The sequence below is a fragment of the Prinia subflava genome, chromosome 6 (assembly GCF_021018805.1).
Source record: "Prinia subflava isolate CZ2003 ecotype Zambia chromosome 6, Cam_Psub_1.2, whole genome shotgun sequence".
NCBI classification, from domain to species: Eukaryota; Metazoa; Chordata; class Aves; order Passeriformes; family Cisticolidae; genus Prinia; species Prinia subflava.
In genome coordinates this window covers 33,044,761-33,621,476 of record NC_086252.1, presented here as the reverse complement: position 1 = coordinate 33,621,476, position 576,716 = coordinate 33,044,761, and the positions used below count along the sequence as shown (strand labels likewise).

The 576,716-nt window shown below is 42.1% G+C and overlaps 3 protein-coding genes across 7 annotated transcripts; all 3 read right to left on the bottom strand.

Moving 5' to 3' along the window:
* Positions 1–77,276: 77,276 nt before the first annotated feature.
* On the bottom strand, positions 77,277–91,741 carry LOC134552373 (histamine N-methyltransferase-like). 3 transcript variants are annotated; one of them, XR_010080845.1, is made up of 8 exons: positions 91,609–91,737; positions 90,445–90,753; positions 89,112–89,164; positions 84,965–85,072; positions 81,401–81,531; positions 81,011–81,078; positions 80,774–80,867; positions 78,512–78,534 (listed from the first exon to the last, which is right to left on the bottom strand). XR_010080845.1 is itself a non-coding variant. In XM_063400994.1 (7 exons), the coding sequence occupies exons 2-7, from the start codon at positions 90,579–90,581 to the stop codon at positions 78,179–78,181; spliced, it is 879 nt and encodes a 292-aa protein (XP_063257064.1). In that variant the 5' UTR covers positions 90,582–90,641; positions 91,609–91,741; the 3' UTR covers positions 77,277–78,178. The 3 variants fall into 3 exon arrangements, 2 of the variants coding, with proteins under 2 accessions (XP_063257064.1, XP_063257063.1); XM_063400994.1 differs by lacking the exon at positions 81,011–81,078 and having other exon boundaries at positions 77,277–78,534; positions 90,445–90,641; positions 91,609–91,741; XM_063400993.1 differs by lacking the exon at positions 81,011–81,078 and having other exon boundaries at positions 77,277–78,534; positions 91,609–91,733.
* Positions 91,742–116,268: 24,527 nt separating this feature from the next.
* On the bottom strand, positions 116,269–128,401 carry LOC134552439 (carnosine N-methyltransferase 2-like). Its single transcript, XM_063401153.1, is given in 12 exon segments — positions 116,269–116,964; positions 118,028–118,121; positions 118,423–118,553; positions 118,662–118,769; positions 121,789–121,841; positions 123,366–123,504; positions 124,886–124,947; positions 126,970–127,159; positions 127,162–127,266; positions 127,269–127,438; positions 127,440–127,513; positions 128,390–128,401. Coding segments are annotated over 12 exon segments (1,494 nt in total). The 3' UTR covers positions 116,269–116,608.
* Positions 128,402–153,192: 24,791 nt separating this feature from the next.
* Positions 153,193–450,675, bottom strand: THSD7B (thrombospondin type 1 domain containing 7B). Of its 3 annotated transcripts, none has more exons than XM_063400989.1 (29): positions 450,528–450,675; positions 396,745–396,838; positions 394,629–394,802; positions 345,161–345,956; positions 336,594–336,845; positions 329,946–330,115; positions 318,461–318,616; positions 316,686–316,883; positions 288,601–288,792; positions 284,983–285,214; positions 283,191–283,306; positions 277,421–277,553; positions 276,332–276,435; positions 250,240–250,434; positions 245,872–246,135; positions 229,531–229,709; positions 186,987–187,120; positions 186,162–186,315; positions 177,036–177,177; positions 175,547–175,662; positions 174,382–174,499; positions 167,733–167,878; positions 162,504–162,663; positions 161,986–162,159; positions 161,794–161,889; positions 160,631–160,713; positions 159,476–159,668; positions 156,032–156,119; positions 153,193–154,355 (listed from the first exon to the last, which is right to left on the bottom strand). In XM_063400989.1, exons 3-29 carry the CDS (start codon positions 394,765–394,767, stop codon positions 154,274–154,276), a joined length of 4,812 nt encoding a protein of 1,603 aa, XP_063257059.1. In that variant the 5' UTR covers positions 394,768–394,802; positions 396,745–396,838; positions 450,528–450,675; the 3' UTR covers positions 153,193–154,273. The 3 variants fall into 3 exon arrangements, with proteins under 3 accessions (XP_063257059.1, XP_063257061.1, XP_063257062.1); XM_063400991.1 differs by having other exon boundaries at positions 450,499–450,658; XM_063400992.1 differs by having other exon boundaries at positions 396,745–396,841; positions 450,528–450,561.
* Between the last annotated feature and the right edge of the window lie 126,041 nt (positions 450,676–576,716).

The following is a 576,716-nucleotide window of genomic DNA, read 5'->3' as shown; positions in this document are numbered from 1 at the left end:
ACAATATATTGCAGTGAAAATTAAGATAATACTACAGTGTGTAAAAATATTAGTTGGTAGTAATACAGCTGGCTGCTGGTACAATATGCTCTTTGTGGAAACATAAAATAGACATAGGTTGATAGCACAAAGAAAGGGGCAGTTGCAGTAGCTCAGTATATTAAAAGTGGTAGCATATCAGATATGGCAATTACACTAGCCATCAATCTTCAATAGTTTGTGAAGAATGCTGCTAAAATGCAGTGAAGCTTTATAAGATTTGTGATCACAGAGTGTAAAATATAACAGATGCTACAATATTTAGATGCCTGCTGGCATTTACTTTTACCCTACACAGCTCATTTCAGTTATATGAAAATTTTATGTGCTCTGTAACCTCACTGAAATAGGAACATATTTATAAAGCAACCACAATGGAACAGAGCATTTTCAATATATACAAAACTCGATCTGTTTAATAAGATAAAAAGGGCAAAAATTGCCAGTTAAATTAAATTACTAATAGTTTATTATTAAATTACTGTTAATGCAGCAGTTTTTATACATGTGATGCCTTCAGATCTGGACTCTCTGCCAGGGATGTGTCACTCAGAACTGGTTGGAGAGTCCATGCAGCCAGGCTGGAGTCTTGTGGGGGTGATCACTGCAAGTCAAAGCTAATGAAATGAGACAGCAAAAGAAAGTTCTTGCAGCTTTCAGCTGGGAAGCACAGTGGACAGCTTCCTCTGCAAAATGTGAGTCTTACGTAAGAGCTGCCAAGGTTGCTGCAATCTCTTGTGAGACTGAATGTTACTGGAGGACTGTGAAATCAGGGCCTAGATATACTTGCTAATTAATAGTGCCTCTTGGAAGGATTCCCAGCAGCACCTCCTGGTATCAAGCTGTGGAAGTTGCCATGCCTCTGCTCCTGTGGATGACTGTGTTTCATTTCACCACATCTCTACGTTATTTACCTTTTCCTCGCTTCCCCTGAGGCAGCTGTGTTAGGAACATTTAATAGCTGAGTATTTCTGATGTGATTCTGCTAATCAGTGAACTTGCTGTTCTAAAAAATAAATGCATTAACTCGAGGAGTGCTCCCAAGGCTTGACCTTGTAGATGTCTGACACAGTGTTTGAGCAGGAGGAAGAATTCACTCAACCCAGACTTCCAAAGGAGCACCAAGACTCACAAAAGCATTTGAACTGGCAGTTTGTCCATATGGCATTTGGCTTGGTTCCTCTGCAGTTTAGGGTTTCGTGAACTGGTTTCCCATGTGGTAACCTGGCAAGGCTACAAGTGTTGGGCCTGTAGGACACCAAGAGGCTTTGGCTGTTTGTCAGAGAGGGATTATAACACAGCTCGGGTTAAAAAAGGCACAGTAGCTCTTATGTAGCAGTAAATTGTTCCTTTTTATCCAGAGAATTTTGATAATGTCGAGAGGAGTGTGGCTCTTTCTGAGGTTAGTGTCTGAAATGTTCCTTAATCCAAAAATTTGACCCTTCGCCGGCACTGCTTATGACATTTAGACCATTTCTATTTTATCTTTTGCAGCAGCTTACTCTTTATGGTTCCTGTTTACAAATCAGATCTCTTGTCACACTTGGAGCCAAAATATCCTTTCTTCCTCTAGCAGCCCATAAAATGTGATACAGCAGGGAGCTCATCACTTTGGGTGAGTCACCTGGAAACCAGACACACTTGGGCCACAGAGGATTTTTCTCCTGTGAACTCAAGTTCCCTGAGCTTTAAAGAGCCACAACAGAGACTCTTCCCCCCTTCACAAGTGTGAGATACTCCACTGCAACTTGACAACACACACGGTAACCAAGCTACACTATTGCTATTTGTTCGGGCTGTGTGTTGTGTGACTCAAAGCAGGATCTTGGAGTGGTGTCTCAAAAGTGGTGAAAAGCAATTTTGTAGTCAAACTTCCTATCTATCTCCCCTGCTTTACCCATACAAACAGCATGAGCATTTAGTCATGCTTATATCTACTAGATCTAAGGTCTGGCTTTTCTTCTGCAAAGCAAACAGTTGTATTCTAGCCTCAAAAACCATGTCAGGAAGTCAGCAAGCACCATAATTCCATTTTGGGCTTCTGCAAACAAACTGTGTCCAGATCAAAGTCAGAAAGTTCATCAGTTTTCCTTTGAGGAGACTTCTGTACATGTCAGGCAATATATGGGCAATGTATTCATTACAGCAATTTTGAAATGTAATCTAGTTTTATTTGAAAATACAGGTATTTAACAGTTGTTTGTGGCTCAAATATATCAGACTTAGCTCTGAAATTTGTGAAGTCTTTGATGTAAATGAACGTGGAGTGTAGATAAGCAAACCAACTCAGAGAACTTTCATCTGTACTGTTTCTTGATGAATTAAAAGTATTCTCAAATTATATGAGATACATGCAAATGGGGGTGTTTTTAATAGCCAGAGAATCAAAGTCAATATCTGAACTCATTTCATCTCGGCTGGCTTATGAAAAATACAATTATGCACAGAGATATAACATAGGTCAGAGCTGTCAAATGCCACTCAGCTGTCTCTGGTGGCTGCAGCGTGTGTGATGGCTGTGGTACACCTGGTCGGAGTGGGAGCAGCTCTGCCTGTGGTTTCTAGAGGCCACTGTGGCTTCAGGCTCGTGGGATGTCATCTCTGCCCTTCCCATGGCTGCTGTCCCTGCTGCTCCATCCAAGCGCTGATTTGCCCAGGTGGCACTGGCAGTGGCAGCAGATGGCATGGCAGGTGCTGGGCACAGAAGCTGGAGAAGCATTTTGATTTTCCTCCCAGGTGCCCCAGTTCCTTCACCAGAGCTTTGCCCAGTAAAGGTGAAGAACTTGATCCTTGCCCTCTACACTATCCCAGCTCCAGGAGTGTTCTCATAAAGTGGTGCTGCTGTCATCCTGACCCACCTGTGTCCTGCCTGCTCAGAGTGCCACCTACAACTCATTCAACCCATCAGCTTCCTTACTGCAGCCAGCTACAACTGGTTGTATGTCTACAAACTGTTAGTAGCTGCTGTATGGATAATTGGCTATAATACATGAGCATCATTATTTGTCATTTTTAGGATCTCTCAGTCTGATGAGTGAGATATCCATCTCTCCAGTCCTCAGGTTTCTTCCACGCCCCCAAAGCCTCAGGATCTCACTCAGTTTTTTTTCCTCACCTCTGTAAACCTCTGCCTTCGTAGCTTGCCCCAGGACAGGTAGAGCTGTCAGGGAGCTAATGCAGGATGTAGAGCTCTCCTTCTGGATCTGCCAGGCTGCTCCCCTGGGCGCCTTCCCATTGACATCCATGGTTTCATACAAGGCCTTTATTCAGATAATATGCTGGAGTAAATTTGTTTCTCAGAGGTCACGTCCCAGGAGGCACAGTTTGCCCTGCTTCACATTCCATGACAAATCCATTCTGAATCCTTTTATTATTAATAATAGACAGCAAATTCTGATCTCAGGGTTCCTGAGGTAGAGTCAGTGATATCTGTGTAATTTAAATCAAACCTGCTCTTGCAGGTCTAAGTGAGTTCTAAAGATTGTATCAATGCAATTTCCCTGTGCAGCTGGGCAAGCCAGAGCGTAATTAGAGATAAGAGCTAAGAGCCTTACAAGTGCAAGAGGTGTAACTAACCTTTGCTAATGAAGGATATCATGCAAATAGTGTTTGATATTTGTGTGTATCTGACACTACAACTGAACAAGGAGTGGTTGCCTGGTGTTTAATGATGGCTTCTGTGATCGTACAGGCATTTCTTATTGAAAATGTGATTGCAAGGAGTATTGCACAGATTCAAGGGAAAAAAGACTCTGCCTGTTGAATAACAGCAAACCCACCCTCTCTTTAAATTATCTTAACCTTTCTCACTCAGAAAAGTGGGATAATATCTAGAATAATAACATCTGCCTCCACAAACACAGTGGTGGAACAGAGAATCTTGTTCTTTTTATAAATTTCCTATGAGGCTGTGCATGTTCCCAAAATGCAAGTCAGTGGAAATTAGCAATTGTTTCCTAAAGACAATTTTATCCCAAAGTCCCTGAGAATAAGATTGACCCCCTGTGTCTGCCATTGCTCCAAACCAGCTCTCTGCTGCAACAACTCCAGTAATTTGAAAACTTCAAAACGTGCATACAATTCCTGTAGTTCTTTTTAAAGCTTTTGAAGGAGGGCACAAGGACTAATGCAAGCCTGCCTCAGAAGGGTTTGCTGCTAGTAGGAAGGCTAACTGTTGGTAAAGTTGGGCTGTGTTAGTGCCAAGATTTTGATAAGACTGTTAATGGCATCCCTGTGATTCCAAAGGTCTTTGTAAAACCATTGTTACTCTCATAGTACTGTAGATGTGGACGTGATATGCATGAGTTAATGTGTACTTGAAGGTATAAGATACCCTGAGTGTATTGCACACACAGTTTGAACCATCAGCAGCCTCTGAAGCACTCCCCAAGTTCGTATCTTCCAGTGATTATGGGTAGGATGGTGGTGTGCTAGAGCAAGGAGGAGATATAAATAACTAACAAGCTGCTAGACACCTTTTTTTGAGTGTTGTATAGGAGTAATTCAGGTTGGAAAGGACCTCAGGAGATCTCCAAACTCCTGCTCAAAGTGGGATCAGCTCTGGGGTCAGATCAGTCTGCTCAGGGCTTGATACAACTGTTGACCAAAACCCCCAGGCCTGGTCCTCAGCCAATATTGTGTCTGAGAATTATTTGTTCTTGTCTTTGTTGAATTTTGTAGAGTTCCCTCCATCATATTCCTCTGGCTTATCTTATTCCTGAACGGTGGTGCTGCTGTGTATGCTCCAAATTTTTCTTGTAATTTTTATAAGCATCTTTTAATTTATCTATTTCCTTTGTACTTTGCTAATTTTCCAGATCAATTCATTGTTGTCAGAATTTTTCATTTCATCCCAACATTATGGTTTGTAGCCTGAAATGTGGATGAAATCAGATGATGCTTGGAGAAGTGTTGGGTATATGTGAGCAAGAGACAGTCAGACACTCAAAATTATCCTTGTGTGGCTGGATACAAATATGTGCTTGGCACATTTCTTAGCTTTCCTGACTGCTGTCAAAAAGTAAGCTTCAATTTAATCCCACCGAAATAAAGTGAATTAATGACAAAGTAGCTAATGAGAAATGCCAGAGTTTCTAATAAATGTTAACAGAGGGGTTTCGTTTGATTTATTTTCTGATTTTTATTAGAAAATTAATATAATCAAAGAAGACTGCTTAAATTTGCTGTGCTTTTTGTATATCATTACTGGAATCTTGAGCAGAGATCCACCTGCTGAATCATTAACTCTGTGTGTGGGGAAATAACCCTCAAACAGCCCACACAGCCTCCACCACAGCAGTGCTTTAGGCAGGGCAGTTTGTCACCACCAAGAAATGGAAAGTCAGAAGATCCCACTCTGACCTTTTGTCTTTCTCATCCATGGGTGCACAAGTAATAGCAGGCTGAAGAATCCAATCGGATTTAATTGCACTGATTGGCGTTATTAACCATTTGCAGCAGCCCTAAAATATTTAGACTTTTTATCTTCTACATGTGCTAGCAGCCATGTTACACACCAACAATTCTACAGCCTCAACATGGCAGGCAGTCCAACATAACCAGCAGTAAATTTTTAAAGAAGCTTTCCTCAGCTCCTCTTTTGGATTGGGGATGCATCTGTGCACTGTCTCTTGGCCTTTTGAGGCCAAAAAAGCACAACCTAACCACGAGAAAAGGAGACCACGTAAACCCTGAATCTGTTGTGAATGATTCAGTCTTTCATTATGAATCTGTTGGGTTTTTTCCTCAGCTCTAATAGACCTAAGTAGTTCTGGAAGCTGTACTCTCACATGCTACAGAAGTACTATTTCAGTAGCAGACTTGTTTGCCACTGAGAAAATTGTTAAGAAATCATATAACAACCAGTACTGATCCCTAAAGGGGATTGCTTCTCCCACTAGCTATTATCTAAATTGGATGTTTTCTGGAAAGACGAGCTGAATAAATAAAATAACGCCAGCAAGACTGGAGTACTAAGATGCAAAGATTCAGACTCCTCCATTTTAATCTTAGTGTAACTCCACTGAACTCAGTAGAGTTATTCTGGCTTTAAACCTAAGCCCTGGGGCCAAAAATGCTGCAAGGAAAGAAACTGTCTGCTCCCATTTGAACAAGGGGAGGGCCACAGCATGACTTTATTTACATAAACTGCCCACCAGATGGAGAGAAACCCTGGGGAAAGGCAGGCACTCCCTGCCCCATCCCTACTGAAATGTAGGACAGGGGAGAAAGCTCCATTTGAGAAAAGCATCCACCTCATTTCTTCCTTTGGCACCTTGGCAGTCACTATATGGATTTTGGGATTGTTTGCTTAGTGGAAATAAACTGTGTAAAAGAGGAACGACATTTCAGAGCAGAGGACAGAACCCCAGTGACTCAAAGAGTCCGTGCACTGCTGGGCCTGTACTGAGGGCCCCTCTGCCCCTCGTGATGGAAAGAGCAGAAGCAGAGCAGGGTCCAGCCCTCCGGCTGCTCCATGCACTGAGCCACGAGATCCCAGCTTGGCCAGGGCATGGAGTGTGCAGCTGGCCTGGAATGGGACAGGTTCTCTGGGAGGGGCCCAGCCCCTGCACTGGGAGCCAGCAGGACGGGCAGGGAGGAGAAAGCTCCACACTCAGTTTGGGGCTCCTCTCGCTAAGGAAGATGTTGGGGTGCTGAAGTGAGTCCAAAGAGCAATGGATCTGGGAGAGGATCTGGAGCTCAGGGCTCATGAGGAGCAGCTGAGGGAGCTGGCAGGGCTCAGCCAGAAGAGGAGGCTCAGGAGAGACTTTCTCACTCTGTACAGCTCCCTGACAGGAGGGATGTAGGGAGGTGGGGTCAGCAGCTTCTCCCAGGGAACCACTGACAGGATGAGAGGAAATGGCCTGAAGCTGCAGACAAGGTTTAGGTCAATTATTTCATGGAATGGCTTGTAAAGCATTGGAACAGGCTGCTCAGGGAAATGGTGGGGTCACCATCCCTGGAAGTGTTAAAAAATGTGCAGGTATGGCTCTTGAGGACATGGTTTAATGGTGAGCAGGGTGGTGGAGCTGGATTTGACAGCTGGGCTGGATGATCTTAAAGCTCTTTTCCAACATTAACTCTTCCATGACTCTACTCTGAAGTTTTCAGAGCTGCAGTTCTGGTGCTGAGGGCTCTGGGTTTGGGATCAGGGTAACACATGGCTCTTGCAGCTGCCTGACCACGTTTCCTTTGCTCTTGTTCCCACAACTTCAGTAGAGGTCAGCAGAGAATTTGATATCTGATACAAATGTGGCTGCTTACTGAATTCTAATACAAAAGTGTTAGGGGGTTTATTTCTATTTGGTTTTCTTCCCATCAACTCATCTGTCTAGGATCTCTATTTCTGGAAAGAGGCAGAGTGAAGAATTTAGTCTAATACACCATTTAAATTCCATAAACAAGACAAAAATCTAGTAGCAGACCTGAGAATATATATTGCAGCAATAAAACTTCCCTGAAAGAATTGCAGCAGCAGCTGAGGAATGCTAATAAAGGTTTCTTTGCCTGTGAAGCAACACTCACAGGCCTAGGTTGGCTTGATTTTCATTTAATAAAAACACTACATTAATATAATCATGATTATATTGTGAAGAGGAAACACTTTGGAAACTTTTTGATTCTCTTCATTAATTACTTCTCTCTCCAGCAGTACCACTGCACGGAAGAGATAAAAGAAGAATGACTGATATTGAGTTTCATTTTTAAAGAACAAAGTGTATTTTTAATTGGGTTTAATATGTAAGCTCGCAGGTAAAGTATGAGCTAAAAATATTTGTGAATTTAAAAAAAGCAATTGCAGACTGCTGCCTTCTGATCAAGCCTGTCCCAACCCATTTGCAGACCACCTACACGGTGCAATTAATTGACTTGATAATTGTGCAGGGCAGTTTGAGATGCTCAGAGAAGTGGCTTGAGATGGACAGGGCTCTCTAGTCTGTGTATCTTGGCCAGGTTTTCAGCTGGCATTTAGCTTTCAAAGACAGGATGTAAAAGTTGCTTTTAAAAATGGGATTTTTTATGTCTGTGAGTTCAGAATATGGAGATTTGTGTGGAGCTTAGGAGTAATGTCAGCTCCTGCCTGGGGCTCCTGAGATCACTGAGGCTAGGATGTAGGGCTAAAGCCAGCTGCAATTGCAGGGATACCCAGAATTTTAGTTTCTCTTTGCAGCTACATGGTGAAACAAGTCCCAGCAAAGATCACACAGAAGCTGGAGAGCCAGCTCTGAAAGCAACACATATAGAAAAAATGGAAGGGAAACAAAGGAAGTTCTTCAGTATGAAAAAGGCTTTTCCCTATACTCTTCTGGGAGCACTTTATGGCTGAGAAAATGCAGGATACAATGTGGGATACCCCTGGAGGCCCGGTTAGGGTGATCAGGATCTGGATGTGGGCCATTCATGGAGCGGGTTGCTGGAGGAGGCTGCAAGGCAGATGTCATTTACCTTCACCATTTTAATCCAGTGCTGGCATCGTCCTGTCAGCCTCAGGTGCTGCACACTGTGAGTGGAAGCTGCATCCCAGTGAGGGCAAAAGGCAGCCTGGATGTTCTGCTGCACCTCTCACACCTCCTGCTCTGGGCCAGGCTGCAGCTCCTCTTGGGCAGGAGGCTGAGCTGTGCCCCAGGTCCCAGCAGCATCACCTGCCTTCAGGCACAGGTGTCTGTCAGCAGTTCTGAGTTCTTTCTTCGTGTCTTGGAAATGAGAAAACACTAACAGCTTACTCAGGAAACAGAACTAGGCATATGTCAGGAATTCATGGTGACAATGTAAAATAACTGTCTTGCATTCTATTGCTTCAACTTTACTCAAAAAGATAAATTATGAAAAAAAGGTGTTAAAAGCACAACAAATATGAGGAACTTAATGTTTCTTTCAATGAGCCTGATATTGATGCTACATGTCTTGCTCCAGTTAAAGGCAAGAGCAGTAGCTTACCAAAATGATTTATCTTGTCTTTATTTTATATTTCAAGTTGGTGGTGTATGCAGTATTAATTGTGGTAAGTTAGCAGAGAGGAACAAGCTAATCCATGTGAAAAGACTGCTTCTTTTGGTGCCTTGTCTGCCTGCTTACTGGCAGTTTCATGCTTAAACCACTGATTCATTTTTTACCTCTCTTGCCAGCAATTATATTTCATTGGTGACTGTTGTGGTATAGAGTTGGAGGCAAGGGCTGCTGCTTTATCTGAGAAGCAATATTTCATACTGTATATCACTTCTCAATGTATAGGATCTGCAAATCTAGTAATTTCTCATTTAATTTCCAGCATAATTTACTATGCTGGAGGAATAGTGCTGACAGCTGCTGCTGAGAATGGTATGTGGTATGTTTTGTATCCAAAGTCTTGCCTTGCTTCTGTGCCCTTTCTCAAGTAAGGCAAACACAGATCACATTTCTGAGCCAACTCTGTAGTTCTTGGTCACTTCATTTTGTAGCTTTGCCAAAGTAGCAGTGACTTACTGTTTTCCAGAAAAAAAATAATTCAAGCACAAAGCAGTGTAGCTGGTATCAATGCAAATCTATAGTTTGGGGAGCTTTTAAGTCACTGAAACAGAACACTAAAATTGATGTCACCAAAAATACTCTCACTTTTGCTCTTTGGCAGCAAAGTTAAGGCTACCAATGGCTACAGGTAACAGTGGCTGAAATGTTACATGGTGTTGGCACCATATAACACGTCTGTGTCATAAAGTGGTGTTGCTCAAGTTAAGGACTGTGTTAAGCTGGAAAGCCTCATAGTAGGAATTTAGTCCTTTACAATTAAGGAGTAAAACTTACAGTTAAACTTGTGAAATTAGAGGTTAAAAAGATTAGCAAGTTGCAAGATTGCTCTGGGTTTGTTAGAGCAGCTGAAATATGCAGTGGTGATGAAACCTTGGCTGACCTGGAGATCTGCTAACCAAAAGCCCTTTGTGAAATGGGAATGGTTCTGCAAAACATTTCTGACTAAACAATAGCTGTATGTATGTTTGTACACACTGTGTTTATGCCACATTGATCAGCTTCCCTGTTTAGCTACTCTCAACCACTGTTTAGAGACAAGTAATGTCTCTAAAGATTAAAAATCCTGTTATTGAATGCCATTTTTAGATCCCATCCCTGACAATGGAAAGCCTGGGTGAGTTACAAAGACCAGATACTACTGCTCACTGGCACTAGAAGTTCATTTTATTTAGAACAGGTTTTCCTTGCCCTTCTCTTCCCCCCTCCAGCAACGGGAAGCTTGTTTGGAAATCTGTAATTGTTTTGGCTTAAGACAGATTTTGTGCAAAGTGCCAGGCTTGGGACTCTGCTCAAAACTAAGCAAGCTGCTGAATTATATGTCTTTGTGATAATAAGGTATTAATCCCCAAACTCCCTTGCTGAACATCTCAGAATCCAGCCTGCAAGGCGTGATGTGATGTGCAGCCTTGTGCACCCAGCACAGGAGGCAGCAGCTGGTGGCTGTTAAACACTGCTCATATCTTTGAATCCTGGCACTCTGCGCTCTCCTAAAGGGGAAGGTGTCCGTGGGGTTTTGGTGCCTTTTAGCTGACACATTTCAGTGTGTTTTGTGATGTTTTCCAGCCCATGGAAGCACATCTCTTTCTGCAGAATGTGTCCTTATCTGCCTAAGTGATCCAAGCCTCCAGGATTTTGCTCACTGTCCATCCTGCTCAGGGAAGCATTGCAGATAAGACCAGGACTGAGGGCTGGGCAGTTGCCACCACAGTCTTTTTTTTCAGGAGAAAATTCACTTGCCGTAAAATTAGAACATCCCAGCTGAAAATGTAGCAGACATTTTTCTCTATCCATCCTCTCTTCACTTCCAAGAAGCAGGTTTCATGGCCTCTTGGCATTGTTGGAGCCTGTTCAGGCAAATTTCTCTTACTGGGACACTGGGGTCTGACCCAGGACTGACATATTTCCTGACCCTGGGGTATTTTGGGAAGCCTCACATTTCTGGCTCAGAGCGTCTGGCTCTGCTGTGGTTTCTTAAAGAAAATTTAAGAGCCCTTGTAAACATTTGAAAACATTGAAGCAATGTGAGGTTTTGATTTTTGAAAGATGAAATTTCTGAATTTTAATTTCTTGTACAGTGGTGTGTCTCACTCTTCACTCCCTTCTTCCTGCAATGTGAATTGCTGCTTCTTCCTCCTGAGGCCAGGAGGTCTCTGGAGGCAGTGTCAGGGCAGAGTAATTTCCCAAGTTTTGCCTAAGTTGCAACACCATGTTTTCCCCAAATCACTTGAATTTTAATTAATGTACTGCCTTTCTTCTCCTGCTGCCATTACTTGTATAGAAATGAACATTATGTTCAAGCAACCATAGCACACAAATACCCACACCAGACCTTGCGAGCACCCTCCTAAATCTGTTATGTGATATATAAACCCCAAGTTAGTGAGTCCAAGGAGCCCTGAAAGCAGCGTTCAGCTTCTCAGTAAGCACTGCTGTGAGCAAGGCACACAGCTCTGGCCTGTTTGCTCCCAAAACATCGAGGCAACCCCAAAATCCCACCAGGCAGCCAAATTCTCACAGGCAGTTCTGGTCTCTGTGTCTGCCCTGTGGGAGCACTGGTCCCTCTTCAGCCAGTACAGAAGCATAAGGCAGTTTAAAGTAGATTTTCTTCTAGGGATAAGCTAAGTTTGTAATAAGCACAGCTTTGCTCTCTTTGGCATGTCAGCAGTTTGTTGTGGTGATTTTAATATTGTGCCCTTCACGTCCCTGTTAAGCTGGTGTAACGTAGCCTTGATTATTGCAGGAAATGTCCTTTTGCCTTCTGGTGCAATTAAGAACATCACTGGGTAGATTTGGCCTTTTCTGTTGGTGGCTGTGATTTGTACTTGTCATAGATTCCACTTTTTTGTGATGGAAAGACACAGCCTGTAGCATTTAGAGAAATAAATTGGAACCTCTCTTTCCTGTATGTGAAAAACCAGAATAACCCAGCTCTTGCTTTTCCTCTGTGGGAGATGGGAGAATGGCCATAGGAGCTGCACCTCTTGAATCCCAGGAATCTTCCTTGTGCACGAGTGTGGTGTGGAGACAGAGCCTGGTTGGGGTTGAAGGGCCATTCCCTGCCTCATTTTGCTCTTCCCAGGTCTTGTCCTGGGAATATTCAGATGTTGTGGCAGCAAATACACTGAGAGTAATTCAGGAGATGGATGGTGAGGCAGCAAGCAAATTGCTGCAGTAACGTGTACACTACCTTCAAAGCATCCTGAATGGTCTATTAGGTGTAAAATTGGATTAGAGAGAGCAATTAAAATGGTAAACCTGTAGGAAAGAGTTGTATATTGTTGCTTTAAAACTAGAATTGACCACTTGAACACTGTGTGTGGGCCACATCTCTTGCCTTTTATTGAGCCTAGAGGAATTTTCAAATATTTCATTAGCATTAAACCTGATAGAACCTTTCCATTAAGCAAGGTGAAGCAAGTATAATGCAACATAGCTGGTGGCATTATAGTGGTGTGAATGTTAAAATATATAAGATGCTTTAGCTGGGGGCCCATTGTGCCCAGTTCATATTTTGAAAAGGTTTGGAAGCTTCTCATTAAAGATAATGAGAGTTGCCAGGTGTCCAGCAGCTCATGAAATGAAGGACTGAGTCCAAATTATTTTAGTGATCTCTTACAAATGTATTTCTGTTGTCCTTCACACAGATTTCCAGTAAATAAACTAATACTGATTAACCAGATCCTCTGGTTACCTCTGATACTGTAATCCATATATTTGAGTAAGTTCAGCTATGTGAAATAATACATTAAATGTGATTATATTTACTATGAATATACTATAGTTCATATAGGGGAGAGTTATGATCTTTTAAAGTTTACTAGATGAGAACAGTTTTTATCTCACAATTAATGGCTCTTGAACATAAATTCATCTGAACACTAAATCTAAATTAGCTGTTGTTTGAGGTGATTACATGACTTAATTTTTTTTCTTTCAACTGGACCATGCATTTCCCAGCAGCTTAGTTTGCTGATGTTTGATTTGTGGTGATACAGATCACATACAAGCTGGCTTGTTGTTTTTAATGAACTGGATGTGTTGTATAATAGAATTGCTAGGTTTGTGTTAAATTGCAGCTTTGGGACTCATTATTGTGAGATGTTATCTGCTTTGAACTGGCTTATTTTATCACAAAGAAAGAAATTGAATTTGCTTAAGATGGCAAATGCAGCACTGGATGGGTTGGTTGGTGAGTGTTTTGGGGCACCCTGTTGAGCTGATATGTATTTTATCTGATCTAATTCACATTCTGCCCAGAAGATGCATACACACCCACACATATGTTGGAGCCCATATTAAAAAAGCCTAAAACAAACAACAAGCACAGTGTATTGCTGGATGGTTAAATGCTGCTTTTTAGCCATTGGGTTTTGACCATTTCAACTGTAAATTCATGGCATCTTTTCCTTCTGGCATTTTTGTTCCAATTTTCTCTACTGTGCATGCAGAAGCTGATGACGCATTTCTGCCTGCAAATATTTAGTTTTTGCATGCCCATATTTCAGCACTTGCACGGAAACACTTTGCAGGCATTGGAGTTTAGGTAAATGCAGCAGGATTAATTGTGTAAAACCCAGAAAATTGTGTTTCCTTTGACAACTGCAGGTTTGGAAGATGAAGCCTCTGTGTGTCATTCTTGGCATTTTCATTTCTCTGTAAAACACGTTGAGCTTTCAACCTAATGTAAGAATGATATATAGGAAAATTAAATAATTTTCTTTACTGGGGTAATTTTAGCTGTTCTCCGCAACGATGTATAAAAACACTGATTTGCATTGAGAGAAGTATAGGCACCTGAAAAATGCTTCTACTCAAACAGTTTAAATCAATGAGAAAAGCGGCTCAGTTCAGAGGTGATTTTAAGGAAACATTGAAGGAATATAAACTTTTATAAACTGGGGTGGTAAAACTTTCATTTGGCTTCTGCTGAGCTGCCTGTTAGAGCAGTGCCAGCTTCCCTGAGTGTGTTGGGTGTATGATACGTTAACATGTAATAAATAAATGCGTTAATATGTAATAAATAAATGTGTTAACATGTAATAAATATGTGATGCCTGTGCTGTGGAGGGGCAGCTGGAGTTCCCTCACTGTGCCTGCACCTCTACCCAGAGCACATGGTCCAGCTTCTGGGACCACTGCCATGGCAATTTCAATTTTTTGTGTAGAGGCATTTGAACCACTGCAGTTATAGTCAGAGTTTTATGACAAATGAGGGGGTTTTTTGGTAGCTATGGGGACTCAGATGTAAAATATCATATCACAGGTTGTTCTTTGCAATGCAGCAAAACTACCCTCCCTCCAAAAGAAAGCCAATAAGCAACAATAAATATTTCTTTCATGGTAGGCTTAGTAACTCATTTTAAATGGTTCTTCTAAACTCTCTGTGATCCAGCTGATGCTGTAGAGGTAAAAGAATTACTAATTATTTGCACTTCCCATTAATGTTTAGGGTGGATTGTAATGCCAAAGCAGATATTGAACTCTGCAGTTAATTTGCTTTTGTTGAAATAACCTTTTAATTATTCTTCCCTTAAACAGATGGCTTTTGCATACTGATAACTGCTCTGTCCCATTCCTGTCCTGTATGCTACTTTATGCCCTTTCTCCCTTCATTTGGACCCCCGTTATTTAACAGCTGGGATAGTATATACCATAGAATATGATTTTTTTCCATCACTTTCCTCTCTTGGCTTTAGAAAGTTCAATTTTTGCATGACCTTGGTGCTGGAGGCCTTGATTTACATTACATTAACAGCTTTATAGAGTTTCTTTATAGTTCGCTCTATTGCTGAAAAGCAGGACAGTTTTACTGATAGAATTTACTGTTCATTTTTTCCCAAGTGTTTTTGGCATATGCTCATGTTTTGGTTTTTACATCACTGTTACTAGTAATTACCTTGCTTCCATTATTTTTCTTTAATAGAGGATAAATGAGTGTGTGGTATTTTTCTTTAGGAGAGCCTGAGTGTATTGGAGATATCCCTTACGATGGGGAGAATACTGCAGGCATGATTAATGGCATCATCATTGTAACATAATTTAGTTAGGAGGACTTATACAACTGATAAAGTGTCATGTACTTCCACTAAACTGCAATCTAAGTGAACTGTATTTCAGGTTTTTATATCCTCATTTCTGTCTTCTGTAAAGATATTACTGTAAGATTCATACAAGCGTCTTTACAGGCTCATGCTGTAAGCAGTGAAAGTTCAATCAGTTCTTGCAGGAGTCACAGTTTCTATAAAAAATGAGTAATTATCATTCAAAAAAGGCATAAATTAGTTCACTAGATGCATTCATTGCAGACTGAAGTTGTGACTAGATGAGGTCTTTTGTAGAATAAAGAGAAATTTTGTTTAAAATAAAACCTGTCCTTGAAAGATGAGAGAGAAATCAGGTATTTACAGCAGTGCCTACAAAAACTTACATTGCAAGTACTCCATAGACCACATTTATAAATTAATCAGAGAAAATCAATATGTAAGTTGGAGACTAATAAGAGACCTTTCCTTAGTAATTAAAAACATCTCTGTCCCCATCTACTTAATCCAGCTCTTTGGGCCCGTGGAGATACTGCATTTTCATTTCATCACTGTGTTTTTATATGAAAATATCAATTTTTTATTAAATAATTTCAAAACTTATTCACACAAAAAGAACTTTTTTCTTGGTTTTCATTGATAACTATTTGTTTTCTGGTGGAGCACTTTGTTTAGCTGAACTTCCCATTTGAGCCTTGCATGTTGGAGGTGGGTTGTGTATTTCATTTATCTTTCTTTATGTTTGAACCTGTGTCTCCTCCACCTGCAAAGGCAAGCAGGTTTTGCACTGGAGTCCCTTTACAAGACTCAAGATGAACTCCAGATGAGTCCAGCTCTACTTTTCCCCATCTCCATGAGCTGGCAATCCTTCTTTTCTTATCACCCCACCCTCTGTTTTGTCTAACTCTGATTATTCCCCTTTTTCTGAGCTGGTTATGTGCATTATTTTCCCTTTCCTTGTCTGTCCATGGTCAGCTGTACTTGTAGACTCTGATATTCCAGATGGAGTTGTTTTGCCCAGTGTGTAGCATGGTTGGGCCTCTGTCTTTGTGACAGCCTTTATGGGCAGCAAAAATAAACAGTAAATAGAGGCTCCGCTAAATTATTGATTTTCAATACAAATTCTCATCTTGGCAGTCCAAGCAGGGTGCTTGTGCAGAAAAAATTATCGTGCATATTAATTAGGGAAGGATGAACAAAAATGAGAAATAAAAGATCACTGTGTAGACCCAGATACTCATGCAGGATATTATCCAATCATTTTTGAATGGAAGCAGCTCTCTAAAAGCTATGGCTCATACTATTTCATCATCCTTCCACTGAACATTTGAATGGGCTTAAAATTAAGATCCCCTTACATAATGGAAGCCGTAATGAAGGATATGGTTCATAAATTTCAATTGTTAAATTGTCTCAGTGGGAAAGGTGACTTGACATTCCCATATTTTAAGGATTTAAAATCCACATTTAACAATAATGGTAAAGGGTTTAATTATCAGCTTATATTAAGACTTGAATATGAGAGACATTTCAACTGTTCTCTGTGTGAGCCATAAGCTTTCAACTGAAGATTTCTCTTACCTTCCAAGACCTAGATGCTGCTAATATTTTTATGGGGTGCCTATTTGTAAATACTGTCCCTTATGGATAAACTTAGCCTTAAAAATCATATAAACAAAAAAAGACAGGAAAGCTGATTTAATATTTCTTTTAATGTTCACATAGACACGAAATATTTTCCAGGACCACAAAGCATTTTGAAGTATTTTAGGAGGCAACTTAATGGCCATTAGGCAAAGTAGCCAGTAGTGCTCAGAGCAGGGCCACTTGTCCCTTTGCACTCCAACAGAAGGAGCTTTCTGTGTGCCTCAGAGCTCAGTGAGTTAAAGAGGGAAACATCCATAATGGAACAAATGTTGCACTTTCCTGTTGTTCAACACAAGGCTGTTGAAGTTTGTATTTACCTGTGCTGTGTAGGTTTGAAAGTCCTGCTGTGGTAAAAATCTCCCTGTATGACTCTTCCAGTTTTTTGGGCATGGGGTGAGTGGTTTTTCCCAGGTTTGAAAAGCACTGGTCACCTCAATGTTGTTGTTGTAATCAAAACAAATAGTAATGACAATAATAAAAGAAAAGTGATACTGTGTTTGTAAGCACTCTGAAACAGAGGTGGTGAATGATGGCCGTGTTTAGCCAGACTGCTGATGCAGGAATACAGAAACTGGAAAAATATCAACCAGACTGATTTAAGACTCAGAGAGAGCACGGAGCTGCGAGATTGATAGCACGGAAAGGAATCTCTTGGTTGAGGTCCATGGCCTGCATCAGAGCTTTGGGGATTGATAGCACTCAGCACTATCAATCTCACAGCAGCAAATGGGATGACTACTCTCCATGAAGGATGGGCCATATTAAATACCCTGACATCCATTAGATTGAGAACTGCAAAATGAGTGAGGACGAGTGCATGTTTGTAGAGATAATACACTGCTGATTTTTGTGCAGTTCGTTTTGCTGCAGAAACATCCTCGCTGGCTTCCAAGCTCAGCTCTTGGAAGTTACAAGTCACGCTGGAAATAATAATAAGAAGAATAGAAATGCACAGGGGGTAGCAAATATGTAAGGGAGAGTGACTTCTTAAAATTTAAGACTTGGTTTAATGGGGCTTTGAGAAGCCTTGTGTAGAGGGAAGCGTCCCTGCCCATGGCAGGGGGTTGGAACAGGATGATCTGTGAGGTCCCTTCCAACACAAACCATTCCAGGCTTGTATGATTCTATGAAGATTTAAGGGCAAAAATTAAGCAACACAGCTCATTGTGATGTGTTCAGTATTTTTGATTTGTGTTTTATTGAATTTTTTGTTTAGTACATCATGGGCATGTTTATGCTGAATCTTCTCTTCATAAACTGGTGGCAAAAAAATTTCATTTGTTGTATCTTGTGCTTTGATTCTCCTTGTGTTATGAAGCTCATGAAACTGAAAGCTTGAGGTAGACCTGTCGTGCTTCAGGTCTGTGGAATGATCTGCATGAATTGGCTTGCTTTCATTATTTAATATTTTTACTTAATACAGCCATATAACCTCCTTCAAGAATCCCATCTTATATCGTATTATTCCATCAGAAAAGTGCCATTTACTCACTCTGGCATTTCAAGGGATGTGGAAACTGCTTTTTCCCTGTGTGGACACAGCTCCCTTAGCAAACATTGCAGCTCAGAACACTGGCAGATGCATTGCTAAGTGAAAATAACCATCTCTTGTGTGAAATGATTCAGCAATCCAGAGACAAAGGCATTAAAGGACACAACACAGGCAGTAAAAGCTGTTGTTGCCTCCCAACAGTAGAGAAATCCATGAATAGTAGAGGATCACCTCTGAAATTTGGAGGTTGTTTTCTCCTCTAAATCCAAACAATTTTCTAATATGTTCAGATGTTCAGCGTAAAATTAGGGAAGTGTGGTATCAAATCTCTGTAACACAAAATGATTTTTAAAAGTTTTGTTCAGAAGTCTGTGGAGAAAAAGAAAATACTTTAACCTAAATTTATCTTCTGCAGTGTCTGAAGGCCAATAGAAATATTAATAGAGAGAAAGAGGTATCCAATTGTACTTGCTGGAGGGAATTTCCAACTTTGAATAATGTGGTACTAGATTTTAGTGTTCATGCATGACTTTACATCTGTCCCCCCTTTTTATATTCTTTTTTACTTTTTTAGTAATTTCCTCAAGTTTTACTTTAAAAGGCTACAGAATCGCTTATCTTAGAGATTTGTTGGGCTTGACTTTGATGGCAGGAGTCTTCTCTTAAACACTTCTGGAAGATAAGAGGGATTTAAAACATGGTGCACCTGAATCAAGGAGAATTCTCATGTTCAGTGATTCAGGGAAGCACTAATATTAAAGTATGGTCTTTACAGACTATCTCTTTTGTCTGAGAAACCATGATTTCTAGCAGGAGTGATAAGCATTTATAGATTAGGCTAAATAAATCTGTTTTGTGTTTGAGCTTACTATGTTATGCAGACAGACTTCTGATTAGAAAAGGTATTTTTTTAAAATAGTCAATTTTAAACGTTTTGCAACATTTGAATGACTTTTATAGGCTTGCTGATAGCTAGAGGCAATTTTAAGTGTGCCCATGTCCATGAAATAGTCATGTGTCCTCCAGGGAAAAGTTTCTGGGGAGGGCTAACTGCAGCTCTAACCATTTAATAAGAAAAATAAACTGTTGCTCTCCTAGTCCCTAGGGAAGACTTAGAGGTAATCACATTTAGATTCTTAGAAGACTTTTTGTAGTAGTCCAGAAGGGATTTTAAAGTCAAAAGTGAAAACTAAATATAGCTGGAGTAATTCTAGTGGTTGTGTGTCACAAACTCAGACTTTAGTAGGAATGTTGTGGCAAGGCTTATGCCAAAACACAAATGTTGAATTAGTGTCAGACAGGTTGAAATGATAGCCCTGTGCAGAGGGAGGCTGAGCTGGCAGGGGCAGAACATCCCCTTAATGTATACTGAATTTCCAAGTAATAACACCAACTAAAAGTAACTGAGTGTGCAAAGGAAAAAGTCCCACATGCACAGCACAAGTCACTTGGGAAAACATCAACATGAGGGGACATACCAATGACAAATGAAATTCAGCCCAGGTAAATGAAGAAACAATGAAACCAAAAGCCATTCATAAACTGGAAAATGTGCTGATATCTACACAAATAAAGCAATCTGGGTGTTTCTGCATTAAAATAATCCCTGAAGTATTCATCCCAATGTCTACTGGCAATGAAAAACAAATCAAGCAGTGGAGTGAATTGAATTACCCATCCTGTGCCCTATAAATCATAAAGAAACCCAAGCACTTTTATTGCTCCAAATGGCAGAGTTGGACGTTGTCTAGAGTACTGTTTATAACACTGATCACATCAAAGCAGGAAAGTTAAAATTCCTGGAGAAGGTGGATCCAAAACAACCCAGAAAAAGGAAACTGTTAACCTAATCATTAACAGAGAAAAATGAAATGACATTCAAGTTCACAACATCCAAAGGGAAAAGAAGAAAAAAGAATCAAATTAATTCTAGGATCTTCTGGTTAGTGAAGGAAATTTGTGACTGAAAATAGAGGAGAAAGGAAAACTGGGTGGATGTTTAGGCAAAATTCCACATCCAGACAAATTGCACATTTAATTATGTGAGTTATTCCAGTCAGAGGTGAGCTAATAGACGTAGCACTGCCTGGAGCTCTCATGCATGCCCAAATGCTATCAAAGAGGAGGATTTTTTTGGATGAGGCAGGGAGCTGGATGCTACACAGCAGGGGATGGATACAACATTGACTCCAACATTGGCGTTGTTAGAGAGGTTATCAGATCTCAGTCACCAGCAAGATACTGCAAGAGTTATGAATAAATGCAATTAAAGCAAGGTAATTTGTGAAATTAATGCTGATTTTGTCTATAAAATTCTGCTTCTGCCTCTTGGGTTTCTTCATAGCACTACCCAACTTTACACCATATGTTGGCACAGCACTGGCAACTGGAGGTGGTTGAACTGTGGTGGGCGTTGAGCTGGATCTGCTGCTTGCTGCAGTTTCTGTGTTTGTAATTCCAGGGATCCTCTCTCCCAGGCACAGCCCTGCTGTGTGTGGGGAGCAGTGCAGAGCACGTCCCAGCCCATTCACCTTTCTACCTTTAAACTGGCAGGTGGCTCTTCCTTAAAACACAGGCATCCTCTGTTTGGGTTCAGCTCTGTGCCTGAGGGAGGCAGGGCTGATGGAGTCTGCTGATTGCAGCTTGCCTCGGGACTGCTGAGTTTGCCTTTTGGAAGTTATAACCTCAGATTTAGGAACTCACGGACTAAAATAGCTCATCAAAATATGCAGATGGGAAAGGGATTACCCTCCCTTTCTGCTGCATGGAATGAAATTTGTAAAGTCTCCAGTTTTCTTTTTATGGAAGCATTTGGCTTATATGCATCTGTCAGAACTGGAATGAATTTTAAACATGTTTCCACGGAGCATAATTAAACATATTAGAGCCTCAATGAACTGTATTGTCCTATGCCAAACTCAAGACTGCAAGGAATAAAAGGAATTAAATGGATGTCAGAGTGAAATGAAGTTAACATTGAAAACCTCCATTAAGATCAATAAAAATTTTGTTGTTGTTCGATGTATTTAACAAGGTTCTGGAGATGTAAAATGAAGTGTCTCATTGGTTAAAATTAAAACACTGAAATGCTGCTAGGAGATCACAGATAATATAGCTACCTGAGAATATATCACAATTCTGGCAGCAGCCTCATAATTAAACTTTTGTCTCAAGTGCAAAACCTCTTTCATGTAATAGGATACTGGAACTTGTGTAGGTGAAATGATGAATGGAAGCAGATATTTTAATTCCTTATTTTTAGACACTGTGGTAAAGAAACCAATGTTAAAGCTCAATTCAGTGTATTGCTGTTTATTCCCGAAAGTAATATCTGTTTGGTTTTGCATCAATACACACATTAATCAGAAGCAGAAAAATAGAAAACATTAGTCAATGATCCAATAAAATTCTATAATATGAACCTAGTAATGAATAAAAGTTGATAGATGAATGAAGATAGTGATAACTGATAGAAAATGTAGCCTTCCAGTACACTGCTTATGGTGTTTGAATGAGATTCAGAATTTAACTGTGAAAAATTATTCTAACCTACCCTATTTTTAAGGGTCCTCTGGAACTCTTACCATATAAATTTATAGAACAGTACTTAAATATTAGAGAGTTTTCTACAATTTTTTTTTCCTGACACGAGGGAAAACCCCGGAGTAAAATAACGCACCCTACACCTGGGAGAAGTACGGGAATATTTCCCCACCTTCATTAAAGATTCCAGGAAACCTTTTGCAACACAACATAACTGAAATTATCATATTAAATGTTATTTTAGTGTTAAAGTGTTAATAAAGATGTTCCTGTCCTCTTTGACTTCTTCTCATGTACGTTGCTGACTTGGTTTTGCTGTGTATTCTCCTCAGATATTTCAATTGTGCATAAAATCAAGAGGTGTTAGCAGGAGTATTTAATTCTAGGGGGTGATTTGCCAGACCCTTTTGCTTGCCTGTACTGTATCAAATGTTCATGAAAATGGAATTTCAATCAAGAAACCAGAAGGTTTGTGGTTTAAAACAAGTAAAACTAGCACCTGATTTGCTTTGATGTTTGAGGGAAGCCTTGATGTGAACTGCAGGGTGTCAAGCTGTGTACCAGGCTTGGATGTTACTGTGCTGGAAGGGTGTTTCCCTGCTTCTAGGGGGTTTTTCATGTGTCCACCTGTCTGCTGTTATTCAGTGATATTTTAGTTTAATCCTCTGGAAAAACGAAGCCTGATGCAGTCCGATGGTTTCAGTGCACACCTGCTGACAACTTTTGAACGAGTTGTCCAACCAAAGCTGACAAAGGAATCTCTGAGTGCTCATTTGTGAAAATAGGTGTGTAAGAAAAGAAGGGAGACCCAGTCACTCTGAAAAGAGATTTGTCTGTAAGACATTGAACTGCTTGTGCTGGATCGTACATCTGTCCCACCTACAAGAGGACTTTTGGAGTAAATCTGAAATAAAAACACACACATGGCTAGGCTTTCTTATTTCTGAGGAAAATGATGCTTTTTGTGCACATAAACACTTCTTGGCTTTTCCTTTGCATCTATGCACATCTAAAAAGATGCAATCTCTTTATATTCAAGCAAATGAGACATCATGGTGTGCTGAGGGGAATAGAATCTGCCCTGTAAGACAGTCCTAAACTGAAACCTGTTTTACATGTTCTGACTTAAAATAATGACAAAAATCTCATTAAATCAAACCTTCTCCAATTAAAGACCCTGATCCAGTTCCTCCATCTCCTGTAAAATCTGACCCCCACACACCCCTCTTATTTTAAATTATGACAAGTGTTTCGTAAGCATAAATTTTTAGACTACTGGAGTAAAAGATCTTCTGGTGGATTTTGTCACCAACACAAGTTCTCCTAAAACTATACTAATCCTGGAAAGCTGATGCAATGCATTTACACTTCCTAGAAAAATCAAATGAAAAATTTACCCTGTATTCAGTGTAACTCCATTGACTTCCATGGATTTTCTGTTGATTTATGTGAGAATGAATGAAATTAGAAAGGGCCCAGTAGAATAAGCTGTAGTTTACACAAAAAGGATTTATTGCAAGGACTCATCAAAAGAATTTTTCAGCGTAATTTATAAACTGTTTACTGACTGTAGCTGACCTTCAAAATTGCTATTAAATATTCACTCTAAAGTCTACTCTGTATGTTTAACTAAAGCTTCAGTTTAGAAAGGTTGCCAGTACATTTCTACCTCATGTCTATGTTTTTCTCACAATTTCAATGTAAAACAAAATTAATAGCTAGAAAAGGCACGCCTTTTCCATTTGGAATTGACAACAAACAGTCCAATAATTTTTGATGAATAATCGTATTTTATGACTCTAAATGTCCACCAGTATCAGTGTGTTGGCTTATGAATATTTCATTCTTTCCTGTTTCTATGATGTCTCTAAGAATTTGGCCTGCCTACATTTATTGAAGTACATAAGGCACTGTTAGTCTGTGTACCACCTGTGTGGCTAAAGTCCTCACCTTCTTGCACGTCCTGGATTACAATATCCTCTCTGCAGTTTTATTAGCAAAAAAGTTTCCTTTGACCATGTTCCAGCCAGAATGTGACACTGCTGTGCTTTTGTAGGGTAGAAACACCCTTTGAAACAATGCTAGGAGGTGTTAAGCTAATCCTTTTCAATGATGTCTTTTTACAGCCTAATCGAGATAAACCCCAGGAGGGAAAGAGAGGTTTGCAAGATGGATCTGTGCCCCGTGTGGTTTTTCAAATGGATTAAAAGTCCATTTTATTAACAGAGTGCAGTGTAGTATGAAATAAACCTGAGAGCATATGGGTTTGCCCTGCCGGAGAGCCGTAGGTTGGAACTCTGCTGAGATTTTCCCAGTCCCAGCCTCCCCCTGCCAGGAAACTTCAGCAGTGCTGGGCCAACATCTGAGCCTCTCCTGCTGGTCTGAGGCTGGTGGTGTTTGGGACAGGGGTGCCTGAGCCCAAACTGGTTATCCAAGGTTGGGAGAGTGTCACTGGAGGTGGCACATGGATTTGGGAGAGCCTGGGTCTGCAGGTGGCCATTTCCTCTCTGCTGGGAAAAAAGTGAGCTCACCTGGATATTTGGTATTCTTTGGGTCCACCTCTGTGATCACTGTGGATAATGCTTGGGTGGAGTGCACCAGCTATCTGCAAATTAAGCTCTATTAGGGGAAAATTTTTATATGCTTTTTTCCCAGTTGATAAAATAGCTTTCTCTCCTGAAGAAAAAATCAGTTTGATCTCAAGAGCTGCAAATGCATCTGCAAGATAAGGATAAGTTCTGTTTGAGCTACCAAGGTCCTGGGACATTTTCTGGCACTCAGCCTTTCTCTCAAGCCTCTGATCTTTCCTCTGCAGCTGCCAGGACCACGAGGGACAGGTTTTGCTTTCTATGAATTGAATTGCCAAAACACAGCTCCTACAAAAACCAGCCAACACCATCTTCTGCTCAGACCAGGGGAGTGCTGACGTGAACATCCATTCCAGCTCTTCAAAACATTCTTGCCCATGATGCAAACAGCCAAAGATTTCCTCACATACATCACATAAAATATCCCACATAGTTGCCTGGATTTCTGTTGTATTTCTTAATATTTCCTCCAAGAGTTTAAAAAACATTTTAAATTAAGTCAGTTGCAGCTGCTCTGTCAGGAATTCACTAAGCACTGCAGCCACTGAAGCAATTAAAAAAATGGCACAGAAGGTAATTAAAAGCCTTACTGGTTCTTGCTATTAGACTGACATTTTAAATGCCTCTAGATGTTTTATTGTGCCAATAACCTATTTCCCTAGTCTCGGAGAGAAATACAACTGACATCAGTAATTTAGTAAAGTATTCTACAGGTATCATAATGTTCCAACTAGAAATCTATATTAAATCACAGTGGTTTTCCGTTCTGCACAGTCCTCACCGCTCAGCTTAATGAAACAGTGGTTATTTGTTAATGAATATTAGAGCTTAGTCCCTCATTCTCATTCCCTTAGTGAGCTGTGTAATATTTGTATTACTTGTGCACAAAGAGATGCTCTCTGCTTATCATGAGCGTGTGGGCTGCAGGGAGCTGGGCAGAGATTGTCCTTTTCCTGTCCAACAGCAGAGCAGAAATCCTGGTTTGTTGTACAGGGCTGCACCAGTCGCCTCTCCCTGCCCCAAGGAGCTTTTTAATGAGTGGTGCTGAGCAGTTTGTGACTGCAAGCTCTGCAAGGACAGAGTGGGGCTTCTCAGTCCTTCTCTCTCCTCAAGTCCTGTGTTTGCAGACAGATTAATAGAAGGAGGTTCCTCCCAGAGACTTGTGTCAGTCCCCACAGCCAGAAAAGTCAGGCTGCTTTAGTATAATCCTTAATGTAATTCCACCCCTTGTCTGTCCAGCAAGGGGAGCTGATAGGATATTAAGCATTTTTCTAGCTTTCAATTCAAGGTTCAAGAAGAGACTTTAAAAGGATGCAGGGAAAATATTTCATTACCAAATTTTTCCTGATAGCCTCAAAATGTGAATGTGCAAATCCTTTTCATTGTGCCAGTGAACTACTGTTCTTCATCCCTGATAGGAAGTTATAGGAAAAGCACATGACAGAGAGCAAGGTGACTGGAGGTTACTTAATTTTTTTCACCTCAATTTATTTTGTGGATCTCACACAAACATAAAATCAAACCAGAATTCAGGTATATTACACTTATCTGTAAAGCATGGAGAAGTTAGACTATAGCAACCAGCATTGTGTCATAGCTGTTATTATGTCTCAGGGTTTGACAGAAATTATTCTGATGTGTAAGCACGAGGAGCAGCATTAATGCTGAGCTTTGGGCTTTTATTCCATTTTTTCTCTCCTGGGTCACCCTAATGCTGTGTAAACAGGGGTGCTTTGGAAGGGATTTCAGCAATAAACAAACCCACACACATCCCTGTGACTCGGGACAAAGCCCACACAGGCTGCCTCTCACTGACCTCTGTGGAGCCTTCTGGTGGGAACCCTGCTGATCTGATCCTCGCTACACATCCCTACAGTCTGCAGCAACAGCAGTGTAAAATGGCAGAACTCTCTTGGCACTAATCTCCAAAGCCACATCTAATTCTCGTTTTTAATGAGGCATTGAATTATTCCGTGCAGTGAGATGCCTGTCAGTTTGCAGCACAGCTCCGTGCGTGCTGTTGTGCCACCAGAGATAAACAATCAGTGGGACTGATCAGGCAGGCAATCACTTAAACAAATCTGAGGAAGGGGAAAAAAATGCACATGCACTGCTCAGGGTGAAACAGATATTTTGATAGAGTTGCATATTGAAAGTATCTACTGTGTGAATACAGTGACTGGCAGTAACTAATTAATAGTGAGTTAGCTTTTGCATAAATGATGTATTTCCTGGAGTTGCACTGGGAGTAAGGTCTAAGAACCAGAACATGAAGATCCATGGTCAGTTCCTCATTTTACCACGGGTTTAGTGTGGTGTCCATGTAGGAACAAGGCTTCAAAGACCCACCACAAACCACAACCCAGCTGCAGTCTCCCTGTCCCTGCTGCCAAGCCATCCTGCCTGCGTTTGCCATCACAACCATGAGCACCAACACAAAACAGAGAGCAGAGGTTTGCTCGTGCCCCCAGTAAATGGTTCCAGCACTGGTGATGATGTCTGGATTGCTGTGGAGGAATCTTGGCCATGATCTCATACAGTAAGCCAGTAGTGATGCAAGCACTTTGATCACACAGATCTGCTCCGTTGTTCATTAAGTCAGTGGGTTTCTATTGAGTTTGAAGGGCAGCAAATAAAGAAATCAGACAGTTTATCATCTGTTTTCACTGCATGCTGGTTTAACTGTTGCTATTTAAAGCCACATGATGAATATATTGATTTCTGCATCTACCTACATCCCAGCCAACCCATCACTTCTTTTGGGTTTATGTTCAAAAGAGTTTTTGGCTGTTTTTTGAAATCTCTTTGTTTTTTCAATAAATCATCTGTCATGAAAAAAAATTCATTAAATATCACAATTTTATTTTTCAAAAAAAACAGTCCTTGTCTTATACTTGGGCTAGAGTGTGTTGAGTGTCTTTTCACAAGACAGAGTGTGTTCCTCTCTGGCAAAACCCTGCTAAGCTGGACTCCTGTGCTGTCATCTTTTCGTACTAAAAAGATCACTCTGAGAAATTCTGATTCTGTTTGAGCTCCATGCTGTGCCAGAGCAGCACATCTGAAGTCACTGCCCAGCTGCCTGTGATGGCTCTTGGTGGCAGAAGTTGTCCCCCTTCAGCCTTCTGGCTGAGCTGGGACCCCTCCAAATGAATCATTTAGCACGGGCAGCCTCAGTCGTGACAGGTTCTCATCCAGCCAGAGGGGCAGCACAGTGGGATCCAGCAGAGAACACAAGTCCACAGCCCAGGGGAATGTGGCTTTACAGGCAGCAAAACCTCTGGAGCTGCAAAGCTGAGAAGGTTTCTCTGTCTAACATGAAAGCCTGGCGTAAAGTCTGATGCTCTAAAGCATAAGAACATTTTAATTAGGAAACATCTTAAGCTTAACTGAGTGGTAACCTGAGAATATTTGGGTGGGCAATGTTTAGGTGGGATTGGGAAGCGGTGAGGCAGTTCACTGGCATGCAGTGTAATTTGTGATGAAGGTTATCTGCAGTATCTAACCTTTCAGTAAATGCCAGCTGCATAATGGCTGTCAGTTTTCTCTCTCAGATATTACATTGCAGAAGGTTCTATCTGACCATAAGAATCTATTTAATAAGACTCTAATGGGAAATGACCAGAATCTGAGTATTACAGATTAAAAGTGACAATGCTAATTGACTGCAGAGGTATCTACATGAAGAGGGACCAGAAAAATCATTTAAGTCTAAATGAAATTGGACTGATTTGATATTTGAAAAAGCATTACATTCCTCTTGTGTTTGGCAGTGTGGATTAATTGCTCCCTGTGTCAGATTCCTATGTAGCAATAGGCTGAGATTGGTGGTGAGAGAAAAACAGCGACTTGGGGGATTTAGAAATACATTCATTTACAAAAATTAGAAGTACATGGAAAGGTCTGTATTGTATGTAATTTTTATGGTGAGGAATGAAATTATATTTTGTATCTGTAGTTCCTGATTGCTGGTGAAACAAATCAGGGGCACAATCATACTTCTGTTCTGAGGATGTAAATTTAATTACCTTTTTTTCTTAGCTTTTATAAAAGCATTTTGCAAATAAATAGATCAGGGAAATAGAAAATCACTGTGTCATTTTATGAGGAGAAATTGATAGGAAACATAACCATAGGAAAATTATTGTATATGGCATACATATCTCAAAAATGACTTAAAATCATTAGGTATCAGGTAAATGCATGTGCTTAATTTCTGTATAGTTTGCTGTGCACAAATCTTTGCTTATAATCAGAGGCTGCAGTACAAATTCATTTCTCTGTATGGTTTTTTACAGGTCTAACAAGGGAACACATTGCCTTGATTCCAAATAACATGTTAAGTTCACAGAAAAAGCAGCATTTTCATGTGTAGGTACATAAAGAGTTTTTGGGAAAGAGATATCAGACACCCTTTAAAAGTCCAAAGATACTGAGAAAAAGAAAAAGTATCTTTTCTCAGTATCTTTGAGAGCCACATAGAGCCATGCTACTATTCTCTTCTACTGTGACTCCATGTGCTTCAGTAAATAAGCTAGCTTCAGTAAATCAGATAACTGTCTTTGTAAAGATAAAGAGAAGAATTAGAGGTTCAGTATATTCTGTCACTGCCTCTCCCCCAAAATGAAACAAGTTAAATGTTTTGTGTAATAAAGCAGCATATTAGCGTCCTTGGCAGATGTTATTTTATTTTATTTTATTTTATTTTATTTTATTTTATTTTATTTTATTTTATTTTATTTTATTTTATTTTATTTTATTTTATTTTATTTTATTTTATTTTATTTTATTTTATTTTATTTTATTTTATTTTATTGTGAGTGATTTGGCTCTCTGCTTATTTTTAAAACCTACAAGAACACAAGGAAAACTGCTCATGAATTCCATGCAGAATTCAGAGTTAATAGGGAAAACAGTTAAGTATGTGCTTAAATTCAGTGTGTGAGCAATTCTGTTGAAGTTAGAGGAACATGTGGCATGGTTCAAACTTAATGAATCCATAAGTCTTTGCAAAATCATCTGCTTAGTGTCTCTGGTGGAAGATAAAGAAGGAGAGAGGCATGGTAATTTTACAGGAATATGCACTGAAATATGCTCTGCTTTTCACTGACCCTGCTGTATCCCCAGCCTGTACCTGGGAATGTATGCAATGTGCTCTGTGGGACATTGTGCCAGTGCTAGGAAGGAAATAAGGATGGGAAACAAACAAACAAAAATAATTCTAAATTCTTTGAAATACAGTAATTGGGTTATTGTGCAATTTTCAGATTAAAGTCCAGGTAATTTATTTTTAAGGTTTTTTTTTTAATGCTCTTCTTATATAATATATAGGATTAAGGCAAAAATGAAGGCTGTTCCTAACGTTCAGAATACAGAGTATGTATACTTTTATGCAAGAATTGATAAACCTGTCCTATAGCTGCTGCAGTGTAGAATAATCATCCACAACTACTTACACAGCATGGAGCTGGGAAACAGCAAAATAATCAGCATGAAAGTGAACCATAGGATGTGCTGAACGTAAATATATGGCCTAATTCTCCCTTTGTGTCAGTTTTAGGCCAATATAGCTGTTGCAATATAAATAAAAACACAGCAGTAATTTCAGTGATTTCAGTGCAGCTGGTCCTTAGATAAGTGAAAGTGTTTAGGCTTTCATTCTGCAATCCTTAGTTTGAGATGAAATGTACAGTGTTTCTCTTGGCTTTGATTTGTTACAATTAAAAATTAATCAGGACAGTGCTAAAGAAAAAATAAAAGTGTGTGAATATTTATATGAATACTGTAACTTTGGTTCAGTTCGATCATAATAGACTTTGAGGTCTTTCTGTTCCACAAACTCAGAGCTTCTTGAAGCTGGGCTGCAGAATTCCTTTGAATACAGATATCATACAGCTGCATATTTATATTTATTATTCTGCACCCATGTTTGAAGCCCTATCTCTGCACTCAGCTCACTGGGAACTTGGCTGAGCACAGCTTAAATACCAAACCTCAGTGTCAGGCTTCTCGTGAGGAATCTGTGAACTGCCGCTTGTTCACTCTTGATTTGGGAAGGAGGACCTTTGAAACCTGCCTGGGCTCACAAGTAACAGAGTTGATTCTTACATGCTCTGAAAATGTCAGAACTGACCATGGTTTATTACAGAGTAAAGCACTCATTCACTGGTGGATAACTTGGTGGACAAAGTTGGTTTGGTTTCCTTCTTCAAGTGCTCTGTTACCATCCCACAGTTTATTTACCACATCCTTAAATCCTGGCTGGTCCGGGGATGAAGCTATAAATTGTGTTCCATGTGACATTTTATGGTGAGCATGCAGAGGTGCAGAACAAAACCTGAGGCCCTCATCTCTGTGCTGTGGTTAACTTCAGGACCCTGGCAGCAGTTCAGATCAAAATAAGGTGTGCAAGCTCACCTGCTCTCTGCTGGACAAGCTGCTGCACATCTGGAATCAGCTGGGCAAATCTGCTCCCCTCCGTGCCAGAAACACCCAGGCAATCCCCAAGCTAAATCCTGGAAGTTTTCCTCTCTCGCTTTAAAGCAGAGATAAGTGGTTCTTGCATGTCTTGTTAAGCTTTTGTGGTAGCACAAGATATAACTGATGAAACAACAGACCAGTACAAGAGGGAAGATCCATATGGAAGTGCAAGGCTTGGTTCCTCAGAGTTGTGCTTATTAAGCATTTTAAAGACTCTTAAAAATGGCAGAGAAAAATCTTGCAATATTTTGCTTTCCAGAGTTTTAGTAATTTTTAAAAGTAATCTCTTAAACTCAATTTAAATCAGAGATGATATTTTATACTTGTAACTCTCCATGTAGTGAAGGGGCAAGGAGAGGATGAATGCAAAGGTAAGAGAGGCTGCTTTTTCAGTAAATCATCACTATGGAAAAGAAATTATGCCTCCACATACTGCACAATTAGGTACAGCAGACAGCATACAGATGAATACTTTTTAATACCAAAAACCCCAATAAAAATAGCTCTTGTGGGTTTTCTCCTGCTTTTTTAAATTCAGTTTCAATAGGAAAAATGTACATATCCATTAAAAATATTGTCTACTTTTTATTTCTTGAACATCAATATTGTGCCAGAATAATTTTTAACCTAACTGTAGAATCTATCACTGTTGATAGATATAAGAATGGCTTCCATTTTTTTTTCTTTCCAACAACTTACCATTTTGACATGTAAAGAAGAGTCATTTTGTAAAATTCTAAACTTTTACAAAGGTAAGAAATGGCAAAATAATAACAACATTTGTCTTCTGTCAAGAAATATTGACATGGTATTACTACAGCAAAATTGGTTTGTGTTCTGAAGTGTGTCTCATAGATAAATCAGATCTGAGACTTTTTTAAGCTAACTAAATTGTACTTTGGTGCTGATATATATAAGAATATCAAGATACATGATAGTGATTTTTTTACCAAACTGGGCTAAGAGCAGTTCAGTTTAAAAAAAATAAACACAAAACAAAACATTTCCTGCTCTTCATCTGCCTTCACTTTTTTTGCTCTTCCCTCTAACAGGATCCGATGTGTCAGTGAGTGTGTATGCCTCAGCCTCAGAAAGGAACAGGCAGAGCTGAGGCAACTCATACACAAATTTATGGAAAGATGCCTTTTCCCTGTCAGATTAAACAGATACCATTCCAGCATCGTGGTGTAAAAACTTTTATACTTCCACAAGATTCAAATACATGTGAGACTCTGTAAAAGCTTTGTAGGCTCAGGATGTTCAGCAGGCTGAGCTGAAAACCTCTGCACTCTTGGTGCAGGGCTCGCAGAAGATTTGGGGAGTGCTGCTCCTCGTGGCTGTGCTTTGCTGGGAGTTGTTGAGCTGACATCTGGCAGAGCATCTTCTTGCTTCAGGGCATCCTCCACACCTTCAGAGGAGGTGCTGGGCCACTCTGCCAAATGCAGGGCTTCAACTGGTTTCTTCCTGCCTTGCTCTGCAGAACACCAATGGCTTTCCCCCGTGAACTTGAGAGGAACAGCAGCAAACAATTAGCAGTTCTTCAGTCCTAGAAAATATCCATCTGCTCTTGGCACAACTGTTTGTCAACATATAAATAGCTACGCTGCCAGCAAAAGGAGCAATTTTCTGCATCTGGCTCATGCTTCCCTTCCTCCCTGTACAAGTGGCATTTGCAGTTCAGTAAAAGAATTAATATTTTTATAAAAACATTAGTTCTTACTCTGTCATTTTAAAGGAATAATTTCAGAAAATACATGGAAACATTGAGATTCCTTGAAATTTTTGTCTTGTTTTTTGGCACTGGACTACCCTTTCATACTCTGAGAGGGGTAAAGAACCTATCTGATGGGCTGTGTTTGATTTTGCATTGTGTAATTAGCTACCTGCTGGAGTTTCTCACAGCTTTTCCATTTGCTCCTATAAAGGCTAATCCTAACTAAGAAAGAAATGAGTCATTCTGTGGCCAGTGGAACTTATGAAGCTTTGTTTCCAGCAGCTCCCTCCCATGTGGTTTCTCCAGTGTCTAATAGCTTGGTTGAGTTCACCCTGCAGGTTCTCCCACAGTAAGATACCCAGATTAGTTCCCTTTCATTTGACTTCCAATTTTCACAGAGCAAGTAGAAATTTACTTTAGAATTAACATAATGTGGAAATATATTTCATTTCTTAAAAAAAAAAAAGGAAAGAAAAAGAAAAAGAAAGAAATTAAAACAGTGGTGCTTTAGAGCAGCCACAGGACAGCATTTTACTTTTTCCCAATTAGCCAATGATCATCAATGCTGCCAGCTGTGTAATGGACACAGTGGTGGTGTTTACATATTTGGAGTTGCCCTTGATCCCACCCCTGAGCTTTCTGAAATGCAGCGTTTTTGAGTACTTGGAAGAGGCAAATAACTCATAATTTCCTCAAATATCAAGAGATATTGAGTGGGAAAACTGCTTTCTCTAGAATCTTTGCTGTTCAGGTTGCATGTTTTCAGTGTGTGCTGTAGAGGATGCTTGGAGCTCCAAGTGAAGGTAAGGAAGCTGTCACACCCATGACAGGTAAGGCAGGCATCCAGCCTGGATCTCTCTGGGGGAAAGTTTGGGTGGCCCAAGTTCTGCCAGTGAAGGCAGGGCTGGCTCAGACATTTCCTTCTGGCATCCTCCTTTCCTTCCAGAATTCTGTTCACTGGAGTGACCATGAAAGTGAAAGCTGCTCTGCCTGTCGAGGGCTGGATCAATGATCCCTGAGGCTCATAATCTAATCAATGTAAAACATAGCAAGTGACTGGCAGGTCTGGTTTAGTCAGCTCAGAGCTTCTTACATGTTTGGGCTCTTGAAGAGTTTAAGCTGTGGAGTTTGAGCCTCTGAAGCAGAATTGTGAGTCTGGTTTTTCTTTAAATCCATCTAAACTTTCTGGCTTCCCGTTTTCCTGTGCTCAAAGTGCGTTTGGGAGAACAGGCAGAGTGGGTAGCTTTGTTTTGACTTGGTTTTTAACAGACTTACTAAAAATGTCCCTGGAACTGTTCAAGGCTAGGTTGGATGGGGTCCTGAACAACGTGGTCTAGTGGGAGGTTTCCTGCCCATGACGGGGGTGTTGGAATGAGTTGATTTTAAGGTCCCTCCCAACCCAAACCATCCTAGGATTCTGTGATACCTATACTACTGATTTATTGATGGGAAACTCTTGTAAAAATGAAGGTGATGAGGCTCCAGGGGGTTCTCAGACTCCAATCCAGACTCAACTGGAATCCTCTCCTGACCAGTCAGGTGTTCTTGCATAAATGTTGACATATCTCAGCTGGCCAAACTCTGATTTTACACCGATTTCATTCACTTTCAAACCCACTGGCTCCTGTGGTTTCTCTATGATCAGTAGGCATTGCTTAGACATTCCCACCCTAAGAATTAAATGTTCTTGTAAAGCAGTTTGGGAACTGAATGTTTCTTCCTCAGAGATGTCTAGGATCCTTCGGAAAATGCCAGTACTGGATGTGCTTCATCTTTGATATCCTGAGAGTCAAAACTGCACCAGATCCTGGTCCAAGGAACACAGAACTGATGCATTGCCACCATCTTAACAAAGGAAGCTGTACAAAAATAGAAATAAAACCAAACAAACAGCAGAAGAAGAAGCATTTAGTGCCTGACAATGACATTTTGCATTAGTCACTAAGAGCTTAGTGCCTTGAAATGCCATGCCCAGGCTTTGCTTCTAGAAGTTGAGGCACATATAAATAGCACAGCAAATCATGCTGGTGTGGTAGGTACTCAGAGCTGTTGGAAGATTTCTCAGGCGTTGTCATTAGTTTCTTTTGAGGAGGTCATAAGTAGCATGAATTAAATAGATTTTTGTAGCTCTTACCACTTTTTAATTTTCCATATGACAACTCCCTTTTAATTTCTCATTCAGAGCAGCAGAGCACAGTGCAGTTATTGTGCTTATGCTGTGAACAAGCTACAAACACACACACAATTCTTCTGTACACACCAGAGTGGAGGCAGAACACTACAGACAACATCATCAGCAAACAATACCAAACAAAAATTACAATCTTTTTAAAGCTAAATAGTGGGGGGTTAAGGGATTTTTAATTTACTTTTGGTGGACTTTCCTCGGGGATATTTAGGATTTCCAGAAAACAAATGGCAATACTGTGTGCATTCTAAAGCAAAAGTCTCTTGTGCTCTGCTCAGGGAATAGACCTAGTTCAGTATGTGTACACTTCCAGAATAAACAAAAACCCCATGGACTTTTGTTCATAGAATAGGTACAAATCTGTGCTTGATGAAAACTTCAGGAGTTGTGGAATGCTCAGAACCACCCGGATTCAAACCAGCTACAGCCCTGGGGCTCTGTCCAGCCCCAGCACAAGCCCGGTCTGCTGGGGGCTGCTGTGACAATGTGGTGGCTCTCTTGCCAGGAGATTGCAGTTCCAGAATCTGCACACAGTGATGACATGGATCCTTTTCTCCTAAAACCCTGCACGGGAATCTAAGCCCAGAGTAATTCAGCCATTGTTAACCTAAATCTGCCACCTCATGTTTCATTCAGGCTTACTCCAGCACGGGTGTCTCTTGCTGATTGCGGCTGAAATGATGACAAATCAAGCTTATTATGTTTAAGGGTTGTGAATATTTTTATTTTTGGGTTTTCAGTGGGCCTGATTCTAAAGTGGTAGCCATTTCCACCAGAGTAAATTGGGAGCAATCACCTTGCTCCTCGTCATCACTCACCGTGCAGTTAAACCAGACTCTCATTCGCTGCAGCAAAAGGTGCCTGAGCTGTGAGCAATCAGCACAACACAGGGAAGGATTCAGCAGAACAGGGCTCAAACACAAGTCCATCCTTCCCCTAAGTGCCCCAACAGGAGCCTGCAGAAAGTGCCTGCTGTCACTTCTTGCTTTCTCTTTCTTCTGTTTATATACAACCTGAATGAGGGTGAGAGTTTCACTTCACCCAGGAGACAAACTTGGTGTCAAGTCACCATGAAATGGGGGATTTGTGGTTTAATCCTGCTGGAGAGATCAGGCGTTGAACCAGATACCTGTGATACAAACGAGTTAAACTGCTGGAAAGCCTTTCCTTCACAAAGCAGGCAGGCTGTAACTATTCAGCTTGTAAAATGTTTGGTGGGGAAATGACAAAAATCTGTTAAATCACCAATGGCAGTGAGAGGGTGAGCAGAGACTTTCCAGTCCCCCTTCCAAAACAAGAGCAGATTTAAAACAAACAGAAAGATATTTGTTTTTTGCCCCACCAAACCTGTGATTTAAATTTGGAGCTCCTTGCCAGAAGAGGCTGTGGATGTTGAAGGTTTAAGAGAATTTGGGGAAGACCTGACAGCTGCATGGAAGAGAAATCTGTTAAGGAGTAGGGAGGGAATATGGAGAACTTGTCCTTTGTACAGAAAGTGAAGGAGTTGCGGGTGAGTGGAAGCTGCAGTCATGCTCAGGGGAGGGGATGGGTGCTCCTGCCCATGCAATGAGCTGCACAGACAGAGCTGCTCTGCCCCTCAGTGCCAGGGCTGCTGCCAGAGGCAGAGCAGGGAGCTGGAGCAGCCTTGGCCTCAGTACTGCAGCTGGCTTTGCACGGATAAGGGCCCTGGGATGCTGAGACAGAAATCCTCCAGGTCACACGCAGAGAGCTGCCATGTGCAGGTGAATGTGGAGTCTCACGCGCTTCTCTGCTGCTCCCAAGGGAAACTTCCTGTATTTGTACATCCCACACCACCTGCAGAAGGGTTTACAGGCCTGGGATACCCTCAGCTATAGGCAAGCCCTAAGTGCTTTATAGATCCATTCCAAGAAAACACTTCAAGGTCACCCAAAACCACCAGAATAACAGATGATGGTTGAAACCTGCCTTACCCACTAGAACATACTACTCTGACAATTATTGGCTTAATGTTTTAAATTTTAGAAAGATTCAGAAGCATTTAGAAAGAATAAGTTTACCTTTGGTAATATTTGCTTTTTATTTATGAAGTTCCTAGCATAAATAAATCCTGAAAAACACAAGACTTTAAAGATATTTTTGTCAGATCATGGTGAGAACAACCTTGATGTGGTTTGCCAAGCTTTGAATTATAATGTATGTTATCAGTAACCCAAGTTGTTATAATTTACTCCTGACATTAAGATCTTGCTTTTGGGCATATAGTTGCAAATGTATCCTATTCACTTCCTTACTTTCTAAATGCCCTTCATGTTTCAGTAAGACAATCCAATCAAAACTAAAGACCAAATGCACTGTAAAACAAATCAAGCATACAAACAATTCTTAAGCCTTCCTCTTACACATTTGCTGGCTTGCCCAAGGCTCCTAAACTTCATAAGCTGTGTAATCATGAAGTACACAAAAGTTTTCAAAGGAAACATTTATACCATTTGTTTTGTATGGTGCTCGGGTTGGAATTTATAACAAGAGAATCACAAAGATAAGAATTTATCATAAATCTAACCATCCTGGTCTAAGAGTCACCACTACTGAACATTCTCACTAAAAAATGGTTTGGTCTTTTCCAATTTTCTTAAGTTACAATTCAAAATGCAAAGTTTTATGATGACAGCACTTTGGGGGTGACTAATTGTGCTAAGAGATGTTCAACCCCTGATAAAATAAAAGTCCCCCATGAGGAGAGATACTTGAATTTAATGATGGTCATAATGCCAATTTTCAAAGCTATAAAAGTCACTGATTCTCTGTCTTTAGCCTTAGGCTGAATCCCTTATTCTGCACGTGCTTTCCATCAAAACCATTTCAGGGTTTGCTCATAAGGGCAGAGTGTGTGTGCTTTTGTCTTTTCCCTCTCTTTAGAGCAAAGCATAAAAGTTTTTTAGCAAGGACCCATAAAAAGCACTTGTAAATCTATGGCAGGAGTTTGGTCTTCATTAAAATTCGATATTAACCTGTGCTCCAGAGGCACTGGGGCTGCAGCCCCTTTGCAGCACCGTGGCAGCACAAGGGCACAGTCAGTCCCTGTTTTGGCAGTGGCTGCCTGGGGTTCCAGGGTATCCAAATTATCCCATTCATTCCATCTGGCAACTGAAACAACCACTGGGGACTTTTGCAATCCCACCCTTAATGACCTTAGCATGGCAAGGAACAGCAGCTCAGAGATTTCCAGGACAGGGTCTGTGTTCAGGGAGTCTGTGGACATCTGCTTGCAAAACCCTTTTAAATCTCTGGTAGAAATCACCCCTGTAAAACAAACAAACAAATAAACAAACAAACAAACAACACCATAAGGAAGGGTCATGTACTGACAAACAGCAGCGGGTGGGCTGAGGGAAGCACAGGAATCCAAACCAGCCTCCCTGGGCTGGGGTCTAAGCTGCTAAAGAAGAGGATTAGATTTTCCTGGTGAGATAACCATCTCCCTGCCCTCCTCAGCTGCAATAATTAAATGAGTTTCAGTAAGTGTGACATAAGATCAGATCCCAAGAGCTCCTGGTAAAGAGCACTTATAAGGCATGAATTAAATAAAGGTTGAAGTACTTTTAACCAATCAGCCGGTTTCTCACGGAGAGCCAGGAGCTTCTTCATTTAGGAACCTGACATTTTGCTCAAGTTCTGCTGAGCAGAACAGATCACACCAGTTAATGTGGTAATGAAGAAGGGATGGTGGTATTTGCACTTGACTCGAACGTCAGCATAAATTCTGTTCCTCGTCCGGATCAGTACGACTTCCCTGAAATAAAGCATATTTCAGCCTCATTAACTGAGTTAAGATCTCAAATGAAATGAGATCAATTCAACTTAAATCCATCATAACCAGGCTGGCTTAAGGAATTAGTTTCTCTGGGTCCATAAGGATACTCCAGTAACTGTTTCTGCAAGGTCGTCTATTCTGAGCTTCTTAGGTCCAGTCCAGTCACACACAAAATTCTAATTGCAAATACTCAGATATAGAAATTTCTGCTTTCTTTAGTGTTACTGCCTCCATGAAAACTTGCTCTGTTCCTTAGAGCATTAGAGTTCAGGTAATAAATGAATTTTACCATGTTATCATTTAACCACTAACACAGAATTAGAACAATAAACAGTTTTAGAAATAATTGCTGCACTTTTGAATAGCCTTTATCTCAAACTATAAATTCCATTTCTGTTCATACCACACAGTTAAAACTACGCTTAAATATTTTAACTTTTTAACAAGGCGGCCACCCAAAATGGACATCAGAGAAATAAAATTTTGTAATTAAAACCTTGAAAGGAGGCTACATTTGCTAAGTTACTGGTTATGAGAAATGTGCCATGGTTTTCAAAGTTCAGCCTCTTGGGATTAGCCAAATAGGTGTCGTTTCTTCATAAATTGATTAATTTTTCTCTCAGCACCAGTACAATCAAATGTTAACTTCAAAATAACCTGTCTCTAAGGGGTCACCTTTATGTGACACCTCTGTACTGATGTCATCAAAATTAATAGGAAAATTTGCCTTAAGCTTAATTGGTATTTTAATGCCTACATTTTTAAATTACTTGAACAATTTTTTAATTAAACTGGAGCATTAAAAATGAAGCTGCTCTTTATTTTTTGCTGTTTTCTTAGTTTTAAAATATTGCAAAGATAATTGCAATCCACATGGAAGAGTGTTTCTTGTAAAATAAAAATAAAATATCTTGTAGTTGATATTAGGTGTTAATTATAAGAAGCAAACAACTGGGGGGAAAAAATGTGATGGGAAGTCCAAAGGCCAGCCATGATTTCACCTGAACGATTGAACATACCAATTGTTTCCCAGATGTTTAGACTGTAATCTCATGGTGGATTTGTATTGCTTTCATTGACTATATCTTTAATATCTACATGGACAGATACTGTTCTGGTTGTTAAAACATTTTAGGAAACTTGCATCTTCCATCACTGTTGTCACAAGTTAAAGGTCCAGAGACCTTAAGCTGATGGTTCAAACTCATCTTGCCAAAGCAACAGAGTGAAAAAATATGTCTGGCTTTTTACTGCTCATTTTAAAGAAAATAAAGTCAATGATGAGATTTTTCAACATCAATAAAGTCATTCTTTCCCTCAGTTTGCAATGTTTGTGGACCTCTATTTAACAGATAGCTTCTGACATCCTTCTAATCTATGGATCATTTATTGTGTAGATGTATTTTAGCATCTACCCTGTTCTTGTATCCTCATTCAGCACCCTGAAATTAGGAAAACACAGAGTTGTGTTCACCGAGCAGTTTCACAGTGAGGGACGGAAGTGTGTCATTGAGCCTAAATTAATGTACCAATTCATTGAACACTTTCAAGCTGTATGCCCATATTTGTTAGGGACAAAATGCTCAGTGATCACAATAAAATGCATTTTGGGCCCCAGTATAACCAACCTAAGTCACCCCAGCTCCCAGCTCACTCAAACCTAACCCACCCCAAGCTGTGGTCAGTGGAAATTAGTTATCTTTCCACTGGTTGTTTTAATTGGATCTCATTTTCTTTCAGGTGCTCCAGTGCCAGTTCAGAGTGACTCCACCTTGCCCTGTGGGTTTTTCAGCTTTATATCAGCACAAGGCCAGAGTCAGCCCCTGGCTTCTCTCTGATGTGTTGAACCCCTTTTGGCATTGTGCAGCTCTTCACATGAAGAGCCAGTGGCTCACAACACAGCACCAAGGCTGCAGGAGGTTTGCCCATTTTTAATTCTGACTACTTTTAAACTTGGTATTTGCTTAAAGAAAAATACACTGCTAGTGCCAATTAGATAACTGGATCATTCTTCTTCTGTAAGAAATTTCTTTTACTTCCAAGGGCCCAGCTTCTAAAGCACAATAGCACACATCTAATTAAGTGGGTTGCTTGTGAGAATGTGTGCTGAAATTATAAATAGCCTCTGAGTTTGTAAGCAAGTAAGATTCTTCAGAGAAATTTGCACTCTTCTTTTTTAAAAATCACCTGTCTGGTGATGCAGCACATGGCACACCAGTCTCTGCAGAGAAAATCCATGGAGGCAGATTGTCCCATCCTTCACACCCTGGGGCAAGGCCGCTGTCACCTCCCTGGACAGGGGACACAAACCAGAGCTGCTTCCTCCTCTTATGTTTTCAGAAATGGGAGAAATTCATCTCCCTTCATTACTGTGGTAGACACAGCAATGGTTGTTTTGCTGGTCCTTGCTACTGTTAGATTTTCCCCCCTGTTCTTTACCCAACAAAATAGCCTGGGCAGCTGGAGCACACAGGAAGGGCTTTTCTTTTCCTCCCAATTAATTACACAGCCAGTCCATGGTCTCTGATGTTGTTGCTGTGAACACTGATAAAACCTGAAGAGCTGTAGAACATGTAACTTGCTGCAACCCCTTTTTCTGGCTGTTCAAGTGCAAATACCCTATCGAGTCAGCAATTACCTTAAACCTTTATTGTGAGTCAATGCAAAATAAAGGGAATATTTTTCCGTAATTATTTTTTATAAGACCCTGCCACAAGATCCCGCTCCACATGCAAATTCACCCATGCTTGCTGGGTTTTATGGCATTCCTGGAAGTGTTGCTCCACATGTTTTTACCATTATTTAAGGTGCTGGTGAGGTTCCATGATAAGGTTAGGATTTGGGAGGGAAGGGCACATCCACCAGAGGTGCTCCTGCCCAAGCCGTGCCTGGCAGTACTGGCAGAATTTACCCTTTTGCACTATATTACTTCTTGCATTTGTAATAATATGGCTCTTTAACGTGCTGGGGAAAAAAAGGCTCTGCACTTAAAAATGCCACAGGAGTGAAGATTAAGAAAGCAAGCGCAGACACCCAGCTGTTGAAAGCAAAAGCAGTATGAAATTGGGGGTGGGGGACAAAATTAGCATTCTCCTCACGTGCTCACCGCCTGCTCTAATCACAATGCAGGCATTATCAGCCAGCATTGAATCTTTGTATTATTTCCAAGTTTCCCCTATTGTCAGTCATTGTGACAAAGTGCAGGACAATCTGACACAATGATGAATCACTCCAGACATTGAGTTTTCACATGGCTGTCAGATGATCTCAGTAGGCTGTGTCACCTGAAAATGCCACAAGACTAAACCCCTGCTGTACTTCAGAACAAAAATGGAGTTTGGTATAAACTCCGCTGATTCAGGGCATAAACATGGGAGCCTGGAGGGCTGGCTCAGCTTTCTCTTATGCAGGAAACCTCAGCATTCTCATCCAGAGTGAGTTAAACCAGAATCAGGGCTCAGGATACGTTAACAGCTCTAGCATGCAAACCAGGAAGACACGTTTTTGTGGGGGTTTGCATTAAATTCCTGCGTGGATGGATCTGGACCGTGGTTCTTTTAAAATACTTGTCCAATTTGTAATGCCCGTCAGTGTAGAGGGCATTTATCCTAGTAATTTCAGGTGCATATATAAAAGTGAGTTTCTTTTTCCTGCATGGCAAAGTTATCTTGCAGGCTTTTTATTTTCTCTGTGGGCCAGGTAAGATGCAGCTGCACTGATAACTGATTGATATATAGTCAAATGCAAATATGCTTGTTTAAGTACATGCCTTGCCTTCGTGTCTATTTGCTTGTTGGTGCTATTGTGAGCCTAGCCCAGAAGAACATTGCTCTTTCCCACATTATTATTCACAAAGGCAGCTTTCTGAGTTATTTCTGCTCCTGTGCAATATTCATGATAGCAATTTGATACCTTAGCAGTTTCAAGGTTATCAAGTGATTGAAAATCCTGCTGCTTACTTCAAGGTGTAACATATAAACTGCACTGCCATCCATTCTAGTAATATAATAGTTTTTCTTAATGCCTTTCATGAACTCCTGATTTAAAGTGTAAGCTGACTTCAGAAAGGGTTTATCAGCCCCAGACTTCGCCTCTGCAGCTGGGCTGCTGAATTTGGCCCTGCGAGTTCGCGTCTCTGCATGTGGCACTTAAGCAGGCAATGTTTAACCTCTGGCAGAGATATTGATACATCAGCTCCGGCATGAGGATGCCGAGGCGCAGCATAACGAGAAACAAAGCAGTGGTTATTTGTCTGGAGTGAATCCTGCGGGCAGGAATTGCGGATTGCAGATCACAGGATTAACTTTGCACCATGGAGCAGCTCCGGAGCCGCGTGGGACATTTGTTAATGACGGGCAAATAAGTGACTCTGGACGCATCGTGAGGACGCTGAAGAAAAGGCCATCATTTCTCAACCTGTTTTGGAGGCTCCCAGCCAGCCACTGGATTTTGGCTGCTGCTGTAGTTTGGGTGGTTTGTGATTGGTGGATTGCGCTGCTTGGTGGAGTTTACATGGTGGCATCTGCTTAAGTAACAGATGTCTGTGCCACTGAGGTGCTATGTTCTCACTTTTATACAGAAAGAAATTGCTTCTCAAAGAGTTTTTATTGTCTTTATGCAAATTAAAATACAAAATTCCTCTCCTTAAAGGGTCTTCATTATAACAAGAACCTTAAATAATCATAAATACATATGCAGCCTCATAAAATCTTCTGCTCTTTGGATATCAAGGAAGTTCCTTCTGCGCTGCCAATTGTGCATGAAATTAATTCTTATTTCAACTACCAGTATGAAGATGCTAGCTTTTATTCAGTGAAGTCCCACTGGATTTCTAAACAAATAGTGCAGAATAGTTGTTTGTGCCAAAATATTTCAAGGAGAAAATTTTGCATTCTGTATCTTATGCGGTGCTGAAGAGTAAGATAGAGCTCTGTACTTATTCCCTAGGAGGCTGGTGATAGAAATATATAAGTTTTTTATCTTTCCTTTGTCAATTTCCTTTAGTAGGCAAACGCGTGATGTCCTTATGGATTCTTTTTTTTTTTTTAACCAGGGATTGAAATCTGTGAAGGACTCATGCCTAGAAAAAATTCCACATATTCCAGCCTGCTGTGAGCTGAGTGTTAAAGTCCTTACATTTCTGGTCCATCTCACATTATAACTTTGTGTCAGGTATGACTTAGTGCCTTGCACAGCACTAGATTCCCCACCTTTCCTGTTTATTTCCAGTGACAGAGAGGGATGAAGGACCTTTATCTTTGGCTTCACCTGTGTGTGGATCAAGCAAGATGCACCTGCAGGCAGGATGAAAGGAGTGGCTGCTCAGGGAGGGAGGCCATGGCCCCAGCCCTTGTGCAGAGGGGTGAAACCAGTCCCCGAGGGAGGCAAGGCTGGGGATTTGGAGATTTTCTCAGTTGGGTTACACAGCTCAGGACAAAAGGAATGCAAGGTGAATGTGATAACACCAGAGCATCTACCAGCCTCTTCCAGGTCTTTTACAGGAAGAAAAAAGAAGTATGGAGTGCAGTCAGCTTTGAAAAGCATCTACCTGTCACCTCATCACCCTCAGCAAAATAAACTGCCCCACAACGACTCCTGAGGTCAACCTTGGCTGCCAGCCCTGAGATGAACTGGCTGCCCCCAGCCTTCCCTGCCACCCACAAAACTGGGCCAAGCTGGGCCCAGGGTGCTCCTAGCAGAGTGTGTAGCCACACACCTTCTCTTCTCTCCTCTGGGCTCAGATCACCAAACCTGTGGTAAAAAATTATTGCAGAGGGGAGCCTGCATCGTGCTTGGTCTCATCGTGTGCTTTTATAGTATGCTGTTTTGAGGGGAAATAAATTGAAAAAGAAAGTGAAGGGAACAGAAAGATTATTCTTGTTTTTACTGACCTGTGGGATTTGATGCTGTAGGAGCCAGAAGAGTGTTTATTCAATATTTCAATAGGTAAACCTAATTTTAAATAGATATTTCTGATACGACCTTTTCCTAGTAATATTTTTTTCACGTGTCTAACCAGTAGACTGAGGAAGGAGGTGGTGGATGTGCAGTGGATTATTAACCTGGTGGCAACAACATTAGTAACAGAGAAGGGTGCTTTATTCTACTGCTAGCACTTGAATCTGTTTCACAAACATTACCAAGATAATCACATTCTTCCTGCATCTGCTTTGCTTTAGCTCACACAGATAATTCAAGGGTAATGCACCTTGTCTAAGCTAATTCTAAATACATGCCTCAAATGTAAAAAAAATGTTTGTTGGGTATTTTGACCCAATGCACTACATCAAAGTAACCAAGTAAGCTGTAAGTGCTTTGAATAGGATAGGACAAAAATTGGCATTTGTCCAGCCATGTTTCTGGCTGGCAGTTCTTTGAGTTTTAAACTTTCTCTGTATGTCAATTTATATGAAATGACAGTACAACCTGTAAGTTCTTCAGGCACTCCGGTGAGAGCTGTGCTGAAAAATAAAATATACCATGAACAGTGGGCTCTCAGTTCTAAGGTGAGTCATGGAACTGAGATCTGACCTTTCCAGATAACAAAATTGCCAGTGTGGGATGACACCTTTGAAATTGTACACCTGATGTGGAGGAACTCAGAGCCCTGTGGGTCCAGCTCACTGGGACTTTGCCTTGTGGATCCAGACATTAAATCCTGAAAATCGGAATCATGCCGATGATTGTTGAAAGTGAGGTTTAATGAAATTCAGCTAAATTATAAATTCAGTAAATTATAAATGTTGTAAACTATGTACTTAATAAAAGCAGAATGTTTGAATCACAGAAAGGCTTGGGTTGGAAGGGACCTCCAAACTCATCTTGTTCCACCTCCTGCCATGGACGGGGACACCTTCCACTAGACCAGGCTGCTCCAAGCCCCATCCAGTCTGGCCTTGGATACTTCCAGGCTGAACAACCCCAACTCTTTCAGCCTGATTGAAAATCAGCAAGAGGTCAGAGCCCTGCAGGAAGCCTCCCCTCCTGGCTGAAGCCATGCTTGTCACACACTGCAGATATTAAATCCTGGTTTGTACAGTTAAGGAATATCAGTGACCATTAGTGTCAGCAGCTCCTGTGAGCTTCTGTGATCAGGTAATAATCTGATGTGTCAGAAGCTTGAAATTACTCCATTAGAGCCAGGAAAGAAGATAATTTATGAAGGCATCATTAGCATTTCCTTTTCCAGCTTCACACAGATTTCTTGGAGGGACATATGCTGGATATCCTCCCTTAGCACTTGGAACTGAGTGGAGGCTCCTTCTCAGCACTGGCTGCCACCTGTCATCCCCTAAACACTGTGCCATATGGTTCCAGAGGGCTGCTACTGCTTTGGACACCATTCATGAGCTTGCTTTCTTCAAATCATAGCCCATTTTTAAGTGTTACTACTCCCAATGATCAGTATGAGAAATCCATTTCAAAAATAGGTTCTTTGCACAATTCCTGTTTGTAAATACTTGTGTAACAGATATAATTGGTAAGGTTTAACTTGTGTTTGACTCGTGTTAAAGTGCCCATCAACATAAGGGACAAATAAAAAATGAGGATTTTTTTAACCAACACCTGAGGTTGTACTGACAGCAGAGACAGCTCTGAGTCCCTCCTAAAATCAAACAAAGTCATATGTAGAAGATTAACATTTGAAAGCACAAGATGGCAAAGAGGGATCTGAAACATGTCTTTATTTCTCACCTTTCAATGCTAAAATACTAATATAAAGCTGGGCATTTGAAAGCAAAGGCAACAGAATATGAATAGAGAAGTGAGTTTATCTCCAATAGAAAAATCATTTAGGTGATATATAAGGTGATTTATGAGCGATCTTCTTGTTACACTAACAGTCACAAGTCTGTTCCACAAATTTGACCTGAAAAGGGTCCCTGCTTGACCTTGGGGGTCTCCATCAAATGCAAGGTGTTTGTCCCAGGGTTGAGAATTGCTGCAACACTAAAAACACATCCTGGATTTGATAATTTGTCTCACAAATATTGTAGCAGCGAGTTTTGTGGACTAATTTCTATTTTAACCCAGTATGAGTTAATTTATGCCTATTTTATTTTCCACTGTTCTCACTTGTTCATATCACTGATTTTGCTTTCCTGCCTTTCTGCCTCTGTTGTTCTCATTATGCTATGTATTTTTTAACTCAAGATTTTTATAACTTTATAGCTATTCCTCACAAAAATCCAATAGAATTTATTTAATTCAATCAGTATTTAATAATTTAAATTAAAAGCAATATATGATAGGAAAACTCAGGAAATTTTTGAGCATGTTTAATGGCATTTAGAAATTTTAACCAAATCTAATCTTGCCTGCAACCCTTGGTGCCTTGTGTGGGAATTCCTCCAGGCCCCAGGAACAAGGAGGCAAATCAGGACAAAAAGCTGGATCCTTCTGCAGCTCATAGGAAAGAGATTTTTAAATGGCTTGTGGAAACACTCACAAGAAACACTGCCCTGTCATTGGGAATAATAGGCAACAAATTGATACAGTCATTAGGGAACTGAAAATGAGAAGTATAGGAAGCAGCAATTAAGCAATTTCAAGCCTAAATCATAACAGCGCAAGAGAAACTCCCCAGATGCCTCTGCAGCCTTTCAAATAATCACTGGGTAAGTCTTGCCAGGAAAAAAAAAAGAAAGAAAAAAAGGAAAAGGAAAAGGAAAAAAAATAAGAAGGAAAAATCAGTGTATATGCTTGGGAAAACATCGAACAGCAAAATCAAATTAATGAGGGGAAACTCCCAATGGATGGAAGAGGAAAAGACATGTGAGGGCTGCACAGTGCCCGAGGACAGCGGCACAGGACAGGGCTTTGCAGGGAGCAGCCATGCAGGAGCTCTGTGGCCACCAGTCCTGTCCAAACCCTGCTCACTCCCTCTAGGAACCTCCTCACTTTCAGCCTGGCATTTCTGTCCATGGTGGAGGAGATTCACCTTCACTGGCTGATCAGGAGGGATCTCCTGTGGGGAGCTCCACCAGGATCCTGCTGTCCATCTGATCCCTGGAGCCTCTCCCCAGGCTTATGCTGCATGGATCTGGTCCCCTAATGCCAAAACACAGCCAAAGCACCCTGGAATAACCACACCACAGTCCAGACTGGCTGATCTGGGCAGCCTGGCAGCCAAGGAAATGTCCTGAGTGGAAATTTGCCAGCACTAACTCCCCATGTCTCACTCTGCTGGTGGGTTCACGTTTGGGGCACCATGAGCACTACTCTCTGCTCCCCAGGCCTCTAAATCTATGCAATTACTCAGATTCATCCTTCTAAGCAGTCGTGCAAGGGAAATCATTTGGCTGTCCGTGGTGAATCCTCCAGGACAGTTTAGTGTGGAAGCCCTGAATCTCATTGCCTGATGATGAAGAAAACACTTGGCTTTAACAGGCTTGATATGGCTTGTGTTTTTCTGATGATGGCCTGAGCAGAAGCCCTGACTGCTCTGTGTGTGAGCTTTCCTGAGCCCAGCCACATTTTCTGCCAAGCAACATTGTCCTCGTGGATCTTGTGAATTTGTGAGTTTTGCCCTGAAATGTTAAATGTGTTTCCAAGCTAATTCCATGACTAATGAAGGCTCCAGCGACTGCAAATACCTCATATCTGTTGGTGCAATGATCAGCATGGTGACAAAATGTTGTTTGTCCTTTTTGAACTGCAAAGTTATTTTGTATATTCCCAGGAAGCACCATGTTTTGGAGAAAAGCTGGATTTGCAGACACATGCTGACAAGCTTGGCAGTGTCCATGCACGAGGTACGCACTTTGTTAAGGAATGGAACCCCTTACACTGGCACAGTGTTTTGTGTTCAATGTGAAATAAGATTTGCCAGAAATGTGTCTTTTCAGGACCAGTAAGACAATGAGACAGTGGAGGGATTGAGCACCTTTAACAGCAAAAGCAGAAAGTCATGCAAATTATTAACAAAAACAAACAAAAGAGCCAAATAAGAGAAAAGTAACTATATGAAGTCCCAAATCTTAGCTCCAGGTAGAGCAATTGTCTGTATACCTATTTCTTTCCATTTGCATGATTAATTGACATCTGATTAACTGCTCATCAGGGACACTGCAAATCAGCACAGAACAAAACAAACACTTCTCAACAGAGTAGAGGGTCTCTAATTGTGAGTTATACTGGAATCACAGCTGAGCTTTAAAAATGCATTTTAGGAGTCAACCTGTGTTACCTGCCCGGTAAATCGGAGATTGGAAACTTCCTGATTTGCTGCTGGAGCACCCCGTGCTATGCTGGAAATGCTGCTCTGACTTAGAGACCGTAGGAGTGATGTTGTGAGGACAGCTGTGATTAATGGATTCGTGGCTGTGGGAACTTCCTAACAGCCAGGATGTCAGAAAAGCCCTTCTGACCCAGAGAGTGGGCTCTTGAGAGGTGTTTTAAAGACTTTTATTCCATTTTCAGTCTCCTGAGAAGGTGAGACGGTACAGATGTTACAATTTATGCCATCAAAATCAGAAGCAAACTATTTCCTAATTACAATACATTATATGGGGTTTTTGGCCTATCAGCTTTTGCCATACAATGCTGCTAATGCTTCTAAACTAATCATCTATTAAATTACCCCACAATATGTGGGGTACAATGTACAATGTACTACAATACATCTTTCATAGTTTCTCTAAAATATCTACTCTATTTGCAAGGCCATCACTTGAAACTTGTTTCTAGTTCAATTTCTCCCTCAACAATGTCCATCCTATTCCATGGCCTTTCAAAGTCAACATACTTTATCTCAAAGTTTGCAAACAGATACTCAAAACTATGTGAGCCTTCTGCCAGGCTTTAAGAATTCTTCACAGATCCATTTCCCACACCAGGAGAGTTTGCAGCACGGTCCCATGGCTCCCTGCACCCCTTGCAGAGGGACTGGTGCCTTCCCGTGCACGGTGCTTGGCCAGGAGATCAACAAGCACTTCATGCTCCTGCACACCACAGCAGTGGTGTTACAAGATTTTTCTCTCTGTTGCAGCCTGACTGTTCCAGTGGGAATTCTAGACTAAATGGCTTTTTATTTTTTTTTCATGCACCAGAGAGTAATTTAATTTGTTTTCTCTCCTGCTTGTTTTGTGTTGCCACGGCAGAAAGGACAACGACTGATAAAGGGAGAAAGTGAGAGAGCTGCAGCAGTGATTTTCCATTTTATTTATGGTGACGCTGTGTAGCAAAATGTAAAAATAGATCTTGATGCTGACAATTTTGTCCCTTCTTGGTCCCTGGCATTTTGGAGCTCATCCTCCGCCCTCTATGAGGAGCAGTGCCTGAGCAGAGGGATAAGGCAAAGGCCTGCGTTCTGTGTGTGGGTGACTCTCAAGAAAAGCGAAAACAAAAGGGAGAACAGTTTATTTATCTTGGAGCAGACATCGTGGGCTGAATCTTGCACTCCTGGAACTGAAGTCAGAGGAATGAGTCCTGTGAATGGTGAGAGAGAAGGCTGGGAACTACAAAATTCTCCCAAAGGAGAGTGGGAGAAAGATCATCAGAGCTGACAACAGAAATACCTGGCTTCTCTTACATTCTCTTCCAACTAGGACCCAATTTGCATGACAGGTGAGCACTGAATCATGCTGTCTGAGACTTTTTGATCCATAAAAACCTTACTGAAGGAGACAATGAACATTTCAAAATCAATGGCCTGAACAACCAGCAAGGTATGAGTGGTGGTGACTGCCCACTTGAAAAAGGAAGAATGTGGTGGGGTGGGACCTGAGCAAGTACAGACTCAGTGATACCATTAACTTTTCTTTTCAAAGACACTCTTGCAGAGATGCACCTCCTATTCACTGCCCTGCCTGGACAAGCATCATATTTTATTAGAAGAAAACAAAAGAATTTAAAGACTATGTAAGTAAATATTGAATAAGAACAATCAAATGACAACGGAGACAGAGAAAGGCCACGATTTCCTTTTAACTCAGGGAGAGTATTGCCAAACCACAAAGAGAAACAACATGTGAGAATCTTTTCAAAGGGCAACAGTATTTAACAGCATGGATACATCAGCTTTGCCTTTTAATTTTTTTTTTTTTCAATTCTGTTTTCTTGCAGGAAGCAGAGGCAACACCCCTGTTCGTTAATACTGAGGGTGCAATGCAAGTGTTGCCACACTGGGCTAAACTTCTGATGTCCTCGAGGGACTGCACAGAGAAGTGACTTTGATGGATCACAGTTGCACTTGGAACCGAGCAGGGAAAGATTAGCGTGTCTCAGGCAGAGAGATTCCACTCACCTGGTTTTTTCCTGTTCTGATGAGATAATTTTTCTAATTAACCTTGATAACACTTCCAGACACAAAAGCCTATCCACACATAGATGGAAATACGTTTTCAAATGGACATTTCACTCCTACCCATGTTTCCTAGTAGTGAATAGATTTAACACCTTTGTTGCCAACTGGTTTGTTTGGGTAACTAAAGCTGAGCCTCTTTAACAGGAGCAGAAGTTGTCCCCAAGAGCCTTTGGCAGAAATCCAGGCTCCCATAGGCACTGAGGTGTCTTGTGTACACTGATGGGATAAAGGCAGCAGTATTAATTCTGGAGCAACCTCAGTGTCCGGTGTCAATTTCTATTTATTCCTCTTTTGATGCTTATCAAGGAAGTCAGTGATGCTGTCCTTTTCTGAGCAGGGTCTGAACAACTCTAAAAATGTTTTGAAAGCCAAAGCATGCCAGAATGGGGTCCTTTGGAAATGTTCAGTGTCTGACCTTTATCCCTCACACCCACCCCACTTAGGAATAGGAAGGACCATCTCATAATCCCACTGAATTCACATGAAAATCATCCTGGAAGTGAAATGAACCATTCCCCCTGCTCTCACCTACCTTGTTCAGTTTTAAAAGTGTCCAGCAAGAAGTTTTTCAAAGCTTTTCTGACCTCTTGCTCTTGTCTGCCTTTACACCAACACTGATTTTCTACTCTATAGAGCTGGAAACACAGATCTCTGCTTCCCTGAAGGGCCTGTGACACCTGTGAGAAAGAGCAAGAACTCCCTGATCATTCTTTTACTGCATCCTTTGAACCTGCTGCAGATGAGGTGAGGCAAGTGCTGCTCTGAAAGGCTTTCCCAGAGCACTTGCTGCAGGTCAGGTTTTTCTCTGATATCTGAAAGATGCTAAAGCCTGCTGAGAATGCATTATTAAAAGATCAAACATGCTATCTAGGCTCAAATGCAATGGAACTGAATTTATTCCTGACCATTCATCAAATTCCCAAGTCTCTGAATATGTTGTTACCAACAGAGCAGTGTTTAAAAGGGGCTGCAACCTCGTTTCCTAAACCTTCGTGCAGGCAGAGTAATCAAGAATCTCTAACACAGGTAAGAAGAACCTGCACTTCCCCCAGCAGCTGGCAATTTAGATTTATGAAGAAGTTTTAGGAGGATATTTGGCACCAACTAAACAGAGTTCAAGAGAGCCCATGTGTATGTGAGGTTTAGGACTGCAATTTTAAGGATATCACAACTCTTTTTTCTCCCTTCAGAGGCAGTGCTGGTACATCACTGTTCTGCCTTTCCCCTCTCACAGAGAGGCTGCTCCCATTTTTCCTGCAGCTGGATTTATACAAAGCCAGTGCTTAGCTGTCTTGTTTCATGTGATTTTATAGGTCTCTTAACACCTGGTAAAAAATGCAGTTACTGTGTGTGAGCATGACTTTACTGGGCAGAAGTGATCTTTTTGTTGAATTGGATTTCTCTAGCTGTAGTAAGTTTTTTCTGTTTTTCTTCTCAAATAAGTCAATTAAACAGTCTATTTCTGAGCCAGTTTTACAAAGATTGTAAAATGAAAGTGCTTTGTAACTAAAACATGGCAATACTCAGAAATTCCTTATTTAAACCCCAGCTGTGCCATTGACCTGAACAGGCTGATGAGGAGGGGTCACTCACCCAAGCCTCAAAGACAGTCTTCATGTTGGTTCACAAAATATTTTACAAAATTTCAGACTTGATCCTATGTATAGATATATATTTTGCAGACATTTGATGAGGGATTTTGTTTCACTTTGCTTATTCCTGAGTCACACAGTCTTTCGACCTCGTCAGCCTTTGCCATAACTTTTAAAGGACACAGGCAGAGAAAGAACAGATGGAAATAAGGATAATTGCTTACTTTGAACACTGAGAGAAATGCACAATGCCTATAAGGTCTCATCCAAAGTTAATGGAAAGACTATCAATCTGTTGTACTTACACTGTGTTCACAGGCTCTGAGCAGCTCTCAGGGATGGAGCCTGATGACTGCAGGAGGTGAGAAAACACATTTTTCCCCATCTCACTGAGGCAGAGATTTTTGTGCTTCCCAAGGTCACACACCAACAGAGCAGAGATTGAGGCTGGGTATTTCAAGTTCTTTGGCTGCCTTATGGTGACCAGATCCTTCCTCACCTGCATCCCTGTAGCAGTTCCAAAGCTCCCCCAGCCCACACAGTGCTCTGCAGCACTCTGGTGTTGGTTATGAAGTTCCCTGTCTAGGAAAGGGGATTTTGTTCAACATCTTAGGGTGTGGAGGGCTGGGATGTGATGAAGACCCTCTGCTTTGGGCTAATCACAGCTAAATTTGACTCTGCCACTACCGTGCAGTACATGAGGAGTGCAATTCTGTGTGGGATACGTGTACAAAAATAACATGGGTGGTATTTTGAACTAAATATGTACTGCATGCAGAGCTGATGTCATTTCTAGGAACTACATAAAGATAGCATGAAGGGCTTAGCCGTGAGGATTGAAATAGTAGGGAGAATTCAGAAACTGTAAAGAACTTAAAAAGAACATCTGAGGAGATGAACCTTTTGATAGGATTTAGGCTTCCTATGGGATTCTGGAGCTTTAATCAACAAAAGCAGCTTATTCTATCAGTGTCATGAGCAACAGCAGAAAAGGCATCATCAGCGAGGAACACTGTAGAAAACAATTTCTTTGGTTTAAAAACTTGTTTAGAGCAATCTGAGGCTCCCCCCTTAGTCTGGTCACCATCTGGATGGATTTTGCCTTGGAAAGCCTGTTTTGAACTTGAAGCAAGCAAACATTTGTTCACATGGTGGGAAAGAAAAGATTGAAGCAATGTGCCAGAACTGGAAAAGCCATCCATGCATATCAGTACATTTACCCAGAGCAAAATAAGCTCTTTGTTTTTGGGACATTGTCTTTAGTCCCCTTGAAAAGGTCTCCTTGACCATCTTGCCTGGTGGAAATTCAGGGAAAGACACTGATTTTTGCTGTGACATCTATTTCTGTAACATACATTTATGTTCAGATCCATTACCAGACTCTCACTCATTACAGGCTGTTTGGGTAATTTTTATGTTCCCTAATGTTATTTTTAGTCACCCCAAGAGCAGTTTCCAGTGGGTAAATTCCCTGGGGAGAAGGTGCCCCCCTGGTTGGCAGCCCAGCCCTGGAGCAGAGTGTGGAGCACTCCAGGGGTGCTGGGGAGTTTTGTGCCCAGTAAGGTGGCAGTGCCAGGCAGTGTCACCTCTGCCTGGCTGGCATGCCAGAGCCAGAGCCAGACATCCTGGACAGCTGGACCCAAAGCCCTCAGCTGGTGCTGGGGCCCTATCCAAGCCCCATAAAGAGGGATAGATGGTAAATTCCATAATGGGAAGGCAGAAATGTTTCTTTTCCTCTATGGTTAGCTGTCATGAATTTGGGTGGCACCACTTTTTGGATGGACCCCAGACAATTCTGTCTCCATGCTGTAGCACATTCACCCACAAACTCTCTTTAAATGAGCTGGCAGGTCAGGGGATGGTTGTTTCCCATTTCAAACTATTTAGCACCCCTGGCCATTTCTTTGGTAACTGATATAATTCAACAAAAAAACCCTCAAATCGGTGACTACTAATGCATATCCAACCCAGAGAGCAACTCAACTTCCATGTTCTTTAGCATTCCCAGCTGTCAGCATTTACTAAACCTCTGAACCTGCCTCACCCCAAGCACAAAGGTAAGAGGAACTTTGTATTTCATGCTTCTTCTTTTCATAGCTTTGAGTGTGGTGTAACTTTTCCCATGAAGTCAGCTAATGTGATCCTTAATCTCAGATGTGTATAATTTACAGCTCTAAAGCCCATGGGTTGTCACATTTGTATGAATCCACATATGGGGTGAAAAGTTTGAATATTTTGGAAGGAGCTGATGCATACTCCACAAAGGACACTTTTAAATTTGCTTATTTTTGCACCCTTGTTGCTCTGGCAGAAAGACAGCTGTGCTGCCTGACTATCAAGTAGTGAAAGGCCACTTTGCTACTGTACATTTCCACAATCTAATGTTCATTTTTTAAGTGCAAATACTTTTCCTTAAAGACAATTTGTATTTCTTTTCTTTAAAAATTACCTTGGAGCAAGCCACAACTCAGTATTAAAATTAAAAGCAAAGGTTTAAAATAAATGTGTTAAAATGCTTTAAATTCCAGTAAAATCTTTCTGAAATTTTTAGAGCTAATTGAGGGCACCTAAGGCACGTACTGCCTTCCCACCAGCATTGCAGAGTCTGAGAGCTGAATTATTAAGAAAGCTCTTTTGCTGGATTTCTGACAAATCACTTTAATGTGCCAAAATTGATTTGGCATGAAATCGTCAATAGACCCTCCAGAATACTAATAGCATTAAAGGCAGGGGCCAGGGCTGACAAACTTGCTTGGCTGGAGCTGGGTTCATAAATTAGCAGTGAGGTGTCCAAATTAAAGTCCTCTGCTCCCAGCTGTGCTGTGTGTCTGTCTGTCCAGCTGAAGGGATTTCAGCAGGTGACAAATGGGGGAACTGGGAATACTGGATGAGGAAAAGTGTTTATTTAATGGCTTTGCTTCTCACCTCAAATCTTTGTCTACAAGCCTCAGATGCTGTAGGTAACCACCCCAGATAGTAGCTAAACTACTATAGTTTTATCCTTTCTTTTTCCCCTTTTTTTTTTGCTACAAATCCTCAGATCTTGACTCTGAACCACACATCTTCCTTTTCATCCATTGAGAACACGAACTCAGAGCTGACAGGTGAGCATCACTGACCTCTTCTCCCAGCCCCACTTTGAACACTCCTCATGGCCTTGGATGAACCTTTCCCAAGCTTCCACTTTCTTGTCTGTAGGATAGAGAGAGTGCTTATTTTCCATGTATGCTATGAACATCTCTTGTTGTATTCACCTACTTGCCTTGAAGCACAAATTTACTGTAGGACCTCTGGTGTGTAGAGCAATCTTCCCTCAGCTAGTTGTGTTTATGGAATTGGAGTGCAAAGCAGCATTTGGACCAGCTCTTTAGGCAATAAACACATATGTGCTATCTCTGTAACGTTTAGGGACAGAAGCCTCAGGTGACATAAATCTGCTTGCTTTAACTTTAATGAATTTGAAATAATTTCCTGTGGTGGAGGTATTGATTCAGTTCAGCTGAGGTCCAGGCCTCTGCCATTTCAGCGGCAGCATTTCCTAAAACAATTGGGAAAATTACAGTACAGGAGGAGCTCTGCAGCCAAGCAACAACTCAAGGGAGCTAAAACTGTCATAGCTGATTAACAGAAATGAAAGCTGCTCAGAAACAAATCTGAGTATGAATTTGGAGCACAAGAATAAATTGAGAAGGGGATTCTCTTTGTACTTCTTTTAGTAGGTCAGGCAGTTTATCCACTAAGATGCCTTTGAAGCTGCCAGCAAGAAAGGCATCACTGGAAAGATGAAACGAGCCCTTCATTGGAGTGAAGTCATCTGTGTGTCCTAAACCCTGCTATTCTGAGTGAATTAGTTTCATGGTGAATAACAGAAGTCTGAGCCAAAGATGGGCCATTACCCTTTCCAAAGAGAGGGTGAGAAAGGAGTAGCTCTAGGAGGGGGTGAGTGAGGGTAACATGCAGCTTTAGTGCAAGAAAGGGTGAGACACGGGAAGGCTGAGCCTCTGCTCGGCTCACACAGCTGTGCAAACACCTCTGCTGTGCTGCAGAGAACACCAAAGCACTGAACACAAACTCCCAGCGAGGTGCTCCCGTCCTGGTGCCGCTCGTTCAGTGAGGGGTGGGTCAGGTGAAGGTTTGTGATCACATCACGGTGCCTTAGCGGATGGCTGCTCACAGAACCATGAATTCAGGGGGAGTTTCACATTGATTTTAATAGAATGTGGCTCAAAAAGCAGATAAAGGCACAGGAACTGATCAGTAGAATACAGGGGAAGGACTGCAGCTCCTGCAGAAGTCAATGAGAAGAAAGGTTATCCCCAATAACATAAAGGTATTTGAGGAAAAGAAATGTGCATTCAGAGCAAAGGAATTGTAGTGTTTGTTTTTTCTGGCCCCTGGCTGCTTGAAGATACTGACAGTAGAAAAAAATGCACTTTTTAAAGCTGAGTCTGTTTTTAGTGCAGAAGGGCAATGTAGGATTTTTATCCCAATGAGTGAAGAAGTAAAAGAGATATTAGGATCCTGCAGTCCTGCTCTTGCTCATCAAAGAGGAGTTGTGGAATATCATGCCATCCTCTGCCTCCAGCTCCAACCTTGTACCTGAGGAATCACTCACCCTTCACTAAGGATCAGTTAGATATAAGAAATAGAGGAGAAGAGAATGCAGTCACAGGTTATAGCACATTTTAGGAAATTAAAGCGTGAAAATACTACTTACTTTGCCTGTAATTTTCCATACCTGTAGCTGGAAAACCAATAATAGGGGCTTTTTGTCACAATGCTGTATTATGTTGTATTTATTGTTTTTTCCAGCCTAAAGTGCTTTGTGCATAAGATTAAAAAGCTGCAAGTCTCAGGCCATCTGGCCAACCAAATGGATTTCATGTACAGGATCACTGCCAGATGTATGCCAGTTGTAAGTTTAATTTTTGAACATATAAAGTGCCTGGGGCTCTGTCTGTTATTCAGAGGAAATCATGTTCCAGTTTTCCAAAACAATCCAGATACAGCTCAAGTCTGGGAGTATGGTCCATTCTCCTTCACCTGGTTTAAGGGCATCTTATTCATTTCTCATAAAGAGAAAATGATGGCAGGAGAATTTTGAGGATATCTTATGTGTTAGGTGTATTTGATCACATCTGTCTGACCTTATGGAATGGTAGAAAAATAAAGCAATAAGTTTCCTTAAGGACTTTCACTGTAATTGTCCAATTGAAAGATAAAATTCAATACTTTAAGCTAATTACTTACATTTATTTGTGATCAACTTGGAGAATAAATGTTTTCAAGTATATAATAGTTTGTGATACCTTAAAGGTGATATTTAATTGATTTGATTTATTGTAATGAGGAACTAATGGAAGATGAGATATATTTTTAGCTTTACCAACTCCATGAAGGATAACATGCATTTGTTTTTTTATTTTGCAAATGTTCTCACATAAGTAAGTCAATAGCACGCCTGGGATAGATATTGTGGAAATTAGGAAAGGTGTGAGCACAGATAGCTCTGTGCTTTGCAAAAAGTTCTTTTTGTTCAAAAACACACCAGTTGAAATCCAGGGTAGCACAGGATTTGAGTGATGGGAGACAGTGATTTGTGGGTCTGGCTCTCCTCCTGCCCACATAAGTGTATTTCTTCACAGCTGAAATCCTGGGCTTGAATTACTTTCTCCTAAGCAGACCTGAAGGCCCAATGAATCAGAGATAAATGTTTGGAAAGGAAAGGCTGGTTATTTGTCAGGGCACAGTTATTCTTTGCTGCAAGGGAGGAGCTGGTGAAAGTCAGACACCTACAGCACCAGGGGCTCCTGCAGGGAGTCTCAGGGCCTTTGAGGCACCAAAATTGGGACATAGCCCAAATATATGTAGGCAAAAGCAGCTTCAAATGTCTGGGAGAGTGGCTGCCATGTTGCTGGACACTGGCAAGAAGCAGAGCCTACGACAGGAATTTCATTGCAAATGTCTCTAAATCTCAATTAAATCTCAGTCTTCCCAAGAAAGGGCTGCATTAGCTTTGAAATCAGCAGCTCTAATTGCAGTCATGCTCCGGAGATTGATGGGAAGTTTTGGTGAGCAGTTTAGGAGGCTGCACTGTGGAAAGGGCTCCATGACTTTTTGCGCGCACCTTTCCAATGAAGGGCTGTAAAAGAAAAGCTGGCACTGTTATTTGTAGTCTATTTTATTCCTGAAAGTCATTTTCCCTGTGATATTAGCCCCTTTTTTCTCCCACAAACTCATTTAGGGGGTGGAAATCAGAGGAACCAAACAAATAGTAGATTTCATAAAGTAAGGAACAGCAAATTGAGCAAAAGGAGGATTATGAGGACTAAATCTTTTGTTCAAAGAATGATTAAAAAGCATTAAGTTGGATGAAGTCAATCTAGAGCTTAACTGAATGAACCTTCTGCTCTGTTTTTCTTCTGTTTGGTTTCACATGTATTAAGAAATTAAAGGAGTGGGAGAGACCTCTTGAGGACTGCTGGGGCTTTTTAGAAAATAGCAGTTGAGCAAAATCACTTGGACCTGAGCTCTGTTTCCTGGTTTCCAGGCAATGGAAATTGTCCTGGCCAGCTGTGGCCAAGAGCAGCAGGAATAAGGTCAGGCTCGTTTCCAGCAGAGGACTCAATTCACACCCAAATGTGTGTGCTGTGGGGATTCCTCCAGGCAGTGAAATTCTGGGATTTGTGTCCTCCTCTCACCATGGCTTAAGTGAAAACCATTCCCTGCCCAAGAGCAAATACAGCTGCAGTCCACTGCTAAAATAGGGAAGCTGTCAGGGTAATTGCTATTTGCTCTGCATTCAGAATACCTTTATAAATTTTTTTGTGGATTTAAGATTAAATCTGCACAAGATGAGGGCATCCAGCTTTCTGGGTGGTTTGCCTTAAAAAAAAAAAAAAAAAAAAAAAAAGTGCATTTAGAGAAGCACAGCTCCTTTGCAGGAAAGAGTAAAAGTATGAAGTAGGATTTGTCAGTGGATGCTATACTGTAGCCGTGGATGTACATCAAGAGAGACTAAACCCAACAAATAGTCAGATTTCTGCACTCTGCTTGTGTGTGGCCTTTGGAAAGCTCTGAGCCTTGTTCCCACACTGTGCTGGTACACAAAGATCAAGGCTGGGGGACAGAGTACAGCTGTAAACATAAGAGAAGTTGGTATATTTTTTTTTCACAGTGTTTCTGTATTTACTGATTTAATTGTCTCTGCTCAGTCTGGTTTTCAGTGAATTGCTAGTTTGATTTAAAGCTGATCACTAATTTCAAAATCATCTGTCTCCAGCCATTTGCCATCAAGGGCTCTTTGGTCTGTACATTTTTGTATCATCCCAGTTTGGCCTGACAACATTTCCTTGCTCTGAATTATTTTTATTTGTGGTCTTTGATGTCCTAATGAACATGGCAATTTCCATCTTCACTTCTGGGAAATGCTGCTCTTGGACAGCAGCTGTGTCCCATTGCTCTGCAATGTGGAGTGACAGCTCACAACAGAGCAATGCAAAACTCTCCCAGTGCCAGCAACATTAAACTGAGTTGTACTGGGAAAAAAAATTGTCCTGAAGCCTTTTTCTCCCCTTGGATCTTGCTTTCTCCCTTGATTCACACTTCTCTTTCTAATGAAGACCAGAAGAAGGATTGTTCCCCATGAGGCACTTGAACAGAGATTGGAGGAAAGCTATTTTCCTTCCAACAGGGTTTTTTTTGCTGTTCCATCACCTTTCTTATTCTCTGACTATGTGAAAACACATCCTTCTTCCCCAGAGAGAGCTAACAAGTGCTTTAGTGGCAATGGCACAAGTCTGGGGCAGGAGGTACCGAATCCTCAGTCTGGTACATCCCAGAGACTGAGCTTAGTTCTTGCACAATTCAGGGCCTGATTGTCTTCTCTCCCCTCTTCTTCCCCTCTGACCATCCTCTGAACTCTCCCTCCAAAATCACTATTATTCCCATGGAAATTCGCTTAATCAACCAGCTAACAAAAAGTTCCATGTGGTTCTACCCAAGAAAGTTAAAAAACAGAAACAGGACTTGAAGAAGTCTGTTAACTCCAACCATAGGGGATACACATATTTATATAGGCTTTTTTCTTTTCTCTCAAGTACAGTGAATTATCATGGAATCATAATGTCCCCTCAGAATTGCTTTTCCAAGGGATGATGTTGTATAAATCATGAAAACTAGACATGGAAAATATTGAGCAGGTCTCCTGGTCCAGCCATCTGCCAGGAGAAGATTGTTCCCTGCAGAATTTTCCCCATTGCTCTGCTGTAGCAAAGTACCACAGAGATGCTTTATCTGCAAAACAGCTCCACGCCTATTTATAGTCCTGCAGAACTCATTATCTTTAGTTACAGAGAAATTATTTTACTCCCCTATTACAGAATAAGGTCCTGCTGTCCACAGCATTGCATGTTTGCCCACAACCCCAAAACCACAAGTATAAAACTTCATTTGGGCTTGCAGCTCGATAATCAAATCAGAAATATATCTTTTCCTCTGCCACCACGTAAACTTCCCTTGCATAACACATTGGTACAACCAGCTACCACTTGATTACTCCCCCATGAATAATAGGCAGCACAGCAAAATGTTCCTGTGAGTTTGAAGCAGAGAAGGAGCATTTCATTACCAGATCCTCTCCCTCTTTGCCAGAAGCTACCTAACAATAAAATGGAAAGGAGAGCTATAGCTTGTGACATCTGTCAGTGCAAGTAGCCTTTGGTTCAACCTGGGCCGTTATAAATATTATATTTGAAGTATTAGCAAGAGCAGATTGGATTGCAGCAGGTCCAGAATGAGGCAGCCTGAAGGCTGGCAATAAAACTGGAAGAAATGAAATGCTTTGGCATAGGTATCTTCTGCTTTGCATTGTAAAAGGAATGAAGAGGAAAGAGGGAAACCTTTCAGTCTGGTTCAGCTCATCTGGAACATTTATTTAGAAAAGCCATTTTTGCCTGGCAAAGATGGACCATGCCTGCCTGGGCAAACAGTGTGACACAGAGAGCATCCTCCCAACATCTGTTTAATTACCCTCAGCACCCTTCTGTGCTTTTCTGGATGTGTTGCTCTATGTTTAGCTATGTTTGCACCATCACTGGGTGCGGACTCAGTCCTCACTTCGGGCCAGAGCTGGGAGTGCAGGTGCAACTTGCACAGGCTTCATGGCTGAACCCAGTCCCAGTCTGAGGGACAGAGTCTGGAGACATTCTGGTACTGAGAGATGAAAAAACTGACTCCTCTTGGTTTCACACAGTGTGAGCTCCTGAACTGCCATTTAGTTTTTGCTCTCATGTTTAGAGATCACAACGTTTTTAGAAATCTGGTTGAAGTCTTTGCATCTTGGTCTCTCACCTATATTATAGAGAGAAACTTTTTTCTTTAGCCTAAAATTTTGAGAAGATAAGAAACTTCTGGCAGAGGCCATGAGTCTCCCAGCTAAACAGGAAAATTCATTATGTACATTGAAATCCTTCAAACAAAGGAACAAAGAAAATCAAAGGAGTGTGAATTCCATTATGTTACTGCAATTTTAGGTGTTTCTTGTAAACAAAACTTTTTAGCAAAAAGTTTCATTCTTAGGTTCATAGTGTTATTTAAAAAACAAGCAAACAAACCCCAAAAAAGAAAACAAAACCCAAAAACCTCAGAAAACCAAACAAACAGGGAAAAAAAAAACAACCAAAAAAACCCACGAGAAAGCCAAAAATCTTTTAACATTTTTCCTCCAGCAATGAGACAACAGAGCAGACAAAAATTATTGAAGTCATGGACATTTCCACACCACTAAATAAAGCCTCTGCCTTGGAGTACATAGGGGATTAGGAAAGAAAGATGCCAGAAATTGGCCTAGACTATATTTCCCTAGAGGCATAGAGAGATATTGAGGGAAATCACTACCAGTCCACTACATGTGATTAAGAAATTGGGAATTTTTTTTCTCATTTTAAGAATGCAACAGACTGGATAGGAGCCACCAGAGAAAGCAGATAGCAAGAAGAGTAGAGAGAAATTATTCCAGTCAATACTTCAGAAGTGTGGACTTGCATTGTTTGCTCCACAACATTTTCATTGTAGCAGAAATGCTCATCTAAAGGAGAATAGACTTGATCATCTGAGGCAGAAGGATGTTATAAACAAATGTTGGCTGATGAGAAACTCAGTGTGACTCAGCATTGTGCACTTCCAGCCCAGGAAGCCAACAGAGCAAGGAGATTCTGCTCCTGTCCTGCTCTCCTGAGACTCTGTCTGGAGCTCTGCACCCAGCTCTGGGGCTCCCAACACAAAAGGGACGTGGATCTCTTGGAACAAGGCTGGGGAAGAGCCAGGAGGATGCTCTGAGAGCTGGAGCCCCTCTGCTCTGGGGACACACTGAGAGAGTTGGGGTTGTTTAGCCTGGAGAAACAGCTCTGGGGAGACTTCAGAGCCATTCCCAGTGTCTAACAGGGCTTCAAGAGAGGGACTTTGGAGAGGGGCATGGAGTGACAGAACAAGGGGCAATGGCTTTCAATTGAAAGAGGGCAGGGTTAGATTAGATATTAAGGAGAAATTCTTCCCTGTGAGGCTGGTGAGGCACTGGCACAGGGTGCCCAGAGAAGCTGTGGATGCCCCGTCTCTGGAAGTGTCCAAGGCCAGGCTGGACAGGGATTTTTGCAATCAGGCCTAGCAGAGGGTGTCCCTGCCCAAGGCAGAGGCGTTGGAACTGAATGATCTTTATGGTCCCTTTGAACCCAAACCATTCTACGAATCTATGACGTGTATATTTAATCGCCCTCTTGTTACTCTTTGGAAGGACTTTCCTCCCATTTCAAGTGGAAGATTGGTCTAAACTGAAGAGCACTTGGCACAAAAAGGCACTTGAAGTTTTCTGCTTAAGGACATGCAGTTGCACAGGCTCTTTGAGCAGCTTTAAATAGGTGCTGTGAAGGGCTGGTAGAGAGGCTGCATTATCATCAGCTTTCACCTGAGGGCAACCCAAAGTACGCTGGCTGACCTTAGATGGATCAGAAACAGTGGCTATCAAGCAGATGGCAGTAAAATATCCCTGACTGCTCCACTGCTGTTAACCAGCTCTGCTGTTGTGCCTGCCTTACAAAGCACACCAAGGCTAGGCTGTGTTTGTGGGGCTGCTGCTTCCACACAACACAAAACCAGTCCCATGCCCTACACTGCAGTTATTGATGCCCATCCAAGGGCTGGGGATTGTTGTTCATCACCACTCTGACTCTCCTGGGCTGTCATTTTGCTATTTTGAAACAGCTGGCTGCAGCTCAATCGTGACCCATGTTGGTGCTAGCAAATGACCCCCTCAGAGGTGTGTCCTGCACCTCTGTAAGAGCAGGGTGTTTGTCCCATCTTGCCAGGTGACACAAATGTGTGGTGTGACATGTCCCTGCCCTGCCTGCTGCCATACTGTGATGGGCTCTTGCCCACAAGGCAGGGCCATGAACAACCTGCCCTTGAGCACCATCCTGGGATGCTGTCCTGTGCCCAGACAGCAGGTCTGGCCACACCACCTCTTGCTGTCCCTTTGCTACAGACAGCTGCTATCTGGGGACATTTTTGTGTCCCCTGAGCAGCGTAGGGTATGTAGAGTCCTTTCTCTCCCCTGACTTCTCCTTTCACACTCAATTCTGCAATTTGTGCCTTGGCTCTCTTCCTAATGACTGTATTATTAGCTCTATTTTCATCTGCTCTCAGCTCTTTATTTCACACAGAATTATTTTGGCTGCTCTACATACCACAAATTGAGTAGCTGAACCAAGTCCACAGACCCTACCAGAGAAAGCACATGGAGCAGGGGCTCTGTAGGACCACCATCACTGTCACCCTCACGTGTGTCACCGCTCCTGGCCCAGGCCAGCATCCCGCCTGCCACCCTACACAGCACAGCGAGGGGCAGGGTGACCATATGGCCTGAGGCAGCTGGGCCATGTGAGTCTCCATTTGTGACACCTAGTCTGTGCTTCCTCAGACACAGAAGGTGTTTAATATGTTATCTGTCACTTTAGGGGTGATTCCAGCCTTAATTACCAAGCCAGAAACGGTGCACAAAAGCTGTCCTCTTGAATGTGCTCCCTGCAGGAACAGAGGCTTTGTCCCTCAGTCAGAGCGCTTTTCCTTTGGTGACCGGGACATCTGAGCAAAGCAGCATTCCAGGTGGCTGGTCCTGCTGTTTGCCATCTCCCGATTGTCCCCTCAGCAGCATTCCAGGTCCTGCTGTTTGTCATCTCCCCATTGTCCCCTCAGCAGAATTCCAGGTGGCAGGTCCTGCTGTTTGTCATCTCCCCATTGTCCCCTCAGCAGCATTCCAGGTGGCTGGTCCTGCTGTTTGCCATCTCCCCATTGTCCCCTCAGCAGCATTCCAGGTGGCTGGTTTGTCATCTCCCCATTGTCCCCTCAGCAGCTCATCAGCGCTGTGGGGTTTGGGTACAGATAATGGAAATGTGAGTTCCAAAGGTGTGGGAGCAGTGGAAAAAGTCTGTGGGACTCCAGTTTTCTCCTGGTCTTCTGTCAGCTTCTATCTAGGTATGAAAGGGACAGAGTCATCCTGAATCCCCTTCTCACAGCCTGGGTTTTGGAAAGGCCTTGTTACGTACGTGGATTCCCAAAATATGTCTCTGGAGATCCCTCCCTGTGACCAGCACCAGGTATGAGCCCTGCAGCTGCACAGGAGCTCGCTGCTTCCCACTGCCCAGCAGCAGCTACAATGGGAATTTCCATCTGGTCCATGCCTCTGGATGGAGGGAATGAACTGAGGAACAGCAAGGAGCCCTCAACTTCTGCTATCCTGGGACCAAAGGCCTCTCAAAGGTTCTATTTCCTTCTGGCTTGCTGGAAATTTTTGAGGGGAAAAGGGGAGGAAGTGTGTTAGGAGATTCCCTAAAAACAAACAAAACAGAAGCACCTCATTGCCTAGGGAAAAGGAAGGATGAGCTGGGTGAATAGAAGTAGAAATTATCTTTATTTAGCTCTTCTCTTCCCACTAAATAAAGCCAAAATCTGGGAAAATTAAACAATGGTTTTGGAAGAGGAAGGAGCACAGGTTATATGTGTGTGTGTTGTTAGAAGAAAGTATCACCTTAAAAGAGTTTTCTATATAATTTTACCCTCCTTACCAGGCAATCCATTGTTTTAGCAGCATACTGGGATTGCTGGTAGACAATAGCCCACTTTCCAGCAGAAAGAACTCTATGAAAGCTGCACACAGTTTTTAATGTTTAATGACACAAAATCAATTGGAAGTGGTTGCTGACTTCCACAATCAATTTTAGGAGATCTCTCAGAGAACAGGAGAAAGTGGGAGAGTTTCCATTAGCCCTGGAAATCTCATCAGCAATAGGAAAATGGTGATAAACAACCCTGCACTCCAATAAACGTATTAATAAACTTGTCCTCACTCATTTCTCATGTCTCTGTAAGAGGATACAGTTTTGTCACCAGGAAGGTCGCATTTTGATCTCAGTTTCATCCTTTATTTGCACAAGCACTCAAACATCCCTGTAGTTGTGAGTGCCTTGAGAGAGCCACGGCTCACATTTGCTGGCCCATGAGCTGTCCTGGGTGTAGGAATATCTGGGGGGCAGGAACCACAGAGGGTTAATTCCCCTTGGCTCTGCCCCACTGTGAAAGGCAGAACAAAGTGTGAGAAGCTGCTCTGCCCTCTAGATGAGTGGGAGGGGGCTCCATGGGGAAACGTGGAGCTCCCAGTCCTGGGTGAAGCCAAGTTCACCCCAGCACTCAGGGGTGGCCACACTCCAGGGCTGTTCAGTCAATGAGGAGGTTCCTGCTGCTTTTGATGGGATTTATGCCGTTTGCCAAGCTTAATGCTGCATGGCATGAATTGCCCTTTTTTCTGCCCTCCTTTTGCTCAGACTGGGGGAGTGTGATGCCTTCTGCTAGCTGGAATCTGAGGGGCTGGGAGAGGAAAAAAGGGGGAAAATGGTAAATTTTTTGTGTCTTTAAAAAACCCCAGGACCAGGCAGAGTTAGGAACAGCCCTGACTTAATTTCAGTGCAAAACAAGAGGCTGTTTTCATGTGTTGCAGGTTTGCCCCAGGACTCCAGCTGAGTGAAGTCAAGGCAGGGTTCCTAATGCACAATTTAATCAGTGAATTTGTAGATCTCAAAAGGCGTGCTTAATTTAATATTGTTTCTAATGGCTATTGTCTTCATGCTTGCCTGTTTCCCCGGTGTTTTTCCCTTTTGTAATTACTTGAATGGGCATTTCCAGGTGCACTGCATATATTAGTAAGCATTTTCATTTTAGTAATGAGTGAGATGCTTTCAGTGTTTATTTCTTCATTGCCCTAATACTTACTTTATTAAAGATCCTGATTCTTCTTAAGGAGAAAAATAAGCATTTGCCACTCCTTTCTACCCCATTTACCTCTTCTACTTTATGATGCCCTCAGCAAAAGAGGATTTGAATTACTTATTGGCCAGGCTTAGACCAGATTTACACCATCAGAGAAAAATAAAGCGGAAAGGAGATGCTTGGTCAGTCACAGAATGGTTTGGGTTGGAAGGAACTTTCAAGATCATCTCATTCCAAGCCCCTTCTATGGGCAGGGACACCTTCAAATATACCAGTCACTCATGGCCCCATCCAGCTTGGTCTCAAATGTTTAATGCCTCTCCTTACCCCTTATGGGATGAGAATTGAGCACTTGTTGAATTCAAAGCCATTTCCAATAAGTGGCAGGACTTCAGAGCTGTTTTAAGCTCTTTAAGGGGCATCTGCAGTGCCCCTTTCCTGGCCTTATCATCATCCTTTAGGGTTAATGTGGATTTTTGCACTCCTTGTGTGCAGCCTGGGGACTCATGGGGTGCAGGAGACCGAGCCTTGCCTGGCCACCCCAGGCTGCTGATTAAAGCTGCAGCAGGATTCCACATCAGCTGACAGGCTTCACCCAGCACTGAGCAGCATTTATTATACATGCACAACGGCCCTTTGCCACATGCTAGTCTAATTTTCAGATTAGCTGTTTATTAGCATTATTATAAACATGGCTCTTCATCTTCTATTAAATGGCACTGCAGCCACTGCGCTCCAGCATGAGGCCTGTAAGGAAGCACTTGGTTCACTAAATTACCCTGCAAATGTCAAACTTGCTCTGCGTTATTAGCTGTACATCTTACACCCTCTTTATTAGGATTTTGTGTCTTGAGGGTGCCCCGTGGCGTATAGATTTTTTAAAACACAAACCAGTGTCATTTTTGCTGTTTAAAGGAACATTTAATTAAACCAGATTCATTACTTGTATGGGGCAAGTTAAATGAAAACTAAATAGAAGGCGAATGATTACATGTTATTAAGAAGAGTGACTGCTCCAGAGACCAAACTCTTTTAACACAACATTAAACTAAACTTATTTCATGTGCGCAGGTTAGCTCTGGCCTGCTAGGGCATCATATTTTGGGAGCAGCAGAATGGTTATGGGCATTAAACAGCTTTTAACAAAATGTATGTTTCAGGGAAGAAACCTTGCTTAAGCTAGACTTAAATATGCTAATGACAGAAATCAAAGCTTTGTACTGATTCTGGGTAACCTTTCAAAAATTACCATTTCTGTAGTGTCAGATGCAAATGAGAAGATCAGCTTTGTTTATTATTTCACTAGCTGTAAATTAACATGGGGCCCCAATGTGTGCAAAAATAAAATTGGAAGTATTTCTTGGGCTTGAGTCGTTGGTCACATCATGGCTTTTTAATGTTCTTTAGGAAAACAAAAGGAATTATAATTAGAACTCCATTGCACAGTTTCCTATTCCTTACTCCTTTTATGTTAACGCTGTTGGTACAATCAGATTTTTTTAGGGCGTGCAGTCACCGAATTTCCTTTCCAGGCATTCTAAGCTTGTTTTGGAATTTCTGCTGTTCTCCAAGCCCATTCCCAAGACTCACCATGGCTGTGAGCCTGCAAAGCCTCCAGCAGCCATCTCACTGTACTGCTGGAGCTCCTGCTGCTTTGGAGAGGGGACAAGAGCTCGGGTGTGCACAACTGCACGGCCCTCACTGCGTGTCCTGGCCCTCTCCCCCCTGGGCACAAAGATGTCCAATGACCAGAGTCAACACCTATGTCCTAAAAATGGTGATTTAACCCTCTGCCCATTCCCCTGGCTGGGTGTGGGCAGCTCTGCTTGCTGCCCTCGTGCTCCTGGCACGGCCCCAGGGCACTTTGCTGACTGCAGCTGCAGCCTGAGCTCCTGGGCTCCTCCGAGGGCTTGGGCTGCAAGCGCTGCCTCAGAGCACGTCCCTGGTTAATAAACAGAGAAATTTCTGCCTGTGCATTAGGCCAGACATGCCCCCCTACCTCTATCTAGGTCAGCAAAAGCCTTGGGAAGCACTGGGAGGAAAAAAAAATATTATGTTTTAATTGATTTTCATAGCAGCGGAGAGGAAACTCTTCCCTGAGTGTGCCACTTCCCCTCTCACACCTGTTCTGGGAAGACCTGGAATTCTCAGCCTCTGCTGCACCACAGCCAGTCACAACATCAGTTTTGTTGCTCCTGTGGTTCCCTCTCAAGCTCATAATTCTTGTCTCCTCTGTATGTTTGTTTCTTTCTTTTTTGGTCTGCAAAAGAAACTGAGTCCCTCCATGCATTATTAGTGGGAGCATCCTGCCACTTATCCATGAGAAACTGAATTACAGCAAGAGAATTGAAACAAATAAAGCAGCCTTGGAAGACAAATGTGAGTGTGGTTGTCCAGAGGTTGAGCTTCCAACTTCTGGGCTTTGAAAATGGCTCTTAAATGGAGACCCTGTGTTTGTTTTTGCTTATTAACACAACCTCCCCTTGGGGCTGTGTCTCTGGGGTGAGCTGTAGCCAGTATAATCAAGTGCAGGGATGTAATTAGCAATGTTGGAAGGGTTGCTGTGGGCAGATGGGAGCTGAAAGGGCTGCGCCTGTTGTGAGACAGACTTTTATGTGCATTGGCCTGGGAGTCCAAAGCAATGAGTGATGAATGACCTTACACAGGGATAAGCCATTTGAACACTAAACCATGGCATCTGTGGCCCTTGCTTGCACACAGGGCAGTTGTGCCCTCTCCATGAATCATCCCAGAATGAGGTTTCCCTCAGGAATCCCAGTTAACCTTTCCTGCTGTATGGGTTAGCTACCCTAGAGTTCAAATCAGCTGCTCAGCCACTTGACCTGGGGTTCACCTGCAAGGTAAGAAACTCCAGATTTCCTTGGCCATCACCCTTTGCCTCCCAGCAGACCACAGTTTCTTCCTTAGGGCAAGTGCTGTCTTCAGGCACAGCCTCAGAACCTCTGCAATGCAAGAGGAAGAGTAGCCAGGTCCTGTAGGACACAGAAATATTTCAAAGTTTGTGCTGAAAACCCCGTCTCTGGCAGAGTACAAGATTTTAGTTGTACTTTTTTTCAATCCTGTTTTTTTCTCCCCCCAGACCATTACCTGGTGCAGCATTACAGCAGCCCATGAGTACCTGAGTATTTATTTTACAGTTTGCCCTCTGCCCTGGCAGCACATCCATCTGAGCAGCACTTCACCTCACATATTTCTGGGAAGATCCCAGTCCCAGTAATGGCTCCTGATGGAAATATTCTGTGTCTGCTCACTCTCTAGATTTTTCAGGCTTTTTTTTTTTTTTTTTTTCCCAGAAAGCTGTAATTTCAGGTACTCTTAGCACCCACTCTCACACAGCAAAGTCCAGGAGTGCCTGTTTTTTTACACACGTAGAGCAAAGAGCCTTTTATTCAGAATTTATTTAAGGGCATTACACTAATGCACCGCTGCCTGTGTCTTCCCTGGGATTAAATGCAGGGTATCAGAGCTCATGCTCCTGTGGGCTGTGCAAGCACTTCTTTCAGTGGCCTAGTGCTGGTCCTGGGCTTAGATACCAATCATTGTTAGGAAAAAGGGGTTTACTGTGTCAAATGGGTAACAACACTTCTGTGTCACAGTGTCTTTTATAGCACCTCCAGTGATGGTTGTTCCACAAGCTCTGAATGGTTGGACTATCATGATTATTTATTTAGTGTTTCTCCAGCTGTGGTCACAGGTATGGATGCAGCAGTGACTATCCTGTGCATCTTACAGGTACAGGGCAAGCACATGGGATAATTTGTTTCAGTAATTTTGCACCTGTTTTAGCTCAGGGATGTCCTGTGTTGGACACTGGATGATCCTCCCCAAAACACTTCTCATCCACTACATTCATATCTTCTCTTGAGCCCAGGTAAAAGTTTAACATCTGTTCCTCTTCTGGAAGTCCCAGATGTCACCCAGCTGCCAGGGGTCAATTCATCTTTCAGGATTTGTAGATCTCAGCAACAGCATCCATGGGGCAACAGCTGTCAGCAAACTCATCCATGGTCACTGATCCAAATTTGGATCAAATCCTTACAGCCCTCTTCTCTAAACAATGCTCTGTTCTTCACATTAAAATGAAAATTGTTATTTGTACAACAGGTGCACATAAAACACCCACCAAGATGAAGACTCAGTTGTGGTAGGCAGTATAAAAACAAGCAGCAATCCCCCAAATAAGTGTTTAAGTAAGGGACTGATATTTTAGTTCTTCTGGGAAGACTGATCACAGTGAATGTTCAAAATCTCTTTCTATTCAGGGAAATTTGTTGGGCTTTCACTCCTTGCAGTTCTTGATAGCACACATAAAGCACTAAACACAGAAGCTGTGTGTGACTTCGCAACTCCAGCCTCGGGTAGAAAATATGTGCAGGTCCTCCATGGCCTCCTAAGCAGAAATTTCTGCCTGAATCAGGAAAATGATGAGCCAGGCACTGCCCCTCACTTCAAACACCCACCCCACAGTGGAAACATGATCACAACAGGTTCCACAGAGAAGAACCATCCCAAACCCTTGCCAGAAAAGCATATTCCTGACTGCCTGCTGCTGCACTGTCTTTATGGCTGTGCCCAAAACAATGGCCTTTAGAGCAGTTCCAGTCCCAGGTTTGCCTTGGTGCACTTTGAAGCAGTTTGTCCTAAGCCAGTCATGTTCACTATCCTAATCTGACATGAAGCCTGATGGAAAAATCTGTGATCGATTATAGCAGCGGACAAAGAGATATGAGAGGAAAGCAATGCAAAAGAACAGATATCAATCACCGGCTCGCAACGAGCCTGAAGAGGGTGCCTGGTGATATTCCTGAATTTGAAGGCAGTGTAGCACATCTCTTTGCTGTTGTAGGTACACACTCCCAGCTGCAGACTGTTTGTCTTACAGACAGACCGATTTGGTAAGAAAAGTGGATTTTGAAGTATGGATTTTGTTGGAAGGGAACAAAATAAACTATTGGTTTGTTACCTTGAAAACGGTGTAGCCTGTAATGGGTGTTTGCAGCAGTTTCACAGCTGCTTATTACTCTTCTTTTTAAGCTTCTGAGTGTTGAGGGGTTTTTGTTTAGGTTTACACTTTTTAATTGATTGAATGTGAAATATATGATGGAACAAATTTGTATTGAATAAGAAATAGCAGACACAATCAACAAACTTTAATGTTGAGTTAGCTTTTTTCTGGGTGCTGGACAAGATCATACTTCAAAGCAAATTAAAAATGTGAAGCCAAATCCTGATTGCAATGCAGGCAACAGAAATCTTCCTGTCAGCCTCAATAAAAGCAGGTGTAAGTTTTCAGTATTAGTCCAGTCCATCCAATTCACATGTCTTTCTGTCTTTATCTAATCTAATACATGGTTGTGAGATAAATTACAGAAGGGTATGATAAATTGCATTGCTATTCATTTTTGGCAAGATCACCTATACACTGGCCACTAATTCATCTCCGCCAGGATCCCCTGTAACACACGGGATCCTTGAAACAGCCTCCAAATGCTGTCATTTCATTTTCTTTTAAGGAAACAAAGAGATTATATCTGCTGGCAAATAGCCTACTTACTCTCACCAAAATAAATGGTACCTCTCTGTGACCTCTGTAAAATCATGGTTATAAAAGTATCAAAATGTATTTATAGCATTAAGAGTCACAAAGATATTAAGTCCCTCTATTCTGTTTGAGTGGAAAACTATGATATGTTTTAGACTGAGGGATTTCAAAATGGGAAAGGATGACATGGTTTAGATTTAGGGATTTCAAAGAGTGTTTAATTTGTTTAATTCTGCTTTCATTGGTTTTTCGTCTTCTTTGCCCAGATAATACAATCAAAACATACAAAATTGGGTAGAAAATCTGCAATACATTGTAACAATATTTTCTGGTCCTTTTTTAGAGCTGTTCACCACTCTTGAACAAAGCACCATCCTGATTCACACCAGCACCACACACTCACATGTCTCTGTTGTGTACCACTGACATCCATCTGCGAGTTCAAAGAGCAATTTGCTTCCCATTAAAGCAAAAAGGAGAGACATCTTCTTTCCCCTTACACCCACCACATCCATCCCTGCCCTCCACATGAGCTCTGCTGGGCAGCACCAGGATGCTGCCACACAAAGCTGCTGCCAGGCCCACCCATGGCAGACACCCTTGGTCCCACCACCAGCGTGAGCTGCTGGATGTGCCAGGGCTCACCCTGAGCCAACCCCGTGTGCCAGCCCAATGTCCCACCACTCTCCTGCCAAGGAAGAGGGGAAGCTGATTACAATTTTGGCTGGAGACCTGTCAGTGCCTCTGCCCCTGCTCAGTACCAGCCCAGGAAACTGCTTTCTGCCCCTCAGCATTTGGCTGCCAACTTCCTCCTCATCATCCTGCCATAAATCACTGGGAAACGGTGCCGTGGATGATCCAACAGCTGCTGAATTTCACCCAGGAGATCACTTACCACTGAGGTGCAGCGAAGTGATTTTGCATATCAAGATTTTAAAGAAATTTGGGGCATTATGAGATGAAGAATGTTATTGATGTGAAAAGAAAATTATCATATTTACTTCAGAGTCTGTTATCCACACCTGGAAACAGTACTTAGAAACAGAGCATGTATAGCAGGATGATGTGAAAACCTGGCCTGGTGAGAGGTAAAATTTTCTTGATTATTTCAGGGAGATGAAGGGTTCATCCTGCACAATTTAGGAGCTGTTGAGACATTATGGCTACGTCCAGCTAATTGGATGCATTGCTGTAGGCACTTGAGAAATGTGATAGACAGATGCATTCAGCTGGAGATATCCCTTGGTGCAGAGAGCTGAAGTCAATTAGGGAGTTAAATTGTGAAAGATTTGACCTCATGTCATTTGTATCTTGAGTCATAATTAACACTTAAAGTTCAACTCTATAGCAATTTCCTTTTAATAACACTTAAAACCCATATCGAGCTGAAAGAATTGCGCAGACGTGATGAAGGATGGCTTGAGTGCATGCCTGAATTTCTGCGTTAGTAATTAATCCTCAAAACACCTTTGTGAGGCCTATGGGGAGAATCATTTCTCTCCAGTTTCTCCTTTGAAGAGAAGCAGGGTTTACCCAATGGCTCCCCAAAGTCTCTGGCACCTGGAGATAAGGACAGAAGCTCTTTCAGGTGCTAAACCAGCGAACACTCAGCTCAGCCCAGCTCCCGTCTCTTTGTCTTGCTGAATTTTTTAATTTTACCACAATCTTTAGAAATATCATGGACAAATTACTTGTCAAATGGCCTGGGCTTTCCAATTAAAATCTGTGCAAATGCAGAACCTAAAAAATCTGTCACAAACACAGCTTCTGCCTCAAAGGTTTTCATATGGATGAAATATGAATCTCACTGGGGGAAGAAACATTCTCTGAGAGTGAGACCTTGTAAGATGGGATTCAGCTCGCTGCAGATTTTTATGGTCAAGTTATAACTGCCCGTAAAGCAGGGGCAAAATGGAAGTGCTGACAAAACTTTTAAACTGCAACAGTGGAAAATGGCGCCGCAATAATTTATAATCTACAGGCAGCTTTGGATTTATTATCACAATGACAAATGCACTGTCATTGTTAATAGGATATTTCCCAGCAAGGACTTCTTGTTATGCAAGCCAGGTTCACTATGTCATGCAGCATGATAGCAATAAAGTCTACAAGAATTTGTAATGAACTTCAATTACTAATAGATTATGGTTAATGGGAAATATGTGCAGTAAAGATATGGGTTTTTATATGCACCTTCTGGTACTCTACAAGGCAATGATTTATGCTACAATTTCTGTTAACATTCTCCAGTATAAAAAAAAACCCTCTAAATTGGTGGAAAGCCACTCCATCCATAACAAATATTTAAGATAATTTTGCACATCATGTAAATGAAGATGTAAAATTAGATATTAATCCATTTCATTTTAGCATTTGTATTTTTATTAAAAATGAAGACTTTGCCCTACTGTGTAATGACATTAAAAATCCTATCATGGGCTGCAAGCATGAATTACCCCAGTGCAGGAATGGTGACAGCAGCCGAGCTGCGAGTGCATTTGTTCAATTTGCTGTAGTAATTAACGGAGCAGCGAGAATATTTTTCTATGTGTGATTTAAAGTAACAGCCCTGAAGCTGCTTGGGCAGATGTGTTTGATGTGGAGGGATCCGTGCATGAAGCCTGGGCTCTTTGGAGGGTCAGCCTGCTCCTCCCCTGTTGTGGTTCCCCCCAGCCTTTGGACATCGGGTTATTCCCTTCCCTGCACAGCAGACCTGCCACGGGGATTCCTTTGGGAAATAATCACCTGACACTGCAGCAGAGCCACGAGCTCACGCTCACTTATCAGAGGGATGCAGGCCCAGGTGTTTGCCTGTTGTTTCAAAAGACTCCCTCCTCTTCCTCCTCCTCCCTCCCTCCTTCCAGCTTTTTTCTCCTGTACCTGAATTACAATCTGTATATTCCAGGTTTATGTGCTCATGAAATGAAAAGAAAAAAGAAAGTCTTCCAATTTAAAAGCAAGCGCTGCTCAGAGCCAGCTTTGAGAAAAACACAGAGATTCAGTATGAAGGGTTGCATTTACCCAGGGTCACATTTCATACCTAAAACATATATTTCACCAGAAAGTGGCACCTATGCATGAAGAGCTTTCAGGATCATTTCTGGTATAGTTTTAATACAGGTATCCTGAAGCCAAACTTGATCCAATCAGTATTGTGCTGGTTTAATTTTAACCATTGCTCTCAATGAACCTCTGCAGAAAGCCTACAGATTAATTTTGTGGGGGTGCAAACCAGGAAAATATGGAATTGGAGTTTGACCTCTTTACGAGGTTTTTAGTGAGAGCATAAAGGGAATGGCTTCAAACTGACAGAGGGCAGGTTTAGATTAGAGATTAAAAAGAAATTCCTAAGGGTGATGAGGCCCCAGACTGCTCTGCAAATCCCAATCCATGGACAAACTTTACTTCCCAACCCTGCTGTGGAATAGCAGTGTCTCACTGTACAATTAAGGGTGATTCTCACATGAAAATGTGGTTCTCCACTCTATTAGGAATTTGTTTGAGAGATTTACAAAATGTCCTCAGGTTTTTATGGTAAAATGAGCATAAAATTGTGCTTTCCCACATTCATTTCCTTCTAAATAATACTTAAAGTACTTGCTTCTTGAAAATGTGTGAGTGTGTTACAAATTTAAAATTAAAACTAATTTATCCCTTAAGGGAGCTCTGCTGATTTAGTTTTCCCCCAGCCCCTTAACACAAGCTGTTGCAAGGTACAGAATGGAGTTTACTGTATTTCCCCGCTCCCCAGTTTTTAATGAAATTCTTCTCAGAAGTAAAAAAAGGGGAAGAAGCTCTCTGTGCATTCACACTGAATATTTTTGTGTGAGTGTGGTCAAATCCTCCTCTGTTCTGTCCAGATCAGCCCTGCTGCTTCTTGTCTTTCCAGCTCTCTCCCATATTTTCAGAACAAGCCTGCTCCTGCTAAAACTGCTTTTTCTCATTTTGTGGTGGGTTTGGGAGTTTTTTTGTGGGTTTTTTTTAAGTCTGATGAACAATAAAACAGCAGGATCTGCAAGGGCATCTTATAGCTTGGTTTTGTTGCTGGACTAGTGCTTTTTGGGGTTGTTCTGGCATTTCTGTGGCTCCCTGAGATATCTCACCCCTGTCAGGGTTGATGTGGCAATGTTCAGCAGTCACCTGCTTTGCAAGCACCATTTAGGAAAGGTCACTGACAGCCCAAAAGAGCCACGAGAATAAATGTAACTTTAATTTGTTTCCCATTAGAAATGCGTGCAGCAATCTGTTCTAATGAGAGATTTTCTTTCTTGCTTGCTCTGGCGTGTGACCACAGCAGCTCACAGATATACTGAGGTCTTCTAAATGCAGGAGCCTGTGCACAGAACTGGGTAAAGTGCTAATAGATTTTGTTCTGTCCAACAGAGGATTATTGTGGAAACATTCTAAATTCCACCAGAATTAATATTTGAGCCCCAGGAGGAGTTTGTGTTTCAAATAACTTGCCCTAAAATAAATGTAAACAGCTATTAAGCCCAATATGATCTCTTGAAATTGCTTCAAATCATTAATAATCTATATTGTATCAGAAATGTGTGTGCAAAACTAAAAGATAAATCCTCACAGCTAAACTATTACCTAAAGTAAACCATTTCAACACTGAATCAAATTATTTCAATGGCAGAAATCGCACCTGTCTCAGGGGATAAATCAAGTATTCAGGCTGTTAAATCCAGTCAAGCGACTCCATTGTATCCCACTATGTATTGTGCCTTGTAGAGAGAAAGCAGTTCTGAAAACTATAAAATCATTTAGCAAAACAAATGCATCAACCACAACAGCCTCACGTGGAGAAGGGGCTGAGGTGAAACCCCTTCTTGCTGAATACCCTGTAGAGTGAACAGATTTACCTGACACAACGCCACTGAAAATGAAGAAAACAAAAAAACAAAAAAACAAAAACAAAAACAAAACAAAACAAAACAAACAAAAAAAAAAGCTACTGGAACCAGTTATTTTGGTATCAGAATTTATTCTTACATTTTCCTTGTTACAAAGCTCACAGGCCACTTCTGACCCTGGCTGCCAAGCCAGGGGAGGGCTGGGACCAGAAGCATTTTTTGGTTAATTAAAAATACAAAAAAAGGTCTGTGTGGCTGCAGCAGCTGATTCCTAACAAAGACTTTTTGCATCAGGGCTCACCACTGAAATCCACCTCTCCAGGGCAGTTGTTACCAATCCTGTGCCTCAACCATCTTCCCTTGTTTCCCTCTTGTAGTGCCACTGTGGACCTGGCACACAAATGTCTGCAGATGCATCATCACAAAATAAAAACACAGAAAGGGGAAGCAGTGCCATTAAATGGAGATGCCTGCAGGGGCAGCAGCAGGCAACCATTGAACGTGCAGGTGCAAGGCCACTTTCTCATACCACTGCAGGTATGAGATTTCAAGTCACAAGCTGAAGAAACCCCATCAAGGATCCACCCAATGGTTGGTCATTCTGAACCTGCACTCCTGAGCTGCATCGAGAAGTTGCAATCTGCTTATTTAGTCTGTAGAGAGTTTTTAAATGAAGATGGTGGAACCCCATGTAGTTCTGGATTATTCCTTAGGAAAGGGTTAGGTTTCTGCAGTGCCTGGGTGGATGGTCTGAGTTATAGCTGATTACACAACATCTGTATGATACAGCATAATTTACTACCTAGTGAGTTATACATTCGTAGATTAGTGTAGAATTAATCAAGTATTAAAGCTTGCTTATAACAACATATGTTAACACTGATTTCTTAACAAGCTCTAAAAATTATTATTAGTGCTGAAGTAAATTAAGCCATTTATAAAAGATGAAAAAATGCATTTCAGCTGTTAACAGTTTGTATCTCTTTGCCTTGGATCAAGCAGAAGAGGTTAGCTCATGGCTCAATCACTATTACACCCAGGTTGTTATTGAAAAACACCTTCCCATCTCTGATTTGACTGCATCCAGGGTTTCTTAACTCTTCCATTACCTGACGCTTTAGTTCAGCAGGGGCAGTTTTAGCAAAGTCAAGTGTTTCTGTCAGGAAATCCAGCAGGAGCTCCCCATCTTTGTCCCCTTCAATAAAGCAGCTCGTTATGTCCATGTGGGATGGGAGCTCGTAGAGCTGGTACTTCAACCCAGCTGCATCCAGCATCCTTGGCAAATCAGCAGAGGAAACATAAGAGCAAAGATCATCCAGAGGGAAGGAAGACCCATACTTCTTCCACAGCGTTTCCCAGCCGCTCTTTCCTAAGAGATAAACCACCAGAAAAACACTCAGAGTTCAGGAAAAACACCGTTTGAAAGCAGTTTTGATTGGCTGAGTTTTTAGCAGTTGTCATCAATGAAAGTGGGATCTCTCCAGAGCTGGGACATGTCCTGGGGCATGGTGGAGTTGGCTGCCTCCCTTCTTCTTCTGTTCCTCAGATTTGGGGGCTGCAGGAGTGGACAGGCACCTACCCTGATACTCCTCCTTGAGCCTCCAGCTGAGGCCAGAGCAGTTCACAGTTGTTACCTCTTCTCAAGAGACATTTTATAAAGCAAACCAGCTGGGTAAGTTGTAAAGTCCCCACATACATCTTCACATCCTTGTTTTCCCCCAACCTGGATCTCTGATTCAGTGTTTCTACTATAAGTAATCTTTAGGATTACTCAGAATGACTGGACAGGATGAAAATAACTTTGAGCCTAATGAGCAGCTCTTGGAAGTTACAATAACTCTCTCTCGGTACTAAAACCAGTAACTCGTGGTTTTGCAGTTGCTTTATCTGCAAACAGTTCCTTATAGCCAAATAAACAATTCGGTGTTTAGAAGAGAGGGTATAATATTTTCTTTCACCCGGTGGCAATCGAACGCAGAGCAGTAATTGCAGGAAATGTGCTGGTGTCAGTGTAGTGTGACTCGGTGCCATCTCGGAGCGGAGCAATTATCCCCTACCTGAACGCAGCATTATTCTAATGGCTCTCGGAAGGCTCGGCATATGGCGCTGCTTTTGTTTGCAAGGCGGTGTCAGGAGATCCGCAGCCCCTGCCCGTCCTGCTCTCCCGGAGCAGGAGGGATTGCAGCCTCCACTGACTGCCCCCAGCCCTGTCCTCCCAACCCTGCTCCCAGGCTGCCTTTTACCAAACTCACCCCGATGTGTTTGCCTTGGAGCTGACATTACCTTGTGTGAAATGAGCTTTGTTCTGATGATCTTTCAGTAACTCCTTTTGTTCAGTGCTCATTTTTTGTGGCACTTCCTTCCCCTCTGTATTCTCTTGTTTTCCTTAAGGTTTTCCCCTTCCTTTCCTCTCTGCTATTCTGAGTCCTGCTCCTCTCTTCCACTTTTTTGTTGCCCCCAGCAATTTCTGCTCCATCAGAAAACACACAGTCATCTGGCCCAGGGAGGACTTCAAATACTTTTCATGAACTCAGAACTTTAATCATTTTAATTTTGAATAGGCACACATTATTTCCTATATTCACATTTTATGAATATCCAAAGGGACAGGTTAAGCAACTGGAAAAGAGTTTTAATTAACTATATGCAGGTAATCAGCAATAGTCTGATATTACGATCTATTCTCATTCAGCCAAAGACGACAAACAGGTTTTTAAATATAATTTTAAACACAGATTTCTTGTTGTAAACTGCTTGAAAACACTTCAAACCAACAACATTTGGGGAAAAAATGTAGTTAAATAAATTCAGGTCAGAAGTGTCACTCCATAGTGGATCCTTCATGAATAAAGTAAAAGGAACCTCATCACGTTTGCAGACATGGGCAAATTCAATGAGAAATTAAGCTTAAACCTCTGAACAAATAATGCTTAACATACCTTTCAGAGTTGTTAGATGTGACTGTTTACACAGCTGAAATTTCCATAGCTTTTGAGGCAAATTAAAGGTTTCCTGGAGTCAAATTAAACTCCACCATTGCACTGTCTGCGCCATACCTTTCCCACAGTATTAAAAGGTTGTCCTTTACTCTGCTCCAACATTTTCCTGCTGGATTGACCAGAGCATCTCTATGAGATCTGAAACAGCCCGAGAACGTTGTTTTGTACCCAAAATGATGATATTAAGGAAATGGGCAGTTTGAAAAGAAAATGAACCATATGTGCTCCAACACCTGCTGTATGGCACTTCTGAGCCCCGCCGTAGCTGTTTGCTTAATGCCACAAGTCTCTGGGAGGGAGAAAATGCAGTGCCCAGCCTGGAAAGCCTTTTCCAGCAAACAGCAGAGGCTGAAGGGGCTCCTGTCAGTGAGAGCTGCAGGATGGAGTCTCTCCTGCTGCAGGGCCCCTGGACAGGCTGTAGGATGTGGAAGGGCAGAGAAAGATGTTTTGTGCCCATGAGATGGGGGTTTGGGTCACAAATCCACACAGACACAGTGTGCAGGTTTCAGGGGATGTCTGTTCCCCTCCATGGCCTGTGCTGCACACAGAAACCCCAAAGCCCCTCACAGCCCCTTCCTGACTGAGCAGTGCTGGTGGAGCAGCTCTCACCTGACACCAGGATAATGAGGAGCTTGGCCTGCGATTCCAGGAGGCTGTGGAAATACCGGATAGTTGCAGGGACATCTTTCACATAATAGAGCATCTGGAAAAAGCAGAGATGCTTAGAGACATGCAGCGCCATCCTGGTGACTGTTATAGCTGTACCACTGTTAAAAGGGACCAAATGGGGGCAATGCTGACAGAAAAGCAGGGACAATGGGGCACATTAGGAAGGTGTGGGCTCACCTTCAGCGCTGTCATGCCCTGCCTGCTCTCTGGCACCGCCAGGACCCAGCTCATGTTCATTCATTAACCTGAGATAAAGAGATTTGCCTTTCTTCAGTGAAAGCTCCAGTGAACTTGGAAATACAAAGGCAATTTCACGGAGAGGACAAGGAGCTTTTGAAGACACGAGCTAAAATGTATTCTTAGTTGACTGCCACCCACAGCCTGGTTAATAGGACTACTGTGCTCAAAGCTGCTTTTCATTTCTGCAGTTCATTTATGCTAAAGCACTTCAAACGACTGGGAAGTAAACTCACCTTTCTTCCCCTATGTGGATAATGAGGTCACATACTTCATGCATACTTTTAACAGCTGAGTGTTTGACAACATTTACTTTGCACAGATTCTTACCTGGATCATGTGAATGAAGTCCCATTTTTCAGTCTTCTTTTCTGCATTCATTCGACTTTCATATTCATAAGCTGTCTCCCTGTGCCAGGTAAACTTTATTTTCTCGAGGTTTGATGCCTGAGCCACACGCTCTGAAATAGAGGAGAAGGCAGGACAGAGTTATCTTAATTGTAAATATGGGGCTGATACCCACTCAGAGCTTTAATAAATCCAAAAGCCATATTTAGGTAGAGAGTTTTGGTACCAGTTTAACACAACAGTGGAATATCTAAAACCTTGAGCCCATATGTGAGGAGAAGGCTGTAGAGGGCTTTATAGGACAAAATCCTAAGAGAGTCTGATGCCTTCCCTTTGCTCCCTTGTTTGGGTTACTCTGGTGTTTACCTGAGCTAAAAAAACAAAAGTAATTTCTTCCCCATGACTGGCTCAAGCTGAATTAAAAGATGTTGACTGGCAGGAATTGTTCCGAGGCCACGAGCAGCACATTTCATGGTGAATGGAAGGACTGCTGGCCCCAGCACTCATGTGCCACACAAAACCCACATGGCTGAGCAGGGGTCAGGCCATGGTGCAGGAAATTCCCCAAGTAAAAACAGGTGCTCAAGGATGGATCAAAGCAGGGGTTTCTTGAGAAGACAAGCACAACTGAAAGGTTGAGAAGGGCAGAGAAAGTGAATGTCTTCTTCTAAATTTGTGTAACTGGGACGGTAGGAGGGGGAAGAAGCTTTGTTCCAAATGCAAGGACCCATCTCTTGACATTCAGCTGCCTCTGTGTTGACACAATTTTTCAGAAGCCCACAGGTTCTGACCAGCTGCTTCAGGCAAAAGGCATGACAGTGTTTTAAAGCAAAGAGCTTTAAAGAGTGACACATGGTGTGTCTTCAGACCTCAATACAATGCACATCAGCAACTGAGAAAAACAGAAATCTGGAGAAGTGGATTCAAAGAATAAGTTACACTGAGGGCCTGGCTCATGGCTGCATTTCCTTTTTTGTTTTTATGGGAGCAGAGAGATAATTTCATAATGTAGAGGATGCTGGAATACTAACGTCCATCTGCTGGCATATGGAGCTCATCTCACTGCCTTGCTGCCTGGTGCTCGGGATAGCTCCAGGACAAAGCAGGCCCTGATTCAGTTCCTGTGCTTCACTGGAGTTAGCATCAATTTAAAACTTACATGGCCCAGAGGCAGGCTGAGCCTTAGCTACAGAACACATGTTCAGAACAGCACAGTTTGCTAAGACCAGTGCCTCTACACCACTAAGGACAGTGTTTCTCCTTTGGGGCTCTGATCTGGACACATCCCTGTCAGGCAGATGAGAAATGCTCCATCAGTGCTTATCTCCTCTCTTCTGTGGCTGGAAATGGGCCACCCCTTTCAGATGCTGCCACTGTTACTCTCTTAGCTCCCATTTATCAGTCACTGGCCCCAGCACTGGCAGTTCAGACTGAATTTGCTGTTCTAAACTCAGAAGCAGCTCCTGTCCCCTCACCAATAATCTGGGGCAATCTTAAATCGGTTTAATTGCTGGTCTGTCTGCAAGGAGGAGCTGGGAAGAAAAATAAATTGCTTTCCCGGCTGGGCCTTCAAAGTCCAGATTCTAGGAAGTGCAAATTCATTATGGGATTATGGTAAACTTCTGCCTAAATATTCATCTGAAGCCATTGTTTAAAGTTTTCCTGCCTTTTCCCCTGGGTTCACCCCAGGTCCTTTTCCCAGGTTGTGCACCTGATGGTGCCATCACAACTGGGCTGCCTGCAGCTCTGCACTGGTGATGCTGCTCAGTTGTGGGGCCACCAACACTCCAACCATGGCCACCAAGGGATTCCACCAGGAGCGAAGGAAAGCTCACAGCTTTTGAGGAAAGCCTCCATGGCATGCCACAGCCTAAGAGAAACCTCAGCTTGTCATCACTGCACATCCCAGCAGGGAGTTCCTTTCGTGAGCTTGGCTTCTCCTTCCCACGGAGAAAGCGTTTGGTGTGGCAGAAAACATAACTACTGAATCCTCAGAGGTGCAGATAATGTTTCTAATTCTCTACAGAAAATCTTGGGCCTCAGAAACCTAATTAATGGTACCTACTGGGGACATGATTAATTACCAAATAAGAGAGTTTGAAGAAAGAAATTCAGATGAATATTTAATTTCTAGTTTAGCATAAAACTTAAAATAAGGACAACATTTTATATTTTCTTTAACTTTCTTCTGGAAAGAAACTCAGTGCAGTAGGATAGGACTGCCTGTTAATTGGTGGTAGATGGTGAGATCACTGGGAAGATTCAGAGCAAATCCAGTCCAGTCCAGCCCAGACAGGACAGAAATTCTTTGTTCAAGTGCACAAACTGTCTTATAAAAGCGAAGATGCTGTGTTGCCCACCCTTCACCATTTCAGCCTGCAGCAACATCAAAGCTCTGGGGATTTTGCACAAGGCATGTTTTAAAAGATCAGGTCTGTGTTAAATTGAGAAAGATGTAAAAAAAATAGTTTTTTCCTGGGAGCCTTTGGTGCTTCCAGTGATTCTGAGGTACCTCACTGTAGGGAGAAAGGGATTGTTGCTTTTTTTCCCCCCCCTTTGACTTCCACAAGCTGATTCACACTGGGAATGTTTCATTTTTAAGGACTTAAGCAAGAGCAAGATTGGAGATTTACAGTGTGGTTTTACAGCCCGGTATTTACTGTGGTTTGGAGCGTTTCCAGCCAGAGACTCTGGTGACGAGGCTCATTCATTGCTGTCACACCCGTGCAGCAGCCGGAGGTGTGCTCTGCCCAGGGCTGGTGTCACCTCCGTCACCTGCCAGGTGAATCCTGCCAGGCGCTAATCCGGCCATAATCAAACTGCTGCTATTTAATGCTCACTTTGTAGGGAAATTTGATCAAAGTACCCTCGTTAATACTCAATCCTCCTCGGGAAATGATTCCCTTTCTTCATGAATGCTGCCTAGACCTTTGGGCTGGGGGAAGGAAAGGAGCTCTGAGCCCCAGAGCACACGGCAAATTTTGTATTTCCTTTCCTGTCACTGCTGCTTTCCTTTCCGTGTTTCCTCATTCAAAGCCTGGTAACTAATACAGTGCCCCACCGTGAGGTTTAGTTATTTGTTGGAAACGATTTTTAAGATGTGAGAGAATTACCATGAGACACTAAAATTTTCCCTTTGATGCTGAGGAAGGATCCTGATTCAACACAAGTTGAAGTAGAAAAACTTTCTGAAATGCAGGGATTTCACTCTATTCCCATACAATCACCCATCACTCCCCACCTTGTTTAGCTTTTCAAGTCTGTCTAGCCCAGCATTTGCCATGCAGAGCTCTTTGCAGTGTGAGAGACTAAGATTTTAATGAGAGTGAACACTGCTGAGCAGCAATGCTGGCAGAAAAAGGCACGAAATTTTGAATTTTTTAACTTTTAAGAGACAGTTCTGAAAAGAAGGCATTTGAACATAGGGTCACCCACATTACAACACTTTTTAATGCATGTGAAATAATTAATGTAAATTTAATATATTTCATGTGAAAATACCTTTGTACTTGGAGATTTGATTTAATTTATTTAATGTAAAAATACCTTTGTACTTGGAGATTTGGTCAGCACTTGGCTCTATCACATCATTGTTGATGGTGACCTCAGGATACCTGGCTCGTATTTTTGAGAGGATCTGCAAGTCCATCTCACCTAAAGAAGCAGGAGACACAAAATAGAGAATGAAAACAAAGCTCGCTTTGCATTCTCAGTAGGTTGTAACTGAAGATTGAGCTCTAGGAGTTGAGAAAATGTAAATATTAGTCCCAACTCTCTTCATTTGTCCTCTGTGACTGGCACTACCCGGGCCAAGGGAAAAGCAGACACAGTCATGCTTGACCTCTTTCTTTCTGGACATGGTCTAACCTCGAGGGGGAGATCCTGCACGACGCTCATGGTGCCAGTTCTGATGGTTCCAAGTCACCAGCAAACTTGGCAGGATTTCTCAGGAGTCAGTAGGAGCAATTTTAACCAGGCACCTCACTGGTTACAAGGCCGTGGGGGGAGGGAAAGGGAATATGTGTTTACACTGGAGTCAGAGACAATATTCATATCTGTTTGTCTTTAGTGTCCTGTGACTTTTCCCAAAAGAATGATGAATAAAGCACATACCGTTTGTGTTTAGCTATCCCTTGTTTACAGAATAGCTCAGAGATGACTGTATTTCATGTTTTTGTTGAGGAGGAGTTCTCTCCAAACACTGCTCAGGCCAACTGTAATTATTTTATTGGTGGAGGTACCGGTAGAGCCAAGATTTCAACATTTAAAAATAGCTCCATCGTTCCCAGCCATCTCACCCATCTGCAGTGGAGGAAACTCAGGGGGGTGATATTTCTGACTCAGGCATGGGTCCAGGGACAATATCCCCCTGGCTTGCTCAACTTTTTCCAACCTCTTCTTATTGTGCTTGGATAGATTTTAGGTGGAAAAAATAACAGCAGAATAAATTAAGGTAAGAAAGAGTGAAACAGATGGTAACTGCAGTGAATAATAGATCCAGGGGTCGTGTTACAAGTAAATATTGAGCTTTGTCCTGGAAGATTTACTTGTGCTTGCACAAAACTCCATGTTATAAAATTCCCTACAAATGAACATAGTTTTGTACTGAATGGAAGGCCACCCAGCAAAGTTATGGAATGGAAGACCACCCTGATGGGCAGACAGGCCCCTGCTGAGGGGCTGTGGAAGGAGGAGGCACAGCCTCTGCCCACCCTCATCATTTTCAGAGCCCCTGGCCTCCCACCACTTTAACATGAGCTCCATCACGCAGAGTATTTGAGGAACAAAAGGAAAACACTGGGCACTAAATTGCTCAATAGTGCCCAGAGGATATAATATACAAAGTGAGGAAGGCTTGCATTTTTTTCAGACCTACATGTCTTTCTTAAAGCAACCAGCAACACCAACATTCACATGGCATTTCTGGAAGCACATTCTTTGAGGAAGTTGAACTTCTGAGGCAGCAGAAATAGCTGCAGCTTTGCTGTCGCTGCAAGCTCTGTACTCTGTAGTCTGCCATGGTAAAATTTGGGAACACAGAAGTTGTAATGAATTACTGCAATAGTTTGATTTTTGGTTGCTTTATCAGCTTTCCATAAAACGATTTAGTCATTTGAAACAGCTGTGGAGGTCCTGATTAAAAAAAAAAAAATTAAAAAAGGTAAAACTGGAATTTTGTTCCATATGCAGATAGGTTAATATATTCCCTTCTGCTCTTGTGTGGCCAAATCACCCTTGTACTGTTTTTAACCAAAATACCCACCCCTTTGATTCATAATTTAATCCACAGCCTTAACTGGCTTCACTTAGCTCTTTTATATGCAAACAAGTGTCCCGAGGCATTTTACAGTCAGATCGGTGGCAGCTTGCATTATCAACAATTTGGCAATTAGGCTATCCGAATTATTTAAACTCTCCAACACAATTACCTTTTAAAGGCTACCACTATGTTCGCCATTAAGTTTCTAATTAAACATTTTACGTAACGGGATAGTTTATGGCCCAGTTGCTACTTTATAGCAGCGCTGATGACTTTTATGGTTTTTAAAGGTACAGAGTGCGGCGCGCTGGAGTGTGAATTTAATCAGGCGGCGGTGGCGGGGCGGTGTGATGGGACAGGATGCCGCAGTTAATGGCTTCTCCCGAGGTGGGGAAGCGCAGAGGAAACTTTCCTCTGCTTTCCTTTGCTTTCCTTTGCTTTCCTTTGCTTTCCTCCGTGTGAACCCCAGGGCAGAGGTCCGGGCAGGCTCCTTCACTGCCCTCCCACACCGGCAAGGATGGGCTGGAGGGGTCTGGGAATCGGCTCCCTCCTGACCTCGCAGGACCGTGGTTAGAACAGACCAGTGAGCAGATGGGGGTGGGTGATTTGGGGATTTTTTACATCACAAAGTGAGCTTTGCCTACCCATTAATGATTAATGGCAAGCTGGACTGTGTCTGGCCAGGGACTGAAGGACCTCACTAAGTAAAGTGTTCCTGTTAAAAACTCTTTCTTTTCTTTCTTTTCTTTCTTTCTTTCTTTCTTTCTTTCTTTCTTTCTTTCTTTCTTTCTTTCTTTCTTTCTTTCTTTCTTTCTTTCTTTCTTTCTTTCTTTCTTTCTTTCTTTCTTTCTTTCTTTCTTTCTTTCTTTCTTTCTTTCTTTCTTTCTTTCTTTCTTTCTTTCTTTCTTTCTTTCTTTCTTTCTTTCTTTCTTTCTTTCTTTCTTTCTTTCTTTCTTTCTTTCTTTCTCTCTTTCTCTCTTTCTCTCTTTCTCTCTTTCTCTCTTTCTCTCTTTCTCTCTTTCTCTCTCTCTCTCTCTCTCTTTCTCTCTTTCTCTTTCTTTCTCTCTTTCTCTCTTTCTTTCTCTTTCTTTCTCTCTTTCTCTCTTTCTCTCTTTCTCTCTCTTTCTCTCTTTCTCTTTCTTTCTCTCTTTCTCTCTTCTCTCTCTTCTCTCTCTCTTTCTCTCTTTCTCTCTTTCTCTCTTTCTCTCTTTCTCTCTTTCTCTCTTTCTTTCTTTCTCTCTCTCTTTCTCTTTCTCTCTCTCTTTCTCTCTCTTCCTTCCTCCCTTCCTCCCTTCCTCCCTTCCTCCCTTCCTCCCTTCCTCCCTTCCTCTCTTCCTCTCTCTTTCTTTCATCAGTTTCTCCCTTTCCTCTCTTTCTCCCTTTCTCTTTCTTCCCTTCTCTCTTTCTCTCTCTCTTTCTCTCTCTCTTTCTCTCTTCCCTTCTTTCCTGTCTTTCTTTTTCTTTGGAAGAATGGTTTCCTTTGGAGAGCAATGTTCCTGCTCTGTCACACAGTCTGATTCATAACTAATGCCCACCATTTACATACAATTACTCTGTAGAGAAGAGATTGACAAAACTGAGGTTAGTCTTTGGCGATGGTATGACTACAGCATTTAAACTAGATTAACTGTTCATATAAAATTTAAGTGTGGTGACTTAATGGGCAGAGAAGGAAACATAGGTTTTAATTATGGGGGCACTTAGGCAAGAATTTAATGGAAAGAAGCCACTTGATCTTACTGGTATTGTTTTTCCACTCAGTCAACTTAAGATAAAGAAGCAAAGGGTAATTTTTTGTGATTTCTTACCCAAGCAGCAAAGGTCATTATTTGTGATTTCTTCTGCAGCTTGTGCTCAGCTCTAGTGTTTGTGTGGGACAGCAGTACAGTGGTCCTGGTCAGAAAATACCTTCAGGGAAAGCAGAGCTCAGCCATGGCTCTCACATAGCAGTGATGGGAGTTATCTCAAAGAGTTACAGGGGAGAACAGTTGCAATTCAGGTAAAAAATGCAATATTCTGGGGAATCAAAGACATTCATTTGTTTGGGGTTTGGGTGGGGGTTTTTGTTGTTTGTTTTGGGGAGGCTAGGGTTTTTTTGTTTGGGTGGGGGTTTTTTGTTGTTTTGTTTTGTAGAAACCCTATGGAGCCTTTCAAGCTTCTCTGTGCCTTTGAGGAGTGATGGTGTAGAAAGTGAGTTTTTTGTGGAGGACATAGAGGAACAAGAGTGGGGAGGCACAGGCTGTTTTCAGAGGATGTGGTCACACACCAACTAACACCACCTGTCCTCTGGAGCTGACTTATCACTTATCAAGGAAAGATTCCCATTCTGCTCCTTTCACAATTTTTAGTCCTCTATTCTTAAAAAAAAAAAAAAAAAAAAAAAAAAAAAAAAAAAAAAAAGAAAATCATATCACTACTGAAGTCCATACATACCTGCTCCACCACCAACGCTTAGAACATTGATTGTAGACTTCCCATCTCCAATACTGAAAAACATTATTTATACATTTTAGGAGAACTATTCAGTGGAGAGTGTGCCATGCATGATGTGAGACACTGGAGATCCCATTAGGACTAAAATTTGCAGGGCAAAACCCAAATGTACTCTATGTGTACACAGGCACGCCTGCAAGTGGGCAGGTCGGATCAGATTCAGAACTCTTCCCTTTGGATATTCATAATTTCCAATTATTTTGGCAATTTGTAGAGGTGGCATTTTGCTTTTATTATGAGGGAATAAAAGCAGAAGCAAGTGCACAACTTCTCCTGTCTGTGCTCAGAGGAAGGGCAGAGAGCCCTCTGGGTCTGGACCAGCAGCTTTAAAATTATTTGTAGAAGTTTTGCAAAATAGGGAGGGAGAGGGGAGAGCATAATGCTCCCTAAAATCCCTGAGTGAGGCTTTGGCAAACAAAACCCTGAGTCCTGAGAAGAGCCTCCCCAGAGCCAGGATTTGATGCTGCCTGCTTGCTCCAAGCCAGCCTTGCAAAGGACACACACTGGCAGACAAAGCGAGATCCAGCCATCCTAGAGAAACCCTAAACATTCCCTGAAAAGATGACTTTTAGAAAGCTGCTTTCAATCAGGTTTGATGCTGGAATGTGGCATGTTACTGCATTTCAGAGCCGATTCAGGGCCAGCTGTGTTTGTGTGCAAGGAAACAATGCAGCCTTATCTCCTCCTGGCTGGGCAGGGGAGCCACCACCCAGCCGTGCGTGCCAATGGCAGCTCCAGCCAAGCCCTATCAGTGGCGGACACAGGGGCAGGAACAGCAATCTGCCCTCACAGGCAGCCCCCGAGGCCGGCACAGGGGCAGGAACAGCAATCTGCCCTCACAGGCAGCCCCCGAGGGCAGCCCCAGCGCGGGGCCGTGGCCTGGCTGTCCTCCAGGCCGGGGGGCTCGGCTCGCTGTTAGTTCGCTGTTACCTCGCTGTTACCCCGATGTTAGTTCACTGTTAGTTCGCTGTTACCCCCGCTGTTACCTCGCTGTTACCTCACTGTTACCTCGCTGTTAGTTCACTGTTACCCTGCTGTTACCCCCGCTGTTACCCCGCTGTTACCTCGCTATTACCTCGCTGTTACCCCGTTGTTACCTCGCTGTTACCCCGCTGTTACCTCGCTGTTATCTCGCTGTTACCCCGCTGTTACCCCGCTGTTACCCCACTGTTACCTCGCTGTTACCCCGCTGTTACCTTGCTGTTACCCCGCTGTTACCTCGCTGTTACCTCGCTGTTACCCTGCTGTTACCTCGCTGTTACCCCGTTGTTACCTCGCTATCACGGCCGGCAGCTGCCTCTCCACGAACTCCCGCATGCTCTGGTGCTCCGTGGACCTCTCCAGGAAGAGGCGGAACGAGCGGAGGTATCTGTCGGGATCGGCGAGCAAACTCCTCATGGGTGATGCCATGCTGGGCGTCCCGAGGGTGCAGGAGGGGACGGGCTGCTCCCTGCAGCTCTGCTCTCCGGGCTGGAGAAGGAATGAAAAGTGCTGCACGGGGAAATCCAGCCTGCAGCCGGACTTTGCTCCACGTCCCGGCCCCTCTGCTGCCTCGGAGTGTTGCACAATCTTGCAATAGAAGCTGTAAATGGGGTCCAAGCAGCAAAGGGTAATTTATCATCTTTAATCTGTGCAGAGCAAGTGCCAGCATTTTTTAAACTGTGCTGACACAGGACTCTGTTTAAACATAGTGAAAGGGTCTTTAGATTATTCTTAAGTACAAAAAAAAAAAAATCCTCTCTTTTGTGAAGGCATGGAGAGGTTCCAAAGGCTGGGTCTGGATTAGAAGAAAGTGCAACACTCATCTCCAGAGACACTGGCAGATGTCTCTATCTGTTTTTTTAAACTTTTGATGCTCTTAAAGGGAATGCTGATGCTGGGGTGAAAACAATAAAAACCTCATAAATGCACTTTATTTTTCTAGTTCTTCTGAAGATAATGGTACAATTCCCATGGGTTAAGTAGCTAATTTACAAAAGCCACGTGAGCTACTGGAATAGATGTTGTGCTAAACCAGGTTTACAGGGAATCAGGAGTGGGGAAGACAAAGCGTGTTACCAGGGAGGTGTCAAACTGTACCTTAAAAAGTGCACAAAGATGACTTTATCCTCTCTTAAACTGCCGTTTAAATTCGTCACATCTTGTCCTACCTGGCAAGGAGAAAGGGGAACCCTCTCCCTCCTCACAGGCCCCATGTTTAAGGACGTGCCACATTTCTTCGGTGTCTCTTACCATCCCCTCTAGTATTCCTGCAGAGGTTACATCCCAGCCATCTCTTGTTATTTTTACACTTCCCTTTGGACTGTCTCCAGCCAAACCCCGCTGATGCTGAAGTGCAGCACAAACCCCTCCTGGCTGCTGGTTTTCCTGGCTCCCAGAACAGCCGGGGTGGCTTCCCTGGCTCCACTGAGACCCTGCACCCGCTGCCTTCACTTACCAGCAGGACCGCTGGAATTCAGATCATGGGCTTTTTCCAGACTGCTTCTCTCATCCCTTTGAAATATCAATCTGGCCTCTGTTGCACTCAAGTCCCTCCCAGCTGCACATCAAATAACACAGTCTCGTCCCTCCTTCAAACTGTGAACAGAAACAAAAGCAGCAGGCTCAGGTCTGTATTTGCCATCACCTCCCTTTTTGGCAGTGAACTTCTGACAAATTTTCTATCTGTGCAACCACTTTTCCACCCACCCAATGCCTGTCTCATCAAGGCCACATCTTCCTCACATGTTTATGAGAATGTCATACGCAGTGGTGCCATCTCCTTCTCCCCTGTACACCAGCAGAGAGATGGGCTTGGAACAATTTCTTCCTGATATATCCACATTGCCTGACCATCACCTTACTCTCTTTCTGCTGCATGGAGGATTATTTCTAGGGATTATTTCTAGGGACAGCCCTCATGCTGAGCATCTGCCCAGCTTCCTCTCCTGCCCCCTTTCCAATGACAACTCAGCTGCTTGGCTTTGCCCCTTTTCCTTCCCTGCCTATGACAAAGGTGACATCCAAGTTGTGACACGTTTTGGTTTTGCAGCCCATGGGCCAACTCTCCTCACATCCCAAAGGTTCCTGCAGGAAGGGCCATGGTGAAGCTTGGTGACAATTCACCTCCTCCAGCATGTGCTGCTACCAGAGCCACTGGCATTGGCTGAGAATCCATAACCAATTAGCAATGCCTGATAATTGCTCTCCTCGGGCAGTCCCAAAGACCATGATTTCCCACCCATGCTGCCTCCAAGGCAGACTGGCTTTGGTACCCCCTGCTCCCCACCTGCTCAGACAGCAAGGATACTTTCAAGAGGAAAAATAGCAAAGCTGAGCATTTTAAAGAGCATTAATGAAAAGCAAGCTGGTACAACACTGGTAACTAGTAGATGGGAGAGTTTTAAAAACTTTGTCAGCCTCTGACTGACAACCCCTCCCTGACTCAGATGAGCAGCACTCAAACACCCAACAACATCTGAATTAACCTGGGGAATCCAAGTGGGAATTTTTCCAGAGATAGTAAGGAAGAAACTCCTGGATGTACCTGGGATGAGAATTACTCACTGCTAACCCACCTTGAAAACACAGTGGTGTATTCTGTGTTTACCCATTCCTTTGCTGTGACTGACTGCTTGCTTTTTATTTTAGGTGCATAAGGAGGCTTTGCTGTTTGCCACTAATATATTTTTACTACCTTCAATCTTGAAAAAATATTTTGCAGTTTATAAGAGGAGATTTAGATAAACCACCCTTTTTTCTGTGCCTCCCTCTATTTCCCATGATCTAATTTGCCAACATCTCCTGCTCAGCTTCCTCTAATGAGCAGCTGAGATTCATTTTCATGTTGGGTGCAGTTCAAGGAATTTGTCGCATTTCTTTCATTACACTTTTGGCTGTTGGAATTTGCCCCATTTGTTTCGTTCTGTGTTTTTTTGCTGTTTGAATTGCGGACAGTTAACTTTAAAAATGAGTAAAGAGAGGGAAGGAAGAGATTGTTTTCTGAATTAAGCTGATGGAAACTTGTGAGGTAATAATGTTCACTCGGGCATGTTCCCTTCAGTGATAATCAAAACTTAACCGTGGCTCCCTAAAAAGATTGAGGAGTTTCGAAAGCAGACGCTGTTTATGCTGCGGTTCCTTGATCCGTCCCTGCTTTGTGCCAGCACCAGCAGAGTGAGAAACGCTCTAAATTCACTACAAAACCCTTTAAACCCTCCTAATGAAGCCAGCAAACAGAGTGGGCGCGGTCAGAGCTGTAACCTGTCCGCAGTGGGTTTGGTTTATCAGCACAGGGTTCCGTGCAGCGAGAGCGGGAGCGCTCCGGAGGGATCGGCTCCATCGGCTCCATCGGCTCCATCGGCTCCATCGGCTGCATCGGCTGCTGCTCGCAGGCAGCCGGACTCACCTGGGCTGTGCTGAGCCCCCCAGGGGTGTGCCAGTGACCCTGCCGAGCCCCTGGGATGTGCTCCCAGCTGGCCACCTCCCCGTCCAGCCACCTTTCTGCCCAGCCACCGCCACGTCCCCATCCAGCCCGTTCCCGGCGGCTGCTCCGTCCCACCCCGGGGCGAGGTTTGGCTGCCCGAGGCAGGAGCGGGCAGAGCTGTCCCCTCGTGTTTTGGCTGCCGAGGCAGGAGCGGGCAGAGCTGTCCCCTCGTGTGGCAGCAGCTCCCGCAGAGGCGCGGGGACAGCTCCAGCCCTGCCCTGGCCACCTCGGCTCTCTCCCGCAGGACACCCCTGGCACGGCCACCCTGCAGCGGGAACACCCGGACACAGAGCTCCACCCCGGCGTTAATTAGAGCAGGGGTGACAAATGAAGCCCTGCCAGTGGAATATAGAACCTGCAGCTCCTAACAAATCGGAAATAATTGTCTCAGTGTGTGGCATGTGGCGATGGGCAGCATCATTTGCACTTTGCCTGTAAAACTCTTCATTATAGATAACTTTCCTTTTTTAGCTGGTTTTCTTGCCAGCAGATATTCTTCTTATCCCTTACTTTCCAGAGCTTAAGCAATGGGAAGCATTTTCCAAGTTGTGTGCACCCTCTGCAGCCCTGTTAGGAGTGGTTTTATCCCAAGGAATGTAAGTGTGGATAAAACCACTGACCTGTGTCTGCTATCACATTGTGATTTGGTGTTCAGGGCACCACACATTGGCCCTGTGTGTGCCTCAAATTATTCTTTGTTTCTCCATGTTTAGCAAGAAGGAATTTTTTTTAAGTTAAATGAAGAAGTTTTCCCTCTGGAGTTAGAGAAATGAACTGTTCAAGGAGAAATGAGCTGTTCACATGACAAAAGTCATATAAAATAATACCAGTAATATTAATAATGATGCTTTCAAAGGCACAGTTACAGGGGGAATGGCTGCAGCTTGACATTTAGCTGAGAGTTTACTCAAATGAAGATTTCATATCAACAGTTAAAATTGTTCAGCCAGAACGACTGTGTGTGAAGGCAACACCCACTGCAATTTTTTCTCTCTCTGTTCACAGCACCATTTCCTCACCAGTCTGAGATACAAAGCCCTTTCCCAAGGATCTCACCAGGAGCAGCAGTGCCACAGTTTTACCATATTTTATCATTCTGTGCTTCAAAGAGTGATGGCAATTGGGAAAAGGCAGAATGGGGAGACCGGCAACAGCTTTGCCCTTTCAAATCAACAATCATGACTTGTTTGCCCATGGCAGGGAGCTCAGAACCAGGTGGTCTTTCAGGTCCTTTTGAATCCAAAACATTCTGTGGTTCTCTAATTCTATGACTTTATTTTCTGGCGGTATTTTGAAGAAAATGAAACCCTAAGTTCCCCATCAGCCAAAAATCAAGCCAGCTTCCACTTTGAGATCCCAGCAAATGTTCCCCACCCAGGGAACTCTGTCCTAGCTCTGTATCAGTGATAAGCACTGCTGTTCAAACATAGCTGAACAGCAAGATCAGTGATGTTTGGTTTTCCCTGCAATTTTAGAAATCTGTATTAATTGGTATCACCAAAGCTGTGCAAGCTGGTCTAAAGAAAATAAACTCAGTGCATCTGGCCCACATTTTTTCCCTCTGTAGAGAATTTAGGATGGGTTTTCCAAGTGCCAGTTGCCATTTAATATGAAAGCCTAAGTTTAGAGAGCCAAAAATAAAGATTATATGCATCTGGTGCTTTTAAGTGCGTTATGAAAATAAAAGATGCTGCTGTTAATTTGCTTCTTTAATCTCCCCTGGGGACACATTGGGTGAGATTAAGTGAAATCCCAGGATAGGGCTGTGCTGAGCCAGAGGCTGTGAACCAGCAGAGAAGGACAGGGCCAGGATGGAGCCCAGAATTGTTCTGTGAAGTGACACTGCAGAGAAGCTGGGCACACACAGACCTGGCAGATCCATGGGTTTGCTCACTGAGGTGGTTGTACAATATTTGACATTGTAGGACCATCACTGAATCATAGAATAATTGTGTCAGAAGGGACCTTGAAGATCATTTCATCCCAAACCCTTTCCATCTCACCAGGTTACTTCAAGCCCCATCCAGCCTGGCCTTGAGCCCTTCCAGGGATAGGGTAGCCACAGATTCTCAATATTTATTGATGAAAAATCACCTTCCTGACCCATTCTGCCATGTGTCCTCCTATATACAGCACTGCCCTAGATATCAGGAGGCTGAGTTATTGAAAGGAAATCCTACAAGCCCTGAGGGCACTAATATTTGGGAATTAATCATTCTTACATATTAAACATCTCTCTGTCATGGCAGCTCAAGGGACAGTTCACAGCTCTGGAGATGCCTGGCCAGCTGTGAGGTAAAATAATACTAAAATACAAAGTTGTGAGTAAGACAAGTCCCCCTGGGAACCTGGCAAGGACACAAGTAGCTGTCACTGGCCCCTTAGGCGAGTCAAGAGCTGGGAACAGCCAACATCTGCAGATGATTTCCTTCTCTGGAGTTAGTCTGTGTGAGTTTGGGCTGAAAATTTATAGTCTGGGAAGAAAGAGAATGGAGTTAAAGGTCACGGTCTTGGTCCAAATGAATCACTGAAATCTTTTCCTCCAGGTATGCTCCAAGTGGTGCTGGGGGACAGCCCTTGGTGGAGGAAAGGGGGAGGGGATCCTGCCCTGCTCCAGGCTCCCAGGATGCCCACCAGTCATGCCCAGCACCAGCACAGGATTTCCCATAGGCTGTGCTGATCCACAAGCTCCAACAGCCTCATCAGTGCCATGGCAGAAGTGGAAATAGTAGAAAAAAAATTATCCAGTGACAATTTATAAGAGTTGTGGTAACTGGTGAATCTGTTGATGGTTTCAGAAAGGAAAAGTCCCATCTAAGTTAGCAAAAAACGGGGGTACAAGCAGGGCAGTGGGACTGGCTGCTGCCTACGTGTGAAGACAGGAGATTAGGGCTGTGCAATGGTGATTTTATCTCAGCAGGGATGGGAGTGCTGGCATCGACCATCCCTCACTGAATGGATGCAGGGATCCTTCCCTGGGGGAAGATCCATCCCTTGGGAGCAGGGACCAGAGGCTGGAGTCACAGCTGAGAACAGCTGAGCTCGAGAGATGGATCCATGTGTAATATCCCCCCTGCCTTCACATAACACAGGACTCCAGAGTGTGTGGGTCAGATCTAGGAAAGAGGCAGAAGGAGCGGGAAAGGCTGCACAGCAACCATCTAATTTCTACCCTGTAACCAGATTTCAAAGCATTTGGAGATGGACCAAATATCTGAGCCCAAAGATCCAGGAGTTTATTGGGCTTACCTCTGGATCTGATGTAATCAGACACGGCCAGCCTGATAAAAGCAGAAGCGAGACGTTGCTTAATGTCTGAAGAATTATTTCTGCTGTCTCCTAATAAAGCACGCTGATGTAAGCTGGGGATGATAACGAGAGCGCTGCGCTGGGCTAGCAAAATCTCATTTTTCAGGACAACTGAACTGTCAGTGCCAAAGAACAGACAGGTTATTGCTCATGCTCCTCCAAGGTTACTTTTATTAAAATGGAAATTTCCAAAGCTTTGCATGCACACATACGTGGCCACGGGTGCAGGCTTCCCTGTCGGGGGGAGAGGGGCCCTGCCACAGCCACCCCTCCCTCCTGCAGCTCCTGAGAGCAGCCCCTACAAATGGGGGTGCCCTGGGGGAACTGAGCACGGCTGTGTTTGCCCCGAGGCTGTGTCTGAACACCCCACCCTCAGCCCAGCTTTGGGGTGGGCTGGGACCTGCAGCAGCCGGGGGTGGGTGCGGTGCTCTCCCCCACAGCTGCACCCCGTGAATTCCCTGCATGGTCTGGGTGGGGATTTGCTGTCCCTCCTCAACACAGCACAGGCACCATCACCTTAAAACCGGGGAGAGGAGAGGAGAGGAGATTCGAGGAGATTCGAGGAGAGGAGAGGAGAGGAGAGGAGAGGAGAGGAGAGGAGAGGAGAGGAGAGGAGAGGAGAGGAGAGGAGAGGAGAGGAGAGGAGAGGAGAGGAGAGGAGAGGAGAGGAGAGGAGAGGAGAGGAGAGGAGAGGAGAGGAGAGGAGAGGAGAGGAGAGGAGAGGAGAGGAGAGGAGAGGAGAGGAGAGGAGAGGAGAGGAGAGGAGAGGAGATTCGAGGAGAGGAGATTCGAGGAGAGGAGATTCGAGGAGAGGAGATTCGAGGAGAGGAGATTCGAGGAGAGGAGAGGAGAGGAGAGGAGAGGAGAGGAGAGGAGAGGAGAGGAGAGGAGAGGAGAGGAGAGGAGAGGAGAGGAGATTCGAGGAGAGGAGATTCGAGGAGAGGAGATTCGAGGAGAGGAGATTCGAGGAGAGGAGATTCGAGGAGAGGAGATTCGAGGAGATTCGAGGAGAGGAGATTCGAGGAGATTCGAGGAGAGGAGAGGAGAGGAGAGGAGAGGAGAGGAGAGGAGAGGAGAGGAGAGGAGAGGAGAGGAGAGGAGAGGAGAGGAGAGGAGAGGAGAGGAGAGGAGAGGAGAGGAGAGGAGAGGAGAGGAGAGGAGAGGAGAGGAGAGGAGAGGAGAGGAGAGGAGAGGAGAGGATTTCGTTTGGAAGGACCCTACAGTGATGCTCTAATCCAACTGCCTGACCACTTCAGGGCTGGCTATAAGTATCTTCTTAAGGACATTATCCAAATGCTTCTTAAACAGATGGTAATAAAAGAAAAATAGGGGGGAGAGGGGTGAAAGAGCAAAAAATTAATACCTGGCTGTATTTCACTTTTTGTTGTCATAATACACTGAGAAACTACAACAGGCAAACCCCAAACTTGGCTGCTGAGCAAGGATTTGCTCAACAAATGTGTCTTTTTATCTTTCCCAGTATATCTGAGGAACAGATTAAATTTTTACAAACGTGTGCCTTAGTTGAAATAATTTTGCTTTCCCTGTTCCTGAAGTTAATTGAACCAAAAATTGTTTGTGAAATATTGTGTGCTCTCATTATGGAGCACTCCAAATTTCTGGCTTGCAATCAGTGAAACAAATCAGTGCTCTATTCCCAGACTGAAAAACCCCCAAAATATTAGAGCATTTCAATTAGCAATTTGAAACTGAAATTCTTAATTGAATTGATCTCAGACAGAAATTCAGTTTGAAGAAAACATTGGTAAGGGGATTTCATTGTTGTGCCTGGTTGTGGAGGTGGTGGAGGATGGTCACACCTTCACCAACAGTGCTGCACACCAGGAGGAGCTGGTAGGAGGAGATGCTGCTAGAAATGATCCAGAGTGTGCAGCTCTGGTCCTGGGAAGCCATCAGCAGCCATGGACAAGACACAAAACCCCAGCTTCTTGCTAGCCCTGAGCGCAGCTCATTTTATCCTGGGGACTGCAATCTCAGCCAAGAAACTTTTTCCTGTGCTGGAGAAGCATGAAGGACTTGGCAAAGACCTGGCTCAGGTTATTGATATTATGGGAAAGCAGAGTTATGCCAGGGAAGAGGAGATGGCTTTTTTTGTGTGCCACTTTTGCTGCTGATTCAGGTTTCCTAAACATTCCTACATTTTAGGAAGCAATATTCATTCATTATGAAAAAAACCCTCAATTCTTAGGGCATTTTACCCATACATGGGAATAATTATTTTCTCTTGTGAAGATGCAGTGATATGAGGAGAGAACTGACAGAAATAACCAACAGTCTGTGAATGGAAAAGAACAACTTGGGCATGTTTTTCTGACACTGTCATGAGGGGCTGCCCCTGGTACCAGGCTGACCCAGTGGAGCTTCAGACCCATGGATGATAAAAGCGTGAAGTGAGACAGAAGTCATGCAGCTCCCAACACCTGCTCGTGTTTTAATGAATTTTCACTTGTAACAGCAATAGTTGTTTTTTCCAGAACAAATATTGCTGGCTCAAAAGATCACTGTCTTCCCTGTATTTGTGCAATACCCACTTCCCACTGGCACATTACTGATTTCCCCTTCCCTCCTGCTCTAGCAGTTCCCTCAAGAGCTGGTGTGACAAAGATCTGAACAAGCCACACTTGAAAGGCAATCAACCAAAATTAGAAGGGCTTTCTTCTAGGCTGTGTTTGGAGAGGCATCACCCCCCTGAGCCCATGGCACTGATGTCTGCTGTGCCCTGCTCTGACAGGGCAGAGCAGGGGGAGCGGCGCCCGCCGTCACAGCGTGATTTGACAACTGAATATTCCACTTGGAACTCCTTGGGATGGCTCACATGCCTCCTAAATCTCTCTGCTTGAAGTGTAACATTTTCATGCCCTTCACATCTCCTCCTGTGGGAGCTTGTGTTAAGCTTTGGAAAGGCTTTAGGCACACTCCCTCCCCTCCTGCTTACAACTCCCATAATCAAAATCTTTGCATGAAGTTGTCTGTATTAGGAACATGTCAGATGTTTGTAAGTCACCACTCATGCCAAAACCCCACGTGTAAATTACCCTGACCTGGTGAGGAGTATCCTTTAGACAAAATTTATTCCCCTCAGGCAGCTGGCAGTGCCAGCACAGGGGTGGCACCCCCCTGGTGTCTGTGTAATGCAGAGCCCGTGCACCACTTTGGGCATTACATTGCCATGGCAACCTTTATATCTAAAATGCTCCACATTTCTTCTTCTGAAGAGTTTCTGCTTCCTGGGACAAAAGTCAGCACCCTGCAAATGGGGCTTTGCCCCCAGCACCTCCACACCAGTCACTTCCTTTTCCCTTTTCTTCTTTGCCCTTTTTTCTTCTTTTTTTTCCATAAAACCCACAAGTTTTTGCCCCTTCTGCCCACTTAATGCCAATGGTGGGATGTTCCCAGAGGCTACTGATGAGAATCCCTGGAAGAAGAGGCCCAGTGAGCTTTAGGAGTGCCTGTGTGGGAAGAGGGCTCAGCAGCACTGGAGGTTCTCAGGGAAACTGCGTGGCCCCAGGCATCCCCCTGGGGCACAGATGGGAGGTGGAGCTCAGATCTGGCTGTTTTTATTTCTCCCAGGCCTAAAAATGGGTCAGAGGTGGAGGAATAAGAAAAATAAAGATCAAGTGATCCTGCAAGCAGCATGGCTGGCCAGGGGGGGCTGCTCTGCCGTGACCTTGGCCTCTCCAGCCCTCCATCCTCAGCAGAGTGAGTTCAAATGGCACTGTGCCACTCACAGCCACAAAACAAACTGCAGGCAGGGCCACAGAAACAGACTGGCAGCTTTGCAAACTGCTGTTAACAATGATTCCACCTTTTTTTTTAATACCAGATGTTATGATCAACTCCTGTCACGTGCAGTTAGAGCCTGGGACTCTGCCACTCCAGGTGGGAAGTGAGATGGGCTGCAACCCCTCAGGGTCTGGTATGGCCAGAAGATCAAGAATGGCTGGAGTTAGAAGAGACCCTAAAGGCCATTCCCCTCAAGGGAGTGTTCCAAACCCCTGCCAGAGGCAGGGACCTTCCACTGTCCCAGGCTGCTCCAAGCCCCATCCAGCCTGGCCTTAGACACTTCCAGGGATGGGGCAGCCACAGCTTCTCTGGGCACCCTGAGCCAGGGCCTCCCCACCCTCACAGAAAATAATTTCTTCCTAACACCTAATCTGAGCCTGCCCTCTCTTAGTTTAAAACCATTCCCCCTTGCTTTAACACCACCTGCTGATGCAAAAAGTTGCTCTCCAAAGCCATGCTGAAGCTTGGCTTTGAACACAGCCATGCTTTAATTTATACTGCTTTTTTTTTACTACAGTTTGAACTAATATATTAATTTTGGAGCTGAGTGTACCACCTACTGCCAAAAGACGTTGCAAACGTGGGATTTCACAGTGAAATATCAGTACAAAAGCAAAAAGCACTGCTTCCTTGCTAGTATTTATCAGTGAGAGTTACATGGATCATGCAAAAGCCCTTGACATAGTGCTATAACATTGCTCAAGTGAAAATGTACAAGAGCTTTTCATGGCTAGTGCTGTCATTTGATTTTTTTTTAATTACAACTTAATTTGGAGCCAACAGGAGCCTTGACTGGAAGCTCCTGCCTGCAGAGTCCATTTGTGCTTCAGCGAGAGATGTTGAAAAGGCCATCTTGAAGCTTCCCCAGAAGTACTGTGGATTTCCCCCCCTCTGTGAAAAGCCATTCCCAAAGAAATGACAGTCATCTCCTCAAGCCTTGAACTGGAGGTGTACTGACTTGCTCTGAAGCCAGATGTGAGGAACTGTGAAGAGGAATTCTTTGGAATGTGTGTGGGATGGAAGGGGCAGAGGGGGATGCCTGCAGGGAGCCTGGCTGTCAGCTGGCACTGGAAGGGGGCAGCTGGGTCCCTGATGATCCCTGATGGTCCCTGGTGGTCCCTGATGCTCCCTGGTGGTCCCTAGTGGTCCCTGATGGTCCCTGGTGATCCCTGGTGGTCCCTGGTGGTCCCTGGTGGTCCCTGATGGTCCCTGATTGCACCCTTGGAGCTCCTTCCCCTGTTACAGCCCCAGCTATTGCCATTCCTGGAGTGGGATCTTCACCTGCCTCCTTCTCTCTTTCCATGATCCCTGCTCTCCCTTCTCTTTCTGCCCTGTAGGCCTGCAACTGCTGCTGGAAATAATATATTTTTTTAATCCCATTTCTATCTCTCTGCTCAATCCAGCTGGTGCCATTGTAGGCAGTTTCCAAGTGTCACTGCTTCTTTCAAATTCACATCCTCTCTCAAGATACGGACACATCCAACCCAGCCTGCTCACTCTCTCCTTTGTGCAGCCTTTATATTGCAAGTTATTTAAACTCCCAGCTATTTTCCTGGTTAAATAAACCTGGGACCAGTTCCTCTAAAGGCACCAGGCTTTTATTAGAAAGCTACATTGCCATCTTGTTATTTTGATCCCTACTCACCTCTCATCTTCCCACAGACAAAAGCCTCTGAGGTTCTTTGTACATAGGTGCATTCATGCTTTTATTGAGCAGGAATCCTCTTTGCAATCTCTACCCTGGGACGAGCCTGCTCTGCAGATCATATTTGGTGTTTCACTTGGGTTGGATTTTGTCTCTGCTCTGACAACCCCTGGTGAGGTTAATGATGACAAAAGAAGCACGTCAGGATTTGCTCCTGATTTCCGTGGTAGGAGTCACTCCTGGCCATGCTCTGGGTGTTTGTCCTCCTGTTGCAGTCACATCCAGATTCCAAGGAAGCTGGGAAGGGTGGGGGCAGGCAGCAGGGAATATCTTTCAATTTAGGATGCACAAGGATGGGTACAGCACATGGAAAGACGAAAAGAACTGGAATCGGTTAAAATGCATCAGTTATGGCAAAAATAATCAAAAAAACACACTCTTGTTATAGTTAATGAGTTTCACAACTCAGAGCCCAGTGGAGAGGCCTGGGCTGTGGATGTACCCCTTGGCTTTGGAATGCTGCTGGTAATGCAGGGTTAAAGGTCCAGCCTCCAGCCTTCAGGCAAAAAATGCAAATGTGGTCCACTTTTGGCTTCCCAGAGGCAGACATCTGCTTCAAAGGGAGCTTCATATAAAATTTTGGAGCCACCTTTTTTCCAGACAGAATTTACAGCTTGGGAATAAACAAAAAAAGTTGTGAAGAGGATTATTATTGTTGTTGTTTACTATCAAAATTAATTACTATTAATCACACAATTAATAATTGTGGGGTTTTCTTCCCCTTGGTGTTATTTCTTGTGATTTTCACCAAGGATTTTCTCACTCCAGAGCCAGGGAATGGGATCTTTTGCAGTCATTCCAAACCAGGGGCATATCTCTGTCTCAGTTCCCTGCAGCAGAGAAGGTGCAGGTCTGCCATCCAAAACATATCCTGAGCTACTGGGATGGCAGTGACATGATAAAGTCATGAAAAGCCTTGATAAAAATGTACCTTTTTTTTTTTTCATTAATCAGCTCTCTTTGAGTTGGATGTGCCAGCTTTCCTGAGAGAAGTAACCTGCCAGACACCCAAATATTGGCTGTTTCACTCTCCTGAAGTTAATGGAGACAGTGCCCGTAATTACACGTGGCCTCCTGAAAGTTTTCAGCTTTTGTGATGAAGTAGGAGACAGCATTATGGCACTCACAGCTATTGATTAGTTAAGCTAATGGACTGAGACTGATTGAATCTATTGCCACAGCCAGGGGATTCTGGGTGGTGTTTCTTTTATGAATTCAGTAGAAAACACCTCTCAAACTGCAGGGTGCAGGGGTGGGGGACCAGGGGGCCCAGGCTGCTCCCACCACACAGGAAGATCTTCATCTTCACCTGGCACCACATCCAAATGTCCTGAGACCAAAGCTACTGTGTTAATCCTTGTCCCACTGGGGTACTTCTCATTTGGGATCTAATCCTGAATTCTCATGGGCCTTGCAATCATCTGTGAGAGATGGAAATTTTAAGAAAGCACAGAAATGTGTGAGATATAATAAATGCCTGAGGGACACTGAGGGAATGGCAATAAGAGTTCATTCCTCTAACAGAGTTCAGTCCTGGGCTCCCTAGGCAGCTTCCCTTGAACAACCCCACAAAGTCTCTCACATCACACACGTGTTTGAGGTGATTTCATGTTGATCTTTAATTTCATGGCCAGTGCTGAAGGCCAAGCTCACCAGGTTTACCAGTGCACCTGAATTTCCTGGTCATTACTAGGATACACCAAACCCAGCCTTCAAACGGATTATTTTTGAGGCATTCAGCCCAAACTTCTCTCCTAAAATTCTGTACCTCCTGGAGTGCAAAGGGGAAGATAGAAGCCACTTCCCTCAACCCAGGCTGTTCAGCCCCTTGTCCCTCTGTGGAGACATCAAAGCCACTTTGCTCTGCAGAGCTGCCAACACTGTCCCCACAGGCCACTTGGGCTCCTGGGGACAGCTCTGTGCCATTCCCCTGCTCCAAGTGGAGGCACACAGTGAGTGCCAGACATGGAAACCACTTCTGTCAACAGCTTCCAGGGTTTATTATTAGATTGGGATTTTACCTGACAACTACACTGAGGCAACCAGTTTGACTTGCACAGCTGCTGGCTTGTTGCTGTGTAATATTTTCATTATGTGCCAAGGGTGGTGTAACTTCAGCACGGTGCAGGACATATGGATTAGAAACTGCCTGGCTGAATCAGTCAATATGTAGGTAAAAACCCCAAAGACTTCAAAATAAAGACTAGTCCTTGTCAGAAAGATGAATTTCCCAGTCAGGAAAAATTGTTGGGGACATAGCACAACAATTAGCCATTAGATAGGTCCCTGGAGGATTGGCTCACATTTCTGTTTGCTCTGCTGGACCCACCTTGTGTCAAAAGGATGTTTACAAAGAATGAGCAATTATTTAATGGACTGACCAGAGTGTCCAATGGGCTGTTTAGAAGTGCTATAATTCATTATCTATATGCAATAACAGTTGAGTCACGTGCTTATAACATCCCTCAGCTATCTAACAAGACATAAATCAGACAAAATGCAGTCCTGATACGATCAGGGAGCACCAGATCCACGGCCAAGGCCTCCAGGCTCCATTGCCTGTGCGTGTTTGGGGATGTTTGTGGTGCTGGGGGTATCAGCCTCTCACTGCTGCAACTCTGGGTGCCACAGGTGTCCCACAGGTCCCACAGCACCCTGAGCACATCTCTGAGCAGCCCATGGCTTGTGCAAGGCCACCCCGCAGCCTCCCTTGTCACTTCCAGGAGACACAGCTTGGTCACCTGCCCCTCCGGGAGCTGCTGGAGCTCAAACTCGCAACCCATGGCAATAACAGAGCAATGAGAGCTGATTTTGTGACGCTTTGCTGTTCCCTGCAGGCGGGAATGTGGCTGTCCATCAGCAGGGCAATGCTGACCTCTGCTGCCCGAAAGCAAAATTATGGAAAGCTACCTGCGACAGCACCGGCAGGGCCAGGGGGCTTTGACGGAGTGGGTACAACCCAGCCAGGTGGAACCTTCGGGTTTGCACCTCCAGGCTTGCAAAGCAGAGCCTGAAGTTAAGCTCCGTATAAAATCCAGCCGGGTTAAGAGCTGGAGCCAATCCTTTCCTGAGGGTTGGCAGGGACAGGGGCGGTGTCCCCACACCTGGAAGCCAGGGCTGATGTGCCCACCCCAGCCAGCACAGGGGGTCTCACAAGCCTGGCTGCAGAGACTCCATCAGTGCTTTGCTCTGCTGGCTGGGAAGCATGTGGAGAGAGGAGGTCACAGGGACAGAAGTGAGGCTTCACTTTCTCAGGCAGTAATTGGGATTTTCACATTTAGAAAATATTAGCTTGCTGAAACATAGTTATAAAAATACAGGTTGTTCCTCTTAATTATACCTGGAGTCCAGCAACAAGGAGTGCTCAGAGAAGACCAGACCTGGAGGCATTTTCTAGGGTCTTCCTCAAGGGTCAGTCACACAGCTTAATATTCCCATTAATGATCCTAGCAGAAAAAAAGATTGTGCTGCTAGAAATGTGCTGATCCCCAAACCCAGGGGTGCCTTCAGTACAGAGGAGAACTGGGACATGATACTGAGAGGAATGGATGTCCCTGGGAGCTGAAAGCACAGTTTGGATGGCACAGGGGAACAGGTGAGGGACTGCTCTGCTCCAGCATGAGGTGGGTCTGTGGTGCCACAGTGATACAGCCAGGTGAAAAGGGGAATGCTAAGAGACATCAGCTGGTAGGGGTAATTCCCATGAAGATAGGGAAGAGTGTGGTCATTTCTGGGTTATCTGAGGGCAATTTAGTCAACCTGGCTTACAGAGGAGCTTTCCCACAGACATTGACACCAGCATGACCCTCCCCCAGGTACTGTGAGTGCTCCCGAGGTTTCCCCACTCAAGTTATTCCTCCTGCAGTCCTGCAGGTCTCTCCTGAGCTTGTTATGATGGATAAAGTGAGCAGGGTGGAATCCATAATGGCTTTGTACTCTGGTTTTACACAATTCATGGAAAGGGCAGTGCCCAGCCTAGCAAGACCTTTTGTAAGGGTAAAAAGGGTAAAAAGCTAATGGAAGCAGCTTTCTCTTGCTTTCCTTGCAGGGAAAATTTAGAGGAGCTCGGCAGCCTCCCAGGCACTCCCAGAGATCCATACTGGGTCCCTCAACTACAGTTAGAGTTTAAGGGAATAAAATGGGGGTTTGGATTCAGATGCACCAAATTTGTCAGAAAGAGAGAAGTCAAAGGTCCAGGGAAGGGATAACTGAAGCAGTGGCATTACAAACCTATTGCAACTCTGACAATTTCCTGATTACAGCTGCCATGAGAAACACCAAGGGACTTTAGCTAGAAAAACTTCATAATCACACCCCAAATTGAAAACTTTCCATTTGTTACTGACTGCTGCACAGGCGACCCAGAGCAAGGCATTTGCAGCTCCTGAGCAGCCAAGGTGTAAAGGCAGAGCTCATAAGCTCATGTGTTAACTCAAACCCACTGGGGACAGTTTGCCATCAGTCAGGTCTGCTGGTATCTGCATGAGGTGTTTTATTTATTGCTGCTGCTAATCCACAGCTGGGCAAACAGGGACACACAGGAGCCAAGTGAGTGGCTCCTGGAGGGAAAAGGGAAACCCAGGGGCTCAGCAAATGTTCACCAGCTCTCCAGCACAAGGACAAAAGCAGCAGCACTCCACCCTGAGTGATCCCTGGCTGAAGGGTGAGCCGTGTCACCCTCTGCTGCTCCTCATCAGGGGCAGAATTATGTGTGTTTGTGGTCAAGGTGGTCTATCCTGGGACGTGTATTTCTTAGTCATTGTCACAAGGGCTAATTTATCTTTGGTAATTAGTTTCTGTGCCTCGGAGCAGTGAAGCACAAATAAGCATTTAACATTGATCTATTGCAGCACTTCCCTGGGTAAATAGATGGCTGTGGCGTTGCTGGTGCTGATGCATCAGTGTCTTTTACGATCAGAGGAGTCACTCAAGCATCAGCTCAGCCACGAGCCAAAAACCGTCTGAGCTTTTAACCCAACTCAGGGAACACATCTTCTCTGACCTGCTCTGGAACACAAGAGCAGCATTTCCCCCTGCCCGCTCTGAGGCACAACCCAGAGTGCCCTAAAGAGGAGATCAAATCAAAGAACACGGAAAACTGGGGCTAGAAATGTCCTTTTCTGGTTTGAACCTCATGATGGCTTAGGCTCAGGTCTCACAGCCACCACACCACCTGCTGCCAGTTTTCAGGCAGTTACTTGTGATTATACATGTGTTTCACTTTCAGATTTTTTACATGTGATTATACATGTGTTTCACATTCAGATTTTTTACACGTGATTATACATGTGTTTCACATTCGGGTGAGCACCCACTCTGATCCGAGCTCATCCATGGGAACACCAGGGAAACAAAAATACATATTGGGGTTTAGTCTGGTTTAGCCCCAGGGTTAAATGTCTGCAAAAATGGGCAAAGAAACTATGTTTTTGTTAAAAGAAACTATACCAAGATATTCATTGAAAAGAATTGATTAGTAATTTTTAGTCTACATGAAATAGAAACAGAAATACTAACTAAGAAAAGCATTATTATACACTAAGTATACTTAGTGGACTGGTGGACTACAAAATACCCATTAATCTAGAAACAAATTATAGACAGTAAAATCTGTTGGAGCTAGTACAGTTTTTCACTTAAGCAATTGTGTTATTATTATTTGATGGGGACGTGCTTTATTCTGTGATACCTAATTATTTCTCTGGAAAAGCTGCATGTCCATCTTTACAACTGTGAAATTAAAGACAGGCCATAAAGTCTCATTTTGATTGAGACACTCTTCCAGAACATGAAAAGAAATCTTAATTCAGTGCCCACCACCTGGATGCACTAGGCTGGATACACTGACTTTCCTACTACCATATTGAACAAAGGGAAAGTTAAAAACCATTCCTGCCTGCCACAAGCAGTAGGAGAAGTATGAGCAGCTTGCAGTGCTCAAAAATTATCCCAATTCTTTGTCTGAGGTATGAAACCAGGCTGCACAACTTCAAAGTGGTTAATTTTATCATGACCCCAGAACCGTGTAGCAGCTGGAAAATAATTTCTCCCCAGCTATTAGCTCCATTGTCCTCATTAAAGATCTCTTTTTTTGCTGGTTAAATTGGAGAAGGGGAAGACTTGGAGTTGCTATTCATGATAACTTTACTGAATGATTTTATAGCAGTGAACAAGTTCTAGTGGCAAATATTTAAAACTTGGGAATTTCAGTTAATCAGCTCAAATCCTAACCTTCAAGCCTTTTTTCAAGGCTGCAAAAATACTCGCTGGCATGATGAAAATCAGATCACTTACATGAGTTATTAAAACAGAGGTAGGAGCTAGGTAGATAATTTTGGAGATGATATCCCTCTTTAGAACCAGTTCTAACTGCAGATAAACAGGAGCTCCCAGTTTTATGAAAGAACCAACGCATCATAAATATATGATTTAAAAAATCTTCTTGCCAATCCTTCTGACTTTTTTCCTCCCTCTGGATTTGTTTGAGTCTGACAACTTCTGCTTTGGTTGAACTTTCCCATTTCTTTTACTCTTTCTGGCACTTCCTTTCTTGAGATCTCCAAAGCACAGGAAAAAGCAGCAATGAAATGTCACAGTTGGACTTCCAAGCCTGTGGTACAAAGAGAGTCACAATTAAACAAAACCAATTGAGGGCCTGGTGCATTGATGAATAAAACATTCTTTGATAAAAGAATGTACCCGAGTGCACAGTGGAAAAAGGATTCTTTCCTCAATCCAAATTTCTCAGAGACCAAAGAGTATTTTTAGACTAGTATTACTGAAATTACCATCAAGGTGTTCACCAAGGTAGTTACCCACCTCAAAAATACAGGTTATCAAATAAAACTCCATTTCCAAGTGTTTCAAACATGGAATTTTCTCAGCTGCAAATTCAAAGGTGAGCAGATGCCTAGGAGCCTTATTATAATTTGAGGAGTTATTAAAGAATGAGATGATCAGGAGGGAGCACAATGGCAGATCAGGTTGAAAAGTACAAACCGCTTTCTTTTTCTTTTTCTGACAAGTCAAATATCAAAATAAATTCACTTCAGGCACATTCACATCAGTTTCCATCAGCTTCCTCGCAAGACTTTTATTGGCACGAATGATCACAGGAAGCAAACTTCACGCTGAAACTGTTCTGCCCACCTCCGAAGGGTAAGTTCATTAGGAAGGATTAATTGGATGAAGGTATTACCTCCTTTGAGAGGTCTTTTTCATGTCACCACTTAATGATGTTCACTCCATTCAGGCCAAGTCAGGAGTGCAACTTTTCACTGCCGCTCTGAATAGGCAAAACTCCACCCTTTTGTGTCAACTATTTTTATTTCCATTGAAAGGAAACAACTGCCCGTTAGTAAATGATCAAAAGAAGATAAATGTTACAGCAGAGGACAGAAATCGAGGAGCAGGAGGTTCAAAGGACACGTTAAATCTGCTGATGTGACCTGCTTTTGCTCAGTGAACTTACCTGTGAGCATCTCAACTCAGATGTACAAGGCAGCCTCATGCAATGCTTTGTGCCAGAGCCCTGCAGCACCTGGGACCAATTTCTGCCTTTAACCAAGAGCTTTGGTGGCTTTTGGGGCATTTTGTGGCTCTGCACATTGATCAGTGAACGACAGCTGCAGGAGAGGTGCAGGAAATCACATCTTTTATAAGCATCTAAAAGCATTGCCTCCTGCCAAAGTCATCTGACACCATCTCTAGTTAGGGCTGAGAAGATTTAGAGCATTTGCATTTGCTGTTGGATGGGAGAAAAGAAAGACGTGCCCTGCCTGTCAGAGGATTGTCCCTCCATCCCTGCATCCCAGCAGGGACACCTGAGCCCTGATGGGAGCGATGGGGCTTGCACAGGTGAGGAGAGGTTTGTTGCAGGCTCAGAGCTCCGAGGAGATTTCAGCTGAACAAAACACATTTCTTTCCAAAGAGCAAAAATACAAGCAAGGAAAAAACCCCTTTGGTCTGTTCTGCATTCAGTCCTGCTCCACACACGCTGCAAGAGCTTGAAATGCAATTAATAATGTCAGCCCCTTTTACACTTCTAGAGAAGTTATTTATTATTACTATTGTATTGGCATGACACTTATCACCTCAGTAATAAACCTCTCGCCTGCAGTAATGGATCCAGCCTCATGACCTGCCTGCAAGGAAAGGAAGGGTTCAAAGATGGAAAATTGGTTCCAAGCAAGATGAAGTGATCATGGCCAGCCTGGGAAAGCCCATGCCAGGGCAGATACAGATACCCTGGGAACAGGGGAGGCCCTAAATTACCAGCATGAAATTTCCTTTGCATTCTCAGACTTCAATGTTTCTCTGTTCAATAGCCAAATGAGAGATTTTGAACAGCAGATTATCTCTGAAATAATTTCTAGCCCGATTTTGGAATCAGAAGGTGTTTTTGAACAAAGGTTTTTATGGAAGTTGGCCAGATGATCCTCACACTAGAGGAAATTATAATAAAAAAGGAGATATCTTTCACCAAGATAAAAAATGACAGTGCAGAGGTACTGAAATGGATTTATTTGTTGGCTATTTTTCCAAAACACATGGAAAGGAATCAGGGAAATGAATGAGGAAAGGCAAGGAAGAGGGATGACTGCTTGGATGCAGCCTTCAACACAGGAGGTCCCTGACTGACAGGTTTCCAAAACGCAGAAGAGAGTGGGGGGACTATAAGAAAGATATAGAATATTGACTATTTTCTATATTCCTTACTTTCTTTCCCTTGAAAGTACAGGATTCTGGTCAAGGAGGAGTTTTTGTCTAAGCCCGAGTGAAATTTTATATATTCCTACACTTTCCAGGGACTGACACATAAATAAACAAGGCTCCAGTACCAGTAGAAAGGCTAATTATGTTCAGAAGCAATTTGTGGCCAAGAGATGGAACTGGAAGATTTATTTAAATTCCCACTAAAACAAGAATGAATTTGGAGACTGTATTTGCTGAGTGTTAGGGGCAGTAAAATACAGCTCTCCCACACAGCAAAGCAAGAATTTCCTCTCCAATTAACCCCTTTACCTGGCCTTGTACTATGGGTTATATTAATGCCTTCAGTTTAAAATTTCAAAGCATCAGAAATAATAAACATTAAGCAGTGGCCCAGGGATAATTTGCACAAAGTGCAGAGGAGGCAGGCTCTGGCAGAGCTTGTTTTAAGACATTTGTAATGGGGGTGAGAAGCTCCCAGTAAAACACCCAGAGGAGCTCTGTGTCACCTGAGGCTCTGAAGCAAGAAATCTGCATTAACATTTGGCAGGAACTGCAAGTGAGCCAGGACCAAGGCTGGGCACGACCCTGCATCTTCTGAGCACAACAGGAAAGTTTTCTTTCATTTGGCTGCTTTGGGATGAGGCTGTGGTGGGGAGATGCTCTGCCAGAGAAGGGGGCAAGGAATGATAAGGCCTTGGGGACAAGCTGTAAGAACTAAATAAGCTCAGGAAGAATGTCTAGATCCAAACTGGTATTCCTGACATTATTGTTTTTAAGTGTAAAAACAAGTCCTGGCACAAGGGGGTAAGTTTGGGTGAATAATTTTTAGTATGAAGTTTATTCATGGCTGAATTTTTTTTATTTTTCCAGTGTTAATTCTGCTTTGTGTTGCATCATAGGAGTCACAAGGATTTCTTTGTATCCCAGAGAGGATAAGAAATACATAAAATTGGAGAATGACCTATAGTTGATAGCAAACAATGGAGAAAGTCTGAGTTAAATTTATTAAACCTACAGAACTTTTTTCTGAATTTCCTCAAATACCATCCCCTTTCCCCAAATAACAAGTGACATGATCTGCACAAGCATGACAAAACAAAGTCAGCATTTATCTACATGGAAACATCTGCAAATCAGGATCTCGTGGACTCTTTGTTCAGCACTGAAAGTGTATTAGCCCTTCTTCCAGAAATAATAAAATCAAAACATTTCCCTTCTGGATGAGCATTTTTGATAACTTTTAAAGTAAACCCGCTCTTAGTCAGGGAAGCACTGCCAAGTGTTTGCAAAAACAGGGGGCTGGTTTTGTCAGAGGGAGGAGAATGGCAAAGTGCCTGTGGAGTTAAATTCTAAAGAAAACAGCCACTGGAGCAATGAGCTGTAATCTTCCTTAATCCAAAATATCAGCTGTTGACAGATCCATACAGAGTGATTAATAGGAGGCTGAAAAATGTTAACAAAGCAATAGGGACTTAGAGACTGCTCTGAAAATTTCCTTATCACATTTATAAATTCACCAGAGGTACCATCCCTACAATGGATGAGAAAACAGATGTTTTCTCTAGCAGTTTGCTGGCAGGTCTAATCGAACGTGTCATCTGAAGTGGGGAGTGGAAATGAAACTCCTGTTCTGCTCTTCCCTGCTCCTTCTCAGAGGCGAGAAGAAAAGCCCCACTGGGATCCTGCCATCTCACATGTTCCACAAACCCTCCTCAGGCACGAGATCTTTCCAGCTGGAGCTTCTACTCCAAACATTTATCTTGGAGGGATTTGCTTCTTTCTTTATTTATTTGTTGTTAACAAGGAATTAAAGGAGAGTGGGGGATGAGCAACACATTCTCTGCCTAAGAGGACTTTCACCATTTAGCAAGATTTAAGTTTCTATTGATACTTCAGTAAGGGAGGGGAGTGACTACAAGGAGCAATGCTCAATAATAAAGATTTTTTTTAGACTTGGATTAGATATTCATCCTCAGTCTGGAGGATATGACCTTGAAAAAAAATCTGTTTAAAAAGCAGGATGATAAACACCTTTCTAGAGCTATGTCCAGGAGGTTATTATTCCTACAAAGGCCTTTGTAAGCTCCAAAAAGGTGAGCACAATCCTACATGCTTGATATAAGCCTCAATGGATTTCTGTGGGAAAATGTTGAAGGGGGAGGGAAAAAGTTCAGCCTCTTTATTTTTCCCTCCCTACTGAGATGAAGCACAATCTTTTCAGTATATGCTCCAGTATTTTACTGAGCTTGTTTTTTAATGAGATTATTCAGAAGTCAGCTACTACATTTTGCATTTACATTTTGGTAGTTTCTATGCTACCTTCACTACCCTGATGATATTCATGAGTAGAGAAGCCTTAACACTTCAAAGGCAAACCACTCAGCCCCCAAGACTGTGTACAGACCCAGTAAAACTAAAATTATCCATCCCTGGCTTTGTAAAGGGTTGATCTCTGTAGCTCCTTTTTAAGAGACTGTAACACAATCAGAGCTGTGCACTCAAATGGGCACATTATGAACTGGAAATGAGGAAAAAATCTGCAACTGCTCCATGTGACACTGCACAGTTTTGGTTTTGCAGGCGTTGTTTCTGCTGCAGAGCACACAGGGCAGCTCACTGCATGGCTGTCCACATTCTCCCTGGGCTGGAACAAACTCGCGCTGATGGAGCATCACCCTTCCCTTTGAGTGGCTCCTCCCCAGCTGGGAATGCCATGAGACTCACTGTGGAGCAGGGCTCCTCCTGGACTGAGCTCAGCAGGGTGGATTTGGCTCAAAGCTAAGGCTGAAGCAGCCTCTCTGTCCTGCCACCCCCCTCCTGGTGTGTCCCTCCCCGGGACTGTCACTCCTGGGTCCCTGTGCGCAGGCCTGAGCTCCAGCAGCAGCCGAGCTGCAGCAATCGAGTGGGAGAAAACAAAACCAACCCAAAAGCAGATATTCTACATCCCTTGTGGCAGCTGTGCTCTGCCATAGTGACTTTTTTACAAACCAGAGCCCAGGACTGGAGTCAGAGCCCGTGACTGCAGCAGAAAAAAGCCTGGTCCCCAACTGCTGGGGTCAGGATGCGATGAGCCAGCAAAGGGAGCTGAACACATTTGTCTGCCTGACTTCTGTTCTGCTGCTTCAGCTCAGCATTTCCAGTGTTTTGGGAGGTGGATTTATTCTGCTGCCTGCTGCAGCCCTCTTGTGGCCACACTCCTGGTGCTGGGGAAGCACAGTCAGAGATTCTGCATGGGAGGAGAGTGCCTTTTAGAAAGCAAAACAAATAGTTATTAAACACAATGTTCACCAAAGAAGAAATATATCAACAGATGGGACACTTAGGATGCTTTTTATTCCAGGTGTACAAGCAGAGTTGTTGATAAACTACTTGCTTTTGAAGAATCAAAGGAAAAAATACATATAAAGCATTGATCAGCTGTGTTTTTAATGGGGTGCCTTGTTTCATCTCCCCAGCCTGTCACTAAACCGTCTGCTTTGAAGTGCTCTCTTTTTTGAGCATTTGTGCATTGATTTACAATGCTGTGGGTAAATTTTGTGCTCACAGATAGGTCTTGCTGAGCACATGCTTACTGGAAATGTGTCTGCACAGGAAGCTCCAGAGGGGTGGAAAAGATCTGGGCAAACCTGTATTGTGCCAAATTTCTGCAAACACTAACAGGTAGATTTTTCTTTGACGCTTGAGAAGCAAGCCTGATTTGTGGTACCTTTTGTTTTTCCTCTTAATCTACCAGGCAGAGACAGAGACATCACTGCTGATTGGAAATAAACCCTGGGAATTCAGAGTGGAAGGGGAACGCTGATGGGAGCAGTGCTGAGAGCCAGTCCAAGGCTGTTCACAGCCCAGCTGCTCACTCCCTGCCCAGTGCTGGGATGCCTATGGAATAAACAATGGGATGGATCAAAGGGAAAAGCTTGTGCACGGGTATGGAGTACTCTGGAGGAGGCTGTCCAGTTTTGGCTGATGTTTCTGGAACTGACACAATAGTTCTTGCAGGCCAGGGTGCCCCAATCCTGCCAGGGATGTGGTATTATGCTACTGTTTTCCCATTATTTTGCTCATTTTTCCTGTTACAGTAGTTTCAAGAGAAATGGCTGTGTTTCACAAGATGTGATAAAACCCAAGCCTGAAAAAAACACCCCAAAAAACCAAAGGACAGAGTGGAGACACAATGAGTCCACGGGCTCGTTACCTTTTGAGGATGATGCTGCCCCTGGCAGTAGCTGCATTCAGGTGGGTGAGGTGGGGCAGTTTCAGCAGGATCAGCAAGACTCTGGGTGACAGTGACGTGGAATGTCCTGCAAGCCAGTGTGACCACCCGTGTGTTCACTGTGCTGGAAGAAGCAATTTAACCACTCCACACATCAACCTGAGCCCCTCCAGGTGCACGTAGGTGTGTCCTGCCCAGCCCCAGCATGGATAAATCAGGCCTAGAGATGGCTTCTGTGCCTGCAGGTATTTCCCACCTGAGCTGCTGTTTGCCCCCTCAGAGGCTGCTGACACTGCAGGCAGCTTTCCCCATGCTCAGTCCAAGGTCTGCACAGCACCACGGTGCCAAATGCAGAACCAAACCTCATCCTGTGTGGAGCTTTGGAGCTGACAGCACCTCCTTCAGCCCTCTGAACAACTCAGGCCCCTGGGGAAACTTACCTATAACTTACCTTAACTTACCTATATTAAGATTTTAACCACATACAGCACATTTTAGCACCATTGGTGCTGTTTTGCTGCCCTGCAGGGATGCTGCTCCAAGAGAGCCCAGCTGCCTCCCAGGGCTGCAGCACAAGGACAAGCTGCAGCTCTCTCCCAGCTCTTCCACGTCCTCGGGCCCATCTTTCTCACTTACAAGAAACCCTTAATGCTTCCATAAAATGGTACTTTGCATATTTTTTGGTTTTAACTCAATGGCCTCTTTGCTCTTCGTTTTCTGTAATCCCACACGTGCAGAACCAGATGTGACTTTTTAAAGATTGCTTTTATTTTATACGGAGACAAACAGTAGTAAGAAAGTAACAAAATTAATGTCTGCCTGAAAGAGCTCAGGGCAGCAATCATCCTGGGTTCCAAAATATTCTCCAAAGAAAAAGGCTGGTAAATTTTTAAGACATGTCTATATTGTGAGACGCTGAGAGACTTGGGGCAGTAAATGCTGATAAAACCATGTGAAATAACCTAGTGCAGAGCAGCTGACAGCTCTGGGTGCGGTGACATTACCTGGGTGCAAAGCAGCAGGGACATCCTGCTGGTTTTGTGCTGGCACTCAGGGAAGCAGTGGGTCTGCAGAGGGCCAGCACAGCGGCTGCCACCTCCTCCCAGCTGCACAGGTGCTGCAGGCTCCCCTGCAGATGTGCAAACATGCTGCCTACACAGCAAAGTGGAGTCCCCGTGAAGGCACGGACAGCACAGCGTTAAAAAAGCAGTCCGGGCAGGCTGCGGGCTCTAGGGCTCCACCACGATCATGCTGAGGTTGTTGCTGAAGATGACCCTGCCGTCCCTGGTGCTGCTGCACTCGGGCTGGCGCAGCGCCTCCCGCAGCCGCCGCCGCAGCGCCGCGGGCGCCGTGCCCAGGAAGTTTTTGGTGCCGGTCAGGAAATCCATCATGCGGCCGCCCACCGCGTCCCCCTCGGAGAAGCACTCGGTGATGTCCCAGCCCGAGGGGAACTCGTACACGCGGTGCTGCACCCCGAGCGCCCGCAGCACCTCGGTGATGCCGCTGCAGGTGATGTAGTGGCCGCTGTCGGTGGCGGGCAGGCAGTCCCTGTGCTTCTTCCACAGGCTGGCCCATCCGCTGCTGTCTGCCGGGGCACCGCGGAAGGTTACTTTGGCAAAGGCAGTCCGACACTAATCAGCTACGAAACGAGCTGGAAAAGCTCCCTCTGTGCCGGCCCAGCCCTCGACAGGGGCAGCGGGAAAGCTCCCCCTTACATGAGTCTGCTTACAAATTTCTGCGCCTCATAAAACCCCGGGTCCCTCAGCCCTCCCTCCAAACTGCCCTGCCTAAAGGAAACTCCTCAGGGATGTCTCCAGCACTGAACTCGCCCAGATGGAGGGGTAAAACTCCAAAACTGTCCTGCCTAAAGGAAACTCCTCAGGGATGTCTCCAGCACTGAATTTGCCCCCCAAGGAGGGGTACACACAGAGGTACTAATGGGCTGAGGCTGAAAATCCAGTCTGCCTTGCTCAACTGTCCCTCGGCCAAAAGAGTGCAGATGTTTTCACACATCAAACCTCGATTATAAATGCTCATTGAACAATACATATGTCAAACAGCAAGGGAAACAGCCTACAGGTAATGTGAGAGGCAGTTTTAATGGGGAACATGGGAATTTGTGCTTTATCCGCCACACTGTGAGGCAGAGATTCATGAATGGCACAAAGGATGAAACACTCTACTCTTCCAAGAAGTGCCATCATGTGGTGCCTCTTTTTTCCTGTCCTGCCATAAAGCCTGCAGCTCTTGGCAGCATCTCTTGTCCTTCTGGGGTCTGGGTCATTGCTTACAAAGATAAGAGCCCTAAGGAAGAGTCCACCCAGAGCTCAGGTTGTGTTTTTACAGTGCTGGTTTCACCATGAGGAAGGACTGACCCTCATTCATGGACAGCCACACTTCTGTCTGCTACATTAATGCCATAAGCAGGGAAGCAAAAGCACAAAGGCTGTGCCTAAGTGGCCCCATCAGACACTGGTGCCCAAGGCTAAGCCCAAGATTACATTCTCCATATGAAATCCAGCAATTTTTTTAGTTATTTGCTATAGAATAAGCCCCACTGACATCCCCAGATAAATATTTATGGCTCTCAAACTTTAAAACTCTTCAAAACTCCAGCAATGGAGCAAAAAATCCAAGGTCTCCCTTACCTGATAAAATTATGATCAGGAGTTTACCGTGATGGTCGAGGCAGCTGTGGAAAAACTTGATAGTACTGGGAATATCCTCCACACGGTACAGCATCTAGAAGAGACAGTGACACACAGCCATTATTCCTCCTCCACAGTGCAATGACCCTCCAAAGGCCTAAAGCCTTTCTTTAGAGGTGTTTTAAATTTTGTTCCAGATGCTTCCCAGCCTTGCCTGATTCCACATGCCCATTTAGGGACACCTCACAGCACTGAGCACTGCCAGCTTTGGTGTTTGTAGAGCTGCTGCAGAATTGCTGTGGGAGAGCTGTGCTCAGCTCTGGTGCTAAAATCAAGCATACAGCAGAACTGAAGGGGGTAGTTAAATCCAACAGTCCTGTGTTAATGTCCATTACCTGGATCATATGGATGAAGTCGAATTTCTTATGTGTGCCTTTCTCCTTCACCTGCTGTTCATATTCCAAGGAAGTGAGCTGGTGCCAAATAAAAGAAACATTCTGCAGGTCTGGAGCTTGATTCACCAGCTCTGTTTCAAAAACGTAGAAGAAAACCATGAATTTCATAAAACAGCAGAAAAACTCATCATTCAAAGGGATGGTCCTTGCTGTAACCCAGGCAGCAGGGGTAGCCTTACCTTTGTAAGCTGCCACGTGCTGTGGGTTGGGCTCCACAATCTCATTGTCAATAGACACCCCTGGGTGCACTGCCTGCAGGATCCTGATCATTTTTAAATCCTGCTCACCTATTCAAGAAACACAAATTCACTACTTTAGACAGCAGAAAAATGCGATGGAAGGGTGCCAGTGCCACCACTCCTGCCAGGAGATCCCCCAGCAGGGGGATTTCCCAGAGGTATGTTCTGCTTTGTGGCTCAGGCAGTGGCATATCCTGGTGATACCCTTACCATGGTTTGTACTGCTCAAGCTGACACAGAGGCACAGAGGAACGAGGCAGAGACAAGCACAGAAACCTGCTGAGGGCAATACCCTGGCTCGTGGGACAGACAGGTCAACAATCACAGCTCAGTGTTTACAAAAATGACCATGAAACATTAGTTTTCAACAACCCCACAAAGTTTTAATGGGTGCAGGGAGGCAGCTGACACAGCTGTGTAACTCCAGCATGCGTGGGGTGGCTTTGGGGCTGTCACAGGGACACAGTGGCTGCTGTGACACAGCCCCCCAAGACCTGCATCACAAGAGAAAAGACCCACTGGCATGCAGTACCCTGGATCCTCCCTCTCTGGGGATTGTCCACATGGTCTCAGCCCAGGACATAAAATAACTGATGGTTATCTTGGAGATACAGGTAGAGACTCACGTATTTGTGTGGAAGTGCCCTGCAAATTTAGCTACTGGTGTTCCTGTGCTGCTGAGTAAGCTCTAGAGAGGAGCAAGGAGCAGTCTGTCCTCCTGTCCTAAGAAATTTCCAGCCTCTTCTGAGGTGATACAGGTCAGGCTGCTTATTTCCCAGAAAGGCCATGATGTGCCAAGTGTACGAGTCCCCTGGTTCACTTGAAAGTATGTAAATAAACAGCAGATGTGACCACCTTGATGGGACCTCTGCAAGAATCCTGCCTGTAGCTGATGGTGGGGCCTAAAAATAGTCCTGGCCTTGCAAATGTCACACAGAGAGGTCTTGATACGGGATCCTGCATCCTCCCTGCTCTTTCAGCTGATGCACCAGCCCCGGGAAGAGCTGTCATCTCTGCCAGTAAATAGAATCCAAGGGGGGACATGGCAGCCATGCCAGCACTACAGGGACATCCGAGGAAGGACGAGTCTTTTGAAATTAGAGAAGAAATGCCCCAGGCCCCTGAGGAACGCAGTGGCAGCAGGGCAGGGCCAGCCAGAGGCTCAGGGAGAGAGGCTGTGGCTGCATCCATTGCAGGCGGGTGCAGGGCCCAATAGTGCTGACAGGAGCAGCAAGCAGCTGAATCACTTGTGACAGTCCCAGATGCCATTTTTTAAGTGCCTGGCTTGGGGAGCACCAGCTCTTGGAGCTGCCTGCAGGCTTGGGGCAGGGCCAGAGGCAGAGCATCACTGCCCTGTGCTCTGCAGCCACTGATGGAGCCAAATGGGTCTGTCAACAGCAGGTGGATGCCTTAAAAGCTGCTTAGGCTTGGGGTCTTTTTCACTCCACCTCTGTAAAATTCTCTTAACCCAGTGTTTGCAGGAGCAATAAGGTAATAACATTTTCAGCCAGGGTGTCTATAAAAACAAGCAGTAAAATACAGCACTCCAGGGCAGGAATTTCTCTGCTGCAGCTTGCCCTGTCAGCACTGACCACAGCAAGGCTGGGACAGGACTGGAACCTCTCTGTGACTGGAAAGTTCCAGCTCAGGGTAAAACAAGCTGTGAGAGCACACGAGGGGAGTGAGAAAACGTGATTTGGACCACAAGAGAGGATGTGGAGGCCGCCGCTAATCCCCATTAATATTTTCATCAACTAAACTAATTCTGGGGGCTCTGTGAAACCAGAGTCCACCTCTGAAAAGGTCAGGGATCAGATATAACCTTTTACTCGGTGCCATCCCAGCTCATTCCCTGCCCAGCCCCAGAAGCTCAGCTCTTGCAGCTGTGGGGTGCAGGTCTGGACCCCTGTCCTGGCATCTGTCAGGAGCACTCACCCAGGAAACACAGGAAATTTTAGAGGGCTCGTTTTTCCATTAAAACCTCCTCTGAAGAGGACATAAGGAAAATTAAGGACTATGCTAAAAGTTCATTTCCCCCTTGTGCTTTTGCGGAGTCAGAATTTCTGTTTTATATTACTTAATGAAAATAGAGGGTAATTGAGAACTGAATCATTTCTTCCTGCTTGGTTTCTCATATGCTCTAACACATTCCCAGTTGGGGAAAACAATCAAATGCTAATTTTCTCTTACTCAGGAAAACAAAACCAAAAAAAGTGAGAAAAATGCCTTCATTTGAAAGTATTAGCACTTAAAATTCAGCTGAAAATACTTTTCAAAGCAGAAGTAAACTCTGACAAATCAAACCACCGCTTCTTTTCTCTACTCTTTATTTTCTCCCAGTTTCCCTTGGAGCAAAGTTGTCTATTTCACCACTTTTTTGTTTTGTTGTTTTGGCTTTTTTTTTAAACACAAATGCATTCAGAACAACTTTAAAGCTATTTTTCCAAAGGATAGGTTTCTCTCTGGGGAAAAATATCATTTGCAGTTAAACCCTACTCATCACTGGGTAAAAACACAGCAGTAATGAAAAAACATGTCTTGAAAAAGCTGATGCAGTCCCATGCTAATGGTTGTGGCCAGATGGTTTTGCACAACTGAGAGCAGGGCATTGCCCAGCCTTGGCCTCTGGATCCCTAAAAACAAAGCAAAAGGAGACATCCCTGCAGGGGAGATAGTCTAAGGCTGGATTTGGGGTGGAAAGAACCTCACCAACGTTTTAAATTCTCTCCAACAAGGTTTGAAGATGCTTTTGTACCTAACCAGAAGGAGGAGGCCTTGCTTGGAGGCAAATAAAGTCAGATGAGAGTCACCAAGAGGCAGGAACTAAGCTAAAAGCACAGATTTCTCACTGTCCAGAAAGATCTGAGCAGCAGTGTTTCAGAAGAGAAATGGAGAGAGAAGGAAGGGAAGGAGCACTCTCCTTATTCCAGCTCCACTCTTCCTTCCACCTTTCTGTGCTTCAATGGGAAATGCTGCCATTAATCTCTGAGTAATCCTCATTGCCCAATTTTTCAATGTCTCCCTCTGCTGCCCACAGATCCCCCCATGCCCATCCCCAACTCCTCACCTGTGCCACTCCCAACTCCCAGGACGCTGATGGTCGATTTTCCAGCGCCGAGACTGGAAGGATAAATACACATTACTTAACCACATTGTACCACACAACTTCAAGTTTTCTTTCTTATGGCTTGGATGACACAGCAGCCTGGAAATTTTCATGGGGGCAGAAATTTGATCATCCCTCTGGAGCCTGGTGATAACCAGCACGGCAGGAGCCTGCCCAGATCAGCCAGCTCATATTTCAAAGTACAGTAGGCACCACGGTGAAGAGTTTCTCACCCTTTGCCAAGAAGATTTCTTCAGGCTGGCACTGTGCAAAAAAGCCTCTGGGAACCCCAGGGCAAAGGGCTGTACCTGGCACTGCTGGGGAAGCAGGGACAAGGTGAGCTGGGGAAAACCTCAGCACCCTCAGGAGGGAATATTGGATATAAATACCCAGAAAATGCAAAACCATTAGGCTGTCCAGGTGACTGGAAATCATCTCTTATCAACATTAATCTTGGATTGAAATTGGGAGGAGGCTCTGAATCGTCAATGATTTTTACCTTAGAAAAATTGCTTATTCAAAGTCTCCAGTCTTGTGCTCCGTAGCAGAATATTTAATAACAGCCATGCTCTGACATGATTTATGGCCTTACTGTGCTCTCAGGACTGTGCCGAGGGACTGAGAATCCCAAACACCCTCAGGAGACACCACAGTAGTGATTCCACAGGAGTGGGATGAGCAGCAAGTCCTGAAGGGTGTGAGCAAGTCCAGGAGCCTCAGCCCCAGTGAGGGTCAAGACCCTTTGACAAACCCAAAATCAGCATCGTAGGAAGCCACAATGTTTTCCATTATTTAAATTCACAATCAAAATTTCTTAATATAATCTTTAATTATTATTATTTTATTGCTTTTTTTAGATAGCTATCTGTTCTGTGGAATAAAAATTTACCTGCCTAAACTTTTTCTCTCAACAGAGAAAAATACAGTTCCTATAACATCCAAAAATTACTCAGACTTGAAAGGACTTTCTTGTGCTTTGGATCTAGGCTGTTCTGAAGCTGACTGCAGTTATCCAGCCTTAAGATATTACATCAATGCTTTACAAAACTGATTATCATTTGGTACTTAAGCAATGCAAATCGACTTAGGATAGAAATAAGGAGGTCTTAGAGGATTGGGAAAACCATGAATTAGCCACTAGGAGAGAATTAGAGATGTGTTTCTGTTTGGATGGATGTGATGAAGTCCCAAAAGCAGGGAGAGAGCACAAGAGACCTTTCTTTCAGAAAAAAAAAAAAAACCCCAAACAACCAAAAAGCCCCAACTTTAATCCTTGGAAAATCAGCTAATGAAAAGAGATGAACATGAGAATGAGGTCTTGAGTCTTTCCTTAACATAAGCTGAGAGGCAGTACAGTGTATTAATTGAAACAGCATGTACTCTGGAGTCATTAAACAGAATATCCTAAAAGCCACTATTAGGGGACTTAAAACTGAAGAGCATTTAAAGTTCATTCCTGCCCCAAAACATCCTTAAATGTTTTTGCTGACTCCCAGGATAACAGATGGCTCTCCCACCTCGGGGGAAGTGCTCCTTACCCAGCCGCGATGTTGGGCATTTGTTCCTTGTTGAACTCATCCATGCACTGGTGCTCTGTTGAGTGATTCAAGAATGACTTGAAGGCCTCCACATACTCCTCAGCCGTGAGGCTCCTCATGGAAGGGATCGTGTAGAGCTCTTGGGAAACAGGTATGGATTGCATGTCAGAGGCTTTGAGGCATGTGAAGGGTCAAAGCACTTACCTCATGGGAAAAACCCAGCCTAACCCAACAGGAGGCAGAAATCTGGGGAAACGATGCAGAGGATGCACTTTACAAGTTGTTCACAATCAGAGTTCAGAAATTATTCTTGGGTGCCCTTAGACATCAGCGTGTTTGCTGAGTCATTTGTCCTTAGAGGACAGCCTGAGGAAAATGTCTCCAAAATGCTCAACCAGATGTGGGGCACTCTGTTTGCAAGAAGGGATGGAACTGGAGGGGTTTTCTGGACGACTAAAGAAAAGGTGAAGGGAGCCACACAAGGGTCCAAACCTGTGGGCCATCACTGGTGCCCGTGCTGGACAGTGTGACTGAGATGGGAGCTCCTGGCACCTTTCCCAGGAGGGGTGACACAACAAACACTACCACCTGCACCTACAGCAAAAACAGCCGACCCTGTGCATCTCACTGGTGACTCTCGACAGTGTGGGACTGAAATGGGCTGCCAGGGAGGTGAATTCCCTGCTGGGACCTGCAGCTCATGGCCAGGACGGCAACTGATGGCAAAACCAGAGTCCACCTGAATGGGCTCATGTTCAAATGTGGGTGACTGACACCAAGACCTCTCCCTCTGAGACAAAACCCAGGAATACTCAAGGGGTTCCAAGCAATTACTGCAAAATCTCCTTGTCCTGCTGTCCCATCCTAAAGACAGGGCTGTTGCCAGGGCACAGGCTCTGGCCAGTCACCCAGGGCTGAGGAGCAGTGGCAGGACAAGGACTTGAGGCTCATGAGAAGATGCCTGCAGTGCTGGGGCTGTCTCAGACAGTGGGCTGCAGTAGGAAGGCACTCGTAGTGCAGCCTCCACCAGAGAGATCAATGCTCAGTGAAAAGGCATCATTCAATGGGGAAAAAACCAGTTATCCCTCTTAAATGAAATGAGGGTGAAGGACAGGACTTGGCAGATCATCTTCATCCTCATTTTTGCCTTTCAAGGAGTTGTGTTTTTATCATCTGCTTTTAGTCCCTACCAGAACCACGTATGTCTCATCCAGGACACTGCAATCTCAAATTGAATGTCTCTGCTGTTTCCAAAACCACGTCCTTGGCAGCTGTGTTCCTGGTCCAGCCCTACTGGAGGTAAAGGCATCAATGTCTATCCTCAACACTTTGAACCCTACCCTAACATAGACCTGAAATCACCTGAACTGCAGTCAGTTTACCATCCTGATTCTTTGTCTTTTTCTTTATTTTTTTTAACAATCTCTTACTCCAAAAGAATGAAAACATGTTTGTAGTGATAGCAACCTGAGTGGGCATTTTACTTTAATCTCGTTTTTTTCTTTTTTTCTCTCAAATACCTGAATTATCGTGTGGAGTTGTCAGAATCTCTGCTTCAAAGTTCATGCTGGGGAAACTATTCCTGTAAGGAAAGTATAGCACTTCAGTTACTTGAAGAACCTGTATGCTTTTTTGAAGCTGCACTGAAAATGCAGAATAAAGGGAAGATGCTCCAGAACAAACTTCCCTCTCCTGATAATCCATAATTTATTTTGTTCTTTTTTTACTAGAGAAAGCCAGAACTTCTTTGTAGCCGATCATAGTCATAGAATCCTTGAATCCTAGAGTCAATGGAACAGTTTGGGTTGGAAGAGACCTCAAAACTCATCTTGTGCCAACCCCCTGACATGGGCAGGGACACCTTCCACTATCCCAGGTTGCTCCAAGCTGACCTGGGACACTTCCAGGGATGGGACATCCACAACTGGCCACTGCTCCAGTGTTTGTCTGAGATGTGTTGTGGAGGTTTTCACACCCCTGCAGAGCCATTAGCTGGTCAATGCAGCTGAAGACACAAGACTGATATTTTCCTTCCTTAATTTTCTTTTGACAACGTGCCTCATACATAAAACAGGGGTGAGGTGCCACTGGCAAAAGGAAGGGATGAATTTAAATCGGAGCAAGGACCTCACTTCTGCAAAGACAGCCTTGGGAGGAGGCTGTCTGTGCAAAGGGAAGAGTCACCTCCTGGGTGACCACATTTCAGTGTTGAGATGCACAGCAAGTCCTAGGAGTGATATCCCTAAAATGTGTTCCATGCGCTATAACGTGTTTAGACACACCAAGGCTTTGCTGTTAGAAAATGCTTCGAGGACAAGCAGTCTGAGAGAGCAGACCCCAGCCCAACAGTCTCCTCTGCCAAGGAAAAAAATCCCAAGTGAAATAAAAACAAGGCAGGAGGTGGAAAAGTAAGAAGGGAGCCCTGTAGTGGGGCTTTGAGATACAAGTATGTACTGGCCGTGCTGGCCATGTGGCAAGGAGGTGGCCACGTGCAAATAATGCTCTGCTTCCATCAGTGAAGGCAAGAAAAGAAGTGTCAGAGACACCTCCAGTGTCCTGCAAGAGCAGCTGATTTCATCTGAGTTCAGTGCCAAAGTCGTGTAACTCATGTCCATGGGGTATGTCAAAGGTCTCTCTTCCACCACCTTGACCTCACCTCTCCCCAGCAAAGACCTCTCAGAACTCATCAGGAAGAAGCCAGAGCTCAGCCCACCTCCACCATTTCCAGCTTGGCTGCAGGCCAGTCCCTCCAATTTCCACTCAGCCCTCTGACCCCTTCCATCTCTGCCCCTCACACCAGAGGGCTGTTTGGGTGAAACCATCCCAGCAGGATGGTTTCCAGAGTAAATGTCCCACTAAAATGCCAAAGGATAGCATGGCTTTTCCTGTGCAGGGAGGAACAGCTTGGGACACAAACTCCATTTCTGACAGGTCAAGTGTTTCCAGCCATGCCAGCAGACCTGGACAGACTTCAGCACAAGCATTCACCAGCACAGAGGATGCCAAGATCTCTTCCACTGACTTTTTTGCTATTTCTCCCCAGGCAGGGCTTAGATTCTGAGACTGATTAACACTTGTTGCTGGGAAGGTGAAACAGGAACAAACTCTAAGATCTGGTTAAAATCCCGACCAGATCCTAAAATTTGCAAATAACATTTTGGGCTGGCCCTGCCCACCCCAGAACCCCAGTACCCAACTGCAGGACCGAGGCAGGGCCTGCCAGGGAGCAGGATGCCCAAGGGCAGCAGGTCCTGCCACAGCTCCCAGCTAAGAATGAGCTTGCAAGGTCTTCCCTCCATGAAGAGAGCTGAGTGCATTATGGACAGCAGGTGCAGGGAAGTCACATTATTACTTTAGGTGAAGCAGCCTCTTTCAGTTGAAAAAGTTTTCTCTAGGAACACAAATTGCAAGAATACCTTCATAACTCATAAACTTCATTATTCCTAAACTCAGGCTGTGGAGGGGCTAAAGATCTCCCGCTTAGCCCCCATCCTTCCCAGGACACGGGCACATCTGCTGCTCCTCCCACCTCCCGCACACCCATCTGTGACACAGGGACAGCAGGCGGGGAAACACCATCCCGCTGCCTGCCGGACCCACGCACCTCTTCAGCTCCGGAGCCGGCTCCATGGCGGGGTGGGAGCTGTGCAGGGACACGGGGCTGGCCCGGGGCTCCTCGGGGGTCTCTTCCAGCGCAGATCCCGTGCCCCGGCAGCCGGGGCTGGGCTCGGCAGGCGCCCGTGCCCTAGGTCAGCATGTCCCGGGCGGCTCTGCCGGACCTGTCGGGACAGGAGCGTCACCGGGGCAGGGACAGGGGAAACCCGAGCGCCGCGGGGCAGCAGCGGGCCCGGGGCGGGCAGAGCGCGGGGCCGGCAGCCCGCGGTGTCCCTATGGCCACAGAGACACAGAGAGGGACGCGCTGAGACTTCCGAACCTTCGGAGCCTCCGTGGCAGCGGCTGAGGCACACCGGGGCCCTTTCCGTGCGGTTTTCAGTGTGCTCTGAGCCTTGTCTCCCCTTCCCGCTCGCCGCCCCGGGCAGGAGGGAGGGCTTCCCTGCATCCTTGCCGCGCTGCTGGTGGGTGGGGGATGCGCTGGGACATTCCTGCCTTCCCCAGCGAGAAGAGGAGCTTCTTGGCTGCCCGGAGACCTGAGCGAGCGATTTTTCCGTCTGTGGCTCAGGGGGAAGTGGGGCATCGTGGCAGAGCCTCTAGCGAGCACTGCAGCCCCCGGCAGCCTGGCCCCCCTGTCCTGCCCACGGAAGGGACGGGGGGGACGGGCAGCCAGGATGGGGCCAGCGAGCCCAGCCTGCTCCCCCTCTGCTTGCTAAGCCGCAGCGATTGGAAAGCAAGGAAGCATCTCTGGGGACAGCTGTCCAGGGCAGAGGTGACTGGAGGTCCCCAGGAAAGGATAACACAACAGAAGGTGCAGTGGACACTGTTCAAATTCAGAAAATCCCTGAATCCCTGAGTACCCCCTGCACTTGCATCTGGATTTTTCCCCTACACATAGTCACAGGACTCATGCTCCTTTTGTCTAAAATCTAATAACAGGAATGTAAAAAGGAAATTATTTAAAGGCTTTATATTTCCAAATGAGGTCCACTGGTGGAAAGAGCAGCATTAGGATCCTCATCACTTCCATTCCCTGAAGACAACAGGTAGAACAGATTGAGCAGATGACAGATAAAGCCTCCCCTCTTGCTGAGATCCCCAGAAATCTTCCTGCCCTGCACAGATCCCCAAGCCCAGGGATCTCAGGAGGATATACTTCAGCATCAAGTTAACTGCCTTGATTTACACCAGATTTGTCTTCCAGATGGATTTAAGTTCTCCACCTCAAGGCATGTCCACAGCAGCACATTAACACCTGCATTGCTACTCTTCAACCAAATATCCAAATATTCTAAGTGAGGAAAGAGCAGAATGTCTCTGCTTGGTCCAAAGTGCGCCTTTGGCTCCCGGTGCCGTGTGGCCACCTGGGCAGTGATTTTCCATCAGTCAGTTCAGCCCCTCAGCAGTCCCACCAGAGGTGCCATCCCCCGGACACCCACAACAGAGTGTCCCAGGCGAGCCTCATGTCCCCCAGCCACCTCTGCCTCATCCCAGCGAAGCCACCCCTCACCCCCCCATGCCAAAGGCCACTCCGCGGGTCCCGGCAGCAAGCCATACCTCCCCGGAGCAGTGGAGAAATGCCCAGGACCTGCCGCAAACCCTCGGGAAGCTCCTTGTACACCCGCGGGCGCTGCTGCCCCTCCCCGTGTCCCTGTGCCCCCCCGCATGCCACCCTGAGCCGGCATTAGCCCCGACAGCCGCCTTTGTCCCGCGGGCGCAGAACAACGGGACATTGTGGGCAGCTGCCCGGAGCTGCCTTTGGGGTGTTCCCTCTGCCAGCCGTGTTTGCTTTGTTCTGCGGAGCTCGTGACTAAATCCGCTCTCAGCTCTGTTCTCCGCGCACGCTGAAAAAGCTGATTTTTGGTCAGTGAGATGATGGCTAAAGCCAGAGCCGGGCTGCCAGCAGGGGAGAACAAAGCGCCTGTTTTTCCTCCCGCACTGCGCTGCTCCGAGGTCAGTTTGGGGCTGATCCTGCAGAAATAGGTCATTCACTCTCCTCGGGCAAGCCTGTCTGAGGCTGGGATTGCCCGAGCTCCCCTCGATGCTCCATCCCCATCAGCCCACCACAACCAGCTTGGACCCGCCTCTCCTGGCAGGAAATCCTGGGTATTCATTGACATCCAATTTCAATGGATTTACCTTCCATACAGCACTCAGCTTTTAGGCTGATGCTTGCCAGGAAGGTCCTTGGCATTTTCAGTGTTGATGGCAGAAGGTTTGTGACTAAATGGTTTTTAAGGTCCCTTCCAACCCAAACCAGTGTATGATTCCATGGTTACTACTTTGCTTTTTGAGACCTTTCCAAATTCACCCAGAACAATTGATTAAAACTCAGGTAATGTAACTCTGATTTTCTTGTGAGCAGAGCTCTTCTGTAGCAGTTTCCTGCTTTAATGAAAATGCTTTCATCAGTTAGATATTTTCAGTTTTCTAGACTAATCTTCTCAAGTGCAGTAGTTTCTGTACTCTCCTAGGTGAAATATTTCATGCAAAGATGTTATACTCCATCAAGCAAATTCTGGTAGAGAGAAGGATAACCAGCAATTCTGTAGCACCCATTTTCCTGATAGTTAACAACAAGATTTCTCATTAAAGGAAGAAATTTTCTTTTTCTTTAATCCTTTAATCCTTGGCAAGAGTCGATTTTGGAGTTTGAGCAACAATATTTCTTTAAATATGTGTATATAGGATATTTTCCTATGGGAAAAAGTACATAATTTCTTATAAATACTGGAAAAAAGAAGGCACTACAGAAGCAGAACCCATCCCTCCCTGGGGGCAGCAGCCCTCACTGCTGCTGGGCTCCTGACATGTTTCTGTTCAGCCAAAAAAGTGGAAGTACCTGTGTCTTAGATATATATAAATTTTTTTCCTTTTTTTTTTTTTTTAAATCACAGCCTTTCCTGCCTCTTTATTAAATCCTGGATCCTGGTACAGCTCTTCCAGACCTTTTGAAAGGACCCTTTTCAACCCATTTGACTAGAGGTCATAACTCGTGTAGTTGTAATTACAGATCCAGAGGGAAAGCCCGACCTGGCTGCCTGCAAAAAAGGCTCTTTGATTCAAGGTGAAGGCCAGCTTTGCTCTACAACCCCTCCAGTATTCAAAAAGAAATGTCTCTGAGAGCAAAGACAGATATGGTAAAATGTGCCTTTTACCCCTCAAAAACTCACATCTGCAGCCAGGTAAACACACTCAGAATTTCAATTTCTCTGGCTGTACCTGTGCTGCTGCCAGCAGCATGTGCTGGGAGCCCAGCATCAGCAGGGTTAAACACATCCAACAGGAACAGCCCTCCAGAACGGGGGCATTTGCAAATCCTGCTGTACCAAAACATGAGGAATTGCCAGCAAAACAGATTTTGTCCCTGGCTCAAAGTTAGCAGCACGAATAATAAGGCTGGAGACTGGTCCCTGAGAGGTTTTTGTGGTTTGAGAGGATGAATTGAGGGGGTCAGGAAATGAAGGATCAGAAAAGGAACGTGGGTGAGGCACGGAGAAGGATGGAGAAAAAGAGAACTGAACACATGGCAAGGACAGATGGATGCAGTACCAGAGAGGGGACCAAGGAGCCAGAGAGGAAACAACCACAGCCCCTGCCGGTGAGGGGAAGACGGGCGAGGTGCTGCACAGGGGTGAGGATGGAGAGGCAGGGCTGGAAGGGCAGAGGCTGACCCAGAGAAGGGTACAAGGAGGGCAAAGGGCTGGGGGCAAGTGCAGACAGGTACGGACAAAAGGATGACGAGAGGGAAGAAGAAACAGAGTCACGGTGCAGGACAAATGGGAAAAAGAAGGAAAGAAGGAAAGATGAAGATGCAGGGAGAGACAGAGGGAAGGAGACAGAAAGCAGGACACAACAGGGAGAGGGATTGAGCAACATTTATTAAATAAATATTGAGGATTTGTTCCTTACAAGAAAAAGAAGAACAAGACAGAGTGAAGGAGTGAAAAGGGAAGGGGAACACACAGGACAAGAAAGGAACACAAGACACACCTATGCAGGTGTCATCAGCAAAAAGAACCAGCTGTATTCTTCTGGGTATGCCACTTGAAACTTCTCAGTGTAAAGCTGACGTACACCTTAGGCAGCAATAGCTGACCCTACAGGCAAAGTCTTTCCCGGGCAGCCCCTGACAGCTTCCTGGAATGCATCACCGAGGTGGTGCTGTGGAACAAAACAGTAAACATTAGGAGCTCAAAAAACCCTCATCCTCTGAAAACTGAAAGGTCAGCAATTAAAAGCAGGCCTCTCCCTGCTCCAGCTATCAAACACGTCCTGCTGATACCTGGGCATTCCCTGAGCTGTGGCCTTGTGTCTAAACCTGGCCTAACCCTAACACAGGACTGCGTTTCAGTCTTTTTACAGAGATTCAGAAAGAAAATTTATGCTGCACCATTTGAGTCACTGCACTTGATCTCCTGCTCGTGTCACAGAAACTGCAGGAAAAGCAAAAACTCTGGAGCAACATTTTTTCCCATTAGATAATCAAGGCGGGACTTCCTTCTGGCCAGGCTGTGCAACAGGAATCATTTCATCCTTACACTGCCTAGCTCATGCAGAGAAAATTATGACATGATGCAGGATTTTTTTGACTGGCTTTTTCAAGACTCATGCAGTCAAAATCATCCAGAGAAAAGCACTGGTTCTGTGTTCCTCAGTCATAAGTTACACAGTCCTTACTCCTTTGTTTTCCCATATTCTGCATATTCTGCTTCTCTTTTCCAGGGCCCTGAGGAGTTTTGGTTCACTTCTTGTCTGACACTTGCCAGAGAGCTTGAGAGGAAAGAAAAAAAAAGAAACAGTTGTTATCCTTAGCTATGGCCCTCAAAGGCTTTGGCTTCCTCAGTGTGTGCAGCCTCCTGAAAACTTGAGCAGACACTGAGATTCAGGGCCTTGGTTTGGTTCTTTGAGAATCATCCCAACAGGCCCAGGCCAAATTCCCAGAATTACAGGGAAATATTAAATACAGATTGTTAGAAATGCTCCGCCAATTCCCAATTAATAAAATAGTTTTTATTAATTAAAGAATTAACGAACAGAAATTTCGGACAAGCCAGCAATCGGAAGTTCAGTGTCGAGTCCTGGGATCGGCACTGGGTGAACCTTAACTATGGCCTCTCACACTGTAGTTCCCCCTGTTCATGAATTTAGTCCTTTTGGGGGTCCCCTTATATAGGGATTGTTTTGCCGTGGCCCCCATAGTTCTCTTTTCTTTTCCTTCATATTCATATGAGCCCCGTTCTGCCGTCCTGGCTGCTGAGTGGGGCTTCCGAGGGACAGATGAATAACAAGCCCATTTTTGGGAAGCCTGAATAGGGAGGTGAAATTGTGACTAGAGGGGCGTCTGTCCTGATACTGCTGCTAGATCAACATCGTTCTTGATGGGTGGGCACTTCACAGTTCCATCACCCTGACCCTTGATCCCTGATCCCTGACCCCAAGCCTTGACCCTATGACCCCGACCCCTAAACCTTGACCTCTGACCTCTGACCCCAACCCCTGACCCCAACCCCTGTTCCCTGACCCCGACCCCGATTCCTGACCCTTGACCCTTGACCCCTGCTAACCCCTGACCCTAACCCCTAAATGCTAAGCCTAACTCTAACCCTAATGACCCTGACCCTAATCCTAATGACCCTGACCCTAATGACACTGATCCAGACACATAAACCCTGACCTTTGAACCGATATCTGACCTTTGACTCTGTAATTTGACCTTCGACCCTTGACCCTGAAACTTGACCTTTGACCCCGAAAGTTGACCTTTGACCCTTGACCCCGAAAGTTGACCTTTGACCCCGAAACTTGACCTTTGACCTCGAAACTTGACCTTTGACCCCGAAAGTTGACCTTTGACCCCGAAAGTTGACCCTTGACCTTTGACCCCGAAACTTGACCTTTGACCCTGAAACTTGACTTTTGACTCTGAAACTTGCCCTTTGACCCCGAAATTTGCCCTTTGACCTTTGACCCAGAAACTTGACCTTTGACCCCGAAAATTGACTTTTGACCCGGAAACTTGATCCTTGACCTTGAAATTTGACCTTTGACCCCGACACTTGACCCTTGGCCTTGAAATTTTACCTTTGAGTTTAGGGGCAATGCTAGGTTTTGGGGGCGGTGTTTAGGGAGGAGTGTTAGGGTTAGGGGCAGTGTTTTGGGAGGAGCTAGGTGTGGACTAATTAGGTGGACTAATTTACCCTAATTAGTATCTGTAAAGAAAAAGAAGAAAAATAATAATTCCAGTGCAGCAGCAGAAGGTTTCAGGCTCCCTGGGATTAAATATTTTTAATTTAAATTATTGAAACTTTTAAAATATTGTTATTTACTCCCAGGGAGCCTGAAAGGTTCTACTGCTGCTAGAAAGTTAGAGAGAGAGGGAGAGAGAAAAAGAAAGTTCGAGAGAGAGTGAGAGAGAAAAAGAAAATGAGAGAGAGAGAGAAAAAGAAATAGTTACAGAGAGTGAGAGAGAAAAAGAAAATGTGAGAGACAGAGAGAGAAAAAGAATAAGTTCAAGAGAGAGAGAAAAAGAAGTGAGAGTGACAGTGAGAGTGAAATCGAAGTGAGAGTGAGAGAGAAATAGAAATACAGTTAGAGTAAGAGAGAAATATAGTTCAAGTTAAAGAGAAAAGAAAATAGAGTTAAAGTATAAAGAGAAAAATAAGTAGAGAGAAATAGGGAAAGCGTGTTAGAGGGAAAATAGGGTTAGAAAGGCATAGGTTAGAGACATAACTAGAAACAGTGAGAAAAAGAAAAACAGCAACAGTGACAGAAACACAGTTAGAAAGACACAGCAAGAGACAGAAATAGAGTAAGAAACAGCAAAGGCAAGTGAGGAATAGACTGGAAAGTAAAGTGAGAAGCAAAGCAAGAAATACAGTGAAAAAAAAGACTCAACAACACCAAATAAAGACGAGCCAAAGGGAGGCTGGGGACAGGGGGGCATCTTTATTAGGGTTGATGCAACTTTTAGGGAATGAATGTTTTTATTTACACCTCAGCAAAACACATGGAAACAATGTATACAAATGCAATGACAAATACAACCTATATACACACTGGTAAAAGTCCAATTTACGTACAGAGCAATACACGAAAAGGCAGCAGCAAAGGCAAATACAGAGCAATACAAGCCAGATCCATGATGACACAATAGAACCGTTTTTCTACTTCTGACATGTCCATTACATCTTGTTTTATTGTTACAGGAAACCCAAAACAAAAGCAGCACACAGAAAATACAACTGTCATCCACCACACACATCTCCTTCAGCTCACACACCAACTCACCCTCGCTCTCATCTCAGCTGCTCCATTCCATCCTGCCTGTCAGTGGTTGATCTCAACAAAATCAACCTGACTGACGAAAACCCCAGTCCCAAGACGGCCGGCACCCAAACTTTGGTGATGAACATCGCCTCGCAGACCGGCTGGGACCTAGGAAAAAAAAACCCAGCTGGGGGGGAAAAAACCAACCCCGGCTGGGGATTTTTTAGTCTAAATTTAAAAATGAGTTGAAAAACATGAAAGGAAAAAGTTATACACACAAGGTTACAATCACTCAGCACACACCTCCTTCAGCTTACACCCAAACCCACCCTTGCTTCCATCACAACCGCCCCGCTAACCCCCGACCATCACCGCACACTCGCAGCATTCCTTGGGAACGTGGTTCCTGGGAGCCTCAAAAAACACCCCCCCCCCCCAAAAAAAAAAAAACCAAAAAAAACCAAACCCAACCAAAAAAAAACCCCACCAAAAAAACCCCAAAAACAAAAACAAAAACAAAAACAAACCAACAACAAACAAACAAACAAACAAAAACCAGGCTGCCTGACAAAAACCCTGGTCCCAAGACGGTCGGCACCCAAACTTTGGTGATGAACATCGCCTTGAGACCAGCTGGGACAGAGGAAAAAAAAACCCAACCCCGGCTGGGGATTTTTTAGTCTAAATTTAAAAATGAGTTGAAAAACCTGAAAGGAAAAAAGTCATACCTGCAAGGTTAGAAGCACTCAGCACACACTCACACACAGGCAAACACAAGCAGACACAGACACACACTCAAACAGACACAGTCACACACTCAGCAGCTTACGCTGTAGATTTCAGGAAAATCAGTGGCATGGGTGACTGCAGAAACACTAATCCTCCTCGGGGACCTAGGAGACAACAAACAGTGGTCACCATGTGCTTGTCTGACAGTTCTCCCCACTCAGGACCCAGGGCTTTTCTGCCCAAAACCCCATAGAGAAAAGGTAACTGTAAAGTTTTACAACTGTTCTACCTAACAGTGACTGTGTGCCAGGGCAGGGCAGCTCCAGGCATTGCACACAATATAAACCAACATAGGCACGTACAATATAAGCATACACCACATAAGACAACACAGCCCTGTGTAACATAAGACAACATAGTGTCCTGGGTTGAGAAATGTAACCAAAAATGTGTATTCTATTTTCATCTGTTGAAGTCGGTTAGGAGATATTGTTCCTTACCTCTAGGGGTGGAAAGAGGGCAGATACCTTCTGTTAATGGGACAGCTGATAACAGCAGATAAGGCAGGGCCTTTTTATCTCTTCCTCCACCCATCCTCCCCTGAGGGACATCACCTGTGAATGACTGATAACATCACCTCATTCCATTGGGAGATGCTCCACCCAGCGGGAGGAGCCAAAGCCTTTCCACTGGGATAAACCAGCAATCCCAAACCCCAGGGGAGCCTGTTTGCACTGGATTCCTAGAGGATGACTGGAGCCTTTCTTGAGGATCATCTCTGCTTCAACACAGCCACATCTGTCACTCTGGGAGGACTTATCTTGGGCTGCTCCCAACACCCTGACCAACAGGGTGTCAAGTTTGCATTCTGACTCTGTCAGTGGTCCTTTGTACTATTGCATTTGTCTTACTTTATTTTTATTTTATTTTTATCTTTCCTGTTGTTCGCTCTCTCTCTATTAAATTGTATTTCTGACTTGGAGTCTCACTGGTTTTGCTTTCAAACCAGCACTTATAGGTACATGAAATATAAGCTGAGATAGGCGCATACAATAGAGGCACATACAATATAAGCCAAGATAGGCACATAGAATATAGGCACATACAATATAAACATATACAACATAAGACAACGCAAGCCAAGATACATGCAATATAAGTGAGGGCTTGAGATTACTCTCTGGAAGATTAATTCTCAAACCCTATTTGCTTTGAGAAGACAAAACCTTCTGAAATACTGCACCACAGGAGGAGGATGTAACCTGTTCCCAGTAGAAGTCCAAGAGAATGGCATATGAAAAGAAGGCACTACCAAAGCTGAGAAGGAAAATGGTTGAGAACGCCTTATGTCCATGTGCAAGCCTCAAAAAGTAAAAACTTAAAGGGGCCAGAATAAGGATAATCCGGGAAAGAGAAGCAGCAGTGGATGAGTGGGCATGAGCCCAGTGGGTGATGCTCACCTCTCACAGACTTTGCTGTTTTCTGGGAACCTGTCTGGTCTGTCCCACTCTTAAAAAGAGTAACCCCAGCTAAATTACCTCTTCTTTGGAAGCTGTGTCAAAGCTGCTTTTCCATTGGTGTTTAGTTCTGCCATCTCTTCAGTCCTGAGGAGTATTTACAAAAATAGATCAAATCCAGCAGCTTTGGCAAATCTTGTTTAACAGAGTGGCTGTCTTTGCTAAAGATAGCCAAAGTCACCGAGCAGGCTGCAGCAACAGAGGAGAGCAGGTCCAAACCAGGGCACCGCAGATTTGTTTTACCAAAAGCCACTAGATGGGGATGCAAGGACGCTTTTCTGCTCTCTCTTTTTAGGCTTTGATCCCATCACGCTGAGCTCGAGCTGGCCTTGCCCGCTCACAGGGGCTGCTGTTGTCTTTCCTTTTTCTCTTCAGGAGCTGACAGAGGTCATTTGGAAACTTATCACTCGCTGAGTTCTCATCCTGCAGGGATCAGGCCTCAGGCAGCAGTTACAGTGCAATTGCTTCTTGCTGAATATTGTTCTCTGCACTGAGACTTAGGAAGGGTAAAGGGTTTGCCTTTCAGTTTGTGGATTAGTCTTCTTTTATAGGCTGTGGAAAGAAAAGGGGCTTTAGATTGAACACAGGGGGGAAAATGGTATTCAGCAAACTGGTAATCTCTGAAAATGTCCACACTTTGGAGCAGCTGCTGCAGGAAAGAGCCAGGAGATTTCCTCAGGCTCAGTCGAATCTCCGGGTAATTTTTGTTGTTGTTGTTCGTTTCTCCTCTTCTGAAATCCACAGTTGTCCTGAGAATAAGCAAGATAAAATCAGGAGGGTTGGTTTGGCAGAGGCGTGGCAGGACCAGCGCTGCTCTCCAGGGCAGGGGCAGTGCACAGAGGCGCCCCAGGAGTGCATTTGGGCTGCAGGATCCAGCAATGCATCAGAAATGCTGTGGGGGTGAGGAGGGCCCCAGTCCTGCAGCAATTGGCAGCTCTGACCTCCAGCAACCTTGGCTTTCTGCAGTGAGCACCCACTCTTACTCTTTTATCTCAAGTGTCAGGATATTTGGTGCTTATGTTCATTCCCAGCTCCTGAAGTCAGGTGAAATGTGAAAAAACCCTCTTCTAGCAAATATTTAACAGCAAAAATTCCAGCTTAGGGAGTATGCTAAGGTACCCAAAATGCACTCCAGGCTTCAAAACACAGAAAATGCTTTGAAAGAAATCCAAAAATTGATTCATTTTGGAGCAATTTTATGACTGTTCTCAGTCATTGGCAGGGAGGGAGAGTGGGTGTCAGGGTGTCTTCAGAAGTCTGAGAAAAAAGGCTCTGGTAAATACCCTGAAAACAAACTAATCTTGTATCATAGTGATCAATTCAGAAAAGTGGGAGAACAATTCAAATATTATCAAAATCAATGTCTTTCCTACTCCATATGCGTGAAAGGTGGAGCTAATGCTGTCAGTTCATGGCAATGGGTGTTTCAAGGGTTGGGAGAACAGAAGCACTGGGGACTGCTGGGTGTTTTCAATTGCATCTCCACTAATTGCTAACACCGGCTTGTTCTGCTTCATTAAGCATGGACAGAAGGGCTGTTGCTTTTCCTGGCCAGGGGGTGAGGAGGTTCAGGGCTGAAGGAGCCCTGGGGTGGCAGCAGGGGTTGTGTCCCTGCCCTCTCTGGCTGGGGACACCACAGGCCTGGCTCTCTGGTGCTGCCCACCATCCCTGCCAGGGCATTCCCAGCAGCTCCAGCAGGCACTGCAGGTTCCAGCTGTTCCCTTTCTGTGCTTTTCCCTCACTGCTTAGCAGTCTCCTCGTGGTGACAGCAAAATGTCTGTTTTCCAGGAGCCCGTTTGAGCTTTATGGATTTGCCGTGGCAGGCGCTTGTGGCCCTCCATAAAGCACGCTGACACTCTCTGGTGAATTCCCAGCTCTACTGAAAAATTGATCAAAGCTGATAGAGTTACAGGCCCTGTGTCCCTCTGCAATCTACTCTTGTGCTGCTCAGGCCTTGGAGAGGCAGCAAAGCCAAACCCTGTCTGTAAAACGCGCCTCCACCCTGCCCTTGGCTCTGCGCCCTGGCAAGGGCCATGTGCTGGAGGAGGATGTGCAGGATGTGTCCCCCTCCTCCCCCAGTTGCTGCTGCTTCTCCTGCAGCCAGGCTCCCCCTGCCATCGTGGGCATCCCCAAAACGCAGCAGGGAGTGCCAGCAGGGTCCTGTCCTGCCACGAGGCACTGACACCACGTGCAGTGTGTCCAGGGCTGGCGCGTCCTCACCCCAGTGAGGGCAAGGCCTTGTGTGCCTCATCCCCTGTCCCATCTGCTCCAGCAGCAGCTCTTGGGAGGGATTGCTTAAATGACAGGAAATTCCAGCAAACTCGTTAAATGTGGGCATAGGTCTGCTGGAGATGGGAGGTCATGCAGCAGAGCAGCTGCCAGTTTTTACCACAAGACCTCATTAAAGTCTTTTTCCTTTTCCTCGCTTTCCCCCAACAGCTCTTGCTTTTGCTCACAGAGAATATCAGTCCCTTGAAGCAAAGTCCACACCTCATTTCTTCCCAAAATCTCCTGGGCAGCCAGGTGTTGTGTGTGCTGTCTCTCCCCAAGCAGCCTCTAGTGCCCCAGTCCTACAGAAACATCTCTGTTTATCAATTACAGTTTGATTTCTGCTGGAATGCCAAATGAACCCTGAATAGCAAATCCAATACCTGATTCCAAGAGCTTCCAAAGGAGGGGTCGAGTGGGATACAAGGGATGTTAAAATAACTGACAAGGGATCAGAAGTGGATGAGATAACAGAGGAGATAAGGCACTGTCCTCCAGTCTGAAATGTGCAACCAGAGCCAAAATGCTCCTCACCTTGCTCTAAATGATCCCCACTCCTGTGCACCACCAAATTCAGTTCCACAAGCAGATCAGTAAACATGCACAGGTGAATGCCAGGACAGGACAGGCAGGGAGGGAACTACAGGGCTCTGTGCTGCCTTGGAGTCACATAGCCAACAGCAAAAAGGGAGATGCTGGGCTTCTCAGCTCTTTGGAGTCACAGTACCATTGAATTGTTTTTGTTGAAAAAACCCTTTAGGATCATCAAGTCCAATGGCTAACCCAGCACTGCCAAGGCCACCATTAAACCGTGTACCCAAGCACCACATCTCCAGGGATGGTGACTTACAGCCTCCAACTGCTTTATTTAAATGTGGCTTTTAAGTTATGCCAAAGTGTGATGGTTTTGTCAGACAAAAAAAAAAAAGTACAGTAATGACTGGTTTCAGCATAGGGAACAAAGAGGTAATTTTACAGTTGTAAATGTTCATGTGGATAGATATACAGGATATTCAAGAAAAAAATGGGGTTATTTTACTGCAAGCATCAAGCACAGGCAGCCTTCTGTCACCTTGCAAAGTGCTGGATGTTGTCCAGTTTCTAAGCTGTGTGCTGTTGTAACACCCCTCAGCAGTTTAGTTATGTTTACCTGAACACTGACAAAACAAAAGGATCTTCCCAGCATTGTTTGTTCCCCTGCCATTCCCTGCAGCTATGACCAATTCCTGCTTTTGGGCTTCTCCCCGTGCCCTGCAATCTGCACAGACCCAGTGGGGGTGAACACCACACCTGCAGCACCGAGCAGAGCCAGCCCTGCAGGGTCCCTGTCACTGTCGTGGGGTCACCTTGGCATAGAGGGGTGCAGGACCAGCCCCAGCACCCCTTGGAGGCAGCTCCAGCTGCCTGCACAGGTGAAAGAGGGCAGCATGAACCCTGGACAACATCAAGGTGTTTCATATCTTTTCAGACAGGGAATTTAAGTCATCCTTACAGCACCTGTAATTTTTATTGCACAAGGTCCTTCACAGCCACCCAGGTGATGACAGGTCCTGATGGCCCCAGCTCCCCCATCTAGCCTTGCTCTCTCCTGTGGCTACAGAATCTCATTTCCTGTCCCCCCAGCCAGATTTCAACCTGTTACCCCCAAAGGGTCTGACTGCCGAGGCAGGGGGTGCCCACAGCTCCAGGCAGGTGTAAGGAGTCACAAAGGACCAGCTCCAACCACTTCACTGACCTCAATGTGTCAAGACCACAACTGCTTCAAAAATCCCAGGAAATAAAAGCAAACGAAGCACCTCTGGTGAAAGCTGGACCTCTCTGAGCTGAGCCACGCTCTGTGGCTCCTGCCACCATGCCCAGCCCCTGCATCCATGCTGCACACCTCCTGCTTGTCCCCCTTGGAGTGGACATGTCCCTCAAAGTGAATGTCCTTGATTGCTGACACTCACATATTCCCTGGGGGTGTATCCTAAACACTGCAGAGGCTCCTGGAGGTGCCTCCTGCAGCTTTTGTGCTTTTCTAAGAGGGAAGAAGCTTGGTCAGCTCTGGCACATTCCCATCTGCAGGATTTAGTGGGATTCCCAGCTGTTAGCAAACCTAACCCACACCTAAGGTTTTTGTCTCTTGTCCTTCCCCTCCTTACATGGCACAAATGTGAGAGAGCTTTCCTAAAGTAACAAAGATACTTTTGATCTTGATTACTAGCATCAGCTACAGGGAGAAAATTAGAATTCAGGATTTGTTACCAACACTTCAATTATTCAGTGTTATCAAGTTGTCACCAGGCCTTTAATTATTTTTCAGTTCATATCTAATTTCCCACACTATGATTGCTTTAGCAATGGTAAGGTAGATCTGCAACTGTAATGGGAAATGTCCAAGTCCTTTATGATGCTGGAGACTGGAAATGACAACGTTAATAAAATTCACACATCTCCTGTGCCACAAGCCCTCATCAATATAGTGTTGATCTGCAGTTGACATTCTATTTAATTATGCTCTTTTGCTACCAATAAACACTTAATAATATATTCAAAGTGTGTAAACAGGATATAACACTGACTGTGATTCTGCATCTATTTAAAAATTGGGCACGAGACCATAAAATCTCACTTTCAAAGCCTTTCAGTGTTTGACTTTGCTTTTTGGACACTGGGAACATCATTCTGTACAGGCTGTGTGCACCCAAGCCTTCGGTGTGTGCAGCCAAGACAGGAGTTGTATTACAGAGGATTCAGCAGTGATTAACACCAATTATGCAGATAGTTATCACTGTGTGCAGAGATCATTTGTTTTAACATACCAGGCAATTTTGACTCATCAAAACATTATGCAAAGAAGGGAGCTGATTACAATGATAGAACTGGTGCAGAAGCCCTCACACACCTCACCAGACCCAGCAAAAAGGAAATTTGTAGAGTTTCTCACCCAGTCCAGGGCACGAAAACAGGGGGATTATCACACCTGCTGTGGATCCCTGCCCAGGGGAGGGCCTGAGGAGCTCCTCCTGCTGCTGTGCTATCAACAACACTGGATCTCTGAGGCAACATACAGAACAGCTGCTTTCTCCTCTTTTCCCCCCAAAAGCTAGTCAGGGCCTTTATCTCTGACTGCAGGTGACTGAGGACACAGCAGGTGAGCAGCCTGTTCATCCAGGCAGCTCCTCAGACCAGTAGCCAAACCTCCCTTAGCACCCATCCCCAGAAAAATGGACAAAGCTGTGCATTGTACACAGTCCTGGTCCACAAACCTCATTCACAACAAAATTGGGAGCTTGTGTCCAGCCCTGCCCTATTCTACAATGTGTTTGAGAATCCTGGAGCCAAAACACAGTGAGAAAACCTTGAACAGCTCAGCATGATCCAGCCTGGGGTCTCCCAGTCACCACCATGATTTTCCTCCTTCAGCTGGTGTTTAGGTGCCTGTCCACCATGAGCCCACTGCTGCTCAGACACTGTTTGCCATGATTTGCTTTCTGTCTAAATGACCCCTCTTGCCCAGAACTAATTAGCAGATGGAGGAAATCACCTTTCTAACCAGCACTTCCATTCCCAGCCTCCAGCACCTTCTGCAAATAAATTTGACATATTTGAGATTCAAATTCGTGTTGGATCACCAGTGCTGCTCTCCCCGAGATGGGGAAGCAAGGGTTGAATCCAGTGCCCAAGCGTTCAAGATCATTGCGTATTTTATTCTGTTCCTCCCTCCACTAACTGAGTTAATACCACACACATTTACATCCCCAAAAGCACCATGATGCTCTGAAGATGTGCCAATCTTGACTCACGACTGGCTCCTCCCCCCCAAAAATACCTGTGCTGCACAGATGTGGATGATTAGCACCTGAACCAGAACAAACTTCTCAGAAAATTGTACTTATTACAGGACAAATTGAGTCTGCTCTGGCAGAAGCCAAAATAATTGCTCAGGGGAGCATGGGGCTTATCCAGCAGTTAATTCATTATTTGTACCTGCCCAGAGCCAGGATGGAAACAGCAGGAAAGGCAGCAGCAAACAAGGTACAAACTCCAGTACCTCAAAACCAATTTGCTCACTTAAAGGCTTATTGCCATCCCGGCAAGGGGGCAAAACACCTTTACAAGCCCTCACGGGTGGCAAAATAGAGGAGGGACAAGCTTTATCCTGTAGTTCTGTGATGGGCTGTACAGACTTGGATGCAATTAATGCTGTATTTTGGGCTTTGCCGTAGCTTTGCACACACAAGAAAGTCAGAGTTCAGATAGGAAATGCATTCTCAATGCATTCAGGGCAGATCCCACCCTCATGACAGTGCCAGGGTAAGCAGCAGCTGAGGCTGGTCTTGCCCTGTGTCAGGAATGATGCTTTAGAAAGAAACAGAAGATTGGGGAAGGTGTTAAAGCCCATCAGCCCTACAAGTGGTGCTGAGCTCTGAGCTCTGCCTCTGCTCTGGTGCTGCTGATCACAGCAGGGCTGGCTTCCCTGCCTGCTCCTGAGGACATTCCTTTCTGCTGCTCTCAAAACAGCTCCTCGAGGGACTGGGGCTCCTCCACGGCTGCTTGGGGTGACCCCAAAGTGCCCAGTGCCACCGGCTGCTCTGTGATCCCCTCTGTGATCCCCTCTGTGCTTGGGAGCCCCAGGAGGCTCCTCTCACCCACCTCATCCCACGGCCACGTAATGATCCCATAGCCACATTCCAGGGTGCCAGGGTTTCCTTCTTCAAGGGTTTCTGGAAGATGTGGGAAGTCAATTTAAAACAAACAACAATAACAGAGCCATTCATCAGGGCACACAAACAAGCTCAGGCACTCAGGCCCTGTGTGACGCCCAGCCTGGCCTCGAGGCAAAGCAAAGCTGCTCTTACCTTTAACAGCCCTGACAAATTGGAATAGGATGTGTCTCTATTGAATGTGGATATTTCCCCACTGCTTTTTCTTGTAGTCTTGACTGGCGCAGGGAATCACCATGAATCTTCATTTGCTTTGCTGCATTCACGCTGGGTTTAAATTCTTAGCACTAAATCCCCACGGCAGGGGGTTGGAACTGGGTGATCGTTAAGGTCCCCTCCAACACAAACCATTCTGTGATTCTGTGATTCTGTGAAATAGACACTATTTTGGATAATGATCCTCGAGATCTTAATACATTACCTCTGTCAGATCTGTTATTGCTTAATACTTCTACAGAATTTAATTATTTATTAATGGGGAGCAGCAAGAACGCTACCAACTCTCTTATTCCCATGACACGGAATGCAGAACTGCCAGGTGAGTGGGGCAATAGCCAGGGATGAGCACAGGGAGGTCTCAGAACAGATTAGGACACTGTGGTTGGGGCAGTCACATTAACTGCTGTGGATGGCCAAGGATCTTTCTTATGTGACAGTTTTTAATTCCAGTTGAGAGAATGTGTTAGTTAAAATAATCTTGGGCAGATTCCTACTATTTTTTTCTGTGCTATTATACAGCCAGTTATGCTAAAGCAACAGATAATTAACCTGGTTATTCCCCCTGTTATTTGTAGATAGTGAAGATATTGTAATTTTTCTGTTCCTTGAAAATGAGCACTTCCCAGATGGAAAAGCAGTTTTCATAACATGAGCATGCCTGACTCAGCAAGGGCACTTGTGTTGCACCCTATTAGCACTGCCTCCTTCCACCAGTTCCCAAACGGAACAAAAGGAAAAGCAACAGGATTCATGGAATGCAGTGTTCAGAAAAAATCCTAGAGAGAGCAGAATGATAAATCCAGTCACACAAACCACCCCACCGCCCTCATCACAGGCTGCAGGGCAGAAAGGCCGCTCCAGACAGCTCCAGACAGCACTAACATGAAGTGCTGCCCTGTGTGTGCAAGGGGGGTTTCTCTGCTTCACCCTCTGCTTGGAGAGCAGCTGGATGTATCCACAAGGAAAGGGAAAGTTCCCATCTCAGCAGCAGCTCTGTGCATGAGGAGTGATGGGACACATGACAGGACAGGGGAGGCAACGTTTCCAGGACTGTCACAGCATCACTGAGCTTGGAAAAGACCTCCAAGACCATCCAGTCCTGCTGCTAACCCAGCCCCACCATGTTCACCTCTAAACCATAAACTCAAGGGCCACATCCACACCCCTTCCTAATGCTTCCAGGGATGGTGACCCTACCCCTTCCCTGCTCAGCCTGTTCCAGTGCCTGACCCCTCTTTCACTGAAGACATTTTTCCTAATACCTAATCTAAACCTCACATTCCTTGGGCATTCCTTGGCCTTGGACTACAGCAATGAGAAAGGATTTCGCCTCCCCATAACTCTTCTTTATAGCAGGAGGGTGTCAGTTTGTTGTCTTGGTAGCAGGAGGAAATATCACAGCCAGGCACTTTTCTGTCTGAAGGGGTGATTCACGGAGGGACACTGAGGGCCTGCCGTGAGCCGTGGCAGCTGAGCTGTCCCTGTCCTGCTGAGGGGACAGCCAGGGGTCACAGCTCCAGCCCTGCCTGCAGCCATCTCATCCCGACAGCACACACAGCCCATCCCCACAGGGATTGCCCAGGAAGGGGCTGAGGGCCAGCACAGCTCTACGAGAGACCCAACATCTCCTTCTCTGCTCACCTGCAGGCTCTCCCCTTCCCTGCCTTGGCTTCCCAATCTCCCCAGGGTATTTTCTGCTGCCAATTCTGCTGATGCTCATCCCTGGGCCTCTCATGAGGAGAGATGGGCGATGTGGGGAGCTGCTGGCACCGTGAGGGTCTCACTAACAGCAGCACATCACCTTCACAGGAGAACCCAGGAGTCCCCCCTGAGCTCCAGAGCCACCCGGGCCAGCATTCCTCCACATGGTGACAGCAGAGGAACTGAAGGCACCTCCCAATTTATGCACCCAAGGTCTGCTTCCAGCTGGGCAGCAAATGCCTCCTTAGGAAAGCGGGACAGAAGGGATTCCTCACCATCCCCATGGTGGAATTGGCCATTTGGTGAAGCAATTTGGGTGCAGGGCCCCACATCAGGGCCGGGCACAGCGGCACCGCAGCTCCCCGCACTGCTCTGCGGGAAATGGAGCTGTCAGACCCATCCATTCTCATTCAAGCACCTGTTTAATATTCATCATGGTACAGGGGGACGTTTTTATGTCGGGAAAAACACAAATGCTCTCCCAAAATGACTCAAGGGCAATAAAGAATAAATTGTCTTTAAACCTGTATAAGGGATGCTGAAGCCACAAACAAGGCATAAAATAATATGGAGGTGGAAAGTGCTTTTTCCTTATTAGGTTTATCAAAGTAAAACTAGGCTGGTAAGCTTGCTCTATCAAGCAAATGGATGTGGCAAAAAAAAAGGAAATGAAAATTCTGATCCATATTCATTGTTTCAGTGTCAGCAAGGGAGAAAAGCTCCACTTTAATTTTTTTGGGTCTCAGAAAGCTGATCCAAAGTTTTACATAAAAAAGGTAAGCAAATCTGATAAGAAAATGAAAGATAATTAATAGAAACAAAGCATGCGGCAGCCAGTGTCTAATATTAAACAAAATGTGAAACACAGAACATGCTTGACTGCACCAAGCCACAGATCCAGGCACTGACAGCATCTTAATGGGGATTTCTTTCCCAAAGCTCCCAGCACTGGCCCAGCATCACTGCTGTCCCTGGCCCATGGCTGGCAGCAGGGCTTATCTGCAAACACAATAGATTTTTCTTGCCTGTTTAAATTATTTTTGATTTTTAATGTTTAATAATTTTTAACACAGCCCTGAAGGCAGTGCCCCAGCAGTCACACCCATGGAACTGTTGCACCCATGAAATAAAGCCAGGCTGATTCCAGGTTAAGAAGAAGCTTGTGCCTTGAAGAGCACAAGTTTAGGGAGAAGAGGACCAGTGACAGAACAGAATAGATTGGGAAAGTCCTTTAAGACCATCAACTCCAACCTCTCCCCCAGCAGTGAACCATGTCCCCAAGTGCCACATCTACACACATGGCTTCAAAAATACCTCCAGGAATGGCACTCAAGCACTGCCCTGGGCAGCCTCTTTCTATGCTTGAGCATCCTTTTGGTGAAGAGATTTTCCCTGACATCCAACTCAAACCTCTCCTGGTGCACCTTGAGGCTGTTTTCTCTCATGACCTGCTACCCACAGAGCCTGGCCCTCACCCAGCTCCAGCCTCCTGTCAGGGAGCTGTAGAGAGTGAGAAGGACTCCCCTGAGCCTCCTGTGTGTATTTTCTGTTTCTATAGATTTATAAATTAACACACTTCTCTCTGTAAAACAACGGTGCAGCTGAGGCTCGGGAGGGAGCTGGTGCTGCAGCCAGCACTGCATCCCCTGTGCTCTGGGCTGCACCCTTCTCCATCTCACTTCAAATTTCACAGCATTTGGCTTCTGCCAGCCTCCCTCCCCCAAAATCCACTCCCTGGGTTCACTTGATGAGGTGAGACAGGCAGTTTTCTGATTTTTGATTTTCAGGGACTTCAGAAGAGATCCAGGAAAATCATTGCAGATGGCAGCTCTTCATTTCAAAATCACGCTCTGCTGGTACCTCAAAAATCCTGCACAACTTTGCAATATTGAAGAGATGGGCATTTGTTGGTTTTGAGGGCTTTTTTGGTCTATGATGATTCATTTTGCATGCAGAGGAGTGACAAAGGAATGGGAGTTTGACCTCTTTGCCCTTTCTACAGCCCACTGAGGGCAATGAACAGATCTGTTCTTTCCCCAACATCTGTCTTCAGTCCCACAGGTTCACCAGCAGATTTTTATGCACATAATCTACTCCTACAGAAAACACAGAATTACTGGAGAGCAGTTTATGTAAATATACTCTCTCCTCAGAAGAGAACAGTGTTTCTAATGACAAATTGAGTGAAATCTCACTTGGCATGAAGCAAATAAAGTAGTAAATATTTCAAGTTACCGCTCTGCAGCAATGGAGACTGCACTTAAAATTAATTGCTGTGGATCTGCCGTATCATAAAAAGAAACAGAGTGACAACACCACCGTGATGTGACACATCTGCATTACAGCTTTTCATCTCAATTCTGCCTTCAACAGGCTCCATCAGCTGCTTGAATTTGGTATATGAAGTGATATTTTCAGCCCATCTCTACTGGAGAAGCAGCAATCTCCTGGTGCTTCCCTGGAACGAGGAACTGCCTGAATGTCACTGCTGTCACCGCGGAGCGCGGCCGTCACAGGGGGCACAGCTTATGGAGATGGATGTGTCTGAGGCTCCTCTGCTGAGCCCATCAGGCACAGCCCCTTGCAATACGAACCAGAGCCACCACTGGACTGGGTTATAAAAGCCCATTTTCTCTGCTCCAGGGCTGTCAGACACTGGGAGATTAAGTGGTTCACCCAGTTAAAAAGGTGGCGTGGGGCCATTAGAGAAAACAAGAGCTCTCTGTACATTGCTCTGGTGTGACCTGGCTGTGCTGTGACTCTCCCTGGCAGTCCCTCAGCGTGTTTGTCACTGGGAGGGATGGCTCATACACAGCATCAAGGTTTCAGCAAATGTCCTCCTTACATCTCTAAAAACAACCCCTTCCCTGGTGCTTCAGCTGTGCTACAACACCCACCAGTTCTGTGTAGTGTATGGTGGAAGAAAAGCCCTCTGTCACAGTGGAATCCCCTCTCCAAAATCCTACTTTCAACTGCTTGCAGGACAAGGCTTCTGTTTCATCTGAGGAAAGATTTAAAACATCCACTATTAACAGGAAAAACACAGGTGTCGACTGACACAAATGCTTTTCTCAAAGCACAGATAACCATAAATTGAATCTCTGTTGCATCCCATCAGTGAAACAATCCCAGATTTCCATCCTCAGGTACACCCCAAGTACTTCACCTAGATAAATGTGGATATACTTGGTGTACCCAGTGCACACAAGCCCAGAAGCTCAGCCCTTCCACTACAGAAGAGCAGCCACGGACGATATCTCTCAGGGAACATTTTTATCTTTCACTGGTCTGACCTGTCAATTGCTGGGATGTTCATCTAATCCAGTCACTGAGCTAAATTGACTTGTAATGCAGAAAGCAAACGCAAATTGCGTAATTAAATCACTTAATTTGCCACATGAGGTGTTTCAGGATCAATGCTCTCATATTCACAGAGCTCAGTGAAGGTGGAAAACTAAGGAGGCAGCAGATAACAACGTATGAATGGTCTGATCATCTCTAAATGAAGTCAACAAGAATCGTTTACTGACTTCAGATCAGATCCGTCCCTCCTCCCCCACCTCAGTGTGGGTTTGCCTGGTGCTGCAACAGTGCCAGAGAAGCAGCACTAACTGTATGTGAATTCCTGCTAAAGCTGAGCCCCAGAGCAGTCACCAAGGGTTATCTGCCATGGAGAGAGGAAATGTCACATCATTCCTTGGCCCAATCCTGCTGCTGCAGTGTTGTGACCACGGGCAATGGCAGCGTCCTGGGAACTCCATTTCTGGGCTGCACTCACCTGCTCAGACACCTCTGCAAGAAAAGCCACCTGAACCCTGATCCCACAGACTAGGAGCCAGATGGCACCCAAAAATTATAAAATTATGAGTGCCATCTTCCTCACCTGCAGAATGAATGCTGGGTGCTCCACTTCACCCCGTGCTCTTGAAAGATTCCTCACTGTTATTATGTCTTAAAACATGAGGAGTTTTTTCCAAATGTCATGTTGGCATGTGACAACCCCAACATTCATAACATGCAGGTGAACTTTCATGAAGCAGAGGAGAATAGTAACACATTTTCTTATTGGAGGAAAGGGAATCTGATTTTTCATTCCATCAAAACGTCTCTTCACAGGCAAGATAAAACCCGTAAATTGCTTTAACCTGTGTATCTGCCTGCAGCCCATCACGATTGTAACAAAACATGTAATCAAAGCAAATGAGCATAATTACCAATGTCTGCAAATATGGGGGTTTAGGTTATTTTCTCAGACATTTCATATGTGACCATTTTACCACTGGTTTACATTTAAAAATATCAATAAAGTCTATTAGAGTGTAGGATGAAAGGGCACACATTAAAAATTCAAGCAGAAAGCATCTGAAAGCCGTGATTACCGTTATAACTATTCATTCAAATCTACTCTTCTCTCCCAAGTGTAAATATAACCAGATCACAGAGCGTGGCTAAGTAATAACCTGTTCCAAGGCAGAGTGGGGTCCCTTGCTATCAGATTTCACAGCAAGACATTTCTTTCATTTCTACCAGGCACGGACAGGAATGACTGCACACAGTTCCATTTATCCCGTGGCAGTTCATGCAAATGCCTCGGGTTTTTTACACTCACGTTTCTAGTCCTGGCTAGGGGTCAAACAGATTTCTCTAAGGCAACCCCAGAGCTGCACAATTTCCTCAAGCAGTAACAACCCCCTGGCACGTCCCACCCCACACATGCAGCTGCACCGGGCAGTGCTGGCAGAAAAGGCCAGGAGGAATTACCTGGGACTTCCTTAATCTTCCACGTCTGACAGGAGCGGGAGGCACAGCCCGTCAGGAGCATTAGGGATCAGGTCGTGTGACATCTCAATAGCTTAATGGCATGGCTGGTGGCACAAGTCATGTCAGCAGCTAAGTGACAGTAACAGAGTCGCCCGCCAGGTCGTGGCTCCGGGAGTCAAGGAGCACATCCATATGGATGGCACGTAACAGCCTGGGCTCGGATAGATCTTCACAGAGGTGATATAAATCAAGCTCCTGTCCAGGACAGGTGCATGTCACAGCTGTAAGACGTGGAAGTTCATTCATTTAAATTACATTTTAAACCAGACAGAACCATAATCTGTCCTGAGGCACGTTAATACATCAGGTAGCCTGATCCATCTTTCAGAAGGTCCTGAGTGAGGTAATTTTTTTCTACATTATGACCTCCCAATTGAAAAAAAAGACTTGAAATTATATTTAAACTACATTCCTCCTTCCACTCACAAGTGCATTTAAACTACATTTCTCCTTCCACTCACAAGTGCAAATTACATTATAGATTTAGAAAAAATACAATTAGAAGGCTGGAGCCCCTCTGCTATGAAGGCAGGCTAAAAGAATTGGGGTTGTTCAGGCTGGAGAAGAGAAGGCTCCAGGCAGACTTGGGAGCCCCTTCCAGAGCCTAAAAGGGCTCCAAAGGAGCTGGAGAGGGACTTTGGACAGAGGCATGGAGTGAGGGAACAAGGGAGAATGGCTTTGAAGAAGGTAAATTTAGATTAAGTATCAGGAAGAAACTCTTCACCCACAGATGCTCTCAGTCACAATCACACAACTCATACGTGTGCTGATGGGATGCCCGAGCTGGGAGTAGAGGAATTCCTTCCTGAGGGACCAAGGCCTCCCTCCCATCCTCAGCAGGGGACAGCACCAGCCCCAGCTACTTCAGCAAAAAGTTTAGAAATCCCAAATTGGCAAGAACTGGGAGTAATCCCTTCTCCATGTCATGACTCATTTTGGACAATGAAAGGCAGGAATTGACTCCAGTGCTCCCACAGGAGGCTGGGAATCCCCCCAGCAGGATATCCAGGGCTCTCACAAAGAGCAATAACCTTGGTGTCTGTCTAAGCCACCGACTCCTGGTTTTGCACTATGCTGCATCCCCAGCCTCATGGACCCTGCAGGGCCACTGGTTCAATTTCACAGCTTAATTCAATCCCAAATTAGCAAATACACGCAATTACCTCGTGACATTTGAATCACCATGCTGTCCAAGCTGGACGAGGAGCAGACACGGATTCCCATACGCGCTGGCAGACAGTGCACAGCCTGCAGCCGCTGCCTCCAACTGCAACCCCACGAGCCTTCCCTGCTGCTTTATTTTATTTTATTTTACCGAGTCAAACAGGTGCTCCCATTTCCTGGGCATTTCTGAACAGTTCCCTAAAGGGCACCACCGCACTGCAATAGCTCTGTGGCAGGTTTTGTCTCGTCCCCACCACCAACACTGTGCCCACGGCTCCGCGAGCAGCGCTCAGCCCCAGCGGGAACCGTGGCCAGTCCCTCTTGGCCAAAGGGGCACAAGAGGGGACACAGCGTGGGAGAGGGGCCCCAAACTGAACCACACCCCCAGGTCCATCTCCTCAGTATGAGCACACTTTGCAGTGTTGCACCTGGAGCTCCTCACTCGGCCAGGATCTGACATCTCCCACACTGGACACAGAATTGTTGAGTCATGAACAGTTTGGGTCACAAGGGAACTTAAAGGTCTGTCCCCCTGCTGTGGGCAGGGACACCTTCCACTATCCCAGGTTGCTCAAACCCCACCCAGCCTGGCCTTGAACACTCCAGGGGCAGCCACAGCTTCTCTGGACAACCTGTGCCAAGTCCTCACCACCCTCACAGGGAAGAATTTCTTCCTGACATGGCATCTAAACCTGCCCTCTGTTTGAAGCCATTCCCCTTTGGCCTGTCACTCCATGCCTCTGTCCAACATCCCTCTCCAGCTCTCTTGGTACTGCCTTTGGGCACTGGCAGGTGCTCTGAGGTCTCTCCAGAGCCTTCTCTTCCTCATAATCTGGATTGTAATTTACCCTGATGCTGAGGGCAATGACCACATGTTCCAGCTGTCATTTTTGCTATTATTACACCAACCTTCCCACTCCAATGCCTTGCTGAACAACATGCTTAATTGAGTTTATTCCTTCATTATTCAGAGAGTACCACTCTGCTGACCTGGTATCCCACAGACAAAATATATTAAGATCTCTCCGTGCTGTTCCTAAAGGCACCAGATCATTATTCCCCTTGTAATTCTTCCTCTGTAGATGTTACTCAATGGTTCCCTCAAGTACCAACAATTGGTACTCAATTGTTCAGGGCACTGTTGAAAAAAGATTTAGGACCCCAATGTTACTGGGAAACACCAGATCCTGCTTTATACTCCATAAACAGTTACAGCTCTGAGGTGGAAAGCAGGGCCAGCAGAACATCCTCAGGGCCAGAAACACGTGAGACAATTTCCCCTCACAATTCCACCAGCCTTCCTTTGTAATGAGGGAAGTGAAAAGCGCATTCCTGACCCTGCCTCAGTGGCACAACACCATCTCAATCCAACACTGCAAGAGCAATGCTGGTGGGTGGGATCCCGACCTAGGGAAGGAAATCCATCTACAATTCCATCATTTTTTCAATAAAACCATAGCATTCAAACCACTTCAAATGCTGTGAATAGCAATGTGACAAGATGAGCCTTCTGCCCCTGCCATACCCATCTGTTGTGATGATCCAGGTACCTCTGGATGGGGAAGGACCACAGAGGTGCTGGGCTGGTGACAACTCCTCTTTTTCTCTTCTGGTTATTGGAATAAGCAGCAGCATTGAGTTAAAAATAAGACCAAGCATTCTCCAGCCCTGCAATTATTCTCTCGACTTGCACTTGTCTGTACTCTTTCTCTCACTAATCACTGCAGCACAAAATAATGCCAGAGGAGTTTGAAATCCAGGCCAATCTCAGAGTCAGTAAATGACTAATACACAAGTTGTTTACACACATTTAATTCAACATACCAGAAGCAAGTTTCTCACTCTCTTTAGCATTTTATTTGCTTATAAATACAAGTCAATACCACAAGATGGCACTTTCTTACTTGCAACACACACTATTATAAACACTTACCCTCTTCAAATGTTCCCGGAATTTTACGACATGTAACTTCTCAGTGGTTCTGAAACATTTAAAAAAGCAAGACCTTCTACAAACTGCATTTGTGTTTGATGTATATTAAATGAGGTCAGGTAATTAAATTCAAAAAAAGGAATTTATAAATATTTCAGATAAGAAAATTTAAATACAAAAGCAGAGTTTGTTTTAATTAAACTGAATAACGATTTAAACTGGCCATAATGTATCTACATGGTTTAATTTAATTTAAAATCCTTTTAAAACAATCAAATCCTCTAGCCATTCATCAAAACACCTATCTACTCAGCTCTTTAGAAAATATTCTTGGTTAAGAAACCACCTATGCCTTTTCATAACAATCCTTATTCTGTCCTGTAGGTGGAAATGAAGCAAAATCATATTCCAGACTAGAAAACAGGATAAGAAAGAAGAAACTTTAGAAAACCTGATAACTTCAGACACTTCAACTCATTCTTCCTTGCATTTCTCAAAATACATGATCTGGTTTTAAAGTCTTTGAACGAAATGTAAACACTAGAAAACTCATTGTTGAAGTATGTGAAGAATAAAGAACCCTGCACTAATATAGTGCATAATGATGCTGTGTCAAACTTGTCATTTACAGTAAATGTCACCATTTCCTTGGGATTGTCATGCCTTTTTTTTTAACCAATTCCTTTTGATGTCTGTAGATTCTCTCTTTCTTTTTTTGTTATTCCCATTGTTCAACAGGAAGGGATGTAGTTTCTGATGTCTTCAGAAAAGTTGCACAAGATCCAAGTTTTTTACCCCATTGATTTTTTTTAATAAAGAGGTGGCAAAATTTTCAGCTTGCAATACTTCTGTTCTGCCCAGGATATTTTACATCAGGAGATTCCTCAAAAAACTGAGAAGTCGCAGAGTTCCAAAAAAGAAAGCAGTTAAGGCAGTCGATGTCTACATTTGGATTTCTGGTTTATGTTACATATCAATGTCTCCATCATAGGCCAGGGTCAGAGGCTTCTGCTGTGGTGGAGGGCTTTGATGCTGCTTCGTTTTTTTGCTGCAAGAAAAGCAATTCAGAAGCCAAAATTACAAACTGTAACAAGCTCAGAAACATCATCAACCCCCAAACTTCCGTTTAAAAAATCAACTTTCCACAGTGGCTACTGAATGCTGTAACTGGGTGGCCCCTCTGGTGCTCTCATGTGTGGGTAAGGACACACAGCCTGCCAGAAAGGGGCAGCCAGCTGTGCCCCACATCTGCAGAGGAAATAAAGCACATTCATCTCCTACCTCCTCTCACAGCTGACAAAACAAGGAACAACTCGCAGAAAAATTGGAACATGAGCTGTCTGGGAGTGGGATATTCTCATTTTTTCTTGGCATAGTATTGAAGCAACAATAATTATTATTGAGAAATGCATTTCCTCAGCAGCCTCCACGAGATGGAGAAGGGTGTAATGTTATTTAAAAAATCCTCTGTATCCTCTGCTGTGAAGGCACAGAGAAATGGAGCTACATGGCTTGGAAAAAAAGCAGCTGCTAAGCTATTATTTGAGCTTTTAACCCAAGAGAGAGAATGAGAGAAAGACTAAGAGAGTGAAAGGGAATAAACTGTTGGATAGAAGCAGGTGATGCTGGCAGGCCACGGCTGTGACTCTCTGGTTGCACAGGGCTTGGGCCAGCCTGCACCACAACTGTTTGTAAGTTCAGGCCAAACCCTTGGGAATTGCAGGACACCTGGATGGTCCCACTTCTCTCTTTCTGTCCTGCAGAGGCATCAGTGGCAGAGCCTTTCCAAGTACCCAGAGCAGGAGGGCAAGGCGAGCTCTGTCAGGCTGGGCTCACCTCCCTGCACTGGAGGAGGGCACACACCCTCACCCCCAGTAAAACCCAACAGCCCCGGGACTAAAGGTGCAGGGCTGGTACCCTGTCCTTAACAACAGCTGGTGAGAGCAGCTTTAGACACAGGACATGTTTTACCTGATCTATTCACTGCAAAAACCTATTTAGGGATTTTCTGAGCTGTAGCGAACAGCCAAGAAACCACAATTAATACCAAGTGACCCAATCTCCCATGAACTCTTATGCCATCTCTGAATCCATTTATCTTTCTGGAATGCACAGCCCTGGCAGCAGCAAGCTCACAAGGTAATAATGCATTGTGTGAAAAATAATATCTTTTGTTTATTTTAAAAGACCATTTCATCAGATGCCTCCTACTTCTTTTATTGTGGGAGATAAAAATTCCATAGCACCCTTTTCTCCCCCATTCGTGATTTCATAGATCTCTATTGTATTCCCACATCAAACATCATTTTTCAGCTGAATGTCCCTATTCTATTTAGTCCTTCCTTGAGCCGAAGCCAGCTCCTTGTTCCAATCACTCTCCTTGCTTTCTTCAGTTTTACTTTATCTTTTTTTGAAGAATACAATAAAACCCTTTTCTAATCCCAGAAGTCGTCTGAATAAATATAAGGGCCTATTGATAACCAAAAATAATTCTGTCCCTGAATGGCCACCAAACTTCTTCACAATAATGGCTGTAACATTTACAATTTGGAGAGTTTTAATTACTCTGAGGTAGGGGCCAAATGAAGTAGGTAGTCAAACCTCCATCCCTTCCTGAAGCCTTGAGCATTAAATGCCTGCAATGCAGAGTTGTGATGAATTTTGGATTGTTTAAATAAAAACAAACTAGCTTTTATTTAAGGACAGAACACCTGCCATACTCACCACATCAGGTAAGATGTAAAAATCAGGAAAACGATGATGAAGAACCCTCCAGCTGATACTCCATACACCCATATCTTCAGTTTACCATCTGTTGGAAGACAGGGGAGGAAACAGGACAGAGGTAGAAGAGGAGAGAATAAAAAACTTGATTCTAAAATACATGAAGTTTTAAGAGATCAATTGAAGAGAAATTAGTTGCATCACTGATGGGGAACACAGCAGGGACTGTCTGTGAGTAATTCATAAACCCCATATTTTTGATAGTAAGGAAGATTTCTGAAAAAAGCCCTAATTTTAAAGATAAAATTTTAATGGAAAGGGGCAGAGGCTCAGGGTAATAGGGGTCCATTCCCTCCAGAGCCCAGTGGCTGCTCTGACAGAGGCAGTTCAATGCTGAGCTGACCCAGACACACACAGGGAACACCTGATGTGTTCAGCTGAGGGCTGAGAAGGGATGGGATTGTTCTCCATAAAGACCTGGGGGTCAGCCAGGGTAAACACCAGCAAGCACGAGTGGAAAAGCTGCTTAGAACTGGGAAACACTTGGGCAACAAATGGGAACAAATTCAGCTTAGAATAAAAACAAGAATAGGCTTTGTAACAGAAAGAGGGATAAAGCTGGGAAAGAGCTTGCTGGTTGGGCCACAGGAGCAGCAGACAAAACTGGCTTTATGACAAGGTGAGGCTGTGGATTGGGCTTTTTAGGCTCCAGTGACCCGGGACCCCTGCAGGAACCCCTCCATGCACAGGTGGGTTTGAGTCTGTTCAAACATTCCCTTGTCTCAGAACGCTTCACTTGGACAAGTCCTTAATTACAAGCTTTGCATTAACAATAACAGCGATTTTTGAAAGATCAATATTTCTGTTCCTCGCTCTGTTTCTGGCTGCACAGCTTTCCTTGTAGGGAGCAGGGCTGGTACTTTTCCACAGAGCAGCAGTCGGAGCTGATCCACATCACCAGAGCTGCAAATACACTCTGGAGGCAGGAACAGGAACCTGTGCTGTGCCCACAGACACGGCTTGACAGAGGCCATTTCAAATTCACTCAAGTGAGAGGGACAATCACTGAGCCCTCATTTCATTTTATGTTTGAATGACAAATTTTTTCAAAGGGAAGCACATTTAATCAGATCCCATTCTTTCTCATTTTTCTTCCAGACTTTGTGGAAAAGCTGAGTACCTCTCACAGATTTTCTTCTGCTCCTCAAAACACTTGCAGACTATCTCCCATGTGAGAAAAGCTCTGTTCATCAGGCCTGGCTTGGTTTGTTTGAGGTATTTTGCTGAAGTCTAGGTAGGAAATTTGTTGCCCTCTCATCTGGAGATGGCCAAGAAATAAATATTTAGCAATCCTGCAGAGGGACTGTCACAGCCCCATGAAGGTGCCACAGCCTGTCTGCTGTGAAGGCAGCTCTGCTCTCCATCTCCAGCAGAAAGCACTGGACCATGTCATCTGACAATTCAAACAATGCTATTTAAGTTGCCTCTCAAGTTGAAGAAAAGTTTCTGTACCTGAACTCTGGCCCCTCAGAGTGTGGTTATGAGAGGAAAAACACAGCCTGATTTGAAATCAGTTCTGTGCACTCCTGTAGAGTGTTTAGAAGAACAAAAACGTCAGCCTCATTAAATCAAAATAAAATTATTGTGTCAAACAGTGGCACAGTTTCCCTTCCCCAAATGGAAGGGAAACCCCAGATGAGGTAAAGAAGGCACAGGTACTTCACTGACCAGCACAATGTCCAGGACTGTGGTGCTGCAGGGTGTTAAATGCCATCCACACAGGCAGCTCTCACCACAGACCTGCTATCAGCTGCAGAACAGGGAGGTAACTCTGGTTTCCTGGCTCAGCCAGCAGTGAGTGCTGCAAATCCCCAGACTACTGAGCCTGAGAGCCTCCTTGAGGGGAGCAATTACACATTTTGTTGTGAAGTTAGACAAAGGGGAGTGATTTGAAGAGCACCAGCCTTGAGCTGGGGTCTGAAGAGCACAGATTGAAGAGTGAACTGCAGGATGCCACAGGGTTGGTGATACATTTAGCACGCATGGAGCACCTTTATTCCTTTCCCATATATTTTTTCTATAACATTTCTGCCCTAAACCTAAGCAACACCATATTCTGTAAAAGTGCCTCAGTCACTATTTCTCTTGCAGACTCTCTCTTGGGTGAGTTTCCTCACTGAGCTAATGCCCTCCAGAAACTTTCACTGGTGCAGACTCAAATGCTGATTTAAAAAAAGAGGACTGCAGTATCCACCTACACCTCCCTCCCTTTTTCTAACCCCATAAAGGTACCAGCTAAAGAGATGACACCCAAGTAAGACAACCTACAGAGGGCCAGGGATGTTGACAAAAAGGCAATTAACCCCAAACCTGTGACTCAAACTGCTGGTGAACTGTGTAAGAACTGGATGAAGGGTTTGATCACAAAGCAGCCAACTTTAAAAGGCTTTGGACTGAGCTCTCTGAGCCCAGAGACTGTCAACGCAAAGGTTAACCACTGTCTGCAAATCAAATATGTAAATGTAACATTCAAAGTGTGATCACATATATCAGACAGAATTATGGCTCCCCGAATCCCCTAACAGAACCTTTCACTACATGTTTTCCAAAGTCTCGTGTTCATTAGGAGCTAATTGCAAACAAATGCAATGGCAGGTACCTGAAGAGGGGGAAGAACTGCACTGCCAGTATTTTATAATGCCAGGAGAACAGAGATGCCTTTCAGTAAAACCTGATGTGCCTGACACATTTGCTTCCCATTTTAAAGTCCTGTTTGCATTTCAGAAATTTTTTTTAATGAATTAATTTTCAAAACAACAGTCAAATGGGAATCAGGTATTAGAGCAATGGACCAGTCTGGGCACATGCAGTCTGAGGTTCCAGCTGGGAAGGATTTTATGCTGTGGATGTCAAAGATGCACCTGGGGTGAGCTGCTTGGGCACAGCAGCTTGTCTGCCTTTGTGGGACACTTTTAATGTTGTAACTTCAACCCCCAAGACTAAACTGTAGACTTTCCACCCTGTTCTTTTCATATATTTTTCAAATATGGCAAGAAACAACCAATGTTTTCTTTAATGAGCCCTTAAGCACTTTCTGCTCTGAAACTTCTGAAGCGCTCGTGATCAATATCTTTCCTAGTCCAAACGTATTACTTCTAGAAACATCATCAGATAAAAGTTCTAAACATCTCCCCAAATCACACATGAGCATGCTTTTGCAAAATATTATTGCTTCATCCTGTCTTTGCTATCTCTCAACAGAAGAGACTGTGATTCCTCTGTACAGGCACAAAGGCATGAAAGGCAGCACACGAGCTGGAAACTGGGAGGTCGCTCTGCAGCTCCCAGACACAATCTCTGATGTTATCACCTACAGAGCTTGTACCCTTCTACTACAGAAAACTCCTAAAGACAATCTATTCCATTCATATTTAAGTTTTTCACCTGGATTAAAAGGTTGAATAGACCATCCTTTGAAAATGTCATGCATTTTGGAGTTGACAGGTTTATTTTTTCCGGCAATGGTCTTAACATCAGCTTTCTTATCTTCTAAACCTGGTACCTTCACGCAGTAATCCAGGAGCCCATTTGATCTCATTATTTCTGTATATCCCCGCTCGCAGCCGCAGACTCCTCTCTGGGAGATAAAAGGGAATTCAGCATTAAACCAAACAGTGCCCTCTCACAGAACAGTGCACGCTGTAGGGAAAGCCTGAACAAACTGCAACCTGCACACATAAATTCACCACCACCACACCAAACCAGCCACGAACTGGTGCCTGCAAGCCCCTTTCAGTTCAAAAAAGCTCAAATATATTTGGGGAATTGGTTGAAAAGGAGCCAGTAATTACAGAGAAGTCCAACATACAAATATTTTCATGTCAATAGCTTCACAACAGGAAGCTGTGGCAAACTCCTCTTGTCAGTAACAATTTTCCCACTGACCCTGCTGGACAATAGAACAGATAAACCAAAACCAATCCCCCTTCAGACCAAAACTCTCCTCACGTTTCCACTCCAGTATTTCACAGGGCTATCTAAAAGGAGGTTTTCTTATGACCAAATATCCATTACCCTGGATCAGACCAAGCAGTTTCTTCAAGAGTTTTTTTAGAAGTATGTAGTCTAAATAGGAACTCAGTTTTCTGTATTTCTATTTAAAATGGTTTTAAAATATTGTTTTCCTTTGTTAATTGTCTTAAATCTATAATGTCTGTCTATGGGTCTGATACTCTTGATCTTAACAGGTGACTGATGCTCCTTCATCTCCTCTTTTACAGAAGTTTTAAATAGTTCCTTTTCTAAAGAACAGTACTACAGCACTCAATTAAAATTAAACCAAGAGGTTTAGTTTTAAAATCAAAACCAAAACCCCTCCATAGAACAAACCCAAACTTGCAACACCACATAAATACTCCATCACTCGTTTGTGCAGGTTCATGTTTTGCTTTCAGGATGAAATTCCCACAACATCCTCGAGGTGGTACCACGGACAAACGAAACTATTTTCTAAGTCCTGGAATGCAATCTAGGATGCAATCTAATTGATTAAATCTCTCAGAGTTAATTTCCCAGCCCTGCTCTGCAGCCAGCAGTTACCTGTGTGCAGTAGGAGAAGGGTTTTCTGCACGCTGGGCTGCAGTGCTGGACGTCGGCAGGCTTCGTCCGAAGAGGACACCCTCCTGCAAAAGAAGATTCTGAGTGCTTTCAAGGGCATGTTTCAAAATGTTTTTGCCTTAGATCACCACAGTGTAAGAAGTGCTTGCCTGCTTATTTTATATAGTTAAATACTAGTCTATTAAGCATATTAGCATAATATCTGTAGGCATCGCATTAATTAATTTGCGTTAACAAGGCAGGGAATTATTATCACTCCCATCTTGTTAATGGAGAACAGAGATATACAGATTTAAGCAATTTGCCACTGGCCATATAGGAAGTTGGGGACAGAATCTGGAATTAGATGCAGATCTTCTGTGTCCTCATTAATGTCTTATCTACATAAAAAGACATAATCCACATAACGCCCTTGCCCATCCTCACTTGGGAAAGCCTGTGCTTCTATAGGAATAAAAACATGTTAATGAGTTCTTAAATACTTGGCAACCTTTGCACATAAGACTTTTGTTATTATCCTAACTAGTCATTATAAATAGAACTAGACATGAACATCTGCATTTTCCTTTCTACTCTCTCCTCATTTACTCTGTGCATATTGAAAGAGATCCCATGGATATGCGGCTCTACTGCCTCTGTCAATCTCCCATGGAGCTTCAAAGTTCTGACCACGAATCTCCTTTTTCATCCTGCACAGGCAGAATTTGTAGGTCACGGCAACAGCAGGAATCTCACAGTTTGAGCGATTTGAGACTCCTGTGTTTTGAAAAGCAGGGGAGGTACAGAAGATGGGGTCTCTACCACATGTGTGATGTTCCCCTCTGCTCTTCACAGCCACGGGGAGGTTGAACTGAGGGCTGTGCAAGCCAGCCCAGGCAGCCCTTCCGTATGTGTGCACTCATTTCTTCCCATGACCAGCCTGACAGCAAGGGCAATTAGCCCAAATACTCCCGTGCAATACACGTGTGATGTTGATCTGACAGCAAGGCTGGTGAGCTCCCACCTGTCTTTCCTACACACAAAAAATCCAAACCGAAATTCTGGAAGAGCGAGGAAGGATGCCCAACTCCCTCTGAGCAACAGATGCAGCAGAGCCTCTGTGGAGGATTTCATTCACAAGTGTGCGAGGCCAGCTGGGGACATACCTGTGACATTGATTCCATCCGAGCGCTGACACCACACCGCGCGCACGTTGTCTCGCCACGGGCCCGTTTGCCACAGGTACTCGTAACACTTCCCTCCTGCAACATCAACACCAGTCACCCTTCAGTGTGCAACAGCCCCAGAACAGACCCCTGAGGGGCAGGAAGCAGCGCTGAGACAGAGGGCAGAGCTACCTGAGCAGGGCCGGGTCTCCACCTCCTGGCCAGAGCAGCTCCCCCGGCTCTCTGCGGACTGCACGAGGAAGGCCCGGGAGCGAGACTGGCGCCCGCTGGTCTCAAAGCTCCTGCCACTGATGCAGGTGAGCTCACAGGAGCTCCACTCCGACCACTCTGTCAGGTGGCAGTCGCCTGCACATTGAAACAAGAAATCACAGGTTTTCAAAGAGAATTAGCCTTAAAGGATAAGGCTAACCTAAGCATGCAACAGCTTTAATAGTGAAACATCCCTAGGACATCTCTCAGTAGTACACAATATTTAGATTTTCTGCTTCATGGGGTATCTCATTTTCTCAAAAAACAAAGGAAGACTTTCTCAGGTTGTCTAGAAACAGCAGACTGAGCATTTACCTGATCTGCTGAAGCACAGATTTGTACAAGGTACAAACCTGACAGTACTCAGAACTACGGGAGCATGTCCACCTCAGACAGCTACCATATGCAGAAAATTCACTGTGACCTTCCAAAGCCTTTACCTGGGCAAGGCACAGAGCAGGGTAACTGCAGCACACTTCCTTTCGATGGTAGCTCACCACATAATGCATTTTCTACCGGTTTGGATGCAGCAGAAGCTGATGCATCGTGCACCACACACGTGAGGTTGCGGACTTGCAATCCGTCTCCACACTGTCCACCCTGTGGGATGATGAAAGGGAACAGAGGCACACATCAATGACATTAGCAGAGGACAGAGGAAACACAGCTGATTCTGTATGAAAAGTCTTCAAATTTGGTCTGCAACAGTATCCCCAGTATGAGAAGACATCTGGAGATCTCCTCTGTACACCTCTCTGCAGAAGCTCGGAGGCAGGGCCACACGTGAAACTGTCATTATCAAAGGGGTGGAAGAGCATACATTCATAAAGGATTAAGACCTCCTTTGAGGTCTGCCTTTCATACCTTTTATTCAAATTAATAAATTTACTGATTCTTAATTAATGCCAAGTTAGATGAGCATAGACATTTTGGGCTCCTCTCAAGAAGCCAAAAGCAGGGCTTGCCCTTAAGGAACAGACATTTCTTCTTCCCTCCTTTGATGACAGAGCCCAGGAGAAATACTCACATGATTTAAACCCTGCAACAGCAAAAATCCTTACTGCACTGTGGGCTGTCTGTGTCATGTTCTAAAGGGAGTGACCAGATCTGGAGCAGAGATCACCAGCTCATGTCACACACTGCACCAAAACACCAACCCATGTCAGGCATCCCCTGTCAGCACTAAACCCCATCTGAACAAGAGAAAGGAGGCTCCACCTGAGCCACTTCACTCTCATCATCCCACTCCTGAAATACCGAGGCACACACCAAACTACTGAAGGTGACATCCTTTAGTGGAAAATCAACATTCCTTGGTTAAAGTTATGATCAAGGGCTGAGGATGCTCTGAGAGATGAAGCACTGAGGCTGTTTCTAGAGGGTGGGATGGTTTCATTCTCCCCAGAGGAAGAGCTGTGATGCTGTTGAGGTGCCTCATGCCTGCACGATGCCTCATGAACACACACCTGAAGCCTCGTGGGAACGGCACTTTAGAAAAATTCAGTAAACAAAACTCAAGAAGAAGGAAGAAACATTGCCTTTATATAAGCAAGGGAAATGCTCCTCTGGATTTCCTGGCAGTGGATTCTTTTAGAATAATGGACTTCATCTGCAAAACAGAATGGCTCCTACTGAGTGCATTCATCCAGCAGCAGGTTTGCTAGCAGGAATCTCGAGGATGCCTCTCCTGCACACACCTGGCAGCTTGTGCATTCTCTCCCTCCCTTCTGCTGCAGATCCACAACGAAATGGAAGTAAGAACATAACTAGCTGGATTTAGAGCAGCTGCTAATCTAAAACCTCTTAAAGAAGCGTAGATTTACTACATGCAGCCAGATTCCAAGTTTTTAACACAGTGTTTCACTTTGGTCAGTGTGTAACTTGCTGTTCTAAATTACTCTTTCACTGCTGAAACTTCTGTTGTGGTCTGAGATTAATGGTGTGTGAAAAACCCGTGCAGCTGTCCAACACTGGGTTAGAGTGCTTGGAAATGGCTGGTTCTGGGAACCAGATGAATGGCTTCTGTTCTGGGAACAGAAGATGAAGGGAGAATATTCTTGGGGGAAATGGGCACTAATCAAACTGCAGTATTTCCAGTTCAAAGTGACTCAATGATTAAATGACTGGAGAAGACAAGAAGAGTTTTCAAATATATACTTCTTCTATAAACAGTATATCAATATTTATATATATATATCAATATATAAGTAATAAGAATACTGAGAAATAAATAGGTCAAAACAATTTTTTTTTCAGAACAGTTTCCACTATAAACGCCACAGGCAAGACTTCATTTTTCTGTCACACTATACTGGAGGTACATTCATGTTTTCTGATGTCTAGAATAAAATTAAAAACAAAAACAAAACAAAAAAAAACTCCAAGCAAACAAGCAAAAAACCGCTATGAATTCTTGAAACAATCCAAAGAGAAAGATTTAGTCTTTACCAGTGCTCCCACTTTCTTTCTTTCTTTCAAGACCTGCAATGGGTTTTTACAATCAATTGAACACACTTGAAATGTCACCCTGTCACTTACAGTAGGACATGCTTTTTGGTATATTTGAAAAGGTCTTAAGTGATGCAGAAGCGTGGCATTAACTTCCTTATCATCTTCAAAATTATTCATGTCCCCAGAATTATACATTTGAAGACCTAATTAATAGGTGTGGAACCAAAGGAAGTTTGGGCCAGCAATGGCACACTGAGGATGCAGGGCATAGCTGCTAATCAGAGAATTGCCAAGGAAACCATCACATATTCAAAACTCAGGATCAATTCCTTGTTCTAAACGCTCTTCTTTGGAAGGTGTGATCCTCTGAAGTTTGCCTAGAACCAGGGTTTGCCTCTTGAGTCATGATTTCCTTGCTGGAAACGTGTGGGAATTTGACTTTCACAAGGGATTCCTGCCATTTGTCTGCAAAAATTCCCATGCTGATCCTACAGGGGAGGCAGAACCCATGCTGGGTTTGCTAAATACAGGATGTACGTGCCCCTCCACCAGCACCTGCATGGAGCCTCCACCTCTCACCTGATGGGAAAATAAGGAGAAGGTTTATTTTACACCTCCTGTGTTGGACAGTCAGGAATCTCTGGATTTCAGGAACACACTAATGTAAGGCAGCATCTCCACAAGCCTCCCCTCACATCACATCTGGTACTTCCCACATGTAACACTCTAACAGGACAGGAGGTAACAGCCCTAATGAGATGCTTCACCCAGATGTGCCCTCAAGAAAAGTTTTCCCTTTCTGGCTTTTACTGGGGTTCATGTATTCACAATTATTTTAGGTGAAGAGTTGACTGGACAATGCTTTCACAGGTTGATGAGAATTTAATCAGGTAAAAGTCTCTCTAATGAGGGAGTGTTGCATGATCACATTTAAGGGCGTTTTTTTTAAACTGTTGGAAAGGAAAGGTTCTTAGTCCTTTTAGGAATGTCAGCCAGCTTGTGTTTGATAATGCCTGGCTATTCCACTTACATACCCTTAATGGAAAAAATGATGAACAGTGTCAGACACCGCTAATTTTTTTCTTTTTTTTAAGCTAATTAGGATAAACCACTTCAACTCTAGGAGGAAAATGATTAATGTCCTGTAACCCTTTAAAACTGGAAGCACTGACCAGTTCCTGAGTTCTGCACCCCTCTGCATGCAGGGGAAATACCCCATGCTGCCTGGGAGGAGTGCAATCACTTGGGGTGCAACACGCTGATTTCCACACCCTGACAATCAGCACCACAGAACACTTAGCAGGCTTCTATTCCTCACCACCAAGACACCTCTAATTATCCACATGAAGTCAATTTAGTGTAAAATACTCCTCCTACAACGAGGAATTGCAGTCTCAGTTATAATACAAGGAAAAAAATATTTTAGCCTTATAATTAATTGTCCCGATTCTATTATTACAGGAAGACATCTTCACACTGTGTGTTCTGGCCTTACCATAGGATGCTTTAGCTTATTTCACAAAGCATCCTTGAAAACAGGACTTCTGAAAGCTTTCCTTAGAAACGCAGGCTTAAGCTTTTTTCTGGTAAAGCACAGGAATAAATCACCCTGTATTTATGAACTACATTTAATTCCTAAGCACCTCATTAAAGAGAAGTGAACATGAATAGAATGGCTTCTCTCCAAAACAAAGCAAAGGGGAGAGAAACTGCTCTGTGGTAATTGAAGGAGGGAAGCGGGCTGTAACTCACTGAATGCAGGGATGGTATCTGGGTTACAGAACGCTGTGATTACTCGCTCTGAGCTGAAATTTAGCTGGGTTTGGGATGGGCACACTTTAATCTGCACAATGTGTTATTTATCTGGAGTAAGCCACGGCCTTAATTCAGCTTCCCTACTGATTTTTTAGCAGCTGTGTTAGTTCCTATGGTTGAAGGTCTCTTCCCTGATGTTTAACAGAATCTGCTTATGTTAGCTGGACAAAATATCAGCTGATGCTATCACTTTGTAATTTTTACGTTATACATATGTTGTATACATTTTATATGTGCTGAGTACAGCACATACAAGGACCACATTCACATCATTAGTTGCAAAGAGTTGTTGATTAGAGAAAATACAAATATACTTCTGTTTCTCTGATCTTGGACTGTCACAATCCAGATTTCATTTGTGAAAAACCTGGGTATTTATTGTGCCACTCACATATTCACTACACATCCCTCCACCACAGAGAAACCACGTGGGTACTGAAGGCACTGGCAGAGCAGAAATCACAAGGGATGTGTGTCTTTATGTGCATTATTGGCTTCAATCTCCTTCGTGATATGATGTGGAGAAGCAGCCACAGACCTGGCACAGGTCTTGTCCCCTGGGACCAGACAGGGCTCCTTTCCACCACACTTCTACCTCCATCTGGCCAGAGCCAGATTTAAGCAGGCTGATAAACCTCACTGTGAAAGATTCACCTCTGCTTAAACTGGGTTACCAAGTAATATGTTTTAATATTGGAAATGTGATCTAACAGATAAGGAGAGAAGAAAAAGCACAGAGAGGAAGAAAAAGTCAATTCAAGCTTGATGGAAGTCATTGCCAGTGAAAAAATGACGGCCCCAGTGCTGGGCAGAGGTGGCAGGCGTAGGCACAGCACATGGGAATGGAATCCAGACATTTTTAGATCATTAAAAAGATAGCCAGGGTAAGGAGAAAGTAGAAACCAGCCCTTCATACAATAACTCACACTATTGTACTGGAGACCTGGGGGGGAAGACCTACTATACAGTCCTTCAAAAAAACAGGAAATAAAAAAAGATTAAAATAGGCTAAGCTGCCTTGATATCTAGTGTATCTATTTTCTTGTTAGAGATATTTTCTGTAATTATATTACAGGTCACCATGACTATGCCCAGTCAAACACATTCACTCCATAAATCCCCTGCAGTAACTCCACGAGTTCAGAGTCCCTGAACCCATATCCCTCCTTATGAATGGCTGCTGCTGGCTGGAAGGTGAGGGGCAGGGGTTCACTGCTCCTGAGCTTCCCCCTCCTCCCCACAGACCTTCCCCAGCCACAGAGACACCCTCAGCCCACCACCAGCAATTAACCCCACGATGTGCTGATGGGTTTTGCCGCTTCCCAGGCGTGGGGAAGGTGGAGAAAGCCCTACCTGGAGGGTGCAGGGGGACCAGCAGGCAGCTGTAGCAGGGCTTCACGTACCTGCAGGGTGCAGGGGGACCAGGGCCCCAGCAGCCAGCTGTAGCAGGGCTTCACCGGGCAGCTCCTGTGCTGCGTGAGCTGCTCCGGGCAGGGCCGGCCCTCGCCCGCCGCCCGCAGCACCACGGAGCGCCCACGCACCATCTGGCCTAGGACAGACAGCACATGGCCCAGGAGACCCAGAGAGAGAGGGAAAGAAAGAAACAAAGACACATTTTGTTATTTAGCACCATTTCTAGTTCATTTCCCGGCGCTAAAATCTGTTAAAAAAGCAATTAATTGGGATGGCTGTTTGGATAATAGGGATGCGATTGCTAAGTCGAAGAAATGCAGTCACTAATATTTTCAAGCACACTTTTTAAACACGGTTTTGTGTGTTTTCCAAATATAGTATTTGTTTATGCAACAGATTTAAATACTTGACTAGACCCTGATTATTAAATATGACAGGAAAATAATTCCTATGGCAGCAGCATTTCTACCGTTACACATTCAATATGTTTCCAGAGATTTTTAACAAATGAAATTTTCTTTTTATGAGCAATTATGTGGACCTAATTTGAAAACTGCAAACACTGTAGTGGTTATTACCGTCCATAACCACTTCTACCATTTCCATTAAAAACCTATTTATTATTGGTGAAAACTTCTTCAGCCACTGAATGGAAAAAGCAATTATGGTACTACTTTTGAACTAATAAAACTGAATATATTCATTAAAGTTACAGCAATTCCATTTCTGCCTTCTTTGCTGTCCATTTATGTCCAGGAATGTTTTCACTCAAAATGTTTCAATTAGAATTCCATCTCCAATTAAAAAGAAAAGTGGAAAAGAAAAAGCCCTTATGAGTGGGATGCAGAAGATTGTGCTGGGGATAAAATTTCTGCCCTGTCTTTCAATATATGCGGATTTAGTTAAAAAGGGAAAGGTCTGGGCAGTAAGGGCAGACAAATACAACAAGGCAGAGGCGAGTGGTAATTGCTAACCCAGTGCAAAGGAAGAGATAAGGTGTTGTGGTGGAGCTCTCCCTTTTGGATCACCACCCTTCAGCTGCTTCTGTGAGCAGAGGGGAGGCTGGTGGGGGAGCAAACACCCTGCAAACCAGGGAGGCTGCCAGATCCTTCTCCCAGCTATTTATGCACATGATTTTTAATTAAGGATACTGCAGGTGTAAGGCCCATCTCTGATATCCGTCACCATGACAATCCACAGAGCAAGGTTTCCAAAAATATTTTAGCAAATAAAAATTAAAAGCAGACACACCTGGAAAAGGCACTGATGGGATACCTTAGCAAGCTCTCTTCCCTTTGTTCCCTTGCTCTGACCCACTGAATTCCATTTTTAAACCCATTAAAACAAATTTTAAGACTTCTTCCTTTTCCAGTTTTAATCCCCTAGACTTGGGCAGTTTGTAACAGAACTGATGATAAAAGCTGCTCCTCACATGACTGTGCATTCAGCCATCACAGAATCAGACACATCAGGAGGTGGAAAAACTCCTACCAGCTGAGAGGAAAGGAGGAAAGAAAGGAAAAAGGGAAAAAAAAAAAGGGAAGGAGAAGGAAGAGAGCAATGGGAGAGGACAGGACAGAAAAGGGAAAAGGGGAAAAGGGGAAAAGGGGAAAAGGGGAAAAGGGGAAAAGGGGAAAAGGGGAAGTCCTGTAGTTTACTGGAAGATCAGAGCAAGGGAAGAAAAATCTCCCCACCTGCTGTTGGACGAACCCCACAACAGCTTTCCCCAGCCCAGCTGGCCAAAATTAGCTGTTCCCTCTTCTCCATCCAGAGACCAAATTTGCTAAATTTGTTTTAATGCTGCCTGCTGAGTACTGGTGAGCAATGGAAAAGGTTCTTTGGGCAACAGCCTTGGCTGCAGGGTTTGGGGTCACCCTGCCAGGCATCAGCTCCCTGCATGGAGCTAAGGAAAAGGACATCTCCTAAGGTTAAAAGAACCAATTTCATTAGCAGGGACCTGAAAGCCTGAAGCATTCATCAAGCTATTTTAATTAACTAAATAATTTCCTTCTGTACACTCTGTTTAATATGTTTCTAGCAATATGTAAATGGGAAGATCACTGAACAGAAAGACGAATTAACAACCTTTCTTTCCATCTTGGTTTCCCACATTTGGTTATCCAAACTACTGAAACTCACTACAGTTCCACTGGTCAGCTTGGCCTGACTCAATCTATCACTTTCTTTTAACATGGTGAATGAATAACTGAAGAAAGAAATTTCATTGAAACCTTTCTTTGCACAATGTCTGCAGTGAGTTTTTTACAGTTTTAATTGTTTTTTTACTCCAAAACCATGATCTAGGTGTTTATTACCACTCAGGCAGCAGAAAAACTCCATTTTTAATTTTTAAATACCTTATCTTTTGCTGCCTATGCAGACCAGAATCTCACTGCATCTGAAATAACTTTTGTTTCCAGTACAAACTCTAGAAGAGTTGAAGCAATCCTATTTATTTCTTTAGAAATTAGTTCTCTAATTTCCCAATGAATTGGCCGTATCTCTGATTCCTCTGCTCTGCAATGTTATATGATACAAACATTAGGATGGAAATTGTGCTGAAATTGAAAATACACATTTCTTCATATCCTCAAATTGGTTTTGAAAGGGAAAAAAAAAGAGGCCAGTCATGTTAATGCTGGTCACTTAAAATTCTGTTTTGTGTCAGCAGCAAGAATTGCATCTCAGGAATATAGAATTGTATTTTCAAAACAGAAGAATATTTTTTTTTTTTACCTCCCCCCAAAATTCTTGCCATTACTTGTACTTTATCCCCACAAAGTGATGCATCATGGCTGAAACCGAGAAGAGTCAAATTCCTGCTACATTTCATCCCAGTCACAACGACCAACGTGTTGTTACCAGCCTAGTGAGTTTGAGCAGAGCACATAAAAACCAGCTCTATCAAGGAACCACAAGACCAGAGCAGGGATCAAGTCACTTAAATAAGCCCTGGAGGTTAGGTCCAGTCACAAGCAAGTGGGAAAGGTGATAAATAGGGATTTCCATCCCCTTGCCAGTCCCTCCAGCAGCACTGGGGCCTCCCCAGCAACATCTCCCCCGTCAGACTGGAGCTTGCCAAGTTTGAGTAGCAGGTGAGAAAGCAGCACAAGGAGTTCTTCACAAGGAACACCAAAAATGTTTTCCCAAACTGGCGACGATCCAGGGAAGAATACAACATCCAAATTTTTCCTTTGTGTGCATCCTTGTGTCCCTTCACTTCCACCCCACACGTCACTCTGGTGTTGGGGTTCACAGCCTGCTGCAGTCCCTGGGGGTCTGAGGACTAACCTACAGCACCACGTTCAGCCCTGGTAAATCCTGTAATTCCTCTGATAAAGTCAGCTTTGTAAATGGCAAAGCACAGCTGTAGGTGGTTTTATACAATTTAGCACTGCTGGTAGAGAACTTGGGAGAAGCTGTGTGGGATTGGAAAAGGTTTATGTAGAAAAATTCAGCATCCTCATGTATTCATTTGCCTTAACAAAAGAAATTCAATTTGCTGGGGATTATCCTCACCAAACATCTTTCCAGTAACTTTGATTCAAGCCACGGAAGCATCATCCATTAAAGCAGCTCTATACATCTTTTCATAGCAGTACAGCAACTGATATAAGGAACCCTTATATATAACATAGTGTCAGCCTAAAGCCTTATCCAGCATCCTCAGCAGAGGCTGCCCAGAACTACAGCTGCAACAGGCAAACATCAGTTACACATCTCCACAGGCTCAGCACAGGCAGGAAGGAGAGATCTGCTTTATTCATCACCATTCATAAAAATCAATATATTCGCCTTTGGCTCCTGTGTACCTGAACTGTGTTAGATGCCATTGCCACATGCAGAGCAGCACCACCTCATGTTTAAATGCATTATTCCATAAAATAAAACCTGAGCAAAGGTACCACTCATTAAAATATATCACATCAAACTGTTACTGGAAGAGGAGGACAGAATAAAATTGTTAGCAACAATGCTTGAGTAAAAAAATATGTGAAAATACACATCCAGCAACACTAAATTTTGACCTGAATTACATTTAAATTATGTTTCTCTTTGAAGTCCTTTATGGTGCTTCTGCAGGCCCTTCACACTCTCTCCAACAAAAGCCAGAAAAGCAAAATACTGTTGTGAGCTGATCCAGTAATGCTGCTTTCGACTTGCTGTGAATTATTTCTGCACATTGAGCACCTAAGCCCTGCATTGTAGCTGCACCAAGCAGTGGGCAAAGGCCACAGTTAGGAGTGTTTACTACAGCCAATTCCCACAGCTCGTTTATTGTCATCCTGTATTTTTTTCTATCTAATTTGAGGCTTCATCCTGCTCCCACGAATGCCCACGAGGAACTCAGGGTGATTTCAAAGGATGTGGCAGTCCATGACCCTTCTGGCTGGAAACCCTCACTGTGTTCCTCTGAAGCTCCACCTGCAGATGAGTGCAGAGGCAAAGCCTTCTCTGTTATTGCCATCACCCAGGAGTATTTCCAACCCACTGGCACTCAGGGAAGCAGCTACAGTGACAGAGTTTGTGCTGCTGGAATCACACAGGGGCCACTGCCACGGGACTGGTGCAGTGACAACCCACTGGCACTCAGGGAAGCAGCTGCAGTGACACTGTTTGTGCTGCTGGAACCACACAGGGGCCACTGCCATGGGACTGGTGCAGTGACAACCCAATGCCACTCAGGGAAGCAGCTGCAGTGACACAGTTTGTGCTGCTGGAATCACACAGGGGCCACTGCCCCGGGACTGGTGCCAAGGTCCCCTCACCAGGGATGTTTGGTTCCACAGTGGCTCCAGGTTCTGAGATGACACAGCAAACGTCAGATCAGGGCTGAGGCTGCAGGACAATAAACCACGTGCTCGGGATACCCTGGATGCAGAGCACTTCCATTTCACTGAAGTCCTGCTTTGGCAGGAGGTTCAGAAGACTCTTGGGTCCCACAAAGTTGTTCAGGTGGTTCAGAGAAGGACTGAACAAAACTTGGCTTCTTTATGACAGTTTGTAGGACAGTTTTCCCATCTGCTTAGCTGCCATAGGTTCACTGAAGAGTTATCTCCAGCTTTCAAATCCATGTTAAACAACAGGAGTAGTACAGTGGCCTCTACAGGACAGCTCTCCAGCCAGCAGCACAGCAGAGTTGTGATTTTTGAGGTCAGGGATGACCCATAAACCGATCTGAGCTTGGGCCTGACTGTGTGGTTCAAGGAGCCTCAATGAGGTTTGGCACCCAAAGCCAGGACACTCACTGGAAAGTCTCTTTCAGCATGGCACAGATGTTTCCAGCTTTTCTCTGATTTAGGACATGAAGTAATTCCTTGTACTAATTGGCAGCTCTTTAACCAGTCTTTGGAACTTTCACAAGCATTTCATGATCAGGGGCCAAATACAAGACACATCTTCACCCCAGTACCTCTTTTTGCAAACTATGCAATATGCTCAGGATGAAAAAACCTTCAGGTACTATATAGGGTGAGTTGCTCCTTGAGCATGCTAAAAACCATAAAAACATTATAACCTGCTTTTGCACTGTACTCTGTTTAACTTAGTAAGTGATTGAACACTCAAAAAATTAAATTAAGTTTATTCAGCAACACAAGCATTAACACTCCAAAATGGATTTTAAAGAAAAAAATATTTTGGAATTAATAGTACTCCCAGTGTGTTGTTGTTAAAACATTGTCCATGAATTATTCATTTTTGTTAAGAAAGCACTACTTCACAAACGGGCTAAAAGCTCAGCAAAGAAAGAACAGCACTAATCCAAATATTAAGCTTTTTCTGTAACACGCTTTGATCTCTGGAATCCATCTGAAGGAATCATTTTATGGAAGTTAAGAGCTTTTTTCTTTTTGACCTTAAGTGAATTTGATTCAAATATACATTATGGCTTTTGAATCTTAATGATCATTAGCTGTACATCTAATGCACACCAGAAGCCTGGGAAATAAAGTCCCAAGCTTATTGAGAATAAAACCTTCAATGTATTTCATCATGTCAATACTCAAAGGGTATTTTAAATCACATAAGTTGAAAAAGGTCCTAATCCTTTCACTTTCTTATGCTGGTGAGCACTACAGGCTATAGAAAGTCTTGCTGAAGTTACTGGGGTCACCTAAGTGTTAAGGGACCTGTGGATGTAAGATAGAGATAGAGGCATACATTAATGAGGAAAAAGTCTGTGTGTGTTTTCTTCAATGGGATGTATTACATTACTAAAAATTACTTCACCAGAGATTTTGTATTTGTTTATTTATCTCTTCAGAATCTTGTAACACTGCCAAGCTCTTTGCTGGCTTTACATAGTCCCCATCTCTGGGGTTAAAAGTTGCTGTGACTGAATTCTGAGAGTTTGAATTAATTAATAAATAATCCTCCATACATCTGACTACCCATTCCCAAAGTTGCATTTTTTCACTTTAGAGTACTTTGAAACTACCTGCTCTGCTCTGAACACCCACCACCTCAGGACCTCGAGAGCATCCAAAACCACCTCTGAAGCTGTTGCTGGAGGCTATCCCTGAGCTCTGCACCCCTACTCAGGGACTGCCTGAGCCCCCTTGGGCTGTGGGTGCTGTCTGTGCTGCACTGGGGGTGCAGGAGGGGGCTCTGGGGGTCGGGAGGGCAGGCAGGACTCACCGCCGGCGCCACACGTGTGTGAGCACTGCGACCAGGCTGACCACGGCGAGAGCTGGCAGTCCACGGCGCACCCCACCACACACCGGCTGCTCGTGGGCACGGGCTTCTCCAGCTGCAGCTGTGACAGGGAAACACAGGCATCAGCTTCCCCAGGCCCCAGGAGCTCCTGCCACAGCCAAGCACCCACACAAGAACCGGCAGCAACCCTGGGGACACCAGCACGGTGTTCACGGGGAGCTCTCCCAAGGGTGCAATGGCTGAACGTGGTTTCAGTGCTGAAAGCATTCCTCAAGTGTTTGGGTCTCATTCCAAAAGGAGAACCCTAGATTTCTAACAGCAGGACACAATCTCCCTGGTCCCCAGGTCCCAACCTCCCTGGTCCCCAGGTCCCAGTCTCCCTGGTCTCCCAGCTTTGGGGTGCTGCAGGGTTGGTAGCCATGCCCCTGTGTTTGAGTCAAGGAGTGACAGCACCCACTGACCCCTCTGTTTCCCAAAGCCCTCAGCTGTCCCAGCACCATACAGAATTTTTCCACCATTTAATGGGAATGTCTTAGCATGGATCAGAAGGCACCAGCAGCTTTCTGGAAACACAGGGATGCTGAAATATGTTTTTATGTTGAATGGGTTGTTTTATTGTCCCCTATCCTAAGTGATATCCCCCACTTTTCCCTGTAGCTGTCAATCCTTCCCTAACCCAGGCTTTTCTTCCAGACTTTTCCCTATCAATCCCTCAAGCTTCGATGCATTATTAGTTGTTTAGACTGCTGTGTACCCTTCTTGGTTTCAGTATTGTAATCCCCCCCTTGTTCCCTTCTCCCTGTTGGGTCCTCATCCTGAACTCACCCCCAAAAGCAATCCCTAAAAACCCACTGCCCGCCCTGGGGTGAGAGAGAAGAGAGCTGCTTCTTTCACTTTTGGTTTTAGACATTTTTAGATCCTACCCTCTGCTCTGTCTTCGAGTTAGGTTGTGATTAATGTTATGCTTTTATAATAAACGAATCTCAGAGTTCCAAGCCAGGTCTATCTCGCTTCCTTTACACTGACCTGCCCGTGACTGCCTGGGACACACAGGGCCCGGGGGACGGTGTCACACCCCCTTGAAGAGCACCAATATTGAAGAGTACCACGACACAGGCACCCCTGGGCGTGTCCCAGCCCTGCTCACCTGCTGGCAGAGCTGCATGCTGACCGTGGCCCCGTCGCTGCGCTGGCAGCTCAGGAGGCGGCGCCGCTCCCCGTGCCCGCAGCTGGCATTGGCACCCAGCTGGCACCCGCTCCAGCCTGCAGACACAAAGCAAAGGGTGCACTGCTGCACCTGGACACTCAACACAGAACCACACCAGCACAGAACGGCTTGGAAGGGACCTTGAAGACTGCAAACTTCCAACCCCCTGCTGCAGCCACCTTCCCCTAGACCGGGTATCTCAAATCCCCATCCAGCCTGGCTTTGAAGCCTCAAACATGGGTGTTACCTTCACCTACAGCAGCACTTCACCACGTCAGGGCATCCCACACCCAGGAACAACCCCCCACAAATGAAAGCTGTTCTCAGAGCCAGGCAAGTCTCAGAGGAGCCCCGCTGTCTTCGCAGTCCGCTCCCGTATCCCGTTACGACAGCGGTACATCAGAGTGCACATGCTGAACGCTGATAAAGGCTATCAGTTCAATCCAGTTGGCACAGGTACAAGACTGCATTGTCTGAAGTAAAATTCCACTTTGATAAAGCAGCTGGGGAAGTTTCTGAAGGGGAACTCTGGTTTAACCTGTTTTTGTCTCGAGGCAAAGATATCCATTATTTAAAACTAAACTCTCATACTCATGAAATAAAAGCAGTATTTCTGGCGGAAGAAAATTAATATCTTATTACGTGTCTGGAACTACGTTGGTCAGAATACAACTAAACTGAAATAAGCTTTAAAACACCATTTAAAATAAACAAAAAGCATAACAGCAGCCACTAAAATTTCCATACACCACCAATAAATAAGAAGGATGAGAAGAAAACCTATTACTTTGTGTTTTCCACCTTTGATAAACATGAACACATAAATGTTCTGCATTTCTGAAATGTGATGATAAAAAGGCATCATCCTGCTGCCTGTGTTTCCAGGGTTTTTATTACAAACAGGCTGAGTTTATATTAATATATTTTATCTTGCTTTGTTCTTCCTTCCCACCAGCCCCCAAACTCCTCTTAGATCTCTCCTCTGCATGCCTTTCTCATTTATTTCAGCTGGTCAAAACAAAAGGAATTTTTCAGTTTTGTTTTGTTCATTTATTTGCAACAGAACCAATTCCTTCTAAGGTCCTAAATAATGCATTTTGCCCTGAATATCCTATGCCCACCCATATAACTCATATTGCCTTCAAAGTAGACTTCTGTTGGCATTATTGGCTTCACCAGAACCATGCAATTGCCATCTTGTAATTAATTCTGTAGATAACCCATTGAAAACCCCATTTAGCATGCTTTATTTCTAATCTACTTGGAACAACAATTTAAATATAAAAATTGTGCATTTGTCCACTAATGTGTAAAAATGTAGCTGTGTAATCAATTTTATTGAAATCAGTGATGTCAAGGCTTCAACCAACACCCCAAGCAAACATAACTAAAAGCACATAGGAAGGGTCTGTTGAAAATCTGTACCTACCTGTTAGGTTGTACTGGTACTGGAAGCAATTCTGATTAAGAATACATGGCTTCGTTTGTGAATCCTCAGGGCAGGGCTTGGAACTGACAGAATACCTCAGCACGTGTCGGGTTCGGGTTTGCATAACATTGGGGTCACACACCTGCACAGAGAAGGGAGGGACAGAACAGAGACCCCAGTGAATGACACAGACACCACTGACTCCAGAAAATCACAGAGACACCACAAACCAGGGCTGTTCATGCACATCCACGGCCACACGGAGTTAGCATACAATCCCACTCCTGTTCTAACAATACTTAAAAGCGTATGAAGGAAAAGAACTCTGGTTCAAAGTTAAGAATCCAGCATTAAAAAAGTCATCTTTTATCCCCCCTGATTTGGCTATTTTAGTCCTCCTATACTATTTTTTCCCACATTTTTTGGTAAGGAACCTTGAGGACAATGGGATAAAACTGCAGCACTTTGCTGTGCACTGCTTTGCACCTCCTCCCAAGACTCCCAGTAAAACACCACGGTACTGAATAACAGGACAGGATTTTTGTCACAATTAATGTGTTTTTAAGTAATAGCTGATGTTACAGCAAAGCCCTCATTTCAAAGAAGGCCATTTGTAATTGCATATCAGTTATGATGCTGACAAGACGAGGTGACTTTTCAGAGTGTGTGATACCAATACTGATGTCTGGCTGCCCATAAACCAGGATTTGCCTGTTTACATTTCTACAGGAATATGAACCAACTGAGGCAGGTTTTCATTTCTGTTTGTGCATCACAGGCATGAAAACTGTTTGTTTTTAGCAGCCCTCAATCTTCACTCTCATAGCTCTGCAGCTCAGAGCTATTTTCCCACAATCCAGTAAAGGGAATGGGTGACTGGAAGTGGTCACAGCAAACCTAATGAAAATAAATCCCTTATTAAAGATATTCACCACCATTTATTGAACAAGATGACCCATTTAACTCCTAACAGTTTCTCATTAGGATTGCTTAGGAACAGCAAAGAAAACAAAACAACAATAACAAAAAAGCACAACGCATGTAGAAATACGTTTTTGTAAATGCTTGGGGATTTAAAACATGACTTTTCAATAGAGTACTATAATTACAAAAAGTAACTAACAGTTTAAAACCACGGGCTTATTACCATGCAAACCTGCAAACATTGAACCCTGCACAGGTGGAAGTGTGGATAATTCCTGTATTGTGAATATTAAAGGGAAATGCAATGGCCTTGCAGCATAAATCTGGATCTCAGACTGCTGCAAACTGGATTAGCTGCACAGATGATAGCAAAACTGAACAGAATAAATATCAGGACAAATGGGAAAAAAGTCTGGTCTGGTCTTAAAATACATTGTCAGGGCCTATTTTCCTTATGTTTACACTACATGAAGGAAAATCTATTATGTTTTTATTGCTGACACACACCTTGTCAAATCATTTTAAATGGTAATCTTATTTGAATACCCTTGGTCAGCTAAAATACCCAATTGCTTCTAATTATCTGAAAATTAAACCTATGCTAAGTGTTTACCAATAGTTTACTGCCTTTTTCACAACTAATCTGGTTGTTCATTCTCACAACTAACACTAATAACTTAAATGATTTGCCAATAAAGCAAAATGACTAAGGAAAACAATCAAAGCATGTATCTCAGTAGCTCTTGCTAATTAATGTTTCTCTGAATTATGTTACCAAAGGGAAAAAAATCAATGGATGCTGTGACAGAAGCTGTCTGTGCCAGCTCAGAAATCCCAGCTTTTGCTCTTTTTAAAATAAGAACCTGCAGACAGAAAATATGCCTCATTTGTAGATAAGAACATTCTTTTAATAAAATAGTATTTTTCTCCTGTCTGGCACGGCCCCTGTTGTTCTGGATTACAGGACACTGCGGCAGCCCAGTGCTGTCACAGAACCCCAGAGTGTTCCTGGCCAGCAGGACCATTTCCCCTCTCAGATATCCTCCTGGTAGGCAGCAGACCAGAGTAACAAGTCAAAATCTATCTGGTGTTTGCCAGGACCCAAACAAACAAATGGTTTACTGATGATCTGACACCAGAATTCTCACTGAGCTGATGAGCCGTGGTGCTCAGAAGCCAGAGCTGATGCAATAAGCCCCTCACTTCTACCAGTTTTGAATAATAAGGAATCTCTGCCGGAAAAGCATTCATTTAATCAAGCTGAGGACATGGGAAACATGCAAAAGTTCAAAGTCGGCAAACTGTAACTAATATCCTGTAATATTATTTGTTGAATTTCTCTTAACGTCAATTGAGAAGTCAATTTAGTTTTATAATTGATTTTCTGCCCTTGCTCTTTCAAGTTAACCACGTAAAAAACTGAGCCAAATATATAAGGAACTGAGTAAGCAGCAGGAGGGAATGACTTGCAAAGAAAAAAGATGAAAGCTGGAATTTTCAAAGGAGCAAGAGGGAGCTGAGTATCCAGCTACCCTGAAATCTCAATGGGCTTGGGTGCACGGCTCCTGCAGGACCACTCCAAAAACCCAGGCTGGAACAAATATTTATGACATGGCAAAGGTTGGGGAATGGATTGGCAGACTTGGTGTCATCAGGGGATATGGACAGAGAAAGTAAAGAAGAGGGATTGTTTCCAGTGGGGAGATGCTGAGGGTACTGACTAGCAATGCCAGCGGGGCATTCCAGTCCTGAACATGGATCTTAGAAAATACTGAGAGCAAAACTGATCACCATCAATGGCAAAACCACAGGTTTAGGAGGCAGGACAGAAATGGCAGAAATTTCAGCAATTTAGAGAAAAGGCAGCAAAAGAAAGAAATATTTCTTGAGTATCTGAAGTAAGAAATTACCATGGGATTAATTAGGATTTTGTGCAAGATAACAGGTTGATTCTGAATATTCTCACAAATGAAGGAAATGACAAAACTAATGTGACTGCTCAAGTAATCCTCCATACAAAACAGTGGAGGTGTCATTCAGGTACATGGATCAAGACTGGATCTACCCGAGGGATCCAAGTTTCTAATCACAAGCATGTGTGAATCCACAGTTCCTGGGGTTTTAAATAAATAAAGCCCACTGTGATTCAGCAATGCTTTACTGAGAATCTTCATTTACAGCTCCTCTCTTCCCACTGAGTGGATGCTACACTTCCAAAGACATTATTTTGCTTTCTACTGCTCTGTTAGTAACTAGTGCTTTCACTGATGACACATGAAGCTTTTTAAATTATTTTTTACATTAGGTCAGCTATTACCTCCTGTATTGCAACTGGTTTGTGCTCAGCATCAGCCAACAGTTCCACAGTGGAAGCATAAGGAAATGAAGGTGCTTACAACAGGTGTCTTCAGGAGTGGGAGTTTGGCATTTCTGAGATGCTCATGATACTTATTTTTATGCCTGTGGTTATAAATCCCTTAACTGGTTTCCATAGCTGGGAGAATTTGGAATGTAACCATGGGATAGAAATGGGCGTAGCAGCAAAGGTTCCCTATTCTGGGAAACTGAAACCCACTTCTGACAGCAACCAGACTAGAAATAAAGATTTATGGATCAAGGGAGGACAATGATTATGGGTGCCCACTGGCTATAAATAACAGAAGAGGAAACAAGTCCGAAGAAACAGAGGCAGCCCTGGTGCACAGAGGTAGAAGGTCAGAGGCCTGGAGAATTCTGTGCATCTTCAAGATCAAGTGCAAATCAATTTGGCTGTTAATTTTTCCAGACTATGTTGCTTGTTCAGATTCCTTGTTGATGACTGTAAGCAATGGGGTGTGCAATTCTGGCATATGCACCTTGGTGATAGGAACAGAATTCATTTCTGCATGAAAATAATAATGGGGTGCCACCTCAGGTGGCACATCAATAGCCTACAGCAGCAGGCCTACACAGACAGCAGGTTTCTTTATGGGTATAACTGTACTGCCCCAGCCTACTTTATAGTATTAAATCTCACCATTTCCATTATTCTTCTCCATAAAGTATGAAAAAGTTGAGCTAGAGCCACAGATCTACAGGTGAGATTATATAAACCACTGCAGAAACAAAATATTCTGAAGCAATGAGAGATCCATAAAATGTTAAGGCAGAAATAAATCACAGTTTTTCTCAAAGGACCGTTTAGAAATTATAACAGCCATCATCTTGATTCTGTGGGGGAATTCCAGGCACTATTGACTAGTGCATTTTTTAATACTTCTTTTAGCCAAAGCCATTTCTTTACCATGAACACTTGTCACTATTTAAAGCTAACATAAAAAGTGAGGGGCAAAAACATACACAAAAGATGCACCCAGCCTTTGTTTCTGACAATCACAGAACTGACAAAGCACTGAAAGTTTGTTCTGGAACAGAAAGGTATAAAATAAAATAAAGTTGCAAGGTTATGAAGCTAAGCTGCAGTGTAAGAGCTGTTAACATGCCACACATTAATATACACTATTAGACTCTCTTTGGGATGGAATTTAAGAGCTGTCCATTGATCCAGGCTTTCATATGCACCATAATTGTACAGCACAGAGGCTGTAACCCGTTACAGGGCCCTTTAAGCTGTTTAATTTATCAAGCAGCTGGTATAATGCATCCTGCACTATAAATAGCTGCCTGCATTATTCTTAACTGGCTATTCATAAGGAAACATACAACCTCAAAATCAGGTAAATGCAAAGGCAGCACCGTATTTGACTGTTTTTAACAGAGCAATGAACCATTACATTGTTCATGCCAGTGTGGATGTTTTGCAACAATTTAACAAGCCATTCCCAATAACACCAGCAGCCTTTTGAAATGAAAATATATTTGCATAAATTTTCTTTTTCAGATGCACCCAGCTTCTGAAACCTTGCCTGCCTCCACACAGAACCAATACTTTTAAAAAAGTGATTGTTAACAAAGATTAATAAAAATAAAATAACTGATCTAAAAAATACAGCAGTTACCCACTTTTGTTGACAAAGCCACACAAAAACATCCAAGTCCCAGCTATGCATAAGTAGCAGTGCATGTTCTTCCAAAAAGCCTTGACTGGAATAATTCTCACGCTTGATTTGAAGAAATTATCTCTTGGGCTAGAAAGACAACTCTGTGCAAACCCCACTCCTCAGCACAGCCTTCACACTGCAGGTGCTCTGCCAAACCCCGAGAGGCTGGGGAGATTCCTCTGGAGATATCCAAAAGCCGTCTGAGGACACAACTCAGGAACGTGCTCTGGGGAATCCTGCTTGAAAAGAAAGGACTGGGTGACCTCCAGTGGTCCCTTCCAGCCTTGCCCACTCTGTGTTCAGGTAGAATTGTGCTGGAGACTTTCGGTATCCACACGGTGACTCCCAGCGTCTACAGGAGCCCACAATTTCTCTTCCAGTTGGCATTTCCAAACTGTAACAACTCCAACTTGCATGGACAAAGAGAGCCACTGCAGACCCGAGAGCTGGCTGTACCACTTGGTGACACTTTGAATCTGGTCAGCTGCGGGTGTCCCGCTGCCCCCGCCGGTTCCAGGGAATAGGAACTCGATTGTCGCGAGTCCTGCGCGCGGCACATCGCCATCGATCCATGAGGAAAACGCTCGCTGAAATGGAGACAGCTGTTCTCACTCACTACACACACAGCCTCCTATAATTAACTAATTTCAGACCTCTTGGAATTAGCTGCTAGAAATGCCAACAGCTGAGGCAAGCAAGGAGGCCACTCCAATCCACGACGGGGGCTGCGACAGCCATCCGCCGACAGAGAGCTAACGAAATAGATTTGAGGTAATTATTTCAGGGACTTGTAGCACCACTCGCATATTAACTCTTTTTAAGAATGCTTTGATGAATTCAATTGAAGTCAATTAATTACATTTCCAAGTCAGATGAATACCAAGTCGAGACGCCGCAGGAAGAGTGCATTATTCCATCACTGAATATGTAACAGCGATGACAGGATTTCAGTTCCCAGACTGCTTAGCTGGGTCTTTGAGCAATCAAGTGATGATGTCTGACTGAACAGGCTATTGTCCCTGGAACAAATATGAAATCTCTTAAGCAAAATGCAAGTCAACCTAATTTCCTCGTGGGTTTTTGTTGGTTTGGTTTTGGTTATTTTTTGCTTTTAACCAGCAAGCTTCACACTTATTTCAAATGGCTTTAAAGCTTGATATTTAAGTCACTTGGATGTTACTTAGTGACAAAGAACAAAACATTATTAGCCAAAAAATAGTCTTCAACCACAGGGAAAACCATTTTGAATTTACTTCTCTCAACAGAAAAAGCAAGAATAATAGGGAAGATTGAAATCAGCAACTCTGCAGTTCTTGAATCCAGTATGGAGACAAAACCTCAAAGCAACCTTGAGGCATTATATTTCTGACAGCTTCATTTCTGACCATTAGACAAAATATTAAAATTTACCTTTTTGTAGCAGTGTTAAATAGCACCATAATCAAGATGCAAAATATGTAATTCAGTTGAAAAACACACATAAAAGAATTGTGGGAGCATCTGAAATTATAAAAGACCACAAAAGTGTTTAAAAGCAAATGGGAAATGCAGCCAAAAAAGGTAGAACAAATACAATGTTTTAGCAGAAAAAAGTATTGAAGAAAATACTTTCCACTGACAAAGCAGTCGCCACCTTTATGACTCATTGATTTCAACACGATTCAAGATCATTTACCATCCTGAAAGTGGAAAATTCACATGGGAAGAATATTGCTACAAGATAAGACCAAGTAATACCCTAGAAAGTATCCAAAGTACAATGACATATTGACAAAAGGTACAAGGGATAATCTAAAAGGCCTTTTTATATTCAGCTGATAAGAGTTAGTTATTCTGCTATCAGGATGAATTTATTATCAACACCGTAAAACATGAGCAGAACACCAAAGTGACTGGGGAAGAATTCTCTCACCTAACCAAAATCTTAGGTAAATATCTCAAATCAAAAAGCTCCTGAGGCAAAGATGAGGTTGAAATTGTGATTGTTCATTTCTTACAAAGTAGAATTTGTCAAGTTTCATAAATTCTCTTTATCTCTGGCAAGGCAAACATGACCAGAGCTACAGGAAGACCTCCTGTAATGGTCTTTGGCAGCTGCCTCATCAGAGTGCTGTGACTAAAAGAGTGCCATCTATTGTGGTATGAAATGTAAATGTGCCTGAAATAGAGCAGCCAGGATGCACAGTTTTCCTTTCTCATTGCAACACAATGTGATCTTTCCATTTTTTTTAAATTTTTGAGTCCATCAACTCGTAGCTGTCCTAAGTGACCACCTCTCCTAGTGCCTCAGGAGATGGAAAGTTCATCAATGACCCTGGCCTCACTCCAGCACCAGGATCTCCTCAATCCCTGCCCCACACACACCAAAGATGCACCAGTGACACAGCACAGTCATCCTGCACTAACAGCAAGCCCAGCATCTGCCTTGGAGATGTGGAGCTTGGGCAGCCTGCGAGGGGCTGTGCTGTGTGGCTCTCTCTCAAAACCCAACACAAACAGCCAGAGGAGCTGTAAAAGGGAGACAACACTGCTGTAAACTCATCCACGGGAGGGTTTTATCTGCTCATAAAACTTCAAGCTGTTTGTTGCCTTGTATCTGGACAGAACTATTGAAACACATGCTCTGTCGGCACACAGTCATCTCAGTTTCACAACAAAGCATTGCAGAACAGCTTGTGAAAACATATTGTTCAGTTAATTGCATTGGCATGCAGATGCCCTCACATTCATGAATTAACATCCACCATGGCAAAGGGATGTAGAAGGAGGCACAGGGACTGTGGCATGTGGCCCCGTGCCTGCCAAGAGATGTGCTGCCTGATGGAGTGCAGCCCACGAGCTCTGGGCTTCCCTCTCCTGTTTCTATGGGCTACGGAGGCTTCGCTGTCGCCAAAAAAAAGGAGCCTTCAGGCAAAATGTCTGTGTGTCTCAAGGATATGAGGGTGCTTACAGCTTCAAGAAGTCCTTTGTAACCAACTGACTGCCACCAAGGCACCTGAGAAACCCCCAACGGCCTCAAGGATCTCTGCATCAGTTCACTGAGAGCGAAAATGAAGAAAACCTGTGCCTGAAAAAGTCAATGGCAAAGAAACAGCCCAACCACGGTGGGACTCGGCAAGGAATCCAAGCATTTGTATGGGTTGCAAGAGTGTTACACTTCATCAAAGCCATGCTGCTCGGGAGGAGGTGAAGGCAGGAAATGAAACACAAGATTTTATTTGACATGTTCTTACCGAGTATATTGATACGCTACACAAAATATTATGGAAGGAAATTACCTGTGTCAGCACTAGTATAAATACCTGTCCAATAACCACTCAACTTTCGGTAATGGCCCTGTTAACACGGGGGCAATGAATATATGTTTGTCACTTAAATACATCAAGCAAGTCTATTAAAAAACCCCTCCGAGATTAAACCTGGCACCTATTTCAACACTGATCAGGGAGAAACAATAGATCTGAAATCACGTGGTTTGAGGCCAGAGGCTTCTCATAATACAGAATTTGCAACTTCTTTCCATCTTGCACACTAAGGAAAACACAGAGCACTTTGCAGTGGCTTGAATCCCTGCATAATTCGCAAAGTTTTGAGTATTTCATGACATGACAAATTGTTCAGGCACCTTGCTGTCATACCCTTCTGCTGCTGTTGTCTCAAATCTTCCCCCAGGGGTTTGAGTAGGAGGAGACACTGGACAGAAATAGTGAGTGTTGGGAGGGGAGAGCTGTCATTCCCTGAGGACTAAAACCAGTCCAGAGGAGTGCCATCCCCAGGTTGTTACAGCAGCCATGCACCACTGACAGAGGTCTCCCCTGCAAACATTTCCCAAGGCATTCAGCCCTTGCTGCAGCTGGAATGGTGTCCCTTCACCCACTCTGCTTGTGTGGGCCCTCTTCCACAGCAGATCAGCGGGAAGGATGTGTTGAATCAACTGTCACAGTAATAACGACGTGTTTCACTAACCAACTTTCTATAGCTCTGTCTCTGTAGAGACATAAATATCTCCACATTCAACCACGCTGGCAGGATCCATTAAGCCTGACATCCCTCAGAAAATAATTTCCTTTCCTAGAAGATAACTAGGCCATGAAATAGTTGAAGGACAAGTGAAGACTGCTGTGTGAGGAACACTGCCAGGGACACGGGCAGGAGAGCCTACCTGTGGACACGGGCTCCACTGTCCCCAGTCAGACATTGCACACTCACTGGGACAGTACAAGCTACACTTCTGCTCTGCCTCTGGGACTTCAGCCTGGTTACACAGAGTGTTGGGAACAGTCTCCACGCCGTGGTCCTCAGCAGTGCTCACACACCTACACAGAAAAAACATTTTAATTACAGTATCACAGACACGATGCGTATCAACAAGTTTTCTCAACCTCATACAGGATGTAGACACGACAACAGCTACAAGCAGAATGTCTGGTCAAAAAGTAGAATTAATATGTTAATGCAAATGGAAATCAGCTACGTGCACAACATGCTTTTGTTACTTCATACAGAGGGATTTTAACTTTGATCAGCTGACAAAGGAGCAAACAGAAAGTGACAACCAGCGAGAACAAATCTTGGTGCTCCTGCTAGTGACATCTGAGCATCTGGAAATAACTCAGCATTTCCCCAAGCCTGGGGAATGAATATTCAGTAATAATGAATGCCACTCTGGTGCATGCAGTGCTATTACTTGGGGAAAATGTTAGCAAATCAAAATATGGAGGCTTTGCACCTCAGGGAGCTTTATGTATACATGGCATTTAGGCTGAAGAATACTAATTTAAATATCATGCCGTGTTCCTGAAAAACCAAGGCTGCATCTCTGAAATGCTCTTCCTGTAAACCATGGCACATAAACACGTTTCTTTTCATTTGGAATACACTGGACTCAGCAGCACACTCACTGTCAGATGGGCAGATATTGCAGCTTTATGCAAGAACACATCAGCTCTTTTTGATCTGGAATACCTGAGCTTTTGTCTTCACGCACCTGACCTTCCTCGTTTGTGTTCCTTCTCCACAGTGGAGGGAATTTTGTTCGCTGCTGATTTCACATGGAGACCATGGTCCTGCTTCCCAGGAATACTGATTGCACTCGCTGTAGCATGGGACTGCCTCGTGCACCTGACAGGAGAAACAACCAAACTCCTCAGCTGAACTGTCCAGGTCAGCATGTCTGCAGAAATGCCTCAGCCAAGCCCACACAAAGGCACACTGAGAAGAATCCCGGCTTACACTCCTCACAACCGAGGCTGTTGTAATGGCTTTAAGTTCATTTACTCATTATTGACTTGCCAAGGGATTTTTAAGTATATAATGAACAGCAGTATGCATGCAGCATCTTCAGAAGCAGGATAAATAACAGCTATTTCTGCCAGAAGAGGAACTCCATTACAATTTCATTTGCTCTGCCTGCTCTCAGTATAATCTATCACATGCCATTCACCAACATTGTATGTACCACATCCTTCTGTGTTTCAGAAGGTACAAACTTAAAATCAGCACTCATTTACCTTTGCTTCTAATGCATTCTTATAAGCCATTTACCATAAAAGAATGGAATTTCATGCATCCTACAGATTTCATTTTTATACACAAAAACGATAAATGCTTTTTTGCCTGCAAGTGACTTATCTCTAACATATCTCCTAATCAAACACGGCAGTGTGTTCACCTGAACTATGGTATCTATATAGGGAGAAAAACACAGCCAAAAGCTTGATAAAAGGTGCCAGGTATTCAGGTTGTTAAAAGCAGCACACTGAGATATAGCATTTCAGCAGATTTTTAGATTTAAATAAATGAATGCATCAACAGTTCTATTACAGTGATGAATAAAAGTTATTTATTTTGAATCTGGTTTGTCTGCAGAAGCTGATTTGAAGATACAGTATTCCCTCTTGCTTTGCATGAAGCATAATGTGCCGCCCTGGAAAAATACAACACGCCTAAAATTTCTTCTTCCACACACCAAAACCTCCTCAGCCTTGCTGCTGTGGAGCCATTTCATTTTCACAATTAGAATAACTATAAATCAACAGCCTTCTTCCCAACTACCCCCCCAAAAAGATTCAGCCACATGTTTAATAATTTACAGCTTCATTTTAAAACAGCAGATTATGACTAGACATGTTGTGGCCACAAGAATAAAGAAACCCTCTTTGTAACATTTTGGAGGTGGGAAGACAAGAAACTTGAGATACCAGTCTGAAAACAAAACTGGTGTCCCATGAGAAAATCACCTTCATTTCCAATGGAAGGAAGAAAACTTGCAAAGGGAAAGTCCTCTGAAACAGAAAATGTCAGAAAATAATCTGAACTGTGGGTCTGCCTATACACTGTGCATAGGTTTAGCAGAGAAGAAAGAATAACAGATGATGAAAAGTGGAAAATGTGTAAAGGTGAAAAGGCAGGAAAGAGGGAAATCAAAGTCTGAACTGGTGAGGGCAAGGACAATACGAACTAATAAGAGCATCACATTTCACACAAAGGAGGGGAAGGGGAAGGGAACAAAGGGGACAAAGGCAGTCACACCATTACCACCATTTCTCCTGCATATTATTAAGCACAAATTACAAACCTGGATGTGGCTTTGAGCAACCTGAACTAACAGAGTGCCCTGCCCGTGATGGGGGAGTTGCAAACGAGATGATCTTTAAGGTCCATTAGAACTGAAAGCACTCTCTGGTTCTTTGAGGACTGTGCACCGAGGCATTTGGCCTAACTCCAGAATGTACAGGTGCACAAAGTGCACACAGAGCTAAACTTCTCACCCTGAGCAGGCAGCACCACAAGCACTGCTAATTAGCTGAGCAGCCAGGCTCGTTATCATTACCTGGTGTACATGGGAGCACAGAAAAGCAGCACTCATCAGGCCTGGGCTCAGCACCAGCCAGCAGGGAGCTGGGACACAGCTGAAGCCACCATCCTGCCCCACCAGCCTGCCACCTCCACTGAGCCCTGCATCCCTGCGTGCACTGGGGACAACAGCAATCCCTCCTCAGGCTCTGCAAAGCCTTTCTGTTCCCCACAGACTTCCATCCAGGAGATGGATGAAGAGCCAGGGAGTATTTATGAGTTCCCCTGCTCCACAGGGGGAAGGAAAAACTACAGCCTGCCTATGTTGCCTGACAAAACACTCTGCCATCCACAGGAGACGATCAGTGAGGGAAACAGGGGCTTGAGGCACGATCAGTTTTTTCCTCATCACAGAGGGAATGAGCAAAGAGCCAAACTTGGACAAAACTGGCTGCCAGGAGCCAGCCCAGGGAGAAGGTGCCTCACAGGGTAGTGTCAAGGATGGTAAAACTTAGTAAGTTTTATTAAAAGCTGGTGGCCCGTTCTTGCTGTTTAGACTTCTGGAGAGGAAGCTGAGGTTGGGAGCAGGCAGGAGGTGCTGCCTCCCTCCCTCCACAGGCACAGCAGGGCAGCCAGGGCAGCCCAGCACAAACAACAGCTTTGGGGATTTAAGATTCTTTTCCTTGCTCTATTAAATAACTCTTCCTCAGGGTTAGAGTGCACCACTGTGAATCCTGCAGGTTCAGTGCCAGCCTCTCAGCACTCACCCTGCTGCCTGAAGCCAGGGTGAGGCCAAGAGCTTGGGAATCCCATCTCGTTGTCTCTGTGACCTCTGACTGCTCTGCCTTAACATCTGTGAAACCTCAGACCTCTGCTAACCAGCAAAGCCCACCTGTGGATAGCATCAGGCATTTACCATAAATGTGTTTCAGCAGTCAAAACCTCCTGTGGCATTTGCCTGCTGTAGTAACTGTGTAGGAAAACCAGAGCTGGGCAGGCGTGGGATGCCACGTGAGCTAAAATCTGAAGAATCCTGTGAGCCAAAACAGAAATCCCATAGGCACTGACACAAATACACATAACGTGAAATGATACTTCAAATGTGCTCTTTAAAGAGCAGGGAAGATCACAGTAACAAAGCCATTAATAGAGCACTTCCAGCCTGATGTCTGATTGTGTCAAACGGGTTCGATGATGTGTGAAGTGCCATCAGCTCTCCTCTTCGTCAAACAGACAGACAAACAGACAGACAGACATCCCACTTTGTGCTGGAGGAGGGAGGACACACAGCACTGGCTGCACGTCCCTGTGTTGTCTCAGATGCCTGGGGATGTGCTGCTGACCCGTGCAGTGCTTCCTCTCTGGTCAGGATCCCCAGCTTACACTCACCACCAAAAACCTGAATTACAACTGTCACAAATAACCTGTTTTCCTAAGTTATTGTTCTGTCACCACAGCACAGCGTTCCTGTGAACAAGCTCTCCCCTCTGCCCTGCGACAGTGCTGAGCAATGGCACCTCTGGCAGCACCTCTGAGACCCTGGGGAGATGTAAATAACCATCTTTGTCATCGAGAGGGGCAGATTTCCTCAGAACAAGTTACAACAGGCACCGTGGATGCCATTCAGCTTTAAAGTAGGAGTCTCAAGGAGATGCAAGATTTCCACGGGTGGAACTCTGTGGGAATGAGTTCAGGAAGCTGTGAATGCAATTTGTAACTCCATCTTTGCATTTAAAAACCACAGTGATGTAGCATGTGGTCCTTTCCTCCACATGAGAATGTTTTCCTCCTATTTTCTTTCCTGGCTTGCCATAATTTGTTTTCAATCACCTCCAATTCTTCTTTTTTTTTTTTCAATTTGGAAAAAAATCTACAACAAATCTTAAAGCCTTCCATTCCTGGTTTTTGCTAGGAGCTGTGCTACTCAAGAAGGTTTAAACAGACGTGCACTTGATTTTACATTTTAAAGGGTTTTGACTAAGCATTGCTGTTCTGTGGGTCCCACAAAACAGAGGACCCCAGATTCACTTCTCACCTCCTGGGTCCATGGGAACATCCCAGTCCTGACCCTGAAGAGAGGCTGGGCTGGGATGTGGTGCCCTCACTCCCTCATTCCTCACCAACCCAGGAACCCAAAGCACCCAATCCTGGAAAGGTTTGGGATGTGCTCCCAGGGATCCCTGGCTGTAACAGAGTGCATCCAACCTTTAAATTACACATGGTCTGGGTCTCCTGGCCCCCAGCAAGTCTGATCTCTGCTGCAGATCCAGAAGTCCCTTGTAAAGCCATGACACTTCCCAAGCACAGAGACAACAGTTCCTTTGAAAATAATCTGCTTAATACTCCCCCTTCCCCAAGCTTATGCAAACCTGCTATGATAATGCATTTACAAGCCCCTTCATGCTGAGCCCCTATCCGTGTATGGAGCTGTAGTGCCACAATCCATGTCCTGAAGGACAAAAATGGAATTAATTCCATGCAATAGGCACAGGAACCCATTGTTCCGCATGGAGGGAGAAAGATGCTGGAAGCTGCAGACACTTGACCTGCAAGGAGCTGCAGAGATCAGCACCCAGGGCAACCAGCCTGGCTTTATCTCTTACTGCCTCAAGAAATAAACACAGTCCTCTGGCATTTCAGCAAATTAACTGCTTCCCTCAATTTTTATTCATATTTACATGCTGGGTCTTGGTCTCAATGAACCAAGGGCTGAAACAATGCCTGCCTGAAGCCAAGAACAGTTTTGTTGCTGCCTTTTACAGGATCACTGTTTCAGTCTTTGTAGTCAGAATTAACCTGGAACACTGCTTTAACACCTGAATCCCAAAATCAAGTTGATGGGCACAGTTCTCAATAAATTAAAGGGAAGAAGGACAAAATCTACTTTTTAAGAGACAGAGTGGTAAAGCTTACCCTAATAAAAGAACCCCATTCCCATTCACTCAAATGCAAATCCTAAATTCTTGCTGAAGCAATAAGGTTATTGATGTGGACAGTTATTTCAACAAGATATACAAATATTAATCTGTTTATTTTCTCTTTTAATAGCTGATACTTGCATTTTAATGAAAAATGTAAATATCTAACCACCAAAGAGCTTTGGTGTAATTTATAATGTTCTTTAACTTACTTATTCAAGTGTAGGCTTGCAAAGGACTTATAAAAATAAATGCAATTGCTCAACTGATGTGATTCATGAAAAGAAATTCGTACCTATACTTCAGGTAGCCTGTCTGATGAGCACCTGCAGAATAAACTAGAATGAGGTTCAACACTTCTGAAAATCATAGTGACTTCATATTTCAGTGAACATCAAGATTTATTGTCCCTCAAGGTAAATATTGACTCTGGTTTTCCCTCAGTCGATATTTTAGCTTTCATGACAGTAAATCTTGGTGTTCACTCCAACTAAGTCAATATCTGCTTATTATATTAGAACAACCAAACTGATCACTGTAGCAGTTGCCTGAGACCCTGAGGACTACCTCTGTGCTATTCATTTCTATTACAAATGGGTTAAATTCATTGCCAGCACACGTTCATTTCACACGGCTGCCCTTACATCGAGGTTACGTTAGACCTAATACACTGAAACAGAACCTGAGGAATAACAACCCATTTTCAAACTGTGGAGAGCACCATGTGTAACACTAAGGCAGAGGAGATTTCATACAGGGAAGAGAGCTTGCTCTGGTTTGCAAAGACACTTGCTGGTAAGGGTTAAAACCACTCCTAGTGACACTGAGCAGCAATTTGCTCACTTTTAATCCTTTTTGCATAGCCCCTTGTATATTCTCTGCATATCCAGGCTGCAAGAGGAGGCAGCAGTTGCATGTCCTCCTCCTCTTAGAGCTTATGGCCACCAGCTGGTGACACGTGGGCCACAGCCAGCACTTCTCCTGCAACCAGCCTGGCACAAATGGACCCACAGTATGGTGGGAAATACATCTGAAAAAATGTCCATTCAATGTAATAGTCTACAAATTTGACTTCTATGTTGACTCCCTCTCGTTTATCCAAATCTTTTCTTTGGTTGAAAGATGTCCATATATTAACTGAATAACTCTTATAATGTTCCAATACTGCTTTCACACGCTGTTTAATCCTAACCAGATAGTTTCTAACAATGAATTTCTTTTATTTAGTTCTTTAAAACCGAATTAAAAATTGAGTACTTGCTTTGTTAATTGCTTAACTGCTTGTTTGATTTGGCAGATCTAAGCACGCATTTAAAAGCCTTACTGAATTAACTGTATATCTGAAGGACAAGTACTTCCACATTAACAAACACTGCATCACAGAAATTACCTCATTAAAATTTCAACATTAAATAGTACTCTTTAAAATAAAATTGATTTTATTTCATGCTAGTTTATATATTGATCACGATTGCCAGAAATATGCTAACTGCTCACCAGTATTAAACCTGGTTGAACAGTTAATTTTCAAGCAAATTAGATTTTGCAAAGCAGCAGGTTCACTGATGAATATTTGTCTTTACATATTTGGATGCTGCAGCAAATAGCCACCAAAATTTAAAACAAAGTTGCCCAAAATTACTTAGAGCACAAAAGTTTGAATAGATCTGTAGTAAGATTTCTAAGTTATGAGAATTCCTGAATTTTGTATGTCTCTAGCGGATCCCGCACAAATACTTGTGAAACAAATTCAGCAGTTTTAGTTTTCATTTACACCAAAATCAAAGGAGTTTGTGTTCCTTACCTTCTTTGTGGTGCAGAGAAAAGAAAATCAATTAGAGCTTTGACAAGCTTCTGAAAAGCCTTCACTGGCGTTGGACCAAAAAAACATGAAACTGTCTAAAACTTTGTATCTGGCAAAAGGCTGGGATCCATTTTATTCTAAGTTCAGAGCCAGGGCAGTAACTACAACAGCACAGACACAGACAGCTCCAGATCCCAGGATCTGCCCCGTGGGCAGAATGGAAACCCCTACACAAACAGACCCCTCACCCTTCACTCCACTACTTCAAAAACTGCTGAAAAATTATCTTCTCTGAAAAGAGTGAAAACACTTATCAAGCCTCTGAAGTTTCCCCTGCTCTTGATTATCTATTTATAGCCCAATCCTCAAAACTGCTCAGCTTTAATCCTAATTTACACATGAGACTACAGAGGATGAAGAGTTGACTGATTTACTGAAGGGTGGCAAGGAAGCCCTGGAGGAGTGTGGGACTCAATCTGGAAATGCCCGGTTTCTTGCACTAACTGGAAGATATCTCAGCTTAAAATCAGATCCTGGAAAGCTCAGATAAAGACATTTCAGGATGAAGCCATCAAAAAAATCAGCACTGTAGAATTCTGGCAGCAAAATGAGGAAAGGAGGAGAAATTAGGAAAGCAGCAGGGTATTCTTGCTATAAAGACATCTGGGTGCTCCATTTTGCCTCACCATGGCCTTTAGATGCTTTTACTTCATCTCTTTTTTTACTGGACTTCACAAAATGCTCCTAGTAAATCCCTTACTCTCTTCTAATGGATAATTAAATATTCAAAGTCAGACACTGATTTATTTCAAATTCTTAAGTGCAATGAGTGGAAAATGCCTTGTTTAGAAAGTTAATTGGGGCAAGCTCTGTTGAACCCCAGTCATTACATCTCACTCTGATAGAACTACCATGTTCCTCAGCAAGCTTTATTAATTCACATTTACGAGTGGTGAGTGGTTTTATTTTCTGTGAGATTGTTGCAGGCACTAGAAACACCAAGTTGTAACATGGTAAAGCATGAGTGCTCTTTCTCAGAGATTAAAATACCAAGTTGGCATCATTCAATATAAGTAAATAAGGAAAAAATATGCAGCTCCTGGCCCCAAACTTGCCTTTCTGGTTTTCGTCATGGTTTTACTGTCAGTACCACCTCTGAGGAGCAGGACATAGCACAAAATATAACCTTGCACATACTAGGTATTTATTTCTACCTGAAATACTCAGGCAAGACAATTAAGTCTCAGAGTTATCAAAAAAACCTGAGGCGCTCAAGTGGGAATGGGGGCTTATGAGAATACAATCACAAATGGCCAGTTCCTGTGCCTCTGCTTTTTATTTTACATTTTAATTATGTTTCATTCCCATCAAGAAAGTATTGAATCCACAGAAGATACTAAAAAATGCCATCTTACTGTGTTGTCAAATACGGGGGTTTAAAACAAGGCAGAAACTCATTAGTGAGAGTTTCAATGCATTTTTTGCAGATTTCAGAAGTTGTAGGTGCTGCTGCCTCCCTGTCACAAAGCCAGGCAAGCATAGAAAATTTAAGTAGCTGCAAATAAATCAATATCCCTTGTTTCTGAAACAGCACATTTTGCTGCAGCTGAAGTTTCAGGGGTAACAAACAAATGTGGCACCTCTCTGGATGAATCTGTTATGTTATAATAATGCTGGATCCAGTTTTAAAGAGAGGAAGAGAAAAAAAAGCTGATTGATGAAGAAAACATCAAAGCCCTTTTTTACTAGATGAGAACGACAAGATGAAGACAGATTGCAACACCAACCTGAGCCTTTGTAGATGTCCATGTTAGCAGGGCATGACAAGCAGAAAGGAAAGAAAATTATATATTCATTAGTTTGGCTGCTGCATGATAATATTGCAAAAAAATAAAAAAAAAAGAAGGAAAAAAGGCAGAAAATCTGCTTAAAATAGATTTGCCACAATGTAATGTTGCATTCAATCCTTTGATTTTCCCATCTTAAAAAAAAAAATAAAAAAAACCTCAAGCAGAAATCAAGCATTTCTTTGTGAGTGAACGAAAACCACTACTATGCTGAAGAATAAAGCCGAGTTCATTCAGCTCCATCCAGCAATCCTCTGGAGCTCATCACTGTCTCACAATCAAAGTTTAGGATAACAAAAATTTTTTGGAACATCTATGAAAATCTATGAACCTGAAATCTGGTGAGACACCCCACAATCATGGGCTGGCAGTCATAACAGACCAGAAAGGCTTTCAGATACTTAAATATTAATTAGGTGACTCTGTCATTAACGAAGCCTGTAGCTCCCATGTCCTCTCTTGTGGCTGGAGCACCCAAGGAAGGTCCCACAGAGGTGTGACAGGAGCCAGCCCAGCCTGGGGACAGGGGCTCTGGAGTTTGTCACCGCCACCACCGCGGTTCCGTGCCCGAATCACGGCTCCAGCAGGTCAGAAAGCTGCCCCGGCGGGATGTGAGCACGTAATTACTCCATCCAGAAGCCAAGGCATCTGTCACACGGAATGAAATAAACGCCGTCACTAAACACAAACAGTCCCACAGAAGCACTTTCTTTGTAGGCATCTGGACAATAGGCAATTTAAAGAAAAGACCATCAGAGCTTCCTGCTAAGTTAAAAATGATGCCTCGGAGACAAAGCTCAGCCTTAGCCTTTCTTTTAGGAGATTTTAAATCATTTCAAGGTCTAAGAGTTTCAAATTGATATTCTATCAGTTTATTTTCATGTCTTAAGCAAGAAGGAATTAACGCGACAGGAGCAGTCACGTCTGTCCTTACTGTAGCATGATCTTGAGCTGACAATCTTTCCACACGAGATTTAAAACCAGTTAACTGACAAGAACAATTTGATTGATAGCACTGTAGACAAGAGATAGAAGAGACTGGGAAGTGTCAGGCAGTTGAAAGTTGTGTTTTTTGAAACACTCTTCTATGAGGCTACACCAAAGGCTAGAAACAGAGAGAACCGCAAACTGCTCCCGAGGCTTCCCACAGTCACAGCAAGAAACAGTCCAGTTTATGTTCCTGCAAAAGCAGGAACAGAAATGCAAACCAGTCCATAACCTGATTGTTTTGTTAGGATGAGACTGTGGCTCTCCCCCAGTGCTCAGCAGCAGCTCTCATTCCTCCTCAGCAGCATCCAGGAGAAACGGATGCTCCCAGGGAGAGCGGGACAGGCGCTGACGGATGAGTGATGGATCCCATCGCTTCAGGGCTCAGAGATCACCCACACCCTGATTCGTAACTGGGGCTGGAAAAATCTTCCTAGATGAGCAAGACAAGGCAGAAGGCAGGGGATGTTTGTGGGAGCTCTGTGGCAGACGTCAGTACCGCGTTCAGACCGGACAGAACTCGAGTGATTCCCTCCCTGTGATGAGGTGAGGCAAAGGCAGATCCCCAGCACTGCTGCACAAGGTCCAGCCTCAGGACCAGGCACACAAACCCACAGAATGAAGGCAGCTAAAGCCACACCACTGCACACCTAAAAATCCTGCAATTGTTACAACCTGACAGTTTTTATTGCTGTTTCTTGCAGGTGGATCCAGACAGAAAAGATTTAGGTACAGAAGAGCCGTGTTATCTTCCCTGAATGCATATGTTTAAGGAAAGTGATGTGCTGCGGAGAGAAACCATGCTTCTACCTGAAAGAACATCCATATTTAATAAACTAAAAGCTCCCTTGAGCCAGAAGTTAAATTCTACCCAACCTGCTTCAAACATCAGAGTGCACATGCACTGTCCCCAAGCCAAAGAGAAGAGGGAATTGCTTGTGAGCCACCTCCTTGTGGGGTAGCTGATGTCCCTGTAGTTCTGGGTATCTTTCTTCTCTGTTCCCATTCCTTTCTTTCAGGGCAGGGAATATTTATTTTCAGATTCCTGCATTTCTACCACTGACCTGTAGTTTGAGGTTAAATGCTTTACACAGACCTGCACAAACCCACACGAATCAATGCAAAGACTTCAACTAAATTCCACTGGGACGTGCTGCAGCAATCAAGACACATCTGAACATTTATAGGTGCTTCACTAAAGTTTAGGGGGAAAAAGGTATTGATCATGGTGAATTTTTGCTGCAGTATGTATTTATTTTAAATGGACATCAATACTGCCTATATATTGCTGATTAATGAGAAACTATATAAAAAGTAAATAGATTGGTTTTTGAGTAAATCTGACAAGGAACCCATCCATAGGGGTGTGCAGGGGGGGTTGGAATTTATAATATTTAAGGTCTCTTATTACCCAAACCATTCTATAATTCTGTGAGGTAACAACAGACTAATTCTTCATGCACATGTGCCCATGCTCTGCAAACACCAGCATCAACCACACGGCAACATTTTCTTGGTTTTAAGGAGTTTATGAGTGTCTGACTAAGGAGCCCTACCAGAACACTGAACTCCTGATTTGTTCATGTACCAGAGGGCACTGCACCCTACAATAGGCACCAGCAGTGCACCAAGTCCTGCTCTGCCCCACCACTCAGGATGGGTATGTCAGGGCACGAGGGATTCAGCACATCTCACACCTCTGCATCCCCTGCAGCACCACCTTCACGCACCCATGATCCTGGAAATAATGGAGTGCAAAAGGCTGTTTCCCAAAACAATAAGTAAAAGAGGAAATGGAAAGCAAATGCATATGGAGAGTACACAACCCAGCTGTGCTTTGCAGTGTCAGACACACGGACCACTCTACCTGAAACCTTTTAGAGAATTAAGTAATGCAAAATAGCAAACAGCAGGTGATATGAATTAGAGAACACAGTAATTTAAAGATCATTCAAATGGTCTAAAAGAAAGTATTCACTCAGCCCATTGCAGATGAGAAAGTAAGGAAAATTAACAAGGTAGAGACAAGAAACTGATGCTGAATAGCAGACCTGAAAGGACCTGAAGAGTAAAAGAAATAAAGGGAAACACCATTACCTATCACAGGAGCCACAGAAAGAAAGCCCAACACTATAAAAAAGTCAATTTACAATAGAGGGAATGGCAGAAAATGGAAGATCACCAACAGGGTGAAGAAAGGTGAGATAAACTTTTTATGACAGGCATTGACACAGAAAGTTTGGCCAACAAGGAGGGTAAACTTGAAGAGACACTTGAAATAACTTCTATGTCAATGGGGTTATTTAGGACTGACAGGGACAAGATGCCAAACATCTTCAGAAGATGCAATGCAAGAGAGCTGGAGGATGAAATGAGGAAAACAGTGAATTGCACAGCAGTCATACTAACTTTTATTCTTGGGAAAATATTTTTCTACAGACATTATCTATAAGCACCAGAAAATAACAAGCAGAGGAGTAGCAGGCAGCTGGGTTTGTCAAGAACAAACTGTGTGAAATGATTCTAATGTTCTTCAGTAACAGGATAAGAGATGCTGAGGATAGGGATGAAATGGCAGGTATTAGTCGACCTTAGTAAGCCTTTCAAAAACTTTCAGATTAAGGAAATATGGTTTGGATTAATCTTATACTCTGCAGTACAATGCTGGAAAATCACATTCAGAACAGTAAAGTGTAAAACTGGCAAGAAACCACACACATGGCTGCATAGAGCTTTATGTTCTGTATCCAGTCATATTCCCTGTTTCATTAATGTAGGGCTGATGAACTAAAAATTATTCTTACTGACTGTGGATGCTGCCAAGGTGAGAGGGACAGCCAGGCAACTGGAGACAGGAAGAGAATTCAAGATGTACTTTATGAACATGGAATGAAAAAATAGGCTGGAAGAGAAGTGCAGAACTACAGTGACCAGAGACTGACCAGACAACAGCAAGAACACAGGATGAGAAACAAACAGTCCCTCAGTGGTACCACTGTGCTGGACCCAGAAACTGCAGAGAACCATAAAGAGAATGTGATTCAATTGTCCAGTAAAATGATGAGACAAATGCAGAGTTTGTAAAACTGAGGTACCACTTCAGCTGTGGCACAGATTCAGCTCAGGAAGCACATCCAGGTTTAGGTACTCCATAAGAAATCTGAAGGATTTGAACCAACTCAGGAACAACTAATGACAGTAACACTATAAAGACCAGAATCAAATTGCCAAGGTGAGTGGTGGCATTTCCTCTGTTGCTTTACAGGCAAACATTTAAAACACCAATATAATTAGTTACCATCTATATGACGGCAGGTCTGTCAACAAAGCATGGCATCACTGTCAGATAAAATAGCAATGCTTAGCCATAAAAAGAAATAACTCTGCTGTATCACACCAGATGCAGAGTAGCAAAAAGACACCTGAGAGAGCTTTAAAGAGATCTTCCAGCAGCTTGAAACCATCTATCTGCAGCATCAATGAGCTCTATGCTGGTTTATTCACTGCTGCCTTGAATAAATCACAGATTGCCAGATTGTTTTGGAAACCAGGGGCTGTCTTATACCTCATAGAGGAATAGCAGGGAGGATTTGCCATTATATTAAATATTAACAACACTGTTGTTGTAACACAGTCCTAGCTCCTCATTGTAAAAGTAGCACTGATAATGACAGAGCAGTTAAAGGAAACCCAGGAAAATAATTCAAAGTCCAGAAAACTTGCCTAAAAGTAGCAAAATGAAGGAACCTTCTTTGGTTCAGATGAGAGATGGGATTAAAGGAGATTCAATTATTTTTGAGAATATACAGAGAAAATTTCTCTTAGAAGACCTTTTTTTAAACTAGCAGGTAAAGATGTATGTTCCCAAGGATGAGAGCTGCAGTTAGACAAATTCATGCTAAAATTATAAACAAAGAGGGAACTTTTGAAGTATAAAGGAAACTACTGGATCAGTTTATCCAGGGTTATTCCTCCTGCAGTCAAAGAGTGTGCCTCTCCACAAACCTCCCCAGCTAGGCAGGGATTTGACTGCAGACAAGGAGCTTATCCTGAACAAGAGGTCAAAGCAGACCCTCATCATCCTCATCCTCATCCTCATCCTCATCCTCATCCTCATCATTTACCTTTGGTCTTAGGATCTCTGGATGAGGAACTCCACAGAAGATTTCTAAATCACGTATTAATCATGCAGTGAGCACAACATTTATTAAGCCACACTACATACTTTAAATATAAATTGCACATTGAAGTTGAAGGGATTCTTGCATGGATTTCACGTACATTTTGAGAGGCTCTCACAAAACCATAGTTCTACATTATAGATCAGAGGCACACTGGAGTTCAGCCAGTTCATGTATCATCCCATAAATGTTGATCCCCCAAAGATGACAATATTTTATTTACTGCATCAGCTCTAGCTACTAAATTTTAAGCAAGACAGGAGCTGGAATTCAGCAGGAGAATACAGTTCTTACCTAGGTCATGATGGTACCAATGGCATCAGGATGGAGCAGGAAAACAAACAAACAAAAAAAGCAATTATTTAAATAAAGCAAGCACTCCCTTGCCTGCATCTATCCATCAATGAATTCTGCCATTTCTCAGCTGTAACTCTGGGGAAGGTAAAATAGATGGAACACTTGGAAATGTAAATTGGAGTCTCCTGTCTCTGGATAGAGGCTTCCAGATCTTTGTTTTGCTTCTGAGACAACTACTCCTGCTGGTTTTTATTACTAAGACCCCTTACTTAGCAGTGCATCTCTGACCTTCCTGCACGGCAGTGTGTAGTACCTGGCACACAGACAAATACATGCATGTATGCATGGATATCACTAGGAATAAACAGGAGCTGATTGACAGGAAAGTGAAAAGAAAGGAAACACAGAGAGAAGAATTCTTCTTCTCAGCAGAAGAAGAAGGGCAAATATTTACAGCAAAGAAGGGCAAATATTTACAGAAAAATGCAGAAATGCATTTCAGGGGAAAGAAGAAAAAGAGGAGAAATATGGTAACAAGGAATACAGGCAGTGACACTGTGAAGGATAAAGACAAAGAAAAGACAAAGGAAAAGACCACAGGAAGAGGCTCACTGTGTTTTACAAAGGCTTGACAAAATATAACACAAAGCAAAAATGTCTGAGGGAGGACAGAGGCGCACAGAAAAGCAATGACAAAGTTATTTGCAACAGGGAATATATGGAACCCTTCTGGGCTAGACTTGGATCATCTCTGTGGTTTGGCAAGTCCGGTAACAGCTTCTGATCATGTGAGACACATGCAATAGATAGAAAAGCTGGAAGAGCAGCAGAGCTTAAAAGGCTAATGCCTGTATATCTACAGACAGCTCCACAGTGACCTCAATGCCATCATTTGCTATCGGCAGCACTTGTGAGGTTATTTTCAGCTTATTTCACAAAGCCAGCTTTGGAAACCTTTGCTTTCAGCAAGCAATGCAGGTGTAAGAATCAAGCTCCATTCAAAAGCCTCTCCCACAGTGCAGCTGCACACCAGTGTGTGTGTCCAGACACACACATCTCAGAGAATACCAGGTTGGGTGGGACCTCAGGGATCATCTGGTCCAACTTTTCCTGTCAAAAACACAGCCTAGACAAGGCAGCCCAACATCACAGAAGTGTCCAACATTGGGGAAACCACCATCTCCCTGGGGAGATTATTCCAGTGGATTGTTCTCACTGTGAAAAAATTTCCTTGTGTCCAGCTGGAAGGAGTAACCTTTTTTCCTACTTGTTGCCTTTTCCACACAACTCCTTGCAAAAAGAGAGCATCCACATTCTTTGCAGCCACCCTTTAAATACTGGGACATGGAACAAGCCACGTTTCACTGCCTTTTCATTTAGACTTAGACATGAACACTTCACAGCAAGGAAAGTAATTGCTCACTCAAAGAGCCATCTAAAGATACTTGAGCATGGCAGTAAATTCCTCTCAGTGTTTATTATAGGGACATCAGACAGTTTGCAAATGACATTTTTAATTGCCCAGTGTTGGAAAGTCTGGGCTATGAAGGACCAGCACTGCTTCAGATGGGTATAGAGAAACAAAGACTACTAGAGATCACTGAAAAATCCACTGCATTTGGAATAAATCATAGTTTACGTTGGATTTTTGGTTGTTTTGGGGTTTTTTTCAGATTATGTAATAGAACAACTGAGCTGCCTTCTGTTACCTTCTACATCAACAAAACCTATCAGAGAAGAAAAAGCACCAAAGAAATTCCTTCTTTTGCACCATGGAAATGAAAAAAGAAAAAAGTAATCAACTGTTATTTGTGCTTGTGCATGTTTAGACATGGAAATCTTTTTCTTAATAAAAACAAAAGACATTGCAATTTTGAGGGAAATGGGAACCTGAGGCAGCATTTTTCCCTTCTAAATACAGTGGAAGATGTTTCTCAAGGACAGTGCCTGACTTTCTAACTCAGGCAACTGCTGAACAACAAAAACAAATCATATTTCTCACTGTGATGGTCAGCAAAACAGGATATTCAAAATAAACAACCCAAACCACAAAATTGATGCCTCTCTGCTCCTGCCTGGCTTCCTCAAGCGCTGGACAGAGGTCTCTGGAGCAGGATGTGCTCCTGTTAAACACAAGGAATGTGAGCAGGTAGCTGTGGTGCACTGCCAGCCACAGGGCTCTTTGTAAATATCTCTGACATGAGATTCCCCACACAAAAGGAAAAAGGATTTATTTTCCTCACTCATCCAGACAAAACGATTATGGCTGCACCTGAGCACTGTAGAGAGAAACCAAAGCAGCTGAAGGAAAAAGCCTAATGGCACACTGGGTTTGTGTGGTAAAAGCTGCATGGTTCACACAGGCAAAAGACATCAGAGAGATCCCTTCTGCTGGCACTTGGGATTTCCACCTAAAATCAGGAACATATCAATCCCTTCTCTCCAGTGGGGAATGCCATCGAAGCCACCCAGCTCTGCTGCAGCCCTCTACAGCAGCAACCCAGAGGTGCTGGCACGAGCAGAAGGCACGAGGGACCACAGCATTCACCTGAGAGAAAAGCACCTCAACAATCCTCCCTGCCTACTGCAAAACTCACTTGGATGCTCTCCAAAGACGATAGACTTGGTGCTTTTTGCATTCCTGGAAGCAACCAGACACATCACCAGCAGGGATGGCCAAAGCTGACAACAGACACTGTTGTAATGGCTGTGCTTTGAAGATCTCCTGGGGGTGAGGTGCCACAGTGGGTAAAATACACCTTTCCTCGGGGAACAATTACAGGAGGCCTAAAGAAAATAAGGTGACGTACTGAAGGAAGCCCCTGATGGTATATACAAGGGCAGCTCTAAAACAGAGAACAAACCAGGATACAGCGAGGCAAGATTATCTTTGGTTGGTACAGTAACATGTGCAGACTTCTTCAGAGTACATCTACTTAAAGCAAATGACATTTTCAACCATTCTCATCATAAGAACACATGCCTTTGTTTGGAATTACCCCCTCAGACTCAATGCTTCCAGAAGCCTTGTTTTATCCCAATGAAAAGTGATACTAAGCATTCAGATTTTTTCTGCTCTGTTGTCCCTTTTGGATTGTTTTCTTAGTTTTCACTGCACCACGAGCATGCCAGAAGTGCAGACACAGCAAGAGCAGGCAGGGGATGTAAGCACATCTCCAGTGAGGTCGTGTTCTCCATCAGGCTGGCATGGCAGAGGAGAGGCGAGCGCTGCTCCCATACAGCAGAAATAACAGGGCCATGAACGTGGTTATTCATCTTCTCCGTGGCTCACTCCATCAGCAGAATGCAGTAACCCACGCCCAGGCCTCTGGCAGGACCAAACAAACCTGAGAAATTCTTATAGGAAGAACTACTTTGGTTCCGTGTCAACAGCTTTTTTCCTCTGAAAAGGGCACTGTGGCATTGGTTGATTAGCTAGGAAGACTTTTCCTTACAGTCAGCCTCTATCTCCACTCTTAATTCCAGCCCATTACCCTTGATATACCCCTGAGCACCACGTTGTGTAACCAGTGCCTTTCTTTGATATTTCCACCCTTTATGTGTGTGGGAACTGCTCGGAACCCCCACAGACACTGCTCAGCCCCGGCTGCCTTTTCACACCAGTATTGGCTCTTCCCCTTCCCAGCAGTGGGATGAGATATTTGTGTTACCTGCAGCCCCAGCTGCCTTTTCACACCAGTATTGGCTCTTCCCCTCCCAGCAGTGGGATGAGAAATTTGTGTTACCTGCAGCCCCAGCTCCTGTCCAGAAGCAGCACAGGGGGGCTGCATGGCCCCAGCCCAAGCCCTGGAAATCTTTACCTTAGGCACACACAGATTGAACCCAGCCTTTGATGGAGAAGGGGAACACACCATTCAAACATCCCACTGCCTGCTCTCCCCTGGCTTCTTGGCCCATTTACAGTGCTCTTCCCAGGCATTAAAAGGGAAGGAAAGCTCTCTATCTATGTTTATTACGCAATTCAGTTTTATATCAGCATATTTAACTTGTTTACACTGAACTCTGCTGCCTTAGCAAAGAACCACTGAGAGGAGTCTTAGGGGATTACGTTCAGTATTTTCTCTTAATTAGGCCACGCTGGCTCCTAAGATGCTCTGCACTGCTTTTATCTACATCCTCCCACAAACTGGAACTGTATCTCAGCACTGCACAAATGTTTTTACTCTTCTCTGAGTTAAACCTAAAGAGATTAGACTGGTCAGCTTCTCTCAGGTTTTGCCAATTATTACCCATGACCTCACTGCCCTCATATACATGTCCCTTATCTCCCTCCAACACTTCCTGCTTTTGAATGCTTCTGATTATGTGATAGAGCCTGAAAAATGGCCAGAGGCTCCCTCTGTGATTTGCTCTTTCTGAAAATGCTCTCATTTGCTCACTCTTGCCTTCACCTGTTCCTTTTTCAATAGACCATTTGGGACAATAATCTGAAAGCATTTATTGCAATTGGGCAGGTTTTCCAGAATCATTTGGTCTGCCAGCTACTGAGATTCATCACAGCACTGGATTTCAGAAACCTGGAGGCAAGGGAATGTCCAATATTTCCTAGAAGTCATGAGAAATCCAGGGACTAACCTCTACTGCCTGACCCAGCTCTCCTCAGGCTGCAGCACATTTCTCTGCAGAGATTATGGCTATTTAATATGAACATCAAGAACAGGGTGAGACTTTAGGTCACCTCGGAATCTTTAATTATATTTTCAGACCAAGCAGTGGGAATCTAAGTGTCAATGGGCCTTCACCCTGCAGACACCCTCAAGTCCAAAACACCATCATCGTGCCTGGGTTCCCACATCAGGCAGGTCAGCTGGCTGATGGGTATTTTATTCATGTTAAATCTTTATTTAAAACATTCAGCTTTGTATATGTAGGGCATGGAAGCTCCTGCAGGAGAAGTAGATCGGTGAGCTGGCCCTCAGTTCAGTGGGAGGTAATTTCTGAGAGCAGACATCATAATGCAAGGGAAATTATGGCTCTTTCAGGACAACACAAGCCACTGGCAGAGCCTGCCAAGATCAGCTGGGGGAGATCCCAGCCTCTGGCACAGTGCAGTGGAGCTGTCAGGAATTGATTCATAACAGCAGGCAAGGACTGGGAGAGCTCAGTTTCCAATTCAGCCCAAGATCCCTGGGCATCGAGTGTTTCCCTGAATTATTTATTTGGTTCAACAGGTGATCTTTGGTCTTTAGATTATCTTATTCCACTCAGCCACCTCTCTAATGTATTTTTTTTTTCATCTTCTGCCCAACTTTCCCTATGAAAATTAATTTTCTCTCTACTTCCTTTGCTCAGCCATGTGCTGAATCCCGCATGACTGTCCTTTCTTAGAAGAATATATAATAGGTGTCCATTTTCCCAATGGCAACATCTAATAAATGTACAGCTTAGAATCACAAGTACTAGAGATAAAACATTCTTGGATAATGTCAATATAACTTTCCAACTAGTTCAATAGCAGTATTAGTTCCAGTACGACAATGTATGATTTTCAAACAGTTATTTGTAAAGCTTTCATCAAATTACCTGGGATTTTTTTTTTTTTTTTTTTTACTCTGCATAGCTCCTTTCTCCTTAATATTCAGCATAAAACACCTCTGAAATCAGAGCTGAAAAACCTCCTGGCTAATCTGATGTTTCAAGTGTCAGTACCATTTCCAGAAAGTACAAGGATCACCGAGGTCGAACGAATCATTTCAACTTACACCTCAGTGTTCATTCAGAGTGAGTTCTGAGATACTCTTTGGGGAAAAGATGTTCTAGCCCCAGTTTCAATGCATGTAGTTTTGAATTTGGGTGACCACTCACGATTACTTGAGCTCCTGCTTTAACAGTTTAAGTGACCATCACCACCCCACTGGATTCTGTCCATTATTCTGCTCCTTGTCATGGTTTACACCCCGTGTCCCACTCTGCCTGTGAACAGGAGCACACACCCCATCAGCAAGACATCCCCAGGAGAACACAGCTCACAGCTGAAGGCTGCTGGGTCCAAACCCTCTCTAGATACTCACACACAGCAGATCATTAATACACTCCAAGTGTTGCAACTTCAGAGGCTGAAGGGATCAGTTCCAAAACTGGCACAAGGGCTAAAACCCACTTTTATCTCGATTTTCACTGCGGGAACTGAAGGAGCCAGTAATTACTGACTCATGTGAGGCATCATTTGTTTTGTAACTGCTAACTTATCATCCTGAGAGGGCTCCTGTCCAGGAGACGCCCACCGCCAGCGCCGCTAATCGCTCCGAGTCACAAATGTGCTCCGTCGGCGCTTCCCTCTCAAATCCATCAGCCTGTCAGCCAGGAGCTCAGCCCTCAGAGAGCACAAAGAACGGGAAAGGCATTTATGAGCTTGACAGGATTTTAGAGTAGAAGTTAAGGAAGAGATGATGGTTTGGGGGAGACACACCAGAGGACAACTGAGTGCTGCAGGTCCAGGACAATTATACTGGGGTCAGCCAGCACCGAGGCAGCTGTCTGAGGTGCAGCGCTGCACTAATGGAAGGCACTCACTTTCCAGACATCACTATGACATATTTGAACACTGGAGAAATTGGTCAAGCTCTATTTGGATGCTTCTGTGAGGAGATTTTCTATTTCCTGCTGACTTTCTGTGAAAAATGAATTCAGACATATTAAACACTTACTACATCTGCAAAGTTTTGTAAGTTGCCAATAAATGAGAGACGTGTTTGGGTGTGAAAATTTTTCTGCCAGGTGTATCTCCCTGCCAAAATAGCAGAGGTTTAGTAATGCAAGAATACAAGAAAAAGCAACAGCTCTCATTAAAATTAGGATATGTGGCCAATAAAGGCAGCACTGTGCTTCTTAAACAAATCAGAATTAAACAGCTCAAAAAAATGGTTTTGGCCACAGCCATGGACAAACCATTTAAAGTAGTAATCTACACTTGAAAACACATCTTTAAAAAGCAATAAACTTACACAAAAAGGTTAATGCATTTATGCAAGAAACTGCATTACAGAGATCAAGCCACCTTTGCAAGCGAAGGACATACCATCAAATTTATTTTCAAAATCAGTTTCATGCTAAGCTACAATCTCATTTACCTAAAAATAATGAAAGAGAAAGGGAAAAAACACCCAAAATTATTATTAAAATGAACAGAACATTTACCAGATGTTCAGGCTCTCCACCTACCCTTTATCCTTCCTGACGTCTGATACTTCATTTTAAAAATGCGTTAATAAGATCATGAATCATAACGATAAAACAGGTGGCATTAAAACCCTCAATTTAGGCTGCTAGTTAAGGCATGTTATAGGCACTCACCTCCTTCCATTGACTATGTAAGGATGTCAGCCTCTCAGCTTTAAAGATTAATGGGAATTCCTCTCTACAGTGTCTTTTTTCCCCAGTTTTTCTTTAACCTCCAACTCATCCTACTCTAGAAGCCAGACCATTCCCATTCCTCCTTTCCCTGCCATGCTTAGTGCTCCATCCCTACTTTACCCAGTCCTGCACATTCCTGCTGTCAGTGAAGGGTTCAGTGAGGTTATTGCTTCTATCAGAGCTGGAAGGTGCACACAGAAATTCACATGAGAGGCAAAATACTCAGCTACTTCCCCTTTCTCCACCTCAACCTTACCTGAGCAACACACAAAGCAAAGCCAGAAGCTGCTAAACTGCCCCACTATGGAAAATTATTCACTTGTATAAACAGCACTGCTGCCTGTCCTTTCCAACCCCTCCTTGGTGTATTCCTGCTGGAATAAGCAGCCAGCCCTATGCCAGGGCTTTGTTTAACTACAAATGACATTCCTGGATTCATCCTGAAAAAGTGGGAAATGCCACAGCAAGTAACTGATGAGGGTATTCAGCTTTTTGGCAAATGAAACAAGAAGGGGAGCACAAAGAGGAACCAACAGCTGAAGAACCACACATGGAGTGGGAGAAAGGACCATGGACTTGTGGTACTTCAACCCAGACAAGACCAGCCAAGCCATCAGTAAAAACAACACTGAAATAAAGAATTATTAACACTTTTTCAGGAAGAATGGCAAGATGAGAGCAGCCTTTTCCAAGTGAGAAACAGGCAAAGAGAGGACACGGGGAAGAGGACATCATGGAAAGAACTCAACAAAACCAGGGGTCTCATGTTCAAATATTTCTTGGTTCTTCCAAGCATCAGCCAGATTGGCAGAGCTGGAGCCTGTTCTCTCTCTCTCTTTTTTTTTTTTCAATTCTAGTAGAAAACCACTCCTGACTTCCAATGGTGTGAGACACTGCAGAATCAGATCTAAAACACGTTAATGAGAATAATGATTACAAATCTTGGAGGCGCTTTGTATGCTATACAGGTACATCTCAGATTACAGCCACCTTGAATCTGAATTTGTTTTCTGATTGTGATGCTTATACTTGTGCTTTCTGGTATATATTCCGCTATATTTTTATTGCAATATTTCAGTAACTCCTTTTAACAAATGATCTTTTTTTTTTTTTCATTTATGGAAGACTTCTTTTTTAATTAAAGTTCTTAAAACTTGCTGCCAAGGACTTTGAAATTCAAGGATTTGATTTAAGCTACCAGAAAAAGGCATTCACGACCACATTGGGATCCTGGTTTCTTCTTTTCAACACCAAAGCACAATTATATCTCTGTAATAGTTATGCTGAATATTAAAGGGAGCGATTATTACGGGACATTTTAACTATCTGAACATTAAAAATCTAAAAGCTCTAATCATAATTCTTTTGCCATATTAAAACATCATGAGTAAAGCAGGAGCTGCACTAAAGCAATAGTCATTAATCAGTATTTAAAATAAGCCTGTTGCCAAATTATCTCTTAGGCTTAATTTCCTTGAGCAGTATCATCCCACAGAGAGAAGCCTGGAGTACAAACTGTCACATTACTGTTCTTCACCAGACTGGGCCACACTGCAATTTCTCACCTGTATTAGCTGGCCCCCGTGACACTGCCAGAACCTTCCAGAAGTGCAAATGTCACATTAAATACTCACCTGCCCTCTGAGGCAGCCCACGGCTGCTCAGTGATAGAGGCAAAATTGAATGAGTTATTTTGCCCTATCTCTGCAGGTTGAAAATCTGAATTTGGTGGCAGCAGCAGAGCTGGATCCACGGGAGGGCTCAGAGGGCTGACAGAGCCAGTGTGAGTTCTGGGAGGCTGAGAGGAGAGGAACAATTGTATTTTAGAGGCTGCTGAAGGAAGGGAGCCTCCATTCTTCGGCACCAGGGAATGCCAATTCTGGCTCCTGCAGGGACTCTCCTGCCTGATCTCATGGAGCACCAGCTTTGTCCCCCGTGCCCAAGCAGCTGGTCCCTGCTCCCACAGGCACAGGGAAAGCCCCAGACATGGGGAATAATGTCTATGTCTGCAGCTTGCCCATCAGTCTCACGTACCCACTTTTCTCCACACTCCATACCAGTGAATAACCTGGCAAGAAAATACTCAATAAAACATAATTAATCTAACCATTCTCGTAAAAAAAGCTTCTCTGGGACTTGGAGAGTGCAGTGTTATAAGGCAAAAGCATATGGTCATGACACAGGTCTGTGCCAGGCTGGGCCAAACTTCCTGAAATTATGAGCTAAGTGCCAGTAACAAAATTTCCCACCTGCTGGCGATGATGAACTTCTTCCCTCCCTCCTCCTTCTAGCTGGAAACATTCCCTGCAGAGATGCTTCCATCTGCAAAGGCAAAAGCCATGCATCCCTGCCTGCTGGAGAACACTCCAGAGTGGGAGTACCACCAGCAGGCACGAAGGGCCATCCAGAGCTGCCATCCCAGGCTGAGCACACAGGCAAGAGCAGTGCCCTGCCCAGCACACAGATGTAGTGCTCCTGCCAGAGCACCTCACTGGTGATTTGTGTTTGTGAGGTGTTAAAAGCCTCAGGTTCAAACAAGGAACAAAAAAAAAGCTGGTCTCTAATGCAAAGATGTTACATCCCATTTTATATATACTGCACCAAGGAATAACTATATCGAGAGCAGGAGTTAGCTGTCTCTTTGCTATGCCTTTCATAAGTTTGCTCCTTCCACTTATCCTCCTTTTTATGGGGCACAGGGGAGCTATCCCTCAGCTTGCCTGCTCTTCTTTCTCCCTCCCTTGTCCACAGCTAATTTTATCTCCCCCATGGCTTCAACTTTCATTTTCAACCAGCACTTAGGCTGTCATAGCTGAAGCGTTCCTCTCCAGTCAACACATTATTTTAGCTCATCTCTCTCTCCCTTCAGTTGTCCCCACTTCGCTCCATCAACGACACCACTGAGGAGCACTCATGGCTGAACTTCTGTTATGCCTTTCTTTATGCCACCCTCCTGGAATACTTAACTGGAATTAATATGAAATATCATTCCTTTCCCCAGCTCTCAGTACTTTCTCGAGATCCACTCCTGCTGCAAGCCTCATCTCTCTCCCCCAAAACCACTCAGACACAACGTCTTGGTTGCACGACTCTTGGTAATACTGGCAGCTATTTATTGTAGTTTTTCTTTCAAAAAATAACCTGGCAAAAACAGCATCACCATCCCATTATGTCTACTATTAACCTGAATGACCAAATAATCTCTGCACTAACACCCTTTTCACTGCTCTTTGATCCTTTCCCATTGTTTTGTGGTTTATTATGTATTTTACATTTGCTTTAATACTGATAGGCTTTCCCACTTTTGGGTAAGAAATCTGCCTTCTGTGTGCATACAGCAACTACATCAGTGAAGACATTACCATAAAAGTGATAAGAAATAGTGCTAAGAGCTAGTTCTACTTTAATCCATTTATCCCACTGTGCCTTCCAGTAGTCAGAATGAAGATATGTCCATGGGACCTGGCAAAGAATCAAATTTACATACCACAATAAGACATGAAATAGTTACAACTCCAATTGCTTAAGGATAATTCAGCCTATTATCCCCTTCTGTGTTATGGTGAAGTGTCTGGGCTGTGGGTAAGAGCTGATGCACATTAATAAAAAGTGGATTTTATGTGACTAACAGAAGAATGCTTCACTAATTTTAAAGAGTCACGAAGAAGAAAAGGACTTTCAAATTATTAAAAAAAGAAGGCAGTTGTCCAGGGAATTTGGATATTTGTGCTGGGACCAAAACAATGCTACTTTTAATAAAGCTGCCATCATTGCAGATCATATAAACAGCCACGTTTTAGCCCAAAGCACCAGACAAACAACGAGCCCAACCTGGCAGTCATTACTTAGGCTTCAACTCATTAGTTTTTTATCTAAACCATTCTGAGCTGATCAGATTTTCTCATGTCCTGTTTGGGTAAGGATCTGAGTGCATTTTACCAGGGTATATCCATTAGCTTTGCAAAATAGTTTAATGTTTCTCTAATAGTCAATATAAACAACATTGCAATACACAGGTTCTCTCCTCTAAAAGAGAGAATATTACTCTGAAAATGACTTTTACCAGCTGATTAAAGAAGAAATAAGTCCTACAAAGCACCTTCAAAATGAGGAATAAAAGAAGTGCAACTCTTAGGTTGCACATTGATGATTTAGAAAGCACTTCCATAATCATGGTCTCTCCTATTTCAAACTTGTTATCCAATCTGGAGCACTCACTTCAGGAATGTCACAGCTATTTAGCAGTGAAGCTCTGCCCGGGTGTAGCCAGAATTTAATGTACGAGTATCTTTATTGAAACCCATCACTCTACCAAGTGACTGGGCTGGCTAATGACAGTCTGAGGTAGAAGAGCAGAGGTGAAATGAATATGCAGACAGGACCACCAATCCAGCTGCAGATAATTTGTCATTTAAGTGTATTTGGGACAGACAGACAGGTGAGACAGAACAGAGACACCTTCTCTGACAGTGTCCATTTTGTTCTGCTCTGGCACCACATATTCCCAAATGAGTCCATCAACCCTGACCTTTCAACATTCTACAGCCTGGGGATTAAGTGGGGAAAAAATGACAGTGGTATTTTTCCAGCAGGAAAAAGGTTCTTTTTCCTAGATTTGTACTATTGATAACTGAAAGACCTTTTTGAAAACTGTTCACGAGGGTCTGTCTTTATTATCTTTGAACTCACAGCTACCATCTCCAAAGGTGAAAGTTTCCAGCAAACAGGACAAACTAATCCCTAAAAGTTCTTCTTAAAACTTTTCTACACTCTCTCTTATAAATCTATATATATATTTATATATGCTTGTTGTATTCAGTAATTGCATCCAGGCCACTAACACATGCAGCTAATTTTTCCACAGTACCTCTAAGAAAATTTTGCTCATCATTAATTTTCTCAATGACCTGCTGGCCAACATCATACATTCCTATTTATTTTTCATGTGAACAAATATTCACGGGTAACATTTAATTACAAGGTGAAAAACATCAATCACTCATTAAGCATCCCTGCATTTCCCATGTGGCACTTGCAGTTGAACACTCAAACTTGTGTTTAAGGCTGAAGGGTGGCAAGACTGAACACAGACACAGTGAATGCACAACCAGATGCTTGACTGAAAGGCAGTGCCAGAGAAGGAGGGCACCTTCAGCTTCTGCAAAGCTGTGCAACCAAACCAAAGTGCTCCACTGATCTCTGAACAGGACTAAAGTCATCTCAGTATCTCATATGTGTATTTCCTTCCAACTGACCACTGGAAGTTCTCAGGAATTTATGCCATAAGTGAGTGTTTAGGTCAATCAAAATAAGTACACAGTGTATGTTCAACATGGCTCATCATCAAAATCATCATTCATTTTCTCTCTAGTATCTTCTCAGTGTGTATCTGTGGACATACTAACACATACATATTGAAAGTCAAAATTTATACTAAAATACCTCTTTAGTTGTTTTACTGAAACATCTAAACTCCTCCTAGAACATTACAATTCACGCAGCAGGAAGCAAACACAAATGTTTGTGTTTCCTGCTGAGAAGCAGCACAGTGAAACTCTACAAGGCTTCAAATAAAGATGATACCTCAAATAAAGATGATATGTAGCTACCTCAAGTTTCTTCTTACAGACATATAAATCAGAAGGGACTTACCTGATGTCATGTAGATTCACCAGAGTGAGAAGTAAATGAGACTCAGTGAATTAAATTATTGAAGAAGTTTATAAAAACCAGGCTGAAATTGTCACTGGACCAGAAAACACACTGGGATGGTTCCACTGTGACAATGCTGCTGAGCACCACACCACAGACCTCCAGAGGGAGATTTTAATGTGAACACAGTGTTATTGGACCACTATTTTCAAAAAAGACTTCTCGTTCATTGCAGAACAAATGCTGCTAATAAAAATACTAGAATCAGATATTCCCAAAAGCAGTCACTGACAGTTTCATTCAGCCACTGAAACAAGGTGCTATTTCAGATTTTTTTTTCTTCCTAGGGAAGAGGAATGAAAGAGCTGGTTATAAAAATAAATTTGAAGCATGTGATTATATGACAATTCCAAATTAAAGTATTCACCAGCATTTGCAGAACCCTTAGAAAAGACAGGCTGGCATTTTCAGTCACAGCTCTTGGCTTCAAAAGGGCAATTTGTGCACAGTGAGGGACCCAGCTGGGAAGTCACTGATCCTGAGGCTGAAAGATCTGCCAGGGGAAGGGCACTGGAAGTTTTCAGTCAGAGAAGTTGATACTTGCAGGGATCCACATCTCAGTAAGAAATAAAAACTCGCAGGCAGCGTGCCTGGTGCTCTCTTGCTGAGGAGATCAGAACAAATCCTGCAGGGATGATGGAGAGGAGGTGAAGAAAGCACCAAAGGGGAGCCCACCATGAGGGTTTGGAGATGGCAGAGGAGGAGAGCAGAGGAGGCAGCGAGGGGCAGCTGCCAGGACAAGGGAGCTGCTCTGAAGTCATTAAAAAGTGATGAAAGGTGACAAATGCTACGTGAAGAGACAATCTGCACAGGGGCAGAGCTGCTACACACTGAGGCTGCAGACCAAAGGCAGTAGGCAACTCCAAATTTCATGAATACATGCTTCAATTCTCATTGATGTCAATGATGATAAACAGAAAGTATCAAGGTTGAGATGAACACAGAGTTCAAGAAAAAAAAAAGGCCAGAAATTAAGTAATTTCCCTTCAAATTAGTGAATGAACTGGCATATAAAATTTCATTTGGGGCAGCAAATTTAATAAATCTAACAAGACACAAGAGTAACAATTATTGCTTAATTATTATTATTATAACAATATAATATGATATATATCATATATATGATACAAACAATATCATACTGTTTGTATCATATATATGATACATATGTTATATATATCATATATATGATATATATGTTATATATAGCATATATATAGCATATATATATACACAAACAATATCATACAATCACAAATAATAAATGTCACATCTATACTTAATAAGGAAAAAAGTTATCAGAACAACTAAAAGCCCTTTCTTCTATGCTTAGTAGCAGCAAAGCCTTAGAAGCATTAAGGAAAGAATAATCCAAGCCTGTAAAGTTAAAAGATTTTGGGATGGAACACCCATGGATTTAATACAGGTAAGGGACACTGATATGACATCTTTCTCAGAGAAAAAAAAAACACCTCAATTTCCAGAGAAAGGAAATGAAATTGATCTTGGCAGTCCGATTTTGGGAAAGCTTTAACATTGTGTCACCTGGGAAGTTATTAGTTAAATTGAAGAAGATGGGGGATTAGTACAGAAATTTTAAATTGGCTTGAAACAGCTAGAGGTAGGACAGCAACAGCAGCAGGAAATGGGGAACGTCAGGCTGGAGGGAAGTTATTAGCATCACTGCTGAGGGACTGCTCTGACAGCCAGCCTTGGATAATATTTCACCAATTATACTGGCACACAAATAGCTACGGCCCTGTTAAAATTTTACTGAAGAGAGAAGCTAAATGTCATTTTTATACAGGAGGAGTGGGACAGTGAGGAGGAAGATCCGTATGGAGCTGGGCTGGAATGTGGGAGAGAGGCTGCAGTTCAGGAGAAGACAGCATGGATCACGTATCTGGAGACTAAAAACACCCCAAAATCAGGCTTGGGAAACTACAGGGGGGAATCACAAGACGAAACATTATGTGATGTGGCTGTGAAATAAACCAGACAAAAATACAGTTCAGGAAGGTTTTAGCTTAGAATTTCCCCAGAAGGTGGAATGCAATTACCAGTGTTTTACAAAGCCCTGCTAAGACCCTCTCTGGTGTGGTGTGTACAAACCTGGACCCTTAATTTCCCAAATTCAAACACAGAGAAACGCAGAACAGAACAAGACAACAATTTTGAGAATGAAGCTCACATTTTGCAATGAGTGGCCAAAAGGTTTCAATGTCTAGAGACAGGAAGCTGCAAGGGATCTCTCTCTTATCATTAGAAAATAGAGATGTTTTTTTCCTATAAAGAAAATACCAGACAGCAGAGCTTTTAGCACTAATGGAAACTTCAGCAAAGATGAGACAGAAGAAAATACACATCCACTCAGCCTGGGAATGATTTTCAACAGGAGAGGATGGGCCAGGCTTTCAGGAGTAATGCAGATCATCTGCCCAATGCCAAGGTAAAACTTAATAATGTTTTCAACTGGAAAATACAGTTGCCTGCAGCTTCTGTGCCTGTGCTAAGTCCTGTGAAAATACCACGAGTGTTTCACGTGTGAACCTGGAATAGGCAGTGTGACACCTCTCCTCTCCCTTGGCTGATCACACATTAATTTTCCTGCAAACCTTCAATTACACAAGTGAACCAATAGACAATTATCCTAATGAAACCTCGAATTAAATGCAAATTAAATTCAAGACCACTGAAAAAGTGATCTTTGATTGCAAGTAGGTAATGAATTGGGGTTTGTCTTTAGCAGCTCTTAATGGGTTTTTGGTAGTTCCGGGGTATCAAAGAAAAGATAAATTGGCTTAAGCGATGACTAATGTAAAGCTACTAAGATAAACACTCATTTTTTACAGTTTGTTACAAACTATAATTAAAAAACCCTACATTGAACCAACATATTTGTTCTCAGTAAGTGCCTTTAGATGAAAAATGCTTTTTCTTTTTCCAATCCATGCTGTTTGCAACAGCTTCAATTCTGGAAGCAAGCAAGGCTGTGGAATCATCACAGAATTGGCCCATTTTGGTTTCCATATAAGCCATTAGAACTTCTAATCAATTGGATTTAATGGAAATAGGAAAAGGCCTATTATTTAATGGGAGAATTTATCTCCCAGCAAATTAGGAAGGATGGGTTAAGTTCCATGATTTAGTTACCCTTATACACATCAAACATAATAACAAAACCAGTAACACTTTCATACAGGAACACTGAGAAGTGGAAGTCTTCCCTAAACAAAATCTGGCTACACACTGCAAGTAACACTTGCAGTGCAATAATGTAAGTATAAAGATAAATACAACTTAAGTAAAATATAAGTAAGAAGAACTGAAAATATAAGTAAGAAGAACTGAAAAATAAAAGTCTTTTCCCCTCAAAGCATAATGGAGGAACAGAACTCTAACAGAAGGAATTTAAACCGAGGAAACAGAAAGCACAGACACCTGATCATACTTTTATTTTATTTTAAATAGAATGACATTATCTCAGGTTATTCTGGCCTCACCAGGCTCTGCTGTAATCACTTTTTGGGAAGAGTGCTCCTTTCCCTTGGATGCTTGCAATACAATCCTGAGAACGTGTCATATTTGTGTGACTCTGAGACATGCCCAAACATTTGTTTTTTCCCATTTGCAACACATGAACCCTTTTTTAAAAAACAAATGTTCCTCATTTCACCATTTAAATGATATTCCAACAGTGTTGCAAATACTACTGGACACATTCCAGGGAAGCATGTGGAAACTGATTGTTTCTTTCATTATTAACTCCATTGATAAACATTAGCTCAAGCCAAAAAATTATCTTTTGGTTGTTTAAATCAAATGTCATCTGTTGCAAATTCTGCAGATTGGATCACAATCCAGAAAAACCATGAAAATTCCTGGTGTGTGAAATGACTGATTGTTCTATAGGGAGGCCACTTTTTAGGGCTTTACATCTAACTTGGATCCAAGATGTCACCTTCACAGAAAAGAAAGTAAAAAGGGAAATATTGTTTCAATTAACAGTGCTTTATTAAAAAAAAAAAGAGCTGAGCCAATTCCAGGTGTCTTAAAAGTCAACTGGAACTTGCCTTTATTTAATTAAATTATAAGAGTTGGGCCAGACACATGAGGCTGGAACAGCAGAATATTTAGATAAACACTGGGTGGAAAGCAGACCCTAAAACTGGTGTTTGCATCTGCTGCCACACCAAATGCCAGGGATTTCTGGAGTGTTCCTGGAGTGAGGAGCTGCCACAAAGTGCCAGCACATCCACCAGCACGTGGAGCAGCCGGAGCACACGTCCCACCACCCACCAAGAGCTGATCACAGTTTGGGCACACAGGATTTGCAAGGGAGCACAAAGGGAGGTGGAAAATGAGCCCTGCAGAGCCTGGATCCAACCCAAACTCCTCACAGCTGACTTTCAAGCCTTTTGGTACAGGATGCTGTGGGAAGAACTGGTGCGCGATGCTGCTCTGAATGAAAATGAAGTAACTCCCTCAACATCATTAAAAACTGAAAGAAAAGTGTCTCATCTTCAGTTTTAAACCAATGCCTGACAGGCACTGATTATTCTTTGGATTTAATCACAAAAATTAGTGTTTTACTCCATAACAAGTCAATATTTTAGTGTTATCAGAAGGACTTCAGAAATCATCTGTGTTCCCTTCCCTTCCCTTGCCAAGCTCTCAGGTACCCTGATACGCTACATTATTATGACAGGTTGAAAACATGGAAATAAGGTTAAAACAGGTATTTATTCTAACTGTAGCTGGGATTAATTTCTGAGGTTAGCATGCAGATATGACCCACATACAACTTGTACTTTGAATTTGCTATGTGATAAGTAACTAGGCTGAAATGTTGCTGTTTGCATACAACTCCTGTGAGGGTTCTTATTATGCAAAAGCCAAGACGTGAGAACGCTGATGAAAATCTGCAAGTCATTTATCAAACACTGACCTGAAATGAATATTAAGAAAAACCTCTTTTATATGCAAATATTTAATCCAACTGAATTTAATCACGACTCTCCTTTCTCAGGCCCAATGAGTTGTGCATGTTCTGTGCACTGTAAGATACAATCTTACACATCTCACTCTCCAAAAAGCCAGTTGTTTTGTCAGTGGTTGCTCTGGGAACATGCAGAATAGAAAATTAATCTTTTCTCACTGTTTTACTCACCTGTGAGACTCTCCATAAAGCCTGTTTTGTCTGCCCACCTGCTGATCACTGGAGTCGTATCTCCTTTGAATGGACCACGTACTTCCATTCTCTAACAATACAAACTCAAAGCATAATTGATTTCTCCAATGGATTTTCTAGTGAATGTCTGTTGTTACTCTAGCTGTTAAAGTTCTCACTGGTTTGTGTTCCAACAAACAGAAATCTGTTTATTTACTGCTCAGCTTCACAACCAAGCTACAAACTGGGGAAAAGCAACATGAAAAAAACAACAGTGAAATCTGAAATGCTGGCTACAAAGTGGCAGAAAGAAAAATCTATGTTCCACATGGCCACTTGAGAGCACACAGAATTAAAATTAAAGAGACAGACTGGATTTATTTTAAGAAATGTTGAAAATCTGCACATCAATAAAGAGCCATGTGATGAACATAGTGACCACTAAGCATTCCCAATAAAACCAAAACCAGCTGAGAGGCCTCAGGAATGTCCAACCACTGCAGCTGCAGAACCTGGAAGCACAGACTGAGGAGCAAAGATCTTCTAATACTGAATGAAAAACATGATCTCCATCTATTAAACAGAACACTGTATAACAGCATCAAAATCAGACACTAATTCTTCTCATCAGTTAAATATATATACAATAAGACCTTCCAAAAGTAGCATATGACTGGATCTTCATTCCTTTTCAAAAACCTTTTCCACCTTATTCTTTTTGCTCAGACTCTTCAGAACAAGAATGAAGTATCTTTATGCCTGGTAGTTAATTAGAAAGTTCATGACCCTCATAATGTAACTTAGAGAAGGAAAAATTCTCACTTTTACTTAGTGAAGTAATAATTTAAAATTCAAAGTAATAATTTAAATCTAACTTATAAGAGCATAAAGGACATTTAAACTTAATAGATATTGGAATTTGAATGTAGCATGACCAGCAAAGCTGACAGATATTATTGGTTTAGCATTTCTAATGGCCAAAGTTCATGCTAACTTATATTTGTCCAGTTCTCGAAGTCCTACAGAACAGCCTGGATAAAAACTTTCTGACCACCCAAAAGATGTCTACAATTTTTATCTAATGTGATATATGACATTTTCTACCTGATCTTATAGCAAGCCACTTTAATGGTTTTTATTAATGATTCTAAAATATTATTTCAAAGAAAAGGGTTAAAAAACCCCAAAACAACTAGGAACAAATTTTTGTTTAAGAAACATGAAGCCAGTTTTGTGACAACACTGTAATTACATGTGAAGTTATGGAGAAAAACACTTAAAAGTGAGGTTAAGAGCAGTTGTGTGTTTGGCTACACCTCACATGGAGGAGAGGGGGGTTCCTGGAAGGTCCCCAATGGTCTCAAACAGGACGGGCAGCTGGGACTCAGGAAGGCTCTTCCCATCCATCCCAGCAGAAATCACAGGGATCACAAATGAAACCAGAGCCAAGCTGAACCAACCAACAGAGGGCAGCTGACACAGGGCCAAAGGGAGCCCTCACTCCTGCCAAAACCCCGTGCCATCACTGAAAGCCAAGCTGGCCTCAAAACCTGCTATCTGAAAACTGTAATGGCAGGATTGGACAAAGCTTTGCTAGTGAAACTAGCATGTCTCTTCAAATAATAAAGATATTTGAGAATGAAGGATACAAACCTATGGAAGTTCAAAGCAAATGAGCGCTAACACTACAAAAATTCAATTTTGTACAGTGTATTTATTCTTTAATAGTAATTCATATAGAGAAAAAAAAATCTGTTTTTAAATTACATGCTGGTTATAACTTTAATTACAGGAAAAAAACACAGCAGCAATCTACCAACAACAAAATAAAAATCCCCCAATGACCAAATCAAAACAAAACACTAAAACTGCATGTTCTACTGTTTTGACAACAGCATGTGGTCCAGCACTAGAACCAAATTAATCCACCATTAAAATCTACATAACCATTTTAAGCCTGCTTTTTAAATTATTAATGTGTAGCTAACATCTGTTCATTGTGAAATCACACAAGTTGCATCCCTTTTAAAATTAATCTGTAACTCTAAAAAACATGTAGACTACATTTGCCATCAAACTGTAATTGATGCTGGAGAAACTTAATAAAGTGTACTAATACTTAATTATCTTTGGCTCTGAGTTTGAACTCCAAAGTCAATCTGGCACCACCATTGGCTACATCTATTACTGAATACAAGGGCTCACAAAATGCTCCCTTCATAAAAGGATGCAAGTTTCCTGGTTATGTTACAATATGGGAAACAGCTGACTCAAAAATAATATAAATTATAGACAGATTAAAAGCCCTCATAACTTCTAATTAAGCAATAAATCACAACAAACTGCACAGGACTGCTGATTTATGCGCTCCTCCAGTGAGAAGCAGTAAATAAAATTAGAATGGACAGAAAATATATCTTATTGGAGAAGAAGAATCTATCCTTTGGCACTTTATGCATACATAAAAATCTGCCCACCTTTGGTTTCTGTAGTGGTGCCTATAGCCTACAACACATTTATAACTCAAAACTGTACCGTGATTTATAGATAATGAGGAAGGATTAGCTGAATTTATGCAAACTCATATTTATAACTCTTTTCCTGGTAGCCCTGCTAAAACAAGAACTTCAGGAGGCAGGGAGAGCCCCAGACTGCTGTACAGGGGAGATGTCCTGAAATTTTCCCTTCTCTCCCCAAACCACCTGAATGTGACTAAAGCGTATTTCCACCTTGGTTAGAGAGCCCTTGCAAACTGCCCTCCCTGACACAGGAGCTGTATTTGACAACCACTCAGAAAGCTGTAATTGGGCCTTGAAATCTGAAATCTCTGAGTGGTTTATATTCCAGCCAGCAAGCTGGTAATGCTGATGATCTTGATGCTGTCACTTAAAGAAGATGCAAAATTCATGTATTCAGCTTGCGGTTCAAGTGCACACATTTAGCTGACGGCAAACCCAGCACAATCCTTCCAGTCACGTGGGGGGACATCAAGAGGAGGACAGGAGGTCATCTGCACTTCTATTCTGCTGTCTTGGAGGAAGAAACCAATTAAACCACATAAAAAGAAAATGAAGTCCATTTCTGAATCTATCAATCAGCTGCAGAGCATAAAACAAAGCAAACCAAACAAACTATTTGGTTATAATTTCTGAGCAGCGGCCACAAGAAACGTCCGCAGCAGAAAAAATATTAACACTTGTTAAGTATTAATCAATGAGAACTGCTCTAGACAGAACAACAGAGCAATATTAAATACTTCAGAAGAGGCAAGAGCAGGGTTATTTTCATGACCATCATGCAAGAGGCACCTGTGAGTTCCTGGCTGCTCAGGAGCTCTGACAGATGAATTCACACACCATACATCTTCATGTCCCTTCTCCCTCTCTGAGCAGTAACTTCATTTCCAATTATTCTCTCTTATTCATAAAGAGTGTCAGAAAAGCAGAAATTTTCTGCTCTGAATGCTTGGGGTATATTCACAGCATGCAGGTGAGTCAGACCATGTTTAACAAACTCCTGTTCCTCCCCACTGCAATGGGGCTGGCTTTAAACTGGGGACACACAAAATCTGCTATATTTACAAGAAAATTCAGTCCTTCTGAAGACATTGCTGTCCACTAACAAAACGAAAGAAGTGATCAAAATCTTCATTAACAACCAACAGCCTCACACTGTTTTCTGATGGTAATAGATGTTAAATCAGGCCAGCACCAGCACCTCATTTACCAACTCAGCCCAACCTTTGTTCATGCTGGATGCTCTGCACCATGATTCAGATTTACACAGCAGCTCCTGACACTGGACAGATCCCAGCTGCCTCCTGCTCAACACAATTCTGGCCAACATCTTGCCAACATCTTGCTGCATTCACACTTCAAAAAGTTTTTATCTGGCAGGTTCTTAGAACTATAAATTACTGTCATGAATTTCGTGACTTGGCGTAGAATCTATTTCAAAGAAATTTCCACATTTGTGAATTGCGTTATAGCAAACAAATTTTTGGAATCAACAAGATCATATTTTGGAATTTAATTTTTGAAAGGAGTTATGAAAGAGAGCAAAAAACAAAGAAAAACGTCAAAATCTTCATTTAATTTGCCAGAAGTAAGAGAAGGGGTACTTCTGTCTAAGTGACTCTCTCTGAAGACTAAATCACCTGTGATAAAATGCAAGATGCCAAATAACTGCTTCTCACATCTTCTACCATATGAAAAGGTGAAGACATACCAACGTTTTTTGTTCTGAATATTCTTGGGTTTGTTCCAATTAGAACAGAAGCCAGGTCCTCACTTTACCTGTTATGCAGCATCTCCCCTTCCTTAACGACTGCAATCCTAAAACTGAGAACAAATCGCAGAACTTCGTAGAAAAGAAATAAAAAACTTCCTAAAAGGAGGAAGGAGAAGAGAGAAAAAAACCAAAAACAACAAACCAAGATTAAAACTGCTGCCAAGGCATAACCAAGGCATCAATCCTTCTTGTTCTCCTGCTCCTAAGACAAAGACAAGCAAGAGTAAGTTCAGTCTCAGTGTTAGACGCTGTCACGCTGATTTATGGCACTCGCCGTTTGCAGGTCCTCCAACATGACATACTGTCCACCAGAGATTCAGCACAAACCACACTCCTTTCCTTAAAAAATAAAAGTATTGCCTAAACCAATTGAACTTCTGTTCCTTAGGTGAAATGCTAATGCTTTCTTCACTGGGCCACCCAGGTTCCTATGGCTGATTTTCCATTTAATTCCATCTCGTCTGCAAGAAATCAACAGGACAAAGCACTTTGGGTATAATTCCTGTCTTTTCCTATACTTTGCAACAAGTTACCATATTAAGCAATAAATATTCCTTTCAACAACAAACATAGGAATTCTATTTGAATCAGAAATAATTATGGATACATTCCTAGTTCCAGAGGAACTTATATGCAAACATATAAATTTCATTTAAACCAAAAGTTCATGCTTTGGTATATATTTCAGTAAAAACTTGGTAGGGGCTGTAGTAGGCAGAAAAACTGTAGTTTAATTAATTAGCACAAGACTTCTAATTTTTGTGGATCTGAAAGTAATGTCAGGAAGGAGATTGATATTGTAACATACTTGACTTCATAAAGTGCAAATGTTCTCTCACAATTACAGAAAGCAGCATTACACCATATATCAAGTTGCTTTTTTTTATTAAAGAGAAGTTTAAAGTAGCTATCTAGAAAAAAAAAAAAAGTGAAAAATACTTTTAAGGGAGTTGCTAAACAGCTCCATTACTGGAGCTAAAGCTTTTTCTGAGTGGCAATTGTGAAAATATGTTTATATGACGGTTTACCCAACAGAAAACCTGCAAGAGGAATGAAAATCAAGTGTAGATAGCTATTGAAGCTGAACATAAAATTAATACATGCTGGGAGTTAGAGTAGACACTACAGGGTGATTATCCTGGAGGAGAACATGGGAACTGGTTCTGTTTCCCATGGAAGAGAAGCAACACCCACCCACATGGGGCACTCACTTCAGGCAGGTGAGATACTGCTCAGGCTGCACAGATTCGGCTGCTCCTTCTGCTCATTTAACAAACTAAATTGCAGTTTAGCACCAAAACTTACAGTCACAGCAAGAAAAGTGTAAACAGGAGGTTCTTGCTTTTTTTCTGACACTGAAAATTCTCCCACATTAGTGCAGCAGGCAAAAAAACTTGTCATTTTTATGATACTGTAAAACTGCACTAGAATCAGAGGACAGATGTGGTTTATGCTGTAATTCCTTCCTTTAAGGCAGAGTGGGAGGAAATCAGACCTTCTGAAAGTAAAACTGAGATTAAAGATAGGACTTTTTTCTTCCAGAAGTTAAGTTGCACTTGAAGCAAACGAGTGCTGATAGAGCCAGAGAAAAATGTAAGATACATGATTTCTAGCACGGGAAGGGATGTGACACAGCTGATGGACTGACACAGGAACAAGCTCAGGAATGAACTACTGGCACCTGAAATCCATGAGAGGAAGAGATTCTGAGCACCCCAAAAAGTTCAGTGACTTTCCTGAAAATTAGAAATCTGTATTATAAAAGAAGTGATATGAGCAGGAGCTATTTATAGTTAGTACATTAATAATTATATTCTTGAAGACCAATAATCCCTAATGCTGGGAGGAGAAGGTTATACATGCAATTCACCTGCCAGGGACTAGATGGGAGCTAATTCAATGACAGCAATAAAAGATGCTGGGTTCAAACTTAACTTTTAATACAGGAGTCTAGAAGTTTTGAAAATGCTGAAAGTAACTTTTCTCTGAAGTGCAAGTGGACCTAAAGCAGACACTTTCTATGGAAAAGTTCCTGAAATTCCACATCTTCACAGCTATTTCTGAGAGATCTGGTCTGTAAGCACTCTCCTTTTCCCTTTCCTTAAACTCCTCTGTGCAATTTCAGGAGAAGTACTTGCAATTCCAGTGTGCAAAGTGTCTGTATTTCTCATATTCTACAGTGAACACCAGAAAATGTCATTAGGAATAAAATATTCATGTTAATGAAAGCAGTAAGTTTACATTCTAAATACACTACATTTTTCTCCTGCTATGCCTGCCATTACAAATACTCCCAATCCTTTAAAAATGTTTGCTTAAATATATACAGCATATATAGAGGGGATAAACTACTTGCTATGATATTTGTCCTTTAGCAGTATTGGCTAAGAGAGAGAGGGGGAGGAAGGAGAAGGAGGGAAAACCTTGACAAGAATATGTATGAGAGCAATCAATAAAAAAATAATCCTTGGAATTCATGAGTCTTGAAAATAAGATGCATTTTCTCACAGTAATCCTAAAAAACCTATAAAAGAATATTCAAGCAATAAACCCCCCTTAACTCATATTTAACCTTTCATCATGTAGAACTACATATTAAATAGCAACTGCATGCTGTGTAAGTGCATTCAGAGAAGAGCAGGCATCGAAAAATGTAAATGCTACACCTCTTTTAACATGCACGGCACAGCCAGGAACATCTGCCAGCTGACCCCCTAATCCAATCGCCTGCTCAGAAGCAATCACATCCCCAGATAAGAGCTGCACAGCCCCTACATGCAAAGCCCATTTTTTTAAAGAGATGGAGCAAATTGTAGTTAGCCAGCCCTTCAACCATTTTCAGAGGTACAAGGCAAAGGTAATTCTGCACATTACATGGAGGTGCATTAAAATACTGTCATCTCTTCCCCCAAATATTGTAATTTATCCTTTAATTTCACAGGGCAGCAACACAGGCAGAGTTTAAGGCTGAAGGGACTGTATCAAATCGAGTGATTTTATCAGAATACCGGGAGCGTCCAGCCCATGCAAATTTTTGGCACTTCTACTAGAAAATAGCCTGGAATAAAATCTTGAAGGGCTCAACCTCGTCCATTGCCTACAATGAGAAGAATAAATATGAAAAAGCTGAATTAATTCTCCTAACTCTGAGTTTACTTCTCACATCTCTTGCAAAAATAGTGGGCTGCTTGAGAGGCTCTACAGGCAGATGGAAACATCCAAAAGAACGGCTGCAAGATACTCCAGGAGAGTCAAACTCTCTGTGGAATAAGGAGCACAAACCCCATGGAACAGCATGCAGTAATGGGACATGCCATTATTTCTGTATAAAATCAAATTTCTGCTAAAATTTTCCATCCTTAATACACAAGCAAGCTGCACTACAGTGACCGGGCAAACTCTTGAGGGACAGTCTTTTACAACACACTTTATGTGACTCAAGTGACTAGTTATAAACATAAAATAATTCTTTTTGAGCATGCAAATTCTCCCTCTGTACTAAGTATCTGTATTGGCAGAGCTCCAGACATGGTGGGAAATGGTAAGAAAGACTTTCTAGAATAGCGTTTCAAGCAACACTATAGTTAGATTTATGTCAAATATCTGAAAAGCACTGAAGAAATGGATATATAGGGCTCTGCCAAAAAGCTTAGACAGCACCCTGCACAAAAAAGAGGGTGAAAACATTATTTGGCTTAAGAAAAAGACACAAACTGACTGAGGGATCTAATTATAAGACACTGGAAAAATGGAGAGTTCTCCAAAGTAATTGATTAAGAAATAGCAAGACCCAACTTCAGAAGCAATAATCGAAACCAAAATAACAAAAGATAGTGGAGAAAATAAAATGGAAATCATAAGTGAGGTCTACTAGCACCTGGAGGAATTCATTATTTGTTCTAAGTTATCTAAAATCTTATCAGATGCATAAAACAAAATATAACACAGCAACAACTAAAAAGTAAAACTCAGCACAACAGTGACACAGTTTTCCCCTATCTGATACTAAATTAAAGCCAGTATTTACTGCAGGTATTTAATCCAAATTATACAAAATAATTAGGATGTCACATTTTTTATATAATGAATCTGTAGAGCTTTGCTCTAGGATTTAAAAGCTGCCCAGACCAGAGGGAGCAGCAGCAGACAATCTGCCTGACAGTGGATTAATGAAATGTGTCCAGCTTAGCTAAGCAGCAGTGCCATCAGCTAATTTACTTCACCATCTGGGTAGGCAACTTGTGCGTCCTGCAACGTGCCCAGGGACCTCAGTGTGTTAAATCTGGGCTGGAAGTCCAAGCCCAGTGGGTGCAGAGCAAAACTCCTTCTGAGTATTGAGTCGCATTCAGGAAGGCAGTGAACAGAATCAAAGGCAAAATGTGTGCAATCGTGTGCATGTCTTTGTGTACTATATACATACTTTTCTTATTAGCACAACAATTTCTTCTTACCCTAAAAGTTCTGAAATATACAGAACTGGACTCAATCATTAAAATCTGAATCTGAAGAAGATAAACCATTTGTGTGCCAAGCTACTTAAAAACAGCTTCTGTTTTATCCTAAAAAAACTCACATGGAAAGAAACAAAAGTTCCAAAAAGCAAGCAACCAAAAAAGCACCTTGAAAAACAAGAAGCCACAAACCCAAAGAAACAGACCTGAAGGCAATTCTACATTACTTCTCCTACAGCCTGCAACAGAAAGCCTCTAATGAATTCAGTGGGTTTTAGATCATGACGTGGTGTTCCTGGTAAAGAGGCCAAAGCACCAACCACGTTTATATTAATACCAGCCGTGGCACTTTGCAAGCACTGTGCACCAATAAACTGTACAAAGACATAACTTCCGAGTTGGAACAATTTCTTCCCTTTAATATCCTCTGAAAGGCCTTTGAAACTGGCAACTCTAATGTGTGTGGGAATAGGCAACACATGATAGCAATAAGTTTGCTATTAATGGAAGGAGTCTGCTGTGTCTGTGGGTAACAAACCCCAGTATCTTTTCATTACGAAGGAGCTTATTGTTACCTTATCAGTTACTGTGGGATTTCACTTTGCCTCTCTGGTGATCTGTCTGATCTATTAAGAAAAGCACTGAGCTATGGACAACATACACTTTACAGCAGTTTTATATTTCTGTAGTCCCTGCTGCTTCTGTTAGCCTACTTCCAATGAATTTCAAATAGAAATAAGGAAGTAGGAAAAAAAAAATCCAAGGAGTATTTACCAAGCTTCTCACAGGAAAATAAAATTAACTGTGAGGAAAATGAGGCAAGTTCATAATCAGGAGTTGGAAGTGGTGCTGCATTCCAGGATGTGAGTGCTGCAGCAATAGTTGTGCAGAAGAACAACTGAATCCACCAGCTCTAGCACCCACCAAATAAACCTTTGTATGACACCACTGACGTACTTCTACATGTCACATATTTTATACGTACACATATTCATATTATTCATAACATATATATGAAGTTCCTTCAGCATGACTGTTTCTGTCCTATTAATTAATTTTCATGGCTGAATCCGAAATATAGGGCAGACAAAACTAAACAGTACTTCATCAGTGTTAATTAGTGCTGAGAATTAATCAGCAAACGTAGGAAATCACTATGTACTTTGCAGAAATGCATACAGCATTAAGTAGCATTTAAATAGATGCTCAACTTCCTTTAAGAGTAGCAATTGAAAGATTATTTTCCTGATGGGATACTTCAATATTGAATATACAGAGATTAATGTTCAAGGGAACCTGTGCTGTGTTGAAGGGAAATGTTGCTAAAAATAGCAATTTTTATTTAACAAACGTTTCTACAGCAACCAAAGTCTCAGAAAGAATTAAAAAAGTTTTAAAATATCCATGACATCTGAGTTCTCTGATGTCTACATGCTGTCCAGGTGGGATTATTAATCCAGGCTTCCTGTGCTGTGGGAGATAAGTATTTCTTCATATAAGAAGAGGTTTCAGGTCAAATTCTGCTGATACATGAGCACCACTCCCTCAGTCCTCATGAAGGTCAAGGATTGCCTACAAAACGTGACCCAAGGTGTGGTCCCAGAGTTAACTCTATCTTTACCTTCTCCTCCAGCACAGCAGCTTTGGATCCTGACTCAAAACACGGCACAGAGAGATTTCTGCTGGCTGTCAGAACATCGCTCACCTGATTCCTGAGATCCAGCTTGGGGCAGGGACGACCTCCGTTGTAGGGCTTCTCCTTGAGCCACTTGGATCGCACTCGCACCCCCGGGCCACAGGAGGAGCTGCAAGGAGACCAACTGGACCAATCGCTTAATTTGCAATCAAACGGGCAAGGGACCGTGCAAGGCTCCTCAATGTAACCTAAACCAAAAATGTAAGAAAGGTTTTAATCACCGCGACCGACGAACGGACTCCCATCCCCTGCTGTGACCTGTGCAACCAACACAAAACAAGAACTTCCTAAGGAGGAGGATTTGGCAGACTGACAGCACCATCCAACGCGAGGTCATGGCATTATTTGTGAAGAACAGCAGTGACTAAAATTAATTTCTAGTTGGTTTAGTCCAATGAAAGCAGGGATAAAACGGAATGATGTAAAGGACACACGCTGGCAGAAGAACCTGTTGTAAAGCTGGTGGTCACCAAAATGTGGTAATGATCTCCCTTATTAGACTGTGGCCATGACAAATCTGGAGAATTAAGTGTTCAGCCCAGTTGTGTATTCTTTCTGCATTACACTGGCCCCCTTCAGAGCTGGCACAGGCAGGAGGACAGACACAGGCTCTTTCCCCAGCAGAGAGAACCACAGGAAGGTGGAGGCAACAGAGCTCTTTTTTTGGCAGCTCCCATCAGATGTGTGAGGGTCCTGCCTGTCAGCTGGATCAGCTGCCAAACAGATGAAACCTGCTTCCCGCACCTCACAAGTTCTCTTTATACCTCTTTCCAAATGCTTTGCTTATTCTGGGTTTCAGAAATGGCATTTTAAAGCTTTACTTTCACCTTAAACTGGCTTGACACAGGAGTCCTCAAAAGATCATCATCTCTTAAAATCACAACACTAGACAACTGCAGGACCAGCACCTTGTGAATTAAAACCCAAAAGGTTTCTCCAAAAAGGCACAACCCACAGCTGTTTTAAGAGCTGGCATATGGGAAGAGAGATTTTGCAGAGCCCAGCAGTGGCTGTGGAGCTCCTGGTGTGCAGAACAGTCGTGGAGGGTGGCTAAACCCTGGGCGTCTCCAGGGAATTAGTGGCACCAGCCCTGGGTTTGGAATGTGGAATAATTCCTGCACCTTCCTGCTTACCATGCTGCATTCATTCTCCCCCGGTTCCTGTTATCTGCTTGTCATGTCTGTATGTATTATTTTAATTTAAACAAAAAAGAGATTTCATGTTAGATCATGAAAGCCAGTGGCTGCTCAGATCAGCCTTTATTAGAGGCAGCTTCATCCCTCTGACAGCTCTGGCAATGATGGGTATGGAAATAACTTCATCCCTACCACTGTTCTGATGTCTCTCATTTTTATGCCCTTTATTTCTGTTTGGTTTTCATCCTGTGAACACTCCCTCTTGGTTCCTCATCTACAGAATACCAAATTAACTCATTTTGTGACTCTTTTAGGAAGGGTTTTCCCCATCTACCCAGGTAACACTGCAGGATGGAAGGAAAAAACACCCAAACAACAAAACTCAACCCAGAAGCAGCTGCTGTCCAAAACCCCCAGACAACAACCCCAGACAACCATGAATCACCAAGGCTCAGGCACAGAGATTATTCTGGTTCAGAGCTGGATTTACTGGCTGAACCATGCCCAAGCCTGTTGCTCACTCCAAACCAGAACTGTGTTACAGCCTGGGCATCAACCCACAGCAGCAATTCCCTGCCTCCCTCCCGCTCTTCACGCTGCAGTCAGTATCAATAAAGGTTTCAGGCTTATTTAGGCATCCATCCGCTGGAAAACATCTTCCTTCTAGAGGTACAAGAAATACTGATGTTGCTTTTGTAAACAGTGCCTTAAAACACGGCAGCAGCAGCAGCTGCTTCAGCTCAGTTCTGTTCCTGCTCTCCTGGCTCCCTGTGAAGGTGTTGCTCCCCGTTTCTCTACGGTGGTCACCCCACCCCGTGCCAGCTGTGATCATTTCCCCGCATTCCTCACGCTCTAACTCTTCCCCAGTGCTGCAACCTGTGCCCAGACACCGTGCTCTGCCGTGCTCTGGTGGGCTCTGGTGTGCTCTGGTGTGCTCTGGTGTGCTCTGGTGTGCACTGGTGTTCTCTGCTGTGCTCTGCTGTGCTCTGGTGTGCTCTGGTGTGCTCTGGTGGGCTCTGGTGTGCACTGGTGTGCTCTGGTGTGCTCTGGTGGGCTCTGGTGTGCACTGGTGGGCTCTGGTGTGCTCTGGTGTGCACTGGTGGGCTCTGGTGTGCTCTGGTGTGCACTGGTGGGCTCTGGTGTGCTCTGGTGTGCACTGCTGGGCTCTGGTGTGCACTGGTGTGCTCTGGTGGGCTCTGGTGTGCTCTGCTGGGCTCTGCTGGGCTCTGCTGCCTCTGAGCTCTGACTGCTGTGGTGCCTCCTCATCTGCAGCTCCGAAGCCACTGGAATTGGCCACCTTAATTACTTCTGACTGAATCCATTCCAGTGATACTGGAATGTTTGAGATATTTCAACGTTGCATGCTCGCCTCAGTGAGATGACACCCATGCACACACACATACAAATATTTCTAAAACAGACTCACTTTTTTCCCCCAAATAAAACTCCCAAATATCCCACTGATATTCTATTCCATCTGCTTAGGTTGCCACTCAAAGCAATTCATAATACATTATGATAAGTAAAAGAAATTTTCTCATGATAGATTTATGAGACGCATTTCTTAGGCAGTTCTCCAAAGAGTTCTGTTCCACCACCGTATGAAATATCATCTTTCCTTGGGCTGTGTGACAGCCTGGGTAATTAACTCTCAACAGAAACAAAGAAAGTGCCTTGTTTCAAAGTAGGATTAGTCAGAGGGGTTATCAACTTATCACAGAAGGTAAAATGGGCTAAGTCTTTAGACAGCTCAAGATCTATGTCTATAATAAAAAGAAATATAAGAAAAAAAAAAAAAGAAATAGACTACCAAAAGAAAAAATAAGGAAGACAAAGGAGAAGTTATAATAAAAAAATCTTTCCTACATGCAAGAAAGAAGATTTTACAGTGAACATGGTAGAATCCTGGCACAGATTGCCCGGGGAAACTATGGATGCCCCATCCCTGGAAGTGTTCAAGGCCAGGTTGGATGGGGCTTGGAGCAGTCTGGTCTAGCTCACTGGGTTCACATGATGACCTTTAAAAAGTCCCTTCCAACACAGCCTGTTCTGTGAAGACAGAACTATTGCATTCCACCCCCAGGAATGCTGTGAGTTGTCCCTCGGTGGACCACAGAATTTCCAATGACATCCCATTGCTGAAAGGCTGCTCATTCCTTTTTGAGTTTCCTCACTTGTATTTCTTAGTGACATTAAATAGAATCAAATAAATCAAACGCTGGCCAGCTACAGAGCATTGCACTTTCATACTGTCCAGAGGAAGCTGATTTTCCATACTGAACAATGCTAAAATCAAGATGGGAACATAACTTTCCTTCAAGCTCTCCTCACAGACTGCCATTACTCTTCTACCAACCACTCAAGGTTAATCCTACACGAAGCTGTTTATTCATAGAGCAAAGATTTCATTCAACCAAAATTTCCCTCCAAAAATGTTCCTGTGATGAACCCTCTCTGCTCAGACAGAGAATGCCTTTATGGCCATCTTTTTATGATGAGTAGTAAATAACTTTGTACTCAGCTCATCCATTGCCTGTGAGACCAGGGTATTTTTTTTTTTCTGTAGGAGCCAAGCAATAACTTACTGTTGTCAGGGGACTAAGAAGACCCACAATAATCCTAGTTTTGGCATGCCTAGGAAACTTGTAGCTTTGGCATGATGCACAGTACTAAACAGACAAAAAACCCCAAGGGCAATATGCTATTAAAACAATCCATTAATAAGGAATTCTACATTCAAGCTACTATCCAGAGAAATATTCTTACCATAACAGAATATGAATAAAGTAAATAACATTTCTGAGCTACTGTTGCTCAGCTTGGGAGACCAACTCAAGGCTGAGTTTACACAGCTGGTTTTGTCAGTGTCATCCTTAAATTTCTCACTCATCTATCATATTCCCCATTTTTCTCCGCTCTGCAAAACCTGGTACCAAACAATTGTTATATTTCCAAAACCTTCCACAGAAAAAGATGTTCTCTACTTCCCGGTCGTGTCCAGCCTGCTTTCCATGTGTTCTTAGATTTCTTGGAGCTTCCTTTAACCTCCTTTTTAAAATTCTTATTGTTGTTATAATTCCTTAAAATCTGTAAAAATAAAGCTCATTTAATTCAGACAGAGCAGATGAGAGCCTCTGTCCTACCTGGGCCAACAGCAGGCTCCTGATCACCACAGAGCTGGAGCTGCACACAGAGATGTCACAGGAGGTAGTGACAAGATGTGGATGTGGATGACCAAATAAGCTTTTTCTACATTGAAGTGCTATTGTTTTTCTACTGAGACACTGTCAACGTACTGGGATGAACAAATGCATTTACCCAGGCTGCACAGCTCATTTTACTATGATTTATTCATTAAGAACAGTGTGCTTCTTGCTTAACAAGCCACAAATGGAATCTCTAAAGTGTCTCTAACAAACAAAGCACCCAGAGATCACACAGGATGTCCTGGGAAGGCTCAGACACACAGTGCAGCAGCCCTGACTCACCTCAATTCTCCTGTGCAGCCCAGAGACAGAGCAACGGCAGGAGGATGAAGTGAGGACCATGGTGTGGTGGCCGTCATGGAATCACAGAAGGTTTGGCTGGAAGGGACCTCAAAGCTCATCCTGTTCCACCCCCTGCCACGGGCAGGGACACCTTCCACTGTCCCAGGTTGCTCCAAGCCCTGTCCAACCTGGCCTTGGACACCTCCAGGGAAATGGGGCAGCCACAGCTTCCCTGGGCACCCTGTGCCAGCATCAGAGAGGCACAAATACACGGTGCAAAAATGATTATTGTCCCACTTTTGCTGTGCCCCCCAGCAGAGCCAAGGCAAGAGGGGGCAGCTGGGTGATGGGCTGGGGGTGTCAGTGATGCCACACGGGGTTGTGCTGGGAGAAGCAGGACACCAGGGGGTTTACCAGCAAACATCAGGGACACTTCCACCTGACTGCTGCACTTCCAAAAGATAAATTTGCTGCGGGTATAAGGTCTGCACACAGCGTTAAACAACAGTGCCAGCAGCATTCCAAGAGGCTGGCTTAAAAGTGATGCGAAAATAAACATTTCTCCAGCAGCTTTGGAAACAGATGCACCTCTAATTGAATTGGCTTTAAACTCATTTGTATCCTCTGTAACATATTTCATGGTTTCAATTAACAAACTTCTAGCAGTTCTACCCTTGTTAGTAAACCTTGTGGTGCTTCATAAAACTCAAGGTCATTACTGTGAGAGGGACAATTCTGTGCATCACCACAGCTGCCACTGGAAATAACACTGCTGATTTCCCCTGGAGACTGTGGGACAGGAGAGATCACCCTTTAACAAACCAGGGAGCAGCAGAGTGGACAGTGACACAGGAGAAATGTTTCTAATTACACAGACCAAAGGTAGAGCGGGAGAAAAAATTGATTCATTTTGCAATTAATATTTACATTCACTTGGTTACTGACTGTGAAATATCACAAAATAACACCAGTAAATCCAAGCAGTGCTAAAACTCTAATAGCTAAAGACTTTATAAAGGAGACCTGGTGGACCACAGCATTTGATGGGCCAAATTCTGCTCAGCTGAAGCTCTGGGATCTCCTGCAAGGCAAACCTCTTGCTTCAGCTCAGGTTAGAACTCAGCATGGAGTACAGACTGCAGCTCACAGACTTAACTCCAGCAGCTGATCATATTTCTATGGCTGAGGCTTTCCCAATGTGCCAAGAATAAAGCAGCCACTGGCCACGGGCCACATAGCACAACCAAAGGCTCCACAAGCTTGTGAGCTGCAAGAGGAGCACCTCATCCCAAATAATCCCTGCTCAAAATCTAAATCCTGCTTCAAGGGAGAAAATTAACTGAAGGGAACTAAACATAGTAAGTCTAGGAGACTTAAGTTGCTAAAAACTTGAGTTGCAGCTGAAAAGGATTTAATCTTGCCACAGAACAAATCTGTTTAATCTTCTTTTTTTTATAGTACACAAGGATTTGAGAGATTTTATGCATTATTAGTTTGCTGAGAAATTTAGGAGATAATCTAATTTACATTCTGTAAATGCACAGCCAAAAAAACCCCAGCAAAAATAACTTCCACATCAAATATTTTGCAAGGCTCAAATAATGGATCCTTAGCTAATTTATTCCCACTTTCTCAACAAAAGATGCACACGCTCCCGTTATCTCGTAGCAGACTGATTAGAGATTCTAAATAGACCAGAGAGGACTTGTAAAAAAGGCTGGTAAGTTTAACTCAACATTATTGTTATTGAAATTCATCCAAAGGTTGGTTTTATTGCTCAATTTCACAGCCTCTATAAATCCCGAGGAGGCAGTTGGGCTGATGCTGACTTTGCATTATGATTTCTAATTTCTTTTGATTCTGCATTACAGTTTTCTTCCTTACAGAACTTGCAAGCAGACGTTAGGCGCTTGGCGTTAGATACAAGCCCTGGTAGTTGATGTATTTAATCTTTTAACTCGATGAGGAAATCTCCATTAATTAGCACTTTCCTTGTAACAGATTGCAGAACAAGCTGAGAACTCTTCCGGGGAAGGAGTCTCGTCTGCTGCCTTCTGAGTGCAAATAAACAGAGCAAATAAATAGGACTTCACAGTGCACATTCATCTCACAGGGAACACGGGATACAGGAGGGCAGAAATCACTGCACGAGTCTGTCCAGGCTCCAAAGCCAACTGTGGGAATGATGCTTCCTTTTCCCAGGGCTGCTCTCCCATGGTGAAGGGCTGGCCTGGCTGCTGGGGAGCCCTGACATCTTAACCAAGTCCTTACTCAAATAAAAACCCATCCACTGGGATCAATAGCAGTTAGGGGAGCAGCTCAGCTGTGGTTTTCTGTATACTTTGCTCATCACTCTGCCACTGGGAAAATCATCTGTTTTCTTCAAATAAAACAGAGTAGCTTTTTTTTTTTTTTTTCCTTAGCAGTGTTGGAATCCTCTATATATCAGAAGAAAAACTCAGCCCACTGTATTTTATTATGGATTGCTGACCATATATATTTTTTCAGGCTACTCAATTCATAGTATGAGCATGTTTTTAAAACAAACCCCAGACTGTGTTTATTTTCTATTATTATGATATTTATACAAGAAAACAATACCTTTTTTAAAGCCTGAACACAAATAAACTGTCCACAGACCATCAAATTCCCTTTTCTCCTACACCTGACTCCTCTCAGAGGCCTGATGGCACAGCAGCTCTGAAAATAGAAGTGCACTGCAGAGAGCTCTGAAGATCAATACAGACCTGGGCAATTTGGAGCAGGCAGGAAGCATCTTCCAGAGCCAAGGGTCCATCACTGGGAGAAAGCTGTGCCAAATGTCACTGAAAGTATCTACCCCCCTCAGTAAATCACATATATCCTGAAGGTCAATGGTTTCAGGCTCTGCTGGAGCACACTAAGATACTCAATTTCAGACTTTGGGCCCTCTGTGGAGAAATCTTGCTGCTACTTTCTGGAGTCATGACATTGGGCACTGTCAACACAATATGCCACCTCACTTCTGCTGCCAAGCTGTGACCCCAAGACACAGGCACGCCTCATTTAGACAACTTGCCTTGGACAACAACATCATGGCTTTCATTTGACACAATGGGACACGCTGATGCAGCTCCCTGCATCCTGATAATTAGCATGTATGCTGCATTACAATATTGCTTTTATTTCGGACAAAGTAAACCAGCAGATGACTCTGCAGAAGACAGGAACACTAATTAGATCAGTGTGCAATTAATATTATCAAGAGGGCTCACAGCAGCATGATTTTTTTTTCTTTAACTGTACATTCCCAGTTCTTTAATTTACAAACTCAAGGGGTTTTGGCCAGTGTGAGGGCCTCTGTTCATGAGCAGGTCACACAGGCACTGGAAAGGCAGGGGAAGGCTGTGAGGCAGCTGTGACCTCCACAGCCCCCTCCCCAGTGTCACGGGAGGTGAGTGACAAGTGACCCTGAATCAATACATTTAAATCAATACTCTGCCTCAATTCCTTCTCCCATTAACACCAAACGAGAAGCCCAACTGCACACTTTAATTATACAGGTGCTGTTTTAAGGATGCCACTAATCATTACCAGCACCAGGAAGATCCATGAGTGCTTTCCCAAAATCCAGATAGCTGCTACCAGGTCCCATCTGCTTGCACAAAGAGTCTCACTCCCACTATTAGAGGTCACCTTGCTGCAGGAGCATCTGACCTTCCTGAGTAAAGCTGCACTATAAAAAACATCTGAGAAAAACACGATTTTAAGACAGGGAACAGTCCTGGTTTTCCACGGCTCAGGCACAAGGAGAGCAGCGACTCATTTATATGATGGAAAACCTTGAGAGGGAACCAGGACGTTTTTGTGACACTAGCAGGCCCCAGCACAGAGTATTGATGTACTGAATTTCTGATGGACTTTTGTTTCAATTTTGCAGTGTGATTTTGAGCTCTCTGGCTGTGTAGTTCAATCTCCTGTGCTGGAGGACTTCAGTGAATGCAGAAGCAGAAGGCAATGCAATCCTGTTAAATAACACTATTTTTAGTGGCCACTCCCCCACGTTACCAAACACAAATGAGAGCCAAGATTTCACAATGGGAATCTCTGTCTGCAGTGAGGGATATTTGAAGATTTGCAAACCAGGCTCTCAGTAATTTAATTTACACCATCCTCATTTGCAAACCTTGGAGGACAGAGAGCTATTAGAGTGCATTTCAGGCCCAGGAACAGACTAAGGTAGGATAAATTCTCTACTACAGATCAGTATCACAGGGATAATCCTTAGAACAGATTGAGCTGTAGTTCAAGTTTAATTAAGTTGCTTCTGAAAATCTTCAGAATGCGTCAGATACTGAATCCTTTAATGCCCACTGAACTCCACTACAATACCTACAATGTCCAGCTGCCACAGGGCCCTCCAACAGTGGTAAAGATATGGAATTGTCACTCTCAACTCAAGAATTATTTGTCATCCATTTGTTTGCCTGAAAGCCCTGCTCATTAAAGCTGTATAAAAGGCAAACAGGTTAAAAAACACTGCAAAAAAACCCACATAAGACATGAGAGGAATCTTATGAACTACCACCACGTCACCTCCCAGTGCAGCCACACACCTCAGAGGGATCATGAAGCTCTCCATGAGCAGAAAAAGTACAGAGGTCTTAGGACTAGAATATGTAATCCTAGAATCCTGAACAGGATTAGGCTAAAAGGGTATTTCTTCATACTTCCAATATAGCATATTAAACGGAATGACATGTAGGGAGAGAAAAATGTTAATTCTATCTTTGTATGGTAACATTTTATTAGAGCCTTGCCTCATAACAGGCTGTATATGTGACAAATGTGTTATTAAGGCCCAAGAGATGGGACACATTTCAAGGAAATTCTCTTTCCACAGCCTGCTGCAGAAATCAGGCCAGGAGATCACCCAGTGCATTAACCTACTATCACAGCTCTCCTAAAGCTCCCATAGACTATTTCTACACTGAGTTACAATTTCTACACTAAAAACATTCCTGAGTCCCATGGAAGAGCTTTAATCAATCTAAAAAAATCTTTAAAAATCCCAAAAAAACCCTAACTGAGCCTAAGAATAGGAACAGAAGGAATGGACATGAGCAAGGGTGGGCAGAGGTGGTCCAGCAAGAGGCAGCTGATGGTGAATGTCAAACATGAGAAAGTTTGTTTGAGGTCAGTAAAAAGCCATTCCTTCATAAAGTCTGGCACTGCCACCTCTTCAAAGGGGTCGTTTTATGGAATGCAGCAAAAAGCATAAAAGAAATTTGGGCAAGAAGATAAGCAATAAAGATGTGTATTTAGAGCCAAGGAGTAACAACAGACATCACTCTGACTAAATGCAGCACTTACAGAGGATGCTGCTCCAAAAGCCAAGTTTCTAAATATTTTTTCTTAGGATGCATGCTTCCTCTCTGTAAGAAGATAAAGACCTAGAAGAATGTGCATTTCTGTGTACTAACGCCTCAGGGGAAGTCTTACCTTGCTTTAAATAAGCTTCTTTGATAGCCAGTTTGACCCATTCAGAAATAACTTTTTTGATGGCTGTTTATCTTTGATTCTGTTGCCAGGAAAACACAGAGAACTCAATGTCTGAACAGTTGTCCTGTGATCCCATTTCATTTGATAAGTCTTTTAACATCCATAAAGGAAGAACCATGGCCAAATTTTCTTATGGAGAACAGATTAAAAAAAAAAAAAAAACAAACAAAGGAAAAGATAAGGAATAAATCAACATTCTTTGAGCACTGCTATGGGAGCAATATGTAAAAATCCTGTAGCCAAATAAGAAATGGAGGCCAGGTCCTTCCCAGGCTCTGTGGCTGTTACAGCTCCCCTGGCAGCCACAGCTGTAATTAAAAGTGTCACCACACTCCCAAGGAGACATGTAGGAATGTCAGAGAGAGTCCAGAGCAGAACCCAGCCACGATTTCAGAGCTAAATTTAGAAGCTATTTAGCTGTGAGAGAGCAGAAAACAGTCAAAGGTGGCAGTGGCTTCAAAGAGTCCTGAAGTGGAGACTCGAGGGCAGGGGAGTCCTGTGATCCAGCCTTAATTCCCATGCCAAGGGATGGGATAGATGGAAAATAAGGTGAATTTTTAGCTGCAACTTCTTTCTCTAGCAGTCTTTGAAAAGCTTTCTAGTAGCAATACAGCCATTAATGAAATCAAGTCATGTAATGAAAAGGCCACAGAGAAAGACTGAGCTGGTTTTGGCTGGGGTAGAGTTAATTCTCCTCACAGTTTCTGGTATGGGGCTGTGTTTTGGATTTGTGCTGCAGTGTTGATAAAACAGGGACGTCTTTGTTATCTCTGGGAAGTGATCACAGAGAGCCCAGCTGGGTTCTGAAATCAACAGGTTGTACTAAAAAGTGAAATTTCAATATAAATGTCACTCAGACTAAGAATGAAATTAAACTTTGGAATATTTTCAAAAACACAGGGAAACGTCTGTTAAGAAAAGTTTATATTTCTGAAGATTTTCAAAATCAGGGATTTCTACAATTTCAGTCTTCAAAATAAAATGTACTAGATGTGCAAAAATGTATACCACAGTAATTACTAAAACTGATACACTTCCAAAAATAAACAGGCATCTATTCAATGTTGCATTTTCAAGCTTTTTTTTTTTTTTAATTTTTCCCCTGAACTGCCACCTTATAGGAGGAGCAAGTTTGCTTTCAGACCAGGACAGACCTGACTCATATTCCTCTGACCTATTAGGCTCTGCTAATGGCTTTTTGAGCTAAACAAGTAAAAATTTACAGAATGCTTATTAAAACCTAGGGATTGAGAACAGCTCATTTTCCCCTAACATGGGGGGAGTCAATCCCAGCATTTTCATTTTAGGATGGGTTTGTCCACCAGCAACTGGAGCTCATAGGAGACACTGCACTGTTGAGGGTAAGGAGGTGCTTGAGCATCCCTGCCGTGCCCTTCATAAATTCAGGGATAATTAAAGCTTTTTAAGGTGAGTGCAGGTTGCAACTAAGTGATTTAAAACCAGGATTTGTCTGTCGTGCTTTTTTCTTCCAGGATCCTGTTGTTCTGAGCACAGCAGAATTAGAATAGGATAAGCACTCTTCATAAATTCCTGCTTTCCATAAATTGCCCGTCGGATCAAAAGCAGAACCTCCACGCAAGAGCACAGAAATCTCCAGCCTTTGATTTGGAACAGATGAGGCACCCTATGTTCCTCTAAGATTAAAAAATCCCTGTTGGCATCGAGCACAAGAAAGAGAAGCAAAGGGACGACGGGAAATCACTCAAAACAAAGGAGATGGAAATTCAAAAATAGTACGAGCAGCTCAGATGACAGATTGAGAAGCGGATGAGCTGCAATTAAAAGGATAATTTCATGGCCAAAGAGGATGCTCCAGACACAGGTAAGCAAATGGAGACCCTCTGGACTGGCAGTGAGCTCAACACAACATAAACAGTCTTCTGATGGGAAGGAAAATTCAGGCAAATTACCAATTACAGTTTTGTAATGTAGCTAGAGGTAGTTACTTCTATCCATGATTTTATATGTGCATTTCCAAATTAAAGGAGGAAAAACAAGGGTGAACCAAATCTGGGAGAAAATCACTAGCTCAACTGGAAAATGCAGATCACTTGTTTCTTAAGCTTATTGAATGGGTGATCAAGGAAAAAGGTGACACCAGCAAAATAAAGCAGTTTATCACAAAAGCCAGCCATGAAAAAAAAAAAAGAGTGTACTTTTTTACTGGAGAAAAGATTCGGTATAGAAAGAAGTAAAATTCAGAAAAGCTTGTGACTTGTATTTTTAAGCTTGTCATATCTAATGACCACAAACTAACACAAATTAAATAGCAGTAAGGATGGGTAAATCAGTCAGTGGGGATCAGTGTGCCCACTACAGTTGATCCAAAGTGTTGATACCAGGCTTGCTCAGCTCTGGTGGGTCAGGGCAGAGGTCTGTCCCTCCAGCCCAGGCTTCAGGTCCTGACAGAAAGAACTGAAGGCCCCAGGCAGGTAGACAGAGCATTTCCAAAAAGAAATAGCTGGAATGCTTCTGTCTTGAATATTCCTGGACCCTGGGATACTCTGCTTGCAATAACTACACCAGTGAGGAGAAAATATCCATTTCCAGTTGGGAAGGTATGCTTAGAGGGTTAATGTATTTACAGATAATAGGCTTAGGACAGTTAGAGTCTAAACTCCTAGGAAACACAAATGAACAGACTAAACTGGTTTTTTGGTTAGGTCCCCCCCTTGCCCTCCAAGTGACAAATGCAGATTCACTCAGAAATGTCAGAGTAAGAGCAGAGCCTCAGAACCAGAACCCTTCTGAGCAGTTTATTTCTACACCAGACTCAAGTGAACTGTACATTCACTTGACAACTTGATACACTCACACAGCAGGTCACACTGACCAAGTGAAATAAACCATACTCAAGGCTAAGTTCACAAGGTTTCAGTCAGGGAAAATGAGAATCACTGCAGCAAGAAGGCAAAAGCCAAGAATTTGCTCTCCAGAAAAGCTACAAACTGACCTATTCTGTTCTACATGTTTTTTTAATCCTACACCATGTACTCAGGACATTATCAAATCTGGGACAAATTTACTCCTACTCTTGAGGCACAATTTACATCCCTACATCTCTCTTTCTACATTTTGCAGTTCTTCAGAAGGACCCATCAAAGAACTGAGGTCTAAGTCTTACAGCTTCTCACTTCTGTTCTGGCTCAAGGGAAAGGAAGGAAAAGCACTGTCCTGCAGAAGGAAGAGCAGAAAACAAAGAGAAGGCAGAAAACCTGAAAGGAGTAAAAGAGGAACTGCTTATCCCCACCTCATAAAGCAAGAACAACGCCTAGACAGCACAGTGGCTGGCATTCAAGATATAAAACAATGGATTAATTAGCTATAATCATGGCCAGCCAGCAAATGTTAAAAGGTCACCTGATACTAATTGTGAGCAAGACAAACCAAGCTGCTTAAAAAACACACTGTCATGAATAATTTCTCAGGGCTTAGCAATTCTGCACGCTTTTCTAAATTGCTCTTCTCCATTATGGTTGAAAAGCATTCTGCTAATTATTAATTGGATAATGATTTGTTTCTTTCACTAATTCAGTAAGGTGTTCAGAAGTGTGTTTTGAAAGTTCCCAGCTCTAGAGACCGTAAAGATCAGACTTGTGTTCACGTAACCTTGGAAGGCAGGTCCCAGGTGATGGAAGTGGAGCCCATGGAGCTTCTGCCCATTTTTAGTCACTCTGTGCCCAAAGTCACTGACCACCCCTCTGCCTCCGACGTGGGCCTCATGCCAGGGCAGTGCCACAATCATTTTTGCTCACATAAAAAGCTGAAGACAAGAAAGTGAACAATATTCCCCTGGAGCTACCACTCCCTGCTACCTCCCTAAGAGAAGCCAGACCATTAAAAATGCCACATAAATATCACTGACACAAAACAGGCTTCAAGGTTATTTGGAAAAGCCCCACTCACAGACAACCTTCCCTTTGTAACAGCACTAAAACCCCATAGCTTCTGAAAAGAGCAAGTCACGCCACAGGCAAACCCACCTTCCAAAAGCCAGCAGCTCCCTTTTGCAGAAGAAAAGGTAATGTGGGGGAAAGGTACACTACTCCTCCTTCATGGGCCACAGAGGCATAATCAGTTGCCACAAAAGCACATTGTTGAAACACAAACCATGGAAAGCTGCTTTATGAACCCGTGCAGCCAGCTGGAACAGCCATCAACAGCTGCAAGAGGAATTCTCTCCAGGACTGAATCACTTCATTAGGGTGGAGGTTTTTTCCCTTTATTACACGCGGCTCAGGCTGCTGATCTCATCATGAAGACTCTCCAGAGAGATGATTTCTCTGTTCCTTTATACTCTCAGGAATTTTCGTGGTGCCCACTGTGGTGTGGCAAGACTTCTGTCTGGCTGTAAGTCAGAGAGCAGCAGTGGTTTGGGGGCAGCCCAGCTAGAGATTTTGTTCCTAAAATAACACCTTATGTCTGTGATAAGTGATAGGACAAGGAGGAATGGCTTCACACACACAGAGGTCAGGGTTAGATTTGATACCAGGAAGAAATTCTTAACTGTGAGGGTGGTGAAACTCTAGCACAAGTTTCCCAGAGAAGCTGTGGCTGTCCCATCCCTGGAAGTGTTCAAGGTCAGGTTGGATGGGGCTTGGGGCTTGGGATAGTGGAAGGGAGCTGAAATGAGATGACATTTACTTCCAACTTAAACCATTCAATGAACGCACATCATGGAAATTGGGAAAAAACACCTAAATGGAACAACACATCCTGCTTTCTCTGATTTTAGTTCTGCCCTCTTTCTGATATAGGTTACTTGATTACACAAGAGATGTAAGTGGACAGCACCCCAGGAAGCAGGGATATGAAAATATACTCTATGAGTTTTTGAAAATATATTCTGTGAATCTGAGCTTAACATTTGCATATAATTGCAAGGAGGAGACCACTGGCTGCTGAAGCCATGTGTGCCTGGCATGAGGGACAGCAGGTGACATCACAGGCATTTTGTAAATAAACATAACTATCTCTAGAAAATTGCAAATTCCTTAATTGAAAACAACCATGCAGACCTTCAAATTTAGTGAAAAGGAATAAAAATTTCTAAACAAGAAGAAGTGGAAGTAGGAGATACCTTCAAACAAAACGCTGATAGAAATAAATATACCTCCTCCAAAGCTTAAACTTTTATGGGATTTTCAGGGAAATAAAAGAAATGCCTCTGGTATTCCGGCAGTGTAGCCAGCTTCAGCCCTCTCATGCTTCATTTCCATTGCATAAATGCCAGCAGACCCTTACACTGAGGAAAACCTCAGTATTAAGGAGCAGTAAGAAGATACTCGAAGAACTGCGTTCAGCATCCATAGCAAACCTCTGAGAGCTATTCCAGTAAGGAGACACCTTGGATGAGCTCCACCATGAGCCACGGAGTGCTAGCCATGGTGCTGTAGGCTGGTTTACTGTAGCAGTGCATTTTTACACACAAACAAGTGTTTCTATATAAGGAAAGAGGTTTCAGTTTACCTTTAGACATATTAGAAACTTTAGCTAGAACTTTCCTTGCTTCTCTCACGATAATTGGCTCAGGGCCAAGACAGAAGCACCTGTTGGACTTTCCAAATGCTCTTCAAAAGTTATCCCTGTTGTGACTGGCAGTTTGCCAATTAAGCCCTCCTCAGTCATTAAGCAGATAAGTAAAAGATCAAAGGCACTCTGGGCATTTTTGAGATGTTGTAGCAAAGATATGGACTTTGTTCATTATTCTGTGCTCAGCTTTGTTATTTGTTTTTGTATTACTTTCATTCTTTTATTAAAACCTTTTTGCTTTTTCAAGACATATTCAATCATGCCATCTCGCTGTTATTAAGCCATTTCTCCACAAGGCTGGTGTCACAGAGGACACAGAACTACACGAGGACACGCTGGTGAGCGAAGCAGGAAAAAAGGGGTTTGTGGATTGGAGGATGGAATTCCACCTCTCAATCCACACTGGTTAAGCTGTCAATTAACTTTCTCTTTTTACCTAGAAACATGTAAACAATGAAAGACAAAACATAGCAAAACATGGTCATTGCTTACAGTAGAAAGTGTGACAAAGTAAAATTTCTGACTCTAATATGAAGAACATTACAGAAGGCTTAGAAAAGTCTTCAAAACCAGGGTGACAGGCTGGACCCTGGGAAAGCACTGAGCTCATTCAGCAGTTTACACCTCCTTACCTGAAGCGCTGCAGTGGGACGGCTCCACCAGCCTGCCGGCCTGGTCGTAGCAGGCGATGGCTCGCAGCCGCACGCCCTGGCCACACTCCCTGGCCGCTCCCTGCGCCGGCACTCCCGGCTGTGGCTGGGCTGGAGCCCCTCTGATAACGCAGTCAGACCAGTTCCCGTGGGGCTGCGAGGTGAACGCCTCACAGGGGCACGGCTCTGTTTCAACTTGAGGATAAACTTCTGTGTTCTGGCATTTGTCTCGCTTTCTGCTTCGCCCTGTTCCAAGCACAGAAATCGGCGTGTTAGCTCGACATCTGCTACACTCGATAACGACACGTCACATTATTTATACTTGCATGAGTTCAACGCATTAGAACCACGACAATCTGAATGTTAATATTCAGGGATGCTTCTGAAGCGTCTGTTAGCTGCTGCCAGTGCTCTGGCGTGCAAGGACAATGTACTTATCTCCAGGGGCAACCAGGGAACTTGGAAATTCTCTTCTGATGGGTTGATCAAGGAGTAAAAGACAGAGTCTCACTCTAGGAATAGTCTGCCCAGAAACTTTGTAATTTCATATAATATCATTTTCCTCTAATTATCTGATAGAAATAAATTGATTGTTTTATCTCTATTTGCTCACAATCAATGGTTGCCAGGACAACTTCCGGAGGACCCTACATTAGCTACAACTTCTTTGAGATTTCTTTACAAATTAGTTAAAGATGAGCTGTGCACACAAATCATGCTTTGAAGAAAACAGAAAAAGATAATCCTCAGTAAATTATTACCGCTGGAAAGCATTTCAATGGTTGTGTTTGCTTTTATGTTTTCCTTTGCTCTGTTCCTTCAACAGGTTTTAAATGAAGGCTCTTTCAGCAGTCCCAGGAAGCAGCAGCAGCATCCAAATAAACTCACAATACAGCTCTCTGCAACTGCACTCTCCATGCCCTCCTCTTGCAGGACTTCAAGGCATGAGAAGGGGCCCCCAGTACAAGAGGAAATAATGCCAAAAGGAGAGTTCAAGCTCCCTGCACCCCTACAACTGCTCCAGAGAACAAATGCCTGCACACAGCCTCTACAGATAAAAATCAATGCTTTCCTTGGCACAGGTCAGCCAGCGTGCCATGGAACAATCTTGATGCTGGCTGAGCTCAGGAATGTCTCTGCATTTGGCGTCTGCACAGAAGGGAAAATTCATCTTCAGCAACAAACTGCATTTGTATCCCATCCTCAAAACATTCCTTGGGGATCTTGGATGCACTTAAAAATACTTTTGCAGAAGGTTTTTAAAGCTTTGATCCCAGAAGAAATGTTTTCTCTTCACTGCACACAAATAAGACACTAAAGCCAAAAGATGAATTATGTAACTCAACAAGCCCCTTTCCAGTCTGGAACCAAGAGCCATCTCACCACACATGAGCTGGGTTTTATCAGTGCCTATTTCCGTAAAAATATGGACCTCCAAAGGAAAAGGCCCTGACTGTAGACCCCTAATATCACCATCCTTCATGCCCCAGCTCTTTCAAAATTGTACTGCCAGAGTTCTGGGGGATGTAGAATTTGCCAGCACAAAGGGATGCAAAAAAAAAAAAAAAAAAAAAATCAATTAGTGCCAGGATCTTTATAGTTTGGTAGTTAAATCCATGTTTATATTTTTATGTACATATTTATAAGGAAATGCAGGTCCAACTCCCCATACTTCAAGGAATACTTTGAGTAGATTGGGAGCTCTCTAATGGCACTTCCAGCCTTCGCTGTTTGGGAAGCCATGAGGAGCCACAAACTCTGTATGTTCAGTTGTGTGTTCTGCACTGTATTAGTAAATGGGAATTTGGGATTTGCCCATGTTGTGCCATCATGACATGAAGTACAACACACTGAGGCAAGGATGCTAATAACCTCACACTTATGTGACTGGTTTTTTCCATCTTGCCCTGCCATCTGTTCTTTTGGAATCTTCCCCCTAAATGAAGTTGCTATGAAAGCCCTATTTTAAGGGGAAAAGTGATATTGATCCCATACTCTTCACAAAGAACTATTTTTAGAATTAGTGGCAGTGATATTTTTACCATCTTCACAGACTGTTTTAAAAATCTCTGCTAAAAACACAATCTCCAAAATTTTTGAGGACACAAACCCATTGATTAAATATTATTTTCTTTTAAAATGACATTTCTGAATACTAACAAATATTATATACATTAAGTAATATCAGGTAATAAATACTATACATAAAGATTATAGGAAACATTAAAAATACAGAAAGGGCTTTGTATCCATAATACAGTGAATTAAGTGACTGTATTAATTAACAGAAGACTCACCAAAAAACTGTGTTTTCATCATAATGACTTTGAATTTTGATATGTTCTGTAATAAGTCTTTCACTTAAGTAATGACTAATTTCATATGTAGAGTCGATGATGAATTATAAAGTAAAATGAATTATACTATTAAAAATTGAGTGGAGGGCAAGCAAATACTTAGCAAACAATTAGAAGATTTCCACTAAATGACATTATTAATGAACTCTTATAATGAAGCCAAAGCATTCACTTGAGTATAGACACACTCAGTTGATGAACAAGAGGTACAATTCATGCACACATACAGACAGATGAAATGCAAATGGATAAAGGACTCTTAATATCACAAAATACTTTTGAAAACAGAATTTTGCTTAAATCTTTGGACCGAGTTCCTGTGGATGAGATTTTTAAGACTTTTATTGGCCTCTATTTGTCAAGGAGTATTTAGGGAAATACAAGCTGCCGCCTGTCTCGCTGACTTCCCCTTTTGAGAGGGGCCACACCAAACCCAGTGTCTGATTTGGGTGTCCCTTGCTGTTCTCTGGGGCGTTGTCACAGCCCCATCTGGACACTCACTGCACGTTCACCACTTGCTTTTCAGGACACCCTCACTGGGCACAGGCTGAGACCACGAGCTCCGTCCTGGCAGGAAAAATGGAGCCCAGCAAGGTTGGATGGGGAGAGAATGGCAGTGGTTGGTCACAAATGCAGTACAGGTGAGGAGACAAACCAGCAAAACCTCAGCATTACAAACCATTTTTGGTCCACTCACTTGAACAGATCTCCATCTGATACAGAACAGAGTAAGAAAGGGATAGGTAGGGCCGTACTGCTTTGTAACTTGCACAAGGTTCATAAAGAAAAATCAGATTTCAAACTACCTCTAAGTAATTATTCATTATTTTTTACATATTTTTGTAAGATTGGGCACCTATTATTTTGCTGGGGATCAAGTATTTCTCCTACTATAAACATATAGGCACTGGTATAGAGAACATTTTCAAATGCACTCTTTGCCAGAAACTACAGAGCATTGTATAATGCTGGGGTTTTATGTGAAAAAGAAATCTTTATCCTTTAATGAGGCACACTGATGAACAGCAGCTTGAAACCAGTATAAATGTATGCTGTAATTGTTAGTTAGTAAAACACACAGAACATTCCAGCAGTCACAAACAGAGTAAGAAGACAGCCATGCAGCCAAGGACAAGTGAGGCTAGCAGTGGGGGCCACCACTTTTTGCTGCTCTTCAGATCCCAGCTTTTATCTCAGCAGATATTCTTACAGCAACTTTAACACTCTACTCCACAGTCAACATCTTTGAAGTTTCACCTCTATTGAAGGAGCAAACTCAAGCCAGGTACATATTAGCTCTCAAACACAACACAGAAACGTGAAAAGATGGGAGTGTTGAGAAGAACAATAACAGCAAATTTCTTATAAACCCTGTAAGAACGGCATAATTCATTTTTATTTGATTTAAGTATGCATGTGGGGGAAGACAACTCCCAGCAAAACATGCAGTTCCAAACTATTCATGTTAAGGAGTTTTAAAGCTTTTCAGTTTGGTCAGCATTCAAATAATGTAATAACAAATCTCAACAGCAAGTATGGAAGACTGCTCCATCAAATGGTTTGAACTGGTGAGTTTAATGAATACATATAAAAGATCAAACAATGCTGTTCTAATGGTGCTGGGTTTTCCTTTTTTCATGGTATTAATTTGCCCTGTTGAACTGGGGCATACTACTGAGCACAAAACTCCCAGTGGTAAAGTTCCTTCAGAAAATCACACTGATTTGTACCCTTGTATATAGATTTTCTGCACGCTTCCCAGATTAGGTCAGATAAACCTGCACAAAGCCTGGTCACTGTTTCATTTGGTTTATGTCCAAAACCTTTCCACTAGCGAGTTTTTCTGCACTGCTCTTGTACTGGAATGTGTATAAGGCTGCCAATGATCAGTGCCAGATCAAAAACCAATTAAGGATCATAGCTGGATTTTCCCACCACTCCGACACTCTAGAGGGATTATTCCAAATCAGACAAATATTGTAAAAAATTATACCTGTGAGTGACCGCCTCCTGCTCCTGGTTGTGCCGCAGTCCAAGGAGCAGGCTGTGAATTTAGACCAGGGGGTGAAAGTGCAGTCGTCCTTGCAGGGAACGAGGCACTCCTGGACGAGCGCGGGCATCGCTCCCGCCCACCGCACGCAGTCCCCGACGGCGGCAGAGACCCCCTGCTCCGACACGCACGTCACAGCTGCAAGCAAAGGGACACAGACCTTTATGTTCTTATAAATACAGAGATATTGTGTTACACTCTGGGCACTCAGTCCTGGTGTTCTGTAAGAGATTCACCCCCCTGCATGAACGGAATAAAGCTGATTTGGGTTTAGGGCATTGTTCATTTGGCACTCAGTGATGTGCTGGAAGCTTCACAAAACCATAAAGTTCTTCTCTGACCAGTGTGTTATCTAAATGATGAAATAAACTCAGTATACTCAAGGAGGCAGTCATTTTAAAGGTTGTGGGGACACTTTAACCAATGACACATTGTATAACCAAGCAAGAAAACAGGTAACACTGTGGCCATGTCCCAGGAAACATATTTGATCCTGGCCAGGATTCACAAGTTGCAATGCACTTGCTACTCACGGAATTGAAACATCTTTAAAGTGGTAAAAAAAACCCCTAAACCTATAAAAGAAAGCTTCCTTCTCCAAAACTGTCATTTTTTTCCGTATTTCAGATGAAGGGAATGACTGAGCAGATGCTACAGCTAAATGCTTCTTGCAGTGAGGAGTAAGTACCAGGTATGGCTCCTCCGTATCGAGATCCCTAAATATTGTGATACCTCTAACACTCTCCCACTTAGTCTGTTGTCCTTTTTTAGAACTAACAATTAATTTTTCACAGTGGATATTGGTACTGTATAGCCATGACAGAGAACAAAAGTATTTAATGTACGAATCTGAGTCACAGGAAGCCTAGGATAAAACTTGCTAAATTCAGTGAATTAATAGTAAGTAATCATAATAAATAAAAATAGCCTGCACATCATGGAGTCTTTCACTTCATTAATAATAATTAATTCTCACAAAACCTCCAAGATTATAGACTATTTATATCCTCCAGTGTAGGTTAAACAAAGCAAAGGTAGGTCATGACTTGATTAAGGTAATAAACTCGGGGACAGAGTAATGAACTGAATTTGGCCATGAGAGTTTAGTCATCTTGGGCTCTCTGATTCTAGGCAAGTCCAGGCATTGTATCATAAAGCCACTAGGGATGAAATTATTTAATCCAGATTTTATTATTTAACTTTAACAACCTGTGATATTATTTTACGACAATTGCTAATAATTCAGGTTTTTGAGGCTGCATATATTTGCCTTGTTGCCAGCATTTAATGTGAGTAAGAATGCATGAAAAGAAAAGTAAAAAGAACTCTGTTTTCTTACAGTTAAAGGATTTACTGGGGTGTAACTCTGCAATGAATACACATGACTTTTTGGGTTTTAACTACACTACAGTATGGGAGAAAGGAATGGGTTGGCAATCACCTGGAAATAAAAAAAACCCCATCTTATTAAAATGTAATTAGATTCTGTGGAAAAAAATCAGCATTTTGAAGAGCATGCAAAAGGCAAGCAATTGTTAAAAGTCTCTTTAGACTCAAGTGACAGCAAATCAGCATATTAATAACCCCCTCTAAATTGCTGATCCTTGCCTTTCACTTCCAATCCCGTGACCCTTCGCAGCTCCCAGCTCCAGCAGTCACACTGGGAGCGCTCCCCTCCTCAGCTACGGGCAGAGGTCACTGCTCTGTGCGGGCACACGGCGTGACTGCCCTCTTCAGCAAGGTCACACAACAGAGGGACTCTGGTGCCCAGGGTCTGTGCAGCCTCTCTGCCCTCAGCAAGGACACCCCAGGTTTGGGAATGGCCAAGGGGACGCCGAGCATCTCCTCAGCACGGGGACAGCGCCCAGCAGGACACGGACGCGTCCTGCAGCGCCAGCCGCACGCAGCAGAGCTGTGACTGCAGGGCTGCAGCGTTCCCTGGGGCTGGCAGGAAAGCACAGTGCAGCCCTGCCACTTATTAATAATATCAGTACAAGTGATGGAGGTGCTATGGATGCTAAACCAGACACCCCAGTGCTGATCAGGTATTATCTGACCGCCCCATCCTCTGCCAAAACGGCCACAATTGTAAGCACACAAATAATTCACCAAGTTCACTGAGCCCATCTGGGTGCTAAAATAGATGGATATAGATACAAGGGCATATGAAATCAGGGCAAATATTTGACTGAGATCGTGGAGGCTAAAGAAATTATTGGCAAGGGAAACATGAGAGGAAAGTTAAATTCAAATAACAAATAATATAGTGGATTAGATATGTATAAGCATGGAGACAAGAAGGGCTGGAAAGAATATTTAATGTATACACTGGTAAAGAGACATAACACCCAAAGGAGGGGAGGAGGGGGATCTCCTGTGACTCTTGCTACACGGTTAAAACCTGGCTTGAGGTGAGCTGCATGAACTGCTAAAATAAATGAAATGATAAAGCAAAAGGCCATTAGGGCGTTTTTACAGACTGGGAAGGGGCAGCCAGAAGGCAGCAGAGATGACGGACCCAACTCCAATGGTTCCATCAGGAACAAATCCCCTCATTTCTGCTTCCTGCAAACTTCCCAGTTTACTTAGCTTTAACTTCTAAGAGTAAAATATTTTCATATATACAGGCACTTCTGGAAAGAGAATGAGGGAAATTTGTTTTCAGCAAACCTTCAGGAAAGTAAAATTATTTATCCTCAGTGGTTTCAAACTACTGATTGGTTTGGCTCATATGTGGTTTATGCTGCATAAAAAAAACTTCCCCTTAATCCTCAGTTCTGTCACAATGGTTTTAAATAAACTCATAGCACAAAGCTATTTCTGCTATGTCAACATCTCTTTTGTTTTTTCAAGTGGGATACCCCCAGAGAGCAAATGCAGCCCATTTGCAGTCCTATGCACTGAGAAAAAAAATGAAATCAGAGTAAAAATCCTCCTAGGCATAATGTGTGATTTCCACTGTCTCTGCAGCATTTAAAACGGACACAAACATATGAATAAAACAGCTAATAATAGGACACTGCCAGATAAAGGCTTTCAAATTATAATATTGATTCCCATGAAGAGCGGAAATGCAGGATTTCCATTTGAACTCCCACTATTCTTTTTCATTACTACCAGTCAACCCCACCAAACTGGAATTAAACACTTGGGGCCAAACTGTGCAATGACATTTTAATGCAGTTCCACTGATATAAAAAGAACTGCTGTCACAAAAAAAATAAAAACCAAAACACTTTCTCTTGTAATGATAAAAATGAGATTGTGAAATAAACTGAAAGGTTTAAGAGTCTGAAAAAAAAACCCCTTTATTTCGGGGAAGAGCTGGAATTGTTTAGCAGACTGTGTGGATGCACCTATGATGCAATTAATACAAGCAAGGAAAATAGCTGTAGATGCAACTGCTTTGCTTCAAGGTTTAAGACAAGTGTTAAATGTAGAGCTTGGGGAGCAAATTTCCCTTTCTGCTGCCACAGGGCCCCTCCAGGAGTGAGCAAGGACTGCTAAGGGGATATTCAGTGTGACAGTCTCTGTCTTGTGGCTCTGCATTCCCACCCACAGGAGCACGTCTGTGTGCCAGCATCTCGGCATATGGCACACACGAGCATATGGGAGCTACGTTCTGTAAGTACATTTCTCCTAAATTGAAAGTAAATAACAGACACTTCTCCTATAAACTTTTAGATGGTGAAATCAAATGTTTGTACACTGTCAGACTGCAGAGGCACTGAAAGTATCCTTGGATGATGTTACATCCTCACCAGAGAAGTGTGTCAGCGTCAAAGTGAGGGAACTCAGGTGGTCTCAGGTGATGGTGCCTGACTCTAAAGCATTGGAGATGATCCTAACAAAAGGAATTCTATTGAGAATGAAATATTACAGGCACAGCATTGCCTCCAATAAGGAAACATAACATAAATTTAATTCCTCTTCAGTAAAAATCCAATTACAGACAGCCTCTGTAATCACATTCATTTACCAAAGTTACAGTCAATTCTTTAAAAATGCATTCCAACAGACTCCAAAGGGTAAAATGCTAAAGACTCAAGAGTATCAACTACGAACCAGTAAAATTATATTGTACCACAGCACTTTCAATTTGAGAAAAGTAAATTAGTGTTTTCAAAACTCTGGAATTAAATGTCATTAGAACATCTGAAAATAATGACTGATAATTCCAGGAAGGTACACTCAGGCCAAACACTAAAACTAAGGCTATGCAGTAGTGCAAATCAAATGACTGGAATTAGTACAGGAACAATAGGATGAGCTATGAGCCTAGACAACAGCTTTAATGCCAAGAGATGTAGGCAAAATAAGGTCATAATCTTCCCTGTCTTCAAATTCTAAGAATGGCTGAAAAATCAAAGCCAGGATGTAAAGTCAAAGAAATTATTTTAATACAGCTGTTTACCCTCTTGTTCAGAAAAATCTCCACTTCTGCTCCATAGTTATTCTTGGTATCCCTCAATGTAATGAGATAACACATCATTTATTACACATATCACTACTGCTAAGTGAAAATGATAAAGAAGTTTAAGGTAAGTGAAAAAGACGTTAAGGGATAATGTACTAGAAAATTAAAGAATAAAATAACTATAAGGGACGAGACTTGCTCACTGTAAGTATAGTCCCATAACTCATGATGACCTCATTTATTTTCTATATTGAGGCTTCTTCATACTTAAAACAAGTTTCTTCAGAATCCCAGGTGCAACATTGACACTGTTATTGGTATGTTAATGCAACCCCTAATTATAGCAGGCCAGAAGCAGACAGACTAAAAGGTTCTGCTGAGACTCAGGTTGAAATTTAAAGTCCTGATTGTATAAGGACATAAATATGAACTTAACTCTATCCCCGTGGCAGCCCCCTTGGAGGCAGAATTCCCTGCCATGAACTGTGTCTAAAGTCTGCACTTACAGAAACACATCGTAAGATAACCATTAAAAGTCTGAGGAAAAAAACAAATGATGCCAGGAAGGACATCAGAGACATAAATCTCATACAGATAATTGAGGAAGAGCTGGGACAACTAGTTATTCAGCAGGAAAACTGTCTCTGAGGTCACCAGTTTTCCATTTTGTAATTATTAATGATATTGACAGTAGTGCTAAAGGGCTGACAAATGCCACGGAGCAAACAGAGCGCTGAACAAACACAGATCCCCACCAACAGGCTCTATAAACAAACAAGGGGAGCCCGAGATGAGCCTGGCATGCAATAAAGATGGTAAATACCAACTGAAAAGATAAAGGAAAGCAACTGAAATGATTTGCATGAAAAAGGGTCAGGGAAGAAATGGGAAGAAAAGTTGGGTGCAGAGCATTAGCATGGAGAAGAGAGTGTAATGGGAAAGGGGAGAAGTTTGGGATGGAACTAGAAGGGAGGGGAAAACCAGAATGCAAAACCATGAATATCCTTCTCGAGCTAAAGGTTCTCATTGTAGCTGCTCTTTAGGCTGGTTCCTCTCTGCAGTCCCTCACAGTAAGACCTGCATGGGGTTAATGTAGGCACAGCAGCCTCAGAAGGAGTCCCAGCTACACCCGAGGGCCAGCACAGTGGGAGGGCACCTCCAGCACCATTTAGTGCCTCCAACTGGACTCACTTCTGCTCCAGCTAAAATACCTCCTCAGGGTGCAATTTTTCTTTGATACTCGTGGATGAGGTGACAATTATTCGGTTTGGAATACAGCATCTGAATTGCTGTAAGAGCTGAGCTGCACATGTCAATTTTGCCAAGCCGTGTGATTTGAGGTTTTATTTTGTCTGTGAATCGAAACTGCCCACTGCTTGAGGAGGAGCAGGAGAGAAGTGCACTGCTGTAAAGCCCATTCCTCCTACCACCCACACACTGAATGCAGAACACAGGACTGGTTTATTAATGTGAAGCACTATTTTCATACAAAATTTTCTTATTCTAAGTGGTTCATACTGCCTGGCCAGGAAGGCAAAATAATACGAGCTTTTAATGTTTCAAATTTACTTTGCCCAGAGAATAACTGCAATCTGAGTGCTTCTACATTATGCAATCAGTCTAAAGAATCTTTCACTATTTTTCCCTTTTTCCCATAACATTATTATAGGTTTTGAATTGCTTTTATTTTCGTTTTCTGTTAAAAAGAAAATCAATGGAAGTGAATTAGATGATTAATGATAGAAATTATGCTCCTTTCAGAGAACATAAAATACAAAAACATGTTAATTTTTTCCCTCCTTCTGTGGCCCACAATTACCAAAATTACTTGAGTTCAATTTCTTTCTAGCGCCTATCATCAAGTTATATTTAAGATGAATTATTTATTGCACAACTTGAAAATAAGACTAAGCCATCCTGCTATAAATACATGCATTGAGATGACACTAATCACAGAGAATCAAACATGCCAAAAAACACGAGAGAGAGAGAGAAAATGGAAAACAAACACAACATTACAGTATTTCTAGTAACTCCAGTTGGAAAATTACTTAGCTGATTAAGCAAGCACTGACTTTCTCTGCAGTGAAGCACAGATACTAAATCCAGAACACAACACTATCACACCCACATATTCACAACTGCCCCAACATTAGATTTAAAATATGATAATCCAAGGTAATACCTCAAGATCTGAGTCCACCTTTCCTCCTCAGCTCTTCTCATCTTGGTATTCAAAACTCACACTGCTCTTTCCCCCTTGCTCAGGGACGAGCAGCTGAAGCTACTGGGACATACACTGGCCCTTCAACAGCTTTTCAGCTCTCCCTAATCTATATTCCCCTCATGGAAACTGCTCTCAAAGTTTTCTGAAATACCAATGGGTTTTGTATAGATGGTCCTGCATGAAACTTCCCACTCTAACCACTTTTCTACCATAAAAAACAGATAAGAATACTAAATGCTTTGAGGTCTGAAGTCTGGCTACTCATCTCCAGTCTGAAACTGATAATGCAACTGAAATTACTTTGACTGAAGCTAATAAAAACACACACTCAAATAATTCATGTTATCTAAATTAAGTATCTTTCAGCAATCATACAATATTGTCCACCTCATGAGAGAAAAAATAAAGATACTGGACTTGAGATTCAAGGGTCAGCACAGTCTAAGTACAGTAAAGACACTGTACTTAGGTTAAATGCAAGAAGGCAGAAAGAGATTGTGAAAAATTTCCCTCCCACAGCCTTGAAAAATGAAATGTTTGAGGGTTTTCAGGAGATTTACCCAGTGGGAAAACTAACTACGCAGATTGGAATCCCAGTAAGAGCAAAGTCGCACTCTGATGTGTGGGAGTTCCATACATATATACATAATATATAAATTATCCCTCCAGAATGGCTTTTCCTACTTTTTCCCAAACATTCCTACTGTGCAAGGGCAAAGTGTTTTTTGGAAATGCTATGTCAGGGCATGCATTCTTTGGCAGGGAAAAAAAAAAAAAGAAGACAAAACAAAACTAAAAAAGACACCCAAATCCCCCAGAGGAGACTACCAGTCCAAGAAGGCTGTATTTCTAAACTGGGCATACAAAAGACCCCGATTTCCATACGTATTAGGAGTGATATTTCCCCTGGCTCATGCTAAATGAACTTTTTCGTGTGTGAATGAAGCAGATCTAATAGCTTTGCTTCTTAAAAATAATAAAAATAATTACATCCATCTTCCCTTAGGTTTGCTGCTCAGATCATTCTCACTGCCACTACATACATTCCTTTTTACTGCTCTTTTGAAGCTAACAGATCTAAAGGGACTATTTGTTTTTTCCTTCTAGTCTCTTAAAAACAAGGCAGAAGATCAGAGAAGATGCAAAGGGAGATATCTTACAGGACATTGTGATTTTCATGCAGTGATCTTATCTTCCTTTCTTATGGGCAGCAGAAAAGAGAAACATTTCTTACTTGGCTGCTGCCACTCATCTGAAATTTGCACTGGATTGTTATAATTGGGGAGGGGGGTGGTTTATAAAGCAGATTGTATTCCTGCTGAAACAATGGGAAAACTCACAATTATTTCAACAGGAAAACAACAGATCCTATTCTATTTTGTTTTTAATGATTCTTCTATGAATAAAGCATTTGTTTGCAAGCATTTGTTTCTAAAGAAATTACACAATCCAAACACTGACTGATCACAACAGGATCATTCATGTAGAGCAGACACATTTGGACACAGAAAGTTCTCTATCATGATTTCTTCACCATTGGTTCAGATCATACAATCAGTTCACTTAACTGAAAAAAGAAAGCAATCAAATACAATAAAAAAATTAACACAATAGAACATAAATTACATCAGTCCTAGCAATAGTTTCCACCCTCTTGAAAGATTATTGGTATTAGTAATCTTCATTCCAGCAACCACAGGCTGGGCACTGTACTATGCTGCATCTCCTTTTATTACAGGCTTTCCAGTACAAATCATTTTAATCTTGGCTATAATAAATCACCAGTTAGACTCTCAGCTTATACCCTTTTTTCACCTGTGAAGTTTTGTTCATCTTTGTTGGAGCTCAGAACAGTTTCTCCCCTAAAATTGCTCTCTGTGTGAATCTTTCTTGATGCAGAAGGTTTCTGCCAACTGTCATTACAAGATCAGAGGTTCAAATTGAGGAGCACTTAAAGCAGGGGAAGGTCATCTCTGCAAATTAAGTTGGAATAAAATTTTACAGAAGCGGAGGCGACTATTCACACTGTGCCAGTGCAACAACAGCAGACCCACGTCTATCTCCAATCACCACCACGACCCTTCAAACCAAGGGAACGTAGCCACAGGGACTTCCAAAATTTCCCAAAGCGGTGATTATTTCTTCCATTTTAGAATAAGTTATTTAGGAAATAAAATCCAATGCAAAACCAGCTCGATACTTTGAAAATCCATCAAGATTCACATCACACTTCTTTTTCAGAAGTGAGAACTGATATTTGGAATTTTAAGTGTGTATTTCAAAGAAACAGTAAATAGCAGCTTTTTAATTCATCAGAAGCCCAGAGGAAAGGGAACTTTCCATACAAATGTGCTGTACTTGGGAGACCAACTCTTGCTGTTGCTATAATGAAAGTATAAATACAGCATAGCAGGAATTCATAGTAATTTGTTTCTATGAGCAAGTTTGACATGGCACAGGCAAATAAATTCAGATTTTAGCTACACAGAAGTGAGACATTCTCTGAGCTACTGCACTGGCATTTTGCCTTTCCTCCATCATTCACTGCATCAGACTTTTGTCTCAATTTCTCTCTAAACCTTTGTCTTGTCCTGTCTGAAGGCCCACGCTCCAGGGTTATATCTTATCAGTTAATTAACTTTTAGAATGGAAATGCAGTAAAAATGACTATATAAACTTTCACTCGTATATATCAAAGCCAATGTCAACCAGTGTGGTTCCTGTGTACCTAATCCAGGAGACTTATAATAAAATCTCATCTTCCATTTACAGCCTGAGGCAATAGTAGGTCTTGCAGAGAGAAATGCGAAGTGATGAGGTTTAGTAGAGCAATAACGTTGCTCAACAGTTTAAATATTGGTCTAGCTATGAACTTTATGCCAGGAGGTTCTGGCATTACATTATTAAATGCCAATATTTCATCCACGGTTTTCACTTACTTGGAATAATGCATAATTCATTTCAGAAAAAAAAATCTTGCAATTTAAGGTATTTTTTCTTCCCCCCACCACGCCCCCCAAAAATCCCCTTGAATGTAACACTACTTTTAAACAGATCAAGGCAGCTCTAATGGGGCAGTATGGGGATTGTGTGTGCGTATAATATATGAGTTCTTTACTGCGAATTAATGAATAATTTGGCAAAAACATCCTAGAAGCAATGAAAACCATTGCCTTCATTCAGGTATAAGGGCAGTGCCAACAAGGAATAGAAGAGAAATTGATTAAGCTGAAAAGTTTGAATCAACAAATAAGGAAGAGGAAGATCCTCGGAGGCAACTCTGATTTTTATTTTACTGACTCTTCACCTCACATCAGCAGATCTCACTGATATGTACAAAAAAAAAATGGGGTAAGAAGGAATTGAACAAGAGCCAGTGTTTGAAAATAATTTTGCTCACAGTTCAAAATTTCAGTGAAAAACCCAGCAGTGGAAAGGATGAAACACAGAAAAAGAACAAAGAATCTGAATGGGAACTGCAGCCTGACAGGCGAGGAGCATCCAGCAGCCCCTTGCTCAACTCCACACTCACATCTTGCACCCAGAAAGGGTCACGCCCTCAAGCTCCTGACTCCTGTCATTCCAGAAAAGTTTGTGATCTGGCATCAAAATATATATAGAGAGAGACACACATCTTATAATTTACTGCCATTCTTGATTTTTGAAATTTATTTTTTAAGGGCATTTTTAAATGGGCTTACTAAGACGCTTTCCAAAGAAAGTTTCACCACGACCAGTTTTTAAAAGTCAAGAAAACTTCTTATCGTTTTGTTTCAATAAAATGCAAGAGAACACACTGCAGATTACCATATCAGTACTTTTGATTTACTCACCTTTTCAATGTGAAGACAGGCAATTCCCATATATAACTTTATTCCAAAGCTGTGACCTTGACTTCTACCGAAAGTTCAATTGTACGGGTATTGGTTTTCAGGCAAGATGAAGGAAGAAAGGAATTCTCACAGATAAGATAATAAACTGTCAGCTACAGTTTATGAAATACAACTGTTTGAAATAGATGATCTGATTTAATATATGTTGACTGTCAATTCAAAAATTACGACTCGGTCATTACATAGCACGGTGGCTACAGAGCTTGAGTTATTTGTCTCATAAAGCATTAGGTGTGTGAACCAAAGACAATCTCACAGCCTTCCATGTAAGGGTCCAAAGTAACAGAAAAATCCTAAAATAAATTAAATACCAGATGTTGAAGGTGTATGATTAACATATACAAATTTGGACTTTGTCTAAAGGTGAAGAAAAGGTATTCAAAAGTACTGTTTGGTAGAGTTACTGATTACATCAAGATGAAAAAAAAACAGGTTTCTCTAGTTGCTGAAAATAATAAAGGAATGCATAAAATGGCCATTTTAACTATTAACCCACTGTCCTAGGTACTCATACTACTGTAAAAATACAATGAAGTTTAAAAAAAACCCATCCAAACCTACATTATCTCCTAGGAGTGCTGAGAATTGTGTACTTGTATAAACTACATACACAGGATGTAATCTCTTTCTTTTTCCCTACTCAACTTAGTAAATGCATTTCTAATAAAAGGAAAAAAAGATGAGCTACCAACACTGATGTGCCTATCAATAAATGAGAAGTCTTGATGAAACTCCCATGTTTTCCAACAGAGTAAATGCACAAAAAGCCCCTGAGATTCATATGGTGCTTTGAACTGATTCTTGTATCCTAGATTGTCCAATATAACAACAGCTTGTTTCCCACTGCTACATAAAATTATTCCAAAGAACATAAGCGTTCACTGGAAGTAAGGACATGGGTTACATCTGAGTTAAAAGATATGATTGATAGCTCTCTCATAGCAAAAGGATGAGCAAAGATTGTGAAGAAAAGAGGAAATTTTTAACTCTCTAATGTTTCAAATGCTTGTCTACCTTTCTATAGTATATGTTTAAAATGCATTTTAATACACTTTCCATTACAGCTACAGTGTGAGTCTTCAGCAACAACCTCAAACAAACACATTATATAGAATCACCTCCCAAAATCAAATTATCCTTTATCAACCTAAAATCTGCTACACCTACAAAAACACCGAATAAACGGCAAACATCAGTCACCTGCTACCAGTATTAAACAACTCTTCTCAGAGTAACTTACATGAGGAAATAAAGAAATGGGACCTGAATTTTGTCCCCCACAGGCTGCCCAATGCACCTACACTCTGTGAAATAGAGGCAATGCTAGGTGAGACACTGAAATCCCTCTCCCAAATTGTGATGGCTCCTCCATCATCTTCACATCACACTTCATCTTAGATAACTAAGCTGTCACAATATGAATGTATTTACCTAAAAACACACTGAAAATGTTTACACAGTTGTCACATTAACAGATATTCTGGGGTAACACCCTGTTGTAGCCAATATTTAAGAGGTGAATTCACATGACTACAATAGTAACTTAAGGGGGTACAGCACTTCCGTAAGAGCATGTAAATGATGGTGAAATGTATTTTTTATTTAAATTTACATCTTTTCTATCTTTGGAACAGTTTACAGAGAATGACTGGTAAAATTTGGTCTGCCAGGGTGGAGACAGAGTGAATTCTACTCAGCACAGAGCATAAGCCATGAGCAGGAACCAATGGGGAACAGCTGGGATGGGCAGGTAGACAAATACATTAATGTAAATATATTTGCATTAAAACAAAGTCAGGCATGCTGGAAAGCTGGGCTGGCAGGGAAAAGAAAACTGAAGAAAGGTGCAGCTCAGAAAAAAAAACAAGAAAAGCCGAAGTGAAAACTCTCCTATGAGAGAATGGGCACAACCACAATGGGGATAATCTGCAGTATGAGAGATCAGCTGAGCTCAGGCAAAAGCTATTCATGCCCTTGGAGCTACAACAAAACAAAAAAGGTGAAAATCAGGTCAGGTTCCTGTGGATCAGCAGAAGGCTGCAGCACGAGCATGAAAAATCAGAATTAGCAACAGGCTTTAAAGGTAACAAAGGATCCTCCTGCAAATTTCCTGGCAAAAACCAAACACCCTCCACTCCACCAAACACCCCTCAAGACCTGGCCCAGGCTCTCCCCACCCTTCACAGGCCAGGACAGCTGCACTCCTGGGGGAAAGGGCTATAAAGGATAAACCAGCTATTTCAAAGTGTCTGTTCTAGTGAATCCTGGCTCTAGTAAACTCAGAGAAACACATCTTGGTGTGTCAGAGGTGAACATCAGCTTATTTTTGACTTGCACAAAAACACTGGGACAAATAATCATCCAACAAGGGCAGCTGTACCAAAAAAAGAAAAAAAAATAAATATATCAACTTTTCTTTCTGTGCTAGGTTGATGGACACAGTGAAACAAAAAGAACAATGGCCTTATTTTAAAAAGAGTTTGTTTCCTTGAGGAAAAAAATCCTAAAAATGCTCAGCACTGTGAATCCTAGATGACTTCCTTAGTAATTAAATCATATTGCATCAAAAAGCACACACCTCCAGCAGTTTGATTGGGATGTGCAAACTCTAACCAGAAGTAACGGGGTAAGCAAAGATTGGGTGGAGTTGACATAAAAACACACAGAATGCTTAACACTAAAGAAAACTTCTGAAATGGAATAGGGCCCTTTGCTTTATATGTCTGACTATTCACCGTTTTATTACTGACTCTTGTTATTGTATCTGAATACAATTTGATTTTATGAGATCTTAAATATTACCTTTATAAACATTTCATGGGATGTTGACTCTCTATCTGCAAATTGCTTATTTGCTTATTGTATCTGTTCATTGGTGCCACTGCAATAGCTTATTTTTGCATTAGCTTCTTTGTTGAGTCTAGTTTATCTTCTGAGAAAACCCCGAGATGAAAATTTTAATAAGAAATCCTAAAAAAAAAAAGATATAACTGTAACTGGTAAAGACATTTTCCCTTATAGTGTTCTGTTTGCAGCACAATTCAATCAGGGTGTTTATGCCAGTTAACTGAGATTTCAAGAAAGTATTTTGTTTATCATTTAATCAATATGATTTGAGCAACCTTGAAAGATTTTTAAATAGTAAGCTAAATTCTGTTCACTCCTCCTGCAACTTTACCCAAGTGTCAGACTTCTGCTCAATAAAGCCTCTCCCCACATCATTTCTTTTGCTTCTGCCATTCTGACTGTGCAAACTCAACACCAATAAAAACCTGTGGCTGAATTCCATCTGTGCAGCACATTAACTCATTTGCAAGTAATGGAAGATGACGATGACTGCACTGGGAGAAAATACAACAGGATCATTGGGCTCCTCTCATCAACCTATCTGACAGCTGTGCTCGTGTACCCATCACTTACTCCACTGCAAGCCTGAACATTTACATTCCACAAAGCATATAATCAAATTTTATTCAAATACAGCCCAAGAACTAAGTGTATTTAACTTCTGGAAACGCATTAGGTGATTATTTCATTCACAGTAAAAATGTAAAACTTGCAAAACCACAGAACCAACTGCAAATTGCTAATATGTTTCATTATTATTAAGTCTGCCCCTTAGAAACACCAGCAATTAGGGTCAAATGAAACTCCATAATCCTTCTACATTTCTTTCATGGTTGCCTCCAGTATTTACAGTTACCTGTGAAATTCATCTAATAAGGAAAGACAGGCATCTTTGAAAGGCTTCAGATAAGACAATTTGAACAGACACATTTTGCCCTGTCTCTCATCAAAGCATTTAAAATTACAAAGTTTATGCTTTTGTATCAGATTTGCAGAGTATTAACATTTAAATAAGCTTTAAAAAGGGGCCAGATATATAATCCAAACCCAAAAATTAATAAAAGCAGCCATCTTCCTATAAACGCTACAATTAATCATTGTGATGAACAGAGAGGAAGCAATCCATCTCCCCATGCCATAGAGCTGATGTAGCTCTTCTTTTCACACACCACACAAGTTAATTATTATGAGCAGTTGTGCTTAGATTACAGGAAAATTCACACTCCATGAAACCAGGCACTGAAGGTATCTATTTATCTTAAAGCACAAATTTGTCCCTGTTTGTTTGGAGGTTTGCTCACATGTCACTACATCAGCAACGCAGCCCGCATGAAACCCATCCAATCTCACAGGACTGAGGTCTTCACTACTTTTTGTGTGCTCCACTAAGTAAACATCTCAAAAAGGCACTGAAAAAGCACCCAGTGGTCAAAGCAACTCGTCACAAACAGGGCAGCTCTGCCCTGTGTGCACTGTGCCCTGAACAGGGAATGTCTGTGGCCACATCCCGTGTCCTGGGGTTAGAATGCAACAGAAGAGAGAACCCCAGACGCCCTCAGGAGCTCATGTCTGCAGCTGCTCACTCCTGCAGGCCCATTTACGCTTGATTTTCTCCAATGCTGTTAAGGGCCTATTATGAAGGTGCCCTCCAGGAGCACAAGGAATAAATAAGCAGCAGCAGAGGCCCGTGGTCAGCGAGGGCAGTGGCTGTGGAAGGCCACAAGTCCCGAGCCCGGCCGCGGCTGGGAGCACTGCCCGGCATGTCCCGTATCCCCCGAGGATGTGCTGATCTCCTTCACCCTGAATTCCACACAGGCTGAAGGAGATGGCCTTGGACGAGCCCATTATATCTTAATAGGTTGGTTAAGATCCCCTCATACTGCACACCTCAAGTTCAGGCATTTCCTCTGCCTACACAAAGAGTGGGATGAAAACTGAGACACAAAAAGTTGGTATCTAGAAGACAACAGGCAAGAGATAACTTGGGGAAATTTCAATCACCTTGGGGCACATGGAAGAAAACAAATATATGATTGCAGGGTTGAAACTTCAGTGCACTGTCAAGAAGAAACAATAGCACTGACCTGAATTGATCAGAAAAGCAGTAGAAAGTAACATTTGCTACAAGGCTTCACATCCAAGATCCAAATTTAACACCACAAAATACCCTGCTTCAGGAGAACTCTATCAAATACCAGAATATATTATTCAAAACTTTCCTTATTTCACAAAACCAATATCAGCAATCCTTTAATAAATGATGCAAGCGCCTGGTAAAACCAGCAGCTGCCAGCAAAAAAATTGACTTTAGAAAAATCTTTGTTAGAAGGTGACATATTTTTCATTACTATCTATTGCCATCAAGGTATAGCAATGGCTTTTTCTTGTGTAGTAATTTTATTCCAGGGGAATTCCAATTTTTTGGATGAAGTTTCACTTGATTTATTGTAAATAAAGAAGACGGAATCTTCTCCTGAGTCTTTTCAGAAGCAAATTGATGACGATAAGGGAAGTGGAGAAGGGTTGTTTCCAACAGGAAAAATGTTTGGAAGTATGACTACTGCAATCATCAGACTCAGTCTAGAAACTGTTAAACACACCACTCAGAATTTTTCATACTTCTGAACATATTTAGAAACTGTGCAAGCACAAAAGAGCACCACTGGACACCCAAAGCAAATGTAGAATTGACTAGTTCACAGGCACCTGCTGTATTCTCACAAGTGCAAGCACTTCATAAGCATCCCTGTCACTTCCAGTTACTCTTCTGTCACTTTACTGCACCTGTTTGAAAGAGAGATGCTGGGAATTTTGAAAGACAGTTTGACTCAAGGTTATTCATTTATTCTGAAATTGAAAACTCGTGTCTAAAACCTCTACTGCAGACATAAAGCAATTGGAGTAACATTAATATACAAATTCACAGTCGATAGACATGACATCAAGATTTCTTTTACACCTTTGAGGCATGACACTTCTTAAAAAAAATCCTGTGCTTGAAGATTTATGGTAATCCATATCGATGAGCTCTGCCATTTAGGATGCTAATATTCATGGCAAGTATTAGTTCTTAATTATTGAAAGAAAATTTACTCAGTAATTTCCGTTAAGAAGTGCCTTCTAAGTAATGCAGAAAAAGAGAAAATGCAAACTGAAACTTTTATCGCGTTCCTCTGAAGGAAATTCCCCGGACTGGTCAAACCTCGAGAGTCTGACAATGAACAATATATGCTATAAATCAAACTCTGCATTCCTTTCAACATCTCCGTTTTCCTTTCACCAACAGTTGGGTTTGTTTGCTGATTTGTTTTTCTGTTTGTTGGTTTGGGTTTTTGTTTAGGGTTTTTTTTTGGGGGGGGGAAGGGGGTTGTTTGCTTGTTTGGGTTTGTTGTTTTGTTTTTTTTCCCAGGAGGTAAGAAAGGAAAGTACAAACAATTGACAGAGTCCTCGAATGTTTCACTGGTTTAAGCAGGATCAGCATTTCAACCCAGTACTGTCTATTTTTCAAATTAAACCCCTTTGGTTCTACCATACTGTAGGAATAAACAACTGGTCTTCATCCTTCCAATTAATGGCTCTGGAATCTCTCACAATAATAATCTCTGATAATCCACTTAATTGAGACCATTAAGGACAAGAAAGAGGTTATTTGGGTGAAGACTGTGAGAGTAACATCTCTAGTGTTTTCCTGGCAACTAAGAGTATAAAAGCTTTTTAATAAACTTACTTATTTTTGGTCATGCTTCAAGCTTTCCTATTTAGAATGTCTATTTGAAGAAAAGTTCTCCTTAAGGCCATTTTCAAGAGAACCTGGAACTTATCCTGCTCAACTCAGATGAATTTTTAACAGTTTCCTTACAAACCACAGTGGCTTTGGCATGAATTGTCTTTGGAGTTATAAACAGCACAACTGTGACATATAGGAAATTAAAATTTTATGAAAGCAAAAGTAGATCTAAATCAGTACTGAATGAACCTGCCTCCACATGGAGAGGTGAACAAGAGGAATGCGAGAGTGTTATATAAAACAGCAAACACAAAAGAGACCAACCAGGACACAAATGCCTCAAGAACAAAGGATGATTCAATTAAATTGAAAATCATCAAGAAACTAGAATAGTTTGCTCACTGCAGGGTTACCCCATTGAACCGAGGTATGCCAGACACACATCAAAACCAGCAACAGTTACATGAGCTCACTTAAAATATTGAGGATCAGAAACCCTCATGTTTCAGGCTCTAAGTAAAGAAAACAGATTTTTAGGTTGAAACGGCTCCCATATTTCTGATAAAGAGCACACAAGACTGTGTGAACAGGTCTGCTTACAACCACCCATGGCCACAGAAGAGATTCCTGCTCTAGTCTGCAGCATCCTCTGCACAAACCATGGCATGTCACCACCCAGGCCCACTGCTCACAGAATACAAACTTCTCAAGATTTGTGTGCCAAGTCTGAATCAACTGCTCATATTTTAAATCACTGGATTTTAAATCACTGGAAGCTAGTGGTAAAAACAAGTCATAATTGGAAGGGCTGTCTCCAGTTTGAGGGAGAGATTACTCTTCATTATGTCTCTCATTATGCCTTTCATCCTTCGGAGTAAGTCTCGGCACAGTTTGGATCTCCTTGGACCTCTTTCATCTACTACACTCTGTTTAATGACAATCCATCTTTTAAAAAAGGACCCCAAAAACGACTTTCGCCAACGATAGTTGCTTAGATCATACAGACTCCACACCAGATAAAAGAAATCTTGGGAGGACCAAAGAGAACTGAACTTAATCAGAGGGATGAAAGACAAAATGAAAATCTATCTACCCTTACATTTTAAAAAGGAGTTTCCTTCAGATAAGACGATCTCGACTGTCCCCCTCTGTGCCTGTTAAATATGGTGTGAGCACTGTCAGATCCTGTGGGACTTTTATGACTGAGATGCTCCAGCAATTCCTGTAAATTGTACACATTTGGATGGTGCTGTCTGAGGTGACCGGGCCACTTCCTATTGATCTAAAACCCTTCTTCCCCCCTTCTTCCCTCCTTCCTCCTAATCAAGGCAGAAATACATAGCCTGGCAAGCTTTGATGTCCCTCTGCTTTACTTCTCATTATTTTGATCTTTTAACAATCCCTCTGTTGGTACATGCCCTTAGCATGCATTTTCAGGGTCCGTGCCTTCTGGCTTCAAAAGACAGTTCTACTTGATTAAGGCTTTTTATTCCTTTCCCCCAGAAAACAAATGCTCTGTGTGGTACTAATAGGCTGTTATTTGTTCTGTTTACCAGTTAAGAACAGTATATAGTAAAGCTAGGGAGCCTGTTCATTCCCTTCTACAGAGTGGAATATACTGTCCTGGTTTTGAAGGAAATCAAATACATGGAATTTATCTGATGCAGTCTTCATCATCTTTATTTTACAGAAAGTCCACAGATCATTGAGTCGCCTTTGGATAAAATGCTGCACTGTAGATTGCTGTCAAGACAAATTCTCTAAGAGTCTCCTCAATTTTTATGTTGCTGGCATAAGGCTACAGTGACAGAAATGACTCCAAGTCTCTCCTGCTATTAGTTCACGTCTATAAAGTAATGTCCTGCCAATTCTCCTCCTGCCTATGAAATGCTCTTAGGGCAGCTCTACCTGAGGTGGAAGCTGGGCAGACCCAGGCTGAAATACAGTTTTAAGTGTCCTCTGATGCCTGCTGACATCCCCCATTAAAAACAGGAGGGCAGTCCACCATCACTCTTCTGTGAACAACCTGTCACTGGCAAACCAGTATCAATCTTTCTTCCCCTTGTCCTATCAACTCACACCCAAAGAAAGAAAAATTGGTCTAGGGGAACACATTACCTGCAAGATCAGTGGGATGTAATACAATATGAAGACAAATTTCCATGCCCCAGTGCAGTGCCCAGCTGCAGATTCCAGCCGTGCACATTTGCATAGATGCCTCTGCTACAGCACCAAGTTTTAAGAAATTGGCCCTGGATTGTTTCTGTGAAAACAGGTGGTTTTATTTCTCATAAATTAAACTACAGGAATATCAAAGAGACTGATCCACTATACCTCACACAGCCTCATCTGTACCCTCCCTCCTGCTCCCATTCTAATGCTACAAAACTGAAATTAATCCCATGGAAAATAGGAGAGGATATCCTCCTCTTTCCACTGGTGCAGGGAAGGCTAAGAATGCATACATATATGCATGCATGATATTAGTACGGCATTTTTGTCTCCTCCCCAATTTTTCCTTGTTTCCCCCTTTGTGAAGCACTGCCACACATTTCTGCATGAAGCAAATCTATTATCAATTCTACAGTTAAAAACAGATCAAAGCTTATAGGTAAACTAACAGAAATCTGACATAAGCAATCTGGACTTGGGTAATCCCCCATCCATACTGCAGTGATCATTCTCTCCATCTCCTGTGTGCAGATACACACAGTTCACAAAGAATAAAGACTAGTTTCAAATGCAAAACCGAGGGTAAAGTTTCATTAAGCTCAAGAGATTTTAATTTGTTCAGTGCTATTCACCAGAGGTAGACTCCTAAATACTTAATTTCTTTCTGTTAATGAAATTTGGGTATTTTGAAAAAAAAAGTTCCTAATCTATTCTGAATCTGTTAGCAGACCAGGAATTGGAATTATTCAAGAAAAAGTTTTGGTGTTTTTATCTGACCTCAATTGTTTGTCACTACTTATAGTGGCAGAAGGTGTTATGGAAGAAAAATAAAAGGGAGGACTGCCTGTTAAATATATTCTGTTTTATGAAACAGAAGAATAAATTTCAGGAACTTGGAGATGAGAAGGAAAATGTAAGCAAAACATGATTTTATGATGAGTGCTTTTTTACAACAGGATAATGCCACCGATGTAAGTCTGAATTCCAGACTCTTCTCTACAGTATTGCTGCCCACCTTTCTACAGTGCAAGTGCTGCATTTGACTTTTTTTTCTTTAATGAAAATTTCGCTTTTCTGATTTCAGCGTACGCTCAGATTTATCCAACATGTATTTCTGGTCTGCCCTTCCAAGCACTCACGATTTGCAGTTCCCCAGATGTGTTACAGATGTGCTCTCTAGTTCATCATCCACGATGTCAGTGACAGCATTGGTGACAGCCCAGGGTGCGTGTGCCCCGTGGGAAGCTGTCAGGATCTCATCAGAAGCCATCTCAAACAGCCTTCCTGGCTGACAGCAAATAGCTGATAACAGAGCCTGCTATGGGTTTTTTCAACAAGTTGCACAACCACCTCAGGCTGCATTTCTCCAGGTCACACTTTCAGACTGCACTTGGGAGGGTGTCACGTGGGCTCAATGTCCTCCCGAAGTTCAGAGAATATTATCTGTGCTGCTTTTCACTTACCTTACTGCCTGACCTCCAGCCCACTGCCTTAACAAGGGAAGAAATCAGATTATCAAGAACAGTAATAGTCAATCAATTCTGCTTTGCAGTTGAGTCTCTGCCATAATTGCATTCCTTGTATACTCCAGGTTATCACATTGCCTTCAGCCTGTAAATTGTCACAAGATTCTAGTATGTACCTCCTGAAATTGGTAATTCTATGCAAAAGCATTCTGCAACTCAAATCACAATGATGTGTTAATTTAGCTAATCAGCAGTTATACTAACTACCTACAAAACAGAAAATAACTGGGTGACTTATCTTATAAGCAAAACAAAAGGTAACACTGATGCTTTTTTTGATGGCACATCTCATTATAAAGAGGTTATCATAAAACAACTGCAAGAAAAACAACAACAGCATATATGGCTATTATTGTGTTAATGATGGATAACACATGAGATAATACAGCTAAAGGATGACTGTTTGAAATATTTGTGTATATAAAAATCTTAACAGGCTATATCTAAGCTCATCTTTTCATCTTTCTTAATATGATGCATTAACTTGGTCACTATTAGACTTCTGATCACAGCACTGCCTATGTTTTACGTAAGATTTCACTGGAACTATCACTGCATTTAGACACACTCAGGAAATTTAGATAGCAGATTGTCACCATTTTTTTCTTTTAAGTTCTTGGTCTGAATCAGTCTTAAACCAGTCTTGTCTGCAAAGTCCCTACAGCCATCAAAAAGCTCCAGAGCAAGAGCCAGAAACCTGCAGTGAAGGAGACAGGAATCTTAGATTGCCCGAGTCTGGTGCTGCCTGCATCCCACGTTTCCACTGTCAATTCATACATCAACTTCTCCACCGTAACAGATTATATTTAACACTAACCCTCTTCGCAAAGTCCATGTGGTGTGGATTTACAACCCAGCCAAAGCAGGAAAGGAAATACATCCTGTGTGGTCTGACAGTAAAGCAACCAAAAGAAATACACTTTAGAGATGCTCGATGGGGCTGTCCAGGATTGATCCACCCCGTGACCTCCGGTGAGACAGGGAGAGTTCTGTTCTCTAAAGCAAAGAGTAGCTTCTTATTACTGAATTGGTGAGTCTGCATTGTTGTTTTCCTGTACATAAAGCAATAAACTATCTCTAAAAATATTTCCTGCTCTGTGTCACAGCATTTCTGTATTCTTGAGATGGGGAGCTACAGCTCTGAGAAGGACTTGTCTCATTAACAAGGGGAAATATGGTCAAACACTCCAAATGAATCAAAGCAAAGTGGCAGGAGCAGGAGAAATAAGACATAGCATTTTCTATTGCTGCAGCTTCTCCTTCTTCTGGAAAGTAACTTGTTTTTTCATAATCATGTTGTCAGTGTATTTCCAGGGCCAGTTTCTAAAGCAGAGTCTCATTAGACCTGTCTGGTCTTTAATACATGTCTATTTACACTACCAATGGTGTTTGAAACAACTTTCAAAGACACTTGCTGGAAACAGGCTTCCCATCCACTAATTAAACCTTAGCAATCCCTTGTAATGAGCAACACATTTTTCCCCAAAAACTGTGTATGTCCCAGGCGGCTCTTCATGTTGACACTGAGAAGAGAGGTTGTTCCTGAAGGATCCTCCATCACAAACATCTGAGACCAAGGAAGTCACCAAACAGCACCTGAAGAAGCAGTGATTCTCATGAAATCATGGAATGGTCTGAACTGGAAACCATCCAGTTTATCTCATTCCACCCCTGCCATAGGCAGGGACACCTTCCACTATCCCAGGTTGCTCCAAGCCCCATCCAACCTGGCCCTGAACACTTTAGAGATGGGGGCATCCACACAGTTTCTCTGGGCATTCCGTTCCAGGGCCTTAAGTCACAGTTAAGACTTTCTTTCAATTCTACTTTTTGTCAGTTTAAAGCCATTCCCCCTTGCCCTATCATTCCATGCCCTCTCCAGCTCTCTTGAAGCCCATTCAAGGCACTGTAAGGGCTCCAACATCTCTCTGGAGCTTTCTCTTCTCCAGGCTGAACAACCCCAGCTCTCAGTCTGCCTTCACAGCAGAGGTTCTTGAGTCTTCTGAGCACCTCTGTGATTCCCCTGGACCTGCTCCAACAGGCACACATCCTTCTTATGTTAAGGACCCCAGAGCTGGATGCAGAGCCCCAGGTGGGGTCTCAGAGTGGGGCAGAGGGGCAGAACCCCCTCCCTCATCTGCTGCCACACTGCTTTGGATGCAGCCCAGGACAAGGTTGGGTGTCTGGGCTTCAAGTGCACATTGGCAGCTCCCACTGAGCTTCTCATCAACCAAACTCCCAAGTCCTTCTTCCCAGGGCTGCTCTCAATCCATGCCTCATCCAGCCTGTATTGGTGCTTGGGATGGTCTTCACCCCTGTGCAGGACCTTTTCTCACAGTCTTGTCACCTCCTAGTAAATTAGTCCCTGGTGGAGGCAAATGACACTCATTTACTGTTGGTGTTGTTGTCTTATGTAACTGTTAAGCAACATCCTCACCCTGTTTTACTTGAATGCCCTGTCTTGGGGGCTTTTTGCCAATCATGCCTCAACGAAGTTTAAATAACAATTATATTTATTAGTTCTGAAGGCTACCTTTTTCTTTCCCATAGCACTGCTTGCTGAATAAGTTAGTCCACTGAAGCTGATGTAAAAAATGAAAGTCTAAGGTAATTAGCAAAATATCTTTCAAAGATAAAACCATAAAAACTGCAGCTTCAGACAGCTGTCCTCTCTTTGGGTATCCTCCTTATTATTCACAAACTCTGATATCTTCTGCATATTACACAGTTCATTTACATGCAATTTCAGTGAAAACACTCATGGAACAGGATCTCTAAGTATCTACCTCAGAATCTAGCCGAGAGAAAGAACGGAGCTTGAAAGTTTTTTCAGACCTCATTTTCCCTCAGTACAGTCATTGTCCTAAATAGGTACACATAAACACATAGTGTTTTTCTTTAGAAATAATTTATATGAATTCAATGTTCTTACATAATTGGCTAGATACAACAATCACTGAAAACTAAAGTTCTCTTTTTTATGCTACAGTCAGGGTATGGACAGAAAAAAAAAATCTAAAAAATGGATGCTCCAAGGGAGGGAGAGACTGATTATCTTCAGAGGTAAAAGGGTAATTGCTGTCACATGGTAAAAAAGGAACCAGGCAAATTCATATGAATACGCTTTGGAGAAGAAGCACTTACTGGCTGAAGATGCTGCACATTATGTAAGGCAATTACTGTGTGCAGTGGTGGTGATACCTCGAGTGCAAGCTCATTCACAGGATGCCTGAGTACTGCAGGAAGGCAGCTTCTATCTCATGCCACTGGGACTCTTCCACTGATGGCACAGACTCCCCTGAGAACACCCACAGACTCACACTATCATACAAGGTAATTCAGGACTGAAGGGACCTCTGAGGATCCAATGCCTGCTCTATGCAGGATTGACCTCAAGTTAGAAAGGACTGCTCAAGACCTTCTTTTGCTGAGAGTTCAGGATCTCCAAGCTACCTAAAGTCTCTCTGGGCAAACTGTGAGTTTCTCTCACTGCAGCCTATGGCTTATCCTCTGTTACTTCACTGTGCACCTCTGGGAGGTGTGGCTCCATCTCCTCTGTGACACACTAGACACTCCTCTAGGCTGAACAAACCCCAATTCCCAGCCTCACCTCACATGGAAGTTCAAAAGTATGTCCAAAACCCCCTTCCAGTGAAGAATGACAGGATCAGAAATCCTCCAGTGTTGAGGTTTACAAGCTGAAGAGCCCATGCAAGGCAGGTAAGCAAACACCTCCCTTGTCTTAAGGGCTGCTCCCTGACAACACAGAGCACTCTGCACACTGCTGAGGAGTTCAAGCAGCAGCAAGGAGAGGTATTAACAAAACCTTCATGAAAGTTTCCCTTACTAAACACTTCTAGAGATAAGATACAGAACTGCTGAAAACCCAGCAGCTTCTTTTCCAGACACAGAATGGTCAGAGTTAGCTGACCATTCTGTTTCAGCTGCCTTCTCTGTGGAGATTACTCCTCTTGCTCATACAAAATATCTTTAAAAGTCTTCTTCCATGGGTTTCATCTGAGATCTCATTTTCCTGAGACCTCACTCATCTCTAATAATACCCAGCAGAGTGGTTCTATCACTACATGTAATTAGGAAAACCAAAGCTGTTACAAAAGCCACAGTTAACTACAAAAAGTGATCACGGCACTGAAACGATTTTTGCTTAAACTCACCAAGGTAGGTTTTTCACAATTACCCTAGAACAGCACATAGCTTAGGTAATTATTGGAGAGCTCTCCACAGAGTAAAAGTAAGTGTGATACTTTTCTATTGTACTTCTAATTCTGTCAGAGTAAGATTAACACAAAGTTCATGCACCTACTAAAAAACGAAGATTAACATCATTCAACACAGACTGAACAATACAATTTACAGATTTCATAACCTTGTGGAAAGGTTTGTGGTCAAAGCCTAGTTAAAGATATTTACTCCTTTGAGTTTTAGTTTTAAACACATTTCTTCTTTCAGATACATCCCACATACTGTCAGGGCTTTTCTTTCTTTTCTTTTGTTTCCAGATTATATAAGAAATTTATTTCATCTTTAAAGAATAGCTTCTACCTTTGTGAAGGAGTAAATTATTATGTCAAGTTTCCTCAGTTAGAATACCTGTATAGCAATTTTTTTTCCAATAAAAATAACCTTTTGTTAAAGGTTTCATTGTATTTCCCAGGAGACTGATAACAGCCACATCTCCAGCCATCTGCAGGCACCACTACAGACTGATGCATACTCTGAACATTCTTCTCAACACTTCTGTTCAGACAATGAGACCACTAATTTCCAAGTGCTTAATTATGCCAAGGGCAGGAGCCCAAAGCCTTTACCCGTGCTGAACTTCTTCCACAGTCTTAATGAAAATCAGGCCTCAGGCAAATCATTAGTAAAATTCAGAATCATGGGGAAATTATCCTTTCCATTTTTAGCACAAAGAATGGATTACTTCATAAAGGCCTATAGATAATTCCTTTAACGCTCACACACTTCAGCTTTAGGCAGAAGATCAGGTTAAGACATTTGAGCATCAAGCACAGATCTCCTCCTACACCCCAAGCTGTTGTCCAAGCTTTAATGCCCAGCAGAACAACCGTATAACAGAAGCAGTTCCCAAAACACTTTATTGTATGAAATACTTCAGTTAGTTTCCAAATTATTCACTGCAAAAGAGCGAGGGCCCAGCTGAAATGGCATGTCCAGCACGTCAGGACTGGAGGAGGATCTTACCCCGGGACTGCAGGCCGTGCCCGCACGCCTCGCCGTGCCCCGGCAGGCCCCGCCGCGCCGCCTCCGGCACCAGCACACAGGGGCTCCAGCGCTGGCTCCTCCACCTGCAGGGAACACAACAGTGACGGGCTGGACAGCGAGCAGAGCCCAGCACAAACCAGTCACCAACCATAGCACACTGTGGGATACAATGCACACAGCCACAAAGCTGGAACTACTCCTGACACGAGCCCTGGGAACTGGAATTCACATGCCAGGCTCACCCTCTAGGAAGCCACACCCTTGTCCAACAAAGTTCCCCTTTCTCATTTTTGCAGGGCATGTTTCAAAGTTAGGTTAGATACACAGGAAATAGCTCCAGTGGGGTTTGTCACCAGGCTCTCCTCCTGCTCTCAAACAACTGATGTTGTCCCCAGTCCCCTTTCCATGCTCACAGGTGTGCCAGCCATGGGAAGCAGCTTTCCATGGCACCAGGCAGAGCAGAGCGTTGTGATCCCTGCCTGGCACTGCCTTCAGCTCCACACTCTGCTCCAGACCACCTCCTGTGATGTGGGATGTGCAGGCTGGAGATTCACATGCAAAGATGCAATGTTTTTCTATTTGCTAATATTGCACAACAGATGGGCCATGGAATCTTAATGAAGAGCAGTGAGTAACTGCTCCATTGTATTATTTGTCTAATCAGAACTTTTTAAGTGTGTACTATTCACTGGAGTGAGAGTACCAGGGGAAAAGACAAGAGTTTCTGTAATAAGCATGCAATTATGATTAAGGCACTCCAGGGCTTGTGGTCCCAAAATAGCTTACATTGATTTTTAGATACAATGAGGGGGGAGTTCCCAGTACCAGTTTCCTTACACACATCAGACCATGAGGTTACTATTTCTAGGAGCTGTGTCTGTTGGTGCTTGTTCTGATGAAGCCACATCTACTGAAATCTCCAGTTTGAACTCTACTTTTACCCATTTGGTTTTAAACTCTGCATTTTCCAACATTGTGTTATTTTCTGGTGAAAACTGTGAAGGACAAGAGTCTATTCTGGAGAAGTGGACATCCACTAGAGACTGATTCCAAGCTCACAGTTTTTACCTGTACACTGGACAGATGGGAACATCTTCACATTCTCTTTCCTCGTACAAGGTGTCCGGACATGCCTGCCCCCCACTGGCAGAATCCTGAAGGATAATCCTGTACCGGGACTGCTTGACTGCAGTGGCATTGCCTGTAAAGCAAAAAAAAGCTGTCTTTCAGACATGGCTGTCACCCCAAGTTAGTGATTTAGCAGCCTTGGTTAGAAACATGCTCTGTGTTTCATTTATATTTTGAAACTGTGAGCACTCTGTGACATTACTTCCTTTAAAATTACCACTACTTCAGCAGGACAGCAGCTGAAAGGACAGTAAATCAACAGCCTAAGAAATGCATAAAAACATCTACTTAACAGAACACCAAATGAAGTAAGAAAATAAATAAATAAGAAAATAAACACCTTAACTGTGAAAAAGAATAAAAACCAACCAAACAAACTGTCTTAATGGAAGGTTTTATTTCTGAGAACACATTTTGGTGGTCTCAGGCTGCTATCAGTAACCCATCTTTATGTCTCTAGAAATCAGAGATGATAACTTCCTGATAGGAAAACCATTGCAACCAACAGAGGCTAACTCTCTACTTAACCTGAGCTGATGTAAGATCAATCCATCTAGAAACACAGTTCACAAAATCCATGGTAGAGAATGCAGCAGGAAAGACAAAACCAAGATTTATCTCTTTGTCTCTACAGCTAAAGCAAACACAATCCTTTGGCTGTGTAAGTGGTAAGAGCAAACAGAGCTGGTTTAACCATTTAAAGCACTCATCCTTCTCTGGGTACTGTATTCACACTTTAAAGCAGGTTCTAGAAAAGTAAAAAGGCATCTCAGGAGAACTTCTTAAAGGATTACAGACTACGTAAAAAGCTTTAAATAATGGACTTCATCAAATATGTCTGAAAGAGGAAAGCAGAGTGCCAATAAGCCCACAATGAGGTCTCTTTCTCCAGCTCAGAATAAGAACAAAGCTGCAGCAGCAAAATTACAATGTAGCAGAGTAGAAGGAAAACTTCGAAGTCACACCATGAACACCAAGTACAACTACAGATCCAAGAAAAATGAAAGATGCTGGCTTTAAAAATACCAAGCCATACAAGCCTCCATTGGCAGATGGGCCACCACTGTGAGATCACTGCCAAGGGACACTGCACTGGCAGGAGGCTGCTCACCACGGCTGCTGCCCTGGGGCAGGAAAAGCACATCCAGAGAGATCCCTCTCCTGCTCCCTTCACAGCCACTACGTGAGGCAGCTCCACAGCCTCCTACAGTCTCCTTTCACAAGCCTGATTCAGTGCCTGCAAAGCCTCACAAAGAGCCTTTCCTTACAATTTGGCCCACACCATCACTCCTGGAAATAAAACTGTTTTATCTTCTGTCCACTACATGTTTATCTCCATCACCTAATGCATACCCTTTACAAAACTGTAAGGGTTTGCATCCATTCTAAGTCTCCTCCTCTCCAAACTAAGCAAACCCAGTCCTTTGTAGGTCCAATTCAATCCCCTCTCGTTGCTCACTTTCTCACAACACTGTGCCCAAGGATCTGCAGCTTCCCCAGGGCACAGCTCAGTGACCCCTTGGGGTTCTTACATACAACATGTCCAGGAATTTGACAAGCCTGGTAGGAATCCTAGCATTTCTATCTGCTGAATTTCATTCCTTTTGTAATCCATTGTATCTCCAGAGGTGCCTGAGACCCCAAAGACTATTTAGGGAGCAGAGCACTTGGCACAGAGAAGAGAGCAGGAAAGCTGGGACTCTTCTGCTTGGAGAGAAGGCTCACAGGATCTTATCAGTGTGTATCAGTACTGCAACAGGCAGTAAAGGAGACACAGACTATTTACACTGTGATATCCACTGTGAGACTTTTCAAGGAGCTGAGTACCCATATAAGAGTGATTTAATTTAAGGCACTGTTCCTTAGCTTCCTGATAAAAGTTTAATGTGTCAAAAATCTACCACTTCCCCTTAATTAGAAGAGCTACGCTGTTAAAAAAAGAGGAGATTAAATTTATTAGGGATAATTTGTTCTCAGTAAATCCTTACTGGCCAGTTTATTACAATCTGATTCTTGAAATGTTTATATCTTGAGTAGTAACTTGTTCTTGTGGCTTTCTACATAATGAATTTAGGATGAGTAATCTACAATTTTCTTGATCTTTCTGTTTGGAGGAGCAGAGGTGCGGGGCAGAGTTTTGGTTTGGTTTGCCTTGGTGTTACTGAGCTTTAGTTCTTTAAGACCTTATTTCTCACCCATAACACAGTCACTTGATGCTCTGGTATTATTTTACTACTTCCTTCTTATTCACACAACCTCAGTGACATGGGAATAGCTACTCAATGGAAACACTCCTTAGGACATTCTTCTCCTGGCTGCAGGCAGGAAACAACGGCAGCAGCTGCACATTCCCCATGTTGTGCTTCCCCATTCTCAGAAAGTACACTTCATTCAGTTTCCCCTTATTTTTAATCCATTTATGCAATTTCACTATCTAACACGCTCTAGCTTAGTGTGCATCCTTGATTTCTTGTTTCTAATCTTTGTGCAACAATATGACAATCCAAAAGGAAACAAGAACCACTCTGATAGTAAGATAAAAAAGAGCTTCTCTGGATGTGAGTGGTGCTCCTCTTCATGGTTTGAACCTTGAACTTGCAAATCACAGACAGACCTACACATGCCTTGCTCCCCAGTGCTACAGGCTTGCTATTAGCACAGTTTCAGAACAGAAATTAGAGTCCAGGAGGGCTTCAGCCCTTTGGACAGGCTTTCTTGGAGCTTCCAGGTCTTCTGTACTCCTGTCTGCATAGGGTAAGTTCCCAAGAGGTGTAGATACCAATTCCTGCAGTTTTTTTGAAGTCTATGTATACTTTTTTTTTAATGTCTTGTGATATTGCCATTCTTCCCTTCCAAGCATTGTGAACTCTATCACTTTGTGATGGTTTTTTCATTCAAATTATCTACCACCATTAGAATCTTACCCATTTCCTTCCTATTAATCAGTACCAAATCTAAATGAGCTTCCCACAGTAATTTTCTCCACCTCAAGAAACTAAATTATCCTCAACATTTATTGCACCTTACTCAAACCCCATTTTCCAAATTGAATTTCCTCACTGGCTTTTCTATAGCATTCCTTACAAATGTTAATGAGCATAATTTTTATATTTCAGTTAGATTTGCTACAGCCTGATTTTTCCAGAGTGCTAACACTGTGGAGGACTGTACTTTTAGAGCCAAACTGATTTCCAGCATGGCTATGAATGTTTGCTCTCCTGAAAAAAAGTAAAGCCTCAAGATCTAAGGACCATCTTAACTTTTCTGTCCTTGACTTTGCAACTCAGATAACACTGTTTGAGTATTTCAGGGGTGCTTTACCTCTGTCTCCACTCCTCCTCCTGTGCCTCCATTCTCCTTCCTTACAGCACCATACAATTCCTACCAACCCACTCTTACTCCTCCCTGGATCCTGTATCCTTCCCTTCCTTTGTCTTTCACCTCCAGGGGTTCCATGCCCAGGGCTCACAGAGCTGCACCACCATTCTCAGGGTGAGGCACAAAATTCCTTTCCACTCCTGGAACATGTGCTGTGTCAGGTCCAGCTTCCACAGAAAACACACAGCTCCCCACTCTGCTCCTGACCACATGAAAAGCCAGAGTCTGGTCAACACAAAGACAGATTTTTTGAGATTTTGTGAATTTAAGTCCCCAAAATCAGCGCCATCTCCAACATCCTTGTACAGATAGGAGCTCTTAAGTCTTGTGCTTAGACCAGTTCTGGTTGTGTGTTTGTGAGGACTGGAAGTGGCAGATCATGGACTGTCTGACACAAGGTAGAGGTCGTTGGAATTTCTTATTGTAGCACACTGTGCATTTTATCCACTTTTACTCCATCTCATTTCAAATCTGATTTAAGGCATGGCGAAAAAATAGGACAGCTACTATCTAACATTTCATGTAAACTTGTTTACAGAATTAAGTAACTGTGAAATTTCTAACCTTCCTCCTGGACAACCAATGCCCAGAAGAGAAGAGGCACTTGCAGATACCATCTATTTTCAGAAGGAAAATGAAAAATGTTATTTATTGTTAGTTGTTTGCTTTTTCTAATCTCCCTGTTTTAAATCTGTGCTGACAGACCAGGGAGTACCTCATCCACACTGAAAGCAGTTCCCTCTCCAGACCACCTTCACCCCCAGGAAAGCAGGTGACAGAGGAAAATCTACCTGCTGCTTATTCAGACCATTTCATATTCTGAAACCACCCTACAGATCCCTTGATTCTTTTTTCAATCCATCCTCAAAGCCCAGGTAAAACAGATACATTACAGAAGACTGCAGCAGACAGTTGCCACCTTTAAATATCTGAAATGGCAGAGAATCAATAACTTGCAACAAGCTCCCTGCTCCTGCCTCCCCAACAGGTGCCTGGGCTCGGTGGCACCTCCTCTGTGAATTATGTTGTTTGTCCATCTGTTCCTGCCCTAAGTTCAGTGCTGCCTGCCCTTCTGAGGCATGAGATAATCTTCTGCCAGAAGACAGGCAGTTGTCTGATGACATTTAAATGTAGGGAAATGTCAGCTTTTTTATTGTGAGATGGTAAACTCGGATGTGTTTCCTCAGATAAACTATGAGCAGCTCAACTGGTGAAGTTCTGAGCAAAGTTGATTTAGTGATTCCATGTTTGTCTAAGTTCTGATCTTATGCTGGTACACAATTAATTTTAAATCTGCCAGCCAATACCTGTTCCTGTTTGATCTGATTAGTAATTCACCATCTGTACATTGCTTTCATTAAATACAACTTTTCTATAAAAAACCCACAACACCCCTAACAACTCACGTATGTATAGTGGCTTTGAAATTTCATTATTGTGCTGAGGTTTTAATTGTGCAATGCAAATTAAAAAAAAAAAAACCTTGCAGTGCAGCCATATCAATAACAGATTTAGCAGAAAACAAACTCCCTCATCTAAGAAGTTTTAATTTAGAATTATATTAAAATGATAACACTGCCAAGGAGGTTAAATAATTAATTTCTTCTCATTTTAATTGTAGACTATTATTTAATAAACAAAGTAATTTACCAGGTAATTTATTCTACTCCTTCATAGGCAGCTCATTTAAAGTCTAAAAATAAATTGCTAATTAAAACAGGATTCACTGTTTTAGAAAGCAACTCATTTTCCTGTAAAAATCTAACAAGGACTATGCTAAAGCATCCACTGATAATCTCTGAAGGGCACAGAAACTACCAACAATAATGAAATATTCTGATAACTGAGCAGACTTTCATCTCAACAATTAACGAAACACAAATTTGTCAGAAAACCCAACACTAGATGATTATAAAGAAACTTTGTTGGACACTCGTTGTGCCTCAAAGTTAACCAACAAGATCAAAGAGATGTTTGGCCCTTGAAAAGCCACAAAGCACAGGAGGTACTTGCACAGCTCTCTGTGTACACCCAAACTGATGAAGAAAATTACACTTCATGCGTTGTGCCCCACACAGCACAGGGGCCTTGAGTTCTGACTCTGAAGGCAGAACCCAGGAGGAATCTTTTCCAGGCAAACAGAATTCACACAAAGCTGCTCACATGGATCCCACTCGCCCAGGAAGTTAAAAGTCAGGGCCACAGTCCTCAGGTTCAAAACTCACGCAGATGAGTGCCCTAAAGTTTATTAGTCTGCTGTGAACTTCATCTGCCACGTTTCCAGGCCAATGCTCCAATTTTTCCCCCAGATTTTGACTTGTTAAAGGCTTACCAGGCTGACAGGCTGTGGGACAGGGTGTCCACTCACTGAACAGTGTGACAACACAGTCCCTCCTGCAGGGGAGGAGACACGGCCGCACCGCCTCAGGCCGCAGGGACTCCGGACACCTGCGCATCCAAACACGGATAAAACAAAATAAAAACTTACAGCTACAGAGAAAGACTTTATTCCTGAGACTTTCACAGGGCTGGGAGCACACTGCCATAGAACAGACACCACTCCTGGCCAGAGCAAGCCTTATTTTTCTTTTCACACACGCAACCCAACAAAATACAACAACAATTTGTATTTTTTTTTTTTTTTTAATGGGGAGCTTGGCTTGATGACTACAGGCTAAATGTTTTGATGTCTGTGACATCAAAACCACAAAGCTTATGGGAGTAAAACAGATATATTTATTACCAAAGAAAGTGAGTTATGTTTATAAAGTAGTCCTGTTTTAGCACAACACGCAACAGCCTTCAGCCACCTGTCTGTAAGGGCTGATGACATATTCCTCAACTTTCAGCCTCCAAGGAACACAAAATTAGTTTCAAGTGTAATACAGTACCAGGAGCTCTGTGATTTCCTTCATCCATTTTTAACTCTTACACGGAAAACACGTCATACATCTTCTAATAAAAGTTTCAGACACAGTTAATGTACAAGGACTTGAAGAGCAGAAAAGGGACAATTTTATGGGATCAGTCAGATCTTGCATATCAAGTGGATGAACAGCAAGGGAATTACTCTTACTCCTTATTACTTTCTATTAAAAAGATCACTCTACAATAGTTAGTAATGCATGCAACCCAAAATGATCCCATTTGAAGAAGGAATGTTCCTCTAATCCATACAAGAAAATAAAGTTTAAACCATGATTCAGCTATTTAAGTGTTCACTTAGCCCCTTCAGTTCCATTTCCCCTTACACCACCTCAAAAGTGGAGGGGGCAAACAATTATTTCAGGTATTACATAGCTCTATAAACAGTATGTTCAATTAGGTAAAGTTTGAGCATATCAATGCATTTGAGACACACATGAATACCAGATTTCTTTCCTTTTATTTAATTAACCCCATTAACCTCAAGAATTTTAATTAACTTTACTGAAATCAGCACAGTCTGCTTACACAAACAGCATTGTTTTGAGAGTTACAATAGGAAAGGAAACTTGGTTCAAAGTCTCTAGGCTCATTAATGGTGAGAAAATAATTAGCAATGTCTTGATTTTTCGATATTAAGGAAAACATCTGTGCTACTTATTTTCCTCATTTATTAAAGCAGAGCAAAATTTGGGATATTTCTATTGCAGAATACATAATTTTGTTGTGTTGCTATCACATTATGGAAGTTATACAAACCAAGTGAACAATATAGATCACACATATGGTACTGCCTTATTGGAGTGTAAATATAATGCAAAATCTATTTACTTTTTCTATTTTATTAGAGCACTGCTAGTAACGTGTTGCTGAACATTATATTCAAATGTATTTTGTATTTTCCTCACACCTGTCCTTCAGGGAAAATATTTGCAGAAAACTGTGAATTACTGTAGCAAAGGAGGTACAGCAAAAAATCTCCACTCCTGAAAGCATGCTTTTTGCCTGGATTTACATAGAAAATTAAAATGGGCTGGATATTTGGTTTCTTTACCTGTTATAACAGTGAGGGAGCAGTACCTGGAGAGTTAGTCCTGAAATGAAATTATTCCGATGCTGCGGAGTCCACACACTTGCTGGAAATGCATCTACACAGCCCGTATTTAACTTACAAACACTAACAAGCTTTCTTTAAATACCTTTTGGGAGTGACCTGGCCAGAGCTGCTCTTCCTGCAGAAGACTTTCCTGGTCTGGATGCCCACCCCGCAGGCGGCGTCCCCGCTGGGGACGGTGGCGTTGAGCGCGGCGCCCAGCGCGTCCTGGGAGCAGGAGCTCCAGGGAGACGCCTCCCAGAAGAAATGCACACACGGGTGCTCATTGCAGGCACGCTGCTCCTGCAGGGCTCGCTCAGGGGGACAGGACCTTCCACCTGCAAAGGGTCAAGAGAACACTGTGAGAACACAATCCTCATCTCACGGCGTGTGGCAAAAGGAAGACGTGCAAAAATTTTTTTTAAAAAGTCAGGTTTGCACGATACCTTCTCTTCCCCCCCGCCACCCTGTAAAAAATATAAATAAATAAAGCTTAAATAAAGCTGTTGACCTTTATGGCTGCAATAACAACCTTCTAAAATATTGTTTCCTCATTAAACGAGCCTTGCATAAAATTGTATTCCAATGCATAATGGAAACAGAAACAGGCAAAGTATATTTCTGAGTTACTTTATCAGTAACTCCTACGCACAGCCAAGTTAATTCCATTTAAATGCCTGTATCACTCAGCAAACATGCAATCAGGTTTAAAGACGAATTAAGCATTGTTTTTATGTTCATTCTCCTTGCTAATCTCCCAAGAAGGAATATCTCTCTCTCATATGTGGACTCTATTCACGTGTTGCCTTAAAGATTTGAGCACTAGAGGAAGCTGAACTGTAGTGACAGCAGGATGCATCAAATGACACCCACATCTGCCAATCTAGCAGGGGTGAAACTTGAAAGACACCTTTTGAGTATGGAGCCTTCACTTCTCTGAAACACCATCCTTCAAACTCATGTCCAAAGATTTTGCTAAACTGCTGCACTTTTGTCAGCACGTGGTGACAAAGCCCCAAAGTACAGGAGTTTGAAGAGCCTCCCCAGAACCTGCAGTACTCCAGCCAGCAGTCTGAATTTATCCATAAAAGCAGATTATCGTAGCCCAAAAGCTACGGAGTGATGCAGAGAAATTTAACAGTAAGCATTGTCATTTTAGAAAGAAAGAAGCAAAAATTACTAAAATCAAAACCATTCTCCTCCAAGAGGGAGAACCCAGAGAACTTGGGACACAGCCAAAATGCTGAAGGTTTTCAAAGAGCTGAAGTGTTGGGGACAGATACCACGAGGTTCAGAGCACATTTACACCCTACAAAAATCAACAGGAGATGAAGGGATGTCAAAGGGATGCCTATTGCCTTGCAGGACTGACCCTCCTGAAAAAAGGTAAGGCCCCAAATGGCCACAATGAATAGCAGTGAGAAAAGAAAAAGAGAGAGAAACTACCTAACCCACTGGATAATCATGTCACAATACCATTCATCTTTTCATGAAAATGGACTGTTCAGTCTCAGAAATGTTCAATATGAAGATGGAGTAGAAAGTGTCCCAGGTAGCTTATTTCCTGAAGAATTTGACTTGGCAGGAAAAATGCAAGCCAGTTATTTTTCTTGTGTGTTTGAGACACATCTTAAAAATAAATAATTGTAACAAGCAAATGGCAAAATGCCTTATCCATTTGTAAGAAAAAAAGCCAATTAAATAACATATCCAACTCAAATTTTGAACTTCCCAGGGAAAAATTAGGGTGTTTTTTTTCAATACTAGGTTAGTTACAATATGTTAATGAAGCTCTCCTAAACAAGGCAGATTTAACGTAGTAAGAAATGGCCCATGCAAACTTGCCTGCAACACTGCAAGCAGGAAATGCTGCTTCATAAACAGCACAAAGGCCTGGCCACTTTCTGCATTTCATTGACAACTTTTGTACAAAGAAAGCAGGACAACATGCCTCTGCCTGGCCATTCCAGTAGCCATTTACAGATATTTTTATGATGTTCAGCAGTTCCTATAATTCATTTTACACCTGCTGGGAATGCCTGCTCCATGATCTCCTCTTGCACCAAGACATTTTCTTTGTAAAGAATTATCTTTTAAAACCTGTTTTAAATCAAGTCCCGCAGGTATCATCAACTGCTTCCTGGTGATCATATTCTGGGAACAGGTAAAGAGCTTGGAAAAAATGATGCAAAATTTCCGTAAGTCCTCCAACAGCAGAGCCACAGCTGATACTTCCTCCATTGACAGAGGCCAAACAAAATGGCCCTGGCAAAGGCACCAGAGCTCTGCAGAAGTTGGGTGCTCAGCTGTGAGCTGGGTGTGAAAAAGGTAGAGAAGGCAGGTGATTTAAAATTGCCTTAATATTGCAGTGATAATGGTATTAATCCTCTTCCACTCACCCAAATTTCAATCACTATCTGCACACAGATGTCTGACTCTGCACAGCAAATTGTTACACCATTGCTACAGAGGCACAGAAAAAGTCAGTAAGTTAAGGGTTTTAATAGTTAATTACTCCTTCCTGAGAAACTTCAAGTATGCAGTTCAGAGAACACCATTTTTAGGTTAGTGCCTTTTAGGCTGAGATGATTGTGCTTCTGTACCTCCAGAATTCACCCCTTCACAATTTCACTCTTGTAATTCCATGTTTTATCTGTTATTTGGATTCATTACTTCCATGGAAAATATGAGACCAACTGCAATTTCATTTTAATTATTCTCTATCTTATAGACTTTTTTAGTAGTAGTTATTATCATTCAATCAACAATTATTTTCATCCTGAAGGGTCCCAATTTTCTTCACAAGTGCTTATGAGGATGTTTATGTGAATACAGACCTTTCACATGAGTAAGGGTTTGCAAGATCAAGTCCTTATATTAGCCCAGAAACAGTGGGTGGCTTTGATGATAATTTACAAAATAGCACTTAACAGAGCTTGTCCTGGACTAGATTTGCATCTAAAAGTGTTTTGCTGCTGCATTAACTGCTCCCAGTTTGGGCACTAGCAGGTATTTTGTGTCAACAAGGCTTCAGTCTGTTGAACCTCTTCATGTTTTATGAATTTTTATGCACTTGATCCAAGACCTTTCAAATCCTGCGTGATAAACCAAGCCATAAATTAATTCCCATATGTGTAACTGTATTAGAAGACTACACTTCTAATACCAAATGGTTTGTTTAAACAGCTGCATCACTGACGTTTACATGTAAAAGAACAGAGACATGACATGTCCATGAACACCCAGAAGAAATGGCATATTTTTATCAAGAACTTTTTACTTACTACAACAAGCAGGTCAACACATTCCAGGTCTTACACTAAAAAAAAAAAGCAAGTCCTTTTCCATTTCCTCATTTTTCACAGCTCATTGGTTGTAAATCATTACTGGTATGTTCCCATATAAAGACATTTGCATGACAACTCTGTCATGCAGTAATTTCACTGGTAAAGGATGGAGCTCTCCAGAACCAAATTCAGACCCAGACAGGCCTCAACTGAAGCAGTCCAGAGTAAAGCATTTTAAACTGTGACAGAATTTGTCCAAGCAACACATGAACTCCAACTCATCAAGATCTCTCAGTCTCTAGTCAGAGACAAGCATTCAGCATTATCCCTGATTCCTAAGGAACTGGGATTAGCTCTGATCTCAACACAGTTTGGCTCAGGAAAGGAAGTCAGTGCACTAAAGGAACAGTGATTATCCAGAAACATTCAGCACTCACCCTCGGCTGGAAGGGCCAGGATGGACCTGCTCCTGCTCTGAGTGCCCTCGGCGTTTTTGCTGGAGCAGGAGTGGGAGCAGGGGGACCACGGGGACCACTCGCTGACCACGCAGTCCCTGGCACACGGGACCTCACACGGCACCAGCTCGGCGCGGGGAAGCTCTGAGCACAGGTGATGTGGGACTTCCTCCCCTGCAGCAAACGAAACAGGACAGGCATGGAGGAGGCACAGCTTGGTTCAACACCCACAAACAGACTGAATTCATGTCAAACCTCCACATGCCTGTGGAGGAACATGCTACAGAACAGCACGTGGTGAGGCTTCAGGCTGCAAAGTGTAATACTTGAATATCTGTAATACCTGAACAACTATCTTAAAAATTTATTCAGGAAAGCAAAGAAGAAAACAACTTGTCCCAAGCTTGGTGTGTGACATCTTGGCTGCAGTCCACTCTCTGAAGCAGGTAAGCAAAAGGAATGAGATCATTTCATCAATACAAAGCTGTAACATATCAACAGATAATCGCCCCATATTTTCTAGCAATCTCCACTTACAGAACTTACTTTCCACAGTACAAATTGTTCAGGTCCCCAAAGAGGTCAGATCTCTTTTTCCTGTAGGCCAGAGAAGTATCTGGAAGATGTTTTGGTGCTTCCCTTTCAACCTCATCAGAATGAGCCACTCTTATTTCTGACTCTTTCTTCTCCTCCAAAAGCTAGGAGATCTAAAATTATTAATCTATTGGGCCACCACTATTCAAAATACTTTCTGCTGCAGATGAACCAAGGCACCTGGACCAAAGCAGACCTCCTGATGAGAAGCATCTTTCCAAAAGTCTTTTCAACAAGAAGGGATCATAGGGAAAAACCGACCTACCCAAAAGAACTACAGCCAGAATGAGCAGCAAAATAAGGCACATGAGGGATGGGATGTCGAATACAACACATGGAACTACTGTTTTTAGAGAGGAAAATAAACTATTTTTAAATAGGAAACCTGAGTAATTACACAGAATTTACAAGGACATCATAACTCATAAAAATTCATCAAATATATACTCTTTTAGTACTGAATTACACCCAATGTCTTACAAATGTATTTTAAGCAATGAACAGTCATGACTGACTTTGCCACACTGTTCCATTATTTAGCATTTCTGGATCCTCAGGAAACTTCAGCTACATATCTGAAGTTTCTAGAAGCTCAACTGTTTATAAACAAAAGGGTCGCACCACATGTTATAATAGTTATAATAGTTACAAACCTCTCCTTCGAGGTTTCTTTAATTATGAACCTAGGAAAAAAACACTATCCAAGGCTTAATTATACGTAAGAAAAAAAATTATAATGGCAGAAAGTGCCTCTTTCACCTCAAGCTCCAGGAACAGGCTCTGTAACAAGGCAGCTCAGGAAGCAATTATAACTGGGAGGGTAGAAAACCGTGCTGCTTTTACAAGAGCCCACATCTACAAGTGAGTAAATAAGAGAGGGAGGCTGTGAGCACATAAAGCTGTCAACAGCACAGCGCTATTATCTGCAGATGCATCCCTAAATGAAGACAGGCTCATCGCCTTCCAGGCACAGATAAAACTTTTCAAGCGTATTATGAGAAGGAACAGCAGATCCAGCAGGCAATCAGACTGCAAGATATGGTTAAAAATACTTTGCTTTTATACTCCCTTTCCTTTGTGATCACCTAGAAAGGCTCGGTGTGCCCAGTCTCTGCACCACCCCCCTACACGGAGCCCCCATCCATCGCTGCTGCAATTGGCATCCCAAGGAAAACCAAGCTTTGACCAGCCCCTGTATCACCACTGCTGCTTTGGATGCTCACCTAATGCTGAGAACTACCTTCAGGAAAAAAAAACCAAAGTGAAAACAGCAAATAAACCTGTAAGCCTTATTCCAGCTGTCTTCCTGAGTCACTTAGGCATCAAAATCCCTGCTAACATTTTGACAGCTTGTCTGCACGGCAGCAGGAACGGCAGGGCGGCCCGGGCAGGCTGATTTGAGGAGTCAGTGGTACAGGAGCATCAAGAGATTACATGCTTGGGTGAAGCAGGGTGAAACCCCTGTCCTCCTCTCCATCACTCCCGGGGAAGCATGGGGACAGCCAGGGACAGGCTCCAGAACCAGACGGGATGAGATGGGACACTGGCCCTGGAAGCGCGGGCCCCACACCTCCACCCACAGCACAGGTTATCTGTTACATCAGGACTTGATGGTCAGAAAGTGCCATGATGTTCACCAAATGCTGAATTTAGCCCAATTTTTCCACCAATCAGACTGTGCTATAGATCTCAGCATCATAGAAGAACGACTTGCTGAAAGCCAAGAGAGCCTTTTCACTGATTTAATCGGACTTCAGAAAACCCAACCCATGCCTTTCAGAAGATGATTTAAAACATTTGGGGCCCCTTTGGGGTGGCTTTTTCCACCCATAAGCTCACATGCCACATACTGTGGTGTGACCATCCTGTGGGGAACAGAGGCAAATACACTTTCAACTTCTTCCTTCCATGGTTTCTTTTCCCACTGGATTTACAGCAGGTGACAGCAACAGCAACACTGCAAACAGCGGCTGCAATTCACAGTTCCTGGGCAAAGAAAGGAAGCTTTGTGCTTTGTTAGAAAGAGTTTACCACTGGGTTCATGAAGGTACAATTCAACACTCACTTTGATTTACTTTATAGCTCCATTCGCCGTGTTCAGGTTTAATTACTGCCTTCTATTGCTGCAGAAGGGGAATTTCTTCTGTACCAGCTGCCTGGCAGAGAATTCTCAGAAAACTACTGTATACTACAAAAGGAGGTAATAATCTTTCATTTTCCATGAAAAATACTAGAACAGGATATAGCTGAAGTGTGCTTCATGCATTGTTGCAGATTTAAAGGGAATATTAAATTCTCAAGAGCTTCCAAACTGTCCACTCAGAACCTTGAAGGTGTAATTCTTATCTCACATATGGCTGAATAATCTTTCTAGATCTTTCCATAATTTTTATATGCACCAGCATGTTCTGTGGGGCCAGACGGGAGATCCACCCAAATGTCCTGAGGGAGCTCTCACCACACCACTCTCCATCTCTGACCACAAGTCCTGGCTACCCAGGAAAGTCCCAGAGGTGATTGGTGACAAAAGATTGGAGGTTGGCAAATCTGACACCCAGCTACAAGAAGGGTTGGAAGGAGGATCCAGGGAACTTCAGGCCTGCAGCTTGACCTCTGTGCCAGGGAAGGTCATGGAGTAGATCATCTCAAATGCAACCACACTGCATGTACAGAAAAACCAGGGGAGCGTTCCTGGCCACCATGCATTTAGGAAAAGCAGGTCCTGCTTACCCAACCCGATCTCCTTCTCTGACAAGGTGACCCACTTAGTGGATGGATCTATCTGGACTTTATAAAAGCCTTTGACACCACTTCCCACAGAACTCTTCTGGATAAACTGGCTGCTCATGGCTTGGACTGGTGCAGTTTTCTGGGTAAAAACTTGGCTGGACATCCAGTCCCAGGGAGTGGTGGTGGCTGGAGCTCCATCCAGCTGGGGCAGTCACCAGTGGTGCTCCCCAGGGTTCAGCTCTGGGCTCAGCCCTGTTTAATGTATTTATTGAGGATCTGGACAAGGGGATCGAGGGCACGCTCAGCAAGTTCACAGACACCATCAAACTGGGCAGGAGTGTGCATCTGCTGGAGGGCAGGAAGGCTCTGCAGGGGCATCTGGACAGGCTGGATCCAAGGGCTGAGGCCAACTGTGTGAGGTTCAACAAGGCCAAGGGCCAGGTCCTGCACTTGGATCACAGAACCCCCAGGCATCTCTCCAGGCTGGAGGGTGCCCAGTGGAAAAGCACCCGTGGGTGCTGCTCAGCACCCACTGAGAGCAAGAGCTCAACCAGACACCATCACCTGAGAGCACAACCCACAGGATCCAGCCTCTGATCTGCCTGAGGTGTAAGAATTGAAACAGCACCCTCAGCATCCCAACTGATCCCTCTCACAGGCTCTTGGTTTCATGCCTTAAGCACTGATTGCTCTCAGACTTGCTGAATGCTTGCTTTCCTAAATGAAGCTGTAGTTAAGAAAAATGTTACAGTTTTCTATTCAAAATGCTTTATTGCAAGCATCCTGACCAACTCTAATGGCATGTTGTAAACTGATTGTCTTGTACTTGAATAGTTTAGTGATTATAAAGCTAAATACTCAAGATATACCCAACAGATAGTGTTCTATAGGAAAGATTTAATCCTTTTTCTTTCATGTCAGGGTGTGATAATTACAAACTAAAAGACAAGCATGGCATTTTTGTAAATATATTTGCCAACGAAGTTGCTCATTATCTAATGTACTGGCCCCCCACTTGAATTCTTTAACAAGGTAAGAGAAGCACCATCCTGAGTGGAATTTTTCATTCACCTGAAAGCAAATTGAGTTCCTCCCAACAAGGGAAACAAAATAAGGAATGACCTAAAACACTCCTTGAACTGAAGAGACTGGGTTTTTTCCAGAAACCTAATTTTTTTTCCATTGTCTTTTGCATTCCAGAAGGAGACACCACTCTCCCAGTCCTGAGTCATGCAGTCCATGGTGAGGCACTGAACCAACAGGAATGTTTTGTTTGGAAGCAGTCCAATAATAAAGTGCACCTGTCTGTTTTACACCCTGCCTTGCAGCTCTGGTGCCTTGTCTCATTCTTCCCCATGACCTGTTGTGCCCATCTCCCGTGACACAGTTTTTAATTACTCCTGCCAAAGACATCCCCCCTGGCTCAGGAAAAGGGGAATGTCCACTGGACAGGAGACAACTAAGGCAGCAAAAATAAAAATCCCATCCGGCAGCAGGAATCAAAAGATCAACTCAATAACAAACCAAGTGTTCTCCTTTTGACATTCAATAATATAATACCAAGCTCATTTTTTAAAAAGAAAAATTGCAAAGTCACTTTCAAGTTTTCAGGTTTGAACATGTTTGGAGCCTCAAGTGACTTCGATGATGGGAAAAGGCCCAAGACAAAAGGGTTGCATTTCAGACTGTTCTGCACTGCTACCTGGAAGTTCAGAAAATTTATTTTTTGCACAAGTGACTGCTGCAAAAATGCTGCATATTTAATGACAATTACCAGTTTGCCATCAATATTTCTCCTTGTAGCATTTCAAATTATTCAGTGGAAATAATGAAGCTGTCATCTAAAATACTATACGTATCGTAAAATTTTACGTCCCACTTAAATCTCAGAAAAGAATGACAATAAACTTTGATTAAATACTTGCCTGTAACAGAGTAAGATGTCAACAGGCAGCAGTAAATTCAGAGGGATTCCTATTGACTGCATGCCAGTTTGCTGAGAGCAACTGCATGCAGAGAAACTGTGTGCTGGCAGGATCCTGGCCTGGGCATCTCATCAAGAAAGGAAAATGTTACATTTAAACGCAATAACAATCAAATTACAATAGGAGAAATTCCTTATAACCCTCCTGAATGTCCTCATCTCATCACAACATCACAGATTTACTTCTTCCCCCATGTTGCACAAGCAGCTTTAGAGGAGAAAGCATCCAGGGCTTGCGGTGCTCAGTCATCTCCACAGATGAATGTCACACTCCACTGAGATCCTGGCTCCTGGCTGACTTTGCTTAATGCCAGTCAACAGGTAAGAATGTGGGAGAAGAGAGGTGGCAGTTTGTCAGGGAAAGCAGTGGGGTATGGAATAAATTTAATTGCCCTGGTCCATCACTATTATCAGAGCCCCACGGAGGGGAAGGGATGCAAAAGAGATGAAGGGGAAGGGAGGTCGAGAGTGTGAAAGAAGGTGAAGCTGTGAAATAGAACAAGCCACTGACAACAGACAGGAGGAAACAAACACAAATAAACCAGGACATTCTTTGGAGAGGGAAAAAACCAAGAGGTGAGACAATCCTTAAGGTTTTGAGTCAAATGACTTGGTTGAATGCCACTACAAAAACATTTTTAATCACATAATGCACTGTGAAGAGAAAGGAATAATAATGCAGGACTCCAAGGAAAAACTAAAGACAAAAAGTACAAAAAAGTAACAGAGGCAATGATAATGAATATGGAAAAGCAATGTATGTCTGGAAATATGTTACAAAATCTCCAGAAAATCAAAAGTTTCACCCAAATCCCTCCACAATCCTGTCCCTTACCTATGTCCAAGTGATCATTACCGAAGTTAAGAGAAAAAGATGATGACACGTATAGAAACAAAGCAGTATCTGTTTTTCTTCCCTATACATCCTCTACTGCAATTTGGACTGTTTATCCACAATTCTTCTCTCTCTTTATGTAAATGCACTTAAGAAAACTCATCTGTGACTGCAAGGAAGCTCCACAACAGCCCAGCACAGGAGAGGCACGTCAGCGAGCAGCTGCCAGGCGTGCAGAGAAGGTCCCAGAACACCTCGTGTGGAGCAGCATCTCCACTCAAGGTTAACACAACCAGCACACCTGCAGGAGGTACCCACGGAGAGACCAGCTCAGGTGTGTCTGCAACCCCACACGAGAAGGACAAGTTGTCATTTAAAGGAATCTGCTGCACCTTCACCTGCTGAGCTTGGGCACAGAAGCAGAATTAGTTCTACCTCGTGGCTGTTTGCACAGTCCCTCCTGAATGGAAGAGGAATTGCTCGAGTGGCAGCTGAAAGTAAACATGGGTTCACTGTATCCCCAGAGAAAAGCACAGAAATTCAGGCTGCTGCTCCTAATAATTAACACAGCGCAGCAATCTGAAAACTTAAAGTATGAGAACATAACATAATCCATATTAGTGTTCTGCAGGATTTTTTTTCCTCTGTTTCTTTCCAATCTTTTCCTTTTTTTCTCTCCATTATCCCTCCTCCTTGTAAATGAGGGAATCTACACAGGTGGGTTGATCAAGACTGATTGCAATTAAGATTTATTGTTGAAATTGCTGCTATGGTATAATTGAAACAGGTGTCCCTCTATTTCCTTCCCTGTACTGCTTTGTTCCAAGTGCTAAACAACACAAAATATTGTAGAAACCAATTACACAAATAATTCCAATGTATTAAAATATTAGAAAATATACATATATTTTCAAAACTTTGAGGAAGAAAGTATTCGTGGACTTGTTCATTCCAATAGTATACAGAATCCACTTCATCTTATATCTTTGCACAGGGGCAGAATAATTTTAGTGGAAGAATTCAGGCATTTTAGCTCAGAAAAAAGCAGGTGGCATTTTACACCCAATGCATCACACCCACGAATTTCCAAACATCTTATTTTTGAAAACTTAAGGTGCCATCTTCAATCTCAAAACTCAGAAAAAAAAAATTATAAGGGGCTTATCACAACAGGAAAAACTAGTTTTGTCAGAGCCACTAACCCCAAAAATAAAACTTTTGTGTTCAGACATGGAAAATGCAAAGCTTTTGTACCTTCTGGTTTGATTATTATGATTTTTCTTCAGATTATGCTATTCTTAATAACGACATGCCTTGTTCATTTCCTCACAAGCATGAGAAACCCATCACTGATTGTTATCCAAGTGATACTCCCAAAGTAAATTGGCAATTTGCAATGTATTGGGAATAGCAAACCTTTTTTCTCTTGTAGCCCCAGAAACCTCCCCAAAAGTGAGTTGGCATTAACACAGGACACTGAAAATTCATAAACAATAGTGCAGCAGATGAGTCTGATCTAAGTTGGCAAAAGTCTTGTTTTCAGATACAGTGAATACTAATGATAATAAATAATTGGAAATACCATCTGGACTCTTTAAAAAACATCTTTCTCCAAGTCTGGAATTGAATCTCTACAAAAAGGGGATCAATGCAAAAGAAAATGAAAACAGTAAATTAAAATTAGATTTATGCCAACTACTTAAAACTAAGAGCTCATTTAGAAGCAGTTAACACAAAAATGTGTTCTAGTTCAGCTGCAGAGTCTGGCCTAAGCTCATAAAGCAACTCTGAGAGCTCCCACTATCCATCAGGAAATGTTCAGAATATGCAGGACCAGACAACTAGGCTATTTTTAATTTTTATTATTACTACTATCTTTTTCAATTTTATCTCTAATTGATCCACAAATCTCAGAACTGAGCTTTTAAAAACTGCAATAAAGAAAATACACCCCGCACCCGCTCATCAGTCAGGGGTCCAGATGAATGTCTGAGATTGGTTCTTGACCAAAACAACTGGAACAGCAAGCCATGACCTTGGGTTCTCGAGGAGAACTTCCCACTGCACACTCAGGTTTAGCCAACCGTGCATGTAAAGTGCAGCAGACATTTTTCAGCTGGGCTAAGTTACTTCTGGCTAATGTACCCTGACCTCTGCTTGAACCATTTTTACATAATAAAGCTGTGAGTTTTAGACAGAGTGTTTAATTCCCACTGTATTTTGCATAGATCATTTAGTACTTAAAATGGGGATAAATCAAATGTAGGAAACACAATATTAACAATATTTTCTGTGTGCTTCCACTTTGCCTATGAGGTGGAACTTTAATTAGATCATTAATAACAATGCCTGCATTTTCAGTCAGTAGAGCATCGTTCCTCTAGTGCCATTTTAATTGCATTTGGTCTCTAAACTGCTCCACCCTCTGGAACTGGTTCACTGACCATACTGGAACAGCAGCCTCATCCCGCTTACATCTCAGCTACCAAGGCATCAACAGAAGAATGTAAAGGCAGGAACCACTCATCATGACCTAAAATGGTTTATTTAGAAAGGTTTCCTGATATCTTCTCTCTCCAGAAAGTTTCTGTAGATTTTAAGGTGATAGTTGCTTTCAGGAACAAAACAAAACAAATTCATCAGCGTTTTCCCAATTATTCAGCATCCAAACTGTTTAACACACAATAAAATAAAAAAGGTGTGTGTGCACCAATAGCTGCTTGGTTTTCCCAAATTGAGTGACAGAGCTAAAACCTGAAGGCTGTATGAAAAAATGTCCCCAAAAAGGTCATTGCCAATGCTTTTGTAGTGCCCTTGAGGCGTGCCCTGGGCTCACTGAAGGAGAAGAGAGGAAGGTGACAGAGGACAACAGAAAGGAAGGGAAGGGAAGAAAATTCCTAGGAGAAGGAACTGTGCTTTTGTTGCCAAAATTTCACCAAGCTGGGGCTGTCTGGGAGAGGCTGAAGGATCATGTGCTGAGGTGGGAGCTCAGACAAATGATGTTTGCTGGGCTCAGCACCAGCAGCTGCCCTCCCACACTGACCTGGTCCTTATTTGCTCCAAATTAGAAAAGAAAGAAACAAACAAAAAAAAAAGAACCCCCAAGGGTCCAGATTGATACCAACCAGCCATCCCCTCACACATTTCGAGCTCCTGTTGGAGAGCCGCTGCTTTAACTTTGCTACCAGATTAAATCAGTATCAGTACAGAATCAGTAAATGGAATCAGGAGAGCACACCTCACCCCATTTTTAATCACCCAGAAGTGTTGAAGCTGTCAGGAGACATTTGGACATGCTTTTCACATATAAGAATAGAAACACAAAAAGCGAAGAATATCCGGCTAAAATTTGGTTTTCCACCACTAAATTTCTTTGTGTGAAAAAAGCAATAACCTCTCTGCAACTTAGAAAATATTTTTGTTCTGATTATTCAGCTATTAAAATAGGAAAGTGTCATTTTATGACAATTGCTTTCGGCAGGAGATATTTTACACTTATATTTGCAAGGAATAGGAATATAAGGAAAAACAATATTAAAACCTTCAGCGTTAATCTGTATTTTCAAAGCTAAGCACATTTGGACAAACTTTCTAATAGACACTGTTCAAAATTCATAACATATATGAGCATGATTACATTATTCTAATTTATTTTCTCTCCCCTCATGCACAGCAATAAAATTTTACCTTTGAACTTATATTTATTACAACTTTCACTCTATGGAGGGCATGCAGGCACAGAAATATAATAAAGCTCTGCTAATTCCATACATTATTGAACTCCTAACAGTGCAAATGGTATCTTTCTGTCTTCATGCATACTTAAAATTTCAATCCAAAACCTATTCCATTAAAAGGGATGGTTAAGCAACAGTATGTGTTTTTTATACATTTGTAAATTACTGTAGCAGAATTATATCTTATATATTCAGAAAAAAAATTATGTAATACCAATGTTTGTTTAGGTGTTGTAAGCAAAAACTTGATAAATGCTAAATAATTGAGAGCTCCATCCATCAGACTCCTAAGCACTATAAAAATCCAGAGGGGAAATGCTAGAGAACAACCTTTGCTCACCCGTGGGCTGCTGCAAATTGTGTCTAATTCCAGCAGTAAAAATCCCACTGACTTCCCCCAACTGTGAAGTGTACAGCTATGCAGGATCCCTTTGAACTTAACGAAGCACAAAAAGAATTTAGACCAGGAGGATCAGGGGTCACCCATAAACAATGACACCAAGGAAAACACCAGGACTAACACACACGAGAAATTTGGGGCATCTCTTAACTTGATGGATGGAACTGATCCAGCAATGCAGGTGAGGGAGGAGCTCCTGCAGCCGAGTAGTGACAAAAAGCTGACTCAAATTCAAGTGCAACATTGGCAGGAGCTCCTTCTCCTGGCAAAGGTCACTGCGCGCATTAGCTCGGGCTGCTCTGATCAGCAGCGCTGATAGCGGCGCTCGCGCGCTCCTCGCAGCCAGCACAACACAGACAAGAGGGTGACTTTCTGCAGACCGTGTCCCCATCACGCTCCTGGTAATTGTTCAGTCACAGATAAGGCACAAATAGGGAAAAAGTAGCAGAATGGAGTCCTCTGAAAACATTAACAGAAACAACAACCTTTACGTTTGGCACTGAGGCATCCAAAATGATCGCTGTTATTACGGCTGTAATTGCATGGCTGGGACTCAGCAGAATTAGATTTTGCTTCCCCAGATACACAGGCACGTGTTTGACATCTAAACCCACAGGAACAGGACTCCCCTCCCCGGCCAGTTTGCAGGATGCCTGCAGGACCTGAAGACATGCTGCCAGAAATGGTGCAAAGGGCTCCCAAACTCAGGGGTCCGCCTGGAGGCAGACAGAGCCAGCTCTAAATTTTGGATCAAGTTTAATCTACTGAGCCATTCTGTGCCATGGCAAACCCAGCCAAGTCAAACCTCACCTCTGCATGAACTCCCAGCACCAAAGAGCAATGCAGGGTGCAGTTCACCACTGGGGTGTCTCTCATACATGAAGGTGAACTTTCAGTGTCAGCTTTTCCAACTCCAGAGCCAGAATTCAACAAAAGCCTCAGAAATGGGGCCTCAACCATGTCTGGTTTGAGAGAAATACTCACTTTTTAAAAGTAAGGAGAAAGTTTGTTCTCTGAAATCAGATAAGCAGAGCAAAATTTTTACCTGGTCTCAAGCAGTTAGTTGGAATATATTCCATTACGGACTTTAAGTCACCTCACTGGCAACACAACCTCCCAACATATTGAAAACCAGCAGGAAATGTTGAATTAATACATATATGCTAACAAGCACTCCTACAGCCATGAATGTTTAATCCAGCTTTTCACTAGCTGACACAGTCCCCCATGGCTGCTCTGTGGTTTTGAAGCTTTCAGACAAGGGAAGAACTAGCAGGCAAGGGCTGTAGAGCCGGGAACCACAGAAAATCAGTCAAGAGGGAAAAGCCTCTGGAGAAAGCCCAGAGCAGAACACTCACAGCAAAAGAGGCAAGGTGAAATGTTAACAGCTGGAGTGGGATGGAGGAGGGAGAGAAGGGCAGGAAAACAAAGACCCAGGAAGTCAGCCTCTCTCTTTAGCAGATGTGGGGCTACATCTGGATGATGTGTAGAATACTTCCCAGCAATATATAGGATTTTAACACTTGTGTTCTGTGTATACAAAGAGATGCAAACAGAATGAGTTTTCAGACGGTGCAATACTGGCTGACTGCACAAGAGTAAATTATAACACACTGGGAAAAAGGAAGTTCTACACACCTTTAGGGTCTTACCAATACATCTTAATGTTCTGGACCATGACAAATGACTGGATAACAGCTCTTACTCCCCTTGTCATCATCCATCTTCTTAGGAGGTTTATTTCTTCAAATCCTGATGATGAACCTCTGTAGTCACTTATCAGAGCAGTGAAAATTTATTGCCTTTACTAGAAAATGAAATTCTCTTCCAGGAGAAGTGCACTGGACACAAAAGGACAAATTTCCACCCTGGAGCATATGGATGCATTTTCTTTCTCCTTAGTGGAAACTATATACATTTATCCAGTGTCGGGATTTGGACCAAAGGGTATCTCCTGTGTTAATAAGAATGGCTAATTTCCAATTAAATAAGCTTACAGATCATAGAGATGCCCTAATGAGAAAAAAACGATGAGGCCACATACTAATCCTGCTTTCACTGCACATATTTAATAGGGCTGCCAAGGCAAAGTCTCCAAAATACTTACTAATTACACTGGACTGCCTCCAGCTGCTGTCACTGCCAGAGAATGGGCAAACTTTGCAACAAACCAACCCACCAAGAGTTCAGAGATGATATTATTACTTTGGGAAAGCCTTGAAGGGGTCAAGAAACAAGAGAATAAAGTAGTTCAGGGCTGATCTGGACAGAAAACAGTCTGTGGACTTCATGAGCAGCTGCAGAAAAATATTTTGGCACAGCTGGGAGCAGCTCCCAAACTGGCAACGTGCAAAAGTGCAGAGTAGATACTCCACAGCATCATGTTGGAATTAAATAAACACTGTCCCCAGCAGTTACAGAATCTGGAGTGCAGACTGGAGTGTAAAAAGAAGAAAAGCCATAGGGCAGAAGTCTACAAACTCTGCTCAAATAATCCATAAATGCTGTCTTCTTTGTGTGTTCGGTGGCAAGATATGGTACCCCAAGGGTAGCTGTTCCCAACACAGGCAGAGCCCAAACACCAGTGGATGACTGGAAGACCTGAGGGCACATCACTAAGAAAACCAAGTTCCTACTTCTGTCAATCAATAATGAGAACCAGCAAACCTGTGCAGGTGGCACGTGTTCCTCACGAGAAACACTGCAGGGAGCAGGCTCTGCAGCCTCCTCATCAGGCTGCAGTTGAGCCATTAACAGCTCGAGTCAGGACCCTCCACTCCAGCTTTACAGAGCAAGAAGGGCTGGAAGAACTGCAGGTGTCCAGAGCCACACCATAAATATTGATCACACTGCTCATTCCACTTCATTAGCCATGGAGCACACAATGGCTCCCGAGGGACAGGAGAAGGCAGGACCAATTTTAATCACGCTGCCATACTAAAACGCAAACCTTGTGGAATATTATTTTAATTACTGCTGCTTATTCATGCCAATTTCAGCCCATTAAAAAAAAATAAAAGTGTTTCTGGACAGTCAAAACTCTGAGCTGCCAGAAAGGTACATCCACGCTACATGAATCAGCCCTGAGCAATGATACCCAAGAGGGCTCTGCAACCAGCAAAAAGCAGTTTTTCAGCCCAGCACCTCACCCTGGCCCCCTCAGAAACACAGGTCATTAACCAGCAGAACTCTGGCTGCTGCAGCTCTGGTGTTTCTGAGCCAGAAACTGGTGTCTGGCCATGAAGGGGCCCTATAAACTCAGTTCCTTATTGAGACTGACTTGCTGTGGTGGGCTGGCCCTGGCTGGGCACCAGGTGCCCACCAAAGCCACTCTGTCACTGCCCTCCTCAGCTGGGCAGGGCAGAGACTGCCCTGGATTAGCACAGAAGCTTCAGGAGGTGAGCCAAGGGCAGGGAGGGATCACCCACCAGTCACAGGCAAAACAGGCTCCACTCAGGGAGATCAGTTTAATTACCAGGATAATGACAAATAAACCTAAATCTTAAACACCTTCCCTCCCCTCCAGGCTTCACTTTAATCCTGATTTTCTCTTCCAGAAGCCACCCCTGTAGCTCACTTGCTACCAAAACCTTGCCACTCAAAGCCAATACACCTGCACAGCACAGTACATAAATCCTAAACCATTTAACCTTCAAAAATGTATGTCTGGGAACCCTGCCAGAGAATATTTGAAAGGGATTACAGTAAATGTACTCGTTGTCACTTAAAATTAAAATATGGATTTCAATTGAAACTCTGTATAAGGGGGACTTTTCCCCCCAAAATCCGTTAGTTAGCAACCATGCTGAACGAAGGGGAAATTGTACAGTCAGCTCAGACTACACAGGGCAACCCGATATATTATAAAAGCTACATTTTTATCTACTGAAATAAAACATTTTACTTTTTTATTTTTCTACTTTAATCAGAATATAACCTCATTAAATGACAGTTTGTGAAAAGAACATATAAACTAGAAAAAAAATATAAAAACTTTCTGAATAATTTAATGTTTATTGCTTTTACACTTTGATATTCTGGTCTTTACTACTTAAATGCAGTTTAAATGTATTACTTGCCACGGTCTTTACGTTAAACCCAGTAAGTCTGCAATTTGTGATAAAACTCCTTATCTCCTTCTTTCTGAACCTCCACAGAGATCCAAGGTTAATTTGCAGATAATATTACTTCATGAAATAATTATCTTAGTCTATAGTACTTAAAATAGCTAAATTCCGGAGAGCTAGTTTAGCAAATTGAGCTGTTAGGGCAGCAGGATGAGGCTGCTCCCAGGGGCACACACATCCCCAGCTGGCAGCACCTTCAGTGGGGGCAGAGTCTGGGTACCCCACGCCTGGAGCAGCCACAGGAATCCCCACAGGAATTCCCACAGGAATTCAGGACAAGGAGCTCCATGAACATCAGCGACCCTGCCCCATCCAACCTCCCCCTCCAAGCCCCCAAAAATGCCAATGGCAAGGCAGCCTCTGCCTTCCTCTTCACAACCCCAGCACTTGCTGAAAAATTACTCTCTCCAGCCATTCTTCCTCATCCTGCTAATTTTTCCAAGCATCCTCCTATTAAACTACACAAATATATCCATTTAGTAAACATCCCATTAACCAGGTCAGCATACAGTGTTCACAACTTATTATGGAGCAGCACCAAATCAGTCACAGAAGCAATTATGCAATTTTAGAGCAGACAACTCACTTTAATCTTCATATGGGGCCGGGGATGTACATGCCAATGTTCATTCACAGGACTCATTCATTTCCAAGTATTGTATTCCATTTGTTTCACCCTCACTTACACGGCACTCGTGTCTTTTGATTTGTAAGCTTTGTGGGCTGTCAAAAAATATGAGCTCAGTGCTCCACCCTTCATGTCAGGGATTTTTTAATTGAATTTAAGGGTATTTATACACTTCTAGTGCCTGGGGGCAGTGGGAGAAGCTGGGCTGGATATTTAGAATCAAGACATAAACTGTTACCAACAGGTAAGGCTTTATAAAGCTTTACCTATCTGTAACAATAAACAAGCATTAAAAAAAAGGAAGAAAAAAAAATACCCAACAACAAACATTAAATAAGTGAAGATCTTTCCAGAACTATTTAAAATAGGTGTTTGTAGAGAAGAGAAATCAGAGCTAAGAATCTGGGATGCTACAGTTACAACACAAGGGGAAAAAAATGCCTGTTAAAATCCCAGCCTTATTCAAAGACATGCATTTATTGAAGTGTCTTGGGAAAACGGGATGCCATATAATATTAACAAACAAGAACATGCTCTGTCAACCACATGCAGCACCACAGACATTTTGAAGACCTAAATAAATAATGTATTAGAAAACCTAGCCTAGGCTGAATTAATTCAGACTCCAATGATACAAATGAACAGCAGTAGTGGAATTATTTCCCTGGGACTTCAGTCATATATAGCATTAAAAGTAAAGGCCTTAAGATACTTATTGATAGGCAAGAAAGTGCTATCCTTAGATCTATGCAAGCCCAGGGAGCACTCTGCCCAACTTAGAGTCTCAGGGCTTCCAAACCACTCTGCTTTATTTGCAAACACCACGAAATAGGGCAAAACACCCTCTTGGCTCTAGTCCCCTTTGACACAGCACTAAGTGCACAACAAACAGTGCTGACTTGGTATTCAGCTAGGGAAATGCACTGAAACCAGGGCAGGGGAGTGATGGAATTGTGCGTCTGGCAACCAAAAATGGAATCTGAGCTTACAGGATCATCTTGGTTTTTACAATAGACTATGGGCAGCCAAGGCCCATCTCCTCCCTGCCTCAAGCACTTTCAGAGCCTTTTCTACAGAATTGCCTAACACCAATTAAGTTCATGAGGACTTAGCAGCTCTGCTGCATTTTCACTACAAAAATGATGTGGTTCTTTATGCCACAACCATATTTACCAGTAATGAATGGAAACCACCTCCAGATCAGGGACAGCCCTAGGAACAGTACCAGAGATGTGGAAAGGGGCCAGGTGAACCTCACACCAGCTGGAAGTGACTTTGTCCCTCCAGCCAAGCACCCTGGGCTCACCCAGACCCAGCAAACTCCCTGCTCACTTGCTAATGGCAGACAAGGATTCTCTCTCTTCCAGAAAAGTCTCACTCCACATGCAGTGCCTGAAACAGTGGACAAGACCAACCCAAGAACTTTGTGGGATTATTTTTCCTTCTCAGGAATATGAAAGGCAAAAGCAGTGTTGTCTGTGTGCTGCTGCCCCAGTCCATGTGGGTGTGTTGGCCCATTTTTATCAATTTTTTCTCTTTCTGGTCTTGATAATTTAGAGGTCAATGTGAGAGTTCATTGGTGACAACATCATCGGGCAACTGATGGCAAAATAAAAACCTCAGCTGTCAGAAAGGAGCTGGGCAAATTCATGCTTACAGACCATGTCTCCACAGGAATTTTTTAATAAAGCATCTATTTTAGGAACCACGACAAAAGGTGACACTAAAATTATACAGTGGGGGAAGAAGACCAGGCTTCAAATTGTAAAATGCATCCCAACAATCCAGGATGATTCAGTTTCTAAGGAAACTCCACCTCATGTATACATGTTCTCCCCACAAACGTGGCTCTGCCATTTGCAAGCTGCCTAAAGATACAAACTGAACAAGCTGTTTATTTAGAAAGGGGCCGTGAAATATCTTACCCTGTTACTTGTTTAACTCTCCTAAACAAAGGCAGTACCTAATTTGAGGCAATTACAGCCGTACTTCATACAGACAGAAAGAAAAACACTGCACAATGGAATTATAAATTGTTCTCAATCTTCTCACAGAGCTAATCTTTCTCAACTCACTAATTCACATTCACTCCAGCACTTCACAGAAGCTCCCATTTACTAAATACGAGATTCAATTCACAGATAAACAATTCAATAATGTATCTACACTTAAAATAATAGCTTGGCTTCAAAGTTTGGGGGGAATTAGGAGTTTTCCCTGTTAACAGCTGTTCTTAGCATCATTTCTTGTCACAGTTTCAGAGCTGAAGTTGTGTAATCGAGGTGCTCTGAACTTGTGTTTCCACTCAAGGCAGGATCTGTGTGGGGACTGAATCCTGCCCCATAGAGCTCACTGAATTCAGTGGGAAATCTGCCAGCAGGGGAATGCTCAAAAGCATTTAGGAGCCACATCTTAGGGCTGTTTTCCCTGCTCTCCACCTTCTCTACTACTTCATCACATATTTTTCTCTTTCCATTACTACCACCTGACTAATCACAAATTGCTGCCTAATGAAGAGTGCTGGCATTACAGTACTTAATTAGAATTAAGAGGAAGATTTACTTTAAAAACCTGACCAACCAATATGCCCCAGAGCCAATCTCAGCCGTGCAGAACTACCCCAAAATTTCCATGTTCCAAATTCTTAATTAAAAGTTTGTCAAAACTTTCTTGTTTTACGGGGGGAGCCTTCCCCTCCAGCATCCATTAACCTCAAAACAAGTGACTAAATTGTTTTTAAATCAGCTCTACTTCATAAACAGCTTGATAAAAAGAAACTCAAGGAAAGTACAAGACTTATCTTTCATTTACACTCAACAGCCTTCAGAACTACTACACAAAGGTGGTTCTCTCAATCACTCCTGTCCAGCACTGAAGGAATTTCAGCTACAGAAAAAGCTTTCTGCAGGGCCACCCAGCAGGGAAGGATTAAATCACACAAAAAAAGCCCTGCTTTCTTCCCTCCACCAAAGGGCTGTGGTCAGAGATCAATGTGAGGAGCTGCCTATTGAAGTTACTGCAATTGTTCCCTCATGTAAGCCTGGGGAGAAGGTTGGTGCTGACACCCAGAGCAGAGCCAGGGTGCAGCTCCTGCCTGAGGAGCAGGGAGCACTGAGACCTCCTGGCTGCAGGCTGCTCCCAGCCCTTCCTCCTGCCCCAGCTCCTCCACATCCCTCCTCTTCCTCACCCCAACCCCTCCTGCAGACTGAGCTGCAGGGCAGCCCCCAGCCCCACACCCCCACTTCTCACAGGTATTCACTACCCCCACTTCTCACAGGTATTCACTACCCCCACTTCTCACAGGTATTCACTACCAATCCCCTCCTGCAGAATCAGGTTTTGTTTATTTCTACTTCATACAGAACTTAACTGGCTTATTTGGAAACATTTTCTTCTTCCATGAGTCATCTCATGTGACTTGCACTCCATCCCACTAAACCTCATACATATAACACTAAATCTCATATTGCACAGAATGCAATAAAACACAGCCAGTCACTTCTTTACCCTAATGATCTGCTGGTTAATTTAAGCCTTTTATACTGTTCTGACTATTTCTTTTAGGAAAAACAAGTCTTGGCTAAAATAATTTTGAAATGTGAATTGGGCAATTTTCTCTCTATTAAGAATCTGAAAAATATCACACATGCCAAATACTATTTTCTGGCTTGATTCAGCCTGGCAACCAAGGAAAATTAGAATTTGCCACTGTACAGTTTATCCATCAGCTGAACACCAGAAAATTTAGAAACATTTTATTAATGTAAGCAAAATGCTTTAGAGACTCCAGTTGGGATGAGGAGGATAAAAAGAAGCCATTAAGCATCCCCATTACTTATATTCCCCAAGGAGCTGTGAATTTTAAAAGTCTTAACATAAATGTTACCAAATCATGGCCAAGGAGTGTGGTATGCCATCTATCATATCTACAGATGAGAAACTCTCCACTAGAAAAGCCATGAAATCTTTAACCTCCCTTGGAACCCACTTAATCCAAGAAAACAGAACCTTTATGGGTGAGATGAACCCTCACTGTCTCACCTGCTCCTCCTGGTACCTTCAGCCACATTTGGGTCACAGATGCAGAATGTTGTCATTAGTAATATTTTTCAAACAGATCCTTCCAAACTCCTTCCTCTTTCATCCACTTAGGTAATTTCAGAATTCGTCATCAGATTACCTTTTTAACAGAGTTCTAAAACAATCCTATTTTGCTCGCAGCTTTTTCTGAATCACAGTTCCCTAAGAAATATAATAACCCTCAAAAAAATGAGCTACATGTATGTGAAGTTCTGCTCAGTTTAAAGAAAACAGCCAAGCAGGTATTTTATGCTTCATTTCACTGAGAAAACCAGAATTCCTGTTGGTACTTACAGGTATTTTTCTAACACTTGAAGGTTTTGTCTACAATAGGGACCAAACCAAATAAAACTATGATACAATTTCTTTTCCAGACTTAAAAAATTAGCTGTAAATACTTCAACAGTTACAAAACACAATACAAGAACCTTATTTCACTCTCATAATCAAAAGGTTAGAAAGCATCAAACTCAATTAAGGCTTCCTAGACCTTAAAAGCAGCTTATAAAAAAATAAGTTTTAATATGCACTAACCTGGTATATAAATGCTAATCCTTCCACGAAGTTTCTTCAAAGCATTTGCACCAGAGTAACAGACCTACAGGTCACACACATCCCCCTGCTCTTTAGGTAACCTTTACCACAAGCTCAGATCAACGTAGGTCAAACTGATTCCTTAACATTTAAAACAGAAAGGGCAATACAGATCTTGCCATATTAACTGATGTTTATATTTTTCTTAATGTTATAGCTCCCATTTCTGAAAGGGCTCCCTCGACCCTTTGTTCCTAACCTACAAGTGCTGGAAGCTCAGGTTAATTTTTAAAAAGCAGCAGTACCTGTTGCTCCCTCTCACAGCCAGGTGGGAGCTGGGTATTTGAAAATCCACCTGCTCTCTGCTGAAATGGCCATAGGGAAGAAGCAGCCTTTGCCCTCACCAGTTTAGCACTGCTCTGAAGTCTTGTAAAACATCTTTTGGAAACAGAGGGTATCAAAAAGGAGCACGAGATACTGAAAGGAATCGTGGTTTTGCATAGCAATTCATTTGAGGGCATTTTGCACTGACCACAAGCTCACACTCAGCTGGCACAGAAAAAAACCACGTTCACAGGGGGCTGTAATACTTTATACTGACAGCACAGGAAGGATGAAAGCTGGCTTCATTCCTGGTAACTCCACTGCATCTCCATCAGCCAAACAGGAGGAGCCAGAATTACCACTGGACACCAACTGTAGCTGCCTTCTGGGTGAGTGACAAGACACACACCAGCATTTGGAAAAGCACAGCCACAGCTTAGCTGCAAACCAGGCAATGTATTTGCATTCAAAGATAAAGAAAATAAATCAGAGTATGCTTGTGTTTAACCTCACAATTCCAGCCCACGTCCAATTCCAGTCCAGCATTAGATATTTCAGCCCATACTTTAAAGAAATATTCCTGACTGCAAGACAGGTATTTACACACACGTAGCTCCTACAAGAATCATTTATAGACTCTTCAATTTCTGTCTTCCTTGGCTGGTGGGCCACACGTTTGCTATAATCTTGAATGAAGTAAAACTGTTAAAGTGTGACTAAGCAGAGAAAGCTCTAACTTTCCAGAGGCTTACCTTAAAATTAACCTGAAGCTGATCTTCTGCATCTTTTGCAGACATCAATTTCAGCAGAGGATTCAAGGACAGTAAATTCTCCTGAACGTGGCAGTGTCTGTCCTCACACTGTCTGTGCACCAGCCCTAGAGCAGGGCACAATCTGCATTTTGAGTTTTTAAATGTTTCCAGCAGGAGACATCAAATATTTGGCATGGTACCAGCTGCTGGCAGGTAAGGCTTGATGGAGGTAACTAAATCCACTCCACCTGGCTCATTAACAACCAGCCTGCTCAAAGAGAACATCAATCTTTATGGCTACAAGAAACACAGGTCCCAAATCTACTCAACAACTCACACATCATACTTCAGGATTCCTCAAATGCTCGTAATACTCAGCCCTGCTACTACACTGCAACATCCTTCTTCCTCCATGGCTGCTAAATGAGAAATTTGAAACTTATTTAATTGCTAGAAAGTTTTGCATGCTGCCATTTAGAATCTGTGTTTCTAAAAGTGAGGAAACACACTGGTTTGAGATCAGCAGCTCCAGTGACAGGGCATGGTGAGAGACACTCAGGAACTAAGAGGAAAGAACTTATTTCAGACTTATTTTCAGTAAATTGAACGTGGTAAATCTTTTCTCTGAGAAATTAAACAGCATCTGCAAATTAATTTTATATCATTAATCCACTGCAAGATGAAAAAATCATGAACTCTACCCACAGAAGAACTTGGCTTTGCTGAGATTGGACTCCAGGAGGTCTTTTCCTACACCCAAGCGATTCTGACTTGTTTTAAAGCAGGATTGGTCAGATGGTGCTTCCCTCATGGCCTACAGGAGGAAGAAAAGCAGCTGTCCTGAGCCCCTGCAGCCCCCTCCTCCTGCAGGATTCAGGCAGGATTATTGTCTTCCCAGAGAGGTGGTGGAGTCACCATCTCTGGATGTGTTTAAAAGAAGACTGGACATGGCACTTAGTGCTATAGTCTAGTTGAGGTGTTAAGGCATAGGTTGGACTTGATGATCTTAGAGGTCTCTTCCAACCTCATTATTCTGTGTGATTCTGTGGGCTCAGCTGCTGGGGATGCTCCTGCCCCTCGGGATGCTCTGCAGGGACCACAGACACCCGTGGGGACCACAGCACACACTGGCACTGACCTGAAGCACAGGCAGGCAGCTGAGCACACCACTGCTGATATTCTACCCCCACTGAGTCTCCAGCTTCTCCAAGTGCAGGGCTTCACTGTCAACCCCTGGCAAAATGCAATATTGGATCTTAAACTAACACTGCTTTGATTACCTTACTTCCCTTTACTCCTCGCTTCAATTCCAACAGGATTTCAGTGTCTGCTCTGGCAATTGAGTTGTGTGAATAATGGATTTCTGTTTGGGCACTGAACCAAAAAAACAAAAAGAAGAAAAAAAAAAGGAAAGGGGAAAGGAAGAAAAAACTAATGTTTAAAGCAGAATTGAAGAGAGACTGGGGGAGGATTTAGGAAAAAATTAATTTCAAGGTAAGGCAAAATGGTTGCTTAATCTGAAAGGAATATTTTGCTTTTGCTAACTATCTCTTTTAAAAATTTTTAATTTTTTTGTTTTAAGACTAGTTCATTTACCCACATAAACCCCCAAAACATTATTCATTTAATCTAAAAAATGCTGAAAGAAAACACTTTGTCTCTGAAATATTATTCCCCAGTTTTACAAATAAAACTGCCAGATGGAACAGAAATTTGGAAAACAGGTGTACTTCAACCCAAACCTACTTTTTCAGTGAACTTATTAACACTGAAAAACAAAAACCCTGTTACCTTCTTGGCAAGCACCAGGTTCTAGATTCCTGCCTAGAACCCAGGAGATGGCACAGGAGAATAAAACAGAGCTGCTGTGCTGATTTCCTCTCAGCAGCAGCACCAGAACCCCTCTGGCAGCAGGGTTTGCTCCTGAGCTGCCCCTCTGACAGATGCTCCACAGCAGGGAGGGTCAGCCCCAGCCCGAGGGCTGAGTCCTGCCAGAGCTGTTCACTGAGCAGCTGGGCTGGGAGGGAGCACAGACACCCCAGGGCGCCTCAGAGCACCGGGTGAGGCAGGAGGTGCTGAGGATGGAGCTTTGGGGACAGTCCCAGGGTGCCTCAGAGCACTGGGAGAGGCAGGAGGTGCTGAGGATGGAGCTTTGGGGACAGTCCCAGGGTGCCTCAGAGCACCGGGAGAGGCAGGAGGTGCTGAGGATGGAGCTTTGGGGACAGTCCCAGGGTGCCTCAGAGCACCGGGTGAGGCAGGAGGTGCTGAGGATGGAGCTTTGGGGACAGTCCCAGGGTGCCTCAGAGCACCGGGTGAGGCAGGAGGTGCTGAGGATGGAGCTTTGGGGACAGTCCCAGGACCCGTCCTTTGGGTGCTACAAGGGGAGAGAGCCAGCAGCACCCTGGGCCCCTCTGGACTCTGCTCCCCTGGCTCAGCACCTGCATCTCCCTGGCACTGAACTGTGCAGGCATAAGGAACAGAGAGATTACTCAGCATGGTTATAAACACTGCCCTTACAATGAAGACACCATTTATAACAAGTTTGGATTGCTAGGCTGGATGGGGCCCTGAGGAGCCTCGTGGCATCCCTGACCAAGGCAGAGGGGACTGGAATGAGGTGATCTTTCAAGTCCCTTCCAACTCAACCCATTCTGTGATTCTATGAATTTTAACTGCCACAAAGCAAAGAAACCCTGACACCCAGGCTGACAGTACAGGGAGGCAAATACTCCTCAGCTTTTGAGCTGTGCTTAGATTTGATAACCAGGAGTAGAGTAGAAGAGCCTGAATCCAGAAAAATCACACGACCTTTGCATTAATCCCTGTTGTTGATCTAACAATTTTCTGACTAAAACTATTAAGCCTTTGGGTATGACTTATTTCATATATTTGATTACTTAGACACCATGCTGTTCACATAGAAATCCTCTTTGCTACTAATAGTTCTTCTGGTAGGAATCTGAACAAGCAGAAGCAAATTAATAAATGATGACATGGGAATTCCAGCAAAATAGATTGATGACTTGTGGGTATGATTCTGAATAATAACATTTTATGATCTACTCAAGAGCACTTACTAATAGGCAAAAATTCGCTTATGGCATTGTCAGAAACATTTATGAAATGTTGGAAAATGAATTGTTACTTTTATGAGTCATACTTGTTATTTCATCAGTTTATGGTTATAGTTGCTTTTACGTATGTGTTCTCAGGTTGTACTTCTTCCCATAATGACTACTCTGCAAAAGCTGCACAATAGGCATTTCTAAAAACAAGGTCTGGCTCAACATTTGCCTTGTTTCAATCTCATTTTCTATTATTAATGCAGCCTAAAACAGATATGGGAAAATGGCAATAAAAAGGGTTCCCAAATTCCCTCATCAGACTGAACCCAACGTGTTTATATATTTCTTAGTACCCAAATCCAACAACTGTGAAATTACCTCTGAAGGACAAGTGATCCTGTCTGGACTGAAGTTCTACCTGCTGACCCCGAGCCAGGTCCTGCTGTTTGAATGTCCCCTGACTCACCATACTCAAAGTGCTTGTACCACTTAAAAAGACAAAAGAAGCCAAGCACACGAAAGATTATTTTGGTCACTCTCTTCAAAAAATGAAACGCAATACGCTTTGGCTACTGCACAACTGCATTTGAAAATGAAGAAGTTTTGACCATGTTCATGTTTTGTGAATTGGAAAGTTTTCAGAGAGTTCCTTTCATCTGGTCAATGCACAATGATGTTTGTCCATGCTAATCAAGGCTGCCCAAAATCCAATGTCAGACACTTGCAGCTTTCTGCCCAAGAACACATTAGTAACAGGTAATTATCCAACTCCTTGTTGAACAACCAAAAACAACCACTCTGAGAAAAATCACAAATAATTCCTGAGGTGTCTGCAAATATAAAAAAAGAGCTTTCAAATAAATTCTTTTATCTGAATTATAGATCAATGTAGCCAATGACACACACAATCCAATTTTTAGTACAACCATCAATTTTCCTATACTGTTCTTTTGGCTTCACAGACTTTCCCAAACATATCCATTGACCTTCACCAGCTAAATAAAAAACACCACTCTGAAAAATTTTATTTAGAGGAAGCACACAAAAGAACTCTTTCCTATTCTATGCATTACTTCACATCGTGTTTCTACACATTATTTAATTTAATTTGACTTATTACACTCCTGCCTTTTGTTGATACAGAAGAGAAGCACTCAAGGGATATGGACCAGACACTAAGAGTATCTTGCACGTGTTCAGTAACTTATTAACAGAGATTAGAGACATTCCTAGGTGGGAGCAGACACCTAATAATGACAAAGTAATGAGATTACTATTGTCTTCTCATTACTCCTCATCCACGCTAAACTACTGCAAATTACAAATTACAGACTCCAGCTACTACATAAACCCCTGCTGTCCATACTATGTGTGCTCTGTGGAACACTTCATTATTACAAATTAACCTAGCTAAGAAACAAAAAGCCATTTCTGTGCCCCTAGGCTGAGCACAAGTGTTACATCACTGAAGTTCATGCAAGCCCTTACACACAGATGTTGTTTTGACAGGGAAGCCTTCAAGAAACCCCAGAGATCAGAGCTTGACCCATCTGATCAAGCTGTCCCAGGTTGTCCAAGCTGCAGCTCAGGCCAGCAGCAGTTTGTTACCTGGGCCAGTGTAACAATCTCACCAGAAAGGATGGTTTTCAACATGGGAAGAAAGGGCACTACAAGGGATTCAAAGGTGAGGCTTTCATTGGAGAAAGACATTCTTCAGCCCCTGTCCCCGCTCTCCTCTCTCATGGCAAGGGCTGGCACCGTGGATGGTACACAGGGGAAGGAAAACATGATGAGCAAAAGCTCCTTTTTGGCAAGTGAACAGACAGATTCCCCATGGAAAAGGCCTCCTGTGTCTGAGCCCTGCAGGGCCCAGCGTTACACGGCCGAGCACAGGCTGGGCACACGGGCTCGGCCGCTGAGCACGGAGCAGAGAAGGGAGGAAAGGATGAGAACCCTGATGGCAAACTCTCCTGCAGCACAGCTGACACCAACAGCACAGAAACTGCTCGTGAAGAGAAGTGAGCACCACGAGGAGAGCACCACGCCACAAATTCTGGCATTTACATGGAAATGAAGGCATCTTGCTGGCAGGGATGCAGAGACAACCCAAAGTATCCCAATCAACACACCAGGTCCAAATGAACTGCTAAAATGATGATATGCTGGATTTTGGCATTTAGCAGGGTCCAAAAAACATTTTTTTCATCCCTTCAGGCATTCAGTAGGAATACTGAGCAATAATGCCAAGCATGGATGACAGAATGACTGGATAAATCACTGGATTTTAAGAGCTGAATTCTACAAAAGATGCTTAAGTAAATGAAAATAGGAGCACACAATACAGCTTTCAGCAGGGCCCTTGCTTGCACAGAATACTGAAAATGTGTACAGTGCTAAGCATGGACACGGGCCTTATGCTATTTCACCTGTAAATGACACATCCCAGTTTAACATAATTCCCTTCTGACCTCCTGCTGCCAACTAACCAGCTACTCAAGGTAAAACACATTAAGCAAAGCTGACACTTACTCCAACTTTTATCAAAAAAAAAAAGCAGATTACTTTTTGCAGAGGAAATCTAGGTAAGAGAACATTACAGAAGGAAATAAATAAGGTTATGAACAAAGCAACTATAATGGCTTGAGAGAAGAAGAAACAATTTGATTCCTTTTCCAACTTCAACTTTAGGGACTCTTCCATACCTCTCATACTCAAGACTTCAGAAAGTCTTTAGAGCAGTATTAAGCAATGATTCTAACCTGCCTTGTAACCTGGATATTTCCTGGTGAAACCTTCTCAGTTTTAAGTGGACATTGATCACATCTAGTGACAATGTTTGCCTCAGGCTGGCAGGGTGGGAAGAGCATCCCAACGTATTTTTTTTTGTATCCAGAACGTGCACAGAATAATTGACATGAAAAGGATATTGTGAGACTTGCAATACCTTGTTGAACAATTGAGTGAAGAAGAGCCACTTCAAAGGCCTGGCTTCTGAAGGATCTTTGCCTCAGAGAACAGTTTGATCAGAGATCAATGAGCAGCTGCCATGGAACACGCTTTCTGTCCCCAGCACCAGTTGGTGCACAGAGCTGGATGCTGGCACAGTTTTAACAGTGTTAAGGACATGGTGCTCCTCAGCAATGCCAGCCTCCATCTGCACACATCCTGCTGGCCTGGACCTGCAGTAATCATCACACATCAGCAGAGACCACTCACACAAAATTCAGAGTGAGCTCTTTGCTCTCCTCAACCTTCTGGCTGTGTCATTTTGTACTAGCTGAAGATTTCTTTTTATCCCCCATTCTCACAAACTAACAGGAAAACCACACAGATTTAATTACATTTCAGGAGAATGCATGCTCTCCAGGCAAAGCAGCCATTATTTCTTTCTGCCAGGTTCTAATGCCTTGTAAAAAACACACTATATTAACCACTTACCAATTAACCACTTGTTACCACCCCAAAATTGTTTCCTGTGATTTGTCTCAGCTAAAAAAACTACATAAAAGAGGAATTCTCCATTCCAGATACACTATCAGGCTCTAAACTTGCACAATTTTGCCACTTTTGAGATGATAGCATAGTCTCACTGTGACTAAGGACTGCAAAATTGTGCTCCATGTAATTGAATCTAAAGATCTGACAACGGTGACCTTATCAAGAAATGAAACTTTTGGCTGAGGTTCAAACCATACACAAGAAATAACATCTTGCTGGCTGTTTGTAAACGTCACATAAAAATGTACTTATTCATTATTAGCAACTTGTACACTGAACACTCCGCAGGTCTCAAACTGCTGCCAAGGGAAGGATTACTCAGTGCAATCATTTCATTTACATCTTAGTCTTCTATTAATTTTGGCAGCACAACCCAGCATCCCTGCTCGTGACTGTAACAGTGTTATCCCAGTGAGAGAATTATTCAGACCACAGGCTAAAAACTGAGGATAGAAGCAGTTCTGGGAGCTGGATTGATATTCCCAATGCCCATAGAGCTGCTGACCTCAGTGAGAGCCCTGATTTAGTACAAATACCTCACTTTTGTGGTAATAAGGACAGCAATGACAACATACAACGTGCACTGGGATACCCTTTGGGATAAAATGGGACAGAAGGCTCCAGGAAAAATCCTGAGCTCTATTAGCCCCAGGTTTTCAAGAGCAACGCAGTCAACTCAAAAATCTGAAAAAAACTCAGTAAGGAGCCACTGTACACAATCACAAAGTGTCATTTCAGGAGGCACAAACACCCAGGGGGCTCTCCAGAGCCCAGCTCACCTGTCCTGCTCCTGCAGACAGCCCTCAGGACGCGGTGCCCGGGCCCGCACCCGCCCCGGTGGGGCGCGCAGGGCCCCTCCGAGAGCAGCCACTCGTGGCACCGCGCGTCGTCACACGGCAGCCACTCCAGCAGGTGGGGACAGCCCGCCAGCGTGCCCACAGGATCCACCAGCACCTGCCTCCGCCTCGTCCTGAAGCCTGCAAAAAGCACAACTGGGTCACCTGCGCAACAGGAAAAACATCCGGGCAATAATCCAGGAGCAAGAGGACTACATGGGGCGTCTGGAGCTGGGGGAGTTAAAGACAAACAAGAGAACAGTGTTTACAAACTGGATGGACTGGGACTGTAGGTGCCCAGGCATGGAAAATCTAACAGTGTGCAAAGAATTCCAGCAACTCATATTTTTCACATTTTTTCCCCTTTCATCAACATTAGCTAGAAATACACATGTCAGAATATAGAAATTTAGCAGTGATGCATACATTAATGTTATAACAGCATTGAGATAAAAAGAGAGGAACAGTTAAGGAACTGAAGATATAAATGACATCTATATTCTGTCTGGGAATCCACTGACTAAAGGATTTGTTTTGAGACACAGCAGAGCAGTTTACTAAGAAATTAGTATTCTGTTTTATGAAGGTGTAAGGTTTTCTGATACATAATGCATATCAGACCTCTTTGAAATGACATCCTATTAAACTGGAAGATTTAAATGTAAAGTGGAAGAAAAAGGTTACAGAAATAATCATAGAATTGATTACATAATCTACCTCCTTCTGAATAAAACCAAAAGTCATGTTGCTATATACAATGCAGAACTAATACACAAGTATCTTTCAGCAAGTTCTGTTACGTAAATGACACAGAATTCCAAGAAAAAAGAGGAAAAAATACATGGGGGTTTTTCCTCTGACAGTCTTTGAGCAGGGGCAAATATACAGCATTAGTAGAAGCACTGGTAGAACACGGAAATGCTTCAGTCATGAAACAGAAAAGAAAATTAAAAATGAAGAATCCCAGAAAATGTAACAGATCAAACTTTCACAGTTCTCAAACGAGCAAAAGAAATTATTCAAAACAATTTAAACATGAAATGCTTTTGCAGATATTATTATTTTTTCTTTCTCTTTCTGTTTGAAAATTTTTGACCAAATCATTTCACATACTTAAGCAGTTTTGAGAAAAGCCTAATTTCCAAACAATAATATGCATTCCCTGCCATGCACTCCAAGAGCCATCTTTGCAACTCAGGCCCTCAGGAAAGGCTCAGCGAGGAATCTCAACGTGTCGCAGCAACAAACATGTACAGCAGTCAATTAAAATCCAGGGGAGGTTGGATTACATTTGCACATCCTTCTCCCAGGGATTTAAACCAAACCCACAACAACGAGAGCAACCTCTTGGGTGCACCTGAGTCCAGATTTCAGGGCTGTGGGATGCACCTCCATCCTGACACACCACCCTGGAACCCAGGCATGCAGGGGGGATCAGAGAGGGGCAGCCTGGCAGCTGCTGGCCCAAGACATCATCCTGCACAAGTTCAGTGCAGGATAAAGCATCTGAATCAGCCTGAAAAATCTTAATTTTTCTTCTCACATGCATTATGGCAAAAAGCTTTTAAAGGTCAGATTCCACCACACACATCCAAGAGCTTCGTTCTGTGTTGGATTAACTTTTCTAAACAACACACTAGGCTCCCAGTGTCCGGTGTGAGCCCTCTGCTCTTGCAGCCTTTTTGCAATATTTTTGCAATATTCCAGCCCCTGCTCACCTCTCCCTCCGTGGCGGTGCTGGCAGCTCTCGGGCAGGCAGGGACCCCACGGGGCCCACGAGGACACGGCGCACTCGGCCGGGCACGGCAGGTGACACACCTGGGAGGTGGCAGGGGCAGCACCCTGGCAAAGCTTCCCATCCACTGGTCTGGAAACTATGGGGGGAAAAAAAAGAAAAAAAAAAAGGAAAAAAGAAAATCAAGGCTGTAACTCTGTCCTGCTGGCCTTAGTTTTCCACAATGCATGAAAATTCAGTGATTTTTCAGGGTCTTATTTCCCAGGGCAAAAAATTAATCCTGTGTTCAAAAAGGCACTTAAAAGTTTTATCTAAATCATCCATATTCAGCAAGTGAGCTGAGACTATGCTCAGTGGTGATCAGGTGCTTTAAAATCAGATTGAGGGCTGATTTCCAACAGTGCAGGAGTAACAAACTAGGATCCAATCCTCACATTTATGGCCAAGCAGACCTCCTTAGACAGGACAGAAGAGAAAGACAACTAAGAAGGGAATCCAAAAAGCTCCCACTACACCTGGGAGCCAGGCAGAGGCAGTGAGTAAAACCCAAGCACAAGGGCTCTCCCCACTCCCATGCCCTTTGGGGCACTGCCTTCTCTGGATTATGGATGCAGTGTCCAGACCTTGGAATTTTCTTCATCTACTTCCAATAAAACTGAGCAGAGCTCTCAGATTCTTCTACACAGACATAAGCTTGAAGCATCTTCTCTGCATGGGAGGAGAGGCATTCACCTGAGCTGCCTGCACCCATGGATCTCCAATCCTCTTTATCCCAGAAATGAGCCAATCCCAAACCCTGCCAAGCACCACTTTAGTTGATACCACCAATGGATTTGGAAAGTTGATTCTCTTTGTATTTTCATTTATCATAAGAGATTTCTAGATTCAATTAACTTCTCTCACCTTTTTATTTGGGGCAGAGAGAGAAAAGAAAAGAAAGGAAAAGAAAGACTCAAATCTGTTCTCTGAGTCATTATATGATATTGCATTTTAATTACATTCGGGTTGAATTTGGCTGTCTCTTTAGATAAATCAATATCAAAGCAGTCTTTCAAAAGGCAAAGGCTTGTTTGAGTTTACTTTGCCATGGCATTACCAAGACTTCATTAATTTTTATAGCTACTGAGTTTGTTTTATCCTCATTTTTATTTTTCATGTCTGTTTTTCTTTGCTTTCATGCATGGAATTTATTTCAAAAGCATTTGTAAAAACATGCCCAATATATGAGTAATCTTTCCTTTTTCTGATATTACACCATTTTCTTTAAAATGAATCATTTAAAGAAAAACACATTTTTTTTTTTTTTAGACACAAGACTTTAGCGCTCAAAATCTCAAGTTATTATGATTCCAACTCATCAGAATAACAGGATTGAACAGCAGTGTGATTTAATTCTAAGGTAAAAAAAGACCATTTTCTGAATGTTTTCTGAGACCTTGTAAAGGCCTTTGACATGTTCATTTAAAGATTACAACAAGGTGGCATAAATCCAATTCATCTGAATGCTCACATAAAGAGACCTTTTCTAGAGACCTGGCAAGTGAAATGACAGAATGAGATAAATATTAGAGTTTTAAGGATAAGAGTATTTATTTTACCAAGCAGTCTCATGCATGGCTTAACCTGCCTCTCAGCATCAAGCTTTGCAAAACTGTATCAGTTTTCTGGAGTTCTGAGAGTTTACTTGGAGAAGCAAAAGGAAATAAAACTGAGTATATAAAAATAAAATAAATATGGTCAAAACTAAAAATAAAAATGGTCAATCCAAGGAATAAAGTCCAGTCCTGCTTTGCTCTAACTCAAGGTGTCATTGCCAGGGATGGCTCTTCCCTCCTGATTTTTAGGTTATTTCTATACTGAATTTAACTGTTTAAATGTTGAAGCCTAGATACAGCTGGATGGTTCTCCTTCCTTGAAAACCAACCAGTGTGCCAACACTATTTTAAATTGATTTTGGATTAAAAAATCAAGAAAATTTGATTGCAAAAAGTTAAAGGGGCTACCATCCAACCCACAGTCATGGATGACATCTTCCCATTCTGATGGAAATCCCTGCCTTCCTCTCCCTGCCAATCACCCTCCTGCTCCTCTTCCTCCCTTGGGCTATTATGTCCTATTTAACTCCAGCACTGGGAGCTCTTTTCCCAGGACCCACATCCTATTTGGCACTGGAATAAGGCTGCTGTTTGCTCATCTCCTTCAGCAGTTCTTTGTATTCTAAAGAAGGTAAATCAGAAAACACCATTCTGATCAAATATCCAAATACATTCCAAGTCTCTACCAGCTTATACTCCTCACTCTACACTGACTGCAATCCTCCAGTCAGTCTTCAGGAATAAGACCAGGACAAAAAACCCAAGTTTTAATGATAAATGCACATCAAGACCCTCCTTTTTCAACACTTGGCAGGTAGAGAGAGACAGTTTCCACCCAGAGTGACAGGAGGAACCAGCAGGGTCCTCTTTAAAACAGAATTTCATTCCTTCTTCAGCCATTTGATTAAAACCTCTGATTTCCATCCGGTTTATTTCAAAGCTTGATGTGATTTTATACTGTCATTCTTTTATACTCTAACAAATGTATCTTTTTTATTATAAAGGAGTGATAAGAGAGACTTTTTCTGTGAACCTTTTAAATGCCAAAATTCTCACACATTGCAGCTTCCAAATGGCACAGGTAGCCTGGCTGGGGATGTCCTATTCAGGAAAAAACCTGACATTATGCCTATGATAAATGAACACAGCTGCCAAGAATGTCTTTAGGAATGGGCCAGCCCTCTGATTTTGTTCAATAATTGACTCTGTAGTGGCATTTTCCTGCATTCATATAGGAAAAGTGCTTTTTGTGTAATTATTTTCCTTGGAACAACGTTAGCTACATTTTTGGAGGAAGGTAAAAGGCAGAAGCCAGGGAAGCAGAGAGTGGGAGGGGAAGGAAACATCTCTGATTCAAGTAGCAGCTTATTTATGACGCTTGTTCCTACCTTTTAAAATCCTGTGTTCTTCCCAATCTATAGAATAAACTTGAAAAAGCAATCAAGTACTAATCTGGGAGCCTCTGAAACATTGCACATTTCTATAGCTGTTATATTGAATCTATCCTTTATAAATGCAACTGCAGCTGTTCCCAGCACCAGTGTCTTGCCTCAAGTTTGAATTTTACTATTTGCTGTTATTTTCAGGTTATTGCTACCAGCAGGAGATAATAAATTGGGTTCTAAAGTGTCTTGTTTTCCTATATATTTTTACTGAGGTAATGATTTGGAGGAAGAGTGGAAGAGGAAATCAGCTCTGATATGATTATTTCCATAATAATGTAATTTTAAGCCAATAAATAAATTATCTTTGAATAGAGTCATGTGGACAGATACTTGCAGGCACACATACCCACACTATGTTAAAAGCAATGCTGACCAGACAGAGGCAGAAATGCATAGGATGGCATTTTGTTTGCAGGGGGCCCTGTCAAATACGGTTTTTCAACTCCTCAGGAGGTAAATAACACTTTTTTCCTGGACTTTAACTACATTTCCCTTTTACAATGAAAACCCAAGTAATTTTCATACTAAAACCAAAATGAGACTTTTCTAAATATCACTAATATATCTGGAATACACACAAAGATTCTCAGGTCTGCCTCTTACATATTTTAGGTAATACTCAATTCTGAAGGAAATAAATCCAAATGTTTACCATATGGCAAAACTAATCCAAATTAAACATTGCCAGGCGACAAGGCAGGTACAAGAAAGGGATGGCACATCCTTGTGAAAGCTCTCACTGCCTTTGCTGGGACTTACAAACCAAAGACCCTTGGATCAATACAAAGGGAAATTACTTGAGAAAACCACAAAGGAGCGAGTTACGTTATAAAAACACCTTCATGTGTAGAACACAATAGGGATAAGTAATTCCTCTAACCTGAAAGACAATTTTTATAGGAAAAACAAAACACTGCACAAGGGAGAAGTGGTGAATGCAATCCGACCAGCCTGGAAATGGCACCAACCCCAGCCCCTTGCACCCCTCCATTAAGGGATGGTCTGATGCACCCCATGTCTGATGGAAAGGGTTCCTTTATGCTTGGAGGAAGAATCAATTCATTTTGAAGCCACTAAGCACAAAGTTGGAGGCCTATTTTCAATTAAAATCTATTTACCAGACAAAGAACAACGTATGAATAGAAGGCTAATCACAGCATGAAAGAGGGTTAAGAGTGGATTGCCAAGAGCAACAATGGCTTAATGTATTTCAGAACAATAAAAATCCTCATAATTTTATTAAAGTGACACAGACAAAAAGTATCCCTGTGTCCTCCCTCTGCTGCTGAACAGGACTGTGATCTCAGCTGGGATACTGCATTGTTTTGCTACAGCAGAATTTGTGGAGATTAACAACAGACTCTGCATATCTGGCAAATGCTCAGAGTGAACACGGGGCCCCCCACCAGCAGCCACACGACTGAGCAGATCAGAGGTGACAATTCATGAAGAGTGTCCAGGAAAAACAGCAGAGGCAACAGGGATGCTGGAATGGCAGCAAAGGCAATGCTGGGGAGGAAAAAAGAATTCTGTGGGATATTGGAGCATTTGGTTGTTATCCAAAAAAAGCCGGAAATCGCTGGAGCAGACCACCCGAGAGAGTGAAAGAAGAAACAAGGAAAAAAGGGAAGGAAAGTTATGAAACATGGAAGAAAATGCATGAAAACTTCATGAAAGCCTCGTGAGAGTGGGAGCTCTGCTCACTGCCGAGTTCAGCGTTCATCACTGCACAGGAAGGAGCAGCCTCTCCTGTGAGTGGCACCAGGACAGAACAGCTCTGTGGATGTGCCTGGGACACAGAGGGTGGCCCAGGTCACCACAGCTGAGCTGGTGACACAGCCAGCACAGATCCTGGCAGCAGCCAGGCTGCTCCACACAGAGCTGGCCCTGGCACACAAACCTCATTTACCACCAGTGTCTCCAGTTCCAGACACCTCTGGCTTCCCCCTCTGTCCCCAGTGTCCCAGGCTGTGGCGCAGCCTCGTGCACACTTTTCATCCTTTTCATTTTTCATCCCCCTCCACGGCATTGTCTGAACACAACGCAGCTCCCCGGCCTCAGAACAGCAGCGGGACAAAATTACATGGAACAAACCATCACTGTCTTGAATGGAATTCATCCAGTTTCAGTGGCAGGAAATAATTATAAAAATACAGACACAATTAAAATGTAAGCTTTCAAAGATAAAAGCCTGGACTAAAACCTAGTATCTGACGTGAACTAACTGGGCAGCATATTATTTGCTGCATACCACAGCCAGCTAAACAAATTAAGGCATTTATAAAGGGATAACTATTCACGGTCATAACAAATAGCTTGTTGACAAAAAAAAGGCCTATTATTTAAAAGGCACCTCTTAAAAGGCTCACTTCTTTCACTGTCAAAGTCTTTTAAAACATTACTCATTTCATTTTAGTTTAATTAGTATTAAGATATGAAAGAACTGAAAATACTACACCTCTGAAAGAGGGAATGGTTTTAGGGAAAATGGTTGTTTCCTTAATAGATTCAAACTCAAATTTTTGAAATGCACATTTAAACACCACTGTCAAGCACTACAACAATCTGAATAAAATCATTTCCTCTCCTGCTTCTACAGGGTTTCCCCTGAAGAAGCCAGCTGTTACATATTTATTTTTCCATTATGTGAGTTGTAGCTCATAAATTCTGCTCAGCATTTGGTGAGCTTACAGATCAATAACTTGGCATCCCAGCAATATAAATCTGATACAGACTTCCCTGAATATATTTCACACTTCAGAGGTGTATTTCTCATCTTTTCAATCCAGTACAGCCATCCCAGTGATAAATAACTAGTTTGGGATGAGAGGGATCCTTGGGGGGGAGAGGTTCCACCTGAGAATCTGGTTTCTGTGATTCAGGTCAGCTAAGCCCCAGGCTGAATGCTCCTGTTGCTGTACCCAAAGCAGCTCAACAAAGCTTTTTTCACACCACTGCTGACCATCATCTCCCTCCCTCCTACAGTCCTAGTCAAGTTTTCTCATTACTAATATATTCTAACCTATTCCTTTTCAATTTCATAAACCAGACAAGGAAAACAGGATTTAAACATCAAAGTCCTAAAATTCTAATTTCCGTAGAGTAAATTAATCTTGTCATTTCTGCAGTTTCACCAGCATGAATTCACAAAAAAGAAAGGAAAAAAGGTGTGCATTTCATACAGGGCTCACACTCCACACAGGATTCCTGCTCACTCCCACAGTGCATAACCTGCATCAACTCCTAAGGCAGCTTATCTCCATCAGCACAGTCCCTTCCCCATAAATATGCAGGATGGCAACAGCCATAAACAACAACAACCTGCACAGCCAAATTCCATCCCTAAAAACTCTGACCTGGTGCTTCACAAGCCCCCTGGCAGCCAAGGGGATGGTGGCACTTTCACAGTGGACTCTCCATTGGTTTTGTTCTCTTCCAGAGCTTACAGAACAGATGCCACATGCACCAGTTTGAAACACTGATCCCCCAGGAGACACACACTGGAAGTGTCACGATTTAGAGCAGAACAAAGAACTTGCAGGGAAAAAATTGTGGCACCCTCATTAGGAAACAGAGCAAAGGAAGTAAACCAGCAAATTTTGGAGCTAAAAAAGACAATAGGGCAGAAATAAAGGGATGAGAATAAATAGAGAACAACATAAGATATGAATGAAAGGACTCCTCAAATTAATCTCTGTGCAAGTCCAAAGAGGCACCAATATCTGAGAAACAAAACACAGTGCCAAAGTATTTCCCATGTGGGAATCAAGAAGAGTCTCAAAAAATCCCTCATCAGAAAAGAAAGGAATAGACATTTTTGTCTATCAGCAGGAGGGAGAAAGCTCAATATTTTGAGGAAAACAAGAAGGTATAAAGGCCGTAAAACAATCATTTTGAGACTTGTAGAAGTAGGACTTAGATGAAAGTGCAGGGGACCAGTTTCAGCTTCAGACCATTTTGTGATTCTGTCAGTAAAAGGGCTTGTAAGACAAAACTACATAAGGGAATACACACAGGGATGGATCAGAGAGTAACCATTAGACCTGAACAGGTACTTGAGTATTTTCCAAGTCCTCAGCTGTAAACAGAATAAAGGAGGTTTTGCTGCTACAGCTGGCGACACACAAGTTTATAAAGAAACAATCTGATGTAGAATGAACAAGGTGGAATTGCATCCAAAAAATAAAGCAAAAATTAGTGTAGGGTAGGGAATTGCAGTGGAGTAAGTCAGGCAAGGTATTATGTCTACTAACAGGTGAGAGAATCTCCCTCAAAGGAATGAGGAAAATAAAAATAATAGAGATTTCTGTAAGAAACAGTTTTGCAGGGTAACACTAAAAGCCATTCAAAAATAATGAAGGCACAACTGTCACATACCTGCTATTGAAATTAAAGCTCAAATAAAAACAAATATATGGAGACGAATATGATAGAAAAACTCATTAAGCAAAAAAAATGTAAACAAAACTCTAGAACCTTGTTCAGGCATGAGAATTTTATGTGGATTTTCAGATGTAAAATAACAAAGATTAAGAAGATAGAAACCCGCAATGACTTCTGGTGAGCAGATAATAAAAGATACATTCTATTAGCTAAATTTACTATGCTGAGTAAACAATAAAGAGGATTCAAGGAAGCGAAGCAATAATTCACAAAGGTCTTTCCAGTCCTACAATTAAACTTAAGCAGACAGGTTCCAAAAACACTTTAAGAAAATTCTGAAAGCAAGAGGTAAATTGGATCTCATTCAAACAAGTAAAAAAGGAAAAATGTCAAGGCACAAATTAGATGAAAGAATGACAGGGCAGACAGAACCCTAGTTAGAAAACTACAGAAAATATGGAAAGAGCTGCAATCCCAGTCACTAGAGACAGCAGTAACTAGTTCAGAGAAGAGAGAAAATACTTCTGGAGTATTTCATAAAGACTGCCATCTCCCAGACTGCTGATAAAGAGCTACAGTTTCCAGACAAATCCAAAAAGCAAAATTAATTAGAAAACAGAAGAATACTCCCTGGTCTTCAGAAAAGAAAGTAAAAAAATCCTGAGGTAGAAAATTAAATTTAGGAACTACATATGTTCATTAACTGTTTGGACATAAATACAGACACCAGTCCCAGATTTCAAGAGGAATTTTCATTCCCACATCACTGGATAATTTATTGTGATTGAGAGGAGAGTTGTACTGCCAAACAAGGAGAGGTTTCATAACAGATTGTTGCATAATATTCTCCCCTACCTTTTCCAGATTTCTTTTTGTTGGTGCACTGGGGATTGCTGGTTAGTGATATTCACCCAAATCAATTCAAATTTATTACGGAAAAATAAATTTTAGATAAAATTTCATAAAATCCCCAAAGCCTTGTATCTTCTTGTAAGCCCACTTAGAGAACAGAGGAAAGCACGTGTGTCCCATGGTAGCAGTGTCTGGCTTTGAAAATAACTTAAGGATGTGCACTTCTACTTTGCTTAAAGGAGTTTTCATATGAGTGAATAGATTCACTTTCAAAAAGAGGTACAAAGAAAGGCAGTCACCAGCATTGCTACAGTTTCTTCCAGAAATGGGATGTCCAGGCACAGGGATCAGGGAGTACCCAGAGCTGAAGGGCAGAGAGGGCTGTACCACAGGGAGCTCACTTGCATATTCTGTGCTAATTTTTGTGGAAAATGTGTCCCCTCTTTAAAAGCAACATCATTTCAAACATGCAGATTCGCCACTTCCATCTCTGGAATTACTAGATTACAGCCTCTCTGTAAAAATTAAGCATTATAAATTTTAACATGTTAAAATTCAGTGAGATACTTAAAAACAGCAGGATCTGTTGAAAGGTAATCCTGTCAAAGTTCAGAGTTAATTAACAAAAGCCTCACAAGTGAGGAGGAATGTGGACTCCTTGGACAGAGCAGTCAGCATTAAAACCAGCACAGTCTCTTCACTTAGGTTACCCACACACACAGGAACACAGACCTCTGAACTACACATCACTTTACACATTTACCAATCAAAATTTGGCTGTGACAGCCTCAGAATGCAGGAATACTATCAAGGACTCAAAGAGTGCAAGATCTTCTCCTTCCAAATACTCATATTAAGAGTATGAATTTCCTCCTCAAGGCTTAAAAAACATAACTTCACTTGGACCAAGACAGGGATTTAGTTAGTGACCTTAGTTAGGTCATCTCATGGAGGAGAAAAAAATATGAAATCCTAACAATGCATTTCTTAAAGTAATACCTGAGTGAGAGTTCTCCGTTTTCAGTATCTTCAACTTGGAACCTTATAATGAAAATACAGAAAGATTTCGGTAGACTTAACCTCTGAAACAACAGAACAACTGAAATATAGGGACTCAAGGAACAGGTGCTCCCTTCCCAAACACACACATTTTAATAAAAGAAGAAATAGATGGGAAGACGAAGCAAATAAAAAATGGGAGAGAGATCCTTGGGGGATAAAAGAGCTTTGAGCAGTGTGTATAAACACATCACAGATGGTACCTGTCTCCAACTAGGATTCAACATATTTTATCCCAGAATGCTGCTGGAGAGACCACGGGACAAAATCTTCTTTCACATATGTCATTGGGCCCGGGTCCAAATTCTCTTTGGAAGTAACCAGAAGAATAACAACTGTGATGGATGGTAATATCCCATTAGACTCGCTTGTTTGATTCCTGAATGATCCCTTTAAGGACACTCAAGAGGTGAAGAAAGAAAAATTACTGTGCTTTCGATGGTAGCAATTAGACACTGTATTTGCTTATACATAGAGGATTAACTTCCTCATCTTCTCCTCATCACTGAAAAATTGGTACAGTAAAAGATGACATGCTCTAGTGACGAATAAAAGCATTCTGCCAGTTCTAACTGCCAGAAGAAAAACGCAAAAAAACATGTAATTCCTTATTTATTCAAAGAACAAAAAATTAGTCAGCTAGTAAATGAGACACACTGAATATTACTGGACAAGGAGGGATAATAGGGAAGGCTTTCTCTGTTTCCATTTGAAGGTGACTGTGCTGACAGTAGATGGGATTTTCACTTTCCAAGCACTACTGTACATCTGCACTACTGCTTTGAAATTACACTAGTAGTTTATACCTTGTACAATTGTTCTGCACATCTGGGTTTTTTCAGTTGCCCATATGAATTTATTTTTTTTTAAGATTAAATTAAATTGAAGATTAAATACAAGGAAGAGTTATCCCACAGTTTGAGTGGTTTTTTTAGTTGGGGAGAGGGCTTGCAATTTTTAAGCTGAACTGAACTTTGAGCAAGGGAAAGTGCTGCAGGTGGGTCTCACACTGGATAAGTAGCACCACTCTGGTCACGAGATAAGTAAATGTTCAAGGCATTCAGAGGCACTCCTCTAGTCTTCCTGAGAAATTCACAATTCTGACACAGAATAAAGAGTGAATGAAGCCAGTTCAAGCTCTCTGCTCACCAACCTGCCTCACAGTGGCTGTAAGGAACACAGGAGTGCTCAGAAGGATGAAGGAAGTCAATAAATGCCACACACCTTTCATCAACAGCACTTTTACAACTCTGAAAGGCCCCTGCATCACACACTTGCGTGAAACAAGAGAGAGGGGTTGTGCTGGGAGAGCAAAGAAGTGCCAGATGTCTGCGAGAGGTGAATCAGCCACTGTGCATGCACCGAATTGAGATTAAAACAGGTCTGGCTTTCTCCAACCTCAGAATCTGTGAGGGAAGCTGGGACACACACTGGGCATCCAGGAAACATTTGCTTCTCCTCTGTAAGTAAATAAATCTAAGATACAATATTGTGTTGCTATTATCTTACATCTCTGCTCAAAAACACATTCTGCAAGAGCACCACATTGAGTAAATAAAACAGCCTATGATGAATTATTCACTGTGAATCTGTAACTACTTATTATTCTTCTAAAGGAAATATAACTCACTTCCAAAGTCCAAAACCTATCTGTCTGCTCAGAAGTTGTGACAATATTATTTTTGCTTTCCCCTTCAAATCACAAGAAAGATTGTGTATCAATCTGAAGCAGAGGCTAAAGCCATATCCAGAATGGTGTGTGACAACCTGTTTTATATTCCACACTAAGACTACACTACAGATAAGTGCATTCAGCTACCAGGGGCTGGGCTCCCTGATATATGACAGAGGAAGAAAAGTCAACTCCAAGCATAATTTAGTTCCTTCATCCTTTGTAACTCTCTGAGTGCAGGTGAACAACAGAACTGGCAGCAATTCATCCCAGGAGGCTGTGGCTCCTGGCAGCTCCTCAGGAATTCCAGTGCAGGCTGCACCTCCCTGTGTGAGCACGGATACGAGGAGGGCATCAGCGAGCCAAAGGCCACCAGTGACTCCACTTCTTTATCTACTTCCTTCTCCCTGTTCCTCCTGCTCAGACCTACTGAGGCCAGCCCTTGAGACCCTGCACACGCACCCTCCTTCGGCCGGTGCGCCCCCGGCTCCACGATGATCTGGGCACAGAAGACCACCCGCGTTTGGATCCCACCTCCACACAGCCCTGCCTGCTTCTGCTGGTGACGGTCCTGCTGCTCGAGGGGCACAGACACTTGACAGGCTGTCCATTCAGAAGTCCTCCAGGCAAACCTTTGGGAATAGAAAGAGAACAGGTAAAATGAGATTTTGAAAGACTACAAGTATGGGAGAGGTACTTCATTAGATGACTAAATACAATTGGTTTAATCTTTATAGCAGAATTTAAGCTTTATAGCAGCACTTTCCTATCCAAAACAGGGAATGTTTGGAAACACTCTGAGTGTTAAATTTACATAGGTTAAGTATGTGCTATTTGTCTGGAACACTTGTGTAAAACTTTTGACAGAGCACCAACCTCCAAAGCGTTCTGAAACACTAAATCATCCTGACAGCACCTTTGAGCACAGTGTAAAAAATGAGCGAAGATTAAGAGGTTTGATTAAGTGTGAACAGTAGCTTTCAAACATGTGTCTCAAAGCACTAAACCACCCCTCTCTGCCAAGACACTTTGCTCTGAAATGCCCTTAACAGCTCAAATTCTGTGTCAGTGGACAGAGCTCCAAGCACTTGCAGCTTTTCCACAGGGGCCACTTTTCTAAGTGCCTAAGGTACCTCCAGTTCCTTCAAGGGATTGACTAAAGCATCTCAGTTAATTCCGCTTTCCACAAGTTGTGATACAAAAAATACTTTCATTCTATATTCCATTCACACCTAAAGAGCATTAAAGGTTTTCAAGGAATTTAAGGTTTTTATTCAGGTAGGTGAATGCTGTACAGACAACAGTTATTGGTGTGTAGCATCTTCTTAAATGCCAGGAAGAACTTATTAAAACCACAGGGAAAACAGTGCTGTGTATCCATGGAAAGCAGGATTTATCTCCCCATCATGACTGAAAATGTAGAGCATATTTCTAACAACTGTTTGCACAGGCAGAGCTCGCTTTGATTCACAGGTCACAGTATGAGGGGAGTAAATAAGAGCCCAAAGTCTTCCCAAGCTTCCTGAACGCAAATCTTAGGCAATATTGTTTTTATAACCAATCTGTTCACACTTGTGCTGCTTTATGCCTCCACTCCTCTAAATTTCCTGGTTTACTTTTGCCAGAGAAACTTTGCGTTTTGTGTAATGTAAACTACGGAAAATCATTCCCTTCCTTTACTCTCAAGACAAATGCTCTCTCCTTTTACAGCAGATCCACAGTTGTTAAAATTACATATGTTCCTTAACTGCTGACTGATCACTGTAAACTCAGACACAGTGGGGTGTCCCTGCAGAAAAAGCCTTCCACATCATAATTCTGTGTATTCTCCACAGAGAGTATCTGCTCCTGACTACAGCTATGGCAAGTAAACCTGCATCTCAAAACTATATGAAAAAGAAACACACTGATTTGAGCACACATCAATGTTCTCTTATTTTGTGAATGATTCTTTTTTATTAGCCCCAAAGCACTTCCAAATTTTGTAATGTATTCACGGAAAGTATCTGTGAATACTGCCAATTACCTGCATTTACAGGTACTGTTCAGATGAGCTGTCATGCTCTCTTAAATAACTCACAGCATCTTGTGCAAATCTGGATACACTCACAGGGTTCATTACCCCCAAAGAAAATAATGAAGAACACACTTTTCACATGACAAGTATCAAATACCTAACTCCCACAATATATAAAGCACAGCCACGAAATCTTTTTCTTGTTTCTCTTCTGGGAATTCCTAATGCCGTTTCCTGGGTCTGCAGTGTTAAATGCAACCATAAAGACAATGAAAAGTGTTCTTCATCAAATGCCAGGTGAAGAGGATTCCTCCTCCACATCCCTTCAGAACTCTGCACTTCTCAGGTCTACTTTTGAAATTAAAGTCTTAAATATAGAACACACGCATCTTTCCATGGAAAGTTGTTTTAAGCCATGGAAATAGTTGTTTTAAGGAAGCATCTTTTAAAACAAAAACTGACTAAAGTAAAACTCATTACCAATATCTGGCTTAGGAAGTCAGCTGTGAACTCTGGATCCTAAAGACTCATTTCCAGAGGTGTGAGCATCTGCTTCTCCTATTCAGCGTGAGCTGCGGGAGTTAACACCTATGAAAATTAGGCCATCGGTGATTAAAATTATGCAAAATAACTAAATCTGAGCTCAGAGAGATAATTAAACTTCATCAGCTCCTGACTCTTAAAAAAAAAAAATCCCTTTATATATTCTCCCAGAGTAACTGGTGTGTGAGCAGTGTGCAAGGACAGCTCTGGCGCTCCGCCAGCACCGCTGGCACCAGCTCCAAGCCTCAGCCCTGCCTGCTCCTACCTGCACGAGTGTCCTCAGCTGTCCCGTGCTCCAAAACAAATCCTGACCCCCAGGCACTAAAAGGGACACACTTCCATAGCCATTAACAAGCCCACCACAAGTCAAAGGGCTGAAGGGCAGTGTTGGTACCACTCCCCAGGTGTAACTCAGAGCCCTCTAGCACAGGTCACTGCACTTCCTCTGCAGTCTTTACTGCTTCACACTAATGCCTGATCTTTAATTTGGGCAAAATAAGCCTCATTTACAAAGTGATACCATCACATCTGTATCTCAGCAATAGGCCTTTTAAAAAGAATCAACTCTTAAAACATTCCCATTTTCCATCATTTAACTTCTGAAAAGCTTTGAATTTCCAACAAAGCACGGACAGTTTTTGCTATATCCCTGTCGCGTAACGTAGCAACCACAACCAAAATGAATGACACGAAGACATAATCATAATTCTGGAGAATCTATCTATTCCCAGCGAACATGAAAGCGACACATCAAGGATAAAAAAGATACAATACATTGCTTTAAAACTGGTGACTCGGTGACAGGTATGAAACAAACACAGGCTCAATATCTTTCCGATTTATAGTAACCTCTTGGTCTCTTTAGTCTATAGGACTTATGCTCTTAGTGTTTACACAGGTTTTATAACTGTATATATCCACTCACTTTAATTGAACTATCCCAACTTTATATCACAATAAAAGAAAGTAGAATCACCTCCTATGTGTTTAAGCTTTTTAAGCACTTAATCCTTTCAGAACAAATAACCAAAGGTAAAGCAAAGCGCAAAGCTCTGGAGCCTTACATGCAGTTAAAGTGTTTTATTTTCTTGCATTTAGACTATTGATTATAGATGTTATTGTGAACTTCACTCATAAAATTAAAAGCCCTTCCCATTTACCTGCAAATTTATAGCTGTGCCACCTGCCTGTGATGGGACCTTTAACTTGTAGCTTTGCCATGGGCATAGAGGTTTTATTTAACTGAGCAGTTCTGAGGCTTAAAGTATTTTGTCATCTCTGCATCCTTTTAGGAGACTGGATATAGCTTCATCCACCTCTCCCTGGAGTACGACTCTGCAAATGCCACCTCTTTAGCTGCTGCTGTTTTATGCCAGTGGATGAAGCCCACACTATGTACCCTCATTCAGCCATGGGCTGCTCTCTGTCCCTGCATTAAAAAACAGCCTCTAGAAAATCATAAAATCACAGATTGCTTTGGGCTGGGAAGGACTTTGAAGATCACCTCATTCCAACCCCCTGCCAAGGGCACAGACACCTTTCACTAGCCCAGGTTGCTCCAAGCCCTGTCCAACCTGGCCTTGCACACTTCCAGGTTGGAGCAGCCATAACTCTGCAAGCTGTGCCAGCGACTTACCACTGTCACAATGAAGAATTTCTTCCTAATATTGTTCTAAGTATAATATTAAATTTCTCCCTAATTCCAATTCTTCTGCTCAGCGACCTGTTCTGGTCTATGTCCTATCCCATTTTCTTGTCTGTGGCTGAAGCATGCTTTGGAAAATTCTTACCCTAAAAATAAAGCTAAAGGAAAGACTACTTGTTTCCAAATCAACCTACAAAAAGGAGAAGATTTCTAGGAACTAGGAAAGCAAACAGGAGTCTCACCTTAAAGGATTTAAAAACTAATCTGAATAGGCAAACAGACAAAAAGGAGTGGTTTGTGTTGAGACCAGATGAAGGAGAGCCTCTAATTTCTGCTACTGAAGCTCCTTAAATTCATCATCTTCTTTTAAGGGGAAGAAAGAAAAGATCATTTCTTGGTAAGCCTCAGCAAACCACAGATGAAGTGACACATATATAAGGAGGAAAAAAGCATAATCTTTCTAGGCATTACCCTACAAATAGAATATGGTCAAATAAGGAGAACAGGAGCATCTAAGATTTCTTGTGTTATTTCACGGGGATTAACACTACATCTCTCTATGTCTGCAAAGCTACTGCTTTCCAATCTGAGCTCTTTCCAGTAGCTCAGTCACCAACTCCCAAGGAGCAACACCAAATCACCAGGCTGCAAACTGAAACATGGACCAATAGCAACCTTTATCAGCTGCTGAAACCTAAACAACATACATTTTTTACTTCTGTTCATTAATACAAAATCCTGGTCCCCACAGCCTTACATCCAGTAGACATACAGCACATACTGCAATATTATGGATTTTCATTCTCGCTTCTTCATACTGAGTGAATCAATCAAAGTCTAGTAACCAGGCACTGCTGTAAAATTCTCCTGCACAGTGTGAGAAGGTCATAGCCCGCCACCTGCATTTTGAGATATTACATCCCTAGAAATAACAATTAACTAAATACTAGAGTTGTACTTTTTTGTATTTTCAGCTAAGTGGCTCTATTAACCTGCAAGTTTAATGTTATTTTTCTGAGCTAGCACAGTAGAGTTCATCCTCACTCATGCAGATATTGCCCTGGAGGTGTTGCCTCGAGGTAGGGAGGCATAACAGGATAGGGAAGGTTTCAGAGTTCACTGGCTCATGAAAATTTGGGCATAGCAGCAATACACGGAAAGAACAACAGATTTTCTCCTACAGAGAGAGAGGCACCTACAAAAATTATCAGTGGTTTGCAGGTTCTCACCTTTTGGGCTCTCCTGCCTCTACAGAACAGTGTGCCCTTCAACACAGTGCAATGTCAGAAAGGAGAAGTGAGAAAGCAGGGACAGACCCACGTCTGTTCACTCCCTGATTAACTTCCAGCCAGTCTCCCCCAATCAGGTGTCACCTGCACCCATGCTCCTGTACAAAATCAGCAAGACAATGTGTTAATCTATTGTCTTTGAAATTGATGTGCGCTTGGGCAGGAGCAAAAATCACTCTCTAAGAGCCTTTCTGCAGGATGTAATCAAGCAACAGAATATTTTTTTATACTTCCTCTCTTCTGCTGGCAGGGTGCATAAAAATGATCAGCATATGATTTTGAATGAGCCCAGTGATACAGAGACACTTTTACAGGTGATGCCTTCCTAAGAAATGTATCTTGCAAAGGCTTTATAGAAGGTTTTGGCAGTATCTGGCAAAAGCCCTAGAAACTCATGACTTGAGTACTGAACAGCTCTCCTTTTAAACACACTCATTCACAGACAGGGAGATCTTTCTACATGCATAATAAATTCTATCAATCCCAAAGCATTTTACAGTCAATCCCAGAACACGACGCATGAAAAATCAAGCAATATTTTATTTTCTTTGCAAATCACACCACCAAGCTCCTCTGTCAGCCTGGCCAAGCATAAAGGCATGGGCTTGCAGACCAGAAAGGTGAGATCCTCTCCTTCACATCAGAAACCCAGCAAGGTGTCAGGGACTGCAAAGTTTCCCATTTCAAGAGGCACGCAGATGGAAACTGAGTAAAGTCCAAGCTATTAGCTCCAAGCAGCTCCCATCTTCCTCAAGCAAGACTGGGATTTTTTTATGGGGACATGAAGAGGAATCATTAAATCTTATGTAAAAATTACAGTTTCAAAGCCAATAAAAGCTCAGCCGTGGAGACCTGAGCAGTCTCTGCAGAGCTGATGAAATTCTCTGAAACAGCAATCAGTACAAAAGGCGTTTCAGAGAACAAGAGCAACCGCTTTCAGTTTTTAAAATATGAAAATGTAAACTGTAGTGGGCGTAAATCAGATTTATTTCTACATATAACTGTAATCATTGTAATAGGAATAATGAAACAATTAAAAGAGTATTAGTAACAATAAATAACACCACTAATCACAGCTAACAATGACCAAATCGATGAATCTCTCAGACACAGAGAAAGCACCACATGCAACCCTCTCCATGCACAAACCGAGCAGGGAGGATCTGCAGGGGCTTCTTTAGTTCCAAAACCTAGGAGAGTGTGGCAAATAGTAAAGGTAAGAAGACTTTTAGAAGCTGGAGTTTTTAGGCTTGGCTAAGATAGAGTTTAAGATTGTAGAAAAATATGCTTAGCAAGACAGTAGAAGGTTTTAAGCTCAATAATGGAGTATTGTGTATGGTTAGTAGAAAGCATACAAGCAGGCATTGTTTGAGGCTGGTGCAGGGATTGGCTAGAACAATTTGTAAGCGTTGGCAATGTGCTATTGGCTGGAAGACTTTCAGAATGCCCTGTGACAAAGAGTCTTTGGCTGTCTGTGGTAGATGAGAGCATGTGCCATCTCCTCTACCTCGCCCTGTGGCCCAGACTGGTGCCTGACCAAAGCTCCTGACGCGTCACCCGGCGCTCCCGTCCCGTTAGTGACAAACACCAGCACCGGGGAGAAGCTGTAGCTGTACCTGGGGCAGGGCTGCAGCGGTGCCTTCCCTCCTCCAGTGCAGGCTTCCCTCTCCTCCAGCTCGGGGCACGGCTCCCCATCGCCCATGGGCAGGCTGCGCACGCTGCGGCGCCGGCTCCGCAGCCCCGGCGCCGGGCTGCCCCAGCCGCAGCTGCGCCAGCACCGGCTCCACGGGGACCACTCGGACGTGGCGCAGGCCTTGGGGATCACACAGGACCTGGAGGTCACGGGGACGGGGTCTTGCAGGCAGAGGCTGCGGTAAGAACACAGTACAACAGCTGAGGAGGCCTTAATGATCTGCTTTTTCAAGCCAAACTCCCCAAAATCCACGGTCATTCAATCAGATCTGCATCAACACCAGCACAACAGAAATAAGAGAAGTTCTAATGCGCAGCACGTAACACATTTCCAACCAGCTCTGGGTGCAAACTCGTATGCTGAGTACTTTGTAAATAATGTATCTCATTTATCTCCAGTTAAAACAGATGCACGAGACATTGTATTTGCTCTGTGTAGCTAGAATTTCACAGTTTGTCCTGTATGGAAAACAAAATCCAAGCCCAAGAGAAATACTGCTACTGGTAACCGTTCCAGCATCCCACACACAGGACTGGATGTCATCCATCCATCCATCCTGCTGAGCAACTCTGCTCTTTTAACAAGTAATTAATCCCACTCTAGTAAGAAAGGTCTTAGTTCCATGAGGCTGTTATCAAACATGTGCTGTCAAACAACACCAGAGGGTTTTCCAACCTGTCAAACAATCAGAGACCAGGAATGCTGCAACTGGGGCTGGACTTGGGGGCTCAATTCCTCCTGCTGACATCAGGACATGATCTCATTCATTCTGTAACATGTCAAGATACCACACTAGGCCAAATACAAAGGGAAAGCAAATTCTAAGGGCTACCAACAGATGAGATTTGGTATCAAGATACAAAGTCCCAGAATAACGTTTTGAAGAGTCCCAAAGCTACAACATCTTTTGACTTCTGCAGAGTGTTATATGGACCATGCAAACCGGCCTCTGAAATAAAGACCACACCTGATGAACTCAGTGTGAACTCTAATTTTTCTTCTCCAGCCTCCAGCTGCTTGTGGTCAAGCTTTTGCCAACTGTAAGGAGCAAACACAGGTACACTTAAAAGGTGTGAAATCCAGAGCTGCTGCCAGGGGAGTAGCAATTACCTCTCCTGCTATTCCTTACAGCACAGTTTGGCCAACCTATCCCCCTCTAAAGAAAACAGACTGGGGCAATCATGTCAGGATTGCAGGGCAGCCTCATGGGGGGAGCAGGGAAGATAAAGGGCACTCATTCCCTTCTCCAGTCTAGAAATTGGTCTCCTTTTCACATAGGTCAACAGGAATATTCCCACTGAAACACATCAAGTTTGACTAGACCCTTAACCACCAGCAAAACAGAGCATTTAGTGGCTTCTATTTGAACTTCAAAGTAAACCCAAAAAAAAAAACTGTAACAACTTTTTGTCTCAATTTCTTCACCAAGAATAAAACTCAGTAATCTCACATGTGATGTGAGGATGAATTTACTGAGGTTTATTTAAACAATTTCAACAAGTACAAACCTGTGATGCAGCCCCCTCAAAATGAAACTATTCTTGCTTACAATTGAAAAACATGTCTCATTTTTCTATTACAAATCAAATAGAACTGATTACAAAGCTCTCTTTGGTACAATTTATTACCTTTTTAATATTTTTTCAACAGAAGAGCCACACCTGCTGCAGCATTAACAAGGACAAATACTTCCTGATTTTGAGTAGGTAGAACAGCAGCACATACAAGACACTGCCCTAACTGATGGTACCAGAAAATTCAAGTTTATCTAAGAACACATTAGCTCTTAGATAATTTCAGGGGGGCAAGAGGGTAACTGATCTTACTTTTTAAAGTGATCAACACTCCCCATTCAGATATAGTGTCACTAGCAAAATCCACTTTTGGGGCTGCACCACTGCAAAAGAGACTTTAGTCCTGTTTGATCTCCACTGAAACACCAAGTAAAATGTAGCCTTTAAAAATCAGGATTGGAGTCTTGGTTCAAATGATCTTTACAAGTCCCAGTTCTTAGCCAGACAAATACCTCAAACACCTCCCCTAATGGATTCTCCAAACGTGTGCCAACACTCTGGCTGGAAATGCCAGCCCTGCCCAGAAATCACCCCTGCACTGGCAAAGGCATTTGCCAGAGGCTGAATAGCTCCTTCTTTCCCTGAAACTCCCCCACTGCTCCTGCTATAAAAGGCAAGATGCTAACTTTGTTGACCTCAAGGTGAATGAGACATGGAGCTGGCAATTTCCATCCTGTTCAAGTAGGCTTTTGAGGGAGAATTACAAGCAACTGCTGAACAGAAAGAAAATTAATTAACTTGTACCTACTCACTCAGAGCCTCCAAGTCAAATTAATTGTGACACCGAGCAACACAAAGACAAATGTAAAAACACTCTTTTGCATGAAATTCAGACACAGCCTTTCATGTCGCAGATGTATTTAGGACGATCTAATACAGATAAAGCCCAGACCTGCGAGACACTCACTGATCTGAGGCTGCAAACCAGACACAGATTTGTGCTGCTGTGGCTGTGTCCAAACCAGCAGGGACAGGAAGGAGGTCTTGGGGACAAGAGGTGCTATATCAGCCCTGTTTATAAACTGATTTTGGACATATTAATGTCTCAGATTGGATCTCCTACTTCAGGGTCGATCTGGTAACTGTGATATAGTACTCACACGACTGATACTTTTTTGTGTGTTCCACGCCTGGACTGACACTGTGAAACCCCAGCATTGTTTCCCAGCCTGGACTGACACTGTGAAACCACAGCATTGTTTCCCAGCCTGGACTGACACTGTGAAACCCCAGCATTGTTTCCCAGCCTGGACTGACACTGTGAAACCACAGCACTGTTTCCCAGCCTGGACTGACACTGTGAAACCCCAGCATTGTTTCACAGCCTGGACTGACACTGTGAAACCACAGCACTGTTTCCCAGCCCACGCTGCGGTGCCTGCGGTGGAGGATGGATCCATTAGTGAGCAGCCAGCAGCAGCACCGAGCCCAGCTCGCTCAAATGGCACAGTGCCCTCTGAGCCTCTTGTGTGCAGAAGGGCAATAAACCACTAATTAAAGAAACACAAAACACTAAACCAAAGGAAACCTACTCATGTCTCTCACACTCGCAGTCCTGGAGCAGAGCAGCAGAGGAGGAGGGAGAGCAGCCCTGGGTACCAGCCTGGCTGTGCAGCTCCACGTCCCCGTGGCTGTGTCACTTCAGGAGCAGCACTGCTCCTCTCCTCCACCTCCAGCCACACACACCCCTGAGACACAGGAACTGTGCAGCCCCAGGCTGAACCACACCACCCTCCTGCTCCGGACAAAAAGCAACCCACCAAAAATAGCAAAACCCACCATCTTCCAACAGCTCTGTGCCTGTGCTACATGCCCTGCAGTCACAGAGCCATCACATCCACCACATGGGAATGAGTGGAACAGGACCAGCAGCTGGAAAAAGCAGCAACACCACCCAGGAGCCGTGCACCAGCAAATCAGGTTGGGCACAGCACAGGAGTCACCCCTGCTTTCCCTTCCCAACTGTCCCAAGGCACTCACAACCGCAGGTGAATGCATCTCCTTACATTACAGGCTGAGACAGGCGGCTCTTGTTCAACCTTTCACACTGAAAGGATCATCTGCAGAGGAGCTGGGCACACTGAGGAGCTGTCACCATGGCACACAGGCAGCACCAGGAGGGCAGGGTACCACAGCCAGGCTCTCCCTCAGCAGCTCAGGAAGGCTCCTGCAAAGTGTCACGCCTGACCAGGGAACTCACATCCAAACCCACGTGCTGCAGAGCAAGATAATCCTGAAATGAGCTAAGTTATCAACCCATTTCCATTTTTTCTCTTCTTTAGCAGTGTCTCCTATTCTGCAATCAAAGACCCAGCCCTACAGGCTGCTGGAATACACACTACCTGCTCTTTGCATCTGGCCAATAATATTAAGATCTCATAATAGACAGTCTTGCCATGTTTCCAACAGCATCAAAACACTTACTTCCCTTAGAAACTGGCAATCAGTGTTAACAGGCACACTTCTGAGAATTCCTGATGTATTTTTAGGGTCTTCAAGTGCTGCCAGGGCTGTTTTGGATACCTTATATTCAACCTGTGCAGCAGAGGTTTCTTTGGCAGAAAAAACATCAGTCCCTTCTGCACCAGGGTGGTGAAGATGGGGAATATTTGCCTGCCATACAACTGACCTAAGGGAAAGGGAACTGGGAGACCTCTAATCCAAACACACATCAGTAAATATGTCAAAGTTTTGGTGTTTCCAGAACTTAATGCACCAGATCCTCTGTTTTAATTAAAAATAAGTGCTGGCTTCCATTCGCACTGCCTCAGCAGACTGTGAGATCCTGGGGCTACAGAGGCAGCTGCCTCCCAGCACAGTTTGGGAACAGAAGAAAAAACACAGTTATTGCTGGACACCACTTCTAAAATCATCAAACCATGGAATCGTTAAGGTCAGAAAAGATCTCTAAGATCATCGAGTCCACCTATCAACCCAGCCCTGCCAGCTCCACCACTAAACATATCCCCAAGTATGACATCCACACACCTTTTGAATCATCCCCTGAGCAGCCTATTCCAATGCCTGGCCAATAAAATGGAAATTTAAAAAGCCATCACTGCTCCTTTTTTCTTGTGCTTTTAAATAAAAGCAAAAGAAATGAGAGACAAAGCTTTTGAAAAGAACATTAGACAATAAAATATCCTTCTTCTCCAGCAGCTCAGGGATTTGTCTTCAAGCCTGAGCACTGAGGCTTGATTCCTACATCTGCCAGGAGGAATGTGAACACAGAATTCCTCTCCCAGATCGGAATCACAACCATCAAATAGCATTTGACAGCACAGCATTTTCACCTCCGGACTGCAGAATTTTGTATTCATCCAGAGAACAGAAGAATGTCAACATTGAAACTGCAAATATTTTTTTCCTAAAAACGTACAACAGCAAAGTGGTTAAGCACAATCCACTAGGAAATGGATAATGGAAATTTAAATTACAGAGGCAAACAAAAGAGCTGAATGCTGCTCCACCTCTGCCTTGACAGATGGGTTGTCCCTTGACTGAGTTTGACCCGAATTTTCACTTACAAAGTGAAGTAAACAGAAACCCAAATCCAACTCTATTATATCACTGTTGTCATCTCACACATGGAACGAAGACTTTAAGAAATATGTACATAAAATACTCCTAATCCAAATAACAATAATAAAAAAAGCCTTATAACTGTTTGCTCCTGACTTTAACTTCTCAGTATGCTTAGTTGAGCACACACATCAGGTTAGAAAATCAGGTTAAATTTATTTAGAATTTCAATGTCTAACTATGCCCATTTATTTTACTAAATGGCAATTTAGTGTCTAACCTAAACAACCATTTATTTAAAAAACAAAAAGAGAAAGGCAAGAACTCAACTCCCTTTGTCTCATTATTCTGCAGATTTTTTCAACTATGACGAGACAGGAAGACAAGAAGAACAGAAATTCTTTCACATTCATTTCTTGCATCTTTTTCAGAGTTGTTTTTTTTTTTTTGATATATGGAAGTGCTTATGTTTTGATCTGTTACTGGATATAAGGATTAATGCAAAACTAAAACCTTTTTCTGAACTAAAATGAAATCCGAATTCTATCTGAAATAATAGGAAAGAAATCCCAACTTTTTAAATAAAGAAAGTCTTTTAAAGGTTCAAATCAGATCCATAGCATCATTCTATTTTGATGTTAATCCCTTTATTTTCATGAATATAATGTTTCTACACCAAAATAGTTTCTGAGCAAAAGTGGACCCGTCTTGAGGGGGGTTGGTACTGATGTTGGTACTGATGTTGGTACTGATGTTTGGCTGTTCAATTGTTGTCATTTCAGGTATTTTCAAAAAGGTCTGCCCTCCCTTTCCTCTTCCTTTGTCCCTTTTCCTTCCCTTGTGAGAAATGTGGAACCTCCAGACTGAAAAGATATTTTATCAAAAACATCCCCATCTCTGTGTCCCTGACATAGCACGTCCAGGCTTCCACGTGCTTATGCTCCTCTCCAAGTAAGAGAGAGTTATTTACAGCCCTGTGTCAGACACCAGCAAATTAAATAACCATGGTGATAAATTAGGCATCTTTGCCATTTCATTATAAATTAGGGGGCAGGATGTAGCCACTCTCCTCTGGTGGCCCTTGGTGGTTGCCTGACCATCCCTGTTACCTGCAAGAACTGCTCAGTGGTGGAAGGCAAAGCCCTGGTACACCAGCAGCTCAGAGCTCACAGTTAAAGTTAAAATATCCCAAATCTGGGGATATTCCTGTCCCTTGCCCCAGTTCTCCAGAAGTTTAGTTTACAGTGGTGCATGCTTGGCAGTGTTAGTAGAAACGGGAAACGTCGGCCAGGAAAATGCAGGAGCACAAATGAGGCTCTTCTTTCCTGGTTTCCAGCAGACACTTGGCTGCCTGCCAGTCCCCACTACCGGGTTATGCAAACGCATTTACTCTTCTTTATCAGTAGCCAAAACACCGTTGCTGCTGTAAGGCAACATCTGTAAGACCAGACCCGCTCCTCAGAAGAGCCGCAGCGAATCTGCTGCACAACAAAACCAGGAGGGCACGGCCAGGGGTGCCTAAAGGAGTCACTGTCAGGAGTGTTCAATATCTGTGACACTCCAGCCCTGGAACTAAACACTGATTGGATTTGGGGCTGGAATTTTAGCTTTGAATTTCAGGTCCAAAAGGAGAAAGGAAAAGTGTGCAAGTGTCTGGATGCTGTAACATGACATGACCTTTTCTCCTCCGCTCAATCAATGGGCTCTGCTCTTGCATTTAGAGTAAGAGTAAAGGATGGGTCAGGCCCAGCTCTGCAGTAAATCTGAGACACAAGCTCAGCAGAAAAAGACTGTCAGGAGGTGGCTAATGGAGCTGTACACTCCCAAAAAGGGGGCCACATCAGCAAAAAACCCAGAAAGGAACAAGAAAGAAGACAGCTCGATCAGGGATAGTCACTGAAACTAGAGCTCCCAGCACTCTCTGCACTGTCATCCAGAAATTCAATGTACAACACAGAAGAGAAAACATTTATAGAAAGTTTCCATTTCCATTCTTAGAGCAAATATAGCAGTGAGCGTGTGAGGGCAGAGCAAGTGAAATTTTAACAAAATTGGGATCCCCCTTCCAAAGCCTCTGATAAGGAATGAGATACAAGAGGCAGGAGAAAGCTAACAAGTGTTAAACATACATAACACACATAAACCTGCTGCTGGTCACACTGTGAAATAAATCACAAGTGACTCCATTAAAGTCAAGCAGCTACACAAGCATAAAATCTGTATATTTGGAATCAGCATATATTAAGACACAAGGAATAAAGTCAAGATGTTACAAACTGCTGGAACATTTCACAAAGCCTGACTTTCTTCCAACTGATAAAAAAATAATTCATAGTTAGCTATGGGTGTAATAGGAGGGGGTAAGAAAAAAGGTCAGAATTTATATTTTCACCTCAGTGTGTGTGCAAAACCACTGCAGAAATTAACAGGGGTAGAGAATTGTATGTAAAATAACCCCTTATCTCTGCCATTTGAGTTTGTGCATGTGCCAAGAGCTATGGATTACTAAGAAACAGATTGATTTCTGCAAAAATCAAGAGCAGGATTTTTCAAGAACTTCCAATTTCCTTGAAAAACAGAGCACAGTAAGATCGCCAGAAATTCTGACTTTCTCAATCAATTTATCAGTCATCTGTAGCTACTGGCATCTACCCAAATCCAACCTGAAGTCAAACAGCAGAACTCAGCTTAAATTTAGATGTGAGAAATAGAAAGAATAAATCTTTCCATTATTTGCTGCACATTACTGTAACCTTCACATTCAAATTACAGCAAAGCAACCTATATAGAAGAGAAATCATTAGATAAAACGTTAGATAAGGACAGAAATCAACAACCTCCATCAAAGACAGGCGTGCCAGTCACCTATCCTGTACCAGCACCCAAGAGTCAGACAGGAAGGCTCCTCAATATGGACAACAATCCCAGGTTTACTCACTGATTTCTTTCCAAAATATACCTTTTAGCATATTCACAAGGCCAAACTTTTCAGACTTATTTTATCCTGTATTGATTTGTAAGAATAAAGGAGTTTAAGCTGATGCAATTTTAGCCTCTTATACCAAATAAATGCAGTACATGACTGAGAATGAAACCTCCCTCTCCCACAGCCAGGGCCCAGCAACAGCACAAAGTGATGTACAATTCCATTTCCTCAAAACAACAAAGGAAGACCCAAAAATATAAAATGAATTAAACAGTTGCAAATCGTAGAGGAATGCAAAATATTCCACATATGCTAGAAAGGAATTAAATCAAGAAAAGGTTCATAAAGAAAACCCATTCAAAATTCCATTTAAAGCTCAGGAACAGGACTCAGAGTGACGCTGCCAGGCAGAGCCAGCGCTCCATCACTCAAATCCAATGGGATGACACAGAGCAGGATCACCCTTACCTCAGCGCCGCGGGTTTGCCATCGCTCCGCACACACCTGACCTGCCTGGTTTGGTACCCGATCTCCGCCTCCCCGGCGTGCTGCTGCGGATGAGCGCCGGGAAGTCCGGACGTGCTTCTCTCTCCAGAGTCCGACCCCAAATCCAGCATAGTCCTCCCCGCCAGCTCCACGTCTTTAGGATGCGGCAGCCGGCATTCGCCCCAGGGGCCCAGGCGGAGGCTGTAGGTGTGCTCCTCCTCCCCGAGGGGACAGGCAGGAGCTCCACAGGCTCTGGACTCCGTCAGGTTGGGGCACGGGGCGCCGCCGTAGAGCGGAGGCGCGATGACGGCCCGCGTGCGGTGCTGCAGCGTGCGGGCGCAGCCCGCGCCGCACGGGGACCAGCCGGAGAACTGCGACACGACGCAGTCCCGCGGGCAGGGCACCAGGCAGGCCTGCTCCGAGGGCGGCTGCGGGCTGAAATACTCACAGATCTCGCTGGACACCGCCGTCCTGTTCAGCTTCTGCAGGCAGCGGACGCTGCGGCGCTGCAGGCCGTGCTGCGCGGTGACGCAAACCTCGGCCCCCGCCTCAGCACCCGCGGCCGAGACGAGCCCGCACCTGTCCCATGCCGAAACCTCCCACTCGAAGAGCTCCAGGTGCCAGTCGCAGACTTTAAAGCACCTCCGCTGGCTCTCGGGTCTGTCCTGCTGGTCGCAGTTGGCGTGGAAGGTGGTCCAGCCCTCGGCGTGGGTGCACCACACGGCCCGGCTGCGAACGCCGCCCGAGCCGCAGTCCCCGATGCAGCGGCCCCAGTGACCTGCAAGAGAGGGGCTGGTGAGAAATGCCATGAAATGCTCCTCCATGGATCTGTCCTGACACCCAGCACAACATCAGACAACCACAAACCCATAAAGTCCGAATGGTTTGGAAGGGACCTGAAAGCTCATCCAATTCCAAACCCCTGCCATGGGCACCTTCCACCATCCCAGGTTGCTTCAGGCCCTGTCCTGTTGCTGTAGGACATGAAAAAAGATGAGAGACTCCACATATTTCAGAAGGCAAACGGCATAAAAAAGGCTTTAATTGTCTAATTTTATAAAGTGTTCCGATACAGACTTAACAGGATTGGTGAACAGGACTGACACCTCCCCCGTGCCATTGGTTAAACTAGAGAAACAGCAAAAATGTCTTTCTCTGAGAATCACAAAGGCAAAACACCACCTGGAGAAAGATTGTTTTGGGAAAGGACAGTCGTTTTGCCAAGACTGTTTTGGGAAGAAGCTCTTCTAAGAAACTTTTCCCTTGGGAAAGGAGTTAGCAGCTACCAGCAAGCTAAAATCTTTTAGACCAAAAAATATCAGTCCCACACTGTCCAAGCTGGCCTCGGACACTTCCAGGGATTCAACAGTCACGGCTTCTCTGGGCAACCCATGCCACGGCCTCACTACCCTCTGATTAAAGAATTTCTTCCTAACATTTCACCTAAATATTGCCTCTTTTAATTTAAATATGTTCCCCCTTCTCCTACCACTGTGTTAAAAAATACAAATCATATATAAAATATAAGCCATATCCTGTCATGTATTACAAAGCAAATAACTACCAGCTGGTCCCTAAAATTGGTTAAATGCTTCCTAAGGGCTGCAAGTTGCTTCTCCCAGTGCACTCACATCACTGAATCACTTGGAGAAATTTGGGGAAAAAAGAAAATATCTTACAGTGCTTTGAATTAAAGGCAAGCCTTTAATTTCTGCAGCAGTAAAATTCATCCCAAATGAATATTTAATTTCATTTGTACAAATTAATATAAAAATGATCATAAAAGAACAATCATCTAATAGGAAAAGAAAGTCACGTTAGATAAGAGGAAAATAGTCTTAATAGAGCAATTAGTCAACAGAATAAACTGCACTGGGAAGCAGCAGAATCATCATCCAAAAGGGATAAAACAGTCAGGATAAATACATGAAAATAATCACCCTCGAGGTACACTGAGTAAATCGTTTCCACTTGCAGCACGTGGCACTATGAGAGATGGTAAAGCCATCATTCTGGAGGAGAAATTAAACCAAAATAAAACGCAGCAACGTCATTTTCACTTCTGGAGCACATGAACATGCATACGTAATCGTATGAATCTTACTTGAGGATTTGCAAGTGAAAGCAATCAGACAAGGCTAAACAGAATGATTTGTCTGTGAAAATATTATTCAATAAAAATCCACAAATCAAAAAAATAATGATGGCTGTAAAGTACAAAATTGCTGGCAAACTGAAGCACAAAGGTAGGGAAAAGCACTCAGGCCGAATCTTAACTATTAAAGGGATTTTGACGATCATCTCAAGGGGCTGTTACCTTGTTTCTAATTCTAAAGACTTTCCAATACCTCATAAAAGAGCCACTTTGTTCAGTACAAACATTGCATATTTAATTCCTGCCTGAAAATACACTGCAACTGCAATCTTTTCTAATTTTTCAAGGCGGAAAATGAACTTGCAAGAAATAAGTTAATTTATATTAAGTAACACTACTGCAATCAATTTTTTTTAAAAATTGATTTTAAAACTACCAGAATCAGTTACATGTTCATACTACAAAACCAAGCACACACAAAATCCAAAACCAGTCCAGTAACAGCTGCAGTTATAATCCCAGGTATACTCAGCTGAAGCCAGAAGCAAGAACTGGCCAATATTTAAAGTCAGATGTGAATTTAGAATGAAAAATTACCAAAAAAACCCAAATAAGCAAGCAAGAACTTGTAAGTAATTACGCTGTCATTAGACACATTACAATTTGCATTTATTCCCTGGCAAACTTGCTAAAAACAGAGCCTGCTCTTGGCAAAAAAAGAAGCTTGAAAAAGAAGGCAAAAATCAAATGCAAAACCCATTACGATAGATTTTTTCACTTCCTGACAATCTCCTCAGGACGTGGCAGTAAACTTATCCACAATGTTTCACTGCTTAGTTAAATATCCTGCTCAGTAGCTTAAATGAGGAGAAAGCTGTAAATACTTCCTAGTCAATAGTCCACTTTGTAATTAGAATTCAATTATTTTTAGAAGGCTCATATTAAATTTACACTTTTCTCCAAATACATCTGAGTCAATTAAAAGAAACATCTCAGCACAACGTGAATTATAATATTAACTGTGTTATAAACCCACTGGAATTTAGGCATCAGAAGCCTGAACTTCAGAAACGTGCTTTAAAATTCCCCATCTAGAATGGAAGGCCACACGTAATTAAAGAAGAAGACTAAACAAAAGGAAATTAATTTCACAGTGATCTGTCTATAGAAAGGACAATAATATGTAGATAAAGAGTTGATAGTCTGTCTCCTATGTATTGTAATTTAACCAGATACTGGATGGGTGTTTGATCTCATCACAGCAGGACACGGATGGGAGATACAGACTGTGGATGCACACGGAAACAGGGAGGCTCCAGGCTGGAAAAACCTCAGTGCTGTGAGGATAACCCTGGGAACAGGCTGCCCAAAGGACAACAGAACCCATCCTTGCAGGTTTCCAAGGTCTGACTGAACAAAACTGAGAAACCTGGTGTGCATTCAGTGCCTGCTCTGTGACGAGGTCCAACCAGACGACCTCCTGTGGTCCTTTTCAATCTGGGTTTCTCTGTGCAGGAGCATCTAACTGAAAGCAAGGATTTCTCCAGCAGGATGCCAAAAAGAAAAGTTTTTCACTAATAAATACACTGAGATCTGCAATGTACCGATGAACACACAGCAGCATGAATAAATCCATTCATCAACCAAGCCAAAGAGAACTTCAACCAAATTATTATTCCAAAAATGAGAGGTGAAACAAAACTTGCTGGGTTCACACAGTAACAGACAGATGAGGTGTCTTTGTTTATGAGCAGCTGTGAACAAAGACATCCCACTGTTTCTTCCAGGTCATCTGCAACACTCCAAGCAATGACATGAAAGGGATTAGTAAGTCAAGACAATCTATTAAAGCAAAATTACACATTGTTCTGTTTCTCATCTTTTATCAGCCAGAAAGAGCTGTCCTTTCACCCCATACAGCTTCTCTAACCCCTTTCAAAACATGCAATAACACAGCTACTGGAGTTTATTCGTTGCACTGTGCACTGATTTGTTTTTCCTGCCTTCAAGACCTACCTACAACTGCACCATAATTGTGTCTGAAAGGATGCAGTGACATCTGCTCTGACACACAGGTCACACACACATAAGGCAAACAGCCCATACAGACAATGATTACACTTTACAGACAAAATAAAACACCACTGAACACCAAACTTAGAAGAGGAATCCCAATAAGAGCTGCTTAGTAAGTATGTTATTACTTCATAAGAATTGCTAGAATAATTATGCTCTGTTTATTGTGACATTTTAGCTTAATTGAAACCATTTCACCATCGGAGAATTCATTCAATAATAAGCATCTCTCACAATTACTCTGTCCCTGTTGCTATGCTCTGATTTGCAAACTTAGCAGAAGATGAGCAATCAGTAAAATAGAATATTGTGTTACTAATTTATATCAGATAATAGATATGCTCCAGTGAAGGAACACTGAAAAAAATAATGGACAACCACTGGAATAGTCCTATTTTCTACACATTTATACCTTCTTTTTCAATTTAAGTATCAAATTTAGGAGTAATTGCTGAAGACCTTAACAACTTGCTTTGAACAGAATCTCCTAATTCTTATCCATCATACTCCTGCTGGAAGTGTCCCAGAACCCCTTGAATGTCATCCTTCCACCACAGCAAGGTTATGGGAAGTGCAAACTCCAACTCAGCCTGTCAATTCTGAGAACAGGTAACAATTCACTCACAGAACACATGAGCCCTATTCCTAATGGCACTACAGCTAATTAATCTTCACTGTTAGTAAGAGACAAAAAATAAATTACATTGAATACGTTTCATCAGAATAACTGGTTGTTTTATGAGAAGGTTTTATGAGATTTATGTAATTTTAATGTAATTTTATGAGAATTATGCATGTTTTATGAGATTTGGACGTATATTTATTTCCCATATGCCAAAGCTGTTGAAGATCATACAAACTACAACATAGTTCCTCACCAGTATTTTTTTTCTTGGCTTGATACGAAGGCGTTGTGGTTCTTGGCACATTATGCCAAGAAAAGTAATTCTAAAGATTTAGATAAGGATCCTACAGCCACATCTTTTCTTGCAGACTAAACAGGCTAAAATCTTTGGAGTCTAGGACACAGATCTGGGATGTTTCAGTATTTCATAATACAAAGTAATTTCAGCAGAGCTGTAGTTGTCTAAATTGCCCATTCCCTTGTTTTCTAAACCAGCCCTCCTGCCTCCTTGCCCTGCACCTACTGCCACACCTCAGCCAAAATACAGATTATCTTCCCAGCCTATTCTTAACTAGTCTCAATTATTTTCCTATTTATTATTAACAGCAATTCATTAAATCCCTTTGTACTGTAATCTGTATGAAAGATTCTATACAAAAGACTATTGTTCTATTTGCAGTGTGTCACACAAGGCATAAAAAATTCCTCTGATTCCTGGGATTAATTTTAAATATCTGCAGCACTTTTTTAAACTTTCATGACCTACACAAATGAGCAATTCAGCAGCTTAGTTATTCATCTTATTTCAGATCTGAATAAATGTGAAATTTAGTGACTTACAGCCATGCAGCAGTTTGTTCCAATTTTACATTTCAGGTTTTTCCCTTATTATCCATATGCTGTAACACTCAAGACACACTCCAGCAAGAAAGACATTCTGCAGCAGAATGTAATGAACACTGCTGTTTATGAAAATACAGAGATTTACTAACCCCTTGGCACTGGAAGGCAGGACTTCCCAATATTAAGAACTAATGTAAACGGTATTAGCTGAGCTACTCAATCATGTGCCCACACCCCAGAGACAGCCCAGGGGAAAATATTCTTTCCTTTCAACTCTCAATTTAAAAAATAGAAAAATAAAAAATATCCTCACACATTCGAAAAAAATTCTGCCATATTTATCCAACACATTTTGAGGGTCTGTGAGAACAGATTTCTGGCCTTGACAGCAGTGGATATTAGGAGATGAGAATACAATGTATATAAGCTTATGTACTGAAAACCAAAAAGAATAAATAGATCTTATCAACAGATTACAACTCTAAATTGTTTACTGCATATGAGATTAAAACAACCTCTATACTGGATTATAAATAGCTATAATCAAATTCTGGCCTTTTTGGAATTCCAAACATCTGTGGAAACCAAATCTTTTTAAAACCTAATAGCCTTTGTAAGGTGTTTGTAAATGTAACCTTAAGAGCAAAAGAAATGTTCCTTCAGTCACTCCACCTTGACTCTGGGGTTTGTAATCCCCAACAGGAACTGTTATTTCTCAGTGGAAAAAAAATAAAAATAAAAACAGAACCCACATAAGAATTACACAGTACCTCTTGTAACAAAAACCACCAGTGGGGGCCATGGGGAAATCATGGGCATTGCTGGTCACATTGCTAGCCCCCAGTTACACTGAAATCTTCTCTCCAGTCCACAGGAAATCTCTGATCCCTTCAGAACAATGAAACAAGAAGTCGAGGAGATCCACTCTGATATTTGCAGAGAAGTAGAAGGAAGAGAGAGGTACTTGGGTTATTTCTTGCTTATCTCCATGAACTGGGTGATTCAGAAGTCTCTCCAGTTGGATACAGCTCCCTACACCCCTTTCATACCAGCAAGCTTCACACAGAGTTTTCTATGCTTTTCCCACACACTGCCCCTCACGTAGGCACTTTGAGATATTTTTCAAGCATGCAAAGCCAAGGTTTCACCCCATGTCTGTGTTCTGCTACCAGCCCAGCTGGGATGCACTCAGCTCTGGAGAGCCCACCTCATCTGAATCTTCGCAAGGACCCTCAGCAAACACCACCAAAATCATAAAATCACGGAATGGTGTGGGTTGGAAGGGGCCATGAACATCGTCTCATTCCAATCTCCTGCCAGGAGACCTTCCACTACACCAGGTAACACCAAGCCCTGTCCAACCTGGCCTGGGACACTTCCAGGGAAATGGAGCAGCCACAGCTTCTCCAGGCAACCTGTGCTGGAACCTCACCACCCTCCCAGGGAAAAACCCATGGAGACAGTGAAGACTGGCGCTCATGGACTCCTGAGGGAACCACAGTAAGAAACTTTCTGTCAAAGGTTCACTGCTCTGAGACAAGGCCCTGGTGGGACAGCTGGGGGGAGGCACTGGCAGCACTTCAACATCTGCTTATCTGAGCTCCAAGACACACAGAGAATTCTTATTTTAGCTCTGTAATAATTCATTACCCAGCAAACACCAAAGATACAGCCCAACCTCTCTTGCAAATTGTGGCAACTGCAGTTTCTAATTTTCTTGTTCTTTCATGAAGCCTAAATTATGTTTGTTCATTGAAATAACAGCAAAATTAAAATCTGTTTCAGAGAAAAAAGTTGTGAAATAATACAGCAATCTGCACACCTGCAAAACCTTTCTGAAGTATCCAAATTTACTTCACAAGCACATTATCACAGAAATACATGCGTCCCCCTCCAGACATCATTTGAAGGGAGAACTATAATTTTTCTGCTCAGCTTCATCCTATTTCCAACTTACATATTTTATAACCCAGCACAGCCCAGAAGCCCACGTACATTTCCAGCCACTGCGGTGATCAATATGTGATGGCAAAGGAATCGAAACCCAGAGCTGCACGTGGAGGTGCTACCAAGCCTGGCTGGGGTGAAACAGAGGAGCTGCTTCGCCTGTCCCTCAGCATCTTCTAGAGCTGATGTTCCTACAGATGAGTTCTCCTGCGGAAATTCTCCAGGTGGGACCTCTGGTGAGCCCCACTTGGAGCACCCCTGTCCCCTTGCCCTGGAGCAGAAATGGGGCTGTCCACAGAACTTGGAATAGAAAAGGTAAAACGGACATCATTTACTTCTACAGAAATAGCTTCTCAACCATATGGGCCACTCATTATTCCTAATAAACATTATAGAAGAGCTATACAATGGCAGGAGCCCCACGGAGCCCAACTGTTGCTAATTAGTATTTCTGCAAAGATGGAGAACACCTATAATAACAATTCCCTGGCAACAGCATAATTAATTCATGTGAAAAGTACTATTTTTAAACATGTGCATTATCAATTCTACAAAAACTGGACCGAGGTTATTGTAGAGCTCTACAAATTGCTTTTACTGGACATTTTCACTTTATTTACAGTCCACATCTAATTATCCTCTTTCAATTATTAATAATTAAATTTCCATTTGCTCTAGACACTCCATATTCTCGAGGAAAAGCGTTTCGGAAAAACACAACTCGCTGTGTTGTGTGGAAATAGCTGTGCAGGAATAAACCAAATGAGAAGCTATGCCAAAATGTGGAATATAAGTGTTCTGCAGCAGTAAATCAGCTTCATTGTCCCACAGACACTGGGAGCACTGGCTGCTCACAGGAGGGTGGCTGAGCAATCTCAGAGGGACAAAGAGCTCCAGTTTCCAGTGCACAGCAGGGTGAAAGGTTTTGACATGCCCGTGGTTTTCCCTTCAGGGAAGGACAGACATACGGCACATGCTAAAACAAGGCAAACAAACAAACCCAAAACCAGACCCCAAAAAATTTAAAAAAAAAATCAAAAGGCTAAATCCAGTTCACAAAAGTTCAGTTTGGAGGGGGGGAAATAATTAATGTAATAGGAAAACAAGAACAAAGACAATAATGTCCTAATTGAAATAACTCCCATCACATCATAAATTCTGCTTCTTGACAGGAGAACAGAATACTAAAATACTTCAGTTTGCACTCAGGGAACATGATTACATTACCTCATTCAGGCTTGCAGGTGTTAAGATAAGAAAAATCTTGGGAATCTTGTGCCAAGAATTACAAAATATAACCAAGCACATCATATCTGGATGAGTATTTGAAGAAAGAAAAACCTCCATCCCATCTGGAGGCAGGTTTTGCCAGGCATCATTCCAAACGACTGCACATTCAGGTAAGTGAGAGCAAAATCTGGTCAGATTAAGATCTGCACATCAGGCCAGACTGAGATCCAGGGATCGTATGGAGGGGTTGTATTAACCTATGAAATTTTCTACTCGTTTTAGTTTTAATTTCACTTTTTCCTTTTCCAGCTGAGATTGATTCCATGGAGCAAAATTCTGTAATGCTCTAGGGATAAACAGAGAAGAGAGTACCATAGTTTGGGCCATAAATTGTGTCAGGCCCTTACCAGGAGCCCAAGGTGCTAACCCACACTCCAGGCTGGGAACAAGCACGTTTAGGGGAAGGGGCAGAGTTTGGGACGCTTTTTTTCAATGTCTGCACTTCTGAAATAAAGAAAGCTGAAAGAAAAACATCAGTTCCAGTAAGTTAAAGATGGAAGTGTGTTCAAACATCAAACTGCACTCTGAGGTACTTAGGGGTCAGCCTTACCAGACTGGTAGATCTTTGCTACCTCTTTGGCAGGTGTTTTGCTCACGCTGTCCTGAATTTATAGTGGTTTTGCATTTCTGAATAGCCTTCATCTATCACTGAAATCCTAACAGATGGGCACCTTTACTTACATTTTCACAGCTTCAGCACAAGGGATAAAACCATCTCCTCTGAGAAGTTTAAATAGCTGATAATACCTAATCCTGAGGCTGGCTTTGCTAGCACAGCCCCACATTTCTTTCAAAAACCACTGCCAGATGTGGCAGGCAGCATTCAGGTTTTCTGTTTGCTGAGCAGAGATGAACAATCTTGAACTTGGAAATCTGGTCACTGTTGCCATAAAAGATCTCACGCCCTGACTATTTGAAAGAAAAGAATGGTGACATGGGAGAATACCAGTTACAGATGCTCATATGCTGCACATGTATTCACATCCAAACAAAGGCATCTGCCATCACAATGTCAGCCCACACTTTGCAACTGAAGATTTTTTAGAAACAGACGTTCTTACACATAAGTAATCATTTAACAAGGCCTCAGAAAATGCAGCCCTTAATAGATTTAATTAACAGGTTAATGATGTGCAGAGCATGCATGCTCTCAAAAGCAAAGATTTTCACATTAAGCTTGTTTCTGTTTCACAGAAGCAGCTTTCTGTAGAATATCTGTGCTAATGTAATTACACATCTGGCACTTCTGCTGCTTTCAATTGCAGAGATATTTACAAACAGTGCTAGTAATTTGCACAAGAGCACCTATCTGTTCTACTGTTTTACACTATAAATAGAGATATTTGCATGAAAATCCAACTGCAAAGAGTCCTCTTTTGTACTCCTGAGTGGTTCTATTGAGCGTATAAAATCATCATTTAGCCTGCACAATAAATCTAACACTTACACTGATGTCATGACTGCCTGAGATACCTGCATAAACTAAGCCTGCCTCGGGTTCACCTCGATATAAAGGGGTCAAGTAAAAACTTTTAGGTAATTTTAAATTAAACATCAGCCCTGGTGATCATCTCTGGTCCCCTGTGCCACCACATGGCAAAACTAATGTTATAAAATATCATTTCTTGGCAATGCCCATTCATCATCCTCACTGTAACTGGGAAATGATCGAAAACCAGGCCAGAATAATGGAAATCCCACATTATCTCTACCAGTATTGTCAAGATAATACAGTGGTTATTAATTTAAATACGCCTCCAAGAACGATCACAACTTCAAACACGATTCACAAAGATAAAAAGCCACTCCTGCCTCAAGCTGCTTTCAGTTCAATTTAGGTCACATTTGGGTTCATCAGATAGCACCTGAAATCCCTCAACTTACTAAATATTGACAGAAGATGTTGCTGCCCCAGGGTTCAGTCAAAGGAGTGGATGAGCCCAAAAGCCCTGACTGAAAGGAGATGCTATCAAAGGAACCTTCCAACACCTGCTCAAGCTCAGGAATGGCAGAAAAGATAAGCCAAGACAAAGATCCCTTTCCCCTTCATATGTTAAGACACATGTGATTAAGAAAAATCAGAAATTGTTCAATAAAAGGAAAAGGATGTATGTGTGAATGTGAATAATGTACATAACTGATGTCAAATATTTAAGAACATAAGGACAGACAGATAAATATGCGCTGGGAGATATTTATATCCAAATTATGCCATTTTGCTCACATTTTGGAATCAATCTGTGTTTTCCTGCTCGGTCTGTACCCAGCACACCAGAAGCATATGTAAAATGTCACGACTGCCATACCACGGGTTCTGAAATACGGGAGCCAGCTCCCAACCCTTCCCCCAGGAGACACCTCCAGAGCCTTGGAGGTCATGACAGAGGCTGTGGATACTTCTGAAGATCAGATTATGCCAGGAAATGGACAAAACACTGAAATCTGGTAACCTAATTATTCCAAATCCCCTGAGAGTCATGTGGACAGGAAGAATGAGGAGTGTTTTTGGGGAACAGGGCAATAAAAACACTTAGCTAATAATGCTGAACCACAGATTTCAAGTGGCTTTTAGTTTTGCTGTTTTATATGAGTAAGCTGTCTCCACATGAACCAGCTCATTAGCATGCCCCAGCTGGTTCATTAACCAGTACATGAAGATTCAGTATCACCACAGGAAAACAAGAAACTGCTACAGAAAGAAATTCCTTAAGAATGGAGAGGGCTCTTCCAGAAGGAAATCCAGCTCTTGGTCTTCTCCCCTGGTTTAAAGAACTGCAAAGTTCAGAGCAGAGTTTGTGGAACCATCCACCAGCCACAGGAAACCTGTCTACACCCACACCAGATGGGGAACACTCAGCTGCAGACAAATCAGACTGGTACTTCCGAGAAATAAGAGAAATTGGCTTTCTTACTAAGGATACTGACATAACTGCTGTTAATTGAGTTTTAATTCTGCTAGGAATTCTTTAATTCAATGAAGCCACTTGGAAACAGCATTCTATTATAAATGTCTATTCCTTTCTTATGATTCCCGTAATAAAATTTATTCAGAATATTCTGAGGTAAGTAAAGCCAATTTGATTTGAGATCCTTTGAACAGTAAGCCATATATTTTACATATACAAAGAGAAATGACTGGTCAAATGCTAAAATCAATGAAGAAAAGGGAGCTAAGAAAATGCAATCCATATTCATTACATGTTTAAAACATTTACAGTCTGCCCTATCTGAAATTTAAAAATTCAAGGTATTTATCATCTTTGAAAACTGATCTTAAATGACTTGTATTCCTTTTGCAATGATGCAGAAAGATTTTTAGTTTATATCTAACCTTGATACTGCCGCACATATAGAAAGGGTGTTCCAAAAAGCATAAACAGAAAGCAAAAACATGCAGTATATGTCTAATAATCTGCACAAACTTCAGGTCTTTTTAAAACAAACAAAAATCCCAATTTCTTTAAATGATATTTACTGTTCACAGGATGTGTTCTTTAAGAATCCTTTCTAAAAGCTGGTATGCTAAATTAAAAGTGTTTCTACTTTAATGCCTTAAGAACAGAGAAGAGGGAAACACCTCCTGACCTCTGAGCTTGGTCACTGTCAGGCAATGTAGGCTGCATTGGCACAGGTTCTTTTACTGACAGACCAGTTAATTTTGTTGTCCCATCACCCTTCCCAAACCATTTCACTGTACCATATTCCCATTCTTCCAAATATTCTAACTTAAACCAATAAAACACTCTTGACAGGCAAACTAAGCAACTAAATGCTCTTCCACATCCATTTTTACTCATGCAAAAACACAGTATTAATGATTACACACTCACCACTTCCATTTATCTAAATTTGCCTGGTTATAATAGTCGCTGCCCCAAGAATTTTCCCGTGATAATGACGGATGTGTGATCACACACCATATCCACAGACAGCCTTATTTATTTCCACATCAGTTTGCACCAGCCTATGAAAGCAGAAGCTTCCCACCATGTGTCCAGAAAGCCTCACCCCAAACTTTGCAATAAAGAGAGGATAAAATAGTGTATGCACCCCTACACTGCCCTGTATCTTCTTGGCCCTTCAGGACAGCTTCCTGCAGGCTCCTAGAGAAGAAATCATCAACATGAGCATCATATTTCTTCTGAGAGAAGAATGCTGACAACGTTACTCTTCTCTGTAATGATAATATCTGGACTAACAATGATGACCAATGATTACCAATAATTAACTGGCTTTATTTATTTCTTCCTCCTTGACCAAGACCAAGAGGAGAAAAAAATTGCCTTGCAACCTTTTGACTCAGAGATGGCCTCTCCTTCTCAGTCCTTATAGATCTGTGTGCTTTTACTCCTGAAACTGCAGCCCCAAATCCTACAGGACTGCAATGAACCAGCAACAGGGAACCAGCTTGTCCAGACCAGCCCAGGCAGAGCACGGTGCCACAACACTGGGAAACACACGAGTGCCTGCTGTAATGCAGCAGATTCAAATCCTGAGTGTTGGGAATAAATCACCCTCAGTAAGTAGAAATAAAGATGTTTTGCATCAGCCCTCACTGTCTTTACATTTATTAGGTACTGCAATGCCTTGGAAAAACAAGTCACCGTGGCTCCCTGACTACAAAGTTCAGAGTCTTGGGTATTGCAACAGACCCTAATCTTTCCAAATAATTCATTTTGTTTCACATGTAATAGCTGAAGAACACTATGCATAACAAAGACACTTATGATAGAAACTGATTTAATTTTTCTTTAAATATCAACTAATCAGAACATTTTAAAATTTCTTCCTTAGATTAAGGATGTAATAAAGCCCTTCTCAAGTTTCATACGTGAATAAAGCCATCCATAACAACAAGGGCTTCCTATATTCATAAATTATGGCAAAAACAGATTTTCCCTACTGAAACTTTGGTGAAGCTTGAAAGCACCTTTTTACGGTCACCCTAACAAACCCTCCAAAATCATGCAATTATAATGAAATTGCTTATACAAGCTACATTAAAATATTAACCCAGCATCAAGAATATAGATAAAGGGCATCCAGCAGTAACAACAGCTTGTGCCATCAGGCCAACAGGGATTACAGCATTCAACAGCTGGACCATTAGAACAAGACACTGGGTGCCAATCACACAATAAAAACCAAGGGGGGGTTACTGATCACCATGCCCCAGGGAGGAGGAAGAACAGCTGCTATTTCCTGCAGAATCCATCATATTTCCTCTCTTCAGGGAATTCAAGCCCCAGACAAATAAATTGGTTGGGCAGGCACAAGAATTCGTTTTTTTCCAGTCTATTTTTGTGTATGTGTTTGCCAGCTCAAGGAGAAAAACACTTTTACAGCAAGACTAAAGATCTCTCTCTGCAACATCCATGTTCTTCACTCAGGGGGTTTGCAGTGTCAGCACCAGCAGACACCTGACAGGAGCATCCATGGCATCATCTTCCAAAGGGAAACAGGGACAAACTGGTCTCTATTATGTCAATTTAGGGTGAGCACAGTCCACCTTTCTACTCTGTTTTTCATTTAATTCTGTCCTACATTTTGGATGCTGAATTAATTGCTATGTCTCCTTGATGAACCTCAGTTTGCCAAGAGACATTTTACCGTAATTCCTTTGAATTTCCAAACGGGTACCAGGCTGTTATATAATTTCTTTTAAGAAGTCACAGGGAAGAATTCCATATCGACTCAGACTCGCTTCCCACTGATGCCTAATCCATAGTGCAATAATAATGTAAATTATCTCTGAGGAGTGGTTAGCCATTGTGGTCAGATCACATTGCAGGCAGACAAGCTCAACCAATACGTAAACTGTGAGGGAGAATGGTAAATGTGCTGATTATGTAAATAGAATTGTTTGAAGTCAAAGATGCGGGCCTGTATTTCACTGATAAAATGTGTAAAATAGGAAAAAAACACTGTGTAAGCAATTAAACTTAACTTTCTAATCAATAAAAGGCAAACTGGGACCTAAATCCACTTTATGGGATTTAGGAATCAAAGTCCTCCTGCAACTCAAAGACAGCTGTGATGCCCATTTGACTAGAGGGGAACTTATTGTAAGACAAAAATGTCACATTCTATCTCGATACCACACACAAGAGAGTCATGTGTCATTACACTGAGATAATTTGGTCTAATGATGCTCCTGGTCTTTAGTTCTGGCTGGCATTCTTTGTAAATAAAGCTGTACTCTCAACACTTTTGATGGCAGCATCTCACAGGAATTTGACAGATGAGCTCACCTGTCCTTGGTAACGCTTTGGATGCATTTTTTGTAGGTTCAGTATTTCTCCAAGGACTCCAGAGACAGGAAGCATATTGTGCCTTTAAACTTGCACTTCCTTTCGAATGTTTCCATGTCAGCAGGCCTTGGGTTGGTACCAACGTGCCCAGAGCTGCAAAGCATCGATTGTCCCACCCTGTCCTGTGAGGATGTCACACAAAACCCATATATGGTGGTCCAACACAGAGCTCAGCTTTGATTCCACTTCTGGCTGCCAAATAGAGAGTCCACTTCATTTCTCTTTCTCTCCTCATTCATTCATTTCGTACAATCACAGAGTGTTTGTGTTAGAAGGATTTTAAAGACCATCTCATTCCAACCCCTGCCACGGGCAGGGACACTTCCCACTAGATCAGGTTACTCCAACCTGCCCTAATACATTTCCAGAAGCATCCACAACTTCTCTGGCAACCTGTCCCAGTGCCTCACCACCCTCACAGGGAAGAAATCTCATTTCCTATGTTGCCACTGAAACATGGCACAATCTGCCACCAAACATGAACTCCTCTGCTTCACAGAACCCCAAAAATTCAGCAGTTTCTACACACACTGCTTATGTCAAGCTTCTTTTTTACCACTGCCTGTGAATTGCTGATCTATATTTTACCTGCCATGAACTGCAGCTTTATCCATCTCTCTGCTTTTTAAAGCACCGTAAAGGGTCATGATCTTATTGAAACAACAAATACCCTTCCTGGTGGCACTTCCACATATGAAAAACAGCTGGGAACTGCAGCAACACATCACATAAACACACTCAGAGGTGCCTACAGATGCAGGAATAACAAAGAGAAATTCACACCACCCAGTTGAGGCTGTAATGGTCAGGGTTCAGTCTGAAAAGCGCCAAACGACCGCCAGCTGCAAGGCCTCTCGTAGTTCACTAATTAATGATCAAGATTGCATTTGCTTCAGCATAATTTTGTGCTTTTATATGGATATCTTATTTGATTATAATTATCACAGACTGGAGAAGTTTATTAGGGCAAATCATTTCTTAATGCAATTAAAACCCCAGGGGAACAATACAAAGTAATTTTTATTGGTGATGAGCGCTTATAACCAAAAGAGAGCCTACTTATTGATCACAATTATTCCAAACTATGAAATTAGAACAAATTCCATTTATTTTCCAATAGTTTTTTTGTTAATAGCTGAGTTAAAACAACCGATTTGTGTTAAAAGTGGCAGAATGAGCTGATCTTTGGACTGCTTCTATATTCACCTATTTGGGGAAGGGATTATTCCTTTTTCTCCTCCTGGATGAAATCACCCAGTCTCAAAACAGCTCTCTGGGCTATTGCCTCTGCTTCCCAACCCTGTTAACACAACACCTCTAATTCTTTCCCTTCCACAACACTGTGACACTTCCCATTAAAATGAGTCCAAAAACCATTTCTCCACAGCACAAATAATTATTTATTCTTTCACCCAAAGGTATTAACATGGAGATTGGAGAGTAAAAACAATAAGAAGTCTCTATGAATGGATTCTATGTACATGCACCTTATCCTGTTCTTTTATACATTTTTAGAATACCTCCACCTCGGTGCTGGTAAAACAAATTATTCTCTTTCCCATTCTGTCACTCTCTCTCTATTGTCATCCTAAAGGTGTTCCTTTTCTTTCTCTGCCCAGACAAGAGCTTTTCAGGCTCCTTACTCCAAGACCTGCTTAAGAAAAGCAATACACAGCACACTGATGGGTGCCACAATGTGATTTATTTCCATTGCACAGTTCCACACAGTTTCCCCTGAGAACCCAAGTAATCACTGTGAGAACATCTCATCACTGCCACGGGTTTAGCCCCATTTGCTCCCCCTTCAGAGAGTCTTTTGATTTACCAGCTTGCATTTAACCAGGATAATATTATAGCATGTTCCAAATTCCACTATAGTATTCTAAAAAATGTTCAATTTTGAGAAATAATGTTTAGTTAGTCAATCTACACTGGATGGCTGCACAGCTGTTTCTGAACAATATAGACAACATCCTACTATTCCTTCCACCACACTATTTAAGCATTTTGTAGTTCTGATGAATGAGACCCAGTATCTGACATGCCATACAAAAACTGGACAGAAACTACCCCGCCTCCCCAAAAAAAAATAGTTCTGAAGAAGACATTTCCCATTTTCTTAGCAAAAGCAGACCTAAGAAAACAGTCTGTAGAGGAATAAAAGGCAGATCAGGGAAAACCAGCCAGCATTATCAAAGTGAATAACCTTTCTCCAGGCAGCTACACCCTTTTGCTCAGATGTTTACCCCAGGACAGGCTTTCCACCAGCAGGTACAAGCAGGGACACTCAGAGCCAGGACACCTTCATTGCCACCAGCCACCTCACAGGAACAAGGAGAGCACAGTGGGAAAAGGCTGACTTCTGTATAACTCAGCTTCCTCTGATTGTTCTTATGAATTACATAAGAGAAATATCAGAAGAGCCAACTGTGACTGGCACTGAACAATTTTCCTAAGTGTGCTTAATAGCACAGAATACAGGCATTTCTTCCTGCATCAATATTCCACTGCAAAAGCTTTTCTCCTGAGGCTTACAGAAATCCTTCCTCCTCTAATCCTGTTTTCCAGTGACAACTTAAGAATTGAAATGGCAATAATTTCCCATCTCCAGTGCTAATTCACAAACTGCCAAACCTTTTTTTTCCTCCACTGTTCTACTCATCCAGCAGGGCTCTGTATCCTCACAGAACACGAGTTTGAACTGTTCAGCTCAGTGAGGGGGAGCATGGACGGGCAGAGAAGGATGGGAACCACTTCTTCTTAAATTATATGTCTGCTGATTTTTAATTTCTGCTCTTTGGAAAGAATACCAAAATCATCTTGGATCAAGGTCACTTAGCTCAAGATAGCGGTGCTTAAACTCTCCAGCCCCTCTGGATACCCAAGACTGGGCACCTTTTGTTCCCAGTAGTTTAGCATCATTTGCAATACACAGAACAACTATTAATTTCAAATACTTATTAGGAAAAAAAAAGCTTCCTCTAATAAATCAGCACTGCCTGTGTTTGTCAATTTATTTGCAGCAGCTCATACACCCACTGAGCCTTGCACCTGGATGAACCAGTGCTGTGCTGTTAATCACATTTGTCAATTATGAACTGCAACAATTAGAATGCTGCTTGATCTTTAAACATTTCAGAACTAACAAATTAGTGATACATATTTATATATATTTTTATATATATATATGAAGAGGTCTAAGAACAGGATACACACTCGCTTCTCTCTTCAAGTCTCAGATAATTCTGCACTTTAAAGCAGACACTTTAAGGGAAGGTTAAGTACTTTTCTTTTTTTTTGGTTTTTTTTTTTTTTTATGTGACTGCTGCCAGTTCTGAACCAGAATACTGGTTCATCCCAAAATGGAACACTGTACTGAGTCAATGCCTGTGAAAGTCACTGGAATGCTTAGATACGTTTGTTCTGTATTTTTACAATAAAAAAGAAAATTCTATGCTTGCACTGTGACTCAGTGTCAATTAGACACTAACACCTCAGGCATTTTCCTTCTGGTTTGATACTCAACTCCACAAATACAAGTTCAAAGGGAAAAGTTTTTCCAAGCCCACATTTGGACATATCATGTGTTCCCTATGAAATGGAAATCACCCTGTAGTAGTGGATAGTGTAGAAACAAAAATGAACCAGTGTCTTCAAGGGAAAAAATATTATATTTAAATGTCCTCTATAGAAATTTGGGGATTTGCAGCCTCCTACAGCCCTGCAATTTCACATTTGTTACAGATTTTCTACAAACTGGCTTAAATGAGAGTGCAGATGGAGGAAGAATCACACATAACTAATTTTTATTGACAAGATGTCACGACTTAGAGACAGACCTATGAGAGATACTTGTGATATTTTTGTAAAAACAAAACACTGCTGCTGGGAGGATGGGGTGGGTTTGAACATGCACTGACTGGTCATAAAGAAGAGCCTTCAATGGTTAATTGAGAGCAATTGGCAAACTGGGAGCACCCAGGTCGTGGCCACACGAGGACCTTCTGCCCAGAGAAACTCCTCTTTCACTATACAGACACATGAGGTTAAAAACAGTCTTTGCATAAAGCTCTAAATTTTTCCACTCTTTCTGTAGGAATATACACATTTAAGTCACCTTTCAAAAAGTATTTTGTAGGTATTACCTCAGAAACCCTTACTTTCAGGAGGCATATCCAAATAATTACCTGGAATGTTTTTAAGCCCTGAGAAGCAGTTAACAAAATGGGCTGTTGAGCCACAAAATGATGAAAACTGGGCAGGTTCATGGGGATAGATGGGGAAAGACTACAAGATGGAAAGGGGAAAGGAGAAAGGGAAAAGGGGAAAGGGGAAAGGGGAAAGGGGAAAGGGGAATGGGGAAAGGGGAAAAGGGGGAAAGGGGAAAGGGGAAAAGGGGGAAAGGGGAAAAGGGGGAAAGGGGAAAAGGGGAAAAGGGGAAAAGGGGAAAGGGGAAAAGGGGAAAAGGAAAAGGGGAAAAGGGGAAAAGGGGAAAAGGGAAAGGGGAAAAGGGAAAAGGGGGAAAGGGGGAAAAGGGAAAAGGGAAAAGGGAAAAGGGAAAAGGGAAAAGGGAAAAGGGGGAAAGGGGGAAAGGGGGAAAAGGGAAAAGGGGGAAAGGGGGAAAGGGGGAAAGGGGGAAAGGGGGAAAGGGGGAAGGGGGAAAGGGGGAAAGGGGGAAAGGGGGAAAGGGGGAAAGGGGAAAAGGGAAAAGGGAAAAGGGAAAGGATCCACATGTCTTCCATTGTGAACAGCTTTCTGAGCGGAAACTGATCTGTCAGAGTTCCTTGAACCTGATTTTAAATTGTGATTTTCACTTCTGCAATCTTGCCATTACCCATCCACACCAATCATTAAGCTTCTAATTAAATAGCACAGATTTCATTCACAGTTCTGCCCTAGCAGTGCCATTCTCAGTGTCTCTTTGCCCCTCAGAAAAAGTCCACTAACATTCAACTGTTTCTCTCTTAACTGCCCCAATCTTGCAAGAAATATTCTACCAGCAGAGATCAACTGGATGCACTAGTATAGCAAAATCCCTAATTCCCCATCTTAAATTGATTCTTTTCTCCTTCATACATATAATCTCTTAAGCCCTACATTCAATATTTTTGCACAGCCTATAATGTGTTCCGAAGACACACGCAGCAGCTCCAAACTCATTCCCTGCTCCTCACCATGAAATGCAGTTCAGCACAGAGGGACAAACACCTCATTTTCACTGGAGAGGCAGGGAAGAGATCCCACACAGCCACGGCTTCAGGACACTGCCTGAAAAGTGAAAACTGCCTCAACAGGAAACTTTCACCATCCACATATTTTGTGTTTCCATACCCAGCCCTTTAGCTGGAGAAAGTAAACACTTGCATCTAATCTGAGACAGAAAAACCTAGGAAATTTATGGCAAAGTAACACTTGTATTGCTCAACTAAATTTATAGTTATAACAACAAAAAGATCATGCAATATTCAGCCTTTTTTTGACTGCTGTTTAACCTTTTCTGACCAGTGCATAGCAGGAAATAACTGCACCTCCAAAAAGGCTGGTGTGCTTTTCTAAAGTTCGTTTTCCTCTGATTTCACTCAATTCCAAATTCTCCTGCAATGACAGGTGTCACAAAAGGAAACAGGAATTATTTTTTTTAATTGGTCCTCTCAGCCTAGCAGGAATTGTTAGAGTGAAGGGAGTTTTTTTCCGACAGCATTTTTCTGTACAATACTTTCATCATTTAAGGAGCTCTGGAATGTTGCGAGGATCATTATCACATGACGAAGAATGTTAGGCAAAGCTTTTTATCTTGGTTGCTATTAAGTGCCCTTTTATTGCTGTATCAATCAACTAAATGATTTCCAAAGTCTGGTGTAAAGCAGCATGTTGGTGGAGCAGGCAAAGCTGACAGTGGGTGAAACTGTAATCTGTTTACATCTTTGGACTTGATGGCTTACGCTGCTGGTGAGGCATTTCCTAAATCTTTCATTATTGTAATGACTGGAAGACAAAAATGAAAATGAGTAAGAGGTTGTCTGGTGTGCAGGAGACTCCTTGAAAGCTTTGAAAACCAAAATTATAGCCTGTAAAAACAGTACTAAAAGAACTTTATGTGTTTGAACCGCAGGTACGGTGAAGCAAAAGAGGGAGACAAGAACAACTTTGGAAATAAATGGTGCAAAATTGTGATGATGCAGATGGAGGGAAACCAAAAAGAAGATGGAAGGATGATTTCCCATGAGGTTTTCATAAATTGGGTGAAAAACCCCCCCAAAACTCGGATTTTGAGTTAAGAACTTCAGACTTCAAATTCAACAAACATAATTATGGTTTTCCATGCTAATAACAAGGCCCAATGCTGTTCCCTTCAAGCACTTCAGCGCTTCTGTCATGACTGCAAGATGAAGCACAATCAGATGCTTTTATTAGAAATGGTTGCTTTCTTCCCCAAAAACTGAATGTTCAGCAAAAAGTAACAAAATGCTACTTATTAATACACTCCATGAAACATGACAGTACAGGGGAAAAAAACAAGCCAGTAAGTCAGGTGCATTTCTTTAACTAAATGCATCATGCAAAATACTGAATTTATAAATGCACAAGTGCACTGGCTCTGGCTGAGATGCAGCACTTTGAAAGCTTCAAAGCAGCAGCTTGAAACAGATGGGTCACTGGTTATAAAAGTTTGCTACAGATGGAGAATTACTACAAATATTTTAACACTTTACATTTGGATCAAAACTTTGCATAAAATACAAATAATTATCTCTCACAACACTGCTCTGTTCTTAGAGACATTGTTTCAATTACTTTGCATGTCAGAGAACTTGAATTCTCCAAAGAAATGCCCTATGTATACTAAAAATACACACCTCTGTTCAAAGCTTCCCTTTCTATGAAGTGAAGAACATCCAGGATTTTCCATTCTCAGCCCACTGTATCACATATTTGAGATAATAATTCACCACACTTGTGTGAGCTCAGAGCAAGAGTTTGCAGGAGCTTCACCAGCTGCTACAGCTCAAGGGGAAAGAATCTCCTGGTCCTCCAGCCAGTGCTCCCCGGCAGCCTCACCCCACAGCAGCAGAGTGCAGAGCTGGAGGTGTCTGGGAAGGTTTCTCCAGCAGTCCCACAGCTGGAGCAGGGTCTGCCTTGTGGGATAACCCCACCCCAAAACGGGGAAGGCCATTCTGGAGCTGGATTCCTCCAGATGCTGTTCCCCTGATCCGAAGCTCTGAGGAGGATGATTGGGAGCCCTGAAGCGTTCCAAGCCCAGCTGTTCCTCACAATGCAGGAAAAGCCCTCCTTAGACTATTTTACAAGCCACCATTTCTTTATCTCTCTCCCTCCTATATATCAGAGGCTACATGTTGCTTTTCATCAACTGCCTTTTATTAAGCCTACCACCAGTTTTATCAGTAAATTTTACTGTCTATCAAAGTTTTCTGTACTTCACTGTACAGCTATTTTGTGTCTGATTTTATCTTTGACTAGATGGGTTGTTCAGAACATTTCAGACAGGACACCAGCTTTACAAATGAATTAACAAATAGCAAGAGCTCTGGAAGATCACGGGTAAAACAGTATAATGAGACTCAGAGGTTCAGTCATTTTACTGCTCCTAGAGGCAGCTCATTCTCACCAGGCAGTGGTTAACAGACTGTTCATACCCCTCTGAAGTATGAAGGACTAAATGCCTGCCTTTATTTCCTGGGCTTAAATGTCATGGGAACAGAGAGAGAAATGATAGTATGTGCTTTCATTATTAAATTTTTGTAAAATTACTGAGCTACAGGTTATTTCAAAAGAAACTGCTCCCCAGCAGGTGCATCCTGCTGTAGCCATCTCCATCATCTCCTTACATTTGTGATAAAACAATTTTACAAGAGCTTGGAACACTGTAATATTTGTATTAAAACACCTGGAGTACACAGAAGCACACACTTGCTCTCCTGAAAGGTCAAAACCCAAAATTTTCAAAGTCATATTTTGCTGTCTGTCAACTGCAAATTATTCCACGACCTGAAAGAGCTCAGAATGAGTAAATTCAGAGTGTGCTGCTAGCAGAGGTGGGGTGACACACAGAGGTTCTGTCTCCCTCATTCCTCCAAGTAAAGAAAAATGGGAACTCCCAGAGGCTGAGAGTAACATTAACCTCCCTAATCCCATGGAAGAACAGCCAGCACGAGGAAACCCCAAAACTCCCAGCCACCCATCCCCAGCAGGGCACGAGGTGAGATGTGCTCTGACACTAATAAACACCCACAAAATATGCATGAATAAGTATTTTTTCACTGTATGAAATATATGAATGTCTCACACTGATGGCAGTAAATCAGTAAACATCATTTAAATTGTCAAGCCTTAACAATATTCATCCCCTGAAAGTGTTCTTCAAAGCCATGTTTGCACAGATTAACCAGGGCAAGGGTACAATGAGGCATTGGTGAACTTGCAGTAGGATGAGTAAACACAGCAAGAGAGTCTAAATATGAAAATACTTTCCATAACACTGTTTGAATTAGAGGGTAATTAGGTGCTCTTTTAATGTATCTTGTCAAACTTTTGGCTCAGGCTAACGTACAACTGTGGCCTTGTTAAAAGTAATTCATTCAGCACAGACTTCAGCTTCGAAGGAGGAAGAGTCTAAAGTTTCAGCTTAATAATTCATTTGCAATTTTTAAATACTGCATATATAATATCAATATTTTAGCACTTTAATCATTGGGAAACTGAACACATGCTTAATTTGAAGTTACAGAGGGAATGAGGCAGACTGTGGCTGGCACCTCAGATCTACCCTTGGAACACATTTCACTTGCAGAGAGGGCTCTCCAGATCTGCTGGGGTGAAATGCTCACAGACTGGATTTGCAGCCTGCCTTCCACTCACAAGATGCATGAAATAACCTGTGAGACATTTAAAGACATATTTGTGAAACTAGGCTGTTACAAAACTAGGTTTTTAATGACTTACTCTCAAAGTTGCTGCACTTTAGGCATAAATTTTGCTTGGTTTATGAAATAAAGGTAGCACACACATTCTGAAGTACGGAACTGCGCAGCTTTTCCAGGTACTGAAATCCTTTGGGTCATAAAAGGCACTTTTGGTAAATGCCAGTGAAGGCTTCCCCAAGAAAACAGTTTTAGCACACACTGAGCAACTCCCTCTGCCCAACCAGGGGAGCTTTGAGTATAAAACTGCTAACAGATGGCAATGTTTTATTTTATAAAGTTGATTCCAGTAATTAAAAATGTGAATTTTTCCACTTCATTTCTGCTGATGCAAATCCATTAGAAACCTTGATATACAAAAGAAGCTCACTTCTTGTGACAATTTAAGTGTGACTGCTCAAAATTTGTCACAGACATAACAAGTGTTATCTGGGCTTCATCCAATCTCAATCAGACTTGCTCAAAGAACTTCACTTCAACCCACACTGCAGCTCTTCTTTAAACAAAAACAAAGATTCAGGAAAAGAGAAAGTTCACATGTTCACATGACACCATTGTATCTTATTCTCCATTAACTCCTCTGAGGGGATAACATCAGTTAAGCAGCACTGAAATGTGAGCAAAGTGTCAAATTGGGGCTTTTTAATATATGTGCTTTAAATAGTACATTCACATTTGTGTGTCTATTCTGACATACAATGCACAAAAAAAGAAATCTTCTTTATTACAATAGAGCTACACATCAGTCACAATTTATTAACTAGTAATTTCTGATAATTCAGTCAGTTTCAATTATTTATTATTTGGCACATGCTTTACATTTTTTCTCAGATTGTACTTCTCCTGTCTTGTCAATAGGAATTCATATTTGCTATTCAATTTACATAATGTGTAGGCTCTCCTGAATCATCAAAATAAGCTGAAGTAGTAGGGAAGTGACTTACATGAATATCAACAACTCCTATTTTTCACTCCTAGTGACATCCATACAGAAGCCAAAGCATTGAAAAATAATACCAAAAAAAACAGGGAAAGAAAGGCCAGAGGGCAGCATGATAGGAAAAACATCTGGCATCAGGCAAAACAGGGTAAGAAAATGGTAATTAATAGAGGAGAGGGTTTTCCTTGGAGCACACACAGAGGCATGTGCTCACCAGTACTGTATCCAGCCAGGGGGGCTCCTAAACATGATTTAATTTGGAACACAGGGCACCTCTGCTGATCAGCTAAGGAATCCTAATCCAGCTCTAAACAGCTGCCAAGAGCAGACACTGCAGCCACAGGGCCAGAAAATAAAACTTCATAGTTTAAGAACCAGCCAAAGCACTGGGTGGCAGCTGAAACAGGTGATTCAGCCCAAAGAGGTGTCTCATTGTCACTAACACCAGCTAAAATTATACAGATGATCACCAGAGGGAAACCCAACAAAGTAAAACGTAATTTATCAACCAGTTCTCTGAATGACATGCTGAACCTCATCACTCCCGCCCCAATTTTATTGTAAGAAATATATTTAGATGGAGAAAGACAAGTTCAATCTTTCTGGTAGGAAAAAGAAAAGTGTATTTTATGCTTTTCCAAATTTATCAGGAAAAAAATTTCTCATGCAATGATAAAAGGCACAGTTCTGTTGAAGGGTAAAACAGCACCAGACATGGCATATCTTCAGTGGCAAGGAGAGTGTGTTCCACTTTTCTGCACAACTCATTACTGACAAAACCCCAAGAAAATCTTTGTAATGTTCTGTTTCTCATTTCATGAATTTTTACAGCTAATGTGCTTTCAGTCAAGAATAATGTAGTGATTAGAACAGAGCAGGGTAAGAATATCTGGCAATGTAATACCTATAGAATTTAATGAATTTCTCTCCGCCTAGAAGAAATTTATTGATCACCAATTTTTTTTCTAGGTTTAGATCAATTTTTACATCATTTAGCATAAAGTTTCTAGAATTAATTCATGAGAAGGTACAGATAACAAGCTTTAAAGGTAACAAGATATTGATTTGTGCGACTTTCTATGCTAATTTTAGGATTTGATCACAGCTAATTTAATTTGACTGGTGCTTTTTTACTTTTAGATATGTACAAAATAACTTGAGGATGAAGATTCACTTTGACAATAACTTCAGAAGCCTCCATCAGAAAATAAAATCAAGAAAACTTCCAGGGTTTTGTACTGACTTGTGGACACACACTCAGGTATGAATTCACACAGCAGCTTGTTTAGCAGCAAAAAATATTACCTGGAGTAATGTGCCAAGACAGGAGGCCAGGGAGGTCTCAGCATGGAGCCACCTTTTGATTAAGAGTCTCCACTGAAATGATAATTTTAAAACTATCAGGAGCAATAGATGTATTTTGCCTGGGCAGTGTTTAGCACTACCTCATGTCGAATGGCTTCGTGTGTTAAGCACCGTGTGCCAAATTAATGCAATTTCCACACTGAAACAGTTTAAGGGGTTTTTTTATGATTTTACTCACTGCAGCTTCCACTTTCCTTGGCACTTCCTCTGTGTTTCCCGGGACACCACAGCACTGGACAAGCCTCTCAGACAGGGACTTGGTAAAAGCAGAACTCCCAATCTAGGGTAACTGTTTGGCAGCCAAATTAAATAAAATCTAGAAACCATCTGTTTTAGAAACTTCAATGATTAATTTTAGGAAGATGTTCTAAAAATGAGATTATTTTTGGCATAGCATTTATTTGTAAGACATATCGCTAGCAATCCAGCATTTTTCATACCAGGCTTATAACTACATTTTCCAGTTATCCATCTGGGCCCTTTTCAATTCAGTGGTTTAATTAAAACTCAATGGTATTATCAATCTGTTGCATTTTTCATTTTGATGGTTATTACATTTACAGTACAGCAGGAGTACAAATTAGAGTAAGAAGATAAATCTCATCTTAGAATTTCATTTCTCTATCTTCAGTAACTTTCCTTGTCATAATATTTTCTAGTTCATTCACGTTCATAAAACAGTTTTAATGATCTAATTTTTTTATTACAATAAGGGAAAACAGGAAAATAATATTTTTCAGTAGCTTGACACATTTCACAGGGTATCTCTCATCATTCATTCCATCAGTCTGGTCAACAGATGGGCATTACACAGCAAGGTTGGGAAAAGGTCCATGACGGGCTGATATTAAGTTTTCTTTTCACCTCTTAAACATGTAATTTGGCAGCAGGCAGCCAAGCACGTATTTAAGAAACACAACCAGAGATAGAGATGTAGGGAAAATTTAACAGATTCCCCAAAGAAAAGAATGGGGGAACAAAAATTGCAACATTGCAAGTTGCCAGTACATTCAATTAATATTAAAGAAGAGTATAGCTGTGCTTCCCAACTACCCACACAGTCCTGGAGGACTTCAGCTTTAGGATGCAATATCCAGGGCCTTAAGAAGTCTATTTATCATCTTTCCTTTGGCTTTGTGCAGCATTCCCAGCTCATCCTCTGTTTCCTGGGGAGACAATTCCCCTTTTCATTTCCAGCTCCAAGCCTTGCAGCAGAGCTCCTGCCATGCCAGTGCTGCTTGCCTGGCTCTGAAAATGGCAGGGCATTTGGAGATACACAGTTAAAGACTCAGTAAACCAAATTTTAGAGCTGGGGCTTTGGTACTTAAGATTGCTACCGAGGTTTTACAAAAGAGGGGAAGAAAATATCTCAGGGTCCCATGTTCAGTGCCACTGAATCCTTCAGGTTTTCAGGATGAAACATTTCAAATACTGCCTACAGTATGCAATATGAAAACCACTAAGAGTAAAGGAAAAAAAAAGAATAAGAATATTCCCCCTGTATCACTAGCTGATAGGCAGCAATCTTAAAACCTTACAAAAATATAGGGCATAATTCAGTTTAAAAGCACAAACTGTAAGGAAAAGGAATATGACTTATTAGCCCAAAGGATATAGTTAGCAAAGCCTCTCTTTCAGCCTTGCCACAGCAGGGTAGCAATGAATTAAATTTTGGGCCTTGCTGCTCTAAGATGGTTGGATGTCAGAAGTACAAATTGTTTCAGGAGTCATTCAGACAGATCCATGGCACAGCTCATCAGGGCTATGAAGGTCATTATTCCTCCCATCTCCAGCTCAGAGCTTCCTAAAACTCCAGGCCTCCAGAAGAGGAAGGGGACACCAAAAGTCTCTATATTCTCCTCATTTTTCCAGAGCATGGAGAGGCAGCCAGCATGGGCAGTGCTGGGGACAGGAGCAGCCCCTGGGGCACTCTGGGCTGGCCACTCCTGCTGCTCTCTTGGACTCATTTGAAAGAAAGGAAAACCAAGGTTTGCTGAAGGTCACTGAGAAACACACCTTTATTCTCATAGACATCATCTTCTGGCCTTACACCAACAAAGAAACTACTAAGAAGCATTTATCTGATGAATGGTTTCCAGCAATCACCCTGTCTGCTGGGACACCATTTGTCAGAAGCTGTGCCTGCGTTTGTGGTGTTCATCATTTTCTTTCCGCAGACCTCACACAAAGTCAGTGGAAATTCCTGCTGACTCAAATGTTGGACCAGAGCCAGTCTATCCACAAAAAGAAATGGTTATACAGCTTAAAGGAGGAAAAATTATTTAGCTGCTTGGTCAAATGATATTCCAGCTTGGATACTGATCTTGATTACTGAAGGAGAACAAAGAACAACACAGTAAACTCTGACAGGTATCATAAAATCATGAAGTCTAAAAAACAGTAACACAACAAGGAACATCATCTTAGGCTCAAAGTGTGGCTTTCCCTTTTACTGTCAGCAGAGGGTTCATTTGGCTGAGTCTTTGTAACAGCAGTATTTTAAAAAATAAAAAAAGTTTAGATAACACTACTTTTCAAGAAACACACGCAAATAGCAATTTTGCAGCTGATCAGTTTTGACACACCTGGCTATCAAAATGCTCAGCCTTCAGAGAAAAGCCTATAGTTAGCTGAGAGGAGCTACCAGAAGTATGTCTTGAAGCCAACATTCCCAACAAGGCTTTTAAAAGCACCTTGGCAGCACTGCCTGTACCCATCACCCCCAGCCAACACCCACGGGATATCTCACTCCACACACACACAAGTGTCACTCACTTCAGACAACCCATGCACATTTAACTTGGAAAAAATGCCAAAAATGAAAATAGAAATTAATCTTAAATGTACAAATAACTGCTCCAGGGTCATACAGTGGGAGCACTGACTAGTTATCTTTCTGTGAGAGGTATTCAGAGGCACGAAAAGGACTTGGCACTCAACTTGCATTAACTTTTGATATGAGTCAGACACCCAATTATCCTTTGTGCTGTTGAAAAATCCACCCTCGTCTCTAATTCTTGTATTTGCATAGGAGTTGACATCTATTACAACATCATTAGGTATGCAGTCAAAACAACATAACACTTCAAAAAATTACAGGTAGTCACTGTTAATTGCCTGTAAAATATTTCTTTAAAAACTCAGTAACTGGATTCAATATTTCAGATTTCTCCTCCACAGATTTTGGGGTTGGATATTTACCAGGAGAGCCTCAGCTACTGTTATTTGCACCAGAAAGAACAGAAGGAAACTACAACACAGTAGTAGCCTATGCTTTATGAGTAGTTCTGACTTCATTGCAAAGGCATAAGTAAAAGAATTCAAGTGCCTACCAACTCAATATCTACTTACACTGCTGTTAAAAGGGTGATGTCTATACACTTGAAACAATTTTGAGGCCAAATCAAATTGAACAAAATCTTTACAAGAGACGTAAATGATCATTGCAAAGTACTTTATGAGAAAGCTAGAAAGAAGCAAAAGGTTGTTTAAAAGGATCACACAGAAATCCAAACATGCAAAAAATAAAATTGTAAGAAAAAAAATTAATACAGATTAACCTTTATAACTTACCACAAAATGTAAAGAAAAAGATGGGGAAAGCTGGGTGGTTAGAAAGAAAAGCTGGTTAGAACCAAGGCTAAGAAACAGATGAGGTTTCAAGAACACCCTGAGCTGAAGGAATCGTGCCAGCAATATGATTCAGTGCCTCCTGGGTGCTGTGAAGTTGCCATTAGACAAGCTCAGCCCGTGGCTCTCGGACACTGAGTGATCCATTCCTGCCCTGGATCGAATGCTTTGGTTCCACTGTGCCCTGAAGGACACCCGAGTGGCCACAACACTCAGATATTAAATATTCCTGAGCAGTGCCCCCACTGCAGCCCCATCCCAGGCACACACACACTTCTGCCTGGAAACCCCAAACAGCCCTGCACCAAACGCTTTTTTAAAATGTATTTTATTCCTGCTATTGTTTCTGATGTGGTCATCCTGTGCCCCATCCCAGGCACACACACACTTCTGCCTGGAAACCCCACACAGCCCTGCACCAAAACCTTTTTTAAAATGTATTTTATTCCTGCTATTGTTTCTGATGAGGTCATGTTTCAAACAGTCCTGTCGATGTACAAAGTGCAGCACTGGAGACGCTGTGAGAGTTTCAGTACCACACTCCCTTCCCGTCAGCAGCAACTCTGAGTACAGAACTGCTGCATCGTGAACGTGGAGAATAAAAAGGGAAGAAAAGGTAAATTTGCAACAGATCGATAACCTGCCAAGAAATGATCTGTTTCTTTAATAAGCCAGAAATATAAACTGATATCCAGAATAATATTTTGGTTTGAAACTGAGTGAGAGGCTGGAGATTACATCAACTGAACTAAACAAAACACCAAAAATTTATCTGAGTGCTCTATCACTCTGAAATTACTGCAGACAAACTGCCTATTTACCCAGAGGAAGCCAGCTATGGACATGAGTAAGTATTTCTTCTTTGTTAAAATGAAAACAGTATTTGGTCTCTTAAAGGGAGGTATAATACAGCAAAAACTGCAAGTGTTTTCTCATCTATTCTTGAATGCCTTTATAAATGGAAAGGCCACTTAGCAAATAACAGAAATGGATGCAGCTGCAAAGTGAATAGAGATAAGTGGGGAGATGAGCAGCCACAGCTGTATCACATTGCTTACTACATTAAGTTAAGGTAATCCCAAGGCTGCAATTTAAATATCATCTGCAGAAAAAGCAGTTCCAAGAAGCACTCCAAGATGCAGTTTATCAGTTTTGTATGGCACTGGGAGCACCCAAAACTGTCCAGCACTGAAGAGGATGATCATGAGCTATCAGCCAGATTAAACAGCAACCAAAGAATTACACAGACTTCTGAAACAAAGAAAGAAATCTGGTTGGAAAGTATTTTAAAGGGAATGCTTTTCCTTCTTATAGCAGAGAATAGAGAGCAGTGGGAGGCAGATACCACAGGGCACAACATCCACATCATCTGTGGGAGAAGACCCCCCACCGCCAGGAGCTGGGATGGTGACCAGTAACTTTTGGGGATTATAACTTGAAAGGTGTTTATAAAGTTATATTAAACCTCTTGTACTGCAGCTCAGCTGGCACATTACTGATACTGGCCCTGAACATACAGTTCACTGCTTGCTGGTTAATTACGTCCCATTAATAAATCAATGAAGCGCTTTGATCCTGATTTGACTCATGTTAGATTATTTGAGCAGCTCCTTGCTGCAGCAGGAAGGTGTCACAGCCTTCCTGCCTGTCTTTCTGACAAATTGAGAAACAATACACTTCACAGAATTTGTATTCACAAACATTTTATCGCTAATTCAGCCCCCTGATGGAAATTACTGATCAGTTTGAGGACTGACCAGGGAGAAAAAGTATTCCCCGTGATTTTAGAGGGAGCAAAACATCTTTGCATGAGCACAAATAATCCCATGTTGACTTCAGGTAAGCCTAACCACTCTTCAATACGTAAAATTCTACTGTGGTTTTGGGCAGCTGATGCGCTTTAATAACAAGTTTATTATTCCTTCCATCAAAGAACTTCTCTAAGAATAAGCAGAGGCCTGAAAAAACAATTAAAACCACAGATTCTCTTCTGTCTCAGTCTGTTCATCGAGTCGTTTTCCACCCAAAGCAGACAGGCACTCACAACAGCACAAAGAACACCTGGCAGGTCACAGTGCAGGACGCCTGCTACAACAGCAGCAGTTAGCAACTCCCAATTTGTTATGTTGGATTTTATTGTTCGTTTTCTGCTGTAAATTCTGTTTTCCTGCAATTCCACTAAGCCTAAGTGAACTATATACCATTTACCAGAGTTTAACTCTCTGCTGACTGGTCCCCATAAACAGCATTTGTTGTCACAGCTATGAATTCAGAGAAATGGGAAAAACAATCCAAGGGAAAGTATTGTATAAGGAAAGTGACAATTACATTTCCTTTTATTGATGACCCTGAGCACAGTAGCGGGCTGGCAAACATCCTTCTCCCCACTCCATCACAGCCCTCAGCACAGCGTGTCCTACACGACCACTAACCTTCATTTCACCTTTTTTTTTCTTTCCCTGATGGATGCAAAGCTGCACAGGGACAGGACAGGACCACACAAAAGCTGGCAGGAAACAGGGCTTGGATTAGCAGCACAGGGGCAAGAGAGAGAAAAGAGATTGCAGCTCCAGGCCACTCTCTTTTACTTTCTTTTAAAGTATCAAGAAGCTAAGTGGTTGCATTAAAATTAGGAAGGATGCCCAGCTGCCCTCAGTAGTTAGTATCTCTCCAAGCCTTTTGGGAGATCTCTTTCTGGAAACAAGATCCACAGGAGTTTATATGCTTGTGAAGGTGGAGCCCAACCTGAATGGAGAGAAGGTGACTGGCAAAAGGTATTTCCTGGGAGGTAAATGTATTTATTCATTCTATGGCCTTTCTACCTTCTGTTAAATTTATGAGCTTTTATGTTCTATTTTCAACATTCAGCTCAAAAAACCTCAGTCATGGCACAGAACGAAAAAATCCCATAAAGTCAAAACGCATAAAGAGAGATTTAACTGCCTCTTCTTAATTTTTTTTCAGCTCTGGGATAAATCTTTGATGCAGACTGAATGTCTCACCTACTCCCCAGTAGGCACAGAGGAAATGCACACGTGGAGCATCTCCTGAAACTGCTGCACAGCTCCTGGGCTCTCAGCACAGCCCAGTGCAAACATCCCAAGAGCAGGGCTCAGAGATGCCAGGGGTGGTGCCAATTCCCTGCCCACCCCACCAGGATCTCCACAGGCAACAAAAACAGGATTTCTCTGGAGCTGCTGCCACCCATTAATTCCCACGTGAGTTCTCTGCCCAAACACATCAGCTCTGTCTGATCTGTCTTCAGCAGCTGCAAAACGCTGAGCTCTAATATATGACAGCAAGCGGGTTTAAATCATTCCAGCTTTGAGCTGTCACACACAAATACACACACACAAAGCTTTGGATGAGGCCACGCCAGCCTGCCAAACATACTCTGCCACAAAATCTTCTCAAATTAGGAAGAAAAAGAAGCAAGCAACCTACTTTATTTAGCTTTGGTTGTTCTCCCCCTCTCCCCAAACTGTGAGCTATAAATTTCCCCATTAACACAATTTCTAACAACCAGTAACACCACTGGTACCAGGCAGCTGTCACCATCATGCCTGTTAAAGCTTTATACACCACTCACAGAAAAAAGCTGGAACAGTACCTGGGGTTTTGGTTTTGCATCAGAAGAATACAAGACTGAAACGTAATTATTATGCTTAGAAAATAACAGGAGCTACCAAGAAGATATTCTATCTACAGTCCCACCTGCTTTCCAACTGAAAGGAAATCATCCAGCTTTAAGAAAGAGACTCCAGGAAGGGTCACAATAAACTGAACATGAGAAAATGAAGCTCTGAAAATTAAGCTTTAGAAGTTTGTAATCTTCCTCCACAAGACCAAACTTCATCCTTCCTTACTCCCATAATTTTAGTCTAAACAGCTGTGATAGTTGCAACAACTCCTTTACCTACATCTGAAGCTATGCTCATTTTAAGAATATACATTTCTCTGGGGACTTTATATAAGTACAATAAAGTACCTAGGAATATGCATATCACTTGGGTTGGAGGAGAAACAAGAAAACAATGTCAATATTCCATTTTAGTATCACAAAGCAAAATTCAGGGATCTTTCAGAAAGTTGATTTCTACTCTTTAAAAGGAAGTACCTTGGAAAAGGAGTTTCAATATCCAAAACTTCATTCTTATCCTCCTCATCACCTGCACATGGAATCATTTCATTCAGTGGTGTTATACAGGAAATTCTGCTACTCTCATTTCTGAACAGAATGATTAAAATACTGATTAGCCCTAAGATTTTAAAGTGAAAGCATGTTTTAAACATGACAAATTACAAGAGTAACCCAAAAGACTGGATTTTTGGGGGTTTTGCTGTTTAATTTTTTTTGTCTCCTCACAAGAACCTCGCAGATCTCTTGGTGCTGTGCACAGCCCAGATCAGCCCCTTTCTCACTGACTGAGGATGAAGCTGGGCCAGGAGCATCTCAGGTGTGTGGTGCTACTGCAGGGAGGCTTCCACTGCTGTGCAGCAAATGGGAAGCAGCGTTTGAATGTTCCTGACTCTCCTAATGTCACCCAGCACTGCAGATAATGGCATGAAATGCACAGTCCTCGAGGTTGGCAGAACAGATGGAGCCTTAACCTTTATGGGAGACTCTGGTTACACTGCTTCTGCATCTTAAATAATTTATAGGATCTGATCATATGGGAGCTTCAGCTGTGGAAACAGACGATGCTGAAACAAGATCTGATCCAATCTGTTCATCTGCCACTGTTCAAAACCTGGGGAAGGTGAACAGGTCGCCCTGGAGCCCACCGTGCCTGCAGGCATGGGATTTCCAGCCCCATACACTTGTTTATTCCTGTTTATTGCTTTCAACAAACCCAGCATCAGTTTGTGGTACACCACATTTGCTCTAGCTAATCAACTTTAATCCAATTTTGCTCTAAAACCAAGCAACTTTTCCTCCAATTACAGTTCAGGTGCACTGCAGGTGAAGATGCAAGTTAGGCAATCACTGCACACTATCAGGCAAATATTTAAGCAAAAAATAGTAGCTTGCTCTTAAGGTAGAATATTTACAAATGGGTACAGTGGTTCTATAGGATTGAAATGGTAAACAGGACCTCAGTTGTAGATTGAGGAAACTTTAGCCTGAGAGCAGCATTTGTGCTGGCCCCCAGGGCAGGCAATGCTGGCCCAGGGACACTCAGGGGCAGTGCACACAGCACAGAGCAGAGCAGCCACATCAATGTGCACATCTGCCCTTCCACACAGCACCAGAGCAGGGAGAGGCAAGTGAGGAAGCAGCACCAGCACATCACCCAGGTCAGAAATACACACAGCAGCCCGTTCTTAGAATGCTTTATCAAACAGCTGGGGCAGTCTGAAAGCTCCCCAAAACCATTTAGCAGAAGCGCATTAAAGCAAACCAGCACCAGTTCAGATGACTTTAAAATTCCAGGCTAAATTCTGCTTTATAAAAGCTGATTCATGAACAGACCAAATATTGCTGTTCTGGGATGCACAACAAAGAGCGGGGCAGATGGTCTGGGGTGGCAGCAGCTTCACTCATCTGATTTTAATCCATCACCACAGCCCTGTCAGAGCCTCAGTCACGTGTGCTTCACTGAACTCACTTGTTCGGTTCATGCAAGGCATCCAGAAAAAGCTCACTGAACAAGATCTACAGCTCATATTTACTACTCAACCCTGCCAGCATTCCTGCTTTTTAAAACAAGATTGGAGAAATAAATTTGCTCTTGGCTGCGAGAACCTCTGCCAGCTTTTCTATCCTAACTGTGTTTTAATCGGATCAGCCCTTAAACTTTTCAAAAAACAGTATTTAATGAAAACAAACAGATGTACAACTGCCAAACGTCACTGGGAGACTGCTAACATGTGTCATCACCAAGCTTTAATAGCAAAACTAAAAAAAACCAAAGATTGAGAGTTGTGACAGGGAAATATGGTTGCTATAGAAGTCCAGCTTCCACAAGACAACTCTCCCTGCAGAGAGGAGTTCCCACACACAGCCCAAGCACAATTCAGCCCCCAGCTCCCACAGCCCCTCCTGCCCTCCCACTGCTCACCCCCACAGCTGCTGCAGGGCTGGCCACTGCTCAGACTGCAGATTCAACAGAAAAACCTTCCAAATACAGGGGGAAAATAAGTTTCCTTCACATCAGGCTTCAAAGCGACTCCTCCAGCAGCGTGACCTGACCTGAGCCCCTGTGGAGGTGGGATAGGGGTGGAAATCTCTGCCCAGGGGAGGACACATCCCCCCGTGGCAGCAGTTCCACACTGCAGCCTCCTGCACAAATACACCCACCTGAAAATTCAAAATGACCAGCCAAGGCAGCTTCTCCAGCGGAGAATTCCACTTGCAGCACACTCAAAACTACCCCCATACACATTATGATCCCTATTTCTAACAATAAAGCTGGATAAAATGGTTTCTCCCTCTACTTCCCACAGGAAAGCAAAGCAAAGAGCCTGTCTAAACTTTCTTCCCTCTTCTTAATGAAACTTTTATTGATTTTTCATCTTTGTGAATCATTGCCTTGGAGCAATTCCTTTAGCCGCAGGTTCTCACATTTAATTTGTATGTATGCTAAAGGGAAAGTTTATCAACATTCTCCAGAAAGATACTAGAGGGGTTTATGAAAAAGCTATGAAATTTTACATATGGCATTTACCAGCCTAGTTTAATAAGAACAAACAAACAAATCCAGAATAATGCATGACATGAACAATCAGCAGATTCCTGAGACATCCTGTGGCACCTCCATGCAGGTGTCAGTGCACAAAGCATACAGAAGTCAGGCTGAATAAATTTGTTCTGATAAACAGTAAAAATAAAATGACACCAGACATTCATTCAGATGTGTGGATCTTCAACAGCTACCCAAAGATAAAGAGAACATGTGTGTGTGTCCACAGGATAACAGGACAGTTTCTGGCTCTAAAAAGTGTATTTGAGTTGGGCATAAAGAAACTGCTGGGATTTAGTGAATAAATAAATGAAAAATCCATCAGCAATACATTAACAGACAAGAAAGCTTTGCCAATACCAAAGACATAAAAAGGAACAAATCTCTGATAATTTATTCTTAAACTAAAATTTTCCAGCTGCTTCAATTGCTATTTACATGGGGAAAAAACAACTAAAATGCAACAGACCTTTTAGTTCTCATTCATGCAAAATACATTCAATTTTACTGGTCTAGGGAGGGAACAAATTTATGGGCCAACAAGCAGCATACAGGGTACAGTAATTCAAGTAACTATTACTCAGGTTTGTCTCTAAGAAAAAAGAGGTATCCTTTGCCTAGAAGTTCATCTTTTGCATTGTGACTATCACTGTCTAAATGACACTGTCCACAAGTGAAGTATTGGCCAGAATTGGTTCCACAAGACTTGAAAATAAAGATCTTTCAGAAAGCATCTAGGCTTCTGGAAAAAAAAAAAAAAAGAAGACAAATCAGGACCTAAAAAACTTTTAGAAAAAAGGTTAAGAAGCTGAATCATCTGTCACTTTATCAGTCCAACACCTGTTATCTTTGAGAGGTGAAGCAAAAGGAGAGCTTGATGGAAATCTTTTCCCCATTCTCCCGTGTCTGTCTTGGCACTGAAGTATCAACTCACTGGTACTGTCCTAATGATGATAACACAATTGTCCTTAACTACCTCCCGAATTAGCTGATTAAGGGAGGAATTCAATAGTCTTTCCTAGGTGGTATCAATTAATAGCCACCAGCAGACACCTATAACGAGCCTGCAGCGCGCTGCCCACGCAGCCGGAGCGGAGCAAAGGAGGGGGAGAGAAAAAACTGCTGGGCACAGGAATGGCTGTGAACAAACTGAGCCAGAGTGCCAGGCTGGACTGTGCCAAGGGAAGAGAAGCCCCTGAAGAGCACAGGAACAAGCACAGGATGAAGCCAGATGAGATTATTTATGCAGGGTGCTTATTCCACTGAAAGAGAAGTGGCAACACCAGCATCAGGGGATTTCATAAAGAGAAACAGATTGAAAAAAATTTTTTGTTGTGTTTGTTGATCATGACAATTAGGTCTTCTATTCCAAAAAGGTTTAAAAACTGTAAAAAGTTATTGGGATAAGGAAAGGTTAGGGAAATCTTTTAACTCTCACTAAACAGGCCATACCAAAAGAGAGTAAAAGAAAGAACATTTATAAAATCCTACATGAAGCAAACATGAAAAGGTTGCCCAGCTGCAAGATAACTGAGTAATGTAACCTTTCAAAGCAGCAGCGAAAAGCGATTAGACCATCCCTTGGATTGAAAATGATTGATCATGCTGCAGGTATTGGAATTGAAGGTGACTGCAACGCTTTTTATGTAATTGCTTTATTGAATGTAGCATAGCTTTATTTGGCAATACAGTCAGAACACTGCAAGTTCTTACACTGCAAGTTCTTTAGCTCCTGATACACCACAGACACACAGTTACAATGCATTTATCCCAATGACATTGGATTAAATGGGACATACTAAGGTTGCCTCCTGACCTTTCAGTTAAGGTCTGTGGGGAATCTTCTGCCTGCAGAATCATCTAGTTGATTTGAGTACCAGCAGCTTTCCATCCTCTGCATCTGTTCGCTGGTTTATTCCATAAACTATATCAAAAAAAACCTTAAATCTGATTTGAGGCCCTGTGTGCTGTAATAATTAAATCATTCTGAAGACTTTGAAAGCTGCCTCATCCATTTAAAAAAAAAAAAAAAAAGAAAATCAATCAAGGACGAGTAAATCACAGTGAAGAAGAAGAGTAGGTAAAATTTTCTTTTTTATACTGGAGCACATTGAAATATCTATGGGAAAAGCAGTGGGGGTGAGGGGTTGATTGCCATTAACCTTTGTTTTTATCTAAAAAACCAGCTTCAAAATTTAAATGTAACTGCATAGAATTACCTTTTCTCACCTGCTTTTCAATTCCTTTGATTTACTACCCCCTGGTATCACTCCCTGCTCTTTGAAGAGAGTCCTGGCAAAGGTCAGCAGTCAATTAACCATCAATAAATACCCAACATGAGAGTGACAATTTCGGGCTGCCTGAGCTGCCATTACTAAACCAAGCAACATGTTTGAAAGCTCATAACAAAAGGCATAAAGTACTTTAGTGTGTTCTGAACATAAATATAATGTTACCTTTAAAGCAGTAAGTATGAAAAATATCAAAGGAGGTATGTAATACCAAGTTTTATCATCTATTGCACACGTATATTGATTTAACCGAGACACGCTCACTTATCTACAAAGCAAAAAATTGGGTTTTAAGTACTGTACTTTGCAAGACCCTTAGGGCACAATAACATTACTGTCATCATTTACTCTGACTTCCCTGTCTCTCATTTGATCCGTCCCCAGTCTTTTCAAAACATTGCAGCTCTGTTTCTATTTCTGCCACCACGCCAGTGCCCTTGGCTGGCTGGCAACACTGTAATTATACACGGGTGACATAAAACACAGGCAAAAAATAATGCAGAAACACACACACACACACACGGAGTGACATCTACACAACATATTTAACACTCAGACACGTGGATAATTCTCCCAGTGCTGTGCAGGCAAGGATGTACTTGGGGTTTTGGGAACGTTGTTCTGCACACTTTCTGATGTTTGAAATTGTTTGGGGACAATCCTAAAAGCAACATCATCTTGGCATTTTGCAGAGGAATGCAGAAGATAAGAGGATTGATATTTCCTTAAGAGAAAAGTGGGATCAATAACAGTTAAAACTTTGGATAAACCCTCATTATCAGATTCCTACAACTGCAAAATGAATCCAAGAGAGCCTCCTGTTAAATGCAGACACAACCTCCAACCTGCAGAATCACAAATTTCACACTGACAATGTTTTAAATCAAGATACAGCTACACAGTGGTTATGAAATATTTAATGCCAATTGAAAACCAGATGTACTGAATTAGTTTAACTGAAAATACTAAAGTTTAGATAAGTTATTCTAGTTATACACCATATGCAATTAACGGACAGAGCTGCAAACAATTTACTGAAATTCATTTTCACTTCTGCTCGGATACAGCATTATTTTATTAATGCAACCAAGAATATTAAGGGAATGACAATAAAAGCATGAGTGCTACCTTATGAGCACTATAGTTAATAACAGAACTTCCAGAAAGTTTCTGGTTTTTAATCTCTAAAGCCTCCTTTTAATCCTTGTCTGTAAAAACTCTAATTCTGTACCTCATCCACACAGCTGCTTCAAAACTCTGCAGCTAATACACATTTAAATTTATTGAATGCATGGAAAATTAAAAATATAGAAAGATTATTTTCATATACAGTGTCTCCACTGTGAAGATCTTCAACAGATAGAAGAAAAGTGCTTATTTTGCTTAAGAGCAGATGAGTGATATAAGTGTAACTAATGGGTCAAAAGATGTCAAAGATGTCACAAGCGCTGAAGTTTTCCCTTCAGCAGCTTCAAACCTGTGAAAGTTATGATTATAAATGTCACCATGCAGAGAAGTAAAACATGCCTCACATGTAGGTGGATATTATTACACTATTGAAATTTGAAAGGTTTTGGATCTCAGGGGTGACATAATAAACCCCAAAAGACACCACACAGTGAAGAATTTCAGGTGGTAACACAATAAACACCAACTATCCCCTGGATTTAACCACATAGGTGGCACGCCCAGTCATGTTTCACATTTCTGTTGACTTACAATATAGTCCTGACAAAGCCTTAAAGAAGTACCTACCTTGCACATTTAATTTTTAAGCATATTGAAAATACAATGCTTCAAATGTCAGAATTTCTCAGAGCCATACAGAGCGAACTATTCTTGCAAATGAAGCGTAGGAACACTTTTAAAGCTGCTGTTGACTAAGCCAGGGAATACGAACCTTTCATTACCCCTTAATTCTGTACAGGGCAGAAACACAACCCCGAGCTCGCTCGCAGTTACTCGGGTTGTGCTGGTGACATCAGCCCTTCCTCAAAGCCAAAAATCTGACAGCACTGCTCTACACAGCCATGAAGAGCTTTTAAATAGATCCTGGGAAAATAACACAACGACCAAGCAGCAATATATTGCTTAAGGTAAGGCAGGGAGGATCAGGTCCCTGTCCTGTCCCCGGGATCAGCTGGGTACCAGGGCACACTCTGCAGCCTGGGCTCCGCCTTGGAGGCGCTGGGCTGGCTCCTCTTTGAACATATGCCCTTTCAAGTGAAATTAATCACTCTCTTTATCACTCCTGCAGCATCTGGAGCCATAATCATTACCCAACTGCTGGGAAAGAAATGAAACCACTAATCGCACAGGGAGCAGGGCTTAGCGTTCAGAGCAGGAAAGTTTTTATTAAGTTCTCATTTGAAAAGTGATTTTTCACGGCTGGCCTTCCAGGACATGCCACACAAAAGCTGGATCTGCTTGAGCAACTGGCTACAACTCACCCCCAGCATACAGAACCAATGTATTTAGAACCACTATAATGAGGGTTTAACATGCTTTTCCAAACTTAGCTCTATAATCCTAAATCACTATTACATGCAAGCACTACACGGAGACATTCACCCATGAGCTTTGAAAGGTCTCTGGAAGAAGGAATTGCAGAATTCTGCAAAGAGGTAGAGACCAGGCAGTGTCACCAAGAGCAAGGAGCAGGCAATGCCTCTGGAATCACACCCTGCACTTGACTGGTCTCAGCCCAGGCAAACTGGAGCTCTGACATGCAAAACTCCTGCATTAAATGGTCATTTCATCATATCCAGCCACTAGCTGAGGCTGATTGAATTAAAGGATGTCAAGACTACGGAAATAACCTGGATTACCATGAAATATCCCTTCTAACATCTCTATTTCTAGATACAGTATCCCCTACACTATTCAAATTTTCTGAAACTAAGAAAGAACACAAAGAATTTTTTTTCGTTTTGGAAAGAAAAGAAAAAATAATAAAATGATGGTGGCAGGACTATTCTCAAAAACAGAAGAAGAAGAAAAAAAAAATCTAGGGAATAAGGGTATCAGAGGGCAGACTTCCCAAACCTCATGAAGAGTCTCTAGAAAGAGTCAGCAGCATAACTTGCATACTGAGAACAACATCATGTATTTTAGGGATTTCTAATACAATTTTGTGTTATTTTCACCCACAATTGTGCTCCACACAAGAGCTGAAGGAGGAAGTGATTACCCTTTATACACTGAAATCATTCAACTAAGTGGCGAAGTAAAACCCTTAAGATATACTTATTTAAAAAAACCCTGCAGGGTTCTGAGCAGGGCAGCAGAATAATTAAATCTAGTACTCCACTAAAACAGGCTGAAAATGTGATCATCCATTTTTAATGCTCCGCCTATACATAACAACAGAAATCTTTCCAACAGCTGCATTCAATTTAAAAAATATTAACCCCAAGGAAAAACTACAAAAACATCCCCATCTGTTTTTCTTGCCACTCACTGTGCTTCCTTTGTGACTGAAATATGTACAACAATACAGTCCAACAAAGTTGAATGAATAGTACCACAATTCCAATAATAAGCTATCTTTTTATTTTTTAAAATGAAAAATTTAAAAGAAACCACTTTTGCAGATTTTCCCCTTGTGACCCCCAGCTCTGTTCCCATAGTAACTATTAAGGAAAGAAAAGGATAAGAAGCCTAACATACTTTTCCCAATACCAACAAAAACCAGAAAAAAGGCACCTTATTCTCAAAAACTATTATTCTCAAGAAGAGAAGAGGAACATTAAAAGATTAGTGTGAATCTCCTGTGTAATCTAGTTTAAACCACCACCTACTGAACATCTGATGCTGGTTGACAAAGATGTTTGGTAAAGCGGGCAGCCTGGCTGTAAAAGAACTGCTGAAATAGTTTTGCAAGCCCAACAATAACAAAAAGACTGGGCACAGGCTGCAAAAGCTCCCCCCTGAAGGCAGCCAGCCCACACCAGGCTCAGCACTCGCCTCTGCCAAGGAACTCGCACTCCAAGCACATCAAGTGTTAATTTCAGCATTTATTTTGGGTTATTTCAGTTCCTCCTCTGCTTGCCTTTTTAATTGGACTGCTACTCTGTGCTGCCTGTACTGCTTGCTGGAGTGCTTTTCCAGGAAAATATAATAAGCCAAGGATTCCTTCTTTAAGCAGTGCCACCAAGAACCTCCCTCTGCTGTCTGCAGCTCCCCACAGGAAACCAGAGCTAATAAACAAGCCAAGTTTTAAAGACAAGGAAAAACAGCACCAATTTGAGTATTTCTGTATCTCTAACCAGCATCCCAAACTCTTCCAGGAGCTATTCCAACATCTCTGATGCTGGCTGGCACTCTCTGTGCCACAGGTCCTTCTGCCATGTCCCAGCTTTCAGCCCAGTGGGATAAGGACAGGACCCAGGCAGGTGTGCCATGGGCTGCCGTGGCATTTATCTAAGCAGCAGCATTTATCTCAAGCTCCTGGAAGAAAGACCAGGCTAGAAAATGATGGTCCAGCATAAGAAAGCTTCCCCAGCTTTTGTGGAACTCTTCTGGTGTACACTTGTCTTGTTCCCTATCAAACTGTCCAGTATTTCCTGGCTGAGAACACAAGGCCTCCGCCAACTTTGAAATGTCTCACTCACCTAAATATGAATTAATCAGCCCCTGGAAAGGGTTATAAATTAAGGCAAAATTCCAAGACAAGCTGGATACAGTTGTTGAGAAAATAAGACCAGATGATGATACCAATATCAGAAGTGGAATACAATGGGTGAAGTGGAGCAGAACCACATGGAATAAAATTTTGAGATTCATGGAACAGAAGGGTGGATGTGGATAGGAAATGGTAAGGAACAAAGAAGAAAGAAAACCAAATATTTATCAATCTGAAACAGCTGCACTTGTGTCTGAGGAAACGTGAGATTAGCTTTGAGGCCACCCTTAAAGCTTCTCGAGTATCGTGACTAATATCAACCAGCACATTAAATTTTGCTCCTAATGAAATTTTTCAAAACAACTTCCTTTGAATTTTCAAATGTTATAGTTTTTTTTTAATGTTTTGAAGAAATAGAAGCATAATTTATATTGGCTCCTAAAATATTATTTTAGACAAATTTAGAAGTAAAGTACTATTTTTTATTTGACTCACTTTTTTCATGGCTACATAATGAAACTACATCAACACATTAAAAACAACTACACTGCTTCAAATGAAGCCGTTAATTTCATTTCAATGAAAAAATATTTTTCAAAAATTATTCTGAAATATTTTAAGCCAGTAAAATATCTGTAGGTGAAATCTTAATTGAGATGTGATATAATTCTGATGAGCAGTGCTAAGAAAAGATTTCATTTGACCAACCAGTTCTAAGAAATAAGTTTACTCACAGGGGTCCAGAAGCTTGGTGTCCTCAATTCATAAAGACATTAGCAGCAATGACCAAATAGAATTACTTAAATTAAAGAGTAGTCTGGCTCAGGAACAGAGGCATAAACTGACCAGGAATAAAGTTGCAGGTAAAAATAAGACATTTTATTATTTTAGAACAACTTTTCATTATCAGGTTTATGGCAGTGTTGTGGTTAGTCTGAGAACAGAACTTAATAGGTTTTACTTAAAACTACTAATTGTTTCTGCTGTCAATACTACAAGGCTGCAATCCACAACCCAGGAGCACCACTTCTGTTCCAACCTCTTAGCACTGTGAAGATCCTTTGAATCATACAAAGTTTGATTAAATCAAGGCTGAATTTCCACTTGAAAGTTTCAGCATTTCAAACTCCATCCACCGAGGCAGCGTTAGAACAACCCACAATTAGAATGTTTACCACGCAATGAGAAGTTTGGAAGCCTCAGATACATCATGAACCTTCCAGACACCACACAGAGATCACTAAAATGCCATTTGTGCTTCGTTCATGAGCTGCTGTCCTACCAAATAAAGCAACCATTTCATTTAGGACTGATAATCACTCCTCATTTTGTTGAGCTGTCGGGAAAACTTCACTTGTTGCAGAGCTATTTTTGAGTCTCCTTTCAGCAGGTTTGAGCTCTGCTGTCCTTTGAAGACCTGGACTCCTTTTAACATTTGGTGTACGTAGGTAAAAGCTTGTCTTTTAAGACATAAGGTCAAAGGCACTTCCAAACCAGCACTTGACCTTCCTGAAATTACAATCTTGAGAAAGGGCATTTTATGGTGGTATTATCTGAGAACAGAGAACAAAAGACCTTTTTCATCGTAGTCAGGGCTGGCTCACCCACACTCACAGGTGCTTCAAATGTTCCTCCACATTAGAAGTTGTTCTCTGAAAAGTTCATTTCGTCCCTTTGCCATTATGGATTGTTTCTGAAGAACGACTACAGAACAAAACCCATCTGCTAACCCTATTTTAAGGATGACTTTCAAATACAGGTAGTAACTCCAAATTAAAGTTTTCTTTATGTTCACCTTGGGGAGGAGTACTTATGGCTCACACACCTGGCTCCCAAAAGCCCACGAATACCAGACGTTTAATGGTTTCTTCCTCAGGTAAAAATCTCTCTGCTGTGATCAGAATCATTACAAACCCATTTCCCAGTCTGATACCTCACTTTCAGTGCTCTTCCACTCATATCAGGGAGTATGTCCCTGCTGGGCTAAATAGCCATCCTGATTCACTTTTTCTAGAGAAGGAAAACTCGCTGGGACACAACATCTGGGTTTCTAACAGTCCCCTTCTTCCCTTCCACAGCAGACAGAGGATTATTTCCATGACAGATAGCATTGTTACCATGATTAAACAACCATTTTCCTAAAAATCAGGGCATTTTCATCCTAGAAAAAAGGTTTTTGCAATATTTCTCTCATTAAAAAATAAACCCACATCATTGCTTTAGCTCTGAGAGCCTTTTATGGGTGATGCCCCTTATATCTTTCATTCTGTTTGTATTTTGGGGGAAACAGCACATGCCTGAGGTGCAGTTTATGGAGAAGCTGAAGACACCATCAGTGAAGGGGAGCCAGAAACCTGTCCATGAGCTACAACAAGAGTACCTGGAAAGAGATGCTCCTGCACTCTGTAATCTGAATTATCAGCCCCTTCCTGTAAAGCACACAAAACATTTGCATGTATTTTACACTGAATTCTGATTTTGGAACTAAATTTTAGAGCTTCACCAAAAGCAAAAAAAAAAAAAAAAAACCAACTTGGACTGCTGCTGTGGACTCATGTGTGTGTTAATATTCCATACACAGTTTTAAAATCCTGAATGGCCATCACTAAAACATAGACACACTGTCACTGCAGAAATTCCAGGAACTCTAAGGACTACTCAAGTGTTGGAGAAAATTAACACGGTGAAATATTTAAATTGCTAATTGGTAACTGCATTAAATAATATTAATTTACAAGAATTTAGGTTCAATTAAATTTAGCAAGTGTGAGAAAATTATGCAGCTATTTGATGTTGCTGAGTAATTTAGCTGATATGATTATTGCTTTCATGTTTAGAGGCCACTAAATGAGTATCTGACAAGAAATGTCTGGAAACAAGAAGACACAGGGTACAGATATTAATTTTTAACTTCTAGAAGCCAAAAGGTCAAAATAAATGGTTTTAGGACAGGCCACAAATTAGCAACATGCAAGTGATAGCCCTCTGAATATCTGAGGGAAGAATATGCATAAAATTACCTCACACTGCCGAGTTCGCATGTTTTAGAATTACAGAGCCTGGGGTTTTTTGTAGCTGCAATGATTTCAGTACCATTGTTTTCCCCTGGACCAGGACCACCAAGCCCAGCATGAAAATGTACAAGTCCTCATTAGACAGAGTCAAGGATTTAGCTGAAAAGAAGTCTGTATTACAAACTGCAGCAATGATATGATTTTTTTCTTTTCCCCAGCCCCATCCATATTAAGGATGCCTCTCTGGACTTCAGTGTGCATGGAAAAATTATTTCAGTACATATAAATTCATTTTCATAAAGTCAGAGCTTTCAGTAGCATAATCTTATTTAATTATACAGCATGACATTTCAATAAGAAGTTGAATTTCTCCCCAGCAGGTAAGTAACTTGCCATGCTTACAAGAGACAATTCAAGATTTAAAAACAGAACAGATCATCCGCTTTCCCATTATGGATTGCTCATTTCTCATCAGATTGTTTTATTAGAAAAAATGACAACAGCTGCAGGTTTTCCTTCTACTGGAATGGATCTATTCAGTTTTTGTTTTAAAAGTGATTTAATTTTAGGTTCCCTGCACTGTGCTTTTATTCATTTTTTATTATTTTGTATTGGGCACAAAAGTCCTCAAACTGTGGGATGATTTTTTATATTTTTTGTTATTCTACAAACCACAGAGCTCAACAGGTCAAGATCTCCATGAGCTACATCCCAGTTATTTTATTATTAATAGCTTGCCACAAGGGGTTATGTTAAACCTTCCACTTCTCCAGATCCACCTATTCCATTTCAGTCACCACTCCTCTCTTCCCAAAACACTTCCTTTTAATCTGAAAGACCCCTTTGGGATTAATCACACCTGAAAAACCTTTTCAGTTAAGGGATGAAAATGTTTACAAAATCAAGCTACATGTGCCACTGTGACAGCAGAGTGACATTCACTGTCCATTGTGTCACTTCTTAGGACAAGTGCAGAAACACAAGAGTCAGGATTTAGAAATGCTGATGCTTTACTACTACTGCAGAGGAAGGAAAGGCTTCACTCATTACACTTAGCTTCTCAGAAAACAAAATGTTTTCCATTCATTTCAATTTCTATTCAGTTCTGTTACTACTCATTTCAACCTGGAGCTAAACATTTGGGGCTTAGATATAACTTTTACCCAACTTTCAACAAAATATTTCAATGGGAAAAAAAAGGGAAGGGCGTAATCTTTACAAATATTGGAGAAAAATCTTTTTTCTCAGTCAGGACAATGCATTTAGCTGGAACTCACAAGGTATTTCCATTTGGAAAACATATCAAAGTTGTTTTCTACCTCATGTCACTCCATAAGCAGAGAAAGTACATCAAAATACTCTTAGGATTTAAAGTTTTTAAGGTGACTCTCGAGAGCTCAGATATTTTTAATCCACTGTGGGAGTCACAAGAACTGACAATTTTCTTGTGCATCTGGGAGAGGAAGCTTTACAACAAGCCCATTGTGGGGCTTTCAAAGCATGGTGCCCACACAAACCTGGGCACCAAATTTTCTTAGTTCTAATTACATCTGCCCCAGATGCCTTTGAGGCATTGAAAGCTCCTTATTTTCAGCTGGAATCATCAAATCAAATTAAAGTTTTATGATTTCCAATGCACAGCCCTAAAGACTGACAGTACAGCATGCTTGGGAACTGAAGAGAAGACAGACAGCACTGAAGGCTCTAATTTGTCTTAAGAAAACAACTCCACCTTTCAAAGCTTGTTCAAAAATCATGTAAATAACAGTGAATTGGAGAAAAGATAGTCATTGTTTATTTCCTCCTCATTTCACTAGACAGTGTAAAAAAAAAAAAGTCTTTAGAAACAGAGTATCATGCTGTGCTTTACCAGCCCTTTCCCAGCTTCCCACACCAGCAGCCAGGCAAGAAGTTTGTGTTGATCCTGCCAGAAGGACAGGAGTTCTCCCAGAAAAACTGCTTCATTATTTCACTAATTCAGTCTATTGCCTTCTACAGAAGTGTAATTAAAAAACAGATAACCAAAATACCAAAGAACCACTCAAAAAAAAGAAGAAGGAGGGAAATTATTTTTGCATCACATTTACTCTCTCTGTTGCTCAGTCACAAATGGCCAAACCTCAAAGGCATCCTGGGCAATGACACCCCTGGTTCAGCTGGGTATTTTTGATTAAGCACTTTAAGTAAATTTCCCAAATCCACCAATCTTTCCATTTCATTGAGCATTCTCTGCCATCTCCTACCACCCACCCCAGCACCAAGAGCTGTGCTGCTCCCAAAACACTTTCACAGGTTTCCCCACCATGTACACATTCAACCACTGCATGCAGCCAGCCTGACTGAGGGACAGAAATAATTCACTGAATGTACCAATGGAATTATAAATAAATCAACCAAGAGCATGAACTCCTCACTCAGCTCATCCTGAGAGATGCTGGTGTGCCCCTTGCATACAAAAATTAAGAGAAAATTATTAAATGTTTCAAAGAAAGCAACGTTAGGATGATAATTCAGTAAAAAATACTCTTAGATAAAAAGCATTAAGGAATCCAGAACTATGCTGTGGGAGCATTATTACAACAGACATGCAGATTACTGATGTCAAACACAGATTAACTCCTTCTATTTTTCAAAATAAATTTAGATAAATAGAATACAAGACATTATCAGACTTCTAAAATTTATTATTGAACTAAAACAGAATGGAGAAAGGACAATCATGCCATCTTTTAATATACCAAATATCTAGTAGAGAAGCTAACATATATTTTTCCTACCTGTTTTCCAGACAAACTGGTGACCTCTCCTGGCTTCCAGATCAGCTGTTTGCAACATGAAGAAAACAAACAAAAGGAAGGGCTTCCCCAGGCTCTGCCATGCCCAATGAGGAGAAACCCAGTTCTGTTGTAGAAGCATAATTCAGATAATTCAGTCTCTTGTATTCTTTGGTCCTAGAATTAACCAAAAAAAAAAAAAAAAAAAAAAAAGAGAGAGAGAGAGAAAAGGCTTGTTAAAATATTTAAACCACCAAGGCAAGAGGCTGGGCCTAAGGACCTAAGGATAACCTGGTGGCCACTGCAGATTTACCAGTCCCTGTGTGGCAGATTTGAGGGAGGAAAGAAAAGGAGGAGGGGAAGAGAGAGAGGAAGGGCCAGCTCCTACAAGACCTACAGGCCCACCCTGTAAATGATTTTAGCAAACTCCTAAGAGGAAATCTTAAGAATGCCAATAAATGGCAAGGGATCCAGTGGCAGTGTGTGGTGTGTCCCCTCTCTTCTCTCTTTAGCAGGAATGCTGTCATGATTTAGGCAGACTAAACCAAAGGGAGGATGGATTCCATGCACAAAATTCAGCTCCAAATCCAGACCCCATGCCCTACATTCGAGATCCAGGCCTGGAAGTGTTTTAGCTCCAAACCCTTTGTAAACACAGAATACACGAGAGCAACACCAGAAATGCAGCAGGAAAAGCAGGGAAAAGGGAGTTGCTTGTTAGCACATGATGGAGCAGCCTGAAAGGGAAAACCAGACACTACACAGGCATTTCTGTGGAATTTGGGACACTCATCCAAGTCCTTTTGGATAGTTGAGCTCCAGGTCAGCAACCAGTTACTCCAGAGAGCTCTCTCTGACTAAGGGATTTTAATTAAGCTCCCCAACACTTCAGACAAATACCAGAGGCATTCACATTGTGAATGAGACAGGAGTGGATCATTCTGCTGCTGCAGCACTTTTAGACCACACAATTCATTAAAATAATCACTGAGTGGTGCTGGAAGCAAGGAGGAATTTCTCTGGGTCTCCCATACAAAGCAGGAGACCAACTCCTAAATGCCAGCTTCAACAAATGCCCACATTGTTCATATACTACAGAAAAGCTCCAAACAGTGGAGATTAAGAAAGTCATACAACAAAATAAAGTCTTAGAAATTCCAATTCAGTCTAATAATTCCAAGCTTTGTGTCTCTCATTCCACCCCAACTAGACACTTAGGCAGATTTTACATGAGTTTCAAGATATTTTGGATTCATCCATATTCACGTGGGAAGAATTTAGAAATCTCAAAAAACACTCATGGTACTTCCACATCGAACAAGGTTCTGATGTAAATTTACATATTGATTTTTCTGATGCAACAGCTTTTGTATTTATACCATGCTTAAATTCTCCACATAGTTCTACTTATTAGTGATTAATCCTACTTTTATGGGTAAAAATGTCACATCCGTACTTGCGTAGGACCAGTCTTCCAAGATTTGTCTTCACGGCCATAATCTCCGTGATTTTCATTAAAATTATCAGTTATTAGAAGTTCAGTCCAGAAAATTCTATTACATTCCTAACCTTATGAAAAGCAACATTGTCATAGCACATAATACACAGCATCATTCTTGATAAGAAACTGCAGATAAATCTGGAAATTGTACACACTGAATATAGCTTTTAATTCCAGGCTGCATTCAAATTACTTTGAAACAGTTTCTATCATGATAAATTCATGCAATTACATTTAATCAGATATTGACTAACTACAGTGGCAGACACAATGTACTATCTGTTATGTGGTTTAGCTCATTCTTGCCTTTCAGATGAACAGAATTTCATGTACAACCTAAAAACCCATCCAAACGTCGCAAGGGATCATATTTATGCTTTGCCCATGTGTTCTGGGTTAATTTTATTCAGAATTTACATTTAATTTGGAATGCAACCCACCATGTCCCAACACCCAGGCAATGTAACACGGACCACAAGTGGCTTCACAGGAAGCACACAAGAAATCTTGAGCATCATTGAGAAACCCAAAGCAGCAGAGAAATCCTGGGGCGTGGGGAAGAAGGGCCTCAGAAATGCTGCAATTCAGCTTTTCTTGCCCACCAGGATGGCTGCTCACCTCACACAGAGGAGCTGAGGAGGAGCCACTCGCCCAGTGCCTTCAGCATCGCAGTCACCGTCTAGGACGGTCGGAAAACGGAGTCACCGACTTCCTGCTGGGGAAGAGAAGGAATTAGTGACACTGGCTCCCACACTAGTTCTGTATGTTTCACAAACAAAACCTCAAAACCAGGAAAGAAATGATTGGGATGCTCAGATTGCACTGGAGGGGAGCCACACACCCAGCCCTGCGCAGACAGCACTCACTGCACTCAGGGCAGCCCTCCAGGGCCAGAAAATGCCATAAAAACAACACAACCTAAACAGGCAGGGGAGTGAAATGGGCAAATCCAAGCAGAGAACAGCTGATAAAGATGCTGAGATTTTTAATGAAGCACCAGTAGTGCTCATGAGCTGCCTTCTCAATGCACAGCCTCATCTCAGCATCCAAAGGGTCAGCAAACAGCAGCACGCCCCTGGGAGCTGCAGCCTCCTGCCCAAAACAAGGGGCTTCACCTGAGTTCCTTTTTGGATAGACCATCAAGATAACTGGCTGCTGCTCCCCAAGGAGCAAGAACAGAGATTACATTAAGTCAGAAAAAACAGAAATAAATTAGACACCGTGACATTGATTCTAATCTCCTCCACCCCAGCAGAGCTCAACAGATTCCACTGATTTACACCCCAGAAAAGCACAATAAAAATTTGTCTGTGTATGTAGGTTTGTGTAACACGGTTTGGAATGGTCGCTGTTCTGTCCTGATACGATAAAAAATTATTGCACAGGCAACATATGCTATCTACAGAAACATGAATAAATTACATTATGAAGGCCACCAACACTTCACATCAAATTTAGTTACATGATATCTCAGCTCCCAAATGTGTCAGCATGGCTAGCTGTAAACTGGCAAACACAGACAAAAAGGGAGGAAAAAAATGAAATTTATATTTAAAAAATTGATTTCATCGAGACGAGTCATTAAATTCATGGAATTGCTTAAATATCATAAAAGTATAAAATGGTTTGGGTTGGAAGGGACTTTAAAGATCACCTCATTCCAACCTCCCTGCCATGGGCAGGGACACCTTCCACTATCCCAGGCTGCTCCAAGCCCCATCAAACCTGGCCTTGGACACTTCCAGGGATGGGGCAGCCACAGCTCCTCTGGGCACCTGTGCCAGGGCCTCACCACCTTCACTTGAACATATGATTTCCTAAATATGTTCCAGGTATGTGCTTTAGTCTGAAAAAATATCTCCCTCTCCCAAAATCATCTGGATTTAGTCAATATCCTTTATAATCCAGGCCTGGCCAGTTAATAGTTTGCACTAATGGATTCTCTTGAAATTAAATAATGAGGTATTTGTTGTTTCGATATTTGGCGGATTAGTCACAAAGCACCCTTGTCATTTTGTTTGGTTTGTATGGAATCTTGTTTAGAAAAACAAGGATATCATGCATTAGCTGTAATGGCTGGGAATATACAGGCAGTCTTGCAAAAGACACGTGCAAGTTTTCTAATGATCATAACAACGCATTTACATTCTCTAATCCACTGCTAATTCTCTTAATGACAGGATTGAATAAAACTAGTTTTGAAAAGCAACTTATTTTAGAAACCTGCATTTCTGCTGAAAGCATGGCATTCCAGGGACAAAATGTCAGAAATAAGTAAACACATGCATACAGCTGACAAGCATCTTATTTCTGAAGTGATCAAAATTTAATTTAATTTTCAACCTCAATGGAATATCCAACAGCCAAATTGCAGTCTAATCCCTGCTTAGTAGGGAGGGGAAAAAGCCTCTGGGAAACTTTTCCCATTTTTCAGCCACTGCTGAGCAGTCAAAGGCAAGTTTTTCCAAGTGACAGGCACTGAGCTAATCTGGCACATCAGTCCTCAAAATCACCCATCACTGAAAAATAAAAGACTGATGGTCTCAGTTTGACTCTCCACTCTCACATAATGCACTGTTGAAGAAGGGACCAGTTGCTCCTTGTCCAGGTTTCCATGGGACAAGGGGTTTCTCCAGTCCTTCTGCTCCATTTCTGTGGTTTAGGCAAGCTCAGCCTGGCTCTGCTCCAACACGGATTTACAACGTATTTAATACTGAATTTAGACAAAGATCAATTTAAACTGATCCAAACCTGAGACATGATTTCAGCCTTGTCATACATCAGTGCAATTCCCCCTGACTTCACTGGGAGCTGTGACCTTTCCCATCAAGGGTAAATCCGACCTACTTTTTGGGATGAGATGGGAATGCTGACAAGGACACCTGGGTAGCTCTCTCCATTTAAAACACATGATGCAATTAAAATAATCCCAAATACTTTGAATAGCAACAACAAAAAAGAAGAGCCATTACAGATGATATGTGTGGCTGTAAATCATTTGGCAGGTGTCTAGCACAAAGATAAGCATCATTAATCATGAATAAATTTTCTTAATACAAATATAGGCAGTAACTGTGCAACTGTTTGCCTATTACACAAACACCCATTGCATGTGATATTCCAAGATAATCTAGATGTTTATATCATACTCTTTATCCTCAGATAGAGTCTGCCTTGCCTGCTCACAAAGCTGTTATCCAAAAAGCTAATTCTATTCTGTTCTAAAGCAGCAGAATGCCTGGCTTGTTACAGCCAAGGCTGATCACCTCAGACAAGAACTGCTGACCACCCCTGGGGGAGAGATTTCCAAAAACAACACTAATGCTAGTGTTACAGGCATGCAGTTTAACAAAACAGAAGTGTTTGGACAATCACATATGCCAAGCTAGAAACATTAAAATGTTAAGTACCTATGTGCCCAGTCTTTTATTTAATGATGAACATAATTACACTAAACTTCCCTAACACTTCCATACCTAAAACAAACCCCACACATTTTCCCCCTTACACATTTGGAGGGAAACAGTCTGGTTAAAGCAGAGGCACCCAAAGTTCACTCCACTTCCAGGAACTTCCTGTGCAGAAAGTCACCTAAGGTCACACTGTGACACTGATACTCGATTCTGCAAGTGCTCCCCACGATTTCAGCAGAGTGACTTTGCATATATGAGAATGGTAGCTTGATTTTCTATACCTCTACTGCCTCACCTCCAGACCTTAACTAGAATATCTGCTCCTCTTCCAGGGGCATTTGAGAAAATCCTGGTTAAAAACACACAGAGCGAATGAGCGAGATTTATACATCAGGCTGACAACTGCCTGACAGCACTTTTGTCTTAAATGGTCACTTATTGGGAATCCAGAAATTAATCTCCACAGTTCTCTGGTAATTTGATATAATTACTGTAAGGGTAAATAATGCCTGAAAAAGTATTTGGTGTTCACACATCTTCACAGAGAACATAATTCCAAACAATGAGCTGTCTTGACTTGCTTTGGGTGGGAGGAAGCCTGCACAACCTCCAAATCAGCAAAGCTTGACAGAAATTTCATGGTCCATCTTCAGATATAAACTTAACCTTCCTCAACACTCCAGAGCTGGAAAGCTCAGTAAGTTGTCACTATGGTCAAGTTATATTTGAAAGTTTGGGTATTTTGGAGATGCCTGCAGTCAAAACAGTAAGAATCTATTATTTATTTTACTTTATTTTTGTATTCAATTGCATCCAATTCTTGTTCCAAAGCTAGAGAAGATCCTGAAAATTAAAAGCAAGCATATGAAATTACTGTACTGCCAAATAATTGCTTCTTAACTTACATCGACTTGTTTGGGGTAAAAACACAAATCCTAAGTTTTCCTGCTTCAGTCTCTGCACATCCTAAAAATGTAACAAAAGCAGGTTTGAATTTAGAAGCTTAATTATAAACTTAGCTAAGTGGATTATAATGAAAGATGTTCCAGCAAGGGAGCTCAGACTGATGCATTATGACTACATTAAAGAAAACACCAGAGAATAGGCTTTCCATCAGCTGAACGACTTTAATTACAACAGTGCTGGAGCAGAACTGCTCTGTTAAACAATGCTGCTCTTACTTCTCCTTCACTCTGAGTACTTCCAATGGATTCCACAGAACACACTTGATTTCCAAGAACATAAAGTGAATGGGGTTTGCAGACACCTCCCAGGAACTTGGTTCAGGAGATCAGTTCAATACAGCTGAAGTGAAACTTGCTTCATTTGCTCACAAACAGGGGTGATTCGCATCCCCTCGGAAGGGCAGGAGACTTCCAAGTCAAGGATTCAGGAGTTTGTCCTGATACTCCCCAGCTGTCCCTGACACAGCCCCCAGGCCCACTGAGAGCACAAGAAACGATGCTCAGCATCCAAGAACTCCCCAACATCTCCTTCTACAACCTGCACTCAGTGTGACCCAGTGTGCAAGGGCCCGACGGAAATCCATGCCCTGGGCTTCTCAGTGGGATTTAAGAGGCACAGACCTTTTGGTGCTTTTGGTGTCGTATCTTAGCACTCAAAGTAAGGTGATTTACCTTCACAAATGTTCTTCAAGTCATTATCATACCCCTTGCAGCAGAACAAGTACAGAGCAATTAAGATCAAAATGCTCAAGATTGTCAATAGGCTTCTCTGGTGAACTCAGGCATTGATTTTTTTTTTCTGAGCAGCAGAACATAGAAAGTGTCCAACAACTTCTAAGTAACCTTTTCAGGCTGCTCGTGCACTTTTATATATTCAGTTAAAAAAAAAATAGAGGTTGTAGAAACTCAAACCCAACATTTCATCAACACACCAACAGTCACCTTAGAAACTTTTTTAGTTTCTAAGTCCCATTTTTGGGGGGATAATGATTTGGGAGGGTTATTTTATCTAGGTTATGTCCACAGCCCTTACACATTACGGCTGTTTGCCTCATGCCAGGCTTCTCAGCCCACACAGCAGAACACAGCCTGCAATGAGCTCAGTGATTTCTTCACATTACAGCACATCCTTTCTGTAACAACAAAACTTCATAGCTTTGAGGGACAAAAAAGTTTCTTTTTGTTTATTTTTCAATGGCTAGAGAAAAGTTTGAGTCTATTATCAATACACTGCTCTGCTGTAGCTTTTATCATTGGCAATGGATGAACTGAAGGTCCTTTGAAACTCAGCTGTATCTAAGAATTGCTGTCACAGTTGCACAGATCTTGGATTACTGTTAAATTGCAATTAAACAAAGGCAAAGGGAGCTGGCACTGCTTCCAACACCATTTCAGTAAACGCTATTGCAAGTTTTTGTTCAAAGAGGATTACTCTCACTTCACTGGCAAAGCATTGCATATAATGCACATTCAGCAGCATAATACCATTTGAAAACCAGTATTTGAAATTATTTTCCTTTAAAAGGCAAACCTGGAATCAGACTCAGTAGAGGGCCATGTCCCTACTTTAGCAGCAGGACCATTCACACAGAAAATAACAGAAAGGTTCAAAGTCACCAATTACAAGGCAGTGGCGTTTCAAAAAAAGAATAAACAACCTCATAACCTCTGCTGCTGGAACAATGGCAGGTTTCCTGAGCATTCCCATTAAAGTGTTTTCAGTTCAGAAATTAAATTGCTTTACTGCAGTGATTTTCTTCTGCATTCTGATATTACTTTATATTATTTGACATTAGTACAGCATCACAGGCTGTAGGTCAGGGGTTTTTTCTCTCCTCACTGGAATATGGCCACCATGTAGGGTTTATCAATCTTAAATACAAGGTCAGAATAATACAATCAAGTACCACCAGGCATATGAGCTCAGCAAAGACCTGGGCTCTGCTTAGCAGGGAAGGACCATCTGCTTCCCTGCCACAGGACTGGCGGAGCTGAAGCTTATCTCCAATTTAAATTGTTATATTCTACACTTCCACACATCCACCAGAGCAACTGGGTGCGTGCACACACCCAAACCCCTGACCAAAGAAACAACTGCAAATAGGCAGGAAAATCTTACCATTTTAGCCTGGTAATTAGCTCTGGGGAGAGTATGTGAGGTTCAGTTTTGAACTTCTTAACACTGGTGACTTTGGCTAAAACAGCCAGCCAAACATGCAGAGACCACCTTCAATACTCCTTAATGTATAATTTCCCTTCTGCTGGAACAAACACACTAAGAATAATTTCTTTTCCACAAGATCTGTACCTCTGTTTGTAGGCAGTCATTACTATTTTGCCATTTGCACTACCTAGCTGTAGCCTATACCCAAATGAGCTAATAAGAAGAGACACACAAACACATCCACAAGATAGATCCCATTTCAAAAAACTCATTTCCAAAGTGCTGAAATAAACGTTTATTCTAATGCATCCTCTGCCATCAGCTCTTTATTTCAGTGCACCAAAAAATAAACTTGTAGGAAAGGAGAAAATAAAGAGCACAATGCATGGCAAACACTGAGGCACTCCAGAACACACTACAGAGTTCATCAAGCCCTGGCACCGTCTTCATTTCCTGTCAAATGTCATCCATGAAGTCTTGTGATGAAGTCTCCTATAAACAAGGCTTCATCATTTCTGCAGAATGAAATCCAGTATAAATCAGGTCCCATGTTAGAATATGTATTTTAAATAATTACAGCTGGATCTGTCCAAATAAATTAATCAAAAATATTTTGTGATTCCTTAATACTGATTCATTGATTTTCCTTCTATTTACTTTGCAACATTGATGCCAACTGGCCCAGGCAGACAGTATAATGAAAGGGTTAAGAAAAACCTATATTGCTGAAATAAAAATATAAAGATACAGTAAAGGGTAAAAAAAACACTGAAAAAAAACCCCAACTATTGGTAAAAAGAACCTCTAAAAATTGCTTCCTGAACACAAACACACAAATGCCAATGTGCACACACTGCATCTGAATTCAGCTTTTACTGATAGCCAGACTTTTATTGATTTACAGACTTCAACTCAGCAAGAGCAACACAGTGCAGTGGTCCAGGCTTGTACTGAAAAGCAGCATCTGCTTTTTAGCTGGAATTCATTTTCAGAAATGCACGAGCTGCTCCTTTTACCAAACTTCCTCACTCTGCCGCATCAGGGACTGCAGGGAAGGTCTCCAGACCTCCTTTCCCCTGCCCTGGCAGTACCCAGGAATAATCAGCCTCTCCAGAAGATGGACACAGCAGCCAAGTGCCCCCCCAGCACACCCCAACACCTCCTCCAGAGGGGAGGAACACCAGGCACACGCTCCAGCTCAGCACCCGGCCCTGGGATGTGTGCCTGAAACTCAGGCATTCCCAGGCACCTGGCAAGAGCTGCTGAACCAGGGGTAAAAATGTGCTTTTTCCTTTCAAAACCCATTCATAATACCTGCACATTTATTTAAAAGTGAACTTGCTTTCAACCCAGGATTAACTATGCATGACAGCAACAAAAAACTCCAAATTGCCATACAGGCAGTTAGAAACAATGACACTACCCTGTAAAGCAGTTGGAGCAACCAGCTGAGTAAAACCATAGATCTAGCCAGGAATTCTGTGATTCTGTTACCTTTCCCATTCCCATTTCTTTTCCCCATTTGCTGCCTATAGTCCCTCACTGTATTTTATCACACAGAAAGTTTGATCTCTTTAGGGTGAAAAATGTATTTGCCCTGAACACAACCTAATATGATTTGCAGAGGGGGCCCTGACACTGTCACAGTATTGATACAAAAAAATAATCCTAATTATATGAAGTGCTAAAAGACCTCATTGTAACGTTATTTAAGCAAGGTCAATTGCCTGTGCAGGTTGCTCTTGCCAGAGTTCACGTTACATCACCGGTCCCATCATCCTGACCTTCCCTGCTGTCATCCCCATCACAGTTCAATTAACAGAGGAGTCCTGCAGTGGCTTGATGAGCATCTGCTGCCTCTACCCGGCAGTAATTCAATAAGGATACGCCATAGGAAGAGATAATGAGAAGTCAACTCAGTTGTTCTGTCTCCCTCCAGGACAGCAGATGAGTTTGGTTTATGGGAAAGAGCATGACCTATGAAAATTATCAGTTAATTTTGTATTTCAGAGCTTCAAGATGCAACTTAAAGTGTTGTCTGGTTTCTCTGGTGGTGCTGCCCACAAGGATCCAGAGCCACTTTTCCTGGTGAGTCCCTGATTAACAACCTTTCCCACACCAAAAGGATTTGTCTTTTTGAATTTTCCTTCTGCCAGTTCCACTAAAGGAATGGTTTCGATGCATGCATTCAGCAGTGGTTGGTCTGAATTAAAAAATTAAACACCTGAGCAGAGAAAACGGGCCAACACTACTACTGAAGTAATTCAGGCAGAATGAAATTCACACAAACATCAAACCTGGATAAAACATTTCCACAAAAGCAAAATCCACTACATTGCAGATGGCATCAGCCTGGGCCTTCCCTCCCTGCCCCACAGGGCACACTGCTCACTGGTGCCAAAATCTTGTTTCTCACTCCATTTCCTTCTGCATCTTTCCAGCAGAGACTTCCCTTAACTCTCACCTATCCTCTGACTCTCTCCTGGCTGTTTTAGGAACATCTATTCCATCAATAAAAACTTCAGAGCCACCTACAGTCCCTTCATCTCCAGTTCCACCACTGGATGTCACAGGGACTGTCTGAGGGATATGGCTCTGTGTGGATTTATTTTTGCCTAGTGATTGTAGCGTCCTTATGAGTTTTGCAGATGTATTTCAACAATCTTATTCACTGAAATTGGACATTAATTTGATTTCAAATACAGTTTTCTGTCTCCTTAATATCATTAAGGCACAGATTTACTGAAGATGATAGGCATGAGAGGAGAGAAAAGGAAGATACATTTTCTCCCCGAGTTCTGCAAGGTGATCAGTGAACCACAGTGAATTTACACAGCTGCCCATTCCCACAGCTCCGCATTCACAGCTTCATTTCTCTCAAGATCAGCTTCATTTGAGCCATGTCCTTTCCCATCACACAATTATCTGCACTGCCCCAAAGGCTGCTTGCCTGCTCTTTCCTATGAGTGCAGTCAGCAGGGGAGTTCATTCCTCACTCACAGGACAAGGCAGGTTGGCATGTGCCTACCTCAGTCCAATCTTCTGCTCAAAGCAGGACCAGACAGCTGGGAATCACACTGGATACTTCACACTGTCCCCAGAATTTTTTGGTTTGTTCCTGTTCCCATTAGAGAGAGCTCAATCTGCCAAGCTCATGCAAATTGACATGAGATGTGAAGTTATTTTACCTCATCCAAGTCCCACAGCCAGGACTTTCCCCCATCCCAATCCCATTCTCCTTTCTCCATTCAGTTCTGCCATCTCTCTACTCACCAGTTTCATCACCTGCTGCACGTCTCCTCCTGAGTACCTTGTACTTAATCCTCAGATCCTTTCTATCCTTTGTCCTTAATTCTCTCCCATACTAAACTAGTTGATTTCTTCCAAAAAGCAACAGATATAATTTTATTACATCTACCACCTTTTCTCAGCTTGTTTTCTTATCCCTTTTCTCACCTTAAAGCATTTTGCTCCTTCTCCTAACTAGCCTTTTGTTCACTTGCATTTCCCTTCTATTTTCTAATTCCCTGGGAGTCATTTTCATGACTCTCGCACATTCTTCTTTATTGTTTTTTTGCCTTTTTCCCCCCACTTGGAGATGCTTGGAAACACCAGACACACTATGTTAGATCCAAAAGAGAATACTACAACGATTTTACAGTTACAAATAATCAGCATTTAAGAAATCCTGGAATTAAGGTTGCCTTGCAGGAATGTATTAAGATAGTCAGGTTTCGTGATTACATCTATTTTTACCATATTACTAAAGTCTATATTAAAATGCAATTTAAATCTATCTTTGACTTCATTTGCTTTTATCTATTCATCACACTTGCTTTCAACCCTCTCTTAAAGCCTTACTCATACTTCTCTTTGAAACAGGCAGAAAGTACCTGTAACTCCAATAACTGCAATTACAGAAAATGTTATTTACTTCACTCTTAGCAGTTATGCACACCATTAAAAAAAAAAAGCTTTTTATTTAAATCTATTAGGTTAAATAACTCAAAATTTGATAACCACAGTATGGACTAGTTTCCATCTGGTTAAAGAAAGAATAGAGACACCCTTTGCAACAAATGCTACCAGAGAAATTAGTCATGTTCAGTGGCTACTTTTGATTTAAAGCTGCATCTCAGCCTTAATAGCAGAGTAAAACAGATATATAACATACATATAACATATATACCTATAGACAGTCAGTCATACAGGGCACACCTGTAAGCTGCAAGCAAGGAATATCAAACACTGTTTCAGGAGAAGGCTGGAAAACAACTCAAGTGCCAAGACAGGCCTCCATGGGTATTTTAGGAACACAACAGGCTGCTCAAATTCCTCAATTCCAACCATCCATATTTGACTTGCATTTTGTCCACTGAAGTTTGGGATGGCTGCAGCAGAAAGAGGTTCAAAAACACGTTTGTCATACTAGCCAAGGTAAACCCATCAGAGTTCTGCAGGTTAATATATTTCCCTGCTCATTTTTTACACTTTCCCCAATTAGATGAATTAATAAGTCAATTAATGCATAAAGCCTTCTGTAAAAGCACACCCAGATGGATGTTCACCGGACTTCAGCCTTCTTTTCCATGTGTTTCAGAATTTAAATAAAAATTGAGCCAACCTTCAGGAGAAATCAGAGCTGGCAGAAGCTCTCTTTGTGGGTTCACACTAAGAGAGATTAACAGCTTCTGCAGTGAAAAAAACTGTGTTTATATCTGAATAAAATCTTCTTGCTAAAGTATTTAGGACTTCTTTTACAAATACTCTCAGTATTAAAACCTGCATCCACTCCCAGAGGTTTGTATTCCACATTATTTGAACTATTTTACATTCCTCCAGCATTTTCTTCCTTCAGAAAGATGGGAGTCTGAACTAAATACAGGACTTGATAGCAGCAGTAATCCAATATATCTGATTACATAAACAAATCTAAAATTAAATTAGAACTTAAATGGCAGAAATAAATATATTGCAAGCCCTGCGCATTTCTTTAAAAATTGGCCTACCAGGCAATATTTAGCAGACACAGTACATGAGCTGGGTCATAATTCTATGGCTATTTTTCTTCTTTATGTGGTGAAACTAGCAGGGAACTGGGTAACAACTAGAGTTAAACTCCACTTACTATGTAATTTTTACTCAGTACTTGAGTCCTTTTCTAAAGGACTGCAATTGCTTTGAGTTATACAAAAAGATTGATCTGTAGAAAGTGGAAAATGTCTCCTGTCCTAGTTTCAAGAATGGGATTTTGTCATGCCAGCAGTTGTTTCATAGGATCATTTTAAGATAAAGGGGGGAAAAAACAGAATTTTTTGTCCTGTGGGAAGAATTTCCTCTGAATTACAGGAAAACACATATTTGCAAATATAAATACACTTCAAATCTGCTTTTCCTCTATTTGTTACTTTTCCTGCTCAACAAATTTAGCAGTGATTTGGATTTGGTGTTAATGAGTGCCAAGAGCAACTTGGCATCCCCTTGCCAAGAGCCGCTGTAAACGGCAGCTCAGCAAAACAAGACAATCTTCTTATCGTGTGTAATTAAATCATCATTTTAACATAATCCCATTCAGTGGCTCTCACATTTTCTGTCCCGATGCTAGTGATGTTAATGGCTTAAAAGAACAAGGAAAGTAAATATACAGAGGTAGAAGGGAACGATGGAAAACAGGAAAATGCAGCTTCTGTTTCACCGAAGATCATTTGATGGTGGAAAAAACCAAAGCAACAGCAAACCAGAACCTAAGAACTCCAAACTCAGAAGCACGGGAACAGCTTGCACAGAACATAAAATCCACCAGTTTTCCTGGACCCCAATCTTTCCAACACAATACAATTGTGAGCTGAGAAAAACTGCTCCAACCAAAGACATCCAAGCAATTTTCCAAAGTCTGCCTGCTTCTATCTGCAATACTTACTTAGAGGTCAACACCTTGCTAAGGAAATCAATGATTATTACAACAAACATTCAAAAAACCACACAAGAGAGCTCTAGAACACCCCTGAAATGCACACAGCTCTTTATGCAGAAGCGACTAATCTCCCAGAGTACTATGTAAATTGGCTAAACTTAGAAGTTGCATTTAAAATTATCCTCAATATCCATTACAAAAGAGAGGTACCTACCCACTGATAAATTAGCAATTGTAATAAGGAACTGTAAGGCTAAGGGTAAATTGATTGTTGTTCCTAATTTTCCCTTTATTTTAATCCAAAACTCTCCAAATTGCAAGAAATAAAAGTACAGGCGAGAGGGTGAGCAAAAAGCTTTTGACTGCATATAAAACATCTAAAAATAGTGCTTCAGTATATTTCCACAAGCTGGAAGCAGCAGTGAATATCATCTATATAAGTCTATTCCTAGCAGAGGTTTTCAGCAGCATCCAAGACTTGAGAATCAATTGTAAATTTGTATTTCAGATTAATCAATAAGAAAAAGCAGAAGACATGCTTTAAACAATAGGCAGCATTTAGCAGGCAGATAGAGCTATGCACCACCTCATACAAAATACATAGAGATATTATTATAAACCATATATTTTTAACCTTAAGGAATTTATTTGGGAAGAACTTAAAAGAACTGCTTTTAGAAAACCACTCGACAAGGTTTGTTGGGGATTGCCAAGGCTGTGGGTGCAGGATGCACATGGCTGATCTGGCTGGTGCTCCGTGGGCAAGGCTGGAACCACACACACACAAAGGGAGGGCTTCCCACACATCCCTGGCATGGGCCAGCACCTCCAGCAGCTGAAGAGTGCACTGGAATATCAATGCACACCTCACCTCCAGATGAACGAGCTGTCAGCACCAGGGAGAAAAAAGGCAGGTTGGTAACAACACAGAACACAGAGAAGCTGCAGATTCCTCAGCCAAGCCCACCCTGAGAGAAGGTCACCTCGCCAAAGCCACGATCTCCAGGCTCAGATCAATGCTGCCAGAGCCACTGAAGCAGCTGTCACTCTCTACAGTCCACAAATCCCACAGGAGTGAGTGACAGATGTCACATCTCCCAGGGGTGAAATGATGATAGTTACACTCAGGAACAATGGCCAGCTCAGAGGTGTTTCTCTTCTTTGCTGGCAGGATTGATGTCTGGTGTATCAACAGGGGAACAGCACTTAATCCAGGAGGGAACATTATCCAGACACTGAGAGCCTATCCCACACCAAGAAAAAGAAAAAAGGAGTTTTTCTCCTGTGTTTCTGCATCAGGCCAATTGCCATCAGATATCTGAATGATGACCCTGGGAAATGATTCCATCTCTAACAGAACTTGTATCAGCATCAGAACTAGGCTGAGCAAAACCATCTCATTCTGATGCCAGTTTGTCAGATTGTTGAAGCAGCACAGCAGGATCAGGGAGCCAGCAAGACCCCAGGACAGGACAGCAGCATTGCTCCAGGCAGGGGAAGATCACTGCAGCAGAGGCAGCACGACTCTGACCCTCTGCAAGGTGCAGCACTTGAGATGAAACCTCTCACGGCCTCCCAGGGATGGAAGTGCCAGTAAATAGTTGTGTACCAGCTCCAGGGAATCTCCTCAACATTCACCTGTTTTGTTATCTCCTGGCAGCCTAACACAATCTTGCCATGCCATGCACACTCCAGCAGCAAACACTGAACCTTAACATCACCAGTGATTTGAGACAGAACAAATGTTCCAATTTTTGTGGTATTTCAGTGCACACTTTATGCACTCAAACTGATACACAGACACTGGAACACAGGGAAAACACTGCTCATTTCCCCCCTTCACATATTTGCTGTTTTAAATATCATTGTTTATTAATGCAAAACAATGTGTAGAGAGAACTAAGTCAAAAGTACCGACTTTCCCTTTTGTCTCACATAGCATTTCTCATCAGAGAAGAACCAGGAGTTGCTCCCAGAGCTATAAATAAACATATTCTGTGAAAACAGGTTAATTACGAATGAAGTCGCAGCAGTATAATTCTTTCTGCTTTTATACATATACAATTCCCTAAGTACCCTCATACAAGTCTATACCTTAACAGCTCTTCAAACACACCCACCAGAATCTGCTCAACATCCATGCCTTGTTTCCATTCTAATACAGAGACATTTCTGCAAATTCAAAATCCATTCAAAGGTTGTTTGCTACTGTTTAATTAACTTCTGAACAAATAGACAGATACCTGTCTTCCTCCAAAATTTGTAATTTTATTTTCTCTAAAACTGACACTGTTTAAAGAGGTCACTGTGCACATCCAGTCTCACTTCCTGCATTAAATAAACAGACCAAAGACTCATCCTGAAAATACAAGTATCCAGGCCAAAACTTTTACTGAAGCTATGATGTGTACTGTAAATATGGATATCACCTTGCTTTTAAAGTGTTAAGAGTAGGAAAATAAGGAATTGTGTATTTATGTAAATTCTTCTTGCAGTTAAGCATCATTTATAGCTATAAATTTGAATTTTAAAGTACCAAATTAACAAACAGGCATGTAAGCAGTGAACCCTGTCTCTTCTGTACCTTTCCATTCCAATACAGCAGAATGAGTCTGACTGATGGAAAAAAATGATTGGGGGAAAAAAAAATCATTCTAACCTCTTTAGCAATACCCTCAAATGTGACCAGTGATTTCAGGTGGCCCTTACAGGACACAGCAAATGGGCTGGGATTGCAGAAAGCAGGTGATGAGAAGCTCCAGAAGCCAGGCATCTTAGAGAAACTAGCAAGAAATGCATCCAAAATTATTCACATTACATACACTATTGCAAAGTCTCCTCTGATTGCCTTAGGGGGGTTAAAACAGCAGCCTGTGAAAAATAAGTGTCCATCAGGCTCCTTGTGATTTCCAGACACGCTCAAAAAAAAGGTTATGCTTATATATAATCCTGACATGCCAAGTGTTATTTGGGGATTTAAAAAGACATTGTAAGGATCCTAATAAAAGCTATTATATATTGCTATAGGATATAAAAAAATATTAAGATAGATTAAAAATGTTTTTAAAAAACCCCAGCTTGTGCAAACACCCAAGCTTTTGTAAAGAAGTGATTCCCTTCTGAAAGGATCCAGTTCAAAAAGTCTGCACTAGAGGAAAGAGAGGCTGAAGAGAAAGGAGAAAAAAACATACAAAAATTATGTCTAGACAGATCTGGTGCATACACTTCTTAATTAGTGTAATATATATGAATTTTTCATGAAAAAAAATTCAATTTCTTTTAAAAAAGAAAACCAGTATGAATTAAAAGCTCTCTCTAAATCTTTCCTTAAAAGACTACAAGGAGCACTAGATAAATCCTGTATCAAAGGAATTTATGCCATTTGATATGAAGTATTACAATACTGGACCTGAGTCTGTCATCGCTGAACTTAAATGAGATTTGTTAGCAACTTAATCCACTTCAGAAACACATTCCTTGGTTAAAACTCATTTCACTTTATATCCAGAAGGAAAACTGCCTCTCTGGATAGAGCCCTGGAGCATGTAATGCATGCAGATGTGCAGTCACATACATAAAATAAACTCATTAATGTACTTACGGAATGTGTTTATTAATAACCCCATTTCCCACAGCCTCTTAGAAATATCACAGCACAAAAACACGTATGTATTGCAGCAAAGTGCAAAGATGGAAAAGAAAAATCCATCAGAAATCAAGTTCACACATTTGTTTGGCATGACTCCTCAGTGCTCCAGTGCCTCAAACAGAAAAGTGGCCTCTTGCATCTCAAGTTGGGTTTCTGATGTAAAACAAAGTATGAAGAAAATGATCAAAATGAAATCTGAACAGTAGCTACCCCTCTGCCTTGCTAAAAGTTATGGTCTCATTTTAGAAGCAATTAACTCAAGTACAATCCCATCAGACAGAAAAATGTAAATCTTTATTTCCTTTATGGTTTTACCTAATTAAGGAGGTGTCTCACGGATGTACTGAAGCCTGGGTTTGTACGGATGCTCCCTCGATGCTTCCCTCCAGTTTCCCACACACCCCCAGCTGTTCCACCAGCTCACCAAACTCCTCCTCGCACACATCCCCACTCTGCACACAGGGAGCACAAACAGATGGGATGCTCAATGGAATGCCCACCACCCCAGGGATGCTGCAGCCCTCCCACCCGTGGGATCTGTGTGTGCTCCAGGCAGACACCAGCCCCACTCCACACACAGAAATGGAATTGCCTGTGACACACCTACCACCATGAAATCTGCTTCAGACCATGCAGCACAACACAGGCACGCACAGCCCGGGCTAAAAATAAACTTTAATAATACATTACATACAAGCTCATAATCAATTAGCATATATAATTTGGCAACACATTCTATATTATTTGATACAAAATTGATTGTCTGCAACTGGCATGGTACAAGACCTACAATTAAAATTAATCATTCCTACTACAACAGGAAAGTATTTTCCTCCATAAATATTCCCCTTACAGTGCACCACTACTTTGTTTCTTTACCTTAATGACCCAATCTATACATTGTGCTATTATATCAGAATATCCTGTATCTCAGAAGAGGAAGTTTTGTCTCTTTCACAGTGGCAACATAAAATCTGCAGACACCACCTTGAATGCATCCTAAGGGATGCTCAGAAACCCAACAAAAAATTAAAAGAAACTCAACACATCTTAATGCTTTAAAAGAGCACATTGTGGGGAGAGGGGGAAAATCACCTGATGCTTTGCATTAAAATATCCAGTACAAAAGTGCAAGACAAAACCATGGCAATGAACCCTGAATGAGCACCCAGCCAAGGCCCAGAGCCCCCAGAGCCATATGGACACAGATAAAAGTAACACCCACTTCTGGATCTGCTGGTGCAGGTGAAGCTCAGCAGAGAAAAACCAAACCTGGGTATTGCTGGGGTGCTGAGGGAGGCAGCAGCAAGAGCCCCACCCTTGGACACCTGCAGTTATGGGGTGGATGGTGGAGCTCCCCAAGCTGCCACCTGGATGCCCTGGAGCCTCCTCGCTGAAGGGACTGCACAGATCTGCTGCCACCCAGAGCAGGAGATCCACGTGGGAGCCAAACCCAGATGTTGTTTCTGCCAGCCCCAGCTGGCATTCCCTGAGTGCACAACGTGCTCTGCAGCACCTCCCCATGTGCTGCACCAAATCGCTTTCCCTTCCTCCTCACAGCAGTTAAGCAGCACACAGAAAATTGAATCATAAGGGTAGACAAATAATACATCACACACCGCAGTGCTAGGAAATCTTCCTGTCTTTTGAAAGAAACTTACTGCTGAAGCCTTAATTTGAGGGAATTGAAAGCCTCATAACAATTTCTGTTGGATTAAGGTTCCTGCCCAGTTAAATGCCAATACTGACAGTCCTAGATGAGTTCGCATCTTATGAACAACCATCAGCCACACGCTCACAGGCAACATGCCAGAGCACACTGTACTTTATCTGCCTTCCCTCGCTGCAGATTATGTTCCTCAGGGGATGCCAAATCTCACAATCCAACTACACCAACTGAGAACTACGCTAAATCTTCCATGCACCTCCACTTGGTAGCTCGTGGGCACCTCCACTCCTCTCAAAGTCCATGAGCACACCAGTTTCTTCAACTTGTGGGTGACATGCATAACAAAAATTAGCATCCCTCTGGAGCCATTCCTGGGATGGCCAGCTAAGCACTGGCCACCTTCCCATCAGCCAGTCCAATCAATTGCTGGAAGGCCACTGGCTCCCATCAGCTGGAGCAGGCATCCTTCAGTCCCATCCATTCTCCCAAGTTCACAGAAAGTTTTTCTGTGAGATGTGAGATGCCATTCTCTGCGAAGGCAGAGTCCCCCTGTCCCTGAGCAGAGCCATCCCTTGCAGCAGGATCTGCCCATCACCACTGCATCAGCAGCATCAGGCAGGGTCAGTGACACTAGAAAAGGTTCTGTGCTTAATGGCCACATTTGACATGTGTCACAAAGGAAAAATATCAAAGTGTACCTGAAATTTCAGTCTGTCTTCAGCTGCACATTCCTTTCACAGCATCTTCAAGCTACCAGCAGCGAGGATGAATTCAGCAGCACTTCTGCCCTGCAGAGTTCCATTACCAAACCAACCCCTTCCCACCACTGTCCCATTGGGCACCACGCCTGAGCTGCAGACCAGGACATGGGGCAGTGCTGGGGCTGGGCACCCGATGCTTCTTTCCTGGGGATGGAGCTGCTCAGAACAGCTCTGGCTCTTATCTCTACTGCCTCTCTCTGATCAAAGCAAGGCTCTTCATCCTCACCTGAGCCTGCTGCCGAGCCAGCTGTGCTGATCAGGAATCCCTCCCATCCCCCGTTTGCAGAGCTGGATTACACAAATGCAAATGTTACACTAGAACAGCCTCTTCTCATGCACTTCCACAAGTGTAGGTATCTCTCCCTTCCCTTCTAGCCTTCTTCATTTCCATTCTACTTTTAATTTGCATACTTCTCCCAGCCTGGTTTTAGCTCATTTACCTCACTACAAATGATTTATAAAGTTTAACAGCAATCATGTATCATTGTCGACATACATATGTTTGACTAGACTCACAGCATAGAGCTTGTTTTAGCTACTCAAAAATTATTTGCTATATAACAACACAGATGATTCACTTGGTATCAGTGTTTCTGATAATGCATTTTCTGCACTGAGAGCAAGGAACCACAAGACAAATCTGAAGAAAGATCTGGCCACTTTCGGTGATAATTCAGTGCTTCTCATTCTTGCAGAAGCCCTGATGTATTTCCTGTCCAATCTCTTGACAGCTTTTAGATGTTCTGTCTGAGAAAGCCCTGATGGGCAGAACCTGTCCTCAAGAGCTCTCACCGTGTCCTTTCTGTAACTAAGCAATACAGACCATCCAAATAGGCACAGCCAAACTAAGACACAAGTTTGCCAACAACAATCAGTTAGTCATTGAGGAGACCCAGGCTGCTCCTAGGATAAAAATCCACTCCTGAAAATCAGCATCACTCTAGAACATATTCATTTGTCTGAGTTTGGTTAAATCCTGAAGCCTTAACATTTCTCGTTTCAAGTCATCAGAGCTGTGGAGAACTCCTGAAACATCAAGAGCCATTGCCTGTGCTCCTGCAATTCACATGTGTTATCACCCATCACACCACAGCACGGAGCAACCACCTCCTGTGACCTTGAAGTTACCTCTTCCTCCTGAGAGACACAAAGCTCTATTTTCCTAAAGTAGTGGCAACTTCTCAAACCCCAAATCATATTGATTTTTTCATGTCTGTCTTCATACATCTGTAATCCTCAATGACTCCAACATCAGTATCAGACAGCACAAGCATTCATCTTTCAGTTTGCTGTCGAGTGAAACACCAGCAGCTGACAGCCCCTGCTTCACGGGCATCTATCTGCAGTGTAACACTGCTAAAGAGAATTGCATTCTGAAGCTGTATCAGCTGGCATTTTTTATTTCAACACCTTTTTCATTACTTTGTTCATTTAAAAATAATAGAGACTACTAACAACATGTCCAAACTCACACTTCTCTGCACAGTCCTTAAATTCATCTCTAAAACCATTTTGTACTGCTGGACATTCCTGTGTTGGCACCAAGGGATTTTTGTCCCTACAATCCCCTGGTTAGCTACAGTATAACCCAAGCTGTCTGGGGGAAATGAGAGCAATACTACAAAGCATGTGCAAAACTTTCCCAGCCTTTTCATTTGCTTAAGGGTACCTCCAGTATCATTACCAGAGCTCCTGGCAGTTCTGGACCTGCAAAAGCACCGACAACCTCTGCAGTCACTGAGCATCTGAGGCAGCACAGAATGTTTAAGGCTTTTCCTCTTTTGTTCTGGGCCCTTTAATGGCAATCCTGACACATACTATACATACACAGATAACAAGAATGTAATAGCTCTGTGTTCTCCTAATTTTGGCAGAGTCTCTTTTCAAAGTACAGGTCTACCACCCACCATTCCTTTCCCTGTCATGGCTCCTATTTACTTTCTCCAAACTTCCTAATCTAATAATAATTAAAAAAAAAAACTTAACAAAGAAAAACACCTATATTTAATACAGACTGAAGAACCAGCTGCTTGCACAGTCGTGGACAGGAGCAGTTTGCAAGTTTGCATACCAGAGCTTGGGAAGCACTTCTCAAGGAGACTCCATCTGCAGTAACTAGCTCGTTCAGAGCTCTAAAGCAGCTTTTTCCTTCACAGCAATGTAGGAATGTTTGTTACACGGAGTCTGAAATTCAGCCTGATGGGCTTACTGCCAGTTTTTGTACAACACGTGCGTAACACACCACTACTGGTGGCCACGGTGCAGTTTTAGGTGTCAGTCATCCCTGATTTATCAGATTATAGATGTGGCTCTAATCCCCAGTTCCTCAGCCCAACCACACACAGCACCTCTGCTCCAGGATGGAGAGGAGGAGGGCCAGGAGGAAGGACAGACCTTTCTCACATCTCACTCAGCCCACAGCCTGAGACTCTCTCTTCAGGAAAATCAATTCTTTTCACACAGGTTTGAGAGCAGCAGCCTGAAGACAAGGAATCCATAATCCACCAAGCTCAGATCCGTGTTTCACTGCTCAGCCAACACACAGATCCACCCATTATCTGGACTTCCCAGAGCTGCCACACGTGCTGGGACACGGCTCCACAATTTCAAGGAGCTCACGTAAAAATTGATTCAGGAGAAGCACAGATATCTGTGTTTGTGCTGTCTATAAAAGATAACCTGAATGATTTCTGATGACCATCTGTTAGGAATGGCTATTTAACATTCTCATTTTGACTGTCACTTCCATCCATTATTTATCAGACCCTGAGCTGTATTTGCCAATGGTTAGAAATGTTATTTAAATTACAATACTGTATCACAACCACTACATTGCAATGTGGCATTTTGTAACATGCAGATTTGATAGGAGAAAACATATTCAAGCTTAAAAACTATTTTGTACTTAAGTACATCATTAAGCATCTGACTCAAGTAGTAGAGACTGGCAAGTACATGGATGAAGAACCATTTCCAAAGGGATAAGAAAGAAGATCAGCATGCAACAAGCACAGGGCAAAATCAAAATCCAAAAAAGGCATATCCTTCCCTTTTCTTTTTGTCATTTGTTGGCTATCATCTGATATTCCTCAAAATCCCATTCGTAAAGGTTTAAATTCAGCTGTATTGCTTTTTTGTCTAATATGTATTAGAGCTTGCTCTGTATCTTTTACTCTCTTTCTTCCTAATTTCTTTGTAAAAATATTAGCAAATTTTCCAGGGAGAGGAATAACTCCCTCCAGTCGTCAGCACTGGAGTGTAATCTGACATATTCCCACCTATTAGGATTAAACTATGTTTGACCCCCTTGTGGTGGGCTCGATGTGGTTAAGATTAATGAGTCAATTATTTCTAGCCAAGGTACAAGGCCCCCAATTGTTTCACTATTTCAGTACCAACCACCAAACTCCTGCAGTGTTTGATACCCATAAAATAATTGTGAGCCATTTTTCAGTAAGACATCATGAGTATTAGGCTTATTAAATAAAAATACAAAAAAATCCCTGAGATGAAAGGAAATGGGGTAAATTAGAGCCATTGGCCCTAAAGCTTTACATTTGACAAAGTTATGTTCCTACAAGATAATGTGCAGTACAGCACCATCAATGGCTGCTGTTCAGCTGCCCTCCCCAGGGATCTGGGCTTACAGCTCCAAACCCCAGCACATTAAAGCACAGACAGTCCCCACAGACCCTCGTGGGGAAGAGAAAACACACACACACACACACAGACTTCTACACAGTGAGCCCTTCCAAGGTTTGTAGGGCTTTATTCCCACAGACTTCTCACAGCACAGTCAGTGTTTGTTACTACTGAATACAGACGTGGCTGTTTCAGGGCAGGTGCAGCCTCACAGAGGCGCACAGTGAGGGACCAGGTGATGCTCTGCTCCACCGCTCTTGAGCAAAGCCTAACAACCGGTTCAGGAGCTGTGTGCCCGCTGTGACATCCCTGCTCAGCACAACAGGGAATGCAGAACTCCTGGCAGAGCCAGCTGTAGGAATTCAACCATTTGCTTAAGGTCAAGCCACAGATTTTTTTAAGCATTGCAAAGCAGGAAAAGTGGCAAGTTCCTCTGACTAATGTGTGTCTAGGAAACTTCATGTGAAACCTCAATCTATGCAACAGAGGGTTTATATCATGTAAAAACCTTGCACCACCATGGTCCTTAGGAGTTATTTAAGGGACAGGACTTCTGGTCTACAAAGACACCTGAAAGAATGTGAAGATACACACTTTGGAATCTCCACATCCTAAAAGCCCAGAGTGTAATCTCACTTTACAAGCTGGTCCGAATTTATATTGAAAAAATCTTTTAAGTTCCCAATATAAAAGGTTATGTAAGATGGACTTTAAATCAGCAGCTTTTATAATATGCACTTCAGTTCACCAGAGGTAATCAGTAGACATTTTTAACGAAGTTCATTATAAACCCTTTTAAACATGAACTATATTTGAACTTCCATATCTTATATGGCTATGATTCGCTTCAGTTATTCTCTTAATCCAAACAGAGAAAATGGATCAGCCATAAAGACCTCCAAACCAGGTAATCAGAGCAAATGTTTTAAATTGAGGTAGAGCTGCACAAGTTACACTTGCTTTGGTGTGATTTGAGGCAGTTAGTTTTGCTGCTTTGCTCAATTTTAGCTGAAAATTTAAAAAACAGAAGCATGGCTTGCTCTAGTTCTGACCCTCAGCCCTGGAGTGGTTGTCTGAGCTTCACTGATGGCCATCAGCAGCCCAGGAGCAGGACTGCCACATCAGGGAAGCAAATGCCTCCAGAAGAATGGGCTGTTCCACCTCCCCAGCCATGCCTGCTCTCCCCTTCTGCTCAGTTCACCATCAGCAGCACCCATGGGAGATGCTGCACTCCTGTCACAGACTGACAGCAGAGGCCAAGGAGCGCTCCCCAGGACAAGCCAGGCACACTGGTACAGCACCACCAGCTGCTGCACAGGGGCTCCCCACGCCCTCTTTTATTTTTATGGAAGTGAAAAGCAGCTCGGTGCCCTAAGAACCTCTGCCACGCACACTGGAGCACAAGGGTGATAAAAATGACAGAGCTGCTCTCGGGGAAAAAGATCCAGAGAAGCCACACACTGCTAAGGACTTCTGGGCACCACTGTGTGGGAGAGGGAGAACAGCTCAAATTCAACAAACCCCACCACCCCTCACAATCCTCTGCCCTGATTTTGGGAGGAGAGGCCTCAGTTCCCTATAAATCAGCAATCAGAGCAAATGTCACCCATCCCAGCTACAAGAACTGCTGCGTTCAGGAAAGGTTTTGCTGCCATCTTCAACAACAGCAGGATCAATCCTGTCAGATGTAAACTTCCTGAAGAGTGGTAACCACAAGGTGACATTCCCCAACTGAAGTTGCACAAAGCACTTTGCAGTAATCATTCTGTGAAAGTGAATACAATTACTTTTTAAAAAGTTAACAACTTTCTCCCTTTACATCAGCAGTCTTCAGAAACGCTATGATTATTAAAAGCCAATCAGATAGCTTTTACAAGAAGAAAATATGTGGAGTTTAGTCATCAAATTTCTTTAGAGGAAAGAGTTAGAGATTTTAATATGAATTTATCTCTTACTTTTAGCAGTGAATTCACGATTCAATCAAACAGAAAATAAAAGACAAGCTCCCTATTACTTCCACAGAGCCTTTAGTTAAAAGAAACAATACTTAAAATTTAACAGAATATAAAACTAGCCAAGCTGGAAACACACACATCTTGCCAGTGCTCTAGCAAGGGGTGGTTTCCTTCATTAGGCACAGCAATGACACATTTGTGAGGTCCCCATGCCCACCACTAAGGATGTGGAAGTTCATGACACTCTGCTGAGGGTTCAGCCCGTGGCCGCAGCAGAGCCTGTGTGTGACACGTGGCTGAGGCTGAGCTTGGCACCTCATCCCTGACTGCAGAAACATCCATCAGGAAATGGAAAGGAAGATGTATAAAAACTTCCCACAGCCACCTTTAGCTATCAGGAACAAGGTAGAAGACACTATGTTAGAGTTATTAATCAATCCTGCAGAATTTATATTTAATCAGTCAGGAAGTGATTGCATTTGGTGCAACTGGGAAACCAAAGCCTGTCAGTACAATATTTTGTCAACAACACGAAAGAGTCTTTAGGAAATTTTTTTAAATCTTATCCCCTGGTTTAGACTAACCAAAAAAATGCAATTATATGCTCTTTTGGATCAACGGCAGAGGAGGAAGGGGAAACAACCAGCCCAACACGAAATACAGTGAGAAGAGGTGGGATGGCATGGGTTGTGCAGGGCCAGCAGCAGACCTTCACAGCCCATGGTCCTGAGCTCTTGGTAGTCATCCCAAGAGCAGCCAGCAACTGCCATCAGAACTCCCATATCAATCAAAACTTAAATTTATTTGCATCCATTCATACCTGTTATCTGCAAAATCTACTGCAAGTGTTTAACTTACTGCCCTGCTTATAACATGGCTTAATTAGGCCCCAAGGGTGACTTTTATTCTAATTTACACCAAATCCTAAATCACCAGCACTCACTCAAATATACTCCAGAGTGAACAAGGTAAGAAGTTACGCAAAACGCCCAACACAAATATTTTTGTTTCCTGTGTTTGTAGTAGCCAAAATCTTCTATAAATTCCTCTCAAGCAAAGTTTTAAATCGTTTTTTTCTCTACGGACTCAATTCACCACTTTGCAGAGCAGTCTATAACCTGCTGGTTTAACCTACAAAAACTGCAGGTACAGGTCACTGCTGCTCTGCAATCACAGAACTACCGACAAGAGGGAAAAATTAATCCACGCTGAGTGCCATACTGCTGCTGACACACTGCTAATGGTTTAGCTGGCTTAGGTTAAAGTTTGTGTAGCTGTTTCTGTGACTGAGCACAGGTGAACCAGCACAGTCCCCCAGGACACCCCTGACACAGCCACTGCTCAGGTGCACAGGGCAGGGCTTCCTCCTGCTCAGGGTTCATTAAAGAAATCAGTTCTCGCCCGATATGAGCTCACTTTAGGAATGATTCCCAGCTGCAAGTGGGATCAGAGCCCTGCCTCCTCTCTGTCTGCGTTTTGCTGGGGGCAGATAAACTCTGCTGCAGGGGACACAGAGGGATCCAAAACCTCCCTTCACCCCTGCTGCGCTTCCCCAGCAAAGCTCCGGCCTCCTCCAGTCCTGCCAGCAGCACGGCCCATCCCCTGGAAAGGCAGGAGAAGGTGTCTGACATGCTCCTTCTCCCTGTGCCCCAGAGAAACGCATTATCTGCCCAATAAACCTGGTTATCTATCGAACAGACAAGCTGGAGTCCTGCGAGCCTCCTCAAAATCAGGTTGGGTACATCCCGGCAATTGTATTACACAACGCTGCCCGATTCATCTTTTTATTCAAAACCACTCTTTACAGGAGACAAATGAAAAGCTGAAACAACAGAATCCCTCATTGCTCCCAGCATTCTTCATTGCTAGCAAAACTGTTCCGGTAACAGTGGAAGACAAATGAGATTATTTCAAGGCTGCAGGCATAAATTATGAATATAAATGCTATGGAATAAGTTCCTTTCCGCTGCCCCTTCTCACATGCGGTCAGGGAAGCAAAATGTGTGCAGGGAGATGAACAGGATAAAGCCAAACAGCATTTTAAGTCTTGCCCTCGGCTACTAACGCTTGGTGCATATATATGTGTGTGTTTCTGTATTATTTTATTTATTTATTTTTAAGATTGTGCCTGGGCAAAACCCTTGCTTTCAAATTTCTTCTCATTTCTCAACACCTGGGCAATTAAAATGAAAGCACAGGTTCACTTTACAACACCATAGCCCTGGAGTCCCTCATTTTTTAAAAAGTTTGCTCTGTAAAGCCTGAAACACACAGTGCTCTGAGGTTTTTTCCCATTATCATTTTTCAAAGCTTGGCTCTGGGTTTGGTTTGGAGGGGTTTATTTGTCTTTAATTTCTATGCTAAAGTGCTGAGAGGTACAATAAGAATAGGTGCACACTGTTAATATTGCGACTTCTCTGTGGATTTATTTGAAAAACAGTAGAAAGGCTAAAATGAGTAAAGACTGTAGTTTTCCTCTTCATTAAACTTCTCCTCATCCATGCATAAACACCTAATTCTCCACTGAGCTTCCCAGAGTATTAAAGTCATTTGAGAAACAACGCAGACAGCATCTTACTTACATTTTGTTTTACAAAAACACAGTTACAGCTCTGCAGCAGGACAGCAGCAGCAACAAGAACTGCCACCACCCTCTTAGAAAGGAAGGTTACCCAGCTGACCATCAGGCTGGAAGTGTTCCAGAAGAGATGACAACAGAGGACCTTCTTCCAATAGATCCAATCCCAAACTCACAGAAGGGTTTGGGTTGGAAGGAACCTTAAAGCTCCTCTTGTTCCAACCCCCTGTCATTACAGGGATGCCTTCCTCTACACCAAGTTGCTCCAAATCTCATCCAACCTGGTCTTGAACATTTCCAGGGATGGGGCAGCCACAGCTTGTCTGGGCAGTATCTTCCAGGGACTCTCCATCCCTTGTCCCAAGGCCCTCTCCAGCTCTCTTGGAGCCCCTTTAAGCACTGTAAGGTGCTTTAAGGTTCCCCCTGAGCCTTTTCTTCTCCAGGCTGCAGAGTTCCAGCTCTTCCAGCCTGTCTCCACAGCAGAGGTGCCCAAGGACTCAGAGCATCTTTGTATTCTCCTCTTGACTTGCTCCTTGTCCTTGGACTCGCTCCGTAACCCTTGCACCCCTTCCAGGAAAAAGCAGCAGGTCAAGGAAATGAATGAACCTTTGTTAGAACAGCACCCCCAGCTCTGTTGTAGGGCAGCTTCTGAATACTGAGCACACAGGGGAAGCTGGAGGAGACACAGAACACTCCAGCAAGCACAAGGACAGAAATGTGCACACAGCACTGAGGCCCTCCAGAGTTCACTCATGAACCCATCCTAGGGGATGTCCCACTGCAGGAGGGGCTTCAAAAAATAAATTAATTTGTGATTGCCAGTGCTTAAGTATAAGCTTCAGTTCTTTTGTTTTTAACTTCCATGGACTTACTGTCAAGGTTTCCTCTTTTACAACTGAACAGCAAAATCACCGCAATTATAAAGTTGTTCTAAAGTTGTTCTGAAGTTGTAGCCCACTTTAGAATGCACACACTACTTGGATTCTGGATTCTGACAACCCTGGTAATCACAACTTTCTGCACTTAAAATGTATCCCTGGATTTAATACTGTATCTTGAAAAATAAAGCAATAGCTTAGAATTAGGTTTAATCCATCAACCCTTTAGTTCAAGGCTGGCTGAACAAAATAATGAACATGTGGTTATGGAAAAAACAATGCACTGAATGATTATGGATTAAAACCTGAAACAAAGCAGTACTTTCAACAAAATATTACTCCTTAAAATCTATCAGTTGCATTGATTATACAATCTCACAGCATTTTTTCCTACTTAAATATTAAAAATCACATTAAAAAGTTGAGGCATTAGTTATGGATGTTGATTGCTTTGTTTTAAAGTCAGCAACAGTTGCTCTGCTAAGCTTCTTCAGCCTGAGGAAACATTCACCCATTTGACTTTCACCACGCCATTTGCACAGAAAATAACAACTACCATAGAAACAACTCTACAAAAATAAATTCTAAGAAATATTACATTTGAGAATTTTGTCTTTTATGTGACAGCTGGAGCGCAGCAATGTTTTGAATAGAAGCAACAGTCAGTGCCTTTATCCAGATATTCTGCTCATGGATCCCAGACTTTACTCAGGTAAAAGGATTCCTGTGATTATGTTAAGCATGGACTTTCATTAAGATAAACTAATAAAAGCCAATTAATGCCACAATATACCACATGTGGTTTATATACAACACTTCTTTGATGGCTACACACAAAGGTAAGCTGTTCATTCTAGTAATTAGCGGTTTTCATGCTTTGTTAAGGTAATGGCACTAACCCAGAGAGGTAATTCATGAAGGAAGATCCCACCATGGCCATTAGCAATCCAGCCAACACACGGTGAAAAACCCAGCACAGCAGTGCACAATCCACAAACACCCTTTGCAGGTAAAATTTAAGTATGAGTCAACATATTTAGGCTATCTCCACCATCACACACCACCTCCAGCCTCCAGTAAACACATGAAATACTCAAGCTTTGCTGTTATAGGTCATGAGATTACCCCATCTTGCTAAAATCACACATCTCTAACTCTGAGTGGCCCGTTTATCTAAATTTAGTAATTTCTGTGCAGGTTCTGTCACCAAAGATTTGCTGTTGTTTTAGACCAAAAGTTAAAAGCAGTGAAAATCCAACAGTCTCCAACTCAATCTGTATTTAAATCACAGGAGATCAACTTAGAATCACAAAAAGGTTTGGGTTCAAAGGGACATTACAGACCATCTCATTCTAAATCCCCTGCCATCAGCTGGGATATCTTCAACAAGACGAGATGCTCCAAGCCCCATCCAGCCTGGCCTTGAACACTTCCAGGACATCCACAGCTTCTCCAGGAACCCTGTGCCAGGGCCTCAGCACCCTCACAGGAAAGGATTTCTGCCCAATATCCCATCTAACCCTGCCCTCTGTCAGTGTGAAGCCATTCCCACTGCACGCACTTGTCCAAAGTCCCTCTCCAGCTCTCCTGGAGCCCCTTCAGGTACTGGAAAGAGCTCCAAAGTCTTTTAGAGCCTGAGGATCAGTCATTAACCTTCTTCCCAACAGTTCAGCACTGGCTCAGCACAGCTACCATATGAGATGTTAACAGTCATGGTATCTTTGCTAAAGGTTAATCACATCAATTCCTTTTTTTCTAAAGCAGAGATAAAGATCTATTGGACTTTTCATTGCTCCTCTCCCAAAACAGAGGGGAGACTGCTGAGAAAAATCTTCAGTTAATCACCTGGAGGAATAAAAAAGCAGGGAATTTTACATTATTAATGAAAATCCAGGCAATTAGATAAGTAATAGCTTCCTTCCATTGCATAATACAGTTAAAGTTGCTTATAAGGCTTCCTGACAGGATGTATCTTGAACCAAATTAAAGCAACTTTCCCAGTTATAAGTCTTGTCTTATGCACTCAAGAACTGCAGGGTTCATCCATGACTGTCATTAAAACTGAACTGGAGTGGTTTATTTCATCCTGTAACTTTTTAATGTTCTGGTGGATTATGAAGGTTATCCTTCTCACATATATTTTACATCAAAAACATGAGAGAGATGCACCTCACCACAGCTCCTTATTCAAAATACTCAACTGAATCCCCGAGTATTAATCCAAGTCCTAGATCTGAATGCAGCCAAGAAGTGCTGCTCTGAATGCAAGCATCCCTCATCCTCAGTAAATCTAAATCTCCACCCTCATTCTACCAGCTACAGACTCTCTGGTGAATTACCAGAAATTCTGCTGGGAACATGAAAAAAATATTGAAGAACTTCAATCAAGCCCAGAATATTTCATTAAGCTGTCTCAGTTGCAATTAGAGGTTTCAGATAAAAAAGTATTTTGCATAAGGATGTTGGAAAAAGTTTTAGACATTCAAAAGATGGAATCTGTCCCTGTGGGTGCACATATGCAATTCAGAAACTGTGAGGAAGCATTCATCTGTTGTAAAGTCAGAGGAAGAACTGAAAGTCACTTTGCAATACAAACAATCTTCACAAAGTGAAAGATCTCTTAACATAGTATTATGAAAAGAAATACGAATCTTGGGTAGACTTTCCCACTCAGTGGACTTTGGTTTCCCATTCAAGGAATGAGCACAACTTTCAGTTTGCTGTTAAACAATTCTTCTTCTCTCTGGCACACAACAGTCTTCACTGAATATCCCTGTGCTATGCACCCCACACAGCTTTATTCACTGCATGTGACAAAACTTACATAATTTAAATTATGACACACACACACACACACAGATAATATTCAGAGGGAATATGTGATGCCTGGTGAAAAAAAAAAGACAAAGATGAGTGTGCAAATCCTGTACATGAAGTGCCCTCAAAGTCAGTGTCTTTAACAAAAAACATTTTATGCAGTTCTCATTAATACTCTTTGCTCAGAAGTGACCAACAAACAGAATAATGAAACTACTAAAGTCAGGATGCAACACAGTGGCAGAATTTATAGCATGCTAGCACACTGGCACAGCATTATGTTCATTTTTAGTAAGTCTTACTACTTTTTACAATAATTCACACTTATTAAAAGATGTAGCTTTATGACATCCCAATGAAATTTGGAATTCTTTTTTAGGTTTCCTTAATTCAACCACAACATTTATTACAATAGTAATTAACAATAGCTCCACTTTTGGAAAAAAACCTAGCAAATATATTCAAGGATCATAACAAAGGAAGAACTGCCTGCATCACTGAGCTCAGTCCCACAGCCACAGAGAAGTGTGGTGGAAGTTTAATGTAAAGTTAAACCATAAAGCATCTCTGAATGTCTCCTCAAACACCACCAGCAACTTCAAACACCCAGCAACAAATCAAGCCCAGAGTAAAACACAGCAGGCAGGGCAGCAGAATGAAACAGAAATACACAACAGATCATGGACATCACCATCCGCTGTATCAAACACCCAAATGATCCAGGAACACACATGACCCCATGTGCTACAGAAAAAAGCCCAAAATGTCATCTTTCTTTGCTCAAGATGAACATGCTTTCCATTCCCTAAACCTCCAAATCCAGTTAACCTGAACCCACAGACACCAGCACACATCTGTTGTGACCTAAATCTAACACACTGTAGATAACAAAACCAAACCCCACAAAAAATCCATATACTCAAAGTTATACACCAAAGAGTGAAACCACCATGGGTACAGCAGCAGAGAGGGAGATTTCAGATACAAAATTTCTCAGACTGAGATGCCATTTCAGGACATCTCTCATTACTGTTTAAACCCTCAGTCTCCAGGCTAAACAAATGTTTGAAAAATGTGTGCCCAGGTCAGCTGTTGTCACATCATTCATCTTGAGATGCGGAGTTGATCTCTCCTTCACCTTATCAGTTACTTTTGGAGGGGTAGAGACAGGATGGAAGAGGGAGGATAAGCAAATAGGGCAGAACCATCACATCACCTCTCACGATCTCTGGAATGACACATACACAGTTCCCAACACACACATTCCTCAAAGCATCTTAGGAACAACTGTTAAGGGTCATAATAAAGTTTTTGTCCCTGCCCACAACACGGCAGTTGGACCCAGGAGGTCTTTAAGGTCCCTTCCAACCCAAACCCTTCTATGATTACTGAGACACAGAACTTGAGCGTGTGAACACAACCCCAAACCCCAGGGCATTGGATCAACTGATATCATGACACAGCCTAACACCACGTGTACATTTTCATTTTCCTGAGTCCTTATGGATCCACAACAATTTCACAGGTGTAGCCCAACAATTCCATGTCTAAAGCTCTGCCTTGGCATCTTTTATAGTGCAGTTGCCTGTTCTGAACTGAATTTATGGAGTGTTCAAAACAGGCTTGAGTGTTTTGTCTGATACATCCCCTTTTACTTTTACACTTTCTCCTCAACAGACAAGGACTAATTTACACATGGTAAAAAAACATGTTCACTTCTGGTGACTGTCTCCTTTAGAGTTGTCTATAAAACTGACAAAGATTCTATCAACCAGAACCACTGCAATTTGCATGCATTAATACCAATTTTCATAGACTTCTCACACAAAAGGAGCATTCCTGTTTTCCTCTGCCCTTCCAGACTTTCCAAACTTCCAGGACTCCTTCGGAAAACAGAAGTCAGAAACAGATCCTCAGTGCACTTTTATATAAAATGGCTCAGAAGAGAAAGGTGCAGCCACATTACTATCGAGGGCCCTTTTCCTGAATCAGCAGTGGTGAGAAACACACTAAAAGTATTTTTATTTAAGTCTCTTCCTTCCTTCCAACTCGTTTAGCAACAGGTCACTTGACTGCCCAAAAAAAGTCTTTAAGTGCAAATGCAGGGTTTTATCACTCCACCACCACTCCACTGCAGTACAGCTGGCCAATTAAATATTTAATACAAAAGTCCTCAATATTTAATTAGGGACAAATAGCACTCTTTTGCACTTTCCTTGAATTTGAAAACAACCTTTCCCATTCTACCTACACATGAACATTTAATATGACAGAGATGTATTTAAAGTTATTAGAAGTCTGTTGATAACAGTATTACAATGAATTAACATCTTGTCAGACTGCTGCACATTACAGTGTTACTACTTTATCTAAAAATGGCTTAAAAATAATACTTTTGCTGGTCTCAATCAAGTAACAAGGAAAATACACATGGCTGTTCAGCAAAATATAGAACTTTGAAACAAAATGTTAAAAATGTCATTTATTCTCTTACAGCATGTTTACAGTGAAAGGTATCATTGAAAATATTTCAAATACTTATTAAATAACTAAATCTGTCATACCACATTTACAGTGAAAGGTATCATTTAAAAGACTTTACATACTTATTTAATAACCACAACAGCATATAAACTTTTTTGTATGTCGTGGCTAGTACTATTTAGAGATTCCTACTTCTTTTGATGACAGTGCCCAGTGCTGTAACAACAGGAGACAATTCCACATTAAAATGGGAGCTTCCACCACACAAAGCTTTAACAACATAGATTGGACCTGTTAGTGTCAGAATTCTTTGCTACTGGGCAAAAACCTTCCAATAATGTTGATTATGCAATTAACACAAGCAGCCAGCAATCCATGGTATTTCCACACAGAATCAGAGGATGATGGAATCATTTCAGGGCTGCTTCACCACCCTGAAATGCATTTCCAAGGATGAATACATGAACTTTCACTACCTTCCATAAAATCAAATTCAAAAGAGGTTCTGGAGGCTTTTTTTTTTATTCTAAAATGATAATCCTACACACTGGAAAACACAAGTAATTAGTAAATTATCTAGTACTAGTTGCAAATCAGTTATCTATTTTTCCCACACACATTTTCATTTACATAGTTTTAAATGAAAAAAGATGATACAGGCACTTTACAATTCCATGAAACCCTGGGGGGTTTTAGTACAAAGGCAAAAAACCTCCCAAACCACTCAGTTTTTGCTGTTTCTCTGTGTTCATGTGACATGTCCACTTGTGGTACTTCCACCCACCAGGATGACCTGCAAGTGGAGTGACAGCCAGGACACACCTGCAACCTGAGCTACCAGGACTGCCAAGAACTCTGAAGACATCTCAGCTCAAGAATCAATTATCTTCTCTGAATTCAACCTTCACTACATCAAAGACAACATTAATTTTAACATGAAACACACGTCAAATGACATTAGTGCATCCATTATCATCATCAGGGTGAGCAGTGCATTATCCTCGCTGATTGTCAGGTTGTTCTGAGGGAAGGAGCCCTGTCGGAGGTTACCAGGACAGGGCCATGACAGAATAATGATGGAATTGATTAAGAAACACTTGAAGGTAGCACTAGGTCCTTTCCAACAGCTTTTTGAGGTGGCTTCTCCCCAGAACAAACCCTTGGGAAGCCAAAACAAAGCAGGTTTGGCAGTAGCACTTTGTAAGGAGAAGAAACCAGGGCAGGAGCAGTTTCTCTCCAAAGCCCAGGAGCAGGATTTGCCCCTGAATGCATCTCCTGCACATGTCCAGCACTGCCCCCAGCACGGTGGTCACCTGAGAGATCTCTGCAGGTGGTGAGCCCCACCTTCCTCAACCTCAACTGCTCCTCTTGGCTCTGCTGTCCCTGTTTTTCTTTCCATCCTACTACTTACTATATTATTCCAAACAAGCAGAATCTCAAAACAATGTCTGTAAAAACAAACAGCTTAAATATGAGGTGATGGGACATGGGACAAGATTTCTCAGGTCAAAGAAGACATCAATCAGACCTTCGGGCTGTTCATTTTCAGGAGATTTTTTGGTTTGGGATTTGTTAGACGGAATTGAGGGGTCTGTTTGCTTGTTTGTGATTTTAATTTGGTTTTGTATGAAGTAGAAAATATACTCATGCCTTAATGCCTTTCAACAGAAATTGCCTTATAAGCCAACATATTGTTTATATTATGAATTATTAAACTCTTCTGTCCCTTTCTCCTGTTAACATGGTGAAATTACAGAAAGAAAAGCTTTGATTTTATTAAGTGTTAACATTTACACAGAGATTTTTGCCACCTGCCTTCTAGAGTTGAAGACCAATCTTCCACACTGCTGAGTAGCTCTTGTTTTCTTCCATATAATCAAAACCCATTATTTAATCTCCAAAGTCCTATCACACAACCATTTACTTCTTTTATTAAGGAAGGCGAGGTCGAACAAATATTCCCAACACTTGGTGGAGAGGTTTGCAATAATCCTGAGCTCCCCACGGGATCTATTCTAGGGGTAGCTCACTAAAACTCTGCTCTCCCACACTGACAAATCTCTCACAGAAGATGCTCCAATTCTCAAGTTCAAAGTCACGCGGGGCTTTTAAATTCTGTTTAGTATCTCAAAAAATTTCTCTGAACAATTTTATAACCCGCTTCAAGATCTGCAATGGCATTTAGCCCGTTCTGAACTTTCAGAGCAATTTTCTACTTGCTTTTAAACAGCCTAACATTACCTATACCTCCAACACAGCACATGACACTTGTTGCCATGTAATTGTACGTGCAAGTGCTTCTGCAGAGCTGAAGTTTCTTTCCTGTAAATACCTCATCCATTATTTAATAGTATATATTGATACCAAAGTACCTATATATAGTATCCTTATAAATATATTAATAACTCCTTGCTTCACAAGGGCTGGCTTCAGTTCATTCTCATCTCTACAGCTGCTGCTACTCGAGTATTGTCGTGGTCAAAGTCTAAAGTAGCAAGAAGGAACCAGGAAGGAGAAGGTGAGGTGGAAACATGAGCAGACAAATTCCTGAGTCAGGCAACCAACTCCTTTATGGATTGCACTAAGCCTCTGTAGAGGAGTAAGTATTTAGACATTAATTTTTTTGCATCCAAAACAATAGTAAAGCAGAGCAAATGATGACAAATTAAACTAAACACAGTAACAATTCGTATCTATTAAACAGATTATGCAAATTCAGTTGTATTTAATGTTATCACACCTCATTTGTTTTAGTTACTTCAAATATTCCTGTTTTAACAGAATAATTACTCAGAAATTCTGGCATAAATACAGGCATATATTTAAAGAAGCCAAAGATGCTGAGAAAGAACCTTTTTGGACTAATGTGCAGCTCTTGCAGGAGAGCTGGGATGTGGCAGTGTGTGCCATGTCAGCTTGGCACAGGGAGCAGAGCCCCTCCGGGGAGCACCGATTCATCACTCCAGTCACTTGTGACAGCAGCAGCAGTCCCAGCACACAACAGCAGCCATCACTCCCAGCAAATACCCAATATTGAGACATAAAAGAGCTAAATAAGTTAGAGACGCTCTGTTGAACACCGAGGGCAGTCTGCCTTGCAGGATCCTGCTCGCTACCCACAGCATCCCTCACTGCTCTGGAATTGCTCCAAGTATATTGCACAGATCAGACAGAATAGTTCACGTTTTTGTTTTTCCCTAACCAGAAAACCAGAAGTATTTCCTCATCGTTATTTCAAGAGAACGGAATTTTAGTGTCATCCTGAGAAACAAAAACATACCATGTACTGTCAGAAAATATACTTCTTGGACTTTCTTGCTTGCCCTCACTGAGATGCAGGCTGTATTTTTGGAAATAGACTACTACTGAAAAAATACCCACCTTCTAAGGCTAGTCAAATGAAACACCTTTGTAATGTAAAAAACATTTCTCTCACAGCAGCAATAACTTCAGACCAACCTAACTGGGGCAATTTCAAAGTAGGAGAACACCACAGCGGAAGACCCACAGACTACAAAAGGGGAAATAGGAGGATGAAAGTCTGTTCCTACTTTCTTTTGATTTGCTATCTGTTATCTTTGTAGTTTCATCTGCCTCAGGAAAACAGATTTTATTTGTTATTACTTATAAAGCATAGTAAATTTTGAAACAATTATAGAAGTCTGAACTTTGTTACATTTTAAAAAGTGGATGTTTTTCAAGGGATTTTTCTCTTTTTACTAATAAGCTGAAATGCTTAGCATCTTCACACCAGCAGTGCTTTCCCATTTTCTGAGAATATGGAAAGGTCACAGAACATACAGATGAGATAACTTTGAAACCCAGAGAGGCACAAGTATACACACTTCCAATTCCTATACAGTTCCTTCACATATAAGCTCTTCCCTCCCCAGGAATACCATGATGTGAGAGTAACTCTTTATCCAGAAAGAGGCACAGAAATCAAAACTGCATATCAGAGAATTTGGTCCCTCCCAAGTACTTTTAATATTATCATAAAGAGTTCAGTCCCATCACGATGCACTGGTTATCCACTGTTGAGTACTGCAAAGGATTTGAGACTTTCCAATATCTGGGCTGTGGTGTAGACAGGGCTTGGAATGGGATGAAAGCTTTCCATACCTTCAAAAGTAAATAAAAAATCCATTTAGTCTTACTTTCAATTATTCTCTAAAAGTGCTAAAGGCCTTTGCAAACATAGCTTTTTTTTTTTTTAAAAAGCACCACTAGCACATATGTCTCCATCTGAGGCACACATCAGGGTGAATGGTTTTCCATCTCTACCTCCAGGTACTAGGGTGCCCACACAACTCTGAACACTCCAACTCCAGGGCCTTAAAGAACTCAACATGAAATGGGGAAAAAAGATAAAGATTGAACCACAGCAGGTATTTCTCCATTAAATCTCAAAATTATTTGCTTATGTCCACACTGCAAATCAGTACCAAAGCAGTCTTGGCTCCAGAACTCACAAGCTCCCAGCGATGTGCTCAACCCTACATTAATGTTAGGCCACATTAACTCAGTTTTAAACCAGAAATGACGGCCTTCGAGTGCTGCAAAACTAAATCAATCACTGATTGACTAGTGAGAGGTCCTGATTTATAGTGTGCTTGAACTGACCTGAAGAAAATGACAGCTCTGACTAAAAGAGAGGATCAGTGAAGCCAGAGATTAAGCTCTGTTTCAACAGAAACAGCCTACCAGGATACCTTCCACAAATGAGCAGATGTTTTAAAAATTCAGGCTGTGATTCTGTGAATTGCTTAAAAAAGGATGATATGAAAATATGGAATACCAAAATAATAGTATCAAAAGCTGGAAGCAGACTTCACTCTTGCTCTTTCATTTTTGCCTAAATTCTTTCAAGGCATATTGACAGTCTATTTCCAGACAGTGCTTCTACACAGGGAAATTTATTTAAAGCTAAGGACAGGACCTCTAGTTTCTGCACTCCCATTTGTATCAACAATAAACCTCATACTGACTTCAGTGGGTTCCAACATTTCCCCATTTTGTGTTTCATCTTTTGGATGTGTCCACAAAAAGAAGTGATGAGTGGAAAAAGCAGCGCAGAGAATGAGGACAGAGCAAAAAAGCTGTCAGTTCAATGAAAAGTCTCCGCTTGTGGTTATATTTCATAAACATTTGTCTCACAGGAACTAAACTTTTCACCATAATTTTTCATTAGAATAAGGATATCCATGTGTTACAGCTTCTTAGAGGTTTTATGGACTGGGTTGGTCACACCACATCAGGTACCTGTCATTGTGACACGGTGTCAATCAAGGACCAGTAATTAGCAATGACTATTTTAAGTATTTGTATCTGGAATCACACTTTCTACACAGCAAGGTACAAGATTTAATAGAGGAGATCTCTTATAGAGAGACAGTCAAGTCACCAAAGAGATGCAGGGGAAGGGCTTTATCCTTTGAGGCGAGGAGTGATTAAGTAATGACTTAAATACAGGAAATGATACACACTTGGATCAGCGAAGGATCACAGAATTGCCAAGGCTGGAAGAGCCCTTTAAGATCATCCAGTCCAACCATCAGCCCAGCACTGCCACTGTACCCCCAAACCACCAAACCTCATCATCCACCTGCACTTTAACACCTCCACCTATTCCCTGGGCACCCTCTTCCAATGCCTGACCACTCTAATGGTGAAAAATTTTGTTCTTAATATGAATTTCCCCCATCTCAGCTTAAGGCCATTTCCTCGAGCTCTCTCACCTGCATAAATAAAAAGAAAAAGCATCATCTGTTTTAGCTGGCTGGTCACGCTAACCCCTGAGTAAGAAAAATAAACTCGATTATAGTTAAAAGGTTAGATTTGTCTGCATCTTTCATCAGACTGGCTATAAACACCGGGATACTCATAAATATTCTCCAGTTACCACTATGGAAGCATCAAGCATGTAAGAGGAACACCTGACCCCTATCACATCAAGAGAGGCTCCAACACATCACCCTGACAAACCTTCCCAGTTTAACCTTTGCAAATGAACAAGGAAGTGAAGATTTTCTCTCATTTCTCCATGCAGGATTTCCTATTTCAGATCTTGTAGATAAATGACTATTTGCATTTTGCCATTTGAACTAAGCACGATCTCTAGTTCATGTACTTCTCTTTCAGCATGGTAAATCTACTGAGTGAGGGCAGCCAAGACCTGGCAGTGGGTGCCCTTGCTCAGACTGAAGTTTTCCAGAGTGTACAAAGGCTAAACACATTCCCCTGCTGGTGCTGCCAAGGGAGATTCCTCCCAGCTTAAGGATCAAGATGAATAAAAAAATGCTAGTAACCAGAAATGCTCTCTATTATAGAAAACAAAATACTGGAAAGCACATTTGACTCTTGAGCATCTCCAGGGACTTTATTTACAGCATCTTGTCAAAATGAAACATCAGCAGTGGTGCCCTGAAAAGCAAATATTTTTTTCCCAATCTCTTTAGACATTTCATGTATTTCTCTCACACTATTTTCCTATTGGAAACCACAGTTCATTAAGTGAATCAAAGCCATCATCATCCTTGAATCTCACAAACTGCTTGCTCTCACAGCATTTATCAAGTGTAATGTTAATGATTATAGGGAGATCGAGTTTATCTTTTGGTCTTCAAGCAGGTAGTCCATCATTCAAACTTTGTACTACTAGACTATAGCTAAATGTTATCTGAACTCCACAGTGCTCTAATTTACTCCTTTTTCTCCCTCTCTTCTTTCTCTCTGCATCATCTTCTCTTAGAAAAATGGAAGTTCCTACAGATTAGGCTTCCCTACTTAAAACTGAACACAGTGCGTTATACTCTGGGCACTGCTCAAAGGCACAGCAAATATTAAAAAAAAAAAGAAAAAGGAAGCACTTTTAAAATTAATTTTAATTTATATTTTTGAGCCTGGATCCTTCTGGAGGGAAAGTATTTCACTTCTCCTACAGAGTGGCTGCAGTAAGCTAGAAACCACTGATAGTGCAATTTTCCCCCACAGCAGTCCAACAGTGCACATAAAGTCAAGGTTTCCTAACAACAGCTCTTTGTGAGAATTAAGTCATTTTGGGATGTGAACTATGTCTGCTGGTTAGGACTCATCTTCCACAGAGATAAACAATGGAAGTTATCAGACTTCATGTTAAGCTGCTTCATACAAGCTACGTCTTCTCAGCCACAACTTTCCAGTGTTTTTTAAGCATGTGCTTAAATGCTTTAATAATCATTTCCTCACGTCAAACCTGATGGAAAAATGCAGCATAGCCCATTCATGTATGTCAGATTAGAACCTGTGCTATTCCCAAATACTGAAGGACTCCACACACCATTCATAACACAGACTGTCTGCTCTTCTCTTTTCCAAACTGTCCTTGCCCCAGCCTCTCAGCTGCAGTAATTCCCAAAGCTTCCCAAACCCCTGCAGGCCCACACAGACTCCGTGCAGGAGTTCAAACTCAGCTCCCAGCCTTTCAAGCACTAGACACCAATCTGCTCTGTTGTTCAGCAATCTGTGTTTCCCTCAAGGCTGAATGCAGGAAAAAAAGCTACATCCGTAATCCTTCCCTGCCGAAGCAGATGCTCGGCACCTCAAAGCACAGAGGATTACATCAGTGCAAGACTCTTCACTGAAAAGCGTATGTACAGACAACTCAAAATATTCTGCTACAGGTTTTAGGGAGATCAAGAGCAACTGTGAAGATGGGAAGGAATCAAAAATCCCAAATATCTTCTTTGCTGTTCTGGTAACTGGAAATTTCTTTTGTGAACCTACTTTCTTAGTACTGCTCTACAACTAATGAATCTATCAAAATCTTTCATAAAACCATAAACCAAAAAAGTCTTACAAATAAAACCAATTATAACTTCCTCCATTGCAGCATAGTCATTCAAAATTCAACTACATTAACCTTCATTTCATGCAAGAAAATTCTGCTTGGAGAAGTCTACTTCCTTCTATGCTGATGGCCCATGGACTACTGTGAGATATACACAGAAGCATTTAGGCTGGAAAAGTCCTTTAATTAAACTCAAGATCAAGAATTTACAAAGTAATCAGAAATTAATATTTTCATCTCATAGGATAAACATTTTATAAACATTTATAAGATAATGATTGGAGATTCTGTAGTTCTACTTCCTCAGAAAGTTTCATGTCTTTGAAGAACATAAGTAAAGTTTCACTCATTACTCTAAATCATCAGTTAAAAACGAAACTGAAGTCTATTTTTTAATATTCCTTTTCTTGATCTCAGAGGGGCTCAGAAACGTGGCTTTAGTAGAAGAATTTTCAGTTTAATCTCACATCAGATAAAACTTTTCTCTATTTCTCTCTTTACAATTTTGAGGAATAAAGACAAAAAGAGCATGGTCAAATCAAAAATAATGCTGTCACAGCAAAAATAAAAAATTCATAATGAACTGCAAAGACCTATTGTGGCTCTTGGTGCTTAAACCCAGAAGGATTTTTTCATTTATTAACATCCTGTCCTTGTTCAACAGCATACTAATGAAGTTAATCTAAAGGCTAAATTTCAATTATGAATCACAGAACCGCATCTCTGCTCCCTGATTGCTCAGATAATCTGAATTAAGCCTTCTCCTCTACAAAGCACAATGGCTGACTGCAGATAAAAGTTCCCAACATCAAAAATATTCAGTCCAGAAGGTAAAAATCTGACAAACACCTGTTTTCACATCCATTCGATAACTCTCTGGCAAAGTAATGATTTCTAGTAACTTGACAGACTGTTCGCTCACTTAAAATATGCTGCACGGGTTTGAAACATAAAAAGGAACTGCAAATGTTTAAATCTCTCAGGCTTACAGCCAAGACAAAGTCTTCAGCCAGAGTAAAAAAGGGTTTCCATTTGCTAAAATAATTTAGGAGAAAATGTTTTCCTCTTGAGTACCTGCAATGTATTTGTCCTGGAACAAAACCCGAGAGAGCCACCACGGAAAGCCAAGATCAGGGAGAGGCTGTGCAGCAGCCTTGACTATTAACATGCATGGCTACAGACCAAAATGTGGAGCTTCATGACGTGTCAACGCAGCTCAAATAAGGAGCTGGAGCTGCAGAACTGGAAAAAAAACAAAATATGAGTAATAACGACGACCTGGATCATTTGCTTCCAATTGCTTCTGCAAACAGAAGAGTGATGAAGCTCACAAGAACACCAAACCGTGCTGCTCCCCCATCTAGAAGACTGATAGGGAGGAAACACTGCATCTGCTTTTTAACAAGACAATAAAAGAAGCTGAAGAGCCAGCCTTTCGTTTTCAGCTGAGAGGTTGAAGCACTGCAGGACTGTTCACTTTCGGTGGGAGCCAAAGGAACAGGAGGGAAGTGGAACAGGGAAAGCCCTGAGTCTCAACTAGAGCAAACCTGGGTCAGAGAAACCAGAGTCTTCCAAAGCATCTCCTGGAATTGTTTTCATCATAAAGTGCACGTGGTTTCCAGGCAATACAGCAACTCTACAGTCAATTCCTCTACTTCTCATGGGGAGGGAAACCTAGAAAGAGTAAATCACGATCTGACCATCTCTAGGAGTAAAAGCTTCAGAGGTTTTCTTCCAAACCTAGGACATGATAAACCCGTGCTTCACACATCTATCAGCTCCTTGCCACGCTCCAAGAGTCAAGCTCCAGACAGGGAGAAGACTGTCCAGACTCGCTGCCATTTTGCAGCATTAAAATCCAGGTCAGTTATAGTCAACTACTTTTCCCCTGAGTAGTAAAGACTTTTTTCCTCTTTCAAGTTAGATGAAGTCAAACATATACATCCACACCTTCACAGCAGCCACTGCACTGGTGATGACTACTACTGTCCTAAAAACATATATTATTCCCTGCAATTCTCAATTGTAGTATTCTTCAGGATATAAGCACAAATAGTTAATATTCCACCTCCATCCTTAGTCTACTGGTAGCCCTCTCCATTGCCTTTATCCTTCTAATATTTGTCACTCATTAGGAAGTTACCAATGCCCAGATGACCCTGAGACCATGAAAATAAATTCTTATCCTTAAAACAAAACCCTTAGATTTTTTTCCCCAAATTGTCAAGATATTCACAATGTTATCTGTTTTGGCAATATTGACTACTAAAACATTGATACATACCCAGAAAATCACTTGGTAATTACATCCTTCCCAAGCCTAAAATCTTCCTGTTGTCAAACACCCAATAGGAACTTTGCTTTAGTATTTGGCTGGATCCTGTGCAAGTTTTCCTCCGTGCCCGAGTCCTTAAATGAGCTGTTTCTCAGCAACACACTCAGAGTTGTCAGCCTGAGCAATAGGCACGGATGTATATGCTTAGCAATATGCTTGGTGGACGTTGTCATTCATGGTTTTCACCGAAATACATCTTAATTGAGCAGCAGCATTACACCACAAATGAGCCAGAAAAAAAAGGCCAACAATAATGACAGACCACTAGAAATAATCTGTTGCCTTCTGGGTAAACTGCTCAATGCTAAAACTTATTATCTGTAAAAGCACCTTTTGAATCACTTTTGTTTTGCCCTGTGGAATACCTTAATGTTTCCACTGGTAATAAAATTTCTGGCTTGCAATACCGCCCTGGTCTATAAGACCGCAAGAGAAGGGAAGGGAAACAATGAAAACAGGGAAACACAGAAGCGCTGTTATTATTAAACCTTAAGTTACAGAGTTAATTCCAGCTAAACACTTTTATCTGCTGCACTGCTTATATGAAGTGGGTGTTTTTTTCTAGAAGGAAATCTAATTTTAGAACCCGGGCATCAAACAACTCCGTGGCCATCCATATCTGCACTGACTCCACTTCTGCTACAAGTAATCTGTTAAGCAGCACATCCCCAGCTGGGGACTGTAATTAGGGTGCAAACTGCCATACAATCCCCTTGCCAGATTGATGAAGGAGACCTCTTACAAGGTGATCCAGAAGGCAGTGTTGAGATCATTAATCATTTATCCGTTGAGGAGAATACAAAAAGCTCTGGCACCAAGAGCATTACACTGCAAAAGTATCTTGATAAAACCAACTCCTAAAAAAAACCTAGTGAACTTTTAATTAAAAGGTCAGACATTAGTTACAGTGGGGTTTTTTTGAAATTTTAGATAAGTTCACTTTAAAAAAAAACTTTGTTCAGATGTCAGACAGAATTTGACACTCCTCCTTTGCTACTCCTTTTAAACGCTTGATAACGATCAGCTCAGAGGGTTTTTAGCTCTGCAAGCAGCATCCCCAGATAGTAAACAAATATAATAGTAATCTACAGTGCAAGCTTAAATACCCTGCCAGGCTGCCAATATTTCAACTTGCAACCATTTGTTTTCAGGGATCTGAATCCACAGAAAATGCAAGCATTTTCAACAATGCATAACTGCAGACATTGTTAGCACAAAAGTCCAGTCCACAGAGAGAACACCAGATCTTGAACACCTGCCTGACCAGATCTTCACTGTCCATCCTAAGCACATAAGTCTTGGCTCTGCCAAATATCAACTGAACTTTTTTTAATACGCTCACTACAATTAAATACTTCAAGTATTTAAATTTCAGTTTAAGCCTAAGTGTTTCCCTTCTTCGTTGTTATTTGATCCAACAGGCAAGCTTATGGAACTCATGAGGTTACAGAGAGAAAACACAAAAATCAAGAAGACTTAGGTACTCTAAGAGTGTATTGAAAGAGCTTGAAGTATTGGATACAACTTTTTTACCATCTTTTGTATGCAAACTTATGTTTCATTTACCACACTCCATCCCAGATTCTCAGCATCAGAAGTTTCTTAGCTACACCCATCAGTTTCACACACATTTCATGCGCCCAGCCTCAAGACAGCTGATCTGACAGGGTAAGGGGAGGAGGTGAATTCTTTTCCCTCCCCTCCCTTGAACTACCTGGACTTTAATAGAATTGCCTAGGAGACTTCTGCTGTTTCAGAAGCAATCAAAATCTATCCTGTACAACCATCTACCAGACTAACAGAAAATACATTTTCCTGTAGAATGTGCGATAGGGAGGAAACGTAATCCAAACACATCATTACATAGTCCAACAGGATTTGCTTACAAAATCTAAAATCTATCCCAGTGAAGGCAAGCTCCTAGAAGTTAAACAAAAAATAGTCAGCAGGCAAGTACTTTTTCTTATTTTAACTGAAAAAGCCAAATCTGAGTCCTTTTCAACAGTTCATCAAGAAGCACGTATGAAATCAAGAGAAGAAAAAGGAATCTGCCACCCATGGCTACGAAGTTAAACAAACACAAGTATTTAAAAAGCATTCTTGTTCGCAAATTAAGATAATTTCCCCTCAACTCTCCTCATTCTCTAGAGACTAGAGGGTTTTTCCTAAAGGATGCAGCAATAGATGCAAAGAAAAGGAGCAAAGAAAACCCAACAATATTTTTGGCATCAAGTGCTTTTACAAGGACTCCTTTGCAAATGTAACTCTAGATACAGCAAAGCTTTTTATTTGTTTCTTCAACATTGAGAAGTTCTGATTTCCAAAACCATTCCTTGCATGAAAAGCATGTAAGTAATCTTCTGAATATATAAATGAGAGAAAGAAAGCAGAAATAGTTTCATTATCATTATACACAATCTTACAGGCAGCTGTGGAAACCCAGGCTCCTTAAAAATTATCGCCATGTTAAAAAGGCATAACCCATTTCAATAGCAAGTTCTATCATATATCATCATTCCCTCAATATTTACATCTTTCCAACACAGCCTGAACTAATGATAAGAGGTCAGCAACAACAGAAGTATGCATAAGATAAATCATTTATTCTGAGGCACCCCACCTTTTTTAATTGGAGTCAGTAACACTAAAACACCACCTAAGAGAATGGAGCACAACTTGCAAAGACAACAGCTCAGACTTGAAGATTACAAAGGTGGGAAATCAAGTGTGGCATCATTTGCTAAAGGCTGTGATAACAATCCTAGCAAAGAGTTAGAAGTTTTTTAAAGAAAGGGAAGAATTTCTCTGCACTGGATGGGCTGAGGCAATCCTGTGTGCACTACAACATCCAGTCCTGCCAGTAATATTTCTTGCACGTTGATCGTGCTCAATGGAATAAAAAGTATTAAACACAACACACAACTGAAGCAACACTGCAATACTTCAGAGGTTACACCCAAGTTAATGGTATGTTCATTTTACTTTGGAGTAACAAGTGAAAAAGCCTGCCCCCCTTCCCATTCTGAGTCTTGCTGTATCATCCTTTACTGACATTAATATTGCTCTCCTCCTTAGGCAAGCCCTGAAAGACTCTGATCCTTTATATCCTTTAAAGGGAGCAATTAATGCTGCTATTCAGAGTTTCTGACCTTTAACTCTCAGTCCCAGTAGTGTTATTCGGATTTTTCTTTTCAAGTTTAGCAGAAAATAGTAACTATTTGTATCTTCCTAAAGGCAGACAGGCATTAATCCTAAGCTCAAATTGGAATCCATTTTGGAAAAGTAATTTGCAAATTTTATACTTCCAAATGTGCTCCTCTGCAGGATCAGATGCTTCCCAAACTCTGCTCTTTCAAACTACTGCAGTTTAGGTTCTGCCTTCCAGAGGTATTTTGGCAAAACATTTTGAAAATGCTTTCATAGAAGTTTTGCATCCCATACTGCATTCCCCTCATCATCCTCTGCAGGAGGATGCCTATTGCTATGATTATTTTCAGTGAAGCCATGGTGCCAAGTTCCATTTTCTTTATTCCTGCTAACACCACTCCCCACTCAACCTTCCTGCCTCACAGTTTTTTCTGAGCTTCTTACTCAGCTGCCCTGTTGCTTCTTTCAGAAATATTCATAAAGAGCATCCCAGAATCAAAATAATGTATCTACTATTCATTGTCTTTATCTAATCTGTATTTTAAGCTGTCAAACACAGAGGCTGATTTGATGCCCTGAAAAACCAAGAGAGCGTGTCATGTTCAGAACTGCCCCACAAAGCATCTTGCATTTTCTTTTCAAACAATAATTAACATATGTGGTCTTTTACAAGGTGGCAAACATCTCATACACATAGCCCAAAAAAAGATATATATATATTCTGTCCATCCCAAGCCCTCTCTCCAATTAAAAAAAGAAAATGACATCTGATAAATCCTAGTCCATCAATACCTTTCTGCTTTAAACTTTCCCTGATAAGAAAGTCGTTACAGCTCATCTGGAAGACTGACAAGCTGATATTTCTCTAGACACAGAGAAAGGGTATTCCACAGTCAAGGCTCTTCCAAATAGCCAGGGAAAAAAGTTATACCTATTTAAACAGAGAGCACGACAGACTCAGCTAGAGCTGCACAGGGAAGGGGCAATCAACTTGACAGTAAATGTAATTAGTGTTATAATTCCTGCCAAAATTAGACATGATATAAGCAGATATAACAAATGAATTTGACATGATATATTACCATTGATGTTCCTAAATATACAGAGGCTTTTTGAAGGAGAGGAGTAAGGTTTTACAGATTTTAAGGGAAAAAACAAATCCTGACAAGCCTCCATCATGTCTTTCTCCATCCTGTTGCTCGTTAAAGTTTACCTCTTCTTTCTGGCTCCTATTTCCTTCACAGTCAAAATGGCACAAAACATCCTTTTCTTGCTGCAGTTAACTAAAATCGAAGTTGCATCGTGTCTCCTTTTCATGTCCTTTTTTTCCCTTCCTGCCAATCAAGGGTTTCAAGCCATTTGCTTTCTGAACACATTTACAGTCCAAATCCATTCCTGAACACCAGCTCTCCTGCTTGCCTCTCCGGTTTCCACTGGCACTCACCAAAATCCTTCCCATCACACCACAGCTCCATTCCAAGTTGCCATCTTCTCTTGGATGTCACTCACACATCCCTTTTCCCTGGTCCCAATACCAAATTTCAACAGAAAATCATAGAAACATCAAAAAACATAGAAACCTCGTTCACACCAGATACTGAAGAAGAATCATCCCCAGCTCTGCCCCTAAGAAGCAACAGGAAGACAGAAATCCTCAGTGCTCAGAGAGTTAGTTGGATGTGATTCAGCTTCTCTGTTAAAGAAAAAAAAATTAAAAAAAGAAAAACAAGTGCCACACACCCCACACCTCCCTTCCCAAAAGAAAAAAGAACTGAACTAGAATTGAATGCTTGTTTTGTTTTGCCTCTGCTAGAAATCAACACTAAAGATTTCATTTAGCCAGCCAAGTTTCACTACAGAAAAATTATGGCTTCTTTTCAGAGAAATTTAACCTTTTGCTTATTTTGTTTCAATTTCCATTTTGCATCAAAGTTTTACTTAAAAATACATGACAATGTCTAGACAAATTTTCCAAGTTCCCAAATCAGCTGACTTCTGAGACAGTGACCTTTCACGAGCAATGTGCTCTGCAGGGACCAACCTTGTGTCCTCCCCAACTGGAAGCTCTGTGCTGCTTCGCTTCCTGCACACCTGAATTTGCCACCAAAGTACTTGAAATGGAAAAAAATCTAGGCCAGGCAGAGGTACTTATGACTTTTCTTTATGATGAAAAGTTTAAAAACTACCCCAAGAAGTAAGTCTTTAACTGGACTTGCCTTTGCTATTGCTGCAAACATGGAGCATATTGCTGTTCATCTCCTGACAAATTACTCTCCGGGAGAATACAAATCATCTGTGCTGAGCTTCAGAAAGGCTCTGGGAGAGAGCTCTGTTTCAAGCCACTAGAGACAAGAAGCCAGCCACAAAACAGGCTCCATCCCAGTGGAGAGCCTCCCTCACTCATAAACATGAGTTTTAATCCCATTCATTAACAGTGGGATTGCACTCACCGTTATTGTGCCACATCCTCAGGTCGCTCTTCCACCTATTACAGTTGGTGTTGTGGGTGTATTCTCTATTTTATTAATGGTAATTTAATTCAATAGATAGTCCTACACAGAGTAGGTGATTTTTCTGACTGTTTCAAAACATTTCACAAGACAGAACACAGATAAATTTTGTAATAGCAAAACAAGACACACACAGATTAAAAAAAAAAAAAAAACAGAAGAAATCCTATTGTGTGTTTCTGTTAGGATGGCTTTGTAAAATAAAGTTTGCCGTGACTGTCAAACCTCCCACCACCCAAGTTTCCTTTCCTGAATAAATACCACATACTAAAAATTGACGGTCCATAAACTGCACCATTGCTGCAGAAAATGGCAATCACAGAGACTGCTGCTTCCTCCTTTACCAAAGGTGTATATCGTGTTTACTACAGACACCTGAAATCAATTACAGAATCATAAATATTTGCAGCCTACAGTTCTCAGAAGTGCCTCAGAAGGCATATGTTAATGCCCAGGAGTCATTTCCCCCACACTGCAGTGCCCTCGGGCTCTCTGCTCTGTTCTCTGCTATCTGCTGACATCAATTTTCCAATGAAAACCCAGCAACTCAGTTAAAATAGGTACTTAAGCAAAGATTAAAAAATCTATCTAAAGACTCAGTACCACTGTCCTGTTATACATGTACAAAAATTAATTTTTATATACATATATACACACTTATATATCCCCCAATATGCTGTGGTGACTTAGGCTCTCCACAAATCCCTGCTGAAGACACAGCAGACAGAACTCCACACTGCTGTCACCATGTGCTGAAACAATGCCAACGGGAATTACAAGTTATTGTGGGAGATGGATCAGAAACAGCTGCAATTATACCTAACGAGTGAAAAGATTGTTTCATTTATCTTTCTTTTGGAAGGCTATGCCAGGCTGACAGAGCCAAATGGCACAGAGTGTCTTCCTGTCCATTCATGCCAACCTCATAACACATAAGGAATCCTCTCTCACTTCTAACAAGGCTGGGATCAAAGGTTTGCCATATTAAGTTATCCTACCTCCAACCTTTCAAAAGCACCCACTATTCACAACCAGAATATCCCTTTACTGCACAAACATTTTCTGTTTAAGCAACTGAGTCAGGAGAGTGACTATTTAAAGTACCTTTAAATGTTCCTTTCACTTATAAAACCCTTTTCCCTGTCTCCTGCTCCATTCTACCCTTCCAGGTCACAATGAGACACCTCATTGCACTGTAAATAGGTTTGCACATTCTGCCTGTATCAACAGGGAGTCTGCAAAACCAAGGGACAGGGGAGCCAACACAGGGATCAGACAGCAGCTGATCTTGTGTGTGATTCCTTCCCCACCGGCCTGGGACATGCATGGATACCACACATCACACACATTGTATCTCTACATCACTAACACAGCTTTTTGTTCGCTTTCTTGGCGGTCCTTGAGCCTCTTTCCTTACCCATTCCATGCCTGTTCTGTGAGTGTAGGTGGTGCAGAAAAAAAAAATCCCCTTTTAAAGAAGTTACCTTATTTTCAGACACAAATATGAGCATCGGCTAGATGAAACTGAAAAGAAAAACCAAGATGCTCTTCCAAAAAAAAATTAGCGGATTTTGTTTCAATCAGAACAAAAGCTTAACAAATAAAAATCATAATAGAAATGAAGCGTAACTAAAAGCATTCCCAACAAAAATGATGCAGCATGTCCTTAATACTCAAGTGTTTTAACTAAATACAGCAGAAGTACAAAAGAATGCCTAAAGATGACTCAATAAGGAAGCATTCAAAGCAGAAACAGCATTACCAGCATGTTCTTGATAAGCTTGCCAGTCCAAAGCACAAAGTGTTCTTTTGCTGTCGTGTTCCAAACCAGAGTGCAGACAGTGGGCACTTGTGCTTAGACACAGAAGTAAGGGAGGACAGGTCACCAGTGACTCAGAGGCTGGGCCTCTGCAGCCTCAGAGAGAGAGCAGACAAACCTGCCCTCCCTGCAGAGTTTCTGGTTCCAAATGACCCACAGGGCTCTCATCCTTTTGCACAAATTCCTGGAGTTTGTTGGGTTTTCTTTCAAATAAACAGTACTTATGTTGCCTGTGGTGCTTTATCTGTTTCCCCTCCCACAGCACCCACTTCACCACCCTAGAGAGGCAGCTTTGGATGAGGTGGGATACCTAGATCCCAGAAGGAGCCTGGCAGAGTTCACATCCCTCAGCTCCATCTCGTTCTTACCTGACAATCACAGCCCCATTTCACACCTACGTTATGTTACGTGATCCTGGGGCAAATAACAGAGAAGCTGGAATGCTATATTGGTAAAAAAAGATCAGCATTTTCAAAGTTCAGGTAAAGAACTCATGTGTGGGCAGACACTCAACGGTGTGGAAGGACTCAGAACACACAGAGAAACACACCACAACTGCACAGAGTTTGGCCATGAAGTGTGATGCCACTCTGTCATAAAACCCAGTTATAACAAGGCATGACAGCCCATCCACAGCTTCTCAGCTTCCCTGGTTTAGAGAAAAAACACACGAGCTCTCACCCCTAGGCAGCCCCAGCAGGACTCCCAATCCTCAGCTGCACCCGGCAGCACTGGAGCCTGTGAACTGCTGCCAGAACCAGACAAATTTTCATTTTCTATCACCTTAACAAATCACAGAGCGGCTCTGGCTCTTTCTGCCAGAAAACAATGCTTTCGTCTCACCGTGCTGGAACAAGCCCCCCAAAATTCAATAAAGTTTCTGAAAACTGACAGCCCAGACACATACTTTTTGAACACACTTTGAGGCAGACCATTGGGACAGTTTCCCTCACCTACAAAATGCCTGGAGAAGTTCCGAAAGCAGCTCTGTGTCAGGCGGCTCAAGCAGACAGATCTCTGCCTTCCCCCATCCAGCGCTGAGCACAAACCATTAAAGCACAGCATACACTTCTAATGGAGAATAAAGAACTTACCGCCCTGAACAACAGCCTGGGGGCACTTCCATCACCTCCTTAATGTGCAACAGCATCCCTGTTGCTCAGCTTTCATAATCCACTCCAGTTAAGGTATGGGGGCACCAGCGGCTCCCAGCAGCGGTGCAGGGCAGGGAAGCAGAGCAGACACAGGTACTTGTGGTGTCAGTGAAGCACTGTCAACTCAGGGTAATTTATTGTTTGGTATTTTCTTATCCCACTCTTTGCTTACAGCCTGCAAAGCCAGACAAGCTTAGTTGCCTTGGACACCTGGATGAAACCATTCACATCACATCACATCTTCCAGCACAACCCCCTGCTCACCTACCCAACAGGCAGGCAAAAGCTGCCAAAGTACAACCACTACCTGGGTTTTCCTCTGCCCAAAACCACTCTTGCATTGCTACCTCTGTGCTATTATTGAGGACTGAGCTTGGCACAGGTTATCTGCAGCATCTGGCACATTTCTCCTGCCCCAGCTCAGGCTCCTCACCTGCTCCTGGCCACTGGGGTAGCTGCTGCTGTGCCCAAACACTAAAGGAGAAAAGTGTCTAAACAGGCACAAGAGCTCAGCTCATCTGTAGGCATGTAAGACACCAAATACTGGTTAAGTAAAAAAAAAGATCGTATTAAGGAGCAAGGAGACCCATGAGAATCCCCATTTCTCACTCATGAACCCCAGAAGTTGTGTGCTGCTGAAGGCAGCAGCCCGAGTGCCTCCACCAGCGCAGCACGTCAGCAAACACGCGGTGTGCGATCTTATCGGGGAGGCTTTCTAGTGAGCAGACATCCCTAGAAAGCAGTCACTACAAATACAGTCTTCCCGAATATCATTACAGATCCAGAAGTAATGAAATAGCAGATAATATGGCCCCAGGGTACAAATCAACCACCTACCCTAATGCATACAGATGGAGCTTAACAGCTCTTTTGGTCTTACACTACCAGAGTGAAATGGGATCTTTGAGGCAAACCAGAAGAGAAAGTTTAGTAATGAGTGATGTTTACTTCTGATTCTTCAGAAAATGCTTTTCAGTGCTGTGATCTGAAAAAAACCCTCTGTTTTCATATATGAAGTTGATTAGACACAGCTTCCCCTCACAGAATCAAGATGATAAAAGCAGAGCATACAATCTCCTGCTCTCCCCTCGTGTTGCAAAATAGACAGTTGAGAACAGTCTCTCGATAATTTTTGTAATAATTAACAATGAAAACTTTATCCAGTCCCACCAAAGCAAGCAGCAAAACCATCACAAGTTACAGCACGGTCATGCTCTCCTTGCTGATGTTTGCAGCAGTAAACCAGTAACTTCCACAATGCTCTAAAACCAGCTCGGCACTATGTGAGGTACAGGCAGGCACAGAATCCCTTTCCATCCTTAAGGAAATTCAGCACTTAACACCCCCAGCCTGCCCCCGCAAAGACACAGTGCTCACTGCACTCTGAGCTGGTCTCAGCCCCACGAACCAGCCAAGAACAAGCGAAGCCCACGCGCGGCTCCGCTCACACCTCGCACCCCCGACAGAGCCCTACCTGCCTTCCTGGGGATGTATCCCTGGACTCCAGCACCTCACTTTAATGCCATCTCTTTCACATCTGACATGGCATTACCTAAATTCCACTGGAATCCCTTCAGAAGCTAACGAGTTCATTACTTTTTTCAGTCAGTCTCCTTAAAGTTTCAAGATTTCACAAAGCAAGTTGAGCAGCCTTGCAAGGCACCTGTGTGACACGGGGCACAAACAACAGCAGCTCTCTCCACCACGTCCTCTCCCAGGTACTTTCAGTGGTACCCAGTTCTAACAGGTAGATTATGCATACACAACAGACATCACCCGTACAACTTCTTCCAAAATTACATTCTCAGGCAATCAATTCTTTAAGCTGATTTTCTGTTTTCATTAGAAGAATTAACCAATATATTTCAATTATACAAAAGAACTGGAGGCAGTGGTCAGCAAGTACTTTTTATGACCCTCATCTATTCTTTTAAAAGCCTTCTACAGAAACGCTCAGGCAGGCACAGGAGTGGGAGGGAGAGGAGGAGGAAAGGAACAGCATTACAGAGTCCTCATCATATCTTCACATAAATAAAGTCCAAACTCTATACGGCTTGACCTTGAACGAATAATAATACACAAAATAAATACAAGGACGAGCACAAATTAAGAATGAACGTTCAAAGTAATGAATGGTTAATGAAGGAGCGTAGAAACGTGCCTTGTTTAAAAAACACTGATTGAAGAATCGACGGAGGGAAAAAGACAACCCAAACACACTGCGATGCTGTGACTGGGGATGGGTGGGCAGGTGGAAAAGTAGGGGTTTGAGAAGCGAACCTGGGCGACAGAGAGCCCAGCCCCAGCCGCGATCGCCCTGCCCGCGGCAGCCGCGCTACTTTCAGCGCTGCCCGGCGGAGCGGAGTTGGCGGCGGTGCCCGCACCGAGCGCGGCGGCGGCCGCGGCTGGCGCTGCCCGTCCCCGTCCCAACTTCACCTGCCTCGGGGGGTGTCGGTGCTCCGCGCCCTGCCCGCTCCTCCCGCGGGGGCAGGAGCCGGGGCGCTCGGAGGAGCCGGACCAGCGCAAGGAGATGCGAGGGATGCGACCAACAGCGAGACGGGAGATCCCGGCCGGAGCGGTCCCAAACCGCGGTAACTTCTCCCGCGCGGCGCAACCCGACGGGTCCGTCCGTCCGTCCATCCATCCACGCACCCACACCCCCGCCCGCGGAGCCGAGCCCCCGGACCCACCCTCTCCCCCGGCAGCGGGGCGGCCGCACCTCCTCGCATCCCGGAGCGCGGCATGGAGCGCGGCGCGGCGCGCTGCGGCGGGAGCTCTGCGGTGCCGGCGCCGCGGGCGAGCGGGGCGGGACGGGCGCGCAGTCCCCGCTCGGCCCCGCGGCGCGGAGGGGCCGCGGGCGGAGCGAAGATGGAGGAGGCGCGGCCCTGCCCCCGCCCAGCCCCGCGCGGGAGCGCCGCGCGCTGCGCCCTCTGCCGGGCGGCGCCGGGACAGGCCCGGCCGCTGAGGGGAGCCGGGAGGCTGTTCCTGGCTTGGAGCTCAGAGACCGAGGGGTCTGGGCTGTTCAAAACGCGCTAGCGCTACGAAAATAGTCAAAGCTGAACTTTAGTGGTGTGCTTGCCCCACACCGAATTCCCAACACCGCGTTGTCACCAACCTCCTCGTGCTGTTCGCCACGCAGGGCTGAGGGTGCTTGCGGTGCTTCCATAACAACTCCAGGTAATCGCAGAACTGCTGAAACGATTGCGTTGGAAAAGCCCTCTGAGATCATCGAGTCCAACCGATGATCGATCATCACCTTTTTAACCAGCCCATGGACTTGAGTGCCACATCCAGGCTTTCCTCAAACACCTCCGGGGATGGTGACACCACCACCTCTCTGGGCAGCCCGTTCCAATGTCTAGTCACCCTTTCTGTGAAGAAATTCCTCTGAATATGCAATCCAAAGCTCCTCTGGCACAGCTTAAAACCACGTTCTCTCGTCTTGCCGCTTGTTACCCGCGAGCAGGGCCCAACCCACACCAGGTGGGAGTTGTAGAGACTTAGAAGGTTCCTTCCCTCCGAGCCTCCTCTTCTCCAGGCTGAGCCCTCCCTGCTCCCTCAGCTGCTCCTCATCAGACCTGTGCTGCAGAGCCTTTCCCAGCTCCCTTCCCTTCCCTTCCCTTCCCTTCCCTTCCCTTCCCTTCCCTTCCCTTCCCTTCCCTTCCCTTCCCTTCCCTTCCCTTCCCTTCCCTTCCCTTCCCTTCCCTTCCCTTCCCTTCCCTTCCCTTCCCTTCCCTTCCCTTCCCTTCCCTTCCCTTCCCTTCCCTTCCCTTCCCTTCCCTTCCCTTCCCTTCCCACGCTCCAGCCCTCGATGGCCTTCCTGAAATGCAGGACCTAGAACTGAACACAGAATCACCATCTTTGTTCAAGGAACTATTTCATTTCAAATTCATCTAAGTCATATTTTTGAGGGAAGTAATTTGTGCAAGAGATCACCAAACTGGCGGAAGACCTCAATTAAGGAGGGAATATTTATTGATTGCAGGGAGGATACTGAATCCATCACTTTTTAAATACATGAAGTGAATTATCTCAGTTTCCTTTATCTGCAGTATTTAAAAATTCAAATAGACATTATTCTGCAGAACCTTTTTTTTTTTCTTGGTTTTTGAGACACAGTCATTAAGTTTAGGAGTTATTCAGGAAAAATCACTGCATATGTCCAACTCAAACACTAAGACACGACTGTATGCACAACGAAATTACTACAGTATCTATTCCTGCTTTTCATACAGTTCTTATTTCTGTTAAAGAACAGAACATCCCTTGGGTGTTAAAGAACCCAAGGGATAACCTACTCAGGTTTTGAAAATGCCCAGGTTCACTTGGACATTTTCCATTTAACAAGGACAATATATGGCATTTTAATGGACATGGTGGCATCATCTATGATCCTCAGTTTATTTTCTGTTTACACAAATATTAAATCTTCATGCAAGGATTGTTCACATAATTTACAAACTCAAAATGAAACCAGAACGTCATTGTGCTAGGTGCTGTGTAAAAAATGAGAGTTCCTACTTTCAGAGAATTCTACCTTACAAAGATGGGAGACAGAAGAGTAGAAATGAAGGCAGAGAGATGTGATGAGACATATCATAGATGTGAAATCTTGATCCGAGACTGAAACACAAACTTCCTGGCTCCAGGTTCAGCCTCTCCCATTGCTCTCATCAATTATAAAATCCTGAACATTTGCTGGGGAAGGAGAGTTCACCAGAGACTGCACACAGCTGGTCAGGAGTGTTCCAAACTAAGTTTTGTGAGAAAATTTATATTTGTCAAAGTGGAAACATTTGGTCAAAGAGGATTGGTTTTAAGGATATTTTTTTTCCTTGGCGCTTTCCCAGGTCAGAGAGGCCTCCCCCCAAGAGTGAGTGGCAGAGGGCATCCACCAGGGCTGCACCAGCCCCAGCTTCACTGCTCTCTTTTTTCCACTGAAAAAATTTTAAAGGTCTTGTTTTTGCCTGATACAGAATGGAAGACACCTCTTGAAATGTCAGGAGTTTTTGCAAGTGACACTTCCTTTTTCCTGACTGGCCCTGGACTACAAGCAGTTACACTCTCTTTGCCTCCCCACGGCCCTGGTGGTGTTGTCTGCTGAGAAAAGCCACATTTTACCCCTCATGGTTAATCTGGAGTTGAAGCATATGGGGAACTGCAGTGCTGCAATTCTTAGCTTAATTTGCCAATGCAAAGTTTGCATTAATGCAGCTAATCCAGCATCTGGATATGGGCACCTGAACTCCTCCCTGTGGCTGCAAGAGTAGCAGTGATGAAAAGAAGAGGCAGCACGAGAGGGCAAGAGAGTCCTCGCAGTCCTCCAGCCAGCTGAGTGCCAGCGCCTTTTATCACACACATTTTGGCTTTGATTCTCTTCCTTAGGCCTTTCTCCTTCCTCAAAATATTCATGGATGACTGTATATACCTAAAAGATGTGTAGGAAATTAATAAAGAGTGAATATGCAGGAAATACATTAAGTAAACCTGCTTTTCTCAGTTTGAATAGAAAGGCTGAAGGATGAGACCAAGAAGCAGCAACAGGAAAACAAAAGCACAAAAACAGAGTGCAAGGAGCTTGGAGCTCAGAGTAGCCTGTTAGGCTGGGTTTAGCCCAGCTCACTCATTGTTTCTTCGTGTTTCTGCTACTTGTGATCCTCTTGTTACGTGGCTTTAGCCTGCTTGGTGGGGCTCAAAGAAAGAAAACTGGAACTCGAGTGCTGCGAGGCCTGGAAGGTTTAAGGCAGCTCTAGCTTATGGATGACTGGCCCAGCCTAAGAAGGGAAAAACAAAGCTGCTTGAATGACAGCTTGGATCAAGTTCATAATGACCTGGTTTGTACAGGCCAGGTGTTATGTAGATTGGAGCTTGTTATTGTGAGAAATTTTGGCAAGGCTCACGATGCAACAGCCAGTTCCAGCAGAGCTGGGCAGAAAGCCACGGACTACAGGCAGGTCCATCTTCAGCAAGATGGGCAAAGCAGCCACCTCCTCCTGTACTCGGTACCGTGGGGACCTGAACCAACCTGCCTGCACAGCATCTGGAATAAAGCTTATGCAGGAACAGGGAACAGTTTCAAAACATGGCAGTCCAGGCTAAAAAGCAGAGAGGTAATCTTGCATAAAAACACAGTGCCAAGTTTTTGTCTGTTTCCTGGGGAGTAAAGATTCAGAGCAAAATGGTACAAGGCACCCACTACAGCGTTAATAGAGAGTGAGCAAACTGTTACAGAATGTCCCTATCAATATATTCTGCATTTGTTAGGGAGTCTTTCACAATACTTTCATTATTCACTTTTTATGTTATCTAAAAGTAGTTACTAGAGTAATGTGGATGAAGAGCTGTCAAAATTAGGGCTCACCTATGATTTGTTCTCTCAGTCTTTATCATTAATATGCAGACTATGATTTGTTACTGAAGCTAGTTGGATTTAAATTTTATTCTTTCTGTAGACGGCCATTTTTAAAAAAAAAGGCAGATTAAAAAAAAAACTTAGGGAAAGTGTCTTGGGTGCAATTTTTGTAATAATAATTAATGTAGAACTCAGGAAACAGAGACTCTTTTCATCAATACTCAGCATTTATTCCTGTGCCCCAAGTTAATAAAAAGGACTGTATAAATCAGAGCAAAGCTGGTTAGATGAATAGATCAGGTTTCTATTTTTCTTATAGTGAGGACTCTGTAAGTGTGGTCATAGTGATGTTTTTACACTGTACCACAAAATCTAGTACAAGTCAGGAGAAGAAATCTGAACTATGTGAGCTTTACCAGGATGTTCATAACTTTACCAAATAAATGACAGCTTTTTCCATATGGAAAGTATGTTGTATCAGTTTCCTTATTACACCAGGGAAAAGCAGCAGAAAGCCAAGCAGATAATGAAGGGTTGACACAATGGATTTGCAGCCCAAAGGCACAGCTTTAGGTAAGTGTTACATGCAGGCCACTGACAAAATAGGAGTGGTTAGTTAGGCTTTAATGCTCCATGGAAGGGTGGGTTATGAGGAGTTCTGTAAATCTCTCACTGTTCCAGAACTTACACTGAGGTTCAGAAGTTATTTTTAATAGTCTATTACAAGCTGGGATCATGAGAAACTGAAAAAAAGAAATTATCCTCTCGTCCTTAGGGGCAGTGCCTCAGAAATCGATGCTAATGAACAGACTGCAGCACAGGGAAGCTTGCATTTCCCCTGCTGCACCAATTTTGTGCATTCACAAGGGACACTGCAAGTGCCATCATGTGTAATTAGAATCAGGGAAGGGGAAAAAAGGATATCATTCATTCACACTTCTCATGGTGTCATTTCTTTGTGGCAGATTTAACAGAGATTAAACAGGCATTCAGTTTAATACTAGTCCTATTAAGGACCAAGCATAATTTATTTTTAATTATGGAGTTATCAAGACACCAGCATAATTGATGGCAGTCCTGTTGTGATCATATCCTTAGATGATGACTTCTTTAGCAACAGAAGAAATGCATTCAGGCAGGATATTTATCTTCACCAACATTCTAGTTAGGGCACACCTCTGTGAATAGATCCTGCCCGTGTTAAGGTTGGATCCCAACCCACCACCCATTAGTGAGTACAATACCCAAGTCCCAGTGTGCATCCCTGCCTGAACCTGAAATAACTTCTGAGCCAGGGTTTGAAACCAATCCTCCCTGCAGCACAGACCTGCAGGGGCTGATCAGCACAACAGGCCCCTCTGCCCACAACCCATCTGTCCCTTCCTATTCTTCTCCACCCAACTGTCCCACAAATGGTGGCAAGTGCTCCTCGAGGGACACAAAGCTCCTTTTTACATGACCTTACTGGGTGCTATAGTTCGAGGCACTGGTAGTAGAGGATGTAAATTGGAATCATTTGTCCTGTTCAAATATCAAGATCCTGTTGAGTGTTATTTTTGAGAAAGCAGGAGCAGACCTTTTGATGCCAGTGATGGGTTGAAGAAGGAGCAACACTTACAGAATAAATAATCACTACAAATTAAAGCACAGAGCAGAACTCCTACAAAAGACCAATTATCTTGCTGCTTAGAGCCCCCAGAGCTTAAAACTGTGATACTCTTGTTAATGTCTTAGGAAACACACAGTTGTATTTGTGAGAAAGTCCTTTTTAAGTACCATGATTTGCAGGTTAAAGGAAAACACGAGTAGGGTGCAGCAGGAAGCAATGCATCTGCCACCTATTCACCAGCCATGGCAGGGCAAGAAAAGCTGCGATGGAGGCTCTTCACAAGCTATTAACCTTTCCTGATTGGAGTCTTGCTTTACAGAAAGAGCAGCAAGCACTACTCAGAGCAGGGTCTCCCTGCAAATAGTAACTGGCAATAATTTAGCAGGTGGGAACCTGTCAAGTGTTAAGGGTTTTTTGTCCCGACACACTGCTTATTTAGTAGAAAAGTGATAACAGGAGATAAAGAAAGCTCATGCAAGTGACTAGTAATTAGATTTGAAATCTATCGATGACTATGGAACAGAACACTCAAATTAAAGATATTTTCTAATCATTATAGTTTTGCTTTGGGGTTTTGTTTTTTTTTTCTCTCTCTCTATTAGTGCTTCTGTTCCACTGCTTTAATTAAGTGTTGAATACAAGGTGAGGGATTTGCTCTGCACAATCAATGATGGCATTCTGATGCTGATTTTAAATTGACTTGCTATTTTTAACGTGCTGCTTAGTTATTGCCTCTCATCCTCAGTCACACCTCGGGCTCTGCAGATACATGCCAGCACAGGAGGTTCCCAAGAAGGACTTTGTCTCAAGGAGGTTGGATCGTGTTGCTCTTCTGGGGATCCACTGAAGAGAGGAACGGTCCCTCCAGGCATGCCAGTGGTGGTAAGCACTTTTTGCATGTCTGCAGAAATCTGATGTGGCTCAGCCACACTCATAATGAACAACTTTCATTCCTACCATTCTTTACTGGATTTGGCTGCTTTTATCTCATGAATGTTTTACAAAGCCAGTACTTCCAGCATTACAAAAAAATCTACCTGGATAATACTACAGATTCATGGTATTATAGAACAGTCTGGGTTGAAAAGGAACTTACAGATCATCTAGTTCCAACCCCCTGCCATGGACAGCGACACCTTCCACTCAACCAGGTTGCTCCATCCAGCCTGGCCTTAAACATTTACCTTGATGCAATTTATTATTTCAATGAACTGCTGTTAAATTCCCTGTTATGCGTAAAAAAATCCCCATGAAATAAGAAAGTGTTCATTCTATAAACAGCTGCAATTTTTAAGACAAAAAAAAATTAAAATTACAGAACAGAAATTCAGCCAACAGATTAATATTCAGCCACATTTTTCAGAATATTTCTCTGATTTCTGTTGTGCTAGAAAGCAGTCATCACTTTTTGCCTAAAGAACCAAAGATGAGAGGGATGTTCAGCTCAGCTAAGAGCCTTCCCTTCATACCAGGTCCCTCTTCTTCTCCAGGGGCTACCTGTTTAATGACTAAACATCACAGCACTCTCCAGAATCTGTATGCACCCTGTGTACCTTTGAAAAGCACTTAGAACACCTGAGTATAAGTCCTCTCTGTCTATACATACAAACACAATAAATGCATTATACACAAATTTCCATCACCTTATCAAGCTTTTCATAACTTTCTAGAATGGCACTTTTCTGCAATTTTAATAGAAAATAACATACTAAATTTTACCAGTTTCCAGCAGTAAGGATTCAATTCAATAGTAAAGATTCAATTCAAACATCATTCATATCAATGTAAGTGGGATATGTGTAGAAAAGAGCTCTACCAAAGTTCAAGAACAGCCACAAAACACTTGCAACTATTTTTGCTACATTTTTTGAGGAAGATTTAAAAAATAATCCCCTATGTTTTTCTTCCTCTGTATTTAGGGGTGGTAGTGAGTTTGTCTGACACTTGCAGGGAAGCCAGGAGTTTAGGTTCATTTCTCCTGAAGGCTCTCTTGCTGTGCACATCATTTCCCACCCAGGCTGTCCTGCCAGGAAAACACTGCAGCCTCCTAACAGCGTTTAGGACTTAGCTCAGTGTATTTGCTCCTCTTTTTTTCCATGACAAGCCATCTCCCACTTTAAATCCACAAAGCCATCCTATGCAGCACATCCAGGAGGAGCAACAGGATGGGGATTAATGGACCCAAACCCTTCTAAAGGCAAAGATCATGTGGTGTTGAATTCCTTAATATTACTGACTGATTAAGGCAACAGTTACTAAGTGTGTTATTGTTTTCCTACCTCTGAAATTCTCACCTAGTTTTTCTTTCTCTGCTTTGCAGTTATTCCTTTTCCACTTTGGATGCCTATAGAAGCTGAAACAGTTTACTTGACCCATGGTCTTACTAAATGCTGTTTCATTTTTGAATGACATTTATGTAATTTTTTTAAACAAAAACTATTTTAGAAGACACTTGGTAATCCTGGAACTTACATACATATGCTGAAATATCCCTTCTTTCATTATACCCTTGGTTTTCAGCACCATATCAGATGAATTTACTGCACAATGTGGGGGTTTTTTTCAGATGCCAAGAAACAATACAACTATTTTAGGCAAAATCTCATTGCTTCCTAAGGCTATAACTAACTGCTGGTGGAACTCTCTGAACTTTATATTAGTCTGTGTTGAAGCACTGCAAGATTAGTTATAATTAACTGTCATCATGTCATTTTTCTCCCAAAAGTTCGGATTAAACACAAAAGGGGGAAAAAATCCCCTAGCAGCAACCATGATTAAAATGTCTCTCTTTGTTTCCCATCCCAAACTTCATTTTTAACTCACAAGGGTCACAAGCTCTTCTCCACATACATCTCAGTTTTCACAGAGACACCTTTGCCTTGTCTACAACACAAAAATAAGCATTTTTAACAGCAGCTGCAGAGTCAGTTGCTCAGAAGTGGTAAGCAGCTTAAGACAAATATTTAATATTAAGTAAGTGTTTCCTTTCTAAACCATTTACACCCCCTGGTGTAATAGTTTGGTGGGTACCTCTTGCTGATTTATTCATTTATATTGCTTCAAGGAGCCTGTTAGAGCCTGTAGGCACACATTCAAAAATAATTTAAAAGGACATGAATTCATCAGTGAGCCGATGAGAACTAATGGAGCTCACCAGTTGCAATCTGTGCTAACTAAAGATAATATAAAACTACCTACAATTTGGGATTTTCCTAGTCTAGCATAGGTCTCTAAGCTCTGCAGCAGCATCCTGAGAGTCAACCCAACCCTTATCTCCCACCTCGATGATAGGTGACAGCTTTCACCTAATGTATCAGCCATGACATGATAATTTTCAGAATACAAATGTATTCTGAAAACAAAACAGCAGTTACTATAGAGATATACTTAAATGAAGTTATTATGAGCAATCACTATCTGTGGATGTTGTCACTTTTTCATGGGTCACCACAAACCATTGTGAGATTTACAATTCCCATGTGAACAGATTTTATTCATTTGGGGTAGAAATGGATGGCACTGAAAAAATGACTGTAATATTAAAAGAAAGTCATGTTTTATAGCAGAACCATTTACTTTCAGTTAAAAATCATGCTCTAATGTTCATAATTGAATTATTCTGGGGAATTAGGAGAGGAATGATCCCACAGGAGGGCAAGGCACTCATGCACTCCCTGAATAACATCTCCTCTGCCACAGCACAGAGAGAATGTGAGGCAGACCCCTGGTCGGATCAAGTAAGACATCTCTTGTGCTAAGGACTAGAAAACACAAGCACAAAAAATACAATACTACCCCAAGAGAAAAAGATTTATACTTCTCTCAAAATTCTTTCAAAGTAAGGGAGATTTCCCCCCCTAGTTCTGTTTCCTGTAACTCTGAGCTGTGGCTGGGAACTGAAGTGCTCTGTGTGAGGTGTAAGGACTTCACTGCCGTGGTGGAAGAAGCTCCTACCAGAGCCAAGGTTTCATTTTGCAGTGTGGGCAGGTAAGCCACATGAGCAACTTCATTTCTTTGGGATCAGCTCTGGGACAAGGCTTAATTCCCTCTCCCATTTATGCAGCACAAGCCTTTCCTCACCAGTCTGAAGGGCAAAACATTCCCTTTCTGCAGTCTCTCTGCAACCTTCTAAAACTCATTACTATGAAAACTTACACAGTCAAAAGATGATTTAAACAATATTTAATGCACAATGCAATGCCAAAATATTTTAACTGGATGTAAAGAAGAGGAGCAATGACACATTTGCTCAGCTTTTGTGCTGTACTTGTGCATTTACCTTTACTGGGTAGATGAGGTAATACCCCTCACTGACTGGTGATCTCCTGCTCTGAATTAAATGACGTTTGTCATTTAATTACACATTAATGACATTAAGGTAGTTTCTAGACAAAGACCCACCAAAGTATAGCTGCATCCCTTGGGCAAAGCAGCTGAAGAGGTGCACCAATGATACTGGTGCCAGTGTGCTTTACACAAGATAGATAAATTCATGTCAATCCTCATGTGCTTCCAGAATGTGGAAAGGCATAGCACAGCTCCAATGCCACGTCCCTGGGTGAATTGATAGCACAAGGGGGAATGGATGCAAACTGACAGAGGATTAGAGTAGAGATTAGGAAGAAATTCTTCCCTGTGAGGGTGGTGAGGTCACAGCACAGGGTGCCCGGAGAAGCTGTGGCTGCCCCATCCCTGGAAGCCTCCAAGGCCAGGTTGGACAGGGCTTGGAGGAACCTGGGCTAGTGGAAGGTGTCCCTGACATGGCAGGGGGGTTGGAATGAGATGGTCTTCAAAGTGCCTCCCAACCCAAACCATTCTGTAATTTTACAGTTACCAGCAGTGGATCTGACTCCATCACATTAAAGGAGGAACACTTAGACCCTGCCTTTCATGAGCAAATCAAAGCTGTAAAAAGTTTCATCTCTCAATAAAGCAAGAACAGGGTCAATGCTATCATTCATTCAAATATGAATGAGAGAAACTTAACTATATATTTAAATCTTGGTAGCAAGTGATGAGGAATTTCATACCTGGAATAAAATAATTGCTCATAAAAGTCCCCAAAGGAAAACAGACAAGGTGGGTTGTTCCCAGCTGCTCTAGAGAAGTAATGGCTTTCTTTACCATATCAGACATTTTTCATAGAAGACTTCATTCCTCCATGACTCCCTGAAACTTATTCCTTGTCTTCAGAAATCCTTCAAAACCAACTTTCTCTTTTCTGAGGTGTTGATTCAGTTAAAAATTATTTGCTCCTTGATAAATACTTTTCCCATCTAACACTTCAGGCTGCCAGCAGCTGCAGGAAGCCCCAAATTGGTTTTATACCTTCAAACACTCCCAAACTGCCAGACAAAATTTAGAGCAGCCTCCACCATTCTGTGTCTCCTGTGGTCCTCTCTGAAACCCTGTACCAGCAATGGGGTCTGACTGGCTTCACCTTGGCAAGGGAGTAAGAAGTGATTGCAAACTATTGCAGTGTGTAAGGGGTGATCCACAGCAAGCCACCAACTTCTCTTTCACTTCACACCATTTTCAGCTGTAATACAGCAGTGCTGAAGGAATTGAAAACATTTTTATTTTTAGTTCTGTATCTAGAACTACGTGAGCCCAAATGAAAATAAATCAGAGGAAACTCAGTGCTCCCCCAGCTCCCACAAAGAGCACGTTGGCTTAAATGTCCATTTAGTCTTAGAAGTCTTAGAGAAAAACTGAGACTCATGCAAATTTCATTCTTTCAGTTTCAAGAGCAAACACAGTGAGGAGAAAGGGAATGGGAAGAAGAAGTCACAAGCTATTCAGTTTATCCAAATCCAAACACTAACAGAGTTTCATATGGAGATGTCCAAAAGAGAAATTTACTTCTGAGCCATTAAATGTTACTCTAAATTCATTCATGCTCCTCTTAGCAGGCAGATCAAGTCCATATAATTGCCAGCAAGTGCCCATAATTTGACTGATGTCTTCTCATCCATGTAGAAATCTGAAAAGGATCCTTGTAAATGATTAAATATTGGATTCCTGGCAGCAAAATGAATGAAAGAAAAAACGCTACACGGGTTTCTAAATGGCAAACACGCTGGGCTAGGGCCTGAGGTGGCTGGATTCCAGTGCCTCTACTAAGGAAAGCAGAACAAAGGTAGTTTTAAAATTTCATTTGTGCTCACAACCATAGTGGCAGTGAGAAGGCATTTTGACCCTCAGCACAGTAAATTATTTCCAGATCTGACAAGCTCCAGAGAACATTTCCCAGCCTGGGATCACTGCAGCACAGGCTGCAGCAGCTACTACAGAGGCCAGGACCTGTGCACAGCCAGTGATGAACGCCCTGGGTACCGAGGGAGGCAGAAAGGGACCTTAATAAGGGGCAGAGACTCATCTCCAGGTTTAGAAAAAGGATTTCAGTATTATATTCATAGTGAAATCTAAATTCTTAACCACAGCAATGATCAAAGAGCGACCATTTGTTCTCTTTGAGGGGTTAGTTGGACCCATGAATTTGAAAGAGGATGGTGGTTATTTAACCAGAGTCTTTTTAAAAGAAAATTGAGAAAAGGCAGAAAACATGAAGACTAATGAGACAACTTCAGAAAACCACTTTTTCTATAAATGATTTATTAGAAAAGAAATAACCTGGAAACCAGGATTCACAATCTCCCAACCAATCATCCATTTCATGTAAAGTTGCTGTCTTAACCTGCCAAAAGAAATCAAGTGTAAAAAAGTAATGAAAGAAATGGCACATTCCTTTTGGACTTAAAGATAGTGTTTAGCTTTAAAAGTATAATCTAAAAATAAACCCTGCTGCTCACTAGTCTCATTGTATACTCAGATTCATTCTTCTTCATTTAATAGAATATTGATCTAATATCCATTTGACATCTAGCAAATCTTTTAGTCAGTGGAAATGCACAATTTTAATAATTGTTAGAAGTGGATTTCTGCAATAAGGAACTAAAAAAAATCTGGCAATTAACTAACATGCACAACCTACGTCTTCTTAGATTTGCTTTATTTCCACATCGTCAGCATTGCATATGTCAAACTTCCTCAGTGTGAGGCAAAACAATTGTTAAAATGAAACTATGAAATTACACATACTTACAGGAACAGGCCATGTCAACTGCTGTGCCAAAAAGATGACACAATTAATGGTCTAATTATAGCATATTTATAAACCTTGCACTAAATCTCATTTCTTATGCGAGTGGTACCTTTGAAGTGAATGTGGCTCAATTTACTTCTCTGTGAGAAGTGGTTGCATAAGGTTTCCAGCTGCAACACACCTGGAGGGTGAAGAGTCACCATCCTCTCGAGGGGTAAATGTCAGACATTTATTGGTCTGAATATCAATAATTCTGAGAACTTTCCCTTGGCCTGTATTCCACAGCATCCAAGGGCTTCCCTGCAATGCCAACAGTGACTACAGAATCAACCCAGCTTTAATATTCAGGAACCTTCCTTTCCTCTATGAAAATGTTTTGATGCCTGCATTTTTCCCAGAGTTTAAAGTTGAACTGCCAAGCATTTAAAGACCTAATCACAAGGAAGATTGCACAGTTGAGTTATATCAAAATTTAAAAATAGAATATACTCAAATTTAAATAATAGAAAAGATATGCTGTAAGAAATTTGTAGGTTGAAGGGGAAAAAATTTTCCCCTTTTTGACAGTGATGTTATTACTGTGCCAAAGGTAGTAGCTCAGACCTGAGCACTGATCCTGAGAGAGCTAACTCTCCTGTTGGCATTCACTTCATAAATAATCCTGCAGAACAACCATGCACATCTTGTCTCATAATAACAAAGATGATCCTTCATTTAGATTTCTCCAGGCAGGAAAGAAAGGAGAGAGGAAACCTCATTTATATCAGGTAGTTTCTCTGTTATTCCTAAGTCAGGAATGCATTGCTCATTTAAACGTATAGGAGTGCAAACAGGAGGAAGGGCTAAAAACAAAGGGTGCACCTGGCTGCCTGGGAATCCCTCCACATAAACCTAAATCTGTGCTGGGCTGTCTGCATCCTGTCATCCAGGTAAAAGGAATAATAAAAAAAAAAATCACCTTCTGCTCTTCAGACTGTTCTGGAAATTGTTGTGGGTCATATGAAAGAGCCTGACTTCTCAGCTCCCTGACAGAGTGCAAATTCAGCTGCTGTCTTCTGCAGGCGAGAGAATGCCACAGCAGGACGTTCTTGAAACACTTCTTCTTTTTGCTCCTATATATGTCACGATCACACAGATCCTTCTTCTGCAAAGCACCAGCTCACAAAGACAGGCTACTCAGCCCAAAGAACCAAGAAAGAGCTCTTCCTCAAAATACAGTGATCAATAACAGCTGGTCATTAATCAGGGGCCATTATCCCAAAAGTAGATTCGCATGTAGTAAAAGGTTAACTGGAAAATATAGAGCTTACTGTGGCCCAAAAATTCCTTAATCAGTTTGTTACACTTCCGACTGTACCACGACAGTCCACAAATCAAGTGAAGGCCAGGGAGATGGAAAATCCTCTGACCTAATTGCAGGCTTCAGCAGTGGCAAAAGCTCGACAGCCACATCCCAATAAAACAAAAGCAAGGCTGGCCAGAAATGGACTTTCCCAGCTTGGCACTTGTCTTATGATCACACCCAAGAGAAAACACTATTTCTGTTCATTTTCTTACAGTTTCTGGTTCGGCATTTCACTTGCAGGTAAAGTCACGTTGGGGGTGATAACATTTTTCTCTGAAGTATCTCTCTTGTAAAGTGAGCTTTACAAGTGAGTGCAGATATTAAATATTTGTCTACAGGAAAGAAAGGCTTTCATAAGTAGGCTCTAACTTACAGTATAATCTTCATCCAATAAAGCTGTATTAGATCAAACAGTACTTGATGTTCTGGCAGCAAACTGATTTGAGTATCACAGCTAGCAATAAACTGAAGAAATTTTTGCATAGGATTAAATAATGTACAAATAATGTCTGTACCTACTTAAAAGATTGAGTTTAAATGCTGTTTAAACTAAAAACAAATTGCCGAGACATGTTTAAGTGCTCCAGCCAGATGAATCACAATATGCCCAGAACTCCCACTAAATCTGTTTTATCCAAAGAGCTGCATGGATAAAACTGACAGAAAAATACGGTGCTAAAACTGATCACATCAGTTGTTTCTCAACACTGATCACTCCTTGCTGCATCCTAAAGATATATCTTGGATCATTAAATTCCTTTCAAATACTTGCCTGCAAGTATGTGTCCTACTTCAGAACTGAATGTGTGTTAGTTTTAAATGAATTTAAAGGATAATTCAGGTCATTTTGTCTGATTCTGTAAAGTCCCTATGAACTTCACCTGGAATGCCAAAGGCTTGAATCCCTGGACCCAAGGTGGGTTTTGTCATCACTCTTCAGCCAGCTGGCAGAGTGGGCAGCAGCTGGTGGGCATCACCCTCCCCTGGGTGCCCAGGACCAGGGGCTTCACCTGTGAGCACCCCAGCCACCGCCAGCAGACTGCCCCTGGCAGGGGCTGCAATGCTCTGCCAGGAAGGGAAAACACAAATCCCTCCAATTCACAACATTTATTTTGCAAAGCAGAATTATTTATCCTACCTTGAAGCTAAATTAAGGAAAGAGTGTCTGGGATAGGAATATATAATGATGAAAATAAGGGCTTTTGCTTATTGTCCAAATTCTGTTGTTGTATTGGGTTAATGAAGATAATCTGTGCCCCTGCACCAGGGCACAGCACAATCCCCACTGCAATTAATGGAATTGGGTTTTACACCTTCAAGGGTAGGCATAAAATAACAAAGAGTATGGGGCTTGCCCACTGATTGCAGCAGAAAACTTTCAAGGTGCAAGGGGGATCATTAGTGCTTGCAGTGCACGTGCACAGAGGAGGAGAATTAACCTTGCCCACACAGCCTTACCTTTGTCATCACTGGAACTTTGAACAGCTCATTTGTCATTCATCTAAGAGTTCTTTCATCACAATTTTCTAGCAGAGAATTTTATAATTATTTCCAATTACTGTCTATAATATATGCAACTTTCTGCTCTGCAGTTACATTTTACCACTGAACTTTAAAGCAAACATGTTAATTTAAAATCTACTCTGCCAACGGTATGACACATCTACTCTGAGATAGCTGTCGAAATAAAATCAAGCATAAATATTTACCTCATTATTAACAATAGAAAGATTGTAGTTAGGTAGGCATAATAAAATTATCTTGAATCCTGTCAATGTCTATCTGCTTCAAAATAACTCAGAATTACAACACTTTTAGAGCTACATGGAAAAGTGAATGGAGCTGAACTTTTCACAGAGCAACTCCCCTTTTCTGCATAACACTGCAATAGCTCCTGGAGCTTTGTAGCAGCCAGTGAAAGTCTTTAAAGAAGCACTTCTTGCCAAACGTGTTTATTTGCCATTGGACAGCCAAAAACGTTAGGGCTGCAATGGACCTGTTTACTCGAGCTGTGCTGTGTGTTGTAATGATGATCATCAGCCCAAAGGACTGCTAAATTAGCAGAGCCAATACAATCGATAAGATCAGGGCTACAAAGAGACTCAGGAAGGGAAGGATCTGCAAAGAAAACTGTTTAGTATGACACAGCCACCCTCTGCCGCCCGACTCTGTTGACTCAGCAGTTGGAATGGACGTGTCTGAGCTCCTGGGGCACACCTTCAACACAGCAATGGGCAGCAGAAAATGGCAGAGCCCTTCTACAACAGCCACAGCACTGCTGGTGAGGTTGAAAGGATCTCCCACTCTGTTCTTCATGGCCTTGGATAGCCTAGGAATTCATAGAGGTGTTCAGAAAGGGGATTCTCCCAAGCCGTGTTTAAACACGGTAGCTAAAACCTTGTATATTTTGGTTTTAGGGAATGTGAATATACTCCTCTTCTTAATAAAAGGGGGAAAAAAAGAAGAAAACACTAAAGTAGAATTAAACTGAAAATCTCTTGTCCAAAAGAAAGCCAGGGAGAGAGCATCTGCTTTGCTCTTTATTTCTGTGGTGCTGGTGTGCTTCTAATAGCCACCCTGTAAAGGTAAGTGGAGAGGGGAGCATGTTTCCAAGAAAAGGGCACCAGGGTTTCTCACCTCAATATACACTCATTAACTCTGATTCAGACTCTCCAGGAAATAAAAGACCAGGCTGTAGTTAGAGAGATTTCTCTGCCAAATGTCAATGAAAAGTTAGTTCCAATGGAAATAGAGCGAAACCCCTGTATTAGTCTGCAATTCTCCCAGCTTTGTATGACAGACAGAAATATCTGGGGTTGCAGGCACATGGTCTAGATACTTCTCACAGCACAGCCACTAAAATTAAGTCAATATCTGCCATTAAAAATACTAAACATATAACACAGGATGGAACTGGTAAGCTTTACCCATGTAGTAGAAATCGGTGGCTCGTGAATTTCTTACAGTGTCATATTCAGTGTCTTCATGCTATTTTGCTTTTTATTCTATACCTGATTAAAAAACACTTTGTAAACACAGGATACAAGAAAAATGCTGTGGTGTAACACAGATTGAAAACAGTCTGAGGCTTTTAAATATTTGCAACTTATTCATTTTTTATAAATGTATTTTTAAATCTACTGGGAAATCATGCACAATTAACTGCAGTGATTGAAATCACCATTTACAGAATGATATCAATAAATTAGTTCCTCTTAAAAAGTCCACTAAAATCATAAAATCTTTCAGGTGCCATTTCAGCTCCTATTACATTAGGAAAGGGCTGGAGGTTGGCATCTAGATAATGCTGACCTTCACTTGTGCCTGGGTTTATCTGGATTAGCATCATTGTTTGCTGGAACTTTAAAAAAAACCAAGGGGCTAATCAATACAAGGTCAAAATAAAAGTGTCACAGATGGCTGTGGACGTTCCAAAAAGGTGACATCTGTCACCAAGAGTTACTGCAGGAGCTGGCACGATGCTGCAGCTGCTGTTGCTGAGGCCATTTCTGTGGGGAGTTTCTGCAGGCACATCCACAAGCCATTTCTCAGGCACATTTCATGCCCAGTAGTGGTCACAAGCACCAACAGGTCTGACAGATCAACAGAGTGAAAAATATACCAAAAAAATCCCCAAATCCACAGAGCTTGGTCTTTTCAGCACCCAAGGATCAGACCAGGTTGTGGACACCAAGAATCTTGCACGCCACCTAGGAACATATTCCCAAAGAAAGCCTTGGGGTGCAGCAGCACTCAGACTTGAAACCCTGGGACACTCTCAAGAGGACATCCAAGACATTCAGAAAACATCACATTTTATATTACAAATACTGCAAAGCCACATCTGTTTATTGCAGAATTGTTATGCAGATAAGGATTCAGGATGAACTTGACTGCCTTTGGGAAGGTCAGCCTCAGACTTTGTTCTTTGCATTCTGCAGGAGGGGTTATAGGCCAAAAAAAACCCATCAGGTATTTGTTTAAGGAACAAATGAAACTGGCACGTTAGTCTACACTGTTCCGCCTTCTAACTCTGGGTATTTAGTAGCTAATGGAAGTTTACTAACCTACTTTGCACATTAAATTTATTGGAAGATAAGTTTCTACGAGTTTCTGCTCTCAGAAAATGTTTCATAAAGCTTCTGCTATTCATTTTTGTCATGGGGCAAGTAGGGAAGAGTATGCTAATCACAGACCCTGGAACTACAGCTTCTATAATTGGCAGCTCAGTATTCTCTCGTAGCCTTAATTTATGCGTACTATTAAAAGGTTAAAGTTGGTCACAGGTCTCCTGTGACTGTCATCAGTGAAATAATGCTGTTGGAAATGCAGTTTGGGTTCTACCTCATTCCCGCCTGCAAATAAAACCACGCATATTCTGCACATCTTTCCCCTGAACACTGACACCTCCAGCGACATAAAATCCAGCAAGCGATGTGACAGCTGCCAAGGTCAATAAGAGTTATACTGAACTGCTGAGTAAGTGCTAGCCACACAAATCAAAGCTGTGTAAGGGCAGCTGAACATACACAATCTGCAACTTATTCCAACTGCTTTTTGGACTGAGACATTTTAATCATTTTTCTCTTCCACAAAATGTTATATAATGAAATGTGATAAAGTCAAGGGTATTTCGTGAAATCTTTGCTTTGTGTCCTTTGTGTCAAATTACTGATAGCAAAGGGTGTTGAAAAATACATTTCACATTTTTGAGAAGCGTAACACTTAAGGCCAATTGTGGGAGGGCAGAAATATGAATTGTAAAGCAAAAATAAAATAGCAGGAAATTTAAAGACACGTCGGGCAATTGTATCCAGTTGTGACCTAGTTTCGACTGTTTAGATGAATTCCTAAATAAGGAAGTCTGCATTGGACATTTTCAGGGATATTTTAAGCCTTCTGCCTTTGCTATACATACCAAAAAGATTTCAGTATTCCTTTGCAGCTGCACGTTGACATTTAATTATCAAAACACTATCATTTCCCAAGATGTTGCCAATTGATTGGTAGAGATAATTAGGTATTTCTGGCAGATCCAAGGGATGGATCGAGTTTTATATCTGAACCTTTCACTCGAAGTCATAGACACAGAAACTGTAGCAACACTTGTATTTTTATTGCAGTAATGAAATATTGAGATTTTCGAACAATTGCATGGAAAAATCATTCTGAACTTTGTGCCTTTAGTAAGGCCTTGTGTGCCAAACTGTCCCTGTTAGCGAGTATTTACAGCTGAGTGAAAAGCCCTGGAAATAGAAACTGTTAATAGAAGAGCTGCTGCAGCTCTAACTGGATTGCTGTGACCAGTAACACTCCAGTAATTACAGTGAAGGAAGTGTTAAAAGGGAATGAGGACAGAAACCTCTCCATCATCTGTCACACTCTTGCTTACTCCTGGATTTTTCACTGCGAAGGAGAGCTTCTGGCAGAAAGGCTCTGCAAGGGCTTCTGTCTTCCTTTATTCTATTTTTAAGGTTGCTAATTGATCCTCTGAGGGAAGGTTTATTCCTTTTAACACAATCCTTCCATTAATGAGGAGTCTGTACAAGAGAGGGTGGGGGTGTGGGAGCCATGCAACCTTTCATGCTGGTCTTCTCCGGGATGACTCACTAGGAAGGGAAGTTTGAGAACCTTCCTCACACGTCCAGAAATTGTCGCCATCCCCTGCTAATAGTGTGGGGGTTGTTCCTGGGTTTGTTTTGTCTGAAAGGAGCTGGGCTGACCTGGATTTTCTAGGCGTGGGTATGATAGCAAGTCAAGGAATGAAGGGACAGGGAAAGGAAGAGACCAGATTGTGTTGGAATAGTCATTATCTTGACTGACACATTCATCCATGTTTCAGAAACACAGGCAGGGGCTGCTCTGCTCTGCAGTGGGACATCTCCCTTCAGATAAGCAAAACAAATTCCAGGAGAAGCCTCCCTTTTGAGATATTGCCTCTGCACTAGCATAAAAATAACTTTTCAACTGCTAACTTTCTCTTGTAATACAGAATAGCACAAGAAAAAGAAGTGATGAGGCTGCTGGCAGTCAACACCGGTCCCATCACTGCAGAGGGACTGACAGCCTGTCCTGGGCTGACTAATGGGTTAATTTTATCGAAGCACTGCCAGACTAAAGCATGGTTTTGTCAAGTATTTCACCATTTAAATATCAAGGCAGTTTGCCAAGCAAAATGGCCTATGGTTAAGAGAGAAGTGTTTCAGTTTACTCATTCCCTGAGCAAAGCATAGTTTAATTTAGGTCTTAGGCACTATCAAGGAACATTGCCATTCTTCTTACTCAAGGGTGCTGTAGTTACACCTACAAACACCACTATCTTGTGAAATGGACAGGAGCTTTTCCCCCCTTTCATCCATGACTCTTTCTTATTATCTATTCTTTCTCCTATCCGCCAGAAAGCAACACCTGCTAACTTTTAGGTACATCCAGAGTACTTTGCAGCCAGTCCTAACAGAGCCCATGGGAAGATTTCGACTCCATTTCCATTTGGTATCAGAGCTTCTTCCTGACTAAGGGCTTCAGTTTTTAACCTGTGTCCTGGTATGAATTTCATGTAGGATTTTCTATCACGGCTTATTAGGATATCTGAATAGCTTCCTGTGACTCAGTGCATGCACTGCATCAGGAAGAAGACAAAAGTTGTCACTGCAATCCTAGGATCTGCCCTCAGTATTTAACAGGGAAAATAGCTGGTTTCAAGTACTAATCTTAAGTAGTCTTAAGTCCACTCAGAGACTGAAACCAAATAGACTTTGGTTTTATTTGGATTATTTTGATATATTTGAGGAAACCTCAATAAGTTCTTATTACAAGGATCATTCAAAATTAAGAAAAATTCTCAAATCTTTATAAATCCTATTAATTCTACTTTTAACATAAGCTAAAGCATCAATAAATATCTATTTTTGCACTAATGATACATAAATTTCAGATAAATCTAATCATTAAATTTTTTTTTTCACTTAAAATACGTTCACTTTTTGTTTGGCATAAGACTTACTTTCAATTGGTGTTTTTATGAAATGCATTAAGCTAATTTTAGAGTCCCAAGTAAAATGTTAAGGGCTTTGGATTTTCTGCCATTCTCTTCAAATATTGTAAAAAGTCCAAAACGAAAATAAGACTCATGTATAAGTAATCCCAGAAAGAAACTGAAAAGACTACTAAAATGCTGCAGTGTGTGGCCAAAGGCAGAAGTTTCCAATTCAAAGCCTCAGAAGTGAGCAGAACAACCACAGAGGGCTGGATTGTAGGGCAATTGTATGCATGTATTGTTCTTCCTCCCCCAAATGCAGAAGGGTTTGTGTCGCTCTGTCTCCAGCTATTTTGTATTTGCACAGCTGCCACAGAGGACTCCTGCCATCAAAATGAGACCCGGGAAAGAAAAAGTCCCAGGGCACTAGAACAATGAGTGGGATTAATGCCACATCTCTCAATCAACACCAAATTCTTTCCCAACCCAAATCCACCCTGTCAGCGGTCAGGACTTTCTCCAAATGAGCACAGACATCCCGTGGCTCCACCTTTCTCAGTCAATACCTGGTTAGGAATCAGGATCACATTCACATCAGTTTTGAGACGCCACAGCCACGCTGGGATGCTGAATCGCATCTCCGGGGTGGAGTGGAGCCAGCTCAGCAGTGCCCTCGACTCGGTGCCTTTCTCACCTCCCTAAAGGGGGCTCAAGTGATCGCTTGTCCCAGACTTAACCCGTTTCACCTTCTGCAATTATACTGGCAACTCCCTCAGCAGAAGCGAGGGCTCTTTGGCAGGATCAAGTGCCCTGCATTTCTAGATGTGCTACAAGCATTTTGGCGCCTAAGAGAGCAGGAGTTATTGAATCACACCTCTCGAATCTGTTATCAGGAGATTCATTCAGTGCAGAGCTGGGTGTTGAAATACTCAGTAGGGTAAGCTGGTGCATTTCCACTGAAGGCAGTGGAATTGCACAATCCATAAAGACATTACCATATTAATATTTTTCTAGATACCCCCAATGAGCATCACCTGTTATCACCGTGGAGGCCCAACCAGGAACACAGACTGGGGACAGAGATCTGGGTGCAACAACAGCAGCAGGGCAGAAGACCCTGCCCTTAGTTTATTTTTCCATTATATATCTGTGGCAAGGTGACCATGGATTGGAGAAGGGTATCGCCACCTCTCCTGTCACATTGGTCCAGGAGGCTGTCATTCAACCTCCCCTTGTCTTGGAGAAAGTATTCATAACATTGCCAATATTTACAAAACATGGTCCTGTGTTTACAATTCACCAGCGTGAGAAACTGCACGTTTCTCCTTTAATATGAACGCTTAGCAAACCAGGAAAATTCATGGCAACATCTCACCCTTTTAAGTATATTAAAAAGAAAACAGAAAAAGAAAAATGAACAATTCTATGACAGGAAAAAAGAAAGAAAAAAAAACCTGTATAAAGTTCACCGACCTTCATTTAGGTGACGGTGTGAGGGCTACATGTTGGTCTAATTCTGCCTTTGCTACCCAGGGTTTCACCCTGAACCCCTTGCAATAACCTGCTCAAAATATCTCGAGCATAGTCTAACATAATTCAACCAACACCCTCATATTTTTAAATTTTTATAAGATACAAGGGAATATACGGTGCAAAAGGCAGGAGCATTCCAAGAAAAATTTTACCACTCAATTGAAAATTCTGAACCCCAAAAGTTCTGTCCCAAAACCACAACCCCCAAACAACATGCACTTTCCCCACAGAGGTCACAATGGCTACCATACATAAAACTGAGCCATAGCAAACAATTCCTCTAAGTCCATGATTAACAGTCCGCTGGCTCTCAGCATCACACTGCTTCAGTCAGTCCTTGTCCAGCAGCTCCACAGGATCCGAAGTCTCTATGGAGGCCATATAGGAAAAGAGAAGATGCCAGTCTGTGTCCATGTCAATCAGATCTTGAAGAGGCTTCTGTGATGGGTGGCACTAGGGTGGCACAGGGTGCACAAGGTTTCAGGATCAAACAGGATCAGTCCAATCCACCTGAGGCAGCTCAGCAGAGTTTCAGCGGCCACCTCCATGGCAAAGATCCCAGAACCTGAGGATAGAGAACTTAGAAAACACAAATTGAGCAATTGACTTTTTCTCAAAGAATGCATGCAACATAGGATGTGGACGTAGAAACCCACTGCAAGGTCCAAGGAAAACTGACCATAGCTATGTGGCAACATCAACACTTCCTACACTTGAGATGATGGCTGTACACCAGCCAGAGAATTTTGCTCTTGTTCTAGAGCTTGGGAAACTGTTTCGTCCCCCTGACGTCTTCGTCTTTTTCTTCGCCTCCGAGTTTCCGGGCTTGGCGTGGGCTCGGCATGACCCACTGCCTCGCATGTTTCTGCAGTATGGTCTGGACCCACACCTTGTGCGCAGAAAAACAAGGGAGTCACTTTCTGTGCCTCCTTTTCCTGTTCTCCACTAGGCTGAATATCTGCCTGTGTCTCATGTCCAGCATTCTGCCTCTTTTCTGCCGGCTGTGAAGCAGCCGTTGGGGTCATCACCACAGAATCACAGGTGTTTAGAACTGCACAGGTCTGGACCATCTCCAGGATATTAGAAGTCTCCGGAATGGTTTCCAGGAGCCTCTGGCAAGCAGAATTAGCATGGCTTCTTGCTAATTGCTCCAAAATTATCATTGTCAAAGTTATATCCTTGACTCTCGTCTTTAAAAAATGCATCAGACGCGATATAAATTCATTAAAAGCTTCCTCTGGCTTCTGTGCTATGTCTAAGAAGTCTTCCTTTGGGGAGAAGGATAACTTGGTTTTTATCAATGCAGATATTCCTATGTATCTGCACGAATCTAAAACAATGAAAGAAAGGCCAGCTTGCACATCAGGGCAAGCATATTGACTCCTCCCCATAAGTAGGTCAACTCCGACCCCAAACAAGGGATCATCTCGAGGCAGGTGGCTATTTTTGACAGCCATTTGTCCAGCTAGGAATTTCCAATTTCTTTCAAAGGTAAAAACCTGTTGAGGTTCAAGCATCATTGTTGCAAGACCTCTTATTACAAAAGGAAAGATCAGATCCTCAAATTCTGCACTGATCCATTGAATTGCCTCAGTGAAGCTTATATCATCTTCTGCCACGTCCCTTGATAAGGGAAGCGGGACTGCCCATAATGGGTCATCATGGCTATGATGCTGTGGACCCACGTCCACAGCTCCCTGAACTGGCTCGGGCAAAGCTGCATCTTCAGGCAGCAGCTCTCTTAGGTCAGCAGCCTGATTCACCTGGGGACTAAAAGCCTCATCCGATTTGATGACAGGGAAAGCGTGCACATCAGACAACGCTTTTGCCCCGTTATCATCTCCCACAGCCGACCCGGCCCCGTAGGGGGGGTGGGCGGGGGACAGTGACTCGCTCAGACTCCTCTCTGAGCGGGGGGGCGATTGTCGCGCTGGGCAGGGAGGCGTGGCCGACGGGCCACAGCCTTCAGCTCCTGCCCGGCCAGCCGATGGGTCGGTGGCCAGGTCGGCGGCAGCAGCGGCAGCCGAGAGCCCCTCCCGCTCGGTGCGGGGGGGCATTCCCCGAGCGGCAGGAAGGGGACGCGCGGCGGTGCCGCGCGGCGGCGCGGGGGGGCTGTCCATCGCGGGTGGCCCCGCAGCAGCGGGCAGCGTTGCGCCCAGCCCTCCCCCCGCGGCGCCGGACCGGCACCGGACGCGTGGGGCGGGGCGCGGCGCGGTGGGCGGCGGCGGCGGCTCCGCTGCGGGCACCACACAGACCGCCGGCGGCGGCGACCCCGCGCACAGCATTTGGCGCGGCGGCGGGACGGGGCAGGGAGGGGCCGTCCCCGCCGGGCTCGCCTGCCGAATCCTGCGCGGAGCAGGTCGCGGCGGGGCGGGGCGGGCCGGGGAGGCGGCGCACGGCGGCCCCCCCGGCTCCCCGCAGGGGGCCCGAGGCGGCGCGGCTCCGCGCGGCAGCTGCAGGGCGGACCCCGCAGCGGTGGCGGGCAGCGGGGGGGTCGCCGCGGCACGGCGGCCCGGGGCGGCGCGGGCGATCCCCCGCGCTCGGCGTGGGACCCGAGGCCGAGCGCTCCGCCCCCTCGGCACCCCAGCTCCCCGCCCGGCAAACCGCGCGGGGAGCGGACCGAAAAAAGCTTCCCCGCCCTTCCAAAAACCCCGCTGGGCGCGCCCAACCCCCGACATGGGGGTGGGGGTCTCCTGCATCGGCTCTAACCCTGCATGAGAGCAATCCTCGTCAGAATCGACGGAGCTCACAGGGGAGCCAGTCCTGCTTCCTGTCGAAAGCCCAGAATCAACTTCAAAGTCCTCTCCAGCCTCTTTTAGAAGTGGGAAGACTGTTCCCCAGATCCCTAGGAGAGCGCTAGCTCTCCTATTTCCGTTCAGAACGGATAAAAAAAGTTTTTCCCCCAGGGTTTTCCATGGGTCGATTGAGAGTGCTTTTTCAGCACTATAAAAAATTCCAAGTTTCTTTCCCCAGCTAAATAGTTCTCTCACGTGTTTCCTGGTCAAGTCAGCGTCACAGGACAACAAAAAGGAGTGGAGCAGTTCCATCATCAATCGTTCCTCTGAGAACATCGTGGGTTTCTTCTTCTTGCAGCTGTAGAAGGCAGAATTTTTTTTTTTTTTTTCTTCTTTTTTCTTTCCTCACTAGCTTGCAACTTGACCACGTATAGGCGCCAGTTATCACCGTGGAGGCCCAACCAGGAACACAGACTGGGGACAGAGATCTGGGTGCAACAACAGCAGCAGGGCAGAAGACCCTGCCCTTAGTTTATTTTTCCATTATATATCTGTGGCAAGGTGACCATGGATTGGAGAAGGGTATCGCCACCTCTCCTGTCACATTGGTCCAGGAGGCTGTCATTCAACCTCCCCTTGTCTTGGAGAAAGTATTCATAACATTGCCAATATTTACAAAACATGGTCCTGTGTTTACAATTCACCAGCGTGAGAAACTGCACGTTTCTCCTTTAATATGAACGCTTAGCAAACCAGGAAAATTCATGGCAACAACCTGTCTTTATTTTTCTTTCATGGGCTTCAGTATGGCTTTGCTTGAAAAGAGATTTTATCCCTGGATTTCCTCTGTCAGACAAATCTGAGCTCCAGGAGTGCCTTAGTGTTTAACTGCTGCAGAACTACATTTAAGAAGCAGATTCTAGACACACACTGTAGTAACCGTATGTCTTTGCACTGGATCTTTTTAACTTTCTCCATGTTTTTGTACAACTGTTTGAACAAAAATTCAGTGATTTGCCTAGTGTAGATCCAAAAGAGCTTGTTCTTGACCCTTTCAGTGCAGTTCTCTGGGATTTTGTGGATAAACGACCTTGCAAACAGAGTACACACACAGTTGTACTTGCAGCACGAGTTATTGGCCAGGGGGCTGGGGGCTGCCGGAGGCTATGCAAGCAGTTCAGGGTTTAGGTTTTGCCTGGTATATTCAGCCACACATAACAAAATAGAGCTTATATTTTAAAAATCAATAAAACGACTGATCTTAAGTCAGAAAACAGTTTTGTTTTACTTTCGCCATCATTGGTTTTTTATTGCATCTCACATTTGGTTTTTTCCTTGTCTTTTTGCTGCCAGCAAATCAGTCTCGACTCGTGTTTAGACACAGTTTCTACAGTACCTTGTTTTTCCGAGGTAGCTCCTCCCCCTCTGTTGCTGGTTTTGAATCCTTCTCATCCAGGTTTTCCTACCACTTTCTCCACCAGGCTGTTACAGTTAACTCGAATACATAGGGAATGGTACAGTGAACAATTACAGTATTTAGAGACAAACTGGGGTTTTTTTCACTCTGAGCTACATGGACCAATATAATAGGAAAACAGATGAAGCAATGAAAGGCAAGGTACACTGTTAGTTCATGTGCCTCTAATCAATTATACCAGGTCTGCACGTACCAAGACTGACCAGAATTAATCCAGGTTTCTACTCTTCCTCCTCACTCTCAACTGTTCATTCACATTTCTATTTCAATCTGCTACCAAACTGTGATGCCGCCCTTCTGTGGTGCCACGCTGCAGACCAGTAAAATTATCCAGGCTAAAACCTACTCCACCCAGATAATTTTATTGCTCTAATTTGTGCTGCCGCTGGAACAATAGCAGGAACAACCACAGCACAGGTGGGAATTCACCAGCCGAGACGCGGGGAGGCAGCTGGGTGCTCCTTAAGCTGGTGTAGCTGTTACACATCTCGTGTTGCAAATCTAGTGTAAATAATTGCATTCTTGCTCATCTGGCTTCTTTCACTGTGACTCATTAGTAAATCTTTCTAAACAGCTTAGTAAGACAGGCAGCAGCTTTTCTAACTTTCTTCATATTCCTCACAAGTATTATTTCATAAATGACCTTGTGACTTCCAAGAAGAAAGAAAAAAAGAAACAAAAATGATTCCTGACCTCTTTGATATCTTGCAAAAATGGTGAGTCTGACTATTTGTTACACTCCAGTGTTGTTAATACCAATAAATGTTAAAGATACAAAGATCAGTTCCTGTATAAATCTTGGTTCAAGGATGACGGGCAGGCAGCTAGAAAACATTTCTTCATGTCTTTTTCCCCTAATGTAAAACTCTCACTAGAAAAATGATAAGGATAAATGGCACCTATCCAAGTGATTCCATTACAGGAGCTGGTTTGTCTGCGACAGATGATTCACTATTTATAGTGTCTTTAGTGCTGCCTCACAGTGTACTCTCACAGTCAATCTCAAAGTTGTTTAGGCAGGGTAATGTACCTGCCTTCTTGGAAAGACAGAAACTTCTGCAGACAAAGAAAAGAACATCTTTGGGGGTGAATTTCTCTATGAACAGCTATTCAAAACCTACACAGAGCTCAAGGATAACAGGAAGAAAACCAGTGTATAAAGCCAGGACAACCCTTCTGACTTTGAGAAGCTCCACGATGCTCCAAGGTGTAAGGGCAGCCCCAAGCAAGGCTGTCATTTCCTCCTGGAAACATTTAGAGCCTCCCAGCTGGAGCCAAAACCCCAACAAACCCAGCTCTGATTTCTCCCAGTGTGAAGGGCTCCAGCTGAACCCCAGCTCTGACAGACACCAAACAGCGAGGTGAGAAAATGCAGCTCGTGTTTCATGACAGGCACTTAGACACCCCAGACTGCAGCATTTAGGAGGCGTGTTCAAGCTCCTGGCCTGGGGAAAAGCTGCACAGCCCTCCACAAAGACTGAAAAACACCTGCATTTAAAACTCTACTTAGCACAGAGGATGCAGCCACGGTGATTTTAAGCCCAGCAGCGTGGGGAAGCAGGTGTGTAATTGCAGCTCAGGTGAGTTTACAGCATTGCAGGTAAGCACTGGAAACTCACGGCATTGTCATAGCCTGGGTATCACCAATAGCTGAAAAGCAGCTGTAGAATCTATTTTGCTGATATATGGGTGTACAACCAGTATTTTAGTTGCCCAATGCAAAATTGGCCTTTTCACAGTAAAACCCAAAAATGACTGTTTCTCCTTCCCCATTCCAAAGCAAAATACCTGTTTAATATTGCAAATATTCACTCTCAAAAATGTCTCTGGCCCCTATAAGAAGTGTTCAGTGCCTTTTATTCCCTAAACATTGTTATTAGACTACATAAACTGTAAACATTGAAAAAATGGCATACTTTTAAAGCAGTCTGGATAATAAAAAAATGAAATGTTCCTTTCTGAAAAATATCACAATGGGAGTTTTCAACATCAAAGCATTTGTCAAGAATGTACACAGAACTATCACAGAACACTGCAGCCATTTTATTTTTCTTGTTTAACATTTCCAATTCACTGTCATCAACCACTACAAATAGAAGTTACAATGCTTTGCTTTCCTTTGTTGTTTTGGGCTTTTTAAAGCCTTCACACAATGATACACCTCTTCAAAAGACTGAGATAAACCATCATAAAGAAACATCTAAATTACCTTTGTGGCCTTGTTCTCCAGAAAATACAAAAGCATTTTAAAAATTTCTTCTTCAAAACATTTCAGACCATGAGTAAACCCATTTTATGCTTAATACTCTGTATGAATGATGTATTTAAAATCTACATAGCTGATGTCTGCAGGTTAAACGTGTTGCGCTTTTTGGACTTGAGGTTTTTTTGCAGCACATTTACAGAAACTTTGAGAAAAAACACAAACTGAAATCTACATCACAGGTGAGAAAAAACCTGAGTTAGATTGACACCTGCAAATCCTGAAAACACGGGGGTTTAGCGGTTTATTACCAAAGGGCAGTTGGAATTCCTGAGGGGATGCTGACATATTTTCCAGCAATAAGTGCAAAATCTTCTCTTGTTGATTCTTGCCCTGGACAACCTCAGTTAATGGATCTGGTGGGCTCCTGCCTGTGCTTCTCCTCCTGCCTTCGCTTTCATAGACATCTCTGCAATAAACCATTTTCTGGGAGTGATTCATTGCAAGTACAGCTTTCACCTCATTTCTTTCTAGTCCTTCCTCAAGGTAAACACGAGCCTTGGCAGTGTTCTCACTTGAGCTCCTGTCAAAAAACATGGGAGCCCCAAGGATGGGGCTGGCTGTGCATGGGAAAGGTGCTGGAATGGGCCAACACCCCAGTGAGGTGGGCAGACCCTTCTGTGGGACTGCACGGTCACTCTGCAGCAGCTCATTAAACCTTCCTGTCCTATTGAGGGGCCCTGAACAGCAGCTTTGCTTTGACTCCACATTTACTTTTTCTTTTTCCCTTTCAGTCTTATCATGACATCTACCTCCAAGTCCATAAAACATGTCGGCAAACTTTTCCCAAAAAAACAGAGCAGAAGGCTTCCCCATTTTCCTCTCATTCTAGATGAAGAAGGGGGGTTGAGTTTTGCTTTTCCATGATGATCCCCTCAGCCTCATTCCCCCCAGAGCATCAGGACCAGCCTGATGCAGCCATATCAATGAAAGTTCCCTTAAGGAAAAAAACCAACGTTTCCCACCAAGCAGCAGCATTTAGTCCTGGTGAAAAGACAGTGAAAAATCAAAAATCAAATCTTCTTGTAGCAAGGCAAGACTCCAAGGATTTTTAACTAAGCTCAGTTGCTCCGAGCTTTATGACAGTGAATCCTTCACAGCTTTCCCCAAGTGCCACCTCTTCCTCTGTGCTCTGGGCTCTATTTTGGTCAATGATGTGTGAAAATGCAGATCAGTGCCATTCACTACAACAATTAGTGAGGGCTTCCATTGGTGTCATTGACAGAAGAATTTGGATAATATCTGCCTCGTCCACAAAGTAATAAAACGCAAAACTGAATGAACCAGATGTATTGGCAATCGATCATTCATCCATCATTTGTTTGATGTGAAGATAGTTCACCGACTAAAATGTTTTCATATAAAGAAAAAATCCACATTTCAGAACAAGAGTTTTATAATTGGCAATGAATCCTCAAGTGAATTTTATAGATCAGTTAATGTCTAGATGAGTTAAGGGTAAAAGGTAAACTTGACATTAAATGCTTAGTTAGGAGTGCCAGAGGATTCATTATTGTTGCTAAAGGAATATTGGGAAACTACATTACTTTTTTTTTGTTGGAAAAACAAAAGGTTTGCTAGAACATTCATCATCACTGGAGTCCCAGCAAAATAGTGCAAACTTTATGCAGCCGACGCTCAGACCATTAAAATAGGTTATTCAGAGAGAAAACTCCAAATTTAACTCCATATTTCAGCCAATTTACAATTTTAAACCTTGTTGACCATGTTCCACACCAGCTCCCTAGGCAAAATTTGGTTTTCTTATATCCTTGATAAAAAGCTACTATTAAAGCAAGAATATTTTAGTCTTGGAATGTTTCATTTTTCCAAAACACACAATTGATATTTTGGCTTTAGCTACTTGGCATCCTCCCTTAATCTCAGCAGAAGATGCCAGGCAAGGCAAACTACACAAAGTAGGAAATCACAAGTCTCGTGAACCATATCTTGTACCAAGCAAATTCCCTGACCTCTGTGCACACCAGCAGCTAACAGGAGCTGTGTCCATTTGCTCTCAGACATCTTTCCTGTTTTCAGTTCCAGAGGAAAGTCACAGCGTTATTTCCCTCAGTATTACTGCAATAACAGGAGGCAACGCACAACAAGTCAGGCTGTCCTTCACATCAGAACTGAAATTTCAGAGGGCTTTATTTACTCCCAGACTGTGAGACTTTGCATTTCACTGTTTCAAGTCTTCCATTTGACTGCCACTGCTGGAATTCTTGTGCTAAGCATTGCCTTCATAGCAGCAGTGTCGCATTGGGAAAGCTGATCCAGAAAACTACAATTAGTATGTAAGTCCTACCAAGGCAACTAAAACTAATTAGATAATAAAGGATGAGTGACAGAATCAATATAGTCATAGACTGGGGAGAAATTCTGAGGCAAAGCAAAAAGAAGACGTTAAGTGAAAGGAATAGCAATTTTAAGACTGACAGGAAACACAGAATACACAGAAATACTTTAGAACAACTGAAGAACCTCACTATCAGAACATTAAGTAGAATATGACACACCTGTCTATGAAACATAAGATATGTAATAGTTATAAAAATTATAAGTCATTTTCAGTATCAAGATGCAAGCCACAACTTTCTGGTGCATATTTAATTATATCTTCGACCTCAGAGATTGTGCTCATATGAATAAGATACTTAGTATGGTACCAATATCAGAAATTAATAAAAATGTGACATTAAGAAAATGAAATATAACCCCATTATAATATAGAGCAACATCAATACCTGATTCAAAAGCATATGAGAAGTGATCTATAGCCTACAGAACTGAATAGTCACAGTTAGAACTTCATATTGAGAAACTGATTATAACATTTCCATATGCATATGGAAATTTTAATAAGGCAGTTACAGCACAATAAGAGGATTTGGGAAACTGGTCAGCTTATAAAATCGAAACTGCTGTAAAGTGGAAAGGGAAAAGGTCATTTATGGATTGATTGCTGAGAGAACAGACAGTGGAATACACTGAGGTGCCCATTTGCCATCAAGTTCCCCACTGATGGCACTCACTTTCTTTCCCCCCTTAAAAGAACACCTCTGTATCTGGCTCAAACATGGATCAAATGAGTAAAACTGGAATTGAGCTCCAGAGGGAGGAGCACTGCATAGGTCTGGGATAAATACTAAATAAGTCAGGGCAGTTATTTGCCTTGCTGTTCTGGACTGATGGGTTCTCTGGGCATCAGTCCTCCCTGAGCTGTGGGTGACAAGTGGTTTGTGGTGCTTGAGTCAATAGAACAGTGCCACTGTTTTCTGTAACCACAAGTACAACTCTCCTGTGACACAAATGAGGATCTGGGAACAGAAGGTGCTGAACAGAGAGAAGCTCAGTTCCTGCTTTCTAAAAGGGCAAGATGCAGAACTGTTTTGTTTTCAGCAAGTACCCTGCAAAGATACTTCTCAATGACTGTGGACCAGCTCCCTGAGCAGTGCCAGCAGTAAATCCTCCTGCCTCCCTCTCCTGTTCTCAAACCTGAGTGCCCTTCACAAGCATTTGATTATGTCTTTGCAGCTCCCACTATTTGCCAATTCTTGCTTTTTCTGCTCATCACCACCACTTCACCATTCCTTGCACAGCACTCTCCCTCTCCTTCTGCAGGCTGAAGCTCCTTCAGGAGAAATATTTCTAATTAGGCACTTAGGGAAGGTAAAAGCCATGCCTGGCTAACCCCTGTGAGGCCAGTGCCACAGGGCGCTTCCAGCCTGCCCACGGGCTCCAGGAGAATGAGTCCAACCCCAAGCTGTGCTTGCTCCACTGCTCTCTTTGCTGCCAGACTGCTTCCACCCAAGAACAGAGGTGTTTCAGGTATTTTCCTGCTGCTCTGGTTGCTGTTAATAAGCACTGCAGCAATCCCCACTTCACTGATCAGCATAAACCATCATTTATGGAGCAGCTTCAGAACCCTCTAAAAGGGATGAAACAACTGCTCCTGACCTTTCCCTACGGACACCACCAGCAGCATGACCAGTGTTGCATTGGCTGCTCCCTTATCAGCATAATAAACATAAACTTCATTGTAACTTCTGTCCAAAATACCTCCCCCTCTGCAGCTTTTCCTTGTACTTCCCCTGAGTGAAAGCCAGAACACTGCACGCCATCTTTATTCAGTTACATGAAGTTATGGCAAAATTAAGTATGCCTATTACAAAAAAAAGTTAAGAATTAGAATTAATACATTCAATTATTGTTCCCTTAATTTAAAGTGAGAGGTTTCATGACTTCCAAGACCTGGCAGGTTTTCAAAGGAGACCTGTGAGCCTTGATATGCAAACGGCTCCTGAACTGAGACTTTTTGCCAAAAGGCAAACTCAGAAGAGCAATAAATGGAACAAATCTCGACTGTCTTTGGAGATTAGCCAAGTATTCATAAATGGCACATCTTGCAAAGACAGGCAAGTGAAGCATCAATAAACCAGCAAACCAATAAACACTGAAATCTCTCTGTTGTACTCATTATATATTCACAGCTCTTTCTAAACTTAGATAAGAACCAATAATAATCCATTTGATACCCTGAATCTGAGTCCTGGCAAAAAAACCCCTACCAAACAGACAAACAAATTTGTTTCTGTTTTTGTTGTATAAACGTTTCCCTCTAACATGATTTGAAAATCAAATCATTCCTGCTGTTTCTTTCTTTTTGAAGGGTTTGAATTTTTCTTAAATGATACAGCTCCCAGTTTCAAATCTTACCTTTATCCCTGAGGTGTGCTTGGAGAGTCTCACTCCACAAAGAAAAACACTGTTAAAACAACTGGAGAAACACCCAGTTAACACTAACTAAGAATCTAAATGTGAACCCAAATGGAAAAGCTCAGTGGAAATAAACCCCCCCAAGTTTAAGGTACATATGCACTGTAGTCAAATGTGTGACAGAGGCAGGGCAGGCGTCCTTGTGAGGACACAGAGTCTGCAGCAGAGCTTGCAGGGACAAGGAGAGTGCCCAGGCAGCTCTCAGCACAGCTAAAACGTAATGTGAGCACAAGGATCTAGATCAAACACATCAGGCCAGGTTAGTCACACAGTCTGTGGCATAAAATACATCTTTAATGTGTGTGATTATGTGTGTCCCTAGTGACTGCATTAGAGACTGATGTCTTCCCCCAGAAGCCTGAGATTCCCATTTCCCACCACAGGATCAGACACATCCCATTTACAACTCCAGCTGCTCTCAAGAGCCTCCAAAACTCCACTTGTACCTCTCTGCTGGCAGTCACAAAGCCTGGCCTGCAGTCGCCCTCCTTGAAGAACAAGGCTTTGTCCCAACACCAGCCATGGGCTTGGCAGCCTGAAACAGTGGATCCGGTCCTGTTCACACAAAACACAACTCCAAGGGAGATTTAGCTCTGGAAGGAGCTGTGACAAGTTGACAAGTGTCACCAAGAGCTGCAGCTGGTGTCCCATCACCGGTTTGGAGAATGGGAGGTCTGTCCCCAGCCCCTCCCTGCTGCTGCAGCAGGGCCAACGCCCAGCTGAGCTCTGCCTGAGCTCCTTCCACTCCTGCCCCTGGTCCTGGGAGACTGCCACTGCCAGGGGCTGGGGCAGGGCTGAAGGGCACACCCGGACCCCCAAACGGGAGAGGAGGACCCCAAATCCAGACAGGCGATTGCAGGCTGGAGGGAACTCCAGGCAGGTGTCTGGGAGCAGTAGGAAGAGTTTGAGGAGCAGGGATGTGATGTGTGGCTCCACCAGGACAGACAGTGCCCAGTGTGCTGTTCACATTCCTTGTTACCATCAGTGAAGGATTAGAAAGTTTGGAGTTCCTTTTTTTTTTTTTTTACATTAATATCTAATTTCAGTTTGAGCAGACAAATATATAGATATTCATTAATATTTGAGATTAAAACCTTTATCCAGACTATTTTCATTACTTTTAAATATTTCACAGGGAGTACATGATGAAAAATCCCACTTTTCTTTACTAGTCACACACCAAAAGCAATGCCCAGTTTAAGCTCCATCATTACACATTTTAAAAACGTAGAATTGAGAACATACATTGAGATTTTTCATTTTCCCTTGCACAACACCCAATAAAATCTTAAGCCCTGCAACAAAAAATTACTACTATTGCTCCCACCACAGCAACCTCACAAATCACCCTTTAATTCTGGTGAAATGGGACAAGATCAGCTCAGAGCTGAAGTCTCCCAACAGTATTTCATCTAATAATGGCTATCAGAAACCTGATGCATTTCAGCTCTGGAAAAACCTCACTTCAGCTATCAAAACTCTTACCAAGAAATATATTTTTGTTTCCTTTTAGCAGCACTTTCAGATGGATTGATCAGCTATACTCCAAAAATTTTTACCTTACTAGCTCTAATGACTTCTTTGGATAAGTTATCAGAACTTTTTCCAGTTCTTACCCAGAGCTCTTCTGTGCAGACACTGCTGTGGTGTGAGGCTGATGCTCAATAACAGTTTGCAGAATATTTCATTTGAGTTAGTGGCTGGATTGCACTTGATATGCTTGAGCAGCACTGTGCAATGCATATTCTGTCATTTTGGTTTACTCAGGATGTTACTTTTTATTTCTACAGTGTTGTCTCTCTGAGCCTTGCAAGTGACAGAAGTTAACATATTTTACATCTTGCCTCTGCTTTGATTTCCAGGATTTTATAACCCATTTGAAAGCTGTGCTGGCCACTGTCAGTGGCAGAAGTCCCCTGGGCAGCTCTGCCCATTGGAACCCCGTGCTCTGCTCTCACCTTTGAATTCTGCTGGAAAGTGCTTGGACAAACTTGGCTTCTGCATGAACTTTCTCTTTATTTAAACCTGACAGCTGCATTATTTCTTTCTTTTAGAAACCAATATTCTTGTGACCAATGTTCATGTTAATACACAATATTTTAAAGCATTAGCAAAATGTAATGTTTTACATGGTATTTAATGCAGCCATTATTGTCCCCAATGCTGTGAACACCTGAGGTCACTCCATTTCATAAGAGCTCCAATTCTGTTGGGTGAAAATGTGTAAAAAATATAAATGCATAGATTTCACATGAAGAATGAAGCTAAATGTAGTACAACCGTGCAAAAAAAATTAATGCTGGGGGCATAATATCATGCTCAAAGAATCGAGTTCAACATTGCCTACTGCTTCTAGATCTACACTGCTGCTGCATGTTTTAAATTTTAATTCAGAAAACATGGGGAAAGATTCAATTTTCTTTCCTGGTATAGTCATATTGATATAAAAGCTCTGCTTCTGTATTATGATCACTATTAAGAGTCTACAAATTGTATTGCAGATTTACAACACCACAGACTATTTGAGAAACCCTCCAGGTTTAAGGTGAGAAGTGAAAGTTATTTTTCAGTACAAGTTCTCCTGAAAGCGCACAGGGGGAAAAAAGTCCCAGCCTATTAATCCAGCAGCTCCAGCAATTCAGTCTGTAGCACTTGGCAATCTGAATTCAACATGAAGCACTATTCAAGCAGGCTCCACTGTGTTCCCATCCACTGCCCAAAGATGCCTAAACACAATTATGTAACAAATCAGGGGGTGCCAGAATGACAGTGAATAGGAAGGCTTAGAGGTTTCTTTTTAAAAAAAAAAATCTCCCCTCAATTTCAGTGTATTTTGAGGAAGACAAAGACAACTGCTCACACAGTAAGGAAAACCAGACAAGTATCTTAAGGTAAGACTGTTCATTTCATGCTTTATTAGCACAATCCTATTATATATATATTCCCCCTTCGTTTTAATTAACAGAGCTGCAATATAATGGAGCCATCCTGGAGGCCTCATAGCTAAAAGCTGTAACTTCTATTATAAACTCTATTTTTAGTCATATACAATCTTGGCTAGGGAAGTAAAAAACAGCTTAGACTGAAAACTGTCAGGTTTATCTTGAACATGGACAGAAAAGAGGTTGAGGTCTGTGATTTGAAGAGAATCTGGCAGTGTTGAGTTACAGGTCACTGACATTGCATTAATTTGAAATACTCTAAACCCCTCCCACCAAACTCATACCTGAACACTGCAATACTTCAGTTTTTCATATCAAGGTATGCACAGCTTGTACACAGACTGAAAGATCCACATTTTGCATTTTGGTGTATTTGGAGTTGTTATTTGTGTGCGCATCCCCCTCAACAGACCCCTCTCAAGGGGCAGTCACGAGGGAGGGCTCAGGGCAGGTCCCTGTCTGCCTCCCAAGGAGAGGCTTCTCCAAAGCCAAAGGAAAGAGGTCACCCAGCCAGAACATGAGAAGCTGCTGCCCTCTGGGCATCAGCAGCCCTGGGCTTGGGTCTAGAGCACCCAGCTCAATCCAAGAGACCCCTCCAAGCATCTCTGGTGCATCTCAGCTGTGCCTCCTCTCACTGCCTTCAGTTGGTCATCCTGCCCTGGGGATAATCCCAGACAAATTTTTTTCTCTCCACATCTTTAGGGACTTCAATATATAAACTAGACTTCCCAGTTAATGAAGCCCTCATTTGAATTAAAATCATAGAGAGTGGGGTTTTTTGGGGAGAAACAAGGGCTCTTGCACCAACCTAACATGAAGGTGCTGCTTAAGCACTCATATGATGCTGCTAGCCTCCCAGCTGAGCTAGAGGGTGCCCAGTGTGTCACAACAGCACTGCAGGGTGAACAGCCCCTGCTTTGGGCAGAAGGCAGCTGATGTTTCCCACTCCGACCCTGGAAGCAGAGCTCTCAGCTCTCAGGATCACCAGCCTGTCTAATGTTCAAGACAAGATTGTATCCCGCTCTCCCCAGACACCCACACACCATTTAAGAAGTCCAAAATATCTCCCCATCACTGCTGTAATCTACCTCAGAGCTCCATCTGTATTAAAGTACTATGAATTCCATCCAAACTCTTTGGGAAGGATGAGAAATTAAAACAAGAAACATTTATTTAACAGCAAATGCCTAACTCCAGTCATACTCCCCTTCAGAAAAAAACAACCATATGGATGGTACGAATGTTCCCAAAAAGTTATGAGCCTCATCCACTGACTTTCTCTGAATAAAAATAAGGGTCTGCATCAGAAGGGCAGACTTTAACACTCAGCAAAGCAAAACTTATTTTGCATGAACTCGATATTTACTTTTTTATGAAGTCCACATTGAGCTAAGAGAGGCAATTAGGATGGATTGGATCAGTGTTGCCTCAGGAAAGTGTGGCAAGATTCTGAATTGGAAACAAGCAGATTATTAGATGAGCAGCTCCTTCTCTCTGCCTCATCACAGACCGTTATATAGATAAAGTTGCATTTTCTGGAGTATATAACGCAAAACAAAATTAAATAGATTTTCCACTTTTCTGTAGGGCTATGCTTCATAAGGGCCAAGACAACCCTGCACTCCCTAGACAGCAGAGGAGAAGTGAGATTGTATCTCTAGCCCATAATCTGCTTTGCTGATTTTGGAGCTATAAGAGATGGGAAGAGAGGTCTAAAGGAGCTTGTTTCATCTTCCAAAACAACTAATGGGCAAGATGATATTAACAGCTCTTTTAAGGCTTCAACCTTCACTTATCAAAGAAGTATGGATTTCTTGTTGTTGTTGACTTCAACAGTGGAGGAACATGACTTAAGAAATGTAGATTTTTGTGGGACTGAGATGAGTTGAAGAGCAGTTTGCCCTCCCTTCACCACTAATTTCACAATATTAAGCACTTTCTGTTAACTGTAACATTCCCCTTTAATGTTTATATCTTTCACAATATTAAGCACTTTCTGTTAACTGTAACATTTCCCTTTAATGTTTATATCTACATCCCACATTTATTCAACATTCATGTTCAACTTTAACAGGAAAGTTTCAGCACTGAGCAGGTCCATCAACACCACATTTCTCACATACAATCCATTTGCCGTTTACAGGGGTTTGTTATCTCCCCATCAATGGATCAATGGAATTACAAGCTTATTATGCACAGTCAGGCTTGGATTATAGCACATATTAAGACAACATATGAGGTTTTTTAATACTGAAACAATGTTTTGCTTGTTTAATTTTTAAACACCTTCTACTACCAGAGCATAAATCCTATTATCAGCTTTTGAAGTTATTACCTCAAGGTCATCTTCAACAGTATTTACCATTATGCTACCAATTTCAAGAAACTGTCTTTAGAAGGGTTTTCTATATTTACCAATTGCGCGTTTAGACTTTAAATCAGTCAGGTTACCTGATTTTGATGCAAACTGGGGGAAAACGTATGAATTAATTTCAGTAGAGATGAAAATGACTCACCAGTATCTCTATTCAGAGAAGCACTGCAATCTATTGTGGTGGTATTGGCAGCAGGACAAGACACATTACACTTGCAATGCATCAGAGGAAGGAAAGGAAGTAGGTTTATCCATGAGGGATGGAAAAGCCAAGTTAAGTTGTCAGAGTGCTCCTCCATCCCACAAGGGGCTCAGGATGACAGCAATACTTTTGTTTATTGTTCAATCAGCTTTCTACAGTGCCCGGTCCTGTACAACAGCAGAAGGACAAAGAAGGTGGTCAGTAAAAATGAAAATGAAAGCGGCCACAGCAGATTGATCCAGAGCTTCATGAAATGCAGAGGAAATGCTTCAGATGTTCAGCATCTTCCCTGGTGGCTTCAGGCTGGTGTGTTCTGGTGCCTCCTAATCAATATTCAACAAACCAGAGGTGGCCTTTCTCTGAGAGGCTAATGAGTGCTTATGACCCCGAGCTGGTGTTTACCAGGTTGTTAATGCTGGTGCTCAAAAGCTCAAGTGAGGACAGCAGGGCAAAGGAGTAATTTGGTTTAAACCGGTCATAAGCTGCATTTCTCTCAGTAAAGTTATGACAGCTATTTGTCATGCAGCTCTGCCTTATACAAGCAGAACAAAAATTAAAGGATTGCGATATTTTTAATATTACATTTATGAAGATGATTACCCAGCTGCTGTTTAATTTCCATCTGTGTTCTGCTGCATTTATACCATTAGTGCCACACTGTGGTTAGACAGACAGACTCATATTCTGGAGAAAAGAGTGTGGCTGACAATTAGCTTATAACAGTGTGGAGTAGCAACAAATGAGCTTTTCTGTATACTGTTACCTATAAATTATAATGACTGCTTGTTTTTTGTTAGCTTTTCAAAATCAAGCAAGAGACAGAAAGACTCGTGCAAGCTCCAGCAGTTCTCTACTGAAGAAGTTGCCTCCATGATAAATTTGCAAAGCTTCAGTTTAAATAGACTAATAAAGTCCCTCCCAGCAGGGAGTACATAATAATTTTTATACTAAAAGGAAAATTGCAATACATCTAATATCTATTTTCTAATATCTTCCTTTTTTTTCTTTATCCTTTTTTTTACACAATTCTACATTCATGCGTACTAGAACTGTTCATCTATCTGTTGCCTTATCCCAATAATACACTCCTGCTTTGCACATGGAAATTAAATTAAATTAAATTCTGTTTTGCAGTCGTTCATAAAGCAGGGGTTTGCAGGATGCTCTCAATGTGTTTCAGACAGGATGAGGAGCCTCATGGCCATCTTGAACTGCCTGGCATCCTGGATCCTGAACAGGGCAGCAATTCTGCTTTCTCAGACTCACCTGGGACTCCAGTGCCAGCAGCTACCAAAGGGACGTCACCTTTGGAGCAGAGCTCACAGAACCAGCACCTGCAGCCTCTTGGGACATTTCCCTGGGGCTGTGGGAGGCTCCTCACCACAGGTAAGCCCTTTCCTCATAGACAAGCACAGCTCCGTTCCCACCGCTCCTGTTCTCGCTCGCCTGCCTCCCAGATGGACTCTGATAGCTCCCACTATTTCCTCAGGCCAACACTCTCAAAGTTTTATACCCCTTATCATCCTGGCTATCGATTTGGAGAGGCTGCAGCTGATTCAGGCTGTTTTGACCCAGGCAGGGGGCACTTCCCTCTTGATGCACCTTTTTACCATTGCCTCGCTCCCTGTGAAAATCTCACTACAGCTGCCTTTGATTTCACTCAGTTTCTGCTGCAGGGCAGTGTGAAACAGGCAGCCACAAAACAAAGAACATTTTGGGGGTTCTGAGGAGGGGGTAGGTTTCTTTTTTTGGTTTTTTAATGCTACACAATATTACTTATTTTTGACAGCAGGCTAGACAAACTCCACCAAAGCTCTTTCTTGAAGAGAGAAAGAAATCAGCACTTCTGCTTGTAGTCCTTTCCTTTACAACTAAGTACACCACAGTGATTTTTTTTAGAATGAGTCTCAGCTGTTTACAAACTGTCACTTAACCTCTACCTCTTCAGCCTGAAAACAAGCAGCTCCTTTTCTCTCACATATGACACCTTTGATTGGGAATTTTCCTCTTCATAGCTAGTTCTTCACACTTAGAAGAGCTATAAATGGCAAAAAAGGTACAAACCCCTTGTTTTCTGAAAAGCAGAGGAGAGTGGAGATCTTGTTGTGTTTTTTGGTTTTTTTGTTTTGGTTTGGTTTTTGTTTTGTTGTGGGTTTTTTGTTTGTTTGTTTTGGTTTTTTTTTTAATTTTCCTTTTCTGTATTTTATTACTTGAAGTCTGTTTCTTGATTTCTTCTTTCACAAAAGGAAAACCACTTGCTTCTCTTTCTGGGCATTACCTTTCAGAGACGCTGACCATTCAAATTTGGTATTGATTACAGCATTCATTTGGGGTATTCCTGAGATGTAAATATCAGGCCTATTACCTGCGTGCACAGGTTCTAAAAATACATTGTTCCAAGCACAGACATTGTGCTGTCTCAGGCAACTATCCATAAATCTCTAAAAGCACTAAAACTCAAGGACTTGAGCTCATCAAGAAACAGTTATCTTTACACATACATCAAGCCAGCTTTCCACGTGTGACAAATGTGCAATTATTTACACATCTAATAGAGACCTGCATTCTGTCTCAGCTCATTGTGGCAAATTCCTCACAGTAAATTCAGAGTAACTGCGCTGCTTCCAAAGACTAAGGCAAAGCGTGTGTGGCCAAACCTCACTAAGAATGACAGGACTGCTGCCTTGCTCCCCTCCTGCCTGAGTGCTCTGGATTCTTCCTTTTATAGATAATCAGAGCAATATAGATGAAAATACTTATTTATTGGGCCACTAGTCAAAAAAGGTGCAAAGTCATAAATGAGAGGAGAAAAGAGAAACCATACCATGAACCTCACTTGCATTTGTACTTTTGAAAGTCTCCTCTTCATTAATTAGAGACTGTATTACCCTAAACTGAAAATCAACTATTCTCATGAGGTTCTAATGCACAGTATCTTCTTCCTTCCTAAAAATGCAATTTTTACTGAGATAACTTCCTTTTCCTCAAAGCCAGAGGAAAAAAAATATAGTAGCAAATCTGTCTTAGAAGTAATAACTTACCCATTATATTGGAATAGTATTTAAGTGACAACAAGGCAATCAACAAAAGAGCAACATTATTTGTTCAGTCAATTTCTTTTAAAGTGATAAAACAATTGAAAGCCCAGGCTATTACAAGGCTGATAAAAGAAGAGAGGCAGAAACCTGGGGAAAAAGAAGCATGGCAATATAAAATATTCAGCGTACTTACATATAATATAGTTTCAGAGACAGTGGACACAAAATAGGAAAACAATTGCAGTGTTTGGAAACTAAAGCTGGGCAAATCAATGATTGCTAGTCATCAGCCATGCCTCACACACATCATTTATTCAATCAGAAGCCTTACTTCATCCTCCTTGACAGAAACAATAAAAAACTCCTCTATGTAGTTAAGGCTCAATCTGTATATCTCAGGAAGACAGGAATCAAATAAATTCATTTTAAGGCAGAAATTTTTCTTCTAATTTTCGTTATAGGTAGTAGTTTTCCAGCTCTCCAGTGTCCTGCCATGTGATTGTGAATCACAGTTATTGCAGAAGCACTCACATGGAAATAGTGGTGGTAATAGCAGCCTGGTTCAGTGGCGCCTTCTGCCAAATGAAACGAAAAAGCATTTGGTATTGATGACCCTGGAGGTCATCACCTAACTGTGAGGGAAAAGTGGGAGTTATTGTTACCAGATATATCAAAAAACATGACTAAAATACAAGGAAATGCTGTTTGTCAATGTATGTTTTCAAATATTCTTGTCATTCTTGTCAGCATGGTGTGCAAAAGGCCTTGTCATGGGAGACAACCCCATTCTGCTCAACCCCTTGTAAATAAATAATAAAAAGATGGATTCAGCCCTAGAGTCAAAGAGTACCCAAGGTGGAGGAAGGCAGAAAAGGAATAGAACAGGACAGGATCCACCAGGAATGAATTATAAGGAACAATGTGGGGGATGGCAACAAAGATTTCCAAGAGGTGAGTTCAGACTTGGGAAGGCAGTTTGAGAGAAAGCCTTGTGTTTGTGAATACAACAAAGCCCAGCCGGTGCTGTGGGATGTGGGATGATCTGCCACTTCTCACTGAGATGATCTTCCTGACCAAGGGGATAGGAAGAAAGTTGGCATTTGGCACAGCTACAATTGTCAAGGTCAGAGAAAATTATCTGCTGTAGCCAAGGCACAAGTAATTAAAGCCTAGACAACACTATTAGGGACTTCTCTGTCCCACAGTCACTGGTGGCAGTGCCCTTCCTCTCCTCCCTGCCCAGCCCTCCCGTTTTCCTCCCTTGTGCCAGCCCTTCCACCCCTTGCCCTGTCTTCCTTTGTTCTAAATTAAACCCAGGCTAAAAACAACAGATGAAGCCGCCTCTGTCACAACTGACATCACACAGTAAGGATCATGTTAGCTAATGCATTAAATAGACACTGAAAAGCAGGGAAAGGGATAAATTATACCCTTGTCTGTTTGTTCAGCTGCTCTGCCCTGTCAGTTGTGGTGTTTGTTTGTTAGACTGTCCTCACTAAGAGCGATGTCCCGCGAGCTCCGGTGCTGACAGTGCCAAGGAAAAGGATTCCCAGCCCTTGCTAAGGGTGTGCTCCCCTTCCCCTCAAAAGGGTCTGTAACCAGCACCTCCGAGGACCCTCTTCTGATCTTCATTTCAGGAGGAAATTCTGTACTCGTGGAATTGGTTTGTTGTTCTGCAACAAGCACAGAATTAAAATGGTTAAAAACTGGAACCACGTGTAGGATTTTGTGGAATTCAGAAATACATGAAGAAATCAGGCAATAAATTCAGAAATCTATCCTAAAACTCCAAGGAAAGGGAAATGATACTTCAGTTTTAGCAATCATTAACCAGGAAAGCATCTTTTACCATTTTTCCATCCTGAGGATAATATGGGGAACAATAAGGCTTTGAACTGGTATATCAAAGCAAGATCAAGCCCTGTTGCAACTCCTTATTCCAAGTGATTGATGTGTTCATGGCACGTATTCTTGTTCACAGATCAGAAGTGACAAGCACCAGCCCATATTCTCACATAAAATCACCTGTAAAGCATTCCAACTAAACATCTACCAAGTCCCAAAGACATTCCTCAATATCCTGCCCCACTTTCCCACTTGTACTGGCTGACATCTTGAGTTCTGACAAGTCCACCAAGACAGATGTGAGAAAAGGTGGCAGAAAATAGTGGGGAAAGAGGAAAAAACCAAGCTGTTAATTTTCAGAAATGTCATTAGAGATTCTCAGGGATTTAAAACATTTATTTTTTCAACACTCAATGCAGAGGCAACCCCAGCCATGCAAGACTAGAGCCACATAAGCAAAAAATAATTTTAAAAAGAATATTGGCCATTCTGCTTAACTCATGGAGTTTATTCTTTTTGCTGGATCTAGCTGCAAAGTACACTTATTCAAGGAAACTTGCCAGGATACACTAAGTTTGGGGATTATACTAAGGATTAAGCTTATAAGCATTACACAGCACTCTTCACAATAGTCCTTGGATATTCAAATTTTTCACAGATCACTTGCAAAAGGTAACCTGAGGTGAAGGATTCTCATACTAGGAGCATCACAAACACAAATCCAGAAACTCATCCAAACTTCCTTTTTCTCCCAAAGTAGCAGGCATGTCCCGGGGTATAACACATCTGAAAGCTTTTGGCCTCAGCCATTGGAGGAAGGCACAAACAATGGGACTTTGGGGAATGAGTGGCAACCACCGACCCCGCATTCTGAGAGCTTCGGTTGTTGCAAGAGTTCCTCCATTCTAAAGGCACAGCCTCCATAAATCATCACTCTTCTAGACTTCAAAGCCACTGAAATACCCCTATCAATACATCACTCAAGTCAGAAATCAGCTTTAACATGCTACATGATCAGTAATAGCCAGGGTTAGCTGTCAGAGAGCAAACGAGTGTTGATAGGTCCAGTCAATTATTATTTTCTGACAAAACAGTGTCTCCGGGAGATCTCTTCCTTGTGTTTATGAAGATAATATAGAGTTGTGCTTCAAACCATGACCCTCAGATGCCATAAATTTCAAGGATCTGCAGCAGGACACTCACTCACTTCAGGCACTTAGAACTACAAAGCTTCAAAGGATGCAGAACTAACATTAAAGTCATCCAAAATAACATCTGCATCTGTACCAGCCACATGTGGAGGCAAACAGCTTGAGCTGCTCTCTCCAGCTGGGCTAAGCGACCTTAGCTTGAATCTTCCTGAGTTGAAACTAACGACCCAGAACATCCTCTGTAACTATTAAAGCAAATAAACAAACACCCTGACAACTCCTGACAGCATCTGAATCTTCTCTTTCTCTGTGCCTGGTATCTCTACAGATCATCTTGATACCGGTCATGAAAAACAGTTGCCAGACCTGTGAGAGTTCTTGAAATACAGAGCAATGGGCCAGTTTGCCAGAGGACCACCTGAGTTCCATGAACCCCACAGCAAACTGGGAAGAGTCACAGCCAAACTACCCAGTCCAGCCAAACGGGGTAGTTTTTGTTCTTGGATGAAGAAGATGCATTACATTTCAGAAGGTTTAAGCAAGAAAATGGGTAACAAACTAGTAACTCTTACCCTGACATGACTGGTAACTCTTACCCTGACAGGAGAGGTAGGGAGGCTCCAGACTCCCCCTAAATGCTGGCACCCACAGGCTACAGCTCCCAGGTGTGGCCATGCTGCATCCCTGCTCCTGAAACTGGGTCACTGTTCCACAAATCCTCAGGGCCACACAGAGGACCTAGACAGAGATAGCCCAAAACTAAATTATCTCACGGAAAAACATTCTTTAGATCCATTAGAAGCACTCTCATTCCATCTGAGTTCCAGTTGCATTTCAGAATCTTCCTGATTAAACACACCTAGAGAATGGGAAGATATTTCTCTTTCCAACCAAGTCTCAGTCATGCAAAGTCAGACCAGAAAAAAGGAGCATTGAGTTGATTGCCAGTCCCCCTCCTCCCTCCCAGCCTTTTCTGTGGTGGCTATAGTGACAAAATAGTCCCAAAATGTCCGCTTTCATTTAGAGAGAGATCTCCAGCCCCTCTGATCACAAAGCAAACCTTTGAAATGTGAAATGAGTTCAAAGCAACACATCAGTGTGTGCTCAAGTCTTTAGGCACCTGCAATAACAGTAGTTGGACGTGTGAACTGTCCTATTGGAGTCAGCAGAGTGCAAATTCTAAAGTCAAGTTAAATAGAGGACACATGGTCCAGTGACTAGATCGTTATTCTGGCGTTTGTGGCAGGTTATTTTGGCAGGTTTCATTTTCTGCTGAACACACAGAGAATGGGAATTTGGACAAGTCATTTGGCAGAGGGTTTGAACCACACATTCTTCTCGACAGGGTTGGTTGGTGGGAGTTGGTTGGTGCCAGAATGGCAGGGCTCTGCCTCCTGCTCTCCCTTGCCATCTATGGCTGAATTTGCATGGAATCCCAGCTTTTGGCCACAAGATTGGAAATCCGTTCAAAATATTTGCTAAGTACCAGATTGTACTCTTTGAACAGACCAGGGTCTGAGAGTTCAATAGTTCCGTGAATCATGAGAGGATGCAAGACTGCATGTCTAATGAAAATATAGAACAAATTAAAAGCAGGACAGCAACAGAGCTGAGCAGTGAAAGGAAAATACACTCACCCTGTAACTACAGCCCTGTGACGTGGGCTTTGTTCTGTATGACATCTTTAAAAGGCTGTGTTGAAACATTTCATTTTCTGACAGCAGATGAAATAGTAAGATAATGGAGTAACTACTGCCAAAAACTAGTGGGGAAATGCCTGGCTCTGCTAAAAATCACAGATGATAGAGAAGGGTGTTTATGTATGGATGGATATAAAATTAATACAGTTGTGTGTATCATTTACCAATGAAGTGTGGGTGTATCCAGACCAGCAACCCTACAGAAACAAACACAGCAGAATTTACCCTTTTCTCTCAGCACAGTTATGACAGATTCAGAGCACCAATGATATTTTGACAGATTGCTCACTGAAATAGTTCCATCTGCAATTTATACTTTTTATTTTATCAAAACCCTTGCCATGTTGAAGCCCGGCAAACCCCCAGCTTTATGAATGCACACCAGACTGTGGACTTCAAGATGACTGTGAGGGGGAAAAGTCTGCATTTAGGTATGCTATTGAGAAATTTGGTCCCAACAATATTTATTCTGGCCAAACAGAGTCATATCTATCTATGTGGAGCATCCATAATACAAAAATATATAAAATGGTACCTCTAAAAACCACCACAGGGATCATATCTGGAGCAGAATAAAAATGGTGTGCAAGAATAAAATATTCCCTCCCATTCTTCAGCCCATTGATGCAGGAAAATAGGGAATTTTTCCCTTCAAACCAGTCTTTCTTAGACAGCCAGGCCATCCTATTTTCTGCCAAGCTTCAGGTAGCTTTACAAGGATAAGGTCATATCTTTTAAGATGTACCATTAGCTTCCTTACTGCTGGAGAAAATTAAAAAGGAAAATTGCCTGTCACACCCAGAGAGCTAAGCTGATGATGAAGGCTGAAGTCACTCAGATTTTCATTCCTGGGCTTAGACTTTAAGGTTACCTTATTTATTTATTTTCATGCACTTTGAGTGCTGTTTAAAACACAAAACCTGCCAAGTATTTGCTTTCTTGCAAAGATGATGAATTGGGCTAGTTTTCCAATGTGCTGCATATACACAACCCCAACTTTTAGGTGATCTGGAAGGGTCTCAGGTAATTTTATCTTTTTGATGGCATGTAATCTTCAGTGCTGAAATGAGACACATTTTGTCTCTGTTTTTCCCTCACCATCTAACTCATGGCTGGGCTGATGATGCTGGGATTGATGTGCCTAGGAAGAGATACCTGCTATTTTTATTGCTTATATGTTATCTTTTAGTTTTACTATTATTTTTCTGCACACAGTTTGGAGAGCAGTAGACCTATCCCACTGCATCTCTTTCTGAGTGTCAGATTACTCATCCAGGCAATGACCTTACTTCTCTGGAAGCCTAAAGATGTGTTTGCTAAAGCAGACAATTGGACACACTGAGACAGAGTGCTGGGCATAGTAACTTTGTCCATATAAAAGGTGATGGCTACAGATTCTTATGGATTCTGAACATCCTTTTTCTGGGACAGCTGATACCTGCCTCATTCAGCATAGCTCCCAGCTTAGTAATGTGTCTCAGGGAAACTTTTTAAGCCTTCAAGATATACAGAAAAGGGATGTATTAAAGTAACCACGATAGATGATATTGAAATGTCACATAGTGTCAAAATTAGGCATCCTATTCTTCCCCAATTCTTACCTTAATTGGTATGGGCTAGCACATAAAAATTGTCTTTCTTCTTCAAGAGATCACACAAAGCCCTTTGACTGCAACAGGATTTTCTCTCTAGGCACTGGTTGACCCTTTCTTCCCTCTCTGTGGGATGGAAGAACATCCAACACATCACCACATTGAAAACAGTGATGGCAATGCCTCAGCTGATGCCTCAGAGAGCCAGCAGTCATCAGATTGCGTGGTTCAAATTGGCAAACACACTACAAAATAACTGCATGGAGAGAAAAAGATCATTTCCATGGGCTTGGACACCTATCCTTGCTGCCCTCCCCATGGCACTTCCTTGGAGCTCCTCGGCACCCTGCTCTCATCAGCTTTGCAAACCTCAGAGCTTTTTGCAATCTTCAAGGCGCTGTCATTGCACCCTGGAGCACCCCCAGGGCCTGACCCCACTGCCCCCAAACCTGCTGCTCTTTGTCATTGCAGGAAGGAGCCACATCTTAACACTGGGCCTGACTTACAGCAGCAGCAGCCATGCACCAGCTCTTATCCCAGGATTTCGGTAAATGTCGGAGCAGAGGCAGCCAGGGAATGATAATTCCAGGATTACCAGAGCAAGGACAGAAGAAGTTGGTATTATGTTTCCTTGTGACCAAGAAAAGTGTCATTACCTTATACATACAAAGGTCCTTGGTGGCCAAATTGTCTTCCAGGAAAACACTTACAGGAATAAACCTCATCCTGTGGCCAGTCTGACACGTACAGAGACACTCTGCAAGACTTTAATAAAGTGACAGCTCAATGCAAAACCTCAAGCTCCAAAAAGAAAAGTAGAAATCCAAGTGTATGCAGCAAACTGTGCACTTGAAACCAAGAAGATGACGGGAAGTGAATGCTTTACATATTTAGGCTAGTTCCTCTCCTCCTCCTACCATTCAATGCATCTTTTTTACAAACAGTTATGGACCAAAAAATGTAATTTTTTTAGATCATTGCATGTACACAGGTTTAATTTACAGACCAAAACAATCAACAATATGGAAGCAGTATTTACCAACAAATGCAGGTTTTATTCATATATGCAGAATACTGCCATGCATAAAACATGATGTGAAACATAGCTTTATGTATTCTTACTAGGCAAACTTAAACTTTGATTTACGTCCATTTCACTAAAACTTTATTGCTTCCTCGTCAGATAGGACAGAATCCTTTCTGTATCTTAGATGGTAAATATAGTTAATGTGCTGAGGCTGCAATGGATCAGCAGTGAAGCTGTTTAATAGTGACATAAATTATTTCAGTGACTTTTCCTGCAAGTGAGAGATGACTCCATGTGCTATAAACTAATACCAAAGGAATGATGCTCTTTCATGCTAGCAAAGTGCCTCGGCTATATTGTTTTTGTATCCTGTTGGGGATGCTACAAATGCAGCATGTATTACAACTATATGCACCTAGGCCATTTTTCTTTGCTGTTTTTAATGCTCTCCTGCACTGAAAATTGAGCTTCAGCGTCTGAATGAAGGCAAAGCCAATTACTTTCTTGGAAACCTCTCTTTAAAGTCTGCAAATCCCAACGGATTTTTAAAAACCTTTCCATTAGCTTAAAAATATATTCTAAAACAATGATGCCTGTAGAAACTGAGCAGGGTGAGTGGAGCTGGATGGCTGTGGAGAGCCACGTGCACACCCCGCCCTTGGTCACGCCGCAGGGGCTGCTCAGCAATGCTCCCTCTCCCTTAGCCTGCAGAGACCGTGGCATCCTTCCCAGAGCATTCTGTTCAACCTGCAGCTCAAGTGCACTTCTGCTACGAAAACAGGTTCTATTTGCCCTCTAATTGGTCACTCATGAAAGACCTTTCATGTGCGTTGTGGTTCCTCAACAGAGATCATGGGAATACCTGGGAGCAGGGCAGGTGCTCATTACAGCACTGTGGAAAATGTGCCACCGAGCAGCTGATGCAGAAGGGAACAGCTTTCACCTATTCAGTGCAGCTCTATTGTCTGTTCACTTTTGTCCTTGCCTCCACATGAATTCTCCTTCTCTTTTTGTACATTTTCTTAGGAACTTAATTGCAGTTTCCCTCTTTTTGTGCCTCCCACCAAGGCAACTTCAGCAGTCTCACAGAACGTCCCCTTGCTGTTCGGTTTTATCCCTCTACCAATGGGATCTCATGCAGAACATCAAGACCTCCTTTCCTACTTTTCCTCCCTTCCCCCAGCACTCTTCTAGCTGTGTTTCTCCCTCCTCTCCATCTCCTTGCATGAACTTGAACTAAGTTTTTACATTGTCTTTTATTTCTCTGCAAACCAGACTAAACTCTTTTCCTGTACCTGCAAATGCCTCCCAATGCCTCAAATTTGATCTATAACTGCTTCTTCAGTTTTTTTCTCCATCACCAACTTTTTCATCCAGCTCCATCAATCTCCTCTCCACAGATCCAGAGCAGAAGCTCCACAGCCAAGCTGTTCTCCCCTAGAGTCCCCTTCTCTCCCCATGCCACACTGTCTCACAGACTCTTGGATCCTCACATTTTCTCCTCTATTTCCTGTTAAACTTATTAATTCTCACCTCTGTCTCTGCCACGTCCGAGTGAAGCCACAGTGAGACCACCTCCTGTCTGTTTTACACCCACAGCTCTCAGTACTTTTCCACTCTTTTTGAGTGGAAAACAACAGATTTTTGACCAACTTTTTGATCATAAAAATATTTTTGAAAATATTTCTTAAGTGCATGAGGAAAAAGCCTTCTTAAAGGTGTTTTCAGCTCTGTAGAAGAGGAACAAACTGAGCATTTTCACTGTGAGAGAGAGACCTCCTCTCCTGCCCTGGGGTATCTGCCTTTGCCTCCATTCCCTCAGGGCCATCCCCCCTGGCAGCAACAGGCACAGCATGTCCCACTCTCCCAGCATTATTCAGCATCTCCACAGAAAACTCAGCCCTTCCCAGGCCTTTGTTCACTTCCCTCACTGCAGCAAGGCAATGCAAGAAATATTTCAGCTTTGTTTTCCAAATTTGGCCAGAGGTAGGGAAGATCTGCATCACTCCTCCGCCAAGCCCTGTGGAACATTTCTTCTGAGGGAGGAAGGGAACTGGGGGAGTCCCTTATGGCTGACTTCTCCTTGAATATAGAGCCCATAAAAGCACCAGTGTAACAGTTATTTCCCCATTGTTCATCCTGCTTTCCAATTACACAACACACAAATGGGCAGGCGCTGAACAAAACACACAAGACTGGCAGTATAACAACTGAAATATAATCATAAAGAATTCGAATTACATGGAATTTAGACCTGGTGATAAATGTATTGCACTTTGGAGTATTTCTTCCAAAGTTTTCCCAGGAAAGTCTTCAGTTATGTCTTAAAGTCTAAACTGGCTCTCTCAGGAGGGGATTCTGTAAGTTATCAGTCTTTTCTGTAGTGGCTAAAGACTACTTTAAGACACAACAGAGAGTACTTAATCCGAAAGATCTCGATCACTTTAAACATTATTTTATTGAAACCTATGATGAAAACTCAAGTCATCTGCTTGGAAACATCCAGGCTGGTCTCAGGACAGCCCTCCATATTGTGGCTGAAGCAGAAAAAGCTCCTAATGTTCAAAATGCACAATATAAACCTCATCAGGAAGTTCTTGTTTTCCTTGAAGTTCTGAGGGATCTCTGGCACACTGATTTCCATTACTGACTGCAAGTTTTAAGTGTTCCAGTTTCTTCAATGCAAAATTAAGATGTCATGTGCCTTGAGTCTTCCCTAGATTTTAAACCAAGCTGTGGAGCAAATCCTACTTTCCAAAACTGAAAACTGCAGCTGTTTCTTCTCCCACTGCCTCAGCCACCTTCAGAAGATCCTGCAGAGGCCCCAGTTTCAAGTAACCTGCACCTTATTGCCAGGCTTTGGAGTATAATAACCCTAAGGCTTTGCTTCAATGTTTGACAATTAGTTCCTATCCTCCTTTCTATAACCCATGGATTGTCCCAGTCCTCCAGGAAACCCAGCACATGCCCCAGAAATCACCTCAGTACAGAATACTTTCACTGCAAATATTACTGCTGTGGTTTCCTTTGCTCTTGAATCACTCAAAGGTTTCCAGAGAAATCAGTGGAATTGCATTTGACTGAAATTCCTCTAGCTGAGACTGAAATTGTCCATGTGTTTCCAGCATTTGTAGGAAGAGAACGCTCAGTTTAGGTGGCTGATATGAGTGGATGAAATGCTTTGTACCCCCAGGCTGAAACAACAGCTCAAGGAAGTTTTCCTTCCTCCAGCCTCTCCTCTGTTATTACACACAGGTTTCCAGTCCTATCACTTCCCATAAAAAAGCAATGTCAAGGTGGAGGAGGTGGCTGGAAACCTCACTTTAAACACTAACAATATTTCTGTGATTATTTCATAACATATTTTTCTGATGTTTATTTCTCCTGGAATGGTCTGGAAATGCGCAGTTCTTTTACAGTGACTTATTACTGTCATTATTACACATGATAACCTCAGAGAATAGACTGACATAATTCAAAATCCACAGAAAATGACAATAAACATCTCTGGGATTCCAGGCTGGCTTTTGCCTTAATAAGGAAGGACTTTTTCATCCTGGAAGCCTTTGCTTTGCTGTGTGAGTAGGAGTAGAGCTGGATGTCCAGGAGAATTACACTATTTGTCCGTGATTACAATACCACACTGACCCAGAAGAACTGAAGAAAAGCTGAAGAATTCATTCAGATGTTCCTTTCACATTTTCTGGAAAATAAAACTGTGTTTGGGAGAAAAAAAAAAATCCAAGGAATTTCTTAGCAATTCAATATTGTCCTAAAAATGACAATTCATGTAAGAGAGGCTGAAGTTGATAGCTCAAATTTCTGACAAATTCCAAATGATTATTTGGGTTTAGACTCACAAAAATTTTGGTTTTCAACTCTTGCACCTGATTATTCTTTCTTCTGTTTTTGCTTGAGCACACATTCAGAGAATCTTGTAAAAGCAGAGGAGAAGGACAGGAACAGACACATGAGTTTTCTTTCATGTTCAAACAAGCTGTAGGTACAGGTAAAACTGAGAGATCAGCCAGGCAGAGGTCTGGAGTTCATCTTGTCTCTTGTTTCCCCTGTGATTTTTTTCGTTCTTGATTATCCAGAAAATCAATAAGGTTATGTCCAGTGATGTCTGGTGCTTGTCTATCAACTCTCTGTGCATGAAAAGTGATCGATTTCCATGATACCACAGAAAAAAACCAGACTGCCATCAGCTTCCAACCCAGGCTCTGTACCTGAACTCCACTGAGGTAATCAGTCTGCAATCAAATGCTTCCTGTGTCTTTCAGATGTTAAAACTGCTTTCAGTGATGTCATGAGTGCACCCCTAATGGAAGAACACCATCTTTCTGTTCTTTAAACTCCCAGTTGCTTTATCAGTTTTGAAGCCTTTTCATTAATTTTTGGCTGAGCTTCATTTGAAGTGGGAATTCATTGCTTCCTCCAGTTCCCTGACTTCTGGTACCCTCAGACCATGACCAGACAAAAGAGAGGGACCTGCCAGCTCTTCAACTTTGCCCTGTTTCACTCAAGAACTGCACCTTTCCTCTCTGCTTGCACTGGGGACAGGAAAGAATTGATAAAAAGACACCTATCTCTTATTACAACTAGGAATGCAATTATATTTTTTCAGTATCCAAATTAGAGCTCCTGTTAGTAGTGGAAAAGTGAGTTAACCTCCAGCACAATTTTCATTATCTTCCCAGTATCCAGGGTTTTGCAAGAAAAAGCTACAGTTCAACATATTTCATGAAAATACTTATGTTAGTCTTTACAGTTCAGCAATTTGGTAAGAAGTTTGCTTCTCATACAAAAGGAAATTCAAACATGTCATGAGCTCTCCATGAATGAGTCCTATACCATATCATGGGACAGAATACTCTGATTCAAACAACAAAAACCACATCTTTCTACTTAATTCATCTGAAACTATTTCACAAATTAATCTAAACTAATGGGGAGAAAAAGAGAGTGAAATACTGTTATCTTGGACAAAACAGGCTGAGGTTTTAGGCTACTATATTTTCAGTTGAGTCCTTTTTCCCTTTTATTCATATTTGAGCCATACTTTCAAAGAAAGAACTTTACCTACAGCAGCTCAGAGTAGTCTCACTGCAGTTGTCTCACCCATCCATCCAGAAACCCTCTGCCCCAGTAACACTCCATCAGCAAATCTCTCTATGTTGTGCATGTTCAGCTTCAAAGTGGCATCACTGATATTTTTAATAACAACTTTCCTTGTAATTTCTATACCCTTAGACTTGATTATTCATTTTTGTATTGCTTTAAAAAAATCCAGAAGATGACACACAAACACACACAATAGAAATAGGGGTCTCGCTCCTTTCTGCATTGCAGTCCTGTCAGTCATTCATATCTGTGCAAAGTAAGTGCAGCATAAACAAAGTGCCAGCTCGGATTTGCCATCAGCTGTGCAATGCATAAATAAGGTGCAAAGCAAGAAATGACTGACCACAGAAACTTTATAGCAGGTTGCTGGGTAGGTACAGAAGTATGGAAATTCTGGGTGCCAATAACTTCATGTAAATAGGTTCTGTTAGAAATGCAAGGCTGTATTTCCTACAGGTACACAGTATTTCAAGTATATATGTCACAGTTTCCTTAATACATTATCTCTCTGAACATATGAAATTGATGGGGTTTGCACTATCTGTACCTAGAAGAGGTATTGGATGGAAGATGTTACAATGTCTTATATAAAAAATAAAAGTACTGAAAAAATAAGCCATTTCCTAAAATCCAATCACAACTGATTTCTAGCAGAAACAGTAAAGGAATATCTCAACATGTTTGCTCTTGGAAATATTCTTCCTGGAGAGATTGACTGTGTTAACCTTAAGTTAACAACCAGGCACACTTCAGGGCAATCCCTGTGCCAGTAGTGACAGTAACTCTCTTGAATTCTGTCTGGATCTGCATTCCATCTACTCACTCTGTGTCTAAGGAAGTGTTTTCTTTTATTGTTCTTATTTTACATTCCTACACTTTTTTTTTTTTTCTGGAATAAAAGACAAACATCCTAAGGAAGCAACGTGTTCCAGCGGGGCCAGCACAGCAGCAGGGAGATGAAGATTCAGGTTTTAAGTCTGAGCCTGACTTGCTGTACAGTCTGGTTACTTATCTCCTGTTTATCAACTTAACACCATCTAAATTAATAGAATTTAAATCTCTCTGATTTGAACAAGTGTTCAGCATTCCTGTAAAATAGCAGATAGGGTCAGGTGGACTTTTCCTTAACAGGTATGCCTTGACTAAAACCTCCTCACCTGCAGAAATCTGTGCCACCCACTGAATCACTGGGAAAGTTAAAATAGATACAAACTGATGGTTAAGATTAAAAGAAAATAAAAAATTTAAAACTCAAAGACTTTGGGTTCGCCTCCCTAGCACTGAAGAGCTCTGATAACACCAAGGGGGATGGAAGCAGCTCAGAGGCAGCTCACTGGGTGTCAGTGGGTGACAGCCACTGCCTGAATGGGTGCTGGTCTCCCCTTTGCCTGGTACTTCAGTGAGTGTTTTTAGTACAGCTGGGGCTGAGCTGAGGGTCAGATAATGCTACTCAAAGGATCTTGGAGAGAAGCAGGAGAAAGGTCCTCAGCAGCTTTAGCTGTGTAACTCAGGGTTATAACTCGTGTCTGACTCCCTGGAGTGACACCAGTGGGATTTAAGCTCCTCTGAACCAATAACAGGAATTACAGCTCAGGAATTGCACCCCTTCACATACAGCGAAGGTAACAGGGTGAGGAAAGCAGTGCCAATGAAAACATCAGTATTAAAGAGTACATAAAACTTTCCTGAGTGTAACTTCCATTAGAATGTGAGTGCTGAAAAAGTTAACAAAGCTCAGAGAAATAAAATATTAAGTGGGAATTTTGCTGGGTCCAGAAAGGAAACCATGGCTGAACACTTTTTGTTCTTAAATACTCAAGTCTCTACATATGCACAGACTGTAGTTTAGAATACTGAATATTGTTTTCAGTAAGACACATTGTAGGATCTACTAAGGAAACATATTTTGTTAGATTCAGCAGTGTAATGGACTTACTCTGAAATTAGCATACTAAATTCTACCTAGACTTGCATCTTAATAGGGTTCACTGAAAAAATGTGTGAATAAGAAGTTTCCATCCATCATCTCTCTGACATGGATGCTAAAGTCACTTTAATCTCTGCATAATAAATGGGATTAAGTTTTCCCTACCTATGGCTTTATCATGCCAGTTTACAAGAGCCCAATAGAGAAATCCTCCTGACTGACGATCTACCTGGAGTAGGAGGTTTATCCCCTTGTGCAAGCACCTTTCACTCCCCCATGAGTCACACAAACACTCTACATCACAGGTTCTCTGCTGGGGTCTGGGGGCTACCAGCACCAGCAAAGCTTTTGAGTGCTGGGAAATAGTAGAAGGGTAAATGATACTGAAAAAGAGAAGCAGGTTAAACACACAGTTAGAGAGAAGTGAAAAGCACAAGTAAAAGGAGGGAGGAGAGTTGTTTTAGAGAGAACTGAATAAAGGTTCTTTCCCCCTGAAGCTTGTTGAACTCCTGGTTCAACTGTAAGCTTTCTTTAATATCTACACTCCCTCACAGTCCCTCATCTGTATAAAATGTGAAATATCTCCTTACTTTTTGTTACATACAGTGACCATGAGAGACAATCACATGTAATAACTACCAAAATATATTGTGATCAGCAAGTGGTAAAATCTTTCTTTGAAGGTTTGGTTTGGAGCCTATGAAGGTTTTCTGTCCTTCTGCTTCCAGCTGTTCCCCACTAAATCTGTGCAATGAAAATGCCATTAGGTGAACAGCACAACATTTGCACCAGATCTGAAGGGAGGGAAGAGCACCCACTGTACAAGGCCAGTAAAAAACTGCTTGGGACCAGTCTAGATCAAGACCAAGCTAAGGAAATGCAATATCACATTTAATGCCCACACCCCTTCACTTTCCAGCCTTCAGCCCTACTCCCAAAGCTGCTGTTCCCAGGAAGCAGCAGCAGTTCAGCCCTTGCTGGCCAGCACCTGGTACCTTGTGTGCTCTCACCATGCTCAAAGCCACAGGGTAAAAACCACATGCTGATATTCTGTACCCAGCCCCAAGACAAAGATGGCTACAGCTGCTGGTCTCTAAGAGAACACAGGTACAGCAGACCATTAAACCAGGTTAATAACATCAGGCAGAGGCACTGAAGACATGAGGCCAGAGCCAGTACAGCTGCCTCGTTTTGGCAAAACTAAAATTCTGACACCGACCACCACAACAGATGCCAGCACCTGAACTCCCCAAAATATTACATCAAGGAAGGGATTCCCACCCCAACTCTCCAAAACAGTGCTGACATTCAAAGGGGCATAAAAACAAACCTTTTTCACACCTTAGAGAAATATCAAATAGGGGCCCAAAGAATATTATTTGCATTTATTCTTCTGTGTATGTGAGGTGGGATTTGGGGGGGGAGTTTTTTTGCCTTATTCTTAAAAGAAGATCAAATTGAGCCTGAATCATATACAATTAGATTCTCAGAATCCCCCAAATAATTAGCAAAACAAATCCCTCCCAATAGGCTATGTGCTTTTACCCATGTAAAATAGTCCATACAATGTCTCAGGTAAACCTAAGTTAAAAGTGTGGAGTATACTCACACTTATCTACAAGAGCAGCATTTTGTTAATAGACTGGGGGGAAAAAACAACAACCAAAGTTAAAACAGTGAATCTAAATTTATGTTAGGTCACTGAAGACAGAGAAAAAGTTTGAACATATTTCCATGTTTCTTTTTCATTGGGAAAAGTAATGTAAGCCATGTGCATAACAGCATTGACATTTCAATCTGTTCTCCACAAGTCCAGTCTTGCTGTTTGATGTCTGTAATAAGAAAAGATTCAATATCAAGCTATAATTTACTTTTTCTTTCTTTTTTCACCTGAGATTTACTGCTCAAATTCCCAAACAAACATAAAATCTGAAAGCAGGGAGAAAGAGATACATGTGATACAAACTGTCCTCATCTGTGCAACCACCCACAACACCATCAAGACAGAGCTGGTATTGTGAAGATGAATGGAGTCTCCCTGTGAACAGACATCAGCCTCAAAGCTCAGGCCCTGAAAGACTCTCCAAACCACAGGAGTGCTGGACACTGGTCTTCTGCTCTAGGTATGGTCAGAGGAAAGAGATTTTGTAAAAGTTATTCATTCCTACCTCTCTTCTCTTTTTATTTTTTTAAATAGGAAAGGTGATGGTTCTTACTTAACTCAGTAAAACATTCTAAGATCAATAGATGAAAAGGTTGATCCATGCATTTAGAAACATTACTGAGTACTTTGCAGCAGATAGCAGCATGCCTGAAAGCATGCCAAGTGCCCCATTTCTTATTCCACAATTTAGAATGAGCCAAGTGAACGCTGCAGGATCATGATTAAACTTTTAAATGTCACATCTACTAAACAGCAATATCAGTCAGATATTGAGACAGTGCTATATGAACTTAGCTCACATCAGTGAATGAATTATACAACTCTTTGCCCATAATTTGTTTCAATGGGATGTGTACACCTCACAGCTACAGTCAATCATCGTGGTCCTCACTTAAGGAGTGTGAAAAACAAACAGTCTTTATTCAGCTCCATTTGAGTTAAAAAGAAGACATATTTTATAAACGGAACAGCACAAGGAATTATCTCTATCTCATCAGCTCCTTGGAATGCCAGGTATATACAAATCAGTAATAGTGACAGACTGAGTCCTGGCCTGTTTGCACCTTCCTGAAGGACCCAGTTGCTGAAGATCTGCAGCCCACGGGAAGGACACACCTTGGAGAAGGCCATGGAGGACTGTCCCGACAAGAGAGCCCACCCTGGAGCAGGGAGGAGTGTGAGGAATCCTCCCCGGAGGAAGGAGCAGCAGAGACAAGGTGTGATGAGCTGGCCACAGCCCCATTCCCCATCCCCCTGCGTGGCTGGTGGGGGGAGAAGGTGGAGAAAATCACGAGTGAAGTGGAGCCATGAAGAAGGGAAGGCTGAGAAGATGTTTTTAAGATTTGGTTTTATTTCTCCTTATCCAGCTGTGATTTGATTGGTGATAAATTGAACTAATTTCCCTGAGTCTGTTTTCCCTGTGACAGTCACTGAACGATCTCTCCCCATGAACCTTACATTAAGTTCCCTGCCCCTGCCCAGCTGAGGAGGGCAGTGACAGAGTGGCCTTGGTGGGCACCTGGTGCCTGGCCAGCATCAGCTCAGCCACAGCACCATGGGAACTGTGTCCTACACACTCTGCACAAGGTCAAGGAATGATGAACTGCTGATTATGAGACTGAAACAAGCGATCCAAGACAATTTTGTTATATCCTAATTCTCTATTAAGATGTTTGGGGTTTTTTACTTCATTATAAATTTGTTTTTCTAAGTTAATACCTTTGTTAATATATAGTACATATGTTCAGATTTGGACAGACAAAACCATAGGATATCGTTCATAACCTCCATCTGCAGTACACAGCATCTGTAAATATCAAAAATCAATCAAAAGAGAGGTTGGCTGGGATGATGTGCTCAGTCACAGATCAGAGCCTTTGTCTGATCTCTGGAAACAACCACAAAAATCTGTCTTAGAGCAAGGGAAAAAGACACTGCTTGACTTTCTACAGCTATGCATGGCACAGTAAATTCTCACTTTCAGTGCAGAGAAGGACATGTTTGCACAGCTATGCTCACTGACAGTCAAGTGTTGAGGCCAAATAATCAGCAATAATTCAGATCCAAATTGCCCTAAATTGATTTAGATATGTTGCAGCCCAGCTCTGCCTTTCTCTAGCCCCACTGCTCATCCTTGGGCAGAGCTGACCAGCAAAAAGCCTTTTACCAGGACAACTCCTCTTTGCTCACACCACTCCAGCCTCCCTGCACATTCCTGACTTTTCTGCCTCACCAATGACAAATGAAGGAACATCCCACAGATAAATCACATATAACAAAGGCTGGTTCTCCTTGCAGAAAGGCTGTACTCTAAACACCTGCTGACACTTTAAAGAAATGAAATTCTCTTTCAAATGGGAAAAGAAAAAAAACCCACAGAGGTATCTCAATGCTTTAAGCAACTTTTCCAAAGACCTAAATGTTGAATCAGAAAGTGATGAAACACACCAGGAAAGTCCTAGTCAGTTGAAACAGTACATGCCCCCTTCTGAACAGCCTTCAAGGAGCAAAAATAAAATGTGTTAGTTTTGTCTGAAAACACAGCGAGTTGTTTTCCTTCTTTTAAGTCCATTTGATGACAGTAACAAACCTCCACAGGAGGCTTCTGAGATCTTCCTTGGGCAAAATCCAGAAGTCAGTGTATTCAGAGGTACTGCACAACAGAACAGGAATAGGCAAGATCTCTCTTGACATCTTCCAGAAGTCAAATTCAGACTTTGATTTGAGACAGGTGCATTTACATGCCAGGAAAAATTTCTATTTCTACACATAAGATTAGCGGCAAGGAAAGCTTTAGAAGTTCAGACAAAAAAACCTGCCTGACCTTGATGTGTAAAGGTCATTCAAACTCTGCTGGACTGCAAGGCTTTCATCTTACGATAGAGAGGGCTACAAACGAAGACTGTGCCAAAATCTGCTCTCAGCCACTGTAAGGCTTGAGCAACTCCTTTTACATTTCAGTGTAAAAACAACATTTGGAGCAGTGACCTTCAGCCTTGCTGGCCAGGCACACATCACACCCCCTGCATCAGGTGCCTCTGAGGAGCACCATTAGCGCTGCAGGGAGCAGAGATCCCAGAGGCTCCCTCGGGTTTCACCATCTTCCCTTCCCTCCTGCTGCTCTCTAATTGCGCATTTAAAGGAAGGACACTGGCAGCCAGGATGTCTCTCATTAAAGGCATAAATGCCTTCCAACTTCTGCTAGCTCTGCCTGTCCCTTCTTTTTTTAAGCATGGCATGAAGGGTTAAAATGCACAGACCTAACTAATGATTGGAGCTATATGACTGAATTTCTGGGCTTGTTCCTAAGCAGTAATTTTTTGTCTGACTGACAAGGTCCTTCTCTCTCTGAATAGCAGGGTCACAGAAGCCATCAGTCAATTACCCTTTCCCAGTCCGATGACTGCCTTTTCACCTCTCTGACTAGAAGGACTTAGCAGTGTTATTCACACTTCCCCGAGTGCAAAGCTCTTCATGATCTTTCTGGGTAAGAGATATTCTTCAGACAAAAGTCAGAATCCTCCTGATGTGTTGCTCACTTTTCTGCACACTTGCACTGCTCCACCATAGCAGAGGTGGAGTTACAGTGTCACCAAATGCCTGTATATTCTTATTTCTTCCTCAGTGGCTTTTGATTCCCTCTTCTGCAGTGGTGTCAGCGACTTCAGTAAAGGGAAGAAGGGGAAAAACCCACACAGCAGAATATGCATTCCTGGCTCCATTTTCCTTACTGGAACCACGTTAGGGATGAATTTAGGCATAAACTCTCTTCATTAGTTCTACAGTAAGTAGTGATGCTAAGCAACACTTGTCCAAAGGTACTCACCTCACAAGCCACCATTCATCAAAAGTTATGTTACATCTATGAAGAGTGGACCTAGAAATAAAATAGTTGCATGAAGCCAGAGCCCTTAACCAAAGGGACACATAGGTAAGAGCTGAGTTACAAGTCATGGGTGATGAATTATAGTCTTTATCTGAATGCTGGGCATTTTAGTAACTGGGCACTTACAGCACTTAAGAAAGTAAGTTTACTGCATCTTTTCCAAACCTACATCTTTAAAGCTTAATCACCAGGTCAGCTAACAAAATCCTCACTCCCAGCAAGGCTTCTTGTAGAGTGGAGGACATGGACAGAAGGAAATAATTACTTAATTGCAGACTATATTTAATGGTGGCAAGTTCTGGATTTAGCAGATTCAAATTCCTTGCAAAGCTTGACATTTCTTTTAAGTGTCATGAAAGGAAAATGTTTGTGACTTGTTCATTTGAGAAGGTAACTCTTGTTTTGCATAATCGTCTTTGTTGCTTCCACATTGTTCTGGCATCACTGACCCGAGAAGTAGCCAATATTTTAAACTGCTCTATGCATATGGTTTCAGTGATGTGGAATGGCTATTTCATTTACATAAAGGTCAAAGCAGAGGTGAGCAAAGTGCTGCAAATGCAGAGCTGGCTGGGCTCTGTTTCTATTTTCTTTGAGAGGCAAGACTCTCTCCAGGTAGAAGCAATATTGAGCACTTGATTGCCCGATGTGGAATCAACAATTTCTTCAGCAGTAATAGATTCAGATTAAACACGGTTGCAAGTCTATGCTATTATCATAAGAATACTCGAGCAGTGCTTTGGGCTCTGTTCACAGTGTGACTGGAGTGGGCAGTTGATCTCCCAGGCTTACAAACCAGCTGTTGTGTTCAAACTCTGAATTCCGGTTCTGTAGGAGGGCTGGAAGCCTTGTGGCTAACATGACTAACTCTCATGCTGAAGGCAGCAGAGGCTGTAGAGAAAGTGAGCAGACTGTAGAAGTTTGCACTGCAGGTTTTTAACATCCTTGAGGCTGCTCTGAAACCAACCCCATGAGCTGTGTGACAGTCAGGAGTGACCAAGGGCTTTGCCACTTCTTGAGTATACAGCACCTTTCTCATCAACTACAGACTGGTAACATTTACTGCCTTAAGGGCAATGAGTCTTCACTGCAAGCAATTTCTTAAGCATGTGCCACTGACCTCATTCTCAAAGCTGTTATTTTTACAGGTCATCATAACCTAGTTCCTTCTCTTCAAAAAAGAACTTGTGTATATAAAGACATTACTTAGGTCACTCCCAGATTGTGCTAGACACTCTATCAACAGCATGAGGTGACACTGCCTCATGGCATAGAGACACAGAGCGAGGTGGGGGCAGGACCTGGCCAAGCCTGCTGAGTGCCAGCTGTACAGAGTGACAAGCCCTCCAGCACTGACACACAGGAACCTGTGTCAAGGTGGACTCTAGTAGGTGAGCAGTGCTGTCAAAGTCAGCAGGTAACCAAACCTCATGGTGTGGAAGGGTCATGTAGCCCATGGCCAGACCAGTGAACACCTGATTTGTCACATTACTATTAAATATATTGCATTTCCACCCTTCAGTATCAGTTTTCTCCCCAGCATCCCCACGACAGCAGAAGAAAGAGGACAGAGTTCCTTGCTGTAGCTAAGTAGGAGAGTGAGACCACCCCTAAACAAAGCCACAAAGCTGCTTCTAATTCCTGCCCAGTGTTAGCCAACCTGCAGATAATCACATCAGCGAGGTGTGACTCCCTCCACATCAGCAGGAAACTCATCCTTAAGCAGAAGTAGATTAGCAGGGAACTTTGCTACTCCTCCTCTTGTAAGCCTTGAGAGTTTATGCACAAAGCAGGTGACCTATTCCTCATCACAGACATGCAAATGCCACACATCAAAGAACACTTCTAACTGAATTCTCAGCATAATTAATTTTCACCAGAAACTGGTTTAACCTTTTAATCTATCTGAGCTAATAGATAGTAATGGCCTTCATTATTGCAACATCAGAACAGCTCGGAGTTTTTTCAGATGAAGGCCTGTCACCACGTCTTTTGAGGTAAGGAAGTACTAACCATCCTCTTGCTCTGGGGTAAAGCACCAGGCAAATGCCAACTAAATAAACTTTTCAATTTTATGTATGAAACCATGCCTGATAAGGCCACCATTCTTGTCTCAAAACAGTTTCTTCCACAGAAATAAATTTTGGAAGTTTGAACTGTCATTTCACATTGCATACTTTCCCACCACCCACACAGGGAAGATGCTCACTCTGGCTCCAGGGAGCTGAGAACAGCCAGGAAGGGCCATTTGCCCCTCAGAGAGATCTCCTAATTCATACAGTGCTGAGTGTCAATAGCAGTCTGGCAGCATCCTCACAGCTCAAAGTGGGCTGGAACCAAAGGGCTAAAAAAACTGAATTCCCTATGGCACCATGAGTCAGCGTGCAGAATTCAAAACAGAATTCAAATTCAAGTTTGCAAGTTTCATAGCTGATATAATGAAGCAAACCAGTGCCTCTGACCTGAATTTCTGGAGAGCCACAGTCCAACCCTCCCCGCTGAGCTGGGCAGCTCAGGTACAGCACAGATGTTGCAGGGAGCCATCGATTCCCTTTGTCAGAAGCAGGCAAAAAGTGTTTCTGTATCACAAGGCAGCACTCAGCAGTAATCTGTTCCCTACATCTTTTACTTTCAACAGCAGAAAAATCCACTGGAGTAATTCAAAGTTAGAAGAAATTGTAAAGGGTCAAATGAAAATGTATCACACCTCTAATTTCTTCAGTGAATCGCAATGCATAAGGGGGTTTCTGTTGTCTTCCAAGTCTGACAACAAAGATTGGATTTATGCAAATTATAAGGTTAAAATAATTAGAGATAGGTCAAAGGTATAAATCAAACGACCAGAGCTGACATGTCTGAAATTCTGCATGCTAAACAATCAAAGTGTTTAAAGCCAAAATATTTATTGGTGCTTATTTACACAGAAAAATTTTTAAGGGAAGATTTGCTAAACTGTCTGGTTGTTGAGCATGTACAAACATTTTTTGTCTGTATATTTTACAGGTATCACAAGGGAAGACAAAGTCTTGCTCTCATCTGTATTTCTGCAGCAGAATTAACATTTATGGAGTCGCAAGAGAATATTTCAATCACCTTTCCTCCCTCTAATTTAAACATAAGGAGCAGAAAAACACCCAATAAATGGATTATCACCTTTGAAACAGGTGGCTCAGCCATAGCCCAGCAATGCAGGCATAAAGTGGAGGAAAGGATGAGGAAAACAAAATCCCAAATTAAACAAATGAATAGAAAATTACAGCGCTATTTTTTTTTTAAATTACCAGTGGTGTTCCCTTTCTGTGGAAAGGTCACTGTTGGCTGAAAGGAATGAGGAAAAAATGCAAACAAACAACAAAAAAGTCTCCCACAACTGGAAAACTAAAATACTTTTGTCTGAAATGCCCCCATTCATCAGACTGCCCCAGTCAGGAGCCCTTCAGAAGGTCTGGATCAGTCCTGCACCAGCCCAGGGATTCCAATACGTATTTGTCAGGTTTGGACTTGGATATTTCATGAAAGAAAAAAGCTATTTTGTGGGTATCTGTAGTGAAAAATCATTTGCTGTGAAGTGAACTTACTTATGTACTTTATTTACCTATGATACCTTATTTATGTCTGGCTCCCTTGTTTTTTCCTTTATTGTTTTAGCAATGTCCTATGAATAGATGGAGATAGAGTAGAAATAATAAGAGACACATTCCAGTTCTGCATTTTTAATCTGAAATTATGCATATCATGGCCAATATGAGATAATTAATTTCCCTTTTGGTTAGCTTATCAGTAGTGTAAAGTAGAGGTTCACATAACATTAAATATTCCATGGAAGAAAACAGACCCCTGCGTGTTTCATGGTGAAATAAATTACCAAATACAACTGTACATCAACTTTTGATAGGTAACATAGTAAATAAATAAATAGATAAATGCATCTTTTAGAAAAGAAGTTTTTGTCTCTGCACTTAACAAGTGAAGAGGGCAGGGAAAATAGAACCTGAGTTTACTTTAATGGGTTTTTTCCCCATGTTATGCTTGAAATATCAGTGACGGATAATGGCCTACATTTCCTAGCAAAGAAAGAGTGCTTTTCTCTAAACACTGAATGAAGTGGCACTCATGAGGTTTCTGTCTTCCTTCTCACAGTATGGCAAAGCAGTTTTGCTCATATCTGATCCATTTTGTTTCCTCAGTTCCATTTCTTTTTTTCCCCATTCATCTCTGTCCTCTCCTTCTACTTAAAAAGTCATTTATTGTGCACCATAGTTCATTAAAATGTTCCTTGCTTCAAAACCACTTTAAAATACATTATACATATTTACTACTCCTTTCAGTTATTTCAAGTCACTTTTTGTCCCACAGTTTTGAAGTGACTTTGTTTCCTTCAGACAACTTTCCCTTTGACTGAAGTCCATTTAACACAAAATGCACAAGTAGCAATTTAGGGAAATTACAGAAAAATTCTGGCAATGACTCCATGTCAGTGAGGGAGAGCTTGTGCTGGAGCAGTGTGAGAGCAATCTGCGGGCATTACAAACATCCTTTTCTTTCATTTCCCTGACACTGGAAGAATTTGTTTGGAATTGAGCTGGGCAAATAGTTCACAATTAATTATTTATTCATTTATTGTAATCTCTTTCTGTTTGAATTATTTGTGAACAGTTTGCAATCATCTCATTAATTATTTGAAATCATTTGATAAATAATTTCATGATCCACCCACGTGCACAAGCCAAGGTTTGTACACACAAGCTTTCTGTTTGGAATAAACAATGTTAAGCACGTTTCTGTCTTTTGGGGGCATTATTTTATAATTATATACATTATCCTAAGGCAGTAAAGGTCCACTTAAAGAAAAAAAAAAGAAAAATATACTAATTATTTCAGTTCAGAAAGTCTTAATTTATATTTAGTATAAAAACTATGTATTTAATTTGGATCTGAAAATTTTATATAATTAAATGTAATTGCCTCCTGAAAAAATTACACGTGCAGTGAAGAGATAGAGGCACATGTGTTTATAAAAACCACTTTTTCTTTTTCCAGCTAAGGAAAGGCAGTTGAGGAGAAATATCTTATAAGATACTTCAGGGATGCCATTCTTAAAATATTAACAGTACTTTATTTACTACAGCAACATCCTTAGCAGCACTGCAATAAAAGCTCTGTGTTTCCATTCTTTATCCTGACTTCAAAAATTTTATGTACAGCACTCCTAACACTGCAGCATGGTTTAAAATTTAGCTTGGAAATGAAACCTAAGAGAGAGGAAAGTTGCTCATTTTGTTTGTTTGTTTGTTTTACTCTTTAGGCACTAAAGGACATTATTGGGAAGGAATTTACACCTCCCTCCCAGAGGCCATTTTTGTGTTCTCCAATCAACAGTTGCTCACTGATCTTGAAAGCCTAAACTTTAGGTGTATGACTCCAAAGGCAGAAGCCAGATCAATCCCTCCAGAACAGTTTTCTGGTTTTTTCCTTTTCTCTTTTTTTTCAAAGGGAGCAATTTGAGTCATTGGAGGTTTTCAGAACTAGACAGGACAAAATCCTGAGCAATCCCTGATCTGATGTTGTAGGTTCTGTGTGGGAGAGGACTCTGAACCAGATGGCCCTCAAAGGTCCCTTCCAAGCTGTTTTTTTATGTTGCAAGTTCATAAACTCCATGAGAAGAGGTTGCATTTGGAAAGGACTGAAGTTTTCATTTTGAACTTAAGCTACTACTTTTTTTTTTTTTAATCTTTTTTAATGCAGGTTCCCAGTATTTCTTTAATGAGAGAACTTAGCTGCCATTTTTCTTCCTCAAAAGTGCTATTTTAGGGCAAGGTTTATGGTACTCCTATAATAAACTCCTACTAAAGCCTTTTTTGTTGGTTTGCTTGGTTTGGGTTGTTCTTTTCTTTAACCTAAATAGGCTATAAATTACAACTATGCACAAGAATAAAAAGCTTTGAGTAGTTCGATTGAAAGAATTAATAACTATTATTTCCTAAATGGAGACATTTGATTTGTAATACCTGTAAAATACTATGCTTTTCTACGGCGCCTAAAATCCAAGAGTCTGAAAGGCGTTGCTGACATTTCTTTCTCTCTTCAAATACTCCTGTAAGAAGAGTGAGAAGTGAGGTTAAGAGAGACTCATACACCTCAGTGAGAGGCTCCATGACATTTCCAGCCTCCTATTCTTCTGCTCTGGCCACTTGAATTATTCCCACACTCCAGCTGAACACCTGCCCTGCTGTGATAAACCTTTGGGGCTCCTGTAGTCAGTCAAGTCAGTGATTTGCACTTTTGACAGAACTTTAACTAGGCCGCCAAGGCTATGAAGGAGCAGTTAGTCTACAGATGCAACAATTCAGGCAGGTTTATAAGGCCCCTAAATGTATATTTACAAGATAAACAGTAATAGACTCATCACACAGCACACAGGGAGAGCAACCAGCCATTCCAGAGACGTAGTGCAACTCCAGCTGACAGCACCAGTTGCAGATGGGCCATTTTTGCCATTATGGGCCATTTTTGCCATTAAACCAACCTTGATGCCAGCCCTGTGCCAGTAAATCTGATCACTCTGAATGCTGTTCTGCATTAGCACCTGAGCCAACGCTGCTTCTTCCCAGGCAGATGAGATCACATCAGATCAATCAGATCACATCACATCTCTCTTAATGTCAGTCTGCACCAGCACTGCTTGCCCGCAGCTTTGCTCAGTGCGCAGATAAAACCCAGGGCAAACATGTTAATAGATAAGATAAGGTGAAACAGCAGCACAGGAATTCCCAGTGTCACTGTTCCAAAAGCCAGTCCTCCTGCGAAGCAGGACTGTTTGTTTAATCTCCTGGCAGTGTCTTAATGAGATGTGTTCACTTTGAGCTGCCACCACAGGCTGGATCCTTTGCCAGGCTGTTTTCTAGGGACCTTCCTGTGCCTGCAGATGTCTTCTGGAGGGAATTAACTAAGTCTAAAGCCAACAGGATAGATGAGAGCATTTTCTCACTCCGGTTTCAATAAGGTCTTTAATTGAAAGAGATACCAGAATATACTTGAGCCTCAAAGACTTTTCATACCACAACACAAATTTTAAAACACCTAAACCAACCTGGAATTACAAATGTGGGATTTCATCTCAAGCTTCTCTATTTTCTTTCTTCCTTGACTTATTACAGTGCATTTATCCTCCTAACAGCCTCAGCTATTTCACACATTGAGGATCTTGTACATCCAAACTCCATTTGCAGCTCTCTCTTGCACAAGGGTTCACTTTTTATACATTTATTCCTTCTTTCTTCTGTACTTGAAAGCCACCTCAACACTCTGAAGAGCTCACTGGGGTACTCAGAGCTAGACAGTCTCTCTATGTTGAGATTCTCTAGGTGACACATAGTCATGTCAGCAGGTATTGTTGTTAGTACCAGCACTAAATTATTCAAGGCCCACATAAAAGTCTCTTTGGACACCAAGACATGCCTATGTCTTACGTTTAAAAAAGATTCTAGAGGGCAAAAATAATGGTTTTCATCTGCATAAATGATCCTCTGAAGCAGAATGCTTATACTGCACCTGAAATCCTCAAGGTAAAAAATAAAGGCAAATGTGCTTGCTGGGATACCAACCTCTCTTCTCAGGTGAAAAAAGGCAAGTATAGAAATAAAAACAAAAATAAGGATCCTCCTCTTGCTAGCAGGGAGCAGAGTGACTATTGAGTCACAGCAGTCTTAAAGCAAAAAAGAAAGTATGCAAATGTGCAAAGGACTTTCTTTTCTTTTCTTTAGAATACCAATGAGCTCACAATTCGGCCGGACAAACTACACCCAGCCTAATGATTCAAAGACTAATTAGAACATTTACTTTACAGCCCATTTGCTGCAGCAACAATGAAGCATTATGTAGATACATTTCTTCCTGCAGGGGCCGGGAAGGACATACTGTTGACAGAGTTTTAAATGAAAGGGAAAATGAAATTTCCATTAAACCCTCTCATAAGCAGATCAGCTTGCATTCATTCCCGTAAAGGCTCAGTAGTCCAGCCCTGATCAGCAAAATACTGAGCCCCTAAAGATTAAGAGTAAGCGATCTCAGCTTTTTTAGCTTTTACAGTGCTCACATCTTTAAGTTAAGCACATAGTTAAATGATTTCAGAACAGAGCCTTGTACCCCGTCTGTGACTCCAGCAGTTTGAATGGTATCCATTAGCCTGTGTGTTCAGAGAAGAAAGGAAAAAGAAGCTAATTGCACTGGAATTTATGTGCCTTCTTTTCTCTTGCATTGTAGACAGAATTTCTTATCATTTCTCATTACCTGTAAAAAGGGGATAGCTTGAAAGTTTAAGCTATCCAACATAAACTTGTCAGTTCCTGTAATAGCTAAATTTTGTAAATGCTACTGTTATGCACAGGCTCACTCTGAAATTCAGAAAATGCTGGAATAAGTACATTTTAATACAGCTTTTTAAACTAAATAATTAGCCTTTATAGTCCTTTCTTTTTTGACCTCTTCATCACTAAAAGTTTTACTGCACTAGAGGAGAGGTCTGGCACACAAAGCCAGATCCTGCTTCTCTATGTGTCATTGCCTAATGACTGCTTTTATTTATCTTTGGATGAGCGACACTTGTTAAAATTCCTAGATCATCTCTTCTTCTGCACTGCCATTTGTGTGTGGAATAAGCACAGGGCACTGGCTGTAATTTTTTCCACATTTGCTTGGTCTAATGGCCCCATCAAGACTTGTGTTGCCACAGCTGAGGAGGTACCATGGAAGGGGAATGAGGAGCTGCAGGGTAAAGTCAGCATCTCCTAAATCAGAGCTGCTGCTGCTGCTGCAAAGACAGTACCTTATCTTATATCTTAGTGCTAAGCTGTAGAAAACAGGCAGGCTGCAAACAAGAATCATTTTTATGGGCCAGACCCTGCTGGTTTTACTCATGTTGGAAGTCCTGGTGTCATTAAATGTAACTGTATGTGTGAATTAAGAAAGCAGTGTTTGAATTTTTATTTATGTGGTCTCCTGTGCAATAACCCTGGATGGAAATGTATTTGTTAAGTTTTAAATGTGCTCCAGGTTTTATCATTACAAGAGTGGCACTGCCTTCACACAGCTTTTCTGCAAAATAAATATACTGTCTGCCATAAACACACTGTCTTTTCATCACAACTCCCCTTCACTACATCTTCAGATTTTTTCATCTGCAATGCAAATAGACAGGTTGGTGGTCATTACACACTATGTTTTTATATCTTCTTAAGTTTAATTTAAAACAGATACAATTCTGTCTTATGAATACATTAGGGTTTGATGTTCTAAATAGACTTTTAGTGTAGATGCTTATTCTGACTCCATTATTTTCCCTTTCACCCTAAATAAAGTTTTCCCAGATCACTGTTGCTACTGCAGAGAAATAGATTTTCTATTTTGCCTTGAAAGAAATGTGAAAAAGGAAAATGCTGATGGCACAAGAAGCAATTTGAATCCCATGATAGAAAACATAGCCTTAGCAGACAATGCACAGTAATAAATAATAGTATTGGAACACTGTTTTTTTTGTTTGTTTTTAGAAGAGAAATGCAAGGCACACAATTTTAACAAAAAAATATTTCCTTTTGCCCTTTTTTTGGTAATAAGAGAAAGGTGGTAGAAAGCAAGACAGTAGACCTGAAAAATAACATGCCCTGTCTATCATTCCGTAGGTACAGAATTGGTTTTGTTTTTTAATAATGTGCATTGGTTCCACTGTTGTACAGACCACGAGTAAAGGACGGGCGACAGATAGAGGTCAGGCACGATTACAAGCAGTCATTTTCCTCAAGGTGTCTTGGTACCCTGTGCTGTTATTTCCATTGTCATTACCCTGTGTGTGGAATAGCAAAGGGAAAGCTGTACATCTCACTTCTGTGAATGTGTCGGGCTGTTTGTTTTAGGCTTTGCCACAAGTAAATCAGATTTACTAGGAGTAATTCACCAGGCAGATATTCTTCCTTAACTATAATAGCACAATACCAGACTGTGGAGTTTCAGGGATGACAAAGCATACATTAAGTGTTATCCTAGAGGATAGTTCGTGTCCTGTGTGACTACCAGAGCTTATTACATTGCTCTTGATGTAACAGGGTGAATTTAAAACTTTGTGAAGTGCTGCCTTGTGACTGCCAAACTACTTCTGACATGAAGCTGAAAGCTGCTGCTATTTGATGGCTCTTTGGTGACCTTTCAGAGGAGAGAGGATGGCCTCAGTCCAAGTTACAGCACATAGACATCCATATCACCACCAAGAGCAGCTTCTGCTCTGAGGGAGAATGAGTTCAATCACTCCTGTGGGCAGGGATTCCCCAATCAGACCCCATCTTTCAGAACTGCTCATCACAGCTCTCTTTCCTTTCCTTGGTACCACAGCTTGGAGCGTAAGCTCCACGGCAAATGCTGAGTAGATGCACAGATGATGATGATGATGATGATGATGATGATGATGATGATGATGCACACATCACTGGGCAATACCATGTTTCTCATCTAAATTCTTATGCAAATGATCATAGAGAAAAATCAGCTGTTATTGTTTATGAGTATTATTGCCACCAAAGACAACAGAAAGTGAACCAAACAAACAGATTCCTCTCAAACAGACTCACGATGCGCCGTAATCAGGTCCTTTGAAAAGGTCCACATCACCTCAGGGTTGATCTGTAAGTCACACCATTTCTATGTCACAAACAGCCCAGTTAAATGTCAATAGAGAGGAATATTAAAAGAAGTTTATGCTTGTGTAGCAGAGAGTAGATAACTTCTTTGGCTGTCTGGGACTGCCATATGTGAAATTACCTTTGTGGGCCAGAATGCAGCCACTAAATCTTTACCCACATAACCCACAGAAAAGAGGGAATGTTCTCCTATCCCTGGCCAGTCAATTAACAGAAATGTTTATCCTGTCTTGGGCTGTAAGAAAATTTCCTGGCTTTTTGAATTCCTCTGTGAGTTTTGCAGACCTTTTCCCTTTCCCAGATTCAGCTGGCACAGTCCATGCTCTTCGATTGTCACCTGCCCCAGGTGGGGGCTACATTTCCACAGTACATTAGGTAGGGAGTGCAAAGCAGCTCTGCTCTGTATAATAGAAGTTATTATTCCCATTATTATTTTTAATGCACAGTTAACTGTAGAACATGGGAACATGCTGACAGCTCATGTCTAATCACCCCTGTTGCAGCAAAATATGCTTCGTTTACAATGAGTATGCACATCAGATCTTTTGTTTCTAATTATCACCAACAAGTGTTTACTGCATAAGAAAGAGAAAGAAATAAGCCATCTAAACTAAAAATTATTACAACCAGTGGAAATCAGCTCTCTCACAGGTGACTTCATTTCTTTGAACATGAACAGGAAGGAGTGACACACCAGGAGAAGAGCTTACGCTGTGTCTTTTTAATGGAGTCAATATCCAGTGTATATAGACTGGAAAATATGCAAAGGCACACAATGCAGGAAACTGTGAACAGTCTGCTTGGAAAGCACAGGCCAGCAGTGACCACTAGGTCATCTTATTAAAGATGAAAAATGGCTTGGCTTTGAAATAAAAGCCAGTTACCTCCTATTTAATACCTTGATGTGGTTACAGGAGCATAGAGGCAAAATACAAAAGCTAAAGCACAACTATAAATACACAAGGAAACAGCAACATGAGGATACTTCCTAAGTACATTAGCAATAAATAGAAAGACACAGTCTGGGGAAAGAAATCAACAGAAATGTTTTGTGCTGGTTTTATTCAAACCTAGATCCATTTGTGATTTACCTTTGATGTCAGAGGGGCAGGCAAGTGTCTAACAACACAAAAAGGCAACCTATAAAATAGCAAGCTCCCTAAAAGTCAGCCTGACTTGCTTCTAGGACAGGTTAATAGGCTTCTCAGCTGAGGATTAGTTTTAGATTAACCTCAGAAAAGCTTTTTACACAATCTCTTGTGATATTGTCAAAAAGGAGCTAAGCTGGCACAATCTCGATGAAGTTATTGTACAAGCACTAAAAAATGTCTGTAAAATCATTGGTTAGCTGCCAAAAGGAAACGATGCGTTGAGCAAAGCAAGAGCCCAAGCTGAGCTCAGTGCTATTCAGCATTTTTATGAATGACTTCAATGATGGAATAAAACACACAGTAATTAAATTTGCAGATAATATCAAGCTGGCAGGATGCATAGGGACTCTTAAGGACAGGATTAAAATTAAAAACTTATCTAAACAAACTGAAGATACAAATAAGATACAATTCAGGGAAAACAAGTGCAATATACTGTACTTACATCATCAGTTGTGCACATACAACACCTAATAGCACAATTAATTTGGAAAAAAAAAGATGTGGAAGATAATCAATTACCAGCAGAACGTGAGTCAGTATTTTTGTTAATAAAATTACCCTCCTACAAGGGCATGTGATGAAGATGTCACACAGGACATTTGAAGGAGCCCTCAGCAGGCCACAGCCTGAGGCTGGAGCCTGTAGGGAGTTGAATTCACCAACCTTCCAGGAAGAAACGAGTCAGCTGGACAGCTGAGAGCAGCAGGAACAATCAAAGGTTTGAAAACACCTTCAGAGAGGAGAGGCTGAGAGAATTGGGTTTGTTTAACTCAGCCAAGACTCAAGGAGACACGACTGTCATCAAATTTTGCAAGAGGTTACCCTTACTCCTCTATTAATATGTTTAAATTGCAGATAGGAGTGTTAAAGGACAAGTTAGACAAACTTAGTCAGGAATGACTTCAGAGGGCTGAGGGATCTCTCAGAAACTTCCAATCCTGTCTTCTGCCCTTATCTTATCCATGTTACTTTTCAAACCTCCAGTAAAAGCATGCTCGTTCTGCCCATGAAAAATAATAAAAATACTACTCTGATTATTTGTTTAAAAAGTTATATTAAAGGATAACATTCCCAGAGTTATTTTAGGTGAACTTCAGAAAATGAGTCGTCCTTAAGATACCAAAAATCAGCTGTCATTTTTAGGTTAAACAATGGTACACAGGCCTAAAAGGGAAATTATTGCAATTGCTGCAGTTCTGCAATTGGAGCAATGACATGTTTGAGGGAGTGAATGACAGATTCTAGCTATTCTGATCATTTCACTGTCATCTATCTGCCCATTTTAAAAGTTTAGACAAAATATCAAAGGTACATTATGGAGGAAACTTAGACCAGAGCTTGTCCAGACAAAGGATTCACTAAACAGATGGCGGTGATAATGAAGCTTTGCAGGGTGAAAGGTAATTAACCTGCTCAAGTGCTCATGACAGGATCCTTGATAGAACACCTAAGAGTCTGAAGGCAGAAAGGCAGAAATGAGCAGTAGCTGGAATTCTCAGGTGTGGATGCCAGAAAGCTGAGCAGCATCAGGGGCTGTTCACTCACCTGTACAGACAGCGCTGCACTCACAAGAACACTTGGGGCTCAGTCAGTCAGAGGCTGGACAAGATACAATTTTAGGTCTGGTCCTGAAAAATGGGATCAGAAACCATTCCTGTGGCCCTTTGGTGACCAGCTGTACCTCGGGGTACCAAGAGCCCTGGAGCCCAGAGTGGCCACAAACCACTAAGAGCAGCAGCCACTGAGGAACAGCCAGCTCTGAGCATCTCAGCTCTTCTTTCTCTCAGCAAAATGTGAAGAAAGAAAACATTTGGATGGTTCAGTTTGCTCTGCTCATTATTTGGAGTCTGGTGCCTTTTAACCACGCTTTGGTAAAGTTAATTGAAGCATCCTTTTCACTTCATTTTAAACAGACAAAAGAGGACTCATCTCACTATCATTCATCTATTGCATTTTCCCATATTAATTTCCCCTTAGCACTGTCTTCAAATATCCTGACATTTACTTCTCCAGCAATTGTTTGGATATTCTTTCATCATTTCAGTTGCTCTCTTTAGGACCTTTTCTATTATTTCATGTGCTCTTTGAGATAGAATGCTGAGATTGAACACTTTAATACAGGCCAAGGTGTACTATAAATTCTTGTAATGATACTTGTTTTGTCTTAATACAATCTAACATCTCAATTTCTTCCTAGACCGCACTGAACTACAGCCTTCTCAATGCTGTTCCCTGCAATGACCAAGTATTTTTCTGGGAGTTGTTACAGCTAATTTAGAATCTATCAGGCAGTATGATTAGTTCCAATTGTCCCTTCAGCATCAGTTACCATCAGCTGTCTACCCTGAAGCTCACCTATCATTTATTACTGAGTGCTCCATCACCGTTTGATCCTTCTGCATTCCTTGTATCTCTTAGAGTTAATAAGGCCCATGTAATTTCACCTTGTCAGCAACAACAACGAAAAAGTGCTATTTATTGCCTTTCCAGACATTTTGCACAAGTTCTAGTATGGATCTTTACATTGCTCGACTACTAATCTTTTTCTCAGCTCCTTATTTCTCACCTTCTTAGAGCTCCCTAATCCGCAAGAGGACTTCCTTCTTATACCAAGATTATTTTTTTTGAGTGACTTTATCCACATAAACTGTATTTACTATTGTAGCTACAAGATTTCCTGTCCTCGAGTAATGAAAGAATTCTAATAGACTGCAAAGATAATGTTTTCCTTAACAGGAACTATTTTGATTCATTCTTTGATAACAGCTTTATCGAAATGATTCATAAAACCCCATACCAGCATGATCTCTACATTTCTTGCAGGAACCAGTCACAAGGCTAAGACTCACTCTCTCAAACCATTTGTACTCCCTACATCTTCCACTCTTCCCTTTATCTATTTGCTTTATCTTTATGTTTGCCTTTCACTTAGATTTTCAACTATTTGAGGATGGCTTTTACTCTTTTTTATGTTTGGACAGTGTAGAGCACAGTGAGACTGGAGCACACATACAAGAAGTACCTTGCAAAGACAATAGTGACATATTGCATGGCAAATGTTTCAAATAAAATGATTTACTGCTTATCACATGCAAACAGACATTTCTATATCTTCTGCTCAGGTACTGCTCTGCTCAGTCCTGATACTAATAAAAATAATTCTTTTTTTTTTTCCCAGTGGTTTTCTTACATCAACACTGCACCAGTCCAAAATAATACCACTCTTAGATTAACTCCACTGGATGTACAAGAAATGAATCTGGAGACCTCTGTCTATGCAGTTGCCATCCTTAGACTTCAGATTGTATCAGCTCAGACAATGATTTTTCTTATCTCCACTTTGGAGTAAGTTTTCTCCTTTTCCCAGGAAGCAGTTCAGTATAAAAAGTTAGGAAATTCCATCACCTTGGTACAAGCCTCTCTACTGCCAATAATGTAAACTGCTTGTTTGCAAAAGTAAATGATGCTTTCATTATTTTTACCAAATGAAATGTTATTTACACACTATTTAGTGGCAGATAACCAGCTAGGGCAGACAGTGACAATCCCCTGTGTGAGTGTGTTGTAGCAGGAGGAAGAGCAAAGACAAATGCGACAGAGCAGATGTCCAGGATGCAAGATGGCAGAAAAATGAGTCACACTCAAGGATCCCACTTCCACTTCCACAAATAGGTTTGTCAAAGGCAAGAGTGTGAGGCTGAACACCAGCAAACTGAGACATCTCACAGGAAGAGAGGATGGAGGTCAGCTTGTTGGCAGAGGAGAGGTTCCAGGAGAGTTCCCAAAGAAGCTGCATCTTCCTCAGGTTCAGGGAAAGGAATGACTAAAGCAAAACCTTAAAGCAGGCTACCTGTGTCATGACTCCTGCAAAGAGCTTTCACTGGAGAGAACACCACACTCTAAAGAAACTACACAGTCATTGCTCTTGGAGAAAGCAGAACTGCAAGCTCTGAGATTATGGCAGATTTACCAGAAGAGAAAGAGAGAAAACCATATGTTCCTTCCTCAAGAGAAGTGGTAAGAAGAGGCTACCTCAGAGAATGGCAGACTGCAGATAGGGCCCAACAACCTGGTGACCATCATAAGCAGGCACAGTCATTTTGGCAGTACCTGTCCTGCTGGGCAAGTGCAGATCTGAGCCCTCTGAGCCCTCCTACCAAACCCCATTTGCCCACCACCCACACAGCTTCTTGTTTATGTCATTGTCAAACTCACCAACACTGCAGCAGGAAACCTGAACATCCCCTCTGCCTTAGCAAGAGGCCTCAGCTCACTCTGCTTTGGCCACACAGATCCGGCCTGGGAAGGGCTAAACACTGCAAGACCAAGCCAGCAGCTATCCAAACTTTCCTTTTCTTAAACAGTCTATGGATTAATTAAGAACGTCCAGAAATATTCTCATCTCTTCATAAAGTCTGCACTGGAAACAGAAACAGAAAATATCCAGATAGTTTTAAATTCTTTGTTTGCTAGTATAGACACAGCTTTAGATTCTATTCTATTATGCTAGAAAAAAGAAAAAAGATCCTCAGAGCTGGCAGTCAGCTTCCCTCCTGGGGCACTGGAAGCTGCTGGTGCAGCTGAGTGTTATCATGTCAGGAGCAGACAAGGAACCCTGCTCAGCAGTGACAGTGATGAAATCTATTGTTCAGTCCACAGCCAAGATGAATCACTCTCCTTTTCATTTCTTAGTGTCTGCAGACCTTTTAAGTTTTATACATTAGGATATTGTGGAAGGAAAAAAAGAAAATAGCACAGAAGAAGAAATTAAGCAAGACCTCATGAAATGAGTCCATCTCAGGATGGTGGGAGTTTGCACATTCAGCACAGTCTTAAACTCTAAAGTGCTCTTACCAACAGGCTTGTCCAAAACATGGGAATAAGTGGGTGCAAATAAAGGGAGACATTGGGATCATAGGTGATCAGTTCTACCAAAGATCCCTGAAAGATTTGAGCACAATGTTTTCTTGCAAAAATGTCAGTATTAAATGAATTAAAGCAACCCAAACAAACAAAAAAACAAATATAAAAATACACACCATTACATCCATTGATACATGACTGACAGATTGTTTATGATCATGCCACAAACACTGGAATCTGGGTGTGAAAATGCCCTTGAGAGATTGTGCAACCACACCAATTCCTATCAATACCAATGTGTAACACTTAGCATTCACAGGTGTAGAAAAACTTAACCACTGTTTATGGAAACACAGGTTTCCACACAATATTTCATATACTTCTCAGAATATCTTGTATTTCAGTATCTGATGAAAAATCATATTATTCTCCTACACATAAAACTAATGGGAAGCTGGCAATAATGGTTTCACAAGGTAAATGTTTAAGATGTTTCCACTAAGAAAAGCATACAACTCATAATTCATGTAAAACCAAAAATCTCTCTGAAATCATTTCAATACAACCTTCATTTTAATGCAGGATAAGTGTATGCCAGCTCTCTTCTTACCTTCATTGTTTGTTTCACAAAAGAGGAAGTTAAAAGACACCTAGAAATGCTCACAAGATGCCAGAGCCAAAACTGATGTGGCATTTTCTTTCTAATCTTCAGTTTTCAGAAAAAGCAGCTTTGAACTTCACCTTCTGGGGAGAATTGTTCTTGCTTATTCTCTATAGAGAGAAAAGACTTTTGAGGAAATTTTAAGGAAAGCCATGACCATATGTTTGAGTTAGCACATGTAGAAAGCTTAACATGCATTTAACGAGGTGCTTCCATGTGTCCATCAGACCAAGGATGGAAGTTCACACCTGCCCTCACTCTCTCTCGTGTACCCACACCCATGGCACGAAGGGAGCCACAAATGCAGCTCACAATCTCTCCTTAAGACACGATCCTCAGTTTTCAAGCCAATGATATAACCTTGAAATCATGTACGCACTGTGTATTATAAATAAATTTCAGCTGGAGCTCAGGCTGCAGCCTGCACTTGATACACAGCATGCACATTCTTTGTCTCAGCTGGACACAGGAAGATCAAACAGGATCTTACATTAAAGAGACACCCACTGCTCACCTTAGTGCTTATTGATCTCAATAGAAATAATATTCACCAGTTATGCAGACCTTCACTGGTAGATTTGAAAACATTTTACAAAGGAAGTCAACAATATTATCACCATATTACAGCTGTGAAATTCGAAGTAAAGGAAGGTAAAGAGTCTCCAAAAAAACCCAATGGACTGAAGGAAAGTGGCATGAAATCCAGCACAAGGGCTGTGTTGAGAGCTGGGCAGGACACAGAAAATGCATTTTATGGAAAAAAGGTGCTAACAAAACACAAGAAAAAGCAAAGAATAGAGAAAGGTTAATGTGGAGACCAGGATCATACACAAGAAGAATCTTGACAGGGAGACCTGGAGCAGGACAGTAGATATGAGCAGATGCCAAAGGAATTATCAGAGGCAGTGCAAAGCAGAGACAAGTAGGGTGTGAGAAAGAAAAATACAGAATGGAGCTCTTTGCTATGGACCATAAAGGGACCTGAAAGGCCAGAAAACAAAAGGTTGCAGCAGTCCAGATAAAACCAATGATATGTGTTGGCAAGACAGGGTTGAAGCTGTGCTCAGGTGGTTTCTGACCTGAGCAACTTGAGGCTGAGGGGTTTTTTAACTTCAAGCTGCAATCCACACTGCGGCTTTGCTGAGTCTGAAACAAAGGAGTGCATTTGCTTTTCATGTTTCTCCTCTGCTCTAGTTGGATTTTTGTCCAGGGCAGTTTTCTCTTTTCTGCTGATTTATTCCCTCTCCCATCACATTTTTTCCCCTATGCTGATCTTTACTATCAGTTGCCAGATTTTGTGTGAGTACCTCCCCCCCTGGATAGTACAGAGCTTTTCATTGAAATTGATTTAAGCTTTAGTTTTGCTGTAAGAAATTCCTCTTCTGCACTGCCACAACCAACACTTCTGCCCTTTACCTCAATCAACATGATAATGGCATTTGTGATGTTATGCTACCCAGCCTTGATGTCAGAATATTTTGTGGAGAAAAACAGAGTGACAGAGAATTCATCCATTTCAGATGCAAAAATATCAGGAAATTTTCTGTCACTCTAACTGAACATGCCTGTGCATTTCATATACCAATCTGTATCAGTTTGGAAAGGAGCACAGTATGAGAGTAATGCCCTTGCATAGAAGGAGGTTTACTCGTATTTGGACATTTCTTCACTGCTGGAAAGCAAAATGTAGGTGTAAGATCCTGCAATTGCAACTGCAGCAGTGGAATGCAGTAATTTACCTATTTAAGCTTGTGTGTTTGCGTGTATGTGGTACATCCCCTCCATCAGTACAAAACCACATGAATTTTACACCTTAACACTTGTATAAATACAAGTCCAGAACTCTGAATCATCTATGATTCAGAATTATCAAAGTCCAGTTCCTCTTGCTTGAAGCTACAAATATGACTTGACTTTATCACAGTTGCCTAGAGAGGATATGAAATACAACTTTAGCATTTTGTCCTTCTCTCTCCTGTCCATGTGCAGACAACCCAAAGTCTCTTTATGGATGGCACTAAGGACATTTCATGGCACAGTTCATGAATTGACTTTTTCAGGCTCTACTGAGCCTGGGTTTCTCTGTATGGGACATGAGTCTCTTCTTAACTCTTACATGCTTAAGGTTCTTTGGAAACAGCTTTTCTAAGCCACAGCTCTCTTGGTTTTCTCCCATGCACACTTCAGGAAAAAGAAGTCAAAACTAGTAGGATGCTAAATTTATTTTCATAGTATTTAATATTTCTGACCTATCTCATTTTTTGAAACTCAGTCTGACTGGAATTTAGGAATAAAAGTAAAGTATTGCCAGTGTATATAAAATATTGTGCATTTTTGAGAATATGCTGCTTTTTCTGATGTTTAAGCATTGTTGCTATTTTTCTGATTAACATCTTCTGAGACCTTTTCACTTTCCCTAAAACTGTCTTGGATCTTGCTCAAATATAAGCAATTCATCTCATTCCTTCCTTTTTTGTGTCAGGGAGTATTTCTTTCTAATGACCATCCACATATGCCACATTTATTAATTTGTTTTGGTCACAAATGAATTAATACAATTGTAAATGGATACTGATAGCCCTCTGCAAAACAATCTTACAAGCAACATTTCTTGAGGGAAAAAAAAATCACAAAAGGAAAATCTTTACTCCAAAACTAGAACTCCAAAAGTTTCATCTTTTGAATGAAAACATCACTGAGAACTTCAATATGTCTGTCACCAGGCACAAGGATAGTTGAGCAACATATTTTTGCACATAATTCCTTAAGTGGCTCCCCACTTCAAATATCCTGTATCTGATTTCCACATTTCTGTACTGGCATTCCTGCTAAGTTCCAGGCTGGCTCAGTGCATGTCAGGTTAACTGCTTCACCAGTGAAATATCAAAATCTTCCTGCACCATATTTTTAAAATTATATATCAATATGGCTGAATAATTAAACAGGAACACAAATTAGTAAATTCCTACATCTAAGTATTTTGATTTCCAAAGAATCACAACATCAAAATCAGCTCCTTTTCAATTTGATTGTTGAAATGTTTCATTGTGATTTTTTGTTCTTCTTCAAAGTCCTTGAGCTGCTTTCATATGAAGTATTGTGGATCAAACAAAAAGATTAAGAGTTAGACAAAAGTTTTCACAATGCTTGGGTCTTCTGAGCTCTCCAGATATAAAAGGAGATTAAACAAAACACAGCACAATTTGAACTTAAATAATTATATCAAATCTTTACTCATCATGAGAGGAAGTACCAATAATTCGGTATTGCAAGTACATGTGACAAAATCAAGAACTTTCTTTGAATTCAAATGACAAAAGTAATGTCAATGCATTGCCAAAAAAAAAAATTGTCACTTGCAATTTTTTATATCACGTCCTCAAAATAGGCACCCAGACAATGTCTATACCTGAGGGTAATGAGCAGGAACGAACAGCACAACTTCCAAAATACTGGTTTGCCTTTACAGCTGTTCATGTATTCCACTCCCAGCAGCACCACACATTTCTGACATACACATAAATAACCATTAAAGAAGCCTAATGAATGGTGCAGCATGGACTGCTTTCTTTTGTGCGTGTTTCACAACCAACTCACCAAAGCACATCAGAAATTAGGCTTTACTCATGTAATGATTTATTTAAAGAGCAAAGTAGGAAAGATTGCCAGCTACATCTGCTCATTAACAGGCTGAAACACCTCTGTTGGTTATCAATGCTGTTTCTCCCAAGAAATCCCAGGAGGTAATTCCTGGTGTGTTTGTTTTCCACTTCATGCGTGTGTCTCTCCCCATTGTAAAGCCACTGTGCAATATGCATGGATGTTTGCTGTACGTTAATACCAGTATTTCCAGACTTAAGGAATTAGTGACTCTCAAAATAAGACACACAAGTATGTTTTGAATATTTTCAGTTGTACCATTCTAAAAATAGGAAGAGTCTGGATTTAATAAAGCTTGTCAATGAAGGCTTGCCTCCTTAGGGCTGTGAGGATCAAGAAAATAGCATTTTTTTAATATCAGAGCCAATATTTTTAATGAAGGAGATTATATGCAGGTCTAAAAACACACCTGTACAGAGGACTTGCAGTGAGGATATGTCTCACTGAGCCTGCAGTGCATAGCAAAGCACGGGGAGAACGACACACATTTTAATGTTGTGCAAACCCAAGGCGTCCAAAAATCGCTCCCTCATTGAATCAGTTCAACTGATACATTTGAAACAACTCACACTCTAAACTAACCCACATTTTTTAAAAAGGGATTTTTTCCAGTTAACCTCTTTCTTTAGGTTTCCCGTTTAGACACTATAAACCTGTATGTACAGTCAAATAATTACATATGTGACATTTTAAAAGAAACTGAAAAGGTCTTTGGAATAACGCTTATGTTTTTTACTTAGGAAATCCAAGATACAGGCTGAAGACAAACTTTTTGTGAAATTTCTCTTTTATATATAAATCACAGAGAAGTAAAAGGAAGTCATTCATTCAGCTGTATTATTAATACTTACCTCTAAGCCTAAAAGAACTCACATTATGTCTGTCAAAATCCTGAAAATTATTCTTTTTCAAGTCTTCAAATATCATGTGATGGATTTAAATCCATTAAAGGAAGATTTCACTTCAGATCCGTAGCATTATATTCAAGTCATCCAGGGATATTTGAAAATTTAAGTCTGTAGTACCATCACAACTGATTACTTTAATGGCATTTAAGATAATACACACCAACTGTTTGGAATTACCTGTCTACATCAGTGTCACATCAAACTAGTCTTTCTGCCTACACTGAGATTTTGTGGCTCTATCTGGGAATCACTGAGTTATTCCTGTCATTCACACCTTTAGTGCTGTGCTGTTATTCACCGCTTAAGCTAACGAATAAATAATAGCTATTTTCCCTATTTTTGTCAAATTAAACTTTACTTCAGTTGGTCTTTTGCTGTTTTTCAGCTCCACTGGGAGGAGAAGGGATTCACAGGTAGGCATGTTTTCTGAATTTAAACTTAGCAGCAAGTCTCTCTTTGCCTAAGCAAAGGAGTGTATTAAGCCAACCCCAGCACTGCATGTGAGCAAAAGCAGAGGCTGCTTGATTTCTCTCTTCATCCCAGCCCGAGCCTGTTTGATGGCTACAAAGGAAATACCCCAGTCCAAGGATCAGAGAGACACTCAGGAGCCAGAATCCCACAAATGCTGACTGCGTGGCAGCTCTTCACATTTGATTTATTCACCCTGCTGTAAATTCCCTTTCCTGGGTACAGCTCACCCAGACAGGCTGGGAAGGAGAACAGCCCATGTCTTCCTCCCAGCCCTCCCAATCCCAACACACGAGCACACCCTGAGCCTCTCCAGTCCAGCAAGAGTGGGATCCCTGTGGATTTACCCCTGTGGCCTCTTGGACACAGCACCAACAACAGAATGGAAATATGGGAGACAGGAGGGAGAAGTGTCACACAGGGCAGCACTAAGGGTGAGACAGCCCAGCAGCTCCTAGGCTTTGTGGTGTGCCATATTCCCACACTGTACATGGAGGAACTCCCTGTAAGAGTGTGGCTTTTTTCAAAGGTTTCTCTGAAGACTCCTAAGCTAGAGGTGTCTGTGTCTTCCAGCTAAATTCAGCAATCAAATATGTGGTAAATTTCTACCCCTTCTACAGAAAATAAGAACTGGAAAAAATCCCCAAACTGGGTAAAACCAAGGAGAATTAGCCAAAACCACCATCAGAGAGGGAACAGACAAAAAGGAAAGATCCTTGCCCTGCAGTCTGTCAGAGACAACCTCTTGTTCTGTTAATCAAAAGACCTGCTAGTGCTGCAATTTATACAGCTTTGCCTTTACCCAAGATTAATTATGCAATTTTGTGTTACATCCAGATTCTATCATTAGAGTGAGTATTTTCAGCTGCCATTTGGACTTTGCTTCACAAGTTCAGCTCCAAGCAACACCTTGACTTCTGTGGCTGCAGCTAGGAACTACTGTGGCTACAAGGGATCACTTAGGAGAATCTCAGCTTGAGACTGTAACTTTTGCTGCTGCTTAGCCATGTCCAGCCCTTCAGTTTTAACATGCATTGCAAAGGTGTTTGTGACATGACAGTTTGTCATCCAGGAGTTTCCAGACCTACTCCTGCCTTTCCATCTGGCTTTTGGGTTGGCTTGTAGAATATCAGACCTGTAGTTCCTTTGCCAAGTGCCTGCAGCTGTGAGAGTGAGAAGTTACTGTTCATCCAGTGGTGACACTGAACTATTTTGATACCGAAATTTTTAAATTCATCTTCTTTACTGAACATTTTATGCCTAAGTCTTATTATTCAAACTCCACAGAACACCTGCAACCACAAAAAGACTTGTAGCACAAGAAGCAAACTTCAGTTGCATACTCCATCTAGTTAACAAGGCTTTGTATGGAATCTAATGACAGACGACGGGAAAAAACCTTTTACCTGTGCTTGGAACAGAAAATAATTTAAACTACTGGGAAATTTAGCTTTTTAGATGTCATGGAAAATGTATTATGTGTTATAGTCTAAATGGTTACTGATAAATTATAGAATAACTTAGGAAACCATAACAATGAAAGTTAGGGGATTTTGCATGCAAATCGATAGCTGGGATATAAGTTCTAGGTTGGATCCCAAATAAAGAAGGATATTTTCCACTAGAAATAGAGGTATATCCTTCTTCTGCACACCCTAAGCCTCACGAGGCTTGTAACATTTATGACCAAAGTTTTGTGAGAAGATCATGTTAGAATTAAACCTCATCCATGTTAACCCACAGCCTTTATGTTCATCCTCAAATCTTACTGCTCTGCTCCTAAGCCTAATCCAGATCTAAACTTGCACAAAAGATATTAAGGGATAGGCTGTTCTATCCCTGTTGAATATTGTATCCTTGAATACATTATAGGTTTTTATTTAATCTTCCATTACAGGCACCATGAAAGCATGCACATTTAGTAGCTACTTTTTAAAGCGGAATTCTCTACAAAGTCTTACTCGATACAGTAAGGATCAGACAAAAACACACAGAAGGGGTGTCATACAGCATTTTCATAGAAGGTCATCCTTTGACACCTTCCTGAATGGTAATGAAGCCAACTTCCTTTGCAGTTTTCAATGGAGTTGTCATAGGATTAATTTTCTCCTGAAGTAATTCACAGGTGGATGATTTGATCAGCTGCTGTTTTCACACAGAACAAAAAGATTTCTCTCCTCTCTCAGCTCTGTGGTACAGCACGAGCTGCAGAAGTGGCACCTGTGCCATCTCTGACCTGCACCAGCATCCTCCAGACCAGAGGAATTCTGAAAGCCACACATGGATGTGGCACCACTGGCCGATTGCAAAGCCTGAGACTCAAAAAATGTTGTTTTTCTTTTTTTTCTCTGGTAGTGGTCAGACCAAGAAATGCTTCAAACACCAAAATCTAAATAAGAGCTTTCCCTACTATAAGGTAGCAATTTTTTCTTAAAATAGATGTTTGCTCTGAAATGTTTTTTTTACCTTCCTCTGCCTGTTTTCTGAAATTCTCTCTTACATCTATAAATTATAGCTACACAGGCATAGGATAACAGTTCAAAGGCAATAGAGTGTCAGGGAATAAACATGCTTTTAGATGCTTTCATGGGGTATTTGCTTTGACATTTCCATGCAATTTAGGGTTAATGTATCTGCCATTACAGCCGAACGTGTAATGCCAAACAGTGGGGAGGGTGAGTTTTTCTTTCACTCTTTTCCTTTCAGCTTTAGCATTACACCTGATTTTCTGTCACAGCCTTTGAGTGGCAGCGCGCCTGTCCTCACTTGTGCACCCCCAGGGGACGCAGGTTCTGTTCCTGCAGACAGCACAGGAACAGAGCACAGGAACATCCACAAACGCCAGAGGTTTATGTCCAAAAAGGAGACAGAGGAATCCTGCAACTTTATTCGAATGAAGGGAGAGGGTCCACTGGCGTCCTCGGGCTTTTCTCTCTCGGGCTTTCAGAGGGCGCAGCCTCCCTTTTACCCCAAACTCCCAGCTGCATGTTGCCTCCTTCCTTTCCCAGTTGGCTGAGGTACTAGGAAGGTACAGCCTTTCTGAACCACTTTCCACATCTTCCGTCCTTGAAGCTACTGTTTTACCCAAAGATCCGAATTTCGGGCTTGTGCAGACCCGTTTGTTTCAGGAGCCAGCCTGGCTGGGCCCCGTAAGGAACCTGCTGCCCAAAGTCACTGAGACCCACTTCAAGTTAATATCCATACCGTCACCCATCGAATTGTTTGTAAAGACATTGGCTTTCCTCTCACCCGCAATTCCCTGCTCCTCTGAGGAATGTGGAAGGAGTAAAGTTTTGCATTTTCCCTGGACTGATACCTGCGAGCCGCCCGCTGGTTTACGGGCACCTGTTAATGTCCCCGTGCTGGCCGCGCGTCTGTCCGCACAACACGGCCGGACTCACAGGTTTGGAACAAGTATTCCCATGGAAGCATTTTCCGTGAGCCGATCACCTCTGGAGACCGGGCTGGTTTTTAAACCAAGGAGGTTTTGGGGTTTGGATACACCAGGCTGCCCTCCGGCGGCGGCCGGCACGCTGCGCCCGCTCCCTGCTCTGCCGGAGCCGCTTCCCGGCCTCGCTGCCCCCGCTCCTGCCCAGACCAGAGCGGCCCCGGGGCGCTGCTCGGGGGCACAGGAGCCCAGGGATCCCCAAAGCCTCAGGAGAGCTGACTGGGAGCACAGGAGCCCAGGGATCCCCAAAGCCTCAGGAGAGCTGACTGGGAGCACAGGCAGCTCAGGGATCCCGAAAGCCTCAGGAGAGCTGCTCGGGGGCACAGAGAGCTCAGGGATCCCCAAAGCCTCAGGAGAGCTGCTCGGGAGCCGGACAGGCTCCCAAAGCCTCCTGCCTGAGCTCCTCTCTGCGCTCGGGCTGTAACCTCCCACTATAGAGGCGGGAAGCAGAGACAGGAAAACACGTTCTCTGTCATCTCTTAGCAGCAGCTTTTGAAATAAAAATCTAAATGGTAGCGAGCTACCCCAAACACGTGTCGTTCCTGCCAGTGATCGGTGCTCTGTGTCCCTGTGGCAGTGTCCATGGCGATGCGATCCTCCTGATGCTCCGTGTCCCATGACCTGTGTCCATGGGACAGCATCTTCCTGGTGCTCCGTGTCCCCGAGAGCCGCCGGTGGGGATGGTGTGTTCAGCTGATGCTTTCAACCTGCCTGGGATCCTTCAGGGACCAATTGTAGGCTGCTGGGTCAGTATTAGGAAGGAAGTAATAACTGTGTTTGGTTTCTAGACACTCTGAAAAAACTGCTTCCTTTAGTTATTACAGCAAGATAAATGGAAAATGCTTCACGTTTATTTTGAGAGGAGATGGTTACTATCATCCTCAAGTCAATTGCTATTATCAGTGCTCAGAGAAGAAAAGGGAGTGCTGCTTTCAGAGTGCAGTGGTCTCACCTGCTCCCATTTGATTTTAAATGCCTCTCAAAAGCAGGGGACATTTAGTGACTTGCCACCGTGTATTCCACAAACTGAATCAGCTCCCATGCTGAGAGGCTGAACTTGGGGCAGGTGGGATGCAGCAGGTTTGTTCCTGCTCATGCTCTCCCTGCTCAGATCACAGGCGTGGGGGTTGAGTCCTGGGGGACCAAGGATCGCTCCCTTGCAGCAGTGATCTGAATTTGTGTGGGAATTCAAACACAGCCAGTGCTTGGGAAAGCAGCAGTGTCAGCTCTGGCTGCTGACAGGGAGCAGAGGTAGCCAAAGCCAGCACTGAAAGTCGGTGATCTGTCAATAGGCATGAGGGCAACTCCTCCTGCTTTCTGTGTTTGGTAAAGCTCTTCTTTTCCTTCAAATTCAGAATTTTGAGGTTATTTTCCAACACAATTACATGGAAGAATACCTCTATCTCTAAGAGGACAGCGGCCAGAGGAGATGCAAAGTGTTACATGACTATTTAGCAAACTCTGCAGAAGGCTGGTGTTCTGCAGGAGAGGACCTAATGCCACAGGTACTCTACAGATCTTGGTGCTGAGATGTTTTATAAGAATGCACTGGAGGTTGTTTCAGCTTATATGATCCTAGAACTGATAGCCCCACCTTAGCTATCTTATATTTTGTCACAGAAAATGACCAAATGCCAGGCTAGGTCTTCCTAAGCATCAGTGTTAAAAAGGGAAAATACCCTTGATATCCAAAGCAGGAAGGATCGGTCCGTTTGCGACACACACTGATGGTATAAAGAACACTTTATTCAATTATACCATGTCTGTGCTAAGTATGAGAGAAAGAGTGCCCTGCACAGTTGTGTTAAAGGGTGCCCTGCTGCTGGGGTTAAAAAGCATCTCACAAAAACCATGTGAATGGGAATATGGCACTCACATAAAGGAGATTCATGTACAGGTCACCCCTACACAGCACCACAAACCTGGGTGCAAATGGTACAAACACTACCATAAGCAACTGACCACAGAGATGTGACACACATCATCAGCTCTTTAACAATTAGCTTATTAGATCAGATTTAATCTAGCCAGGAATCTGCTTAAGGGTTAATCTCTACGATTAAAACCTTCTCTTGCTGAAGATTTTTTTTTTAATAAAGAGCTTGTAGCTGAATGGTAAATAAGATTTAGACCTGTTAGAAGATTAAGTGTTCTGCTCTGTTCCTAAGCTTAATCTTAAGGCAATTAATAGTTCTCAAGGTCTGAACAGTACGGATATGCAAGAATTTTCTTAATTCCCTCAGCTGAAAGCGAGTTGAATGACTTCTGCCTTACATTGTCACACAAACACTGGCATGGCTTGCAGTGATGTAAATCAGCAGTAGTACAAGATTATCCACTAGTGATCCATAGAAAGAGTAATATATCATATTACAGCAGATTAAAAATGTGTAAAAGAAAATCCTTTTAAAAATCATAGTAGGAATAGGGACTGTTTGGATGTTTTCTCCCTTTAACTTACCCTCTTACTTAATGTTCCTGCTAAAATGGATTAAGTCAATGAAACACCTTATAAAAAATAATATAGTTGTCAAACACCTTATTTAATCCACATCTGCATTATATTGTGCTTTTTGTGAGTGGGGTATATGGTGTGACACGTACAGGGACATATTTCCATCCTGGAACATGGAAGAGCATGGGCACAACCTCAGTTTTCCCAGGTCACATCCTGAGACTATTTTTCCTGACTTCCCATTCCCGCTGTTTCCAAATGAGCACTGCAATCCTATATTTTCCTTTTTAAACTGTATATACTCATTTGGTCAGCCTCTGCTGTCACTTGCTGAACAAGGAGTACAAGCCAGCAGCAGCATTTCAGGGTGATCAGCAGGATCACGTTTGGACCAAGACAGAAGTCGTGGATTGATGTTGTGGCAAGCAGTCATCAGCTGGGTGACCCTGTGCACTGCCTTTTTGGGGAGTCAGCTTTAACAGTATCAAGGGTTAATTTAGTGCTCCTGGTGCCTGACAATGACACATTCCATAGACCAGCAGTGGGTCACAGAGCAGAGCTGAGCATGGTGTAGGAGGTTCTGGATCACACAGCGGTCACAGCTGCTTTTGTCTCCCAAACAGTGACCCACGAAGCAACAGCAAATACAGGAAATGATTATTATGGAACAGCCTAATTAGGTTTGCCATCCACTCGCTTACAGTGTTATGAATCACTTTATCAACAGGGATTATATCTTTATTTGAAGTTCCCACTTTGTGCTGTAATTATATCTAAAAGCCCTGTGCAGTCTGTTCACCTGGGGAAAGTGAGTTATATTGTTAGTGTTGCAGAATTGAAATCCTCGGGTTGTGTCACACAGAGAACACACCCCTCTGCTGAGACAGTGTCCTCAATCTACACCCTTCAAGACCCCCAGGCAGCAAACTACTGCAGCCAAATTAATGATTTTTCTTAACAATGTTTCAGCTTTATTTTTTTATATAATAAACCATGATTTAACTTCCTAATAATTTGCAATAGTCAAAGTAATATCATTAGTGTGGGCAAAGAGAGAAATTCCTCCTGACTGGGTGCTAGTGACTCTTCACTGAAAGGTCTAGGAGCCATCCTGCTATTGTCTCTGTTTGAATAGACAAGGGGACTTGTTTTATAGTTAAATTATATTTAAATATAAAACACAATTTCTTGTTAACTCTGTGCTCATGTGAGGACATTTTTGTTGCTCTTCAGAACACTTCTGCCTTCAGGGGCACAGATTTACCTAATTAATTGCTCACAAATAAAGAAAAAAATCTGATACAAAGTATGCAGCAGATTTTCTTCTCTGTAACATGTTAGTGAATCTCTCATTTGCAGCTTTACAGTTGTGCCCCATATTGTCAGAGGTTTCTGATTAAATCCTCATTAATTTTTGCATCACAGAGAAGGAGCTTTAAAATTTCAAGTGGGTGTCAAGTTGCATTAGGCCCTGTGTACTCATTCTGCCTGAACTGTTGTTCATGCACAAGAAGTGTAAGAGTGTCCTTTTCTAAAAAAGGAGGACACTGCAGCCCTCATGTAGAACTTCATAGTGTGAGTATTTTCATGTGTATTTTATAAAATTTAGAATTGTTATAATAGTGTGTGTTTGGTGCATATTTTGGTGTGCATTGTACACCCCATGATGCAAGTTACCTAAGAAAAGCACATCAGTATCATGCCAAGGCAGGTTTCTCTGTTCATCAAATGATTGCTCAGAGTATCAGTCAGTCTGACAGAAATTGTTTGTCTGCTTTAGGAAACCTCTAAATACATTATTTCCTGTTTTTCTCCTGGGCAAAGTTATGTGCTGTGCCTGGAAGTAAATTTTGTTATAAAAATGCTTTCACTAATCCAGGAGACAGACAACATGGATGCACTTAGATTTCTATGATTTTTTAAATAGTGCTATTAATAAACTCCATTGACTTTGTGTTCTGTTTTGCTATTTAGCTCAGATTTTTGCTTTCTTCTGTCTTGTGCAAATCGTACTGATATTCCACAAGAAGTTAGAAAGACAACTTTCTGTAACTCCCTGAAAAGGGTAGGAGGTAGCAGCCTTCCTTTCCAAATGCCACCAACAATGCTGTCATCTCAAGTTTTAGGCCATGTGAGCCATAACCAAAGAATTGAGAAGACAGATAATGATATGAAATCTTTACTCACCTGCATAAAAATTGAACCATTTAAAGAGTTTCACTGCCACAGAATAATGTAGCTGAAAGCACTTTTTTGCCTCAATTTCCTGATGAAGCACAAGAGCAACCTTGCAAAGGACAGTGACAGTAGAAATACAGCACACATACACCCTGAGAAATAAAACTATACTTTTCTTAAATGCAGGGTAAAACCAGAGTGACTGCCAATTCCATTCCCTCTCAAACCTGACAGTGTTGCTCACCTATGGCAGAAATGTAACTCTCTCTACAGTACTTGAATTTTATGATAGAGTTTGTTTCTCTAGGACAGCCTGGTAAGTTGATTGAGTCGTGAAACTCTTAAACCTTGTAACATAACAATCTGCAACACAAAAACACATAACCAAACCACACTGAGGTTTAGATGTTTCTACCTGCCAGAATAATGTGACTGGTCAGTATTATTCCCATTATTTGCACATTCTCTTTAAACTGACCCATACACATGCTTCCTTTCTTTTATTGAGTATGCTAAAAACAAAAAGGGCTGTGTATGAATTTTTCAAATCAATATTAACCTTTTTTTCCTTCAGCTATAAAAAATGTAACCTATTTCTGTTTCAAAGTTATTACCAGGCAAGCTGATGTTCTGCTGGATGCTTTCAAAGCTTTTCAGTGCAGTAAATATTGTTGATATAATTTCACCAACATATGGATCAGAATAATACAGATAGTTCATAGCCAATTGTTTGAGATACATTTGTGTAGGAGCATCTAAGAGGAGGGTGAAATAAAACAAAAGCTTGTAAAACTTGCTGCCAGCATTTAGATCAGTGAAGAAAGGGGTGATTGAAAACATCTCAGCTTTATAGCAGAGAAAGGATTGTTATCTTATACAAGGTCAAATATGTAGAAGAAAAAAATCATCCCTTATTTGAATAAAGTGTAAATATTAATTAGCTTTAACATAGGAGACTGGAAATAAGATAATTTCTAAAAATATGTGATTATGTATTAAATATTCACCCAAGGATCAGAATAATAAGGTGACCAAGAGACAGTCTAGTATATAAACTGGAACAAACAAAGAATTACAAGCAGCCTCTTTGCAGTGTAATCGATCAAAGACAGTTGCACTTAGAGTTGTGTGTGTGAATGTGTGCTGACAGGGTCCTTTACTAGCACAAACACAGAAAATGAAATGGCCATTTCCCAGTAAACTGCCACCTCTGCCACTGATGGGCTGCTCTCTGCAAGGTGAGTTGGCTCATTCCCTCTCTCACTGTCAGCTCCAAGCTTTGGGTCCTGGAGAGGGAAGCGTTTCCCTCCTCATCACCAACACTCTGAACGTGCACATTGCTGCTGGCACGTCCAGGGAGGTACTCCTGTCCTCCCAGTTAACTGCTCACATGGGACACCTCTGATCTCCTGTGACTGACAAAGACAAGAGGAAGAATCTAAAGCAAAGATTTGCTTTTCTTTTTTGAAGAAGTGAAGACGAGAATAGCTTATTACCACCCCTGATTAAACTAGCCAATATATTTTTAAAGTAAGGCATCTCCCAAACTGCACGGGATGTCCTTGTGTGGGTCCAGGAAGCACAAAAACTCTCCTCATACAAAAGTGGAAAGTATGAGAAGAATTAACTATTTATTCACAAATTCATTAATTGCAATGAAGGAAGTAGAGTGGGAATGAAAACCACAGCTCAATTGGCAGGGTGTAAGCAAGCAGAAACAATCCCCTGAGAGGTCATGTAATCAGCATGGCAGGTGGTTGTATTGTTGTCCTACAGGCCATGGAAAATATCCATCAGAATTGACATGCAACACATGAATATCAGTGGGCACTAAATAAGGCCATGAAACTCTTTTTTCCCTGATTTCCAGCAGCCTTTCTAGTTCAGCCACACCAGCTTATCTATTTTTACTCACAGAAGGGAATCTCATTTCTGTCCTAGTGTTGTAGGTGCCTCAGAATTCTCACATAATGCAGACATAGCTATTCTACCTCCAAATGCTTCTCTGACCTAAACTGTGTTCTATAAAAAACCATGCAAGATTCTGATATATACAGTGAAGAGTGACATTGTCCATAGCTGCTGGCAACGCAGCAGGAGATTTTCACTTTGGAAGGAAACCTGAATTGTAGGCATTTCAAAGTGAAACTGCAGTTTCAGGCTGTCCTGGTAGGGAGCGGAGGTAACACCTTGCTTTCCTCACACCACTGCTGAAATGTGGTGTCCATACTGGCCATGCAAATATGGAGAAATGGTTTCCTGACCTTTCTAATAACAATGTGAATTTGGAAGGCCTTCACATTCTTTATTCCTTCACTTTCTTTAAACTGCTGCACTGTTGGTGAAGTGGAAGGGGAGGGAAAAGGATTTTCAATGTAGCCCCACTACACCTCTCACATACAGATTACAGCTGGTAAGAACAGACAGACCATTTTTTCCAAGCTTTATAAAACATGTCCTTAGGCAGCAGTTTCAAAACCACTTACTCTGAATTTTAAGTCTCATGAAAGTGTTTCATTTTCTCCATGAATATTTGATCCTCACCCAGACAAAGAAAATTGAAAGAGTTTTGCGGTCTTTATTTCTTTCCCATTCACTTAACAAGGAATTTGGTAAGGATGATGTTACTAGAAACTGAGTCAACCAATTAGCAAGACTATTTATCTCCTGTTTCTGCTGAAGAAGGAACATGGGAGACTTGAGAATATTGAAAGAGCAGTAGAGTATGCAAACCACCAGGGTGTTTCATAGACTGCAGCCACTTCACGCAGAGAATGAGGATTAAAAAAAAATCGCATTTAATTATTTCATCTCCCACTGTTGCTGTCACCTACTATAAACAACTGAGCAAAGAAAGATGAACTAGGAAAAGTAAACTAAAGCTTAATTAAGAAGGTATTTTCCTTTCTTTCTTACTCAGGCCCACGCATGTCTCATGTCCCTAGGATACAGCAGATGTGTCATTTCCTTACTCTGCTAATTAGAGACACCATATTCCCTGAACAGAGTGTTGGAGGTATATTTGCAACCATTTATTTTAAAACAGAGTGACAGTCATGTCTCTAACTTGTAAGTATTTGTGTAAAAGCAGCCTATTTACTCAACACCACTTAAATTAAATTGACATTTCGCACCTTTTCAAAACTAGAACTGTTCCAAAGGAGGTCAACACTTAAGCATTGGGTATGACACCAGAAAAGTTGAAGTAGGTGGAGCTGAGACAGGAACATTTTTTAGGCTATCACTGAAAGCCTGTGGAGGCCTGAAAGATATAAGCTCTAATTATTATATCTGAATCCAACTGAAACAGTGGAGTGACTTCTTAGCAGGCAGAAAATTAACGACCAAGCAGAATATCTGTAAATTACCAAAGGACTAACCAAAATCTACTCAACATATCTGTGGCATGTTATGAGCCTGTACAGAGCAGGAAATACCTAACTTGAGTATTTAAAGATGCCTGTCCACAACTGAATAAATAGTGCTGCCAGTAAGTGGAATTTTCTACATGTTTATGCATGGATAAATAACCAATTCTAAGTTGCATTACAGAAGATAATAACCAGGAGGAGAATGCATAATATGATGTAGGAGCTGGCATACAAAGAGGATGCACAGCTTCCCTCCTTCAGATTTGGGCTGCTAAAGCTCAGTGTGTGCCATTTAATCAGCACAGTGTCTTATGTTTATCTGTCATCCTGCGCTCCCGAGGAAACTGCCATGGCAAAGGGACTCTGAGGAAGAGTGTGGTGGCTTTATAAGGACTTGGAGTAGGCAATGGGTGTCCCTGGGTGAGCAACTGCACGTGGAATACCCATATGTGGGCAGACTCGAGTCCCCCTAGCTCCATAGGGACAAATGTGCCTGAGGTTCTGATTAAATCCACGTTATTTCAGCATTATAGAAAAGGTACTTTAACATTTTGGGTGGCTGTTAAGTTTCTTCCATCTGGTACCATCCTGTGCCCACACTCCAAGGGGTCTGATCCCATCACCTGCCTGTTCTATTCTACTTTGAGTTTTATTGTAGGGTCATGGATAATTGACTCTCACTAAGGACAACTTGTCATTACTACTTATTAATTACAAAAGCAACCATAAGCATTAGTGCTACGTGTCTCTCCTGGACATCACCAGCAACATAACACAGGTCCATGTGCTTAGGTGGCTGAACAGCATTTCAATGCTTTTACCAGCTTAAAGATAAACTTTCAGAACAGCAACCAAATTTGTCATCTTTAATAGGAAGGACAAACTCAAAGCCTCTCAAAAATCTCTAGTAACCTTGCTGAGTACATTAAATGGAAAATGTCTGTAAATGTGTTGAGTATTAGAGCTGAGCATCACCCTTCACATAACAAAGCTATTCAGGGAGGGCATTTCCATCTCAGAAAAGTGCCCAATATCTTGCAACATATAATTTGCATAACCAAGAGATGGCAGCACTCCATCAAGGGTTTGCCCGAAGCAGTTATTTGGAAATGATAATGCATCTGTAAGCACCATACCTGTGTGTGAACAGCACTAGGAGACTAAAAACAATGAAATAACCACAGAGCGAGACCTGTGATTATTATTCTATTGCTTTACAAAGGTCAAGGAAAGATGAAATTCATTTACCAGTAACTTGAATTATTCTTTACCCACCTTTTACTATGAATAGGATATAGCAAGTATTTGTTTTCATTTTGTTGTCTCATACATGTATATTCTCAAAGCATATTTCATAAGATTAAAAAATGACCTTTCACAAAAACTTAAGAAGCACATATATATCAAATATACACTTTCATTTAAAGCACTTTCTCAGAAGCTGAAAAAGTTCCTTCATAATAATGTTAAAGATCAAAACGTGTGAAAATTTAACATTTATTTATATATATACATATATACAGGTGATTTTCTCCTGCAGACTGATGCTGCATACAAACTGGAGGAGTCTGGGATTTCCCAAAGACCTCCACTATCCCTTATCACCAGGCTCACAGGCACACAAGGGGTTTGGTAGCAGTGATAATTAACCTCTTTTACCATATTCAGTCCAATTTCTTTTAGATTCTGTGAACAGATTCTGACTCCAGCAACAGCCTTGGAACAGTGCTACAAGGAAAATGAGCAGCACAACTCTAGGGACACTGTGAGGTGATGAGGAAACTGGGTAAAAGGCTGATAGCAATGACCTGGGCTGAAAAGGAAATTGTTGAACAGAACTGTTGCTGTTGGATGAGTTTTGAGAGCAGCATTATTTAAATTAATGAGAGTCACAGCTAACTAATGTAACACTACTTTCCACCTCTGTTCTTTATTGCTGAAAATAATTTTCCAAGAAAAAGGCCAGGTTCAAACAACATTGATTATATTTCAGAAAAAACACATCATAAATAAGTTACATAATATCACTAAGGGTTTTATGGTTTTTTTGCATGCAAATGTTATTCTTGCTTTAAAATAACTGATTAGATTTTCTCTTTTTACAACCTTTTTAACCTTCGTCTAACTCCGTTGGTTGTACATTTAATTGAATACACAATTAATTATCAAATATGCAAGGAGAATCTATTTGTTTTCTTAAAAAATACAACACATAATTTTTGTGGTTTCTGTTCTTTTTTTGGGTTTTATTTTCAGTGTGACCTTGCTCCTCCATGGTATCTTCACCTACAGAAAACATTCACCACTATAGGATTCATTCCTGATATTTCCAGTTGTACAAAATATTGTCTTCCTTAGAAGACCAGTAAATGGGATGAATTTTGTTTAATAGCCTAATAAGAGTGGGAATATCATAGCAGCAAGAGTATCACTCAAAAAACAATTCAGTATTTCATCACACAATACTAATGTAGGTGATAACTAGAAACTGGAATATGTTTTTATTCTACGCTAGCGTGTACATCCTAAATTATAACAATCAAACTGGATGAGACTGGAGCTATCATGAGTGTTCCTCTCTTCTTGCTTTTCTCTACAGCAGAAGGCTGCAGCATCAGCTTTCTCCTCTTTCTCACACTAATGAATCCTGCTGCCTGCAATGAGCTTCAGTGGCACTGGAAGGAGATCCAGGTCACAGTACCTGGATCAAATCACTCCATGAAACTCAGCAAGTTGCCCAAAACCAGATTGGAAGCTAAGTGGTTCTATTTATGGGCCTGGAGTCCCCATTCATTATTAGTTCAATGTATTTTTCAGAGGGTGGAAAAAGAAACCTTAGGAACATTTATCCCTAGAATTTATAATAGCATGTTTCTTCAATTATTATTAGCTCAATAGAAATCTTGCCTTACACAAATATACTTTAAAAGACTATCCAAATTAAATATAATTCCTGGAGATAAAAATAGGGGGTTTTTTTAATCCTCTCTCCTATCTATTCTTCTGCAGCTCCTCTCTCCCCCACTCTATGATGTGGTTGTGTCAGAATGATCTACTTATAGACAAAAGGACAATTTTTTTACTCAACATTGAGTAGATTTATACTGCTTTCAGTTGTATTCTGTATTCATTTTAAGTTGTTGGGTTTTTTTAATGTGGACAGAAAACTTTAGATAACTGCTTTGAAATAATTTGCGTATCAAGTGAAAAGTTCAAAGGATTACTAAAGTTCTAAACTTTTAAACTTCTGACCTAGGGAAGATAGGGACCTACAGGTTGTTCAGAAACATTGATATTTAGCTCATTTCCTTTCTCGAGTTTCATACTTCTCAGCTTTGTTTGGGATTCCCTGGCCTGGTTCATATGCCCAGACTGCTGGTCAGCCAAACACAAATTGTGGTTTTATTTCTTCTCCTCATTTCTGTGACAGAGGCAAAATTTTAAGTTCCCCACTCCTGATACACCCATTTGTAACATATTCCTACGTGTTCTAAATGCATTTCTACCTACTTTTCTAGGCACGGATCTCCCAAGTGTTATAAAGGAAGTGGAATTTAACCCTTTCACAAATGAATGGATGGCACCTTATAAGTTGTATTCCTACAGTTTTATTCAAAAGAGTAAAACCTCTCCATTTAAATATGCCTAAGGGTGATGGGCATGACCACAGCAGAATTTAGATACAAATTTTCCAGCACTTGATGTAAATTTCAGGTTTAACCTTCCAAGGTGCTTGTGTCACAAGATCATTATTTGTCGTGATTTCAGTTACTTAAATGCATATCACGCTTTGATATCTCTGAAGTAATTTCTGGTTTACCACAACTAAGAGACCACCATTAGTTTCAGGGCGTTATTTGATGAAATGTAAGACCAGTTTGAACTCAAATCAGTAGGAATACACAAGTGCTTACTACTGAGCACATTTGTCAGCTGAAGAACCCAGTGAAAATCCTAAGAAAGGACCTAAAAAGGTGTTTTGATGTATAGAAAAACGTTTGCATGATCCGTATCCGTTCTAAGGTAACAATCTGTTGAGAGATTTAAGTACAAATTCCAAAATTTGACGCAATTTTCCATGAAGCAGAAATAGAGAAGTGTCTTGAGCAAAATTATGTATCATAAAGTAATGCAAGCTGCTGAATAACATAATATTGGAATTTTCGGACCAATGGTTTGGTGACAGAATTCGCGGGACGGAACCCAGCTGTGGTAGCCTGACCCATACCAAAACTAAGCTGCTGGAAATTTAGGCAAGCTCAAAAGTCACTTTTGTCAAATTGCCTTGAACAAAAAGCTTGCTTTCGCCTTGCTTTTATAGCAGTGAAAACTCCGGTGCTCTGCCAGGGAGGAGAGGCACGGTTCATTCAGCTCCTAAAGTAAAGCAGATTAGAAAGGCATCCGACTGCAGAACCTTGAGAAGTTTCTCCGATCACCTGCAAAGCGGTGCTCAGATCCGTGAAGATAACCACGGTTAGAGTTAAATGTCTCCGCATTAACACCCCCGATCTCAGCTCCCTTCTCTTACTTCGAATACAATTGCCTAGGAATTGTACATTTGCACTCCGGTCTACCAGTTAAATACTGCATTTGTTAAGCGGAAGAGCTTGCATCATTCGTCTTTCTTTCTTTCTTTCTTTCTTTCTTTCTTTCTTTCTTTCTTTCTTTCTTTCTTTCTTTCTTTCTTTCTTTCTTTCTTTCTTTCTTTCTTTCTTTCTTTCTTTCTTTCTTTCTTTCTTTCTTTCTTTCTTTCTTTCTTTCTTTCTTTCTTTCTTTCTTTCTTTCTTTCTTTCTTTCTTTCTTTCTTTCTTTCTTTCTTTCTTTCTTTCTTTCTTTCTTTCTTTCTTTCTTTCTTTCTTTCTTTCTTTCTTTCTTTCTTTCTTTCTTTCTTTCTTTCTTTCTTTCTTTCTTTCTTTCTTTCTTTCTTTCTTTCTTTCTCTCTCTCTCTCTCTCTCTCTCTTTCTCTCTCTCTTTCTCTCTCTCTTTCTCTCTTTTCTCTCTTTTCTCTCTTTTCTCTCTTTTCTCTCTTTCTTTCTCTCTTTCTCTCTTTCAGCCCCTATCGCTGATCGCAATAAACCCGCGTGTCCTGCTCCGGCCCAGGCTCCTCCCTGCCTGACGGAACATTTCATTTCTCAGATAACCCCAGCAGCCCGCTCTGCCCTCAGTAATGACTCACATCTTCCTGAACGCTCCGTTGAAGTTTGTTTACAGCGCTGGCACTTGCTACATCAGGGCAAAGAGGGCTCTGTGTTTCCTTTTTTACTTTTTTTTTCTAAGCAAACACAACTGACAAAACTGTCAACTCTTTTTATTGTTTTCAAGTTGTATAAACAGAATTAGGCTGCAGGGAGTCTATTAATAAAGTCCTACACAACAAAACCGTGCACAATCTTCAAGGCAGGTTTTAATCTCCCAGGAAAAAATCAATTTTATTTAGAATAAACTAGTAAAGAATGGAGATTACTCCAGGGAATTAGTCTTTAAAGTATGATGGAGAAATATAGATTTTCTTCTCTATAGGAATATGATCTTGCAATGCATATAAAACGTGCCATAACAATTACATAAAGGCTTCTTTTAAATTTCCAGGCTCATTAGCCCTATAGCTTTCTAGAAACAAGTGTTTCTGGGGAGGGGGGAAAAAAAGGAAGGGGAAAAAAAAAAAAAAGGCGTGTAATTATAGAGACAAATACCTGGCAGAAAAAGTTTGGAGCCTTGAATAAGTTCCACTGCACTAATGAACCACTCCACCAAATCCCAAGAGGTCAAAATGCATTATATGTGTGACTCCAGTGCAGGAGGAGTAACCTTGTGCCCTTGCTTTCCATTTCTATGGCATCTCCAAACTGTCACAAAGGGATCAATGCAGAGGCTGAAGCTGTATTAATACAAGTTAAACGGCCACCTGGAATACAGCTGCCAGGACCTTCCTCACAGATGGTGACACTTTGTCTTGGAGGCTAAATCTAGACAAATAACCCAAAGATCACAAATTCTGCTCTTGGTTATACCTGAGCATGTCTTCATCAGCTGCGGCAGAGACAATGAAGCTGGTTTTACTGAACACAGAACCTGGGGCATTTCCACTCCAATACAGACACTGCTGAGTTTGAGCATTTATAGCTTGGAGAAGTCACAATGACTTCAAGTCCTGACACTCTACATTTACTTGTTAACAGGGTCAGGATTTCTTGTTTTGATTTCTCTTAGCTACATAAGTGAGACCTGAACTCTGTGCTTATTATTCCCCCTGCAAAAATTTAAAGACCCTTTTGTGTCACTGAGAAACAAAGAGCATAAGGCTGTACCACAGGCAAAACCACTTCTCAGGTCTTTACACTCCTTAACTGTTTATGCCCCAAGATCTTAACCAAGTACCTGTTAAAGCCTTGTCCTAACAATTAATTAGGGAAAAATACAATTTGTATTTTGCAGAAACTACAGAGCCACAAGTGCAGTGACAGCTGTGTGGTTAGAAGGAAGGTTTTAGTGGCTGGTGGAGTTCATGTACACTTCCTAAAGACATTTAGCCTGCTTTTTTTCAGACAAAGAAGCAATCTAAAATCCCAAGCCTGAATACTCCATGACTCTGGGAAATTGCTTTTTAGCAGTCACAGCCACTTTAGGCAGAAGGCAATCTTGTATCTGAGCAAGGAGAAAAGCTCTGATCCAGAGCTCAGCTGAATTTGGTAACTTTCTTGTCTTTATTAAATTCTGTTATATTCATGAATATTTAACAGTTAAAATATTGTTATTACTGCACAAACATTCTTCCAGCCTACAAATTGTTATATTCTGCCTCTGTTTATACTTTAATTTGATTTTGCTCCAAAGCAAGTATTGTCTATTTTTGCAGAGAATTCAGTTTTCTAGTGGAACTAACCTCTCCTCCATCTGTGGAAAATATTTGTTGGCCTTACTGACGGCAGGACCTTTAGCTTAAGGTTACATTAATTAATAATTGAGCTAATTTTGGTGTAAATGGCCTGCACTAGAATAAAACCAGGCTGACACAGAGGTGGCTTGTGTGGCCTGAGACCCAGCTGAGCTGAGTGTCGCAGGCTAGCATGGAAGGGCTTGACCTGGTGTAACTATCGCTGCGGGGGAGAAAAGCTCGCAGAGTTTCCATCCAAAGGTTCTGCACAAAGGCGCTGTGCCTGTGGGTGTGGGTGCAAAGCCAGCAGCGTGGCAGCAGTTAGAGCTCCTCCCGTACACCCACACTGCTGGGGAAGGTGGCAGCTCTGCCACAGCTCTGCTCCAACCACGCACCAGGGGCTCTGCTTACACTGTCGCCTGCAGCGTTTCAACACCGGCTGCCTTCCGTCCTCCTCCCTCATCCCAGCTCCCCTATTCTTTGTTGTAGGAAATAACAACCCGGACAACGGCGGTGTCTCTTTTCCTTATTGGTAAACACTCTCTGGGCACATCTGCAATGATGATGATAAGGCAGAGGCCTGCTCTCAAATGGGAAAAACAGAATGTCAGTTTACATAATGGCCAGAAAACAAGAAAAAGAACCTACACGCTCGAGCAGCAAGCCTGCTTCTATCTTGCTCCATTGTCTTAACAGGATTCTTATTGTGTTTATATTTAGAGACATGGGAAACTGTGCTAGCCATGCTCCCCATTGTTACTTAACCTCAAACAACCTATATAACACGCTGTTCATTAAGGAACCTGAATGTAGACTCTAATCAAGGTGGCTAAACAAGATATAGGAAAATAAAACTCAGTGCTTCCTCCTTGTTTGGGAAAAAACAAACAGGAAGGCTCCCTCTTACACTCACCTCAGCAGAAAAGAGGGAGGGATAGTTTGTTTTTACAGGCTCACAGAAGATTTTAGCTCTCTGTTGTGCACCTGTTTGGTTTTGCGTCATTCTCATTGCCAAGAAATGCATAGAAACACTTCAACAACTTATTTCCCAACTGGGAAACTTCCTTTGCTTTACTTTTTAGGAATAGTGTTTATTAGAAGTCCGTGTTTAAAATCGACAGTGGAAACCTGACATAACTAAGAGAGCAAAGACTGTGACTGGTTAATCATCAGAAAGTTGCTTTTGACGACCTCTTAGTGCTTGGGGAGGCTTGCCTGAATGCTGAATAAAAAACAAAACATTACCAAAACCTCGAATACACATAACCAATATTAAATTGAATGCAATGTTCCTACTGGCAACAGAAACTTGATTGCTGAGAGTTAATGATTCCAACTCATAGACACCAGTGTTGAAGAGGACTAGAGGTGGCAGCTGAGCCTCAAATTCTGAATGCAAAACCATTTCACATGTAGACAATATTTACAATGACTCCTGGTTAAAATTTTAAATTATTTAAACAGCACATTTTAGTCTTACTTTTTCTTCAGAAGCCATCATATGTGGGCCTTTCAAATCAGCCCAGAATGACAATCCTACAAAATCATCCACAGATGGCATTTTACAAAATCAGCCAAGGATGACGATCATAAATCCTTTTAAGCTTTAAATTAACCAATTTATATAGCGAGCTTTCACCTATTTCTGTGATGTTCTGTCTTGTCCTAATCACATCATCTGAGATTCTTCAATAAGTATTGGGGTTTCTTACAGAAACATTCAAACTTCAGACATTTAATTTAACATAAAATCTCAGCAGTCCCTGGCATATTTTAGAGAGACAAGCTGCCATCAGAAAGAGTTCAATCCTTCTTTTTTCCCAATGATTTAGCCCTGGTGCATGCCAGGCTGTGAAGGTGCCCCATCAGGTGTGGCTGACTAGATAAGAGCAAGGCTGCTCAGTGCTGTGCCTTAGTAAATATATTTCCTTGGTGATCACACTTCTTACTGTCTTGTCAGCCAGTCATCAAATATGAGATGGATGTAAAGAGAGTGTAAAGGCTGTGGTTCTTTCTTACTTCTACTTTCACCTTCCCATACCTCTGGAACCCTGTGCAAAGAGTAGAAGGAAAAGCAGGAAAGGAAAGCGAGAGGCATGCAGAAGGAGCATCAGTCTCCAGGAGGAGCTCAGGGAACAAGAGATCCTTCACGGCACCTTCCTACACCACACGCAAGGAGAGAACCCTTTCCTGTCCTGTTTTGTTTCTCTTCTGCTCAGGTTTCACACATGTACCAGACCCAGTACAGCCTGGATTTAGTGCTAGAGATGAAAACAAACTGATGTGTGGGTACGAGGTCAAAGGCCAGCCTGGAATGCTGCAGTAGGATTTCAGTTAGATTTCAGAATGAGAAATCCCTTTACCGTGCTTTCATTTAATTGTCCTCACCACTTTCTCCTCCCTCCTTAGAGTCTCCCTTTCTTTCAGGTGGTGGCACTGCTGCACCATTTGTGGTGCTCAGCACAGCTTCCTCTGCCAGATTTCAGAGTGTATCTTAACAAGTAATTAGAGCAATTTTCACTAGCTCATGCTGTCGGCTCTCCAGCTCCTGCATGATCCAAATGGCTCTCAGGGGATGTTACATTATGGTTGGTTTGTTATTGTTTGTTCCAGGCCAGTGCCACTAGACAAAAGCATTATAAAACCGGTGAGTGGTATTAATCACAATTTCTTAGATGTCTATGTCTGCAATGTCCCTATTCTCACTTTCTCATTTTTTTGCTTAGCTCTCATTTTGTTCCGAAAGAACAATTAGGATGTGATGTACAGAGTCCTGTGCTCAGAACAGAAGCTCAGCAATAGGCTCAAATATTTATAAGGTTAGATAAAAAAGCAGGAGAGAAAACCAAGAATTGCATTTCAGCAACTCCACCTCTTTGTTAGGAATGACTGGATTAGTACCCGAGTGCTTCCTTGCAAATAGCCAGAATCCCACCAGCTTTGAGTATTTCAAGGCCCTAAATTGAACTGAAGCTTAACGACTTGCCCATTGTGTGTCTCCATATCTAACTTGACTTCAGCATACAATGCAGAATGTCCCCTGCTGCGCAGCCCCAAAACAAGCCCCTTTGAAAATACTATTTCTTTCAATTCAGTTAATCCTTGTCATTTCAAAACTCCATTGGCTTTGAAATTCACAGAAATGTAACCCTGTTCCTCTGGTAAGAGATTCAGTCATGTAAGGGGAGGAAAATAAACAGAGTAAATATAACTAATTTATTCAGTTTCTGATCTTATTGATTCCGGGTCTAGGGGGCTTTTAAACCCCTTAATTGAGGCAATAACAAGTAATAATAGGTAATAATAACTTTGGCCTGTCTCCCTCCTGGGTCTTTTCAGCACAATGAGGTGGATATTGAGTGTTATAAGAAAGAAACCTTCCAACTGAAAATCCACCAGCACAACTGAGGATTCTCTAAAAATATGGAAGAGAAAGAAAAGACAACCACTTTGATGGGGTGTGTAAAGGCAACTGGACAGCTGTTAAATATGTTTTGCAAAGAGGAATATGATCCTGGCAGATCATTGACTGAAGCAGCAATAATAACAATAAGCCTGCATTTACATGGTACTTTACACCTTCAAAGTGCTGTGCAAACAATAACTAATTGATCTAGTCAAAAAGAACTGCTTCCAGTGTAATATCAAGTATGTAGTCACAAGAGAACACGTTATTAACTCAAGGAAGCGATTTATTTCAAAATCTATTACCATGAATTATACCTATAATAATCTCCTTTTCCTCCTTTTTTAAGTTATTCCCTCTGCAGTCTGATTAATGCCTGGATTAATTTGCTCAAGATATCTGGAAATTTAGTAAGTGCAAGCTTAATAGGAGACTGATAGAAATGTCAGAGGTAATTGATGCTTTAATGGGCATGAAATCTGGAAAAGGACCCGATCAGAAGAGATTCACAAAGGCCTTTTTTTAAAGCATGAGGGTAACGGCTCATCATACTGGACTCACCTCTTTAGACAAGTTTAGTAAATTGTGTACTGTGAGTACTCTCTGCTTCCTAAACTTAAAGGAACAAAAGGTGTATCAGATCAATATAGCACTTTTTCCATTAGTTCCAGACATTGTATTATTTCCTACCTCTTTTTTATCAACATTTTAAAATTATGATATTTTCAACTGAATGGCTGCATAAAAGATTTTTTTTAATGATAATAAGTAGGTTGTATTATGCCACATGAGAAGTATTACAGAAGTTGCAGCCATTCCATTTCTTTATTTTCCCTGCTTGCATTGATACAGAATATTGCTGCTCCCATTCTTGGTTTGCCTGTTCCTTTAAACAAGGCCTGATCTGATCTCTGAATCAGGTAAATCCTATTACTCTGTTTCAGCCATGAATACAAAGGAAACATTCCATAATCTGTCCACAAGAATCTAATCCACGTCTGTTTCTTAATGCAATACACACACAATAACACACATATTGTGTGTTATCAGGAGCCAGAAATGTCTTCATTTGCGCATGCTGCTAGGTGCAAACACCATGCTTATCACTGCAGCGCTTAAAAGCCTTTTCTTTAGGGGAGAAATAAGTGGAAAAACACCAGCGAGTCTCAGTGTGCCCCAGCAGACCGTGACACTCTTCCCTCAAAGCCCCTGCCATGTATTTGAAGTCAGTTCCCGCTCCTTTCCCTTTCTGTCTGTACCATGGAGTTCTTCACGTTAGCTCTTGCAGAGGCCAGTAAGTAAAAACCATTGTAATGCTGTCTGGCTTGTAAATGAGAGAAACAATAAGGAAAGTCTGAGTGTGACAGCCAGCAGTCCATGGTGATTACAAAGAAAAGGGACCGCATTTTTTACTCGCTTTTTGTTATTGTTATTAAGGTCAGTGTCATCCATCAAGATGCAGAGTTATTTCTGACACTGTTTCAAAGGTCAATTGGTCATGTGCAACGACAAAATAGATTCATGGAATAATGTACTCAAAAACTCGGGAATGTGCCTTTCCACTTTCTATTGTCATGCCCCTACTCATATTTAAATGCCAAAAATCAACAAAGACAGACATTTGAAAACACCAGTTGAGCAAACAACGAGAAGAAAGTGCAAGTAACTTATTGATGTATCATTTGAAAGCCATGGAATTTCTCCTTCTAAGCTACCATTCTCTTCATTCCAAGTATCCAGTCAGTTTTTAGCCAGGAGAAATATTTCATTGGCCTTCTCACTCTACAAAGCAACAGATTTCTTTAAAAGGCTCCAATGAAAGATTAATAGGAAAACTCTGAGTATAACATCTCATGCTACAATTCACTTGGCTGGCACACCACCATCTTTGTCCGTCTTATAGGAGGATTTTTTTGTGAGTTTTAATTCATGGGAAGTTTGGGAAAAGTCCGCTGAGGTTTCGTCACCATACCCACTACACTTCTACTGGAAGAACTGCTGGAAATGGTAATAAATGAGTGAAGACAGAATCCAACAACCAGCAGGACACGGAATGAGAAAATCCACTTTTACCCTCTACTGTTCACTTGCTGCACAAATACAAAGCTGGAATACCTTCTGTCACCCTCATCCATCTCTCCGTGATAGGAGAGCAGCAACATCAGTGCTTCCCATCTTCTACAGCCAGGCAGAGGAGGATTCTCTACAAAAAGAGACAAGAGGCCCTTGACTCCTGTACTCCACTCCTTTATGACAAATAAACTCACTGGTTTCTTGTTTCTCAGTGAATAACTTTTGAAACAAGGACATCTTTTCCTAGTGAGTTAGAAAGCTGAATTTCCAGGGAATAGAAACACTCTGATTCTTTTTTGAGCTATCTATCTATGGATGTACATCATATGGGTTGACAGCATCCAGGCTCACACTGCACTTCTGATGAGTCACAAAGCAGTGTAATCTTTGTGCATTTATAGAGAGAATTGAGCATGTAGCCAGGTACCTTCAGCATTTCCTGTGCAGTTTAGCTTGTTGCATTTGGTAATAGCTCATTTGTAGGCTACCAATATAATGTGAGTGATCCTGGCACTCATAATTACTGTTGATCAGCTAATTGCAATGTAGTACCACCATTGGGGTATGGAAATTATATGGTAAATAATTACCAAGTAAACAGCTGCTTTTGTTTCATTCAATTTCGCAGCTTTGGAAATTTGTCATGGTAGTTCATAAATTAAAGGGGTACCACAATAAAAAAGTGATAAAAAGCGTTTAGTTTCTTCTCACTTCAGATGCCTGGAGTATAAAAATCAGAAACCACATGTTGGAAGATGCATTATACCATTCAATCTGGAGTACAACAACCAAAAAAAGAAATAAGTTTATATGGAAGGATACACTTGGAAGTCGATCTGTGAGGCACAAGACACTGGTAATTTCTTCATTACTGCTGAAGTTCATTGTTCATAGCCACAATGTGTCTTTACCCAGACCCGGTTTTCTAAACAAAAATAAATACAAAACTAGTATTTTGAATGGATTAGTCAGACACATTCAGTTCAGCAGGAATCAAGCAGGACTGTGCACTGAGTCAGGTTTTAACAGCCTGCTTAGTTCCATTTCAGAGATACTGACAGGCATCAGGTACTGATAAAACAGCTCCCAAAAGTAAAAAAATTCATTATTTAACCGTAGGATCAAACCAATCGTTTAAAAATGACACTGTGAAAAGCTGGAGACATTTCTGGTTTATCTTTGTCAAAAGCTCACTCTGTCAGCCATTGGGATGGGCAGACCTTGCTTTTCAAAAATTGCACATCCCAGATTATTTCCCCCAACAACTCAGTGACCTCTCTACTGAGAGAGAACCCATTTAACCACCCAGTCTCAAGTGGGTTATTTCTCTGTATTCTCAGGGCTTGCCCTTCCTAGATAAAACCAGTACTGTAAACTCAGCAGGAGATTAAGACAAAGTTCTCAAAACCAATGGCTTAACCATTGTCCCTCTCAAGTGTGGGATCGAGATAAGGCACCTCTCAGAAATAATATTTTCCTGCTTCTTCCTCTGCACTGCCTTTTAGACAAACACACTGGGTTCATACATCTAATGGCCCAATAACACAGAAGTTAAAAGACAATAGTCAAAATTACTGTAAAACAGCTTTAAATTCCGTCATCTATTTTCAGAGCTTTCGTAGTGATTACATATTAAAGGTACAACATTTCACAACAAGCTTCCCAGTCATTCTCTTAACTCCTGTTACATTGTGGTTCCTTCTATGAAAAACATTTAAAATATTAGTTAGATTATTACTTTGCCTCTGCAAAGACAGAAATAACCTGATACTAAGACACTTTGAGAAACCGAGTTGCACAATTTCTGTTACTGTGTCTTGTGTATTTTCCACTGGTAGACAAGGATCTTCAGTGAAAGGATTATCTTTTCTAAAATGGTGGGATTTGCAGGCACTAATAGCTCTTAATGGCCCTGTTCCCCTCGCCTGGGACCCACTCCCTTGCCTCAGGGGTCTGGCCCCGGGCTCCATTTGATTCCAGGTTTTTAGTCCTGGCCGGAGCTGTTCTGTAGGCATGTTTGTCCCCAGCTTTTCTCCCGGATGGACCTTGGACCCACGGAGCAGGCATCGTGCTGCTGCACACACTGCAGATGAGTTACAATCCGCCCCAAATCCTGCCCGTGGCCTCATCCCCCAGCTGGAATTTGAACCCACCTGGGGCTTTGTCTCCTTTTACCCCTGACAGGGCTCCCTGCAAGGACCCTGGACCTGCTCCACCCCTTGCCTTGTCTGGGGCTGTTGATGGACCCTGGCATCAGCTCCTGTCTCTGTCTGACACCATGGCCAGACCCTGATGGACTGTGCCACATCAGTGAGGGCACTGCTACCACAGGGATCACCCTCAGCACCAGTATCACCTTCCCCAAAGTGGCAGCAGGTCCCTGATGACATAAAACAAAAATCTATAAAAGTGCTCTAACTGCAGCACTAATAATAATAAAAATTTAGTTTTCAGCCTCTGCAAAAACTGAACCAAACTTCCTCAGTTTTCCCATTTAAGCAACTGAAGGTGAAATGAGTTGTTCTGAAGTCCTGCTCAATCCTCCCACAAAGTGCCTTTTGTCACAAGTGATTAAGATGAATAAGGTTCCATAAATATCATTTCATATGATGTGCTGTAATTGCCATAAGCCATAAGTTAAACTAATTTATTTTCAAAGAAAGGACACTCGTCAGTTACAGCCTTGAAGTTTCCATCCACTAATTGTTAAAACTCTTCCAGGTGAAAACAAAGAGCTGGAAATCTTCAAGCCTTTCAAATGTAGGAACTTCTCCAGTGGCACAAGTAGAGAATGGCAGGCAGTCATGTCCAAAGGTTATTTATCTCAGAAAAACAACACTCGTTTTAACTCAGGTATGCACATGACCACCTAAGGAGTTGATTTTATTGCTGTGTATAGAAAAGAACCCGCATTATTAAGGGCAGAAACAAATTTTCATGGTTGGAAAAGGAGCTAATTTTACCTGCTGAAAGTATACCAACCATTACATGCAAGCACAAGGCTTACAGAAAATGGAATACAGAAAACAAGATGGACTTGCTTTTTCTTTTGCTCAAAAGAGAGTATTTGTGCTGCACAGAGCACTCTGATGTATGAGCATTTGCATTGTTGTACACAATTTGAGGAGACACACGAGAGTCAGAGGTCAAATTTCCAGTAAGCAATGTTGCATAGAACATAATTTTATCATTTATTGGAAGAATGATTACTTCTGAACTAACTCAATATATCAGTATGTATAATCAATGTATGTTGACCTATGGATACGCTGAGGTTGTCGGCAAAGGCTCCCAGCTGTCAGGGAAAAATCCAAACTCCATTTATGTCAGTGGTCTACATCTGCTCCTCACTGTTCAGATGCCTGGGAAGAGACTCCACAGAAGTCACATCATGCCCCAGTATGCACCACTGTAAACCAGTCACCCCCACCCCACTGATTTTAATGGTGTTATTTGTTCATTACATGAGCACCCGAGAGCAGAATTTGCTGTTGTATGACCTCAGTGTTCGCTCGGCATCGACAGAGCGACGCTGACTGGTTGCCAAACGTGAAATTGAGTTTTAACGTTGTTTTAAAGACCTATGAGGTTCTGCATAATTTCATAAGTTGTCTATTAAATTGAATTGCTGACTCTAAGGTACAGATATCATTCAATTCTGATCTATTGATCACACAAAAAATGCAGGCTAAAAGTGTGTGCAACACTTGCTATAAATTTCTATAAACCAGACTCAAAATGCACTGCTGGCCAAGGAATGAAAGCTAAGCAGACATCCCTGTTCCAGCCTAAAGATCTTTGCTCTTGATAACTTTAGTCTCCAGGCAAGAGACAATTTCGTATCACAGAAACACTATTTTATTTTATTTTATTTTATTTTATTTTATTTTATTTTATTTTATTTTATTTTATTTTATTTTATTTTACTTTACTTTACTTTATTTTATTAGAAAGTACGTCAGAATGTATTTGTATATGGGATGTTTATACACCTGAATGCTGAATTATGAGGACTTATATCACACTGATAAGTTGTTGTCTTTGCAAGATGTAGCATAACTTTCACAGGATGATACCAATTCAAATTGAAAAAGCACTTAGCTTTCAACTTAAAAGAGAAAAAAGACTGAAAACATTCTGAAGGATAATTAGATATTATCTTTAGTATTTTGCTGTCATTTTGTTAATCACGTATATAAATGATAAAAATGATGATACATTCGCTTTCATAAATACAGTCATTTTACCATGACTGCCATTGTATTGTGACCCAAAAATCACGGATAGTATTAAAGCATTCCAGACAGGTAAAAAATTCCCCGGAATTACAGGAAAGATTAGCAGAATAAACACTTCCAGGCCTTCTTGCTAAGTTTGTTTAAATAAGAGAGAAGATGGAGACACTAAAAACAACTGGAGAAGTCACAAGTGTGACAGAACGCCCTTAACTGGACACTCCCTTCCCCAGTGTCCTTCCCATTAGCCCAAGCATCAGGAGACTGGTTTTGGTCGGTCTTTTGCACTACAGCTACTCAATTTACCAGCCCTTATCAGCAAGAGGCCCAGGAATCCTAACCCTGTTTGTTTCAAGCCTATTCTCTCCAAAACGATCCCCCAGAGCAGCTGCCTTTTGCAGTTCTAGACAAAGGAACACATTATCACTTGCGTTGTTTTCAGCTCTCCTGAATCTTCCTTGGTGTTCACTCGGAATCCCTAAGGAATCCTGACCTCTTCACTGTAAATTTGGGCTTTAAAACACCTGGTTTGTGTCTGTTTTTAGTATGGTCCTTGGAGCATTTAAATTATGTTCGTGAGCATGATTGTAACAATAAAAAGCGTAAAAATAATAAAAGAGATGTTTTAATTGCTCATGAAAAAGTGTTATTCCAACAGACTGAATGAAATATTCCCATCCTATGGTTGTGTTTTACTCCTAAAGAAGACCAGAGCTTGGATAATGTGGATAGATGCATACACAGTTTGTAATTACGAAAAGAGCTGTCAATAACACCCCACCACTGTCACTTTTACTGCCTGACTCCCCCTCCCGTAACACCACCTCATTTGTAGCCATGGTAAGATGCCAAATTGCTTTATTTCCAAAGTGTATGACTACATTTAAAAAAAGCCTTTGTGTGCAATATATTCCACAGTGCTTACTCTCATTAGTATTGCCTCAGCATGCATGGATTCACGACCAGCATCCTTATTTCATATGGAGGCATCCTTTAAAGAAATTGGATGCTAGAGGGTCTATACATCAATGTTATGATGCTGTATTTTTCATGAAATCTGTAAATAAGGTCAACACGATAGGGATATTCCAGATGACAGAATCTCTAATAGTTTTTGAGGAGCAGCCTGTTTCCCTTTAAAAAGTCAATTTGCTTTCAACCCATGCCTATTAAAAAGTGCACTTAATCTAGCAGGGGCAAAGCACAATTCCAGCAGTTTTCATGGCTTTGGGTAAATATTGCTGGGGTGATGTATGCAAGGCTGGCTACCCATGGCTGAGGAGGGGCAGTAATGGGGACTCTGGATCATTGCAAGTGGCTTTGTTTGACTCTGTATTTCAAGATCTCAGACATGATGAATTCACAACTGAGATAGTATGGCAAGAGAGAATAAACAGCAGCATTGGCCTTGTGAGAGTTGTACTTTAGAGAGCCAAGAATGCCATTTCTGTTGCTACACATGAAAACTTAAATAGCTTAAGCTTCTTCCAAGACTTTGGACTCAATTCTGATTCCCTGGGTATCACTGACTTCAGCAAATGGAAGGTCAGACTGTTTCACAATAGAGGGATTTGTAGTTTCTCCTCCCAGCCCCTGTTAGCAGCTAATCTGAGCCCACTACAGAACCCTGAGCTCAGGTCCAGGCCTCCAGTGACTGGAAGTCACCTCAACTAGGCAACTGAGAAATAAATTGTGGGGGTGAAACTAATTCCTGGTGAATGTGTGTCCACTGTGCAGAAATCACCACTGTAAGGAGAGGTAGCAAAGGAGAGAAACAAAAACTAATTGGAAGAAAACACAGAGGTGGGAAATAGGTAAGCAGATATAAAGGGAATCAAATGAGGCAGGCAGAAGCAGAGCACAAAGCAGTCCAGATATTCAGGCCAACATCATTCTTTGTCGTAGCTAGAACACAGAAAATGAAAAGAGGAAAACTAAATTAACACGAATAAAAGTGAATAGAAATAAAATGACAAGAATAAGACAAAAGAAATGAGATATTTATAACAATGGGGATGTGGTTGTGTATCACACACCTGCTTTCTGTTCCATTCTTACAAAGTTCTCTCCCTTTTGCCGCTGATTGACTTAGATCCTGTAACTGTCCCCAGAGCATAGGGAACAACAGGTTATAAAAAACGGGTTAGCAATAATAACAGGAAAGGTTTGTGTTTCTGCTGATGAATTATCATTGTACTGATAGTTAGTCCATAGCAACTTAAGAACTGGTCTCTTTCAAGAAATAAATGATCAGACAGTGGACATCGAATCTTTAAATTGACTGCTTTAATTTTACTTACAGTCCTTTTCGACATCTCTCTCTTTTCCTTTTTTTTCATCCTAGTCCAAAACATCCTCCTCCTTAGACTGGAAAGTGAGTTTAAGCCCTTTTCCTTTCTTTCAAGATTTTATCTCCTGCCTGTGAGCCCATCCCAAACTGTTCAGTGTTCCTTTTGTTCCGAGGTGCAGCCACGTGTCCCCGGGACCATTCAGGTGGGGACCCCACCTGCTGGGTCTTGGAGCCAGTGTGACGGGACATTTCCCTTCCACACCAAAGAAGACACATAATCGCTTTGTCACTTTCATGGCACCTATTTTACTGCAAAGGACTTTCCCTTTTAGAGCATCCCCCTAATTCCTTAATTGCTGTCTTCTGAAGACCACGTGTTTTGCAGCACTGATTAGCTTTGGAGTGTATACAACCATTTGTCAGAGGAAGATTTTTATATGAAATGGGCAGAATTTGTTTTACAGGATAAATCCCTCTGCTGTATCTTTGGCAGCAATATCCCAAATTGTCAGTGCAGTCAACTAAGTCTATTGCCACCAACATCCCCAAAGGAATGTGGGAGCCTAAGCTCGGTGCACTATAGTGGAGAAAGGCATGGGGAGAATAGTCAGCCCACAAAGAAACTATTAGTGGCATTAGCAGAAATTAGCCACATTAGCGGCACCATTCAATCCCTCCGTGTTCAGTGGATTTCAGAGTTCCTACTGTGACATGTATTAGCTCATCCTTGTTCCTAAGGAAGTGTCTCAGGTTTTCATCCATGCCTACCATACATTCATTAAGTCTTACAATCTTAGCCAGTCTGCTATTGTAGTTTCATAGAAGAGTCAGCAACTTTAGGCAGTGCCTGAAGGTATCATTCCACCTTCACTCCTGTGTGATTATTGCTCCTGGTTCATCAAAATCAAGCCATTTTCCTATCGAACCTTTCCCTGCCTTATCTTTCTGTTGTGTGGGATATAATGTGGCTTCAGCTCGAAGAAGGCCATAGATGTCCCCACTCCATGACAGACTTGAACCCACCTCCCTGGACATTTTCACGCATTTTGCCACTGAAATATCTCATTCACCACACTGTAGTTTGTGTTTATTAGAGAAATATAAGAATTTTTCCTACATAGGTTACCACTTCCTAGACAACCAAACAAGTATCAGGCTGTTATCTGTCAGTCCTTCCACCTTTCATCGTCTTCTGGCAGAGATTTAACCACAGGAACAACGATAAAGAATAGTCTGTAACTTGCTAATGTTCTTACCCATCCATATCACTAGCAAAGGAATGTTGGCAAATACAAGTTTATTCTTGTAAAAGTTGTTGCTGAAGTTAATATTCTCATGGAGCACAGGAAAAAGGAAGCAGCATCTGGCAAAGTTAGACTCAAACAGAATCAAGAGTCCTGAATTCTGCCACCAGTTCCTCTGACATATTTTGGGTAATATTGTCAAATCAAATCAAATCAAATCAAATCAAATCAAATCAAATCTTTTTATTGCGTCTCCCTACATGTCAAACAATCTTTCAGCACTTTTTAAAGTTCATGGGCATCTGCAGCCAAGAAGCACTAAACACTTCTACTATAAGCTGATTGGAACAAGCATGTCTTGGTGTCAAGCTCTCAAGCTTTATTTTAAACAAAGTTTTGGAGAAAAAGCTGTTACACAATTATTAAAGTCAAATGGATTTTTTTTTACAAAGCTTCATGTCTGATTGAGATGTCTGCTATTCAGTATTTTATCTGTAATTCAGTAAAATAAAGAAGTCTTTAGTTTGCAGGCCTTTTTATGTACTAACAAAAAAAAAATATTTTAAAGTCTTATCCTGATACTGGTTGAGTCTTTGTTGGCATTTGGCATTGGATTTCCTAATGTATCTCTTGGAGCCCTTCCAAAGAAGAAAAGAAGGGGAGACAGAAGAGGGGGGAGAGAGAGAAGAAATAAAGAGAGAAAGAAAATGTGATTTATGTTATTTTTTGTTTTAATCACTTCTCTCTAAAATAACACACAATGAACTGGAGGGTTTCAGTGGTAAATGCTGAAATATTATAAGCAGTTCAAATGGCTGTGGATTCTTCCCATCTGTCATGGACTTCAACTGAGCAGTATAACAGAAAAGTGATATTAGTTTCAAACCAAAAATAAATCATCAAGCCAAGTCTGTATGTCTAATCCTACCTACACTGCCCTCCCACTGACCTTTCCATGGCCAGGACGAATCATACTCTGTACGGAATTCATAAATTCATTCTTCATGCTAGCTAGTTTTGGGTCTTTGTGGGGAAAGAGAAAACCTCAGATCCCTCACACTGAGCCCACCACAGTAATGCTTCAGACTTTGGCAATGCTAAGCTTCTCTCCACCCCAGTCCAGACTGCTTTCATATTGAGGATCTCTGAAATTGTCTACCAAGACAAGGGCTAAAGCATTAGCAGCTGATGCCTGTCCCCGAAGCATTCCTGTAAACAGGGACAAATAATGGAATCTCACTGCAGACAGGAATAACAAACTGGGAGGTAATATTTTACAGATGCAAGAGTAAAGGCAAAGAGAATTTCTGCATCTATTTAGTATCCTCTTCCAAGGCCTAAGCAGGTGCACTTACAGGAACTATAAAATCCACTGAATTCTGTTACACGGGGTAAGATCAAAGCTGCTTCTTTTCCACACAATTGATTCAGGCCAAGCTAGATTAATTCTTGAAGTTAGATTCATCCTGCTGTAATCTTTGTTATGTATAATCTTCATTCATTCATGAAAATGGCCTGATTAGTTTGTGCTACTTGTTTGAGAAAGACAGCCCCAAACAAACCCAGCAACTGGAACCTATTGGCAGAAGAAAACAACAACATCATTCTTATTTTAAGAGCTCATCAATAGTCCAGAAAAGGGAAGTGAAAAGATGTTCCGCACAATGGGCTACTACATGAAAACAAAGTATTTATGCTGTACTGCCTTGCTTGAAGACATGTATTTTACAGTGGGAAAAAAGTAAAGTTCCTCATAGGAAAAAACAAACAAAAATCACAGATATACAGAATATCTGAAATAAAACAGGCCGAAAGTACCTTTTGTGCCTGCAAATACAAGTGTCTGAAAGAACAGGCCTTTTAAAAAGTCTTTATGTGACAAGGTCCAAGGCCAAACAAGATGTTTGTGTTTGAATCTGGGAAAGGACTCAGGCTTCCCGGATTCACATCTTAAACAAATGATTTGCCTTTGTTTGCTTCTGAAAATGCTAATTTGCACACACAAGTTACTAGTGAGCACCTATGACCATACATGTTTGTGGGAGCAAATTTAGAGATTGCTTTCCCAAAGCTAACGCATGAATCCAAACTTATAAGAAAGGCTCTGCACAAAAGATAAGTTTCTGAAGATAAAGAATCCCAATTTCTAATCACTTTCATTGATGTTCAGTGTTTCTTGTCACCATGGTAACCCACACACTCAATAAATGGTGTTTTGTTTAATCCGTCATGAGAAAGAAGCCTGGCATGGTGAATCAGACCGAATCAGAAACAGTTTCCTTTACTACCTTAATCAAAATAACTTTAGTGTAACTACAGGACAATTCCAATCAGCAAGACAGGATCGGGCTGTGAAATTCAGATCTCAGCCCTGTTTTCAGACACTCCTCCCAGAAGCTCAGATGAAAGTTTTACTTCTATTTCAAAGACAGGAGTTTCTGCAGGACAGGATTAGTTCAAGGTTCAGATTTTATCTTGCTTTTACCATAAGTAGTTTGCACCAGGCTGAAGTCCTGCAGAGGCAATAGATGTTCAGAGCCAAAAAACTCAAAATAATTTTAGGCTCACATAGTAACTGAAAATAATACATTAGAAAATAATTCTTAAATAGGGAAAATGTCCCAGATTTAATAACAATGGAAATAAAATTTCCTTACTCCAAGTCAATGCTTTAAGGCATCTATGGCTGGAGTCTGCTTTGCACCAGAGGGGAAAAAATATAATTAATATATAGTTATACATTTTTAGATAGAAAAATGAAAATCATGTTAACTAAAGGCATTGAGGAATAGGGAGGTTTCAGAAAACACTTATAAAAGTGGCATTCACGTGGCTGGTCCTAAACCAGTTGTGAAGTGGAAAAGGATTACCTTTGATGTATGAAGATCAAAACCCCCATTTTTTTCAGGTAATAAGATCTCTCTCAGATGGATTTCAGTAATATGAACATGTTTTCCATGGCACGGTAATAAAAATGAAACAATGCAATAAAACTACATTTAGGACTAAGTCAGTCACTCTTGAATTCTTAGTGGAATGTCAAACAAACTCACAGCTGGTGTTAACAGTTTCTAATGTAACAGTGATATGCAAAGAAAAATTATAAAAGCAATGTGGGCAGTAAGACTTGAAATAATTTTGCAGCTCTGGTGACATCGTAACAAGCTTGATCAAGTGGCCTATGATACAACCACAACTGTAACAATTTTTCCAGAATTTCAGTTTTTAAAGGAGCTTCAGTAATGTGGGTGGAGAAGGAATATAATGTAAAACTTTTCTTTTTATCTGTTTTCAGTTTCCGCTCAGACTATACCATGAACTTTATTCCTTTCCCTTGCCAATTGTACCTTCCATCCTAGAAGGACTAAAACCTGAACATTATCACAACCGTTGCATTCATCACACTTCTATAAGTAACTAATTTTTTTTTCAAAGCAAACCAATTATTTGAATTGGGTACTTGAGTTTTCAAAGTACTGCTAATTTCGGTATATTACAGAATATTTCAGTACAATTACTTTAGAGACAGGTAAGATCAAAACAGAGGTTCAGTGTGAGTGGGAGAAGTAGGAACAAGACCCTGTGATTCTGAGAGCAGGAACCCTTTCTACCCATTGAGTAGAATCTTTCTTAGTGGTTCCTGAACCTCTGGGGCTCTTCTGCTCAAGGCAGGACAAGTGGAAGTGAGGGCTATCGAATGCCATGCCAAAGCCACGGGGAAACATAAGAGCAGAAAAAATTACTGTGGCGATCAAATTCACATTCCTGGTGGATGGCACCTTGGTAATAACAGCACATTGCTTTGTTTTAACATATTTGTAATGGGTTGTTTCCAGTGAAATGCTACATATTATGAAAGACTGCTCAGGCAGAAAAAATGCCAAACGTGCTATTTTCTGTCTTTTGTTTAAATCCTGCTGTGGCTCCCATTGGTATCTGTCGTGTAAAGGCAGGGAAACACCTGTACATTTACTCATTTCATCTATTCAGTTCAGTCACAGAACCAAGTTTCCACTGCAGTCTTTGCTTTTTACCTAATTTTCCATCTGAGCTGGCAGAAGATCAAGAAGGTCAAATGATTTGCATGGGAGCATACAATGAGTCAGAATCTTGAGCCCAGATTAAACACAGGACAGTCTCTGGCTCCAGTGCACGGGACTTGCCTACTCAGTAAACCACACCAGTTCCAGCTGCTTTCCCTCCTCACATGAAGGGAATATGAGGAAGTTTGTAGAGTATCTGTCTAAAGCAGAAAATCACCCAGCAGCAGGGTGTCTGCAGTGAAATGCTGGATTTGAGGGGGGGATAAATCAATACCCACAACTGAGTGCTACCTGGTACTGTACTTTCCATTTCTTATCCTCTTCAAATATCTGTCTTACCCAAGAAATAGGGAAAAGCTTTTTTAAAATTTTTGTTATCACATGTAGTCTCTGAAGACAGAAATAAACAAAAAGAAAATATTTCACCACAGAACATTTCCTGCAGCTGCTGGAGTTCATGCTTTTATTCATTTGGTAGATGGAGAAACTGCATCACTATTAGGTAAAATCACAGCAGAGGAGAAGCCTAATCTAGATGAATTACAAGCAAGAGTCAGTGTTTCAAATATTCACCACAGATACAAATTAATCTTCATGGCAGAATTAGAGAGCTCTTACAGGTTACTGAGGATTCCTGAAGGGAAATTTAAGAGTACATATAATTTCTACTGGAGTAAGGTAGGAGCATTAGGAATTATCACTGCAGTGTGAAGCTCTCAATTTTTTTAACATCTTGTCTGAGTTAATAAATTTGAGCTTTAATTAGGTAAGGACTGAAACTTATCTTGCATGAGAGACCACTATAATACCAAACTTATAGGGAAGGTAGAGAATCTGATGCTATTCTATCATCAGTGCAAGCTCTGCAGCAGCCTAGAAAACCAAGCTACACTTTATGTAATTAATCAGTTACAGGGTTAATTTAAATTAAACACTATTCTTAGTAGGAATGCTGCTGAATACCTTCGAAGAAAACTTTGTATGCTACAAACAAACAGATGAGGGACTCCTGATGTGTTCTTCAGTGATGTCAGCCTAAGTAACCATTTGAATGCTGCACTGGTCCAGCTCTGTCACTATTTACTGTTATGGCATACAATAGATCTGTTATTTACAGTCTCACCAAGTGCTCTCCACTAAAAATCGACATTTTGGCCAATCCAGCTCTTACCACCCTGATTGTGTCAGACCCTCCCATTTGATCCCAACAAGCATTTACCAAATTCTCTGCAAAAGACCATCCAAAGGCAAAGGCCTAGGAACACTTCAGCATCTCCCTATATGTTGGACTGTATAACTGTCCCTGAATTCCTCAGTCCTATCACCACTCTGATGTTCCTGTTAGCAGCAAAGTCCCACATGCAGAAAGCAAACTGGTGAGAGACCATCCTCAAAGGAGATGTGTATTCCTCTGGAGGAGGCACCTTGTATCCATCATAAGCATTGCTCTCTGCACAGTGCTTGGTTTCCAGCAGCCACAGAGCTGCTTCCTGCACCCTGCTAGTGCAGAGACAAACTGCACCACTGAGCTTACAGACACTGAAACGCCACGGCTTAAAAGGATGCCCTAAAAATAGACACACCCCATGTGATCCAGCTCTCACACCCCAGAGGCTGCTCTTCTCACCTACCCATAGATCATAACAATGCAGAAGATGAGTATGGGGGTGTTGACCCTCAGGAAATGCCAACAATTCAAATTATAGCAATGCGTGTCCCCTGAACACACAGACTGTCTTGAGTGTGTTAAATATGTCCTACCTTGACATCCACCAGAATGATGAATAAAGTTTAAGACCATTTATTTTAATCATATGGTGCTCACCAGTTTGCTGGCAAGAAGTACAAATTATTTTATACACCTTTAGGGTAAAGGCTCTTTTTGACATCTTCTTGCTTAGAACCTTCAGAACTGGATCATAATGGTGACACTCCCTCATCCACCCTAGAGCAGGAATATTCTGCATTGCTGACAGAGGCCTGCAGAAGGAATTCCCTCGAGAAGGAGAATGTGCTTCCTTCTCCATGTTGCACTTGTCTGACCTTATTTTCTCTAAAACAAAGAAAGATCGCTGTGCATACCAATGTGTGCCCGCACCTCTCTTTGTGTTCCTCTGTGCATGTGTGTGTGTATATATGTATAAATTTGCATATTAAAAGCTCGACAGATTAATTCACCGTGTGCACGCTGCTCCCAAGGAGCACGCCAAGCATCTGGCTGAATGAGCAGTGGGCAGGGCCTCCAGGGATGAGCACAATCCCTGAGTCTGCCCAGAACAAACCATCACCACTTCCACTCACGAGGGTGTTAACAGGGCCACAGCCCCCAGCTGCTGCCAGCACACTCTCTTTTAAAAGTTACAAGATAAAGTTCAACTTTGGAATTCTTAGTAAATTCACACCAATAAAATTGATTCATGGGAAAATTGCTGGGACTTAAAAGCTGTGAACATAAAAATATAAAACTCAGATTTGAGGCAGACAATGGCCTGGTCAAATATGCACAAAGCTCTCAATCATATATTATGAATGTCAAGTGAAAGAAAATGTTAATATTCTGATTCCTCTCACGGTTGTCTGTGACCCAGTTATTTCCATTAGTAGTACTCACACCCTTAGTGCAACATTTGCTTTGACAATCTGAATTTGTCTGAGGTGAAACTCACATCATATTATCATCTATCCAACAAACTGATTTTTAAAAATAAAAGACACGCAAGTACACTGACTAGAATATACTTTCTACTGGCAATGAATATCTCAGATATGAAGAAGCTATACCCATTTTGCTCAGGTAAAGTTGTTGGCCTGTTCATTGAACACAGCTCCTTAGCTGTGATCAGAAACCCTAAATGGACAGGAAAATCAGTGGAAATTATTCTTGTTACCTTGCTGCACCTTAAATGCAATTTGAATGTCTTTAAGAGCCATTTTGCAAAGATTCCTTAACCATAAATAAAAGCAAAACCTAAATGTTCTAAATGCTTTTTATTTTTAAATTACTAATTATCACTTCTGGGGACATAGTTAATCAAGCCACATAAACCAGATGAACATGTACTTTCTTTTGCTGCAGAATAAACACTTCAGATTTAATAAAAGTTATTCTGAATCCATGCTGAATCAGAAAAGGAAGAGCAAGCCTGTTCTGACTGCACTCCATCTGCCACAGTGTTTGGAACTCTCAGGATTTTACTGGTGTAACACCTTTGTGTTTTGGTTCAGCCCTCAGCTGATGTAATTGTGGGCCACCATGTGACCTCAGGGAGGAACACTGGCCAGCGTGACTTGGGTGTATACTGAGCACACAAAAACAAGAAGTCAAATAAAAAGAACTTCGTAAGTATGGCAGCTTCAAATTCTCATGACTTAAGCAAATCTCATGATGCTTTAGAGGCTTGCTGATGGGCAAGGGAGGAGAAGCTTACCCTTGTGGTTGGCAATGCTGCTGATATTTCAGAAATTATGGCATCAGAAAGCCACTTTGAGAAAATCTAGCACTCACAGCCAAGAGAGAGGCAAAGTGCCTTGCCTTCCAGAACCCTTAGAACCAAAGAGAACAAATCTCCAGATGACCCCCTGTGGGGACCTTTTCTCTAACATGAGCTGGCCCTTCTACTCTTGGACAGAGGGATCTGGGAAGCTCACACTGACCCATCACAGTCATCCTTACAGAAACTGTGAGGTTTCTTTTTAGAGTCAGGAAACAGCATTTCCTATTTCCTAAAAAAACTCTCTCTAGGAAGTTTTGGATTTCAGGATCATGTATATCCAAGGATGTCCCTTCACTCTCCCTTCCTCTTCCAGATAGAGGGGATAACACACATATGGACATTTTTACATGTAGATACAGAGTATGATATTAGACCCCAAATTATTACTATTTCACCCAAGATTTTACACACAGAATACCATTAACTTTCATTAGAAATTACTTTTTATATCAGGCTCACAACATTCAATAACAGATTTGTCTGAAAGAAGTTTTCACTTGTCCTCCATGTGAAATAAGGCATTTTTGAGTGGCTGAGTTGTGCATCAAGAAACAAGAATTGTAAATAAGGAAGGACTTTGACTAGTGCAGAAGATTGATACAGCACCTGACAGCTTTCATTACGTAAATCTAATTTATTTCAGTAAACAAGTGACTGGAATCATGCATCATTTCTAAACGAGCTGACCCTCAGGTTTACATGGTTGGCTGATATGGGTTTGAAAACAGGAAACTCCAGCTGTAACACGAGTGACCCAGACAGCAAAAAGCTAGACACCAAACTAAATTGGAAGGCAGGAAGTCAAAGTTCATGCTCATACCACAAACAATACAAAAATAATGAAGTTCCTCTGAGATGCATTTGGCAAAGCCAAATGTCATTGTGAAGCATAAAATATAAAAGAATGTATAATATAAATGTTTATAAAAAAAGAGAGCAAAGAATTGTTGACAATTTTCCAACAGTGTTCCAAAGAGCTAATCTATCTGCATACATTTTCACAAACACTATATGCCCACCGTAAACTGAACACTGACAGGATGCCTAACTCCCCGAGGTTCTCTTAACCAGCCATTCAAAAGCTCTGGGTTTTGACATCTTTATTCTTTGGTTTCCTAAACCTTGATTTTGGCTCTCTCTCAGCTCCCAGAATACTGCTAGTCCCAGCTCCATTAGGCACTTTTCTTCTGCTCCTCTGACACTCTATTGTAAAGCAATTTTTATTTCTCTAGGGACCTGCCTCTTGGCACTTTTGAGTTCTAGAGTGTTCCACAGGTTCACACAAAGCCTTTACAGCCCACATCCAGAAACATATCACATCCTGTTTGCATCAGAGCTCCCCAACGATTTCCCCAGCAGCCACACTTGGTCTGCTGCTGTTACCTCCTGGGACCACATTTTACACAAACACTGCAGAGACAAGGGGATGTGCCTACAGCAGAGCCAAGGGCTCATTTTGGGGACAGAATAAGCCAGGGCAGAAGAAAGTCTAACATCTCACCAGGGTGCAGCTCTGCAAGTCAGGGATAACACTGCTGAAGCAAATTGAGAGATTTACAGCTGAGCAACTGGTGGTTTCCAGAGCCCTAATCTAGATCAACACAGATCTCTGAAAGCAGGAGTTTTATTCCACACCAGGGCTGCAGCAGTTACACTCAAATCTTCCTAATTTTACTCTGCAGAAAACAATGAAAGTTTTAAATTTAATTTCACGTACATTTAATTTATCTGGAACCATAATTCATCCCTAGACTTCTGACTAGGTAATCTGTCTAATCACTTGCTATGTGTTCCAGCTTCAGGGCTCCTCTGCATCCTTGTGTTCTGAAATCAGCCTCCCTTCGACCTGTCCCACAGCCCTGAGCTCAAAAACTCAAAAGTAAATTTCTGCCTCTCTGAGAATAACCCTCATCCCCGTTAGATCTACAGAGAAGGAAGGATTGATGCACCCTGTATATCTTACAGAAGACACCTCTCTGCAGAGCTCAGGCACTGGAGCCTGCAGACACACACGGTAAACTCTGCACTGTCAAACATGTGCAAGAGCTCACAGCTGATCTAACACTTCACCACACAAACAACATGGGTATTTTCCACAAACCTTGCTCAGATGATTTTTTTTCCTCTCAAGTTCCTTTTTAATCTGGTTTGGGTTTTTTGCTTTCCAACTTCTCGTGTTTATTCCCCTGACTTCTTTATTGCAATGAACTCAAAAAATATTTTCCCCTGTTAAAAGAGTGTCCATCAAGTCACTGCTGGGCTTAGCCATGCCCTAGGGACCTCCTGAAGGCCAGGGGCTTCAGCACATGCATGTCTTGTGGAACCAACTCCTGTTTGAGCATGTGGATAGATTCTTTTAAATTGCAACACATGAGAAAAGGAAAACTGAAACAGAAAAGACTGAAATAAAAGGAATTTTTAAAAGCTTCCTCTTTATTGACTACATCTTTTCATAATAGACTGGGAAATTTCTGTATAAAAGAAGGTTTTACCGTTTGAAACTCCAGTAAAATACTGTTAATTCACCTGGCAAGAGTGCAAACCATATGGATTCAGAAGCTTTCCAAAAGCTTTATTTCTGTTAATAGTTACTGCTTACACAGAGGTCATTAGCACATGCCACCATTATTAGTAGCTATTTTATTCAGAAGAGATGTCAAATCTCTTCAAGTAAAGGCAAAAACTACAATAAAAACAAGTGAATATTTGTCATCAATATTTGTTAAATGCAAAATAAAATGCAAGTGCAAAGT

Coding starts and splice junctions, on each gene's coding strand:
- LOC134552373 (XM_063400994.1), bottom strand. CDS start 90,581: ATGGCATCACCCATGAGGAGTTTGCTCGCCGATCCCGACAGATACCTC. Junction 81,532..84,964: donor CCAAATCTCCAAGTACAAAG/GTATTTTTACAT, acceptor CCTCTATTTCAG/AGCGTGTGGCTCAGGCATCA. Junction 80,868..81,400: donor ACTTCATTCACATGATCCAG/GTAAGAATCTGT, acceptor TGCTTTTTCCAG/ATGCTCTATTATGTGAAAGA.
- THSD7B (XM_063400989.1), bottom strand. CDS start 394,767: ATGCTTCTACAACAGAACTGGGTTTCTCCTCATTGGGCATGGCAGAGC. Junction 336,846..345,160: donor GGCAAACCCGCGGCGCTGAG/GTAAGGGTGATC, acceptor TTCTTACCGCAG/CCTCTGCCTGCAAGACCCCG. Junction 187,121..229,530: donor AGCTGGATCTCAGGAATCAG/GTGAGCGATGTT, acceptor TTCTCCTGTCAG/GTGCACGAGGCAGTCCCATG.